At 41.6% G+C, this 464,674-nt stretch overlaps 2 protein-coding genes, 1 long non-coding RNA gene and 1 pseudogene across 7 annotated transcripts; 2 read left to right on the forward strand and 2 right to left on the reverse strand.

Annotated features, from left to right (window-relative positions):
- Positions 1-9,780: 9,780 nt before the first annotated feature.
- On the reverse strand, positions 9,781-97,728 carry LIFR (LIF receptor subunit alpha). The gene is made up of 20 exons (XM_067730555.1): positions 97,421-97,728; positions 67,862-68,022; positions 66,081-66,195; positions 63,508-63,644; positions 57,286-57,449; positions 52,261-52,435; positions 49,789-50,043; positions 46,337-46,466; positions 45,726-45,895; positions 43,619-43,764; positions 42,281-42,443; positions 40,071-40,141; positions 29,580-29,793; positions 27,181-27,360; positions 25,035-25,136; positions 24,292-24,459; positions 20,149-20,310; positions 19,134-19,227; positions 17,411-17,489; positions 9,781-17,028 (listed from the first exon to the last, which is right to left on the reverse strand). The coding sequence occupies exons 2-20, from the start codon at positions 68,001-68,003 to the stop codon at positions 16,405-16,407; spliced, it is 3,291 nt and encodes a 1,096-aa protein (XP_067586656.1). The 5' UTR covers positions 68,004-68,022; positions 97,421-97,728; the 3' UTR covers positions 9,781-16,404.
- A 74,617-nt stretch (positions 97,729-172,345) lies between these two features.
- On the reverse strand, positions 172,346-403,915 carry LOC137220658 (uncharacterized). The gene is made up of 4 exons (XR_010941730.1): positions 403,784-403,915; positions 300,972-301,092; positions 282,660-282,785; positions 172,346-172,453 (listed from the first exon to the last, which is right to left on the reverse strand). It is a non-coding gene; the product is annotated as an uncharacterized lncRNA (long non-coding RNA).
- Positions 219,230-220,846, forward strand: LOC137221224 (histone deacetylase 2 pseudogene; annotated as a pseudogene).
- A 2,308-nt stretch (positions 403,916-406,223) lies between the features above and the next one.
- On the forward strand, positions 406,224-463,544 carry OSMR (oncostatin M receptor). 5 transcript variants are annotated; one of them, XM_067730560.1, is made up of 19 exons: positions 406,224-406,534; positions 421,997-422,082; positions 430,413-430,585; positions 436,414-436,585; positions 440,827-441,102; positions 442,428-442,557; positions 443,105-443,256; positions 445,998-446,140; positions 446,445-446,598; positions 449,388-449,464; positions 450,629-450,851; positions 453,540-453,719; positions 454,764-454,868; positions 455,452-455,523; positions 456,341-456,517; positions 457,110-457,277; positions 460,554-460,635; positions 461,602-461,674; positions 462,002-463,544. In XM_067730560.1, the coding sequence occupies exons 2-19, from the start codon at positions 422,010-422,012 to the stop codon at positions 462,575-462,577; spliced, it is 3,006 nt and encodes a 1,001-aa protein (XP_067586661.1). In that variant the 5' UTR covers positions 406,224-406,534; positions 421,997-422,009; the 3' UTR covers positions 462,578-463,544. The 5 variants fall into 5 exon arrangements, with proteins under 5 accessions (XP_067586661.1, XP_067586666.1, XP_067586665.1 ...); XM_067730565.1 differs by having other exon boundaries at positions 462,048-462,214; XM_067730564.1 differs by lacking the exon at positions 430,413-430,585.
- The last annotated feature ends 1,130 nt before the right edge of the window (positions 463,545-464,674 follow it).

A 464,674-nucleotide genomic window follows, 5' to 3' on the forward strand; every position in this document is an offset into this window, starting at 1 on the left:
CTTGCCAAGGGCAGGTGAGATGAATGCTACCACCAAAGAGGTGGGAAATGCGAGCCACCTCACACAAGTGCCTGTAATTAGTCCCATCGTGACTCTGCTCTTGCTTGCAGGCGGTCAGCGAAGGCTTCGAGCTTTGTGCCAAGCACAGTTTTAGGCACATTAAGGGTTCTAAAACAATGAATAAATAAACTAGAGACGTTCGCCTTGAGCGTCACCCTTCCGCCTCCTGTCTTTGGGAACCTTCGATGACCAGAATCCTTCCTCTCAGGGCAATAATGCTCACAACAACAGCGATTCCTCCTCTCCTGCGTACATCACCTGTGAGTGCGGAGTGGAGAAAGCCACGTGGTAGAGAGTGGGTGTCACCCACAGGTGACCTCCCCGTCACCCTCACCTCAACACCGTTTCCTTGGAGACATCCGGGGTCAGTGCTTCCCAAGATATAATGGAGTTGCTTTCACAACTCCAACTGATTCACATTTTGAATCGATTAAAAAAAAAAAGTCACGGTGATTTTGGAAAAATGTCCAGTTGAGCTGAAGCCAGAAGAGTTGTGCTGCGGATGGGCTGTTGTGCCCTGCAAGTGTCATCCTGAGAAAAAGCACGGTAACCCGGGGCTGGGGGTCCGGGAGTGACGGACAGGATGAATTGCCTTTCCCTAGGTGGGCTAGAAAAACAGGCGTGACACGTGATGAAATCAGAGCCGTAGAGAGGCTGCGGGTGAGAAGGCAGCAGAATAGGGGGACCCAAGAGGAGCTGATCACGTGGGAGGGCTCCACGTGGGAGAACAGGGTAAGAGACAGTATATCCCAAGCTCTTTCACCCTCTCAGTGGCCAAAATTTGGGAAACATGGGATGAGTTTATAGCAGAGGTGGTTGGGGGAACATAAACTTTGTCCTGAAGCTGAGGGATTAGACCCGAGTTCAGATGGGCAGGACAGCCGAGGAGAACTCAGCCTGGTTTTGTGGGTCCCCCGGTTTCCTCTCTAAGTGTATCTGCTGTCTGTCGCCACAATAATGCTGCGCGACAGACAACCACAGAACCTCAGCGGCATACCGCAAGGTGTGCGGACTGCTTCCATGCCTCGAGGGGTCAGCTTGGCATTTCTGCTGATCCTGGCTGGGCTTGACCAGGCGGTCCTTCTGGTCTCAGTGGGTCTCGTTCACACGTGTAGGGTGGCTCGCTTATCGTCGCCTTGGCTGGGATGAGGAGGTGACTTGGGTCCGCTCCACCCTCCTGCTGGACCCGTGAGCTAGGCTGACATGCCCTGCACACGGTGATGGAGGAGGGTGAGAGCACCGGAACTGAGGTCTAAGGCGTTTTACAGCCGGGGATTGGAACTGCCTCATGTCGCCTTTGCCACATTGCGCTAGTCAAAGTCCGTACGCTCAAGAGATGAAGCAATAGACTCTGTCTCCATTGTGAGAGCAACTACAAAGTCACGCAGCACCGGGCATGGATTCAGGGAGGGTGGAAAATTAGGGCCGTTAGTGCAACCAATCCCCCACCGCAAGTCCTGTGCTGTTGGGGAAATGATGCAACAGGGATGAGGTGACCCCTGGCAGGAGTTCATCCGTGGGGTCCCTGGGGCTGGGCGGAGGCCTGGGAGGTGGTGGTCACGGGCCCAGCGAGGGGAGCAGTGCCTGCCTCTTCCAGCCCCGCCTGCTGTGCCCCTGCTGTGCCCCCTTGGTCCACCTGCTGCCTGGTACCTGGCAGCCGTGTTGTCATGCTGAGGAGGAGGGCCTGGCAGGGGATGGGATCTGCGCCACGGCTTTTGGGCAGCGGCTCTGTGCAGGGGCATGTCGGGGAAGGCTGGCTGCGCGCTTGGCTTTAGGAAGAGCTTTGAGGAGAAGCCAGGGAGCTCGAAGGTTAACGCCATCCCTGTCCCGCCCAGGAAGGATATTATGAAGCCTGGGTTACTGAAAAGCTTTTGTCCCACAATCAGCATCTGAGAAAATTCTCCAGAACTTCCCATGTGTTCTAAGCAAGGACGGCTGGGGTGCTGTCGAGAAGGGGAAGGGTAAGCTGTGACAAAGTGAGAGAGTGGCATGGACATATATACACTACCAAACGTAAAATAGCTAGCTAGTGGGAAGCAGCCGCATAGCACAGCCAGATCAGCTCGGCGCTTTGTGACCACCTAGAGGGGTGGGATAGGGAGGGTGGGAGGGAGACGCAAGAGGGAGAGGATATGGGGATATGTGTATATGTATAGCTGATTCACTTTGTTATAAAGCAGAAACTAACACACCATTGTAAAGCAATTATACTCCAATAAAGATGTTAAAAAAAAAAGGGACTGTTCTTGCTTTTCTTACAAAAACTGACTTGCGCACCGGCATGTGCTTCCTCTAAGCTCGCCTGGGGGCTCTTTCTCAGAAAGGTCTGCGGGGTCATCTCTGTCTCCGTGCTGCCCCAAGGCCCGAGGTGCGGCAGCTTGGTGACTCTGCGACTCAGGCACCTCTGAGCGGCTGCCGGTCTTCCGCCCCCTTCTTTGCCTTCCATTTCTGGGCCCGGGCCTGTCCAGCCCCCAGGCCCCTCCAACACAAACAGGCCGTCTGCTTTCCACATGCCCACAGCCCGGGCTTCAGAGGAACCGGTGCTTCCCTTCCGGTCCCCTCGCCTCCCTCCCTCCCTCCACCGCCCACCTCTTCTCCTCTCCCCGTTGCAAGGAGCCATCTCCTCCCCGAGTGGGCGGAGGGATCTCGGAAATGTGCCCGGAGCTGGCGGGCCCAGTGCTTGGAGGAAGTGCTGCGTTTTTCACCTTTCACCCAGAAAAATAGGATTCTCAGCAAGCTTGTTTTTAGCACAGAGAGCTCCCAAAGGAAAGAGAAGAGCGGGTAGGAGGGGCTCGCAGCCCCTCGCAGAGCTCTGACAGCCGGCCCCCTGCCGCCAAGGCTGCTCTCCCCGGGGAGGGAAGCACCGAGGGGCAGCCTGGGGGGCGGGGCTGGCTGAGGGGGAGAATAAAGGCAGAGAATTCCAGCTCCACATGGAAAGACGATTCATCCTTGAGGAGAGGGGCTTGGACGGAGCATTTACTGCTTGCTTCCCCATCCCTTCCTGGTCTCTTCTAGGAAAACCCAGTCGCTGCCCTTGCAGGTGGGGGGGGGGGGCGGGTAAGGTGTGTGCCCTGAGACAGCCAGTCCCTTAGCTGAGAAGGGTGTGTGTTTAGCTTGTCAAAGGCAGGAAAGAAGAGCTCTAGGACTACCATCCAGAAGGAGCCCAGAGGGACGAGGGCTGCCAGCACGGAGTCCAAGATGAGAATCCGAAGTAAGGGATGTGTGCTTTCAGCCCAGTCTGCATCGTTACTTGCCAAGATGGGAAAGGGGGGGTCATTCAAGTGCATCAGCACTGGGTATTCTACAGCTCGCACTGAACAAACAAGGGAAATATTAGTGGCCCTGCCTCAGCCTCGGGGAGGCCCTGGAGTACGAGGTCGGAAGGCATTTAAGCTGGTGCGTCCTGGTGGAAGTGACAGGCTGTCATTAGGAATTTCCAGTTTACAGGTGGCTGCATTCAGGCAGCAAAATGACTAATCCAGTTCTACAGCATGGTCTCGCTGCTGAGACAGGCCCTGTGAGTAACTGCACTTCAACCTCATGTTCAAAGAATGTTCACATATTTGATCTCAGCAACAGCCCTCCTTTGATGACAGCCAGAGCACATGGGCAAGGCCCGTTTGACTCACAAAGACGAACGCTGGCCAGAAAGACCGAGTGACTTGCTGCTGGTCCTACAACAGGACACAACCACGGTGCTTCCCTGTGGAACTTTGCTACCCCTTAGCCAACCTTCAGTCAGATGCAGCGGCCCGTGGCTTGTTCAGGGCGCTCTGGGGCTCCCTCCGGTTAGCTGTCATTGGCAGGAGAGTCTTGTGGGTGAGGGGCATTTGGGCAGAGGCCAGTCCCCTAGTGTCTGCCTGCTGGGCTCTCATCACAGCTCCAAGTCTGCTTTCTTCCAAAGCTCTCCCATCGCAAGGACTGTGGGTTGAACAAATCTGAAAGCAGAGACCAGAGCCACTCCATCGGAGAGGGATTCAGGGCCCCCGACGGGCAATGAGGTCTGGGCTTGAAGTCTTTTCCTTCTCTCCTCTGGCTTCTCTTCCACAAATAACCTCCAGCACTCAGGGGAGTTGCTGCAAGCTATTTCCAAGCAGTGGTGTGCTCCCCTGGGCCCCTGCCCAGCCCTGGCCAAGCTGAGGGCAGCAGGAGCAGGGCAGGCAGCAGAAACAAACTCCCTGCCTCTCCTCCTGCCCTTGCTAAGACATCTGTATCCTAGAAAGTGCACGGCTCCCAGGAGCACCCGCCTTTTCCTGGAAAGACGTGCGAGGAACTATGTGTCTCAGCCCTTGGGCTGCGTTTGCTGCCTTTCTCGTTGCCTCTTTTTGTCTCTCTGACTTGATCAAGGTCCAAAAGGTTCACCAAGGCACAGAGATCTTTGAACACGTGGTAAGGCCTCCCCCCATGTCCCAGCTGCCCACCTTCAAGCAAGGGCCTGGCCTGGGGCTCTGGCCACCTCGGATAGCCTGGTGCTAAGGGGCTGCACCTCCAGCTTAGCTGAAGGAGGACTTGGACGGGAATATCTGTGAGAAGGAAGGCCAGGGAAGCGCAAGGAATCTGTTCATCTACGCTCACTTAGAAAAAAAAACAACTGGCACCAGGCCAGAGGATTAGCTGTGGAAAGGCCTGTTAGGAAACTGGCTGAAGGAAAGTAGAGGCAGAGTAAAGGGACTCTCAGACAAGAGGACTGTGGAGGAGAGAGGGTGAGGGTACAAGGCCTGCTGCATGGTGACGCCCAGCCCTGGTGGCAGGCATTCCTTGCTCTCACAGACCTTAGGGTTCACGGGGCAACTGTGGGCAGGGTGGGTATGAAACGGGGGGCACTGTCCAGTAGAGTAGAAAATGTGCCCACTAGTTGTCCAGGCCACATATTCGCCTCAGAAATAAGAATAAGCTGTGTGATCTCCTGGTCCAGCGCCTCAGAGGATTTGCCCAGGGTTGGGGCCTGATTCACGGTCACGTGACTACCTCTGGCCTGGAAGCCTGAGGTCCTCGGAGTTCGTTCGGAGGCTGTGGGGTTGTTAGGATGGGGTGGGGATGCGAAATGATTTCCTGGATCCTCACAAGCACTGCTGGAGCGGCCCCTCCGTGGATACTCACTCTATGCAAACCAACCTGGACGAGGCACTGGGGAGACATAAAGGCCAGTGAAGTCTCTGTTCCTCAAACCAGCATCGGCCAGGCCTGTGGGGTCCTTGGAGGCTCGGGCCCTCTTCCAAGCCCACTGGGCACCTGCTTCTTCAAAGGCAGCAGGAGACCGTCTTTCTGAGAGGCCTGGTCTCTCTTGTAAGAGCTCTCCTGATTAGGTTAGGCCTGCCCTGTGCGGCCTCCCTTTTCATTAACACAGGGTCCACTGATGAGTAACCTGATTGTGGGAGTGCCTTCCTGTCATAGGCACAGGCCGGGCCACACTCCAGGGGGTGGGATTGTACCAGGTGTATAGAGCCGGGCCCAGGAGCCCCAGGGACCATCTTAGAATCTGCCTCCGCCAACCCTCTTCACTTCTGACCCCAGTCTCTCCCACCTCCAGACCGCACTTCCCCAGAGACCTGCTTTGTTTCCTTCAAGTGCACTTTAGGTCATGTGCTCTTCCATCCGAAGAATGTGCCACAGTCTGCTACTTCCCCAAACCATGAGTCAAACCAAGACTCCCAGGATAAGAGAACTTCTATTCCCAGAGAGCATGGCAGTCTTTTACAATTTCTCCTTATATCAATAAATATTGCAGTATCCTGTTTCCCCTGGGTCCTGGAACCGTCACCAATGACTAGGGGCCCAGCTTGGAATTCAGTGGAGGAGCCCTGAGCAGCCCCTGTTCCAAGCTCCTGCTGGCCGCCCCATCATCCTAGAGGAAACGGCACGTAAGCAGTAGAACTCTGCATTAGGTCAAAATCTTCACGAGTCGCTCAGTGGTGAAAAGCACATATGACAGCATAGGAAAGCTGGTCTGGGAGTTCTTGAGCATCACGGGCCAGTGGCACCTAGTGTGAATTCAAGTGTGGCTTCTTAATGCTGAAAAAAATCAGTGCCAAACAGCTTCACCTGAGTTTTAAAGTCATCCATTATTTAATGAAAAGTGTGAACAGTACAAACGTCCAGAATGCTGAATTTAAAGAATTCATCTGTACTTTGGAATCTTATATATCCATGAAAGAATAATGCCATAAAATATCCTATCGATATTCAAAGATTTTCAAAATGTTATATATAAGAATCAAGTTTGGACTTCCCTGGTGGCACAGTGGTTGAGAGTCCGCTTGCCGATGCAGGGGACACAGGTTCGTGACCCGGTCCGGGAGGATCCCACATGCCACGGAGCAGCTGGGCCCGTGAGCCATGGCCGCTGAGCCTGCACGTCTGGAGCCTGTGCTCTGCAATGGGAGAGGCCGCAGCAGTGGGAGGCCCGCGTACCGCAAAAAAAAAGGAAAGAAAGAAAAAAAAAAGAATCAAGTTCCAAAGTAGAATATACAATATAATTATATATGTATGCATACAGGTACAAACATATGAAAATATGTGTAAATATATATATACATACACATTCACATAGAAAAATGTTTGAAAGGACAAAAAGTAAAATGTTAAAAATAGCTAATGCTGCATGAGAAGGTTGAGGGAATTTTTTTTTTTTCCTTTTATCCTCTAGCTTTTCTTCAGGGAGTCTATAGTGCCAATTTATTGTTCTGTCCACTCAGAATATCACCTTCCTTCTTTTGGTGGACTGGTCCTCTTCCAACTCTAACGATGTGGTACTTGTGGAAGTGGCCCTTGAATAGAACTTCTGTTGGGCCACACGACTGGACCAGCGATGGACACGTGACACAGGCCAGGCCAACCAGAGTCCTCCCTGGGAGCCGGGAGGAAGGGCACCCTCTCCTCTCTGAATGTAAGGCTGTAGACTTGGAGGAGCCTGGAACCATGGGTCCAGCTCTTTGGGGACGTCTGGCCTGAGAGCTTCGGTGTAGAGGAGAGCTATGTGTCAGTTCTGGGTGGAGTACGAGACTATAGCCCAGTGCAGCCTGCAGCAAGTACCAGGGCACCTGCCCATCAAGTAAATGCCTGGGAGATGGGGCAAGGATCGTCTCCTAGAGAAGCAGATATGCGATTGGGGAGAGAGAGATGGGGGCAGGAACGAATCGCTTGATGGTGCAAATTGTCACTTGGAAGGATGGAGAGAACCCGACAGAGAGGGTGAAATACATTTTAAAGCGGGAGGAGGTGGGGAATGGGCAGTGGGTGGGAGAAAGGCCCTAACCTGTGGTCACTTCCAATAAAGCCCATTTATCCCCTATCTGCTCCTGTCAAAGAGATAACAGGATGAGGGCAAATCTCCTTTGAGGAGAACAAAGGGTAGCTGCATGCAACAAATACTGGAGCATCTACCGTGAACAGCAGGATCTTCTCCCAGATGACCTGGGAAGACTCCTTCCTCTTCCGAGGCATGCCAGCTCCACGAAGACTGCCCTGGCTTTCCATCCTTGGAGACTCTTCCAGAGGCGTGTCACCTCTCTGGAAGATAACATTTCTAATATCTAGGGAGACTATTAAACTGCTTTTTCTTTCAAGGCGCAATTGTTTAAAGAATATTCATCAAGCACTTGTGATGCGGCGGACACTACGCTAAGCTCTGTGGATGCAGCCGTTCGACTCCTGCTATCAGCCGAAGCCTTAGGCGTGTGCTCAGACCGCGGAGAGGTGGGCGCGCTGGGAAGGCAGACGACGGGGCTCCCAGGAGCCTGGAAAGACTTACTCTGGCAGCGCCGCTTAGACGGGACCGGAAGTTACCCAAGTGAAGAAAGGTGAAGGCTACAGCATCGGGTCCCATGGGAAGAGATCCCGTGCTTTAATTAGCAGGCTTCCTGCTGGCTAACTCCCCTCTGGGTACCTGAGCGATGCCACTAAACTAAGGCGCATCTGAGCCAGTTTTAAGGCATTTACATCTTTAAGGTGCTGGTCAGAAAGTCCGAGGTGCTCCTGAGGTTTCTCAAGGGATAGAGGAGCATGTAACCACCCGACATCTGTTCTGTCGGGAGTGTTGTGTCCGCTACCTGGCATCCCCGCAACTGCGCAAAGGTAGGTGATCAAGACCCACAGCTCGGAGCTGAGGTCAATGAGGTGAGAGGTGGAGGAATTTCTCTGGGGTTGCCCAGGTGCCAGGGCTGCGCAGCTCACACGAGGCAGCCGCTGCCCGGGGCGTGACACCTGCAGAAGCCACAGAAAAGGAAAGGAGCCACAAAAGGTGACTGAGAAAGTCAGACTCCAGGTACATCTCTGAAGAGGGTGCGTCGTCTGCACTGGTCCTTGGGCAATTTGGGACAGGAAGGGCCACGTGTTAATGCTCTGCTTCTTCAAGGCTTCCCGCCTCTCCATCAGCTCGAGGAAAATGTGGGTGGGGTGTGTGTGCAAGGCCTCTAGCGCCAGGAAGAGAACCAGACCCGCCCTGCTTCTGAAGGCTGAGTCCAGAGTGAAGACCCAGCTCTGCGGCCGAGATCAAGTTGGCTGGGGACAGCAGGGGGAAAAGGTTTCAATGTCAGCTGAGACTTGAAATTCTTTCTCATCTTGCAAACTTGTGGGGGTGGATAATTACGAGCTCCATGCACGGCAGTTGTACTCATTTTAACATGATTCCCACTTAACAGTTTCTATCAAAATCATCCTTAAAAGCTTTTCTTGTTTCTTTAATCTGAAAGTAATTACTCTGGGATAAAAATCATCTCAGGTTTAATCCCAAATCAGTTTAAGACATCTCTTGTTACTTCAACTTCATTGGTTCTTGCAGACTGAATAAGTACTTTTAATTCAATTCTGTTATTAGTCACTCCAGGGGAAGGGTAATGGATCAAATGTATAGGCCACTGAAAACCAGTTCTTACACAGGCCTTTTGTAATGAACTTGTTTGTACGCTAACATTTTAGTGTGACGTTGAATACCATACATGAAAAACATTACTCATACACCTCTATTTTGCTTTCCCCTAATAACTACATCATTCCTCTCCTTTCGATCCTTTCAAACTTCCTGGGGTTGACGGTGCTATACATTTTGGCTCAAGAACTCACCATCTGGGAAACTAGATATGCACTGAGGTCTCCATAAAGGGCAGACCACATGTATGAGCTCTTAAATAGTAACATGTGTTTCACAGTTAATTTAAAATTGGTCTACAGTTTCTTCATAATACATCAGTTGTTACTCTGGGTGAGCGTAGGCTACATAAGACTGAAGACTTAATCTCTCCCCTTATGAAATTCTATTTAAGATTACTTCATCCTTTAAAATTACTGAGGTTTTGCTGAATCAGTGACTATAATTCCAAATTCAAAAACTTGATAATAAAATTTTGATATATTTCTAGAATTTCAAGAAATGTTTAGGTTATCCTCAGAGAAGAACAATTAAAAACCATACTTTAAGGGCCAGTATTTATTTAGTATGTGTTTTATAATGTTGGCTCCCCACTATCTGATTATTTTATGGTAACCTGTCTGGTAAATAGAATATAGATTTAAGAAAACTTATGGGAGATTATATCAATGGCACAGCAATATATTAAAATATTAAAAATTTAGTCAGAGCCCTATGTGATTGCTTCATAACCACTATAATTCTTACGAGATAGAACCAAAAGTATTAACAACAACAAAGCAGGAGCCGCTTCTCCTAAGTGCCTAAAACAGGAGGAAAAAAAAAACCCAAAATAATGCCCAAATCTGTCAGTGTAAGTTGTAAGAAAATATATTTATTTTTTCCATGACAATACTATGATAAAATTGTTAAATACATGCATGTTTTAAAAACAAACATAGGTAACATCTTTAGAGTTAACAGCCAAGCATACTAGTTTAACATTTAAGGTGTCTTAGTAATAGGTTACTTATATTCTATGTTCTTGCTATTAACCATGTCTCCCAAAAGATATGGAAACTAAATTCTGAAATTCTACAGCAATATAAAATGTCCAAATTTTTCCTTCTAACAGCAACATAATCTCCAAATTTTCATAAGGTAGAAAACACTTCAGTTGTCGTCTCTGTAAGCGGAGTTGTTTTATTCCATATTAAACTCGGACTTTTGTGAATCAGACTGAGTATCACACAAATATACTGCAATCTATAGTTTGCTTCCTGCATATGCATATTTAAATGTTTCCTGATATGATTAAGCACGATTTTAGGTACAGAACATCACAACTGATCATTCAGATTAAAAAAAAGAAGTCTGTAGTGGTAACATTTCAAGAAATGAAAAATGAAACAGTTCTAGATTTGCAGTTTCTCCCTATCTTTCAGCTACATTTGCACACACCTGACCAAACAAAAATTAGTAAACAGTTACTAGTATTTATAAAAAACTGAAAATATTTAACATATAACATCCCCTTTAAAAAAAAAACACTCATTCTACAAACAACCTTATAAAAGACAAAAACTTATATCTGTTCACAGTATGTGTATTTTGTAAACAGTAATTCACTATAATGCAATTTTGAAAGTAAAAAATGGTAACTTCCTAGCGTTATAAGGGCCTCTGACTTGTGGCCAGCTAATGAAAGAGAAAGAAAGGTAACATACTCCTACTAGGAAAACTGAGTGTTCTAAAATGACTTTACCTTTGGACATACCTTAAGGTGGCACCATCTCAAATTTAGGATGTCTCTCTATCCAAGCCTATCTTTTTCAAGCAACTCTGAATTGAAATGTAAGAAAATGCCTTGCTCCTTTTGGAGAAAGTAATTGGATAAAACAAATCCCAATCCCAGGGTATCATGTAATACCTACCCTTCCACAACAGTGAATGGAATAGGGTTTCTTTTTGTGTGCTGTATTCATAACGTATTCACATTTTTCTGAAACATTATGTTGGAAGGAAAAAATTAAATTGAAGGATATATCACAAGTAATGGGAAAAAGTATTGAAAATCAAACTGGGGACAGAGTATTTGAAAAAAAAATTATGAAAATCATTATTCAATACTGTTTTCTACGATCAACTACAAAAATACTAATGTTAAGGTTAAACCTAACTGTTAACTTGTCCATGTTTTTTAATGAAAATTGCATTACCACCTAGAAATCTTCCGATCTTTTATAATATACCACCGGAATGCTGAGGAAAAATAGTTCAGAAATTGAAAGTTACCCATTTAAAATGGAGTAATTCTTAAGGGAAGTACATTTTAAATGTGTAAGGAAATTCAGTACATTTAGGTGAGCCGTTCAGTCAGGTACACAAAGCATTTTTGGCTTAAGTGCAGCATAAGGTCTATATTGTTAGTGTTTTTGTTTGTTTTAAAGTTCTGACTGGCTACTGCAAAGGCAATCTTAGAAGATATATGTAAGTGTAATAAAAACCAATTCCTTATCAATTAAACAGTCATTTTTTCCCCCATTCACATCTCTCAGTTTTTAGGGTATTCAGTTATAGCAACCAAAAAGTAATATAAGTTATTACTGTTTTGTATTTGGTTAGTATTTAAGAGCTTTTGAATTTATTGTTTCTACGTTTCTTCAACTAGGCACTTGCACATAGGAAAAAAAAATTCAGAGGGTTTCCCTCTCAAAAACATCACTTTTCATTTTCATAAAAATGTTGCACAGTTAGACTTTGTCTTGCACAGGTAAATTCTCTTGATAACATGGACATGTATAATCCAAAATATTAACATTCTTAATAGAGGAAGAAACAAATGCTACCCATGGTTAAAATTAATGGAATCCTGTCATAACTCAGTATCATAATTATAAGGGTTTGGATATATTCAAATCACATCCCCTGAAATTTTACCATATACAATAAAGCCTGACATTTCAATGGACAGAATGTTGTTCTTTAATCCATTATCAGCATTAAAAATAGTTCCTTTGTATTATAATTAACATGAATATGATCATGTAATAGTTAAGACAAAAGTACTAACTGAAAAGGAATAAAAATCTCACCACCCTATTGAAATAAGAGGTTTAAATATTAATAGCCCTGGTACATACTCCACGGAGGTATAAATAGACCAAATTCAAAACAAGCCATTAACAATGATATTCTAAGGTCATATCTAAAAGCTACATTTCCAGTAAGTTTAGTCACAACTCATTTTCTTTTGTGAAAGATTTTCTTCTGGATATAAAAAATAAAGATGGGCACGGTACCATGAAACGTTGTTTCAGCAGGAAATACCAGTTTACAATAATGCTTTGAAGAAAGAGTTTATCAGGAGAATGAGTGCTTATCCTAGTCAGTTAAGCTCACACACCAGTGTTGTTGATTTACTAGAAACACCTGGTTGGTACAAACATGTCCCACGTTGTGTACCCATCAAGTAAAAAGATACTGTGAACACTCAGAATTAGGTTGGAATAAGAAAGATACCTAGTGATGCTTTTGCATGAGTCTTTCTCCAGTTTTCACTCAAACTGTGGAGTCACTTCTAGAGTAGATTTGAATCTTCAAGCCAATGGTCTCAGATCTACACAAGCTAGATCTTGACACATACCACCTTTCAGGAAAACTCTGTTGAATCTGCACATTCTGGGATGGAACTCAGTCAATAAAAAATTGACTGAACTTCCATTGATTAGCTAATGATCCTACATTTGACTTCTGAGATGCCCAATTTTATACTTTCAAAATAAGGATAAAAAGGCATTTTATAAAAGATATACAAATTTTAACACGGTTCAAAACAGAAAACAGTAAAAATTAAATAGAAAAAAAAAAGTTTTATCTGGTTATGTGCCTGAGCAGTAGAAAACTTCGAGATAACATTTTCTGCATATTGACAGGTTAGGGAGTACTTTCATTTCAAGCTATCATAAAATTGATTCCAAATTCCTTTTGGAAGAAAATATTCCCTAGTCTCCTTCACTAACCTACATCTAATTATTCAAATACAGAAAAGCCTGTCATGTTCTTTAAATATAGACGGTATGAAGACAATTAAGAAATTACAGGCCTAATTTCCAACAAGAATACAAGTTGCATGAACGTTTAAGAATGTGACTTTTATCACAGTTTCCGAGAGGGCAAGAGGAGTAGGTGTTCTAAATGCAATCCTTCAGATCCATGAACCATGAAAGCAATGCTGGTATGGAAAATGAGGCTGAAACTTTTCCGTGAATGGCTGCCTCTGTGTCTAAGCTGCAGGAACAAAGCACCTCTATCACCTAAGCACATAAACACCCAATTCAACTATCCAGATCCTCGGGCCATAATGTCCAGTCCAGGCTTCTCCAGGTTCAGCACACTGAAGACTTCAAGCCTATATGGATGCTAATCCGTGCAATACGTAATTTACAAGGTCTGTCTAATGTCAAAGCCTAGCTAAGTCTTCCAAGAATACTTCTATGTTAAACAGTGTTTATTTAAGATGGCCACTCGCAAGAGAAATGCAGTCAAAATGACCACCAGAATCTCCATTCCTCACAAGGGAAGCTTGATCTGAAACTGGCTGATAAGTTAACTGGCTTGTAGGAGATATGAAAATGTATCCTTTACACAGCACTGATCAAGACATAATGGGATATACTTCTGCTTCAGACATTTAGAATTTTCTAACCAATGACTGGGCTCTAGTTGGAAACTTTAGCAGGAAAGAGGGGTTTCCCAATTATTCTCCCAGTCAGGAAGCGCTGGAGGGAACACATCTAGCCTCCCCTTCTAAGCAGCCTTTAGTTAGCCCTCCCCCAGAGAGAGGAGCTAATGTGACTGGACAGAGAAAGGCCCTATTAGACCACCTGTCACCCGTGTGCATGGTCCTGGCACTGACAAACAGTGCACGTTTGCCAGGGTCTCCAGTGCCACAAGCAACCAGAGATACGTGACAGAGGGTGTTTTCTCTCTCCCCAGCTCCCTCCTCTCGCCCTGTCCCCATGAGCCCAGGTTGGGCAGGGGTTGGGAAGTAATCCCTTCCCATCTGTAGAGCAGGTCTAGCAATCCTCAATTCACCAAGAAAAGATAAGGAAAACTGTTTTGACCTCAGACCTAAACCACACTCTTCTAAGCATATCACAGGTTATAAGGAGCCTGCCCAGACTAACAGAGTGATACTCTGCTTCTCATTAACCCAGTGATCTGGCGTATGGATCTCCAGCGGCAGGGGAGAGGTAAGCTGCACTCTGAATCTTTTTCCTGCAGAAGAAGCTGTGAAGTCTTGGATGGAGTGATAGGACTCAAGAGCCCCGGTGATATTCACCTTTAGCCAAACAAATGAGTCATAAAGTAGGTTAGATAGGGCTCTGGATACAGATGGTCACAGCTGAAACGCATATGCATTAATGGCAGAGATCAAACAATCTCTTCTGGCCTTTTCCCGTTACCTCAGGTTAGTGGAGTTTAGATCGGTAAACTTCTACCTTGGCCAACACTTATCCTAAAGAGAGGAGGTACACGATTGGTGAGTTTTGATGGGGAAAAAGGCATGAGCTGGGGGCAAGAGGGGTGTGGTAATGACAAGCTTCTGCAGGAAGAGAAGGCAGGCCCAGGTCTGAGTGTCTGGGGTGGAAGCAAAGGGAAGGAGCCCAACAGGAGAAATGAGAAGACAGAGCGAACTGTTTACAGGTGGCTCTGGTTTGATATAATTTTCATTGTTGAAAATTTCTGTGAGCTATTATGTAGTTTTACTACACTATTTGTATACATAATTAATTGTATTTCACTCCACATGTTCACATATCAAGAAGCTCAGGAATTTAATTGAATCCTAGCAATTAAAACCAGGATTCATAAACAGAGTACCTAAACAGACTTTCTCCCTTGTCACCCTTATTGTGGCTTTTTTCCACAACATGGTTTTTACAACGATACATTATGGGCTAGAAAAAAAATAACTGACCCACTATGTGCAAACACATTACAGAGCCTCAGATGATTAAAAAAAAAAAAAAAAAAAGGCATATCTTGACTTCTTTAGATCTTCCAAATTCTCAAGAACTTTGGCCTTAACTCAAAATACATAGACAGCCTGAGGGCAGGGAAAATATACACTTTTTAGGTTTTCAGTTCGGTTTTCCAAGAACCACATTCATTCTAGACATCACTTATGAAAACCAGTGATGGGCAGAGGATGCTGTGAGGACACAACTCTGGACGACTCCCAGAGCAACTGCTGCACCTTTAATACGGGTATGCCCACGAATTCAAAGCCATCTTATGATATTCCACATAAAATAGCCCTTGAGTAACTGTCCCTATAAGAAGCATTATCTTTTTAGTTTTACATGTAAAAATCTGAGGACTGAATCACATAGTCTGGACTGATGACCCTTTAAGAGGGAGGAACTGCTAAGATGCACAGTGAGGAGGAACACCTGCTAGAAGGTGTCAAAGGTCGTCACTGCCTGGGCAACCAGGGCTCAAAGCGTGGTCTTCTCAGGAGGGACTGAGGCCAATCAGAACTATACAGACAGCTAATGCCGCCAGATATTGCTTAGTAGTCGTCTCAAATAGTAAGTCACTGGAATTACATGCTTATGAGGAATACTGAATTTGCTCTTATATTTATAAAGCTGACAGTCACCAAAAAACAAAACAATGAATTTTTTAAAAAAAACTTAAGATCTATAGCCCTAGAAATTTAGTTTTAAATATTAGGGCAACCTAATAAGGGAAGCTAGCATAAAAGCTAAAAATTAATGGAACGGTGTGAAAAATCTTCTAAAGCAAGAAAACATGATTCTGATTTGAGCTGGTCAGTGTCACGCTTGTTTTCCAAGTTTGTACCCCTGAGAAAACTGTTTGGTAACCATTATACAGTAGGCACAGAAATCAACATACTTTATCAAACAAAACACTAAACAGGTGTTGCTGTTGATACATTAAAAATTATATTAGTTTTCTTAAATGCTGTGGATAGAGAATAATGTTAAAAGTTTTAAAATCTGTGCTTGTTTTTCATCTAGAATGGAGCAAATGTCAGGCAAATAAACTTCATCTGTTACTCTGACATTTTTCTCCCTTGCCTGCAAATCTGCTTATAATTCCATAAGGTATATGCATGAGAAAACCTGATGAACAACAGAACAGAATACAGTTGCTGTGGGATTTGTTTTGCACGTATGGACCAGGCAGTATCCGTTATTGAAATGCTTCCTAAAGGTAAAGCAACGTGAGAATTCTTTGGCTCGAATCACAAATAGCTCCAAACTGTGAGTTGTGTGGACTGAATTTCTGAGTTACTGTGTTTTGGCTTTGAGACCACATCAGAAGCACATTAACACTTTCAGTGTAACTTGCATGAGTGAAGTCCACCTCGCTTAGCAACACTTCACAGGATCCCTCCAAGGCGCCCAGTGCTGACCTGGCAACAGGAGCTCATTGAGATGGTAGACTGAAGTGACAGGGAGACACTGTTAATCGTTCGGTTTGTTCTGAAAAAAGTTTGTGAAGGACCAGCCTCCTCCATTAGATTTAGGAGAATCTTCATCTTTAGGAGGAATCAAAAATTGTCGGGAGTTAATGGAGCATGGACTTCCAAAAGAGACAATTTCACTGTTGCTGTCTGTGGACCTAGGTGAATCTGGAGATACTAAGTTCCAAGTGTTTACATTTGCCTGAGGTCTGTAACCTGCAGTTTTGTCTAAATCATCATCTGCAGCCAGATCTTCTACAGTAGAAGTAACGAGGAGGTGCATTTGTGGCTTATAGCCTGTCCCCCCTACAGGGTCGTTTTTGGGTTCTTCCTCTGGTTTTGCCTGAGGCTGGTACATGGACTGAATGTCAATGTAAATGACTTGTGAGGCCCCTCCGGCTTCATCCGCTCCTGGGTTCACTATCTCTTCCTCAATGACCGGTGGACAATAGGATACAACCACATGGTTTTCCGGTTGCACATCAGTGTTATCTTCTGGACGCTCAGCTACTGGAGAAATTATTTCTGTATCTTCTATTTTAGGAACTGTTGATCGAGTTTCCAGAACCTCGACATTATTTGGGGTACAAGGATTCATTTCCAATGTTTTAAGAGCGCTGTTTCCCTAGAAATAAGTTTTAAAACAGGGATTAGAATGCCACGAAACGCTGCTGCAATGCCTCTCCTACAAAAAGCAGCATTATTTTATATTGTTTTTCACAGCTGCTCATAAAAATGTGTCTCTACTATTCTGTAGTGCATACTAGAGCAAAGCTACTTTCTTTTCTACATATCAGTACTTTCCTTGGTCTTAATAGTAGTGAAAAAAAGACCAGGTACAAACAATTTAAAACTAATAATTTTAGAAGTTCAGCAGATGTTCAAGCACTGCTATTTTCTCAATACATTTTACTCTGGATGACACTGACATGTTAAAAACTCTTCACAAAAAACTAAAAAAGGGAAGTCAGTACTTCAAAGGTAAACGTAAGAAAATAAAGGATTACCTCACAGACACTCTTTTGAAACTGTAAAGCTTTACAATTTTCTGGATTTGGAATATCAGGGTAGAAGGTTTCTTTAATCCTTTAAATAAAGATGATTAAGTACATTTAATAATAAGATTATCAATTAGACAATAAATAAGTTAATAAGTTATCAGGCTTATTTTGACGTTTCATATGAATACTCTGATGAATATCTGAGATCAAAATGGAAGATCATTTTCAGCGTGATCAGTCACTAGAGCTTTCAATATAATGCACTGAGAGGTTCCTATCTGAAAAGCAGAAACAGTACTTCTATTCCTAGAACTACAGTATCTTATGTATCTTATGGAAATGGAAAGCAAAGAATTAAAATGGTGATTGTGCTATCAAGTCAAAAGTCAAATACGGGCATTACTCATGGCCAAAATATTCATACTGCAGACTGGATTCAGCACAGTCAACTACTTGGGAACATGCTTGCATTCTGTAGTTCTTTACTGCTCAAAACAGGCTCTGGATTATCAGAAAAAGGAAGGCTATTAATCTTGAGCAAAAACTAAACACAAACAAAAACGAAATTTGCTTAGTGCCCTATCATATTTATAGCTGTTAAAAAACTTTTATTATTTGAAATTCCTGCAGGAAAAAGAAATGTTGTTAATGTAAGTCCGAAATGCTCTAACTTCTAAACTATCTCCTAACTTTATCTTTTTTTTGGTATTGAAATCATTTTTAAAATGTGATTTTGGGTAACGAGAATATGGTTACCAAGCGGGGTATTCTACGGTTCTAAACTGTTACTATTTTGATTTATAAGCCAGGATTGCTAGAGTACATTCTCTTCTTTATCATGAATGATGGCCTTTTTAAGGCCAGTGAGGACAGTCTATGCATGAACATGGCCAGGTGCCACAAGCCCAGCCCAGGACAGCTCCTGCTGGCTGACCACGAGGCACTCTCTCCCGAGCCCCGCGCTTACCCTACCTCACTTCACTCAGCTCACACCACTCCCTCCGCTGCTGCACCCAGACACACACTTCTCACTTTCTCCAGAAGATCAAGCTCTTTCCAGTTTCTGGGCCCTCACAGAATCTATTCTCTCTGCCTGGCACATTCTCTCCCTCTCCTTCCCCTTTGGGACCCTGCTGCAGTGGAACGTCCACAGGGAAGCCTGACCACCTCCTGTGACGTGATTCCCCACTATTCTCCTCAAGCCGCCCGTGTCCTTCCTAGCACCCACTCACAATCTGTACCCATATATTTATTAAATGTTTATGGGTTTCACGTCCACCCTCCCCACTATCCTATAATTCTAATGACCATTCTTATTTTAATTCACCACTATGTCCCCCTTTCACATGGGAGGGGTCATTCTTATTTGTTGAATAAATGACCAGATTTTCTAAATAGGTCACCAGGACAAGTGATACCTCAATCATTAAACTACATTTAATCTTGCATATAGCTATTGACCTATTTATGCCTATAAATATTTTTTAGTACAACTGCTATTACTTTAATTAGTAAATATAGTAGGGAAACATTTATACTTTTACTTTGTTAATTTTAAAACCTTTAAATAATGTGCCATGTTCTTGCCTAATGTTAATTCCAATATTAATTCTGACCAATACAAATATTTTTTACTACCTTGTTTCCACCAAAAAGTTGTACTTATTTTTTAACACATAAACTAAATAATCATGCCCTTAAGAACATAACAGCAAGGGTAAATCATTACCATTCTCGTTTCCGATAGCAAAGGATACTCGTTACCACTCCGACAATGACAGCCACTGCCACTGGGATGAGAATGGCGATAATCAATGCCACAGCTGAAAAGAGAATATTGTAGATATTAAAATCAACATTTTTAGTATGAACTAGAGAATAAATTCGCATTATAAGATATTTAAGTCAGTAGATTATTTGAAGAAAAAATCCAAACTGCTCCAGGGAAACTGAAAAACTATTAAAATATAACCTTAAAAAGTATTGTAATAATTTTTATACTAACACTTAAATTCTTCAGAGCAGTGTTTCTCTACCTTGGCACTACTGACATTTTAGGGCAGATGCTTCTTTCTTGTGTGCTTTGCAGGGAGGAGGCTGTCACATGCATTGTAGGAAGTTTAACAGCATCCTTGGGCTTCTAGTGACCAGATACCAGTAGCACCAACCAAACATGTCACCAGACACTGCCAACTGTCCCCTAGGAGGCACAATCACCCCCAGCTGAGAACCATCTCCACATGGCCCTTTATTTAAGGGCATGTATGAACTCCAGCCCAGGGCTAGAGAATAAGCCCGTGATCAAATGAAAGTTCTTCGCTGTTGACAAGCTAGTCAAGTCCATCACTTTTCTCTACTTTCCATCTCAAATTTATGAGTGTTGTGCTTTATGCTTTTTTTTAAGGCTATTTCTTACACTCTTCCCTGGATATGCCAAAAATCACAGAATATTTCGGGTAAAAAAATTTTAAATCAGTTGACCGTTATATAAGTTCAACATGAATTTAGAACTCTAGACTTCAGAGGTACCCTTAATTCATTAATTTCTTAAGTACGCATTAGGCAATAACTGGTAAGAATAAATATGAAGTCATCTCATGGCCTTTCAGTACTGCCCTCCACCCACTATAAAAGTGTAACAAAATATGAAATTTTAAAAAGGGGCATTCCTATATAAACAAAAATCACTGGAAACACAATGCACTTAAGTTTGGAAAGCAACTCGATGACCACATTTAACTCACAATTTTCTTTTGTCACCACAAACATGCTCTTCTCTGGCCCCATTCCTCCATCTGTATAGGCTCGCAAGACCAGATGGTAACTTGTTTTACCTTGAAGATCAGCAATTCTCAGTGTCTTCTGGGATATGTCGGTAATATTCTTAACCTTTATGTCAGAACGACCTATTTTTAAAGTGAAGAAGATTATTACTGATCTCTATACCATTTTAATCACATGGTTACTCAAACCTGTCACATTCACATCCTTTTTAAACGAGTCTGAATGCTGGTCGCCTCCAGGGCCAAGGCCCATGGAGCCAGCCAGAGCCATGTTCAAGTTCTACCTCTGCCAGGTAGTAGCTATGTTATCTGTACCTATTATTTAAACGCCTCTGAACCTGAGTTTCTCTAACTATGAAATAGAATATCATGACTTAGCTCTCAGGGCTCTGTGAAGTTTTCGTGCATATTCTCTAGAATAATACCTGGCCTATAGCAGGTAATCAATAAAAGTCTCTTTTTTTCTTTTACTAACAGCATGAAAACCCACCACAACCAAAACCCACTGGGGCAGGGACACTGCCTCTCGGGCTGATCATGCCTGTGAGTAAAGTGAGAAACTCAAGGAAGCAAGATCATAAATCAACAGAGATCGCTCCAAACCACACAGGAAACAAGGCAGTGCATCTGAGTTCTCAAATGAGAGATTAGAGGACGCCCTTGAACCATTTTGAAAGGAAATGTGGAGAATTGTTTAAATTGTTAAATTATTTTTTAAATTTTAACCAAAAAAATGCAGTTTAATAGCTTAAAACTATATCATACTATATGGCTAAAAACAAAAGTAGCAGTTCGCTGCCAGCATCTTTCCCCACCACGAACAATCACTTCAAAATCAAGTTGCCCGTCTCTTTGGGTACTGACTTCCATATTTTGAAATAAACTTAAATTGGCAGTGCTTGATTTTTAAATATTAGACATTAGCTCTAACACACAACCACTACCCATTCTCTCCTCGAGCCCACATCATTCATAGAGAAACATCAAAAAATTTGGTAACTTTAGTGTTCACATTGTAATGATCATATAAATACAAATTACTACTAAGACAAAATGCTTGGTATGATCATGTTTCCTTTCTTATTTTTCTGTTGTTATAACGGCTTTTCTTCCTTATTTGCTTAGTGTACCAATTACTGATTCGTCCAACACCCTCCAATGAATATTCCACCCAAGTTTCCATGTGGTCCAAAACAACAACATCCCAGGGCCGCTGCTTCCCCCAGCTGCTGCCCACTCCCCCCAGGCTGCTTCCTGGGGCGTCTGCTCTGGACTGGAAGTCTTCTAGGTGCTCTCATCCTAGAACTCCCTGCCCCACTATTTCCTCGTATTGACACACACTCTTCTAGGAGCTTCTGGAGAAGGGATACATGGGGGACGTAATATGTGCAGCCTTCCATGTCTAAAGATGTCTTCATTCTACACTCACAGATAGTAGTAGTACAGATACTACTGTATCTGTAGATAGATTGGCTGAGTACAGAATTTTAGGTTGAAAATAATTTTCACTCAGTACTTTGAAGATGTAGCTGCGGTATCTTCTAGTATCTGGTACACTGTTGAGAGGCCTGCTACCATTCTTATTCTTGATCCTTGCACAAGAGATGCTTTTCTGATTGTTTCTAGGATTTTTTCTCTATATATCAGGTGCTCTGAAAATTCATGGTGACGTACTTCAGCATAGATCTTTTTCTCTATTTATTTTACTGTGTGTTTAATGGCACCTTTTACTGTATATACTGAGGTCTTTCAGTTTGGGGACATTTTTTTCTTGTGCTATTACTTTGATAATTTCCCTCTCTCCATTCCACTCTTCTCTCTTAACAGAACTCTTATAAAGGAGGACAGTGCAGGTCTTTGACTCAAACTCCAACTTTCTAATCTTTTACCTCCAAGTCTTCTCCTTTGCCTTTGTCTCATTTTCAGAAGAATTTCCCCATTTTTCATTTAATTTCTCCACTTGTATTTAATTCCTTAAAAATTTCTTTGATCACATTTTTAATTCTGAGGAATTCTTAACTGTCTTCTGTTTGTTCCTTTTTATAACATCATGTCTTTTCAATGAATACAGTATACGTCAACTATCCAAGGATAGTTTTGTTTTAAATTTCTCTGTTTTCCCACATTGCACCCATTTCCTCTGGTTTCTCCTGGTGTCTGTCTTTCAGGTTAGACGCTTTCTCAATCATCTTGTTATCCCTGGCTGCTCGTCATGTTCGCGAGTGAGCCACTAAAAGGCTCATGGAAGCCTGGTGTACACAGGTGGGGTTTACTGGGGGGTGGGCTTCACTTATATCATGGATGAGGAATGACCAGGTGGGTTCCTGGCTTTTCATTGGGATAATCCCCCAAATATCAGCACCTTTTATGTCTTTCCTCAGGAACCACTTACTCTAATCCTGTCATCTCCTGCCCAGAAAACGCCTAGCTGAAGATGTCCTATGAAGCAGGTGGGAAGGAGGAAGAGGGACAGTCACAGGGTTTGCTACAGTGTCCCTTGTCTGGAAGCTCTCTGGTCCAGAATAAACCTCTTGTTCTCATGCAGGGGAGAGAGCACTCACATGAGCTACATGAAGTTGGTGTAGGACTTGGGGGTTCTAACTGCTCCTTACAGACTTACAATCAACTCCCGCTGTTCAGCCCAGATTCATCCTAACCATTGGCCTCCACTTCTGGCGCTGCAGGATGAACCAAATTACTTCTCACTGATGCCCAACGGTCCACCTAGACTGCCCCGCCCTCCACTCCTCTAGGTCACTCGGCCCACTTCCACACCCAGCGTTTCCAAATCCTCTTTTGTGCCTCTCCAGTTCTCTGTGTCTTTGTGGCTTTATGCATTGTTGTTCTTTTTTCTCTATTTTGCTCTAACTTTTAGTGACCAATCCACCCTAACTAGAAGTCTACATGTTAGAATTTGAACTGGTTCAAGTGTAAAATTTCTGAGCACCTGAGGGAAATGACACTAGAGTCTGGATGTTTGCAGAATCTGATATTTAGGGTTTCCCTCAACTTTGAAGGTTAGTGGTCTGTGGGAGGCTCATGTTTACGCAGCTGCTCTCGGGACATGACTAAGCTAATGCCCAGTTGGTCAGCATCTCCCTGTGGCGTTGTTGTTCTCTACTTGTCAGGCATTAAATATTATAATTAAAATGGTTTCTTTCCAAGGAAAGGTCATTAAGGAAAATAAAAGCTTTCAAATTGAAGAGATGATACGCTTGTGTTGTTCAGCCATGAATAAAAATCATCTGGCTTCCAACAGAAATGTAATTTAGGGTTTAAAGCCCAAAGTCTGCACAAACATTTCTGTATTTGTAAATCTGAGGATTCTCAAAGGTCTGTGGACATACGCTTACCACTTGTCAAGGACTAACTGTACTTTTAAAGATTTAATAGATACACACATCCCCAATCAAATCAATTAAGTTTCGTAGCTCATTAAGGTCGTGGCTAACTGTGTGGATGGCTCTTTGTCAGATAAAAGGAGACTCTGAAGCCATTCTTTAGGTTCCTGAGTTTTCTCCTCCATTAGTATAAGTACAGGAAGACCTCTTTTTTTTTTTTTTTTTTGCGGTACGCGGGCTTCTCACTGTTGTGGCCTCTCCCGTTGCGGAGCACAGGCTCCGGACGCGCAGGCTCAGCAGCCATGGCTCACGGGCCCAGCCGCTCCGCAGCACGTGGGATCTTCCCGGACCGGGGCACGAACCCGTGTCCTCTGCATCGGCAGGCGGACTCTCAACCACTGCGCCACCAGGGAAGCCCAGACCTTTTTTTTTTTTTTAAAGTAACCTTCATAAGATGCTATGTTATGGATCATGCAAGATTAGAGAGATGCTCTCTGTCCTGTGGGGCTCACAATCAAAGGCCTCAGAATAAATGATTTCTGAAAGACTACATGCCATTGATCACATAATAAAATCTTAAAAATCTCATGTTCATCAAATGACTGCATTTTCCCTTCCTTATTTTTCAGAGCATTCTGGAAGTCTGAATAAACTACTCAGTAGCTTCTTTACTTCTTTTTTTTCTTTCCTCCTCTTTTTTTTTTTTTTGTAGTTAATAAAGAACTTCTAAGAAACAGTATACTTATTCTAGTAATTTACTTACCCGATTCCAAAACCCTCATCTTAGATGTGTCTCTCTCTCCTTTTTCAAAGTAAAATAAATACCCTCTTAAAAAGCCTCTAAGCTCTTCCACAGGAATTTCTTCCCATTTCACTAATATCGAATCTGCAGACGTATCCTCAACAGTAAAATTTGGTGCAACAACTGGAGCTGTAAAAGGAAAAACGTCAATAGCTAAAGGAGGGTTTACTAATACAGAGCAAGACATTAAGGTTTAATGAGATTTCTAGCCTCAAAAACAGCTAAACTTGTAATCAGAACTTTATTTAATCATAAACTTTCACAGATATTATCACAAGCACTTTTGCTGTGAAGATACAAAGGCAGAACTTTCACACATAAAACATATCTAGGGAGGTAAGCTACGCAAAATCTTTAAATGGCTACTGGAATGGGCTTTACTCACATTTCCCCTCTTTACTGATAGTCTTGAATAAGTTAATAGTCTTAAAACTTTGTAAAAGTGTAAATTAAGTATTTTTGACGTCCAAATTAAGATTTAATTTTCTTAATGACAACAGTAAAATTATGAAACATAAACATTAAACAAATGAAAAATAAGTAATTATAAATAATTGTACAGTTATCATACAAATTATTTTTCTTCCTTGTACTAATAAACATCTCAATTCAACCTGTTTTTAGAATTCAATCTGAAAACTGATGTTGTTTTATGATTTCTCATATTACCTTGAACTCTAAGAAAACGTACCCATTTAACTTACCCAATTCCTCTACATATCCAATTATAGAACGCAGTAATTGATATCCTTGATTTCTGCACACGTACACGAAAAAATTATATCTTACACCTGGTCGAAACTGATCTGTAAGATGAACACAACCAGTAAACGTTCCTAAGTACATATTACTATGAATATCTATTTTAGAAATATCAAATTTATAATAACTCACTTTGAAATTTCTAAAACTAATTTTAAAAAGGTTACAGAAAATCCACATTTTCAAAATTGGTAAATATTCAGAGTGAAAACTGACTCAATAAAAATTTAACTCACTTCTGTTGTAATGAAAAGTTTAGTATTATAACATGACATCACCTTGAAGGGAAAAAATGGTAATCAAGGCTTTCATTTTGTTCCTTCAAATTAAGCAATGACAACTTCTTCCCAGATTTGGTCTAGGGTCAGTTTTCTAACCAATCCCAGGCCCATGTCATGCCTCTGAAAAAGCCCTTCCCTAACTAGTGTTATTTGTGGGTTGGAAAGAACCCACTGCTCTTCCCTTGTTCCAAGAAGCAGATACTAAAATGTCCACTCCAGTTGGACACTTCAGTGTTAAAGGAAATGGGCCATAGAGTCTATTCCTCTTTACAGCATCAGCATTTAGTGCCCTTGACTTAACTCCACAAGACATACAAGAGAAGCACCTTAACTTGATCCAAGTTAATCACTTTTAAATGCCTCCTCGATACAATGCAACGTGTAAAGTGTTAGGACCACAGAGGTGGATGTATAACAAGGCCCCTGGCCTGGAGCAGTTGGCAGAGAGGTGGCAGGACAGATGAGGAGGGGTAACCGTAAGACCCTGGGTTAGACTAGAGTGATCTATCACAGAGCCTGTGGCCCCTTCAATGAGGGACCAAGTGAGCCTAAGAAGATCAGAAAAAGCCACCAGGAAGTGATGTTTGAACAGAGCCTTGAAGGGTACTTAGTAGCTCACCTGCAGTGATCAAGGAAAAAGACACTGCCTGGGGGGAAAATGGCAGCCTATGGGATTGCATTTAATTTGTGGAATACAATTATTCTAGTGTGGTTAAAGCACTTGCTCTCGGATTCAGAACACCAGTGGTCTTCAGGCTCAAAAGTGAGATGGTTACCTCTAAAATCACTCTGCAACTTTTGCTGGGGGGGACCAGTATACTTGAGGTTCTGATTTTATACCACATGTATGTTAGCAAACCTGTACCTAGTTCTATCTTATGATTATGCATACCAAAATTCTACAGGGTTCTTCTGCCTGGAAAAGAAAAAGAGCCTGAGGGGTTAGAGCATCAGGAATGTGTTTTGAGATCATAAAAGAGAGAGGATAGTTGAAAGAGTGGGTGACTGAATAAGAAAGGAACAGGAAACATGCAGGTTTTGTCCACACCCTGTCCTAGCAGCAACAAATAAAAGACAAAATCCCCAGCCACTTAAAGCTCTGAATTGCTTTGAAGTTAAATCCTGGTGTGATCACATACTACTTTTGTGGCCTTGGGCAAGTTACCCAACTTCTCGGAGCCTTTGTCTTCTGAGCCACTACAGGGCCTTTGTTCACCTGCCTCAGCATCAAAAGTCCTCCTTTCATCCTACAGGTCTCAGCTTAAACTCACAACCCAGATATTCCATCTAAAGGGACGCCTCTTCACATCATTCCACCCTGCCCCAGTCCATTCTGATTATTCTCAAGTCCTTTGTGCTCAGTAACCTGGGCCCTGGGCAAACAAGGGCAAAAGGATGGTGAGTGACATCATTACAATTATAAATAATGCTGTGTTGAACACTCAGGTGTAAATCTGTGCTGCTCTCGGATTATTTCTTAGAATAAACCCCGAGACAAGTAATGACTAGATCAAAGCCTATGAGTCGTTTCACACACATACTGCCACAAACTGCCTTCCAGAAAAGTTAAACCAATCCACTCCCAGCCCAGTGGTGAGGGGAACAGTCACTGCATTGCAACTTGTCGCTCCATATGTTGCTCTTTTTAAAAATATTTTTTTTTGGTAGGGAGCATGCTGCAGTGTATACGAAGTAGAAACATAATGGTGTACACATAAAACTTACATAATGTTATAAACCAACGCTACCCCAATAAAAAGTAAATTTTAAAAATATCTTTAAAGAACTTTAATTGCGAGACACTCACCAGATTCTATTATAGTTTCAGTGCTGTTTGAAGGGACTTTTTTCCAGTCCATGAGGCAGGGCTCAGACCGAGATGAGTTACACCATTTAATTACATAGTCACAAGTCACGTTGGGGTCATAATTCCAAGTGAGCAGAATCCCATTTCCCATTCCAACAGCCTGCTCTATTTTGAGATCATCTTCAAGAAAGAAGGATATTTTACCAGTGTTAAAAATCATGTTTTAAGGTAAATCTCATGAAAATGGGCAAGAGTTATAAAAATCACTTTACCGTGCAGACATTGCAAAATAGTGCTAAACTAGATAAACCTTTAGCAAAGTTTAGAAGTGCTGCTCTGTTGTTTTCGTTTTAACTAGGGCAATTACCTGTGCATATATATTAACCCAGCAGCTGGAAAAAAAAAAATGAAAAAGCGCCTAGGATCAGGCAGTGACATAACTGGGCCGGGACACGAGGATCAAGAGCCATGAAGGATGGGGCAGAGGGAATACAGGCACTAGAGGGTGGCATGGCAGCTCGGGGGCGGGGGGGAGAGGCAGGCGGGAGGCTGGTGAAGAACACGTGTGGGTGTCAGAATCCCCGTCTCCTCGTCCACTGTGGGTGTGAGCTCCACGAGAACAGACAGGGGCTTGTGCCTGCAACTCCAGCCCTGAGCACAGGCCATGCAGTGAATGAGTGGGTGGGCCAGCCCCTCTCTTCCTTTCAAGGGAGACTGCTACCCCCATGGGTGGGCTGAAGGCATTGTGGAGACAGGACAGTGATGAAATGCGGTGGGGTGAGGTGGGATGGGATGGGATGGTCGGTGTGGGCAGAGAGGGGAAAGCATCCGCGAGCACGGATGGGTGAGGTGCAGAAGCTGGCAGAAGGGGCCATGCTGAGGTTTGGTTTCCTCATCCTGCCAGATCTCAGCCTAGGCGATAAGGGAGGCCCAAGGTTGGGGGTGAGGAATTAGCATGGGTTAGGACAGCGTGGCCAATGGGAGAGGGAAATTTTCCAAGAAATAGGGGAAAGAAGTAATTTCTCTAAATGATGTATATTTAAGGGTTCAGTAAAAAGCCATGGAAAGGTTTTTTGAACAAAATTTGCATTCATAAGCAACTACTACTAGACACAAGACCACAACTTGGCTGGGAATACAGAAGACTTCGGATATGACAGCTTCTTGACTCAATGTGACTAAAAATCCACAAGGTAACCTGCGCTGAGGCTGCAAGGCCTCTGGCTCGGGAAATCCTCAAGGAACAATGATTTGTTCCGAGCTGCAGTAACTGTCTGAAAGCTGATAGCCAGACCATTGTTAGTTCTGTAAATTACTGTGTCCTGATGGACACACAGAAAAGGTAGGAATATAGTTCTTGAATTAAAAGATAACATAGCGAGAGCCATTAAATACCTAATTTAAATCAGCAGGTTATCTTGCTATGGGCGTTCACATCTCTCTCCCTTTTCTTTCTTTTGACTCCATACCACTACCTGCAGACCTCTCTTCTCCGGTATGCACTGCTATCTGGGCTCTGGACGATATTGTGTGTCTCAGAATGTACAGTGCGTCCCCAATTCCTTCCTTCTGACTGAAATGAAGAACCAGTTACATAACAAGCAGTAAGACACTGCCTCAAGCAAGAACTGGAAAGATACTTAGGACCCAAACTGGACCAATTTTTCTGCCTCTCTGAGTGGGTAGTCATAGAAAGGTGCTCCCATATTAGTGTGGGATAGCAAGGGGGACCAGGGAATGACTCAGAAGGAGTTAACTAGAAGAGGCAGGAGTGGCCACTAAAAACTTGTGACTCAAAAAGCTGTCAAGGCAGCTAAGGAGGAGTGGACTAGTCACTGGTAACCCATCACATTTACAGGGGGGCACTAAGGAATTTTAAAATCACACTGCAGTTGTTTTCTTAAAGCTTACACTGAAGATCTAATTTAGACTTTAAGAAGAATTTCTTATCAATAAAGGATTCCTATTAATAAAGAATGCCTTATCAACAGAGGTGCCATTTAAAATGAGTATTTGTTCCTGCCTGACAGTTTGAAAATAGCCCAGCTGGCTAAGTATCAACTGTCATGGTCTTGGGGAGATATGTGAAAATGGTATCTGAATAAACTATTAAGATATTTCTAAGAGTAATGTCCACTACCATAACTCTACAACATTACGTGTTAAAGTAACTGGGTTTAGTAATATTTTATCCATCCGTGTAGATGCTTCAAGTCAATATTAATGACTGCTGCCTCTCAACGTCAATACGTGACATTAATCTGCCTGTTCCTCCTTACACATCAGCAGCAGCAGGGTATATGAGAAGAAAGCTGACATTTATGAGAGCAAGCAACACCTTCCAAATGTTGCACCTTAATTTCTTGTTCTTATATACTACTTTTATCTTAAGTACTCACCATTTGGAATTTCCATACTAGCTATTTTAGAAGGTGGCGATGAGCCCACAGAATTTTTTGCCACCACACTGATGATGTAGTCACTTTTATCAAGTTGTATTTCTGCCTTATGTTGAGGATCAGGAATTTCAGAAAGGGATTGTGTTTCCTCGTCAGATGAACATGATACATTATAGGAGAGTATTTTTCCATTAGCTTCATTAATGGGTAAAGGCTACAAAAACAAAAATAAATTCTGTTATAAAAACCTGCGAGGAGTGATTATGTGACAAGGCAAGGCCATCGAGTCTAAACTGGACACTCTGCTAATCTTAACAAAGTAATGTTAGAAAAGATGAAGTCGTTAACAGTGCACAACACAGATTTAAAATCCACTGAGATAGATCAGGAAAGTGATTCTGAAGAAACACTACACTTGCTGTAAGCAGTTAAGAGCACACAGAAATATAAAAATTAAGTAACAAAATATTTAGCCTCATATTTTTCAGAAGTAAACCAAAAGGGGTGATGAGAAACATTCTTCTACTTAAAAAATAAAATATTAAGAAGTATGGCATCATGTTTTTTAAACAGTTTTTGCTTTCTCATTTTAAAGGAGTACTTGCTCATTATAGAAAACGTGGAAAATACTAAAAAGTTGGAAGAAAGCGAGAAAAATCTCCCATATTCCCATCTCTTAAACACACTTACCTTGTGATATTTCCTTCAAGTTGTCTTCCTAGATGGAGATTTTTATTAAAATTGTTTCAATCATACTATACAATTTACATTTTTTCACTCTTCTATAATAAAAACTTGTCCATAATACAGTTATATACATTTTAATAGCTTTATATTTCATGTAGCATTTTTATCACTTTACTTGAATAATTCCTTAAATAAGTGAAATTTAAGTTGTTCCCAATTTTTCACAATACTAAAATGAATCTTTTGGTGCAACATATTTTTTTTCATGGCTAGAATTAATATTTTAATGTGAGTTCCCAAAATTGGACTTACTCGATAAAAGGAAAAAAAAAAAAAAAAAGAAGTTTGAATGTTTAACATCTTTATTGGAGTGTAATTACTTTACAATGGTGTTAGTTTCTGCTTTATAACAAAATGAATCACCTATACATATACATATATCCCCATATCTCCTCCCTCTTGCTTCTCCCTCCCACCCGCCCAATCCCACCCCTCCAGGTGGTCACAAAGCACCGAGCTGGTCTCCCTGTGCTATGCGGCTGCTTCCCACTAGCTATCTATTTTACAATTGGTAGTGTATATATGTCCATGCCACTCTCTCACTTCATCCCAGCTTACCCTTCCCCATGTCCTCAAGTCCATTCTCAACGTCTGTGTCTTTATTCCTCTCCTGCCCCTAGGTTGTTCAGAAACTTTTTTTTTTTTTTTAAGATTCCATACAGATGTGTTTGCATACGGTATTTGTTTTTCTCTTTCTGACTTACTTCACTCTGGATAACAGACTCTAGGTCCATCCACCTCACTACAAATAACTCAATTTCATTTCTTTTTATGGCTTAGTAATACTCCATTGTATATATGTGCCACAACTTCTTTATCTATTCATCTGTCAATGGACACTTAGGTTGCTTCCATGTCCTGGCTATGGTAAATAGAGCTGCAATGAACATTGTGGTACATGACTCTTTCAATTATGGTTTTCTCAGGGTATATGCCCAGCAATGGAATAGCTGGGTAATACGGTAGTTCTATTTTTAGTTTTTTAAGGAACCTCCATACTGTTCTCCACAGTGGCTGTATCAATTTACATTCCTACCAACAGTGCAAGAGGGTTCCCTTTTCGCCACACCCTCTCCAGCATTTATTGTTTGTAGATTTTCTGATGATGGCCATTCTGACTGGTGTGAGGTGATACCTCATTGTAGTTTTGATTTGCATTTCTCTAATAATTATTGATGTGGAGCATCCTTTCATGTGTTTGTTGGCAATCTGTATATCTTCCTTGGAGAAATGTCTGTTTAGGTCTTCTGCCCAGTTTTGGATTGGGTTGTTTGTTTTTTTGATATTGAGCTGCATGAGCTGCCTGTAAATTTTGGAGATTAATCTTTTGTCAGTTGCTTCATTTGCAAATATTTTTCTCCCATTCTGAGGGTTGTCTTTACATCTTGTTTATGGTTTCCTTTTCTGTGCAAAAGCTTTTAAGTTTCATTAGGTCCCATTTGTTCATTTTTGTTTTAATTTCCATTTCTCTAGGAGGTGGGTCAAAAAGGATCTTGCTGTGATTATGTCATAGAGTGTTCTGCCTATGTTTTCTTCTAAGAATTTTATAGTCTCTGGACTTACATTTAGGTCTTTAATCCATTTTAAGTTTATTTTTGTATATGGTGTTAGGGAGGGTTCTAATTTCATTCTTTTACATGTAGCTGGTCAAGCTTTCCCAGCACCACTTATTGAAGAGGCTGTCTTTTCTCCATTGTATGTTCTTGCCTCCTTTATCAAAAATAAGGTGACCATATGTGTTTGGGTTTATCTCTGGGCTTTCTATCCTGTTCCATTGATCTATATTTCTGTTTTTGTGCCAATGCCACACTCTCTTGATTACTGTACCTTTGTAGTATAGCCTGAAGTCAGGGAGCCTGATTCCTCCAGCTCCATTTTTTCTTTCTCAGCATTGCTTTGGCTATTCGGGGTCTTTTGTGTTTCCACACAAATTGTGAAGTTTTTTGTTCTGGTTCTGCGAAAAATGCCCTAGGTAGTTTGATGGGGATTGCATTGAATCTGTAGATTGCTTTGGGTAGTAGAGTCATTTTCACAATGTTGATTCTTCCAATCCAAGAACATGGTATATCTCTCCATCTGTTTGTATCATCTTTAACTTCTTTCATCAGTGTCTTATAGCTTTCTGCATACAGGTAATTTTGTCTCCTTAGGCAAGTTTATTCCTAGGTATTTTATTCTTTTTGTTGCAATGGTAAATGGGAGTGTTTCCTTAATTTCTCTTTCAGACTTTTCATCATTGGTGTATAGGAATACAAGAGATTTCTGTCCATTAATTTTGTATCCTGCTACTTTACCAAATTCATTGATTAGCTCTAGTAGTTTTCTGGTAGCATCTTTAGGATTTTCTATGTATAGTATCATGTCATCTGCAAACAGTGACAGCTTTACTTCTTTTCCGATTTGTATTCCTTTTATTTCTTTCTTCTCTGATTTCTGTGGCTAAAACTTCCAAACCTATGTTGAATAATAGTGGTGAGAGTGGACAACCTTGTCTTGTTCCTGATCTTAGAGGAAACGGTTTCAGTTTTTCACCGTTGAGAACGATGTTGGCTGTGGGTTTGTCATATATGGACTTTATTATGTTGAGGAAAGTTCCCTCTATGCCTACTTTCTGGAGGGATTTTTTTTTATCATAAATGGGTGTTGAATTTTGTCAAAAGCTTTCTCTGCATCTATTGAGATGATCATACGGTTTTTCTCCTTCAATTTGTTAATATGTTTTATCACATTGACTGATTTGCGTTATTGAAGAATCCTTGCACTCCTGGGATGAAACCCACTTGATCATGGTGTATGATCCTTTTAATGTACTGTTGGATTCTGTTTGCTAGTATTTTGTTGAGGATTTTTGCACCGATGTTCATCAGTGATATTGGCCTGTCGTTTTCTTTCTTTGTGACATCTTTGTCTGGTTTTGGTATCAGGGTGATGGTGGCCTTGTAGAATGAGTTTGGGAGTGTTCCTCCCTCTGCAATATTTTGGAAGAGTTTGAGAAGGACAGGTGTTAGCTCTTCTCTAAATGTGTGATAGAATTCGCCCCTGAAGCCATCTGGTCCTGGGCTTTTGTCTGCTGGAAGATTTTTGATCACATTTTCAATTTCAGTGCTTGTGTTTGTCGTGTTCATATTTTCTTTTTTTAAAGAAACTGCTTTTATTTATTTATTTATTTTTGGCTGTGTTGGGTCTTTGTTTCTGTGCAAGGGCTTTCTCTAGTTGCGGCAAACGGGGGCCACTCTTCATCGTGGTGTGCAGGCCTTTCACTGTCGTGGCCTCTCTTGTTGCGGGGCACAGGCTCCAGATGCACAGGCTCAGTAGTTGTGGCTCACAGGCCTAGTTGCTCTGCGGCATGTGGGATCTTCCCAGACCAGGGCTCGAACCCGTGTCCCCTGCATTGGCAGGCAGATTCTCAACCACTGTGCCACCAGGGAAGCCCCCATATTTTCTATTTCTTCCTGGTTTAGTCTCAGAAGGTTGTGCTTTCCAAAGAATTTGTCCATTTCTTCCAGGTTGTCCATTTTACTGGCATATAGTTGCTTGTAGTAATCTCTCATGATCCTTTGTATTTCTGCAGTGTCAGTTGTTACTTCTCCTTTTTCATTTCTAATTCTGTTGATTTGCGTCTTCTCCCTTTTTTGCTTGATGAGTCTGGCTAATGGTTTATCAATTTTGTTTATCTTCTCAAAGAGCCAGCTTTTAATTTCATTGAGCTTTGCTACTGTTTTCTTCATTTCTTTTTCATTTATTTCTGATATGATCTTAATGATTTCTTTCCTTCTGCTAACTTTGGGGTTTCTTTGTTCTTCTGTCTCGAATTGCTTTAGGTGTAAGGTTAGGTTGTTTATTTGAGATGTTTCTTGTTTCTTGAGGCAGGATTGTATTGCTATAAACTTCCCTCTCAGAACTGCTTTTGCTGCATCCCATAGGTTTTGCGTTGTCATGTTTTCATTGTCATTTGTTTCTAGGTATTTTTTGATTTCCTCTGGTTTCTTCAGTGATCCTTGGTTATTTAGTAGTGTATTGTTTAGCCTTCATGTGTTTGTATTTTTTACAGATTTTTTCCTGTAATTGATATGTAGTCTCATAGCGTTGTGGTCGGAAAAGATACTTGATAAGATTTCAATTTTCTGAAATTTACCAAGGCTTCATTTGTGACCCAAGATATGATCTATCCTGGAGAATGTTCCATGAGCACTTGAGAAGAAAGTGTATTCTGTTGTTTTTGGATGGAATGTCCTATAAATATCAATTAAGTCCATCTTTTTAATGTATCATTTAAAGCTTCTGTTTCCTTATTTATTGTCATTTTGGATGATCTGTCCATTGGTGAAAGTGGGGTGTTAAAAGTCCCCTACTATGATTGTGTTACTGTCGATTTCCCCTTTTATGGCTGTTAGGATTTGCCTTTTGTATTGAGGTGCTCCTAGGATGGGTGCATAAATATTTACAATTGTTATATCTTCTTCTTGGATTGATCCCTTGATCATTATGCAGTGTTCTTCTTTGTCTCTTGTAATAGTCTTTATTTTAAAGTCTATTTTGTCTGATATGAGAATTGCTACCCCAGCTTTCTTTTGATTTCCATTTGCATGGAATATCTTTTTCCATCTCCTCACTTTCAGTCTGTACGTGTCCCTAGGTCTGAAGTGGGTCTCTTGTAGACAGCACATATACGGATCTTGTTTTTGTATCCATTCAGCCAGGCTATGTCTTTTGGTTGCAGCATTTAATCCATTTGCATTTAAGGTAGTTATCGATATGTATGTTCCTATTACCATTTTGTTAATTGTTTTAGGTTTGTAATTTTAAGTTATTTCCTTCTCTTGTGTTTCCTGACTCGAGAACTTCTTTTAGCATTTGTTGTAAAGCTGGTTTGGTGGTGCTGAATTCTCTTAGCTTTTGCTTATCTCTAAAGCTCTTAATTTCTCCGTCAAATCTGAATGAGATCCTTGCTGGGTAGAGTAATCTTGGTTGTAGGTTTTTCCCTTTCATCACTTTAAATATGTCCTGCCAATGCCTTCTGGTTTGGAGAGTTTCTGCTGAAAGATCAGCTGTTAACCTTATGCAGATTCCCTTGTATGTTATTTGTTGCTTTTCCCTTGATGCTTTTAATATTTTTTCTTTGTATTTAACTTTTGATAGTTTGATTAATACGTGTCTTGGCATGTTTCTCCTTGGATTTATCCTGTATGGGACTCTCTGCACCTCCTGGACTTGATGACTATTTCCTTTCCCATATTAGGGAAGTTTTCAGCTATAATCTCTTCAAATATTTTCTCAGTCCCTTTTTCTCTTCTTCTGGGACCCCTATAGTTCGAATGTTGATGCATTTAATGTTGTCCCAGAGGTCTCAGAGACTGTCCTCAATTCTTTTCGTTCTGTTTTCTTTATTCTGCTCTGCGGTAGTTATTTCCACTATTTTATCTTCCAGGTCACTTATCCCTTGTTCTGCCTCAGTTATTCTGCTATTCATTCCTTCTAGAGAATTTTTAACTTCACTTATTGTGTTGTTCATCATTGTTTGTTTGCTCTTTACTTCTTCTAGGTCCTTGTGAAACGTTTCTTGTGTTTTCTCCATTCTATTTCCACGATTTTGGATCACCTTTACTATCATTACTCTGAAATCTTTTTCAGGTAGACTGCCTATTTCTCTTCATTTGTTTGGTCTGGTGGGTATTTACCTTGCTCCTTCATCTGCTGTGTATTTCTGTGTCTTCTCATTTTGCTTAACTTACTGTGTTTGGGGTCTCCTTTTCGCAGGCTGCAGGTTCGTAGTTCCCGTTGTTTTTGGTGTCTGCCCCCATTGGATAAGGTTGGTTCAGTAGGTTGTGTAGGCTTCCTGGTGGAGGGGACTGGTGCCTGTGTTCTGGGGGATGAGGCTGGATCTTGTCTTTCTGGTGTGCAGGACCGCGTCCAGTGGTGTGTTCTGGGGTGTCTGTGACCTTATTATGATTTTAGGCAGCCTCTCTGCTAATGGGTGGGGTTGTGTTCCTGTCTTGCTAGTTGCTTGGCACAGGGTGTCCAGCACTGTAGCTTGCTGGTCGTTGAGTGGAGCTGGGTCTTAGTGTTGAGATGGAGATCTCTGGGAGAGCTTTCACCATTTGGTATTACGTGGAGCTGGGAGGTCTTGGTGGACCATGTCCTGAACCTCAGAGGCTCAGGCCTGACACCTGGCCTGAGCACCAAGACCCTGTCAGCCACATAGCTCAGAAGAAAAGGGAGAAGAAAAAGACAGAAAAAAATAAAATTAAATAAAATCAAGTTATTAAAATACAAAATAAAAAAAATTATTAAAAATAACCAAAATTGGGCTTCCCTGGTGGCGCAGTGGTTGATAATCCACGTGCCAATGCAGGGGACACAGGTTCGAGCCCTGGTCCAGGAAGACCCCACATGCCGTGGAGCACCTAAGCCCGTGCGCCACAACTTCTGAACCTGCACTCCAGAGCCTGAGAGCCACAGTTACTGAAGCCTGCGTGCCTAGAGCCCATGCTCCGCAAGAAGAGAAGCCACTGCAATGAGAAGCCTGCGCACAGCAACAAAGAGTAGCCCCTGCTCGCCACAACTAGGGATAAGCCCACGCACAGAAAGAAAGACCCAATGCAGCCAAAAATAAATAAATAAATGTATAAATAAATAAATTAATCAAATAATTAAAAGTAATAAAGAAAAGAAAGAAAGGAAGAAGGGAGCAACCAAAAACAAATCCACCAATGATAATAAGTGCTAGAAACTATACAAAAACAAAGGACACAAAAAAAACCGGACAGACACACCCCTAGGACAAATGGTAAAAGCAAAGCTATACAGACAAATTCACACAAAGAAGCATACACATACACACTCACAAAAAGAGAAAAAGGAAAAAATATATGTATCTATATTTAAAAAAAAGGAAGAGAGCAACCAAATCAATAAACAAATCTACCAATGATAATAAACTCTAAATACTAAACTAAGATAAACATAAAACCAGAAACAAATTAGATGCAGAAAGCAAACCCCAAGTCTACAATTGTTCCCGAAGTCCACCGCCTCAACTTCACGATGATTCGTTGACTACTCAGGTATTCCACAGACGCAGGGTACATCAAGTTGATTGTGGAGATTTAATCCGCTGCTCCTGAGGCTGCTAGGAGAGATTTCCCTTCGTCTTCTTTTTTCACACAGCTCCTGGGGTTCAGCTTTAGACTTGGCCCCGCCTCTGCGTGTAGGTCGCCTGAGAGCATCTGTTCTTAGCTCAGACAGGTCGAGGTTAAAGTAGCAGCTGATTAGGGGGCTCTGGCTCACTCAGGCTTGGGAGAGGGAGGGGCACGGAATGCGGGGTGAGCCTGCAGCGGCAGAGGCCTTCCTGATGTTGCACCAGCCTGAGGCGCACTGTGTATTCTCCCGGGGAAGTTGTCCCTGGATCACGGGACCCTGGCAGTGGCGGGCTGCACAGGCTCCCCAGAAGGGAGGTGTGGAGAGTGACCTGTGCTCGCCGCTCACATGCTTCTTGGTGGCTGCAGCAGCAGCCTTAGTGTCTCATGCCTGTCTCTGTTGTCCACGCTGATAGCCGTGGCTCATGCCCGTCTCTGGAGCTTGTTTAGGCGGTGCTCTGAATCCCCTCTTCTTGTCCACCCCAAAACAATGGTCTCTTGTCTCTTAGGCATTTCCAGACTTTATCCCATACTTCCTCCTGGCTAGCTGTGGTGTACTAGCCCCCTTCAGGCTGTGTTCACGCAGCCAACCCCAGTCCTATCCCTGGGGTCTGACCTCCGAAGCCTGAGCTTCAGCTCCCAGCCCCGCCCACTCCGGCGGGTGAGCAGACAAGCCTCTCAGGCTGTTCAGCACCGATCCTCGGTGTGGGAATCTCACCTCTTTGTCCTCTGCACCCCCATTGCTGCACTCTCCTCTGTGGCTCCGAAGCTTCCCCCCCACCATCCCCTGTCTCCGCCACTGAAGGGGCTTCCTAGTGTGTGGAAACTTTCCCTCCTTCACAGCTCCCTCCTAGAGGTGCAGGTCCCGTCCCTATTCTTTTGTCTCTGTTTTTTCTTTTTTTCTTTTGCCCTTCCCAGGTATGTGGGGAGTTTCTTGCCTTTTGGGAGGTCTGAGGTCTTCTGCCAGCGTTCAGTAGGTGTTCTGTAGGCGTTGTTCCACGTGTAGATGTATTTCTGATGTATTTGTGGGAAGGAAGGTGATCTCCACATCTTACCTCCGCCATCTTGAAGGTCTCCCTCACATTCAAACTTCTTTATTTATATAGCTAAACTGCTTTTTAAAATAATTGCTCCAATTCATATAACAGTGCATGGGACCCTCTGATTCAGACTGACACTGACATTAATACTCTGCTGAAGACACTGCTCCAACAGAGTTCCCCGATGGCTCTCCAATGGCCTGGTAAAGTGGACATGTTACCATCCTAAGACTTGTGGGTTTCATTTGATACTATTCATTCCTTCACACATCCCCCTCCCCTGGTTTCTGCAAAAGCTATTTTCTTCTGGTCTTCCTGCCTCTCTGGCCTTCCCAATCTCCCTTGCTGGATCCTCCTCCTTTGCTGGTCCTTTATATCCTGCCATCACCTACAGTTCCACTCTTGGCCTCTTTCTACCCTGCATGCTCTCCCTGAGTGATCCCAGTTATCTGCTTACTCACAGCTATGTCTTTAGCTCAGACCTCTCCCGAGCTCCAGAGCCTTACATCAAACCACCTTCTACTGAACTGTACTCAGGTATCCTTGTGGCACATGTTTAAAAAACTCAACATGTCCAAAACAACTTAATTTTCCAACCAAATATGGCAGAACCATCAACTAGTCACTGAAGTTAGAATCCAAATTGCTTCAGTATTTTTAATCCTTGGTTAAACATTTATCTCGTTTGAACAATATTCTAAACTTTCTCACATTGAAGTAATTTATATAATTGTTACCATATTATTGTGAAATCTGACAGACAACTGAGAGTAGCCAGGGGATTTGCTAATCAAGAGTAAGAGGGGATGCACAGTCATATACAGACAACCTCGAAGCAATGGAATTTGTACACAACTTGCTCACAGACTTCAAAGATTTACTTTACTTAAAGCTGTAAAGATGTCAAATTTTTATAAAAATAGTTTAAATTTAAATAACAAAATTCACTGTTTTAAAAGAATCTGGTTATAACTGTTCCTATGAAATCTGGTGTAGAAGACAATTGTTCATGGTTTTGATGTTCATAAATCAGATAAAAAAATATAGCAACAAAAACATCTGCTCTGGTAAGGAAAAGCTAGTAAAATATAATGCAATTCATATTTTATCTAGAATTTTAGAAAACTATGTAAAACTTTATAATTGTCATATGATAATGCAATTTACTTAGGGGACAACAAATTACACATGATATATATATAAAGTTGGTTTCCTAGTCATTGAATTGAAAATGTAACATAAACACTTGAGATCCTAACTTGCGGTTTCTGGCTGCATTTCTGACTAAAGTGAGAGAGATGGAATTCATGAAATCTTTACAGGCCTCATAAAATCAAACTAAAGAATGCTCAGCTCTTGACACAGACATCCTCACTACAGTGACTGTGGTGCATCTGCAGTGATGTGGAATCTGGGGCTTTTAGAAGCCAGGTTACATTCTCAGCAATACTGTACGCTAAGCCAGTCTGGGAAATCCTGGCTGCCTGATAACCCAGGTACCATATGTAAGTTAAGTAGTTCAGCATAATAAAGTTATTTAAATATTCAAGGAAGAATTAGATATTTACCTTCCAATATATTATTAAATTTTTTCCGTCAGAACTCCACTCTCTCCAAGTATCTGGTCCCTTTGAAGGAACTAGAAAAGAGATTTAAAAGTTGGTATTTGAAGATGCATACTATGTAAGTTGATAAGATCAATAAGTGGGATGGTGGTATTTGAAATTTTTGTCTAGGTTTTTGAAATTCTCAATAAAAATGTGAAGAAGTCAGTGGCTTCCACTTAGAAAATGGAGCAATGGAAAAGCTGAGCTCCAAATGTCTACAAAACACAAGGCCCCTTACAATGGGTTAAAATCACCCTCAAGTCCCTCAGAAATGGGTCCAAGGCTGCCTCTCCATCTCACATCCATCTCTCCCCCCTTACTCAAGCTGGCTCTGGCTACACACTGGTTTCCTGGCTGCTCCTCAAACATGCCAAGGACACCTGCCCCAGGCTTTCTGCACTTCCTATGCCCTCTCTTCCTCTGCCTAGAACTTTTCTTCTCTGAATTAACCACGTAGTTTCCTTCACCACCTCCTTTATATCTCAGATCAAGTGTTACCTATTAGTGAAGTCTCTTCCAGCTACTCTGTTTAAAATTGCAACCTCCCTCCTCAACCGCCTGGCCTTCATTCCCTAGCCCTCTCTCTAGGTTTTATTTTTTTCTGTGGCACTCACTGCCACCCAATATGCTATTGTATACATATTTTTAAAACTCATTTCTAATCCTTTATCCTATAAACTCCATGGACAGAGATTGCTGTTTTATTCCCTGCTATATTCCTAGTAACTAGAACAATTCCTGACACATGGTGGATACTCAACAAGTATTTGTTAAATGAATTAATGCCTTCATCTTAATGAGGCATAAATAAAATGTTTCCTCTTGGCAACAACAGCTCATCAACTGAAAGCAAAAGTAGCCAGTCTCCAAAATGACCAATGATATTGGTCTCGCTTCCTGACATTCATGCCCTCGTGTGGTCCCTCCCACACTGTATCAGCGTTGGCCTGTGTGACAAGTAGGGTACAGCAGATGTGATGTATGTCCCTTCTGAGGCTAGGACAGAAAAGACATTGTAGAGGCTGCCTTGTTCTCTCTTTGATCAATAAGTCTGGGCCTTGCTGGCTGCCATGTTGAGGACACTCCAGCAGCCCTACGGAGAGGCCCACGTGGTGAGGAACCGAGGCCTCCTGCCAACAGGCATGTGACTGAACCATCCTGAAAGGCAATCCTCTAGCCCCAATCAAGCCTGCAGCCCCTACCCACATCCTGACTGTAGCCTCAGCTAAGCTGTCTAAATTTCTGATCCACAGACACTGTGAGATAACAAACGTTTGCTGTTCTAAGCCACTGAGTTCTGAGGTAATGTGTCATAGCAATAGATAACTAATACACTCTCTCCCTGGACTCAAGCATGATCCAAACAATTCTTACATGTACTGTAAGGATCCTCTCTCATCTTTCTAGTCTTCATGTAGAGAGACAAAATCTGGGTTAATACCTGTCCTTTTTTGTCTTACTGTTTGTTAAATTTTTTGGAAGAAGTTTATATTCCCTATATTATATAGTTCAAATAAAGCTTTTGCTATCTTTTGTTTAATGATTTCTGAAAATTACACCTATTTCTAAATTTTTTGCTTTGTTTTAAAGCTGACATCTGCTTAATCAAGAATAGTATCTCATTCTGTCTTTAGAAATTATCATACTTAGATAACCAGTTACCTGATTTTATAGATATATTGACCTGGGCGTACCACAGAAACTAAAGTTCAAGAACCTGTAGTCCCATCTATTTCTCAGGTCTAGGTCACAAATACAAATTCCACCAAATTAGCTTTATTAAAACTTGTTTTCAATAAAGAGATACTCTAAATAGGTTATGAAAACTCCAGGAATAGGAGGAAAGAGTGTGAGAAAAATCACTCCATAATCTTACTATGGTTTCAAGTTTGGTTTCCTATGTATCATTTTAATACAGTTGCAATCATATTGTGGATAGGGTAGCCTAGTCCTTTCACATAACACATGCCAAGCATTTTTCCATATTATCACAAAACTCGAAAAACCATCATTTAAAATGTCTGTATGATATTTTACTAGCAGGCATTATATAGTTACACAATTTATCTAAACATTCTCCTGCTTTTAGTCACTTTGGTGACATTTTCTTTTAAAAACAAAATTTCAGCATCCATAGTAATAATTAGCCGTATGTCATTCAGTTAACTTACTGGCTTCTGTGGTTAAATATTGTTTTTCATTGCTCCACTTGCTCCATTTCCAGAAGGGGTCAGTACAACAACGAATCCGAAAAGTATATATAGTATATGGATTTAACTTATCCACAGCAGCAAGATAACTTGAATTTTCTATTCCTTTCATTGTGACATTCCGCTATTAGAAACAAATATATATATTATATATATAATATCACATGTATATGAATACATACATACACTCATATACTTTTTTTAGAAGAAAGCCTCCCAAATTTGTAACATAAATTGACTGAATGTCGTAAGAGTTTACCTCTATAAAACCAAAGACAGTTCATCCACTATATTTTAATTCTTATGTAAATGCCAAATCAGTGAAATTATGTTCTGCAACAGCAAAAAATAAAATTGAGGTATCTTTTTAGTCCAAATGTTGGATCTAAGTAATAATGGTCAATTAATTATGCAGAGAAGATGCTATTCAGTCAATGGTTAATGGTAATGCAATATACCTTAATATAACTTAGTAGTCTAAGATGACCTTGAGGATTAAATACATTATTCAGATGATATTTGGAAACTGACTGGAGGCAGGCATCATCTTATGCATCTTTTTTTATATGGCACTTAGAACCTCTAGTGTGGTGCTAAACATGTAGACTATTCAATATTTAAACTAAATAAATTAAGATGAAGCAATTCTAAACAAATTTGAGGATTTGCATGTCTCAGGAAAGTCTCTGAGTTCCCAATTACTTATTGCAAAGACGCTTTCTGGGTTACGTTTTGCAGTTTGACTGATTTTCTAGAAATTATCATTAAGTTTCCAAGTGACTATTTAAGTACATAATTTATTTTGGACCTACCCCAAATTACAAGATGGTGCGGCATAAAAGTCAACCTAAGTATGTAAAATGTACTAAAAAGCCGTGTTTTGACTTGTAACGCCCAATTATAACTTGTTCCTATTGCTGCACTTAGCAATTTTAAAAATCACACCTTCTCTTTGGTGCCGATTAGTCCATTAACTAACACCAATGGTTACAGCAAAAACTACTAATTCATTCACAAATTTATTGAGCACCAGTTACATGCCAGGTACTATACTAGACCTGGAAATATTCTGAGTAGTAAAAGTCAAACTTACGTTCTATAATATCCGGTATTATAACTGTTTTTAAGTGCTAAATATAATGCTGTTATGATATTGATATATAATGTCTTCACACTTGGTAAATCTCTATAATAAGTAATCTGAGCGCTTGTGCATACCAATTTACTTAATTCTTTTTGAAAACTAAGCATTTTATCCAAAATAATCTCAAAGGAAGTTTATAGAAGACTCTTACTCACCATTTCATGTACTGAGTTAGTTTTATTAATTTCAATTTGACATAACAGTTTAATCTTTGCAAAGCTGCCCGGTAAATGCCAGGAAAGTGTAACAGCTGTTGAACTGATATCCTTCACTTTGATTGAAGTAGGAATATGGGGATGAACTGTAAATACAATTTTCAAAGATTACTTTGAAAGCTCTTTTCTAATATGACAAGTGAGAGTCAAAGAAAACAAAAAACAGAAGAGATGTCATCAGTGCTGACCAACAATGTTCCACCCATTGTTGTGTGGAATACAAATCTCACCTTTACTGCTGACACCAGGCCAGCATTGTTTAAGAACCATTCACACTCAAGGTTTCTCAGTTGGCATCAGAAATACTAAAAGGTTGTAAGTCAGTCTCTACCTTTAAGGAACCCCTCATTTACTTGGGGACGGACAAACAGAAAGAAGGAAAATCAACAAGAGTATATACATTAAGTCCTAAATGCATGGGACAGATATTCACTGCTACAGGAATTTAGATGTAAGTGCACATGTACAGTGAAGATAGGACTTAAGATGAGCTTTGAAGGACGAATCAGAATGAAACTGGCAAAACAGTTGCAGAAAATCATTTCAGGCTGGGGTCTTGGCAAGAACAAAGGTACAGTGAAGCAAACTGCACATTACACTGGTGATAGTGCATATACCAAATTGAGTGATGGGAAAGAATCACGTGGAAGATATGGCTGAAATGGCAGAGGGCAGAAAAAAAAATATAAAACTGCCATGCAAGTATAAGATGTAGCTTTTGTGACCTTATGGAAAAAATCAAGACATAACAAAAAAAGATGAGAAGGAATAATCGATAAAAGTGACATATTCACAAGTAAGGCAACCTTATGCCCCTGACTGTCTCTAAGAGAAGGCCTCTACGCCACTGCTCTGTGTGTTGCAGAGCCTGGCACAGAGTTGATACACATGGAATGACCACAGGAATGAGTGCCAAAAAGACAGGCCTCTTTTATTTCTATTTTGAGCTGTACATTAATAGGGTTGGTAAAAATCCAGAAATCATCGGCAGTAAAAAGGAACAAACTATTTACTGATACATACTTGGATGGATCTCAAGGACATCATCCTTAGTAAAAAATGCCAACCTCTAAAGGTTAAATAGTGTACAACTCCATTTACACACCATTCCCAAAATAACAAAACAATAGCGATGAGGAAGAGACTAGTTGTTTTCCAGGAACAGAGATTCTAGCACGCGCCCGTGTGTGTTGATGGGGGTGTGGTTGGTATTGCTATAGTGACAGTGGGAGGCGGTTCCTGTGGGCGACAGAAGAATTCTGTATCTGAACTGTATTGGTGGGTTGCATGAATCTGTACGTGGATCCGACTGCACAGAACTACACACACACACACACACACACACACACACACACACACAATTAAATGCATATAAAAACTGGTGAAAACTGAGCAAGGTCAGTAGTCTGGTTCAGTGTTGAACAAGGGTCAACTGCCTAATTTGGACATGGTACTACAGTTACATAACATGCTACCACTGAGTAAGTCAGATGAAGGACTGTAATTATTTTTACAGCCACCTGTCAGTCTACAACTATCTCAAAATAAAAAGGTTTTAAAAATTGGGCAGGGCTTCCCTGGTGGTGTAGTGGTTTAGAGTCCACCTGCCAACGCAAGGGACACAGGTTCGTGCCCCGGTCCGGGAAGATCCCACATGGCGCCGTGCAGCTAGGCCCGTGAGCCATGGCCGCTGAGCCTGCGCTCCGCCGCGGGAGAGGCCACAACAGTGAGAGGCCCGCGTACCACAAAAAAAAAAAAAAAGAAAAAAAAAATTGGGCAAAAAACTATTTTCAGAAATCAAAAACTATCAGATAAAGCCACTTACAATTTCTATGAAACAATTAATTCAAATTTTTATTTGAATTTAATAAAACAGTGAAACTTGAAATTATAACGATTTTTAAATGAAATTTACAAAATTAGTATTAAGTAAATATAAAGGAAATAATCAGTAAAAAGAAATCCCTAGAAGCACTTTTCATTAATCGCAAGACATTTTACCACTTCTAAAGTTATTTTTAAGACACTGGTTTATGCAGCAGCTTACCTTTTTCAGTTATGTTAACTAAAAGTGTTGATTCTGATTGACCCAGAGGATTTCGAGCATTCAACGTAAAATTGTATATTTCTTGATTTGGAAGCATTTGAAAGAATAACTGATAGCTTTCATTTGTGGGCAACTCAACTCTTTTAAATCTAACATATTTTCCTGAAAAACTGAATTAAGAGAACATTAAAGAATATTAAAATAATTTCAAAATGGCAAGAGATTTATTGCAGGAAAAGATGAACGGGTAAATTTCTAATAAATGTTTTTTTTAAAAAGTCTGTATTTCTAATTATAGATATACTACAAACTCAGGGAAGAAAATATATACAAGGCAGAAAACAGAAGAAAAAAATCAGCCATTAAGCCCACTACCCAGAGACAGTCTCTGTTCATATTTGAGGATTCTTCCTTCTAGAGACTTTTTTAAAAAGACAAGATATCGAGTCTGCATGTGTTTAAAATGCAGTATTTATAGTATACCCAATTTTCTACAGCATATTTTGTTTTATATTTGTTCCCATAAATGAAACAGAGCATCTTCTTATGTCATTTAATATCCTTCCAAGGTACTCCTCACTGTTCTGACAACCTTTCCCAGAGACCTTTACCTTTCAAATAAAGTGTAACTTGTATTGCGTGGGCCCACCAAGAACGTCGGTCTTCCTGGATTCCAAGTGCATATAATCTCTTTTAAGTCATATGTCTCACAGTTCAGTTTTTGAGGAATATCAGGTGGATCTAATTTAAAAAAAAAAGTAGTTACTTTGATTATGTATATTTTCTCTGAAAACGTTATGTTTCATAAATGTTAATTACATTTTGGACAATTTCCTTAAAAAATCATTTGCTTACATTTTGAATGGTGCAGGAATTACCATTCTTTGTACAGCATGTTGTTTCAGAGTTCATATTACATTAGGAGTGAGGGATTAACATATACTTAAGAGTGACCATTAGCTCATTTGGAAACTCCCCAATAGCAACCTGAAGAGATCAACTATCATGTTTTCCCCTTAAATCCCATTTCAGAGTCCATCAAATCTCTCAAAGGAACCTTTGTCCAACTAGTTAAATCAGAAAAATCTAGAGGTTAATAGTATTATTACCTATCCTCTTTATACTGTGATTTGAAAAGAAGTACCAAATCATAAGTCAGTATAAGCCATGGTACAAGTTTCAGAGTTCTTAAATAAGTTATAAGGACTATTATTTACAAAGTCACTCTTGGTAAAATTCTACATATCCCTATATTCCAAGTGACTACTGATCTTTTGTTGTTTTTCTTCTTTAATGAGACTGTTCTGTTTTTGTAGGGGCAAGACTAGAATAAGAAAAAAAGTTGTTTTGTTTTTGTTTTGTGAGACAGAGTGATAAATAAAAATTCTACAGTCTGACACTGATTATAGAAAGTGATATTTCTGTAATCTTACTTAACCAAGCATATACAGAAACTGATATTTCCTACTGTCATATTTATCCAAACTATCTTCCATGGAGGTAAGTTTTGTTAAACGACTATCTACTCATTGAAAAAGTCTAAAAGATAACTTTATTTTTAAAAACCTGAATTTTTAAAATAGTCCTTAGTTTATCAAATAAGACTTAGAAAATTTCACACTTTCCCCAGAGATAAGCATTACATCCTTCAAGTATCTTAGGTAACATTAAGAGAAGTAATGAGTATTTATAAGAAAGTTTACCAACTGGATAATAAAACTAACACTGACATATTTATTTTGAAAACTGTTTTAAACTTAAGGACAAACTTTTGGTCGTTTTATTAAATTCACATACCCCAAATTTTGAGGATATTTAAAATGCTGATTATTTTAGGATCTGGCAGATATATTAAGTTGAAATACTTAAAATCCAAATAACAGGAGCAAACTAGACAGAAGTAGAAGGAAAAATTGAAGGAGAAAAAAATACGAGAGGGCAGTACTTGAAATATACTGATTTTCTTTTCAAAGAAATCCACTTACAAAAGAATCAATTGAAGCTAGGTAAAAGCTCAGTATAAATCAATTGTCTTTCTATATAGCAGTCTATAGAAAACGCAATTTAAAAACATCAATTTTTAATAGCACCAGAAAACATCAAACACCTAGGAATAAATTTACCAAAAGATATAAAAGACCTCATATCACTAAAATAAATCAAAGAAAATCTAAATAAATGGAAGGCTATACCATGTTCATGGTTTGGAAGACTCAAATTGTAAGAATAAAAATCCTCCTAAATTGATAGATTTAATGTAATATCAATCAAAATCCTGGCACATTTGAATGTGTATGTGTGTATGTAGGGGAAAACTGACAAGCTGATTCTAACATTTTCAGCCTTTTCAGTAAAGAATGGGATAACAGGCTACCCATAAGGGAAAGGAAAGTAAATCTTGATCCCTAACTCACACCACAGTCTGCCCTTGCTGCAAGTTTCTAAAGAGCTCCCTCTGAAGTGAAATGTTACTGTTGCTCCTGAAATGACAAATATTGATCAATATTTCAACCTCCAAATGTTATAAATGAAAGCTAAATTATGAACTAAATAGCACTATGATAAAAGATTAGAACATTGTTAGAAACAATAAAAACAGTGAATATTCTCATCTTCTAAGTTTTAATTTTTTATTTCATTCTTTTAAGTGAGTATCTCACTTTTTGGTATCACTTATCAAGCAGTTTCGCTACACTGGTTCTTTACTTAGACTCCATGATCATTTGTGAGGAATGTTGCACATCACTTCCTAAAATTCCATTTAGGAAAGAAAATTTAATTTTTTAAATTTCTAAAATTTAAATTTGAATATATCCTCACTCTCACTTGAATTCCAAAATGCCTTACTGGAAGGCAAAAAGAGAGTAAGGTTATAGCCATCAAGCTGAGAAGGGCACCTAATCCCCTTCCCTTGGGAATCTATCAGCAACTGAATGTAATTTATCATAAATTTCTATGGAAGTAGAAAAGTGACTGAAAGCGGCTGATCCACAGCATAACTGACAATCGTAAGGAAAAAAAAAGCATAAGAAAAATCACTGAGTGAGCAGAAGAAAATGACAAAATCCATTCACTACATTTCACACATTTTATTCATGAGACCCTTGGACCACTAGAAACTTTAAGTTCTGAATGTGAGCAGGAAGGGAAGCACTGCTGGAGGCAAAGCCATCAGTGCATTATAACATTACAGTTACCACAGGGGAGGGGACAGAAAAACTCTAAATACAAAAGTATCTGTGGGGCTTCCCTGGTGGTGCAGTGGTTGAGAGTCCGCCTGCCAATGCAGGGGACATGGGTTCGTGCCCTGGTCCGGGAAGGTCCCACATGCCGCGGAGCGGCTGGGCCCGTGAGCCACGGCCGCTCACAACGGTGAGAGGCCCGCGTACCGCAAAAAAAAAAAAAAAAAAAAAAGTATCTGTGGATGCACAACACAAGCCATATAGGTAGGGCAGTCCACCCACAGCAACTTTTGGAAACGTCATGGAATGTAGAAGTGACCATGTTAAAAGATGCCCCTGCATTACGGAGAGTACATCAGACACAGAACACAGGGAGAGGGGGACTCTTCCTCCCCCCATGTCCTGCAGCCACCCTCCTCTCATCAGAGAAGTGTAGGTTATGCTTTTGAAAGATTTTGTGTAAAATCATTACAATTTCTTTAATTCAGGTACTTTAAAAAAAGGTATGCTTTAATTAGGTGGGAAATTAATTTATATGAAAAAATTCCTAAATGATGTAGGAGTAAGAAATATTATATACTACCTGCCCTTGACTCAACAAAGCTGTTAACTAAGAATTTAAACTAAAAATTAGTAGATGAATGTTTCAAATCTTTATTACAAAAGCTACAAATTATATAGATACAGGTATGTAGAAAACAAGCTTAGAACTCACCTTAAAACAAGCAAAAATGCTGGTACCCTCATATGTCATTTGCATCAAAGAATAAAAAAATAAGAAAGAAATAAAATCATCCCCCCGAAAAAGCATTAAGGCTTTCAAAGAGGACCAAAACAGATTAATAGGAACTCTTTTCTTAAAAAAAAAATTATATACTTACATCCTGCAAAAATAACTGTTCCAAACATGTTATCTTCTACGGAGAAAACCACATTTGTTCCACTACTTTCGGAAGCAGAAATATTACGGATCTTGATTGCAACATTTTCCCCATCGAGATGGATAAGGGGACAATATGTGCTGCCAATCTGTGCTGATAACACTTTTTCTTGAGTCACACAACATACTGTTATATCTGAGCCTACAAGTAGCACTCTGTCTTGAGGAAAAACCTTAGTCTGAGAATCAGGAGACCCTAGAAAGAGCAAAAGGAATTATAAATACTTTAGAAGTTTTTTACATAAATTAGCCCAGTGTACATAAAACACAGTTAGGTACTTTGTAATTATGGTGGCCCAAAGATAAGGTACGCCCCCCAGGTTTCAAAGGAGCAAGACATACACAAGAAATAAAAATGTGTGTGGTTTTATTTACTTATGACGGGGTGATGGCGGGGGGAGTAGAGGGGACTGCAGGTTGCCGTGTAAGGTCACAGGTTAATATCTAAGAAGTCTAAACGTTCAAATTAAGTGGGTTTATCCACATGTGAAAAATCCATACCAAGAAAAAGGTACACATTAAATAATTCCATTCCTTTGAAATTATTCTATGTATTTAGATCAGATGTCCTAATTTCCATCAGCTTACATGCATGGTTAAATACTCCACATCCTAAAAAGCACTTTCTAAAAAAAATCCCAACTCTGTAGGTTAAAGTCACCCTTTTGTTTTTATTTTCCTAAATAGCCAATTTAAAAATATTACCTTTAGTCTCCTTTCTACCTACTCACTCTTTAATCTACTGCAATCTGGCTTCTACTCTGGCCACTTTACTAAATGGCTCCACGGCCTAACTGCTCAATCCAGTGGCCACGTCTTAGTAATCTTTCCTTCAACTTCCACAGCATCTGGTATGTTGCCTAAAGTCTTCCTTCTCAAAGCTCCCTTCTCTCTTGGCGTGTAGACTACTTACTTTTGCTACTCTTAACCCTCTGGCTGCTGTTTGTTTTGCTGGCCTCATTTTCTTCCATCCTCCCCTCCTCATACAAGCTTCTAAGAGATGTGTCCTTGGTCTTCATGCCCCTTTCCTTGAGTTATGTTAACCTCCAAGATTTAAAAATTTTCCCATCACGTATGTTAACGATTCTCAAGTACACAGTTGACCCTTGAACAACACGGGTTTGAACTGCATGGGTTCACTTACGTGTGGATTTTTTTCAATAGTAAATACTACAGTACTACAGGATTTGCGGTTGGTTGAATCCTCGGATGTGGAACCACACATACGGAGGTTCCACGGGTATGGAGGGCTAACTATAAATTATGTGTGGATTTTCCACTACAGGGAGGGTCGGAGCCCCTGGGGGTTACCCAGTTGTTCAAGGGTCAACTGTATATCTCCAGTTCGAACTAATCACCTGGATGCCGAATTTGTATTCCCAACTGACAATGAGAAATTGCTCCCAGGCACTTCACAGCTACCTCAAGCTCAACACATTAAAATTGAAATTTATCTTTCCCACCTAGTTTGTTCATATAGTTTCTGTCTCATTGGACAGCATCACCAGCTACCCAGCTGCCCAAACTAATAGTCATCTTCGGCTCTATTTCTCCCCTACCAAAAGCATAGTCGCTAATTCTAATTCGGTCTCTTCAGTGTTTTCATACTTCTTCCCTCTTTTCATTTCTAAACCCAGGTGTCCTATTTTATACCTTCACTGTCTTTTGCTGAACTACAAGATTCTCCTTATTAATCTGCCTGCTTCCAGTCCTTCCTCCCTCTGATCCATTTCTCCATATTGTCACTAGAGTAAATAATCTACAATGATTACCAGCCTTTTAAAGCACTTTATTTTATTGTCAACAATTTTCTAGGCCCTCTCTCACACTGCCAACATTATACCTGCCTGAGTTTTATTCAATGTACAGATGATTTTTGATATACCTGCAGATTCACACTGTTAATTTTATTTTATTTTTTTGGCATGCGGGATCTTAGCTCCCCGACCAGGGGTCAAACTTGCGCCCCCTTCATTGCAAGCTCGGAGTCTTAACCACTGGACTGCCAGGCAAGTCCTATACTTGCGGATTCCCATGTTCTCTGCAGTAACTGCAGCTCACAGCAGTCTGCTCTATGGGCAAGAAATTGGGAGCTCTATTTTAAAAATATGGACTTGATCTCATTACCGCCTACATAAAATTTTTAAATGTTCTCCCAATGTCTATTCGAAGTGATTTTTAAACCTGGATGTTTATCTAATCACTCAGTATGTTCTTTAAAAATACAGATTTCTGAAGCCTATCTCAGAGTTTTTGAATCAAAATGTTCTGGGTCAGAAGACTTCGAAGATCCCCCGGTGACCCTCATGCATCCAAATGGGGTTCAGAGAACTAAAACCGTGAGCTAAACCCTACCCTTAAGCAAGACTAATCTAATTCATCTGAAATGAAAATCCTTTAAATATGCACTTACAAGAGATGTTCTTCAGTGGGCTCCAGTCGCTCCACTCTTTGCGACCAGAGAACTGAGGATCATCAATGTAGCATCTAATTCCCACATAGTGAGTGGCGCACTCCAAGGGCATGTCTGAGGTCCAGCTCCAGTGATGAATTGTATCTCTGCCATTCAGGGTTGTATTGTGGGTCACCTACAAAATGAACACAAACACAAAATTCTATTTCCAAGTACTATGTCCTGCTCTCTCTTAGGGTTAAAAAAAACACAACAGACTGTATACAATTACCAGCTAAGTAAATCAAAGCTTTGCTCTTTTGTAAAACTATCTGTTTTCTATAAGGCATAAAAGGAGAGTTGTAGTAACAATAATTATGATTCATTTATGTTTACTTCTTCAACTTTAGGGCCTACTTCATTATTACACAAGATGTTAATAGTCCAAAACGTTCAATACAGTTCATGAGAAAATACACCATTGCCTAAAATGGTCCCATTTTCCATGGACAAAAAACAGTTAATGCTTTTTTTATCTCCAAGGGTTAAAGTCAAAGAGAGGAGAGCATTTCAACAAAATAAACTATTATTTTAGACTGGATTATTTTTTTATATAAGTGTCATATATTTCAAATTTTATTTTTAAATATGCAACTTATAATAATATAGAAAGCTTAATTTCAATTGTGGAAAATGGGCAAGATTTCAACCAAATATATGAGGATATACTAAAAGAGACCTTGGGACTTCTGGTTAAAGACAACAGATTAAATAAATGTACTTCCTTCTCTTTACTTCATGAAATTCCTCTAGAACAAAAGTACAAGATTTTTTTTTTTTTTTAAGGCACAGATGCACAAGGGCAAAAAATTGAAGAAACAATACTGGTAAGATTCTGGACACTGGAAAGCAGATGGGCAATGGTAACTAACTACGCATTCTAAAGGCTGGGGCACTCCTGCCTTCTTCCCTACTCAGCCCCCAGGATACTGATGGCCAGGTACATACTCACCAGGTAAGAGTCTAAGCAAACTTTTCTAAGGAGCATATGAACAGGTCAAGATAAAAACCTAAAATAATATTAAGATTTTTCCAGCTTGACAGCCCATCCTAATCACATACAGTGGTGCCCTAGCCAACAAGTCCCACCCAGGCAAACAAAAGTTCCAATTAGACTTGTTTTATTTTTCAAGAACCACTCACTTAAATATGACCAGCAACCAGATGACCAGAAAGGGGAGAAAAAGTTCTAATGTGAAAGTCAAAGATCAAAACAACAACGAAAAAGCAATGTGAAAAAACAGAATGCACAGAAAAGAAAAAAAATTTTAAATCACTGATAACCTCAAAGATAAGAAGAGATATTGCATCCATGAAACAAGAACATGATAAATTTTTTTAAAAAAAGGACTAAGAAAAGGGATCTCTTGTATACTAAAAAGTATATTAATAGAAATTCAAAAGTGCAAGATAAACTTTAGGAAAAATTGCTCAGAAAATAGAGCAAAATACTGATGGAATGTAAGAATGATAAGATAATTAGAGGAAAGGTCAGAAAGGTACAATTTCTAAAGAACAGAAGTTCTAAGAAAAAAAGGAGAAAAAAGAGATGAGGAAATCAAAGACATAAAATAAGAATTTCCCAAGCTGACAGGCATGTGTTTTCAGACTGAAAGGGGCCTAATGAGTGTACAGCACAACAGATGAAGATAGATCTACAATGAGAAGCAAATGGAACAATGCCTTCAAAATCTTGAGAAAATTTTCCAACCTAGGATCTTTTTACCCAGCTAAACTAGCAATCATGAGTGAATGCAGAATAGACATCTTCAGAAATGTAGTATCTCAATGAATTCATCAAGTAGCATTTTACATTCCCACCAGAAGGGTATGAAAGTTTCAATCCTTCTGCATCTTATCAATATTTGGAATTGACAGTCTTTTAAATTTTCCTGGCAACTAATTTAATTTTTTTTAAATAAAATATATCTGTAAGCTACCACTGCAGTTAGCAGAGAGTATCTACAAAAAATAGCAAATAACTACTAGAATTTATGCTTCCACCAAAATGAGGAAACAAGGAATTCAGGAAAAAGAGGATCCATCATAAGACAACTATAAAAGGAATCCTCTGAATGAGGATGAACCATAGCTTCCTAACAAATGTGTTGAAGAACATAGAGGTTTGTCTTGAATGGGTTATAGGTATACCCAGGTATTAATCTCTTCAAACCAAGGGTTGGCTACTGGGAGTGGAGGCTGCTGGAGCTCCTGAGAAACCTCAGAATACTCAGCTATTTGCCACACTTTGTGCTATACAAATATTTGGCAGCATCCACATGAGCTCTTACATGAAAAGGGTCAGGAAGTAAGTCAGAAGGCCCTCAGAGAGATGTATTCAGAAAGACAAAACTGATGTTTGTTTGAACATTTCGACAGATTTACACAACCTAGAAAGAATTTAGGATTGAATTAATGAAGCAGACAAATAAAAACTGTAAGTACAAGACAATACGAGAAGATGTACAAGAAAAAGGAAAAGAATAGTAAACACTATTTGGTTCAGTTATAAATAGTGTTTACATTACTGTAATCCAAATAATGAATACTGGTCTACCAAAAATTATAACATAATGATATTGGAAAAAAATAAGAAGTGGAGAGAGAGAGCGTGCGTGTGTGTGCACACGCATGTGAGTGCACATACATGCGAGTGCATGTCCCTGGGCTGGGAAGTGAGACAGGACTAAATTCTCATTTTCCATTGTGGGAAATTAATAAAACATTGCTCAAAAAACTAAACAAATAATAACAGCAACATAAGCAGGCTATCTGGAAAAATGGAGACAAATAATAAAAGAATCAGCTAAAAGAATTCCTTGTTTACAAGAGAGAAAAATGAGAGGAGGAGAGAGGGCTGCATAACTCCCAGGCATCATTCACATCCTGGCTTGCGCAGTGCAAAGCTTCCACAGCTGTTTGTGAGGCTGCGGGCAGAAAATGTCAAGTTATAAATGAAACACTATAAATTAAACTTATAAATGAAACTCACATTTATAGTGTTTCATGATCTTTAATGATCTTTAAGCTATTACAAAATAATAGCATTATAACCTGTCATAAAATGACTGATTATAAGCAATTCTACCTTAAATACTAATACTAATAATATAATTATAAATAAAAATGTCATATTTTACTATGGACAGGAGTAACTTTTTAAAATTAATTTGTTCTAGCTCTATTTTTCTTGCCTCTTGCTATTTTTCCCCATAGAAACATTTTTCTCCAAAGATCATATTCCAAAAAGTAGGGAATTACTATCTTGCCATTGCTGTCTTGTTACACATCTCGTGGCAATGAGTTACATGATCTTAGAAGAATATTTCTATTCATTTATGTTTGATTTCACTTACATGTCAAAGAGTATCCCTCTTACTCCAGCATCCCTAAGTCAGTTAAAAAAACAAACAAACCATCTAGCTCCCAAAGGAAGTAATAACAACTAATAGCTGTTTAGTAGCTTTATAAATATCATATCATTTACTACAGCAAATATTAGCACCATTTTACAAATAAGAAAAAGGACGTTTTGAGAAGTCATCCTAAGCCAGTAAGTAGTAACGCAGAATATAAAATGTTAGGCCATAAAAAATGCTACACAATACAATTTTAAATAAGTAATAGTTTTAAGACAATAATGGTAAAGCTATATCAAAGTTAGCTGCAAATCAGACTGACACACAAGAATTGCCATTAAAACTCAAGAAAAGAGAGAGCATTTTTACACTGAGGTAATTAGAATGGGCTTTAAAATAAGGGATAGGATTTGACCTGGGTCTTGAAATGTGTATTCAATTTGTATAGGTGAAAAGGAAAGGGAGGGCATCTTAGATGAAAATAAGTATACTGATTATGTAATACAATACAGATGGTACTGGTTAAGGAAGAGCACAGACTCTGGAATCAACTGTCTGGGTTTGATTCCTGGCTCCTCCACTTAATGTATTCCTGTGACTCTGTATCTTCATCTGTAAAATGGGGGTGATGCTAACAGAGCCTCCCCCAGGGGCCTATTGTGAAGATGCAAACTATTAACATATAGAGAGCTTTCACAATAGTGCCGGAAAGGGGAATGCCAGAAGCATTGGAAACAAGGTAACTACAATTATGGCTGCTACTCTTTCAGGATGTAATACATAGGTTGTCAAAAAGGAAAAATAATACAGTGACTATGAAATACAGAATAATACTATTTATTATCTTTACTATTTTATCTATGTACTTAGGCAAATAAACTGTAAAATCATGGTCTTCTAATTCTTAAGTCTATAACTAGGCATATTTCAAGTGCATTAAAGAGGAAAAGAGTAAAAGGATGAAAGAGGGAATTCCCATGTACTAGCTGTCAATACTTTTCACTGCTATATCTCACTATTCCTTAGATTAATAATAAACTAAAGATGGATCATTAGGAAACTATTCATAAACAAGATTTTAAAATTAGAGGAAAAAAAACCATGTACTATTAAATATAAGAATGTTATTTTGGATTCAGATAAATTCAAACATAGATTTATTCAAACTTACAGATTTATACAAACTTATAGATTTATACTTACAGATTTCTCAACAATTACTATGGCTAAATATGTTGCAAAACATTTATTTTTATGTCTGTGGTGTTAGATAATTTATAGTAATACGTAAATTAAATTATATGTATATTTTTAATTTCATTTATGTAAAAACATGCATATAAAAAAGGTTTGACAGGAATACACAAAGATATTGTTTACTATGTTCAAGTGGCAGAATCATGGATTAATTCTCCCTTAATTTCCTAAACTTCCTATAATGGTTACACATTATTTCATTAATTTAGTGAGTTTTTCAGGCATAGCATACAGTTTTTACTGAACCCCCAAAGGATATCTGATTTACTTCTTTAATAATATAAAGGTTCACTGTTGCCACTTTAAAATTATAAAAAAGTATTCAGTTCTTTAATGTCACAGGAAAAAAGCTATTTTTGTTCAAACTTACTGATTTTACGATTTCCATATTCTTTTTACGTAGAACTTTGATTTCCCAGATGACATTTGAGTGATGTGGAAAAACAGAACCCTTGTCATTCCACTTTAGGTGTAATGTAGAAGTTGAGAAATCAGCAGACAAATCCACGATCTCTGGAACATCTGGAATGAAGGCTTAAAAAAAGGAAACAAAAGATAAAACTTAGTCAAATAAGTAACTACTTTTCATATTATAATCCCATTAATCAACTAATGTTAAACTCTACTTCTTGATCAAAAAACAATTAAGGATTAAATTCTTGCACCTCCTACTGAAAAAAGAGAATAAATATATGTATTTATTTGTATAAGCAGCTCCTAGCTGTTCATCAGCCAAATCTGAGAAAATTATTTACCAGCCCGCTGTTTCAAATCCATAATACATCTTCTAATACAAACAGCAACTGAGTTCCCACAACACTCCAGTGTCACTGGGTCTGAAATCTCCAAGCAGACAACATTGGAGAGAAGTGAAAAAGCTCCCTTTGTATAGATTATGGAGAGCTGGCCTTGGTAAACCTTTCCATCTGTTTTCTCTGCACCCTTCCCCACTCATCTCCAGTCACAGCCTGCATGCTAGGGAAAGTTACCCACTTGAGGATGCAATGAGCTACTACTGGCATAGGCAGCAGTAAACAGCAGCAAGACCGTGGTAGTGACCAAAGCATTGAGTTGAGGAAGCCAACAAGGTTCTAAGAAGTACTTGGCAGGATCTGGGAAGTCCTTCAGAAAGGCTAGTTTGCAGTGGTGTGCAACAGGTCTGCAGGTGATTGAGAAAGAGATAAGGTGATAAAGCAGAAGACAGCTGGAGAAAGCCTGGCTATAGTAATAAGGATGTGGCTCAGGATGCCATATATGGAAAAGAAAGGACAAAATCTAATGGGCATTTCAAAGAAATGACTGGGTCAAAGAAGTGAAGGATTAGTAATAACCAAGACATGAAAACATCTAAGATTTCTTCAAGTCACTAGCCCAGAAAGCAGGAAGAAAGGCAAAAGGAACCAGGGACAATTGTGAAGAGATGTGGGAGTGTGGCCATGGATGACTAAGTGTTGGGGAAAAAAAGACCATCAATGGAGGGGGGACGTGCAGACAGTAAGTGAGAATGGGGACCAATCAGAGAGTGCACACAGACTCAAGAGGAACTCGCTGAGTGCAGCTCAGAAATGAACATAACACACCGACACAAAACAGCCAAAGCTTGTTTGAGAGCTAGTGACAGTCACACCTTCAAGGAGCCAGAGACCCCAGCAAGAATCCCGAGAGGGAATGACATAGAAGCAGAAGGAAACCAGAGAAAATCTGGCATCACTGAAATCAAAAGAAATGGGTTGTCGTCCAGGCCCAGGAAAACAGAGTTCAGAGAGGAAGGCTGAGAAAAGACCACTGGTGGTCTTTTGATGCTGGTGAGGGTACCGTCAATTCCTGAGAAAGAAGGCTGGCAGGGCAGTAGGCTCTGAAGCTGTAGTACAAAAGGTAAAGAGAAAAACCATGCTCAAGGATAGAGCCTCTCACAGGGAGAAACTGGTAAACTTAAAAAAAACAAAACAAAAAGGTAGCCGAAAGAGTAAGGTATTCTTCAAAATCTTCAAGTCTTCCTACCTATAGGGAATGAGTATATTAATGAAAAATGTGGGGATCAGTGGAAAACACACAAGGTATGAGCCTGTTCTGTTCTATGAAATTCAGGCTTTCTGGTATGAAGGGCTCTTTCTTGCCTGTGCTCTCCTCAAATGACAGTAAGGTGAAGGTAAGTTGAAAGAAATCCAGAGTCACAGGCTCTCAGGGCCCGTATCTATCCTAGTGCTGCCCCACGAAGTTCAAGGACCATTAAGTAAAGTCACTTCCAGCACAACTGCGGGAGCTGACAGAGAGAGGGTGGCTGAATGTTCTGAAGAACAAAAATGGCAAAGCAGACCAATATAATATAAATTGTGTGTAATATAACTTAGTCTTGGAACTTAAAAATAAGTTTTTACTAAACTTACTTAAAATGTACTGATCACAGTGCTCTACACTGGGTTTACGTAAAATGTTTAGGGTCACACAGGAAACAGAACATGTGGATTAAAGCCTAAAATATGCAGCAGTCAACAGTTACTCAGCTACATAAGGACAGTGGAGGATGCTTTACACGAGAAGTTTAAGTGGGAAACTGCTTTTAAAAAAGAAGGAGCAAATGAGGAGTAACAAGCTGATTCAGTGCCAGGAGGGACAAGTTCAAGGTGGCAGGGCAACCACACAGAGCAGAGGCTGCCAAGAACACGGATCCTTCAAATGTTCCAAGATGTCACAACGTAGTAACTTAAAATTATTAAACATGAGAGTACTTTATTAAGGCAACACTCATCTATTAAAATGCTTCCCTCCCTGAAAAGTACACATAATTAACATTTTATCTAAATAGCAGTGGGCTATTCTTCAAAACCCAAGTCATACCTGATATTTCCAGCTAAAGACAGTAACAGCCATAATTACAAATGAAAAGATTAAACACAGTTTTTTCACGACTTCATAGTATACTTCTTCACTGTATGCCAGGGAAGTTCCCCTAAGCTCCCACGAACTGTCATCTGCATTTTTCTCCAGCTAAAATACACTTGAGGACAATGTTAGCTTGCTTTCTAGAAACTACAAACTTTGCAGCTAGAAAAAATTTCATCAGTCTTGTTTATTTTTTAAATAAAGCTGGTTTATCTTTACCCATAACCTCCATGCCCCTTCTGCTTTAGAACATCAGAAGATGGGAGCTTTCCCAGCTCTTTTATAGGATCCACGTTATTTATTCTGCCTCATACAGATGCAAATTTTTAGGTTATTTTAAGAAACTTAGAGATTAAAAATCTTACAAAGACTTATTTTTGTGCTTTCCCTTGTCAATTAGAAGCTTATTAGAGGGGACTTTCCCAGTGGCACGGTGGTTAAGAATCCGCCTGCCAATGCAGGGGACATAGGTCCAATCCCTGGTCCGGGAAGATCCCACATGCTGCGGAGCAACTAAGCCCATGCACCACAACTACTGAGCCTGCACTCTAGAGCCCGTGAGCCACAACTACTGAGACCGTGTGTCACAACTACTGAAGTCTGCGTGCTCTAGAAGCCTGCATGCCACAACTACTGAGCCCGCATGCTGCAACTACTGAAGCCTGCGCACCTAGAGCCCGTGCTCCACAACAAGAGAAGCCCATGCACCACAACAAAGAGTAGCCCCCGCTTGCCACAACTAGAGAAAGCCCACGTGCAGCAACAAAGACCCAACACAGCCAAAAATAAATAAAATTTAAAAAAAGAAGCTTATTAGATATATGTATATGTGTTAAACATCTTCTTTGCTTTATACGTATACTTTTGAAAGCATCTTAAGATTTGAAGAAAACTTAATTTCTCATACTTTTATTTAGTAGCAAACTGCCAAAGAACCCAAATCTTCTAATGCACAGCTCCACTATCATTTCACAGCATCTCTTGCATATGACAGGTGTTCAAAGGTTTGCTGATGGACCCACCTCCCTCTCTTATATTCATCTAATTTGCTTTTCATTTTCTTATCAGTATTTTTCTTATTTGAGTAGCAGTAGTAATATCTTAGTGTTGGGATACTGTTAATCTAATATTCAAATCACAATGAGGCCCATTATTATTAAAAATGCTGTCAACAAATTACATGCTATGCAAAAACAGTGAACTATTAATCCAGTAAGTCACCTAGAGTCTGTCCTGATTTGCCTTTCGAATTCTGACACTTATCTTCAAGTAGCTTCCCAGACAGAACCTTCGCAATCCCTACTGAAAAAGCAGACAGCACAAACTGGCTCTCTGACAGAGTCCTGGGGAAATTTTTGAAAATCTGGAATAAAATTAAGTTAGATTCCCTCATACCTTAGTACAAAATAATTCCAGATGGATGAAAGATTTAAGCATGATAACAAAACCAAAAACTCATGAAGAAAAATATCAAGAGATTCTATTATATAAAAATGAAAATCGGTGGTATGAAAAAAACACCACAAAGTTTAAATTTTAAACTTGCAAAAGTATTTGTAGCAAATAGGACAGAAGTAATAACCATACTATACAGAAAGCTCTTGTGAACTAACGAGGAAAAAGATGAATTTCAACATGAGAGAAAATTTACAAAGGATATAAATAGTTCAGAAAAGAATAAAAATGATAATTTTAAAAAGTAATCACAGAAATATAAAAACAACAGCGCTATAATTTGGGGGCCATCAGATTGAAATCGCAAATCTAAGACAGACAGACAATACCCAGTCCTGGCAAGGATGCAGACAAGCAGGCATGTTCTAATATGATGTCTGTGGGAATGCAAAAAGATTCAAAATGTGGGGGGAGCAACTGGTAGCGGACATCAAGAGTCATAAAAAGCGGATGTCTTTAATGTAGCATTCCCAATTCTAGGAAATTTAGCCTAAGAAAATCATCACACAAATTCAGCAACATATATGTGCAAAAAATGTTCATTAAAGCATTGGTAATAATGTTGAAAGACTAGAAATAAAAATCTCAATGTTAATAATCAATGACAATTCCAAACTCCCTAGCTATCCCTCCCCCCACACTTCCCGCCCCCCGCCCCGCCCCGGTTTGAAATTGACAGGTACACACTGCTGTATTTTAAATGGATAACCAACAGTAGGATGACCTACTGTATAGCACAGGGAACTCTGCTCAATATTATGTAACAACCTAAATGGGAAAAGAATTTTTAAAAGAATAGATACATGTATATGTATAACTGAAAAAAAAAAGACATCAATCTAGTTCAATTTTAACAAGGCTTCTATTTAAAATGATGTGGTAATTGATTATAATAAAATAGTATAAGTAAAAAAAATTTTAATAAAATATATAATTTGCTAAAAATAAAATAAAATACAATTTGCTAAAAAAAATCAATGACAAAGTAATTATGGTACCTCCATTCAATGGAATACTAGGCAGCTATAAGTAGATTTATTTACATAATAACTTGAAAATCTATATCTTCTGATAAGCCTATAATAAAGTAATATAAACTTTACTGTTTATACACACACACACACACACACACACACACACACACATAGAGAACACATGTAAGTATTAACAATATTTCTTCCTGGGTATTGGGATCATGGCTGATCTGCACAAAACCATCTCACATGTATCTCACATACAACTACAGAAAGAAAATAACAAACATGGCTCTTCTCTATCTTGAAAACAGCCCTATGTAGCACTTTACCCAGACAATACTTCAGTCAGAAAATGAGACCGGTTCTAAGTTCCTGGACAGCATGCTTTGCTATTATCCTTTCAAAATCTGTGCTATGTCAGACACAGACCACTCCAAACATGCACCTTGCCTGTAAAATTGGAGAGATCACCAAGTTGCTTATATTTTCTTTCCCTTGCTTCAAAATAAGTCATCCTTATAAGACTCACTGTAATATCATTATGATGCCATCCCATAATAGTTGTCAGAAGGCAACAAACCTGCCTACCCCACCATTAAGAGAGTCAAGACCACTGGAGTTCTTAAGGTCTCATTGCATGGCAAAATTTCCATCTCCAAGAGCCTGGATTTATTTCATGCTTCCACCCAGCTTGTAGCATATGTCCTAGGCATTCGGTCAACACATCTATAAAAAATGCCTGCTATGTGCAAGGCACTGGACTAGACACTAGGTGTAGAAGACAAAGTCTCTGCCCTCAGGGAACCTGTTTTCTTGTAGAGGAAATACACAGGAAGCACCTAATTATATAATAAATTATTTATGCAATTGTGAGAAATACCACAAAAAAGAAATACAGACTGCCTAAAGGAATGTTAAGAAAGGAATGGGGTCTCCTCTGGGAGGGGATGGTCAAAGACTATTTCCTAAGGATGGCTGAGGAATTCTGAAAGGCATGCAGGAATCAACGAAGTAGAGGGGTAGGAGAAGAGAAACCAACCGTGGGAAGGACCTTAACTTGTGTGACGTCTATTTGACTGACCAGAGGAAGAGTTTGCTTCCATCTTGATCTTGGCTATGCTCCACAATTGGAAGTATGGTCGCAGGGTAAATGAGAATATTAGTTTAACAAAATATATAAAAGAATGGTAAATTCCTGTCAATTATAAAGCAGCACAATACTAACAAAGGCACCATTCTGAGTTATTTTCAAATCAATTTTCTTTTCAAATACTTACAAACATTTTTTTCATTTAGTGTGAATTTACTTATAAAACTTCCAAAATCATGTAAAGGGTTTATTGTTATTTCATGATCGCCAGGTAAAAGAGCTGGGATTTTAATATTTTTCTCCAATCGATAACAAGAATGGGACCTGCAATATAAGAAATCAAATTTTAATTAGCAGATAAAATGGAGCGCAATTTTCATAAAAACTTGATTAACACAAAATTCAGTGGAAAATACTTTGTTCTTTTGTATATAAAGATATGACAGGTTACATCGCATTTTAAGACTGCAAAAAAGCGAGGTAAATGGTAAGTCCATCAATGTGGTGGTAGGAAAAATAACCAGACTGTATCAGAAAGTCAAGAGAGTAAGGAGAGACGATTCTATCAAGAAACTTAGGGCTTTAGCATGGCCTTCAAACCCCGCCCAACCCTGCCTTTGCACACACCCTGCCCCCCACAGCCCCCTTCTGGACCGACCACTACAGGGTCCCCATCACTGAGACTTCAACCAGCTCGTCTGCTCCTCTGTTTTGCCTCACGGTTCACTCGTACAAAACGTTCTCATGTTCTCATCAGCTCCGCTTTCAAAGTGCTTCTAGTTCCCACCCATTACCTCTCAGACAAAAGTGAGTTTTTCTTCTGTGGTTCCATGGCCCTCTGTATCTTTACAGGGCATGTTTACACCCTTTGTTATTCACATACATTTCTAATTTCCCGTAAAATTTTAATTCAAGCAAAAGGACTTTGGGTGTCTCCTGCATCACCGCCCTGCCCCGCACAGGCCTCTTCACATTCCTAAGTGAATTTAGGACTGAGGACTTGAAAGGTCGGCTAACCTCACGTGTGTGGGTTTCTTTACGTGCCAGCAACAGAAAACCACCCGAATTCTCTAAATCATCCTTTTTCATACATTGATACCATTGTACCCAATATTCTCTCCGGTTGGAATGGCTTTCTGTCCTGTTTCTGCTGAGAAAACTGAGTATTCCTACTCCACCACCACGCTTCTGACAGCCTCTCTGGACCTCACACTCCTTAGTCAATGCTCCCTCACACCATCACAGACAATTAGCATCAGCGCTTAATCCACAGCCTCATTATGCTCTGCTTCTCGTGAACTCCTGGAGCCCGGATAACTTCTTCTCTGTGGATTCTGCAGTGGTCAGTAGTGCTATTTACCAGATTTTTAGGATTCTCCCTTTCTGGATTCACAGGAGGATTGCATTTCCCTGTTCCTCTGAAACAAGGCACGGCCATGTGATATTAGTTGTAGAGAAAGTGAGTGAAAGTCACAGTTTCTAAAAGCCAGGAAGGCTCTAAAAGCCAGGCAGGCTCTGCTCCCCTCCCGTCCTGGTGCACTGGGAGATGAGGGCCCCCTGGCCTGTGGCCCTGAGGGAGGGAAAAGGGGCAGAGATGCCAGCTGACCTCAAGATAGACACAAAACACAAGCAGGAGTAATCCTTTATTTTCACTGCAGAAAATAAGGACATAAGATTCGAGGGTTGTTTCTGCAATAAAACCAAGCTCGTCCTGGCTGATAAATTACCATCACACTTAGACTAATGTTCAACAAATGTACACCGACTGGGAAAAAAATCTGAGTGTATTTAAATCCACATTTATGTCAATTTACATTAGGACCACTTCTCAGCACACTGGTGCTTGGAGCTCTGCACTGAACTTCTCTGGCGTTGCTAAACAACTCACAGTCCTGCCGGGATTAGGGAGGAGCAAGGAGAGTGCTCTGACTTCCAGACAGCCCGAAGGCTTCCACTCCAAGCTCCGGGACTTGCAGCCACTCCAAGATTACCTGAGAGGGTAAGGCAGTGTGACGGAACCTACCACTTGCCTCCTAATGTCCACGTCCCCCCTTTCCTTAGTAACACTGCCCCAGGTTTATCCGAGTACATTGCCATCAGCTATGAGAACACGTCACCTAGCCTCTTATGCAAATAAGTTTAGCCACTGCACTAAGTTCTGCCAATGAGATATAAGCAGAGGTGTTGTACAGGACTTCTTAGAAGTCTTCCTAAAGCAAACCATTTCCTTCCTGCTTTCTGGAAGGCAGACATGACAGTCACTCCTGAAGCATCATCTTGAACCAAGAGATCACACCCTCAAGATGGCTGAGTAGCATGAAAAAGAGGAACCTGGGCCTCTCATGGCCATGTGCACCCACGTTGGCCTTGAACTGCCTACTCCAGACCTTTCACATGACAGTTAAGTGCCTGTCTATTACTGACATTTTCTGTTAGGCAGAGTCAAACTTGAACTTCATTGATACAGGTAGGCACTGGTTTAGGATAGACCAGTAAAACTTCCCCACAGACGATCAGAACCCACAGCCCATGAGAAGTGTTTCCCATACTCAACATTCACACGATAAAAGAATCAAAGTTGTGTCCAGGAGAAGGGTTTGTTTCCATCCTGACTGAAGTAAGATTCAGATTTTTAGAAAATAGAGAGCTAAGATTTAAAATTTCTTTTAAAAATTTCCAGAATAAAATCTTTATATTCTAAAATTAAAGACAAAGAACCTTCAGATTATAACTATAAATTAACCAAAGTATTTCCATTACCCGTTTTCAAAGCAAACTTCATAAGCAGCACCATGGCCTGCTCCAGAGGGTGCTCTCCAAGAGCAGTCCCACACTTGTAAATTGTTAGTTATACACTTCAAATCACGAGGAGTCCCTGGAGAAGGAGAAACAAAACACACACATACGCGCACACACACGCACACGCACACAAAATGCTTATTAATTTAACTGCACTGTAAAAGTCAACAAGTGAAACCGTCCCCAGCCATAAGTACAAGCATATGTGTCTGCAGAAGGCCCATGTTCTTTATGCAGAGATGAACCTGCAGTCACAGGAGGTGACTGGTTTTATATTTCTTTTTGTAGCTTTGGTTTAAAAAAGCTAGTGAGTAAACTGATGAAAGTGGGTCAACCACTAGACCACTTAGGGGTTAGGCCTCTCTCAAAAATTCCACTTCCAGACAACTAAGATAAATAGAGGGAGTGGCTATATGGATTCAATGAAGGGACCAAGAGAGCGCCTGGAAGAATTTTAGCCTCCAGTGACCCCATGTGCAAAAAAGTAAAATTAAAAAAAAAAAAACAAAACTCTAAGACTTTAAATAAAAACTATGTACCTCCTATGCCACAAACACAGCTTCTAAGCACTCCTAACTACTAGTGCTTCACAGCTTGTTACCAGACTGCCACCTACACAGAAATCCCATAGCCAATCTTTAGATTTTTATGAAGCACATCACATAAACAGTAATAAACTCACATGAGTCTCTGAAAAATATATATTTTGTGTAGGCCTAAACAACTGAAAAGTAACAAATAATTCAGAAGATTACAGTCCTAATAGTATTTACTCACATCTATAAAATAACATTAGATCATGGAATACATAAGCACTATACAATGAAAAACTGTCATTCTAAAAAGACAGTGAAAAGAAAGAAAGGAGAGGACTTGAGAGAGGGAAAGAGAGAGAACAAAAGGAAGGAAGGAAAAGAGGGAGGGAGGGGAAAAGCAATTAAGAGTGTGAAAAAGGTATTCTATCTCAAATTCTCTATATAAATGTCTATTAAAAAGGTTTTTTCTTTAATTTTTACATGTGATTGGTATATTCACTACAGCAATGAATTATAAAGCTATTTATGTAAGACAGAAAACAAAAACATTAGAAACACATTAGAAATCATTAGTAATCATAATAAAGTTATTTAGTAGTAATTTGGGGGGAAAAGAGAAGATCTCTTTAATTATGGAAATAATATAAAAACTAAACTCAGAGGCAGAAGGATGAAAATGCTCTTTATAGAGTAAGCTAGATAACACCTACAAACATTCTTAACGTTTTTAAATAAAATGAAAACAAATCATATATTTCTTAAAGCAGATATCTGGATTTAATTTATGTGACATTCTCAAAGGCAAAATTACAGACAGAAAATAGACGAGTGCTGGCTGGAGGTGGGGATGGCGGGCTGTCAGCAGAGGAGCAGGGGCATTTTCTGGAATGACGGACTGGTCTGTATCTTGACTGTGCAGGTGGATACATGTCTGTATGCATCTGTCAAAACTCACAGAACTTTACCCTAAAAGGGTGAATTTTACTGTATATAAGTTATACCTTAATTTTTTAATGGGGAAAGAATACTTAGATCTATCTTTATGGGCCTTTTTAAAAGAAACTAGAAGTACATGAAAAAAAAAATGACATAGAAATGGATTTTAACCACAACCTGAAGCGTTCAATAAAGTCTCAAGATCGCTTCTTAAGCAAAACAGTAATGACATTGCAATCAGTTCATTTTCTCTGACTCTGATGCACTTACTTCTCTTCTGGCTGTTTACTTGATTCATTAAATATAGAAGAAGAACTGTTAATAAGAGCCACTGGAAATTTGAAGTCATCCTCATTCTTTTACTGTCCCCCATCCGGGATGGTCGTTTCAAACATAAGGAAATGTCCATCATCTGTGCAATGTAGTCAGTTCTGCATGAGGAGAAGAATTTCAAATGGTGTTCAAACTGGTCCAAGGACACTCCTTATCCTGTGCACATCAACACTGAAAATGGATACTGACAAATACCAAAACATGCTGCACATTAAAGCCATGGAGACACCAGACTCAGCTACCCTGGCTTTAGGAGATGTGACAATCGGACACAGCTGTTGCTCCGGGATCCATTATAGGGTCAGGATAGGCTTCAAATTCAAGATTGTAACTGAGCACATTTTATCAACACTCCAGTACTGCTAGAGTATAGAAAAGCAGTGCATAAAACTGAGGTTTTGACAATTTTAAGTGATATGTGAGATGGCATTTTTAATTTTAATTAGTATATATTAACTTTTATAGTCACTTCTTCATGACAAGTAATGTTGGTTTTCTTTTCCACGTACACTGTGATATTAAGTTTCTATTTTACATAAATTTAAATAGTTTAAAGAAAAAATTAGGGTCATTAATCACATATGGGGGATTGCAGATGTGACAAAAATATTGACAATGACATACAAATGACTAAAGTGTAACAAACACTTCAACAACTATAACAGGGAAGGGACTATCAGTAGACGAGAGATTTCAACACATTTCTGTTGAAAACTGAGAGCGCGCAGACGAGCGGTGACTGCATCTGGCGGGTGGTAGGGAGGGGCTTCAGCGGAGGGAGGCATTGGTCAGCCCAACATACCCATCAGCCTGACGAGTGCCAGGCCCTGCTCCAGGCACCAAAGGTGCAACACCGAGCTAGATGAAGTCCCTGCCCTCAAGGAGCTTAGACGCTAGTTCTAGAGACACATACATAAACAAGTAAGGTCCTGATACGAACTTTAAAAACTCGAGTAAGTCAATGTGCATGACAGTGTGTGAGTGAAGGTCTAGCATCTGAGCTGGGATCTGACTGATGAGAAGACTGACATGGTAAGATCAGGGAAAGAGTAGCAAGAGCAAATACAAGGACCTAAGACAAGGACAGCTTACCAGGTTCAAAGGTCAGGAAGAGGGGCTGACAGGAGGTGGGCTGGCCAGGCCACAGAGGGCCTTTGGTCATCAAAAGGATAAGGGCTTTAACAGGTCGAGACGAGCAGCAGCCGCTGGAGTGTTTTAATCAGGGGAGATCCATGAACCGATCTGTACTTTGGGAAGATTTCTCTAGCTGCTACATGGAGAACGGACTCTAGGGGAGAAGAGAGGCAGAGGAACTGGAGTCCAAATGAAATAATCAGTGGTGAGGACCCTCTGCTAAGGTTTTCAAGAGTGGAGGTGGTGATAGGTGGTCAGATTCAGGATCTGTACAAGAGATGGAGGGTCTTATCAATCCATTATAGGCAGGACAGAGTGGTGGTTAAAAACACAGGCTCTGAATCGCAGCTTTTGCACCTACTGTGTAACCTTAACCGCTCTGTGCCTTGGTTTCCCCATCTGTAAAGCAGGGATGATAACTGTATTTTTCTCATAAGTTTGTTGTGAAGATTAAATGCGTAAATATATGCAAAGCACTTGGAATAGTGCCAACAACATATACGTGCTATAAGTGTACTTTGTGTATTATATGAGGTATAGGGAGAAGAGAGAAGGCAAACATGACTACTAGATTTGGTGGAAAAACAATACTGGATGGATATGGTGCCACTTAAATCCTCTGTGCGTGCGTGAAGGAGGATGCAGTGGTTCATGGGGCTGAAGCTCAAGGATTCCAAGATTTGTTTATAGAAGTCAACTCTGACACGCTCCTACACCCCACTCCCAACAGAAATGTTCTCCTACAGAACATAAAAGAATTGTTGAGGACACAGAGCAGCTAACAAAGACATGGGTGTCAAAGAGGAAAGCCTTCCACACCTGACCCTGAGGGATTCCTCCGAGTAATGATGTTCGCATCCACTGTTGTTGAATGAAGCTTGCCAGACAACAAGTCCTCCGAATGTGCTGAAAACTCCTTGTCAGACCTAATATTGCCTCATTTTTATATTGGAATAGACAACTAAGGATCATAAAACATATAAGAAAGCCTAAATCATTGAAGAGAAATTCAGGATAAACAGGATCACCAAAAGGAAAATAAAGATTACTCCCAGAGGAAACAGGGATAATGTGAGAAATAGGAAAAGTAAAAAACAAAAAAAAACCAAAAAGAAAATCACCTCTAAATAGTACTCTCTGAGCGGGCATGGCACAGTCATAAAAACAAGAAGAGGATGCAATGAAAAAGGAATATCAGAAATAAAAATAACTCTTACACATTACATACATTGACTGATAGTAAAAGATTTCTAATGACAGATAAAACACTGAGTAATCTTTCAGAATACACAAAAGACAGAAATAGAAAATGTGAGAAGAGATATGAGAAAGAGGAACTTGAAAAAGGAAAGGTGATCGAACATCTAGATAACTGGAACCCCACAAGAGGATTCAAGAAACATGTTTCTTAGTGAAAGCAAACAGCAAGATGGCTGCCTGGCTACTGCTGAGCACTGTACTGTCACAAACCCGGGAAGTGAATCCCAATAGCACAAATGATCATGACCAAACAAACACGAGGCACAAGCATACATTTCAAAAGTGTTCACAATTATTTTCTGGATGAATAACTTCCTAGTCAATCACAGTTTCACAGAGCTTACTTATTAAAATGAAAATGTATTCATGGAAAGTCTAAAATGCCAATTGCTAAAGTTATAGAATTACGTGGCGTGTACAGGAATAACTTAATAAAGGAGACCAAACCATGACCAAAATAATCACAAACCATATTCACTGACTGTCTAAACATTATCTTGAAATGAGACAATCCCTCACTACAAGTTTACAGTTGTCTAGAAAAGAGGAGTGTGTCCCATGAAGTGGCAGGCGGGGGATGAGGGCAGCTGAGGATGAGCTCGGGACTGGGTGCTGTGGACTAAGGCTCTCATCCTGGCTCCGTTACTAATTAGCGGTGTGACTGAGTGCGGATCACTTAATCCACCCCCCCGCCAACCTCCCCAGCTTCAGCCTCAACCAGAGTGTCACGGAGGCAAGCTCTGCCCAAAGTACCTAGGAGAGACCTCCCCAAGTTACGCTGGGATATTCTGTTCCTGTTGGCAGGCACAAGCACAAGGTCAGCAGTGCCAGCAGCACTGTGCCAACAGTGCCAGCCCCACCCATGAGGGACATGACTGAGCAGGTCTGCGAGGGTCAGGGTGGGGTGCTTGGGAACAGAACAATCAGTGGCACTGTCGCCAAGGCCAGCTTACCTAAAAACAGGCAAGATGATAAAGAGGACTTTCTTGTTATAACATTTACACAGAAAACTTTGAGCGAGTCATTAGGCCATATTATATTATGCTTGTAATAGATCTGACTCCTCTATCAAATGGACTTATTTGAGGCCGGAACAATACGTGAACAGAGCCCTCCAGTGCACCTCCAGGAAAACAGGGACCCATAAAACTTGTCCCTGCTCCCTCCTGATAGATGCATTGTCAGAACTTACTTTTTTCCCACCAATGGCTTATTCTTTAGAGGAAAGCACATTTTTATCAAATTTCAGGAGCTAATTTTCAAAATTAGAGTAGCTGTCTTTTGACATCAGAAGAATGCAAATGTAAATTTCTAAGGGGGTGAGACAGGGAAGAAACTACTCAGGCAGGTGCCAACCAGAGCCCTGTGTCCTTGGTGGGGACAGCCACCTGCTCTAAAGGTGGCAGCAATGGGCCTTGCTTTGCCAGATTTTCCTTTTTCAAGACTAGGTAGAAATCTGGAATTTTACATGAAATACTCAAATCTGTAAACATAAGCAACTAACTCATATTTTTATACATTCTAAAGGCCAAACAAAATACGCCTTCAGGCTGCATCCTGCCCAAGGGCTACCAGGTTCGTATCCGGCTCAATGTAATTATTTTAAAGGATTCAAAAATGTCAATAAATCCTTCAGTTTAGGAAAACTGATCATGCAGAACCAACGTATAAAATTGTTGAACACAAAGAAAAAAATCTGTCTTCTGCTTGTTAGTTCTTGTGTCTTTGCGTGTATCCTGCCCTCTGTCTTAGGCGTCTGAGCGGCCGGGGCTCAGCCACCAACCACATAAGCATGGTCCCTCCCTTGAAAGTGGGCACACAGGTGCTCTGTTTGCTTTCTCATCGGCTTTGACAGTTCTGCCTCTAGGCTACGTGAGGTTCTGGACTTTTCTGCTGAGGATACAGTAGTTAGAAAAAAGAGTGGAGAAAAGTGAAGCTGAAGGCAGAGGAGCGCCAGAAGCTGCAGTCCTGATGTATTTTGTTTAGTTGTTACGCTTGTTTTCTCTTTTCGGGGGGTGGAGGGGAGACAGGTGGGCAGAGAGGGAGCAGGAACATGACAGAGAGTGAGTGAGCGCGTTCTGCTGGTGAGAATCTACTCTGGCCTGGAAGGGGGCTTGAGAAACACCTGCTCAGGCACAGAGAGGTGAGCAAAGACGACCCAAAGCATCTTCATTCCGAGCCTCTATTCTTGTCGCCACAGTGAGATAACTCCCTTGTCATTAACACACAGAGGAATGAAACACTGGAAGGAGAAAAGCTGCTTAATCACAGCACAGCAAAATAAATGTGCAAGTAGTTGGCTGAGCCTATAGGAGAGGAGGTGCCTGGGTGGTCACCCCGAGCAACCAGGTGGGAAAGCAGACAGTGTCCTACTGCCGAGTCCCACCTCCTTAGTGTCCCTTTTTTTTTTCTCTCACTGTTTCCTGTTAGGGAACACAAAAATCATTAAAAAACTCTGACCAGCAACCACTCTCCTAATTCCACTCCCCACTCCTATCCGCCTACTCACAAGAGCTTAAGTTCCTCAAGCACTGCCATCTGAGGAATGCTCTCCAGGAACAGAAACGTTGCAGGTAGGTAGACTCTATTGTATTATTAAAGTGAAGTGTGGGGATTTAAGTAAAATGAGAGATGTACCTATGGAAAACCCCAACCTGGCCGGACTGGAAAGCTCAGTTTGGGAAGGCAGATGGAGACCAGACTGTGTAGGGAGACGTAAAGGTTTGAAGGAAGAGGGAAGCTTGAAGGAAGTGGTGTTTAAAGGAGACCGATTAAGAGACAACTGCAATAACAAGAACATAGAATCCATATTCAACTGAAAAAATCTAGTCCTCAAAGATGCCACCAAGTACCCAGCAAAATGAATTTAAAAAGACTCCTTCCGCAGTACAGCACCCATAATAACTGCGTAAAAGAAGCTCTGAAAAGCTTCCAGGGAGGGAGAGGGGGAGGTCCCACCCAGGGCCCAGGAATGAGCGCAACATGGGAGCAGCTCCCTGAGCCAGGACTCTGCGACTGCCCTGTGAGCCCCACGAACCCTCTACTGTCACACGGGGAAGGTGACGGCACTATCTCCAGAGTGGGCCACGGGTGTACAGGAGATACTGGGTGTGTGGTCAGTAAACACTCTGGGGGAGGAGAGGGGAGGCAGGGAGGAGAGGAAAACACAGACTTCTTAACACTGAAAGCTAAAGAGAATGTCTTCCAAAAGCCGAGTGAAAATCACTTTCACGCTTGACTTCTATACTCAAACTATTAATTAAGTGAGAGAATAAAATACATTTTATAAAGACATGCCAGATCTCCAAAGATATTTCTTCCTTGCAGCCATTCTCTGGAGACTACTAGAGGACATGATTCACCAAAAACATGAGGGAGAAAACCAAAAATGAGAAAAATGATCCATGAAACTTTTAACCCAGGAAAGAAGCCCTGTGCCTCCCCTCCAATCTCATTCCAGGTTACACTAAAATTGATTCCATTCTCCAAGCTGCCGGACCCCTTCATGACTCTTTACATTTGCACGTTTTCCCTTCTGCCTGGAGTTCCCTCTGTACTCCTTTCTGCCACCCTCTCCTCAATTCACCTGGGAGACTGCTGGTGGGAGTCAGGAAAAGCTCATTATCACCTTTGTGATACCTTCCTGTTCCCCAAAGGTCTGATGCTCCTTCTTCTGCTTCCAGGACACTTTAATTACATCTCTATTACAGAGGTTGCACAAACTGTGACCTGTGGGCCAGATTCGACCCACCTCTGCTTTTGTGAATAAAGTTTTACTAGAACAGAGCCAACCCATTTGTTTACATACTGCCCAAGGCTGCTTTCACATTCTCATGTTGGGACTGAACAGATTCCCCAGAGACTGCAAGGTCAGCAAACCTAAAATACTGACGACCTGGCCCCTACTAGAAAGTTTGCTGATCTCTTTCCAATTCTGTAATTCCTCCAACAGACTATAAGCTCCTTGAGAGGAAATGCTGTCTCCCTGTTCACTGTAAGGCACTTCCCCCTTCCCCGCGCCCCATCAGTGTCCAAGTACAGCTCCTGGTCCTCAGCACTCGAAGCTCAAGCTGGCTGACAGGTGAGTGAACACCAAAATGTAAATGAATATGTATATGTCTGCACACTATGCTCTGATTGCCAGGCTTCACCACTAACCCAAGTACTGCCAACACTGGGAAGCTAAGTTCGAGCTGTAATTCCCAAACCATGCACTAACGTGCCACAGGCACAGAAGCAAATGAACTAGGGTACCATAGCATATTTTAAAATTTCAGAGGAAACACAGTGACATCTATCCAACACTATGCGAACCCATAGCTAAAGGTAGTTTGGTTTCAACACTAGGTCATGCCACATTCCTCTCAATGACGTCATATCTTTGTGAAGTGGGAGGGAAGGCTTGCTGGATGCTGTGATGAAACACAAGTACCAACCAAAAATCAATGTTGAGGTGGAAACAAGAGTGGCAGTGCCCAATCTGTTTCCAAGGTTTGAGAAGCTGTGCAGTACCCAAACAGGTACATATACGTGGCTTCTTAAGAATAAAATAAAGATATTATTTCCTTTACGTTGATATGCATTATTTTCTCACACTGCTACTAAAGTGTCAGGTCATAAATACTCATTAATTTGACTGGACCTACTACTTCATAAAAAGAACTGTTAGGTTACTTCTTTTGACTTGGGGGTACTATAAGAACATTAATGAGAGAGGGCAGACAGCAGAAACAAGAAGAACTACAATCCTGCAGCCTGTGGAACTAAAACCACATTCACAGAAAGATAGATGAGATGAAAAGGCAGAAGGCTATGTACCAGATGAAGGAACAAGATAAAACCCCAGAAAAACAACTAAATGAAGTGGAGATAGGCAAACTTCCAGAAAAAAAATTCAGAATAATGATAGTGAAGATGATCCAGGACCTTGGAAAAAAATGCAGAGAAAGATTGAGAAGATGCAAGAAATGTTTAACAAACACCTAGAAAAATTAAAGAACAAGCAAAGAGAGATGAACAATACAATAACTGAAATGAAAATTACACTAAAAGGAAACAACAGCAGAATAACTGAGCAGAAGAATGGATAAGTGACCTGGAAGACAGAGTGGTGGAATTCACTGATGTGGAACAGAATAAAGAAAAAAGAATGAAAAGAAATGAAGACAGTCTAAGAGACCTCTGGGACAACATAAACGCAACAACATTCTCATTATAGGGGTCCCAGAAGAAGAAAGAGAGAAGGGATCAGAGAAAATATTTGAAGAGATTATAGTCGAAAACTTCCCTAACATGGGAAAGGAAACAGCCACCCAAATTCAGAAAGGCCAGAGAGTCCCATACAGGATAAACCCAAGGAGAAACACTCCAAGACACACAGTAATCAAATTGGCAAAAATTAAAGACAAAGAAAAATTATTGAAGGCAGGAAGGGAAAAATGACAAATAACAAACAAGGGAATTCCCATAAGGTTAACACCTGATTTCTCAGCAGAAACTCTACAAGCCAGAAGGGAGTGGCATGATATACTTAAAGTGATGAAAGGGAAGAACCTACAACCAAGATAACTCTACCCGGCAAGGATCTCATTCAGATTCGAAGGAGAAATCAAAAGCTTTACAGACAAGCAAAAGCTAAGAGAATTCAGCACCACGAAACCAGCTCTACAGCAAATGCTAAAGGAACTTCTCTAAGTGGGAAACACAAGAGAAGAAAAGGACCTACAAAAAAAAACCCAAAACAATTAAGAAAAGGGTAATAGGAACATATATATCGATAATTACCTTAAACATGAATGGATTAAATGCTCCAACCAAAAGACACAGGCTTGCTGAATGGATACAAAAACAAGACCCATATATATGCTGTCTACAAGACACCCACTTCAGACCTAGGGAAACATACAGAGTGAAAGTGAGAGGGTGGAAAAAGGTATTCCATGCAAATGGAAATCAAAGGAAAGCTGCAGAAGTAATACTCAGACTTTAAAATAAAAAATGTTGCAAGAGACAAGGAAGGACACTACATAATGGCCAAGGGATCAATCCAAGAAGAAGATGCAACAATTATAAATATATATGCCCCCAACATAGGAGCACCTCAATACATAAAGCAACTGCTAAGAGCTATAAAAGCGGAAATTGACAGTAACACAATAATAGTGGGGGACTTTAACATCTCACTTACAACAATGGACAGATCACCCCAAATGAAAATAAATAAGGAAACAGAAGCTTTAAATGACACAATAGACCAGACAGATGTAATTGATATTTATAGGACATTCCATCTAGAAACAGCAGATTACTTTCTTCTCAAGTGCACACGAAACAATCTCCAGGAGAGATCATATCTTGGGTCACATATCAAGCCTCAGTAAACTTAAGAAAACTGAAATCATATCGAGCATCTTTTCTGACCACAACACTATGACATTAGAAATCAATTACAGGGAAAAAGACATAAAAAAAACAAACACATGGAGGCGAAACGATACATTACTAAATAACCAAGAGTTCACTGAAGAAATCAAAGAGGAAATCAAAAAATACCTAGAGACAAATGACAATGAAAACACGATGATCCAAAACCTATGGGATGCAGCAAAAGCAGTTCTAAGAGGGAAGTTTATAGCAATACAAGCCTACCTCAAGACACAACAAACATCTCAAATAAACAATCTAATCTTACACCTAAAGAAACTACAGAAAAAAGAACAAGCAAAACCCAAAGTTAGCAGAAGGAAAGAACTCATAAAGATCAGAGCACAAATAAATGAAATAGAAACAAAGAAAACAGTAGCAAAGATCAATAAGACTAAAAGCTGGTTCTTTGAGAAGATAAACAAAATTGATAAACCATTAGCCAGATTCATCAAGAGGGAGAGGACTCAAATCAATAAAATTAGAAATGAAAAAGGAGAAGTTACAACAGACATCACAGAAATACAAAACATCCTAAGAGACTACTACAGGCAACTCTATGCCAATAAAATGGACAACCTGGAAGAAATGGACAAATTCTTAGAAAGGTATAACCTTCCAAGACTGAAGCAGGAAGAAATAGAAAATATGAACAGACCAATCACAAGTAATAAAATTGAAACTGTGATTAAAATCTTCCAACAAACAAAAGTCCAGGACCAGATGGCTTCACAGGTGAATTCTGTCAAACATTTAGAGAAGAGCTAACACCCATCCTTCTCAAACTCTTCCAAAAAATTGAAGAGGAAGGAACACTCCTAAACTCATTCTATGAGGCCACCATCACCCTGATAGCAAAACCAGAGAAAGATACTACAAAAAAAGAAAATTACAGACCAATATCACTGATGAATATAGATGCAAAAATCCTCAACAAAATACAAGCAAACAGAATCCAACAACACATTAAAAGGATCATATACCATGATCAAGTGGGATTTCTCCCAGGGATGCAAGGATTCTTCAATATACGCAAATCAATCAATGTGATACACCATATTAACAAATTGAAGAATAAAAACCATATGATCATCTCAATAGATGCAGAAAGAGCTTTTGACAAAATTCAACAACGATTTATGATAAATACTCTCCAGAAAGTGGGCATAGAGGGAAACTACCTCAATAAAATGAAGGCCATATATGACAAACACACAGCAGACATCATTCACAATGGTGAAACACTGAATGCATTTCTTCTACGATCAGGAACAAGACAAGGATGTCCACTCTCACCACTATTATTCAACATAGTTTTGGAAGTCCTAGCCACAGCAATCAGAGAAGAAAAAGAAATAAAAGGAATACATATTGGAAAAGAAGAAGTAAAACTATCTCTGTTTGCAGATGACATGATACTATACATCGAAAATCCTAAAAATGTCACCAGAACACTACTAGGGCTAATCAATGAATTTGGTAAACTTGCAGGATACAAAATTAATGCACAGAAATCTCTTGCATTCGTATACATTAATGATGAAAAATCTGAAAGAGATATTAAGGAAACACTCCCATTTACCACTGCAACAAAAAGAATAAAATACCTAGGAATAAACCTACCTAGGGAGACAAAAGACCTGTATGCGGGAAACTATAAGACACTGATGAAAGAAATTAAAGATGAAACCAACAGATGGAGAGATATACCATGTTCTTGGATTGGAAGAATCAATATTGTGAAAATGACTATATTACCCAAAGCAATCTACAGATTCAGTGCAATCCCTATCAAATTACCAATGGCAGTTTTTGCAGAACTAGAACAAAAACTCTTAAAATTTGTATGGAGACACAAAAGACACTGAATAGCTAAAGCAGTCTGGAGGGAAAAAAACGGAGCTGGAGGAATCAGACTCCCTAACTTCAGACTATACTACAAAGCTACAGTAGTCAAGACAATATGGTACTGGCACAAAAACAGAAATATAGATCAATGGAACAGGATAGAAAGCCCAGAGATAAACCCACGCACCTATGGTCAACTAATCTATGACAAAGGAAGCAAGGATATACAATGGAGAAAAGACAGTCTCTTCAATAAGTGGTGCTGGGAAAACTGGAGCGCTACATGTAAAAGAATGAAATTAGAACACTCACTAACACCATACACAAAAATATACTCAAAATGGATTACAGACCTAAATGTAAGACCGGACACTATAAAACTCTTAGAGGAAAACATAGGAAGAACACTCTTTGACATAAATCACAGCGAGATCTTTTTTGATCCACCTCCTAGAGTAATGGAACTAAAATCAAAAGTAAACAAATGGGCCCTAATGACATTTCAAACCTTTTCCACAGCAAAGGAAAGCATAAACAAGATAAAAAGACAACCCTCAGAATGGGAAAAAATACTTGCAAACGAATCAATGGACAAAGGATTAATCTCCAAAGTATATAAACAGCTCATGCAGCTCAATACTAGAAAAACAAACAACCCAATCCAAAAATGGTCAGAAGACCTAAATAGACATTTCTCCAAAGAAGACATACAGATGGCCAAGAAGCACATGGAAAGCTGCTCAACATCACTAATTAGTAGAGAAATGCAAATCAAAACTACATGAGATATCACTTCACACCAGGAAGAATGGGCATCATCAGAAAATCTACAAACAACAAATGCTGGAGAGGGTGTGACGAAGAGGGAACCCTCTTGCACTTGGTGGGAATGTAAATTGATACAGATACTATGGAGAACAGTATGCAGGTTCCTTAAAAAACTAAAAATAGAATTACCATATGATCCTGCAATCCCACTACTCGACATATACCCAGAGAAAACCATAATTCAAAAAGACACATGCACCCAATGTTCATTGCAGCACTATTTACAATAGCCAGGACATGGAAGCAACCTAAATGCCCATCGAAGGACGAATGGATAAAGAAGATGTGCTACATATATACAATGGAATATTACTCAGCCATAAAAAGGAACGAAATTGGGTGATTTCGAAATTGGTCACGTCCAGAGACGTGGCTGGATCTAGAGACTGTCATACTGAGTGAAGTAAGTCAGAAAGAGGAAAATAAATATCGTATATTAACACATATATGTGGAACCTAGAAAAATGGCACAGATGAACTGGTTTGCAGGGCAGAAATTGAGACACAGATGTAGAGAACAAACATATGGATACCAGCAGGGGGAAATGGCGGGGGTGGGGGTTTGGTGGTGTGATGAATTGGGAGATTGGGATTGACATGTATACACGAATATGTATAAAATGGGTAACTAATGAGAACCTGCTGGATAAAATAAAATAAATAAATTAAAAAATTGTATATTTTATCATTCCTGAAGGACCTCATTTGAGTGGATTTGTGCAGATAAGTAAGGAATTGTCCAGTAGATGGTTAAACAGTAACTGGGACGATACCTGGAAATACGTATTTAGAAGTCATCAGTTATAAGTAATGGTTAAAGCCACAAAAGTAGAGGATGCTGTTCAGTGAAGGAATGTGGGGTGAAGGAGCAGTGGGTTAAAGGAGTTCCACCAAGGATGTTGAGAAGTAATGGGGTCCCAATGGCATCTCAAGTCAGTGGAGGAAGGATTGTGTTATTTAATTAAAAGTGTTGGGACAAGTGGTAGCATTTGGTGGGAAGAGGGGAAAGCTGGGCCCCTGACTCTTATTGTTCACCAGAATTAATTTTATATGGATTAAACCTTAAAATGTTAAAAGGCTTAATTGTACTTGAAGACAATATAGGTGACAATTTATAAAATATTCAAATGAGAAAAGTTTATGGTCAGAAACCATAAAGGACAAAATTGAGAAATATGACTTAATGAAAGTCAAACAGAGACTTCACTAGAAAGTAAGAGAACTTGGAAATATATTTGCAATGTATATAACACAGTTAATATGCACATTGTGATATTTCTTTCTAATTGAGCAGTAAGGAACAGATTAATGCCTAATTTAAAAGGTAGACAAAAGACAGAATGAGCAGTGTAAAGCACTGTAAATCACCAATAAACATGAAAATGTATTTTGATTACATAAGCAAGGAAATGAGATTTATGGCTAGCAGTTGGAAGAGATTAAAATTAAAAAAAAAAAAGATAACCCTTGATAGTAGAGAGTGTGGCGAAGTGTGGACTGGGGAATGGAGCTGTTCCTGGTTCTTTCTGAAGGTGAGCTTTTATCATGCTTTTTTTCATGTTAAAAATCTCTTGACACGTTTCTGAACAAGAAGGAATGTTCTTCAGGTCGTTTCTTTACTATAATTTCACCCTTGTGATAGAAGGAAGAAACAAGTTCATTTGTCTGATAGACACTTGTTGACATTTCTTGAAGGCTGTTGAAGTCACTCCTATTATAGCAGAGCTGAGGTGAGACATGAGTGGATAGATGTCCCTCTTCAGTGGGGTGGGGCTTCCAGGGGCCTCTGAAAGATGGGAAGCGTTGGCAAGTGGAGAGTGTTGGTGGGTGGAAAGAGCCATTCCCTGGAGCTGTGTTTTGAGGAGAGGCCTGAGGCCTGTGGGAGTGAGGAAGTTTGGGGAGCCACCAGTCTTCAGCTGTACTGTGGAGGGCATGGAGGCAGCCCACTGGTGGCCACTGGAAGGGCCTGGTCTACGAGGCAGAGCAGGGACTTGATGCTGGAGCAGCAGGGGCCTTCAAAGGGTTTTAAGCACCTGAGTGACGTGCTCCAATTTGTTATGACATGCTGAAGTTGATAAGGAACAGGCTCTTGAATGAACAGGGAAGTCCTCGCCGGAATGATGACCAAAACTGACAGAGAGGAATGTCAGGATCTCGAGAAACAAAAAATCTGGATGACAGTGTACAAAAAATTCCTAGGACATTCAGAAAAACATAAGCTAGATTCTTATAACATAGCAAAGGTTGAATTTCAGTATTATTCTCCTGCATGCACAAGGCAGACTAAAAGATGATACTGGAATCCCTAAGCACTTGATCTGTCCTCTAATTTATATCCCAAACTTTCTTGGTTCATAGTGTCCTTAGTGTTTCATTAATGTTTTTTTTTTGTTGTTGTTGTTTTTGGTTTTTTAATAATACAGCAGGTTCTCATTAGTTATCCATTTGATACACATCAGTGTATACATGTCAATCCCAATCCCCCAATTCATCACACCACCATCCTGACCCCCTGCCGCTTTCCCCCTTGGTGTCCATATATTTGTTCTCTACATCTGTGTCTCAATTTCTGCCCTGCAAACCGGTTCATCTGTGCCATTTTTCTAGGTTCCACATATATGCGTTAATATACGATATTTATTTTCCTCTTTCTGACTTACTTCACTCAGTATGACAGTCTCTAGATCCAGCCACGTCTCTACAAATGACCCAACTTTGTTCCTTTTTATGGCTGAGTAATATTCCATTGTATATATGTAGCACATCTTCTTTATCCATTCATCCTTTGATGGGTATTTAGGTTGCTTCCATGTCCTGGCTATCGTAAATAGTGATGCAGTGCATGTGTCCTCTTGAATTATGGTTTTCTCTGGGTACGTGCCCAGTAGTGGGATTGCTGGATTATATGGTAATTCTATTTTTAGTTTTTTAAGGAACCTGCATACTGTTCTCCATAGTATCTGTATCAATTTACATTCCCACCAACAGTGCAAGAGGGTTCCCTGTTCTCCACACCCTCTCCAGCATTTGTTGTTTGTAGAATTTCTGATGATACCCATTCTGACTGCTGTGAGGTGATATCTCATTGTAGTTTTGATTTGCGTTTCTCTACTAATTAGTGATGTTGAGCAGCTTTCCATGTGCTTCTTGGCCATCTGTATGTCCTCTTTGGAGAAATGTCTATTTAGGTCTTCTGACCATTTTTGGATTGGGTTGTTTGTTTTTCTACTATTGAGCTGCATGAGCTGTTTATATATTTTGGAGATTAATCCTTTGTCCATTGATTCGTTTACAAATATTTTCTCCCATTCTGAGGGTTGTCTTTTTGTCTTGTTTATGCTTTCCTTTGCTGTGGAAAAGCTTTGAAGTGTCATTAGGTCCCATTTGTTTACTTTTGATTTTAGTTCCATTACTCTAGAAGGTGGATCAAAAAAAGATCTTGCTGTGATTTATGTCAGAGTGTTCTTCCTATGTTTTCCTCTAAGAGTTTTATAGCGTCCGGTCTTACATTTAAGTCTGTAATCCATTTTGAGTTTATTTTTGTGTATGGTGTTAGTGAGTGTTCTAATTTCATTCTTTTACATGTAGCGCTCCAGTTTTCCCAGCACCACTTATTGAAGAGACTGTCTTTTCTCCATTGTATATCCTTGCTTCCTTTGTCATAGATTAGTTGACCATAGGTGCGTGGGTTTATCTCTGGGCTTTCTATCCTGTTCCATTGATCTATGTTTCTGTTTTTGTGCCAGTACCATATTGTCTTGACTACTGTAGCTTTGTAGTATAGTCTGAAGTCAGGGAGTCTGATTCCTCCAGCTCTGTTTTTTTCCCTACAGACTGTTTTTTCCCCTCCAGACTGCTTTAGCTATTCAGTGTCTTTTGTGTCTCCATACAAATTTTAAGAGTTTTTGTTCTAGTTCTGCAAAAACTGCCATTGGTAATTTGATAGGGATTGCACTGAATCTGTAGATTGCTTTGGGTAATATAGTCATTTTCACAATACTGCTTCTTCCAATCCAAGAACATGGTATATCTCTCCATCTGTTGGTATCATCTTTAATTTCTTTCATCAGTGTCTTATAGTTTTCCGCATACAGGTCTTTTGTCTCCCTAGGTAGGTTTATTCCTAGGTATTTTATTCTTTCTGTTGCAGTGGTAAATGGGAGTGTTTCCTTAATTTCCCTTTCAGGTTTTTTATCATTATTTTATATGAATGCAAGAGATTTCTGTGCATTAATTTTGTATCCTGCAAGTTTACCAAATTCATTGATTAGCCCTAGTAGTGTTCTGGTGACATCTTTAGGATTTTCGATGTATAGTATCATGTCATCTGCAAACAGTGATAGTTCTACTTCTTCTTTTCCAATATGTATTCCTTTTATTTCTTTTTTTTCTCTGACTGCCATGGCTAGGACTTCCAAAACTATGTTGAATAATAGTGGTGAGAGTGGACATCCTTGTCTTGTTCCTGATCGTAGAAGAAATGCATTCAGCGTTTCACCATTGAGAATGATGTCTGCTGTGTGTTTGTCGTATATGGCCTTCATTTTATTGAGGTAGTTTCCCTCTATGCCCACTTTCTGGAGAGTATTTATCATAAATCGTTGTTGAATTTTGTCAAAAGCTCTTTCTGCATCTATTGAGATGATCATATGGTTTTTATTCTTCAATTTGTTAATATGGTGTATCACATTGATTGATTTGCGTATATTGAAGAATCCTTGCATCCCTGGGAGAAATCCCACTTGATCATGGTATATGATCCTTTTAATGTGTTGTTGGATTCTGTTTGCTTGTATTTTGTTGAGGATTTTTGCATCTATATTCATCAGTGATATTGGTCTGTAATTTTCTTTTTTTGTAGTATCTTTCTCTGGTTTTGCTATCAGGGTGATGGTGGCCTCATAGAATGAGTTTAGGAGTGTTCCTTCCTCTTCAATTTTTTGGAAGAGTTTGAGAAGGATGGGTGTTAGCTCTTCTCTAAATGTTTGACAGAATTCACCTGTGAAGCCATCTGGTCCTGGACTTTTGTTTGTTGGAAGATTTTTAATCACAGTTTCAATTTCATTACTTGTGATTGGTCTGTTCATATTTTCTATTTCTTCCTGCTTCAGTCTTGGAAGGTTATACCTTTCTAAGAATTTGTCCATTTCTTCCAGGTTGTCCATTTTATTGGCATAGAGTTGCCTGTAGTAGTCTCTTAGGATGTTTTGTATTTCTGTGATGTCTGTTGTAACTTCTCCTTTTTCATTTCTAATTTTATTGATTTGAGTCCTCTCCCTCTTGATGAATCTGGCTAATGGTTTATCAATTTTGTTTATCTTCTCAAACAACCAGTTTTTAGTTTTATTGATCTTTGCTACTGTTTTCTTTGTTTCTATTTCATTTATTTGTGCTCTGATCTTTATGAGTTCTTTCCTTCTGCTAACTTTGGGTTTTGTTTGTTCTTCTTTCTGTAGTTCCTTTAGGTGTAAGGTTAGATTGTTTATTTGAGATGTTTGTTGTGTCTTGAGGTAGGATTATATTGCTATAAACTTCCCTCTTAGAACTGCTTTTGCTGCATCCCATAGGTTTTGGATCATCGTGTTTTCATTGTCATTTGTCTCTAGGTATTTTTTGATTTCCTCTTTGATTTCTTCAATGATCTCTTGGTTATTCAGTAATGTATTCTGTAGCCTCCATGTGTTTGTGTTTTTTACGTTTTTTCCCCTGTAATTGATTTCTAATCTCATAGCATTGTGGTCAGAAAAGATGCTTGATATGATTTCAATTTTCTTAAATTTACTAAGGCTTGATTTGTGACCAAAGATGTGATCTATCCTGGAGAATGTTCCATGTGCATTTGAGAAGAAAGTGTAATATGCTGTTTTTGGATGGAATATTCTATAAATATCAATTAAATCTATCTGGTCTATCGTTTCATTTAAAGCTTCTGTTTCCTTATTAATTTTCTGTTTGGATGATCTGTCCATTGGTGTTAGTGAGGTGTTGAGGTCCCCCACTATTATTGTGTTACTGTCAATTTCCTCTTTTGTAGCTATTAGCAGTTGCCTTATTTATTGAGGTGCTCATATGTTGGGTGCATATATATTTATAATCGTTATATCTTTTTCTTGGGTTGATCCCCTGATCATTATATAGTATCCTTCTTTGTCTCTTGCAACATTCTTTATTTTAAAGTTTATTTTATCTGATATGAGTATTGCTACTCCAGCTTCCTTTTGATTTCTATTTGCATGGAATACCCTTTTCCATCCCCTCACTTTCCATCTGTATGTGTCCCTAGGTCTGAAGTGGGTGCCTTGTAGATAGCATATATACGGGTCCTGTTTTTGTATCCATTCAGCGAGCATGTGTCTTTTGGTTGGAGCATTTAATCCATTCACGTTTAAGGTAATTATCCATACGTATGTTCCTATTGCCGTTTTCTTAATTGTTTTCGGGTTTTTTTTTTTTTTTTTTTTTGCGGTACGCGGGCCTCTCACTGTTGTGGCCTCTCCCATTGTGGAGCACAGGCTCTGGACGCGCAGGCTCAGTGGCCATGGCTGACGTGCCCAGCTCCTCCGCGGCATGTGGGATCTTCCCAGACCGGGGCACTAAGCCATGTCCCCTGCATCAGCAGGCAGACTCTCAACCACTGCACCACCAGGGAAGCCCTGGGTTTGTTTTTGTAGGTCCTTTTTTTCTCTTGTGTTTCCCACTTAGAGAAGTTCCTTTAGCATTTGCTGTAGAGCTGGTTTGGTGGTGAATTCTCTTAGCTTTTCCTTGGCTGTAACGCTTTTGATTTCTCCATCAAATCTGAATGAGAAACTTGCCAGGTAGAATAACCTTGGTTGTAAGTTCTTCCCTTTCATCACTTTAAATATGTCATGCCACTTCCTTCTGTCCTGTAGAGTTTCTGCTGAGAAATCAGCTGTTAACCTTATGCGAGTTCCCTAGCATGTTATTTGTCATTTTTCCCTTGCTGCTTTCAATAATTTTTCTTTGTCTTTAATTTTTGCCAATTTGATTACTATGTGTCTCGGCATGTTGCTCCTTGGGTTTATCCTGTATGGGACTCTCTGCCCTTCCTGGATTTGTGTGGCTGTTTCCTTTCCTATGTAGGGAAGTTTTCGACTGTAATCTCTTCCAATATTTTCTCCGGTCTTTTCTCTCTCTCTTCTCCTTCTGGGACCTCTATAATTCGAATGTTGTTGTGCTTAATGTTGTCACAGAGGTCTCTTAAGCTGTCTTCATTTCTTTTCATTCTTGTTCCTTTATTCTGTTCTGCAGCAGTGAAGTCCACCATTCTGTCTTCCAGGTCACTTATCTGTTCTTCTGCCTCATTTATTCTGCTACTGATTTCTTCTAGTGTATTTTTCATTTCAGTTATTATATTGTTCATCTGTTTGTTTGTTCTTTAATTCTTCTAGGTCTTTGTTAAACATTTCTTGCACCTTCTCGATCTTTGCCTCCATTCTTTTTCCGAGGTCCTGGATCATCTTCACTATCATTGTTCTGAATTCTTTTTCTGGAAGGTTGCCTATCTCCACTTCATTTAGTTGTTTTTCTGGGGTTTTATCTTGTTCCTTCATCTGGTACATAGCCCTCTGCCTTTTCATCTCGTCTATCTTTCTGTGAATGTGGTTTTAGTTTCACAGGGCTGCAGGACTATAGTTCTTCTTGCTTCTGCTCTGACAAAATATTTTGATGCTACATATCCACTGAGATATTTCACAGATTTCTCAAAAAACTCCACATGTGCAAAATAAACTCACCTTCTCTTCCAAACCTGCCCCTTGACAAACCCATCTCCATTCACGGCACCAGTCTCTCCTGGGTCACACTCAACTACTCCTCCTTCTCACCCTTCCCACCTACTCACCAGTTCTACCTGCAAAACACACCTTGCCTCTGCCCTAGAACCTACCCCTACTTCCATTCCCACTGCTCTGGCAGGCTCTCATCAGCATCTCTGGCATAGGTCATTCACATCAGTACTTAATTAATGCCATGGCCTCTGGCAGGGGCCTCCCACAGTCTATCTCTCACATGACTCACCTGGCTCTGAGCAGCATCTCCATCTAAGTCTCATCATTCATCCAAACTCCAGGCTAAATGTCTGGAGGCTGAAAGTTTGTGCCCTCTGACCAACATCTTTAGCTCAAGCGGCTACTTCATCACTCCCACTTCACCTACTCGCTGTTTTATAACCACCCACACTTAGGATCTCTCAAACTTTTAGCAACATAAGGGTAAGGCATCAGTAGATCTGTGTTTGATAGCTTTAAACACATTGAATGCTTTCTCACCATTTGAGTTTAATCAAAAGCTTTAAGAAAAGGGCATCATGGATTGAGCATGGAAAGAGCAGAGTCATTACTGCTGCACGTGTCACTATTAGGAAATAATGCCTCAACATTATTAGGAAAGTAAAGACAAACTTCCAGGGCCGGGCCTGGCTAGGGCCTTGTTGGGGCTTCTTCCCCTTGGTCTGTACTCCTGCCAGGTTGCTCCCTGGTCTCTGGATTCCCAAGCCTCCATGACACAAGCTGGAGGCCCGCTTCTGAATCGTCGGTCTCACATGCCTGAAATTTTCCATGGCTCTCCCTGGCCTACAGAGAAGGTGCCAGCTGTCAGCATGGCATGAGGCTCTCTGCTGTTCCAAGCCACCTAACTTCAGTCCCACCTACCTTTGCCCTCTGACCCACACTGGCCCTGTGCTCAAGTCCCAACAAACACGGCAGGCTCTGCTGTCCTCTGTGTCACTGCACACCTTACCCTCTACCCAGAATGTCCTTCCCACCCCATTCCTCCCTGTCCATTTAACAAACACCAACCCGCCCTTCAAAACTCAGCTCACATCAGCTCAAGGTTGCTCCAGATCCAACCTTCCTCTGTGTCTTTCCTTATTGGTCCCCCAAACTGAGACAAATTTCAGTTGCCATTCATCTAGACTATCAGTGTTGTCTATCTTGTAGCAGAATTAAGAGGTAAAATATTCCTTATGTTTTTATCAGAAGCATAAAGACAAAAGGCAGATCAGACCCACTCAGCAATGTCTGTGACCTCTTCTGTCCCTGTAAGCATTTGAGTTTTTGATTCCAGCAATACAGCCCATGGAATGCGTGAGTACAGCAATCACAACTTTGACTATTTGTAAGTGAGCTGAAAAGTTCCAAAACAGAGTCACCTGTACTTTTATTGAAGCTTGCATTTGAGAAAGAGTAAGTTGGCGAAACTCTACGTCTAGACGACAGTCTAAGGTCTACAGGTCAACACAGTTTGGTTGCTCTCCCTTTACTATTACATACTTAGTACATCTCAAGAGAGATAAAGGGTATTTCTTTGTGAAAAGAGATCCCACCACCACCACTAAAAAAAAGAAAGCTAATTGCTGGTTCCAGCAGAGGCCAATGGAGTGGAATAGGCCATGGAAAGCAATGGTGTAGATGGAAAAAATGTGAGATAAAGAAAGAATAAAATGTTGGCTTTGCTAGTGGCTCCAACCTGTGACATGACTTCTACATTCTTTCTACACAGGAACAAGAAAAAATAATTTATGAAACTGTCTTCTTTTATTAGGCTGTATCAGGGAAATAAAATGCAAGGTCAGTATTTGTCATAAGGGTCCCGAGACACTTCTCATGAACACTGAGGGTGTACTTTATATCAAAACATTTACAGCTGCTGCCAAAACTGTCCCTACACAAGGAACACATTACAAAATTAATGTATTCTTATATACCGTCAAATGGAAATCTTAAACTGCAGGCTTTCTGCCCTCATCTTCAGTGAGACCACGTGCTGGAATTTCTCAAATGGGGTATCGATAAATTCTATCCACCCTAAATTTATTAGTAGGAACCCACAGCAGTAATTTTACACTAGATAATCTCAAAAAGGCATATTCTTCACAGAGGATATAGAGTAGCAATTTTAATACTATTAGCCCAGGATATTCTCACAGATATATAATGCAAGTCATCACTAAATCATCAGTAAATGTCAAGGTGAAATAACCTAGTCTGCTCCTCCTGTACTTGGTAGAACAAGCAAGAGGCAATATTTGTGTTCACTGAAAAGTAACATCACAACATAGTTTTTTTTAAAATCGCAGGAGAGGAAATGAGGCCCACTTGATTGTCAGCTGCTGTAACACACCTTTTACTGAGTGGGTGTGCCTCCTGGCCCTGAAGTGCTCTGGTCACTTTCCTTGTCATGCAAGTAGTGGGGGCGTGTCTGCCCTGCCCACTGCTGCATATCTGATGCCTACCTGCTGCCTGGGGAAAAAAAGGCCCTTAATAGTTGCTGAATGAATGAATCACATTTCATTTTAACAACTCTATAAAAGGAAAAGGGATCGGACCCTGACTTTTGAGAACTTATCATACAGAACTACGGAAACCGATAACAGAAGGAAACAAAGAAGAAAAAAAAAAAGCTTTTGATTCAAAATAAAATTTCTTGGCACTGGAAAGCATTTCAGTTTTAAAGTAAATAATAACTCAACAAAATACTTCTCAGTGACCAGAAGCAATGAAATATTTTGCCAGAATGTCATAAAGTGCTTCTTACAACAGTTGATATGTTATTCTGCTTAGAAATCCTATATTAGTAGGAATATTGGCCTTAATCATAACAGAATAGTGAGGGAAAGGTAACATTTAGCTAACACATACTACTCGCAGGCACGATGAGGTGGATATTATTACTCCCTTTTACAGGTAAGAACAGACACAGAACTTGTGCAAGTTCTGTGGGTTGCCTAACCAGTAAGTGAAAAAAGGAAGCTGCTCTCATTCTCTTTACTACATAATATGCTCCTTATGTTGGAAATTCAGGAAAATAAAAATAGTAGTCACCTGTAATTTCAGCACAAGGAGATATTCTCACCTAACATCTGGTGTATAGCCTTCCTGGCATTTTCCTACGTAACAGGTAGAAAACTGCACACTCCTGCTCACTCGCTCGCTCTCTCTACCTCCTTCTCCAAAAACAAACAAAAAAACCTTAGATCCACTTACACGTGCTGTTTTGCAATCTGCTTTTTCACTTTACAAATTTTGAGTATCTTTCCAAATCAATAAATACTTCTTACCTCACTGTCAATGAAGAAAGGGTTTTTCATTACAAGTATTGATATATACCACAATTTATGTAATCCATCTCCCTATTATTGAGCATTTAAGTTGTTTCTAGCTTATAACTATCATAAAGAAAGCTACAAAAATCATTTTTGCAAACTAAAGGTTGGGTTTTTGGTGTACTTTTTGTGGAGGTTACCAGAATCTGGAGATGAGTTTCCAAGCTTGGGGGAGCACCCCACCCCTCGCAATTTGAGACACCCCACTATGCGGACTTCCCGCCAAGTGAAGAATCACTGTGCGGGGAGAAAGCTACTGACAGGAATACGGTGCCCACAGGCACCGCGTAGGCGAGAACCACTGCTATAGACTGGTCTCTGTGCACACACTTTATTTTTTTTTCCTTAGTTTAAATTCCTAGTGGTGGAAATGCCTGACTAAGGGACATGGCACATTTTTGAGGCTTTCGGTGAGTAATAAACAAAATTGCCCTCCTGGAAAGTTATAACAATTGAAACACCCACCAGCAGCATTGGAAAGTGACAATCCCCAAAAACCTAATGGTTAGCTAGATTTGTTTGTAACCAACCAAATCCCTATATGGCTCTAAGTTTTAAAAATAGTGAAACTATTGATAAAACATATCTAGAAAAATAGCAAACAATTCAGACAACAAATGCTAAATTTTAAAGTACATATGTTTTCAAATACAAAATATAAAACTTAAATGACACGGATCCCAGCAGACTGAACAGAATGAATATTACAAGATCTAGTGACACCAGGCTCTGAAAATTGCCAAGCTGGTAAGTAAAACACATCTTTATTTGCCCATCTGGCTAATATTAGGCTTAATAGTTTGGGCTTTAATAGCAACATGCTCTATTGTTTAACAAGAAAAGAAACTCATGAAATCATGTATTCTTTCAAATTTTATAAGTATTATCTTATAGCTAATGTGCAATCTTAAGTACTCAAAATTCTCTTATGTATTCATTTATTCAACAAATATCTGGGCTGGGCACTGTTCTATGGAGACACAGCAGTGAACCCCACAAATTTCCTGCTGTTCCAGAGGGGAGCTTAGAACCCTGCAGTTAGGAATCAGCAAATCGTGGTTACAAACACCAGTCTGGAACTACTGGATTCTTAGGCAAATTAGAACACCTGTGGGGCTTGGTTTATCAGTAAACTTAAAGTTGACCAGATGATCCGAGGCCCCTTCTGCCCCTTAAATTCTATACCTTCTTTGGTTTTGTCTGAATGCTTAAGCTCCCACTACTCGTAAATGCTTTGCATTTTAAGTTATATACAGGACTATATATAGTCCTTCCTTAGAAATCAGAATGAAGCTCTCAGCCCCCTCCCTCCCAAATTTTACATCTACAGTAAAACTCTGGTGATCCAGGTAACTTCAAGGAATGATACAGGATAAGGTTCGTGTTAGATGAAGACTTCTGCTCCCAATTTTAACTGTGTGTTTGAAAAGGATCCTAAGATGTTCTTGCCTCCTTCGCTTTTGAACTGCACTATAAATACTACAGCATGAAACATGAAACAGGACCCACTGGTGTGGCGGCAGGTCTCCAAGCCTGGGACTGGGAAGGCTGGCACCCAGCTTTAAGGTGGCATGCTGGCAGCTGCAGCACTAAGTCGTGATGGTGGAGTCTCACCTCTCTCCAGCTTACCCTCATCCCCAATTCAAAGGCACATTCTGTCTACAGAATGTCTACAATTCACTGCCCCACCAGCATTTTCAATATGAGAAATGGGAAGCATTACTTCTGCCACCCCTTGTTATTTTCCACCCCATGCTCCCACCACCGCTGTTTCAACTGTCCTCCGATCCAGCGTTTCCTTGGAGAAGGCTGCTCCTGCAAGCAGTGAGAAGAAGGCAAGGGGCCTCAGTATCCCAAGTCACCCTTAGGGAAGAGCCACACACTTTATGGGAGTATTAGCGCCTTCTTGTGGTCTTCCAGGATACTGCCACTTAATAATACAGATACAGATTCTCAGCTACCGGCACGTACTGATTCCAAGTCTTCCTCTGTACCTGCCCTACAAACCAGAAGAATGGGTAGAGGCAAGATTTTCTCACCTCTCTGCAAAAGTACGTGAAAAATTCACCCACCAGAAGGTTTTCTTCAACTTCCAACATAAACGCATAAAACAGTATTTGATAAGCACAACCTTTGCTCACACGAGCAGCAGCAGCAGCAGCAGCAAGGACTGGTGAGGAATGTGTATGTGTCGTAAACTTTAGGCAATGTAAGACAAATCTGGACCTGCTGCATCTCTATAGTTCACAAAGGACAGGTACAGGTAGTAGTAAAAGTACTTTAACTCAAGCATCTAAGCCTCAATGTACCAGTGACCTATAAAACAGATGCTTGTGGGCTTCCGCAATTTGCCTGAAGACCTTTCACTGCAAGGAGAGTGACGAAAAACAAAGGTAACTTGATTTAAGATTTTAAAGTCACAGAATCCATCCTTTACATAGCATGTGCACAGAGCTTAAGAGAGAATGCTGGAAGATAAAATTATCTTATATGGGAACAACTTATTGGGTTCAGGTATCAACCAATTAGGATAGGAAATAAAAAATCAACCCCCCTCATTCTGCAAGATCACAACTCCTGATATGGAACAGGACCTCAAAAGTCACAGTTCAGAAAAAAACAACAGATTCTAATTAGGCATCTACAACAATTGCTTGGCACAAAACTCATTTCCCAAGCTTTCAGTTAATATAAAGGAACATATATTCAGAATGACAAACAGATTAGAAGTTGGGAAGAGGAAATACCACAGTTCCTGATACTCCCTAAAATAGAACACACACACATTCTTCCTGTGAGAATAAAAGTACCTGCATAAAATACATACATTTTATGTGCTCATTAGTCTGTCATCTGCCCAAAAGGATTCAAACATTCACTATACCAAAAAAGGTATCTCTGAAATTTTTACCCTTAGGCAAATGGCTAATCTACTAAAATCAAAGATGGAACTTTTAACTAAATTACTCAGAAATCACTATAATGTCCTGGAAAATTAGGCATGCTTTTAAGGCTTCATACTCTAATTTCAGGGAATAGAAATCAAATGCAACTGACTTAAAGCAACAATTTGAGAGGATGTGTTAACAGGAGACCAGATTTGGTAACGTCAAGGGCCAGAGCCAAGATGGAAAACTCAACTAGAAGACTCCCAAATCTAGGTATTTTGACCAAAACCAGGCAAGATTATTTCTTAAACTCTCTAATTATTCATTAATTCTATAAATATTCACAGCCCACTCTGACCAAGGCTGTTCCTGGCACGGGGGAAGCAATGAGGAACAAGCAGATCAGTGCCTGCCCTCCTGGAGCTTCCAGCAGGTGGAGGAACTCCACCACCCAAGGTCTCCTTCCCACTTCTATAAATGTTCCTTGACATATGCAAATACCCAGGACACTAATCCCAGTGACTTCTCTCTCCTGCCAGCCACTTTTTCATCATAAATTCCAGCCACAAAGCAACCTTTGATAAGCAAAGGTTGTGCTTATCAAATACTGTTCCTCTGGCGTGCAAGGCTCAGCCCCACTGCAGGGCCTTTGCATGTGCTGTTCCCTCTGCCTGAAGTCACCATTCTCCAAAAACACACTCAACTCTCAGTTCAAATCTCTCCACCTCAGAGAGGCTTCCAGGGCCACTCAGTCTAAAACAGCAGCCCCTACCCTGCCCCTGTTTGCCACAGCAAACCTATTTTACCACTTTTCCAGCACTTATCACTCTCTAATGTTATTGCCTTTATTGCTTCTCTGCTTTTTATCCACCTCCCTCACTAAGATGTGAACTCATTAGAAGGGGATCTGTCTGTCCTGTGCACTGCTATATTCTTAGTTGCTAGAAAGTTGCCTGGAATATAACAGATGCAATATTAGCAGTTTTGTAGCACAACGACAGGTACTGAATAACAAAGGAAAAAGAAAACACCTTAAATGTGAAAAGGTTTGTTTGGTCAGTTAAAAAAAAAAAGGATTATTACAGTTTCTTACATTAGTCCTAAAATCATTCTCAGAAATAAGCATAATGGAAATATAAAGCTTAACATTGGCTAATATTCAAATTATATACTGTATTTGGCTCAAGTGCTAGCTAGCATTAGTCTTACTTCTACAATTTACTCTGTTTTAAAAGCACTCTTAAGAGACCTCAAATTTTAATTTAAAAGGGCCAAATATTTTCTAAAAGCATAGTCCCTCTTAAAAGTTATGAATAACCTTCTCCCAAAGTGTACAATTTATAACCATACTATAGCAACATTAAAATATGAGATACTGGTGATAATCTACAGAAGGCAGGGATGTTAGTGCCTAATGGCAAACAAGTTTTACAACTGATAAACTGCCTTTATCTTCAACTTAATCAAAGTTACAAGCCTTTTCTCCATGTTCAAAATATTCAAACTCTTAAGAATTTTTCTTACAGATTATTCTTTTTTTTTTTTTTGCGGTACGCGGGCCTCTCACTGTTGTGGACTCTCCCATTGCGGAGCACAGGCTCCGGACGCGCAGGCTCAGCAGCCGTGGCGCATGCGCCCAGCCACTCCGCGGCACGTGGGATCTTCCCGGACCGGGGCACGAACCCGTGTCCCCTGCATCGGCAGGCGGACTCTCAACCACTGCGCCACCAGGAAGCCCTCTTACAGATTATTCTTAACAACTTACATCTATTCTTTTATTTCTTTTGTTGAAACAAAGAGCTAAGGTGTTAATCAAGGAATATGACCTTAGTAACTGGCCTAGATGTCTCATGCTTCACCACAAAGACACCAAAGATCCTTATGGACTGCTTTGCAATTATATAAAAGGAAAGGGTGTACACTGGAGAGAAGGGGCATATATTTCCTGGACATGATGCAAAGAATTAAGTTACTACTGCCTTTGGGCCTTTGGGAATAATTGAAATCCACTTAAAAACCTCAAAAACTAATGTTTTACAATAATTCTACAGCAAAATAGTAGAAACAACCTACCGCAATGAAGAAGAGGTTAAATAAATTACGTTTCATCCTTAATGGAGTACTCAGCAGCTGTTAGAGAATGAGACATCTCTTTGGTACTGATGTAGAGACTGCCAAGATTTAGTACTCCGCAGGGAGGGGAGGGCAGGGAGCTGGTGCAGAACAGAGTATACAATGCATCCTCATATGTGGAAACACAAATAAAAAGAACACATACAAAATGTTTATACTAGCATAGGCTTTATCTGGAAAGATATACACAGGAGTTAGTAACCCTGGGTCCTGGGGAGAACAGGGTGCAATGAGGCCTGGAGGTGGGGAGAGAGGTATACTTTCCACTCTATAGCTTTTTATACATACTGAATCTTCTACAGTGTGCACAGGTTGCCTGTCCCACAAATTAATATGATAAATCTTGATGTCATAATAATTTATACTATTGCCAACATATTGTTCAGTGAGGACCATCAATAAGCAAAAGCTTTCAAAAATCACAAAAGTTTGTTCTCTTCAACAGCGAAGTTCCTGATCCTTATTTCCCAGGAAAGAATCCCAGTCTCCACTAACTAGAGAGGAGCACTTGTGATCTCACCTATTACAAAGCAAATAAGCCTCAGTTCAACCCTTGGAAGGGAAATCTAAATCGAGCTTGTACCTACCTAATGAAGCCTCCAAATCAACAGTTTCCCCTTGGCTCTAAAACAGAAAGTCAACGTAAAAAACAAATAAGAGCACAGTGTTTTTAAAAACACACACTATACTTAGGTTTCCTTTCCCCTGCCAGGCTTAGACGAGGAACCCTCCGATACTAGTGAAATGTGAGTTCAGAGCTGTGGCAAAATCAGCATTTAAGGGAAGGGGCAAGCATCATTTGCACTAAACGAACGCTTTAATTTTTCTCTTCTGGGGAGGGGAATTTGCTTTAAATTTAACTTAAGAATCATTTTGGGACCCCTGACTAAATGATACTTTTAAGTCACTTAATTTTACTCCAAGCAAATTTTTTTTTAAAGACAAATCTGAAACTGAAAACGAACAAATCAGAAGGCAAACTTTAAACTGAAACCTTTCTGTTGAAAAATGTATCTTAAAAGAACACATTAAAAAAATGCAAAAAAATTCATTTCCATATAAACACCATTCAGTATCAGTATATATGCTGTATCAATATTTGACTGCAATAACACACCCATACAAAAAGGAGCACACAGGTACCCAACCGCAAATAAAACACCTCATATATTTCTGGTAGCCAAAGGTGGGGACGCGGACGGTGGAGGCCAGAATCATGTTATTCAAGGCGTAAATTCACAGCATTTGAAGCACAGAGTTTTCTGTCAGACACAACTCAGGATTCCAGCTCTGTCTTTTGAAATGACGCATTAAAAGTGTCATCCTTTACGAAGCCTAACTTTGATCGCCAACTCTTTAACTGGTTTTCATCAGTATAGCGCCTTCGGATACAAGCACATAAAATACAGGTGAATCAAATACACCATGAATACGGAAGGGACAGAGAACTAGTTTAATGAAAAGTTGAGGCACGGGGTCACGAAATCACTTGGTTGATTACATCCCTTAACAAAAATAAAAATTCAAGCTCCTTCCCATCCCCCAGGTAGCCTGTGGCCTCAGAACTCGCTGCCCTACGTGGGGTAGAAGTTCGCAGCCAGGGAGTCGGCGTCCTCTGGGAGCCGAGGGTGGCCCAAGGGTGCTTGGAGAGCGGCGCGACCTGGCGCGCCCCACCCCCCGCTCCCGGTCACTCCTCTCGGACGCTCCCCGACACCCGGGCCGAAGCCGGCCGGAGCGCTGCCCCCCGCCCCCCGCGGGCCGCCGGGCGCTCGCGGCGACGCGCCCACGGGACTGGGCTCCAGGCTCCGCGGCTCCCACTCCCCGCGCCTTGCGCCGCGCCCACCCGCTCTCCGTACTCACAAGCCGCTCCCGCGCCGCTATCTCGCCATCCCCGGCCGTCAGCTTGGCCGCCTCGGCCGCCGCCCGGGGGCTGCCAGGAGTCCGCAGTCGCGCGGGTCTGGAGGCGTAGAGGAGGGGGGCCGGGCACAACCCGCCGCCTCCGCCGCCGCCGTCTTGCCTCCCCGGTCCCAGCGCTGGGCTGCACCAGGCGGCCACGGGCGAGGGTCGGCCCGCTGCCCTCCGCGAGCCCCGGGAGCCGCCGCCGCCGCCAGAGCCGCGCGGAGGCAACAGTAACGGCCACGGCCAGTGGCGAGACGCTCCAGCGGGGACTGCGGCGCGCGGGGGCGGTGCCTGCACGCCGCTCGGCGGGGGGCGCTGCTGTCCCGGCCCCGCCCCCGGCCCCGGCCCCGCCCCCGCCCCGCCGCCCGCGCGCCCCCGCCGGAAGCCTTCCGCGCGCCCCCGCCACCGCCCCCCGCGGCGGGGCCGCGCGCGTCCGGCGCTCGCCGCGGGGCCGCCCCTGGGAGCAGGAGGGGAGCGGCCGCGCGCGGGGGCCGAGCACCGAGGGAGGTGCTTCCGCGGAGAGTCCAGTCGCGAGGCCAATCTCGGGAGGTCATGGAAGAGTCGGGGAGAGGAGCGGCCCAGCTGGTGCAAATGCTCAGGGAAGGCCTGCCTAGCGCGCGGCGGCCCTGTGCGGAGAGCAGCTCCCAAAACGCTGTCAGTGCGCTTTGCAGACATTGCATAGAGGACAGGACGACGCGGGGCCGTGTTTTAGCTTCCTTTGTAAGGGCACACGAAAACCAGCCTCTACGCCTGGGCGGGGGTAGGGGGAGCGATGGCTTAGATTTTATGAGTTACCTAAAATGCCCCCATGGCTGGGGCGCTGCCACTCAGGCCACTTTCCTCCTCCCCGATGCAGGGCTCCCTCAGCCCGAGGGGGCCCGCGGGAGCATTCTCAGAGTATCCTGGAGCCATCTAGTCTTGCCTCCAAGGCGTGGTGGGCTTATTTGTGCGGAGAAAAAACGGATCCCTTAATGGGGTGAGATTTTTCCTCCTTGCATTGTTCCCATTTCCGCAGTTTCACTTGGCCTCGATTTTCTTCCAGAGTAATGCACCAAATGTAATTAGCTGGGGAGCGTTTGATGGCGCAGAATCGTGGTTTGAAGATGTTTACTCTCTATGCCGGACGCGTTTGATGATGTTCTCTTCGACACAATTAATTTTGCAACGTTCAGAAATGTGCCAGATGGAGCCCCTGGCACGCAGAGTCACAGGGCTCTGCAGACACACCTTCAATAGGAAGCCAGCTTGTTTGTTTCATTTGTGATTTATTTGATGCACCAGCACCAAGGCCAACGTGTTTTTTAGAGACCTTTGGATGAAATTACAGAGCAATTTCTAAATTAGCAAAACGAAGCTTATTTTCTGAGATAACATTTCCCTGTTGATAATGTAACTAAAATGGGCGCAAAACACCAGCAAGTACATTGATTGAAAAGTAGGCTCCCTAAATGAAAATATGTGTTTCACAGTAAGACATGGTCCCCACTAGTCTTCTAAGGGCCAGCTTCATCTGTGTTCATATTTTGAACGCCAAAACTAAATGCTTCCTATTATCCCTAAGACCTAGTTTGCAAAACAGTCTTCTACTATGTGTACTGGAACCCCTGTTTAAGATGTACAACGTTGCTTTTTCCGTTACCCTGGTTCTTGAGTCCTTGGTGGTTTGGGAAACTTACCTTATTTTTAAATTTTTTAATGGATGAAGGGGTTCAACAAAGGCACAAGTGCCTAGGGTCTAAGAAAATCGTGATGCAGTTGAGAAATTCCTTTCATAGGAAAAAATTGTAGTTAATTTTAAGCGTATTACATAGAACGCTAACTTCTGTGACTTTGTTTTATATATCTATCTATCTATATATATATATATATAAAGAGAAAAAGATACAAAGGAAAAAAAAGAGAGACATAGAAACATTTGGGGGAATAATAATGCCTAGCATCTATTGGATACAAACTGTGTCTGGCACCATCTGTCACCTCATTTGATCTGCACAACACACCTGTAAACTAGGTACTGTTATCACACCTAGGGGTTGATGCAGGTTTTATGAGAAATTTACACAATTTGGGTGGTCCTCCCAAAGGAAAAAGAAAAACAAAACAATATAGCACACTCAAGCTGCTCCAGCACTACCCAACCCAAGGGAAAGTGACAAAGGGAAAATCCAAATAGAAAGAGACCTCAGTCTCAGCTGATGGTGGTTAAAATAGCTTACTTTTGCCAGCTGTACAAAAACATGACCACCTGAATGTATTGCTAGGTCTCCTGCCAGGGTCTTGGATGTGGGGCTGGAAAGATGCCTTAAAGCTTATGCTTTGATTAGCTAATTGCCTCCAACGTATACCCTCATTTCATAGGTTAGGAAACTCAGGAACTTGCCACAGCTTCTAAGGAGCATCTCGGTTCCCGCACCATGCTGAGGTCTGAGGTCTGGTTTGAAAAGCGGTGTTAGACACACTTTTCATGAGAAATAATGGATTTTATATTTCCATAACAAAACCGGGGCTTTAAAAATATGTTAGTAATTTTCGGATTATGACCAGAAACTCAGTGTGCAGTACTTGATATGGTCCTGCTATCTGAGTTGATAGTAGTAAAATTTCCTTAACTATTGTTTAAAAGGTGAATTAATCACTGTGGATTCTTAAAGGAATTTCAACTCAATTTCGCCTGCCATGGATTGACACCATTTTTATTTCCCTTGTCATAGACCAGTCTATGTTGTAAATACTATTTTATATAATAATTACTTTTTTTTTACAAAAAAAACTAAGATGTTGCAAACTAAGTATCAGAACATAAAGTTGTTTCATTTGAAGTTTATGTTGTATAATATGAAGAGTCTGACAGTTCTCATTCAATGTTTGTTGAACAAATGAAGAATGAAATGGAAATGATTACATAATTAGAAGTAAGAAGGTAGATTATATAATAAGCTAAAATTGAATGGGAATGAAGCAGCAAAAATGTTGAACTTAAACGACTTGCTGGATAAGCAGAGCTGCTGATTTCTTTGTTAATTATTTTATGCCCAAGATTTGTGCTCTTCTTTCTAGCTATTGGCTTTTCTTTTCTCCCTGCATTTCTGTTTTATTCATTAAAAAAAATTTTTTTGTAAATAAGATTTCATTTGAAATGCTTAAATATAAAAAAAAATCTTTAAGTGACAGAAAAATCATAATCACACCTGTAATGAAAATTCTGGAAATGAAAGGCTTTATCCTTTGAAAGGATCAATCACTCACAAAAGCAGCAAATGTAAGATGATGGGATTTTGTTATTAAATTACTCATATCTTGGCCCATACGCAGGCTTCTTGGGATGTGTGATCTAACATGCCTACTGTTTACCAATCAGTGGGACAAGATATGGCTTTGTTCCTGGAAGAAATTTTGGAAACAAATAAAAATCTACAAATTAAGCATAGTTATTAGCCAGCGAATAGTTGAAATGAGTGAAGCTGTGCTTCATTTTAAGCCTGACTAATAAACGTAGATTTAAATTGGTTTATTTTAGAGCGCAGTTTTGGACAAGATACAAAACTTTAATTAGATATATGATAGGAAGATACATGAGAATAATCATCTAATTTTCTCTAGATGTTATGTTCTTTACCCAAAGTGGTTTGGAATGTTATTTGAGGGGCATGAAAAATGCGATAGACACCATGAAAGATATTATCTTCCCCAGATTCTGTTTAAAATATTCTCTTTCAAATAGAAAGATTTCAGGGGTGTTATGTAAACTATTTTGGTAAATTATTATATCCCCATCATGGCCACACAGGATTGCATTGTCTTTTGCTTATTTATACTGTGCCTTCTTTCAAAGAGACTTAAGGTGGTTTACAATGAAAGACAAATATTAAACAAAAAAACAAACCAACCTTAAAACTTAGCACAAAACTTAGCTCCAGGTTTCCCCATAGCCAAATGAAATAGGGGAAATGAAGGTTTTTGTAACTCTCATTGTCAAGTGCAAGGAATCATAAAGCAGAATTTATTTAGGAGAAAGTCTTTTCTAGCTCAAGCTTGGAGAGGAATTTGTCATAAGGGTCCTTATATGATGGATATTCAAACGTCTAAGTTAACAGGGACACTGGACAACGCATCACTGGTTTTGGCCATCTTTTGATGACAGGCAGAGCTGATATATTTTTTCTGGTGAATAACTTTGAAATTGCTATTGTTGAAAGTAAGTAGTGAGACTCCTATAGAGTTATTATTTTTTTTTATTCTGCCCTACGAAGGCAAGCCAAGGACATAATATCAAATCTTGGTTTTCCCAGTTTCTTTCTTTATAAAAAGGACTAATTAAAAGTACCTATCAGAGGGTGGCAGAGAGGACAAATGAGTTAATTTCTATAAAACCTCTTACCGTGCTGCGTTGAATATTCTATAGTTTTCCTCAGGCAAGGGGTGTACATAATAGTTTTTCCTCCCCTCTTATAATGTCTTTCATGGTATACCACCTCAAATCCCTCTCGGAAGAATGCATGGTGTATGTGCCTGACAAAAAGTCAGCAGTAAATATTAGCTACAGGTAGTATCGTTGTTACCACTTCTAAACCTATCAAAGCAGGTAGATGAGCCTGGTTGGGGCTACATGTAGTAGGGAGGTGGTTATAAATCCTGTTATCCTCAGTGGGTAAAGGTTAGGAATTAGAAATTGTTTGATTTGAGAAGCACTGAGTAAGGGGGGGTCCTTTCCCCCGAGAGACTAACATTTAGTTAACTCCCTGGGTCCTAAGACCTGTCACCTCAAGAATCCTGTTAAAATTCTCATACTTCTGAGAGGTTAAAAGTCTTAAGCTGTTAAGGCTAACTCCCAGAGCCGGAGCCTAGGGTTGGGGAGGGAGTACCAGGAGTGTGGAGAGAGCCACTGAAGGCAGGAGAGGACGCCACTAGCAAATCCTCTCTTTCTGGAATAAACCCTGCCTGCCCCCTCTGCTCTGCCCCCTTCTCCATCCCTCCCTTTAGGTCCCAATGAACTGCTGTCTGATTGAAACTTCATTTCAAATCCTTGCCGTCCACTCACTCAGTCACTTTCCTGTTTCTCTTCCTGCGTCTCCCATCTTCTCTTTTCTGCATATGTGTCCACTCACATCACACGTCTTATCTCTCGGTCCTCCGTCCCTTCAACTTTTATCTCTTCCTTTTAACTTACCAAGCTCTCTCCTCTGTCCTTGCTTTTCTCTTTCTTTCCCTATATTCTTTATGTGTTGTCTAGAATCACTGAGGGGCAACACAAGACATTCAAATTGATGCTATTATTCCTTATTGTCCATCATAGACCCAGAATCCTGTGCTCATATTCTCAGTTGAGCTAATGGATCCCACAAAAGAGCTATTTACTCCAATCTCGGTGGCGATATTAGGCCCATTATTTAATTTGTTCCTGCAGCTACTGCACTCAGTGTGTTGCCAGAGGCATCTTGCACAGATGGAAAAAGAAGCCAAAAGATTAAGGAATTGAGCTGCGGTCAAGCCAGAGGTAGTGGAGTGGTTCGAAATCAGACCCAGATTCCTTAAATCCTTGAATGTATTATTCTAACTAGTGCACTTAATCCACAGCCTTCAATGTACTGTACAAGACCAAAAAATCTAAAACCGAAAGAGAGTGAGTTTTTGCTTCCAGTTTCTGAATGTGGAGAATTTTCAATGGTTACACATTTGCCAGCAGAATTAACTGAAGGTCTCTAACATCGGGTAGCTGAAAAATAACAAGTCAGTTAAATAATTAATTTTAATAACTGCAATGTCCCTGGAGTTTCCTTTGGGCACCTAATCTGGTACACCGACTGGGTCTCATATTGGAAAACAGAAGTGGCCATCCCTGTGGCAGCTCCGGCCAACAGCGACATTGCTGTTGATGATTTCCCTGCTGGAACTTAAGGTAACTGAGGACACCACTCTCAAAGAAGTCTGCAGCTCTGAGATTCTTTTCTGTGACATGCCCAAGAAATCTGGGTTTTCTGGTTGTTTAATCACAGAATCTTACACTCAAAGAGCTGACAGAAACCTTAACGCTACCTAAATTAAGATACCATTCAATTCAAACCCGAGTGCTCATAGAATCTCATTCTACCCACCTAGATAGGCCTAACCTGGACTACATCAATTAATCTAAGCTCGCTAGATTTTTTTCTTAACTCTAGGAAAGAGAAACAGGTGTACCTGTGACCCTCAAGTTGAGAGATGAGTATTGATTGGTGATTAACATGAATAGTCTCAGCTCTGGGCACTTTCTTTGTGTTCTAGGTATTAGTCCCACTTCCAGGTGAAGAGACCGAAGCTTAAAGAAGTAAAATAACAAAGATTTGAATTCCAGTCTAATTCGAAAGTCATTATAGTGATTTAGAAGACACCGGCTAAAAGTAGGGTTCAGAACACTTACTTGCTAGATACCAGCAATGAGCATTTATTGAGCACTTACAGAGTGCCAGGTACCGTGTACCAATTCACTCCATCCTCTCTGCAACCCTGCGAGTTGCAGGGAGGGTTGTCACCCCATTTACAAAGGAGGCCACAGGGACGTTGACAACCGTGTCATTCAAGCCCCTGCAGTCTGCCTCCAAAACCTACACTCCTAATTACTGGACGCTGTGTTCCACTCTCAGTGCCAGTCTGACTGCTAACCCTTTTGCCGCTTCTAGTTTCAGGAGCTTCACTAGGATCTCACCTACAATTTGTTGCTGCTGTAGGTGAGGTTCTGACAAAGTTGAGCTTTGACCGAGTGCTATACAGAGCCCTTCTCAACCTGAAGGCCTGGTCTGAATGTTCTCCAGTCTCTCCTTAGCGCAATTTGCTCCTCTCCTCTGCCTCTGTCGACATGAATCTAACTCTTTCTCTCATTACATCTCTGTTTCGGATTTTATTACTCAGTGAGATAGATGATGTGCTATTTCTTCTGGGTATTATTTGCATTCTGCCATCTCGTACAGGACTGTGTCTGCAGGGCCTGACCCATCCCACTGTCCCCAAGCTTCTCCCCTCTGCACTGAGACCCCACGATCAGATTTTCACACTACCGTTTACCTCTGTGGGGTTACGGCTTCCCTCCAAATGAAAGTGTCTCTGTATTCAAAACCCCAACAGCCAGAGCATCCCCAGATGCTTCCAATGGATTTAAAGAGAGTGTAGGTTTTGCTTCTGCCGTACGACAACATCTTTACACACAGCAGTTTTGCTAGGAGTTTCTTAGAATTACACAAGAATTATATTTATTGAACCCTGGATTTTCAGTACATTTGTCCATCTTTAGGAAATAAGAAATTTCAGTTAAAGAACAAAGAATATCAATAATTCACAAATACAGTTTTCAGTATAATAAATATGAGTGAAGATTGATCAATGACGATTCCTTTCCTGCAAATGGTAGAAATGCAACCCTTACTAAGTTTGCAATGTAGGGCAAAAAAGGGGTTGGGGAGAGAGCATGAAAAAACATAAAATCTTTTAGATGGCCGTGGAGATCTGTGGAAGGAAGATCAATCCTAAATGAAGGGATGCGTGACGGGCAGGTTTATGAGGAAACATAAGATGGGATAAAGACATTCCTCTGTCATCAATTTTAGATTTTTAAATTCAATATTCAATACATATTCATTGAGCCGCTTACTACATACAAGTGCTAAGGATACAGCAGTGAGCAAAACAAACAGAGCCCTTATCCTCATGAAGTTTGCGTTGTAAGACCCTTTCAAAACATAGTCAGAGGGTAATCAATTTCCTATTAGTTAAATATAAATAGTTTTCTATTGCTCTCTGTTTTTCATTTTTTGTTCCTATCGTATCACTAGATTAAGTTTCATACTTAAATGCTTAAAACCTTAACATCTGATTTCTCAAAGACCCAAGGTTAATTACAGCTCACAAAAGTATTAGAAATTAACATGTACTATCCAGCCTAAAATATATAGGAAATTTGTTGTTCCTTTGATTTTAAACCTTTTTTATTGGCTAAAAGTCAAAATAAAATATGCATACATCTTAGCTGGCTTTAAATCAACGCTTTCTTTACTTTAGGTATTTTCTAATTGCTATTCAAGGGAGAGGGAAACAAAAGAATTGTTTTGTTTTTCCCAGCCACTAACACAGCAATAGATCTACATGTTAATATTATTTTTATTCTTAGTTCCCTTATCTGCTGTCTCTATACTCTGGCTCACTAGTTTCCAAAGATGTTAAGAAGTTAATCCGAGTTTTATGAGAAAAGGGACTCCCTAATCAGAGAAGTTTGGGTGACAATGGGTTAAATAAAGTCAAACAGCTTTTTAGATTATAGGCCATTGTAGAGCCATTAGTTCATTACAGATCTCCAATTATAATATAATGTGATGTGAAGCAATGTGATAATACAATATAACATAATATACGGTGTAGAGGACACCGCCCAACATTCATTCTCCCATCTTTCTGTAACAATATCCTGATTTCCCATTAGAGAGCCACCCCTACCCCATTCTTAGTCCTTCAGTTCTGGGGGTTCATTTCCCATTGCCTTGCTTTAGAAATGGTCATAAGATGAGTGATGTGCTGGTAAGTATTTAACAACCAATTCTCCACAGAAAAAAAGCCTTGATTTATAGCATTTGCCAATTTCCATGGTGTAAATACCACCGTGGCCAGTTTCAAGCTACCAAGTGAAATTACTGAATGTGGAGTTGGGAAGAGATGTGCAGAGCTGAGTTGTAGGGGCCTCTAGCACACCATATCAGATACATACCAGACTCAGAATCAGAACACATCCCTCTGGGTACATGACTCAAGCCAGACCAGCTCCTTAAGTCTGATTCCTTGAATTTTTTTTTTTGGTGGGGGGAAACTGTTGTGGAAGAGGCAGTGTGTTTAGCTGGGTTTGCTGATTGAAGGAATTGGAACCAGTTCTCGTGATCTACTTGCCATTTGGTCCATTTCAAAGGAGGCTGGCTGAGAGTGCAGTAACTCAGAGAAGACAAGGACAGAGCTGAGAGGTGAAGAGAGACCAAGTTGTGGTATCGCTCTTTGGGTCCCTGGATCTGGACCAGCCTGAGCCTCTGGACTTTGCAGTTACGTGAGCCATTAAGTCCCCTTCCCCTTCCTTCCTTTCTCTGTCTCTCTCTCTGTCTCTGTCTCTTTCTTTGCTTATTTATTTATTTTTCTTTTATTACATCTGTTTGGATTGGGTTCTGTTCCATTGAAAGAATATGGCCATGCTATTCTTTTTTTCAAAGAGCCTCTCATGAGACTAATATTCCCCAGAGCAACTTGGGAACTGCTGTTCTAGCTTATTCTCCCCCATTCACTTTACGGGGTACTGGACACTCTGAGGAACTTCCACTTCTCTGTCTTTACCTAGAAACCTGAATTGGTAACTGTCTTCTAAACTTCTGATGTGACTATTCTAAAGACTGTTCAGATTCAACATATTCAAAATGAAACTCATTTTTCTTTCTACTGAAAGTACACTCCTCCTATGTCCCTGGTTTTCATTAACTTATACACAAATTATGTTCCTGGCCAGAGATATAACAGAGAAGGACACAATTCTTGTCCTCATGGAGCTCTCATTCTAGAGCGAAAAACACACCATCAAATAGGTAAATAATGCAATGTCAATGTCAACTTGAAATAAGTACTTTGGAAAAAAAATAAAGTGGGTTTGAGGGATAGAAAATGACAGAGGTTGCTATTCTAAATGGGGTAACTGGGGAGGCTTCCCAGAGAAGGAGTTTTTGAACAAAGAGGTATAAATTAAATGAGAGATGGAACCTAGGGAATATCTGGGGACCAATATGTGCATGGCTGAATGTTCCAGAAATGCAAAGAGGCCAGGGTGGCTGGAACGTGGGTAGCGTGGGAAGCATGGAGAGGTTGGAGAGGCATCAGGGGGCCAGGTTAGGGGGTGCATTGTAGGGAGGATAAGGACTTTTTATTTTCTTCTGTATGTGATCCCTCTGGCATATGTGTGAAGAGTGGATCATCCTGTGATGGTCAAGAAGAGAAACAGGGAGGTCATTAATGGGCCTTTTACAGTTGTCCAGTGGAGACACCATGATAGCTTAGACCGTGATTCTTCTAGCTACCTTGTTTGGGCATCTTTGACTTGCCTTCTCTTTCATTTGCTTCAATACCCGCAGAGATGCCCAACTGTGGGTTTTGTTCCTGCAAAGCACCATGCAGCCATTGGAAGCAGGTTGAGTTTCCCAGGATGAAGACTTAAGGCAGGAAGGAGGAGGTTGATTAGGGAGTGCTCTTGGGATAACAGCCTTTCGAAGAGAAAAGGAAGGAGGCAGGATTGGGCAGAGAAAAAAGTCCAACTGCAATGCAAGGAGTTCTGAAGCTGGGATGATCCTTCAGAGCTGTCCCCAGCTGGAGTGAGGGGTAGGGGCCTTTATACCCCTGCAGCAATCAGTCACTGGATGTCGGTCATCCCGGCAAGAGGGCATGACCTTGGATAAAGGGTCTTGACAGCTGAGGGCTCTCTGATGGCAGCATTCCCGGTGACTTACAGAGTAAGACCTTTGTTCCTGAAGAGGGGTCTGGGCACTATATCACAATATCCACTACACCATCCCTTTTTACATTTGTTACCGAAACTGCCCTGATTTAATTTCTCATTCCTCCTGCTTAGGCTATAGCCACCATGTTATCTCCAGAATTATACTCCAAAAAAAAAGCCAAATTGCTCCTTGTTGCCTATAGAATTACATTTAGTCTTAGCACAGTGTTCAGAACCTTCTAAAAGCCACCCATCATCTCCCTACTGCCCATCTCACAATCTATGCCGACAAGCCCATTTGGCACACCATATAATCCATGCTGTTGCTTGAACCTGAAATGTTCTCCTCCCACTTTATCAAAATTACATCCTTCAGGGCTCGCTCAAATTCTACCTTCTTCTTTCCCCAGAATTTCTGTTCTAGTAATTCATTCCATTCTGCCGGGACAGTGTTGCTTATTTCTTAGCTGGGTAAGCACAGTAATGAAGTCCTCATCATTTCACCCCCCTCAGTCCCCAGCAGCATTTAGCAGAGTGGGCTCTCCATAAATGTGGGGTGACTTGGACTATTTCAGCTTTCATCAAAGGCTAGACAATATCCTGAGATGGCAGTAGAGCAGAGTGGTCAAGCAGGACTTCAAGATCTCTACTACCTGGGTTCAAATATGGCTCTATCACTTACTAGGTCCATAATCCCGGGCAAATTTAACCTTTTATGCCCCAGTTTACCCATCTGTAAAATCCTCATTTTCATAATCATTACACCTACTTCATAGGGTTGTTGTCAAGATTAAACGAATTAGTATAACTAGAGCATTTAGAACAGTGGCTGCTACCTAATAAGCACATATAAGTGTTGGCTCATAATAGGGTCCGTGTCACACCAGTGCCCTTGTTGACCCGTGCATACCCGTGCTCATCAAGACAGCCACAGAGGAGACCGTTGGCCTCTCTAAGCATGATATATTTAGTGAAGGGGCCTTCACACAGCTCTTCTGCAGGGAAATCTGTTAACAGAGCTCTTGTTTTCCTCTTATGAACATTCCTTTAATGAGTGAGGATATTCTTGCAAAATATTCTGGAATTCTCTGCTTTCCTGGGGCTCTTTCAATCTGGACTCAGACCTGGTTTTATAATGAATATTATGCACTTTTCCAATGTTGCAAGCGCAAAGCATAACATTTTTAAGTGAACAGATTCACAGACACTTTTGAACTGAAAAGATCTTTAGAGATCACCTAGTCCAGGAGACAAGAAAACAAGGAGATTATGTGACTTGTCTAATTGATAATATAAACATATCCCAGTTATTAAAGGACAAAGTTACTCAATAACATTAACCAGTTTTTGCCCAAAGACACTACTTTCTTCAGTATGTATAACTCAAACAAAAGTAGATCTAACTTGCTAATTCTCCATAGAACAAAAAAAGAAACGTTGTTTATTTCTCAGACTTATTGTTTAATTGAAAATTTCTCCCTGATTTGGTACAACACCTAGTAGTTTCATACTTAGCTTTTCTTGTGAGAACAAATAGTGTCCATTATTATTCAGTTACGTATTCATTCATTTACTCAAAAGATATTTGTGGAGTGCCTTTTATGTACCAAGCAGTGAACTGAAAGTTGGAAACTTTTAAAATGAATCAGCCCTAGTGTTCTGAGACTGGCCCACATCTGTGGAATCTGTGTGTCTGCTGGGTCATTCAAATTCAAGGAACTTCAGAACATGGGTTCAGGCTAGGAATTGACCTTTATCAGCCAAAGGTTAAATATTGTCAGTCGCAAAGTCATACATATACAACCAATATACAATCAACATACGACCATATATACAACCGATTCTTATTAAGTGAGGATGGTTCTCTAAAAACAAGCAAATGCTGCAGACTGGTCTCTTCCTCCCTCTCTCTCTTTCTCCCACTGATTGAGCTCCACAAAATCCAGGACCAAAAAAGATGGCATTCCAAATTTTTTGTAGCAGAGCATCATGTTATTATAACACAATATCAGTGCAGATGTTATCATGTTTCTCTGATATGTTAATAAGTGTTAGATGAAAAAAAATTTCCACGGTCACATCAATTTGGAAACTTCTGGTGCAAGAGCATTGAAGAGGTTTCTTGCAGTGTGCTTCATTTCCTGAACCTTTAACTTGCTGACATGCATCATGGATCTCCACGAGGGGATAAAGTATTTGACCTAAGTCAAATTAATTTGCCTCTGGAACCCTCTGTTTGCAGTGCATTGTCCGTGAATATTTCTGAACCCAAGGTCAATTCTGTAAGCCTCTATAATCCACCATCCATTAGGTACTGCTTTTTTTTAATTAAAAAGAAATCCTTTTATAGTTTAAGCCTATCTTTCATATCATATAATATTTCATGTTATATTTTAATATTATTTTTATAGAGAAAAATGACTCAAAATCATCAGTGTAAGAATCTTATCTGTACTTGAAGGTCATTATTAAAGCACTCCTCTGCATATGTGCTACCAGCTGCTGATCCAGCTCTCACGGCAGACATCTCCAATCCATCAAAGAACTCTTTCCATGCAGATCTGAAAGAGGTACGACATCTTTCTCAATGCCAGGCTTTAGACAACAATTTCTGATCCGTGAAATTTGGCCTGCTAGATTGAAATGATCTTGCCTTCATTGTTAACAATATCCACCCCTTACACTGTGCCTGCTACGTGCCAAGCATTTTGTGAGTCCTTTCATTTAGAATCCCTCACTTCATCTCCATTTTGACTGCCATCACACTGGCCAGCATCTCTCACCCAGACTATTTCAGTCACCTCCTAACCAATCATATTGCTTCCTTCTGCACTAAGAGAACAATGTGAAACACTTCCATGGTCTCCAAGGCCAGCAGGATTTGGACCCTCCCCAATCTCTACACCTATCATTCTCCTGAGGTGCAGTCATGGATCCACAGCTGCATTGGCAAGTCTGAAAGCTCAGCCTTCTTAGTCCACTATGAGGGAGTGAAGCCCTAGGGAATCGAGTCATGCTAATCAACTCGCCAGAGATGAATGTGTACTGCACAATGTTAATTTGTTAATTTACAATGAGAAGTGGAGCAATCCAACCGACCAGATGTTCGTGTTGGCATGTTTGTGACCTCTTTCTGGAAGCTATAAAGAGTAGTCATTGAGAGCTTGTGGGCTGGAATCAGACTGCCTGAGTGTGAATCCTGCCTCTGTGCTTACTAACTGGGTGATTTCAGGCAAGTGGGTCAGTGTTCCTTTCAGTGTCTACTTCCCCATCAGTAAAACGCGGATAGTAATAAAACATACCTCCCTGGACTGTTGGGATGAGGATTAAATGAGAATATATACTTGTTACTTCCTGCTTAGAATGGAAGTTGGTACACAGTAACGCAATAAATATTAGCTACTGTTACTAGAGTGGAGATCTACTCAAACTAAGTTAATATCAGCGCAAAAAGAATTAAACAATATTAAACAGATTTTTTTCAAGTTGTGTAAACTTCATAAATTACTATTTATGTATTCATCCATTTAATAGTTATGGATACTGAAATAATTTCATACACTATGAGATTCACTTTATAGTCCCACATCCCATAAATGTAAATGAATTCATGGATAAATATGGAAATGCACAAATCAATCTGTATCTTTGCACTTATCCGATTTTGTCAATTTCCCAGCTCTCTCCTTACTTTCAGTTTAAAACCTTTAAAAATCAATTGTTGGGCTTCCCTGGTGGCGCAGCGGTTGAGAGTCCGCCTGCCGATGCAGGGAACACGGGTTCGTGCCCCGGTCTGGGAAGACCCCACATGCCGCGGAGCGGCTGGGCCCGTGAGCCATGGCCGCTGAGCCTGCGCGTCCGGAGCCTGTGCTCCGCAACGGGAGAGGCCACAACAGTGAGAGGCCCGTGTACCGCAAAAAAAAAAAAAAAAAAAATCAATTGTTATAAATTTCATCACTTAAAAAGTCTGCCTGCCCCCCATCTCATCTCTCCCTGCTCCTCTGTGTGCCTTCTGTCTGCACACTCACTGGCTCTTTTCCTCACACCTGCCAAGCTTCTTCCCTCCTTAGATTTCCCTTGTGCTGTTTCATCTGCCTGCAATTCTCACCCCAACCCTTGTCCTGGCTCATGTCTGCTTGGCCTCAGAGAAGCCTCCCTGACCCCCAGACTAGGTTGGATCCCTTCATTGAACTTACCATAATTGTAATTAACTGATCATCGTTCAGTGTATTATTCCCAGTAAAATCAATGAGGACAAGGACCCTTCTTTTTTGTTCACCGCTGAGTCCCCAGTACCCTGCACATAGGTAGGTATTCACTCAATAGGTATTGAATGAATGAATTTAATCTTCTCAACAGCCTGTATTTCCTGCAATGGAAAAGTCAAAGCTTCGAGCTGTCAAGTGATGCACCCAAGTCACACAGTCATATTTGGTAGAGCGAGGTTCACACTCAAGTCTTTCTGACTCCTACCCAAGCCCCTTACTACCCCACATGGCTGCCACTTGATTTCTGCAAGTTACATGCCTATCTACACACATTGTTCTCTGTAGCTTCAACTACACTCTCCTTTGCATCCTTGCTGTCGCAGTGTTTTCTATCCTGGGCTCTGGGCTTTTTCTTTCATTCTTGAACTAATCCAAATCTTCCCTATCATATTTATACAACTAGTTTACTGGTCTAGCTATAATATGCTACATTTCATCTTATTAAGACATCTTTTCTCTCCTACAACCCTGCAATTCCACTCCTAGATGTATACCCACCAGAGATGTGTACATGTGTTCACTAAAAGGCATGTACTGGAATTTTCATAGAGCGCTACTCGTAATAACCTGAAACTGGAAATTATCCAAATGCCCATCCAAGTAGAATAGACTAACTATTTTATCTTCACACAATGGCATATTATATGACAATGAGAATGAACAATCTACAACTTGACGTGACAGTATGGGTGAATCTTACAAACATAATGTTGAGGGGAAAAAGTCAAGTACGTATTATATGATTCTATTTATAAAAAGTTCAAAAACTGGCAAACTAATTTGTAGTATTACAAGTCAGGATGGTGGCTACTCTTGGAAGAGTAATGATTGGAGATTGGAGGAAATGGTGAAGGTTTTCATGACACCAATGACGTTCTGTTTCTTGATCTGGGTGCTAGTTAGGTATTGGTGTTTTGCTTGTGGAAATGCATCAGTATGTGCATTTATAATGTGTACACTGTTCTTTATGTATAATAGACTTCAATAACAGGTTTTATGAAACAACTTCATATTTGTTTGTTTCTGACTACTTCAATTTACAGAGACTATTTTGAAATCTAATGCTAGTGTCCAACCTGCTGGCCACTATTTGCCCAGATGGGAGCTTCCTGTGCATATAAAGAGCTCACTTTGAATTGTTTAAAGTCTCACTTGGAAAAAAAAAAAAAGCCCCCAGTGGTGTCAACCCAAAATGTCTCCAGACATTCCCAAATGTCCCCTGGGAAACAAATTGACCCCAGTTGAGAACGACCGGCTTAAAATGGCTTAGATGATTTCCTCACCTACATCCCTCACCGGCTTTCTCTCTCAACTTCCTTTCTGTCCCTCACTTGTACAAATCCAGCCATCTGGCCTCCTTGCTGTCCTCTGAATACACCAGACACGCTCTCACTCACTTCTGCGCCAGCTGTTTCCTCTGCCTGTAATGGTCCCCTCCAGGTATCTGTGGGCTCACCCCCTCACCTCCTTCAAGGATATGCCCAAAGGTCACCTTCTCAGTGAGGCTTTCCCTGGCCTCTTTATTTAAAATTTGAATCCTCCATACTCCCTGTCTCTCCACCTGGGTTTATCTTTCTCCAGAGCACTTATTGCCTGATAACCTGGCAAAAAGTTTATTTATTTTGTTTGATGCCTGTCTCCCTTATGAAAATATAAGATCCAAAGGGGCAAGAATTTTGTTTTCTTCACTGCTCTATCCCATGCCTCGAACAGTGCCTGACACATAGTAGATGCTCAATTAAAACTTGTTGAATAAATGAATGAATAAATAAATAAATGAATACAATCTAGAGCCCAGTTCAGTGTCTGACATTCAAATGACATCCAGAGTGCTTTAGGATTTAATCACTGTGCTTCTTCTGTCTTACTGTTCTTCTTGTAACCCCCATCCCCCAAGATTAGGGTCTACCCCTTAACTCCAGATGGCACCATGACTTTGGTTGACTAGCACTCTTGATTGTGACTACTTCCTTCCTTCCCACCACCTCTGGTCATGCTTAGCCCACCTGCCAGGATATTCACCTCCTCATTCCTCACATCCACCTTCCTAGTGCAGGCTACTTGTCTGGATCACCACCTTCCTGTCCCTAGATTCTCTGGGTGTTGGGACCCTCTGTTGCCTCTCCTTCCCTGCCCTGAACCTGCACGCTGTCCTCATCCCTCCTCTTCTCCCAGCAACACCCTCACCTACCACCTTCCCAGAGGTAGAGATGGGTCTGATCCCCCGTTCTGACATGACCTACCGATGTCCCCAACTCCACAACTTCCTTCTGTCAAAATCTTGGAAAACTCAAGAGATGACACCTCTCGTTTCTCTGTTTGTTTACCACAAAACCTGAAATTGTGGCAGGCCTTTCTTTCCATGAAAGGCTGCCGGAGTTTTCTTGCTTCCACTTAACTGTAATGCGAGCCAGCACTCAGAGCCATAGAAATCTGATACCGTTCAGTAATCGAACAACTGTAAATGCCAAGAGTCAAGATGCCTCAAGTGAAGGAGAACTTGGAGTCAAGGTTGGTCATCGTTTTTGTTGCGTTAACATGACAACAGACAGTTTCCTTGGCAGACATCACAATAACGTTAGCGTGGACTTCAACTTTACGTGACAGTATGGGTGAATCTTACAAACATAATGTTGAGGGAAAAAAGTCAAGTACGTATTATATGATTCTATTTATAAAAAGTTCAAAAACTGGCAAACTAATTTATAGTATTACAAGTCAGGATGGTGGCTACTCTTGGAAGAGTAATGATTGGAGATTGTAGGAAATGGTGAAGGTTTTCATGACACCGATGACGTTCTGTTTCTTGATCTGGGTGCTAGTTAGGCATTGGTGTTAGTAGTTAGTAGTTAGTTGCCTGTGATAAGCAAGAATCAAGTAACCAGACACATAATATTTCTACCTCTGGTTCGCTTGCATGCCTGTTGGGGGGAGGCATTTGGGGCAAAAATCCAGATATACCCAAAGTAGAAACCTGTAAAACTTGGCAAGGCAGCACTCTTAAAACTAAATTTTTACCTAGAAATAGATCTGTGGACACATTCCCTAAGTGCTCACACAAACAAAACCATTGCTGGAACCATAATGCGTTTGCCTGTGATAAAATTGAAGATCATTTATCAACCTGTCCATGGAATCCATGATTTGAACTGACACTGATGACATAAACAGATACTCGAGGTTATAAGAATCATGAATAGCTCAAGGAATTCAAGGACACTAGTTGAAAAGATGATTATGATTTGGTTTCTGGACATCTGGCCATGAGATCCCGCCATCCCACTCTCCCTCCTCCCTCCTCTCTCTTCCCATGATGACTTCTAACAGTTTTCCTACAAGCTACCAAAGGAAGGAGCTGACGGACATAAGCCCTCCATGCCCTTGAACTTTTCAGTGCTTGAGCGCTATGCGGGAGGACAGCCATCTATCCCCCTCACAATGGCCAGGAGGCTGCGGGGGCAGGACAAGAGTCTGCTTTTCTGGCTGGTTCTCTGTTTTCTACACTGATCTGAAAATGATAAATACCCTTGTTACTGTATCAGGCCTGCAGAGGAGGAAATGTGACGTGAGAAAGGGCAGAAACGGCTCAATCTCTGTGATCACACAAGTTACGTATGGATTATACACGTTGCAGCTACTTCTCTGCAGTCAGATGTTGAAATCTTGAGTGCTAAGGTTGTCAACATCTAGATAGAGTTTAATAGTCTTCCTAAATACATGTCATTTTATTAATTGTGCTCCCTTTATGTTTTGAGCATTAACAAATAAAAGTGTTATGTTTTCATTTTTTAAAAAAAGGAAGCGATATTTTTTTAAAAAAATCTCATGTTTGGAATTTCCCAAGTCTCTGGTAAAATGCCCAAATATCTAGATCTTGGCAGAGTTCCAAATTGCCTCAGCAACGTCTCCACAGTGCTTCAGTGAATGGTGGCATAATGCAAAACATGTTGATCCTGTGTTGAGTCATTAATTAGTGACATTTATTGAACACTCGTTGTATACAAGGCAACATACTAACACAGTATACAAACAAAAATAAGAGAAAGGGAGCCTAATTATACCAGGGGGACAAGCAGAGGAAGCTTTCTTTAGGTAAAAGGAAAAGGGTAATGGAGAAACAACTTTACTTATAAACTTCCTTACCTTAACGTTGTTCCCTGATAATGAATAAGTGAAAATACAAGCTATAAATAGAAAGACACAGCAAAATCCAAAACCTGTTTTTGTCAAGAAACTTGATGCAGAGCATCTTGGTTAATACTCATAAGTGAGTCAGTAAAGGTCATAATAAAGACTGAACTGCTTTTCTCTGTGATATTTTGAGAACTCTGTAGCAAACAGCTCTGATCTCAGCCTTTGGTAATTGACTTAAAGGGAGAAGAGGTTGCCAGCATTTTTTCCCCTTAAACTTTATGCATCTATAGAAAATCTGGCCTCCATCAAACTAAATAATTGTGAATTTCAAGCAAAATTAATTAGGTATGTCGGCTCAACATATCTAGTGGAAAAAATTCATTAACACGCAACCTTGAAGTAGAAAACACAGGTTCCTATGACTGCACTTAGACCTAACTGCAGCCTGTAACATTGGGTTCCTTTCTGATATTTTCCCAAGAAGGAATAGGCACAGGTTGCTTAAATCAAACACTTTGGAATAAAATTGCTTGCTTTATTCATTTTAGAAAAAAAAAATCCCCTTTGGGGGAAAGGATAATCCAGTGTGTGAGTTCCCTTCCCTGTCAGACTGCTGATCCAGAGCAGGAGAAGTATCATCAAGTCTATAGTAGACAGATTGAATTTTCCCTGCCCGGTTTTCATTATCCCCTTCCTGCTGGGAATAGCAGGAACTTTTTTCTTTGGGGGAACATTTGTGATTCAATAGCTGTAACCCATTCCTGTCTCCAGAGATGAACACATGGCCCAATAGGGCACTTCTGGCCACAATGACTGGGTCAAAGATTGGCCTTGACCCAAGCCAGACCAATGAGACCCAGTTTGGGGATTACTAAATTGGTGGCCACCATCTTGTTCCTCATGGGAGAATCTGCCTGAGAGTGAAGCTAACACAGAGGAAAGCAGAGCTGAGAGATGGAAAAAAAACAAAAACAAAAATAAAAAAAAACCCCAGGTACTTGAAGCTATCTTTTGAGCATCTAGATCCAACTATAAGTGAAACCCTGATTCTGGCTGACATTCTTTACTCTGTCTACCTCCCTATTCCTTACCTGCTGGTCATTCCCTGTCCAACTTCCAGGACTTCTACCTGATCACATCCTGCCAAACTTCTCTGGTGCAAATCACCTGCCTAGACTCCCCCCTGCCCCCGTCCCCAGACCCTCCAGGTAGTGCCCTGCCTGGTGGGTCTTCCTCCCATGAGGACCTACACACTACCCTCATTTTGCCCTCTTACCTGCAACATCTCCCACTCCCAACACCTTCCCAAAGGCAGGTCTGGTCTCCAGTTCCAACATGTCCACCATGCTCAACCAGCAACTAAACTTCATTCCCTCAACACCATGAACATTTTAGTTCTGTAACCAATAAATTTGGTTTGCTTCAGGCGGTTTGAATTCGGTTTCTGTCACTTGCAACTTGAAAATGCTTGATCTTCATAGGTAACAGAACTTAATTTTTTCGAGCAGATTGATTTCTTTGGAAGAGTCAAGGGTTACCTAGAGTCAGGCTTTTTGAATATTACAGGCATTCAAGCACAGAGTAGCATTTTGTGCACAAAATATTTTTCAGTAAAATATAATGAAATATAATGCATATAAACTAAAATGTGATGAAACTAATTATACATGCATCTAGTAATACAAAAGAGGAGTCTCTATGGTGCCTCTTTAAATTGAAATGGCATTTCTTTAAATACATGTTATCATACAACTGGTAATTAAATGAGTGGCTTTAGAGCAACACACTCAATTGTGGCTGACAGACCACCTGCACTGGTAATATCTTGGGAGACTGGTTTAAAATTCAGATTCCCTGGACACATTCCAGGGCCACTGAATCACAATCTCTGGGAATTAGGTCTCAAAATGTTCATTTTGGATGAAATTCCAGGTAATTTTCTAGGCATACAAGAGTTTGAGCACCGTTTGCTTTAAGTCTTATTGCATATATATATATTTTATATATATATATATAAAATATTTAATAAAACTTCAAGTGTTACTGTCTGAACCTAAAGAATAATTCAAAGAACATCTCATCATTGATAAGACTGAAACTGAATGGGCGCACCTATAAAAAGCAGTAAGTTTCAGGTAATTTATAAATGCTTAGAGGCCAGATGTAGTCAGCTCAGGCTAACATCACTGTGGTAACAAATAACCTAAAATATTAATGGCTTACAACTTGAAGGGTTTATTTCTTATGCATTTCCATTTCCAACACAGGACATTCCAGAACTCAGGGCTATTGGAACAACCTTTCTCTAGGACATAGTTGAGTCGGTCTTGTAACGGAAGGTAAAGAGAAGAGGGTGACTGCAGACTGGCTCTTAAAGTCTCTGCTTGGAAGTGACACACGTTACTTGCAGCCATATTCCATTGACCAAAGCAGGTCACATCACCATTCCTGTGTTCAGTGGAGTAGGGAAGGATAATCCTATAGAAGAGGATACTAAAGGGAGGAACAGCAAACATTTTGAACAGAAATATAATCCACCACATAGGACATTTGATAAAGAATTTCATGTGTTCTTGAAAAAAATAATGGGGGGATCTATGGTCAGGTAAGTCTGGGGACTGCTGCTTACTCGAGCCCTCCCTGGAGCTGCTAAGGACTCTCAGAAGTCCTGCAATGGAAAAAAAAGTTAAGATCATTTAACCCCATGTTTCCAAGCTTTGTTTCCATGGATGCCTTTTTGAACACCATCTCAACACACCTCAACAATCTGAAGTTCACTGGACAAAGACGTCATTTGTGTGGTAGAAAAAATAACATTTTCTTCGTCCTCTACTACAAAGCATGCATGTGGGATGTTCCCAGCCAAATATTGTGTAATAACTTCTGTGTAGCTTCAAGCTATTCATGCGTTTAAAAAATTCTGGTATTTTACTAAGTCATCAAAAAACCTTAGTATTTTACTAAGTCTATGCAAATATCCTTCATGTTATTCCAACTAGTTACAGGCTGTTGAAATTTAGTAGCGTTACTGGAGAGCACTTAAGGAGTGAATCTAATAAGCTAGTTCTTCCAGGTATGATGAGAGTGTTCCAGAAAAGATTTTACTTTTAAATCTTTCTCATTACCATGTTTGGAATTAGGCAATTCCTGTAAATTGAAGCAATGCACTTTTTTTTCCATTTGCGGGAACCTGTCATTTTAAAAGATCATAAGCATTTCTGCAGTTATTAATAAGCATAAAAGTACTCAATTCTATGAGTGTCATGATGGGGGAGATCATTTCCTGCTTTCTCTCTACCTCCACCCAATGCATCCTTGCACCTCCACTGGGATGCTGGTGATGTATGAGGTTTTTGCTGCTGTGTAAGTGGAGGTTCTTGTTTCTCAGTCATTGCCTGGCTGGAGCATATGCCACAAGCAGAGGTGGTTGTGGCCATCTCCCAATTTTTCCAGTGTTAACACTCTTATGGTGTTCACTGTTGGTGAACACCTTTATGAAAACGCATCCTCTGTTCTCTGATGCTTTTCTCTCCTGTATCACTGCCTCTCAGTCTTCCCCTGGCTCTTCCTCCTGATCTACTCCTTAAATTATTGGGTTCTTCTGATTCTTCCCTTGCCCTTCTCTCAACTCACTCTACACCTGCCAAGATGGATGAGTCCACTCTCTTGGCCTTCTGCCCCACCTGGATCTGTCTCCACCTTGCTCCTCTGCTTTGGTACCATATTCTAAGTGCTGACGAATCATCTTCACCTGTTGCTGCATATCGGCCTCACAATGAATGTATCCCAAACAAAACTCTTCATTTTCCTCCCAAACTTGTTCTTGTATTCCCTGTTTCCATTCATTGTTTCACTACCTATTTTAGTCTCCTGAGTATAAAATGGGACGTTATCTCTGACCTCCCCATTTCTTCCACCCAGAGCTCCAACTCATGCCCACATTCTGTGCAATCTCAGAAGTATGAGACTTGAGACTTCCTCTCTGTCTCCAAGTACAGCCTTGGCTCAGACGCTGGCCCCCATCTGCCTGGATTCTGAGTGTGTGGTGTCACGGTGAAGAGTATGGATTCTGGCACCCGGACAGCTTGGGATGGAACTCTGACTCTAACTGCTTCTTGTAGACTGACCAAGCCAAGTTATTTAACCTCTCCGTGCTTCAATTTCCTCTTCTACAGGGAAGGATCATTGCAGTACCTACCAAGTGGGGTTGTTGTGAAGATTGCTTTGGTAAATACATACAAAATGCCTGGCACAGAGTAAATATGCAATAAATGTTAGTTTCTAGTATCATAACAACTTTTTAGCTAATTTCACTGGTAACAGTATTTTTCCACTCTCATTAGACTCATCTTCCTAAGAAGCAAATCTTATCACGTCACTCCTTAACTTCTACTGGCTTTCCACCATTTAAAGAATAGCATTCAACTTTCTTAGCAGGACCTCTAAGACCCTTCAAAAATCTCTTCCTAACTACCATTTTGGGTTTATTTCTGGCCACCTAGGCTTTAAACGCTGAGTCTACACTAAACTTCTCACCATTCCTCAAACACTCCATACCCAGGGATAATTCTGCACCTTTGCATGTTCTGCTTCTGTGTTAGTCAGCTCTCCTAAGTTATGATGCTATAACAACCATCCCCAGGTCTCAGAGGTTTTTCAACGACACAGGTTTATTTCTTACTTACATTACATATTGTCTTCAGGGTAGCTTCAGCTCTACTCCAGGAGTCTTCTTTACTCTGAGATCCACACTAAATGAGCAGTCCCTTTCTGGAAATGGTTTTATCGTGTGGCAAAGAGAAAGGAGTGTCTTTGGAATGTCATGATGGATTTTAAGGGTTTGCTCAGAAGTGGCACAAAACACTTCTACTCAAATTTTATTGGCCAAAGTAAGTCACGTGGCCAAGTGTGACCTTAATTGGGGCGGGGAAGTATAAACCTCTCCTGTCCCTGTATATCTCTCCCTATACTAGGGACATGAAACAAATAATTAGAAACAATAATATAGTCTCCCGTCGTTCCCTATATTTGAAATGCCATCACATGTCCCTGCACCAGGAAGTTAGTTCACTTCCCAGCATCCTCACAGGACTCCACTCCCACTTTTAATAAAGTGCTTGTCAGACCATACTAAGAGTATCTGTTTACATCCCCCTTTCTCTCATGGGCAAAGGCTACAACTTCTTGATTTCTCTATCCCTGGCTCTAAGCCTCCGAGGACTCAGAACATGTCAACAGAATGAATGAATGAGGCAGTTTGTTGCTTGGCCATTTATAGGCAAGTTTGGTTAAGCTTTTCTGCTAATATGCAGTGGTAAATGACCAAGTAACTAAGGAACTCCTTCATGCAGGCAGAAACAAGACTTGACCAGTGAGAAGCCAGTGTGTTTTTTCTCCTCCATGCCCACCAAATATTATGTCATTTTCTTATTTTGCTCTTAGTCCATTGCTATGTACCAAGAAAAAATGCCTTGGAAAGATACTATTTCTGCATATAGTCTTAGAAATTTATATACATGTAATATTCAAATGAAAACAGATTATGCCTATATAGTATTTGTCAAAACTTTGTTTCAAATCCAGTTATCTATTGAAAAGACTATACCAGTAAAAACCATCTTGATGAACCATCAATAAGTATCATCTTTGGTAACCTTCTGGGAAGATACTAAATCAAATTGCTAAGATATTCAGTTTAACCTCCTAAGTATTGCAAACTCATCTCCCGTCAGCTCTCTCCTCCAGCACTGTCTCAGTTTGGGTTCTCCTTACCTGCACTTTTACTACAGAGTCCTACTTGGCTTCCTTCTGCCCAGAATACTCTCCTGCAATCAAGAATGCCTTGATTGATGAAAGATGCCTTTGCATCAGGCATCACCTTCCTTCTGAACTCTCTCCAATGCCCTCTCTTTAGCATCCACCAACGGGGCTAAATCCTGTCCCTGTATATCTTTTTATCATTGTGTTTTATCACATCGCATTGTAATTATTTGTTTATGCATCTGTTTCCTCTTAATGGAATGAGTCTTTTGACAGCAGGTATTGTGGTGTCCAGTTCTTAATCAGAGCAGAGTGCCTTTGCACATACATAAGGTGCTCAATTAATGTTTGTTACACTGAGTTGCTGTTGAACTGAAGGCAAAAATTATGGCTTACACATTTTGTGCTAAGTAATACAGTACAATTGAAAACCCTTTTTCGATCTGGTGTTTTAATGTGTGATAATATTTTCATGATTCATGAAGAATGTAGTGTTTCTTATGTTTTGATTTAATTAATATGAATTTTAACTTTTATATATAAGCTCTGTGGAAAACATTTTGGAAATGAACGAATTCTTATGAGAATTTATTAGTATCCTAAGAAAAAAGTCTTTAAAAAATATTCTTCATAGGACACTGTATGGCTACAGAAATTTAGAAGATACAATGTCTCTTTATTATCCTTGCCACCAAAAACAAAAATTTTACTGAGACGTAAAAACTACAGAAAGAGAATTTAAGCTATGTGTGTCTTAGAAAAACAGTACAACATGCTAATTTGACCAGATCTTCTGAGAGAAAGGAAGCCAAGTGCAAATTACATTTACCTAATTTAGCTCAAGAATGAAATTTTCAGTTTTGGTAACTCTAACACATTTTATGTAAGAGATCATGAGTGTAAGAGGGAGAGAAAAAGGGTGAAGGAGGTTGTAATTAAAGTAAATCTTCCCAGAACCCTGGATTGCACCAGGAACGTGGCCAGAATAAGCAAGGCTACTGACTTTTGCCAGGGTCATGTTTAGAGGTTACTTTATCATAGCCCTTGCTTAAAAAACATAATTTGAACAAAAAAGAGCTCCCAATGTTCAGTGATCTCCATGTGCTTCCCATTAGGGTCGGAAGAAGAAATGCTGTGGTATCTTCCGCAAATGGAATGGAATGGGAATTTTCAGATCTCTTTCCGACTTGGCAAGAGATGCCACGCTGGACATCAGGAAGATCCAGCTATTTTCTAGAGTACGGGGACACACAGTCACACAGAGTCACCTAGGAACCATCGTGAATGGTTACTTAGTCACTCGTCTTCTGTGTAGTAAAGCATCTAGCTCAGCTCAGAATGGCTATCTACCTTAATCTAAATAACATCATCATTTTTATTTAAATTTATTTATTTTTATTTATTTTTGGCTGCTCTGGGTCTTTGTTGCTGCGCACATGTTTTCTCTGGTTGCGGCGAGCAGGGGCTACTCTTCCTTGCGGTGCGCGGGCTTCCCCTTGTGGTGGCTCCTCTTTGTTGCGGAGCATGGGCTCTAGGCATGGGAGCTTCAGTAGTTGTGGCTCGTGGGCTCTAGAGCAAAGGCTCAGTAGTTGTGGCACACGGGCTTAGTTGCTCTGTGGCATGTGGGATCTTCCCGGATCAGGGCCATGTCCCCTGCATTGGCAGGATTCTTAACGACTGTGCCACCGGGGAAGCCCAACATCATGAATTTGAAAGTCTAAAATATTAGACAAGCAAAATATTATTAGTGAGTTCCTTTGCTAGCTGAGCTCAGATTTGGAAGCTCCCTGCTTCCAAATGGCCTGTCCAATCTTCACTTATTCACCCAGCCCTACTAAGAGAGCATGACAGATCACACAGGAGTGTCAGTGCCCTTCCCCACCTCCCATCGGCAACCAGGATAGTGTGAAGACCAAGCCAAGTGTAGCATCACTGTCAGTTTCTTATCCAATATCCACTTCCCTCTTTTTCCTCACTAAACACTTGTCCAGCTAAATATTCTCTTTCCCAGCCCATAAAACACAAGTAGATATTTGCCTGGGAGTTCTGATAAAGCCTCTGATTTCCTGTTAAAAGGAGACAGAGATAACACTCTCTTCCTGCTTTCAAAGCACATGTGACGTCTGAACTATGGCAAACATCTTGGAACATCTTGAAACATGAGGCTATAAGGATAGCAGAGCAGAAACATAGAATGACTTGGGTCCCTCATGGCATTGTGAGCTGCAAACAGTGCCAGCAATCACCTAACTCTGGATTTTTGTAATGTGTGAAAAAGAATCCCCTATTTGTTGACGTTACTATTGTTTGGGTTTTCTATTACTTGCAGCCAAACATATCCCTAACTTATATTCCAAGTCTATTAACAGAAGCTCAATTAGGGATGCTCAGAGAAAAGCCAGTCTCAGGCTACTAGTAGTAGAGAGCTAATAGTTTAGAAGAGGTAGCAGATAGATTTTTCTCCCCCTTTCCAAATGTTCCTTTATTTCCCCTGCAACATACTCATGAAATTTTGGACCAGTCATAGAAGATGGAATTAAAAGTTCCCCTTTAAAACATCAGTCCTGATACATGACATACCAACATTATGACTTCATTTTTTTGAATCATGAAGTTTCTTCCAATACTAAGAATCATCAGCATCTATCCTACCCATGTTAGACTTCAGCAAAGTTTGTAACTTAGGAGGCCTGGTCAGTTGAAAATAAAAGAAGTCTTACACTTATTTATAATTTTTAATAAAAGAAGATACAACTTTATTACATCAAATTTTATATAATCTGGTCTCCATTATGAAAATCCTATCTTTAAATTCCAGCTAGAGGTACAGTATTCACCTTTTATTAGTCAAGTTTAAGACTCAGGTATAAGACTTTCATGTGGATTCCATAATTATCTTTTGCAAATTGTATTTTTATATGATATTGACTACAGTCATTTTCCATGTGCTAACATGTAGGTTTCTATAGGCATAGATCCTATTTCTGTTTTAAAAAAAACTCTCCAAACTGGTAACATCTGGTTGATGGACTGGGTTATGGATGTTTGCACCTGGAGCATAGCCAGACCCGAGGTGCAGGAAACATACAATTACACTCGATCCATCACATCAAAGCCATTTTCTGTCCTGGCTCCAGTTTTGGTTTGGCACATTGTTTCATCTTGTTCTGCTCTAAAACTCTCCAATTGTATTTAGAAGAATGGGTACCAATGGGCAGCTTGCTTATCTTCCTTTAACTCTCCCATCTGGGGAAGTGCCCACCAAAGAATTCAGAAATGAAACAAATTCATCACTTAAACATTTCTATTAATGATAATAGCCAACAATGGCTGAGATATTTACCAGGTGCCAAGAGTGGTTCTGGACTTGATACAGACATCATCTCCTTTAGTCCTCACAAGTCTGGGAGGAGACCTCAGTCTCCTGATACTCAGTCCTTCACGCATCCAGTCAGTGTGTGTTACAAGCAGCCACTGGGCTGGACTCTGGGACTGCAGTAGAGAACAAGGTAAACCCAATGCTCCCTGCTCTACGCTGGATCCACCCTCTACATGTACACGGATATCTCATGGAGTCTAATGCGGTGGGAAGAGATATCACAGTGCAGCAAGACTGAAGAAAGAGGGAAACAAAGAGCACAGGAGGAGCCCTAACCTAGGGTGGGGTGGGAGGTTAAATCTCACTCAGAAAATGATGTTTAAGCCTAGACATTCGGGGTTACTCACTTAATGGGGGAGGAGGTACTGGTGCTGGGGATGAAATCATTCCAGGCAGATGAGACAAGATGTTGTTGGATCACACAGGGGCAAGACAGGGCCAGACAGCACTTCCGAGGGGACTGAAAAAGAGCACTATTGCCGGAGCTAAGAGAAGCAGGGATAGAAGGGTGAGAGGGACAAGATCTCGTGGGCCGTGCTTGGCACTTTATCCTAACGGCAAGGTGAAGCTATCTAGAGGGGTAGCTGTCACTGTTTTGTGTGACTGGGAATGTGAGTGGGGCGGGGGATGGAGAGGGAGAAGAATGATCAGATTTAAATAGATTTAAATGCAGATTCAGAGAAATTAGCATCTTTGTCCAAAGTTACTCCAAAGCTAGGATCTGATCCCAGCGTGCTTGATTCCCATGCTTTGCTCTTAACCCATCATTCTTTACCATCTTTTAACTTCACCAGCTTCATGCTAGTCAGGGTACCTTATTTCTGTCGAATCTACCAGAAGACCATTCAAAAACACACACGTCTAGTGCTTACTATGTATATAAGGTGTAGGGATTCTGCCTTCTGTTCCTTCTCCGTGGTGACAGTGGAATTTGGAATCTGTATTCTGACCCCATCCATTTATCCATGTCCCAAGGCTCATTTTTTAAATTTTTTTAAAATTAATTAATTAATTAATTTTTGGTTGTGTTGGGTCTTCATTGCTGTGCGTGGGCTTTCTCTAGTTGCGGCAAACAGGGGCTACTCTTTGTTGCAGTGCACGGGCTTCCCATTGCGGCAGCTTTTGTTACGGAGCACGGGCTCTAGGTGCGTGGGCTGCAGTAGTTGTGGCACGTGGGCTCAGTAGTTGTGGTGCACAGGCTTAGTTGCTCCGTGACACGTGGGATCTTCCCAGACCAGGGCTCGAACCCGTGTCCCCTACATTGGCAGGTGGATTCTTAACCACTGCGCCACCAGGGAGGTCCCTCATTTTATTTTTTAAAAATTTATGTACACTAATATGCACCAATTTTTTTTTTTTTAAATTTTGGCTGCGCCGTGTCTTCGCATGCTGCGACTAAGAAGTCCTCATGCTGCGACCAAGGCCCATTTTATTTTTGACCGATAGCAACATTATGTCAGAGTGAAAGTTAACTGCAGCTGGGGGCAGTGAAGGAAAGCATTCTCCTGCTAGCAAAATACCCACCATCTGATTGAATTCTGACAACAACCTTGGGAAGTGGGTACCCTGCTGCAGATGAGTAGACTGGGGTTCAGAAGGTTAAGTCACTAGCCCAAGGTCACACAGGTAGAAAGTTCCAGAACTGGGAGACCAGCATCTGTCCTCTCGGAATCAAACTCTCAGGGCTACACAGTCAAGCAGTTTCTCTCTGATTAGTTCACTCCTGACAAAGGAGGTAGGGAGACAATGGGAAGAGGAAGGGGCTTAAGGGAAATTATTTTAACACAAAGAATATTGTATAAAGTGTGGTATGAGACTGTCCAATTATTCTCCATGGCTTTAAATATTTTTAACCAACCCTATTGTTATAAAGCCCCATAAAAGTCATTACTACACAGAAAGGAAATGGATTTTCAATTCTAACTAAATCCCAAAGCACATTTTTACTTTCCAATTTTTTTTTTTCTTTAGGTTAAAAGTTGTATCTAGTTAGGGTTGTTAGTAGGACATACGATTTTGCTCAGACAAATAAGTAAGGCATAAAATATTTACAAAATTCAGAGGTAATATTTGTTTAGGTCTTTGAGTACCTTTTTAAAAAGGCCTTAGATCCCTGTGGATTAATCAAGCACCTCTCAGATCTTGTCTTTTCAATGCTCAGCAAAGGAATGGCTTCTAATAGGATAAAAGGTATACTAAGACCTGAACTTGGAAATTTGCCTGAATGTTTTTCTTTAGAACTAGGTTTGCCTTGGCAAGCTTTATAAAATGCTCTGAGCTTTTCACTTTATTTTTCAGATCATCTACCCCATCATCTCAACCATTTACTACAGGTTAGCAATGTTTTTATATACTCTACCTATCAGAATTAAATGGATCAGATTATGCATATATTTCTTAATATTAATTGTGCTTTTGCATTGAGGAGATCTATGATACTGTTGTCATGTTTTACAATTACGTTCTTTGGAATACTGCCTTCTTTAAATGTCATGCTAATCCCTCTCCCATGTTTTTTTTTTACAAGTAACTATTGATCTTGCTAGACCGTGTTTAAACAAGAAATAGTAACGCGTAGTGTTATACTTCAAAGAACTATGAATACTAAAGTGAATGCTCCTTAATTGTAAAAAAAAAATATATAAAATGGATCAAAGTGATTTTGCTTATTGAAAACAATTAGATTTTTAACAACAATCAATTCTCAAATAAATGAAATTGAACCTCAAATTATATGGGAAAAAACCTGTTCCTGAAATGCTGTAAAATTCAAATCTAGAGTCATTAAATTCAGAAAATTAGGGAAGAGGGTAAGGATAAGAGTTGATTACCTTATTCAGTTAAAGAAGAGTATATAGAAAATACTGGAATGGAATTATAGCATTATTCAAATTTTACTTACATATTAGAGAAAAGGTCAGAGGACAAAAAAGAAAAGAAAGTGTGTGTGTGTCCTTCTCCACCTCTCCTTTGTCCTAGGATAGGAAGTAGCCCCACCATTTAAAAGTGGAGTCCCTAGGGAAAGGAAAAAAACCCTCGCTAGATCTCCCAGATCAATTTGGACACTCAGAATGACTGGAGTTGGAAGGGTGGCAAAATTTGTTCTTTTCACAATTTAGAAACTCTCCTGTCTTAATTGGAACTAAGTCCTTTGCACGCTTATCTCATTTAATTTTCATAAGCCCAGAGGTAGATCACATATTGATTATTCCCGTCTAACTTATACTATTCTGAGACACAATCAAGTAACTTACCAGAAGTGACTCAGTTAGTAAAGGCAAGATCTAGAATTAGTCTTTTTTCTTATTTTCCCTTCCTGCCCTGAATATAAAAATATAGGCTTTTAACATTTACTTTCTGGCAATAAATTATTTCCACAAGAGAATAGATTGCTGTAAAGCATCCTTTAACGGTGATGGGTAGAGACAGATCCTATAGGGGAGGTTGATTTGCAAGCTGGGGACTTCCTGGGACAACTGGCGAAGTAGAGATGAGGGGAGGGTACCAGGAGGTGGGAGAGGGATCCTGTAACATACAGAGGTGGGAAAACATTTTGTCACTTTTCCCTGGACCCTAGAGACCCATGTACCATTGTGAACATCATTTTGGTGCTTCCTTTGACATGCTGTGTCCACACTTGTGCCTGGCATAGCATACAAAGGGAAAGCAGCCGTCCTAGTATAGTAGAACACGTAACTGAGGACCTCCATATAACTGCTATTTCAAAGGGCAAACACTGTTTCAAAAATGATAGTAAATAATAAGAACTGTCATTTATGAAGTGCTTATGACACATCAACTATCATCGATTTTTAATGATTAAAAATCATTAACATTTAATGATTTCTCTCTATGTAGGAGACACTGTTCTAAGAGCTTTGCGTATATAATCCCACTCGACTCTCACAGTTATTCACAGATATACCATCACTATCCTCCTTTATAGACGAGGAAACGAAGGCACAGGCCGAAGAGCTACTTGTCCAAGAACACAGGAGCCAAGCCCGGGGATTTGACTCCAGTGACTCTAAATGATTCACATGTTTTATTCAAAAGATTTGTGTTGACTCCCTGCTACATGCCAGGCTCTGAGCGAAAGGTGACAAAACCCCTGCCCTCCTGGAACTTACAGTCTAGCAGGGAGGGAGCAGGCAAGTGATGATATAAACAAATGTGTAATTGCGACGGTGCCGGGAACTCTGAAGGGTTTACAGTGCTATGCCCTAGTTTCCTTTAGTCATCACAACAACACTATTCCTATTCTTCACTGCAGAAGCAAGGTTTAGGGAGAGAAAGAAAAAATATTTAAGCGTTTGGCTGAGGACAATTGACTCAGACCCTCCCAAGTTATGAATCAATTATTTCTTCTGGGGGCATGTCACATTTTAGTTGCCATTAGCAAATCATTTAGCTTGCAAGCCTAAGCGGTAATTACAATTACGTGCACATTAAGAGTTCCAGAACACGAGTTTTACTTTAGCACAACTTGCCCTATTTTTATATGCAAAGATTTCCTCCTACTTATATAACGGAGACCAGCCATTTAACTGACCACTCACATGGGCACACAGGCAAGAGACACTCAGCCAGGGAGTCCGTACTTATACTTTAAATTTTCATCTGTTTTGTGGAATTTAGACTTTGGGTTAAAGACTGTTTATTTCTGTTCAAAGCACTGGAAATAAAAGGTTTGTGCAGATGTTTTAAGGACACCATATAGATTATTCACAAACTTTTGTGGTCAGTTGAGCCACTATAGTCAGGACCAATGACTCACTCTGAACTAGGTTTTGTTGGTTCTTAAAATATTGTTTCAGTCTTGTCCTTAGCAAAGTTAATGTGTTCATCACAAACATTGCTAGCTGGGGAAGCAGTGGTAGGGGTGAGATTCTGTGAAATATTCCACGTGACCAAGTCTGTTTCCAATGTCCCAGTCATTCCCAGGCTACTTTTGACTCAAGGAGCATTCTAAGCTGGGAGACACCTCGAACTGGAGCCTCTGGTCCAAACCCTTCATTCCATGAAGGAGAAAGCTGAGTCCCTGATATGACCAGTGTCACAGGCCTGCTGGTGACACAGATGTGCTCAGAATGCCAGCCTCCCGACAGCCACCATCCACATCTCCTTACTCATGACGTGCTGAGTGCTGGACTGAAACTCTTCATTCTCTTCATTTCCTTTGATGTCATTGTTTCTTCTCTTCCCACTCTTTCAGCCCTTAAGTGTTGTGTCACAATCATCTAAAATGGCGTGTATTAACCCACTTACAATGGCTTGTAGAAACTGCCAACTAAAGCATGAGTTATGTAATTCTACTCTGTTTTCCAGGGGTATTAAACAGAAAACACTTAACAGCTGGAGACATATCAAGGCAGAGACAAGGAACATGGGAGAACCTCATAAATAAATTTTACAAGACACCTTAATGTTCTGTGTAAGAAAAGAATATATTGGATGGTGATAAACGTGACAGATGTGGGAGCTGTGTATTTCAGCAATGAACGGGGTCAGGCAGAATTTAGCTGCTTTTCTAATTTGTCAGAGAAGATTCAAGAGGAAAGGGAAGATTTCAAGTATAAAGGCAGGGGAAAGTTTATGAATGCTATCAGGATGGGTGATCTGACATAGGCAAAAACTTAAACCTGTGCTGTCCAAAATAGTAGCTATTGGCCACATGGGGCTAAGGTGAAATTATTAAAATTAAATAGAATTTAAAAATTCAGGGCTTCCCTGGTGGCGCAGTGGTTGAGAGTCCGCCTGCTGATGCAGGGGACACGGGTTCGCGCCCCGGTCCGGGAAGATCCCACGTGCTCCGGAACGGCTGGGCCTGTGAGCCATGGCCGCTGAGCCTGCGCATCTGGAGCCTGTGCTCTGCAACGGGAGAGGCCTCAACAGTGAGAGGCTCGCGTACCGCTAAAAAAAAAAAAAAATTCAGTTCCTCCATTGCACTAGTCACGTTTCAAGTGCTCAGTAACCACATGAAACTAGTGGCTACTGTATTGGGTGGCACAGGTATAGAACATTTTCATCATTGCAGAAAGGTCTTTGGGTCAGCATTGACATAAAAGATGTATCATAGTAGGGGAGAATGGATGAATGGAGAAAGGGGACCATAAAGTAATGTTTACCAACAAATAAGGTTGTACTAGTTAAAGAGAAACAAGGGAGATGGGATACACTGAAGTCATCCAGAGAAGGAACCTAAATTAGGTTTGCTCTTAGACTCAAGGCATTGGCTAAATTAAAAAAAAAAAAAATCGTGTGTCTCTGTGCAGAAAAAGACCCTGTGGTTTTAGCTGGTAGATATTCCTTTGTACAAAGAAAAGTATACCTTCCACCAAACCATAAAACAGTAAAACGATCAGTGGTTCCCAGGGCCTGGGGAGGGGAAGCAAGGGACGGAGGTGTGGGGAAGTGAAACACAGGGAGTTTTTAGAGCAGTGAAACTCTTCTGTATAATACAAACATGGTGAGTACAAGGCATTATATATTTGCCAAAACCTGTAGAATGTACAACACAAAGAGGGAACACTTTAGTTCATAATAATGGATTAATATTGGTTCATCCATTGTAACAAATGTACCCCAACTAATGAAAGGTGTTGATAATAGAGGAAATGGGAGGTGGGGTGGGAGGGAGTGCGTGGGAGTATGTAGGAACACTGTAATTTCTGTTCGGTTTTTCTGTAAACCTAAAATGCTCTAAGAAATAAAACCTAAGAATTAACTATTTCTCGTAAAATAGTTTCAAGCACTCTAAAAGTCTTCATTTTCACATAAACACTGAGATGACAATAAAACACATTAATCTAGTGTCAGCTGATAACCTAATGTGATTGTGTTGAGATATATATATATATATATATATATATATATATATATATATATATATATAGACTTGGCATGTAAAAAGAAAACAAAACAAAACAGTGTACCTTCTTCCAGCTGTCCACAGCACAATGTCACCCACTCATCTTGGTGAGCAGAACACGAGCTGAATTTCAGTCCACACTTGCCGCCTTCCTGAGGTGTCTTTGTGCAGTGCACGAACTGCACAACTGTACACAGTGGCTCTAGTGGACCCCATCCATTGCTATTGTGGGGCTCCAAACAGTGACTGGGGACAAAGAAGGACCCTCTCTCTAGGGTGCCAGTGACTGACTGGAGGAAGAGTCTATTGAGAATAGATCACAGTAAACTATATAAGAAATAAAGAGCCCAACACTCAGAAGCGCTAGGAAAGTTGAGTGGTAAGATGCCAAAAGGGACACAGAAAACAAAGCCAGGAAGACAGGAGCCAATACTGTACCTTGAAGCCTACATCTGAGATGCAGCAGCAGCAGCAGTTCCCTCTCTGAGCTGGAATTCGGAGCTGATAGTGGTCTTGGCAAACTCAGTTCTGCACGGTGAAGGGCCGGGTATCTGGTGGGAGAGACAGCTTTGGGAGAGAGGGTTAGGATTTGAGGATGATCACCCCAGGAGGCTATATATGCTCATATGGCATAGGCTGGGGGCTGGAGGGAAAGAGGAGAAGAAAAATGCATCCCAGCAATGCCTGGAATGCATCAGCTGTGCAAAACAAAACTCCTGGGAAAACCAAGCTGTGTCTTGGATTGTGGTTCAAGAAACTAGTAAGGGGATACAGAGCTTTTCCTTCTAAGCTATCTGTGCGAGCCCAACCCAGGTGAGGAGTTAGCAACGTGCTTCAGATGTCAGCGTGAAAGGAACTGATGGGGCCAGTCTGACCTTCTAGTATTTGAGTAATCCTGAAAAGAACCACCTGTCACAATAGGTAACCCTAGCAGCCAGCTTCACGGAATGACTGGGAAGGGAAGCTGAATTGTCTCAGCCACGAGGGGAGTCTCTTCAGAACAGAAGTGGAGCGCTGTGGAAAATTTCTCCTGCCCCTGTGTGTCTAAGTCAGATCTTCCTCAGTCCTGGCTTTGGATCCTGCATCCAAATCACCCTGGGATACTTATTATCAAGGCAGACTCCCCAGGGCCCAACCTGGACCAAATGAAGCTGTATCTTTAGGGATGGAGTCTGGGAACCTGCATTTTCATCAGCTCCCTCAGTGATTGTTAGGTACTCGGAAGTTTGAAGGTTATGGATAGAGACTGGTTCTCCTCAAACTCTAGCGTGCATTAAAATCACCTGGAGAGGGCTTCCTTGGTGGCGCAGTGGTTGAGAGTCCGCCTGCCGATGCAGGGGACACGGGTTCGTGCCCCTGGTCCGGGAAGATCCCACATGCCGCGGAGTGGCTGTGCCCGTGAGCCATGGCCGCTGAGCCTGCGCGTCCGGAGCCTGTTGCTCTGCAACGGGAGAGGCCACAACAGTGAGAGGCCCGCGTACCGCAAAAAAACAAAAACAAAAACAAACAAACAAACAAAAAATCACCTGGAGATAATTGTTAGCACAGATGCTGGCCACACTTCCAGAGCTGCCGATTCAGTATCTGGGGTGGAGCCAGAGAACCTATATTTCTAACAAGTTCCCAGGTGATGCTGCTGGATTTAGGGCCTACACTTGGAGAACCACAGCAGCACATAGGGAATCTCTCTTCACCTGGTAATTTCTTAAAAGCTACGGAAGTAGAAAATTCCACTTATCATTCATCCGCATAATTGAACTAGTTCCTACCACCTTGTTATTCAGGTGACTAATACCCATGACCTCCTTCTCACCTTGTTAGATAACTTGGAGCTTTAAATTGACAACATGAAAAGGGATCTCACCTGGCCAGCCCTAATCTTGCCTCTTGTCCTGCTTCCAAATGTTTATATTATTATCAGCCCTGTCCTTTTCTCCTGTTTGGTGGTGACCTGCAGAAAACCATTCAGCTTTGTGTTACTCTGGCCTTCAACAACTAAGATCAGCCCCTTTCTTTACTTGCCATAAAGAGATACCCTGCAAAAAAAGAAAACTGCTTACAAAAAAAGAGGAACCTGAAAATATTCTGAAATTCAAAAAGTGTTATTTTGGGGAGTCTTCTGGGACAGGATGTCCCCATCATCAGCTAGAGGAAGCCCAGATGCTGACAAACACTATTTTGCCTTGCACAGATCAAAGAGAGCCATTTATTGAAGGAAGGGATGGAAGTATTTGATGAGGCCCTTCTGCAGACTCCTCGTAAACAGGATAGGCCCTATCAATGAAAGCTTATACGCAGCCAGGCCTCCATGCCCAGGAACAATGGAGCAGCGAGCACAGTGGATGGCAAGGAAAGAGCCTCGGTCCTGACAAGATTGTTCTGCCAAGAGAACTGCCGTAAACAGGATTAGCTGTAATGAGATTATCAACTCAGGACCTGGAGGTCTGCGCTGGAGAGTTCAGTGTTGCATAAGGAAAAGACACAGAAGTAGCTTGTAGGGTGAGAGGATTACAAAGCAAAGGGCAGGGGCTTTCCCTTCCTGGACCCCTCTGGACCAAGGATGCCATCTCTTGTGGACTGAAACAATAGTGTGCTTGCAAATACTGCTTTGCAGGAGCAGAAGAACCTGCAGCTAAAGCCTTAAAGAAGTGGTTCTCGGGCTTCCCTTGTGGCGCAGTGGTTGAGAGTCTGCCTGCCAATGCAGGGGACGAGGGTTCGTGCCCCGGTCTGGGAAGATCCCACATGCCGCGGAGCGGCTGGGTCCGTGAGCCATGGCCGCTGAGCCTGTGCGTCCGGAGCCTGTGTTCCACAACGGGAGAGGCCACAGCAGTGAGGGGCCTGCATACTGCAAAAAACAAACAAAAAAACAAAGAAGTGGTTCTCAATCAGAGGACACAGGCAATGTCTGGAGACATTTTTTGGTTGTCACAACTGGTCGGGAGGTGCTATTAGCATCTAAGGGTAGAGGCCAGGGAAGGTGCTCAAAGTCATACGAGGCACGGGAACAGCTTCCCCCTTCCAACAAAGAATTACCCAGCCCCAAATGCCTGAGAACACCTGTGCTGGAGCGATTAAGATGGAATCCAGATAGGATTTTGATACATGACAAGCTGGATCCTGAGCATGGGAAGGGGGAAGAGGCGGGGGGCGGGGGGGGGTGAGGGAAGGGAGGGGCGCTGGGAAGAGCGCGCAAGCATTTATGGAACCTGAACCTTGAGAGATGTTATCGCTCCCCAGGAGGTGAAAACTAATTCTTGGGGAATGAAGACACATAATTATTTATGTATAAAGCACAGTATGTCTATAGTACCTGAACACTTGAGCAGCATTTTTGTGATATTAAAATTTCATGGGAAGCAGCAAAGTGATTAGGGGAAAAAAATGCCTCACAAGGCTCCTTAGGGAGATGATAATGAAAGAAAGGTCAAGAAACACTGGTCTATATTAGAATCTGGATGGACATGCACCCTGTAGCTGCATCCAGGAATCACGTGGTGGGATCCTTCTAAGAGATGAATGGGTGGCCGTGGCTCCGCGACTTAAGACTGGTTCCTTTTTGCCTTAGGGATAAAATAGAAATAGCCTTGTGTTTGAAGGCACACTTTCCCAGTGGCCACCACCACAGCGAAAGTCAGCACTTATTCTCAGCCACAGTGAATCACTCCTGTGCTACTCCCACCTCACTGGGCCCTTTCCTCTCCTTCCCCCAACATCCTTCAGGGGCTAACTGCAGCTCCTCCACGAAGGCAAAGGACTGACAGCAGCTCTAACTCCCTCAGCCCCTGGCTGCCTGCCCCTTCTCTGTGCTTCCCTAGAGGAGAAAGGTAGTTTATTTTTATTGTAGCATCATTTCCACTTTATTGTAATAACTCACTGTCTCAAGGGCAGGCATCTGCACCCAATACAATGTCTGGCCCATAGTAGACCGTCAGTACTTATTTGTTAAAATATGAGAGAATTTGCACTCACTACCCTCTTTGAGATAGCAATGAGCATCCCCATCCTACAGAGAGTTGCCTGGATTTCCTGGATGAGGAATGGGTGTGCCCTTCCATGCCCCTTTTTGGGTCCTAAACCTCACCCAGACCTTGGCCAAGAAAGAGAGGAAGAGCAGGCTTCCCAGGAGCTGTGCTTCCAGCGAAAGAGCATCACTTAGAAATGGGTCACAGATAAAACAAAGAGCAAGGACAGAAAGTGAGTCAGAGATATGAGTTTTAAAATTCAAGGCTTATCCTTTCTCTTGACTCCAGGGGACGAGTCAAGACGGCGGAATAGGAGGACGCGGAATTTGTCGCTCCTCACAAGTGCACCAAGAATTCATCTACAAATGGAACAGTTCCCACAGAGCACCTGCTGAACATTAGCGGAAGACTTTTGACACCTAAAAGAGTGAAAGAAAGAAGGAAAAAAGAAAAGAGGAATCATAAAAAGGACCAGCGACCCTGGCAGGAAGCCGAAGGTGAGGGGAGGTCTCCACACTCAGAAAAGCTCCCTCACGGTGGGGAAATCAGCTGGGACAGAAAAGGACCTTCAGGGGATCAAAGGAGAACACAGCCGACAGTCCACGGAAGGTAGGACAAGGTAAGAACTGCACGCATGGTCTACACTGCAGCTCTGCGCATTCCAGGCTGAATCATGAGTCGTCTGTTGTGGAAGGAAGCTGGCTGCTGGAAAGTGGGGTTTGGAGCACGAACCCAGGGAGGGGACAGCTGTTGGCTGTGAAAAGACAGCCTGAAGGGACAGGAGTAAGGAACTTCACAACCAGGAAAGTCTCAGGAAAAAGCCTGAGATACCATAAAAGCAAGGTGTCATTGTTGAGTGGTACACAAGGGGTGGAGCCCTTTCCCCAACTGCTGGCTTCTTCAGCCTCCGCGGGCACTGGGAGGGCTCCCCCCTGAGCAGACCTGCTCCCCCCTTGGGCCAGGGTCTCCTTCACCTGCGTGGGCTCTGGGGGCCTGAGCACTGCCCATCCCAAAGCCTCCTTGGGGATCAGCCCTGGGTGCCCCTGCCTGGGACGAGGGTCCACTGATGCTGGCAGGGACTGAGTGTTAAAGCATGGGGTTGGGAGAACGGATCTGGGGAGAGGAACACTGTTGGCTGCATGGATACAACAGAGGGGACGGGAGTGAGGGGCTCTGCAGCCAGGAATGCCCCTAGATGAAGCACAGTGCCGTTGTTGAGAGGTTGGGAGTAGGGGACGCCACAGCTCCCACACACCAGCTCCTGCCTCCGCGGACACCGGAAGGGACTCCCACCAGAGCGAGCATGCCACAGTCTGTTCCAACTCCCTGCTGGTCTCCACTGTCGCAGGCAACTTGCAGACACTCCAACTGTGGCCACGGTACCCCTGCCCCGGCCTGCGTGAGTAAGTGTGCCCCAAGCAGCCTCTGCTTTTTCTCCGTCTCACCTGGGCGGGGAACAGACGCCTGAGGGCGGCACACATGCAGAGGTGGGGTCGAAACCAAAGCTGAGTCCCAAGGGCGGTGCGACTAAGGAAGAGGAACGAAAATCCTTCCATGTAGCTGCACAAGCTATGGATTAAATCCCTGAGATCAGCTGGGTAAATCCCACCTCTGTGGCATACCTGAATAGACAACAAGTGCTCCCACCTCTGAGACCAGGCTAGCCTTTGCAGCAGTGGACTTTGGGGGCAAGTACACGTCGGAGTCGGGCCAGGTCAGAGTCTGAGCTGCCCCTACAGTGCTCACAGCAGGTGCAGAGACCTACCTAGAGGTAGTGGAGGACCTCCTGGGGAGGCAGGGATAGGCCCTGGCTCACTGTGGGAGCAAGGACACTGATGGAGGAGGCCCCAGGAAAATAGTCTTATTACTATTATTCTTTCTTTATTTGCTTCTTTTTGCTCAGTTGTTGGTATTTTTGCTTTTATTATTTTTTATCTGTTATTTTAAATTTTTATTATTTAAAAAATTTTTAAATATTTGTATAATTTAAAGTTTTTTCTATTTTTATTTTACTTTTTTGTTGCTTTGTGGTTTTCTTGTTTTTTCTTTTTTTCCATTGTTTTTATGTCTATTTTATGTTTTCTTCACTTTTTTGTTTGTTTGCTTTTTGTTTTATTTTTCACTCTTTGCTTTTTTTAGTTTAGTCCTTATTGACTGTTCTCATACTAAAATTCTTTCGTTTGTCTGTTCCCTTAGATACTTTGGTTTGTTTGTTTTTTCTCTGTGTTTTGTTTCTTTTTTCTGTGTGTGTTGTGTTGTTGCTGCTGTTGTTTGCTGTTGCTTTTGCTATTTGTCTTGGGTTTTGTCTTTTTCTCTTTTCATTTTTTTTTCCTTTTCTTTTCTTTTCTTTCTTTTTGCTTGGGCTGCCCTGTGTGGCTTGCGGGCTCTTGGTTACCCAGCCAGGGGTTGGGCCTGGGTCTCCCAGGTGGGTACATAGAGTCCAGGACGCTGGACTGCCAGAGAATTCCCAGGCCCAGGGAATATTAATTGGCGTGCATGCTCTGGGAGGTATCTCTATCAACACCAAGACCCAGCCCCACACAACTGCCTACAGGCTCCAGTGCTGGATACCTCATGCCAAACAACCAGCAAGACAGGAACACAACCCCACCCATCAGTAGACAGGCTGCCTAAAGTACTAACCTCACAGACACACCCAAAACACACCACCTGACAAAGCCCTGCCCTTCAGAGGGAAAGGACTCAACTCCACCCGCCAGAGCACAGGCACCAGGCCCTCCCACCAGGAAGCCTACACAAGCCCCTGAACCAACCTCACTCACCAGGGGGCAGACGACAGAAGCAAGAGGAACTACAACCCTGCAACCTGTGGAAAGAAGACCATAAACACAGTAGGTTAGACAAAATGAGACGACAGAGAAATATGTTGCAGATGAAGGAGCAAGGTAAAAACCCACAAGACCAAATAAATGAAGAGGAAATAGGCAATCTACCTGAAATAGAATTCAGAGTAAAGATAGTAAAGGTGATCCAAGATCTCAGATATAGAATGGAGGCATGGATCAAGAAGATACAAGAAATGTTTAACAAGGACCTAGAAGAACTAAGGAACAAACAATCAGTGACGAACAACACAATGACTGAAATGAAAAATACACCAGAAGGAATCAACAGCAGAATAACTGAGGCAGAAGAATGAATGAGTGAGCTGGAAGATAGAATGGTGGAAATAACTGTCGAGGAGCAGAATAAAGAAAAAAGAATGAAAAGAATTGAGGATAGTCTCAGAGACCTCTGGAAAACATTTGAATTATAGGGGTCCCAGAAGAAGAAGAGAAAGGGAAAGGGCCTGAGAAAATATTTGAAGTGATTATAGTTGAAAACTTCCCTAACGTGAAAGGAAACAGTCAATAAAGTCTAGAGGATACACCAGGGACCATGCTGAGGTTCCACTTAACACAGTTTGAAAATCATTGCCTTAAAGTCCTAGAGCTAAGATAAGCATTTTTGGTAAAGTGCCCCGAAATTTGATTGTCAGTCTTCTGGCACCAGTACTAACAGGGTCACCAGCCCAAGTACATAGTCCTTCAGGCAGAGTAGTAACAGCAAAGATGGAAGGACTCAGTGGGCAGGCAGAAGTGCCCACGTGGAGAGTGGAGGGCAGGTCACGAGCTAAGGTGAGGCTCCGTGGTGTCATTAGTAGAGAGAAGGCTGAGTCATAGGTGGTCCTTGAAACTGTGGGCGTGGGTGCAATCACACAGGGATGAAAGTTTATAGTGACAACAGGGTTGAGTGGGCAAGATGGCAAACTCAATGTCTTGTATTTTCAGTTAATTTTTTAGGTGCAGCTTATTGTCTCAATTAGATCGCAGACTCCTTGGTGTTGTGGGGAGCTTTGGACACTTAAAAAAAATTGTTTTTTGGTCATCTTAGTGCCTTGGACCAAGTAGATGCTTAAGAATTAAATAAATGAATGAATTAAAACTGTGTCCTCCATCATTAAACTTCTGGAAAGAACTACCTTTTTGCCTCCACTTCCCTTACTTTCAACAGTTTGGGTTCTCCACCGTCTTGTGACTGACATGTCTCTTTAGCAAGTTGCCTATGACTTCTGTGTTGCCAAATCCATTGACCTCTTCTCGAGTCACAGTTACCAAACTCAGGTTCAGCTGCTCACCACCCAAAAGCCAAAAATTCAAGAGGCAAATGTCAATAGAAAGGAAAGGTGCTTTAATCAGAAAAGCCAGCAATCTGGGGAGAAGGTGGACACGTGTCCTGAGACTAACTCCGAAGATTCTGCTCAGCCATGACAGTCTTTAAAGGGCAAAAAGGGGAAAGAACCCCAGTGAGTCACTGAGGCAGGAGGTCGGATACTGCATCATTATCCATTGCATGCAGACTGGCTGACTCTTTCTTCAGATATTATCTTGCCTGTGTGATCTGCCTGCAGGATTGCTAAGGGGGCTGTTGGGGGTAAGGAGCTAGTCATTTTTTTAACTGCTTCGTTCTTCATTCTTCTTTTTAATCTAGGAGAAGAATCAACAGGTTAAGCAAGGCATGGTGTGCCTTCAGGAGCCCATAAGTCAGGAGTTAGGTTAAATTGCCTAGTGATCTCATTCCTATAATAGGTTCTTTTCAGGTTAGAGGAGAATAGAAATGGGCAAACAAGAAAAGAGCAAAAGAGCCGCTTTCATCATTTTCTGCAAACTCTGCAGCATTCAGCACTGCGACCACCCCTCCTTCATTTACTCTCACCTCCCATGGTTTCCATATCACCACGTTCTCTTGGTTCTTTTTCAATTTTCTTGAATATTACTGTATAGCCTCCCTTGCTGGCCTTGTTCCTCTCTTAGTCCCCTGAAAGCAAAGGCTAACTTAAATTTCTTTTTGTCTCTCTCCTTTTCCAAACTCTACCTTGACAATGGCATTCATGGTCTTAGGGACAGCTTCTATGAAGAAGACTTCTGAATCTAAGACTCAAACCCTGATGTCTTTCCTGATCATTTTGGACCTAGTCCTCTGGACTTGAGTGAAGGAGCAGAGTGCAGGCTCCCTTTCACAAAGTGGCCAGCAGCCCTGGGTTAATGCTGAAAGACAACACTGGTCTGGTGGACTAGACAAGGACAGAGGCAGAGTGGGGGGGGATGCAGCAGGAAGGTTGACCTTAGAGGGAGGGACCAGTCAACTAGGACACAAACTTGAAGGACTGGAGTAAAGGTGGGAGGAGGAAGAGGTGAAAGGTACAGGCAGATCTGGTGTCACGTCAAGTTTTCTCTCATGGACCTGGAGTTCTGGCCATGGCACAGCTCTTCCATGGGTTAGTGCTCCCCTGAGAGGATCAGAACCAACACTTAGGTACTGATTTCCAGATCACATTTCCATGAGGCTCTGCCACACCACTGCACGGGGACCTCCTTCCTCCTTCAGGCTCACTTGGCATCTGTTCTGCAGAGTTCTGTACTTGGCTCTCCTCTTTTTATTTCCAATTTCACTTTGCTGGGTGATCTCACCCCATCCCATGGCTTGAGACATTATTTTTAGGTTGACAACTCCCAAATATATATCTCTAGCCTAAAATCCAGACCATTCATTCTACCTATAGATTCCATAAAAACCTAAAAAATCAACATGCCCAAATGGAAGCTGTTGTCTTCTCCAAGCTGACTTGGTTCCTCTTCCGGTCCTCTCTCTCCTGATAATGATACAATCGGCCACCTGGTTATTCAAACCAGAAACTGCAGAGTCATCTTTGACTCACCTACCTTCTTCCATTCCTAAGTCAACTCTGCCTCTTAATCATTTGTTCATTTTTCACACTTTTCCTTCTCCACTGCCAATTTCTTGGTTATCCCCCATCATCTCTCACCTGGATAGTCCAACAGTTTCCTAACCAGTCACTTGTGTCTTTTCCCAACCCCCCAGTCTGTCCTCCAGGTCACTCTGTAACTTCCTTTTCAAAGAGGGAAGCTGATGAGCTCTCTCCACGTTTCAATAACTTCTCACTGCACACGGCCAGATAAAATGTAAACACAGTGCCTGGCCCACAATCTCCTTCCTCATTTGCCCTCTTCCTCCTAGGTTTATTTACAGCCATTTTCCAAGTAGCACTTCAGGCTTCATCTACATCTAGTGGCAATCTCCCCAAGAGCCTTTCTCTTTCCTAATTCCATACCTTTGTGCATGTGTGCCATTAGCCGGCATGCCCTTTTCCTTTATCCTGGTGGATGCCAACTCATCCTTGAATGCTCAGCTCTTGTATCAGCTTCTCTTTGAAGCCTTCTCTTATTTCTTCGTCTTCTTATTTCTCTACACCCTTCCGCCACCACATTCCTGTACATACCTGGAATCTAGCCCTTAGTGGACTGAATTGTAATTTCTCCTTGAGGCTTTCATCTTCCCCACTAAAATCTGAGCTCCTGGAGGGCGGGACCCTGTCTTGCGATTTCTCTGTACTCCGCAGCTAGCACTGGGCTTCTAAAACTGTGTTCTTCAGAATTCTAGTCCCGTGAGCTATTGAAAGGTATTACTCACAGGAGGATGTAGGGTCAAATATGTTTGGGGAAAGCTGCGTATTGACAATACACAAGAGCTCAGGGAAGGCTTTCAGCAGAAACCTGTTTGATCTGGTTTAACTCAGTCCCTTCAAATTCCAGGGCAAGAGGAGACCTTTAAACAGATCCTTATAACATATGTGCAAGGGACAAATGTGAAGATGTGCCTTGGGTGACACGGGAGAACAGAGAAGGGGCTGAACCAGGCTCAAGGGGCTCAGGAGCACATCTGGAGGAAGCAATCTCCAACTCTCACAATAGGATAGTCACCAATTTAACCCCCAGGAGGGAAACTCTCTGGTATTCTAATACTTCCAGAGAATGACCTTCAGAATTGAATGTGAATATCAGAAGCATTTCATTATGCAAAGCAAGTCAAGTCCTCCAGGATGGCCCCCCCCATCTTCAATGCTGTGGTCAGAATCAACTTGGAACTGGCCTTCCCCAGGCTGAACCCCATCCCCAAACTCAAGTCACTTCACACCTTCCAGCTATTACCCTATGGTTGTTTATATTTTCTTGTGTATGACCTAGTGGTCTTTAATCTCAATACTCTAGGCTTCCTGAGGGCAGGCATTGGTTATTTACACTGTTCTCCTGCAGACTCTGAAAGTCCCAAGCACATAGTGGGTACTCAGTGCATGTTTACTGAATGTAGTAAACACAAGCATAATTTAATATTTGAGGTAGCAAAAATGCAAATGTGATAACACAGCACCTGAGCTTGGATACTTGGGGCCCTGGGGGATGGGACAGACACTTTTTGCCCTGCTTCTACCCAGAAGAAAGTGAATTCACTAGTTCCAATTTTTTAACTCCCAGACCCATGGATGGGAGAAAGGGGCAGAGGAGCATCTGTGACTTGGATATCCAGCACATTCCCCCAAAGAAGGCCAATCGTTTTAAAGACATCAAGCTGTATTTACAGCTTTGCACAGAGGCAGCACCACATACGGGTTTAGGGCAAGGGCTGTGCTCAGTGCATGGACTGCAATCCTGGCTTCACCACTTGCTACTCTGTGACTCTAGGGAAATTACTTGACCTCTCTGTGTGTTTTCTCATCTGTAAAATGGGGATGATAATCCTAGTAGCTACCTCCTAGGATTCTTATGAAGACTAAATCTCCTCCTCTCCATTTGACATACAAGGAAAACAATGCCCAGAGAAGGTAAGTAACTTTCCCCAAATCCCACAGTAAGCCAGTGGTAGAACCAGGATTGTTGGAAGACTGGTAAAGTGAGGTGCATGGGGTTATATGCAGTAGTATAGGTAACAAGAGTCACAAACTTGGAATTGACTTAGAGGTGATCATGATGATATCAACATTATCTTTCAACTTGCCAATCAGAATATGGGACTGCGCATCAACCCGACCTCTGTCTCTAGAAAGGATGTTTCTTTCAGACATAATCTATGCATTTATAAACATTTTTTTAACTGGACAAATGAGATCATAGCTTCATAGTGATACAGGCTTCATCCTCAATGCACAGATGAGGAAAAGGACGTACAGTGAGTGACTCAGCAGCTCACCACTAGAATCTCCTGGATGCCTGCCTGGGCTTCTGTCACATGCACTTGGGTGAATTTCTATTCCGTATTATTACTGAGGTCTTATTGTTAAGAACACGTTCTTTGGGTTTCCTGCTTATCTCTAAGCTGAAGAAAATGAGTGTGTGTTCTTTTCTTTTCTTTTTTTTTTTTTCTGTTTGCCTTTTCAACCTTCAGCTTCCATGACCTTAAAAAAAAAAAGGAAGCACAAGCTGAACTGGTCTAAAAGCAGCCTGTTTGCAACATGATATGGGACCTGGACCTGAGCAGCTAAACCCTGGTGTAGGGTTCTCTAAACACATTTCAGCCATTTTTCCAAGTGGCAATTGGTTTATTTCCATCGAGACACTTGAAGATGATGAACCTGCAGTACATTTCCTACTCCACTGAAGGAGCAATGGTAAAATGGTAGTTAACATATATCAGAAGGGAAAATAGCTAATGGAATTTTTTTTTTTACTTTGAAGAATAGGCACATTTTAACAGTCCTTGTATTTAGCCAAATGCATTGTTAAGGTTAGAATCGTTAATGCAACATTATTATAGTCCATAGTTTTTATTAAGATTGATTTTTTTTTTTTTTTGGCAGTATGCGGGCCGCTCACTGTTGCGGCCTCTCCCGTTGCGGAGCACAGGCTCCGGACGCGCAGGCTCAGCGGCCATGGCTCACGGGCCCAGCTGCTCTGCGGCATGTGGGATCTTCCCGGACCGGGGCACCAACCCGTGTCCCCTGCATAGGCAGGCGGACTCTCAACCACTGTGCCACCAGGGAAGCCCAAGACTGATATTTGATGGACCAGATAACCTCTAACGCTCGGACATCACTTTCTGCTTTAAAATGCATGATTCTGTATAAAAATAAAGTCATTTGCTCCCTAAACCTGGGAAAACTGGTGAATATGTGAACCAACTCTGAAAAGTGTTACTGAGTTGTTTTTGTTTGTTTCAAAGAGTTTACTGTACATATGTAAATAAATGTGTGTATATATAGTACTATCCATTGTTTTGCCAAAAGCCATAATCCCCTTTGTCAGTAGAGGCATAATGAGGGATCTTTCTGTATGAGAATGGCATAGAGAAGCACAGATAAAGTGACGGTCCCTTCCAAGTCTAAATGGTAGAATTCTATGATTCAAACTGTGGCGTCAGGACTAATCTCGTAGGCTTTGGCAATTGCTCCCTCTTACCTTCTCTAACCTCTTTCTCCTCTTTTATCTAAGGAGAGTGAGGTAGGTAAATATGACTAAATGTATGAGTGGAAGGAAATACAGTGTAACTTTAAGGTCCTCCTTTAATACCTATGACTAATGAAACATTCATTATGGTGTTAAATAAATCCTCAGGAGATTTCAAAACAAAGTTGCTCTTCTTTTCATTCCATTAACTAACCATCCAGGGGTCCCCACTTTATCAAAGATTGCTCCTTCTCATTGGCTGTCCTCAGTAGTCCAACCCAAATACAACTGTTTCGTCCTTTAAAAGTGGCATTCGAGTCCCCTCCCAACCCTTCTACAAGACTCCCATGTTTCACTCCATTAGTCCCAAGGTTGAACCGACATCTTCCCTCCTCCTGAAGTCTGTTACTGCTACCACCTCCTGGCTGCGTGGCATCGCTCCCTTAATCCAGATCCTTAGCATGACCAGCTGAGGTCTCTCCCACCATCCTCTAGCCCACAGTCACACCACTATGACCACCTTCAGGGTTCTTCTTGCTGCCTTGGCCAAAATCCCCATCTCCAGCAATGTCTTCACACTGACACAGCCATACTTGCCTTCCTTTGCCAATACTTACAAAAGCCATGCCCTCCCAGTCACTACCAAATTCTCCATCAGAGCTTCTGCTGCTGTATCTCTAAAATATGTCAACCAAGAGTGATTCTGCACGCCCTACCCACCACCCCACTGGGGGTCATTTGACAACATCTGGAGACAGTTTTTGGTTGTCACAACTTGGGGAGGGGAGTGCTATTGGCATTTAGTGGGTAAAGGGGTGCTGCTAAACTTCCTCACAATGCACAGGACAGTTCCTTGCAACAAAGAAGTATCCAGCCTCAAATATCAACAGCGCCGAGGTTGAAAAACCCTGCTCTGGGAAATAGTGGAGGCCTCTATTCTCTTTTGGTACCTTTGGCAGAAAAACAAAACAAAACGAAACAAGACAAAACAAAAATCTATCCTCCTGGCACACACAGTGGAACCCACTGTTCTTTCCCCCACTCCTCAGCTCAAGACTGGAGAAAACAAGCAGGATCTTGTAGAACCAGCATCTTCATTCCTCATGTGGGTTCTTCTCTCTCCTGGGCAGGAATTGGGAAAGAGGGGCTCCATCTGGGCAGAAGAATCCATTCAGACCAATGGTTTTCAAACCAGACTACATCACACATCCATGTCATTTCAAATATTTTAAATATTTAGAATGCAGATACTCAGAACTCAAACTGAATTGGTCGGGGATGGAGTCTGGGTGATATTTTTTTTAACCCCCCCCAGATAATACCAACGTGCAGCCAGGGCTAATAACCCCCTGGGCTGGCAGCCTGATCATGGCAGGGAGAGCAAACCTCCCCAAAGAGCTGTGGGAAATTATTCTTCTGGGGCCTTTTAGCATTATAGACCATCCAGCCTCCCAGCAGGAGTGAACTCTTTCAACAGTGCGGTCAGCCTTGGTCATCTGGGCAAATGCAGATTGTCTGAGGGTCTTTACTCAAAGTCCTTCTATATCTCACACTGGGGTTTACTCTAATTTTTAGTATTTATCAAAATCAGGAAAAGACAGTAAATCAAAGGTTAAAAGCTATCTTCATAATTAAGCACTTCCTGCTAGCTATTTATTTGTCTTGGGGAAAAAAATGCCGTTTTCCTCTTGCAGAAAGATAAAATAATCCTAAATTAAAGCTTTAAGATGAATTATGGCTTATGACAAATAACGGGATAGTATCAAGTCACAAACATTGTCTCTATGAAATATAGCCAGTCTAATTCTGGACATTTCCTCCCTGTTTCAAAACAATGGAGTCTTTACAAGGCAAACTCATCTAGCATTAACTTTGGAATCATTACTGTGCTCTCACTGATGAAACTGATAAAATAAAAATGCTTTTCAATGCTTAAGAATCCCATTAAATAATCTGTAACTTAAGTAAATCATATCTGATTTCAGTTTCTTCCTTATTCTTCTGCAGCCACACACTCAGCATTCTAGAGTAGAATAAACATTGGACCCCAAGTTGAGACGCCTGAAGCCTAGTTCACACCACGGTATCACTTTAGCAAGTCACTTTCTCTAGACTGTTTCTGAGTCAGTATAGTGATGGTGCCACCAGGTGACAGGTAAAATCCTTTTCAAGTTAAGGAATCAGCAAGAAGGCAACTTTAAATAACAATGAGGTGCCTGGTTTTCTGCCTTGGCATACAGCATGGAAACATGGCATATAGCAATCAACAAATATTTACTGAGCCCTCTTGCTATGAAAAATACGGGGCATTGCTATGGAGAATTCAAAGAAATAGCTATTATATCTCCCAGGTTTTACTATAAATAAGATTGTAACTTGGTTGGAGAGATACAGTCACATCAGATAAAAACATTTAGAAATGCCAACTGGTATTTCATTAAATCAGTGAACATTTACTGGAAACCTATTGCATGAATTAGATCCTAACCTAATGAATATCACAGGTAACAGTGCTGCTAGGTTTAGGGAGCGTGGAAACTTTTCCTTTACATAAACTTCAGTAACACACTCCATTAACACTGCAGTTTGTGGCCTGGTGTTATCTACTGTCTCAAGTATCTTTCAAGTACCTAACTTACTGCTGTGGAAATAACATCTGTTTCTCCTATTTCTGGGTAATTCTAGAAATTCTCTCCCTGTCATCTGCTCCGGCTGAGGTGATCACCTCTCCTGTGAATGTTCCAGTGAATGTTTCTAAGTTGAGAATAATAATAATTTGGCAGTTAATTTAATTAAATATGCATGAACTGTGTACTTAGTAGGATACGCGCATCCCAAGCATTGTGTTGAATGCTGGCAATACAGAGAGTACCTATAACTTGCCTATGTAGCTCATAGTCAAGCAAGGAAAAATGCATGGAAGTAATTAAATTGCGGTACACTGTGATAAACGTACAATAAGGTCTGTTCAGTGTTCAGAGGTAGCTCATTCATTCATTCACTTAACAAATATGTATTTAGTGCCTATTTCCTCTGGTCAGTATCCCAGGCATGTAGCATACATTGGGGAAAGAAACAGAAACGATCCTTAGCCTTAAGGAGCTTGCAGCTTAATGGAAGAATAGACAATAAACAAGTGAATGAACAAACAAGAACAGTATGTAAAAATAGTAAGTTCTATAAAGGAAACAAACAGGTTGCAGTGACAATGGAAGAGGTGGACCTACACTTTTTTTAAAAAAATTTATTTATTTATTTTTGGCTGTGTTGGGTTTTCATTGCTGTGCGCGGGCTTTCTCTAGTTTTGGCAAGCTGGGGCTACTCTTTGTTGTGATGCGCGGGCTTCTCATTGCAGTGGCTTTTCTTGTTGTGAAGCACGGGCTCTGGGCGCATGGGCATCAGTAGTTGTGGCACACGGGCTCAGTAGTTGCGGCTCACGGGCTTCATTGCTCCGTGGCATGTGGGATCTTCCCGGACCAGGGCTCGAACCCGCGTCCCCTGCCTTGGCAGGCGGATTCTTAACCACTGCACCACCAGGGAAGCCCTGGACCTACACTCTTGAAGTGGTCCCTAGAAAGTTTTCTCAGACGAGCTCATCATGCCAAGAGCAGAGGTGAGATGCCCCCAGGTCAGGGGGCACAGCACGGGCTAGGCCTCAGAGACAGGAGGGAGTGTGGTGTGTCGGGGGCCTCAATCAGGTGCATGGTTAGAGAGGAGTGGGGTGGAGATGAGGTTGACGGCAGAGCACACAGGGCTCTGTGCACCGTGGAATAGAATGTAATATAAAGCCCAAGGAAAAGCCGTTAGAGGCTGTTCAATCAGGGATGGTGAGGATCCATTTAGGTTTTAGCAAATAACTCTGGGTGCTAAATGGAGACTGTATTCAAGTGGGACATTTGTGTTTCTGGGAAGGCCATAGGGGAGGTTGAGTGACCCGGACTGGGCTGGTGGCAGTGGGAATCCGAGAAAAAAAAAAAAACACCCTGGACTTGAGGTTTATTTTGAAGAAAGAAGCAGTAGGACTGTGACGGATGGGGGGAGAGCAAGGGAAAGAGAAGGTTCCCGTTGAAGGTGTCAAGGAGGTCAGTGCACACACATGCCTGAAGCTCGGGAAAGGGCTCAGAGCTGGAGACAAAAATGAACAAGCCTCTGGCAATGGCCTGGTGTCAAAGAATAGAAAGAGGAAAAGTCAGTTACAGAATTGGACTGAGAGGGAGCCCTGTCCCGAGTGATCCCAACATTCATGTGCTCTGCTCGAGGTCCCTGAATGGTTTCATGTGACCACGTATAGGAAGCAACGCGGTGGGAATGGATTGATCCGGGTACAGCATTGACTGTTGTCTGTTTCCATAAGCAGAAGGAGTAGAAAACAGAAACGTCCTTGATCCATAAGACAGGAAGTGGGGCAGACTCCTGGGAAGCTAAGGAAGCACATCTTCCAGCTCCTGCACTAGTACCAACGGACCCCTTACAAGGCCCTGGATATAATTTTGTATTTGGAAATTTGGTACTTTTTTTGGAGAGGATCCCCAAATTATGTAAGCTCAAGCCTCAGAGAATCTAGCTCTACCTCTGATGGAGAAAATTAAGGAACAGAGCATGAAATCAAAGCCCCCAGCGACCTGACAATTTGACTCCTGATGGGGCCTTTTGATGCGACTGAGTGCTGAGTCAGCTAGAAGTTGTGGCAGAGTCTTTAAGAAAAGCTTTATTGTTGAAAGCTACTTCTCGACCTATTCACATGCACCTCAGCCAGAAGTGGCGACCACATTGTGCAAAAGAAGGGAAAAGCCTAGGTCAAGGTTGGGAAAATGGAGTTCAGCCCTGGGCAGCAAGGTGGCCACCAGAACACCTTGTGTGCAACTAACAGAACGTACCCATCCCACCAACAAAGAGAACTTCTAATTATGCAAACCCAAAAAGTTTGAAAAAGAGGAGGAAGAACAAAAATGGATAGGCAGACTAGCTACTAATTTGCAGGGCCCAGTGCAAAATGGAAATGTGGATGGGCTTCTTGTTCAAAAAGTATTAAGAATTTCAAGATAATGACAGCAGAGCATAAAGCCAAGTGCAGGGGTGGTTCTAAGCAGGGGCCCTATATGGCTCTACAGGTCACATGCCCATGAAGTCAGACCTGGGGACAGGAGAAAACTTAGGGATATCACATCTATTGGGAATGTACTATATTGCAGACACAGGGCAAGACATTCATAATTCATTTTATCTTCATAACCACGCTGTAAGAGAAATACTACCAACATTCCACAGGTGAGAAAAAGTCTCAAAAAGTTAGTTTTTTTGCACGAACACACACAGGTAGTATGTTTGTGTGAGTTTAAGGGGAGGGAGAAAAGAGACGAGAAGTCATTGCCCAATGACTTCAGAACCAGGAACATATGGGCTTCCATTATTTAAGCTCATTTAACAAAGCCAAGATGTCAAAACGGCTTGATTCCTATTCTTGCGAACCACAATTGAGGCAGTGAATAGGAAACTGAAAACACAGTTGTCCTTTACCATTTCCTTGAACCATTTAGCTTTGTGCTACTGCAGGGAGGTTGTCATTCCAACAAAAGCAGACGTGTTTGGAAGCTTCTAGACTTTCGGCTTTTGTATTTAGCTACTCTGGTTGGCACAGGGTTAAATGACTACTGCTTTATTTGCAATTTATTTATATTAAAAGTGAAATGTCAAGTTCACACAGGGTGAAATAAAGGCCACTTTATAAACATGCGAACAAACACAAGTGTTCGCTGCCAAAAATATCCAATCAAACCAAACCAGAGACAAGAAATATCTCCTCAGCTCACACGGTACAGTCCTTCCACATGGCCTCTTCAACACATGAAAGAAAAATCCCGAAATTCAGGACCAGACTTACTCAAATGCTAATTTAAGGTTGTCCCTTAGCGGACACCAAGTTAAAGGGGAGTTGCTACTTACCCAATTAATGTGAGCACTGTGGACACCCACACTACAAACTGAGGGGAAAAAAAGTCTAATAAGGAATTGGAATTTTTAGTATTTTGCCAACAGTCTTTAGGAGCTTGAACGCTTTCCTATTGTCACTCATGCCTGTCTATTTACACACACCTATAAAGCATCATTAAGATTCCTTTTATACAAAGAAAATTGTTTACTTGAGTATAAACATACACACACATGCGTATATGCTTCAAACATAGGTGTTCTTAGCCTTTATGATGCTTTAGCAAGGAGGGTAATAGTAGGACCCGCATACTCCTGAATCCCAGAGATGACAGATGTGCAGCTTGTAAAGTACATGGGGATCCGACATGATTATCACCAAGGAGACACGACCTGGTATCGGTACAAAGAGCTGGAGTTGAGCCTGGAATTTGCCTGTGCCAACTCTGTGGCCCTTGAAACTGGTGAAACGGGTTTGGCATTACTTTGTTCTATACCCATGAAACTCAGGGATTCCACTGAGAGGAGAGGCTATGGGATCGGGGGTCTGGTACCTTTTCTGAGAAGGGAGGAAATGGAAACCAGCATCTTTTCTTCCATGCATCACCTTATATAAAAGTAACAGGGAGGACTACAGATTCAATCTCTCCATGTGAGGAAACAGTCTCCCATTGGTATGAGAACAGCAGGCATAACATGTTTGGTGAACTCACAGGTCTGGTCTTAAACAAGGAATTTAGGTTATTCTCACAGCCTGGTCACTAACTGAGATATGTTTTGGCCTACTCCACGAATAAGACACAGTTGAGATCTTGTTCCTAATTCCAGAGGTAGGGGAAACCCTGCATTTCTTAAGCAAATAGCACAACATGAAACAAAGCCCAATACTTATTCCAGTAAAGCTTGAATCAATTTATTAGCATATATGTGGTATAAAATTAGCTGACTTACCTACAGGAAGGAAGTCACTGGAAGAACAATCTTTATTGATCTTGCAAAAAAAGGAGGCCAGAATATCCTCGTACCTGTTTTTATGGAATGTCACTACCAATGACGTTCAGGGGCCCAGCGCTCAGAGCAGGTGGTTTCTGCTGTAGCGCTAAAGTGCACAGAGGCCAGAGTTAGGCAGCTGGTTCAAATCGCATCTCCACTAGTTTCTGACTTTGCTAACCTCTCAGCATCAGTTTCATCATCTGTAAAACAGGGATATTAATATCATCCTCTGAAGGTGCTGCTATTTCCTACTTATAATCTATGCTCCCTTTCTTCCTTTTCAGAAGCATGATTTTCTTCAGTTTTGTGATATTTTGTTAGAACTTTGTTTCCCAGACTTTGATAAAGTTAGGGTGGCCATGTGACTCAGTTCTGGTAAATGAACACACGCAGATGTCATTGAGTGGGACTCTCCCAATGGAGACAGATTCAACTGGCAAACGCTTTTGCTCTTCACATCCCCCCTCTCCCTGCCTGGAACGTGCTATGGCACTCAGAGATGGAGCAGCCACTGAGAAATGAGGTCACATCCTAAGAGCGAAGGCACAAGGAGGCTTAAGAAGCCTTGCTCCTTGAGCAGTTGCACATATTCTGGATTGCCTATTCCTGAGGTCCTTGTTATATTGAGAGAAGAAGAAGGAAGAGGAGGAGAAGGAGGAGGGGGAGGGGGAAAGGGTGGGAGGAGGGGGAGGGGGAAAGGGTGGAAGGAGGGGGAAAGGGTGGGAGGAGGGGGAGGGAGATAGGGTGGGAGGAGGGAGAGGGGGATAGGGTGGGAGGAGGGGGAGGGGAAAGGGTGGGAGAGGGGGAGGGGAAAGGGTGGGAGGAGGGGGAGCAGGAAAGGGTGGGAGGAGGGGGAGGGGGAAAGGCTGGGAGGAGGGGGAAAGGGTGGGAGAAGGGGGAGGGGGAGGGGGTGGGAGGAGAAGGAGGAGGGGGAGGGAGATAGGGCGGGAGGAGGGAGAGGGGGATAGGGTGGGAGGAGGGGGAGGAGATGGAGAAGGGAGAGAGGAGAGGAAGGGAAGGAAGGAGAAGAGGAGGACGCTGCCGCCTGCTAAGACAAGCCACATGTAGCCAAAGGCAACCATGGCTGATAGATCACCTATCAAGGTTGGTGTGAAGAATTTATATGAGTGACGTTCTTAGCACAGAGCCTGGAACAAGGACTTTAGGAATAGTGATGTATACTCAGTTACTTATAGGAAGAAACTATTAGCAGAGTAACATGAGGGCCATCCCCAGCTGTAGAGGAATAATTCCCTGCTAAGGCAGGTCCCTACCTCCGCCTGAACCAGGTGACTTGCCTTCTGGTTGCATCGTTCCTCCCATGGCATTGGGGAAGCCGGTGGAGTGCTGCTTCCCTGGCAGCTGCACAGCCCCTGTCATTTCTCTTGCCCCCTAATTGCCTCTAGGAGTGGTACCATGTCCAATGTCATTTCAAGACCGGTGGACCCAGTATGATTTTGAATCCCATTAAAATTCTTGTCTGTTTTCTTTTAATTGCACTTCATAGGGAACGCTAATTAAACTCTTAAAAGAACCAGACGTCGTACCTGGCACAGGAATTTGTATGAAAATCTAATTTAATGACTGTTTCTCCTAATAACTTCCACACCCAAAGAGTCAAGAAAGGCGGTCTTCCCAGGAATGGAGAGAGTCTTCTAACACTAGCAGTACCAAAACTGTGATGGTAGCACCTCAAAGACCCCACACGTGTAACATATGTGATGAACATGGGATGACCTCGCCCTTGCTGGTTTCATCACAGTTTCAAGATGACAAAAGAAGCATTTACAGCTCGAAGTAAGCTTGTATTGCCATTCAGATGTAATGTTAGTTTGGTTCATTACAAAGGGAGCTGTTTGTCAAAGGCACAAACTTTCAGTTATAAGATGAATAAGTTCTGGGAATCTAATGAACAGCATAGTGATTCTGGTTAATAATTATTATATACTCGAAAAGTTGTGAAAAGAGTAAACCTTTAACGTTCTCACCACAAAAAAAGAATTAACTGTTACGCATTAGCTAACACTATGGTGGTAATCATTTTGCAACATACAAGCGTATCAAATTAACTTGTTAAGTGTATCAAATCAACACCTTAAACTTACACAATGTTATATGTCAATTATATCTCAATAAAGTGAAAAACAATCACATAAAAGAAAAAAAAAAACAGAAGAAGAAAAAACTGCCGAACTATTTTCCAAAGCGGTTGTTCTGTTTCGCATTCCTAGGAGCAGTGTATGAGAGTCCCAGTTTTCCTGGTTTGTTCGCATAAATTTGTACTTCCATCTGGTATCATTTTCCGTCCGCCTGAAGGACTTCTGTGAACACTTCTTGTGATGAAGTTCTGGTCTGCTGGTGATGGATTCTGTCAATTTTTCTATGTCTGAAAGTCTTTATTGCACCTTTGTTTTAGAAAGACAACTTTGCTAATGACAGCTTCAGGACTTTAAGGTATTGCTCCACTGACATCTTGCTTACATTTTTTCTAACAAGAAATTTGCTGCCATCCTTATCTTTGTTAATGTGTCTTTTTTACTGACTGCTTTTAAGATGTGCTCATTGTCTCTGGTTTAGAGTAATTTGATTACGATGTGTCTTATCATGATTTTCCTCATTGTTTTTGTGCTTGGAGTTAATTGAGTTTCTTGGATCTGTGGGTTTCTAGTTTTCACCAAATCTGGAAACTTTTTGGTCATCATTTCTACCAATATTTTTTCTATATGAGTTACTTAATGCTGTGTGACAAATAACTCCAAAATTTAGCAGCTGAAAACAATGTACACTTATTATCTCACACTTCCTGTGGGTCAGGAATCTAGGTACAGCTTAGCTGGGTGCCTCTAGCTCTGAAGCTCTCATGCAGTTACAACCAAGGAGCTACTGGCAGATGTCAGAAGACCTGATTCCAAGCTCACTCACATGCTTATTGGAAGTCTACATTCCTTGCCAGGTAGACCTCTCTACAAGAATGCCTCATGATGTGGTATCTGGCTTCTCGAGAGAAAAGACATCCCAGAGGGTGAGAGAGAGAGAGAGAGAGAGAGAGAGAGAGAGAGAGAGAGAGAGAGACCTCCCAAGATAGAATCCAGAATTTTTTGGAATCTAATTTTGGAATTTATAGCCCATCACTTCTGCCATATTTCCTTTATTAGAAGTGAGGTAATAAGTGAATCCCACACTCGATAGGTGGGGATTAAAGAAGGTCATGAATGCCAGGAGGCAAGGGTCACTGGGGGAGCCACCCTAGAAGGTGCCTACTACGCCCACTTCTCCTTCGGGAACTACAATTACACATTTATTAGGCCACTTGAAGTTGTCACAGCTCAGTGATGCTCTGTTTTGTTTCTTTGTCTTTTAATTCAGTTTTCTCTCTGTACTTCATTTTGGATCATTTCTCTTGTTCTGTCTTTACATTTGTTAATCTTTTCCACTAAAATGTCCAGTTAGCTATCAATCCAATCCAGTGCATTTTTCATCTCATTCATTGTACTTTTCATCTTTAAAAGTTCAATTTGGGTCCTTACTATATCTTCTACATCTCTACGTAACTCTTCAAACATATGAAAGAGACTCATGGTCATTGTCAATTCTGGGTCAGTTCCAACTGGTTGCTTTTTCTCCTCAAAGTTTCCTGCTTCTTGGTACTTTTTTATTAGATGCTACATGTTGTGAATTTTACCCTGTTGGATATTTTTGTATTCCTATAAACATTTTTAGCTTGTTTTGGGACAGAGTTAAACTCCAACAGAGTTACTTGCAAAGAGTTTGAGCCTTGTGGATATGCTTTTTAAGATGTGTTAGGTGGGAGTGGAACAGTGTTCAGTGTTCAATGATTAAAGCGAATTAGTCCTCACTACTGAGGCAAGACCCATCTGTGTACCCCACCCGATTCCGCATGAATCAGGATGGTGTTCAGTCTATAATGTAAGAACAGGCATTATTTCTGGCCTCATATGGGAGATGAACATTGTCACCTCTTGCCCTTTGGGATGGTTCTTCCTGTGGCTTCCAGTAGTTTATCACATACCTGAACTTATCAGCTAAATACACTCAGAGGAGCATCTTTCTGGAGTTTCCTCTCTGTGGATCTGTCTCTCCTCTCTAGTGTTCTGCCCTGAGAACTCCGGCTGCTTTGCTCTCCTCCGTATCTTAGATGCATCTCCTCAACCCAGGGTGTCCTCTGGGTTTCCCTTCCCTGCACTATGTCCTGTAAATTATCTCAAAGCAGTGAGTTGGGACAATGACAGGTCTCACTTGGTTTTATTCCTGTCTCACATAGATCACTATCCTTTGTTGCCTGATATTCAGTATCTTGAACACCATTGTTTCACATACTTTTAAAGGTTTGGGTTGTTTCGAGAAAGAGAGAGAGTCATTCTGTTCCTTGTTACTCCATCTTGGTTGGAAGCAGAATTCTGGTCTCCAGGCAAAACATTTTTTTTTTTTTTTTTTTTTGCGGCACACGGGCCTCTCACTGCTGTGGCCTCTCCCATTGCGGAGCACAGGCTCCGGACGCGCAGGCTCAGCGGCCATGGCTCACGGGCCCAGCCGCTCCGCGGCATGTGGGATCTTCCTGGACCGGGGCACGAACCCGTGTCCCCCGCGTCGGCAGGCGGACTCTCAACCACTGCGCCACCAGGGAAGCCCCAGGCAAAACATTTTGAGTGGACATCAGCAACCTTGCTGAAGTAGCATGCTGATGTTTATTCTTTCCTTTCTTTATAGTGGATACGGATAAAGGAGAAACCCTGGTGTGTATGGAGACAGGTTAGGGGAGAAGGAAAGGAAGGGTTAATTTTTTCTCCACGTTTAGAAGCTGCTTTTTACAACCCTACCCACATATTATTTCACTAAAACTCATCTCTCATGCTGTCATTGGATTTTTTAAAAATTAATTAATTTATTTTTGCTGTGTTGGGTCTTTGTTTCTGTGCGAGGGCTTTCTCTAGTTGTGGCAAGCGGGGGCCACTCTTCAACGCAGTGCGCAGGCCTCTCACTATCGCGGCCTCTCTTGTGGTGGAGCACAGGCTCCAGACACGCAGGCTCAGTAGTTGTGGCTCACGGGCCTAGTTGCTCCGCAGCATATGGGATCCTCCCAGACCAGGGCTCGAACCCGTGTCCCCTGCATTAGCAGGCAGATTCTCAATCACTGTGCCACCAGGGAAGCCCCTGTCATTGGATTTTTGTCATAGGCTATCCACCCATGGTTTCGAGGCTCACAAATGTTCAAATCTTTTTCTTACAACCTGGCACTAAGTTAAGGCCAGATTCTGGCTACAAGTGTCTTAGAAGATAATCTTTCTTCGTTCATGTCTATGTGGCAAATTAAGAAGCTGATTCATCTCTAGTAGTTACACCAAACCATTTGGTGCTGTTCACCAACGGCCATTAATATGTCAGCAGCATCTCTGTACAAATCCCATCCTCTGCCTGTGAAAAGAATACTAATTCGTTTGACTATACCAGAATCAAATTAGCATTCCCTCGTCTCATCTAATTTTTTTAAACATAATTTTGTTAATGTGAATTTTAATAGTGATTTATGGTCACTGCATCCCTTTAGCTTCTCATGTAACTAGGTACCTCCTTTTTGAGGTCAAAGTCCAACAAGAGCTGCCTTGCTCATAATTCTCGTTCTTTTCCATTTCCTGTTATAATATTTTTGTAATATTTGTAATCTTCTACTTTTAATCATACTTAACTACACCCCATTCTCAGGCTGACTTAGTGCGCTCTTAATGGCAGACTCCACAAAGCACATATTTCCTGGAAAGGCTGTTCTGCATTAGCTGGGAAGGACAGGAAATGTTCATGTCAACACTCTGAGAACCATAGTCTCCTACGACCAGAGGAAGCGAGTTCACACCAAGTTATGTAACCCAGAGGGTATGTCAAATGCTTTAGTCAGGGGAGGGGGACAGTATCAGCTTAAAAGCAGCTTGGACATTTCTGAAAGGAGGAAAAGAGCCTTGATAAGCACATCTGATTAAATATTTTTTTCTGCCCTGGAATTTGTTACGAACCTGACATTTTTCTTAGTAATACACTGACTTCCACAATCTACATAGATAAGTACCAAATAATTACCAGAAAAATAATGCTGCAGTGTGGGAAATGGCACCCTCCCAATCTGAAGGAGTCAATATGCATTCCTAAGCCCTTACTGGAGAATCACTAAAGCACATAGGAGAAACAGATGTGACAGCCTCGAGGTGAGAGGAAGCTTCTTGGAGCTCTAAGAATTTGAGGCAATCAAGATTGTTGTGGGTAAGGGCACAAGTTCTAGGGCATGACTCTCTGGGTTCAAACCTCAGCTCTACTACTTTCTAGCTCTGTGAACTTGGGAAAATTACTCAACATCTCTGTGCCTCGATTTTGCCTTCTGTAAGATGGAGACATCATAGTATCTACTTCATAGAATTGTTGTCCTGTGACAACTGGATTAAAAGAAGCTAATAAATGGAAACTTTTAGACCAGTGCCTGTCATGTAACAGTGTTAGCTGCTATGTTTCCTTTTTTGATTAATTGAAATATTTTTGAACATAACATTGTGTAAATTTAAAGTGTACAATGTGTTATATATTGTACAGTCAGACCTTGAGATATTGCTGATTTAGTTCCAGACTACAGCAATAAAGCCAGTATCATGATAAAGCGAGTTGCAAGAATTTTGTGGTTTCTCAGTGCATATAAAAGTTATCTTTACACTATACTGTAGTCTATTAAGTGTGCAATAGCATTGTGTCTAAAAATACAACCGCATACCTTAATTAAAAAAATACTCTGTTGCTAAAAAATGCTAACAATCATCTGAGACTTCCAAGAGTTGTAATCTTTTTGCTGGTGGAGGGTCTTGCCTCCATGTTGATGGGTGCTGACTGATCAGGCTGGTGGTGGCTGAAGGCTGAGGTGGCCGTGACAATTTCTTAACATAAGACACAATGAAGTTTGCAGCATTGATTGACACCTACTTTCACAAGCGATTTCCCTGTGGCATGCAATGCTGCTGATAGCATTTTACCCATAGTAGAACTTCTTTCCAAATTGGAGTCAATCCTTTCAAACCCTGCTTCTGCTGATATGCTAAATCGTTTGCTGTCATTTCAACAACCTCCACAGCATCTTCAGCAGGAGTAGGTTCCATCTCAAAAACCCAATTTGTTTGTACATAAGAAACAATTCCTCATCCACCAAAGTTTTATCATCAGATTGCACAATTCAGCCACATCTTCAGGCTCCACGTCTAATTCTATTTCTCTTGCTATTTCCACCACATCTGTACTTATTTCCTCCACCGAAGTCTTGAACGCCTCAAAGTCATCCATGAAGGTTGGAATCAACTTCTTGCAAACTCCTGTGAATGTGGATATTTTGACCTCTTCCCACGAATCATAAATGTTCTTAATGGCATCTAGAATGGTGAAAGCTTTCCAGAAGGTTTTTAACTTACTTTGCCCAGATCCATCAAAAGATTCACTATCTATGGCAGCTATAGACTTATAAACTGTATTTCTTAAGTAATAAAGTTGAAAGTCAAATTATTCCTTGATCCTTGGACTGCAGAATGGATGTTGTGTTAGCAGACATGAAACATTAATCTCACTGTACAACTTCATCAGAGCTCTTGGGTGACCAGGTGCATTGTCAGTGAGCAGTAATATTTTTTTTTGAATTTTTTAGTTTTATTATATTTATGTTTTTATACAGCAGGTTCCTATTAGTCATCCATTTTATACACATCAGTGTATACATGTCAATCCCCAACTTCCAAATCATCACACACCACACTCCCGTCGCTTTCCCCCCTTGGTGTCCATACGTTTATTCTCTACATCTGTGTCTCAATTTCTGCCCTGCAAACCGGTTCATCTGTACCATTTTTCTAGGTTCCACATATATGTGTTAATATATGATATCTGTTTTTCTCTTTCTGATTTACTTCACTCTGTATGACAGTCTCTAGATCCATCCACGTTTCTACAAATGACTAAATTTTGCTCCTTTTTTATGGCTGAGTAATATTCCGTTGTATATATGTGTCACGTCTTCTTTATCCATTCGTCTGTCAATGGACACTTAGGGTGCTTCCATGACCTGGCTATTGTAAATAGTGCTGCAGTGAACATTGGGGTGCATGTGTCTTTTTGAATTATGGTTTTCTCAGGGTATATGCCCAGTAGTGGGATTGCTGGGTAATATGGTAATTCTATTTTTAGCTTTTTAAGAAACCTCTGTACTGTTCTCCATAGTGTCTGTATCAATTTACATTCCTACCAACACTGCAAGAGGGTTCCCTTTTCACCACACCCTCTCCAGCATTAGTTGTTTGTAGATTTTCTGATGATGCCCATTCTAACTGGTGTGAGGTGATACCTCATTGTAATTTTGATTTGCATTTCTCTAATGATTAGTGATGTTGAGCATCCTTTCATGTGTTTGTTGGCAATCTGTATATCTTCTTTGGGGAAATGTCTGTTTAGGTCTTCTGCCCATTTTTGGATTGGGTTTTTTGTTTTTTTGATATTGAACTGCATGAGCTGCTTGTAAATTTTGGAGATTAATCCTTTGTCTGTTGCTTCATTTGTAAATATTTTCTTCCATTCACAGGGTTGTATTTTAATCTTGTTTGTAGCTTCCTTTGCTGTGCAAAAGCTTTTAAGTTTCATTAGGTCCCATTTGTTTATTTTTGTTTTTATTTCCATTTCTCTAGGAGGTGGGTCAAAAAGGATCTTGCTATGATTTATGTCATAGAGTGTTCTCTATGTTCTATGTTTTCCTCTAAGAGTTTTATAGTGTCTGGCCTTACATTTAGGTCTTTAAGCCATTTTGACTTTATTTTTGTTTATGGTGCTGGGGAGTGTTCTAATTTCATTATTTTACGTGTAGCTGTCCAGTTTTCCCAGCAGCACTTATTGAAGAAACTGTCTTTTCTCCATTGTATATCCTTACCTCTTTTGTCATAGATTAGTTGACCATAGGCATGTGGGTTTATCTCTGGCTTTCTATCCTGTACCATTCATCTATATTTCTCTTTTTGTGCCAGTACCATAGTGGCTTGATTACTGTAGCTTTGTAGTAGAGTCTGAAGTCAGGGAGTCTGATTCCTCCAGCTCGGATTTTTTCCCTCAAGATTGCTTTGGCTCTTCGGGGTCTTTTGTGTCTTCATACAAATTGTGAAATTTTTTGTTCTAGTTCTGTGAAAAATGCCATTGGTACTTTGATAGGGATTACATTGAATCTGTAGATTGCTTTGGGTAGCATAGTCATTTTCACAATGTTGATTCTTCCAATCCAACAACATGGTATATCCCTCCATCTGTTGGTATCACCTTTAATTTCTTTCATCAGTGTCTTATAGCTTTCTGCATACAGGTCTTTTGTCTCCCTAGGTAGGTTTATTCCTAGGTATTTTATTCTTTTTGTTACAATGGTAAATGGGAGTGTTTCCTTAATTTCTCTTTCAGATTTTTCATCATTATTGTATATGAATGCAAGAGATTTCTGTGCATTAATTTTGTATCCTGCAACTTTACCAAATTCATTGATTAGCTCTAGTAGTTCTCTGGTGGCATCTTTAGGATTCTCTATGTATAGTATCATGTCATCTGCAAACAGTGACAGTTTTACTTCTTCTTTTCCAATTTGTATTCCTTTTATTTCTTTTTCTTCTCTGATTGCTGTGGCTAGGACTTCCAAAACTATGTTGAATAATAGTGGTGAGAGTGGACATTCTTGTCTTGTTCCTGATCTTAGAGGAAATGCTTTCAGTTTTTCACCATTGAGAATGATGTTTGCTGTGGGTTTGTCATATATGGTCTTTAGTATGTTGAGGTAGGTTCCCTCTATGCCCACTTTCTGGAGAGTTTTTATCATAAATGGGCATTGAATTTTGTTAAAAGATTTTTCTGCATCTACTGAGATGATCATATGGTTCTTCTTCTTCAATTTGTTAATATGGTGTATCACATTGATTGAGTTGTATATATTGAAGAATCCTTGCATCCCTGGGAGAAATCCCAGTTGATCATGGTGTATGATCCTTTTAATGTGTTGTTGGATTCTGTTTGCTAGTATTTTGTTGAGGATTTTTGCATCTATATTCATCAGTGATATTGGTCTGTAATTTTCTTTTTTTGTATTATCTTTGTCTGGTTTTGGTATCAGGGTGATGGTGGCCTCATAGAATGAGTTTGGGAGTGTTCCTTCCTCTGAAATTTTTTGGAAGAGTTTGAGAAGGATGGGTGTCAGCTGTTCTCTAAATGTTTGATAGAATTCACCTGTGAAGCCATCTGTTCCTGGACTTTTGTTTGTTGGAAGATTTTTAATCACAGTTTCAATATCATTATTTGTGATTTGTCTATTCACATTTTCTATTTCTTCCTGGTTCAGTCTTGGAAGGTTATACCTTTCTAAGAATTTGTCCATTTCTTCCAGGTTGTCCATTTTACTGGCATAGAATTGTTTGTAGTAGTCTCTTAGGATGCTTTATATTTCTGCGGTGTCTGTTGTAACTTCTCCTGTTTCATTTCTAATTTTATTGGTTTGAGTCCTCTCCCTCTTTTTCTTGATGAGTCTGGCTAATGGTTTATCAATTTTGTTTATCTTCTCAAAGAACCAGCTTTTAGTTTTATTGATCCTTGCTACTGTTTTCTTTGTTTCTATTTCATTTATTTCTGCTCTGATCTTTATGATTTCTTTCCTTCTGCTAACTTTGCATTTTGTTTGTTCTTCTTTCTCTAGTTCCTTTAGGTGTAAGTTTAGATTGTTTATTTGAGATTTTTCTTGTGTCTTGAGGTAGGCTTGTATTGCTATAAACTTCCTTCTTAGAACTGCTTTTGCTGCATCCCATAGGTTTTGCATCGTTGTGTTGTCATTGTCACTTGTCTCTAGGTATTTTTTGATTTCCTCAGTGATCTCTTGTTTATTTAGTAACATATTGTTTGGCCTCCATGTGTTTGTGTTTTTTACATTTTTTTCCCTGTAATTGAATTCTAATCTCATAGCATTGTGCTCAGAAAAGATCTTGATATGATTTCAATTTTCTTAAATTTACTGAGGCTTGATTTGTGACCCAAGATGTGATCTATCCTGGAGAATGGTCCGTGTGCACTTGAGAAGTAAATGTAATCTAGTGAGCAGTAATGTTTTGATAGGAATCTTTTTTTCTGAGCAATAGGTCTCAACAGTGGGCTTAAAATATTCAGTAAACCATGTTGTCAACAGATGTGCTGTCATCTAGGCTTTGTTGTTCCATTAGTAGAGCACAGGCAGGGTAGATTTAGCATAATTCTTTAGACCCTAGGATTTCCAAAATGGTAAATGAGCACTGGCTTCACCTTCAAGTCACCAGCTACATTAGCCCCTAACAAAAGAGTCAGCCTGTGCTTTGAAGCTTTGAAGCCAGGCTTTGACTGCTCCTCTCTAGCTATGAAGCTCCTAGATGTCATCTTCTTCCAATATAAGGCTGTTTCATCCACATTGAGCATCTGTTGTTTAGTGTAGTCACCTTCATTGATGATCTGAGCTAGATCTTCTGGATAAGTTGCTGCAGCTTCTACATCAGCACTTGCTGCGTCGCCTTGTACTTTTATGTTATGGAGATGGTTCCTTTCCTTCAACCTCGTGAACCAACCTCTGCTAGCTTCAAACTTTTGTTCTGCAGCTTCCTCACCTCTCTCAGCCTTCACAGAATTGAAGAGAGTTAGGGCCTTGCTCTGGATTAGGTTTTGGCTTAAGGGAATGTTGGGGCTGGTTTGATCTTCTATCCAGACCACTAAAACTTTCTCCACATCAGCAATAAGGCTGTTTCACTTTGTTATCATTCTTCTGTTCACTGGAGTAGCATTTTTAATTTTCTTCAAGAACTTTTCCTTTGCATTCAGAACTCGGCTCCCTGTTTGACACAAAAGGCCTAGCTTTCGGCTTATCTCAGCTTTAGACAGGCTTTCCTCACTAAGCTTGATCATTTTTTGCTTTTGATTTAAAATGAGAGATGTGTGGCTTTTCCCTTCACTTCAACACTTAGAGACCATTGTAGGGTTATTAACTGGCCTAATTTCAATATTGTTGTATCTCAGGGAATAGGGAGTGAGAGAGATGGGGGGATGGCCCATTGGTGGAACTGTCAGAACACACACATTTGTTGATTAAGATTGCCATCTTATATGGGCGCAGTTTGTGCCCCCTCCCAATTACAATAGTAACATCAAAGATCACTGATCACAGATCACCATAACAAATACAATAATAATAATGAAAAAGTTTGAAATATTGTGAGAATTACCAAAATATGACACAGAGACAGGAAGTGAACAGATGCTGTTTGAAAAATGCTGCTGACAGACTTGCTGGATACAGGTTTACCAAAACACTTCAGTTTGTAAAAAAATGCAATATCTTTGAAGTGCAATAAAGTGAAGCACAATAAAATGAGATATTCCTGTAACATGATTGCCATTGCAGGGATAATGGCACCCCTAACTCATTCCATTAGTATCCTTTCTTGTTTGTGGTGGGAATTGTTAAGATCTACTCTTAGCAAGTTTGATGACTATAATGCAATATTGTTGTCTATATTCACTATACTTTGCAACAGATCTCCAGGACTTATTTGTCTGCTAGTTGTAAATTTGTACCCTAAAACATCTCTCCTATTTCCTCACCATACCCTGTCTCCAGTAACCGCTATTTTACCACTATTTTATTTTACCTAAGTTTGACCTTTTTAGATTTCAAATATAAATGATACCATACAGTATTTGTCTTTCTTAGTCTGACTTACCTCACTTAACATAATGTCCTCAAGGTCTTGTTTTTTTTTTTTTAAAGGGCAAAGATTTAATTAATTAATTTATTTTCATTAAGGGTTTAATGCCCTTTTTTTAAAAGAACATCTTCATTGGAGTATAATTGCTTTAACATGGTGTGTTAGTTTCTGCTTTATAACAAAGTGAATTAGTTATACATATACATATGTCCCCATATCTCTTCCCTCTTGCATCTCTCTCCCTCCCACCCTCCCTATCTCACCCCTCTAGGTGGTCACAAAGCACAGAGCTGATCTCCCTGTGCAACGCAGCTGCTTCCCACTAGCTATTTATTTTACGTTTGGCAGTGTATATATGTCCATGCCACTCTCTCACTTTGTCCCCGCTTACCCTTCCCCCTCCCCAAATCCTCAAGTCCATTCCCTAGTAGGTCGGCGTCTTTATTCCCATCTTGCCCCTAGGTTCTTCATGAGTATTTTTTTTTTTTTTTAGATACCATATATATGTGTTAGCATACGGTATTTGTTTCTCACTTTCTGACTTACCTCACTCTGTATGACAGTCTCTAGGTCCATCCACCTCACTAAAAATAACTCAGTTTTGTTCCTTTTTATGGCTGAGTAATATTCCATTGTATATATGTGCCACATCTTCTTTATCTATTCATCTGTTGATAGACATTTAGGTTGCTACCATTTCATGGCTATTGTAAATAGAGCTGCAATGAACATTTTGGTACATGACTTGTTTTGAATTATAGTTTTCTCAGGGTATATGCCCAGTAGTGGGATTGCTGGGTTGTATGATAGTTCTATGTTTAGTTTTTTAAGGAACCTCCATACTGTTCTCCATAGTGGCTCTATCAATTTACATTCCCAGCAACACTGCAGGAGGGCTCCCTTTTCTCCACACCCTCTACAGCATTTATTGTTTGTAGATTATTTGATGATGGCCATTCTGACTGGGGTGAGATGATATCTCATTGTAGTTTTGATTTGCATTTCTCTAATGATTCATGATGTTGAGCATTCTTTCATGTGTCTGTTGGTAATCTGTATATCACCTCTGGAGAAATGTCTATGTAGCCCTTCTGCCCATTTTTGGATTGGGTTGTTTATTTTTTTGATATTGAGCCACATGAGCTGCTTGTAAATTTTGGAGATTAATCCTTTGTCAGTTGCTTCATTTGCAAATATTTTCTTCCATTCTAAGGGTTCTCTTTTTGTCTTTTTTATGGTTTCCTTTGCTGTGCAAAAGCTTTTAAGTTTCATTAGGTACCATTTGTTTATTTTTATTTCCATTTCTCTAGGAGGGGGGTCAAAAAGGATCTTGCTGTGATTTATGTCATAGAGTGTTCTGCCTATGTTTTCCTCTAAGAGTTTTATAGTGTCTGGCCTTACATTTAGGTCTTTAACCCATTTTGAGTTTATTTTTGTGTATGGTGTTATGGAGTGTCCTAATTTCATTCTTTTACATGTAGCTGTCCAGTTTTCCCAGCAGCACTTATTGAAAAGGCTCTCTTTTTTCCATTGTATATTCTTGCCTCCTTTATCAAAGATGAGGTGACCATATGTGGTGGGTTTATCTCTGGGTTTTCTATCCTGTTCCATTGATCTATATTTCTATTTCTGTGCCAGTACCATACTGTCTTGATTACTGTAGCTTTGTAGTTTAGTCTGAAGTCAGGGAGCCTGATTCCTCTAGCTCTGTTTTTCTTTCTCAAGACTCTTTTGGCTATTCGGAGTCTTCTGTGTTTCCATACAAATTGTGAAATTTTTTGTTCTAGTTCTGTGAAAAATGCCACTGGTAGTTTGATAGGGGTTGCATTGAATCTGTAGATTGCTTTGGGTAGTAGAGCCATTTTCATAATGTTGATTCTTCCAATCCAAGATATCTCTCCGTCTATTTGTATCATCTTTAAATTCTTTCATCAGTGTCTTATAGCTTTCTGCATACAGGTCTTTTGTCTCCTTAGGTAGGTTATTCCTAGTTACTTTATTCTTTTTGCTGCAATGGTAAATGGGAGTGTTTCCATAATTTCCCTTTCAGATTTTTCATCATTAGTGTACAGGAATGCAAGGGATTTCTGTCCATTAATTTTGTATCCTGCTACTTTACCAAATTCATTGATTAGCTCTAGTAGTTTTCTGGTAGCATCTTTAGGATTCTCTATGTATAGTATCATGTCATCTGCAAACAGTGACAGCTTTACTTCTTTTCCAATTTGTATTCGTTTTATTTCTCTTTCTTCTCTGATTTCTGTGGCTAAAACTTCCAAAACTATGTTGAATAATAGTGGTGAGAGTGGGCAACCTTGTCTTGTTCCTGATCATAGTGGAAATAGTTTCAGTTTTTCACCATTGAGGACCATGTTGGCTGTGGGTTTGTCATATATGGCCTTTATTATGTTGAGGTAAGTTCCCTCTATGCCTACTTTCTTGAGGGTGTTCTATCATAAATCAGTGTTGAATTTTGTCAAAAGCTATTTGTGCATCTATTGAGATGATCATACGGTTTCTCTCCTTCAATTTGTTAATATGGTGTATCACATTGATTGATTTGCACATATTGAAGAGTCCTTGCATTCCTGGGATAAACCCCACTTGATCATAGTGTATGATCCTTTTAACGTGCTGTTGGATTCTGTTTGCTAGTATTTTGTTGAGGATTTTTGCATCTATGTTCATCAGTTATATTGGCCTTTAGTTTTCTTTGTTTGTGACATTTTTGTCTGATTTTGGTATCAGAGTGACGGTGGCCTCATAGAATGAGTTTGGGAGTGTTTCTCCCTCTGCTGTATTTTGGAAGAGTTTGACAAGGATAGGTGTTAGCTATTCTCTAAACGTTTGATAGAATTCGGCTGTGAAGCCATCTGGTCCTGGGCTTTTGCTCGTTGGAAGATTTTTAATCACAGTTTCAATTTCAGTGCTTGTGATTGGTCTGTTCATATTTTCTATTTCTTCCTGGTTCAGTCTTGGAAGGTTGTGCATTTCTACGAATTTGTCCATTTCTTCCAGGTTGTCCATTTTATTGGCATAGAGTTGCTTGTAGTAATCTCTCATAATCCTTTGTATTTCTGCAGTGCCAGTTGTTACTTCTCCTTTTCATTTCTGATTCTATTGATTTGAGTCTTCTCCCTCTTTTTTTTCATAACTCTGGCTAATGGCTTATCAATTTTGTTTATCTTCTCAAAGAACCAGCTTTTAATTTTATTGATCTTCGCTATTGTTTCCTTCATTTCTTTTTCATTTATTTCTGATCTGATCTTTATGATTTCTTTCCTTCTGCTAACTTTGGGGGTTTTTTTGTTCTTCTTTCTCTAAATGCTTTAGGTGTAAGGTTATTTTGTTTATTTGACATGTTTCTTTTTTCTTAAGGTAGGATTGTATTGCTATAAACTTCCCTCTTATAACTGTTTTTGCTGCACCCCATAGGTTTGGGTTGTCGTGTTTTCACTGTCATTTGTTTCTAGGTATTTTTTTATTTCCTCTTTGATTTCTTCAGTGATATCTGGATTATTAAGTAGTGTGTTGTTTAGTCTCCATGTATTTGTATTTCTTACAGATTTTTTCCTGTAATTAATATCTAGTCTCATACTGTTGTGGTCGGAAAAGATACTTGATATGATTTCAATTTTTGTAAATTTACCAAGGCTTGATTTGTGACCCAAGATATGACCTATCTTGGAGAATGTTCCATGGGCACTTGAGAAGAATGTGTATTGTGCTGTTTTTGGATGGAATGTCCTATAAATATCAATTAAGTCCATCTTGTTTAATGTATCATTTAAAGCTTGCGTTTCCTTATTTATTTTCATTTTGGATGATCTGTCCATTGGTGAAAGTGGGCTGTTAAAGTCCCCTACTATGATTGTGTTACTGTCGATTTCCCCTTTTATGGCTGTTTGCATTTGCCTTATGTATTGAGATGCTCCTATGTTGGGTGCATAAATATTTACAATTGTTACATCTTCCTCTTGGATTGATCCCTTGATCATTATGTAGTGTCCTTCTTTTTCTCTTGTAATAGTCATTGTTTTAAAGTCTATTTTGTCTGACATGAGAATTGCTACTCCAGCTTTCTCTTGATTTCCATTTGCATGGAATATCTTTTTCCATCACCTCTCTTTCAGACTGTATGTGTCCCTGGGTCTGAAGTGGGTCTATTGTAGACAGCATATATACGGGTCTTGTTTTTGTATCCATTCAGCCAGTCTATGTCTTTTGGTTGGAGCATTTATCCCATTTACATTTAAGGTAATTATCGATATGTATATTCCTATTACCATTTTCTTAATTGTTTGGGGTTTGTTATTGTAGGTCTTTTCCTTCCCTTGTGTTTCCTGCCTAGAGAAGTTCCTTTAGAATTTGTTGTAAACCTGGTTTGGTGGTGCTGAATTCTCTTAGCTTTTGCTTGACTGTAAAACTTTTAATTTCTCTGCCAAATCTGAAAGAGATCCTTGCTGGGTACAGTAATCTTGGTTGTAGTTTGTTCTCTTTCATCACTTTAAATATGTCCTGCCACTCCCTTCTGGCTTGCAGAGTTTCTGCTGAAAGATCAGTTGTTACCCTTATGGGGTTTCCCTTATGTGTTATTTGTTGTTTTTCTTTGCTGCTTTTAATATTTGTTCTTTGTATTTAATTTTTGATAGTCTGATTAATGTGTCTTGGCATGGTTTTTCTTGGATTTATCCTGTATGGGACTCTCTGTGCTTCCTGGACTTGATTAACTATTTCCTTTCCCATATTAGGGAAGTTTTCACTTATAATCTCTTCCAATATTTTCTCAGTCCCTTTCTTTTTCTCTTCTTCTTCTGGGACCCCTATAATTCGAATGTTGGTGCCTTTAATGTTGTTCCAGATGTCTCTGAGACTGTCTCCATTCTTTTCATTCTTTTTACTTTATTCTGCTCTGCAGTAGTTATTTCCCCTAATTTATCTTCCAGGTCACTTATCCGTTCTTCTGCCTCAGTTATTCTACTATTGATCGCTTCTAAAGAAGTTTTAGTTTCATTTATTGTGTTGTTCATCACTGTTCGTTTGTTCTTTAGTTCTTCTAGGTCCTTGTTAAATGTTTCTTGTAATTCCTCCATTTTATTTCCAAGATTTTGGATCATCTTTACTATAATTATTCTGAATCCTTTTTCAGGTAGACTGCCGATTTCCTCTTCATTTGTTAGGTCTGGTGAGTTTTTACCTTGCTCCTTCATCTGCTCTGTGTTTCTCTGTCTTCTCATTTTGCTTAACTTACTGTGTTTGGGGTCTCCTTTTTGCAGGCTGCAGGTTCATAGTTCCCGTTGTTTTTGGTGTCTGTCCACAGTGGCTAAGGTTGGTTCAGTGGGTTGTGTAGGCTTCCTGGTGGAGGGGACTAGTGCCTGTGTTCTGGTGGATGAGCCTGGATTTGTCTTTCTGGTGGGCAGGTCCAATTTTGGTGTTGTGTTTTGGGGTGTCTGTGACCTTATTATTTTTGGCAGCCTCTCTGCTAATGCGCAGGGTTAAGTTCCTGTCTTGCAAGTTTTTTAGCATAGGGTGTCCAGCACTGTATCTTGCTTGTCGTTGAGTGGAGCTGGGTCTTGGCATTGAGATGGAGATCTCTGGGAGATTTTCACCATTTCATATTACGTGGAGCTGGGAGGTCTCTTGTGGACCAGTGTCCTGAACTTGGCTGTCCCACCTCAGTGGCACAGCCCTGACACCTGGCTGGCACACCAAGAGCCTGTCCTCCACATGGCTCAGAATAAAAGGGAGAAAGAAAGGAAAGAAAGAAAGAAGAAGATAAAATAAAATTATTAAAACAAAAAATAATTTTTAAGAAAAAAAATGTTTGTAAATAAAAAAAAAAAAACAAAAAATGGACAGCCAGAACCCTAGGACAAATGGTAAAAGCAAAGCTATACAGACAAAATCACACACAGAAGCATACACACACTCAGAAAAGGAGAAAAAGGGGAAAAAAATATATATATATATCGTTGCTCCTAATGTCCACCTCCTCAGTTGGGGATGATTCATTGTCTATTCAGGTATTCCGCAGATGCAGGGTACATCAAATTGACTGTGGAGATTTAATCTGCTGCTCCTGAGCTGCTCGGAGAGATTTCCCTTTGTCTTCTTTGTTCTCACAGCTCCTGGGGTTCAGCTTTGGATTTGGCCGCACCTCTGCGTGTAGGTCGCCTGAGGGCGTCTGTTCTTCGCTCAGACAGGACGGCGTTAAAGGAGTAGCTGATTCCGGGGCTCTGGCTCACTCAGGCTGGGGGGAGGGAGGGGTACGGAATGCAGAATGCGGGGCGAGCCTCGGCGGCAGAGGCCAGTGTGATGTTGCAACAGCCTGAGGCGCGCCGTGTGTTCTTCTGGGGAAGCTGTCCCTGGATCACGGGACCCTGGCAGTGACGGGCTGCACAGGCTACCCGGAAGGGGGGTGTGGATAGTGACCTGTGCTCGCACACAGGCTTCTTGGTGGCGGCAGCAGCAGCCTTAGCGTCTCATGCCCATCTCTGGGGTCCGCGCCGATAGCCGTGGCTCACGCCCATCTCTGGAGCTCCTTTAAGCAGTGCTCTTAATCCCCTCTCCTTGCGCACCAGGAAACAAAGGGACAAGAAGAAGTCTCTTGCCTCTTCGGCAAGTCCAGACTTTTCCCCGGACTCCCTCCCGGCTAGTCGTGGCACACTAACCCCTTCAGGCTGTGTTCACGCCGCCAACCCCAGTCCTCTCCCTGGGATCTAACCGAAGCCCGAGCCTCAGCTCCCAGCCCTGCCCGCCCCGGCGGGTGAGCAGACAAGCCTCTCAGGCTGGTGAGTGCTGGTCGGCCCTGATCCTCTGTGCGGGATTCTCTCCGCTTTGCCCTCCACACCCCTGTTGCTGTGCTCTCCTCCGCGACTCCGAAGCTTTCCCCCTTCGCCACCCGCAGTCTCCGCCCGCGAAGGGGCTTCCTAGTGTGTGGAAACCTTTCCTCCTTCACAGCTCCCTCCCACTGGTGCAGGTCCTGTCCCTATTCTTTTGTCTCTGTTTATTCTTTTTTTCTTTTGCCCTACCCAGGTACGTGGGGAGTTTCTTGCCTTTTGGGACGTCTGAGGTCTTCTGCCAGCGTTCAGTAGGTGGTCTGTAGGAGTTGTTCCACATGTAGATGTATTTCTGATGTATTTGTGGGGAGGAAGGTGATCTCCGCATCTTACTCTTCCGTCATCTTGAAGCTCCTCTCAAAGTCTTGCTGAAAGATTTAACAAGGGGTTAGGTCTGAGTGGTTCAATATGGTATCCAGTAACATGTAACTATTAAGTGATTCAAGTGAGTCTAAGGTGACAGAATAATTGAATTTAAATTTTGGGTTTTTTTAAATTGAAGTAAGGTTGATTTACAATATTGTATTGGTTCCAGCTGTACAGCAAAGTGATTCAGTTATACACACATGTAAGTTTTCCATTATAGGTTACTACAAGATATTTAGTATAGTTCTGTGTGCTATACAGTAGGTCCTTGTTGTTTATCTATTTTATATATAGTGGTGTGTAACTGTTAATCCCAAGCTCCTAATTTATTCCTCCCCCACCTTTCCCCTGTAGTAACCATAGGTTTGTTTTCTATGTTTATGAGTCTGTTTCTGTCTTATAAATAAGTTCATTTATGTCATTTTTTTACATTCCACATGTAAGTGATATCATATGATATTTGTCTTTGTCTGACAATTCACTAAGTATGATAATCTCTAGGTCCATCCCTGTTGCTGCAAGTTACATTATTTCATTCTTTTTTTATGGCTAAGCAGTATTCCATGGTATATATGTACCACATCTTCTTTATCCATTCATCTATCAATGGGCTTTTAGGTTTTTTCCATGTCTAGGTTATTGTAAATAATGCTGCTATGAACATTGGGGTGCATGTATCTTTTTGAACTAGAGTTTTCATCTTTTCCAGACATATGCTCAGAACTGGGATTGTTGGATCACATGGTAACTCTATTTTTAGTTTTATAAGGAAACTCCATACTGTTTTCCATAGTGCCTGCACCGATTTACATTCCCACCAACAGTGTAGGAGGGTTCCCTTTTCTCCACACCCTTGCCAGCACTTACTACTTGTAGACTTTTTGATGATGGCTATTCTGACCGTTGTGAGGTGATATCTCATTGTAGTTTTGATTTCTCTAATAATTAGCGATGTTGAGCATCTTTTCATGAGCCTGTTGGCCATCTCTATGTCTTCTTTGGAGAAATGTCTATTTAGTCTTATACCCATTTTTTTTAAATTAATTAATTTATTTATTTATGGCTGTGTTGGGTCTTCGTTTCTGTGCGAGGGCTTTCTCTAGTGGTGGCAAGCGGGGGCCACTCTTCATCACGGTGCGCAGGCCTCTCACCATCACAGCCTCTCCTGTTGCGGAGCACAGGCTCCAGACGCGCAGGCTCAGCAATTGTGGCCCACGAGTCCAGCTGCTCCGCGGCACGTGGGATCTTTCCAGACCAGGGCCCGAACCCGTGTCCCCTGCATTGGCAGGCAGATCCCAACCACTGTGCCACCAGGGAAGCCCCTTATACCCATTTTTTGATTGAGTTATTTGTTTTTGTTTTTTGATATTGAGCTATATGAGCTATTTGTATATTTTGGGAAACTTTGTTTATTTTTTTGTTTATTTGTTTTTTTGCACTCTAATCCTAGGTTTATTCAACACAATTCTTTTAGTCTACACAACAAAGTACAAACACAACATTATCTAAAATGCTACAAAGTTGCAAAACTCAAAGCAGAAAATTTATAGTACTGACTGTACAATAAAAGCCAAAGAAAGCAATGTACACATTGCCAAGGTGACCTGCATGACCACCATGAATACTAGCACAACAGGGGGTTCTGCAGAGCTGGCTCTCAACTTGCTCACCAGTTTCAGAGAGAAAGGGAGACGTGGGTGCGAGTGTGTGCACGTGCCTGCACGCACATGAGTACATGTGAAAAGAACCATTTGGGGCAGATAACAGGGGCTATTTGACCCTAGAGGTCAGAAGAGGACTCAAGCAGGGGAGCAGGGCCAGACTAATGGGAATGGCAGTTGCATAAAAGCACGCCCTTTCTTAATGTTGTTATTATTTTTTTTTTTTTTTTTGCGGTACGCGGGCCTCTCACTGTTGTGGCCTCTCCCGTTGCGGAGCACAGGCTCCGGATGCGCAAGCTCAGCGGCCATGGCTCACGGGCCCAGCCGCGGAGCGGCATGTGGGATCTTCCCGGACCGGGGCACGAACCCGTGTCCCCTGCATCGGCAGGCGGACTCTCAACCACTGTGCCACCAGGGAAACCCTATTTTTAATTGATTTTAAACTAATACTTGATTCAGTTATGGAATAATTTTAAGTATGTTTGGAACAATTTGTATATGTAAATTTATTCTTTAAAGTATAAATTTTATTAAATCTAAATACGGATCAAGTATTTCTGATAAAAATTTGGTGTCCAGATTTTGTAGATAAAGTATATAAGAAAAAAAGATGGCAAAATATTGATATTTTAAAAATATCGAGTGCATGTTAAAATGATAATATTTGGGATATTGAGTGAAATAAAATATATTAAAATTATTTTCCCCTTTCTCTTTTTACTTTTTAAATATGGCTACTAGAACATTTAAAATTATGTACGTGGCTCATATCATATTGAACAGGGCAGGGCTAGCGTATGAAGGAGCTTATTTGCTCTGCTTAAATGTTTGGGCTTTATCCTGAAAGCAATGGGAAGAAACAGGATCGAATTTACATATTCCATATTTACCTATCAGAAAATTTACCCTGGCAGCAATTTTAAGGAAATGGATTTGAAGGAAATAAGACCAGAGTTATGGAGATCATTCAGCTGAAGAAACGTAGGCAAGAGAAAATCGTGGCGTGAATAGTGGATGGCGGTGTGGATAGAGGAAGCAGGCATATTGTAGACTGCATATTGTAGACTGCATATTGTAGATTGCATACGGAGCTAGATTTCCTCAGTAAGACTGAATGAGCAGTGTCCAGGTTGACTCTAGGCTATGAGGACTGGGGACCTGGATAGATTCTCTGGGATGAAGCCTAGAGGATGACGAATGGAACTTAATTTATGTGTCAGACTAAGTGCCACCCCTGATTCCTTCAGCTCATTTAATCAAATTGCACTGGCTCCCACAGCCAAAATATTGCTTTTAGGAACTACTAGCTTTCCTATACTTTCCCAAATATGCTCCGAAGTTAAGAAGCACAAAATTAAGTCCTGAAACTATCTCTCTCTACCTCTCCTTAAAAACAACAACAAACAATCCAGAAATCTTGCAATCTCGTCACTACCACTTGGTGAACATAGTTAACAGCCCTCATTTTGTACTCAAAGAGCTTCTGGAATGCAAAGGGAATATTTTAAAAATGAGGATGAAAGAGAAGGTTTGGGGGAGACATTCCTCCCCAAGGGAAGCAATGCAGTTCCATGGAAACAACGGAGGCTTGGAGTCCAGACACATCTGCCCTTAGATCCTAGTTTTGCTCCTTTCCGGTTCTAACTCCTGGCACATGAAAGACTCACAGTGAATATCTGTTGAACAGATGCAGTTTACGTAACTCCTCCGAGCCTCAGTTTCCTGATCTGAATAAACGAGGCAATGATTTTCACTATGAAGAGTTGTTTTGCACATGAGATCAGCTTGTATATAGAGTCTGACACTTAAAACTCATTAAATGATATTTTTGATTACATCTTGGAATAAAATTAAAATAGAAGGCAAAACTCAAACGTTGCGCGTGACCCACTTTCCATTCAGACTACCATTTTTCAGATTTCCAGGGCAAGGTGGACATGGCTGGCATATATCACCTAAATCATAAGGTGAACCTAAGCCCCAAACTCTTGTGAGCATCAACCTTCAGCTTTCTCTCCAGCAAGTCTCCAGGCAGCACAGTGGGATCACTACCATGGCTTTTGTTAATTGTCTTCTTTTCCTTGTCCTTCTCCCCCACCTCCATGCCCCCTGGGGAAGAAATCTTAGAAACTCAAAATGCTAAAAAGAGGACAAGAGGGATCTGAGCCAGAACAAAGGTGTTGGATTACCCACATACTCATTAACTAAAGTTGGCTGTTCCTGAAATGGCAGCTGACGCTATTGTGTATTAACTGAAAGGATCACCACCTGTGACCTGCCCTCCTTTCCATGCTGAGTGTGCAGTAGCAGTCTCCAATTTTGCTTTTTATCACAGCTTAACAAATATTTAGGCGTAAAGTACAAAAAGCAGGCCAACACTCTTCTCTGTCATCTAAGAACAATACAACTCTTCTTCCCAAACATTTTGCAAGGAACTAACCCACTCTCACCCACTGGGCTGGAAAGGGGACACCTAAGAGCCATTAAGAAGTATGGGGCAGGCTGCACGTCCAGTGAAATGGCCAAGAAATGGAAAGCTTGTCCAGACATTGGCATGATAACGTTCCCAGAGAAACAAGGTCCTGAACTTTTCATCCATTAAACCAGCGTTTGCAGAGTGGCTCTGTTGTATCCTCTTATGTCTGATCCCACTGGAAGATATGATCCGGGTCCTCGAGAAACTTATCATTTATCAAGATCAGCAAAACACACACTTGAAAGAAACAGAAGTCAACTAAGCACTTAATGGGTGATATTGACTCATAAGTGGAAGAAGTGTTTCCAGAAAGGAGAAACGATGCGGGCTGTTGATGCTGAAAAGGTGTACGTGAAGAGGATAGAGGTTAAGCGAGGCTATGAAGGGTGAGTGAGATTTCAGTAAAGAAGGAATGGAGGGAGGATGTTGGAAAGTTCTGATGTGTTTGGGGTGGGACTGGGGAGGGAGAGTCAGAGGTAAGCAGGTGCTGATAACTTAAGTACATGCTACCCACTCAACATCCTCACCCTCACACTATATTTCACTCAATCCTCTCCTCAGTTTCCCTCCTCTCTCAAGCCTCAGCTCACTTTTCTTTTGTTAACCTTAAATTCCCTCTCTTCAATATCTGTATCCACCACCCTTGCTCGTAAATGGACTTAAAATCACTTCTAATGTCTTGTGTATGGAATTCTTAGCTTCCAAACAAAAGTAAAGACCCTTGTGAGTTCCCAGCACAAGGCAGAACGCATGCTCAGTGGATAATACCCAGGGGCTGAAATTGAATTTATTTCCTTCCACAGCAAGCCCCTGAGAGGATCAAAGAGTTCCATGGCTGCTGTCCTGGCATTCTGGAGAGATGTGGGGGACCGAATTTTGCTAAAAACTGCAAAAGAATCCTTAGGGGAGACAAGAGCTATGAAATTGTAGGGTCATTTGATAGCTAGCATTGAAAGCACTCAGTTCGTCTGTCTCTCTGTTTCTTTTTCTTTCCTGCCTTCTCTTTATTTATTTAAATTTTTTTTTTCCAGAATTTTCCACAAGTGGGTTCATTCACAAAGAGAAAGCCAAGTTTTGGGTACAACACCTTCACAAAACAGAGGCCTTTGAAAACATTGGTCTGGATCCAGACACAATGCCCTTCCCCCCCCTCACTCCATCCCTAAATTACTCCCTATAATTTGTTCAGCTTGATGCTGCCCTGAGTGTCCAGGCGGTTGGGACCCTCAGCCCCTTTGGGACAAGAAGGGAAAGGCATCCTTCCTCTCCTCTCCTCTCAGAGGCTCTGAGGCAGCTGGCCCTCTGCCTGGCTATGCCAGAAAGTGGCATGACCACCAGGGTGACTGTGGTCAGCACAGGAAGAAAATCTCGGGTATTCACAGCTAAACTATGGTCTGAGAAATGCTGGCGACTGAGGGTTGGCTGGGTAAAGGAGCGAGAATAGCAGCAGAAATGCACTCTTTGACTCTGCTTCTCCCCGAAACAGCCTCTGCAAGAACCAGAGAAAGGATCCCAATGTTCATGGCGGGGCTGGGCAGTGGCGGCTCCACGGTGAATGCCGGGGCCGGCTCAGCAGGGCTCTCCTTTGGGGTCTCCTTGAGGGTAGCAGCGATTCTCAAGGTCCTTCCCATGACATGGGAGTAGCCCCTAAGAAAGAGCCCCCTGGAGCCCAGGATTTTCCAGTCCAGTTGAAAATCCCAGATGCCTCTTCCACTGGAGACACTGTTCGCATTATTTCTGAGCTCTAGTCACATCAGCTTGTGCTGTGGAAACCCTAGGACCTGCGTCACCGAGTTGAGTAAGGAATCTACCCATATTAGTTGGATTTTTTCTTTCAATTGCTCCTTTTCACAGTGGAACAGAAGTAGGGCAAGCTTCTCTCATGGTACCTGTGTCTGGCCTCTGCATAACTAAACTTCTGTCCTTAACTCACTGCCTTACGTGGGCCCTAAAGAGCTGGGAAACAGATAGGAAGTTCGCTCTTTCTCTTTCACCCCCTTTCTGTTTCATCTTGTTCTTTAAAACACATGAGCCTGGATGTGGACAAACATATTTGTAGCAGAAGCTTGCAGCCTGGGACCGGGTCATGTGCTCTATGCTCCTTCTTTATTTTTATTCACTTAAGAGAATCAGAAAAAGCACAGGAGGCCCTCAGGACATACAAATTAAATGTGGCAGCTAAAACTGGCATCTTCAGGAGCAGCTCAAGCCGGCTGGCACCCACCAAGCAAAGCATTTCAAAGAAGTTGAGGCTGCTTGGCCAAACTGAGGAACACCTTGGGGTGGGAGTAGGGGTGGCAGTTGAGAGGAAGCAAGCCCTCTCTCCTTAGAACTGAGCTTTGCACACTATCCTCCAGCTAAAGAAAACAGGAGGGGGGCTCACTTATCCCCAGGCCTGCAACGTGGGTGCTCGTTTTTTTCTTCCGTAAAGACTGATGTTTAAAGAAAATCCTCTGGCGGGCCGACTGCAGTTTTGTTGGTACCAGAGCAATAGAGCTCTTGGTTATAAATACGCGAAGCATAATGAAAAGATTACGGCTCCGTGGCCGGGGTGCAAATTGGTCTGGGTTGTTTACTGCCTGAGGAATGCCTTCCCTCTACCCTTCTCTCCCAGTGCAATCCCACACACAGAGGAGAGTCCATGAAGACAAAGACCTTTTCACATCCCATTTCTCTGCTTCCCAGAGCTTGCTCCACTGTGGACCTGGCCACGTCACCGTGAGGACCCACCCCTGGGCGGGAAGGGCAAGGTGGAAGGGAGGCAGTGAAGGAAACGGACTCCCTGATCCAGGACTGGCCAGTCTGTTGGGGGCCTCAGCGGGTTCTGTACGATGCTTGGCTCACACAGAGAGGGTTGGTATTGAACTAGCCATGGATTTGGGTCGGCTTCAATGATCTCTGAGAGATAAGGGGAGGACACTGAACTTTCCCAGTGTCCATGCTGGCGTTGATGTACATCTTTAGGACCAGGCTAAATCTGTTCTAGAAGAGGGTGACTGAATGGGTGATTAAATCCCAGGCTTGGAATCCTGGCTTTGTCATTTACGAGCCCTGGGTTCTTGGACACGTGACTTGGCCTCTTTCCCCACACTGGCTTTCTCTGCCCTGTGAAGTTGAAATGAGCCAAGGAGCACAAAGTCTCATGCCCGGGACATGGGACGTGCTTAGTCAGTGAAGGCTATCACCAGAGCACCAGATACCGGGGTGATGGGGAGTTAGGAATGGCCTTTCACTGTCTGTCCGCGGCTTCCCAGGACCCTGAGTTTACTTGAAATCTCTTTCCTGCCTTAGCTCTGCTGAAGCCTCTGGTTTCGGTCTCCCATCAGCCTGGGACTGCTACTACTTGCTGCCGTTCTTTTGCCAAATCTTAGAGTTCACCACTCTGTCTTCATGGGCAGCTTAGTATTTGAATCCTTCTCTTCTCCTGCCTTGTCACTTTCCTCAAGAAAATAACATCATATGCCGCAGCCCGGAAATGAGGCAGAAGAGTTTCCTCACTCGATTCAGGGTTAGGCTTTAAATCTTTGCATTTGATCCCAGGGGTTTCCTCGGCTCGATCAGTGAGGCAATTTGCTTAGCTTGTCTGTAAAAGCCAGGTCTGGAATTTAGTCTAAGCATGAAAGAGATAAAGGGAAGATAATTCTATCAGAGCCCTGACGGTAAACAGTGGCGCGCTCAAACTGGATAATGTGAGGGCTTGATGCAAGGACTATTGACAAAGATGCGGGCAGGGTGTAGGGGAACCACAAGGGATAATGCAGTATCCCAGAGCAAGTAACAATGGGGATGGTTAGCACCTCTAAACCAGAAGGGGCCGGGAGAGGGGGCTGTTACCAGAAGTGGATTCACAGAGCGGTGAGGAAGGGGCTGTTTGACAGAAGCTGTGACCCTCAGCTGAGGGATCCAGGCTTGGCAGCCCCACGAGATAGGAGCAGGGGGAATAGTGCCCCCAGCCTCGCTCTCCTCCCTCCTCTGTATCTCCTGCCCATGCAGAGCTCCCCTCTGGCTGAATCTGCTCAGGAGCTGGAAGGGATGAGACCCATGTGGGAATCCCTACTGGTCAGCCTTCCCTGCCGTGGGCAGAGAGCAGGGTAGAGAAGAGCACGTTAGGGAAACAGAAGACAAGAAGCCTTGTGTGTTGGAGCAGGGGTGCAGGGAGTGGGAATCAGTAATACACAGAAGACCTGCACTGATCTCAGTAAGTATAAAATCTGGATACCCTTGTCAGTGAGCCCTCACCCTCTCAACCTACAACCTACTGATTCCTACTAATTTCTCTCCCTCTCTCTCTCTCTCTCTAGCAAAATATCCAATTTCCATGGAACTATTTCTTCTTTTAAACAGGCTACAAGTTGTTTAGTAATATATTATGAAATTTACAAATAATGAATAATTAAACTAGAGTAATCACAACAAAACAAAACACTGTATGGTAATAATAATATCAGTAATAATATCAGTAAGACTTGCAGTAAGAAAGAGCCTTACTAGAATGTTTTTCCATATCGCTCATCTCCCTCCGGAAAGCTGAGGCATGTGAAGTACACCTATGCCCACCACCTTTCTCCTCTCAGTGCCCATCCATGAAGGAAGGAGACACAATGCTTCCAGCCCCTTAGTGCTTTCAGGACACGCTCAGTTACTTTTCCTTTGTGGCCACCATCAAGTCTATCAGACTCACTGATGCCAGCACTTTTCTCCTCCTTGCCTTCATGAAAACATTTGTCCTGTGTCCCATGCCTTAGAGACCATATTCTTCCAGAAAACTACTAAAATAACTTGTGAACAAGATTTTAGGTCCAACAGTACTTTCTGTAGTATCTTCTTTATTCAAACTTCTTTTGTATCTTTCCACCTCAGAGCTTGTCGTTTTTACTTGTCCTGTCTCTGGGGTTAACAGTGAAGAGCAGAACTTCTCTCTGGCCTCCTTTTTTCACCATGTTGACTGAAGATTAAAATCCTTATATGGAAGTTTTCCTTAGGTTGGGTTCCCTGGAAACAGATTCCGAGGCAGAGAGTTGCAGGCTGAAAATTTATTGGGGAAGTGTCTTGGGAGATGGATGTTCCCATAAGAACCTGGGGAAGGTAGGACTGGGGAAGGCAGAAGCTGCGCCACAGAAGCGTCAGCCATTCCTAGGGAAGCTCTGGAGCTGGGATGGACCTTCAGAGATGTCCTAATTGAGGCAAATGTAACAACATTTGCAGCTTCACATCAGCCAGTCATTGGCCACTAGCTGTCCCTGGGAGAGAGGAGAACCTTAGGTGAAGTGGTTCTCTGTAGCCAAGGACAATTCTTAGTGAGCCATGTAGCTATGACCTGTCAGCAGCTGATAGTCCTAAGACCCGGGGCACGCTGTTCCTGAAGAGAGGACCTTGACAGAGTCCCGCAGCATCCATTCTAGGCCACTCAGATCCACTTGCATCTTACAGTAATTTTGCCCCATCTGGAAACAGCGTCTCCAGGGTTCTGGTTAGTCTTGTTTCTTGCTAAAATTTAGAAGCACTAATGGGATGAACAATAGCCCAACAGCTGCAGTTGACCTTTCATTCATAACTGATACTCATGGTCCTTATCCTCTACCACTCACCCTAGGTTTCTCTCACATTCAGCCAACACATCTACTTGTCCAGGTAGATCACGTAGTGGGGGTCCTAGACCCTCTTTGCTGAGTTACCAAGTCCTTCTCAGGCTGTGGCTGGTGCCTGTGCATAAGCCACTAAACCCAGGCATGGGAGCACCAAAAGACACCCATCCAAGGCCCTACAGGCAAAAAAGGCAAACCCATACCTGGAACGTGTGTCAATCCTAGTCAAGATAAACTACTCCTCCACCTAGAGTGGAAAAGATTCAAAAGAATTGATTTGATACCAAACCACTGACTGGTCTACTTGAGTGCCATATTGGAGAACCGCCATTACTCTTTGTCACAGGCAGGTTGGATGGACATTTAACAGTAACATTAGCTAAACCAGCCCTTGTAAGTGAGTATGCTGTTGGGCCCATGCATAAGCCTTCATCTCTGCCATCATGGCAGCTCTATTCATGAGTCCATTGTACAAGCATTGGGCTGAAGAGAACAGAGGCCGGATGACATCTACTAACAGAGCCACTTGGTTATTTAGTACCTCTTCTGCAGTGTATGCTATCTGGTAGAGCCACCATCACAGGCCCAGCCAAGTGCTTCCTTCCCAGATGTCTTTGTCCCCCATCTTTCAATTGTTCTCTTAAAAACCCTGGCACACTAGCCAGGCCATCTGCCACACGCTCTGCTTCCGAGGACCATTCCAGATACCAACTGTTCTAGGTGGGGTGCCCTGGAAACCAGACTCTGCGATAGAGTGCAGAAGGTTTATTTTGGAGTGCACTCAGGAGACACATTTTTAAGAAACTGAGCAAGCAGAACTGGGGAGAGGGGCAAATTGAAGCAAGGAGTGCAGACTTTTTTTATTCTCGCATCAGTTAGTCGTTGGCCACAGGGTGCCCCAGTGAGGAGGTCATAATCTTAGATGAGACATATCTTCAGCAGAGGGCAATTCTTAGTAAGGGATATAACTATGTGTTGTCAAGAGAAAATATTTCCAGTAGCTTGGAGATGGTTATGTCAGTCCTGAAGAAGAAACTTAGGCAGTGAATCACAGTAGCCACTACAGTGTTAGACCATCAGTTTGTTCTAATTTAGGTTCAAGTTTCCTCTATTTCTGTGTAAGAAATTACCCAAAACTTAGTGGCTTAAAACAATATGAACATTTATTAACACACAGTTTCTGTGGATCAGGGATTTAGGAGCAGCTTAACTGTTTGGTTCTGGATCAGGGTCTCTCACAGGTTGTAGAGAAGATGTTGGCTGAGCCTGCAGTCCTCTGAAGGCTTGACTGAGGCTGGAGGATCCACTTTCACAATGACTCACAAATACTGCTTGCACATTGGTGATGGCTGTTGGCAAGAAGCCTCAATTCCTGGCCACATGAACCTTTCCATAATGCTGCCACGAGAGTCCTCATAACAGAGCGGCTGACTGATCCCTGGGCATGTGATCCAAGAGAGAGCAATGCAGAAGCTGCAATGTCTTTTATGACCCAATCTCAAAAGTTATACACTGTCACATCTATAAATCCTTTTGGTAATCACATTGTCCCTATTCATTGTGGAAAGATGCTATACAAGGGCATGAATACCGGAAGGCAAAGACCATTGGGGTCATTTTGGAGACTAGCTACAACAAAGAGGTAGCTAGTCTACCTCTACTTCACAAATCTAGAAGTCTTGAACCAAAGGTCCTTCTGTGAAATGCTCATGTCATTTTAATATTACCTCAGTGTCTAAGAGGGGTGGGGGCTAAAGAGCTATGAATAGCCAGGACTTGAAGGTGGTTGGAATCCATCACTTCCCTCCCTGCTACATTGTTTAATAAAGTACATGCAACTATGTTTCCAGAAAGCAATCCATCACCATAATAATATTCTTGTGCTGCAGATTATACCAACGTTTAAAATATATTATTTATTGCCCTAGAAATAGGTTGAAAAGTCATATTATTGTGCTCAAAGAGCTTGTGCCAAAAAAATCGCATTGCTTCTGATTGGGGTCTTCTCACATTTTCCAGGATTCTGTAGAAAAGCTTATATATCATCATCTTGGAAATCCAAACACTAAATAGTGGTCTTATGATTATTTTACACTTTTATTCAAGACAAAGTATCTAAGTTAATGATTGGTGACTACGTGCATAAACAATTATTAAGGCCTGTTAGCTAGTGCTCCAAAGGTAAAGAGCTAAACTTGGCTTGAGAGACACTACAAAGAAAGAAAAATACATGGTTCCTGCTCTTAAAGACATTGGTATCATGTGAGGGAGATAGCACAAACCCATAATGAACTCATAAGAACTGTAGAAACCAAACTGGAAACTTCCAAGGAAACAAAATTTTAGCAAAGTTCTCTCTGGCCTCCATTGATCATCAAACACTTTTCTAACCTAGAAACAAGCCCAATTTGAAAATTGAAGAGCAAATCCCTCCTGCTAGCTTTATGTCAGGGATGAAATGGAAGAGGCGAGGAGGGGTCTGTAGTCCTTACTGCCTGTCACCTTAGTGGCCCAGAGGAGTCAACCCCAGCTATAAATGGAACGTTGCCTCCAAGATGCCCTCTCTACCCACCAGATCACACCACATCCCCTTGACTGAGGGATGCCCTCTTGCCCAAGGCTGTAATTCATTTCCATGACTACCAGGAAGGCCAGAACAACACATTCCTCCCAACAGGAGCTACATTTATTTTGTAGGTAGAAAATCAACACCCTTTATTTTGTGGAGACGTGTACAATTGGTTTAAAAGCATTGTACTCAGGTCTGATAGGAAAAGTCTATGTGACCTGAACTTAGCTGACATGCTGGGCTTGGAATCAAGTGGACTGAGATGTTCATTTATTTACTCACCCATTCAACAAATTTATTGCTCATGCAGGTACTGTGTTAGGCAAGGAGAACATAGAGCTTAAAAGAATAAATAAATAAAAGAGTCCCTGTTTTAAGATCCTCAAGTTTAAAGGGAAAATAGACAAATATGATATTAATTCATAAGCCCTGTGATAGAAATGTGCGATGAGCTTTGGGAGAAAAAGCTTAGAATTTGTTAGGTAAAGATAGGGAAGAAAATGTGCTCTAAGCAAAAGAAACAACATTTTCTAAGACACAGAAACCAGAAAGAACATGATTTGTTCAGTTAATTGCTAACTCTAGCTGGACTTTGGGGAATTTGTGGGGAACAGGTAAGAGATAAAGCTGACAAAAGTCTGATCTGGACAGATTTGGCGAGCCTTGTCTAAGAGTTAGGGTTTATTCTGAAGGTAGTTTAGAGCTTCTGAAAGATGTTAAGTGGAGTGCAATGATTATATTTGCTAAAAAAAAATCACTCTGGGAACAGTAAAGAAGAAGGATAAGAATGGATCAGAATGGATCCCCAGGGAATTCCCACATTTACGAGGGAAAACAGAGCCAAGAGGAAAACCGAGATGGAGTAGTCAAAGGATTAAGAGGAAATCCAAGAGAGAGTGGTTTTGTGGACTAGAAGGAGAGTATTTCAAGTAGGGAGAGACAAGAGCATCCAATGCCATACAGAGAATAAAGAAGGCAAGGATTGAAGTATGTCCATTAGAGTAGCAACCAGGAAGGCATTAGAGACGTTAGTGAGAGGAATTTTGTGAAGTGGGAGAGGTAGACTGTGGGTAAGGGGAAAACGGGAGCCAGGAAGAAGAGACAGAGAGGACCACCTGTTTAAACATCCTGGCTCTGAAGGGATGAAAGTCCCTCATTAGAGGAAACATGCAATGCAAGGATTTTATTCTATTTTTTTTTTGAAGATCAGGGAGATTTGAGCATATTCCCATGTGAGTGAAAGATACTGGAAAGAGCGCAGGTAATTAAAGGGGCAAATTCCTGAAGATGTGGGAAGGAACAGGATCTAGGGCATGGTCGCAGGGTTTTGCCTGAGACTAAAGACACCTCTTCCATGGTCTAATGAGAGTGCGGGGGAAAGATGGCAGTGCTGAAGTGGAGGGTTCTCCCTCTGACACTTCTGCTGCTGTCTGTGAAGTAGAGAATAAGGTCTCTGCTGGGAGTGTAGGGGCAGGTGTTGGTGGGCTTGAAGACTTGGGACAGGTAGAACAGTTGGAAATAGGTACTGTGGAGAGTGGGAGAGAGACCCTGTCTAGGTGAACTTGGAAGAAGTCTTGTGTTAAGAGGAGGGCTTCTCTCCTCTGATATGGGAGGAAAGAGAAAGTCTGGTGCTGCGAGATTCTGTGATGTCGGGGAATTCAGGTAACTTCCCAGACTTCCTTCTTCCTTGTGTGAATTCTCTCTGAGGTTTCTCCCATGTTAGCTCTCAGTTCTGTTTCTTTTCTTACTCCTTTAAAAAAAAAAGTAACTATACATCAACAAACTGGCAGTGTGTCATAACTGAGGGGAGACGGCCCTTCCTCTCTATGTGCCTGAAATAACGAAGTGATTCAGCTTCTGGTGTATTTATTAGAGTCCAGTTAACTTCCATGAAAATAGAATCTATTGTACCATCTTTATATATTTAAACCTTTAGTGACAGCAACTCCTGGAACACATCCAGTGCAAAGCCCTGGCAAGGCCCTCAATCTACGACAATGCTTGTTTTCTGAACACGTTAGATAGTTGCACTCAATTCAATAGGCATTTAGGAAGCAACATCCGTGTACCTGCAACTATCTCGTCAAATCTAGATAAAATTCTCCTGTTTTGTTTGGGGCACAAATAACAACTCTATGTCATTGTGTATCTCATTTATGGAAACTTCTATAACCACAGTAATGGTATAACTCTTAGAAGTTTATTTTCGACAATTCTTTCTTCCAAAATTCTTCCATGATTTAAAAACAAAACAAGAACACACACACAAGCAAAATTCAAGCCCTCCTCTAGCTGATTACTGCTCACTCTGATACCCCAAGCACTGAAATGGGGGGAAAGGCTTGAAGATGAGATCAGTTTGTGAGAATGGAGAAGAAAATAATAAACTCAAATCCCTCAACCAATTATTTCTCAGAAACAAAACTTGTGTCTCTTTGGCCTTGCTTTTATTTTGGGAAACGCAGAAGCCCTGGGCAGGGATGGCCTTTCCTTTGACTTGGTGTTTGGGCCATTCCCACTGAGAGCTCAGGGAACTGGTTCTCCTCCCCCCAGAGCTATTACCCTTTCATTTGGAGAGCCTGACACCTCATCATGGTGGGAAGTTGGGACAATCACTCGGCTTGTGCAGCCAGCACTTTCTCATTTTAATTATACTACAGGGAGAAGCCTGCAGCTCGCTGCCTTCAGTCCAAGGGCAGCCGTGGTGCTGCCTTCAGTCCAAGGGCAGGATTGGAGAATGGGCTCTTCTGCTTTTCTCCTTCTGATGACCTGGGCTCTATTGTTCAAGGACCACATCCTTTCAAAACATTTCACATTAGCAGCCATACTCCATATCATTTATCTAGTCATTTGTTGAGTTTACTCTCTGTCTTCCTGTGAAACTGTACCACCAAGAAGGTGGCATTAGGCCTCTTTTCTTTACTCCTATTTCCCCAGTACCTGGAACAGGTAGGTGCTCAGTAAGTATTTGCTCAGTAAGTATTTGAGTTCATTAAATGAGAATTAAACTGAAAGAACTCATGCTGATTCTCTTTCCACAATCATATATTCCCAGAGGTGGGAAGGAGGTAAGAATGGTGAGGACTTTGACTTTGATTCCTCAGCATCTATAAACTATGAAGTTCCCAGCTTAAATGGTGGAATAAAGTTTTCTGTCCCTTGAAACTCATGGCTAGAAGTATGAGGATTGTTATAACTCCTGCCTCTTCCAAACGAGGCTGAAGGGACCTGTGGGTGGCTGTTCATGTCACGCTCATGGGATGAATAACTGGTGTTTTGGGTAATGCCAGCAGCATTACAGAGTCATACATTTTGAGCCACTTTCTAAAAGGGTTTAGCCTATGGAATCCTTACATATTTCTAAAATCAAACTGTGTTGGCTCTTATTGGGATAATCATACACATTATTTTTCAAATGGGATACTTAGAGATTGAAAGGGGAAGCTATTAATTACACTGGACAAAAGACATAAATTGGGACTTGCCTAGAAAAACCATGTTGAGTATATGATTACTTAGTAATTGGAATTTATTTATAAGACTTTTAGAAGCATGAGGTCCGTGGAAAGCAAAACATATTAAAGTGGAGTGACGAAGCCTTTAAGAAGTCTTTCTTCTTCTGCTATTGGGCACAGTTTTTCACAAATTATCCCAAGTAGGAAAGACCAATCCTCCATCACTGTTGGGAACCTCTCCCATCTCAACAAGTTCCTTGATACGCACACTTTCTATCCACATAAATCGTGCACACTTGTTGTGAAGCCAGAAACGCCAGCTATGAGCAATTAGGAACAACCTTTTTTTTTTCCCCTTGAGCCAAATAATTCCAAGGCCTTTATATCAGTTTCCTTCTTATGTTATTTTCCAGTCACTTTATCAGATTTCCTGGTCTCCTCTGTGCCTTTTCCAAGGTTCTCTTTGGGTGCCCCTAACATTTGATACCCAGAATCAAGCCCAGTATTGCAGGAAGGATCTGGCCGACTTGATTTACAACCGTACCATAGCTGCGAAAACGATCTCGCAAGGGAATGCAGCGCTGGTTCTCAGCCTCTGTTACAGGTCAACATTCATCTCTGAACATTCCTTTAAGAATTTAAAGCCTACCAGTGCTACCTGTTAGGCCCTGACCACACTGTCATCTCCCAGACAGCAGCAGCTTGTTCTGGAGTAATCTCTCAGGAACGAGCTACCACAGAGACCTCTAAGCTTATCTTGTCTAAACGTGAGATGTGAACGACTTTGTTAATTTTGCCGTTGTAGAGTACTCCTTCCACAGGCATTTTGCACAGGAAAAAGTGAGCAGGTACTTGAATGCCACAAACAATGTTGAGAGTGTGGGAACTGTCTCACGCTGCTGGGACAGGCAGCGCCCAGGAGGCCCGCCTGGCAAGAGGAACACGATGGTTGAATGCACGCATTGTGTCATCCTTGATTCTTGCTTGGCCGACCCAGACACGCAGACTCCAAGACTGACAGGGCCTAAAGGGCCCCTCCAGGTGGGCAAATGCACCCCCCTCACCTTATGAATGACAAGACTGGACGGCAGGTTCTTCCTGTCAAGACAGGCCTTAGAGAGGATGGAACAATGTGTCTCTAAACATCATCTGGGGTTTTAGTCAAGTCCGTGCCTCTTTCATCTGATGTGATTTCTTCCAAAAAGCAAGAGCTGTTCCTAACTTCCGGATCTCTTTCAACACAGTTGCTTTAATAAGGAACAAAAGAAAAATGAATTTAACATCTCTTTACACTGAAATCTTCTATGGGGGAGATAAATCAAGCACTCCTCATTTCTATTCAAGCGTCAACAAGCTGCAAAACATTGACTCTTACCTCCACCTGGAAAAGTTTGGGGAGAGTTGAACTATCTCACAAGACTGAGGGGAGCTTGTTATTTAAAGGATCCCTGCAGAAATCTTTCTGTAAAAGAAAGAATTCCTCATTCCATCCTCTTTTCTTTCTTTCTTTGATGTTTTGTAAATTATATTTTCGGAGATTGTGGCTGGGCAAAGTGAAGACTGTTTGTACATTCAAAGTCTGGAGTTTATACTAAAAATAATTGGTATTAGACCAAAGGATGTGGAGGTATGTTTCCCTTCCACATGGGCTCTCCTTCTGAAGAGGGTTATATCCGTCCCTGTGCGCCACCCTTCCCACGCTCAATTCAAAGCCAATAATTGTAGTAACAATCATTTTCATTGTATGCCTTCCCTATCATTCTTAGCTTCTGTGGGCAGATATCTGAAAACCAGGCTTTGCTTGGTCAGTCACACAAACTGAAAGTACATTTTTGTCCTGTCATTGACCGATAGCTTATTCCTGACAGCAAGAATGACCCCAGATCTTGTCAGAAATAGAAACACAGAAATTGAAATCATGTGGCCTCCCTCTGTAGAGGTTTTAAATGGGGCCAGGAAGGAACAGGCTTCATCCTTGAGGGGCGTTTCACCTCCAGGAGCCCAATCTCTCACTCAAAAATATCTGGTATTTATCGGGCAATAAACTAGCAATTGCAATTAAGTCCAGCAAATGCTGATGACTCTTCATTTTACATTCTTAATATCGACACTATATTCTGACAGACCTGGTCCAGGAAGTCTCCCCAGCTTGACTGAATCAGATTCATGGGGATTTCTGTGCTTGCCTATAAGCTGAAGTGCATTTCCCCCCTTCCTTCCTTCCTTCCCTCCTTCCTTCCTTCCTTTCTTCTTTCCTTCTTTCCTTCCTTCCCCCCTTCCTTCCCTCCTTCCCCCTTCCTTCCTTCCTTCCTACCTTCCTTCCCCCCTTCCTTCCTTCTTTCCTTTCCCCTTCCTTCCTTCCTACCTTCCTTCCCCCCTTCCTTCCTTCTTTCCTTTCCCCTTCCTTCCTTCCTACCTTCCTTCCCCCCTTCCTCCCTTCCCTCCTTCCTTCCCTCCTTCCTTCCTTCCCTCCTTCCTTCCTTCCTTCCTTCCTTCCTTCTCTCTCTCTCTCCTTTCCTTCTTTGCACTTTTTTGGAAGAGAAAATTGTGGTGATGGACAGTGACCAGAAGGGAACTCCAGCCTTTGGAAAACCTTGTTAGTGATGTGGTAACAAGAGAATTTGTCAAACTCTACGGAGGCCAGCTGAAGCCAAAGTTATGGATTGATTCCTTTTATTTTCTCTAGAATAAAAATACTTAGAAGGCAGAGAGCAGATCCCTTCTATATGAGATACAATATTAGTAGATTGTGGGAGGTTGATAAACAAAGTTAGCTGAAGTTTAATAGCATTTGTTAGTAGCCTCCAAGCTCCCATATATACTAATTTGACCTTCCCAATTTCGATCTGAGAATTCATATCATCCCAGGGAAGCTAGTCTAAACTAATCCATGTATCCAATCTCCTTTCTGTGGGGATCATTGGGGTGAACGTGCAACTTAAGCTAGTCCAACAGATTCTAAGGACTTCTGTTGGGAATGCTGGGACAAAGATGCTCTCTCCTCTGGATATGAACAAGGATTCACATGTTATATAACAGAAGCTGCTTGCAGCCATCCTGTGACAGAAAGTATCACAGGATAAAGCCAATTTCATGGGAGGCAAAGCAGACAGAAAGAAATCAGGTCCATTTTGGCATCCTTGAGCCACTGGATTGAACTGTACTTGAAACCAAACCTACAGCTAGATTTTTCGGTTATGTTGAGCCAATAAATCCCTTTTACTGTTTAAGCTGAGGTGAGTTGAACTTTCCTGTATACACAACCCAAATATTTTTAATTTAGAAAATCCACATCTTTGACTAAAGGAAACAATGTGGGGCAAGATGGTACACACACACACACACACACACACACACACACACACACACAGAAAGAGAGAGAGAAAGAGAGAGAGAGAGAGCACTTGGTCTCTGCACAATGCATTAGAATTCTTTGGGGAATACACACTGTGTAAGACACACCCTTAACCTGGTAGTCTAACTGTAAAATAAAATCAATGCACATGTTCAGTATTAGAAACTAATATGCAAATGGCATGCAGTGGTACAAAATGGAGTGCTCCCAGAGAGGGGGGAAGGTCAATGAAAGAGGATGAGAGGCTTCATGGAGGAGGTGAGATTTAGGCAAGCACATGTGGGAGACAGCTGGATGAAGAAGAGAAAAATAAGGTGAGAACATGAGCCAAGAGACCCTGAGCGCTAATGCACCTTTAAAGGATTGTGACCCCCAAAGCCCCAGGCTCCATCAGTTTGCTTTGTATACTATTCAGCATGGTTTCTGGTGATGCGATAATAATAAGCTGAAACTGACCCTCTACTAAGAAAACCAATATAAGCTCGCTCTGGGCGCACACCACCACTTTCCCATGTGCAAAAGTCTAGGTGAAATTCAGCTGTCTAGGCTCTTCCCTTTCAGTTCCCTGCATAATTTCTGCCTCTGAGTTACAGGAAATTTCTTTCTGAAAAGCCATTTGGAGACAGATTGTAATATAATGCTCTCGAGCATTATATTACGATCCACGATCGATCCACTGTAACGATCGATAAAGGCAGCACTCCCTGCAGAAATAATCAAACACAGGATGGGATCTAATATGCACAGAGCTGATGTTTTAACTAGACTCAAGAAACTCACTGACTCTTTGCTCGAAGCTGTGGCCCGGTTCATCTTCCTGCCTTTGTCTTATATTTTTATATACTTTTAAGGTCAAGCTTTTTGAAGTAGCTTATAGTTATTTTATTCTATTTTAGTTGTTCAAGGCTGCAACCAAGGTCAAATCTACATAAAAATAAGCATGCCAGCAACCAGCAAAGAGTCTGTTATTCTAGGAAGAAATAACATGGCATCGTGACCCTGGGTCCCCCATGCGCCCTCCTCACACTCTCCCTTTGACTCTTTAAGGAAGAGGCTGAATGCTCATGGCCAGTATGTGCCAAGTAAACCAGAAGTGCTTTCTTGGAGAAGATAAGCTTTTCTAGTAAAAACACATCCTGTCCATACTGAATCACCATGGAGTGGAGGATGGGAGATCGTGGCGGGACATCATTTTCATTCTATTAACTGGATTAGGAACAAGATGAAAAACAGTGTCTCTCGTTCTTTGTCTTCTCACCATGACTGTGTTTGCCTTCCCTTTCTGGAACTGTTCTCTGTGGATATGTCCCACGATCATCAGATCAACATTCTGAGCTTGTGCTTCAAAACCACCTTTGGAGGATGCTTAATTCATCTTAAATAATAACGAGTCATAAACAACAACAACACCCTCTGCATAAGATTTAAAGAAAATCATTCTCACTACGATGGTTGTTTTTAAATCTTTAGAAAATGTGAAGGAATTTATATTATAGTAACTAAAGAAATAGGATCCTTCAAATATTCCTGAGCTCAAGGCAGCATTCAGAGCTTTGACAAAGGGACTTTGGTGTTATCTTTAAGTGAAATTTGGCATCACTACAATTTATTAAATGGATGTTACGCTTCCCACCATCCCACCCATGGTGGCCCCCGCCCCCTACATATTCATATAACTATAGAATTAGAAGAGGACGGTGATATCAGAGCCCTGTATGACTGAACTGGGGTCGGAGATGTTCAAGAACGTAATGACAGTGCAAGCATTTATTCTCGTGGGAGTAGGTTTATCAAGAAAGTGTCATTTGCCCCAGGCGGTTGAGAGGCCAGTACCTCTTCAAAAGTACTAAAGACATTAAAGACCCATTACTACTACTCGGCAATAAAAAGGAATGAACTATTGACACTCAGTACAACATCGATGAAGATCAGAATAATTATGCTCAATGGAAGTAGTCAGATTCCATTTATACAAATTCTCAGAAAATGTAAACTACTCCACAGCGATAGAAAGTAGATCAGTGGTTGTCTGGGGTAGGGAGGAAATGCAAGTAGGGGCACAAGAAAACTTTTCAAGTTGAATCATACAATCATTATATTAATTGTCACCTAAAAAATTGGCACTTGCCATCCACCTCTACGAGAATTAAATCACGAGCTGCTACAGCCGCTGCCCTTCAACATCCCCTGAAAGGAGTTCAGGGTGGAGATCAGGAATGAGGCACTCTGTGCTCTGGGAAAAACTGGCAGAACAGGTCTTCAGATCCTTAGATATTTTCAGAAGCAGATTTGATGAGCCCAATTCTTGCATCTCCTCTTATCTAGAAAAGCACTAAAATCATGAATGATGACGCCTGCTCCTCGTGACCAGCAGCAAGTCTCTGCCAAACCGTGTGCTTGACTGCACATCCCCCTTCACCAAAATCATACACGGCACTGACCTTCCCCCTACCTCTTTGGAGCGGCTCCTCAGAGCTCTTTGAAATGCTGTCTCCCAGGCTATAGTCCTCATTTTGCCCCAAATAAAACTTAACTCACGACTCTCACGTTGTGCTTTTTTTTTTTCAGTCAACAAATTGTGGTGATGTTTTTACAGGTGTATTCATACCTCAAAATGTATCAAATTATACACTTTAAATGGGTGCACTTTATTGTTTGGTACCTCAATAAAGCTGTTTTTGAAATGCAGTGATGGAGCAAATAGACAACAGGGGATGAGGGAATGATGAGAGAAAAAAAAGTGAGGGGCTATTTCTCCTAGTGCAGCCCAGACACTTTTATTGGGGTGCAGTTCCTTCCAGTTTCAACCTAGTGTCTCAAAAATGAATTCTTGTCCTGATACTTTATATCTCTAGAAAAGAACCTTACCTAAACCACAGCAAATGGATTACAAGATAACCACTTGTAACTAATTCATTTATTTCAACATCTAAAGAAATCCTCTCTTACTTTTTGGATATATCTTATCACCTATGCACCGTATATACATTAATAATATCTTTCTTCTGGATACTTAATACTCCTTTTTTATATATATATAAATTTATTTATTTATATATGGCTGTGTTGGGTCTTCGTTGCTGTGCGTGAACTTTCTCTAGTTGTGGTGAGTGGGGGCTACTCTTCGTTGCTGTGCGTGGGCTTCTCATTGTCGTGGCTTCTCTTGTTGCGAAGCACAGGGTCTAGGCGCACGGGCTTCAGTAGTTGTGGCACGCGGGCTCGGCAGTTGTGGCTTGCGGGCTCTAGAGCGCAGGCTCAGTAGTTATGGCTCAGGGGCTTAGTTGCTCCGCGGCATGTGGGATCTTCCCGGACCAGGGCTCGAACCCGTGTCCCCTGCATTGGCAGGTGGATTCTTAACCACTGCGCCACCAGGGAAGCCCGTGGATACCTAATACTCCTTATTGGTTGCCGTAAGCGTTTTGATGGGAAAGGTTTTACAATGCTCAGTCCTTAAATAATACATGTAATTGTGGGAAAATAAATGGGCACTTGGATGACTGACTTGGTTCCTCCAAAAAAAAAAAAAAAATCTGTGGCAGGGAAGAAAAAGATAAACACAGATGGAAGATATGTAATAAGCAAATGCAATGAGAGGCCCTTGATGGGATGATTGTTGAATCAAATCAATTGTAAATAGACTTCTTTGTAACAACTGGGAGCTTTTAGGTATAGTGAGTGGGAAATGATATTAAAGAGCTTCATGAGCGGGAAAATGGCATGGCTGCACATGAAAATATCTACAGTGCTTAGAGCTGCGTACAGAAGTACCAGGGGGAGATATGACTGAGGCCTGGGATTTGCCTTAAAATTCTTTAGCTGAGAAAAGTGGGGAAGGCATGGAGCAACTGTGGCAAAACTCTTAATAACTGTTGAATCTGGGTGATGGCATTGGGGGATTCAGTAAACTATTCTTTTTCCTTTTGTATATATTTGAATGTTTCAAAATGAAACATTTTTCAAGAATTTGTTAAAGGACTTGTTACATTTAGAAAGAGGAGAGGGGCATGAATTCAAGAGGTGACCAAAGAAGAAAGGAAAGAATTGACCTGCGAATGAGCAGAGGGATTGAGAGAGTGGGAGTTGCGGTGGGTGGGCTGTTGGGTGGTGGGTACGGAACTGCCTCAAGTCTATTTCTAGACTAGAAATACAGCCTGCCTGAGTGACATTGGAAAAACTGGAGAAACTGCTTGACCTCCCAGGTGTGTGTGAGGAGTAATGGCCTTGTCTGCAGCCCCAGTGGATGCACTGAGTTATTCAAGGGCCTCATATTCTCCCAACTGCCCTTCTGAGCTATGAGGGCTCTGTCCTCTCCAAACTGCTCCTGGATCAGATGACAGGAGGCCAGCCCGCAGGTTCTGCTCCTGTCGCCAGTGACGTTGATTTTCCAGGAGCCACGTAATCTCAGAAACACTACCATTTTCTCTGATGCATTTGAAGTTGGAAATCCATCTCTCTGTCTTGGGGCTCTTTATCCCTTGTGGTCCCCCTCCCAGTGGTACCACAGACAAGGACCAGGAGACAAGAAAAAGTGAGATGACCCCAAACAAGCTCTCCCTCTACGTTTACAGGGCAAACCATGACTTCTCAAGGCCCACAAATTATAGGGAGAGAAAGGGTGGAAAAATCCAAGAAAAAAACACCCAACCATACCACCCATAAAAACATGCCAGATGGGAGGGGAAGATGACTATAATTCTACTGGGTTTCAAATGTATTTATTTAGTTCAGTCATTTATGAAACAAAACCCAGAAATTCCAGGCATCTCTCCTAAACAAAAGAACCACTAATGTTTGTTTCTGGTCAGCATGTAAAACTTGGTTAGAACCCAAATGTTAGACATAGGTTCCTAAGGAAGGTCCCTTACAGCCAGGCCTCAGATATGGAAGGCCTGCCATGCACATTCTTATCGAGCTGTCAGAGTTCAACACAGAGTTACCAACAACTGGAAAAACATTCAAGAGATGTTCTTCCTACCTATGTCAAGGGGAAACTTCCTCCAGAACAGTCACCAAAAAAGAAGTAAAGGTAATTATTCAAACCAGAGCACTGCTCCATTTTCTCACTGCCCCGAGCCCCCCAAAGAAATCTTCATTCAGACTATGCAGATTCTACAATGTTATCAGTCATCAACAGATTTCAACCTTCCTTGAAAGTGCTTCCAATTGTTTCAGTGGCTAAAACAACCTAGATCAACACTGGATATAGCAAAGAAAACAAACCACTTATAAACGTTCTCATACCTGCCAAAACTGGAAAGCTATAAATAGGGCAAACACTGTTCAAAAATATTTCTCAGGGAGAAAACAGGCGGAAAAGAGTGAATAATTTTTAAAGAAGGATTTTTTTTTAGTTAGTTCATTTTGCAACTTGGAATTTCTGTGGCCATAAGGAAGGGAGGAAAACATAACTCAGCCATGGTAATATGTTTCCTACACCCATAGGATGTTAAAATGCTGTCAGCTTGATGGAAGCAATCACATGGCATACGATATTGATAGAGTGTTTCAGTCAGTGTGTCAGTTCTCCTATAGCTTCTGAGAGAAAGCAATTTTTTTAATACCATTATTAGCCCTTTTGTACTTTTAAGAAAATAAGCTGTTTTCTTCCCAGAGAAACCTTAGTTTGTCAAGGTCGTTTAACTACTAAACCAGAACCAAGGTTCAAATAATACTGAGTTGACCAACTGTCTCATTAATCATGCAATCTGTTGTATTTGTTTTGCAAACATTTAACTCTATTGTTAAGTGGTCACTATTGTAGTTCTAAGGACCAGAAATCTTTGGAGTTGAATTATTTGAAGTTGGAATCTTGCTTCTGCCATTACTAGCTGTGTAAGCCGGGGTAAATTCTTAAACTCAACCTGCTTTGGTTATTCCAGAAGTGTCCCATGTGGCTTGCTTCTTAGAACCCTGTGATTAGTTGATCTGGCTACTGATTCAATGATTGAAAATAAGTCTATTTAGGGGAAAAGTCTGAGGGGATAAAATTATGTCTTTCGTGTGCAGAATACTACCACACCACTAATTTTCTCTTCTGTAAATTGAAAATTAAATGAAATAGCGTATATAAAGTGCCCAACATAATGTGTGGCAATACAAGTATTCAGTAAATGATGTAGTTATTGTTAATAAATACCTTCTGATTAGAATTACAGATCCATCATTTCCTAGATTAAAAGGACTTCATTTATATGTACATATATGAATATAAGATGACAATAAATGCGATATACATGTAAATGACACTATTTTTCCAAGGGACGGTTTGATCCAAAAATGCTGGTGAAGCCAGGAACTTCATCTTCTTCCTCTACAGCCCAGCCTTGGCAACCCCGCTTCAAAATAGATGCTTTGTTCATTCTTTCACTAGTTTCCTCCCTTCTGTTTGGAATCTGAAATATTCTTTTTTTGGTTTCTGACCCTATGAAGCAGAAGAGCTACCAGACTAAGAGTATTCAGAGCCTGGTATTAAATCCTGAGGTGGCCCTGCCTTTATATGTGAAACTGCAACCTTGCTGCAGACCCTGAAGGACTTGTCACTCTAGGAAATGTTTCTCAAGGTCAAAAAGAAAATCAACAGGATTAAAGATTGACTATGGACCCCAGCATGTTGAGCTGTTTCATTCCTTTTGAGGGGCATTTTTAGAAACATGCCATTGCTTAATTTATGTAAGAAATACATACTGTGTGTGGTCCCCCAATATGCATATGGGCTACCCATGTGTAGGTTTTAATATTGTTTTTCGTTCTTTCTTATCTCAAGGTCTATATGTCCTAGAAAAGCATGGTGGGAAGGCTTTGTTTCTACTAAGCGAGCTGCTCTTCCAGAAGAGACGGGTAAAGAGATGTGTTATCTGGGTCCCCTGAGAAGCAGATGCCACGATGGGATTAAACATGCTAGGATTTAATAGGGGAAATTTCTGTGACAGACCACATGTAGGCAGCCGATGTGGCTGGAGTATCCACGTGAGACCGATTTCAAATAGAGAGGAGGAAAGAAGTGTGGGCGGATGCATCCTAGATGGCCCTGCCGGCTACAGAAGTTTATCCGGGTCGCCAGGGAGTCCAGGAGTGAAAGTCAGCTGTCAGAGGAGTCCTGAGTCACCCAGGAACAGGCCTGCCTTGGAATCACTGCCGTGTACAGTCACGGGCTAGGCCCAGCCTGAAGAGTGTGACCTTGGTGCAAACAGGAGCTGGATCTCAGATCACAGCAGCTGGAGTCAGTTCTGCTCCCTGCAGCTGGCGGTTTCTGAGACACATTCTCATGGCTGCCCCAGGAGAAACAAGCACCAACTGCTGCAGGATCTCTTACAGAGAACTCAGGCAGCTGGAGAAGGGAGAGAGGCTGCCTGCGGAAAATAGGGGCTGACCCCTTTCCCCCCCAGGACACACACACACACACACACACACTGTGAATACATATACAGTGCGGGAGACCTACATATTCTGAAAGGCACAAATACGCCTCTTTCTGCAAAACAGTATGCATCAGAGGAAGTCCCCACAGCTCTGTGGGCTTGGGGTGCTTGCATGGGGACCACTGTCATGTTGACCATGGTTACTTACAGCCAGTTCCGAAGCAGAGGGGACAATGTGTCTTTCTTCTGGACAGGAAACATGTCTTAGAGGGGCAGTTAGTTGAAGAGATGAGAAGGAGAAAGGAGAAAGAAGAAAGAAGAAAAGGAGAGAAGAGCAGAGAGAGAGGGTGAGAGAAAGCCAAGAGCTTCTGATTCACATTCAGGCCTCTGTTCTGTGCTTTGCGTGTAACAGAGAAAAGGCCAGGAGAGCCCAGTGAGCTCAGTCAAATTCCCCCAGAGGGAGGGGACATTGGCAGCTGGGGGCAGGAAACCTTCTGCAGTGGGTCATGTCAGTCAATGAAATGCCTCTGGCGAGGTCGGTGGGGTCTCAGCAGAGCAGTGTCAGTGATGATCTGTTAGCACTGGAACCCACCCTCCATGGGAGGCACTGAGCTGAGTGGAGGACAGGCCTTCCACGGGGTAGAAACTGGATAAACTGATAAGCCAGGCCGAGTTGGAGGGGAAGAGCCCAGAGTGGGAGCAACCATACCCAGGCAATGCCCTGCTAGTGGATGTTTGAGGAGAGCCTTGCAATTCACTCAACAAACAGTATGGACGACCTGCCAATCTTTATGCCCGGTACAGGGGATGCAATTCATTGTGAGAAAAAATAGAGGTCGTCCTTGCCCACATGAGGCTACGTTTTATTTGGGGAGCTAGTATTAATAAAATAACCCGCAAATAAGTGTCAGATTGTGACTATGGTAAGTGCTCTGAAGGGGGATACGCACTGGTGCCATGAAAAGATATAACGGGGAGACTTGGTTTATTCCAGAAAGTCAGAAAAGGTCCCTTGAGGAAGTGACTGTCAGCTGAGATCTGAAGTGTCAGACAGCCTTAAACTTGCACACAGGAGAGGGCAGAGTGCTGCAAGCAGAGAAAGCACGTATGCCCCAGCCCTGCGGAGGGAGCAGAAATGGTGCGTGGGATACTGGAATAGACACAGAGGCCAGGGGAGCCTCCAGACGAGATGCTGGAGGTGCGGCAGGGGCAGGATTAAGGTCTACTGGGCCATGTTAGGGTCTTCATTTTTGTCCCAGGAGCAGGCGGAGGCTATAGAAAGGCTTTAAAGTGGAGAAGGGATATGATGAGATTGGCATTCTGAGGGAAAAAAAAAATCATTCTAGCTGCAGTGTGGAGCTGAATTGGAGAAGGTGAGAGAGAATGCAGGCAGAATAGTTAGTGCAAGAGAGGCTGGTGGACTTGAGCAGGATGGAAGTGAAGGGGATTCAAGGGATGATCAGGGGACCAAATCGAAATGAGTTGGCAATGACTTAGACACGGGCTGAGAGAGCCGGAGTCCTGCTGAGGTTTCTGGCTTGTGGGGATGCCTTCCCTGAGAGCGGGAACACAGCAGAAGGACCAGGCTTGGGATGGAGATGGGAAATGTTCCTCTGAGACATCCAGGAAGAAATACCAAGCAGGCAATTGCATTCATGGCTGTAGTTTCTGACAGTCAGTGTGGGAAGGTAGCTTCTGTTGCATCCTGTTGCACTCTCCTTAGGATGGATGTATGGGGGAGAAGGGATACACCGGCAAAGAGAGTCAGTGGGCCTGGGCATGTGGGTGTTTGCACCTCCGTGCCTCTCTCTCCAGGGCAATTGGAGCCGCTGTCTAACCTGGGTGCTTGAGTTAGGCTGCTCAAGAATTTCTGACACTGGGTAAACAGCGCTTGAAAGAACCCGGTTAGCAAAGGATCAGAGGAGACCTAGGAGGGGGCTCTTGAGTCCTTGACAGAGGGAAGTTCTGGGGCCTCATATTTGTCCTTCATACCCCTAATGTGAGCCACTCATAGTCTAACAGCACTGTTGACCTTTGCTGTGATTTGGTTTCCTGGGAACCCAGAAAAGCACAGCATGTTCCTGTACGTGGACACAGTGTTATCTTTGGCTTGGCCTGAGGCTACCCCAGGTGCAGAACAGTGCAGGTGGTGCTGCTACCACTTGGAGGACAGAAGCGGGGACATAGCCTGGTCCTCCTGCTTCCCTCCCCCAGAGTGTGGGGTACAGATGCTCCATGAGGAGAAACAGGGAACTGGTTTCCCCATGAAGTTGTACAAATGAGTATCAACAGGTCCAAAAGGGTTCCAGGAAGTTGGGTACCGGCACCAATGCATTGCTTGAGAGCCCGGGGGGCAACTGGACCCCCTTCTCCCATGGAACACCCCTGGGTGCTACTATCAGAAAGGGAATAATGGGGGACTGAACCCTGGGTCTGTCTGATTGGTCTGTTTTTATATTTCCTTAGATGTTGAAACTCTTTCCACCTGGGCACAGGGACAGACTTAATCCCCTGAATTTGGGAGAAGGAATTAAGGATGGTGTCTCAGTTCCTGCTTCTCCGCTTTTAGGGTCTATTTGCATGAAACATGTATTTTCATCTGTTAGAGAGTTTAGCAGTAAAGACCCTGCCCCTGTGGGCTTGCAGTTTTCCCTCCTCGCCTCTGATGGGGTGGGTAAGTTGTATTCTGCATCCTCCTCCTAGGAAACCCGTCTGGCCTTCCTATTAAACTCTGCTTTCTAATATCAGCTTTAGCAATACTAAATGTGACTTTAAAAACATCTCCATCTGCCCACTTTTCATGTCTACGTTGAGCAGAAAACAGGACTGTCACTGTTGGGCCTTTCAAAACTCCAACATATACAGAAGAGTATGGAGAACATCAACCCTAGGTGAGCTTTCTACAGCTTAAAAGTGAAGCATCCTTCCACGTGAGAGAATTTACCCCATTGAGAGAATTGAGCTTAACCTGCCAACTGCTATATCGAATATGATCTGGTACAAGTATATAATGATACTTTTTTCCATCAATAAGTGTGAAGTGGTTATATAGCGATTATAATGCAGGGAAAACTGAAGCAAACTCTTTTTGTGTCTTTCCCGCACTCACAGACTGGCCAGGCAGAATACGTTTCCATTTGCTCCTTCAGGTCCATTTCCACCCTTCTCCACTCTGCCATGCGCCCCAGGAGGCTGGCCGGGAAGAACAGCATCAATGGTTCAGCCAATAAAAGGCACCGGAAGGAGGAGAGAGGTTGACAGAGAGGTCAGGGTATTTTTGACCTCAGTCTCTGCTGTTGTGGTCCTGTTCTTCTCCTGAGAGTCAAACTCCTGTCAGACGGCTCCTCCCCCACATTACAGCTCTGACTAAATTCCAATAACTCCACCTTCTCTTTGGCCCCTTCAAGCTTCAGAGCAGTAATGGCCACTCCCCATCATCAGCCCCCTTCGCTTCACCATCCCTTCTGACTCCATACCCCTGGCCATGCCTCTACAAATAGACCCCCTTTTTTTTTTTTTTTTTTTTTGCGGTACGCGGGCCTCTCACTGTTATGGCCTCTCCCGTTGCGGAGCACAGGCTCCAGACGCGCAGGCTCAGCGGCCATGGCTCCCGGGCCCAGCCGCTCCGCGGCATGTGGGATCTTCCCAGACCGGGGCACGAACCCGCGCCCCCTGCATCGGCAGGCGGACCCCCAACCACTGTGCCACCGGGGAAGCCCTAGCCCCCTTTTTAATACTCTTAGATTACCACCTTGAATACACTGTTTTCTGTTGAGACCCGAGCACTACACTACGTTACCAAGAGTGGATCAAAAGACATCTGAATTTCAGTCCAGATTCTTTGCCGTGTGCACACATTCGCTGCCGTGTATGCAACCAGTTACCATCTAGGGAGATGTCTCTTTGGGACACTCTGCCGCTCGCATGCCTATCTCCCTGCACAGACACAGTTCCCAAGCTGTCTCCAGTCAGGCTACAGGCAGGGAGAGCATTTAAGCATTGTGGGTATCTGCATTAGAAACACCTGAAGCTCCATGTGACTTAGAACCTTTGCCACTCTAGAAAGCCTCAAATCTGCCCCACCCCATTAAATTTAGAGATGGAGAAAAGTTATTAATGTGATTATAAATTTCACAGTGCCTTATTTGATTAGAAACTCTTTTACTCTTTGCTGTGTCCAAAACTAAATAAATTATTGGGATCAGATATGGTATTCATTAGTCTTAATCCATGGGACACCCAATTTGCTTTCACAGCATCTGGTGAAGACCCTAGAGTCAGTCAGGTGCAAAAACTTAAGGATGATTTTCTTTATTGGACATTTTCCTGCTGGTCCCCAAAGTAGAGGAGTTTGGCTTTACTGATCCTGGATAACAGAGAATAATGCACTTAACTAACATTTATCCAGCGCATATTGTGAGGCAGATGCTATACCAGGCATTTTACATGTAGAAGCTCCCAATATCCATAACAATGGTGCAAAAAGTTATTACCACTTTTTTTTTTTTGTTTTGCGGTATGTGGGCCTCTCACTATTGCGCCTCTCCCATTGCGGAGCACAGGCTCCGGACGCGCAGGCTCAGCGGCCATGGCTCACGGGCCCAGCCGCTCCGCGGCATGTGGGATCTTCCCAGACCGGGGCACGAACCTGTGTCCCCTGCATCGGCAGGCGGACTCTCAACCTCTGCGCCACCAGGGAAGCCCCACTTCATTTTACAAATGAAGAAACTGAAGCCCAGAGAGGGGAAATGATTTTCCTAACGAGAAAGAGCTAGTATTGATCAGGATTTGGACATGGGTTAAAAACTTCTAAAAGACTTATTTCATCTGCCATTTTGGTCCCTTGTTTCTGGGCAGACATACGGTTTGAACTTTGTCATTAACTAGCTTTGTGATGTTGCACAATTCTCTTTACCTCTCTGGGCTTCAGTTTCCTTATCTGTGAAATGAAGAGGCAGAGCTAAAGAAAATTAAGCTCCAAAATTACTGGATACTAATGTGTATGTAAACGTATTACCCCATAATGGGTTGTTTCAGTCAGGATTCAGAAGTCACTCTAGCTATTTAAACAGAAGGAAATTCAAAACAGAAAGTTAGGTGCTTACAAAGGCAATTGGAAGGAAGAGAGGAGCAGGAACTGGGGTGATCTGCCAGGAATGATGCCCAGAGCCATCCTGCTGAGATGTGGGACCCCTGGGCTCGAGGCAGGTGATAAAGCAAAACGATTACGGGCTTGACATCAAATAGCCCTTGGTAACACCTCCAGCTTTCCCACTTATGAGTGTGGCAATGTAGATAGCCTTTCTGAGCCCTATAAGACCAGATAACAAATGTGAAAATATCTAGCACATAGTAGGTAGTCAATTAAGTTGTGCCCTTGTGCCCTCTTCCCTCCTCCTCCTGAGGTAGAAATATGCTTATCTGGAAATAGAAGGAAACCTGTGCAAGCTGGAACAATGGGAAATAATGATAAAGAGGTAAGATGGGGCCAGAGAATAGGTTTTCCTAAAAAAAAAAAAAAAAAAAAAAAAGGTAGGTAAACAAGCTTGAATTATATAGGCAATAGGGGCTGATGGTAGTTTTTAGATAGAAAAATGATATGAGAAATTTGGTGCTTTGGCAAGATAAACATGACAACCATATTCAAGAAGTAAGTTGTTCTCTCAATGGTTAATAAGAGATGCATTCCTTTGTCAGTCTCTTTAAAAGAATGTTCCTTCCAATTTCATGGAAAACGCCCCTTGGGAAGCCACAGCGTAGACTATAATCCTTGTTTAGTAGGAAATATTTAATTGAAACAATGCCTCTCTTTGTTAAGCATAGAAGAATATTGTATCCTTCCAATAGGTGTGGTGCTGCGGGCCTGGGACATAGGCTCCCTGAGTCCTAGACAGAGGGCTGAGAAATAGAGGGGTCATGGTAAGAAGACCTAACTCCAGTAAGATAGTGTCCCTCAAAAGGTGCACAACTGGGAAGCCACGGAACGAGAAGTTACATCAACCAGAAAAGCTAAAGTATACCCCATCCCACAACTATGTGGGAATCACACAGATAAGAAAACAGCAGAGATCCTCCAATCGGCCCAGGCACGAGTTTTCAACCTCTTAGTGACATGGGATCTGTAAAATCACTTAGGATCTCAAATGATTACAACTTGAGTGACCTTAGACATAGAAAAAAGTTTGTAGTTCCTTCCAACGTCAAGAAATTTTAGAACTAAAATCTACCTTGGAGTGTATCTAGTAGTTGCTTAAATACACATCCGGTAGATGCTTAATAAATTTGGAGTGAACAAATTATCTACCAAAAATCTCTCATGAGTTTTTTCAGTTCTATTGAGATATAACTGCCATACAACATTGTATTAGTCCAAGGTGTACTAAACATAGTGATTTGATACACGTATGTATTGCTAAATGATCACCACAATAGGTTTAGTTAACATCAGTCACCTCACATAGTTGCAATTTTTTTTTCTTGTGATTAGAACTTTAAAGGTCTACTTTCTTAGCAACTTTCAAATGTGTGATAGAGTATTGTTAACTCTAGTCACCATGTTGTGCATTACTTCCCCAGGACTTATTTATCTTATAACTGGAAGTTTGTACCTTTTGACCACTTTTACCACCCTGCTCCCTGCCCCATTCCCTGCCTCTGGCAACCACCAATCTGTTCTCTATTTCTGTGAGTTTGGTTTTTATAGATTTCACATGTAAATGAAGGCATACATTATTTGTCTTTCTCTGCCTGACCTACTTCATTAGCATAATGCCCTCAAGGTCCATCCATGTTATTGTAAATGGCAGGATTTCCTCCCTTTTTATGGCTGAATAATATGTATACTGCATTTTCCTTATCCATTCATCTGTTGATGGACGCTTAGGTTGTTTCCATGTCTTGGCTATTATAAATAATGCTGCAACAAACATGGGGATGCATATATCTTTTCAAAATAGTGATTTCATTTCCTTGGGATATATACCCAGAAGTGGAATTGCTGGATCCTATGGAAGTTCTATTTTTAATGTTTTGAGGAATCTCCACTGTTTTCCATGTCGGCTGCACCAATTGACATTCATACCAACAGTGCACAGGGGTTCGTTTTTCTCCACATCTTCACCAGCACTTGTTATCTCTTGTCTTTTTGGTAACAGCCATTTAACGGGGGTAAGGTGATATCTCATTGTGTTGATTTGCATTTCCCTGGTGATTAGTGATGTTGAGCACCTTTTCATGTACCTGTTGGCCATTTGTATGTCTTCTTTGGGAAAATGTCTATTTAGTTCCTCTGCCCATTTTTACTCAGATTAGTTTTTTTTTTTTTGCTATTGAGTTGTGTATGTTCTTTATATATTTTGGATATGAAACCTCTATCAGACATGTGATTTGCAAATTTCCCCATTTCGTAGGTGCTTTTTCATTTTGTTGCGCAGAGGCTCTTTAGTTTGTTTATTCTTGCTTTTGTTGCTTTTGCTTTTGGTGTTAAATCCATAAAAACGTTGCCAAGACTGATGTCAAGGAGCTTACCACCTATGTTTTCTTCTGTGAGCTTTACGATTAGAAGTCTTACATTCAAATCTTAATCCAGTTTGAGGTTAATCTTTAATCCAGTTTGAGTTTAATCCAGATTTTTGTGTACAGTGTAAGATTGGGGTCCAGTTTCATTCTTTGAATACAGCTGTCCAGTTTTCCCAACACCATTTATTGATGAGACTATCATTTCCTCATTGTATATTCTTGGCTCCTTTGTTGTAAATTAATTGACCATATAGGCATGGGTTTGTTTCTGGGCTCTCTATTATATTCCATTGATTTATGTGTCTGTTTTTATGCCAATACTATAATGTTTTGATTACTATATATTTGTAATATAGTTTGAAATCAGGAAGCATGATGCTTTCACCTTTGTTCTTCTTTCTCAAGATTGCTTTGGCTATTTAGGGTTTTTTGTGATTCCTTACGAATTCTAGGATTATTTTTTCTATTTTTGTGAAAAATGCCATTGAAATTTTTGATAGGGATTGCATTGAACCTGTAGATCACTTTAGGTAGTAAAACATTTTAACAATGTCAATTCCTCCAGTCCATGAGCACATAGTATCTTTCTATTTATTTGTGTCATCTTCAAGTTCTTTCATCAGTTTCTTATAGTTTTTAGTGTACAGATCTTTCACCTCCTTGGTCAAATTTATTCGTAGGAGTTTTATTATTTTTGCTGCAATTGTAAATGAGATTTTTTTAAAAATTTGTCTTTCTGATAGTTTGTATTAGTGTATAGAAATGCAACTGATTTTTGTATATTAATTTTGTATCCTGCAACTTTACTGAATTTGTTCATTAGTTCTCACAGTTTTTTGGTAGTCTTTAGGGTTTTCTATATATAATATGTAATCTGTAAATAGAGACAGTTTTACTGCTTCTTTTCCAATTTAGATGCCCTTTATTTCTTTTTCTTGCTAATTGCTCTGGTTAGGACTTCCAGTACTATGTTGAATAAAAGTGGTGAGAGTATCTTTGTCTTATTCCTTATCTTAGAGGAAATGCTTTCAACTTTTCACCGTTGAGTATGATATTAGCTGTGCACTTGTTACATATGGCCTTATTATGTTGAGGTATGTTCCTTCTTCGCCCATTTTGTTGAGAGTTGTTATCATGAATGGATGTTGAATTTTGTCGAATGCTTTCTCTGCATCTATTGAGATGATCATATGATTTTTATCCTTCATTTTTTTGATGTGATATATCACATTGATTGACTTGCAGGTGTTGAACCATGCTTGCATCCCTCAAAAAGTCCCCTTGGATCATAGTGTATACTCTTTGTAATGAATTGTTGAATTCAGTTTGCTAATATTTTGCTGAGAATTTTTGTATTATATTCATCAGGGATACTGGAGTATAATCTTTTTTTCTCTTGTAGTGTCCTTGTCTGGTTTTGGTGCCACAGTAATGCTGGCTCCATAAAATAAGTTTGGGAGTATTCCCTTCTCTTCTGTTGTTTTGGAATAGTTAGAGAAGGACCAGTATTAATTCCTCTTTAAATGTTTGGTAGAATTAACCAGTGAAGCCATGTGGTCCTGAACTTTTGTTTGTTGAGAGATTTTTGATTACTGATTCATTCCCCTTACTAGTAATTTGTCTGTTCAGATTTTCTATTTCTTCATGTTTGTATGTTATGTTTCCAGAAATTTATACTATGTTGTCCAATAGAAGAAGAAAGAGAACAAAAGAATTACAAAACAGCCAGAAAATAATTAACAAAACGGCAATGGTAAGTCCATACATATCAATAATTACTTTAAGTGTAAAGGTACTAAATTCTCCAATCAAAAGACACAGAATGACCAAATGGATAAAAAAACAAGACTCAACTATATGCTGTCTACAAAAGGACCACTTCAGCTTTAAGGACACACACCGACTCAAAGTAAAGAAATGGAAAAAGACATTCCACGCAAATGAAACCAAAAGAAAGCTAAGGTAGCTATACTTATATCACACAAAATAGACTTTAGAACAAAGAGTATAATAAGAGACAAAGAAGGTCATTATATAATGATAAAGGGATCAATCCAACAAGAGGCTATAACATTTATATATATTTTTGCATCCAACATAGGAGCACCCAAATATATAAAGCAAATATTTGACACACCTGAAGGGAGAAATATACAGCAATACAATAATGTAAGAGAATTTAATACCCTACTTTCAACAATGGGTAGATTATCCAGACAGAAAATCAATAAAGGAACACTGGACTTAAGATACATGTTAGATCACAAGAACTTAACAGACATTTATAGAACATCCCACTCAAAAGCAACAGAATACACATTTTTCTCAAGTACACACAGAACATTCTCCAGGATAAATTATATGTTTAGCCAAAATAGAAGTCTTTAACTTAACTTTACATCTCAAGGAACTAGAAAAAGAAGAACAACTAAGAACAAACAAAGCCCAAAGTTAGTAGAAAGAAGGAAATAACAAAGACCACAGCAGAAATAAATAAATAGACTAAAAATACAATAGAAAAGATCAATGAAACTAAGAGTTGGTGTTTTGAAAAGATAAACAAGATAGATAAGCCTTTAGCTAGACTCACCAAGAAAAAAAGAGAGAAGACTCAAGTAAATAAAATTAGAAATGAAAGAGGAGACTACAGCTCATACCACAGAAATACAAAGGATTATAAGAGACTACTATGACCAATTATATGCCAATAAAAGTCTTCATTTTTAAAATGAAGTAGCCAAAAACTGAAGTGTTAAGTAACTGGACCAAGGTCACCAACTAGATAGGGGTAGAGCCAGGTCTAAAACTCAAGTCTCCTGACTTTCAATTGAACGTTTTATCTTACTCCATGTTGCCTTTCGCTCTTGTGTCTGAGGGAATTGGGTGTACATACATCATGGTATTGCCTATGAGAAATGTTTAGGATCAAAAACAGATAATTATAGCCATCTTCCTGGGCCTCTATTAGGTTCTTGTGACCCACAGGTCTCCATGGTGACATCCAGGAGTGGAAGCACCACTTCTACAATGCACTCAAGAGAGTCATACCAAGAACATGGCTTGTAGAGCCAAGCCAAAGGACAAGTTATGGGGTAGGGGCTGGCTCAGTATGCATGCATTTCTTCTGAACCCTCAATTTTTACTGAAAGTACTAAACATCTCCTCTGGCTTCCTCTGGTGTCAAAACATGAACACTACAGAGGCAAAGTGGGGTCTTGAAATACTACTAACAAATCTGACACATATGCAAGGGACGAAGAAAGTAAGAAAGAAAGAAATGAAGAGATAAAAGAGGAGAGAGAGAGAGGGAGAGGGAGAGAGACAGGCAGAAAGAGAGACAGAGAGGGAAAGTGAGAGAGCAGAATAAGAGCTAGGACAGGGAGACAGTAAATAGAGGCATATGCCAATGAAGCCATTTTTTCCTGGGCCACACCCTCCATCAGAAATCTGAAAGCTGGGCTCTTTTTCAGGATCTCTGAAGCTGTTTTGAGTTTCTTTCCATAGTTTCTAGGCGACTGTTTTTCACCAGGATCCCTGTGGGGAAACGGTTATTCTCTCAGCTCAGTGAGGGCTATTGACAAAGACTGGTTCTTCCTTGGAGGTAAAGAGTGACTTCTGTGAGGCTGAGGGAGAAAGTCTAACATCTCTAAGAGTTAAGACCCCCCAGCTTAACAAGTTGTCACAGCCGCCACTCCTGCCAGTGGGAGCATCTTGCCAGTTGCCTCAGTAACAGCAGATGCTTCACAGTGCGGCCCTTGGCGACAGTAACAAGGAGCACTGACTCTGCTCACAAACAACAGAAGCTCCTGTGATGAACCATGGAGATAACTGTCGGCATTTACTTATGTCAGTGCCTTTTTTAAGCCTCAGCATCTCTCAACTCATCTAGCAGCTTCTGTGCTTTTCAACAGGAGGAAGACTGCATACAACTCTCTCAGCCCTATGTCTAGAGGCCAACTCCCAGCAAGTTCCTGGTACCCTTTGGCCAACAATTTCACATTTTCATACACACCCTAGAAAAAAGTCTCATATATATTCACAAGGAGACCTGCAAAGTGATTCACTGAAGCATCTTTGTGACGGAAAAATCTTGGAAACTACTTAAACATTCATCCACAGGATATGAGATAAATACACGTTGCTGCATTCGTAGAGTTTACATTAAATAGAGTAGATAAAACGAACAAAACGGAGCTAAATGTAGCAACCAGGATGAATTTCAGAAATATAATAACGAGGAAGAAAAACTATATACAGAGATACTTTTTATATAAAGTTTGAAAGCATGTACAATTATGCTTTTTACTATACAGGGAGGGAGTGGGAAGGAACCTGAAGAAAGTGAGAAAAAAATCATGGCAATATTTGGGGAAAGAGGATTCAAAGTAGAGAAAAAAGCAAGGGCCTAAGGCCTGAGGTGAAAACGTATTTGATGAGTTTCAGTAAGAGCAAGCAGGTGGATGTGGCTGGAGCAGAACATGTCGGGGAAGGGAGAGTATAGGAAATAAGGTCAGAGAGGTAGCCAATTGTCAGAACATGAACGACGGCCTTGCAGTTGCCATTAGAAAGTTTTGGCCCAGAAGCCTCTGGTATGACGCCTAAAATTAAGGCCAAATATTATGTCCTGCACTGACATGGGTAGGGGGGGAAGTAAGAAGGCCTTGTCACACCAGAAGGGCTGCCCCCCATTCTGCTTCTGCAGAAAAGATCCCCTTGCCAAACACCCGTCTTAACAACTGGACCAGTTAGAGTTCCCGCTTACCCCAGAATTATTCAACCAATCACATCCTCCTGTGGGAACCAGTGGGCACCATGCCCTCTTAATACTACAAAGCCTCCCTGTGACCACTCCTGGCGCTTCACTCTGTTCCTGAGTGCAACTCCCATGCGGCCATGTGTGGTGCACAGTGGACTCCTCCCCTAGACTGTGAGTGTATGTGAATGTGCTGTCGTCAGTCTCATCTGTCCAGTGCCCAGGAAATGGCTACAATGGTCTGTGCTTGATCCCAGACACAGAATCCCCCCCTCACCAATGGGGTGAATAGGAAACAATGGTAACAGAGTCACATGATTTGACTTATGCTTTCAATGGATACAGCTTCTGTTGAGAATGAGCTACGAGGAGGTGAAAACAAAAACATAACTACCAGATATGGGGTGGGGGACTGATCCAGACATGACCATTATCTCACATAGAGGACAGTGGAAGAGGCGGTGGGGAGATGGGCCTGGATCTGAGATTAAAAGTGGGTGTGAAAGAAAACGTCACTACTTTTGTTCCGATAACTGGTTGCCATTTTTTCATGCTGGAAAACTGGGAGAAGGGCTGTTGTACAGTGAAACTCCCTGTCTTATACAAGTTGTCACACAAATCAGAAAAAAAGAGAGAGTCTAACTTATTTGGTTTTAATACCATATCCAGGGCAAGAAGACAAAATTGTCTATAGATACAGGTTCACTTATGAACATGCACATGAAAACCCTAATTAAAATATCAGCAATTAGAATTCAATGACGATGAGGAGCTTCAAGATGGCGGAAGAGCAAGACGCGGAGATCACCTTCCTCCCCACAGATACACCAGAAATACATCTACACGTGGAACAACTCCTACAGAACACCTACTGAACGCTGGCAGAAGACCTCAGACCTCCCAAAAGGCAAGAAATTCCCCACGTACCTGGGTAGGGCAAAAGAGAAAAGAATAAACAGAGACAAAAGGATAGGGACGGAACCTGCACCAGTGGGAGGGAGCTGTGAAGGAGGAAAGGTTTCCACACACTAGGAAGCCCCTTTGCGGGCGGAGACTGCGGGTGGCGAAGGGGGAAAGCTTCGGAGCCAGGGAGGAGAGCTCAGAAACAGGGGTGCGGAGGGCAAAGCGGAGAGATTCCCGCACAGAGGATCAGGGCCGACCAGCACTCACCAGCCTGAGAAGCTTGTCTGCTCACCCGCCGGGGCGGGCGGGGCTGGGAGTTGAGGCTCGGGCTTCGGCTGCCGGGAGAGGACTGGGGTTGGCGGCGTGAACACAGCCTGCAGGGGGTTAGTGCACCACGGCTAGCCAGGAGGGAGTCCGGGGAAAAGTCTGGACCTGCCGAAGAGGCAAGAAACTTTTTCTTGTCTCTTTGTTTCCTGGTGCGAGAGGAGAGGGGATTAACAGCGCTGCTTAAAGGAGCTCCAGAGACAGGCGCGAGCTGCGGCTAACAGCGCGGACCCCAGAGATGGGCATGAGACACTAACACTGCTGCTGCCGCCACCAAGAAGCCTGTGAACAACCACAGGTCACTACCCCACCTCCCCTCGCGGGAGCCTGTGCAGCCTGCCACTGCCAGGGTCCCGTGAATGCAGGGACAACTTCCCCGGGAGAACGCACAGCGCTCCTCAGGCCGGTGCAATGTCCTGCCAGCCTCTGCCACCGCAGGCTCGCCCCGCATCCATACCCCTCCCTCCCCACGGCCTGAGTGAGCCAGAGCCCACAAAGCAGCTGCTCCTTTAACCCCATCCTGTCTGAGCAAAGAACAGATGCCCTCCGGCGACCTACACGCAGAGGCGGGGCCAAATCCGAAGCTGAACCCTGGGAGCTGTGAGAACAAAGAAGAGAAAGGGAAATCTCTCCCAGCAGCCTCAGAAGCAGAGGATTAAATCTCCACAATCAACTTGATGTACCTGCAACTGTGGAATACCTGAATAGACAACGAATCATCCCAAATTGAGGAGGTGGACTTTGGAAGCAATGATATATATATATTCTTTTTCCCTTTTTCTCTTTTTGTGAGTGTGTATGTGTATGCTTCTCTGTGTGATTTTGTTTCATAGCTTTGCTTTTACCATTTGTCCTAAGGTTCTGTCTGTACGTTTTTTTTTCTTTTTACTTAAAAAATATTTTTTTAATAATTATTTTTTATTTTAATAACTTTATTTTATTTATTTTACTTTATTTTATTTTATCTTCTTTCTCTCTTTCCTACCTTTTATTCTGAGCCATGTGGATGAAAGGCCCTTGGTGCTCCGGCCAGGCATCAGGGCTGTGCCTCTGAGGTGGGAGAGCCAAGTTCAGGACACTGGTCCACAAGAGACCTCCCAGCTCCACGTAATATGAAATGGCAAAAATCTCCCAGAGATCTCCATCTCAATGCCAAGACCCAGCTTCACTCAACAACCAGCAAGCTACAGTGCTGGATATCCTATGCCAAACAACTAGCAAGACAGGAACACAACCCCATCCATTAGCAGAGAGGCTGGCTAAAATCATAATAAGGCCACAGATATCCCAAAACACACCACCGGATGAGGACCTGACCACCAGAAAGACAAGATCCAGCCTCATCCACCAGAACACAGGCACTAGTTCCCTCCACCAAGAAGCCTACAAAACCCACTGAACCTACCTTAGCCACTGGGGACAGACAGCAAAAACAACGGAAACTATGAACTGGCAGCCTGCGAAAAGGAGACCCCAAACACAGCAAGTGAAGCAAAATGAGAAGACAGAGAAACACAGAGCAGATGAAGGAGCAAGGTAAAAACCTACCAGACCTAATAAATGAAGAGGAAATAGGCAGTCGACCTGAAAAAGAATTCAGAATAATGATAGTAAAGATGATCCAAAATCTTGGAAATAGAATAGAGAAAATACAAGACATGTTTAACAAGAACCTAGAAGAACTAAAGAGCAAACAAACAGTGATGAACAACACAATAAATGAAATTAAAAATTCTCTAGAAGGGATCAATAGCAAAATAACTGACGCAGAAGAACGAATAAGTGACCTGGAAGATAAAATAGTGGAAATAACTACTGCAGAGCAGAATAAAGGAAAAAGAATGAAAAGAATTGAGGACAGTCTCTGAGACCTCTGGGACAACATTAATGCACCAACATTCGAATTATAGGAGTCACAGAGGAAGAAGAGAAAAAGAAAGGGACTGAGAAAATATTTGAAGAGATTATAGTTGAGAATTTCCCTTATTTGGGAAAGGAAATACTTAATCAAGTCCAGGAAGCACAGAGAGTCCCATACAGGATAAATCCAAGGAGAAACACACCAAGACATATATTAATCAAACTATCAAAAATTAAATACAAAGAAAAAATATTGAAAGCAACAAGGGAAAAACAACAAATAATACACAAGGGACTCCCCATAAGGTTAACAGCTGATCTTTCAGCAGAAACTGTAAGCCAGAAGGGAGTGGCAGAACATATTTAAAGTGATGCAGGAGAAAAACCTACAACCAAGATTACTCTACCCAGCAAGGATCTCATTCAGATTTGATGGAGAAATTAAAACTTTTACAGACAAGCAAAAGCTAAGAGAATTCAGCACCACCAAACCAGCTAATGCTAAAGGAACTTGTATAGGCAGGAAACACAAGAGAAGGAAAAGACCTACAATAACAAACCCCAAACAATTAAGAAAATGGCAATAGGAACATACATATCAATAATTACCTTAAGTGTAAATGAATTAAATGCTCCAACCAAAAGACATAGACTGGCTGAATGGATACAAAAACAAGACCTGTATAAATGTTGTCTACAATAGACCCACTTCAGACCTAGGGACACATACAGACTGAAAGTGAGGGGATGGAAAAAGGTATTCCATGCAAATGGAAATCAAAAGAAAGCTGGAATAGCAATTCTCATATCAGACAAAATGACTTTAAAATAAAGACTATTACAAGAGACAAAGAAGGAAACTACATAATGATCAAAGGAACGATCCAAGAAGAAGATATAACAATTGTAAATATTTGTGCACCCAACATAGGAGCACCTCAATACATAAGGTAAATGCAAACAGCCATAAAAGGGGAAATCGACAGTAACACAATCATAAGTAGGGGACTTTAACACCCCACTTTCACCAATGGACAGATCATGCAAAATGAAAATAAATAAGGAAACACAAGCTTTAAATGATACATTAAACAAGATGGACTTAATTAATATTTATAGGACATTCCATCCAAACACAACAGAATACACATTCTTCTCAAGTGCTCATGGAACATTCTGCAGGATAGGTCATATCTTGGGTCACAAATCAAGCCTGGGTAAATTTAAGAAAATTGAAATCATATGAAGTATCTTTTCCAACCACAATACTATGAGACTAGATATCAATTACAGGAAAAGATCTGTAAAAAAATACAAACACATGGTGGCTAAACAACACACTACTTAATAACCAAGAGATCATTCAAGAAATCAAAGAGAGGAAATTAAAAAATACCCAGAAACAAATGACAATGAAAACACAACGACCCAAAACCTATGGGATGCAGCAAAAGCAGTTCTAGGAGGGAAGCTTATAGCAATACAATCCTACCTTAAGAAATAAGAAACATCTCAAATAAACAACCCAACCTTACACCTAAAGCAATTAGAGAAAGAAGAACAAAAAAACCCCGAAGTTAGAAGGAAAGAAATCATAAAGATCAGATCAGAAATAAATAAAAAAGAAATGAAGGAAACAACAGCGAAGGTCAATAAAAGTAAAAGGTGGTTCTTTGAGAAGATAAACAAAATTGATAAACCACTAGCCAGACGCATCAAGAAAAAAATGGAGAAAACTCAAATCAATAGAATTAGAAATGAAAAAGAAGTAACTGCAGAAATACAAAGGATCATGAGAGATTACTACAAGCAACTATATGCCAATAAGATGGACAACCTAGAAGAAATGGACAAATTCGTAGAAATGCACAACCTTCTGAGACTGAACCAGGAAGAAATAGAGAATATGAACAGCCCAATCACAAGCACTGAAATTGAAACTGTGATTAAAGAACTTCCAACAAACAAAAGCCCAGGACCAGATGGTTTCACAGGCAAATTCTATCAAACATTTAGAGAAGAGCTAACACCTATCCTTGTCAAACTCTTCCAAAATACAGCAGAGGGAGGAACACTCCCAAACTCATTTTACGAGGCCACCATCACCCTGATACCAAAACCAGACAAGGATGTTACAAAGAAAGAAAACTACAGGCCAATATCGCTGATGAGCATAGATGCAAAAATCCTCAACAAAATACTAGCAAACAGAATCCAACAGCACATTAAAAGGATCATACACTATGATCAAGTGGGGTTTATCCCAGGAATGCAAGGATTCTTCAGTATACGCAAATCAATCAGTGTGATAAACCATATTAACAAATTGCAGGAGAAAAACCATATGATCATCTCAATCGATGCAGAGAAAGCTTCTGACAAAATTCAAGACCCATTTATGATAAAAACCCTCCAGAAAGCAGGCATAGAGCAAACTTTACTCAACATAATAAAGGCCATATATGACAAACCCACAGCCAACATCATCCTCAATGGTGAAAAAATGAAACCATTTCCACTAAGATCAGGAATAAGACAAGGTTGCCCACACTCACCACTATTATTCAACATAGTTTTGGAAGTTTTAGCCACAGAAATTGGAGAAGAAAAAGAAATAAAAGGAATCCAAATCAGAAAAGAAGAAGTAAAGCTGTCACTGTTTGCAGATGACATGATACTATACATACAGAATCCTAAAGATGCTACCAGAAAACTACTAGAGCTAATCAATGAACCTGGAAAAATAGCAGGATAGAAAATTAATGGACAGAAATCTCTTGCATTCCTATACATTAATGATGAAAAATCTGAAAGAGAAATTAAGAAAACACTCCCATTTACCTTTGCAATAAAAAGAATATAATATCTAGGAATAAACCTACAAAAGGAGAAAAAAGACCTGCATGCAGAAAACTATAAGACACTGATGAAAGAAAGATGATACAAATAGATGGAGAGATATACTATTTTCTTGGATTGGAAGAATCAATATTGTGAAAATGACTGTACTACCCAAAGCAATCTACAGATTCAATGCAATCCCTATCAAATTACCACTGGCATTTTTCACAGAACTAGAACAAAAAATTTCACAATTTGTATGGAAACACAAAAGACCCTGAATAGCCAAAGCAATCTTGAGAAAGAAAAACGGAGCTGGAGGAATCAGGCTCCCTGACTTCAGACTAAACTACAAAGCTACAGTAATCAATACAGTATGGTACTGGCACAAAAACTGAAATATAGATCAATGGAACAAGATAGAAAGTCCAGAGATAAAGCCACGCACATATGGTCACCTTATCTTTGATAAAGGAGGCAAGAATATACAGTGGAGAAGAGACAGCCTCTTCAATAAGTGGTGCTGGGAAAACTGGACAGCTACATGTAAAAGTATGAAATTAGAACACTCCCTAACACCATACACAAAAATAAACTCAAAATGGATTAAAGAGCTAAATGTAAGACCAGACACTATGAAACTCTTAGAGGAAAACATAGGCAGAACACTCTTTGACATAAATCACAGCTAGATACTTTTTGACCCACCTCCTAAAGAAATGGAAATAAAAACATAAATAAACAAATGGGACCTAATGAAACTTGAAAGCTTTTGCACAGCAAAGGAAACCATAAACAAGACGAAAAGGCAACCCTCAGAATGGGAGAAAATATTTTCAGACGAAGCAACTGACAAAAGATTAATCTCCAAAATATACAAGCAACTCATACAGCACAATATCAAAAAAACAAACAACCCAATCCAAAAGTGGGCAGAAGACTTTAATAGACATTTTTCCAAAAAAGATACACAGACTGTCAACAAACACATGGATGGATGCTCAACATCACTAATCATTAGAGAAATGCAAATCAAAACTGCAATGAGGTATCACCTCACACCAGTTAGAATAGCCATCATCAAAAAATCTACAAACAATAAATGCTGGCGAGGGTGGGGAGAAAAGGGAACCCTCTTGCCATGTTGGTGGGAATGTAATTGATACAGCCACTGTGGAGAACAGCATGGAGGTTACTTAAAAAACTAAAAATAGAACTACCATATGACCCAGCAATCCCACTACTGGGCATATACCCTGAGAAAACCATAATTCAAAAAGAGTCATGTACCAAAATGTCCATTGCAGCTCTATTTACAATAGCCAGGACATGGAAGCAACCTAAATGTCCATCAACAGATGAATGCATAAAGAAGATGTGGCACATACATACAATGGAATATTACTCAGCCACAAAAAGGAACAAAATTGAGTTATTTGTAGTGAGGTGGATGGACCTAGAATCTGTCATACAGAGTGAAGTATGTCAGAAGGAGAAACACAAATACCATTTGCTAACACATATATATGGAATCTAAGGAAAAGAAAAAAAATGGTCATGAAGAACCTAGGGGCAAGACGGGAATAAAGACACAGACCTACTAGAGAATGGACTTGAGGATATGGGGAGGAGGATGGGTAAGCTGTGCAAAAGTGAGAGAGTGGCATGGACATATATACACTACCAAACGTAAAATAAATAGCTAGTGGGAAGCAACCGCATAGCACAGGGAGATCAGCTCTGTGCTTTGTGACCACCTAGAGGGGTATGATAGGGAGTGTGGGAGGGAGGGAGATGCAAGAGGGAAGAGATATGGGAACATATGTATATGTATAGCTGATTCACTTTGTTATATAGCAGAAACTAACACACCATTGTAAAGCAATTATACTCCAATAAAGATGTTAAAAAAATAATAATAGGTGCTCTCGGCCACTCAGCCGGGCGGTACCGAGCCCTCCCAGCACTCCCCTCCTCTCCTCCCTCCGGCCCTCCGGCCTGCCTTTCCCCGCGGCACTGCCACCCACCCCCCCCACCTTCGCCCCAGCCCTCTTCTCTTCCCGCCGAGCGAGCCGCGGCAGCAGCAGCAGCAGCAGCCAGAGGAGGAGCCGGAGGCGGTGGTGGCCGGGTAGCCCATGGCGTACAGTCAGGGAGGCAGCAAGAAGAAAGCCTGCTACTACTACTACGATGGTGATATTGGAAATTATTATTACGGACAGGGTCATCCCATGAAACCTCATAGGATCTGCATGACCCATAACTTGCTGCTAAATTATGGCTTGTATAGAAAAATGGAAATATATAGTCCCCATAAAGCCACTGCTGAAGAAATGACAAAATACCACAGCAATGAGTACATCAAATTTCTACGTTCAATAAGACCAGAGAACACGTTCGAGTATAGTAAGCAGATGCAGAGATTTAATGGTGGAGAAGATTGTCCAGTGTTTGATGGGCTCTTTGAGTTTTGTCAGCTTTCATCTGGTGGTTCAGTTGCTGGGGCTGTGAAGTTGAACCGACAACAAACTGATATGGCTGTTAACTGGGCTGCAGGATTACATCATGCTAAGAAATCAGAAGCATCAGGCTTCTGTTGTGTTAATGATATTGTGCTTGCCATCCTTGAATTACTAAAGTATCATCAGAGAGTCTTATATATTGATATTGATATCCATCATGGTGATGGTGTTGAAGAAGCTTTTTATACAACAGATCGTGTAATGACTGTATCATTCCACAAATATGGGGAATACTTTCCTGGAACGGGAGACTTGAGGGATATTGGTGCAGGAAAAGGCAAATACTATGCTGTCAATTTTCCAGTGAGAGATGGTATAGATGATGAATCATATGGGCAGATATTTAAGCCTATTATCTCAAAAGTGATGGAGATGTATCAACCTACTGCTGTGGTGCTACAGTGTGGTGCAGACTCACTATCCGGTGATAGGCTTGGTTGCTTCAATTTGACAGTCAAAGGTCATGCTAAATGTGCAGAAGTTGTAAAAACTTTCAATTTACCATTACTGCTGCTTGCGGGAGGTGGATACACAATCCGCAATGTTGCTCGATGTTGGACATATGAGACTGCTGTTGCCCTTGATTGTGAGATTCCCAGTGAACTGCCATATAATGATTACTTTGAGAATTTTGGACCAGACTTCAAACTGCATATTAGTCCTTCAAACGTGACAAACCAGAACACTCCAGAATATACGGAAAAGATAAAACAGCGTTTATCTGAAAATTTACGCAAGTTGCCACATGCAGCTGGCGTCCAAATGCAAGCTATTCCAGAAGATGCAGTTCATGAAGACAGTGGAGATGAAGATGGAGAAGATCCAGACAAGAGAATTTCTATTCGGGCATCAGACAAACGGATAGCTTGTGATGAAGAATTCTCAGATTCTGAGGACGAAGGAGAGGGAGGTCGCAGAAATGTGGCTGATCATAAGAAAGGAGCAAAGAAAGCTAGAATTGAAGAAGACAAGAAGGAAACGGAGGACAAAAAAACAGATGTTAAAGAAGATAAGTCCAAGGACAGTAGTGGTGAAAAAAACAGATACCAAAGGAGCCAAATCAGAAGAGCTCAGCAACTCCTGAATTTGAGAGTCTCATCACTTTCAGTGAGAAAATATTGGGAAGAAAAATGTTTTCTTTTTGAAGACTTCTGGCTTCATTTTATACTACTTTGTCATGGACTGTATTTATTTTCAAAATGGCTTTTTTGGTTTTGTTTTTCTTGGCAAGTTTTACTGTGAGTTTTCTAATTATGAAGCAGAATTTCTTTTCTCCACCATGCTTTATGTGATAGTATTTAAAACTGATGTGTTATTATGTCAAAAAACTGCTCTATTCAAGAAGTAATTGGCCGTTCTGAGCTGATTTTTCCATCTTTTGTAATTATCTTTATTAAAAAATTGTACTTGGTAAAAAAATAATAATAATAATAAATAAATACTAAGAATTCAATGATGAAATTAAAGCATGATCAAATAGGGCCCATTTAAGAAAAATGGTTTAAGAAGTGAAAATATAAAACTATTAAAATAATTCATCACATTAATGAACTAAAGAAGCAAAATTACATGAGTATCTCAACAAAAGCAGAAAAAGCACTGGATAAAATTCAATATCTATGTTTTTTTTAATAAACTCTTAGAAAACTAGGAATAGAGCGAAGCTTCTTTAACCTGATAAGAGCTTTCTACCAACCATCTACTGCAATCATCAAGTTTAATTTAAAAGTTTAGCTGCAATTTCCTTAAGGTCAAGAACAAGACATGAATGACTTGGTATCATTGCCATTCTTTAACAGAGTACAGGAAGTCCTGGTCACTGCATTAAGAACATGAAGGAAGGAGACCAAATTGTTATTATTTCCAGTTAAAAATATCATGATCAAATGCACAGAAAACCTAAGAAATCAGTAAACTGCTAAAATTAAAAGGGAGTTCAGCAAGTTTGTTAGGTATAAAAACAATGTGTAAAATTTAATAGTGTTCCTATGAATAGGCAATAACTCGATAGGCAACATAATAGAATGTAAGATACTATTAATGGTAGCAACAAAAACTATAAAATATGTAGATATCAACCAAAGAAAGAACATCTTTATAGAGAATAAATTTTAAACTATTAAAGCACAAATCAGAAAACCTAAACAAATGAAACATTAAATAACATATAGATTAACACCTTGCTCTGACATCATCGAATTAAGTTTTCCTTGATTAGTTTCTAAATTCAATGCAATTACAATCAAAATCCCAGAGTGAAATTTTTAACATGAAAAACAATTCCAAAATTTATGTAGAAAAATAAGAATTTTCAAAGAGTTAAGGCAAAATCAAAAAAGAAGATATATCAGGTATTGGAACACATTACAAACGAAGGAAACCTTTATTGATAAAGCTAACAGAAGTGGCAGGCTGTTAGCTTTATCAATAAAGTGGCAGACTGGGAGAAAATAATGACAACAGCTAAAACCCACAAATAATTAAATTTTAAAATACGTGAAGAAACTTTTGTAATTCAGTGTCCTCAAGTCCATTCTCTATGCCTGAATCTTTATTCCTGTCCTGCCCCTAGGTTCATCAGAATCATTTTTTTTTTAGATTCCATATATAAGTGTTAGCATATGACATTTGTTTTTCTCTACTTCACTCTGTATGACAGACTTTAGTCCATCCACCTCACTACAAATAACTCAATTTCATTTCTTTATACGGCTGAGTAATATCCCATTGTATATATGTGCCACATCTTCTTTATCCATTCATCTGTCGATGGACACTTAGGTTGCTTCCATGTCCTGGCTATTGTAAATAGTGCTGAATGAACATTGTGGTACATGTCTCTTTTTGAATTATGGTTTTCTCAGGGTATATGCCCAGTAGTGGGGATTGCTGGGTCATATGGTAGTTCTATTTTCAGTTTTTTAAGGACCCTCCATACATGGCATGTTTAAATCCATGTGGCTGTCAGTATTTCTGGCCAATGGAGCACTGTGAAAGGAATGAAAAATACAGATAATAGAAAAGGTCATTTATCCACACTGACTCTTTTTAAAAGATATGCAGTAATGCAATTTCCAAATCATGCCAATGATTGTCCAAAATTAGAAGGAAAAGTGCCTACAGAGTTAGGAAGAGGAAATTACAAAGCAGGGTTTTAGGTATCAGCGTGTACTAAGCCAGGTAAGCAGACTGTGGAAAGTACCTCGAGGGCCATCATTTTGAGACCCTGCAAAGTAGATAAGGAAGGGAAATTTAAAACCAGGGCTCTCCACCCATCCTCCAGAAGAATGCTTTAATTTCTTTGTCTCTAATATCAAACGTGGAGGCTAGCAAGCTGCTGCCAACAGCTGGAAGCCTGTCATTCTGATGGAATGCTGCTATCCCTGTGAAGGCATCAATATCATGAACAATTCTGAACACATGAGAAGAGCCACCAAGGCCATACAAAAGTCTGGGGGCCCAGCCAGGATTAGAACACCAGCCTCAGCCACAATGTTAAATACAGTGAGAGTGCATATGGGGGTGGGAGTCAAGACAGGATGGTTTCCAAGAACCCAATGCTTGAAAGCCCAAAGACAGAATCTTGAGGATGCCCTGGTGTAAGCAGCATTGTTATTCAACTAAATAGACCCCTGCCCTTCTTGCTTACTTTCCTTCTCTCTCTCTTCCTCAGCTATGTCCTACTACTTTTTCATGCCCCCAAATGTGGAGCTTTTTGGTATTGGCTCTGTAATCCAGTGCATACGTTCCTATCTCTGGGGGCAAACAATTGCACTGTATGTAAATTTTCCCCTACTGCATGCCAAAAGAAAGTCAAATGTCTTCTGTTCGCTGTCCTTTACGCTGTCTTTCTATTAGATTTCTTCCTGTGAACTCTGACTTCTGCTGGTAATCTACTTTCACCCTTTCAGCAGCAATGAAAACTTAGAGTGATGTTCAATCTTTGTGGGGTAACAGAGAGCAAATCATTAACTCTGAGTACACTCCAATGCCAAGCAAGGTTTTCCCCAAAATCACTCCTTGGAAAAAAGAGGGAATTGCTTTATATTCTGAGTTTCTTACTAGAGGATATTCTCATCCTTATTTTATTTCTAATAACACCATTCTTTGCAGGGAAGACACACTATCCTGAAACACTCATAATCAATGCAAGATTCTGATGTTTATAAGTGGAATCGGTGAACTTTAATACATATTTATTTTTTCTTTCCCTTGTATGAATGGCCTCATATTTGCAAGAGTGGATGTTGATGGGCACAAGCCTTCTAAATATCACTTTTTAAAATATTACAGTAAGTGGTTACATAGTGGATGTTGAAAATATGTAACTGCAGGATGAAAGAAAACAACTGTCATAGTACTGTGTTGTGGCTTGGAATAAGACTGAAATACAATAGTGGAGAAAATATGACTATAGTAACATTATGTAAAATATGAAATAATATATAAAGTGATATTAAAATATCAATTTTATAAGTGTAAAAAATGATTAAATATATGTAACTAAGTTAATAACTTAAGTATTTATACGTAGGTGATTGGTGCTTTTTAGGTACATCTCTAAAATTTTTGGTGAGGGGGGATGGGGGGACTTATTCGGAGGATGGCAGAGGGTCTCATGTTTGGCATTGCCTTCTACTAGGGCATGTACAGTAGATATACAGACAGTGGCTGAATACTAACTATGGTTCCTGGGGAAGAACTACCAACACTTCACAGCGAGTTCTTTTCTTTCCTCAGTGTTATTGTGAAAGTATGTTTGCCTAACAGTCCTTATCTTGATTCCAGATCTTTAGTAAATGTTGGCTCTTTTCTACACATGACCATGGTAGTTTGTGAAAAAAGCACTCTGGGTCCTACACAAGGAAATGAGTGTTTGAAGTATTACTTCAAAAGTAGCCACTTTAGGAGACTCTATACATCTATTCAAAGAATGCCAGTCACGGGCCAAAGCTGCTGCGGAAGCTGCTTTGAGGACTGTCTTCCAAGAGTCAGTTCATAGGCCAAGTGACAGAGCCAGGCTCTGCCCTTTATAGGCAGCCCTGTTATTCTAGTTTTTAACCCCAAATGGTTACACTCACGCCATTTGCCAGATTGGCCTCTGGATGACTTTCAGCTCTTTCCAGAAATCATTAAATCCACTCCCTTCCACTGGCTCCCATCCCCCAACCCCAGCCCAAAGGATGAAGACTTGGCACAGAGCGGGACGCTCAGAAAAATGCTTTGCAAACTCCGAAGACAGTTCCACAAGAGGAGTTCCAAATGTTTAGAGGAAAAACAACACAGTTAGAGTAAGTATATGACCTCCCAATGAGAATGAGCTGAAAAGAGACAACATTCCTTTGAGTTTAAGTACAGGGAGATTTGTTTTTAAAAATCACTTTATATTCTTACCTCATGTTTGAAATGTGCAAGCCTTGCATTTCATACCAGGTTGTCAGGTATAGCAAAAACTTGTATCTGCTTACTGTTTAATCAAAATAGAAAGCCTTAGGCTTTTTTTTTTTTTTTTTTTAGGGACGAACCTTATAAACCGAAGCCTAATTGACAAACCTGCTATGTACTTTAGCAAGAATCAGTGAAGTAAAATGAATGTGCAAACTTGGATTCTTTAGCAAAACAGTGAAAGCATCATCTCAAGTAACAATGCTAAACATGGAACTATAGGCAAGGATGATGCAGTATAGAAGTAATGAATCATCATCTTCAGTTATTCATTAATAGAGGGTCTGAAAGTTAAAGTTATATGGACTTGTCTCATCTGCAACCCTGGTTAATAATATTAATATCTTTCCTCCTACATTTTGGTTCCAACATGTTACATTCTCTTCATATATCATATTCTGGTTTTATCTTTACTGGGCAGTTATTTTGTTATAAATTTATTAGTATTCATTTTTCAACACAATCTCCCAGCACATAACCTATTCCCTCTTTGGAAATTACACATTTTTAGCAACTTATTTTTATTCTTTCAAGCCACTAGGGTATCTTTTAGTAAGTTCACTGAGGCAGTAATTTCCCAAGTAGGAGTAGCTGACCCTTTAAATATTGTCAAATGGCCAACTTGTGAGTTGATAGGAAGATCCAATAAATGCAGACATAATGCAACCCAAACCAGTTAAGAAATATGACTTTGGGGATTTAAAAAGAGAAAGTGAGTCCAGGGAGATGTGCTAATTCTTTTGGAGAGAACTGTAAAATTAGGGAATGAAGGAAAACAAATTAGACTTTACATGTTTGGATATCAGAAGAGCATTTGATTCAGAAGAGGAATCTTACGGTTAGATTAATTCAAGCTGGGTTGACTATTTGAAGAGTAAGATGCGTAATTCTAATATGGTACTGGTTAGACTCACAGATCTCAATGCCTCTAGAGAGAGCATGGGGGTGCCGAACACAGACCATGAAGGTGAGTCCTTTCACTGTGCAGTAATTTTAGGAAACTTCTTCCAGGAACTTCACCCAGAGGAAAACCCAAAGGAAACAGAAACAATTTACATTTGTCCACACTACAGCATTTCTCTGGATTCTGCCAGGTACTTTTTAGATATTCTCAGATCAATTCCTCATTCCCACCTCTGGTACCTCACTGCAGCAATAGCAGACATTGAGAGCGTGTTTGCAGTTGTCAAATGCTTTCTGCGTACGTGATTGGCTCAGATCCACACAACCATTTTGTGGCTTAGATTTGTTTTTTCCACTTGAATGTAAGCTCCAGGAGGGAGGAATTTTGTCTGTCTGATCTACTGTTATATCCTTAGAACCCAGAAGAGTGCCAGGTATGTGGAAGGCATCAGCAACCATTTGTTGACTTTTATGGGTGAGGAAACTCAGGGACTTCCAGAGAGTAATAATGACATATTTGTTAAGCTCCCTGAAATCTTCAGACAGCTGTTCTATTTATCCTGTTTTTGCAGACTGCCATATTCTACGAGGGCACTACCTTCCTTTTTTGTCATAATTACTATACACACATACACTAATACATATATATTTGCTATTGTTTCTTGTTTTTTACTTAACCCTTCTCCTGAACAATTACATCTAAGAAATCATGAGTTTGGTGTGCTAGTTATATAATAAATTGTTTTCTAATACACATAAAAATAAATACTAAGCTTTAAATTTAAAAAGGAATAAAAACTTTGGGCATGCACCGCCAGAAATCATCTCACATGGTACAAGGTGCTATGCCTACCACGTTTGGGCTGACACTGTTATACTGGATCCTTACAATAACCCTGTGGGAGAGGTCTCACGAGCAAAGCAGAGTAGGCACTGTTAGCTCATTTACCAGTGAGTTAACTGAGGGGGATGGACACAGGGTCACACAGCTAATAAGTGGTAGATTTAGAACTCTGAACCCCACAGTATTTCTCACGGCCAATTTACTCTCTTCCACTATTTTACTACTCCCCCAGCATTCCTGGGGAAATCGACAGCTAAGCTGGTATCTGCTCTTTCTTGGGGTGGCTGCCTACACTAAGGGTCTAGCTTAGAGCTGTTTGCAAGCAATCTTGAAAGGGTGAAACAGACACCTTAGGTAGGCCTTAATTTGTAATTGTAGTCAAAGGAGGAAGCACATGCTAAAAAATTGTTGGTGAAAACTGTGTCTCATTGGTAGTAATGAGCACAGGACAGAAAAGGGTAGAGAGTTGGGCGGTGAAAGGAAAAAAATAGAAATTAGCTTAGAAAAACATACTCCCAGGATGCTTATTTGCACGTACTATAAAACCAGGTAAGGCTCATTTGACATAATCATGTCAACAACAGTTCAAGTAGATGAGCCTGCCTACTATGTACCAGGTCTGTTACCTGCACTATCTCATGTATTCCTCATGGCAGGTAGGTTTCTCGCTCAGAGTAACCTTCTCAGGATCACAGACCTGAGAGAGAACAGAAACAGACTTTGAACAGGGTCTCTCTAGTACATTCTTTCCTTTCCCTCTCTGCAGTTGTTACCTCAGTGGTGGTGAAGCATTCGTATGTACATGCTTACATTTTGGTCAGATGATGAGACCAAATAATGCTGTACACCAAAGCTAAAAGCTTACATGACCTACAGGCCTGTTGGGATGGGCAGCTCTGAGATGTGGTCATGGCTTTGTGGTCCATATTCATCTGAGATCTGGCCTAAACCTTTGGATGACTATGAAGCAGCTATAGGAGCTGTTTTATACCAACTTACATTGAGTGGACCAAGGGTCCCTACTGAACTGTGCAGTAAAGTCCTGAAGTTGCCTAAGGTGCCCACAAAATCCTTAGGACTGGTCTGAATGAATAGAGTGAGCCAAGGTCAAGTGGCTAAAAGTCCAAAAAAGAAGCCTTCCAAGGCTGCCGTAATCTTGGCCCATATCTTTTAAAGTGACTGGAACGATCTTGCATCTGAGTTCAAGAAAAGACGATAAGGGAAGTGTCAAAACCTGTCCTCCCAGCTATCATTCTGCTGACTGAGAGCTTCGTGTGCTATATACACAGCTCTCAGCTCTCCCATGCATTCAGCATCATATTCTGATAGATGGTAGATGTCAAAGAACAGATGGTCTAGGGAGCCAGAGATGTTTTTTTCCAAATACATCCCCTGTCTTTAACCTTTCAGCAGGCTATGATGAAAACACCTTATAAATCTATTTTTTTAAACCACTTAGTATTTTAAACCGAAGAGAGGAAGTAAAAAACAGAAACAAAACTCTTTAGCAATGCATCTCAGTTCACACACCTTAGTTTCAGGAAGTCTTGACCAAAGTCTAAACAAAACACCCTCCGTAATTCCAGCCCATTACTCTATCCTCAACAGAAACTAAAGAGAAAGCTCTCACAATGGGGAAAACGCCCACATTTTGAAGGGTCGGAGAAGGAAGCTCCAGTTGACTACCTATGGAGGAGTGGAGAGAAATTAGGAATTCCAGGACTCACACGAGGCTGGTGGCTTTATATGGCAAGGAAGAAACGGCACAGAACAGTTGGATGTACAGAGCTGCAGATAAACGAGTTCCACATGGAGAGAGGAAAGGAATAGAAGGCCTGCCTGTGTTTCTTCAGACAGTATCTCTTTAGAAAAGCTAAGCTTGTAATTAGGGTCATAATTTCTCTCTTGTAACTGTGCGTCACTTCAGGGTGTTCCTTAAAGGTTATTTAGCTATTTTTAAAAACTTCCTTAATCTAGTTTTTTTTTTTTTTTTTTTTTTTACTGAATTCTTTTAAAAAGCCAACTGTTCCCTCGAGAAGTCTAGCGATTCTAACTCAGAGGCTCTGGTCCAAATCACCACTGCTCACCTGATAACACACAAAGTACCTAGAAGGAACTGTGAGCTTTCTAACTTCTGCTATAAAAATGGGATCAACATCATAATCCTGTGTCGAAGCATTAGTCACTAAAATGTACCCCAAGACCCCCTTGATCACCCAGCCTATGAGAGGACATTCAAAGAAAATAGGTAACAGTCAGCAACAATCAGTAGCTCTTGTTGGCTCTTCCATGCGGGGTCCTAAGAACCAGGCTCCCCTAGGTGTTTCCCTTCCTAAAGGACAGCAAGGTGATTTGGGTGGCGTTTAAGTTCCCCTGCTCTCCCCCTCCACCTCCTGGTGACTTCACTTAGTTGCTATAGCTGCTCTTACTTCTACGTGATGATGGAGTTAGCCTTCTGGCCATTTCTGTATCACCTCATTCTTCCCATTTCTGTGGCTTTCTTTTCCACTCCCTCCCTCATGGAGGGCTCAGGATGGCTTTTTCTTTGCCGTAACTGCTGCTGTTTCGCTGAGATGGAGAAAGGAGGAAGAAAGGAGGAGAAAGGAGGGAAGATTGAGGTGTCAGGATTTCACTCTTCAGTGTTACAACTCTCACTAAGCTCCTCAAAGCTAGTTTTACTCTCCTGATTTCTCACTGTGTCTAAAACGGACCACTAGGGTGTCCATTCTTTCACAAATCACTATTTCCAAGAGGGACTTGGAAAAAGTTCCCTTGGACATCTGGGACTCTCTACATAATGTCAGATTCCTAAGCTTTTAAACTGAACTCCTGGGACTTCCCTGGTGGTCCAGCGGTTAAGACTCTGCGCTCCCAACGCGGCGGGGCCCGGGTTCGATCCCTGATCAGGGTACTAGATCTCTCATGCCGCAACTAAAAATGATCCCACACACCCCAACTAAAAATGATCCCACACACCCCAACTAAAAATGATCCCACATGCCCCAACTAAAAATGATCCCGCATGTCCTAACTAAAATCCCATGTGCCACAACTAAGACCCGGCACAGCCAAATAAATAAATAAATATTAAAAAATAAATAAATAGATAAACTAAACTTCCCACAATCAGCCAGATGCCTTGGCACCTTTTTCTCTCCTGCTCAGGAGGAGTTGTCACTCCTGTCCAATATGCTACTACATCCATTCCCTATATGCCCCAATAACTTCAACTATCAGTACAAGCATCCAGCCCTTTCTCCTTAAGTCTCCTTTGCTCCATTAGTGTTTCTCCCAGGGATCTATAAGGTTCTCAAGCAAATGGGACACTCAGAAGCATATTGTGAGTCATGATGTTTTCTAAAATGGGTGTGTAGATTAACTCCTCACTTTCTCCCAGGGCTCTTAAACTCTAATAGCAAAAATTTTGTAACCCAAAGTAGAAGACAATTTATAAAGCATGCCCAGCCCCCTGCCATGACTATCAGCTTCCTTTAGCAGACAACCTAGCTTCCTTCTGGCCACCAGCCATACCTGGGGACCTCATATTGCAGGAGATAGGATTGAGAGCAACTGGCAAGTCTCTCTTCTTGAACTATTGCTGACAGACCTATTGCGTCACTTGTGGGGACCTGCCCTCTCATCTTGGAGCCATTCTTCTTTGTTGTAATGTGGGTCTCTCCTCTTGACCTTCCCTTCTGAAATCATATTGCTTTCAGTATCTTTTGAGAATCTAGCTGGTGACTCCAATCTGCTTCCATAGAAACTGCTTCCTGTCCTCAAGAAACTCTCAGATTCTGAATTCATGGAGTCAAGAGTAGGCCCCTCTTCGTAGTGGCTGTCTTCTTGATTGAGATCCTGTTGAAATGCAGACAGCCAAAATCTACCTTCCCCAAATGGGTCAATTTGACCTACATCCCTGGCTTCTCCTGTGCTGCCACCCAGAAACCTGGCTGTTGATATACCGGAAAACAAACAAACAACCACAAAACAACCACATTAAAGTGTGTGTGTGTGTATCTACACACACACACACACACCCCTCATGCATTCCATTGTGTTGTAGTGGCCAACAGCGGTCTTTAACCTTTAAGGATTGGTGGAATCTCTTTAATTAGTAACATTTAAAACTAGAAGAGACTCAGCATCAAAAGGAAATAATGACAATTTTGAAATATTAACACTTTGAGCTTATTAGAGTCCTCCCATAGATCTGAAAGGACATCATGGGTACGTTCACTTTTTTTTTTTTTGGCCACGCCGTGTGGCTTGCAGGATCTTAGTTCCCCGACCAGGGATTGAACTAGGGCCGCTGCAATGAAAGCACCAAGTCTTAACCACTGGACTGCCAGGGAAATGCCCCGTATGTTCACATTTATTCTTTGATTTATTTTAACCTTTCGCTATGGTGCTTTTCACACATAAACAAAATTGAGAAAGTAGTATACCGAATCCTTGTGAACCCAACATGCAGATTCAACAGTTATCAACCCAGACTCAGTCCTATTTCATCTATAAAATACACACACATTCCTCTTCCACGCTCCCTGGATTACTTTTTGTTCATTCAATTGGATTTATTTCATAGTACCAAAGTGTACTATTCAAATTAATGGCACAAAAATGAGCGTCGAGTTAAAATCTTACAAAACCTCATAATCTCTGCAAAACCTCATAATTTTATGAGCTTTTTTGTTAAAGAAAGAAAAAGTATAATGGACTTACAATATTATAGTATTTTCAGGTGTACAACATAGTGATTTGATATTTTTAGACATTACAAAATGATCACCACAATAAGTCTAGTTACTATTTGTCACCATACAAAGTTGTTACAATATTATTTCTATATTCACTATGCTGTACATTATTTATTTTATAACTGGAATATATCTTCTTGTTGGATTGATCCCTTTGTCATTATGTAATGTCCTGCTTTGTCTGTTACAGTTTTTGTTTTAAACTCTATCTTGCCTGATATAAGTTTTGCTACCTCAGATTTCTTTTCATTTTCGTTGCAGGGAATACTTTTTTCTAACCTCTCACTTTCAGTCTATGTGCATCTTTACTTCTGAAGTGAGTTTCTTGTAGGTAGCATAGCATATACATGGGTCTTGTTTTGTCATTCATTCAGCCACTCTATGTCTTTTGATTGGAGCATTTAGTTCATTTACATTTCAAGTAATTATTGGTAGGTATGTACTTATTGCCATTTTGCTAATTGTTTTCTCGTTGTTGTTTTAATTCTTTTTTGTTCCTTTCCTCTTTTGCTCTCTTTCCTTGTGATTTGGTGACTACTTTTAGTGTTATGTTCGGATCCCTTTCTCTTTCTCTGTGTGTGTATCTATTATAGAATTATGGTTGTGGTTACCATGAGGTTCGTATATAACAACGTATGTATATATGGTTATTTTAAGTTGATGATCTCTTAAGTTCTAACGCATTCTAACAATCCTGCCATTTTACTCCTCTCCTCCCTTCCATGTTTAATGCTTTTGATATCATATTTTACAACTTTTTGTTTTCTGTATCCTTCAACTATTTATTGTGGATATAGACAATTTACTACTTTTGTCTTTTAACCTTCCTACTAGTTTTTTTCTTTTAATTAATTAATTTTTGGCTGTGTTGGGTCTTCATTTCTGTGCGAGGGCTTTCTCTAGTTGCGGCAAACGGGGCCCACTCTTCATCGTGGTGCGCAGGCCTCTCACTATCGTGGCCTCTCGTTGCGGAGCACAGGCTCCAGACGCGCAGGCTCAGTAGTTGTGGCTCACAGGCCTAGTTGCACCGTGGCATGTGGGATCTTCCCAGACCAGGGCTCGAACCCGTGTCCCCCTGCATTGGCAGGCGGATTCTCAATCACTGTGCCACCAGGGAAGCCCTTCCTACTAGTTTTATAAGTGATTGATCTACTACCTTTACTGTATGTTTGCCTTTACCAGTGAGATTTTTCATTTCATAATTTTCATATTTCTAATTGTAGTCCTTTCTTTTCCACTTAGAGAAGTCCTTTTAACATTTCTTATAAAGCTGCTTTAGTGGTGCTGAACTCTTTTAGCTTTTGCTTATCTGTAAAACTATTTATTCTCTCATCAAATCTGAATGATAGCCTTGACAGGTAGAGTAGTCTTGGGTTTTTTCCTTTCATCACTTTGAATATATACCGTGCCACTCCCTCAGGCCTCAAAACTTTCTTCTGAAAAGTCAGCTGGTAGTCTTATGGGATCTCCCTTGTACATAACTAGTTGCTTATCTCTTGCTGCTTTTAAGATTTTTTCTGGATCTTTAATTTTTGCCATTTTAATTGTAACATGTCTTGGTGTGAACCTCTTTGGGTTTATCTTGATTGGGGCTCCCTGTGCATCCTAGATTTGAATGTCTGTTTCCTTCCCCATGTTAGGGAAGTTTTCAGCTCTTATTTTTTCAGATAAGTTCTTTGCTCTTTTCTCTCTCTCTTCTCCTTCTGAGATGCCTAAGATGTGAATATTATTAAGCTGATGTTGTCCCAGAGGTCTCTTAAACTATCCTGATTTTTTAAAATCGTTTTTTCTTTTCTCTGTTCAGCTTGGGTGATTTTCACTACTTTGTCTTCCAGTTCACTAATTTACTCCTCTGTATCATCTAATCTACTGTTGATTCCTTCTAGTGTATTTTTTACTTCAGTAATTGTATTTTCAGCTCTATTTGGTTATTTTTTATATTTTCTAACCATTTGTTCAGCTTCTCACTGTATTCATCCATTTTCCTCTGAAATTCACTGAGCATCTTTATGATCATCACCTCAACTTCTTTACTGGGTAGATTGCTTAGCTCCACTTTGCTTAGTTCTTCTTCTGGGGTTTTGACCTGTTCCTTTGCTTTGAATGTATTCCTCTGCCTCCTCATTTTATCTAATTCTCTGTGTTTATTTCTATATATTAGGTAAGTTGGTTACATTTCCCAGTCTTAGAGAAGTGGCCTTATAGAGAAGTCTTTGGGGTCCAGCAGCACCTTCCCTCTGGCCACCTTCCCTCTGGCTTTAGAGGCACCCCCTATATGGGCTTCATGGGCCCTTCTGTTGTGGCAGGACTGACTACTGTGGGCAAGCTGGTAGGCAGAACTTGCTTCCAGCCCAGTTGGCTGCCAGGCCCTGCCTTGTGCAGTGGCTGCCAGCCCATTGGTGGGTGGGACCAGGTCCTGGGGCTACTAGATTATTCTGAAACAAATTCCACATTTTATACTATTTCATCCATAAGTATTTCAGTATATATCTCTAAATGATAAGGATTCATTAAAAAATTATACCTAAAACATTTGAAATAATTCCTTAAATGTCATAATAGATCCAATTAGTATTAAAATTTCCCCTATTATTTTATAAAATTGTTTCTAATAGCTGCTTTGTTGAAATCAGGATCCAAAAAGTTCCACCCATTGCATTTGGTTGATGTGTCTCAAGTCTCAAAAAATACAGCTCCTTCCCTCTTTTCTTTCATCTTTGCAATTTATTTGTTAAAGCCACTAGGCTACTTACCCTGCATAGTTTCCCACTGTCTAGATTTTGCTAATTTTTTTTCCAAACTGTTGTGTAAGATGCTCCTCGACCCCCTTATTTCCTGTGAACTAAAAATTAGATCTAGAGTGTCACCTGATTCAGGTTCCATTTGTGTGTGTGTGTGTGTGTGTGAATACTTCACAGATGGTGTTGTGTACCATCTTCAGGAGGTATGTTATTATTGTCTCTCTTTTTGTGATGTTAGCAGCCATTATTTATTAAAAACTGCTTAAACCCAAATTTTTTTCTGAGGTGATATTATACATACTTTAAACTGTTCATTAGAAACACCTTCAAGTTTTATTGCAGTCTTAGCCCATTTTCATTTCCATTAGCTAAATAACATTCTTTCTTTTAAGCATTAGCTTCCAACATTTCCATCAGTCATGCTCGTATGTCCTTTCTTCTGAAGTGAGATGGTTACATTTGCCCTGATTCTTCCTCCACCTCCTTCCCACCCCTTACATCCCCCAGGAAGGGAATATGAATATCTTGATGGTACATTTCGTATTTTATAGCAATACCTTTAGAGTACCGTCTTGTTTTTACAGTATTTTTCCTCTGCCTGTCCCATAGTGACTGTTTTCTTAAACTATTAAACTTGCCTCTAAGATTCTGATTACCAATTCCAATGTGTGGGCTTTTTTCCACATACCACCAAACAATTCTCTGACACCAGTCAGATGACTTACAATTCAACTCAATTCCTGAACTATCTGCCTGGAGATAGCATCAGATTCTAGAAATTAAGGGCTCTGTCCCGTAAGATCGCGCTACCACTTCAGATGTCAACTACAAGTCTAATTTTTTACCTGTGATTTGGACTGACTGGTAATGAATCAGAGGTTCCCAGAACCTCTCCTTGGGTTTGATTAATATGGTAGGCCAGCTCACAGAGCTCAGGAAACCAGTGTACTCACTACATTATTGGTTTATTATAAAGGATATTAAAGGATACTAATCTATAGCTAGATGAAGAGATATATAGGCAAGGTCCCAAACAAAGGAGCTTCTGTCTTTGTGGTTTGGGGCCTGGCACAGAGATACATGGAAGTATTCTGGTTTGAGAATGTTCCTCAAACCCTGTCCTTTGGGTTTTTATGGAAGCTTCATTACATAGACATGATCGATTATATCATTGGCCATTGCCGAATGATTCAACCACTAGCCTCTCTCCTCTGCCTAGAGGTCCAGGGGGATGGGACTGAAAGTTCCAACCTTCAGTCATGTGGTTGGTTCCCCTGGCAACTAGCATCCATCTGTAGATTCTCTCCAAAAGTCACTTTTATATAAACTCAGTTGTGGTTAACAGGGATTTGTTATGACTATCAAGACAACGTTAATGTTCTTATCACTTAGGAAATTCCAAGGGTTTTAGGAGCTCTATGCCAGAAACGGAGATGAAGACCAAATATATATTTTTTACTATAAATCACATCTTCCTTTTCTTTCTCATTTTGACTTCTGCTCATGCACAGTATTCACAATACATGAAAGTTTTGTTTCTCTGCTGCTGATAACCTAAAGTCCCATAAGTTGGAGGTCTTGGCTCAACCTTCTCTTTTGTTTGTCTTCAGCCTCTTGCCTAATCCAGGCAATGTTGACCACTCTTACTTACTGAAATGCCCTTCCTTTTCTAGGATCACTCTCTCTGGTTTTCCTCCTACCTCTCATATTACTTTCTCTTGTTCTCCTTCAAAGTCATCTCTTCCTCTGTCCATTCCTGAAATGTGAGTTTTGCCCAGGATTTTGTCTTTGGCCCTCTTCTCCTTTCACATGATGCTGAGTGAACTGATTCATCCTCTTGGCATCAACAACCAACATAGGAGCATGACTCCCAGTTCTAGATCTTCTGCCAAGGCTTCTCTTCTTAGCTGTAGGATTGCACATCTAGCTGTTTACTAGAAATCACTCCCAGATAATTCTGCCTCAGTAGGAATGGAACAGAGCACATTACCTCTCATTTCCAGCTTGCCTTGCCCCCCACCCTCCCACCCCAACCTCCTTACTTCATTCTCTAGCTCTTTGAATCACACTACTATCAACCACAGTCATCAGCTCAGAAACCTGGGCTCCTCCTAGGCTCCTTTCTCTTCCATCACGTCTGATCCACCACCATTCATGCTAACTGCTCCTATTCATGCTTTCTCATACTCGTCCCCTTTGCCATTACCATGACCGCTTATTGCCTAACTTGTTTGCCTGCTTCCCAAATTCTGCCCCTTCCATTCATCCTTCACACTGCTGCCAGAATAATCTTTCTAAAACACAAATCTGAGTTATAGTACTTTACACTTAAATTCCAAACTCCTTGATACGGCAGTCTTCATTCAACCTTTGGCCATGGTTTCTGCAGCCCATACGATGAACATTCCAAAGGTTATATGCCGTAACACATGACCGTTTACTAATACATTGCCTGGCTCGATATACAGCAACTAGTTTCCATTTTTGGCCTAAATATTTGCTCTTCTTCTTGTGTCATATGCCATTCCATGCCATTGTGTATTTGTACATGCTCTCTCATCCTCCCCAACCCCTCCTGGCCTGTCTTCCCTTTTTCCACCTGGGTGGTACTTACTTATCTTTTAACCCTCAGTTCAACTCTATTCACTTCAGGAAGGCTTTTTTGAAACCATATGTAATTAAACACCTCTTCTTTGTGTTCCTAAAAATTCCTCCATTACTTCTGTCATGGCCTCTACATAGTTCAGTATTGATTTACTTGCCTCATAGACTGTAAGCAATGTGTACTAGTTCTTGAGGTTTAATATTTATATCCCCAGTAATAGACTCAGTGCCTGGCCCATTGTGGTGTTCAGTCAAGGCAAAAATGAATGAAGCCCAGAGAAAGACAAATACCATATGATATCACTTATATGTGGAATCTAAGAAAATGATACAAATGAGCTTATTTACAAAACAGAAACAGCCTCACAGACATAGGAAAGAAATTTATGGTTACCAACGGGGGAAGGCAGGGAAGGGATAACTTAGGAATTTGGTATTAAGAGATACACACGACTATATATAAAACAGATAACAAGGACCTACTGTATAGGACAGGTAATTCTATTTGATATCTTAGCCTACAATGGAAAAGAATATGTATATATAAATATATATATATATGTATATTTGAATCACTTCACTGTACAACTGAAACTAACACAACGTTGTAAATCAACTATACTTCAGTTTAAAAAATGAAGCCCAGTCATTTCTACCTCTATACACTCATAGTGTGTTCAGGCCCTCATCGTCTCTACTTGGATAACCATAATTACTTACAAGTTGCTTTTCCTGATTTCAGTCTCCATCCCAGTGAATGCATCTTTCAGCTCTGATCGTACCATTTTCCTCCTTAAAAGTCCACCACTCTCCAATTCTGATATGGCCCCTCAGTAGAGCAGGGGTCCTATTGAAAGCTGGGATTGTTGTACTGTGCATATAAAAGGTGTGAAGGCAGAAAACTGGTTGAGAAACACTAGTCTATAAAATTAAATCCAGGATTATCAGCATGGTTCCAAAAGGTCATGTGATTTGGTTTCTCTTCTAACCTCCAAATTGCCTTGGACCCAGCTATTCTAGACCTTCACTCTTTCACCCAAACCAGAATGCCCTGGGCTCTCCTGCATTGGTTTTTGCATAATATGAAGGCTTGAATTTCTTCCTTTCACAAAATCTTCATCCTTCAAGATCCATTAGAAATGCCACCTCCTCTGTGAAACCTTCAGGAAAACCACAGGAAACTCTGTGTCCTCCAGCATGTTATGAATCTCATCACTCTTCCACTTAAGGTCCAAATTCCTATTTCAGTGACTGCATTTTATCTTTACTCCACTCTGTATCATGTAATGGAGGGAGGTGCTGATATCACCTTCCCTCAGTAGGGTATAAAATCCTTAATGAAGATGGAAGGTGTTTATTGTACTTATTTTGTAGCATCATACCTGCCTACGCCCTCCTCTAGCCCCGAGCACCTAACACAGTTCTCAACTGTCAATATTTGCAGATCTGATTTGCATTTTTCTTAGTAAAAGTGGTTCTTCTCCTACAGCCCAGTTATTGGAACTCACCATTCCCTCCATTTGTGGACACTAATTCCTAAAGTCTCTTGCTTTTTTGCTTCTCATAGTGGACCTTTGGCCTTACCTCACCTTGAATCCTTAAATTCTTCATATTTCCTTCTGTCAGAACTTTCCTGGGGAAAAAACATTCTACCTTAATCCCTTTAAGAAATACTATCATTTTAGCAGGCTCAAGATTTCTTTCATCTCATTCCCCTATATTCATACTTCAGACCCCACATCTGTTTCCTTTAAGAGACCAATCATTCCCTGCATACCCTGCTTTCATATACTAAGCCTTTATGTCTCTCCATTTCTGCTTCCCACCTCCAGTGGAACACCTTCAGAATCTCTTTTTAAAATCTTGACTCTTTAAAAACTCTTATTCTCCATCCATTCTTATGCTGTCTTCCCAACACAAAAATGAGAAATGGAACCCTCTTCCCTGATTGAAAAAACCTTGCTCAGATAAAGCCCAGGCTTCAGCATCCCAACTTCATCCACTGGAACTGAAGTGTCGTTGTTGCCTTTAATCACATTTATTTTATAGCCTCCATAAAGCAATAAAATATTTCAATCCACACACTATGCAAACAGTCGGCTGCAGCCAGTGATAACTTAGGAAGAGAAAAACTTGGTCCAAGCTATTTCATGAGGTGGGTGTGGATGGAAGAGGACATTCCTCCTGTGCTTTTCTTTTCCTCTCACCTTCTTCCTAAGAGTTCCTCTGTTGTCTCCCCTTTTCCCAATTTGCTTTTGCATCCTGCTTCCTCTCTATTTGGATTCTAATTGGACCTTCCTTTCCCTTTCATTCTCTTTAAATAGCTTCTGCCTTTGAACACCTCAGTCTGTACTGATGTGAATTATCTTATCATCTCCTTCTCTGCACATTCACTGTACATTTTGTGTGGTCTGTTTACTGCCATATGTTTGCAGAGGGAGTACATCATGGAGATCAGTGTCCTGGCTGGGGCATCAGGTTGCATTTGGATGCTCTGCTCAGCCTCTTTCTAGTTGTCTAATCATGGGCAGGTTGTCTAACATCTCTGGGCCCCAATTTCCTCATCAGTAAAGCAGATGTAACAGGAGTACTTAGTTCATGATGAAGATTAACATTAGCACTCATTACCACCACTCTTTGGCTCAAACTGGATTAAGGAACATGGGTCTTTCACCCAGATTTGCATAACCATATAGGCTCGATTCACCACCCCCACTACCATTTATTTTTGAATTTTTTAACTTTATTTTATTTATCTTTTTATACAGCAGTTTCTTATTAGTTATCCACTTTATAGATATTAGTGTATACATGTCAATCCCAATCTCCCAATTCATTCCACAACCACAACCCCCACCACTGTCCCCCCTTGGTGTGCATACGTTTGTTCTCTACATCTGTGTCTCGATTAATGCCCTACAAACCAGTTCATCTGTACCATTTTTCTAGGTTCTACATATATGCGTTAATACACAATATTTGTTTTTCTCTCTCTGACTTACTTCACTCTGTATGACAGTCTCCAGATCCATCCACGTCTCTACAAATGACCCAATTTTGTTCCTTTTTATGGCTGAGTAATATTCCATTGTGTATATGTACCACATCTTCTTTATCCATTCAACTGTTGATGGGCATTTAGGTTGCTTCCATGTCCTGGCTATTGTAAATAGTGCTGCAGTGAACATTGGGGTGCACGTGTCTTTTTGAATTATGGTATTCTCTGGGTATATGCTCAGTGGTGGGATTGCTGGGTCATATGGTAAATCTATTTTTACTTTTTTAAAGAACCTCCATGCTGTTCTCCATAGTGGCTGTACTCAATTTACATTCCCACCAACAGTGCAAGAGGGTTCCCTGTTCTCCACACCCTCTCCAGCATTTGTTGTTTGTAGATTTTCTGATGATGCCTATTCTAACTGGTGTGGGGTGATACCTCACTGTAGTTTTGATTTGCATTTCTCTACTAATTAGTGATGTTGAGCAGCTTTTCATGTGCTTCTTGGCCATCTGTATGTCTTCTTTGGAGAAATGTCTATTTAGGTCTTCTGCCCATTTTTGGATTGGGTTGTTTGTTTTTTTAATATTGAGCTGCATGAGCTGTTTATATGTTTCAGAGATTAATCCTTTCTCTGTTGATTCCTTTGCAAATATTTTCTCCCATTCTGAGGGTTGTCTTTTTGTCTTGTTTATGGTTTCCTTTGCTGTGCAAAAGCTTTTAAGTGTCACTAGGTCCCATTTGTTTATTTTGTTTTCATTTCCATTACTCTAGGAGGTGGATCAAAAAAGATCTTGCTGTGATTTATGTCAAAGAGTGTTCTTCTTATGTTTTCCTCTAAAAGTTTTATAGTGTCCAGTCTTACATTTAGGTCTCTATTCCATTTTGAGTTTATTTTTGTGTATGGTGTTAGGGAGTGTTCTACTTTCATTTTTTACAGGTAGCTGTCCAGTTTTCCCAGCACCACTTACTGAAGAGACTGTCTTTTCTCCATTGTATATACTTGCCTCCTTTGTCATAGATTAGTTGCTCCTAGGTGTGTGGGTTTATCTCTGGGCTTTCTATCCTGTTCCATTGATCTATATTTCTGTTTTTGTGCCAGTACCATATTGTCTTGATTACTGTAGCTTTGTAGTATAGTCTGAAGTCAGGGAGCCCGATTCCTCCAACTCTGTTTTTTTCCCTCAAGACTGCTTTGTCTATTCGTGATCTTTTGTGTCTCCATACAAATTTTAAGATTTTTTTGTTCTAGTTCTGTAAAAAATGCCATTGGTAATTTGACAGGGATTGCATTGGATCTGTAGATTGCTTTGGGTAGTATAGTCATTTTCACAATATTGATTCTTCCAATCCAAGAACATGGCATATCTCTCCATCTGTTGGTACCATCTTTAATTTTTTTCATCAGTGTCTTATAGTTTTCTGCATACACGTCTTTTGTCTCCCTAGGTAGGTTTATTCCTAGATATTATATCCGTTTTGCTGCAATGGTAAATGGGAGTGTTTCCTTAACTTCTCTTTCAGATTTTTCATCATTACTGTATAGGAATGCAAGAGATTTCTGGGCATTAATTGTGTATACTGCTACTTTAACAAATTCATTGATTAGCTCTAGTAGTTTTCTGGTGGCATCTTTAGGATTCTCTATGTATAGTATCATGGCATCTGCAAACAGTGACAGTTTTACTTCTTCTTTTCCAATTTGTATTCCTTTTTTTCTTTTTCTTCTCTGATTTCCGGGGCTAGGACTTCCAAAACTATGTTGAATAATAGTGGTGAGAGTGGACATCCTTGTCTTCTTCTTGATCTTAGAGGAAATGCTTTCAGTTTTTCACCATTGAGAATGATGTTTACTGTGGGTTTGTCGTGTATGGCCTTTATTTTGTTGAGGTGGGTTCCTTCTATGCTCACTTTCTGGAGAGTTTTTATCATAAATGGGTGTTGAATTTTGTCAAAAGCTTTTTCTGCATCTATTGAGATGATAATATGGTTTTTCAATTTTTTAATATGATGTATCACATTGATTGAGTTGTGTATATTGAAGAATCCTTGCATCCCTGGGATAAATCCCACTTGATCATGGTGTATGATCCTTTTAATGTGTTGCTGGATTCTGCTTACTAGTATTTTGTTGAGGATTTTTGCCACTATATTCATCAATGATATTGTTCTGTAATTTTCTTTTTTGTAGTATCTTTGTCTGGTTTTGGTATCAGGGTGATGGTGGCCTTGTAGAATGAGTTTGGGAGTGTTCCTTCCTCTACAATTTTTCAGAAGAGTTTGAGAAGGATGGGTGTTAGTTCTTCTCTAAATGTTTGATAGAATAAACCTGTGAAGCCATCTGGTCCTGGATTTTTGTTTGTTGAAAGATTTTTAATCACAGTTTCAATTTCATTCCTTGTGATTGGTCTGTTCATAGTTTCTATTTCTTCCTGGTTCAGTACTGGAAGGTTATACCTTTGTAAGAATTTGTCCATTTCTTCCAGGTTGTCCATTTTATTGGCATAGAGTTGCTTGTAGTAGTCTCTTATGATGCTTTGTATTTCTGAGATGTCCGTTGTAACTTCTCCTTTTTCATTTCTAATTTTATTGATTTGAGTCCTCTACCTCTTTTTCTTGATGAGTCTGGCTAAAGGTTTATCAATTTTGTTTACCTTCTCAAAGAACCAGCTTTTAGTTTTATTGATCTCTGCTATTGTTTTGTTTCTATTTCATTTATTTCTGCTCTGATCTTTATGATTTCTTTCCTTCTAGTAACTTTGGGTTTTGTTTGTTCTTCTTTCTCTAGTTCCTTTAGGTGTAAGGTTAGATTGTTTATTTGAGATTTTTCTGTTTCTTGAGGTAGGCTTGTATTGCTATAAACTTCCCTCTTAGAACTGCTTTTGTTGCATCCCATAGGTTTTGGGTCATCATGTTTTGTTGTAATTTGTTTCTAGGTTTTTTTTTTAATTTCCTCTCTGATTTTTTCAGTGATCTCTTGGTTATTTAGTACTGTATTGTTTACCCTCCATGTGTTTGTGTTTTTTTCCATTTTTTTCCCCTGTAATTGATTTCTGATCTCATAGTGTTGTGGTCAGAAAAGATGCTTGATATGATTTCAATTTTCTTAAATTTACTGAGGTTTGATTTGTGACCCAAGGTGTAATCTAGCCTGGAGAATGTTCTGTGTGCACTTGAGAAGAAAGTGTAATTTGCTGTTTTTGGATGGAATGTCCTATAAATATCAATTAAATCTATCTGGTCTATTGTGTCATTTAAAGCTTGTGTTTCCTTATTAACTACCTGTTTGGATGAGCTGGCCATTGTTGTAAGTGAGGTGTTAACGTCCCCCACTATTATTGTGTTACTGTTGATTTCCTCTTTTAGAGCTGTTAGCAGTTGCCTTATGTATTGAGGTGCTCCTATGTTGGGTGCATATATACTTATAATTGTTATATCTTCTTCTTGAATTGATCCCTTGATCATTATGTAGTGTCCTTTCTTGTTTCTTGTAACATCCTTTATTTTAAAGTCTATTTTATGTGATATGAGTATTGCTACTCCAGCTTTCTTTTGACTTCCATTTGCATGGAATATCTTTTTCCATCCCCTCACTTTCAGTCTGTATGTGTTCCTAGGTCTGAAGTGGGTCTCTTGTAGGCAGCACATATATGGGTATTGTTTTTTTATCCATTCAGCGAGCCTGTGTCTTTTGGTTGGAGCATTTAATCCATTCACGTTTAAGGTAATTATCAATATGTATGTTCCTATTACCATTTTCTTAATTGTTATGGGTTTTCTTAACATTTTCTTAAATGTTATGGGTTCTTATTGTTATGGGTTCAAATATTTTCTCTAGTTCTCAAAGCAAGTGCACATTATTTACTTTAGAAAATATTGCGAATTTGAGAGTAGCTCCTGCTCATTGACAATAACGCCAGCTTATTTGCATGTGTTCAGTCGCAGCCCTCTTGATAGAGGCCAGTGCTTGATAGAATGTGTGACCCCACTTATACCCTCATCCCCAGAAGCTGGCTAAGCCCAGCTTGGGAGCAAAGCTTTTTTCAAATTTAACCAGCACTTATCTGGCACTTACAGTATGCCAGGCACTGCTCTAAGACTATGCAAACATTAATTCATTTAATGTTCATACCATATTAATTGAGAATTTTTAGTATTCCCATTTACATATGGGAAACGGAGGCAAAGAGAGGTTAAGAAAGTGGCCCAAGTCACACAGCCAGTGAGTAGCCTAGCCAGCTCTTAACCCTACTCTAACCTGCTGCTGTCAGCTCCAGGTACTTGGGAGGAGCAGTTAGTGTTGCTGGACCCTCTGCCCTGGCTCATGGTCTATGTTTCTTCCTTACTTTACTGTCTCCAATTTCCAAGGGCTCCTCTCAGTGAATCTCTTAGCAGATCTTCAGGCTTTGATCTCTACGTGACTGTGATGTAGTGGAAGATGCTCTGTTCTCCCAGTCAAAACACATGTGTCACATCCCCACCTCACCTTTTACTGGTTCTGTGACTTCAGACACCCATCACCTGCCTCTACTAGCCTCATTTTACAACGAGGCTATTAGTACCTGCTCAGCAACAGAGGGGAAATCCACTGAGCCCACACCTGGGAAAGTACCTTGAAAGTTACAAAGTGACAAATAAATTAAGGGATAATGTCAGCATCTGGCACCTCGCAGGTGATAGTCACGTATTACACATTTGTTGAATTGATCGTAGGCAAGAAGCAACACAAAATTTAGGAGAGCGTACAGATTCAGGAACATGTCTAAGCCCTCGCTAGGTTTGCAATAGAGGAAACCATCAAATCATTATTTCCCTAAGCCCTCGTATCTCTAAAATGATCTGCTCTAAACAGGCACATTTTCCTCAAAGAAGCTCAGAAGCCGGAGGTTCTGGAACACACGTGTGTGTCCTGTGGAACCAGGGATGAGTTGGGCCAAACCACAGGCCTGGGTTCGGGGGGATGGGTGGTAAAGGAAGCGGCCTGGGGAACTTAGGTCTGTGTCTACTGAGGTCAGTCACCTGCTCAGGGTGTCCTGTAAGCTTGATGACAAGGACCAGAATGGGTGCCAGCCAGAGACAAGTTTTAGCCAAATCTAAACAAGAGACTTAAAATACCTACCTTCTCGATCCCTGAAAATAGAAACTTGAAATCAACAGCCCCTGATTCCACCCTGAGTCTGAGACGGGTCCAGCTAGTCCCCACTGATGACAATGGCAAACGCCCCAGCCACCACAGGCACTGGTGGGGCGCCTCAGGCTTCAGGTGGCTCTCAGTTCAAGCTCCGCTCAGCTCTACTGACTTGGAGGAATTAGGGAGCCTCTGAATGTCAGCATTGTCCCCTTTTCAATGAAAAAACAGTTGTTCTAAAAAAAAAAATCAAATAAACAGGACCTGCTGGCTTAGAGGAATCTCTGGGAGCTTCCAGGAAACAACATTCCCACCACCAGCTCATTTTCATGGGGGAAGCACAGCCTGCGGGCAGAGTGCAGACTCGTTAGACACCATCTGCTCTGTGTACCGGAGAAGTGGGAGCACTGGGGCAGCCAGGGCTACTGAGAAACTGCTGTGCCCAGGAGGGAAATCAACACTGCCCCACATATATTCTAGGAAAAGAAAGTGTGGGCTTGATGTGAGAAAGGCAGAATCCGCACCACTGAATCCCCAAATATTTTTACGGGGGGTTGAAAGCAAAAAAATTTACCAAAAACTCCCCACAAGCCCAAACAAAGCTTCAGTGTGTTCCCATTTGCAGCCAGCCTGATAATCACACCCTTCGTGTCTTCTGCAGCTGGGCTGGAACTCAGCGAGTGGAAGGCGCTTCCTATAAACAAAGGCTAGCAGAGAGAGACCTCCTTGCCTCCTCCTGTTCCCGGGCCTCCACCTCCGCCCCTCTCTGCAGAGCCAGCAGGTCAAACAACTGCTTAACCTCTTGGCTTAATTAAAATTTTGGCTCCCTCTTGCAAACTAAGAGCCAGAGATAAAGGAGAAATAAATTGGTCACTGGAACTCGTGAAGGAAGCTTGCATGCCTGCAACGGGCTGCTCTGTGTCCTACCCACCCCCGAAACTGGATCTGTGCAAACTGAGGCTTGCCGAGATCCCCTCCGAGGCTGCAAGGCTCTGCTCTTGGGAGAACACAGCATCACTCTGCCCACCTGAGCTCCAAGCAAGGGCTGCAGTTCTTGGAAGATGGTTTTCAGTAAGATGGTAGAAACTCGGAATTCGAATCCACAGTCAAACCATGGAATCAGTGAATGCCCATTCCAGACCTTTGTTTTTCTCCTAGCCTTCGCTCCCCCAAAGGGAGCCCTCTCACTCCATTCTCCTATTCATTTTACACACCTTCCTCCTAACCCCCACAGTTTAGCTCAGCTTCCCCAGCCTTCACCCACTTTCTCACCATCCCTGCGAGGCCCCGTGTCCTTGCTCACTTCTGAACTTAGAACTCTGGGTGATGTGGCTCTTGCTTGAGCTGTACGGATCATCTCTTGGCTTCTCTGCTGTCTCCTCTGTTACTTCCATCTTCCTGTGCTTATCACGCTTTGCCCTCCTTCCCCACCCCACCCCCACACACTGTAAGTGTTTAAAGTCCATGAAAGCAGCTACACAGCCTATAAGATATCAAAATCTTTTAAAGGTTGAATACCTCTTCCACCGAATGTTAGCTATCCATAGTTTCTCCCTCTCTCAAGGTCAAGCTTGGGTTCTGTTGCATCCATGCGTTTCCCTGCCACGACCCAACCAGCACCCATCTCTCACTTTCCTGTCTACCTTATTCTTTGCCTCTTTGATGCATCTTGTTTCATAGGTTCTAGCAGGTGTGAGGGGTCACAGGGTCTTCTCTCCACCTTTCCAGCAACCCATGGACTTCACAAAACCTGGTCACCTAGATGGTGCTTTATTATTTGCAACTCTAGAAAGCATGGGATTTTGTTGTGATAACCGCTTTCTGTTTTCTGTATAAATTTTGTTTCCTTTAGAAGACTGTATGGCAGTGGCTGTTTGTCTACAGCATGTATAAGTATCACCTGGACACTTATTAAAACATAGAGTCCAGCCCCCTGCCACAGAGATTTTAAGAGATCATAGGCTTAGAGTCAGGCCTAGGAACATAGGTTGGATTTTGAGAAAGTTATTCTAAAGCTACTCTCTGTAGATCAGGTCTTAAATTGTTTCTATGTTGTCCATGGTATGGGACAGAACTGAGCCTGGTGAAGATGGCTGCCCCACGGGGTCACCAGATGGTTGATTTAAATGAGGTGGGATTCCCATCTAAGCTGGTTTTCTGAGCCAGCCTGTCTTCCACTGCAGGGTTAAAACTTTTCACCTGCACCCTCGCTACCCCCCAGATAAATGACCTCCATAAAACACATCAGGAAAATCCCTCAAATTCCAAGCTAATTGACAGAGATTCCGGGGATAGTTAGCAAATAATTCTCTCTTCTCTACTGACAATCAGCAAGAACAATAGCTGGCCCTCAGCCCACCCAGCAAATATCATTCCATCAGAGTTCTCCGCAACTTTGTCTCTTACTACAACATCTATGAGAATCGAAATTCTCTAAAATCAAATTCCAAGCCTAAAAGAGAAAATGTTATGATACCTGGAAGCAGACCATTCAGATGTTTTGAGTTAATTTGGCATGACTGAAAGAATTTTCACACTTGCAAAAATATCAGAGTTCATTTTTGGCCTCCAAAGAGCTGGAATATAGCTGTGTTTTCAAACTCTAATGAATTTGGCATGAACACTGTTCTCAAAATCAGTGTGAGTTTTGGAAGACCCAAAAAGTGAAGTGTGAACTCATGTAATAACAGATTTCAGAATCACAGATTGCTGACACTAAAACAATGCTAGATAGTACCTCATCCAGACCCAGCTTTTAGAGTTGAGGAAACTAAGGCTTTGCCCCATATTCCTAAGTACCAAAACAACAATTAAACCCACAGTTCCCAAGGGCTACTTTATTCCAGGCGGGGGGTTTCAGCAAAACATAAATGAAGATAACAGGAAGTACTTTTAGGGGGGCAGGATGGTCTGTGGATGCAGGGTGTTCACTGAGGCTGTAGCAGTGCAGGAAGAACAACAGACCAGGAGGCAGAAGACATGAGCTCTGTGTTCCATCTTGGCCAAGTAGAAACCTCAAGACCCTGAACAAGTCATGACTGAGGGTTAGTGTCTTCATCTGTAAAATCAGGGCTGTATTATTGATGAAGTGAAGCCAAGTGTGTGAAGTACATTACAAACTCTCCAATTCTATTGTCCCAGCAATGCCCACAGTTGTACCCAGATGGTCTACTTAGAGTTAAGTCTCCGTGTCCCCTTACTTCAACTCCTTTTGCCTAACCACTAAATCCAATTTTTGATCCTGGTTCTTTGTGGCTTTTTTGTCTTCTCTGATCTCGCCCTGCCCAAAAAGGAGCAGCCCTGGGCCCAGAGATGCCCATTTCCAGTCTGGAACTAGCAGAGCAGAAGTACAAGCCAATTTCTTCCATTTCTGTCTCCCAGGATTACACAGTTCCCTGACCCACAACAGTTCCTCGGTGTTTATTAACTTGTACCAAAGGAAATAGAATAGAATGGAAAAGAATGGAATTGAATTTTGTAAAAATGAATTCAAGCCCATCCCTTCCCAGATTCCAGTCTCCCTTACAGAGAAGACCTAATTAAGAAGGTCTTATCTGGTGAGATGCAGGTTTTTTAACAGGTGAGTTCTACCTATTGCCAGAAAGTGAGAAAGATTTTTTTCTTTTTTTAAAAAACTGCACTTTTCCCAGGTCTACTATCTACTTTTCCCAGTAGAAAATGATCCTCTTTCTTCCAGGAGGAAGTGTATAGGTTTTCTATGTGGGAGGATGTGCTGATTTGCCACAAAATTTTATTTGCAAACTCTCATTATGGGCAAAATTATTATTATTTCTCTTTTGTGGCTCTGAGGTTTTTCTAAGAACCATAATGAGGAGACTCCTAGAAAAGGAAGACAGTAACTCAAGCAAACTCATTTTTCTGGTTTGCTTTTATGGTCCAGTCTAGAAACTGTGGGTCTCGCCACATTCCTATCTGTGGGTCCAGTTGACTTTGCCCAAAAGGAGGTCCTCACTTAAACAGCACCTCAATGCAAACTTAGCTCAGCAAAACCTCCAACAGGAGGTACCAGACACTGATTACGTCTGAGTCAAAGATGTTACAAAATGTATAAGTGCCACAAAGTCTATCAGCTATTGGAGTTAGACTGTGTTTATCACAGCAAGGGGCAAGTAGAAGAGGGTGGTCTCTCTTTGAAGATCTCAAGTCTTGGCCTGTGGGGTGAACTCCTCCACCTTTTGGAATACATGGAATATTCTGGAATGTTGTGGGATGCCCTCCATGCTGGCAGGAACCCCTCCTGGATTCCTTGGGATGAAGTCTTCGTCAACACTTCCACCTAACCTCTCACCTTCTCCACCCGCTAGAGAACAAGGCCCATTAGGAAAGGAAAACTAAGCCATGGTCTGAAAACATGTTAGCAAACATTTTAATTTTACCCAAGAGATCATCAGAAGCCACTAGAAGAGAGGAGAGCGACACCTGAAGAAGATAGTTTGGGCTCCTCTGTTTAACGACTGAAGCCATTATACGTTTTAATGGGATTGCATGTTTGTAAAGCACACTAGAGTCTACAGAATTCTTTGCACAGGCATGATCTCGTTTGATCATGGCATCCTGAGACATAAGGGGATTGCTGCCCTCACTTAGAGAGGAGGAAATCAAAGCTCAGAGGGTCTTCCGACCCAGGGCTCTTCATCCCACTACGCAATCCCCAGCCCTTCAGCAATCCCGGTAGGGCAGGCGGCTGATAAATGCTGATTCAGAAGGTCAGCTGATGGGCCATCTCTCAGCAACACTGTGAAGGCAGGAAACGAACCCTCAGTGACAGGCAGGAGCTAGATATTTTCTCTACATTTTCTCACTGAATTCCCCCAACTCAGGCTTCTTGGGTTCAAATCCCATCTGCAACAATTGTCAGAAGTGGGGCTCTTTAGGCAAACTGTATGCTCAGTCTGTGCCTCAGTCTCCTCATGTGTAAAAGCGAGATAATGTTATGCCTTCCTTTCAGTGTTACTGTGAGGGTTAAATGAAGCAACCCGCTAAAACACAGAGCTCTGTGCTAAGGACTCATCGCATATTACCTATTACTACCATGGTTATTTCCCTTCTTTTTATACATGAAGAAAGAACGCTAGAAAAGTTTAAGTGGGAACGTTGCTGAGATTGGAATCTAGTTTGACTCCAAACACCTTATTGTTTTTACTGCCTCCTGCTACCATCTGCTTCCTCATGCTCTGCTCTTCTCCTCCTCCTGGCCTCTTCCTCCTCGGCAAGCAGCCTATTATCCTTCCAAGTGTTTCTGATCCCGGGCTGCCTGCATCAGAATGATCTGAGACCTTCCCCATATGGACAGAACCAGAATTTCTGGAGTTGAACCCCGGGAATCTGCATTTTCCACAAGAAGCGCAGGTGACTCTTCCGCACCTTGACGGAGGTCAAGAGCTGCTGACTCAGAGGGACCACTGCAGCAGCGGTCACTGCCCAGACCGCCCCACCTCCCCCTTCACCCAGGAAGTGCTCCAGAGCTATGCTGCTGTGGACCCTCCCTCCCCTGCACACCCCCCACCTGCTATTTCATGATGGGCCATTAGAGATACAAGGCTGATGCAGCTCACTGTGTGATGACTGGTCATTCCAACCCACTTTGAGTAATGGTTTATTGAAGTAATGCCTTATTTTGCCTCAGAGTCAGGCAGGCTCATCAGAGTGGGTAGCGGGTAGAGAACGGGGAGGAGAAGCGGGGGTCAAGCTACATACATTCTCTGCACAAGACACCCACCATGCACAAAGATGTAACAACTACCGACCTAGAAAATCACAAACTGTACCAGGGTCAAGCCTACAAAAAATGAGATAACACAGCAGAGTAAGCAAGCGCAGAAGGGGAGAAACTAAATCAGTGTTTGTATTAGAGTTTTATCTTATCTCACAAGTGCAGCAGGCCCTTTCCAGAGAGGAGGCCGGGTGTCATTGACTATTTGCTCTCATTTGTTCCAGCTTTGCAGAGGCTAGTCAACTGCCCCACCCCCGACCCAGGTGTCCACAAGAAGCTTTTACCAGATGCTCCTCTGAGGCTGCTAAGCCTGAACCTCAGAACGTAGCCCCAAGGCGAACAACATTTCTGCTTTCTTATCACGATGACTGCTTTTCTTTTGCCCAAATTTCTTCTTAAATTGGACTTAATCTCTGGTTATATAAACAGCTGAAGATATCCTAATTCCTGGGAGGATACCAGAGATCAGTACTTGAGTAGGGAAGGAGATGATGGAGTGGAGAAGAATGAAAGGAAAACAAGTATTAATTATTAAACATTTACAAGATTTACAGAATCACACACCATCTGGCACTTTTTCCCTCCAAGTGCTCTGTCCCCATTAAAGGGGAGGAAAGGCGGGCTTCTCACCATGGAGAATTTGCCTAATTATGTTTTCTCTCTTCTAAGGCGGGAAGGGTTTCCATGGCTGGGTTTAAAAACATGCGTCCTATGGGCAGCCACCTTTGCTCCGAATGGAAATGCAGTTACCGTATCTGCCTTGATTTGACGCGATCTCTTATTTTACAAACCGGACTTGGAACCACTTCACAAAAGGCGCTATGCAAATATATGTGAATAACATGCAAATATATGTGAATAACAGGCAAACCGCCCAGGATTCTGGGCATGTTTTTATAACAGGCCGGAAACACTGCCCCCAGCTTAATTTTGCCTGCTGGTGTTTGGGGCAGGGGAGCAAGCAGTTCAGGGTCTGGGTGTGGAAGGAGAGGTGGGGTGATAGAAATAAAGAAGTTCCTGATGTGCCTCACCCTCCCTAAGAGGGTAGGTGTGGGTTTACCCACCATATTTTCCATATACTTGAATTTCTAGAGCAGGTTTAATGTCACTATTGCAACTTATTGTCACCCAGTAGTTCGGTTAATGGGCGTTTTGATTTGGGACTTGGAAATCCTGTCATTGCATTCATAAGTGCTATCCTCCCAATCCTCAGATCCCAGGTGGGGACAGTCCAGGTGAGTCATGCCCCAGAGCCCCTCTTAGACCCTGGGGAGTCACCCAATATTAGTGGCTGAATCATCCTCAGGTACCATCTAGTCCAACTGCCTCGTTTTACAGATGGGCAAATTGAGGCCCAATGGCCCAGTGTCACTGTGATACACTGAGTTGGTGGCTACAGAAAGGTAAGAATTTGGGCCCCATGAGTCTTGGTCCAGGAATTGCCTTGCTGCTCTTTAAGAGTTTACAAAGTATAGAAAAAATATGAATATACTTTCTGAAATCATCATTTTAAAAAGGAGAGAGACAAATGGACAAAGGTAAAGAAGGAAGCTACGTCTAATAGTGGGGCGGGGGGCAGAGTGGTCCGAGCCTGAGCTCTGAGATGAGACACAACACGGACCAGCTGCTTAGTTGATGTGTGGACTTGGAATCTGACCTAACCTTGCTGAGGCTTAGCCCTCACCTTTAAAACAGAGATCATAGTGCCTATGTGCCCGGGTTGTACAAGGATTAAAGGAGATAATGCATAGATCCTGGCACACGCGAAATGCTGGCTCTCGTTATAACCTCGGTGCAGCCATCCAAGGATTTGAATAGACTGCCAAGGCATCAGTCCTGGGGGGCCTGCCCTTAAGCCAGATTTCCTCCCTGCCAGCTCCTCTCTTCCGGCCCAGGACCCTAGCTGCCCAAACCCGCCCCTCTACCTCCCTCAACAATTAAGACAATCGTGACAATTTTAGTACTCAGCTCTACGGATCTCTCCAGAGGGTGGCAGGGCACTGACTAGAAATGAAGTTGCAAAAGGACACAGGTTAAAGGGTACTGGTAAGGAAAAGAAAATGGGAAGAAAAGGAGAGCTATTAGGGGGTTCCTTTCATCTGTCATACCAGTGCTGGATGACGTGAGAAAATCTTCACACGAATGGGGAACGTGAGGTACAATCACCAGCATGTCAGTCCTCCATGGAAGTTACATGGCAGCAAAATGAATGCCCATCACTTTTCTCTTGCTTTGCCTAAGTTACTAAACACCTTAAGTTAGTGCAAAAGCTTGGCTTTCCCCTCCCCCAGGACCATTAAAACCATGTCCCGTGAAAGCTGGTTTAAATAACATTCTAATCACGGACTGCTCAGTCATCATACAATGATAATTAGTATTTTATAAAGATCCTGATTCAACAAAGAAAGATCAAATAATATTCAGTATAGTTTTCATGAGAAATACATTTACTCATGTTCTGAGTCTCTGAAACCTGGCCTTTCATCTTTCATGCATATTAACCAGAACACCGTATTTTCTGGCTGTATCAGAAAGGACAATCCACTCTCTTTCTTAACTCTAGATCTGCAGTTTTCCTTTTGAGTCCCTATTTATCTTCTTGCGAAACATGTGCCCAAAAGAACAAGAGGATAACATTTTCTCAAGACAATATTTGTTTTGCAGAGTGTATCCCTGATACTGGACACCACCCAGCTGTTGGAGACCCTGGAGGTCGAGAGTCTGAGGTTCTGACATTGCAATTCAAACCCCAAAGCACAGTGGATCTTCATCTTGGTTTCAGAAAAGTCATTATCTTCATTTTTTTTTTTTTTTTGGACACTAGAGCTGACCCCCTAGAGATAAGAACAAAGAGAATGTGTTCCATCTTCCCCAAGACTGCTGCACCAGCATATATTTTCCACTTAAAGCTTTTAAGTATTTGACTTATAGGTTGACGAACACCCCCAGTGGACTGTTAGGGTTTGGTTTAATCTCCAAGAAAACTGGCATTAAAATAGACCTTTTCCCGGCAATAATCATCTCATTTACGATAAATTATTCTATTCTCAGTACCTTTGAGACACATGAGAGCTTTCATGGAATAAAGAAGCCATTTGTTCCTGAATATTTTAATGCATGTTTCCATATTTTTCTCATTTTTAATGCAAGTGACATTGACAGTATTGTAAGACAATGTCTTTTAAAAGCAAATTTATGGCAAATGTTCCAGTGAAATGGATGGCAGCATGCACCATTGCAGAGCTATTCTGCTGAAAGGAGCAGGGCAGAGATGTTCTAATTCTCATTTATGTGCATAAAAGAGTAACTTGGACAGAGAAAGACAATGTTATTGGGCAAATTGATAAGATATGGGAGATCTCCATTCAAGGTGGGCACCATCCTTGGATTTGCTGTATGTACTTAGTCATTGCTGTGTCTCAGATGCCACCTCTGAAATATAGGTGGAAAGGGACAGATGTTGGAGAAGGCCATGGTGACTACTTAGAAAGAGTTGAGTCTGAGCTTTTATGTGTTAACTGGAAAAAGAGGCTGTTTTGAAAGGACAGAGAATCCAGGAGCAGATACTATGGTCTTTGCTAGAAATTTGACTATTTTGATTTTCTAAACTTGCATTTCAGAGCTGCTCATTTGGGTACTATCTATCTGAAAAGCCACCATGATGGTGGTTCTTGATTGGGAAGGTGGTAACAGGGTCTGGAAAGGGAGACAGTGTCAGAATCATATATACCTGTCCCTGCTTCTATGATTTTAATTTATGCTAGACTCTTGGGGCAGAAAAATCTTTTGAGAAATCTCCTCATATATAATTCTGATATGCTTCCTAAGAACCACTGCATTACTGAAACCAGTAAAGTATGAGATTTAACCTCAATCATATGTACTGACAAGAAAATGCATTCTTGACATGAGCAATATAGCACTTCTGGGATAAGAAGCCAACTCCCAGGGACAGCTAATGTTCTTTTGGTAAAATGCTCAGTTCATTTTCTGGACATTAATACTGTCCATCAGTAAGAGTGAGCCATTGTCTAGGGTCAAGCTAATTCAAAGTCACACTCTGGCTAAAAGAGTTAAAGTCTTTGGGGTGAAGAGTTTACAGGGTAGGGATCTAATTTTAGTTTTGGACAGATGAGCTATTTTGGCCTTGGGGATGATGCCTAACTCTACTCTAAACATTGCATCTAGCTCTCAATTCCCTTCCAAGCACCTGGAAAAAGGAGAAAAAATACAATAAGAGGGAAATGATGAGTCGGTGTGAAGATGATTTAATAGAAGCCAAAGCTAGAAGGAAAGAGTAACGCATGCATTGCCTTCCTATTACGTGCCAGGCACTGTGTTATATGTTCCCATTGTTAGAATGGAGACGTATAATAGGAAATGTCTAAGGATGGTGGATCCTGGGGACCAATGGCTCACATCTGCTCTAAAATGGTAGCCAGTAACCATTTGTAGCTATTGAACACTTGAAGTGTGGCCAGTGCAAATTAAGCTGTGCTGCAAGTGTAAACTACATAAGAGATCTTAAAGACTTGGTTCAAATAAAAAGAACATAAATTATCTCATTAATAATTTTATACTGAATACATGTTGATCTGTTAATGTTTGGAATATTGGGTTAAATAAAATGTATTCTTAAAATTAACTCACGTCTTTCTTTTTTACTTTGTTTAAATGCACGAGCACTAGAAAACAAAATGACATATGTGAGGCTTGTGTTTGTGACTCCTGTTATACTTCTGTAGGGTCGCACTGGCTCAGACTGTTAATAAAACTCAGCTCTGTCATCAAGAAGGGGAAAAAAAGACCTCCATTTAACGTGATAATCCACTGTTACCCAGGGGCAAATGTTCCAAACTCTTCATATGGACCGAGCCTCTGAGTTGCTGACTTTAAGTGGAGGTACTTTGAATCCGCTAGGGATACATCAATGGCACAGGCTTTGACCAGGGGCTGCAGGGAAGACCCCAGACTCAGCCCCAAATGGACAGAAGAGCCAAGTCGCTGTGGAACAAAGAAAGTGGTGATAGAAAAGTGTGAGCACTCACAAGCCATGTGAAATGGCTGAGGGTAAGGGAGCGGCACTGAAATGGGGAAAAGGGAAAGAGGACTTGGAGAAATCAGGAATCAAAAGGGAACCTGTTTGCTCTTTCCAACCGCGAGACTTCCAAAACCGAACAGGAATTTTGTGCACAGTAAAAGCTGATATTCACTACATCTTCCAGAATGCCCGTTACTGTCTTAAATGTTCTACATGTATCAGCTCCTCTAATCCTAGGAAAAGCCCTGTTAGGCAGGCATTACTATTATCCCATGGAAGATGTAGAAACCAAGCCTGGAAAAGTTTAATAACTAGTTGAGTTTTCTCATTTGCTAAGTGATGAAGCTGGGCTTGAAGCTGAAGAGTCTAAGTCTACCTGGGTGGCTCACGCTCTACACCACTGCGTGCCTGAAAACCCAAGCCCTCCCATCTCACGGGGCTGTAAGAGCCTTGGGGAGAAGACAAGGGGTGGGAATGGGTCCCGGTCAAATTCCCTTCCATTATTTTCAAGATAGCCTGGGAGCTGGGACCACAAAGAAAGTACATTTACACAGGTAGGTCTGGGAGTTGAGAATCTGCGTTTGGGTGACTGGGCAAGAAACCTGGTACAAGGTAGCTACTGAGGGTGTGGGCTCTGTGAGCCAGCTGTCAGGGTTTGAGTCCCAGCTTGACTACTTCCTAACTGTATCCAAAGGCACAGTTTCCCCATCTATAAAGCAGGTTAATTCCAGTAGTTGCCTCAAAGAGTTGTAGAATTAAATGAGATGCATGGAAAGTGCTTATTAAGTACACATAGTGAGTCCAGCAGTAGATATTGGCTGTTATGACAGTAGAGGAGATGTAGGATACAGCTCTAAAGGCTGCCACCCACAGGTGAATCAGCACATTGAGAGTTGATGAAATGTAAATAGAAGTACTCCTGAGCAAGCCAGCTTTGCCCTGAGGCAGAGGAAAGATATGCAAAAGAAAAATGCTGTAACTTTGGATCTTCTTCCTCAGGAGATGAGGGGCTGTTGAGACCCTTGAGGACATCTCCTGGATGCTCATCAGTACAAGAAGTTAGGGTTAGTTTGACTTCCCTTTGCCCATAGTAAAGAAAGAGTCCTTTGCCTTGAGTGGAGAAGCACCTCTCTAGGGAAGAGGACCGCCACCCTGGACCCCTAAGACATCATACTGTGGGCCCAGCCTCAATGGACTGGCATAGCGGGCTGGGCCAGAAGTGTACCCAGGAACTGTCTGTATCAGGCATCGGCTGGGTGGGCTGGGACAGCACAAAGGGTTGAAGCAGGATTGGAGAATTTCTGCTCATAGTGGTCAAGGAGCAGCATGTCCACAGCGGGCCACAGAGGAGGAGGAACATAAGGAGCTTCTGGAAGCTTCTTGAGTAGAAACTTCTATTTACAACTCATCCAACCCCACTTCCCTGTCTTTGGGCGGGATGCTTAGAAGCTAGAGATATTTAAATGTGGTTTTCCTAGATTTGGTGCGTCTCCTAGGAGGTGTTCCTCTGAAGCTCAGGCCAAGAGGACCACAGGGAAGGAAATTTTATTGTGGCCAATGGAAGCCAAGGGAGCATTTCAGAATGAGGGCATTGGCTGTTTCACTACATTACAGAGGAGTCAGGTGGAGGTTGATCTTGGATTGGAACTAAGTGGAAGAAGTTTGGGGCAGACCTTGAAGGGTGGGCTCACCTTCCTTCCCATTTCTCTATCAAAATGTTATGGGCAACCTAATCTCTGAGCAGAGAAAAGCAGGCCCTTGGATATTACTGGCAAGAATTATAACATCCCATTGAGGAAGACATTCTCTACCACAACAGGGAGTCTCGAATTAGTCAAAGACTTGGAATGGTTTCTTGATAAATGAAATGTAGTCAATTTTAGTGACTTCTTTGGGAGATATTACATGTCTTGTTCCTTTCTCTTTGTTTACTTTGGATTGCCAGTGAGGTCAAGTGCAGTTGTTGATCTCATCCCAACAGCCCAGAATACGTGAGCACATCTGCAGCCCAAGAAACAGTACTCAAGTGACCAGAAGTAAAATGTGGTGCTAAGTGACCCAAACAATTGAGAGGATACAATCTGGCACAATCTGTAGCCATTAGAAAGCCATATATATATATGGTAGTGCCATTTTAAAAAGAGAGATGACAGCACAAAATGTTGAACCAAGTTTAACTCATATGTTGCTGGTGGAAAGGTAAATAAACACCTTAGAAAACTGGGCTGAGCACATAAATACGTTATGCTCCAACAATTCCACTCCTATGAACATACCTAACAGAAATATATACACGTGTGCACCAAGACACATTTTCTCATTTCCACACTGTTCAAAAAAGCCAATATAGGGACACCTCTTTTGCACGACATCAAAATCTCCCTAGCCCTACCGTTGCTGTTGCAACTGATTTCATGCAGGCTTTGGCTACTGCAGGTACAATCAGTATAACACCTTGCCTAGGGCCTGCACCATGTACACCTGACTTCCTGCAATGCAGCCTCTCTGACTTGGGATTCCCTTGGAAAACTCATGCATGTATGACCTGGGAGAACAGGAGAATTTATGCTGGTGGGACCATTCTTGGTCGATGGGAGACAGGAGCCAATAAGCAATGGATAAATATTTCTACTTCTGTTCTCCCCGGTAAACAGTTCTGAAACGCATTTCAGACAGCCCCTTAGAAGATGCTGATAGGATTGAACAGCAGCTAACTGTAGGAGTAGTTAACGTAACAAAATATCCATATATTGGCCTCCCCTCTTTTCTTTTCTTTTCCCTCGCCTGCGTGCCTGTTCCCAGGGAAAATGTTCCCGAACGAAGTGTCCACAGGCAAACCTCTGCCTTGGGGTCTCCTTGTAGGGGAACCCACGGCTAAGACAGCTCAATTTGGAAACTACCCAGTAGTAGAATGAATAAATAAATTGTGGAATATTCATAGGAAGAATTGTTGAATTCCATTCCCCCAAAAATGAATGGAATGCACAAATATCACGTCAAATCAAAAAGCTAGCTAGAAAAGAATATATGCTCTAGATTCCATTTATACAAAGTTCAAAAGCAGGCAAAAGGAAATCATGGTATTAGAAGTGAGGAGAGTGATTACCTTTAGTAAGGAGGAAGGGGGCAGTCATTGGAAGAGGTTATGGGGGGACTTCTGGGTACATTGTCAACATTCTCTTTCTTGAACTGGGTATTGTTATGCGGTGCTCACTTTATGATAAATACTTGCACATTTGTGCTATATGTGAATAAACATGGTTTTAAAAGAGCTTAAGATCAAGAAATTGTGATGACCAACTCTTTACTCAACAATGTACAATCTTGTTTTAGGAAGATCACTGTCTACGTCTACAGTCTATTGTAGGAGATGCCAATTCCAGTTCCTTCCCTAGCTGGGAAGGTAACATGGACAAGTGAAAATGGTCCAGTGGGACTGTGATTCTCTGAACAGGGTGGGTTCTCTTCAGTTCCAGCCAGTGTTGTGGTAGTAAACTGGTAATCCAAAAAAACAAAAAGGCACAAGTACTCGAGCAACTGGGGTTTGGAAAATTAGGTCCTGGTTCCAGTTTTAGAATTGAAATTGCTTTGTTTACCAGGGCCTCAGTTTCCCCATCTGTATTAGGATGCCTTCTGAAGACATTCTTCTCAAATCAGAACTTCTAGGTTTATGTAATGAGCATCAAACCATGTGAAGCTATCCTTTGGGACTGGACAAACCTCACAACATGGCAGGGACAACTTAGTGGTGCTGGGCCATTGACAGACATTCCAGGTTTGAAGGTTGCCGCTTTCCCTCCTTCCACTCCTGTCACTTATCAATGGGAAGGTGAGGCTTCCCCAAGCCATCAGCCTAACAACGTCCCTTGGCCTGCTGGGGAAGTCCAGTCCTGACGCTCCACAGTCCTTGAACCTCTTGATTTCTGGGGGAGAATAGATCCACTTTCTTGAAAGGAAGCAAAGTAGAGCAGGGAGACTTCCCCTGGGCTTGTACTGTGGCTCTGCCACGTGGTAACTACGGCTTTCAAGCTCAGTTTCCTCCCCTGAGTTCCTGCCTCACAAGGATTGTGACAAAAAGCATCAGCCACTTAAAGGGTCTGTATCACAGAGTCTCTGAAACAGGGTGTTAAATAAATGTTAATCACCATGATTATTGTTACGATTTATCAAGGCATCTCTTTAGAGGTGTTGAACAGCCAACGGCTCAGATCCTCATTAAAATTTAAACTTGTGTCTCCTTGTGTTTCATTTGGTCTCCTTTACTCTGTTATGTTAGAGAGTCAGCCAGAGCTAATATTTCTGCAAGATCCAGACAGGTCTAGACACGGATATTCTAATCTAATCCCAAACTGCAGACACAGGAATGCTCACAGAGAGATGCTGCCATGTATTCTGCTGGAGAAAATTCACATGCCAGGAGGCAAAAGATTCAAACTTTGAATATCTGAGAAGGCAATTAGTGGTTTAATTTGTGCTCTTAATTTATTTTCAGATAATATGTATAAGTACTCTAGACAGGATCAGTAACTATATCAGAGCTTGAGATAAAGGGGAAAAAATAGGTCATACCAATTCTGTTTTAATTTGAAAATTTAATATTTTGTTCTTCAAGGGCTTTTAAATTAATTTTGATTTTTAAATTTTGCATTAAAATCTTACGTATCTTGATAACTGCATTTTTTGGCACCCCTTTAAATTTTGCACTTGAGGCAACAGTGCCCCACTTGCCTCACCCTAGTCTTAGCCTTACTCACAGTCATGCTAGTGCCTTAAGTGAACAGGTGCTTAGTGGAAGATTTTTTTTTTTTATGTATTGATCACTTCTAGTTGAATTCAATCAAGAATATGATTCAAGGGCTTCTCTGGTGGTGCAGTGGTTGAGAGTCTGCCTGCCAATGCAGGGGATGCGGGTTCGTGCCCCTGTCTGGGAAGATCCCACATGCCGCGGAGCGGCTGGGCCCGTGAGCCATGACCGCTGAGCCTGCGCGTCCGGAGCCTGGGCTCCGCAACGGGAGAGGCCACAGCAGTGAGAGGCCCGCGTACCGCAAAAAAAAAAAAAAAAAAAAAAAAAGAATATAATTCAGTATCTTCACATAATGAGTCAGGTTTTCATGGAGAAATCACTAAACTGGAGTCAGAAAGCCTGGTTCTAGCTTTAATCTGGGTGTGCTAAATTGCTTGAGTACAATACTAGACTTCTCTGAAATTCTGTTTCTTTGACTTTAAAATAAGTATAAGCAATACATACATTTTTGGTGTAGGCTCGAATACTTAAATGTTTTAAAATATTATGATAAATATTCACTTTGATTACTGAGTTTTTTGGCATCCCCTATATGTGCAAGGAGTATTAGTAAGAGTTCTTGGTTGCAAACAACAGAAATCACTGCAGCTGCCTCAACTGTGGTCACTGGACTATATTGGTTATTTCACCAAATATCATTGAGGGCTAGATAATTAGGTTGGGAGACTACTCAGCTATGACCAACACTCTAATTATTACCCCAGGAAAGACACTGCTGTTACAGTGCTGCAGGGAATTGCCACTAGGATCATCGCAACCTCTGCCTCTGCGTACCAAATGTCTCCCTGTCACCCACAACAGAAGTCTTCCACTCAGCACTCCTGACTCTGCAAGCTGTCCTCCAAATCAAAGTTTTGCATGGGTACATCTGAGGAGAATCGGCCCATGCCTCTATCTAGCTGCAAAGGAATATGGGAAAATGAGTTTCTGGCTCCTTCCTGGGGAAAAGGGCTCATAAACGTGGAAAATTTCAAACTAAGGAAGGGTACTGGGTAAGTGCTGGGCATCCAGATGGCATGACGCATGTCCACTGCAATAAAGTGGTTTTTGCAGGCTCAGGCAGCATTCATGGGTATGTGTACAAACATGGGGCAAGGGACTAAAAGTTCACATGGAAAATCACCTCCCTCTTCCCTGAAGTTACACTCACACTTGAAGCCACCCTTTTTCCCTGCCTCTCCTGGAAGCAAAAGTGTTTATGAGAACTCGGGCTGTGATACTCACTCCTGGTGTCCCCATCACTCACTTAAACCCCTAGATTCCCCCATTTCCTTTCTGTAATCTGGTTATAAGTGACTGAGCTGCCTCAAGGGATGCTCTCTGGACTCATTAAATCTGAAAATGCTTGGGAAATGCATCTGCTCAGGCCTGCAGCCAACTATCATCATGGTCAGCTTACAGACAATCTCTCAAGCAGCAAAATATTTTCAAGTTCTAAAATCCTGACCCTAGCCCATCCCTTTATTTCCATCTTACCTAGCCTGGCTAAATTCTCTGTATAGGACACAAAAATTCAAAATGAAAGTTCTGTCTATCTCCCTTTTTATAGATTTCCAGGGGCCCATGACACCAACACAGAGAGGTGTGCTGTGAAAAGAAACAGTGAATTTCCCGGGAGTGCTTCCTCCTCTGAACTGATCTAACTTAAGCTCTCTGAAGCTCTTCTCTTTCTTTAGCTTCTGAGAATGGGGTGCTGGACTGAGAGGCAAGGATTTTTCATTGGCATAGCCATTTATCTTAATTAATATGCACTTCTTATGTCCTGCTCTAGTTTGAAATCTGTGGCTACGTCAGCGTGTGTGTGTGTGTGTGGTTGTTTTGCTTCTTCTTTTATATTGCGAATTGACTGACAATGGAGACCAAGACTCATCTCTGCTTTCCCCCCAACAATGCCTCAAGAAAAAATATCTTTAAGAATAAACAAGGGCAACTCTCACCACTATTATTCAACATAGCTGTGGAAGTTTTAGCCACAGCAATCAGAGAAGAAAAAGAAATAAAAGGAATCCGAATCGGAAAATAGGAAGTAAAGCTGTCACTGTTTGCAGATGACATGATACTATACATAGAGAATCCTAAAGATGCTACCAGAAAACTACTACAGCTAATCAACGAACCTGGAAAAGTAGCAGGATACAAAATTAATGCACAGAAATCTCTTGCATTCCTATAGAATAATGATGAAAAATCTGAAAGAGAAATAAAGGAAGCACTCCCATTTACCATTACAACAAAAAGAATAAAATACCTAGGAATAAACCTACCTAAGGAGACAAAAGACCTGTATGCAGAAAACTATAAGACCCTGATGAAAGAAATTAAAGATGGTACCAACAGATGGAGGGATATACCATGTTCTTGGATTGGAAGAATCAACATTGTGAAAATGACTATACTACCTAACGAAATCTACAGATACAGTGCAATCCCTATCAAACTACCAATGGCATTTTTCACAGAACTAGACCAAAAAATTTCACAATTTGTATGGAGACACAAAAGACCCCGAATAGCCAAAGCAATCTTGAGAAAGAAAAAAGGAGCTGGAGGAATCAGGCTCCCTGACTTCAGACTATACTACAAAGCTTCAGTAATCAAGACAGTATGGTACTGGTACAAAAACAGAAATATAGATCAATGGAACATGATAGAAAGCCCAGAGATAAATCCACGCACATATGGTCACCTTATTTTTGATAAAGGAGGCAAGAGTGTACAATGGAGAAAAGACAGCCTCTTCAATAAGTGGTAGTGGGAAAACTGGAAAGCTACATGTAAAAGAATGAAATTAGAACACTCTCTAACACCATACACAAAAATAAACTCTAAGTGGATTAAAGACCTATATGTAAGGCCAGACACTATAAAACTCTTAGAAGAAAACATAGGCAGTACACTCTATGACATAAATCACAGCAAGATCCTTTTTGACCCACCTCCTAGAGAAATGGAAATAAAAGCAAAAATAAACAAATCGGACCTAATGAAACTTAAAAGCGTTTGCACAGCAAAGAACACCACAAACAAAACGAAAAGACAACCCTCAGAATGGGAGAAAATATTTGCAAATGAAGCAAATGACAAAGGATTAATCTCCAAAATATACAAGCAGCTCATACAGCACAATATCAAAAAAACAAACAACCCAGTCCAAAAATGGGCAGAAGACTTTAATAGACATTTCTCCAAAAAAGATACACAGATTGTCAACAAACACATGGACAGATGCTCAGCATCACTAATCATTACAGAAATGCAAATCAAAACTGCAATGAGGTATCACCTCACACCAGTCAGAATGGCTATCATCAAAAAATCTACAAACAATAAATGCTGGAGAGGGTGTGGAGAAAAGGCAAACCTCTTGCACTGTTGGTGGGAATGTAATTGATACAGCCACTGTGGAGAACAGTATGGAGGGTCCTTAAAAAACTAAAAACAGAACTACCATACGACCAGCAATCCCACTACTGGGCATATACCCTGAGAAAACCATAATTCAAAAAGAGTCATGTACCATAAATGTTCACTGCAGCTCTATTTACAATAGCCAGAACATGGAAGTAACCTAAGTGTCCACCGACAGATGAATGGATAAAGAAGATGTGGCACATGTATACAATGGAATATTACTCAGCCATAAAAAGAAACAAAATTGAGTTATTTGTAGTGAGGTGGATGGACCTAGAGACTGTCATACAGAGTGAAGTAAGTCAGAAAGAGAAAAACAAATACCATATGCTAACACATATATATGGAGCCTAAAAAAAAAAAAAGTCCTGAAGAAACTAGGGGCAGGGGGACTTCCGGGAAGATGGCGGAAGAGTAAGACGCGGAGATCACGTTCCTCCCCACAGATACACCAGAAATACATCTACGCATGGAACAACTCCTACAGAGCATCTACTGAACGCTGGCAGAAGACCTCAGACCTCCCAAAAGGCAAGAAACCCCCCACGTACCTGGGTAGGGCAAAAGAAAAAACTAAACAGAGACAAAAGGATAGGGACGGGTCCTGCACCAGCGGGAGAGAGCTGTGAAGGAGGAAAAGTGTCCACACACTAGGAAGCCCCTTCGCGGGTGGAGGCTTCGGGAGGCGGAGTGGGGGAGCTTGGGAGCCGCGGAGGAGAGCACAGCAACAGGGGTGCGGAGGACAAAGCGGACAGATTCCAGCGCAGAGGATCGGGCCGACCGGAACTCGCCAGCCGAGAGGCTTGTCTGCTCGCCCGCCGGGGCGGGCGGGACTGGGAGCTGAGGCTCCGGCTTTTGTCGGAGCGCCGGGAGAGGACTGAGGTTGGCGGCGTGAACACAGCCTGCAGGGCGTTAGTGCACCGCGGCTGGCCGGGAGAGAGTCCGGGGAGAAGTCTGGAACTGCCGAAGAGGCAAGAGACTTTTACGTCCCTCTTTGTTTCCTGGTGCACGAGGAGAGGGGATTAAGAACGCTGCTTGAGAGAGCTCCAGGGACGGGCGCGAGCCGCGGCTAAAATTGCGGAGCCCAGAGACAGACATGAGACGCTAGGGCCGCTGCTGCCGCCACCGGGAGGCCTGTGTGCGAACACAGGTCACTAGCCACACGCCCTTCCGGGGAGCCTGTGCAGCCCGCCACTGCCAGGGTCCCGGGATCCAGGGACAACTCCCCCGGGAGAACGCACAGGCGCGCCTCAGGCTGCAACTTCTCGCCGGCCTCTGCCGCCGCAGGCCCGCCCCACACTCCGTGCCCCTCCCTACCCCCGGGCCTGAGTGAGCCAGAGCCTCCGAATCAGCGGCTCCTTTAACCCCGTCCTGTCTGAGCAAAGAACAGACGCCCTCCGGCGACCTACACGCACAGGCGGGGCTAAATCCAAAGCTGAGCCCCTGGGAGCTGTGAGAACAAAGACGAGAAAGGGAAATCTCTCCCAGCAGCCTCAGAAGCAGCGGATTAAAGCTCCACAATCAACTTGATATACCCTGCATCTGTGGAATACCTGAATAGACAACCAATCATCCCAAATTAAGGAGCCCTGTGGATGAAAGGCTCTTGGTGCTGCAGCCAGGAGTCAGTGCTGTGCCTCTGAGGTGGGAGAGCCAACTTCAGGACACTGATCCACAAGAGACCTCCCAGCTGCACATAATATCAAACAGCAAAAATTTCCGAGAGACCTCCATCTCAACGCCAGCACCCAGCTTCACTCAACGACCAGCAAGCTACAGTGCTGGACATCCTATGCCAAACAACTAGCAAGACAGGAACACAACCCCACCCATTAGCAGAGAGGCGGCCCAAAATCATAATAAGTCTACAGACACCCCAAAACACACCACCAGACGTGGACCTGCCCACCAGAAAGACAAGATCTAGCCTCATCCACCAGAACACAGGCACTAGTACCCTCCACCAGGAAGCCTACACAACCCACTGAACCAACCTTAGCCACTGGGGACAGACACAAAAAACAACAGGAACTACGAACCTTCAGCCTGCAAAAAAGGAGACCCCAAACACAGTAAGATAAGCAAAATGAAAAGACAGAAAAACACACCGCAGATGAAGGAGCAAGATAAAAACCCATCAGACCTAACAAATGAAGAGGAAATAGGCAGTCTACCTGAAAAAGAATTCAAAATAATGATAGTAAGGTTGATCCGAAATCTTGGAGATAGAATGGACAATAGAATGGACAAAATGCAAGAATCAGTTAACAAGGACCTAGAAGAACTAAAGATGAAACAAGCAACGATGAACAACACAATAAATGAAATTAAAAGTACTCTAGATGGGATCAATAGCAGAATAACTGAGGCAGAAGAACGGATAAGTGACCTGGAAGATAAAATAGTGGAAATAACTACTGCAGAGCAGAATAAAGAAAAAAGAATGAAAAGAACTGAGGACAGTCTCAGAGACCTCTGGGACAACATTAAACGTACCAACATTCGAATTATAGGGGTTCCAGAAGAAGAAGAGAAAAAGAAAGGGACTGAGAAAATATTTGAAGAGATTATAGTTGAAAACTTCCCTAATATGGGAAAGGAAATAGTTAATCAAGTCCAGGAAGCACAGAGAGTCCCAAACAGGATAAATCCAAGGAGAAATACGCCAAGACACATATTAATCACACTGTCAAAAATTAAATACAAAGAAAACATATTAAAAGCAGCAAGGGAAAAACAACAAATAACACACAAGGGAATCCCCATAAGGTTAACAGCTGATCTTTCAGCAGAAACTCTGCAAGCCAGAAGGGAGTGGCAGGACATATTGAAAGTGTTGAAGGAGAAAAACCTGCAACCAAGATTACTCTACCCAGCAAGGATCTCATTCAGATTTGATGGAGAAATTAAAACCTTTAGAGACAAGCAAAAGCTGAGAGAGTTCAGCACCACCAAACCAGCTCTACAACAACTGCTAAAGGAACTTCTCTAGGCAAGAAACACAAAAGAAGGAAAAGACCTACAATAACAAACCCAAAACAATTAAGAAAATGGGAATGGGAACACACATATCGATAATTACCTTAAATGTAAATGGACTAAATGCTCCCACCAAAAGACACAGATTGGCTGAATGGATACAAAAACAAGACCCATATATTTGCTGTCTACAAGAGACCCGTATGCTAACACATATATATGGAATTTAAGAAAAAAAAAAATGTCATGAAAAACCTAGGGGTGAAACAGGAATAAAGACACAGACTTACTAGAGAATGGACTTGAGGCTATGGGGAGGGGGAAGGGTAAACGGTGACAAAGCAATAAAGAGGCATGGACATGTATACACTACCAAACGTAAGGTAGATAGCTAGTGGGAAGCAGCCGCATAGCACAGGGAGATCAGCTCGGTGCTGTGTGACCGCCTGGAGGGGTGGGATAGGGAGGGTGGGAGGGAGGGTGACGCAAGCGGGAAGAGATATGGGAACATATGTATATATATAACTGATTCATTTTGTTGTGAAGCTGAAACTAACATACCATTGTAAAGCAATTATGCTCCAATAAAGATGTTTAAAAAAAAGAAACTAGGGGCAGGACAGGATAAAGACACAGACGTAGAGAATGGACTTGAGGACATGGGGAGGGGGAAGGGTAAGATGGGATGAAGTGCCATGGACATATATACACTACCAAATGTAAAATAGATAGCTAGTGGGAAGCAGCCGCATAGCACAGGGAGATCAGCTTGGTGCTTTGTGTCCACCTAGAGGTGTGGGATAGGGAGGGTGGGAGGGAGATGTAAGAGGGAGGGGATATGGGATAGATGTATATGTATAGCTGATTCACTTTGTTATACACTAGAAACTAACACACCATTGTAAAGTAATTATACTCCAATAAAGATGTTGAAGAAAAAAAAGAAAAAACAAGGGCAGTTAATGAAAGCTTTTTCAATATAACTTCTATTTTTATACAATAATCTTCCTTTGTTCCTTTCTTCTTTTCATCATAAATTAGTTGGTTTTTCCACAGAAACAATGTAATAAGTGGTGATTATATCTTAAGGGTAACATCACAGATGCCTATTTAATCAATAATATTGTTGGGAATTTTTATTGGAAATGAAAGAAATAGGAAAACCCCTTTTTTTTCTATACTGCTACTTTAAAAACGCATAAAAACAATAATTCCAAGTAAGAAATTATTTTGGAAAGAGTCTATAACTTGAAGGAGGCTGGAACTCAAGGAATATCAGGTTGCTTTGGGGAGAAGGAGGCAATGGTAACATCTGTGGGGATGTTTAAAGGACTCTGCAGACATGAAGTTCTGGCAAACCAGAAGATGCCAACATTGGGTCTTAGTTCAATCTAATTTCATTACAAACACCAGGGTACTTATATCTCTACAACTCTTCTCAGGTTTATTAGACTTATTACAGTTTGCCTTTTGGCTCACAAATGGGACCAATAAAGAAGAAGAAATAACACATTTCAGGGTAATAGGCAAGAGTTGAAAGAAAGTGGGAAGAAGATTAAAGTGCATGTCTCACCGTGTGTGAGAAAGAAATTCCCTGGCATGGAATTAATGGAAGTAGAAGAGTGTACTATTCTTCTACTGTGTATGTTCTCCTCATAAAGATTGCTCCTCATGTAAGGCCTTATAGAACATGGGAAATAGGAAGAGCATAGGTGTGACATGCTGTGATTTATATTCTTTAAGGGATCCCTCTTGCTGTTGTATTTGTTGGGGAAAGTGAGCAATGGACTGGGCAGTAGCAGGGGAGGTGGTGAGAAGTGGTCATATTCTGGATATATTTTGAAGGTGGATGGTGGTGATACCTTCAGCCCAGTGGATTGGTTTACTATAGAAGAATATAAGATAAAGTCAGGAAGAAGCTCCTTGTCTGCGGTATATGGAAAATGCAGATGTTCGGGGCTTATTGTCCTATGTTGACTCAGTGGCGGAGCTGCAGCAGGGTGGATCGAGGAAGCATCTGGGCTCTGGACTAGACTCATCGACTGGCACAATGGAAGAGAATGCTCATCGCTCTAGACTTACATTCGGTAAATACTTATTGCAGGCCGACTGTGTACCAGGCACAACACTGAATCCTAGGAATAGAGACAAGTTAGTGAACAAGGTTCTTGACCTCACAAAGTTTATAATCTATCTACTAGATTGCTTTATGGATATGGGCATAAAACCTCCCAGGATACTTTGTACTTTCTCACTTCTATTCAATTTTTCTCATGTCCTTTCCTCTTGTTAAAATACTTTCCTTTTCTTGAGTCTATTTTCACCTATCAAAGCCCTCTCTGGTTCATTTCCCCGGCTGCCTTCTTCATGAAGCCTCCTTGATTTTTTATCTTCAATTTTCAAGGCCCTTTTTGATACTTTTCCTGTAATACTCATTACACTAAAATATGCTTTTCATATACCTGACTCTCCTCTCCTACTAAACTGAAAATTCCTTGAGCCTGAGTCTTGCCACTCATCTTTACATTGGCCAGAAAACTCAGCACATACTTGATACCCAGGAAGTGACAAAAGAAAGAATGAATACATTTTCCCAAGGGAGAGAGCACCCAGAGAGAAGTGCAAAGGGTCAAGGGCATATGCACTGATAGGGGGAGCAGAAAAGAGAAGTCAGAGGAAAAGACAGAAAAGGAGCGCCTGTGGAAAGAGCAGATACAGAAGGAAATAGGCTCAAGGAAGGGAAGAGAGGCAACAAATCAGCAGAGTTGCCGCTACGGTGAATCTCTGCAAGGATGGCGTCACTGGATATCAACTAAAGAACGTTGGGTGGTAGAACAGAGGCCAACTTGCAGGCGGCTAACAAAGGGATGCAGTGAATGTGGCCATGCCCAAATCAGCTGTAACTTTCTCTGCATTACTCTTTCTCTGTAGGACTGGTTCACTGGTCATTCAAAGCATCTCTATTTCTCAGGGTTCAATGCAAGACACAGAAACCATTCTAGGTATTTCATATTGAAATTGCTACAGGAGAAGTCAGGGGGCCGCCAATGGATGTTGGTTTCAAGATCAAATCACTGGTAGCATCCAGAGAACAGGCTACTGCTCCTGCTGTTACTGAGATGACCACTGCTGTGGCCCCAACTGCCTCAGCCCATGAAGCTAGACCCTGGAGGCCAGGTTGCAACACTCAGATCTCTTGGAGTTGACTCGTAGGCATCACCACAGCCACTGCCTCATGTCTGCCTTCCAAATCTCACGCAAAGGCAGCTGTCAGGTGGAGTCCAGTTCTCAAGTAGAGCTGTAGCTGCAAGGAAGCCTTGAAAGGGTCGTTTTCAGCTTTCCAACTTCTCCAAATAGAAAGAGGGTCAAATGGGGGTTGAGAGCACTCATCCAAATATGCCCCACGGCATCCCAAGTGGTCAGCTAAGGCAGGAGAGCCACGGCCACGTTACCGTCACTTTGAGTGGAGGTTGGGTGTGCCAGGGGCTGCCAACTCATGTGTTTGCTAGGAAGACTTTCCTGCCACCCACATCCAACTTCAAAATTTATGTCTTCGTCCTGTGCAATTCTATAGCTCTTTATTATAATATTGCTACATTCTCCCATGTTTTATTGTTAATTGGGTATATGTGGTTCTTCCTCACCAGATTACACATTTCCCCCAAAATATAAAAGCTTGTGTCTTAATCTGTTCAGACTGCCATAAGAAAAATACCATAAACTGGGTGGCTTACAGAAAACAGAAATTAATTTCTCACAGTTCTGGAGGCTAGAGAGCCCAGGATCATGGCACTGGCAGATTCGGTGTCTGGTGAGAGTTGGCTCCCACCTTGATGGCTGTCTCCTGTCTGTGTCCTCGCATACAGGTAGGAATGAGGGAGCTCCCTGGGGTCTCTTTCATATGGGCACTAATTCTAGTCACGACAGCTCTGCCCTCATGACCTAATCATCTCCCAATAGCCTCCCCCTACCAATCCCATCACCTTGTGAGTTAAGTTTTAACACATGAATTCGGGAGGGACACAAACAGACCTGAGCAGCTTGGGATAGAGTTTAGTCACAGAAAGTGCTCTATTATCATAGTTATTATTGTCTTGATTTATCTCATTCCTAAATCCTAGTAGTTCTATAGGTGGTCTATCTTGGCTTTTTAATGAGTGGATTCTTAATGCTCTGTCTTTATAAATAGTAACTTCTCCTCCCAACACCCCCTCCCCTACTTCCCAATCCCCCCACCCCACCAAGCCTTCCCTCACATCATTCATCCTACCCCTAGGTCCCAGATACATGTTGTGGGAAAATAAAAGAGAGCACTACTATACACAAAAGTGAGGACATCTATTTTAATGAAATAAGATGCTTAGTTCTCCCTGGGTAATGAAACGTTACCAGGCTGCCTTGACTCCGGGGGTCTAAGTCGCTGGGGAGCTGACTTGCTGAGTAAGACTTGCACCCACACAGCTGTTGCCTTACTCTGTCTTTGGGGCAATATTGCTGAAGATGAATGACAGGTTGTTTGAGATCAACATCACCTCCCTTGTCCCATACAAAACCTTGATGTGGCTGCCAATATCTCTCAAATTAGTTTACGACTGAGTTGCTATAACATACTTTTCTAAGGTGACTTGCTGTAAGTTCTGTATACTGAAAATGGTATGAACACTTTATATTCTGAATAAAGTACAGTTATATTGGACAGAGAGCCTTTTCTCTAACTTCACACGTGGCTACCTAAGACAGTCTTCCACACGGCGAGGAGAGCAGAGAAAGGCTTTCAGAGGGCAGGATCCAGCCCTTCTGTTGAGTTTGGTTCCAGGACCTTTGCACAGTTACTCTTACAAGACAAGCAACGTGGTGTTTTGTGCATTTAACGTGCCTCAAAGGGGTTTCCCTGGTGGCGCAGTGGTTAAGAATCCAGTGCAGGGGTCACGGGTTCGAGCCCTGGTCCGGGAAGATCCCACAGGCCGCAGAGCAACTAAGCCCGTGCACCACAACTACTGAGCCTGCTCTCTAGAGCCAGCGAGTCACAACTACTGAGCCCACGTTCTACAACTACTGAAGCCCACCTGCCTAGAGCCCGTGCTCCACAACAAGAGAAGCCACCACAATGAAAAGCCCGCGCACCACAACTAAGAGTAGCCCTAGCTCGCCGCAACCAGAGAAAGCCCGCATGCAGCAACAAAGACCCAACACAGCAAAAAATAAAAAAATTTATTAAAAAAAAAGTGCCTCAAAGATATTTTCTTAGTGTTAGAGGATAAAGCAATAATACACTGACAGCTGAATTTGGAGGCAAAGTCCAGTTGATTATGATCTCTCTGACCGAGATGTCTTATTTGCCAGTATATAAATTTAGTTCCAGCTGGAGGTGGGCATCTGCTGCATTTGAGGGCTCTTGACCGACAGCTCATTCCTTTGAATGAGAATCAGCAAGTCTAGATCAAAGGTGAGTCCTTGGGGAGGGCCCGCTTCCAAAGTGCTTTCGTTCTGAGGAAAGAGACTGTCTCCAGCTGGTGGGAAAGGAAGCCCACAGCCATGCCACCGGCAGGCAGGGCTGAGGCCCAGTGGGTCCACGGGACTCCCGGCCTCGCCCTTTTCCCTTGGCAGTGCCGCTCTTTCTCTCAGTCCAATGCAGAAGCCTGAGAGGGAGTCGGCTGGCCTCTTCACATCTGCTTGTCTCCACTGGGTTCTGAAGCTCCTCTAGATCCTCTTCGTGGCAGACATTCATCCCCTAGGCTGAAAAGGAGCATGGCTCCATGGGAGCTGCGTGGGATCTGGGCCAGGGACGCCAAGGAGTATACAAGACGGAGAGGGTCCCTTCCTTTGAAAACTGAGTTCCATGGCAACCCACCAGGATGTCCCTGCTCCGAGCCCACTTCCCTACCATTGCCTTGAATTATTCATAAGCTTTTGCAGAGGAACAAAAGGCAGACTCATTTCATCTCTCCAGAACTGACTGTCCTCAAAGCAACTTAAAATTCACCACGAGCATCCTGAACTCTCCCACGCACTTTGGGAAGGGACAGCAAAGTGCCCCATCGTCCCCCCGCCGCCTGCCCCTCCCCTCCTGCCTGGCTGAGCCCTGCTGAGCAGCTGTCTCTGGCTACTTGGTCCTTCATGCTGCACTTTGTTCCTCTGCTTACTGGTCATTAGGATGGGCACGTATCCCAGGCATCCCACTGGATGACCGTGACATCTTGTTGGGCCCCAGGGCTTGGGACAGATGCCCTGGCTCGACCCTAGGGCAACACTCTGTCTCCTTAGGCTTCCCTTCCCTCCCGTTCCTTGTCCTGGACAGCCCTGATTCACATAAGGACACAAATGGGAGAAACAAAAGAGCCTTTGTTCCCTCACCAGGGACCTCACCCCCTTTACTTTCAACCCAAGTTCATGATTCCTAGTTCACCAAGGAAATACAGTCCACCGGGCAGAACCTGCTTACCTTCCTCTGCCTCTGAACTTACTCAGAGAGGCACCCACTGTCTTCACACCACTGTGTCTTCCCTTCCTGACTCCAAGGAATCTTACCTCTTAAACACTATTGTCTCTAGCTATGCTCTTTGCTTAAAAACCTGGCCCTTCTGTTAATACCCCACTCGCTTATGTTCAGGGTGGCAGTGTGGCCTGTGGATTAGAGAGCTGGAGGCTTGGGCTGAGCACCTGTGCTTCCCACTAACAGCTGAGTGACCTGGGGCAGTTGCAGGCTGCCCCCAGCAATGGGGTAGTTCAGCAATTGTCAGGATTTCTGGCAATAGTACCCTCTGGAGATCAGAGGTAGGGCAGTCCCCAACAACCTCACTAACAGGCGCATGTCACCATGGCGGCCAATCTGTGATCAAATTCTGAAACAAGTGCAAACATTTATTGGCAAGCAGGCACAAAACTGTCACCCCAGATCTGTTTTTGCAAGCTTGACTTGGCCCTGCTCCATCCTCAAACACTCCAAAAAGCACCTTGTGGAAAAGAGTCACTTCAAGGTGTGGAGAAAAGAGAATCCTCCTACACTGCTGTGGGAATATAAATCGGTGTAGCTGCTATGGAGAACTGTATGGAGGTTTCTCAAAAAACTAAAAATAGAGTTGCCATATGATCCAGCAATCCCACTCCTGGGCATATATCTGGACAAAAGTATAACTCGAAAAGATACATGAACCTCAATGTTCATTGCAGCACTATTTACAATAGCCAAGACATGGAAGCAACCTAAATGTCCATTGACAGATGAATGGATAAAGAAGATGTGGTACAGGGACTTCCCTGGTGGTCCAGCAATTAAGACTGCACTTCCGGGGCTTCCCTGGTGGCGCAGTGGTTGAGAGTCCGCCTGCCGATGCAGGGGACGCGGGTTCGTGCCCCGGTCCGGGAAGATCCCACATGCTGCGGAGCAGCTGGGCCCGTGGGCCATTGCCGCTGAGCCTGCGCATCCGGAGCCTGTGCTCCGCAACAGAAGAGGCCACAGCGGTGAGAGGCCCGTGTACCGCAAAAAAAAAAAAAAAAGACTGCACTTCCAATGAAGGGGACCCGGGTTCGATTCCTGGTCAGGGAACTATATCTTGCATGACACAACTAAAGATCCCACATGTTGCAATGAAGATCCCGCGTACCACAGCTAAAGACCCAGCGTAGCCAAATAAATACATATTTTTTAAAATGGGCAAAAGATTTGAACATTAGCAAAAGAAAAAGATGTGGTACACATACACAATGGAATATTACTCCACCACAAAAAAGTGAAATAATGCCATTTGCAGCAACATGGATGGACCTAAAGATTATCATACTATGTGAAGTAAGTCAGACAGAGGAAGACAAATACCATATGATATCATTTATCTGTGGAATCTAAAATATGATACAAATAAACTTATTTATGAAGCAGAAACAGACTCACAGACATAGAAAACAAACTCATGGTTTTCAAAGGGGAAAGGGGGTGGAGGGATAAATTAGGAGTTTGGGACTAACAGATACACACTATATCTATATATAAAATAGATAAAAAATAAGACCTATTGTATAGCACAGGGAACTATGCTCAATATCTTATAATAAGCCATAATGGAAAAGAATATGAAAAAGAATTATACACACACACACACACACATATCTGAATCACTCTGCTATACACCAGAAACAAAACATTGCAATTCAACTATACTTCAATTTAAAAAAGAGTCACTTCAAGTTAGATGGAACAATACTCGGACAGCACAACAAAGATTGGGGCGGGGTTTTGGGGACACGACTACCTCTGGGGCATGAATTCCTGATTAGCGGAAGTCAACTGCTAACTACCTACCCTGAGGCTAAGGTTAAATTACACATACAAACATCATACTGAATTTTATCCTGAAATATCTTAAAGTAAATGGTCACACATTCAGTATAATGGTAAATGACTTCACCTCCCTGTGCCTCCATTTCCTTATTCTGGAAAATGGCAGCAATTGTGATAAAAACCTCACAGGGATATTGGGAGGATGAAATGAGTTAGTTAATACACAGAAAACACCTAAGATAGAGCCTGGAACATAGTAAGGACTCAATAAAATTTGTTATTATTGCACATCTTGAAACTCACTTATTCCCATCAACCTACAGTACTCTTCCTTACACCTTACCTTTCCATCCATTCATACCCTTTGTTGCTAAACTTCTTCAGAAACTAACCTTTACTCTGTTTCCACTCAATCAGATTTACATCTACATCAGTTTTCCACTTGACTCTACCTTTTCATCACATTTCTTATTTAATTCCTCAAACATTTGTTAATCTCATCCTGTGCTAAGTGCAAGGAGGGATTTCAAGAGGTATATTTGACAAAATCTAACACCTTAAGAGGCTCATGATAGAGTTGGAGAAAAGAAGGCACAACTCTAAACACCTTGAAGTCCAGGGCCTCCTCCTAAAATGTGATTTTAAAGTAGAAGGAGGACTGTTCATGTGTTACATGTGGAAATGATTCACTGTCCCCAGTAGAATACACATCAGCTTCTTCATATTCCTAAGAATTGTGAGGTTCTAAAAATAGAAGAGATCAAACATTACAGGATTCTCTCAATTTCAGGGTGTTTTATGTTTGACACAAAATACTTTTTACATATACTTTTTAATATCTTAATACTTTAAAATACTTTTTTAAGAGGCCCCCCCAAAACAAAATTCATTCAAATGACATGTTTGAGTGGAAGTTAAAATTTTCCTTGAGTAGCAGCAGAATTAGTTATTATCTAACTTGAATGTAAAAGCCATGCCTGGGGACACCACTTTGAGTGTTCCTGACATCAGGACAACAGATAAGAGTCTCGTCAGTATCTGGGCCAAAATCACTGATTACTGTGCAACCTCCAGCAAACTGAGAAAGCAACCCTAAAAATTCCATAGGAAGGGAACTCCCAGAATACGGCAGGATGATCTAAATTATTCCCTAATTCGTTTTATTTCAGAAAGAGTTAAGATTGCTATAAGAATATTAAAAAGTATCAAACAACAGTATTCATAGTTGGTGTTAGGAATCTGTACATATTTGGTATTTTAGATATGTGAACATTTAGGATAATTTGGCCTATTTGAGTTATAAATAGGTCAGTGTTGAAATCTCAGTTTAAAATCTTAACTGCATAACTAATTTAGACTTCTGATTTTAAGTAGAAATCTCATTGTTTTATATAGTACTGAAACAGCCAACAAAACTTAAGCCTCATCACACATATAAGATTGTGACTTGTTAATTCTTTCAGAGGTTATTTGGGTACTCAGGATGCTTTGTTAAATTAGGCAGATGAGTAACTTAAAAGGGAAATCAAATGTATTAAATTCATACATGCATTTTAACATGTTTAAAGTAGTTCAACTGAATTTGTAAGTGATACATTTAATCTAAGGCCTTCAAAAGTGATTTTTCAAATGTGCCAGATTTACAAATCCTAACCTATTTATAAGCAGATTTGAGAAATGAACTTGGGTTTTAAATGTGTTGCTTGATAAATTAAACCTTAAAGAAATAACAAACCCAAAAACGTAACCCCCTGAATGATTCTTTTTTTCACAGAAACTCCCCTCCAGTAATTAAAGCAATTAAACAATTACTTTATACTCACCTAGCCTTTGCCTTCTAAATCCTTATAATGCTACTTGGGCATATGTCTCAGCTCTCTAACAAGCTCCTTTGTGGCATAGACTAGATCACCTGTTTCTGCTGTATTCCCCAGAGGACGAGGCACAGGGTAGATTCCCAGCAAATTCTTTCCTCACCTGGCTCTGTGACTTTAGCAAGTCACTTCACCTTTCTGAGCCTCTGGCATCTGGAAAGGAGGAGCTGGACCATCCTGCTAGAAGGTGGTCTCCATGAGAGAAGAGCCTGTGTGTGTCTTGCCACTGCTGTACCCCCAGAGCCCATACCTGTGTGAGACACATGGCAGGTACTCAACAAACACCGCTGAATGAATGGGCAAATGCACTAGATACTTCTAAGGCTCTGACTGCCATGCTCCACAAGGTCTGAAAGGGCCTTGAGAGCGGTACATTAACAGAAAGAAGATACACTTAGTCACAATAGACTGGGATCACAAGGTTAGGATCCAAGATACGAAACAAAATAGACCTTGATTGTTTCCATCTGGTCCCCTTTCAGTCTAAAGTGAGTCTGCTGCAGACCCATCTGCCTTGCTCTGCTGCTTCATCGTACCTGCTCTGTCCTGGACCGACCTGCTCCCGGCTCCATCCAGGGAAACCTAACATCCTTCCGAAAGGACCACTGACACACTTTACTTTTCCAGTCTTGTTACTGTGAGTGGCCTCCTGTAGCATTGTTCTGTTGCATCCTCTTACACTGAAAGACCCCCTCTTCCCCGGGGGCGGTGGGGGGAGGCAGGAGGCAAAAGGCGCACATAAGGCCCTGCCCCATGCACTTGGAGGGAAGTAAGGAATTATACGAGAATCACTGCTTTGGCGAGTAGTTAAGCAGCAAAGTGACCTGGGCACCGTGGTGTGTACAGAATTTTCTGCCCGACTCTGCCTCAAGCTCTGTGTGATCTTAAGCAAATGATCTCCTCTCTTTGGGACCTCTTTCTCCAAATCTACAAAACAAGAGCTGAAATACAAGCTCTAAGACGGCAAGTCTTTTGGCCTCAGGACTTCTTAGCACTCTTAGAAATTAATGGAAACGCCAAAGCTTCTGTTATACCTACTGGATTATATCTACTGATATTTACTGTAATAGAAATTAAAACTGAGGAGCCTTTAAAACATAAGAACACAGAAGCACACTTTCTATTTGCCATCAGAGCAAAGATGTCATCGGATGTCATGGAGCCTCTGGAAAATTCCAGGGTACACTTGAAAGAAACCAGAGTGTGTCACTCTAAAATATGCCTCTTTGACATATCTTGAGCTGAAAGCAATTAAGAAGCAGTAAACATAGAAAAAACTCCCCCCTATCTGCCTAAAGGCAGGAAATAACTTCTTCTTTTACTGGATATAGACTCTTAACAGCCCAGTGATGGCACTAGAGGAATCTGCAAATAAACCTTATTAAACTAACCCTTATCTTTCTGGTCACTTATTTTTTTAACGTTCCTATGTCTAGCCCAAACTTCTCTGCCTTGTCAATTTGTCACCAATTTATTGTTTCTTTGTCTGAAAGGTATAAAAGCTTCCTGCTCTGGGCACTTCCTCAGGACTTTAGTCCCTTGTGAAGACTCCCATCTACATGTAAAAATTCAAGAGACTGGGTATGCTTTTCTCCTGTTAATCTGTTTTTGTCAGTTTACTTTTTAGACCAAGCCAGGGACCCTAAGAAGGCTGAGGAAAACATTTTCCTTCACTATACACTAATGAGAGAATGAATATTGAAACAGAATCTTAATATAATTATGGGATAGTTTTGACCTCATGGACCTCACATCCCACCCTGAGGACCATTGATCTAAAGGCCATGGTGCAGTGAGACCCTCCCATCATTAGGGTGACTTTTGGTTTCATTGAGGAAAGGGCAGACTGGGAAAGTTACTATTTTAAGTGAAAACTGGAGATGCCACTTCACACCCTCCTGCTTTCTCTGTGGCTTTCAGAGCTGTCAGGACCCCATGGCTGTGACTGCCTGAGAACCCCCTTTGTTTCCATATGTCTTGTTTGTTGTTGCCAGCGGGGCATCCCAGCAGGCCTCAGATCATCCCTCCCACCTGCCCTGTTCCTGCCAGGCCAGGCCCGGGGTCAACACTCCTGGACACAGCCTGTCCTTGTGACAACTGGGCGCCCCAGAGAAAGGAATTTCTGGAGCCGCTGGGAAACTGACTTCTAAAGGGACTGGCTTTTCCTTAGCTCAGAGAACCCAGTGTCCCTTCTGCCAAAACAGGCTTTGCTGGCAAACATCCTATGCAAGTGGCGAGACTCCAGTGAGGTGTAAGAGAGGATGATGAAATGCACCAAGCAGGCAGCGCCAGCAGAGGGTAGATGAGGTCAGGAGAGGGGTGAGCCATCAGCACTGACAGGAGTGCCAAGGGGTCCATCTACGCCTGGGAGCCTGAGCTTGGAGAAGCCTAAGACCTGTGCTCAGAGTCACCTAGGGCTCTAGGCCCTGAAGGCTGATAGGATAACCCATGTTCTCCTACCCATTCCATCATGCATTTTTAACACCACATCTTTTCAGTTAAATGGCAGCTTCAACAAATATCTCTTGCATTCCTATACACTAATGATGAAAAATCTGAAAGGGAAATTAAGGAAACACTCCCATTTACCATTGCAACAAAAAGAATAAAATACCTAGGAATAACCCTACCTAAGGAGACAAAAGACCTGTATGCAGAAAACTATAAGACACTGATGAAAGAAATCAAAGATGATACAAACAAATGGAGAGATACGCCATGTTCTTGGATTGGAAGAATCAATATTGTGAAAATGACTATACTACCCAAAGCATTCTACAGATTCAATGCAATCCCTATCAAACTACCAATGGCATTTTTCACAGAACTAGAACAAATAAATTCACAATTTTTATGAAGACACAAAAGACCACGAACAGCCAAAGCAGTCTTGAGGGAAAAAACGGAGCCAGAGGAATCAGACTCCCTGACTTCAGACTATACTACAAAGCTACAGTAATCAAGACAATATGGTACTGGCACAAAAACAGAAATATAGATGAATGGAACAGGATAGAAAGCCAGAGATAAACCCACATGCCTATGGTCAACTAATCTATGACAAAAGAGGTAAGGATATGCAATGGAGAAAAGACAGTTTCTTCAATAAGTGCTGCTGGGAAAACTGGACAGCTACATGTAAAATAATGAAATTAGAACACTCCCCAGCACCATAAACAAAAATAAAGTCAAAATGGGTTAAAGACCTAAATGTAAGGCCAGACACTATAAAACTCTTAGAGGAAAACATAGAACATAGAGAACACTCTATGACATAAATCATAGCAAGATCCTTTTTGACCCACCTCCTAGAGAAATGGAAATAAAAACAAAAATAAACAAATGGGACCTAATGAAACTTAAAAGCTTTTGCACAGCAAAGGAAACCATAAAAAAGATGAAAAGACAACCCTCAGGATGGGAGAAAATAATTGCAAATGAAGCATCTGACAAAGGATTAATCTCCAAAATTTACAAGCAGCTCGTGCAGTTCAATATCAAAAAAAACCCCAACACAATCCAAAAATGGGCAGAAGACCTAAATAGACATTTCTCCATAGAAGATATACAGATTGCCAACAAACACATGACAGGATGCTCAACATCACTAATCATTAGAGAAATGCAAATCAAAACTACAATGAGAGGGCTTCCCTGGTGGTGCAGTGGTTGAGAGTCCACCTGCCGATGCAGGGGACACGGGTTCGTGCCCCGGTCCAGGAGGATCCCACATGCGATGGAGTGGCTGGGCCTGTGAGCCATGGCCTCTGAGCCTGCGCGTCTGGAGCCTGTGCTCCACAACAGGAGAGGCCACAACAGTGAGAGGCCCGTGTACCGCAAAAAAAAAAAAAAAAAAAAAAAAAAACTACAATGAGGTATCACCTCACACCAGTCAGAATGGTCATCATCAAAAAATCTACAAACAATAAATGCTGTAGAGGGTGTGGAGAAAAAGGAACCCACTTGCACTGTTGGTGGGAATGTAAATTGATACAGCCACTATGGAGAACAGTATGGAGGTTCCTTAAAAAACTAAAAATAGAACTATCATATGACCCAGCGATCCCACTACTGGGCATATACCCTGAGAAAACCATAATTCAAAAAGAGTCATGTACCACAATGTTCATGGCAGCACTATTTACAATAGCCAGGACATGGAAGCAACCTAAGTGTCCATCGGCAGATGAATGGATAAAGAAGATGTGGCACATATACAGAGTGGAATATTACTCAGCCAAAAAAAATGAAATTGAGTTATTTGCAGTGAGGTGGATGGACCTAGAGTCTGTCATACAGAGTGAAGTAAGTCAGAAAGAGAAAAGCAAATACCATGTGCTAACACATATATATGGAATCTAAAATAAAAAAAAGGTTCTGAAGAACCTAGGGGCAGGACAGGATAAAGACGCAGACGTCGAGAATGGACTTGAGGACACGGGTAGGGGGAAGGTTAAGCTGGGATGAAGTGAGAGAGGGGCAAGCACATATATACACTACCAAATGTAAAACAGATAGCTAGTGGGAAGCAGTCACATAGCACAGGGAGGTCAGCTCGGTGCTTTGTGACCACCTGGAGGAGTGGGATAGGGAGGGTGGGAGGGAGGGAGACGCAAGAGGGAAGAGATATGGGAACATATGTATATGTATAACTGATTCACTTTGTTTTAAAGCAGAAACTAACACACCATTGTAAAGCAATTATACCCCAATAAAGATGTTAAAAAAAAAACAACTAAAAATAGAACTATCATATGACCCAGCAATCCCACTACTGGGCATATACCCTGAGAAAACCATAATTCAAAAAGAGTCATGTACCACAATGTTCATGGCAGCACTATTTACAATAGCCAGGACATGGAAGCAACCTAAGTGTCCATCGACAGATGAATGGATAAAGAAGATGTGGCACATATACACAGTGCAATATTACTCAGCCATAAAAAATGAAATTGAGTTATTTGTAGTGAAGTGGATGGACATAGAGTCTGTCATACAGAGTGAAGTAAGTCAGAAAGAGAAAAACAAATACCATATGCTAACACATATATATGGAATCTAAAAAAAAAAAAGGTTCTGAAGAGTAGAGAATGGACTTGAGGATACAGGGAGGGGGAAGGGTAAGCTGGGACAAAGTGAGAGAGTGGCATGGACATATATACACTACCAAATGTAAAACAGATAGCTAGTGGGAAGCAGCGACATGGCACAGGGAGGTCAACTCCGTGCTTTCTCATCACCTAGAGGGTTGGGATTGGGAGTGTATGAGGGAGATGCAAGAGGGATGAGATATGGGGATATATGTATATGTTTAGCTGATTCACTTTGTTATAAAGCACAAACCAACACGCACACACACAAAAACATGGCAGCTTCACCGAGACGTTAGCAACCCAGGGAGTCTAATTAGCTCCCCCACTCCCATATCCCACTCCCATTCTCTTGTAGGATTGTGAGCACTACAGGGTGACTGCAGGGCACACTTACAGTCATGATCCACAAGCGGAGTCCATCGTCACGCCTGTTCACATCTGAGCAAGCACTCTGGAGAATGAAGTATTCCAGCTCAAGTCCGTCTGCTTCATATCCTCTCAGACAGCCAGACAAGACATCCTGACAGCAAAGCGGTGACAGCTCAGAAATGACATGGGGCACAACCACACATCCAGGCAAAATGGTAGCATGGGTTGGCACATCCTCTGCTACCCCCTTCCCTTTCTGCATTCGTCTCCTACATCTTAGGGCAGAGATCTTACAAACAAATCTTTGGGAAAATATTTTGTTCTGGAAAATCTTAATATTCTTGGAAAAATTATATATCTTCCCACATTTTTAAGTTAACATATAACATTTTTATTGCAAGTTTAAATAATTGAGAAATACGTAACTTCTGGTACACTGACTTTTAGAACTGTTAAATCACTCAAATGTATGAAATACCTACCTTCATCTATTTGAAAAACACATGAACAAGCTCTTTTTTAACAGCAAGAAATTATCCATCATTTATTGTTCCTCCTTGCATTCATCTATGTTACCCACGGAATTTTCATCTATGAAAATCTATGTTACCCACGGAATTTTCTTTTAGTAAAATATACTTTTAAGGTTAGAAATATGCTATTGATCACTATATCATAATTCTTGGCAACAAATATGCACATAAGTTAAAGTTTTACATATTAAATTTTTCTAGATTGAATATTTATTATGATTATTACTAGTTCAAAATTGAAAAAGTTGGCTGCAGTCCTGAAGATGGTGGAGTAGAAGGACGTGCGCTCATTCCCTCTTGCGAGAGCACGGGAATCACAACTAACTGCTGAACAATCATCAACAGGAAGACAGTGGAACTCACCAAGAAAGATACCCAGCATCCAAAGAAAAAGGAGAAGCCACAATGAAACGGTAGGAAAGGCACAAGCACAATAAAATAAACTCCCATAACTGATGGGTGGGTGACTCACAAACTGGAGACCACTTATACCACAGAAGTCCACCCACTGGAGTGTAGGTTCTGAGCCCCACGTCAGGCTTCCCAACTTGGGGGTCCAGCAATGGGAGGAGGAATTCCTAGAGAATCAGACTTTGAAGCCTAGTGGGATTTGATCACAGGATTTCAACAGAACTGGAGGAAACAGATTCCACTCTTGGAGGGCACACACAAAGTACTGTGTGCATCGGGACCCAGGGGAAGGAGCAGTGACCACATAGGAGACTGAACCAGACAAACATGCTAGTTTTGGAGGGACTCCTGCGGAGGCGGGAGTGGCTGTGGCTCACCATGGGGATGGGCACACTGGCAGCAGAAGTTCTGGGAGCTGCTCCTTGGCATGAGCTGTCCCAGAGTCCGCCATTAGCCCCACCAAAGAGCCAGGTAGGCTCCAGTGCTGGGCCGCCTCAGGCCAAACAACAAACAGGGCGGGAACCCAGCCACACCGATCAGCAGACAAGTGGATTAAAGTTTTACTGAGTTCTGCCCACCAGATCAACACACAGCTGTACCCACCACCAGTCCCTCCCATCAGGAAACTTGCACAAGCCTCTTAGATAGCTTTATCCACCAGAGGGCTGACAGCAGAAGCAAGAAGAACTACAATCCTGGGGCCTGTGGAACAAAAAACACATTCCCAGAAAGACAGATAAGATTAAGAGGCAGAGGGCTATGTACCGAGGAAAGAACAAGATAAAACCCCAGAAAAACAACTAAATGAAGTGGACATAGGAAACCTTCCAGAAAAAAATTCAGAATAATGATAGTGAAGATGATCCAGGACCTCAGAAAAAGAATGGAGGCAAAGAACGAGAAGATGCAAGAAATGTTTAACAAAGACCTAGAAGAATTAAAGAACAACCACCTAGAAGAATTAAAGAATAAACAGAGATGAACAATACAATAACTGAAATGAAAAATACACTAGAAGGAATCAGTAGCAGAATAACTGAGGCAGAAGAATGGATAAGGGACCTGGAAGACAGAATGGTAGAATTCGCTGCCATGGAACAGAATAAAGAAAAAAGAATGAAAAGAAATGAAGACAGACTAAGAGACCTCTGGGACAACATTAAACATAACAACCTTCGTATAACAGGGGTCCCAGAAGGAGAAGAGAGAGAGAAAGGACCAGAGAAAATATTTGGAGAGATTATAGTCAAAAACTTCCCTAACATGGGAAAGGAAATAGCCACCCAAGGCCAGGAAGCCCAAAGAGTCCCAGGCAGGATAAACCTAACGAGAAAAAAGCAGAGACACATAGTAATCAAACTGACAAAAATTAAAGACAAAGAAAAACTATTGAAAGCAACAAGGGGAAAATGACAAATAACATACAAGGGAACTCCCATAAGGTTAACAGCTGATTTCTCAGCAGAAGCTCTGCAAGCCAGAATGGAGTAGCATGATATACTTAAAGTGATGAAAGGGAAGAACCTACAACCAAGATTACTGTACCTGGCAAGGATCTCATTCAGATTTGACGGAGAAATCAAAAGCTTTCCAGAGAAGCAAAAGCTAAGAGAACGCAGCACCACCAAACCAGCTCTACAACAAATGTTACAGGAATTTTTCGAAGTGGGAAACACAAGAGAAGAAAAGGACCTACAAAAACAAACCCATAACAGTTAAGAAAATGGTAACAGGAATATACATATCAATAATTACCATAAACGTGAATGGGGTAAATGCTCCAACCAAAAGACACAGGCTCCCTGAATGGATACAAAAACAGGACCCTTATATATGCTGTCTACAATAGACCCACTTCAGACCTAGGGACACATACAGACTGAAAGTGAGGGAATAGAAAAAGATATTCCATGCAAATGGAAATCAAAAGAAAGCTGGAGTAGCAATTCTGATGTCAGACAAAATAGACTTTCAAATAAAGGATGTTACAAGAGACAAGGAAGGACATGACGTAATGATCAAGGGATCAATTTAAGAAGAAGATACAACAATTGTAAATATTTATGCACCCAACATAGGAGCACCTCAATACATAAGGCAACTGCTAACAGCTCTAAAAGAGGAAATCAACAGTAACACAATAATAGTGGGGGACGTTAACACCTCACTTACACCAATGTACAGATCATCCAAACAGAAAATTAATAAGGAAACACAAGCTTTAAATGACACAATAGACCAGTAGATTTAATTGATATTTATAGGACATTCCATCCAAAAACAGCAGATTACACTTTCTTCTCAAGTGAGCATGGAACATTCTCCAAGACAGATCACATCTTGGGTCACAAATCAAACCTCAGTAAATTTAAGAAAATTGAAATCATATCAAGCATCTTTTCTGACCACAATGCTATGAGATTAGAAATCAATTACAGGGAAAAAAAACATAAAAACCACAAACACATGGAAGCTAAACAATACGTTACTAAATAACCAAGAGATCACTGACGAAATCAAAGAGGAAATTAAAAAAATACCTAGAGACAGATGACAACAAAAACACGACAATCCAAAACCTATGGAATGCAGCAAAAGCAGTTCTAAGAGGGAAGTTTATAGCTATACAAGCCTACCTCAAGAAACAAGAAAAATCTCAAATAGACAATCTAAACTTACACCAAAAGGAACTAGAAAAAGAAAAACAAACAGAACCCAAAGTTAGTAGAAGGAAAGAAATCATAAAGAACAGAGCAGAATTAAATGAAATAGAAACAAAGAAAACAATAGCAGAGATCAATAAAACTAAAAGCTGGTTCTTTGAGAAGGTAAACAAAATCGATAAACCATTAGCCAGACTCATCAAGAAAAAGAGGGAGAGGACTCAAATCAATAAAATTAGAAATGAAAAAGGAGAAGTTACAATGCACACCACAGAAATACAAAGCATCCTAAGAGACTACTACAAGCAACTCTATGCCAATAAAATGGACAACCTGGAACAAATGGACAAATTCTTAGAAGGTATAACCTTCCAAGACTGAACCAGGAAGAAACAGAAAATATGAACAGACCAATCACAAGTAATGAAATTGAAACTGTGATTAAAAATCTTCCAACAAACAAAAGTCCAGGACCAGATGGTTTCACAGGTGAATTCTATCAAACATTTAGAGAAGAACTAACACCCATCCTTCTCAAACTCTTCTGAAAAATTGTAGAGGAAGGAACACTCCCAAACTCATTCTATGAGGCCACCATCACCCTGATACCAAAACCAGACAAAGATACTACAAAAAAAGAAAATTACAGACCAATGTCACTGATGAACACAGATGCAAAAATCCTCAACAAAATACTAGCAAACAGAATCCAGCAACATGTTATAAGGATCATACACCATGATCAAGTGGGATTTATCCCTGGGGTGCAAGGAATCTTCAATATACACAATTCAATCAATGTGATACACCATATTAACAAACTGAAGAATAAAAACCATATGATCATCTCAATAGATGCAGAAAAAGCTTTTGACAAAATTCAACACTCATTTATGATAAAAACTCTCCAGAAAGTGGGCATAGAGGGAACCTACCTCAACATAATAAAAGCCATATATAACAAACCCACAGCAAACAGCATTCTCAATGGTGAAAAAATGAAAGCATTTCCTCTAAGATCAGGAACAAGACAAGGATGTCCACTCTCACCACTGTTATTCAACATACTTTTGGAAGTCCTAGCCACAGCAATCAGAGAAGAAAAAGAAATAAAAGGAATGTAAATTGGAAAGAAGAAGGAAAACTGTCACTGTTTGCAGATGACATGATAGTATACATACAGGATCCTAAAGATACCACCAGAAAACTACTAGAGCTAATCAATGAATTCTGTAATGTTGCAGGGTACAGTATTAAAGCACAGAAATCTCCTGCATTCCTATAAACTAATGATGAAAAATATGAAAGAGAAATTAAGGAAACACTCCCATTTACCATTGGAAAAGAAAGAATAAAATTCCTAGGAATAAACCTACCTAAGGAGACAACAGACCTGTATGCAGAAAAGTATAAGACACTGATGAAGGAAGTTAAATATTATACCAACAGATGGAGAGATATACCATGTTCTTGGATTGGAAGAATCAACATTGTGAAAATGACTATAGTACCCAAAGCAATCTACAGATTCCAAGCCATCCCTATCAAACTAAAAATGGCATTTTTCACAGAACTAGAACAAATAATCTTAAAATTTGTATGGAGACACAAAAGACCCCGAATAGGCAAAGCAGTCCTGAGGGAAAAAAACGGAGCTGGAGGAATCAGACTCCCTGACTTCAGACTATACTACAAAGCTACAGCAATCAAGACAATATGGTAGTGGCACAAAAACAGAAATATAGATCAATGGAACAGGATAGAAAGCCCAGAGATAAACCCACACACCTAGGATCAACTAATCTATGACAAAGGAGGCAAGTACATACAATGGAGAAAAGACAGTCTCTTCAATAAGTGGTGCTGGGAAAACCGGACAGCTACACGTAAAAGAATGAAATTAGAACACTCCCTAACACCATACACAAAAATAAACTCAAAATGGATTACAGACCTAAATGTAAGACCGGACGCTATAAAACTCTTAGAGGAAAACATAGGAAAAACACTCTTTGACATAAATCACAGCAAGATCTTTTTTGATCCACCTCCTAGAGTAATGGAAATAAAAAAAAAACAATAAACAAATGGGACCTAGTGACACTTAAAAGCTTTTGCAAAGCAAAGGAAACTACAAACAAGACAAAAAGACAACCCTCAGAATGGGAGAAAATATTTGCAAAGGAATCAACAGACAAAGGATTAATCTCCAAAATATATAAACTGCCCATGCAGCTCAATATTAAAAAAACATACAACCCAATCAAAAAATGGGCAGAAGACCTAAATAGACATTTCTCCAAAGAAGACATACAGATGGCCAAGAAGCACATGAAAAGCTGCTCAACATCAAACTACAATGAGGTATCACCTCAGTCCAATTAGAATGGGCATCATCAGAATATCTACAAACAACAAATGCTGGAGAGGGTATGGAGAAAAGGGAACCCTCTTGCACTGTTGGTGGGAATGTAAATTGATACAGCCACTAGGGAGAACAGTATGGAGGTTCCTTAAAAAACTAAAAATAGAATTACTATATGACCCAGCAATCCCACTACTGGGCATATACCCAGAGAAAACCATAATTCCAAAAGACACGTCCACCCCAGTGTTCACTGCAGCACTATTTACAATAGCCAGGTCATGGAAGCAACCTAAATACCCATCGACAGATGAATGAATGAAGAAGATGTGGTACATATATACCATGGAATATTACTCAGCCATAAAAAGGAGTGAAATTGGGTCATTTGCAGAGATGTGGATGGATCTGGAGACTGTCATACAGAGAGAAGTAAGTCAGAAAGAGAAAAACAAATATCATATATTAACGCACATATGTGGAACCTAGAAAAATGGTACAGATGAACTGGTTTGCAGGGCAGAAATAGAGACACAGATGTAGAGAATAAACTTATGGACACCAAGGGGGGAAAGTGGTGGGGGTGGTGTGTGGTGGTGGGATGAATTGGGAGAGTGGGATTGACATGTATACATTAATATGTATAAACTGTATAACTAATAAGAACCTGCTGTATAAAAAAATAAATAAAATTCTAAAATTCAAAAAAACATTGAAAAAGTTAAAATTCCCTGTCACCATAAGACTCTACATGTTAATCAATATTCTAGGTTGATTTATCATTACAATTTATACTGGTATATAATTGAGTGAAATAAATAATTATAAAAATTTAAAATAATCATTAAACATACAAAAGGAAACTAGCCTTTTTTAAATATCAATTTATGTATCACAGATGAATTTTGTTCATTGCTAGAATAAGACAATATTTTGTGGAAATTACCAGCGAAAAGAAGAGAAGCTTTTGGGCCACTAAGGGTGTAGAAAAGTTGAAGCAAACAGAAAAATTGTGCCCAAATTAAAAAATAAATACAGATTTATAACATTCAATAATCTTCGGGCAAAGCTAAAGGAAGCTGCTCCGCCATGAGTTTGAGTAAATATTTAAGAAGATAACCCACACAATTTACTTTAATTTGAAACTCTAATCTTAATCTTTCACCTCCTCCTACTTGAAATCAATGCAAAATATGTACTTGAGACCCAGAGCCTTTATTTGGCACCAAGTTGACCCTTTATTTGGTGCCCTGGAGGATTTTTCTCTGCGAGGCAGTGCACCATAGTAAGATGCTACCTGCATGACAGGTAGAACTTACTTTTGAAAAGTACCACAGGGCCATGGTCAAAGGTGAGGTGGGGAATGAGAACTAGCAGGATACCTAGGATCTGCCCTCAGGGGGATCATTCTGGGAAATAACACGTAGGGAAACAGGGAACTGAAAATTCTCTTGAAATTACCCATGTCTGTGTACTCTTTGATGGAACTTTGTGTGCCCCTAATGGTGGGTTGTTCTGGGTGCCCTCTGTCCATCATCTGTCCCTTGACTGCACTCACCCCAATGTCTATTTCCTTCAAGCCAAAGATCTCAAGCCCCCCATTTCAATAGGCCAGCCAGAGCCATCTTCCTCCGAGTTCCAGTTGCTCATTTCTCCTTCTTTTTCTTCGTCTCTCCCCATCCTCAATCTTCCAGGCTCAGTTCTCATTCCCAAGGACCTCAGATCTTGCTTTCTGATGGTTGCACAGTAAGATGTGCAGGCTGATGAGTTGAGACGGTCCAGATACACCATTTGCAATCCAAAGGGAGGCCATTGCTAAAGGCCTTGCCCTGGTTGATGAAGTAGGTGAGGACACTCCTATCTTCATACCTCCTGCGTTCTTTCTGAGTTCTTTCCCATCTCCTGGGGCCTCTTCAGTCTCTCAGAGTTTCTAGGCACTACAAGCTGCAAATGCCAGAGGTGCCAACCAGAAATTTCTCCTGAATATCACCTGTTTTCTGGGCAGAGATACCCCTGGGTCCCTAGCTCAAAAGGCTCTCCAGAGCCTAGCTTCTGGAGGAGGTGGCGTTGGAAGGGGGATGCCACTCAGTAAAGCCAAGTTTCCTTGGTATCCTCTCACTTTCTCTCCCAAACTCCTCCCATCACATCTCCACGCTGCTTCCTCCCTCCCCTGCCCCAGCTCCCTCCTGAGCACGTATTTCTAGGCTGAGGGGCCTCCCTTGCTGAGGGAGCAGAGAATAGGAATATCCAAGCATTTGGATCCCCTGGGTGTCCTTCACTCAGAAATCCAGGGGTTCCTCCTTCTTCAGTCCTCAGCCTGACAGCTCAAGAAGTATCAAGAAGTTTCTGGAAGTGGTACCATTAGATCTGAATGAGTGATCTGTTGAAGAATTTTCTAGCTATGAAAGGATGAATTCATTTCTAATTTTATCAAGTGGTAGTTTGTAGACTGCTTAGCAAGGTCATTAGCCATACTGAACCATATGTTTAACAACTTCTGTGGGGCAACAAGACATTTTTATGTATTGAGTGAGATGTCAGTATCAGTATCATTATCCTCATTTTACACATGAGAAATTAGTTGGCCAAATTCACACAGTAAATATCTGACAAAGAAGAAATGTGAACTTGGGTATTTCTTTTACCTGCTTCTAAGACCACACTTGTCCATGGCGCCCCACTGGCTCTCAGCTTCCTAGCCTGACATTCAGGGCCCTCAACCACCTGGCTCTCTCCTGCCTTTCACATCTTCTTTTCCGATAGCCAGGGTATACCCGGGGTAAGAGGCAAAATACATAATAATCAACACAGCAGGCACCACCTAACAATAGACAGTTGGAAAGGTCCACATTTCAGCCCCGCGCATCCCATGCAAATTCCACCCGCTACCCTGAGGATGCCTGCCATCCTACTTGGATTCATACTGTCCCCTTGACCTTGACATTCATCCCAACCCCACTCCCCATGTACTTTTAAGTCAAGGGCTGCTTTGAGCCACTCTTAGGTTTCCTGTTTGTGCTTGATCAATCTACAGCAAGGTTCTCTTTCTGCTAATTGGGTTTCTTCCACTCTCCAACAGTTAAAGAGACAGTTAAAAGGTAACTTATTAACATTTATGTGTGTGTTTCTCACCTACAAGGCTAAAGCTTGAAAGTCACATCCCCGTCTGATTCACCTTGAATTCCCCAGAGTATCTGACCCCACACCATCCCACCTGGTCGGTAGCACTTGATACATATTACATATTTGTGAATAAATGGGAAAATATTCCTTTTTAATGAAACAGAGTGTTACATCTTGATTATCAGGCAGCATCCTCCAATTTGCCATACAGTTAATGTATCCCCGATATACAGTTTCAAGCCACATGTAACAATTTTCAGAAGTAAGTTCTTTGATATCTCTGAGTTATCTCTAAAGCAGAGCTGTGGAATTCAAAACAAAATAGCAGAACAAAAACATCATATTACTAAGTCCCAAATGTTCTTATCCTGTTGCCATATTTTTTGTTTACTGACTAGAACTGATGGTGTAAATTAATACTTGATGTCTTCTTGAGCAAATTACATTCACTGGATTTTTCAACCTTGGATTCCCCAAGACAGGATGTTTGCAAGCAGGCAGGGATTCCTAAATTGAGATAAGAGAACATGGAAGGGTGATGTCCACTGAAAAATGTAAGGTACTATGCCTGCTTTCCATAAATTTGTAATTTCTTTGGGTCAACTACACATGGAGAAATGATAACAAGACCTATCTTGGTGCCTAGGTTCAAATAAGTAGTAAGCTCTTGGGCTGGGAAGGAAAGGCTGCAGAAGGAGTTCAGATCTGAGCTGGGTCTTGAAAAATGTTGAGAATCTGCGGGAGGAGATGAAAGGTCTATACGAGAGGGCTAAGGGTTAAACACCAGAAAGAGTTCAGGATCAGAGAGAACCTGATTCCCCTGGGTGAGATTTTCTACACACTCTTCTCTCTGTGCCAGCCTGAGTCTTGGCGCCTTTGCTCCCTTATTCCCCATTGAACAGCACCATCGCTTCCTCCCACTGTTGCTACTTTCTCAGCCCTCATGGGAGATGGAGATTGGCTGTGTGTGGCAGGGACTGCTAGTCAACGCAGTGTCCGTCCTCCCTTTTTTTCTGGAAATAAAACTTAGTGCTGACCAAGGAGATATAAACAGAAGTGTTGTGCACCTTCTGGAAAATGTCCTTAAATGGAAGTGGCTTATCCCACCCTCACCCACATCCCCTCATCTCCTTCCTGCCAACTGGAATGCAGATGATGTTGCTAAGGGTTATCGAGCAATAACATTGACCAAGCCGGGGTCCCTGACAACTTGGAGTGCCTGGCAGCACTGGACTGTTCCCAGACTTCTTTTATGTGAGAAAGAAAAAAAACACTGTTAAATTTTTTGTCCTTTGGATTTTCTTGTTTTTATCATTTGAAGCTGAACGTGATGTTAATTTTACACTCTACAACTGGTGCAGACTCCACACAAGAAAAATGACTCTGGGTAGTCTAACAGAAGGAAGAATTATTGCTCTACTTAGAAGTTACAGAAATGGAAATTAAAACCAGGAGAGGCCATTTTGTCTGCTAAATTCTAAAAAAGAAAAATGATAAAATTCAATGATGATAAGTCTTCAGGGAACTAGGTAGGCTGAAGACAGTGTTATAAATTGCTACAACCCTTCTAGAAAACACTGGACACTTAGCTCACTTGCCTCAAGTATGTTTCTATACTATTAACCAGTGATCCAATTCTTAAAAGATTGGAAAATGTATCAGTCAATGAACTCAAAAGTAAAAATTTATAGAGATGATGATAGCAGAGTTATCTTAATAGCAGAAAACCAAAATTGCCTAAATAAGGTACTACAGGGCACTGGTAAATGATGACATATTAATTTGAGGGACAACCATTTAAAACAACGTATGACAAACACCATAAAATAACTTGCAAACATACATGTAAAATAATGTTAAATTAAAAAAAAATACTTCAGGAAACTGAATATACCTTGGGACAGCACCTGTCAAATTATGGCTGTTTGCCCAGTCTTGTGCCTTCAATCAAGTTGAACCCACGCACATAACATCCAGTGAGAACGGAGTATCCCAGATGGGATCCGGTGCAAATTCCCAGTCTCTCTCTGTGTTGTTACCCTTCCTGTTCTTGCAGAAATGATTCCTTCCCGTTCTTTTTCTGAAACTTACTTGTTCATGAATTTGGGGTTTGGGGTTTTACAAGGTGGTTTCCAGTGGAATATCTCAGGTGGAACATCTTCTAAGAATCTTAGGGTATTGTTCCATGGCAGCCAAACATGCTCAAAGTAGAGAGATTCCAGTCTCAGAAAGAATTATCGATGTGGCTTGGAACATGCAGTGGACATAAGTTACAATAATACACCTAGGACATTTTAAAGAGAGTTGTACTAAAACAAGAAAACAAAAACAAAAACCATAGTAACATTCTGGAAGAGGCGAAACTATGGAGACAGTAGAAAGATCAGTGGTTGCCAGGGCTTGTTGGGGATGAACAGGCAGAGCACAGAGGCTTTCTAGAGCACTGAAAATACTCTGTATGATGCCATAGTGAAGGAGATGTATCATTATACATTTGTCCAAACCCATGAATGAACCCTATGTAACTGTGGACTCTGGGTGATGAAGATGTGTTAACGGAGGTTCAGTGATTGTAACAAATGTACCATCTGCGGGGGAAATGTTGATAATGGGGGGCTATGTATGTGTGAGGGCAGGGATATATGGGAAATCTCTGCACTTCCCCCTCAATTTTGCCGTGAACTGAAAACTGCTTTAATAAAGTCTTAATTAAAAACAAACGAACAACAAAACCATAGCCAGCTTGGAGTAAAAGGGTCTGAGATTTCACAAATTGCAAAATGGCCTTTGAGCCCCCAACTTCCTTTTTTTTGAGTAAGAGGTAGGCTCAGAAAGCTACTCAGGGGCCAACACAGGCTGCTTCTTTTGGAAAAGGAAGGTTGTCTCAGAAGGTAAAGCCAAGAGCTGGACAGAGGTGCCAAGAGCAATGGAGAACAATGGATTGGGAAACTACTCCCGGGGAGCAGATCTGGGTCCTGCTATCAGAATAGGGAAACTTGGCAACATGTGCCTGGCACAGTTCCAGAATTCTTAGGAGTCAGTGTGTCTATGTGTTTTCCTTTAATTCCCTTTTTGAATGGAAATATTTACTGCAATTGTCCTGTCTCTGGCTTGCACTGTTTGTTGAGTGTGTGCACAGCATATAACTTGTCTCTTTCATTTACAGGTTTCTGGATCCAAAAAAGTCACAGCCAAGGAACTGCCTCATCCTCACTTGAACTTGATAGAAATCACAAGACTCTAGACTCTGAGCCTAACACTATAGTTAAATGAGACTTGGGGGGGCGGGGGTTCAGAGAAAGACAGTAGAATTTGCACACGAAAGGAGCATAAATAATTGGAATTAGGGGGAAGGCTATAGTCTACTTTTGTAGTCATGGGCACCAGTGATTTACGCCATTAAATAGCCCCTTCCCACATTGGCTTTAGGTTTGGCCAGTGACTTGCTTTGGTCGATGGGACATCCGCAAATGTAGTGCAAGCAGCAATTTGAAGAAAGGTTTGCTTGTTGGGGCTTGCCCTCTCTTGTTGATTCTATAGAGCCCTTCCACCACCATTTGAAGAAGCCCAGGCTGACCTACTGGAGGATGAGAGAGCACGTGGAGAGAGGCCCCAAGCTGTCCCAGCCGTCCCAACTGAGGTCTCAAAGATGTGAGTGAGCCCCACTCCAGCCCAGCTGGTCCAGACTAGAAGAAACATTTACTTATCCCATAGAATCATATTTGTTGTGTTAAAGCCGTAAAGTTTTAAGGTGGCTTTTTAATCAACTAATACAGGAAGGCTCAAGCTGGGGTAAATCCAGCATATGGAAGATGGGGGAGGTGAATCTGAAGAGGAGAAATCTCTGGGAAGAATGGGCCTAGTGTGTGGACAGTTTCCCAAGAGAAGCTAAAGCAGGTTCACTGAGGGAGATCATACTATGGTGAACGAGGAACCAAGGAGAAAATGCCAGAAGTTAAGTCCAATGGGAAAGTTGAGGATGGAAAAGAACATGAGCAATAAATTTGGACATTTGTGGGATTAAGAAGAGGCAAAGTGGTGGGAGGAATGAGTGGGTCAGGACAAGTGATTCAGAAATAAAGCCTTGAACAAGAGTGAGCTGTAGGTCTTCTTTTTATGAAGTAGCTAACCGGTAATTAGCATAGTGTGCAATAGAAATACTGAATCAGAATCTCTGAGGGTGTGATCCTGGAATCTGCATGCTTAGCAAACTCCCATTCCCCCAAACATAACCAAGGATGATCGGTGATTCTCCAATGTAGGTGCACATTAGAATCATCTGGGAAACCTAAATATATATATATATATATATATATATATATATATATATATATATATATATATATATATATATATATATATATATATATATATATGGATGAATGCCTAGGCCCTGCTGCACAGGAATTCAATCTGAATCTTTGGAAGTAGCATACAGGTGATTAGATTATGGGGTAGAGGAAGACTCTGGAAGAGATGATGTAATCCCTAAACCAACAGCCCCTAAAGTTTCTGAGAAACGAATAATAAATTCAGAATCTCTCTGAATCTCCTCATTTTCATATATTTTGTGATTGATCTAAACTGCTATTAAACTCAAAGAGCAGTGTTAGGAATTTGGTGACTAATGGCTATTTCTGAGTCAAACATGAAATAGCACTTATTTTCATGATGTAATAAACATCAAGTGAACATTTACTCAGACCCAGTGAACCAGTGAATGTAATTATTTGAACAGAGTCTAAAATCAAGTTATCTATGAAAACATATTTTGCTTAAATTTGTTGCACAAAATTTCAAGATTTTGGTAGAAATGTTTAAACTACTAAAAAAAATTTTGGTATTATAAATGAGTAAAATTAGCCTGATGTTTAAGATAATAAAGAGTAGCTGGGAGTTGTGACAAATCAAATTTGTGGGGATGGGAAAACCTTTATGCCAGCCAAACATAAAAATGATTGAAGGTCAATTTAGCTTACAGGCTGTCAGTCTATGAACCTCTGAGTCATAATAGAAACTGTTATAATACAGAAGTAAACATAATTATGGAATTATAATAATTAAGGGGTCAGGAAAAGTTTTAAACAAGGGGTGACCATGGAAACATTTTAAAGGCTGAGGATTTTTTTCATTTTTTAAAAGTTAATTTAAAAAATGTTAAACTTTTCATCTTGAAATGATTTCACTTGCAAGCATGTTATAAACATACTACAAAGACTTCCTGTGTGCTCTTCACCCAGATTCTCCAAAAGTTAACATCCACCATAACCTCTGCACAAAGATTAAAATCAGGAAATTTTCTCTAATACGATACTGTTGTCTTTTACAAATACCACCGATTGTCCCACTAATGTCCTTTTTCTGGTTCAAGACCTAATCCAGGATCACACTTTGTATTTGGTTGTTATGTCTCCTTAGTTTCATTTAATCTGGAGTCGGTTTTTTTTTTGTCTTTCATTATCTTGACATTTCTGAAGCGTGTTGGTCAGTTATTTTGTAGAATGGCCCTCGATTTGGGTTTGCCTGATGTTTGCTCACAATTTAAGTTCAGGTTTTTCATTTTTGGAATAAATAATGCAGAGTGGTGCTATATCCATCTGAGTGCATCATCACCAAAGACAAATGATGATGACTTGGACCATTATACTGATGAAAACTTTGATCACTAAATTAAGGTGGTACCTGCCATCTTTCTGTATAATAATGTTATTATTTCCCCTTTGTAATTAATAAGAAACTTTGGGGGAGTTTCTTTGAGATTATGCAAATATCCTGTTTCTCATTATACTTTGTCCACTGGTTTTAGCATTTATTGATAAATCTTGCTTGAAACAATTATCACTGTGGTGTTTAACAAATGTTTGACATTATTCCTTCTACATTTATTAGTTGGACTATTTCTTCTCTCCCATTTATCTGTTTGTTTATATCAGTATAGTTTGTGGATTCTTATTTTATTCTATGATTTATAATCCATTACTAGTATTATTTATTTTGTTATTCAAATTGTCTCAGATTTGATAGTTGGGAGCTCCTTCAAGTAGGCTCCTGTGCCCTTTTGACATATTCTCATCATTTCTTTTTTAATACTTCCTTATTTTTGGCCTCATGAGACATTTCCTGACTATCTTATACTTTCTCTGCCTAGAATCAGCCATTTCACCACGGAACTTTTATTGGAGAATAGTGTTCAGAAACCAAGATCTGAGCAATTAGTGTGTTTATTATTACTGGCATTGCTTCTAGGCTCTCTCTGCAGATTGAGCTAGGAAATAAATGTGTGAACACAGAGGCATATATTTATGTCTATAAATATAAGAGGCATAAATATATGTCTATTTCTACATGCATCTACAGATTAAAAGCCATGAGTCTATGTTGATAACCTCCCGTGCTAATCCGACACTACATTCACTCTAGTCTTTCCCCTTTCTTTATTTATAACTTATTTTCCTGACCATGAGAAACCTGGTTCTCATTTTCCATAATATAGTAACTTATTTGCTCAATCCTAGGATACACATTAAGTGGTTTTAGACAGTCCACCCCTTTGACTATGCAATACCTACATACACCCATCTTCCCACACATGCATTTTTTAAAGTCTTCATTCATACCTACATACAGTATACTCATTCTGTCCCCCAAAAGAGACAACTAAAGTATCATCCAATTACTACATCTAGTTCCAAGTCCAAGACTTCTGGGTGATATAAAAACTTTTTCTTTCAGTCTGGGTGTAGCTCTTCATGCTTCATTAAAACAAATGTATCAGTCACCAACACATTCAATATATAATAGTAGAGAAAGAATATGGGTAACTTCAATTAAAGAAATCTCAATTATAAAAGAGGAGAATTGGCAAAACACACACTCGCATGAACACAGGCACACACTGGCAAATAATACATAAAAGACATAATTCCCCTGGGATGGGTATGTGACCTGGGGATGAGAACATGACTTAAACAGTCTAATCAGGGGGAGTCTAAGGACTCTGGCTTGGAAATGCTGGTACTAAGGATTTTCTTCCTTTTTCTTAGCATCATGGTCTGATAATGCTTTGTCAGTGGAGGAGTAGTTAATCAATCAATCTGGCAGCCTCTGGTTTTCTTCTTTTGGAGGCTTTTCTTTGTTCACTGACATATCTAGAGAAGTTTCCCTTTCCAGGGGCTGCATAATTTTAGCATCCCCTTCTCTGTGTGTGTGACTTCAAAGAGTCTGAGATTGCCATAGGGTTTGAGCAGTCATAGACTGTGGTTGTCCAGGATTGAGATGTCTTTGGTAATACAGCTCCTTTATAGGTTTAGTTATCATCAAGATATTTGACTAGTCACTTCTGCAGGCTAGAAACCATGGACAGAATGCTTGTCTCTGGTTGTATTTGAGTTTAGGAAGTTCTATTGTCTAACAGCAGGCCTCTGTTGTATTACCATCCCCTTAGACCTCAATGTAATGGCTGCAACTTTTATCCTGGCTTCTGCTTCCAGGCAGTTTCTGACAATAGCTTGGAGTGGAATGATGTGTTGCCTGTCCTTGATTCCATCACAGCTGCACTTGCTTGTTTTGTCAGGTGGGGACTGTTTCATAGGAAGTATTTAAGAGTGACCTAAGTGGACAGACTTGTCTTTTGCCCCAGCTTTACCTCTTGTCTTTACCTGTATGAACCTTAACTTAGAGTCGAGTATTTGGTCTTTGTAACACTGCTAGATTCCAGTAATTTTTCTTCCAGTCATACCCAGAGAGGGTCTTCTAAGCAAAACCATACTTTCTTTCTTCTGCTTTCAGACAGGTCACTTCATCCTAAGATTGTTGCTTTAACTATTTACAATAGCCAGGACATGGAAGCAACCTAAATGTCCATCAACAGATGAATGGATAAAGAAGATGTGGCACATATATTTACAATGGAATATTACCCAGCCACAAAAAGGAACTTAACTGAGTTATCTGTAGTGAGGTGGATGGACTGTCATACAGAGTGAAGTAAGTCAGAAAGAGAAAAAGAAATACCGTATGCTAACACATATATATGGAATCTAAAAGAACAAAAAAAAAAAGGAAGAAAAAAATGGTCAGAAGAATCTAGGGGCAAGATGGGAATAAAGATGCAGACCTACTAGAGAATGGACTTGAGGATATGGGTAGGGGGAAGGGTAAGCTAGGACAAAGTGAGAGAGTGGCATGGACATATATACACTACCAAATGTAAAGTAGATAGCTAGTGGGAAGCAGCGCATAGCACAGGGAGATCAGCTCGGTGCTTTGTGTCCATCTAGATGGTTGGGATAGGGAGGGTGGGAGGGAGGTGCAAGAGGGAGGAGATATGAGGACATATGTATATGTACAACTGATTCACTTTGTTATAAAGCAGAAACTAACACACCATTGTAAAGCAATTATACTCCAATAAAGATGTTAAAAAAAAAAAGAAATGAAATTGAGTTTTTTGTAGTGAGCTGGATGGACCTGAGTCTGTCATACAAAGTGAAGTAAGTCAGAAAGAAAAAAACAAATATCGTATGCTAACACATATATATGGAATCTAAAAAAAAAAATAGTTCTGATGAACCTAGGGGCAGGACAGGAATAAAGATGCAGACGTAGAGAATGGACTTGAGGACACTGGGAGGGGCAAGTGTAAGATGGGACGAAGTGAGAGAGTTGCACTGACATATATACACTGCTAAATGTAAAATAGCTAGCTAGTGGGAAGCAGCCGCATAGCACAGGGAGATCAGCTTGGTGCTCTGTGACCACCTAGAGGGGTGGGATAGGGAGGGTGGGAGGGAGACACAAGAGGGACGGGATATGGGAATATATGTATACATATAGCTGATTCACTTTGTTATACAGCAGAAACTAACACAACATTGTAAAGCAATTATACTCCAGTAAAGATGTTTAAAAAAAAAAAAAGATTGTTGCTTTACTGTAGGACCTCACTGTAATCCCAGTTCCTAGATTTTTCCTACCATTTTCCCTGATGTGCCTTACAGGCACAGGCCTGAGTCCCGGCAGGCCACTGCTCTTCAATCATCACCTCTGCTCAGACGAGTCCACGTTTTAGGTTTGTGTGTACTGCACCCTACTCCTGGAACAAAATTCTGTATCCTTTATGAATTCTCTGGTTCAAGAAACAGAAAAGTTGGTTCAAATTAGCTTAAGCAATACAGTAAAAGAATTTATTCACTTTTATCACCTGAAGTTCAGAGATAAGGCAAACCTCAGAGTCAGCTTACCTCCCAGTGGGATCCACTCACTGCACCCTTCTCTTCTTGTCGGCTCCATTCTTAAGCTCCTTCCATTTTAGTGGCAAAATGGCTCCAACAGTCTCTGTCTTTATATCTTCATCCTCTGATTCTGAGAGGAAAAGCACAAAAAACAATGCTCAGGATTGCACACCAGAGTCCCAAGATTTACCCGACTGGACTGTTTAGCTTAGGTAGCTCCCCCAGACCAATGGGGAGTTGAATATGTTTGGCTAAGTCAATCAGTACCCATCCCATGCGTGGTATGCGGCAACAGTAGACATCAAATTGAAAACAGTATACCATTAGAAAGGGGAAAGTGGACTCTGGGTAGACAACCAATAATAATCCATTACCAGCCCTCTTAAAATAAACTTACTACCAAGCCTTTTAAAAATAACTTCATGTGATCTTTTTTTTTTATGCGAGCATTAATCTGTGTTTGAAATTGTCTTATTTATTGTATGTCTCTCTTTGAAGAATCTCAGGCTCCGTGAGAACATTGACTTTATCTATCTTGTTCATTTCACTCATAATTCAATGGCTGCAAATATTTGCTTAAATGAATGAATGAATGCATCGTGTTTATCTTGCATCTCTGAGACTTTAACAGCATAAGGTCCCAAACCTCTAGGGCATGAATACTTTATTTGAGATGCTTGGGCTTAAAGCTTCACAGCTGGTAAGTGAATGGCCAAAGCCTGAACTCAGGCTGGCTGACCCCACATATCGTGCATTTCTGACCATTCCAAGCTGCTCTCCTGTGATGAAATAAGCCCTCAGTTTTAGCACAGCTGTGTTCAGAATACATGTAGGAAATATATAAAATATGTTGACAGCTAATGTCCAAATAATAATTTGGAAGAGTGAGAGGAGTCTAAAACTGGCATGAATTGATATTTCTTTTTCTGATCTGGAGTTATCAACATGCTCTGAGTTAAAATCATATCCTGCCTAACAGTACATGAAAGAATGGGGTTGATCTGTTGTTAATCCCCTTTCATTTTCCTATGGCAATAATATAAGGCACATTATAATTTTGTTTATTGCATGTTGCTTCTGTTGAAGATAGCAGAGAGGTCCGATCAACAGAGAAAAGTACTAATATTAATTGATGGTTTACTATGAGCTAGGTACTTCATTCATTCATCATTTACTCATTCATTTACATCTTTTCGTTCTTATTCATTCATTGAATATTTATTGAACACCTTCCAAGTGGCAGGCATCATGCTAGGGGCTAGGGTACAACATTTAGCACAGTCTAGGGAAACACTGTAGTGCATCGATTCAGATAATGAACTCTGGAGTCAGCAAGATCTGAGTTCAACTCCTGGCTCTGCTGTGGTCTGTGAGATCCTGAGCATACAGTTAACTTATCTGTGTCTTATATGCTTCATTGCATGAAATCGTTCTTTGACTCACATGGAGTTGTTTTGTGAGGCTTGAGTGAGATAAAATAAATGTTGTATTTGCTGTGTCTGTCACATAGTAGTTGCTCAGTTCAATGTTATTTTAAATTACCAGATGGTCCCTATCCTCAAGTTGCTTACAATGAGTGGAGAAAACAGACATAAGTCTTTACACTTAGTTTTCCCCCAAATACTCTGACATTAGTGTTATCTTTCCTGTTTTATAAGCAAGACAATGAGAATAGTTTGTCCAAGCCCTCAGTTAACGAGTAAGTGAGGCAGAATCCAAAATTCAAAGATGTCTGAGTCTGCAGCCATGTTCTCTCCAATTGTCTGGATGAGATATTGAGAGACAGTTCTTCTAGTCCTGATTTCCGTCCAGTGGTTCTCAACCCTGAAGAGCTTTTATAAAGCACCAAATGCCGGGACCCTGTTGCAATTCAATGAAATCAGAATATCAGCATCAAGGCTGACTAGGCATTGAGTATTTTCAAAATCTCAGAAGATTTTAATGGGCAGCCAGCGTTGAGGCACATTCAACTCTCTCAAGACTCTTCCATCCTTGACAGTCTGATCCTTCTATATATGGCAGCAATTGTCAGGATGAGATCAGCCCGGTAGAAGCAGGGACATTCCAGGACTTTCCTCCACTGGGGCCCCATGGTCACCACTGTGTACTTTAAGGGAAAGGCCGGTGTTGGTAGACCTCCCTTTGCCTAAGGCCACCGCCATGGGGTTATAAGACACAGCAGAGTATCCATGTGGCACACCCGGCAGCTGGGTGAGTGCTGCTGCAGGACACTGGTGAGAGCTCAAGCTCCCTCTTCAATGTTGGTATGACTACAGCATCCTTCACACATGGAGCAAGGAGCAGCCTGGGAAATGTCCCAAATAAATGCAGCTGTTCTTTGTTTCTGGAGAGGATGCCAATAATCTTTTGTTCCTTGGGGTTCTCAAGAATGAAATTCTGTGCATAGCTATAAAAACAAACAAAGCCCTAGGGATAAAGATAAGTATCATACTAACCGATACGTCATATAGACGCTTATTTAAGTTAATTAACCACAACAGGTATTTTGATCTATATGCTCCCAGACTTTATATTGACTTATTCAATGAAGGGAAGAAGAAGAGTTTATCAGCCACTGGATGCCCTCTGGGACATTTTAGTCAAAGTCAAAGCTTCTGCATCTGCCTAAACTGGGGTCATTTCAGGAACTCATCCCAGAGTCTGGTCCATGTCAATCCAGCCTGCCCACTCTCTGATTCACTCCTCATAGCAGTTCTGTGGGATACATGGTCAGGTACCACTGTGCTCATTTCACAGGGTTGGAAACGGATACTTAGAAGGTTAAGTGACTCACTCAATGACTAGAAAATGCATATCCTCCATTCAAGCATACATCTCTGGATTCTAAATTCTCAGGTTATTCAACTGAGTCAGGAGGAAATTACACGACTCAGGCACATCACAGACCGAGAAACCAACCAACCAAATGAAAGCAGAGACGTACTAGTTAAAACACTGGCATCGGATTCTGATTATTGGTTACTGATATGTTATGGCTTTAACTACTTTACTCCCGCTCTGGGAAACAAGAAGAGCATGTATCGGGTCAGCAGGTGGGACCCAGACTCTGGCTGGGTCAGATCTTCCTCCTTTCTTGTTACCTCACCCCAGTCTCAAGTAGCAAGTGATGTGGAGCCTTCATATATCCAGTCTCTGGCACAGGACAATTACCCCCAAAATGTTCAGTTAGAGGTTGAATAGGAAAATTACCACCCATGAGAGACAGTTGACAAAAAGCCATCATAGCTAAGGATGGGTGTGAGAACTCTCTAGACCAGCACTGCCCAATAAAAATATAAGCCACATGCGTGATTTAAATTTTCTAGCAGCTATGTTAAAAAGAGTAAAAAGAAAAAGGTGAAATTTATTTTAGTAATATATTTAATTTTAGTCATATATTATAAATTCATTTTAGTAATATATCCAAAATATTTCAACATGTAATTTATAAAAAATTAGTAATGAGATGTCTCACATTTCTTTTTTTTCCTTCTTCTTCTTTTGTACTAAATCTTCAAATTCTGGTGTGCACGTTACACTGACAGCACATTTCAATTCAGACTGGCTGCATTTCACATGCTCAGTAGCCAGACATGGCCAGTGGCTACTGTACAAAACAGTGCAGGTCTCGACCATCTCCACACAATTATTAGGCTGTTTTATTGATACTTACTATATAGAATCAGTTTTCTGAAGCTTTCTTATTATTTGGGGTTTAATTTGCAGCAAGTTGGATTTAACATGAAAGATAGGGTTTTGGTTGGTGAAGCAGTAGAGTTTTATTGAGTACTGTAACGCCAGACACTGTGTTTGGCTCTGAGAGCACAGAAGTGAGCAAAACCAGAGCCCTGGAACCCTCTGAGTGAAGCCATTTAAGACAAGGCTAACTATCCAACCATCTGAAATTCTGGGGGTACAGTTCTAATTTGAAGCTCATGGGGATTCAGGGAGAGATACTGAATAATGGAGATGATCTAAAATTAAACATCAACACGTACTGGAACTCCTATTGTGAGCTCTGCAATTCCCATGGGTTGTGGGTGATATGAAAAATATATAAGATAGAATTTTAAGCATCTAGAAGACTTACATATAAGAGAGCTGCCTTAGTTTTGGTTTCCCCAATGCTCCCCACTAAGCTAAGGATTTGTGTTTAAGTCATTTATTTGGGAGGTGATCTTAGGAACCACGAAACAGGAGGGGGGAAGTGAGGGAGAAGAAAGGCAAGCCAATACACGATGCATTAATGGATGAGTTACTGCTGTGGATGACTGGGGCTCCATCCCACTAGGGATCCTCTGAGAGCTTGTGTGGAACATGCCTCAGAAACCACTCACTGAGGCACAAGGGAGCTGGGGTATTGATCCTCCAACCCCAGCACTCATTGATGAGGGGTCCCTCCTGGGGTGTTAATTCCTGGCACTTCTGACCTGCCGTATACTTGAGCTGAGCTCACCCGTGCTGCCAAAGAACTCCCTCAGGAAGAGAAGAAAGGGACAGGAAGCTATGGGTGTGTGTGGGAACTAGCACAGGCAATTCTGGAGTGCCAAGAAGATATGACTTGGGGGAGTTTGGGATTGACATATACACACTAATATGTATAAAATAGATAACTAATAAGAACCTGCTATATAAAAAAATAAAATTCAATAATAATAAAAAAAAAAGAAGATATGACTTGGGCTCTGACACAGTCTGCAACAATGATTAGCATTCTGAAGTGCTTACCATGGTACCAGACCCTGTTCTAAGCACTTTACATGTTGTAATCCACTAAATCCTTAAAACTCTATGAGATAGGTACCTATTACCATCTCCATTTATAAAAGGAGAAAATTGAAGAATAGAGAGGTTATGTAGTTTGCTCAAGGTCACACAATTAGGAAGAGACACAACCAGTCTCTGAGTTTGGTGTCTTAATCACTGTGCACTCATTTACCAAATACTAGGATTCTATTAAAACTGGAATCTTCCTTTCAGGGAAAGCCTTCCCAGTTGTGCTTTAAAAATACTTGATATTATACTTGAACAGAAAACTTGCCTTTTGAGGTTTCAGTTTTACATTCTGGACTATCTACACAGCTCTTAATAGGAAAGTCTCTTCAGAGTAAGTGGAAGAGAGAAGCTCTTCAAATCCAGAACTAGACTAGATCAGCTGATCAATGACAGAGGTTTGCCAAGGTGTGTGCTGAAGAAAGGAGAGCAATATTTTTATAAAAGTCAAGCACCGAGACTGCATGTCTCCAGAGTGTTCACAAATCCACAGTGTGCAGAGATGGCTCTTTGTGGAATCCTTGTTCAGATAACTGACATATTAAGGGGCTGAACCCTCATGGAACAAATTCATTTTTCTCCCACCCACTGACTGCTAACTGTCTCTGTCGGTTGGGTCTCTTTTCCTCCCACCTTGGTGGGAACTCAAGTTGACCCCTTGTCTTTTCCAGTCAGTCACGTTTCAAGGATGCCTCCTTCTCAGGTAAGCAGTCCAGCTTGTCGAACCCAAAACTTCAATCTCATGCATTTCGAAGCTCCTCTCCTGCCCTACTGCAGGCCTGCCCTGGGCTCAAATACTTGAATTAAGGAAGGGAGGAGGGTACTGACTGGTTCCTTATTCACCCTGTAACACCCTCTCCCCAGCTTCTGCTTCTCCTAGCTCCTCCAGAGCCAGGGTAAGGGGAGGGCGGAGAAGGACAGGGGCAGAGCCTTACTGACCAGCGCTGTAGCACCACAGTTGTGTGCCCTCTACATGGCAAGTCTTGGCTTTTTCTCTCATCCTTCCTTTTTGCTTGTTCTTTGGAGACCTCCTTGCTGGGCACATCTCCCTGAGGAGATTAATGTCTCCTGGCTGACCACTCATGACCCCCTCAGCTCCTACACGACAGTTGACCCTTCAGGCTCTTTCTGCTGGGTTGTCTAGTCCCTGTGAACAGACCCTTTGGGTGGGGTGCTTTCAAGGCAAACAGAGCCTGGCTTCCACCTAAGGTGGCCCCCCCAACCCACAGATGACAGGATGATGCCTACCCTTGCCCACCCTAGAAGGCAGTGTTATCTACTGTCCCACAAGCCCTCTCTCTTCTCCCAACCACTGGGGACAGTTCCATCAATCTTTCCCCTTTGGAATTCTGTAGGCCCTGTGACCTGTCAACTCTGGAGAATACTTGTCAAACTTTTCTCAAAATTCTTTTTAGGGACTTCCCTGGTGGTGCAGTGCTCCCAATACAGGGGGCCTGGGTTCGATCCCTGGTCAGGGAACTAAATCCCACTAAATGCCTGCTGCAACTAAGAGTTCACATGCCACAAGTAAGGAGCCTGCATGCCACACCTAAGGAGCTGGGGAGCCACACCTAAGGAGCTCGGGAGCCGCAACTAGGGAGCCCGCCTGCTGCAACTAAGATCTGGTGCAACCAAATAAATAAATAGGTATTTTTAAAAATTTCTTTTTAAATCCATGGCAGCCTTTGGTTTCTATAGTAATGCAAGCAGCTAGCTCAGGGGTAAATGGGCAAGATTTATTCTCTCCTCTTGGCCCAAACCCCAGTATCCTCTATCCTTCCTCACTCCCTTCACACATTTGATTTGAGTAGGGGAAGGGGAGGAAATATTCTGGGCTCAGAGAAATCCTCTCTTACTAACCTTCTTTCAGCATTGTTGTTGCCTTTTATATGGGCAGGGGAAGGTAGTGATGCACTGTGGGTTGCAAAGTTGGTTCCAATCTCACAGCAAGTCCTGCTGATGGTCTAGCACCCACTGCCCTCAGCTTTGGAGCTTGAGCAATAGGGCCCATCTTATTTCATATGCTGCTACAGAAGTAAGAGAGCTGACCACCTCTGTAAGCAGCTTAAAGGCACTTTAGTCACACTGGGAGTAAGCAAATTACCTCAAGATGTCTTCCAACATCCGGTTTTAATATTCATAATCTTAAGCTTTGCTTGCTGTTTTTTCTAACCACAGGATGACTCCTAACATTGCTTGAAAAGTGGGGGGAAAACTTTTCTTTCTTTTAGGCATATGGAAAAATAAAGCAGGTATAATAGAGAAAAAGCAATTCAAGGATCCTTAGTTCTACCAATATACCAATCGTGACGATAAAGAGGACTTAGCAAAAGTGTGATCGGAATATGAGCTTTTGAAAGCAGTCCCCACCCCCTCCACTAGTGCCGAGTAACAGAAGAACTTGAATTAACATGAATTCCTAGAATAAATAAATTCTGTTTCCACGCCTGGGGAGGGAGAGGAAGAGAAGTATCATGGGAATATATTATGAAACGCCTAGTGAAACTTCAAATTCAAAGAAATACAAAGAAATATAAATCTCTCTGTCACGCACATTACAGAGAGACTGAAAGATAGAGAGATAGATAATCTCTCCTACTTGAACAGGTTGATCTACAAGCTGTTCTTTCCATGTCATCTTTTTGCCTTCTTACAGAGACTCTGTGTGAATCATCACAGCCATAAAACTATATGACTGAACACTGATAATTACGTGACTTTTAACTGGAAGAGAACAATGGCTTTAGTTCCCTTTTGGAGCCATAGATCTTCTGTCAATGTGCAGCCAACAATCGTGCTTCGCTGGTCAGAGGGTCTGATTGTCTGTCTTTGTGGAAGATTCAGGCTCAGTAACCAAGACTCCAAGGGGCAGCAGCTGCAGATTTCCCAGAATCCCTGTCCAAACCAAGGGAAGCAGCCCATTCCCAGAGCTGGCAGTGCCCCAGCCCCCCGTACCCTGCCGGCTGTCCGTCTCCTGGGGCCAGATCCCTTGGCCTGAGCCTGGACGGTGGCAGGAGGCCAAGGCAGATAGGGACAAACTTTCCCCGCTTCCGCTCTCACATGACATCAGTTGGCACAAGAAGTACCAAAGTACAGGAGATTGGCTTAGTAACTGTGATTTAGTCTCTTCTCTCAAAATAAAAATAATGTGCCTTCAAATTACAACATGTTCCCTGAACAATAATGAACAGAATATTTATGGAACAGCAGCTCTAGCTGTGGCTTCCAGCTCAGTATCTTCCTTCCAAGCATCTCACATGGGTTAGCTTGTTGGGACCTGACACCCCTAGGGGGTAGATGGCACTAACATTATGATCCCTCTTTTGAGCCATGCACTGCTCCACTGGATGTGACTTTCCTCCAGTCACACAGCTGATTATTTTCAGGGTCACGTCTGAAAGCCAGTTTCCTCACCCTCAGAATTCTGCTGCCTCAATTGAGGAGAGGAATGCTACACGGAATTTTTGAAAGGATTTTTTTTTTCTGATTCCAGAAGTAATCTGTATTCATCAAAAAAAAAAAATTGGAAAAACACTAGGAAGCACCAGGAAGCAAAGAAAAATCACCCATATTCCCAGTCAGACATGATGACTGCTATTAACATTTGGTTGTGCAGTCTCATATGTCCGTTTTCTTTTAAAAATGGTTTCATACTGTGCACACTGTATTTTTAGGAAGTTTCTTTCATTTTCTTCCCAGTCATAAAGGTAATACAAGCTGATTATAAAAAACCCAGAAATCACAGACAATTATAAAGACCATCAAACCCACGCCATAATCCCACCCACCAAGAGGTAACCATTAAAAAGCAATTTCATTGAATGTGACATTTAGAAAGCCCATAAACTTGCAACGTGCCTCTAAGGCGAGAGTAAGGTGTTTTAGGGAAAATGAAGAAACGAATACTTTGCCATTATCCTTATTTACAATCGAGGCTGATTTGTCTAGAATGAATGTCTCTTCATTTCAGCCTCCCTATTTATATAGAGAGAGGCAAGAGTTTCCGATTAACTTCATAAGAATATTTTCAGGATCAATCTTAAAACATTGGTTGAGAATTCTGACTGTTCTGAAAGAAACCTACACTCTCCAGGCCATGAGCCACGCTCGTTCAGTTAGAGTTTCTCCCTGCCAGGCGAGGCCACACAGAATTGGGGTCACATGACAATAGTAGAAGGTGGCTTGGCTGGAGATCACACTCCAGCGTTATCTGGGCCCGAGAATAGAAGAAGCTGACAAAGCAGAGGAGGATGTGTAAGATCGCTGCTCCTCTGTACAGTCAAAACCATCCGAGGCACATCCAAGTGCAGGTGCTAAAGGCTTTGGGAGGGAGAGAGCTCTCTTTTTCAGGGCATTTATATTGACTTTTCTTTGAAACCTTTTTATTTTGTTGCTATAGCTCAAAATTGCCTTGAAAATAGTAGTCGGCATGGGGAATGGTCCACCACCTGACTTAATAACTCTCTTAGGGATACGGCTGTACCTACAAAAATTGAGTATTCTCCATGGCTTAATCAGCCCGATGGCAGCACTGAGATTGGAAGAGGAAAGTGCTCTGATGCTACAGAACAGAAGGTCTCAACGGTAACTTAAAAGACAGCTGGAACTTTGATTATGGCTGTACAAAGGCCCCTAGAAGTAAGCACTCAGGTGTGTGCTACCTTGCTAAAATACAACAGAACCAATCAAACGGATGAAGACCTCAATCGCACTCCTGATGTGTACCACTGTTGTCTCAGGTTATCCTCATTCCATGTGCTCCCCAAGGCCTGCCCCTTCTCCTGAATGTCCTACGTGTATATGGCAAGTGGCACCGCTACCTACCCGGCTGCCCCCAATCCAAACTCCTTAGCATCGTTCTTGACTTCTCCCTCTGTCTCATTTCCCTAATCTAATCAGCAAGTCTTGTTGATTCTGCTTTCTAAATATGTCTCAATCCTCTACTGTTTTTCCATTCCCACTTTGTCCAAGCTGCGGTCATCTGTTAACTGGTCCACTGCTATTGACCCCTCATTGGGGTCCCATTTCCATTCTTGCTGTCCCCTAGGCAGAGTAATCCTTTGGAAACACAAATCTGACAGTGTTACTCTCCCGCTGAGAACTCTCCCATAGTTCTTTTAATCAAAGCGTAATTTCCATGCAGTAAAAATCACTCTTTTGAGCATATGATTATGCAGATTTTCACAAACACACAGTGGTGTAACCGTCACAGCATTCAAATTATAGAACAGTTCTTTTCGGTAATTAAGAATAAAGCTGTTATAAAAACTCACGTAGCGTCTTTTGTGTGAAAGTAAGTTTTCATTTCACTTGGGTAAATACCTAGGAGTGGTATCTCTGGATTGTATGGTAAATGTATTTTGAACTTCATAAGTAACTGCAAAACTGTTTTCCAAAGTGGCTGTACCATTTTGCATCCCTGTGTTGGGAGGATAAAGTCCAGACTCCACATTAGGTCTTCAGAGCCCTCCACACCTGCCTCCTACCTGTCTCTCGATTCTCCGCTCTCTCCATTCCCCAACCCTTTCCACGCTTTATCACCCAATCACACTCAACTTCTTTCACTGTTGTGACAAACTCTTACTAATCTCTGGGACTTCCCACATGCTGAGTCTCCTGCCGAAGATACTAGTGCATCTATCTCCCTTCTTTACCTGAACAACGTTTTTCTTTTTGTAGTTCAGATCATTTTATTTATTTTTTTAAAATTGGGGTATAGTTGCTTTACAATGTTGTGTTAGTTTCTGTTGTACAACGAAGTGCATCAGCTATATGTATACATATATCCCCTCCCTCTTGGACCTCCCTCCACCCCTATCCCCCCATCTAGGTCACCACAGAGCACTGAGCTGAGCTCCCTGCACTATAGAGCAGGGTCCCACTAGCTATCTATTTTACACGTGGTAGTGTATACATGTCAATTCCAATCTCCCAATTCATCCCATCCCCCCTTCCCTCTTTGGTGTCCAAACGTTTGTTCTCTACATCTGCATCTGAACAAATTTTTAATCTGACAGACTCACTGGCTTAAACATCACCTCTGACAGGAAGCTTTCCTTGAACCTCAGTTAGGATCCCCCATGTATTTCCCTCACTCACTCACTCAACAAAGGTTTGATGAATAACAACCAGGGTCTACGCTCTGTTCCAGGCACAGGGGAGATAGCAGTGGATGAAAGAGATAAAAGTCCAGACTCCCATGAAGCTGACAGACAATGAACAGTAACAACAACAAGACAAACATATACTAGAACATCAGGTGGTAGCCAGTGCTATAAAAAACTAGAGCAGAACTTGTGGGGTTGCTATTTTAGATAGGACAATTGGAGGACATCACTGAGTCGAGGACATCTCTCTGAGAACAGGTATGAGTGAAATAAGGAAGTAGCTCTGCAAATACCTGGGGAAAGATAATTCCAGGCAGAGTGAACAGCAAGGACCAAGATGTTAAGACAGAAAAGAGGTTGGCATGAAATGATTGGTGTGTTCAGGAAGCAGCTTGAAGACCGGCGATGGGAGCCTAGGAAGCTGGCGAAGAGGCGAGGAAGATGAAGTTGGATCTTGGGGTGTTTCCATAGCGCCCTCCACCCCATCACAGCGTTTGTCACACTGCATTGTTACTGCTTCCGAAGTTGTCTGTCCTTCCCTTTCAACTGTGTGCTCTTTGAGGCCAGGGACTGTGTTTGTTCTGCCTATTACCGGTTCTAAGTACTTACACCGTGTCTGCTGCCTGGCAGGTTCTTTTTTTTTTTTTTAATTTTATTGAAGTATAGTTTATTTACAATGTTGTGTTAATTTCTTCTATACAGAAAAGTGACTCAGTTATACATATATATATATATATATATATATATATACATATATATATCCTTTTCCATTATGGTTTATCACAGTATATTGAATATTGTTCCCTGTGCTATATACAGCAGGACTTTGTTGTTTATCCATCCTATATAAAATAGTTTGCATCTGCTAATCCCAAACACCCAGTCTTTCCCTCCCCTACTCCCTCTCCCCCTTGGCAACCACAAGTCTGTTCTCTATAGCTGTGAGTCTGTTTTCGTTTCACAGATATGTTGATTTGTATCGTATTTTAGATTCCACATATAAGTGGTAGGTTCTTAATAAATACTCAGATGAATGAATGAGTGGATGGACTACCTCAACAGCACAAAGTCTCTTGATTGAATGACAAATCCCTGAGAAGATGGCATGAGTCCATATTACCAGCGGAAACAAGGAGGCTCAGACTGCTGAAATGACTTTCTCAGAGGGAGAGGTAAGTATGTGGCTGGAATTCTGCTTCCTCGTGATTGCAGCTCCCTCTCACGATACCTGCACAGTCTTTCCTGAACCAGGAAGTAACAGACTCTCAAATCCAAACATCCTTCTGGGGGCTTCCCTGGTGGCGCAGTGGTTAAGAATCCGCCTGCAAATTCAGGGGACACCGGTTCGATCCCTGGTCTGGGAAGATCCCACATGCCATGGAGCAACTAAGCCCATGTGCCACAGCTACTGAGTCTGCGCTCTAGAGCCCATGAACCACAACTACTGAGCCCGTGCACCACAACTACTGAAACCCGCACACCTAGAGCTCGTGCTCCGCAAAAAGAGAAGCCATCGCAATGAGAAGCCCGCGCACCGCAACAGAGTGGCCCCCACTTGCCGCAACTAGAGAAAGCCCGCACGCAGCAACAAAGACACAAAGCAGCCAAAAATATAAATAAATTTAAAAAACAAACGTCCTTCTGCCCATCCTCATTCACTATGTCTGCTGACCTTAAATTTGAAAGAATATCTCTGGACCATCCCTTAGGGCATCAGTTGTTGTTGTTGTTGTTTTAAAGCAGCCCAGGAGCCCACAAATGTTTTTTTATTTATTTGACCCACAGAATGATTTCAAAAAACTGGAAAGCATCATCATGAAAAAGCAAAATTTCTCGCTTATTTTGAAAAATCTGAAGATGTGGCAGTGCTAGCTCTGTAATTTCCATGGAAACACCCAGCAGACTGAGGAGTGACTGTCCCTTTATGCAGGATGTGTTCTCTCCAATTTGCCACAGCTCTCAATGCTCTTTGGTGCCAAGTACCTGGTCCATGTCACTAGGTGAGGTTACTTGTTTGGAGGGTGATAAAGGGTGGTTTAATGCCCCATAGCACATGCAGTCAAGGCCCATGGTTGAGGGGGTTTGAGGACCAGGGCCAGCCCCCTGTGTATTTCATTTCTCTTTCCAGCACATGTAGGTGGTTGAATTCAGAATGAAATGACTAGGTAGGGTAGCCCAAAAATCAGGAAGTGAGGGAACAAAGGTGACGCCCCAAAGATCTGTGTACAACAGAAGAGATTATGAGAAGGGCATAGGGAAGGCAGCGGTGAAGGCTGCAGCGGAGGTTGCATCCCTCCACCCAGCTCAGGGCGCCGGCCTCGGGGCTTACCTGTATGTAAGTCCACGTGGTTTGCAATGCCAGCTGACAGAGCCCCTGCTTCCCCCTTGATTATATAACTCAGTACTCCAGTCATTGCTCACTGTCTACATTACTGTTCTATCGAAGACATCAAAGCATATCAGGCAGTACCAACTCAAGTCATAGTCTGGCTTAGGAGAACTCCGGAAGAGAGCTGGAAGGAATTTTTCATGCCAAGTTATGTAATCCAGGGTCTACCACAAATCCTGGCACACTGCCGCTGAATAAATACTTGCTGAAGATGAATGAACCTCGTGCGAGTTACTTTTCCTCCCACTTCATCTATAAAATGAGGGGTTCTCATTTAGCTATTCTTTAAGACCTCGTAGAGCTCAGACATCCTGTAGTTCTATGGATTTCTAAGTAGTTACAAGCAAAGTAGAGGTCGGCAATAAATACCAGGGTCTCATCCATTTCCTGAGCAGAATAAAACATTTTAATGATGGCAGAAAAAGAATCAAGAAGGCTCTGATTTTCCACTGCTGAGCTGAGATCATGCCATTAGTCACAGCTGTCTTTCTCAGCATTGGTGTTAAACCAGGTCCATCCAGAGTTTAGATCTTGCATGTGTGTGGAGTTTATTGGCCAAAAATGAATGCATCAGAAATTTGCCTCTGGGACTCAAGACACGTGGCTGTAATGGGTGTGATGTACAGGTGAGGCCAGCCTGCACAGGCCAGCCAGGTGGCGGGGGCCGCCCGGCTGCTATAACTTAAAGAGCCATCCTGGGCCCCTTGCCCGATGATTTTCTTCTGTTAGCCTGCTTCAGTGCCTAAGATCCCCACTATTAATCACACCTTTGAGTTAAGGCCTTGAAAGATGGCCTCCAGATACTCCAATATGCAAAGAGGGATTTTAAATCAAAACATTTGCATTTATTACCATATTGGAAGAGGAATTTTCTCCAGCAATAATGATGATATTTGCAATCTATTATTGAGCACGAATCCTGTACCAAGCACTTTACACACTGCTGAATGTTTTTTCATTTCACCCACACAATCCCCTCTGCAACGAGTACTGTATTTAGCCCTATGTATAGGCTTGGCAAGAGCCAGAGGTCATAGGACCCTAAGTGGAGTCAAACGCAGATTCTAGATCTTCTCTTTCTCTCTCTCTCAGGATATAACTTGCACACAGTGCAGTGCACAATCTTAAATGCACAGCTGGGTATATGTTTACATATGCATACCCTCATAGAACCATCACTCAGACCAAGATAGAGAACATTTCCAGCACCCCAGGATGTTCCTTCGTGTCCCCTCCCAGTTGGTCCCTCAGCACCCCTCCTCTGCAAAGGATTCACAACCCTAACATCTACCTGTTTGGCTATGTGAAGGGAGGTGGTAGCCCAGGCAAACTCGGGGGGGCGGGAAATAGTCCAAGAAATATAATATTAGGAGGGAGCAGGGTAGTGAGGCAACAGGAGGGAGCTGTCTCTGGGGAGAGACGAGGGCTTGTCCTCAGGTGACAGTGTTCCCTGCAGCACACCCAGCTACTGCCCAGTTGGCTGGGACCACCAGCAGCATCTCCAAAGCCTGAGGACATAAGTGTGCAGAGACCATCGTGGGAGCGCAGGTCCTGCGTATCAAGCAGTGCTGGTCTCTCCCACTGCCAGGAATCCCAGTCTCTAACAAGAAACAGAATGCTGACAAATGAAAAGGAGATGTGTTTGCTGGCACAGAGTCCACGGAGTGGGAGGGCAGGCCAACGCAGTGCTCCCACAGGAAGTTTCGAACCCACTTTCTAATTCTTAGTTTAGCTATCATCAACTCTTCCCAGATCCAATGTGGCTGTTTTCACTTTGCCGTGTTTAAATCGAGCTTCTCCTATTGTCCCTCCGTCTGCCCTACAGTTCAGGATGCTAGTTTCGAATTGTACAACCTCCCCGGGCTTCTGCACGGTGTTGACGGCATTCTCTTTAAGACAGCTCTCCTGCCAGCTGTCAAGTGTTGACCGTCAGCTTGTATTTGATTACTCTCAGCAGTTCTTCTTTAACTATGCATCACCCTATCTCCAGATCTGAAGTCCTAAGTAGTTGGCAGGCACTAGGAGACACACTTCAGGGAAACCCTGTGACTTAACCTGGAGGGCAACTGCAGATAAAGATTAAGAGCTATGTAGGTAGGTTTTTGCTGATAAGAGAAGTGAGATTTCGCAAAGGGAGGGAAGGCTGAAGAAAGAGGGAAGACAAGATGGAGGAAAGGAGAATGAAGAGTGGAAGGAGAGAGGGAGAAGGGGAAGGGAAAAGAAGAAACAAATAGAAAAAGAGGAGCATGAGAGGGAGAAGGCTGGAGGAGAGGGACAGGAGGAACGGAGGGAGGGAAACACTGAGAACAAGTGGAGGAGGGAGTGGGCAGATGGAGTTCAGACTCTCAGAGGACAAGAGAGGAGCCTGTGCCAAGGAAAATGGACTTCGGAAGGCTTGATTATTTTCATTAATTGTTTACGATAACAGAGCAGCTAAACACTGCCAGGCATCTACATCAATGGATGCCTATAGAAAACTAGACGTCAAACGTTGCAAATATTAAATATTCTGCCCTGTGATGTCCCCGAATGCACTCACACTTAGCAGATAATGGGCTAATTATGTAGATAGATCAGGAAATACGTTTGGCCCTTGTCAGTCACGTCCCATTTCACACAGCTAAAAATTATAAAAGATGGGAGAAATAGGTGCAAACAGAAACAGTGGGGCTGCCCACTCTCCTCTTTACAAATTCAACTGGAGAGATTTCTTTAGCTATAACCAACCACGTACAACTGGACATGCGGCATTTTCAGAACATTCCATCTAAGGAGTCAGGGAAGCATGTAATGCATCTTGAAAATATTTCTATCTAAACCATTTTAAAATTTTGTGCCATGTTTATAGGGGGTAAACCCTCAGGTAAAAATGAGCTCCCCAGATGGTGCATCCCTGCCCATTCTCTTCCAGGAGTTCTAGAGGACCCATGTTTTCTTGCATGTGTTTGTCATCAAAGTTAGAGAAGGCCTCAGAGACCTGCTGAACGATGGGTCTGCTTGGTTAAGTTTTGGGGGCAAAACAAAACAATTCGCTTTTCAGCATTTATTTATTGTTCAGTAACATTCCTTGCTAGTCAGAAGATTCCTACAGTTCGAAAAGTTAAAACTCTACCAATAAAGAAACTCATTTTTAAGCACATAAAAATAATGGTTCAGATGTATAATGATACTCTATTTGCATTTTTCCTAAATTTATAAACACAGTGCTGATAGCCATAATATAGAAATTAAAATTCTGAATCTAGTAATCTAAGTTCAAATCTTAGAAAGCCTGTTTAAAGAAGGCATCTTAGTGAACTAGAAAAACTAGAAATTAGATGAGTTTAGTTTTAGTACTTCCTCATCCACTAAATGAACATTGCTCTTTGGATAAGTCATATATTTATTTATTCATTATTAATTTATTCATTAATTCCAAAAATATTTTGTTGAACTCAGTGTGTGCCAGAGTCTACTAATCTCTGAAGATATGGAGAGGAAAGGCTCATTCCTGCCACCGTGTACTTCCTCACAGAACGTAAGTTCAAGAAGTACTTATGTAATATCTCTCTCCTCACATTAGATTATTAACTTTACAAAAGAAATGACTGTGCTATGGTTTACCTTTCTCTCTCCATCACTAGCCCAACACTGAGCACGTGGCATTTACTCAGCAAATATTCATCCAATGAATACATTTATCATAAGTTAACATTTAAATAGCACTTACAGGGACTTCCCTGGCGGCACAGTGGTTAAGAATCCACCTGCCAATGCAAGGGACACCGGTTCGATCCCTGGTCCGGCAAGATCCCACATACCCGAGAGCAACTAAGCCCGTGTACCACAACTGCTGAAGCCCACGCGCCTAGAGCCCATGCTCCCCAACAAGAAAAGTCACTGCGATGAGAAGCCTGTGCACCGCAACGAAGAGTCCCCAGCTCGCCACAACTAGAGAAAATATGCCCGCAGCAATGAAGACCCAACGCAGCCAAAAAACAAACAAACAAACAACAACAAAAAAAAACAAAACAAAAAACCCAGCACTTACATCCATTATCTCATTTAATCTTGACAACAACCCTGTGAGGTGGGTCCTATTCTCCCTATTTTACAGTTGGGGAAACTGAGAAAAAGGGAAGTAAATCTGGGCTCTCTGGTGCCAGAATCCGTGTGCATATCCACTCTACTGCCTATGACTGTATCAATGAATTAATGAATGAGTGAATGAATTGATTTAAGTAGTTTACAGCCTCTGGGCTTTAGGATCATTAATTGCAATATGAGTATACTGGACAGTTTTCCTAAACTTTTCCACCAAAGTCTAGTACAAGTTCTTTTAACAAATCGCTTTACCAGATTATCATCAGGTGCTCTCCATTTGTTATAGAAAATGTACTATCTGATGCCCAGGAATGGCTGAGACTGGTGGCCAGTATACTCTCTGCTATGCTCTTGCATTTCTGTTCCCTCCACTTGAGTTGTATCATTCCCAAACCTGTTCGTGCCTTTTGTACTTACTCTAATTACATAATTTAATTAAATATTATTTAAGTGCATAGAAAATGATTGCAAAAAGAAGTAAAGCTGTTGTTTCTATGAAAACTATACTGGTGGTAGATATGCAAGTGTGGATTCCTGTCTGTTTGAAATCTTTTAAAATAAATAGTGAATGCTGAAAAAGTAAGTTAAAAGATTTGGAAACACTTTTTAAATGCAAGAACTTGCATTTGAAAGTTGCTTCCAAATAATGTGTGGAGGCTTCCGGGAAGATGGCGGAAGAGTAAGACGCGGAGATCACCTTCCTCCCCACAGATACACCAAAAATACATCTACACGTGGAACAACTCCTACAGAACACCTACTGAACGCTGGCAGAAGACCTCAGACCTCTCAAAAGGCAAGAAACCCCCACGTACCTGGGTAGGGCAAAAGAAAAAAGAATAAACACAGACAAAAGAATAGGGACGGGACCTGCACCAGTGGGAGGGAGCTGTGAAGGAGGAAAGGTTCCACACACTAGGAAGCCCCTTCCCGGGCAGAGACTGCGGGTGGCGGAGGGGGGGAGCTTCGGAGCCGCGGAGGAGAGCACAACCACAGGGGTGTGGAGGGCAAAGTGGTGAGATTCCCGCACAGAGGATCAGGGCCGACCGGCACTCACCAGCCTCAGAGGCTTGTCTGCTCACCCGCCGGGGCGGGCGAGGCAGGGAGCTGAGGCTTGGGCTTCCGTCGCAGCACCAGGAGAGGACAGGGGTTGGCGGCGTGAACACAGCCTGCAGCGGGTTGGTGCACCACGGCTGGCCAGGAGGGAGTCCGGGGAAAAGTCTGGAGCTGCCGAAGAGGCAAGAGACTTTTTCTTCCCTCTTTGTTTCCTGGTGCGCGAGGAAAGGGGATTAAGAGCGCTGCTTAAAGGAGCTCCAGAGACGGGCGCGAGCCGCGGCTAAAAGCGCGGACCCCAGAGATGGGCAGGAGACGCTAAGGCTGCTGCTGCCGCCACCAAGAAGCCTGTGTGCGAGCACAGGTCACTATCCACACCCCCCTTCCGGGGAGCCTGTGCAGCCCACCATTGCCAGGGTCCCGGGATCCAGGAACAACTTCCCAGGGAGAATGCACGGCGCGCCTCAGGATGGTGCAACGTCACGCCGGCCTCTGACGCCGCAGGCCCGCCCCGCACTCCGTGCCCCTCCCTCCCCCCCGGCCTGAGTGAGCCAGAGCCCCTAAACCAGCGGCTCCTTTAACCCCGTCCTGTCTGAGCGAAGAACAGATGCCCTCCAGCGACCTACACGCAGAGGCGGGGCCAAATCCAAAGCTGAGCCCCTGGGAGCTGTGAGAACAAAGGGAAAGGGAAATCTCTCCCAGCAGCCTCAGAAGCAGTCGATTAAAGCTCCACAATCAACTTGATGTACCCTGCATCTGTGGAATACATGAATAGACAGCCAATCATCCCAAATTGAGGAGGTGGACTTTAAGAGCAAGATTTATGCTGTATAGCTTTGCTTCCACCATTTGTCCTAGAGTTCTATCCGTCCGTTTTTTTTTCTTCTTAGTAATTACTTTTTTATTTAAATAACTTTATTATGTTTTATCTTACTTTATTTTATTTTACTTTATCTTCTTTCTTTCTTTTTTTCTTTCCTTCCCAACCTCCTTCCTTCCTTCCTTCCTCCCTCCCTCCTTTCTTTCTTTCTTTCTACTTCTACTAATTCTTTCTTTCTACTTTTTCTCCCTTTTATTCTGAGCCGTGTGGATGAAAGACTCTTGGTGCTGCAGCCAGGAGTCAGGGCTCTGCCTCTGAGGTGGGAGAGCCAACTTCAGGACACTGGTCCACAAGAGAACTCCCAGCTCCACATAATATCAAATGGTGAAAATCTCCCAGAGATCTCCATCTCAACACCAGCACCCAGCTTCATTCAATGACCAGCAAGCTACAGTGCTGGACATGCTATGCCAAACAACTAGCAAGACAGGAACACAACCCCACCCATTAGCAGAGAGGCTGCCTAAAATCATAATAAGTCCACAGACAACCCAAAACACACCAGCAGACGTGGACCTGCCCACCAGAAAGACAAGATCCAGCCTCATCCACCAGAACACAGGCACTAGTCCCCCCCACCAGGAAGCCGACACAACCCACTGAACCAACCTTAGCCACTGGGGACAGACACCAAAAACAATGGGAACTACGAACCTGCAGCCTGCAAAAAGGAGACCCCAAAGACAGTAAGATCAACAAAATGAGAAGACAGAAAAACACACAGCAGATGAAGGAGCAAGATAAAAAGCCACCAGACCTAAAAAATGGAGAGGAAATAGGCAGTCTACCTGAAAAAGAATTCAGAATAATGATAGTAAAGATGATCCAAAATCTTGGAAATAGAATAGACAAAATGCAAGAAACATTTAACAAGGACCTAGAAGAACTAAAGATGAAACAAACAACAATGAACAACACAATAAATGAAATTAAAAATACTCTAGATGGGATCAATAGCAGAACAACTGAGGCAGAAGAATGCATAAGTGACCTGGAAGATAAAATAGTGGAAATAACTACTGCAGAGCAGAATAAAGAAAAAAGAATGGAAAGGACTGAGGAAGTCTCAGAGACGTCTGGGACAATATTAAACGCACCAACATTCAAATTACAGGGGTTCCAGAAGAAGAAGAGAAAAAGAAAGGGACTGAGAAAATATTTGAAGAGATAATAGTTGAAAACTTCCCTAATATGGGAAAGGAAATAGTTAATCAAGTCCAGGAAGCACAGAGAGTCCCATACAGGATAAATCCAAGGAGAAATACGCCAAGACACATATTAATCAAACTGTCAAAAATTAAATACAAAGAAAACATATTAAAAGCAACAAGGAAAAAACAACCAATAACACACAAGGGAATCCACATAAGGTTAACAGCTGATCTTTCAGCAGAAACTCTGCAAGCCAGAAGGGACTGGCAGGACATATTTAAAGAGATGAAGGAGAAAAACCTGCAACCAAGATACTCTACCCAGCAAGGATCTCATTCAGATTTGATGGAGAAATTAAAACCTTTACAGACAAGCAAAACCTGAGAGAGATCAGCACCACCAAACCAGCTTTACAACAAATGTTAAATGGACTAAATGCTCTCACCAAAAGACACAGATTGGCTGAACGGATACAAAAACAAGTCCCATATATTTGCTGTCTACAAGAGACCCACTTCAGACCTAGAGATACATACAGACTGAAAGTAAGGGGATGGAAAAAGATATTCCATGCAAATGGAAACTAAAAGAAAGCTGGAGTAGCAATTCTCATATCAGACAAAATAGACTTTAAAATAAAGACTATTAGAAGAGACAAAGAAGGACACTACATAATGATCAAGCGATCAATCCAAGAAGAAGATATAACAGTTGTAAATATTTATGCACCCAACATAGGAGCACCTCAATACATAAGGCAAATACTAACAGCCATAAATGGGGTAATCGACAGTAACACATTCATAGTAGGGGACTTTAACACCCCACTTTCACCCATGGACAGATCATCCAAAATGAAAATAAATAAGGAAACACAAGCTTTAAATGATACATTAAACAAGATGGACTTAATTGATATTTATAGGACATTCAATCCAAAAACAACAGAATACACATTTTTCTCAAGTGCTCATGGAACATTCTCCAGGATAGATCATATCTTCGGTCACAAGTCAAGCCTTGGTAAATTTAAGAAAATTGAAATTGTTTCAAGTATCTTTTCCGACCACAACGCTATCAGACTAGATATCAATTACAGGAAAAGATCTGTAAAAAATACAAACACATGGAGGCTAAACAATACACTACTTAATAACGAAGTGATCACTGAAGAAATCAAAGAGGAAATAAAAAATACCTAGAAACAAATGACAATGGAGACACGATGACCCGAAATCTATGGGATGCAGCAAAAGCAGTTCTAAGAGGGAAGTTTATAGCAATACAATCCTACTTTAAGAAACAGGAAACATCTCAAATAAACAACATAACCTTGCATCTAAAGCAATTAGAGAAAGAAGAACAAAAAAATCCCTAAGGTAGCAGAAGGAAAGCAATCATAAAAAGCAGATCAGAAATAAATGAAAAAGAAATGAAGGAAACGATAGCAAAGATCAATAAAACTAAAAGCTGGTTCTTTGAGAAGATAAACAAAATTGATAAACTATTAGCCAGACTCATCAAGAAAAAAAGGGAGAAGACTCAAATCAACAGAAATGAAAAAGGAGAAGTAGCAACTGACAATGCAGAAATACAAAAGATCATAAGAGATTACTACAAGCAACTCTATGCCAATAAAATGGACAACCTGGAAGAAATGAACAAATTCTTAGAAATGCACAACCTGCCAAGACTGAATCAGGAAGAAATAGAAAATATGAACAGACCAATCACAAGCACTGAAATTGAAACTGTGATTAAAAATCTTCCAACAAACAAAAGCCCAGGACCAGATGGCTTCCCAGGCAAATTCTGTCAAACATTTAGAGAAGAGCTAACACCTATCCTTCTCAAACTTCCAAAATATAGCAGAGGGAGGAACACTCCCAAACTCATTCTATGATGCCACCATCACCTTGATACCAAAACCAGACAAGGATGTCACAAAGAAAGAAAACTACAGGCCAATATCACTGATGAACATAGATGCAAAAATTCTCAACAAAATACTAGCAAACAGAATCCAACAGCACATTTAAAGGATCATACACCATGATCAAGTGAGGTTTATCCCAGGAATGCAAGGATTCTTCAATATACACAAAACAATCAATGAGATACACCATATTAACAAATTGAAGGAGAAAAACGGTATGATCATCTCAATAGATGCAGAGAAAGCTTTCGACAAAATTCAACACCCATTTATGATAAAAACCCTGCAGAAAGTAGGCATAGAGGGAACTTTCCTCAACATAATAAAGGCAATATATGACAAACCCACAGCCAACATCTTCCTCAATGGTGAAAAACTGAAAGCATTTCCACAAAGATCAGGAACAAGACAAGGTTGCCCACACTCACCACTATTATTCAACACAGTTTTGGAAGTTTTAGCCACAGCAATCAGAGAAGAAAAGGAAATAAAAGGAATCCAAATCGGAAAAGAAGAAGTAAAGCTGTCACTGTTTGCAGATGACATGATACTATACATAGAGAACCCTAAAGATGCTACCAGAAAACTACTAGAGCTAATCAATGAATTTGGTAAAGTAGCAGGATACAAAATTAATGCACAGAAATCTCTTGCATTCCTATACACTAATGATGAAAAATCTGAAAGTGAAATCAAGAAAACACTCCCATTTACCATTGCAACAAAAAGAATAAAATATCTAGGAATAAACCTACCTAAGGAGACAAAAGACCTGTATACAGAAAATTATAAGATACTGATGAAAGAAATTAAAGATGATACAAATAGATGGAGAGATATACCATGTTCTTGGATTGGAAGAATCAACATTGTGAAAATGACTCTACTACCCAAAGAAATCTACAGATTCAATGCAATCCCTATCAAAGTACCACTGGCATTTTTCACAGAACTAGAACAAAAAATTTCACAATTTGTATGGAAACACAAAAGACCCTGAATAGCCAAAGCAATCTTGAGAAAGAAAAACAGACCTGGAGGAATCAGGCTGCCTGACTTCAGACTATACTACAAAGCTACAGTAATCAAGACAGTATGGTACTGGCACAAAAACAGAGATATAGATCAATGGAACAGGATAGAAAGCCCAGAGATAAACCATAAAAAAGACAAAATGACAACCCTCTGAATGGGAGAAAATATTTGCAAATGAAGAAAGTGACAAAGGATTAATATCCAAAATTTACAAGCAGCTCATGCAGCTCAATAACAAAAAAACAAACAACCCAATCCAAAAATGGGCAGAAGACCTAAATAGACATTTCTCCAAAGAAGATATACAGACTGCCAACAAACACATGAAAGAATGCTCAACTTCATTAATCATTAGAGAAATGCAAATCAAAACTACAATGAGATATCATCTCACACCATTTTTTGGCCATCACCAAAAAATCTAGAAACAATAAATGCTGGAGAGGGTGTGGAGAAAAGGGAACCCTCTTGCACTGTTGGTGGGAATGTAAATTGATACAGCCACTGTGGAGAACAGTATGGAGGTTCCTTAAAAAACTACAAATAGAACTACCATATGACCCAGCAATCCCACTACTGGACATATATCCTGAGAAAACCATAATTCAAAAAGAGTCATGTACCAAAATATTAATTGCAGCTCTATTTACAATAGCCCGGAGATGGAAACAACCTAAGTGTCCATCATCGGATGAATGGATAAAGAAGATGTGGCACATATATACAATGGAATATTACTCAGTCCTAAAAAGAAACAAAATTGAGCTATTTGTAATGAGGTGGATAGGTCTAGAGTCTGTCATACAGAGTGAAGTAAGTCAGAAAGAGAAAGACAAATACCGTATGCTAACACATATATATGGAATTTAAGAAAAAGAAATGTCATGAAGAACCTAAGGGTAAGACAGTAATAAAGACACAGACCTACTAAAGAATGGACTTGAGGATATGGGGAGGGGGAAGGGTAAGCTGTGACAAAGCGAGAGAGAGGCATGGACATATATACACTACCAAACGTAAGGTAGATAGCTAGTGGGAAGCAGCCGCATAGCACAGAGAGATCAGCTCAGTGCTTTGTGACCGCCTGGAGGGGTGGGATAGGGAGGGTGGGTGGGAGGGAAGAGATATGGGAACATATGTATATGTATAACTGATTCACTTTGTTATAAAGCAGAAACTAATACACCATTGTAAAGCAATTATACTCCAATAAAGATGTAAAAAAATAAAATAAAAATAAAAAATAAAAATAAAAAAAAATAATAATGTGTGAAAGAGACAACAGTAAAAGAATTGTACAGCATCTTGAAGGACTATCCATCAGATGCCTTTGCCTGTGGCTTTAGATTCTCACACAGAGAAAGCTCTCAGGGATATTAGACAATAAGGAATCTCAATCAAGAAACACATTTTCATAGATATCCACTGACATCAAAAGATAAGGAAATGAATATGCATTTATATATTTTAAGATAAAATGAAGCACTTTGAAACCATGCCCCAAAGGCTTAATAGAAGCTGGCACCTTAATAGAAGTCCTTGAGTGTATCTTACAGAACAGCAGATAAGGGAACAGCTGATAAGGGAACAGCTTATTAAAACCCCTCTGTTCGTAACCTGCCTTTGCTAATCAAGCCTACTTTAGTTGTTTTTTTTTCTTTCTTTAATTGCATACCCTCCAAGCTTCACATAGCCTAGGTAATATATCACCAGACTTCTTAACCACCCCTATAGATTATGTCTTCATTGTATGGGTCCCTATAGTAATGGAGGCGGGGGGTGGGCAGGGCTTAAGTTGTTTTTCAGAAACTGGAGTTGGCTCCTGCCCAGTTAAAGCAGGCCAAGATTGTTTGGGACCACCGACCCCAAAACTGGGACTGCGCAGGTGTCCGATGAGTGACCTTTTGACATCAGAGGGCCAGAAGCTTCACCCTCAGATCATGCTAAGCACCTCCATTTTTGAACACGCAACCCATGAATAAGCATGTAACCCAGATACTCTTGCGCAGAACACTGATTACCTCACCTTTTCCCCACTTCCAATCCCGTTTCTTCATGCCTAAGACCACCTGGCTTCTTTTATCCCATAAACATCTCAAACCCCTCACCTCTGGGGAGGCGGATGTGAGGCTTGTTCTCCTGCCTCCTCTGTTTGGCTGCCTTGTGAATCAACTCCTTCTTGGCTACAAACTTGGGCCTCTTAGCGCTTAGCTTGCCTGGTTCAGTAACAACTTGAGGCAAGTATGTATCATTTTCCTTTATTTAATCAACATTGAGTAGGTGCACATGGATTGCAAGAAACTTCTTCAAAGTCTTGTTTCATCCTAAAGTTTCTATGAAATTTGCATACTTCACTCAGTATGACAATCTCTAGGTCCATCCATGTTGCTTCAAATGGCATTATTTCATTCTTTTTTTATGGCTGAGTAATATTCCATTGTATATATGTACCACATCTTCTTTATCCATTCCTCTGGACATTTAGGTTGCTTCCATGACCTGGCTATTGTAAATAGTGCTGCAAGGAACATTGGGGTGCATGTATCTCTTCGAATTATGGTTTTCTCTGGATATTTGCCCAGGAGTGGGATTTGTGGGTCATATGGTAGCTCTATTTTCAGTTTTTTAAGGAACCTCCATACTGTTCTCCATAGTAGCTGTACCAATTTACGTTCCCACCAACAGTGTAGGAGGTTCCCTTTTCTCCACACCGTCTCCAGCATTTATTGTTTGTAGATTTTTTGATAATGGCCATTCTGCCAGCTGTGAAGTCATACCGCATTGTAGTTTTGATTTGCATTTCTCTAATAATAAGTGATGTTGAAGACAAGTATCATATGATATCGCTTATATGTGGAATCTAAAAAGATGGTACAAATGAACTTATTTACAAAACAGAAATAGAGTAACAGATCTAGAAAACAAACTTATGGTTACCAGGGAGAAGAGGGGAAGGGGTAAATTGGGAGATTGGGATTGACATATACACAGTACTATATACAAAATAGATAACAAATAAGGACCTACTGTAGAGCACAGGGAACTCTACTCAATATTCTGTAATGGCCTATCTAGGAAAAGAATCTAAAAAAGAGTAGATATATGTGTATGTATAACTGATTCACTTTCCTGTACACCTGAAACTAACACAACATTGTAAGTCAACTATACTCCAATAAAAATTAAAAATAAATTAAAAAAAGAAATTTGCACCCCATTCTGTGGTAGATATTAATACTTCTCACAAAATACTTTTAGTTCTTCTGGGCACGTAGTAGGATTGCACTTCCCTGTCCCTCTTTGAAGATAGGTGGGTGTCTATGACATGCTTCGGCCAATGAAGTGTGTGTGGACATGACAGGTGCCACTTCCAGATAGATGTATTAGCATCTAATCCATGATTTACTGTAGTTGTCTTTTCTTCCTCTAAGACAATAGGCAAAGTTCTACAGAGAGACTGCTCCTTCAATCCAGATCCTATTATGAAGACAATGTGAAACACAGGCCCTAGCTGACCATCATGGATGTGTCCCATGAATAAGAAATAAGCCTTTTTGTTTTAAGTCACCAAGACTGGAAGTTTTTTGTTATCAGAGCATAATCGAATCTACCTTGACTAACACATATTCCATGATGCATCTTACTCATTTAAATACAAAAATATGTCCCCCTCCAAATTTGCAGATACACTTAGCACCCCAGAGAGACACACCACATCGATCTAGTGACTGTGTGTGCTGCCTTCACTTTCGTCCCATGTGAGAAGCATAGAATCAGAAGCTTTGGGACCCCTTCAAATGCTGATGTTATGTCATGCTGTGTGTGAGGAGAGAACAGGCACCCGTGAAAACTGTGTCTGTGTCACTTAACTAAACCAAATAAAATGAAATAGATTTGATTGAAGAGCTGTTATATCTGATTGTGGAGCAATTGATTAGATTCCCATAGAGTCAATCTGATTTCATTGTTACTGCTTAGTTGTCTTAATGAGGGAATTGGATTGCACAGTGATCCAACTGATCATTTTGGCAATTGGCCTGCCAACTGTTGGCCATTTAGCCAGAGCACCACTGTCTGACCCTAGGACAGGATGTGTAATTAATTCACTTGAATGTTGAATTCAAGCATTTTTTTCCTACAAGCTGCTATGTGTCAAGTACTGTCATAGAATGAAAAATATTTATCAGTTGTAAATATTTAAAATGTACAGTCCTCCCTGAATACACGCCATACCAAGAAATCTAAACATTGTACAATGCTATAAACTTTGACTGGATCAAGCTTCAGTTTTAAACTCTGCTTCCCTGTAGGGCTTCATTCCAACATTGCTTAGGATCAAAAATAGATTGTTCCTGCCCCTTAAAAACAATTGATTCTGATTCCATTGATTCAAAGTGAAACTACTTTTGCAATCGTGGAAGAAAAGACTCTGGGCTCCAGGAGACCAGTGACTTGTATATTTTATACATTATTGTGTGCACTCAAACAATGCCTGAGTTTGTTGTAGGTACTTAACAATATTGGAAGAATAAATGAATGAGTAATTAACTAATGATTGAAGAGCCCCAATATTCCTTTATTTCAGTTATTTTCCAGAAGTGAAAGAAGTGCTCTTCTGAACATGTGAAGCAATATAACTTCACAGTTAAGTTCTATGGCTTTGCAGTTTGTTGAGTCTGAATTTGATTTCTGATTTTGCCATTGTTGCAAATTGCACTTTCAGATGTTCACAATATCTCCCATTCCACACATTCTTTTGCAATATGAACTTGACACGCCCCCATAATGAGGTAGCCAGTTTCTCCACTTTATTGAATCTGGGTGAACCTTATGACTGGTTTGAGCAATACAATTTAGCAGAAATTTTGATGCACCAGTTACAGATATAACCCTTAACTGGCCTGACAGTTTCTGCTTCCTCCTCTTGGAAGCCAACCACCAGGTAAAAAGCACAATCCTTTGAAATCCAGCACAAGGTTCTGGATGATGAAAACATAAAGGGATACTTTTTTTTTTTTTTTTTTGCAGTACGCGGGCCTCTCACTGTTGTGGCCTCTCCCGTTGCTGAGCACAGGCTCCGGACGCGGAGGATCAGCGGCCCTGGCTCACGGGCCCAGCCACTCCGCGGCATGTGGGATCTTCCCGGACTGGGGCAAGAACCCGTGTCCCCTGCATCGGCAGGCAGACTCTCAACCACTGCGCCACCAGAGAAGCCCAAGGGATACATTTTGAGAGAAAATTGGATGGATTCATTATTGGGCATGTTGAATATGCCTTGCCTTTGGGACACACAATTTTAGTGGGGAGTTGGCTTTTCAGGTTTGAAACTCAAAAGAAAGATATAAATTGGAGATATAAATTTGGGAGTCAACAGCAAATAGTTGGTGACTGAAAACATGGACACAAATGAGAGTATCTTTTCAAAAAGCATATAGGATGAGAAAAGAAAGTGGGTTTGGGGCATAAATATGAGCAATATCATCATTTAAGAAAAGGGTAGGGGGCTTCCCTGGTGGCACAGTGGTTAAGAATCCTCCTGCCAATGCAGGGGACAAGGGTTCGAGCCCTGGTCTGGGAAGATCCCACATGCTGCGGAGCAACTAAGCCCGTGCGCCACAACTACTGAGCCTGCACTCTAGAGCCCACGAGCCACAACTACTGAGCCCACATGCCACACTTACAGAAGCCCACATGCCTAGAGCCTGTGTTCCGCAACAAAAGAAGCCACCACAATGAGAAGCCTGCGCACCGCCATGAAGAGTAGCTCCCGCTCGCCACAACTAGAGAAAGCCCGAGCACAGCAACAAAGACCCAATGTAGCCAAAAATAAATTAATTAAATAAACAAATTAAAAAAAAAAAAAGGGTAGGGAATGAACAACCGCAAAAGAGATAGGGAACAGAGGTCCAGAAAGGTAAGTGGAAACCCAGGAGAGTTCTGTACCATAGACACAAGGGAAGGGGGTTTCCAGAAAGAAGGTGTATTCGTCTGAGTCAAATGCTGCTGAGATGTGAAGAGAGTTGAGGACAGATCTATCTGGAAAGGCTGGAAAGCTCAAGTCTCCATCTGCCAGTCTCCCTTGCAGCTAGGGTTTCACCAGTTAGATGCACTTGCTTGAGATTTAGAAAGTGGAACAGAGCAATCTTTCTGGAGCTTTTGGTTGCTTCCCTGCCCTTTGATGGTACATTTATGAAAGCTGTCACTCAGTTCTACTTCTAGAGGACACACAAGCCAATGATGTCCTGATTATCAAGGCCATCAAAAGCCAAGTCAAAAATGGTGAAAATGCTTTTTAAAAGACAGTATGGATATAATGCAACAACAAATGCTGCCGAACTGAAGGTCCACAGAGTGACTCTCCATCAGGCTTTGAGATCTGGACATGCCACACGAAGAGGCTCTGCAGTATCATCAGTATTCAATTCAAATAACAAGACCCAGTTAAGCTGTGAAATGCATCAGTTTGCATTAACTTACTCTTTCAGCAAGGAGAGCTGAATATGGAGAAGCAAGGTGGGGAGAAGGAAGGGTGGGCATGCAGAAACCCAGCTCCAGTGATGCAGCAGGGCTTTGGGCTGTGGAGATGCTACAGCAGCAGATAGATTAGTGAGAGAACAGCAGACAGACTCAGGCTGGCTACTGTTGTGCCTCACAGAACTCCCACAGATGGCTGAGAAGGTACCAAGTTCAGCAGATGGTGGTTGGTGAGTGGAGCTAAAGGATAATGCTCACTTGTAAGGTGTATAAGTGCCCTTGACAAATACCAGACTTTTCAGCTGCTGTAACTGGTGACAATTTCCAAAAGAAATCTAGAATTTACAAAGTCTTCCCATTTAATATCTCTCTTCCACAACTGTCTACTGAGAGATAGAGGAAAAGGAATTAATAATCTCATTTCTCCTTGGGCTAAATCGTGGCAAGGCTAGGTTGAAGAATTTCCCAAGGTCCTAAGGAGAAGTGATCTTAAGACTCACATGAGTTGCTAAATAATTCGGAGGAGACCTCCCCAATACATATATAGTTGTTTACATTTTTTAAAGGACTCTCTCATTTCATGCTTGTCACAACCCTGGAAGGAAAACAAGGCATTTCCATTTAACAGATGAGGAAACTGAGATCCTATGGAGTTTGACTTAACCAGTTCATCTTAAAAACAGCAGAGCAAAAGTAGAACCTTGCTTTTCTCTCTCCTGGCCTTCGGGTGAATTCTGTAGATTGAGATGAAGCACACTGCAGCTTGATCTTCAAAAGTTGGAGCTTGCACAGTTACTAAGCCTGCACAGTTCATGGAAAACAACCAAGAAACACATTCTGGGATAGCCTGGGACTTCAAGGTCAAGAGAAATATTCAGTGCTGTTCTAACCAAGCTGTGTAAGGAACAGCTAATTTGACTTGCTGAGAACATGATAATATGCAAATATAGTACTGGAGTTAATGGTTCAGCATTGATGATTAGCAAATATTTCTTTGTAACCCAAGTTTTCCCAGTCTGGTGTGGGGCTGGTCTGGAGGCTCAAGAGGGTCACGGGTGTCCCTAAGAAAATGGCCATTGCTCTCATGTGTTTCCTCTCTGTGGGTCCCCTCTCACCTCCTTGAAACTGAAATATAATGAAGAATGTGCAATCATTTTCCACTAATTTTCCCTTTGCCTTTACCAGAGATCAGAGTTTTGGCATCTTTATTGTATCATTAATTTTAGTTATGTTCTGAACATGGAATAAGGAGGTCTTCAAGGCTACGGGTGACTGACAGTGTTCAGACAAGTCCAATCAAGCTTCTTATGTTTGGAGAGTCTTGGAAAGATAGATAAATCACTGAAACTTTCATTATGAAAACCGCCATTTGGCCGAGGCAATGCTTCTCCTGGGAAAGCAATGAAGATTTATGTCAGGAGGAAGGGGACAGTCAGTAAAGCAGCCCCTGGCAGGAGTAGGTTCCCACTGTGGACTGAACTGACCTAAGCCTCCAGCTGAACTCTAAGCGTGCCCCTGTTCTCTGTCTCCTCACACCCCCTTTGCAGTTTTTTTTTCCCTTGGTAAATTTGTGACCTGAAGATACTTCCTTCACTCATGTTGCCGGCACAGGCTTCTGGTGAGGAAACAGTGTCCAAAGGCAATCAATCGATAATGATTTGGCCAACACACCTACCTGCTGTTTGATTCCCAGGACCTCCCACTACCCTGTGTCTGCCCTTAAAGCTCCTGTCTTCTCCCAGGAGTCCTTTCTATCTTCTTTCTAGCCTTAAGACAAGTGAAAATGACAGGGGGTTTCTAGTTCTTTAGGAATTCCCACCTGGAGCAGCTCCCATCCTTCCATGTCCCTTGCTCCTGTTCCCTCCCTACACCCCAAGGGCATCTGTGAATGATGCTTATGAAGATCTCTGAGGTCACTGGGAAGATCAAGGAAATTTGCATACACACTAATTATTAAATGGAATTGAGGGATTACTGTTAACTTTGTTTGTTAATGCCATGGTGGTTATATAATTTTCTTAAATGCCTGTAAGTTGGACATATATTCTGAAGCACTTACAGATGAAATGGCATGATGTCTGAATTTGCTTTTAAAATAAAGGGGTAAGGGGTAGGTCAGTCAGGATCTTGTCAGGAGACAGAATCCACGCCACGTATTGTAACAGAGAATATACCACGAAGAATTATTAACCAGATCACCGGAAGGCAAAAAGAGAACCTAAGGTATCATGAAAGTAGCAACTGCAGGAAGTAGTTACTGCCCTAAGGTTGGGGAATAAATGGAAGGGGTTGCACCTAGCAAAACCTAGAGCCTTGGAGAAGGGTCCCTGCTCAGCGGGAACACAGACCTCTGAGAGGATCGCTAGTGTCTGAGCTCAAGGAGGGGCACTGAAGTTACCCCCGGACTCCAGACAGTGCTCTGGCCAACTGGGTCTGGTGCCTTTGAGGGGGGAATGAGGCTGGCTGTGTGAATGTCAGAGGAATTGCAACTAGATACCACTGTTAGTCTGGAAAGGGACGGCTGCCTCAGGAAAGGGTGGTGGTGTTGGCAGGAAGCCAATAGGAAGAGGCAAGTCCCTTCCTCCTTCAGCCATTGGCTGAGTCCAACAGGGAGCCGGCTGGTAAAACAAAAGTGGGGTTTCAAGAGCCCCAGATTCTCAACGAGGACACAGAAGTATGGGCCTGAAGCTGAGGTAATAGCTTAACAACTGGCGTGAAGGGGGTACACCAAAGAAGACTGGCACTAGCTATCTGTTTTACATTCGGTAGTAGATGTATGTCCATGTCACTCTCTCACTTCGTCCAGCTTAACCTTCCCCCGTGTCCTCAAGTCAGGGAGGTCAGCTCAGTGCTTTGTGTCCACCTAGAGGGGTGGGATAGGGAGGGTGGGAGGGAGACATAAGAGGGAGGAGATATGGGGATATATGTATACATATAGCTGATTCACTTTGTTATACAGCAGAAACTAACACACCATTGTAAAGCAATTATACTCCAATAAAGATGTTAAAAGCAAACAAACAAAAAGACTGGCAAACAGAGGCTAATTGTTGAAACTCAGTGGTGCACTCATGAGGGCTGACATACTATTCTCTCCACTTCTGTATATATTCAAAATTTTTCTATAATATTAAGATAAAAAAGGAGCTGACAGTTTCACTTTAAAAAGACTTTTTTTTTTACATCTTTATTGGAGTATAATTGCTTTACAATGGTGTGTTAGTTTCTGCTTTATAACAAAGTAAATCAGTTATACATATACATATGTTCCCATTTCTCTTCCCTCTTGCATCTCCCTCCCTCCCACCCTCCCTATCCCACCCCTCCAGCGGTCACAAAGCACCGAGCTGATCCCCCTGTGCCATGCGGCTCGCCCCCACCAGCTATCTACCTTACGTTTGGTAGTGTATATATGTCCATGCCTCTCTCTCGCTTTGTCACAGCTTACCCTTCCCCCTCCCCATATCCTTTTAAACAGACTCACAGACATAGAGGACAGATTGTGGTTGCCAAGGGGGAGGGGTGTGGGGAAGGGATGGATTGGGAGTTTGGGATTAGCAGATGCAAGCTATTATGTTTATGTATAACTGAATCACTTTGCTGTACACCAGAAACTAACACAACATTGTAAATCAACTATACTTCAATAAAATAAATATTTTTAAAAACTTCTTTTAAACTGTAGGTCTTATTATTAACATTATATCAAAATAATTTTAATGGAAATCAAAAACAAATTAAAAGATCTATCTACAATTATGCCATTCAAAAAAACCCCACAAATTTTCTTTTTTTTAACAGCATTTTCAAGATTTGCTTTATTAAGAAACTCAAACCCCAGGGGTAACTGGCCCCCTTAGTACACTGAGAGTTAGGTTTTAACCATTCCCACCCTTTCTCTATCTATAGTCACTTTTCTGCTTTAAGACAGAGTGAGTTCTCAGCCTCCATCTCCATTTGAGGATATGACCTAAAGACACATAGATGATAGACAGATAAATAGATAGATAGATATCTCTTTAACTTTTCTCCATATATCTTTTCTTTTCTTCCATTCCTCTCATCACTCCTGCTCTCTTTTTGAACTCCCTCCAGTTAGTCCATGGACTTAGCATAATCCACAGGGTTCAGTGGAATCACATACAAACGCTGTTACTGGACATGCCCAGTTAGCCCAAACGGTGCTCTCCACGTCTCCCAGGCCGAGGTGGGGCATTTCATTCTTTACAGGCTACAGGCTGCCTCTCAGGTCCAATGCGGAAATGGTCATAAAGTGGTTAGATGGCAACTGGAAGAATAGGAAGGATTCTATGCAAACTCCTACCTGTTGAATTTGAACAGCTTAATATTTCAGAAAGATTGCCCTTGCTGGAATGCAGAGAATGGATTAAACAGGGGCAAGACTGGGGCCAAGAAGAAGAGTCAAGATTCTGCAACAAGGATCCAGGCAAAGTGGATGGTAACCTGAATAAGAGAATGGCAACAAATGGAGAGAATTGAGGGGTCTGAGGATAGTAAGGAGATGGAATCCACGGGACTTGAACGTGAATTGCAAATGGAGCAGTGAGGTAGAAAGAAAAGTCAAAAACGACATCCACACTCCCTGTTTGTGCAATCAGGTGAGTGGTGAGGTTCTCATTCTCTGAGACAGGAAATACAGGGCAAAAAGTGGAGAGGAGATGCTGACCTTATTTGGGGGGACACTTTAATGTAAAGATTCTGAGAGATATCCAAGTAGAGGTGTACAATAAGCAACTGGGTGTATGGTCCTAGAGCTCAGGTTTTGAAGGGTCTGGGATGCAGATAGAGATGGAGAGTTATTTTTTGGTATTTGTGATCGTATTTTGTTTCTTTGTTTGGCTACGCCGCACAGCTTATTGGATCTTAGTTTCCCGACCAGCGATTGAAACTGGCCCCAGCAGTGAAAGTGCCAAATCCTAAACACTGGACCTCCAGGGAACTCTCAGAATGTATTTGTTTTTAATTCAACAAATATACACAAATATATGAGTTGTAACAAATTAAACAGCACATGTGAATTAAAGTCTATTGAATACTCTCTCCACATGCCAGATACCTCCCTAAAGATATCTGTTATTGTCATTTTCACCTATATTCTTCCAGAATGTTTTCTCTGCCTTTATATACATCTATGAGCTTCCAGAACTGTGTTTTGTTTGTTTGTTTACCTGAAAGCTATTAGGCTGCCTTACATCAGTTTCCCCAAGAAATAGACTCTGAGATGGAGGCTTACATGCAACAGATTTAATGGGGGGAATGAATTGCTGGAACAAGGCCTGTAAGGGAGTGAGGGAGCGGTGCTGGACAGAGGGGCACTCCAGATATGCCTTCAGAGTTGACCTTTAAGGTAAAGGGACTGGGCCATCGTACCTTCATATTAACCAGTCATCGAACGGCAGCTGCCCCTGAGAAGGGGATGTACTTTAGAAAACGTGGCTCTCTTCAGCTGAGGGCAATTTCTAAAGTGAAACTCCACTGTGATCCTTCAGCAGCCAATGTTCCTGGCAGCTGCAAGAATAAGTGCATTGATCCTGAAGGGAGGACCTGAGAGGCACACCACATAGCCCCCACTATACAGGCTCTAGTACAATTCTGAAACTTGCTTTTAAACCGAAGAGTATTTCCTGGTGCTCTCTCCTTTTTAGTAGTCAGGTTGATCTTATTCTTTTTAACGGCTAAGTAGTGTTCCAGCAGATGATGGACAACAGTCTCTTTAATCTTTCTCTGTTGTTGGCCATTCAAGTTGTTTTCAACTCTTTACTGTTAGAAACAATCCTGCAGGTCAAATGGATTTCCAGCTTCTGTTAGTGATGGAATAAGTCCCTCCCAGAGGATGCCCTTTCCCCTCTAGAAACAATGATAAAACCTGGATATAATACAAAAGCAACTACCTGAAGCAATTGGAGAGGGAAGAGAAGCAGAAAGACTCTTGTGGGGAGTGAATGCTTGGAGTGCTATGGTGTAAGTGCCCCAGTTCTGCGGCTTTTAGTTGGAGATTGATGTGGTCCATTTGGCATTTGGCAGCCTAGTGGTGAGGGCACTGATTGAAAAACGCAGTCTTTCTGGTTAGCAGAATCAGAAAAGTGAAGCTGGGAAACTCTTACTGAAGTGAGTGGAAGAATCCTGGAAGGGAAGAGAAAGGAGACAGAGAAAGGATCCCTAAATTCTGTCTAGCCACATCTCAGACTGACCTCTGAACTGTGAATGCATGGAACAGAATAAAGCAGCTCAGTTACAGCGAATGATTTGAATCCAGACTAGAGCTGCTGCCCAAAGAAACAGAATTTGCAGTTCGAGCCTAGCCAAGAAAATTGCCTGCTAAAGCCAAGGCAACAACACACACTAGAGAAAAAGAACAAAACCCAGAAACTTCATAACTTTACATTCATAATATATGTGATAGATTCACAAATAACTTGACATATAAAGAATCAGGAAAATGAAGCACATTCTCAAGAGAAAAGAGAATGAACTACATCTGACCCTGAGATGAAGCAGATGTTGAAAGTAACAGATAAGAATGTTAAAGCAGCTATTTTAACTATTCTTGATAAAGTAAAGCAAAATATGCTCTTGACGAAGGAAAACATAGGAAAACTCAGCAGAGATACTTAAACAATAAAAAAATGAAAATTCTAGAACTAAAAATATATCTGAAATTCTAAAATTATTGAATCAACTTAATAACCAAATAGAGATGTTAAAAAAAAAAAAGAGTAAGTGAACTTGGAAATAACTCAATGAAATTATCTAAGTAGATGAACGGAGAGAAAAAAATTTTAAAAAATGAACATGGGCTCAGATAATATCAAATGATTCAACATACAGGCAGTGTCAGAGGAAGAAGAGAGAAAGCATAGGGCAGAAAAAAAATATTTGAATAAATAATGGCCAAAAGTTTCCCAAATCTGTTGAAAAATAAAAACTTAGATTCAAGATGCTTTGTCAACACCAATTAGAATAGAGACGAAGATACTAACATTGAAATACATCATAAACTATTGAGCCAAAGATAAAGAACAAACCTGGAAAGCAGCAAAAGAAAGATGATGCATTATATACAGGGGATTAGAGTCCAATTAAGAAATGAATTCTCATCAAAAACCATGGAGACCAGAAGAGAATGGAACATCGTTAAAGTGCTGAAAGAAAAAAAAAAAAAACCAACCCAGAATATCTTATCCAGCAAAAATATCCTTCAAAGATAATGGCAAAATAAAAACTATTTCAGATAAAAGAGAACTAAGAATTTGTTGTTAGCAGATCTACATTATGAGAATGCTAAGGGAAGTTCCTTAGCTGAAGGAAAAGATTCTAGATGGAGATCTGTATGCTCAGAAAAGGATAAAGAGCATCAGAAATGTTTTTTTAAAAAGCTGGAGAGGGCTTCCCTGGTGGCGCAGTGGTTGAGAGTCCACCTGCTGATGCAGGGGACACGGGTTCATGCCCCAGTCTGGGAAGATCCCACATGCCGTGGAGCGACTAGGCCCGTGAGCCATGGCCGCTGAGCCTGCGCGTCCGGAGCCTGTGCTCCACAACGGGAGATGCCACAACAGTGAGAGGCCCGCGTACCGCAAAAAAAAAAAAAAAAAAAAAAAAAATAGCTGGAGAAATGCAAAAGATTAATTTTTCTTTTTTCTCTTAATTTAAAAAATAGATCTGTTTAAGGCAAAAAGTATGACATTGCCTTGTGGGATTTACAAAAAATATAAATATAATTTATAATGTAGTACACATAACAACTATAACAAAAAGGACATAGCAGGGGTGGATACAGCTCTATATATTTGCAAGTTTTCAATATTTTACACAAAATGTTACCATGTTATCATGTTAACTGTGAAAAGTTAAGAATATATGTTGTAATTACTAGTCAATCACTAAGAAAAAATGCAAAGAAGCACATCTAAAAAGCCAATAAGAAAATTTAAATAAATTAAATTCAAATAATTTTTAAAGCCAATAACTGAAAAGCACAGGCTAAAACAATAGAGAAGACAGGTAAACAACAAAAAATAAAATGGTTGGCCTACCCAAACATATCAGTAATCACATTAAATATTAATGGATTAAACAATTTAATCAACAGAAAGAGATTGTCAGAAGGAATTTAAAAACTACTGCCTAAGAGACATACTTTAAATCTGAAGACATAGAGAGTCTCAAAGTAAATGGATGGGAAAAAATATATGTACTATGCAAATAGAAAACATAAGAAGGCTGCAGTGGCTAGCTATATGAATAACGGACAAAATAGATTCCAAGATGTTGTGGGTTGAATTGTGTTTCCCAAAAAGATATATTGAAGTCCTAACCCCTGGTACCTGTGAAGGTGATCTTACTTGGAAACAGGGTCTTTGTTGATATAGTCAAGTTGAGATGAGGTCATAGCGCATTAGGGCAGACCCTAATGCAATGACCAGTGTCCTTATAAGAAAAGGAAAATTTGGACACAGAGACATGGAGAGACACAGGGTGAAGAAGGCTATGTGATGACAGAGGCAGAGATTGGATTGACAGATCTACAAGCCCAGGAACACCAAGGACTGCAGGCAACCATAAGAAGCTGGAAGAGGCAGGGAAGAATTCTTGCCTAGAGCCTTCAGGGAGGATGGCCCTGCTGATACCTTGATTTTGAACTTCTAGCATCCAGAACTGAGAGATTATAATTTCTGTTGTTTTAAACCACCCAATTTGTGTTACTTTTTATGGCAACCCCAGGAAACTAATACACAAGTCAAAAAGTACTATCAAAGAAAAGAGGGATATTTCATTATAATAACAGAGTCAACTCATGAAGAAGGCATAAACAATCACAAATGTGTATGCAACTAAAAAAAGAATCTCAGAATACATGAGATAAAAACAGATAGAATTAAAAAGAGAAATTGAAAATTCCACAAGCTTAGAATTTCATCAATCTTCTCTCAGCAATTACTGGAATAACTAGACAAAAAAATCAGCAAAGACATAGAAGATCTGAGAAAAACAATACGAACCACATAAATATATAAAGGAAAGAAGAGTTGCTAGCCTTGGAACATTCTTTTCTACTTTCTGCAATTTTCCTAGTGTCCTCAATTATAGACTTGGTCTTTCTTATGATATGCAACGTATTTATCCTATTTCCCCCTCAAATTTGTGGTTGCAAATGTTTTTAATTTACTTTTTTAAAAAATATCTTACATCATTTAGGCAGCATTTCTTTTTTTCTTTCTTCTTGGTCAATCATTTTAAAAGTTCTCTTTTCTTATCAACGTTTATCTTCCACACATTTCTCCTTTTTGTTCTGTTTTAAATTTGTACTTCCTCTTTTAGATTTCTGGTTTTCTTAAAATAATAGTAGCAAATACTTCCAAATGCTCTAAATATACTGTCTTTTAATCCTTTACCACAACCGTATGAAGTTAAGTTCTGTGGTCATTACCATTTTATAGATGAGGACATTGAGGCACAGGGAAGTTACGTAACTATCCCAGGTCACACAGCCAGTAAATGATGAAGCCAGGTTCTAACCAGGCAGTTGAGTTCCAGCATCTATGCTCTTAACTACTGGGCTATGAAGTTTGCCTCCCTAGATCGCCAAATTAAATATTTTAGTTCCTATTTTATAATAACTTTTATTTCCTCTTTATCAACTTCCTCATTTTCAAAGGCTTTGCTCATTTTATGACATATTATTCTTCATCAAATTACTTCTTCTTGTTAACTCTTTCGTCATCATAAAAAAAAATTATTTCTAAGCCTCCTGTGGTAGACTGAAAAATGGCCCCCCAAAAGATATCCATGCCCTAATCCTTAGAACTTGTGAATATTATTTTATATGGTAAAGTCTTTGTAGATGTGATTAAGGATCTTCAGGTGGGAAGGTTATCCAGAATGATCTGGGTGGGGCCTAAATGTAATCACATGTATCGTTAAGAGAGAAGCAGAGGCAGATTTGACACACATAGGTAGGAGGAAGCAATGTGAAGACAGAGCAGACAGAGATTTGGAGATGCTGGCCTTGAAGATGGGACTGATGTAGCCATAAGTCAAAGAATGTTGGCAATCACCAGAAGCTGGGAAAAACAAGGAACAGATTCTCCCCTAGAACTTCTGAAGGAAGCACAGCCCTGCTGATACTTTGATTTCCACCTAGCGATACTGATTGCAGACTTCTAGGCTCCAGAACTGTGAGAGAATAAATTTCTCTTGTTTTAAACCACCCAGTTTGTTACAACAGCCACAGGAAACTAATACATCCTTTCCCTCAGTCACACTGTTAAGATCTCACACTGTTAAGATCTTTTCCTTGCTGCCTCTTTCAGGAAGAGAGAGAAGTTTATAATATCATTTTTTAAAAATATTGAATATAGGCCTACTGTGTGCTAGGCTCTAGGGATAAACATGTAAAATAGATAGTGTCTTTATTCTGAAAGAGCTTGGGTCAATGTTGGGCAGTGCTCTGCAGGGCAATTTCAAACAAAATACAATAAAGATTGTATTTTGAGACTGAGAAAGGCTAGGAGATCACAGAGGAGGGGTGTGAACTTGAGAAGACCGAGGCTGGCTTCTTCAAGGAGGTGACGTCTAAGCTGAATCTTGCACAGGAAGTAAGGGTGAACCAGGCACATAGTGGTGTTCCAGACAAAGGTAACAGAATGTGCAAAGGCATCTCTCAGGTCCTTCGCCTCTTAAGACACCCTTTTTCCCCCTTCTATTAACTCATTAGGCCCATAGAATGTCTTTTGTTCTGTACCGTGTGCTTGGTAATGCTCTATACATATTTACTAATAATTCAAAGGATACAGCATAATTTTAACATAACCAGTGTCCTTGTTTTCTCTTCTTATAACATTCCTCAGTTAAGGGTTGGAGATGGGAGTTCTAGTTCCCGTTTCCATTTCTCATGGGCCCATTTTCATAAAGTAGTTTCCCCCCAGTTCAGGAGTTTCTTGATAGGACAAACGGGACATAGTAAATGTGAACATGTTTCCAGAAGTATAAAGTGTGGCTCCATCTCTAAAGATGACCTTCAGAAACTGGCTTTTAATTTTCAGTATTTCCAAAGACCCAGGAAAGCCACAGGGTGATTTTTCTGCCTCTATTGAAAAGATTTTAACCATCCCTAATGCTGGCATGACCTCGCCATCCTGCTAGATCATTAACTCATTGTGGGCAGGAATTGATTCCCCCATCCTGCTGGTATCTACCCCTGGGTCTCTGGCCAGAAACTGCACATAGAAGGTGAAGAAAAAGTGTGTATCAACAGCTGTGTTTTCTTTTTTCTTGCCTTTGTTGAGAGAGAGAGAGAGACTCGTGTTTGAGTCCATGTTCTGCACAGCTCTTAGCTCATGAGGGTCCCTTGTCCACGTCCACTAAGATATTTAAGGTGTTTGCTCACTATTATTGCTCACACATTAATATCATTATAATAATGTGACTTTTATATTTTAAAAAGCAAGAACAAAAAAAATTAGACACTGTGTCTTTATGTGCTTTGAACTTGCCAAATGGCTTTGAAGATCAAAGGAAGCAGTTTGATAATAATGAGACCAAGAATTAGAACATATTTTCAAACTTTCAGAATTGAAGGCAGTAGGGGCGGGATATGGAAGTTCAGGAAATGGATGACACTGTAGAGAAAATGGTGTCATTTCAGAGTACAGCTGAATATATAGAGCTAACCCCCCCTTCCCTCCTCATTTTAGCAAACATTTGCTTAGCTGAGTTCTACAGCTTCCAGCTTTGCTTCAGAAGGTCTTTGTTGATCTTTGCAAGGACAATTAAGTGGCAGGAATGTGTAATATAGTGAAGCACTGCCAAAACAAACAGCTCTCTTAAAACGTTATGTCGAAGTGGACATTGTTGCTGGTGTCTCTGCAAGAGTCAGAAACCACTTGCTAATAGCTTAATTCCATTTCTCTGCAGACAAGCCGATCTGATTGCAGGAGAGGGACCCTGTGGTCTGCCGGTTAGAGAAAAGTCCTGGAAGCCTGAACGGGTCCACAGTTTACAGCATAGCTGAGCAACTGACTCACTCTGGAGCCCAGGGTTACATTGCTTAACCTCATGGGGCTTGTTGTCCATCCAGCTGGAAACTGTGGCAAGATGTGAGGCTGGACTGAAAATCATTTGTGGCCCAGCTGATGTGCTGGGCCACAGGGTACAGTTTGAGACTGCCAGGTTGACTGAGTAACAGTCCTGTGGGCCGTGATTGGTAAAGGTACATCTCTCAAGAAGCAAGGAGAGTTCAGGCTGGTGAGGATATCCTTTAAAGGAGAGGGAAGCCTCTCGGCAGAATCAGTGGGTGAGTATTTCTAGTCTCTGTCCCCAACTGGCCTCAGTCAATCATCAGATTTCCCTAAAATGGACCTTAAATAGATCTTAGCAGTATCTAGATCCCCAGCTCGCTGGCACACAGTGACTGTGCTTAGCAGGGCAAGTACTCTGCAGAGCCTCTCGTGTTCCTTGCCCCAAGGATCTGCAGAGTCTGCGGGGACTTAGGGTCAGATCAGCTATGCTGAGACAGGATGGACTTGAGGCAACTGAGGAGCAGGCCCCGGGCTCCAAAGGGGAGAGAGTTTACGTAAAACACATGCACTTGAATGGAAATAAAATTGATTGAAAATTGATGAGTTAAGCTAAAAGGGAAAACAATTCGAGGAAGGGACTGTTGATCTCATAGGAAATTGCCTTTTGGTATTGCCTTTGGGTTTCTGAAAGGCATGAAAGGTATCCCAGGGATGAGGCCTTCAGATCCAGGAACTGACAAAATTTTGGTAGTGCAAGACTGGCTTTTGAAGGTGAGACTTCTGATAAAACCTACAAAAGTCTAGATTGGTAATAGGTAGTTTACTATAAGCCACAAGGGAGTGTCCAAACTGCCTGGGAACCCAATAAATTTTGCTTGAATTGACTCTTTTATTCCCAAGGCTAAAAATAGTTGGTTTGTGTTTAAAACACTTTTTAGCTTGGCTAGTCCTAAGCAGGTCAAAGGAGAACTGTTTGGGGTAAATAAACTTTTAGAAGTGGAGGAGAAGTAACAAGACAAACATGGCTGTTTTCTGTACTAACTGTTCACAAATCCACATACAGCCGCTGATAGAGTTGAACATATTTATCCCTTCATCCTATCATGGAATGAAAACGGTCATCTCTATGAGTGGCTGAAAAGACACTCAGAACCCACGTGAAGTCTGTCCTCTGCCTCATGATTCTGGACATGACTTTCAGGGCCTGGCTCAATGTTTGAAGCCTTTGATGTCCTGTATAGGAGAAGTACTAGGTTCTACCATGAATTCCCAAAGAATCAAGAGGAAAACATCGCTATCATCCTGGGGTGAATGAGATTAATAAGAATGATAAGAATCAAGAAGGAGAATAAGAAGATGAATTCAGAGGAAGCCAAAAGCATAAATTCTTACTAGTATTTTGAGCCTAACTTACCTGAGTAGAGAGATTGGGATGACAGAGGACTTCCCAAGAAATAAGAAATGAGGAAGACTTCTGAATGCTCCTGACAGAAACAAAAGTACACTTGAACAAACAGAAAACATCTCTTGTTTTGGAGAGAGCAATTCAGCCCATAAAAATGTTATTTTCACCCAAGTTAATTTATAAATTTAATGCATTCCCAACACCAATACCAAAAAAGGCTTTTTCACAATGGAGCTACACAAGTTGATAGTAAGACTAGAAAAACACAAAATAAGAAAAGTTACAAGAGAGGATTAAGGATATAAAAACATCATAATTAAAACAGTATGGTACTGGTGTGTGAATAGACAGACCAGAATATGATTGAAAAAAACTAGACCAAAGTACCTGTGGAAAATTAGTGTATGGAAAAGTATTTCAAATCACTGAAACAAAGATGAGTGTTTGAATTAAGGTGCTGAGACAAACTGGATAACCATTTGGAAAAAGATACAATTAGATTTATATCTCAACACCATAGATAAGAATAAACTCCAAATGAATCAGAGAGAATAATGTAAAAAATGAAACCATATAGATGCAATAAGTACACACAGGTGAATTCCTCTATAACTTTGGTGTAAGGAAAGACTTTTGATTATCACTTGAAATCCAGAGGCAATAAAAGAAAATAAAATTTAACTACAAAAAAATTTACATGGCAAAAAAACACCATAAATGAAGTTGACAAAAACAAACTGAAAGATATTTGCAACACATAGATAATTCTAATGTATTAAGAATTCTTAATATATAAAGAATTCATTTAAAAGTCACAGAAAGAGACTTGATAAGCTTGATTTTTTAAAAACTAGCAAAAGACGTGAACAGACTACACACACACACACACACACACACACACACACAAAACACACACATATGAACACTGCTTAACATAAGAAAAGTAATAAACGTTAAACTACTCTGAGGTACCATTTCTCACCCCATGTGATTGGCAAACATGTTAAAGTTTGACCATACAGTTTGTTGGTGAGGCTTTGGGAAAACAGGAATCCTTAGACCTTGCTGGTGGAAATGAAAATTGGTACAACGTCTGAGCAGGAGAATTTGACAATATTTAATGAAACTATATATGTGCTTATCTTTTGACTTAGCAGTCCCATGTCTAAGAACTTACTTTGAAGATACACCTCTAAAAATATAAAAATATATATGCAAAAGGTTTCTCATACAGCATTGTTTGTGATTGTAAACATTGGAAATATAAAAAAGTCATTAAATAAACTATGTTGTATCCACATAATGGAGCACTATGAAGCCATAAAAGTTATTGAGGATGGTATTTATGAACCACATTTGTCAAATGAAAAAAAGCAAAGCACAAAAGGACTTGAACTTGTAATCCAATTTAACATGTCCAATAATGCAACAAATTGAAGTCACGTACCTATTGATGCGATACACTAAGAAGGACCTAATGTGAGACCTATATTGTGCCACCTCTTCTGTAAAAAAAGTGGAGAATATAAGATAATATCATGTATCTCCTTAATTTCACAAAAACAAAACAAAGGATACATCAGAAATACAAGAGTAGGTGAGAATGGGTTAGAAGAAACAAGAGTAAAGGAGTGACACTCCTCTGAATATTTTTGATTTTTGGAATTATGATTATATACTCAAAATAATTATACAATGATAAAATTTAAAAGAATGGGGAAAACAAAACCTAAAATGGAATACAAACAAAAACAAATAAACTTAACTGTATTTCAAATCAATAACAATCTTACTAAAGGAGGGTAAAAACCAACCCAAGTAATTTTTGAACAGTTTTTTTCTATATACCCTCAGACTGAAGATGATAAGAACTGTAAACAAATATGAATTCTAGTTAGTTGAATTGTTTGTCACAGTTGTATAGGTCAGTAAGTATGAAACTGCTTTTAGTATATTATAGGATTAAAATGTAAATATATTGAGGATAATGGGGCCAGGTTTCTCATTGTCAGAGAAGGTTGTGTTAGGCTAGAATTGGAAGTATCAGTATGACCTCATGGTTTATTTTATATCTATATCATTATAGATATATATTTTACTTCCATATGTTTATGGGTGGATGTGTATATACATTATCTATTACTTATGTCCACTGAAAAGGCCTAGAAGCAATGATACCCCAGTAGAAATGAACACACCTATTGCCCAGATCCTAGTTTCTAAATACCATACCATTCTCCACTAAAGTAGGGTCACTTGAAGAAACGGCTGATTTCACAGCTAGGACAAGAAAAGTTCAAGGTGAGTCTGGAATATCTTCTTGTATATTAAGGAAATTCTCAAAGAATAAGGGCACAGAAGGAAGTTTAAAGAGGCTCACTCTGCCAAATCTGGGATAATTTGACCATGAAAATACATGATATTTACAGATCACCTATTGAATAAAATAGAAATCCATAAGTTCATACTGATATGAATAAATGGAGTAAATGAAGTAGGAGGAAAAACTAATCCCTGTTATAGATTGCCACGAAATAAATATAAAAGGAATAAAAGAGTTTTAAAAATCGTTTCACAAACATCCTTATAAAAAGCAATTCGGCAAGAATCATCAATAGATAATAAAACTGGTAGGTGAAAGTTTGAGAAGTGTGATTGATAATGGTACATTTACAGAGTCTCAAAATATCTTCTCACAGAATACTTATTAATGGCAAAGGGGAATGGTGAGTTGAATGAGAAGAACCTGTCAAACATCTCCTGAACCTTGTAATCCAACTTAACATTGCCAGTAATGGGACAAATTGACATTATGCACCTACCGATGTGATGTGCTAAGGACACAAGGTGACCTCTGCAGTGCTCCTGCCAAAAATACATAATCTCACTCTCATCATGAGCAAACATTGTGGACACCTGAGTCAGATTTTCCTCTTTGGTGTGTTTATATTTTTCCATGAATATTTATAGCATTGCGTTTATCACATGCACTATAAATATGCATCGATGATACTTCTCCTGGACTGTGATTCTTAGGGTCAGGGACAGATATTCTCTTCGTATACCTCTAAGTATACTGCCTTCCCATGCATAACTCAATCATCACATATATTGTATTTAAAATACTACTTTGTATGGCTTTCTCCCTTGTTTTAGTTAGAAAACCCAACTAATAATGGCTTAAACAAGAAAGGCACTTGATTACCCTACAGAAAATTAAGTCTGGACATGCACAGTTCCACAGTTGGATCAACAGTTCAATGATGTTATGGCACAGTGTGACTGCATCACGCGCCTCTCTGATTCAACTGGCCTTTCCTTCAATTTCAAGATGGCTGCCGCTGCTCCCCACATCACAGGACCCCAAGAAGTAAGCAAGTAGGTGATTGGCTCATGCCTTTTATCGGGGAGATAATTCTTCCCTAAATCCTCAGTAGAATTCCCCTTAAGTCTCATTCACATGTTCACTCCTAGACAAATTACAAATCATCTCCTCTGGCCAGGTGTATTACTGTCTGAACAAAATTGGAAGCTGGTTAAGAAGAAAGAACAGGGGTTGTCTACTGAGTGGGCAGCATTAGTGCCTGCCATACTCCCCTACTAGACTATAAATTTGCTGATGGCAGAAACATTCTCCCTCATTTTTTTGTACCTCCAGGTACAAAACATAACATCTGGTAGCATAACATCTGATAATAGATGCTCAATAAATATCTGTTGAATAAATGAAAATGACCAAACATGGTATAGTGTAAAAAAACAACAAGCATGGGAAATAACAAAGTTACATGACTGTACAGATGCTTAGCATCTTGGGCCCTGGTCTTTAATTCTCAGTTCCCTTCACGGAAGATAACTTGAAGAGAGGAATGAAGTCATAAAGGTTTGTGTGTTTTAGGATTGTTAGTCTGGCATGAGTAGGATGAAAAGTGGGAAGTTTACAGGCAGAGAGCCTGGTGTATCTGTTGAGATGTTTTGTATTTTAAAATTTGGACAGCTGAAATTGCACCTCACGAGAAATACCTGGGAATGATTGCTGGAGATTCTGTTATCACATCCAGAAAAGACAAAGAAACCAACTCTTCTAAGTTTTAGGACCAAGGAAACCTTCCAGAAGGTCCATAATAGACATCCCCTCACACTTTGAACAGAATCAGGCCACATGCCCATTCCTGAGCCAGTCACCAGAAAGGGGAATGGGATTAGCACGACCAAGTTTAAGTTAACCATTCAGGGTGGGGTGGAAGCTGACGAGAAAACCTGCATGGCCACTGGGCCAGTTTGGGAGTTGTTACCACATAGTAGGTTAAAATGTTTCAAAAGCCTAAACCTATTTTATTTATTGTGGTAAAAATAATTATGAAAGTAGGATGTAAGAGGTATTTTGAAGAGAGAACAGTCATTAACTGAATACGGGGGAAGGGAAAAAAGCAAGTGAAAGGGAGGAACCAAAGAGGTTTTGAGGTTAAATTTCTCCTCAGAATTGATCTACAGCAACAACAGAGAGACAAGGAGCTGCTTACTATTTCCAGAAACTTGGAAACTATTCCCAGACTTAAAGTTCAGTTGTGGTTAACAGTGAACAAACAAACAAAACCCAAAGTAACTAACTAATGCAGGACTCGGAGGATTTTACTATGTGGCAAGACAGGGTTAAGGTCACGTAAGAACAACATACACAGACAATTCTTCATGTGGCTTATGACCACTTCATCTCCCACAATGTTGAAAAAGTGATAAGGAGATCCATTATTCTGCCCCAAATTTTGCTCTCTTGGGAAAAATGAGCTAAGAAGAAAAGAGCAACTAGGCAGAAAGGAGCAGCTTAAACTTCAGGGAAAGCAGTGGGGAAGAGCCTGAGCTCAGTGAGACATGGACTTCAGCCTTAGTGGGGTGGAGTCTTAGCGTTCAGAGAAAAGATGGAAGGTAGGAGACCCCCATGAAGACAGTCTGACTACAATTCCACCCGACGCAGATGGCCCAGGACTGGGAGGGGGGTGGCCACAAGAAGTTATGTGGCTGCCTGTGGTGCTCTCTAATGACCAAGATTTTAAAAGAATATCCATGAAGAGATGGAAGGAGTCATCATCACATGGTGGATAAAACCTTGGCTGTGGAATCTGACAGAACTGAAGGGCAGGTGGGGGGAGATCCTGGCACTGACTCTTGGTAGATGTGTGGCCTTAGACAAGTTGTATAACTGCCCTGTGCCTTCATTTTCTCGTCTTTAAAACCGTGTATAAGTCCTCCCCCGAAAAGGGAACCCTCCTCCACTGTTGGTGGGAATGTAAATTGGTACAGCCACTATGGAGAACAGTACGGAGGTTCCTTAAAAAACTAAAAATAGAGTTACCATATGATCCAGCAATCCCACTCTTGGGCATATATCAGGAGGAAACTCTAATTTGAAAATATACATGCACCCCAATGTTCGTAGCAGCACTATCTACAATAGCCAAGACATGGAAGCAAACTAAATGTCCATCGACAGAGGAATGGATAAAGAAGATGTGGTATATACAATGGAATATTACTCGGCCATAAAAAAGAATGAAATAATGCCATTTGCAGCAACACGGATGGACCTAGAGGTTATCATACTCAGTGAAGTAAGACAGAGAAAGACAAATATCATATGCTATCACTTACATGTGGAATCTAAAAAATGATACAAATGAACTTATTTACAAAACAGAAACAGACTCACAGACTTAGAAAACAAATTTATGGTTACCAAAGGAGAAAGGGGAAGCAGGGGAGGGATAAATTAGGAGGTTGAGATTAAAATATACACACTACTATATATAAAATAGATAATCAGCAAGGACCTACTGTATAGCACAGGGAACTCTACTCAGTCCTCTGTTATAACCTAAATGGGAAAAGAATCTGAAAAAGAATAGATATATGTTTATGCATAACTAAATCACATTGCTCTACACCTGAAACTAACATAACATTTTAAATCAGCTATACTCCAATATAAAATTTTAAAAATAAAAAAAGAAGTCCTCCCCCAGGGGGTTGTTGTAGGACAAAGAAGATAATAAATGTAGAACATATACATTACCATGGTGTTGGGCACGAAGTGAGTGCTCCATGTATATATATATATATATTTGTTGCTGTCGTAAAAACAACCAAAACGTGGTTGTTTCCACCTTTTAAATATTTTTTAATAAAAAGAGAAAAATTAAGAAAAAAAACAGAAACATGTTCCATAATTCCATTTTCTAGAGGAGTCTCTCTGGCATGCCCAGAGAATTCAACCAATAGAGAAAAACACCAAACAAAAACTGCCCCTAACAAGCGTGCCCCAGCACTTCTCCCCAAGTGGAACCACGGCTAACAATTTCTTATGAGTACTTCCAGGAAAACATTCTAAAAACGTTTTATATTTAATTAAATGCTAAATAAGATGTACACAAAAAATTTAGAAGTCGATCAAATAGGACGTGTGGTGTAGTAAAAATTGATGACAGGGGCTTCCCTGGTGGCGCAGTGGTTGAGAATCTGCCTGCTAATGCAGGGGACACGGGTTCGAGCCCTGGTCTGGGAAGATCCCACATGCCGCGGAGCGGCTGGGCCCGTGAGCCACAACTACTGAGCCTGCGTGTCTGGAGCCTGTGCTCCGCAACAAGAGAGGCCGCGATAGTGAGAGGCCCGCGCACCGCGATGAAGAGCGGCCCCCATTTGCCACAACTAGAGAAAGCCCTCGCACAGAAATGAAGACCCAACACAGCCAAAAATAAATAAATAAATAAACAAAAACAGACAAACAAACAAAAAAAACCAAGCCTTTAAAAAACAAAAAAAATTCATGACAGGGCCGGAAGAGCACACACTTAATTCTCCTCCTCCAAGCACCCGGTGGACCTAAATGAGATCACCAGGTGGACTGTGGTGAAATTTCTCTCAGGGAACTGGGAGGACCTAGGGATAGAATGATGGAAGTGCTGCTCATTGTGTTTAAGGATCTTTGGCAATGGAAGGGGAACTGGACCCTAAATTTCAAAAAGTACACCAAAATGGATGCCCAAATAATAGACTAGACACCTTCTAGAATGGGTTATTAAAGGAGATTTAGAGAGCCAAGTTGGACTGGACCTACCTCATTCTGTTTTCTGACAGGTTTATTAGACCAAGACTTAATAAGCTATAGTGTAGACATAGTGGATCTGGATGTCATGAGGCAGTTGACAAAGTTTCTTATGAAGTCCTTGTGGAGAAGTAGAGAATGTAGTCTAGGGACAAAGAGATTCATGTGACTTCCTAATTAGCTGGACAACCAGAGGCAAAGGATGCTGGGGAATGGTCCACATCAACCCAGAGGGGGACCTGGAGGGTGGTGTCCAGAGAAACATCTTCCATATCATCGTATTCCACAAGGACATGGTTGGTAGGAGACTTTAGCCTTATCTGATACCCTGTTTTTAAGGGAGAACATGCTTTAATGTTACATGTGTAAATGAAAATTAACTTTTAAAAATGTTAATATAATAAATCAATAATATAATACAATATAATAAAAATTAATATAATTTATAATTTTATAACATTTAATTATTAAACTACTGTATATTAATAATAAAAGTTGAATAATATATCCTTTTGATGTTTCCCCATCTTTTTCAAGAGAAATTCTTATCATCTACGTCACTTGTGCTGGATTGACTGCAAAAATGGCTGCAATTACTCACCCCTTCCTATGTATACATCATTTGCAACAAGACCTTGCAGCATCTCCCATTAAGAGATGTCCCTGTCCCTTGAATGAAGGACTCTTGTGACTTGCTATGGCTAAGAACATGGGGCAGAAGGGATGGTATGCCAGTTCCAAACCTAGGTTTTAGGCAGCCGTGTGTTTCCACTTTCTTTCTGCCACCACTGTGTGACCAAGGCCAGGCTAGCCTGCCGTATGATGAGAAGCACATCACCTTGACACCCAGCTGACAGCCAGCAAACTGTCAGCATGGGAGTGAGGCCATCCAAGATCAGTCAGCCCCCAACCTGCCACCCGACTGCTGACTCATGAGCAAACCCAGTCGAGATCAGACAGTGTTGGGCCACTTCAACAGAACTTCCCAGCTGATCTGTTGACTCGTGCGCAGTACTAAAAGCTTATTGTCTTAAGTCCTTGGGTTTCGAGGTGGTTTGTCACGGAGCAACAGCCAGCTGTTACAGCCCATACGTACTGGTTCTACTTTATCTGTCTTGCTACTCTGACGCTCATCATTCTTTGCTTCTGAACAAACCATTATGTTAAATTCTCCACAGCTTTGCAAATGTAAAACCTCTGCCTGGTCTACTGCCTCCTCCCTCAGGCATCCTTCTTCATCCTGCTGACTTCTCCTCCTCCTTAGACGCTCATTTCAGGCCGCACCTCTGCCAAGCGGCATTCCCAGAGCTCCCTCTCTCCCCACCTCTTCCCACCTCGTGTTGAGCGCCTCTCCTGCATGCTGCTGACAGCCCTTATCTATACGTTTGTCACAGCACTCATCCGAGGTTAAAACCATCTGTTTACTCAGCCTACTACTCTTGCTGCACTGTGAATTCTGTGAAGATAGAAATCTTATCCTTTGTCTGTTATCCCAACAAATAGTACAATTCTTCCCAAGTAGTTGGTGTTCTCTAAATGTTTGTTACGTGATATGCATTAAATGTAAAAAGACAGAGAAAGAGGGGGGTGGAGGGAGAGAAAGAAGAAGAGTGTGTAGTTAGCCTTGAAAAGAGAAGACGTAAAGGGGCTGACAAATTTAATAAAGATACCATTAGCTTGGGAACAGCTACACGTTACCAGTTAGATCTTCACTGGTCCAGACTAACCAGTAACTTCAGCTCCTTTAGCCATCAACCCCTAGGAGGTAACACGTGTTCCTTGAAGCAGAAGACGTTACCACTGATGGAAACTTTTATCTGTAAAGGGTGGCTGAAAAGACACACGAAGTCTATCTTTTAGGTGGGGACCAAGGTCATGCAGTCCTATGTCTGGGAGGACTGCCTTCCATCCACAATTGAGTCATTGATTCTCTCATTTTCAGGAATCAGAAGAAAAACAATCCTAGATACAATGTAATGACTGCACAGGCAGCATGTATTCCTCACTCCAAGGAAAAGATTTCAAAGTAACATGATCACTTTCTTCAAATAACTTCTTTACGGGTTGTTATATGGAAAATAAATTTGCTCTCTCTGGGCCAAAAGGCAAAGCTGGGACCAGTGGAGGTTGAAGTCAGACAGATACATGGGTGGACCTCTTAATCATTAGATCTGTCAAAAAATGGAGTGAACAACTCTTGAAAAATAGTGTCACCTTTGGCCTTGGAGATGTCCAAAGAGAGATTGGCCAACAACATATCAGCAAAGTTGCAAGAAAGTTTCACATTTATGGGGGCAGATGGAGTCCCCTTTGGTTGGCTATTCATCAAAAGATGGTACTGTTTGGGAATCATCAGGTACCACTTCCCACAGGCTACCTGCACCAACGACAACCACCTGCCCAATTGTTGTAAACACATGTGAAGGTGTCTGCCTTGCTCCAAAGAGACTCTCATGCAAAAGCATCTCTGCCTCAATCACACTTGCTAGGAAACCCTAACCCCTGGCTGGAGTTGACTAATCAGGAATAAACATTTGACACCAGCCTGAATTTCAAAGATGAAAATTTGGGTACTGAGGGGTGACTGCATTCTGACATACCCACAGAGGAATGAAGGAAGCTGCTCTGCAGAGAAATAGAGTAATAAGTGCTGATTGAGCAACTACTATATGCCAGGCACTGTTCTAGGCACAGGTGAGCCTGCAGAAAACAAACCTAATTCCTGCTTTCATGAAACTCACATTAAGTAGGGACCAGGAAACAAAGACGAGAGGCAGAGAGACAGCAAAAGCGCATGTCCTGTGTTTCCTGACAGGCCCCTGAGACGTTCCTGTGACTTCCGTGAGAAACCCCAATGGTTCTCCAGTAAACGTCGTGCTTTGCTTACGCCAGCTGGAGGTGGTTTCTGTGAGCTGCAGCCCCAAGACTCCACATGAAACGCATGTGACTCCACACCCATTCTTGTCACCGCCACTCTGGGCAGGGGGGCCAGGGAACTTTTAAAGCTCAATAGGTCAGAAGCTAGTGGAAGAGAAGATAACTTTTTCTTGCCATCCTTCCATATATCAGTTCTCAAATTTAGGGTCTGTGCGTTTCTAGTTCCCATAATAAGGAAGACAGAGAGAAGCTGCTTCCCCAGATACTCAGGATGGCAGAGCAAAGGTTATACGATAGGCAGAGTTCTATGATCTCTACTGCATCCAGGTATTATTGTTATTTAATATTTCTTACATAACTGTGAGATAAGCAAGGAAGTGCATTCTCCACCCAGGCTTACAATAATAAATAAAATCATTCCAAAACAAGAAAAAAAAAGAAGGTCTTTCCCCCCAAGAGCTTACAGGGGAGAGGCAAGTCAAACAATACAGGACAGAGATATGGCCTGAGATGAGTCCAGGAAGTTTTAAACAGACTGTGTCACCGAGGGGTCAGGTTTCCAGGGGCTTTTTGTGAGCATGAGGGGAGAGCTATTAGGATGGCCATCGGGCTGACATGCTCAACAGAGGGGTGCAGATCCTAGGACAGTATGTATCCCATCCTCCAAGGAGTCTGTGTTCCTCAGGCTTTTAGTTTTGGAATTTTCAACTTATTAAGTAAGAAAGTAGAAGAGAGATTAAAAAAAAAATAGAAAAAAATGAAAAACTTTGCCATTTTGCCAAATCTGCTTTTATTTTAATGACTCCTACAGTGAGATGCAGATCTTCTTTCAGTTTTCTACTTGCTGATTAATTTCCTGTTGACTCTGAAGGTAACTGAAAACCTTTTGGACGAAGCAGAAATAGCCTTAATGCCAGTGATTCTTGGTAATGGGATGGAGTCTCTCAGGGCCAGCCTTTAGGGGCTTCCTAGGAGCTCTGGGTAGGTGGGTGGCTTGGCACATGTTAATTTAAAATGTGTTCACTCATAAACACGTTCAACATAAAGTCATTCTTCTCCTTCTGCTGGTCTCCTGGGGTGGGGGGTGCGTGGTGCGGAGAGGGAGGTCCAAGCCATGCTCAACTCTGGAGGTCTGTGCTAGTCTGAGTTGTGAAATCAGCTCTGTCTGCCCTCGTCGTGGGCAGACCCCTTTCTTTGACTAATGAGACCTACCCAGACCCCTTTCTTTGACTTTCACCATCAGTCTTGACACTTTCCGCTCTCTTCCAATGTTCAGGTCTCTAAGTTTTATGCATCCCACACAGTTATAACGTGCTGTAAAGAAAGTACTTTTATATTAGTCATGTACACTTGAGTATGAATTTAAGCCAAATTACTTCTCCTGAGGGCCCCAACATATTAACCCTTGCATTGGAAGGGCAGGGATGTTTAAGAGAAAAAGCAGTGGGCTGGTTGTTCAAAGACTCCACTCTAGTCTTGGTACTGTGCTGAGCAGCTGTGTTTCCTGAGCCAGACACTTCACTTTGCAATTTTGATTTTTTAAAAAATTCTATAACATCAGAGGTTCAAGTAGATAATTTCTAAATCTTCCTGTGAATTTTAAAGCTGTTGATTTTTATTCCCAATATTAGAAGGGGATATTTGAGGAGAGCTGGCTCAAGTCTCTGAGCCAATCACATTGTATGCAGCCACCTTCAAGTGGATGCCAGGGGGTCTGAGGCACCTTCCAGCAACTGAGATGCACTGTCTGCAGATTTTCTTTCTGGGAAAGTTCCTGCCAGGATTTTATGCAAGGAAAGTCACAATTGTTTTTCTGAATATTTACTCACACCTGAAATTCCTAATATTAACTTCCTAACACTCACCTAATCCAGCATGACCACCATCACACAAGCTTTAAGCTTCAATCACATCCTTCTCTGTAGAACTGCCAGTCCCCTCGTGTCCCCACGGGTGCGCTTCCCACATGGCTCTCCAGACAGGACAGTGGTTCCCAACCTGGGCTGCACATTAAATCCCCTGAGGAGCTTTTAAAAGTCCTGTGCCCAGGTCACCTCCTAGACCACTCTCGTCAGCCTTTCTCCCTGTAGTGGACCAGAGAGCAGTATTCTGCAAACCCTTGTAATTCCAATTTTCCTCAGAATTGAGGACCCCTTTTAAGACATATGCAGGATCCGAGGAACATCTGGGGTGGAGTTGCATCTCCTAACCCCTGCCCGGGGGAAGGCGTTACTCTACCTCATCTTTCTTCTTTTTCTCAAAATGTATGTAGATTATGGAGTCTCGGGACTGCCCTGGTGGCCCAGTGGTTAAGCCTCCGTGCTCCCATTGCAGGGGGCTGGGGTTCAATCCCTGGTCAGGGAACTAGATCCCTCCTGCCACAACTAAGACCTGGCACAGCCAAATAAATAAATATTAAAAAAAAACCCACACACATTAAAAAAAGGAGTCTCCATTTTATTATTCTGTATTTCACTGGGGATATCATACTGTGTACTTTCTTTTATCTCAACCTCTCGTTTTACCTTGAATAACCTACATGTCAGCCTCCTGGGTATCCCAGTCCCTCAGACAGTAGGATCTTTCTGTCCCTTCATATGTTAAATTAAATTCCTTTAAACCTACTGTTCACCCAAAATATCTGAGCATTCCTAGGGGGACCTAAGTTTCTGTTGATCCCCCTTCTCGCTTCCCCTAAACGTTTCCTCTCTACTCTCTGTCTTATCTCCTGCCACCATCACCGTCTGCCTCATTGTTTTTTTTCCATATCAACACCATCCCCATTCCCTCAACCTCTCAGAGCACTACTAACAAAAGAATCTATGTGTCATTTTATGGACAGTTGAGTGCTAATGAAAGGCATTACCACACAGAACAGTAGGCATCACCATCCTCAAAACCAGCAGCCATGGAAAATTCCAGTCCCCTTGAATTCTTCTTCACTTTTTGAGCCGCATCCACTCAAGAGACTTTTTCATCTTTTCTCTCACTGTTAGGCTCTATTCCCTCAAATTCCTGATAATTTTTTATGCAGGGAAATTTACCTTTCAACATCTTAGGCCAAACTTTATCCTTTTAGCCAGGTCAATTTTTTGAGCAGAGCCACCCTCCTAGGTCATGACTTCCACGTGTCTTCCCTCCTCATTCTGCTGCCCTCATTCTGGTCTGAGCTCAATTCCTTGATTTAATAATCAATCCATGGCCGGGTAGTGCCAGACCACCCATTATATGACATTCTACCAGGTGCTGGTGGGAGAAGCAGAACATCAGAGTTGGGAAGTTGGACCAAGGACGGTCCAGCTCCTCCACTTAAGGAGTGAACAAAATCAAGAGCAGCCTGGTATCAGCCGGGGAGGGTGGAGTAGTTCATGGCGGGCACTCCGGCCTCCTGGGTTCACATCCTCCGATGCACAGTGCTGTGGCCCTGAGCAAGTTACTAACTTCTCTGTGTTATTATTAACTCTGAGGCTAATACTAGAGCCTATCTCATCAGGCTGATAGGACAGATGAACAAATACATGCAAAGTACTTGGAATAGTGTCTGGACATAGTACACGTTCAATCTTATTATGACCCAGGGTCCCACAGACAGGCAGGGAAAACCAGGTCAAGAATCCAAGCCTTTCAGCTTCCCATCCCCTGTGCCTCTTACTCTTCCAGGCAATAAAGCATAAGACATAGGTGAGTCCATAAGACCTTGCCACTGAGCTGAGTAAACAAAACCAGTACACCTGAAACAATCATGGGCAGCCACTAGGGAAGGACTGAAGAAAACAAAGATTCTCAAGCCTGGCCACACATTAGCATCATCTGGGGGATTTTTCAAAATCCTGATGCCCAGACCATACCCCAGACCATTAAATCAGAATCTCTAGGGGTGGGACCCAAGCAACAATATGTTTCAAATCTCCTAGTTAATTTCAAAATGCAGCCAAGGAAGAAAATCACTGGCTGGAGCAATCATGACACCTTGATGGACCATCTCATCTCAAAGAGGTGATGCAATTTCCTTCTGATGACTACAAGGACTTTCAGGAAAGCCTGAACTTGACCAAATCTTATGACTCCTCCTCCAGTCATTATGTTCTTAAGCTATCTTTGATTAGGCCTTTATCATGCGCCAGGCTGGACACTCATCATGCATTACCTCATTGACCCAATACAGTGATTCTATGAGACCAGTCCTATAATCAGCCCCACTCTACAGATGTAGAAACTAAGGGTTGGAGAGATGACATCATTTGTCCAAGGTAACACAGATGGATCTGGGACTCAGACACAGGTCTTCCAACCCAGGGCCCACAGAACCAGACCATGATTCCATCTCACTGCTCTGCCCCCTGGAGCAGACTTTTCCAGAAATGCTTCTCTCACCTGACACCCACATCTGAGGGCAGAACTCTCCCCAGCCTCTCACCACCATCACCTCCATCTTCTCCAACACCATGACCCCAACCCCCATAATGGTCATTTTTGTAAAATACAACTTTTTTGGCCTTTGCTTCAATCCCTCCACCCTAAAAGAGATCAACTGTCCCCTTTCTCTGTCACAAATATTTATACAGCCTTTTTTGTTTTTTTTGCTAATTCCCACTCTTAGTTTCCTTTCTGGTTCCAGCTACTTTTGTACCTAAAATGTTGAATTTCCAGCCTTCTTTGTAGCCATCTGGCCTCCTCCCACTCAAAAATATTTAGCAGAGTATAAGGAAAACCTTTGTCCTCATCTGCTGTGTCTTCTGGAGTATAATCAATCATCTTAATCATCTTGCTCTGAAAAGCCTTCATCAAAGGAATTTGTATTTTCTTTTCCTTTCTAAGACCACCAAACTCCTTATTTCATACATATATATGTGTATATATATAATCTATTGCTGTGTAACAATATTTCCACAAATTTATAAATTTACAAATTTAAGGTTTGTGCCAACCCTATATTGATCAAGTCTGTCAACACCATTTTGCCAACAGCATTTTCTTACTTCATGTCTCTGTGTCACATTTTGGTAATTCTTGCTATATTTCAAATTTTTCCATTATTATTATATTTGTTATGGTGATCTGTGATCATTCATCTTTGATGTTACTCTTGTAATTATTTCGGGGGGTGGGCCACAAACCATGCCCATATAAGATAGCGAACTTGATCAATGTTGTGTGTGTTCTGACTGCTCCACTGACTGCCTGTTCCCCCAGCTCTCTCACTCCCTATTCCCTGAGACACAACAATATTGAAATCAGGCCAATTAATAACCCTACAATGGTCTCTAAGTGTTCAAGTGAAAGGAAGAGTCATACATCTTTCACTTTAAATCAAAAGCAAAAAATGATGAAGCTTAGTGAGGAAGGCATGTCTAAAGCCGAGATAAGCCCAAAGCGAGACCTCTTGTGTCAGTTAGCCAAGTTCTGAATGCAAAGGAAAAGTTCTTGAGGTAAATTAAAAGTGCTACTCCAGTAAAACACACAAATGATAAGAAAGTGAAACAGCCTTATTACTGATGTGGAGAAAGTTTTAGTGGTCTGGATAGAAGATCAAACCAGGCACAACATTCCCTTAGGTCAATGCCTAATTCAGAGCTCAGTCCTAACTCTCTTCAATTCTGTGAAGGCTGAGAGAGGTGAAGAAGATGCAGAACAAAAGTTTGAAGCTAGCAGAGATTGGTTTATGAGATTTAAGGAAAGAAGCTACCTCCACAACATAAAAGTGCAAGGCAAAGCTGCAAGTGCTGATGTAGAAACTGCAGCAAGTTATCCAGAAGATCTAGCTCAGGTCATCAATGAAGGTGGCTACGCTAAACAACAGATGCTCAGTGTAGATAAAACAGCCTTATATTGGAAGAAGATACCATCTAGGACTTTCATAGCTAGAGAGGAGAAGTCAATGCCTGGCTTCAAAGCTTCATAGGACAGGCTGACTCTCTTGTTAGGGGCTAATGTAGCTGGTGACTTGAAGGTGAAACCAATGCTCATTTACCATTTTGGAAATCCTAGCGTCTTAAGAATGATGTTAAATCTACTCTGCCTGTGCTCTATTAATGGAACAACAAAGCCTGGATGACAGCACATCTGTAGACAACATGGTTTACTGAATACATTAAGCCCACTGTTGAGACCTATTGCTCAAAAAAAAAGATTCCTTTCAAAATATTACTGCTCATTGACCATGCACCTGGTCACCCAAGAGCTCTGATGGAGATGTACAGTGAGATTAATGTTGTTTCATGCCTGCTAACACAACATCCATTCTGAAGTCCAAGGATCAAGGGGTAATTTTGACTTTCAAGTCTTATTATTTAAGAACTATAATTCGTTAAGCTATGGGTGCCGTAGATAGTGATTCCTCTGATGGATCTGGGCAAAGTAAATTGAAAACCTTCTGGAAAGGATTCACCATTCTAGATGCCATTACGAACATTCATGATTCATGGGAAGAGGTCAAAATATCAACATTCACAGGAGTTTGAAAGAAGTTGATTCCAACCCTCATGGATGACTTTGAGGCGTTCAAGACACCAGTGGAGGAAATAAGTACAGATATGGTGAAAATAGCAAGAAAACTAGAATTAGACGTGGAGCCTGAAGATGTGACTGAATTGCTGCAATCTGATGATAAAACTTGAACAGATAAGGAGTTGCTTCCTATGGATGAGCAAAGAAAGTGGTTTCCTGCTCATCTAGTCCTGGTGAAGATGCTATGAAGACTGTTGAAATGACAACAGGATGGAATACTACATAAGCTTAGTTGGTAAAACAGTGGCAGAGTTTGAGATGGTTGATCATGATTTGGAAAGAAGTTATACTGTGGGCAAATGCTATCAAACAGCACTGCATGCAACAGAGAAATCGCTTGTGAAAGGAAGACTTGATCGATGTGCAAATTTCATTGTTGTCTTGTTTTAAGACATTGTCACGGCCGCCCCAGCCTTCGGCAACCACCAGCCTGATCAGAGTTAGCAGCCATCGACCCTGAGGCAAGACCCTCCCCCAGCCGAAAGATTACAACTTGCTGAAGGTTCAGATGATGGTTAGCATTTTTTAGCAATAAAGCATTTTTAAATTGTATGTACATTGTGTTTTTAAACATAACACTATCACACACTTCCTAGACTACAGTATAGTGTAAACATAACTTTTATACGCAATGGGAAACCAAAAAAAATTCTTGTGACTCGCTTTATTGCAATATTCACTTTCTTGCTGTGGTCTGGAACTGAACCCACAATACCTCTGAGGTATGACTGTAATACAATTTGGCAATGCAACCCAGAGCAAAGAGGGACCAAATCCTCCCCTTAAAATAAGAGACCCTCAGCACTAATATGCATGAAGTAGACTCAAATGTGTATGAATAGGAAGAATATGACTTTTTTGTGCCAATCAAATATTTATATTTGAAAGGACATGAATCCTTGTTATGATGAGGTGGGTTTCATTTTGAACATTCAAAGAGAGAGTAAGCCATAAACCAGAGTGGAAGCCCTCCCCCTCTTTCCCGTCGGCCAAAGCTCCCCTCTATATATACACCGCTCTCCTCAGCCAGTCATCTCAGAGACCAAAACTCACCCTTTTTGCTGCTCAACCAGCAGAAGTTAGTCCAAAGAGAAAGGCCATTAAAGAGACCACAAAACACAAGAAAGTACCAAGTAAGTAGGACTTAGTTATTTTTCTAGGGAGTGGTGGGTTTAACCCTGGCAAAATGTATAGAAAAAGGAATATGAAAGTCTAAATCAGAAATAGTTTCATCTGCACAAAACAGAAAAGCCCAAATAAGAATGATTTAGAAAAGAAAGAAGATTCTCTCTCTCTCCCTTTCTGTCATGATTAAGAAGCCTGGAGGTAGCCAGATTAAGGTTGGTAAGTAATCCACGGAGGCAGGGAAGCAGGCTCCTTCTCAGTGCTGCTCTGCCATGTGCACTCTCCATTACCAAAGTAACATCACCATCAAAGTGGTTGCTGGTGCCCCAGTCATTGCATCTGTCTTCCAGTCAGTAGGAAGGTAAAAAGAGAGAAGAAAAGCACCTGCTTCTCCACTTAAGGGCACACTGTGGAAGCTGCACACACACATATCTGCTGACATCCACTGGCTAAAAGAGAATTTGCAGTTACACCTAGCTGCAAAGGAGGCTGGGAAATGTAGTCTTTATTCTGGGAGCTTAGCGTCCAGATAAAATCAGGCACTTAAAAGGGGGGTAAATGTCTACTGGTGGACAACAAGCAGCCTCTTGCACAGGCGCAGTGACTGCCTGTCCCTTCAAGAGAAGGCTCACTGTCCCAGCTCTTGGGAGCGCCATCAGCTGACAGCCTTCAGCTCAGCCCCGTGGGTCTGCTCAGCCTCGGGGCACACCTGACCCAAGGGTCTGCCCACGTTCAGTGACCGACTGAGGTGGGCACATGGAGGCTGGCCTTTCAGCCCAGTGTGGGACAACTCTGACAGGCCATTTTCGCTCCAGAGTCCGCCCATGGCTGAGGTTGCTACTGGGGAACTTTGAAGTTCAATTTCTCCTTCATCCCAGTCCTGCACCAGCTCCTTCACAGCTGTTGCCCACAAGGGCACTGCCTAAGAAACCTCCTGAGCCCTAAACTCTGTTTCCCAGGGAAGCCAACCTGCCATGACAGGGGGAAGAGGACTTTAAGAGAAAAGACTACAGGAAGCAAAGAGAAAGAGTCTGGGGCTTCCCTGGTGGCTCAGTGGTTGAGAATCTGCCTGGCAGTGCAGGGGACACGGGTTTGAGCCCTGGTCTGGGAGGATCCCACATGCCGCAGAGCAACTAGGCCCGTGAGCCACAACTACTGAGCCTGCGCGTCTGGAGCCTGTGCTCCGCAACAAGAGAGGCCGCGATAGTGAGAGGCCCGCGCACCGCAATGAAGAGTGGCCCCTGCTTGCCGCAACTAGAGAAAGCCCTCGCACAGAAACGAAGACCCAACACAGCCAGAAAGAAAGGAAGGAAGGAAGGAAGAAAGAAAGAAAGAAAACTCTAAAGTTTAAAATAAAAAAAGAGAAAGAGTCTGGAATTGCGGAAGCACATGAGGGATACTCTTAGTCAGGGCTCTCCAGAGAAACAGAACCTACAGGGTGTGTGTGTGTGTAACTAGAAAGAGGTTGATTGTAAGGAACTGGCTCACACAATTTCAGAAGCTGGTGAGAACGGAATCTACAATGCAGGCAGGCAAGCTCGAAACCCAGGGGAGCCAATGGTGCAGATGAAGTCCAGAGGCAATCTGCTGGAACATCCCCTCCTGCTCAGGGAGGCCGCTCCTATTTAAGCCTTCAGCTTATTGGATGAGGCCCACCCACATTACAGAGAGCAATCTGCTTACTCAAGTCTACAGAGGTAAATGCTAATCTCATCCAAAAATACCCTCCAAGTCCACACATAAAATCAACCATCAGAGACACCTTTTCAAGGCCCAGAAAGCCCCCTCTGGAACCTCCACGGATCTCCCTCCAGCCCCCAATACACACACGCACACATGCACACATGCACTCACACGCATGCATGTACACAGGCCTAGGTGGTGAACTTTTGTACCTAAGGTGGGACAAGAGAGTGAGCTGCATGATTTCAGCATCCCCTCCCATGCCCTGTATATTCATAAGACTTTACAGAATCCTTGGGTAGAGAATCATTCCAGGAATTGACTATTAACTTTGGGAAGGGTAAGAGAGGTTGGGATCCAAACATACAAAAAGAAGAGTGTCTCCCTCCATCCAGGACAGAGATGGCAGCAGCTGTTTAGTGGAGCACTAGGCCCTGGGGCATGGATATGCAAACAATAGCCAAGCCAGAGAAGGTCCTTCTTCCTTACTTTCCATGCCCGGGGAAAACAGAAAAGAAGACGCCATGCCTGGGGTTTCAGCAGGAAAGGGCTGAGCTGCTGCCCAGCCCAACCTGCCGTCTCAAGGCCGGTCTAACTCCATTCATTCAACTATCTTGACCCTTATTTGTCTTCGTCAACTCCTTTTTTTCTGTATCGATCTAAGTGTGTATCACAATTGTTTTTGTCTTTTCTGTTAAATCACTGGCAGCCCAACTAGGAAAGTTTAATACGTACCTAAGAGGGTCAAGGATGGTTTTACTTCTCACGTGCACTCAAAAAAGTCAAAAACAAGATCCTATCATTAGAAATACAGATTATACCAGAAAGGATATTGGTAACGTGTTACCATAACTTTCTTGTCCCCAAAATGTATATACATATATATTCTATCAATGATAGGTGGGAGGTTTAGAAAATAGAAATTGCTGGTCCTTCACATTCTTGTTAGACGATATCCAAGACACACCAAAAGAAACTTGGAAGACTTGGAAGATAGTTTAGAGCTGGGTGGCTTGTACTGATTAAAAAGCCCTCCTGGGAAACTGAGACCCAGAGAAATAACATGATTTGTCCACAAACAACGAGTTAGTTGTGGAGCTGGGTTTTGAACACAAGTCTTGACCTCCGTGATACATCATGAACATGTTTCTTGACTTCTAATTTCCATTCAGTAAACCTGTCATTTTCACAAAAACAGTTTCACAGGCAAGTGGGACTTTCCATTGTTTGCTGATGGATAGGCAGATGGTACTTAAATTCTCACTGAAACCCGGCTTCTCTTCTCGTTACACCCACGGTGGTGCCTTGCCAGACACAGAGCAAGAAAGGATTCTGCTCATGCTTCCTGATTCCTTGGGGTCAGCTAAAATTGCCCCAACCTTTAGAGATTTGCGATACCTGACATTTTATCGGATCATATAATAGTCAACCCCTCCCCACCCCAAGCCCCCATCAAAAGTGCAGTCAGGCACCTCAAAATGACTTTTTTAAAAAAGAAGCTGAGCATACCTCCTTGAGACAAATATAGCTATGCTTCTGGTGTTGCAAATCAACAAAGGCCCTCACAGCCCCTCCAGCCAGGAAAATTAATAATCCATGAGGGTTTTCAGGAATTGCTAGAAGTATGACACCCACCCTTTCTAGATTTCCTGGAAAAACCCTGATTTCTTTCTGACAAATGAGTTCATTAGGCATGTAATGAAATTTGCTTTGATTTTTAGACCTCTGTAAATGTTTCATGTCCATTAAACCATTCATCAGAAAAAACAACCCTGTGTTGGACCTTGAGTCCTGACTGTTTGGAAGAGCGGGTGGCTATAACCCAGTGGGAAGAACAAGCTAGAAGAAGAGAACAGCATCTCCACCTAGGCCTGGTCCGCGACTCCTCCCACCCAGCTACCCCAGCCCCCAGGTCACTGACTGCAGGCAGCAAACAGCTGCACTCCAGTCCCGTACACAATCACGGGCAGCACCCGGCTTTTCTCCCACAAAGCAAATTTCATTTTGCCTTTTGCAGAAGATGCATCTGACTCATTTTCCCCTCTGAGGGTTACGTGATGGCCAGCTACAGGCTGCAAATTCAACTGAGCCTTGAGTGGGGAACTGCCAGGTGTGCCCATTCAATCACATTGAACACTCAGAAGTTCTATAAAACCCCAAACCCACAAAAGCAACTTGACAACAGGGCCCAGACCAGATCAGCGGTGGAGGGCATCTCACCCACTGCTGTTCCCTCGGCCCTCTTTCCTGAAGCCCACCCAGCCCCTCTAGCTGAATCGTTTTTTTTCCCAACTAAAACTAAATAATATAGATATTTATTTTTTGGTTCCTCAATACCATTCTTTTTTATTATTGAAGTATACTTGATTTACGATATTGTATTAGCATTAGTGATCCAGCTTTTTTTTTTCAGATTCTTTTGCATTATAGGTTATTACAAGATACTGGGTATATTCCCTGTGCTATACAGTCAATCCTTGTTGCTTATCTGTTTCATGTTTAGCAGTTTCATCCTTTCCACCTTTCTGTCCTCCCCTCTCTCTCTGCACCCCTGCATCTCCAGTCTGGTCAGACCTGCGTGTAAACGTGCAGGCACGATTTCTCTCCTCCTTGAGGCTGTTGTCAGTTTCTGGCTGCAGGAATAAGAATCTCGCCAACAGCCCTGAGCCAGGGCGTCCTGTGCTCCCCACCCTTTCTCCCTGTCACCTTCCCATTCATCTCCTGTGAGCTCTGACCCATTCTGGGGAGTGATAATTAACCATGATGCTTTTTTGGAGAATTCTAGGAAAGTGGATATCCGTATGACTCACTCTTCTGCAGTTTAAAGCAGTTTTTACTATATTGAATCGAGGCAGATGAGTTTTTCCCTAGATCCTCACTGTATGGATTTACAACCATCTGTAACCATTCTTGGAAAGAAAAAATAAATCAGCACCGCTAGTTCTTAATGAGGCTTTGGCATATCACTAAAACTCTGAGTGAAAACATATGGGACGGTTATCTTTCAATGATCTCATAAATGTCTTTACTTAGGAATACAACAGATTTCCTTTATAATGCTCGGTTTTAATATAAAGATAACACCACCATCAGAAGTTATGTTCTACCACTCTCTGCTTGATAAGAGGATGCTTTCACAACCTATATTGTTATAAACTTCAGGAGAGTTTACAATTTATACAGTCATGAGCTTGTTAAGTAAACTATGTAAATTTATGTGGACCAGGGTCTAAATTAATTCAAGCCTAAATAAATCAAACTCTAGCTAGACCATGATTTAATTAAAAATTGACAATTTGACTCATGGCACTGAAGTTTACTGCCAAAAGAAGCGTCATTGCTGTGACAGAGATAAATGTAGGAAGGCTGATAGGTTCTTCAAGGTTAAAATAGACAGAGGTATCAAGATGGACACGGCATTATCAGAGTTCCTATAATTGCTCAAATCAATGTCTTCAGGACAGTTTCAGACAATGTGCTCATGAAAATCCATAGATGTACATCTTTATTTTCAGGTTTTCTCCCTCTAATCTGGGGTTTGGGGGTTTTTAGGTTTCTCCTTACCTTCTTGTGAAGGTATATCCATATAGATACAGATATCTACATATTTATATAGAGAGAGATCTTGTGAATATTTATATAATATATATATTTTTCAAATTTAATTTCTGCTCCTGTTTTCACTTTCTATATACCACTTTTATAGAGTATTTTCTCCTTTTCATCTGTTTTCTGAAATATATCCCCTGTGACTGGCATCCTACTTGTGTCTGAGATGCTTGTGCAAGTTTGACTGTTTATGAGGTTTCCTTCCTGGAACACATGCAGATCACCTTTCACCTGGCTAAGGCCCCTCTTTAGCCTGTCGTCCGCATCAAGGTCCGGCGACCACTGTCAGGTACCCCTAGGCATGAAGCAGATTTCAGGGGAGGGCGAGTGCAGCGGGAATGTGTCTGAGCCAAAACCAGGATGCAGGAGCAGACAGCTATGTGTGTGTTTGTGGAGATACTGGGACAGTATTTGAAGCCCAGTCTCTCCTGGAAACTTGAGGGCACACGGCCTCGGCCATCGCAGAACTGTATCTGACTCCAAACGGGGCAGGTGGAAAGGAGGCTATCGTACCACAAAGATGCCAAGTAGGTGACCTTTGTTTCCACCTTAGCCCTCCTCTTGCCTCAGCTCAGCCTACCCGCCCTGCCCCACCCCACCCATGACTGGTTCCTCCCTGGGGTTCTCTCTGCACAGCGCCATTTTGCAATGGATTCCTCCACCAAATTTTCCAATTAAAACCTTTACGTCACATTTATGTTTTAAGGAGGGTCTTTAATGCCTACGGACATAGGAGTCAGTAATTTAGGAGTTTCAGGCTTCTGGGGAAGGGGATTCTCCTTTAAGACTAAAGGTCCTCTGGTGCCCTTCACACCATCCAAGGCTTCCTGGACCTGTGCTCCCCCCTCCCTACAATGGGGCCCTCTATTCCTCTGAGAGCTGCAGGAGTGCAGGAGGCTGGGAAACACTAGGGATCTCGGGGGAGGACAAGGGTCAGGACTTGCTCACACCCTGACCTCGCTCAGGAGATGGGGAGGGAACTGGTGCAAACCTTGGAAGTACTGCCCCTTCCTTTTATTCTTTGAGATGAGCTTGGTCCTTCCTCCCCAAATTCTTGAGCCACTTTTGGGAGATTCAGATGGAAAAAACACAATATTTAGGACAAAGTTTAAGATCCTCCAGAATTTTCCTCAAGGATAGCCAAAGCCCAGGGCCTAGAAGCCCCCTCCCTGCCAGCTGTGATCAACCAGGAAGGTGAAGGGGGGAAAAAAGGAAACAGTTCATAAAATGACAGAGGCCAGAGCCTTGGCAAATAGACCTCACCTCCTGTCCGTGGATCTGATGATCCTGACTAACTTGAGGAGAACGGCAGCTTCTTTGCCTTCCTACCCTCCCACAGAAGGTGGCCACCCGAGAGCTGAGCGAGGCCCGTGAATTAGCCTACGGCGCCACCTAGCAACACCAGAGGGTACTCAAGAAACACTGAGCTCGCAGGTCTCAGGGTTGGTTTTTTTTTTCCACACCCAGAAAAGGGGGTTTCCATTTCATTCACAGAGTTCTGGGAAATGGAATTTGTATAAAATCTTTCTTGCACATGACGGAAAACATTTATTAGCACCTAATGAGAGAATGTGGCCTAAAAGCAACTGTAATAAAAAACTTCTGAGGATAAGAGTTTAGCGCTCTAAACTTGCATTTTTCCCTAATAACATTTGTGACTATGCAGTTTTTGCTTCAAGATTCTGCCTCACGTTATAGATTTGATTCAATGACCAAGAGCTACTGTTTCTTCTATTTTCTTTTCTTTTTTTTTTTTTTCCCTTTTCTCCTCCAGGTCAGATGTAGCTCTGGTGAGGGCTAGAAGTCCTGAAGGGAACAGAAGCTCATTAAAGACAGATGCTATGGGGAAACTTAGGCACAGTTCAGTCAAGGGACATTCTGACAAATTTATGATATCATGGGTTCAGTCAGATGAGACTTCCCTGGTTCCCTCAATTCCAGCCGCAGGAGGAAACACTGGCCTTACATGCTGAAACCAGCTTATCAGGAGAGCCAGGTCCACCCTAACCATAAACGACACGGTCCTGCACAGGAAGCTGGAGCCATCCTTCCCATCTGAGATGGATAAATCTTGAAGCCAACAGACTCACGGCTGCCTCTAGAGCTTCCGGGAAACAAAGGCTGTTTCAATGACCACACGGGGAAGAGACACTCTTTGCCTTTTAAAGGCTCGGGAGACCTTGAAGTCTGTAAACATGGACTCTGAAGCCAAATGCCTGGGTTCCACGTGTGCATCTCTGTCACTTAAGCCCTGCCTCAGTTTTCTGTACAATGACTGTAATTCTAGTATTTATTTCATAAGGTTTTGGTGAATATTAAATGAGATAAACCATATAAGTGCCTCAGATAAGGCCTGACACATGGCAGGCACTTAATAAACATTAACTAACATTTAATTATCCTAGAACTTAAAGGAACAACCCGAGTTTTCTTGCACTGAAGCAGTCTTTGTTAATTAGCATAGCAAATTGTGCCAGTGTAGCAAGTCTCAGTGGCAATTTCTTTGGCTAGCCTCACATTGGCAGCAGAAACAGGAGGTATACATACAGCTTTTAAGAATTTTTTTTAGGAGAAAGCATGCAAAAAAATTTGAAGACCACTGATCTATCTCAAGGGATTCTCAGTTAATGCTGTTAGCTGATTGATAATCAGGGTTTTTTTTTGCTTTTTTGTTTGCTTGTTTGTTTGTTTCAATTGCCATTACTATCATTCTCCGAATCACAGCGCCATCTCGGGTTGATTCAATGAACTTTCCTGAACAGTCCTATGGCCATATAAGGCTTTCTTTCATGTTTCATTTATTAGTTTGTAAGTTTCTTAGGTGCAAATATCCTGCCTGGTCACCCTATGCCACCAGACAACTAGAAACTGTTATGTAATTTTGGATTAAACACCTAGAATATTTGGAAGGTGGTGCTTTTTCTGAATCATGGTAACATGGTTAAGAGATATTATTAGTCAACTGAATTCACACTGTAATCAAATGAAAACAACTTTTAACTTATGGAGCATCTCTTAAGGGTCAGCCTCTATGTTTTGTCATTGACTCTGGGTCATTACTGTCTTCCATCAACGCCTCACAAGAATCAAATTACAACACAACATTATGAACAGCCCATTTCTTAGGAAGTGGCAAACTGATGCCTTTTCCCACAAGGTGAGTGCCTGAAAAATTTACCAGAAAACCTTGACATGGTGCGTAATGCCAGTGAAACAGCACTTTATCTTTAGGAGACACAGGATACATCTCAACATACAAGCCTTTTAAAGCTGAAGCCAAAGTGCAATGCTTCCCTGAGCTTCACTGACCAAGATAAATGAGGCCGTGCTCAGGCCCTGGTGGGAGGAAAAATGGCTTGACAAGTTTCATACGTGCGGTGTCTCTAGGCTTCACTTGGCTTTTTTAATTTAGCCCTAATTAAACTGCAAAAAAAAAGATGAGAAATACTCATTTGACCTAAGAGCAGAGTATCACACTCTTCCTAATTTTTAATGCTCATCCTGCAACCATATTGCAGAATCACAGAGTCTCATCTGAATTGGCTCTATAGTCCTAATAAAAAATTCTTACAAATTTTTTATAGATGAGAAGACATGGATAGATACAAAAAGGCTTTATTGACTGCTATATCATATAGCATTTGCTTCCAGGTCTAGTTGCAATGTTTTGTATTAGGCATACCCAGAAATACAATATTCATTGGTTTAAAGTGATGTACTCATGTAACAGTCATTGCAGTCCATGAGATCTTCTAATTTAGGGAACAGCTCTTTTTAATTGAAAACTCTGTGGCAGTTCGAGCACATGATCTTATTCTATATTGTTATCAGATAGCGTTATACTGCAAGTGGTAAAAAACCACTGGCTTCTCATACCTCCATACTGAGGCAACGCCCAGCCTCTGATATGCCCCAATGATCTAATAAAGTACAGTGCTGTACAAATGGTCTATTTGGCTGAAAAATGTGGTCAAGTACATATACACATACACTTGAAGTTATATGATTTTGTGAATTCAACATAATTCCATTCAAAATTCCCCTGGCCTTTGGAGAAACGTGGCAAGCTGATTCCAAAATGTACATGAAGGAGCAAAGGACAAGAAAAGACAAGACACTCAAAAAGAAGAACCACATGAGAGAACTTGTCTTCCAGATATTAAAATTATTCCAGGGCTAAGATAATAAGATATGGTGGTATCAGTGGGAAAACATATAGATGGATCAGTGCAGCAGAATATAGAACTCAGAATCAGATAGACACACGCATAGAGATCTGACTGACTTTTTCTAGAGCTGACATTACAGATACCCAGGGGAAACATAATTGTTTTTCAAAATATGGGTATGGGGAAAACAAATTACCCATATATTTCAAAAATAAAATTGAATCCTTCACATCACACATAAAAGCCAAGTATTGGTGTAGTAAAAGCTTAAATGTAAAAGGAGAATTAGAAAATTTATTAAGGATTGGTATAAAGAAATAATTTTATGATTTTCTGGTTTATAAAAAACTTCCTTGAAAAAACATATACTATAAAAATATATGCTAAATGAAACGACTCTTAAAATGAGATTAACTATATTAAAATTAAGAGTTTATGTTCCTTACAAGACATCATAATGAAAGTAAAAAGTTAAGTCAGAAACTAGAAGAAGGTTTTTGCAACACAAAGATTAATCTCTGGAATATATAAAGAACTACCAAAAATCGATAAGAAAAAGACAAACAATCCAACTGACAAATGGGCAAAAGTGTTAAACATGTATTTCACAGAAGAGAAAGAAACAGAAAAAAATAAGTGGAGGGACTTCCCTGGTGGTCCAGTGGTTGAGAACCCACCTTCCAATGCAGGGAATGCGGGTTCAATCCCTGGTCGGGGAACTGAGATCCCACATGCCGTGGGCCAACTAAGCCTGCATGCCGCAACTACAAAGCCCATGCGCTCTGGATCCCATGCAACATAGCTAGAGAGAAGCCCATGCACTGCACCACAATGAAGAGCGTGCATGCCGCAACTAAGACCCAACACAGGACATAGCTTCAAGATGGCAGAGGAGTAAGACATGGAGATCACCTTCCTCCTCACAAATACATCAAAAATACATCTGCGGGCTTCCCTGGTGGTGCAGTAGTTGAGAGTCCGCCTGCCAATGCAGGGGACACGGGTTCGTGCCCCGGTCCGGGAGGATCCCACATGCCGCGGAGCAGCTGGGCCCGTGAGCCATGGCTGCTGGGCCTGCGCGTCCGGAGCCTGTGCTCCACAAGGGGAGAGGCTACAGCAGTGAGAGGCCCACGTACCTCAAAAAAAAAAAAAAAAAAAATCTACATGTGGAACAACTCCTACAGAACACCTACTGAACGCTGGCAGAAGACCTCAGACCTCCCAAAAGGCAAGAAATTCCCCACGTACCTGGGTAGGGCAAAAGAAAAAAGAATAAACAGAGACAAAAGAATAGGGACAGGACCTGCACCTCGGGGAGGGAGCTGTGAAGGAGGAAAAGTTTCCACACACTGGGAAGTCCCTTCACTGGCGAAGACGGGGGTGGCTGGGGGGAGCTTTGGAGCCGTGGAGAGGATCACAGCAAAAGGGGTGCGGAGGGCAAAGCAGAGAGATTCCCGCACAGAGGATCAGGGCCAACCAGCACTCACCAGCCTGAAAGGCTTGTCTGCTCACCCGCCGGGGCAGGTGGGGGCTGGGAGCTGAGGCTCGGGCTTTGGAGGTTAGATCCCAGGGAGAGGACTGGGGTTGGCTGCGTGAACACAGCCTGAAGGGGGCTAATGCGCCATGGCTAGCCGGGAGGGAGTCCGGGAAAAAATGTGGACCTGCCTCAGAGGCAAGAGACCATTGCTTTGGGGTGCCCGAGGAGTGGGGATTCAGAGCACTGCCTAAACGAGCTCCAGAGACGGGCACGAGCCACGGCTGTCAGCACGTACACCAGACATGGGCATGAAACGCTAAGGCTGCTGTTGCAGCCACCAAGAAGCCTGTGTGCAAGCACAGGTCACTACCTACACCTCCCCTGCTGGGAGCCTGTGCAGCCCACCACTGCCAGGGTCCTGTGATCCAGGGACCACTTCCCCAGGAGAACACATGTTGTGCCTCAGGCTGTTGAAACGTCATGCCAGCCTCTGCCGCTGCAGGCTCGCCCCGCATCCGCACCCCTCCCTCCCCCCGGCCTGAGTGAGCCAGGGCCCCCTAATCAGCTGCTACTTTAACCCTGTCCTGTCTGGGCAGGGGACAGACGCCCTCAGGCGACCTAAATGCAGAGGCGGAGACAAATCCACAGGTGAACCCCAGAAGCTGTGTGAACAAAGAAGAGAAAGGGATATCTCTCCCAGCAGCCTCAGGAGCAGCAGATCAAACCTCCACAATCTGCATCTGTGGAACACCTGAATAGACAACGAATCATCCCAAAGTTGAGGCAGTGGACCTTGGGAGCAACTGTAGACTTGGGGTTTGCTTTCTGCATCTAATTTGTTTATGGTTTTATGTTTATCTTAGCTTAGTATTTAGAGCTTATTATCATTGGTAGATTTGTTTATTGATTTGGTTGCTCTCTTCCTTTTTTTTAATATATACATATATATATATATGTGTATATATACTGTTTTTTTCCTTTTTCTCCTTTTGTGTGTATGTGTATGCTTCTTTGTGTGATTTTGTCTGTATAGCTTTGCTTTTATCATTTGTCCTAGGGGTCTGTCTGTCAGTAATTTTTTTTTTTTTAGTATAGTTTTTAGCACTTGTTATCATTGGTGGATTGTTTTTGGGTTTGCTCTATTCTTTCTTTCTTTTCTTATTACTTTATAATTTTTAATAATATATTTCTTATTTTAATAACTTTATTTGCCTTTCTTTTTTTCTTTCTTTCTTTTCTTTTCTCCCTATTCTTCTGAGTCATGTGGCTGACAGGTTCTTGGTGCTGTGGCTGGATGTCAGGCCCAAGCCTCTGACATGGGAGAGCTCAGTACAGAACATAGGTCCACCAGAGACCTCCCAGCAACCACATAATATCAAATGGTGAAAGCTCTCTCAGAGATCTCCATCTAAACATGAAGAGCCAGCTCCACTCAACGACCAGCAAGCCACAGTGCTGGACACCCTATGCCAAACAACTAGCAAAACAGGAACACAACCCCACCCATCAGCAGAGAGGCTGCCTAAAATCATAATAAGGTCACAGGCACACCAAAGCACATGATGGTATGCGGTCCTGCCCAGCAGAAAGACAAGATCCAGCTTCATCCACCAGAACACAGAGACCAGTCCTCTCCACCAGGAAGCCTACAAAACCCACTGAACGAACCTTACCCACTGGGGGCAGACACCAAAAACAATGGGAACTATGAAGCAGCAGCCTGCAAAAAGGAGACTCCAAACACAGTAAGTTTAGCAAAATGAGAAGCCAGAGAAATACACAGCAGATAAAGAAGCAAGGTAAAAACCCACCAGACCAAACAAATGAAGAGGAAATAGGCAGCCTACTGGAAAAAGAATTCAGAGTAATGATAGTAAAGATGATCCAAAATCTTGGAAATAGAATGGAGAAAATACAACAAACATTCAACAAGGACCTAGAAGAACGAAAGAGCAAACAAACAGAGATGAACAACACAATAAATGAAATTAAAAATTCTCTATAAGGATTCAATAGCAAAATAACTGAGGCAGAAGAATGCATAAGTGACCTGGAAGATAAAATAGTGGAAATAACTACCACAGAGCAGAATAAAGGAAAAAGAATGAAAAGAATGGAGGACAGTCTCAGAGACCTCTGGGACAACATTAAACACATCAACATACAAATTATAGGGGTCCCAGAAGAAGAATAGAAAAAAAAAAGGGACTGAGAAAATATTTGAAGACATTATAGTTGAAAACTTCCCTAATATGGGAAAGGAAAAGTCAATCAAGTCCAGAAGTGAAGAGAGTCCCCTACAGGATAAATCCAAGGAGAAACACACCATGACACATAATAATCAAACAATCAAAAATTAAATACAAAGAAAAAATATTAAAAGCAGCAAGGGGAAAGCAACAAAAAACATACAAGGGAATCCCCATAAGGTTAACAGCTGATCTTTCAGCAGAAACTCTGCAAGCCAGAAGGAAGTGGCAGGACATATTTAAAGTGATGAAAGAGAAAAACCAACAACGAAGATTACTCTACACAGCAAGGATCTCATTCAGATTCGATGGAGAAATTAAAATGTTTACAGACAAGCAAAAGCTAAGAGAATTCAGCACCACCAAAACAGCTTTACAACAAATGCTAAAGGAACTTCTCTAGGCAGGAAACACAAGAGAAGGAAAATACATACAATAAAAAACCCAAAACAATTAAAAAAATGGTAATAGGAACACACATATCGATAATTACCTTAAATGTAAATGGATTAAATGCTCCAACCAAAAGACATAGATTGGCTGAACGGATACAAAAACAAGATCCGTATATATGCTGTCTATAAGAGACCCACCTCAGGCCTAGGGACACATACAGACTGAAAGTGAGGGGATGGAAAAAGATATTCCATGCAAATGGAAATCAAAAGAAAGCTGGAGTAGCAATTCTCATATCAGACAAAATAGACTTTAAATAAAGACTATTACGAGAGACAAAGGAGACTACATAATGATCAAGGGATCAATCCAAGAAGAAGATATAACCATTGTAAATATTTATGCACCCAACATAGGAGCACCTCAATACATAAGGCAAATGCTAACAGCCATGAAAGGGGAAATCGACAGTAACACATTCATAGTAGGGGACTTTAACACCCCACTTTCACCAATGGACAGATCATGCAAAATGAAAATAAATAAGGAAACACAAGCTTTAAATGATACATTAAACAAGATGGACTTAATTGATATTTATAGGACATTCCATCCAAGAACAACAGAATACACATTTTTCTCAAGTGCTCATTGAACATTCTCCAGGATAGATCATATCTTGGGTCACAAATGAAAGCTTGGTAAATTTAAGAAAATTGAAATCAAATCAAGTATCTTTTCTGACCACAACGCTATGAGACTAGATATCAATTACAGGAAAAAATCTGTGAAAAATACAAACACATGGAGGCTAAACAATACACGACTAAATAACTAAGAAACCACTAAAGAAATCAAAGAGGATATCACAAAATACCTAGAAATAAATGACAATGAAAATACGATCAACCAAAACCCATGGGATGCAACAAAAGCAGTTCTAAGAGGGAAGTTTATAGCAATACAATCCTACCTCAAGAAATAAGAAACATCTCAAATAAACAACCTAACCTTACACCTAAAGCAATTAGAGAAAGACGAAAAAAAATTCCCCAAAGTTAGCAGAAGGAAATAAATCATAAAGATCAGATCAGAAATAAATGAAAAAGAAATGAAGGAAACAATAGCAAAGGTCAATAAAAGTAAAAGGTGGCTCTTTGAGAAGATAAACAAAATTGATAAACCACTAGCCAGACTCATCAAGAAAAAAACGGAGAAAACTCAAATCAATAGAATTAGAAATGAAAAAGAAGTAACAACTGACACTGCAGAAATACAAAGTATCATGAGAGATTACTACAAGCAACTACATGCCTTAAATAAAATGGACAACCTGGAAGAAATGGACAAATTCTTAGAAATGCACAACCTCCCGAGACTGAACCAGGAAGAAATAGAAAATATAAACAACCAATCACAAGCACTGAAATTGAGACTGTACTTAAAAATCTTACAACAAACAAAAGCCCAGGACCAGATGACTTCACAGGCAAATTCGATCAAACATTTAGAGAAGAGCTAACACCCATCCTTCTCAAACACTTCAAAAATATAGCAGAGGGACGAACATGCCCAAACTCATTCTACGAGGCCACCATCACCCTGATACCAAAACCAGACAAACACGTCACAAAAGAGGAAAACTACAGGCCAATATCACTGATGAAAAGAGATGCAAAAATCCACAACAAAATAATAGCAAACAGAATCCAACAGCACATTAAAAGGATCATACACCACGATCAAGTGGGGTTTACCCCAGGAATGCAAGGATTGTTCAATATACGCAAATCAATCAATGTGATAAACCATATCAACAAATTGAAGGAGAAAAACCATACGATCATCTCAATAGATGCAGAGAAAGCTTCTGACAAAATTCAACACCCATTTATGATAAAACCTCTCCAGAAAGTAGGCATAGAGGGAACTTACCTCAACATAATAAAGGCCATATATGACAAACTCACAGCCAACATCATTCTCAATGGTGAAAAACTGAAATCATTTCCACTAAGATCATGAACAAGACAAGGTTGCCCACTCTCACCACTATTATTCAAGATAGTTTTGGAAGTTTTAGCCACACAATCAAAGAAGAAAAAGAAATAAAAGGAATGCAAATTGGAAAAGAATAAGTAAAACTGTCACTGTTTGCAGATGATATGATACTATACATAGTGAATCCCAAAGATGTTACCAGAAAACGACTAGAGCTAATTAATGAATTTGGTAAAGTAGCAGGATACAAAATTAATGCACAGTAATCTCTTGCATTCCTATACACTAATGATGGAAAATCTGAAAGAGAAGTTAAGGAAATGCTCCCATTTACCACTGTAACAAAAAGAATAAAATACCTAGGAATAAACCTACCTAAGGAGACAAAAGACCTGTATGCAGAAAACTATAAGACACTGATGAAAGAAATAAAGATGATACAAACAGATGGAGAGATATACCATGTTCTCGGATTGGAAAAATCAACATTGTGAAAATGACAATACTACCCAAAGCAATCTACAGATTCAATGCAATCCCTATCAAACTACCAATGGCATTTTCCACAGAACTAGAACAAAAAATTTCACAATTTTTATGGAAACACAAAAGACCCTGAAGAGCCAAAGCAATCTTGAGAAAGAAAAACGGAGCTGGAGGAATTAGACCCCCAGACATCAGAGTGTACTACAAAGCTATAGTAATCAAGACAATATGGTACTGGCACAAAAACAGAAAGATAGATCAATGGAACAGGATAGAATGCCCAGAGATAAACCCACATACATATGGTCACCTTACCTTTGATAAAGGAGGCAAGACTATACAATGGAGAAACGACAGTCTCTTCAAAAAGTGGTGCTGGGAAAACTGGACAGCTACATGTAAAAGAATGAAATTAGAACACTCCCTAATACCATACACAAAAATAAACTCAAAATGGATTTGAGACCTAAATGTAAGACCGGACACTATAAAACTCTTAGAGGAAAACATAGGAAGAACACTCTTTGACATAAATCACAGCAAGATTTTTTTGATCCACCTCCCTAGAGTAATGGAAGTAAAAACAAAAATAAACAAATGGGACCTAATGAAACTTAAAACCTTTTGCAAAGCAAAGGAAACTACAAACAAGACAAAAAGACAACCCTCAGAATGGGATAAAATATTTGCGAACGAAGCAACTGACAAAGGATTAATCTCCAAAATATACATGCAACTCATGCAGCTCAGTATGAAAAAAACAAACAACCCAATCCAAAAATGGGCAGAAAGCCTAAACAGACATTTCTCCAAAGAAGATATACAGATTGCCAACAAACACATGAAAGGATGCTCAACATCACTAATCATTAGAGAAATGCAAATCAAAACTACAATGATGTATCACCTCACACCAGTCAGAATGGCCATCATCAAAAAATCTACAAACAATAAATGCTGGAGAGGGTGTGGAGAAAAGGGAGTTCTCTTGCACTGTTGGTGGGAATATAAATTGATACAGCCACTATGGAGAACAGTATGGAGCTTCCTTAAAATCTAAAAATAGAACTACCATATGACCCAGCAAACCCACTACTAGGCATATACCCTGAGAAAACCATAATTCAAAAAGAGTCATGTACCACAATGTTCATTGCAGCTCTATTTACAGCAGCCAGGACACGGAAGCAACCTAAGTGTCCATCGACAGATGAATGGATAAAGAAGATGTGGCAATATATATAATGGAATATTACTCAGCCATAAAAAGAAACGAAATTGAGTTATTTGTAGTGAGGTGGATGGATCTAGAGTGTGTCATACAGAGTGAAGTAAGTCAGAAAGAGAAAAACAAATACCATATGCTAACACATATATATGGAATCTAAAAAAAAAAAAAAGTTTCTGAAGAACCTAGGGGCAGGACAGGAATAAAGATGCAGATGTAAGAATGGACTTGAGGACATGGGGAAGGGGAAGGGGAAGCTGGGACAAAGTGAGAGAGTGTCATGGACATATATACACTACCAAACGTAAAATAGATAGCTAGTGGGAAGCAGCCACGTAGCACAGGGAGATCAACTCCATGCTTTGTGTCCACCTAGAGGGGTGGGATAGGGAGGATGGGATGGAGACACAAGAGGGAAGAGATATGGGGATATTGTTTATGTATAACTGATTCACTTTGTTATACAGCAGAAACTAACACATCATTGTAAAGTAATTATACTCCAATAAAGATGTTAAAAAAAATAAGAAGATCCAAAACAGCCATAAATAAATAAATATCAAGAAAAGAAAAAGGAAACCAACTGACCATAGGTGTATGAGTTTATTTCTGGACTCTCTCTGGCCCATGTAACTGTAGTTGAGTGAGAGAAGAGTGGTGGGAGATGAGGTCAGAAGAATCAAACCTGGATTGTTTAGGGTCTTGCAGGCTGTAGAAAGGATTTTTTTAAAAAAATGGAAAATGGGCAACTGTACTCGAAATTAGAAAAAATACAGAAATTAAAGCCTCCGTGATCAGATAACATTTTATAGTTACCATACATACAAGAAGTAAGAATCCTGGCAATACCCAATATTACTGAAAATACACAGCAATAGTTACACTACTTGGGAAAATAATTTGACATCATCTAGTAAATTAGGAAAGTAGCAGAAGTCTCTAACTGAGTAACTGCACCCAAGGTAGAGTCCCTAAAGAAACTTTTGCACAGTGTACTAGGAGACATACAGAAGAATGTTCATAGCAGAACTGTGTGTTTTTAATTGGAAAAAAAATTGAAACCAGACCAAATGTTAATAAACAATAGAATGGATAAATAAATCATGGTGCTTTCCCAATGAATACACCAATGAACAAATCAAAAAGCTACACTCACCACTGATGGAATTCAGAAAGGAAACACCGAGTAAAAAAGCAATTAGTAGTAGAACACAAGTAGAATGATTACATAATATTCAAGAACACTCAAAACTAGACAACATATTCCTTGGGGATTTAAATGTATGAGGCAAAACTACAAAGAAAAGCAAAGGGATAATGAATATAAAGATCCAGGTAGTAGTTATCTCTGATGGGGCAGAGGAGTGGGAGGAAGAGAAGGCTTCCAGAAACAATGGTAATGCTTGCTTTCTTTCTTAAAGTGGGTGGTTGATAATGGATCTCTCTTGAGTTATTACTATTTAAACGCCCCAACTTTTAAAAGCTTTTTCTTTTTATACTCACATAGAAACGTCAAAAAGAGCATAGAGTTCCTAGGTATCCTTCATCCAGCTTCCCCCAATGACATCATCTTACATAAGCACAGTTCAATTAGCAAAACCAGAAAATTGACCTTGGTGCAATACCATGACGTAAACTGCAGACCTTATCCAGATCTCACTAGTGTTTTTTGGGTTTTTTTTTTCTTTTTGTGGTACGCAGGACTCTCACTGTTGTGGCCTCTCCCGCTGCGGAGCACAGGCTCCGGATGCGCAGGCTCAGCGGCCACGGCTCACGGGCCCAGCCGCTCCGCAGCATGTGAGATCTTCCCGGACCGGGACATGAACCCGTGTCCCCTACATCGGCAGGTGGACTCTCAACCACTGCGCCACCAGGGAAGCCCCAGATCTCACTAGTTTTTACATGTACTCTTTGTGTGTGTGTGTGCATGCACAAGTGTGTGTCTGCATGTGTACACTTTATGAAGCTTTATCCCATGTATAGATTCTTGTAATCACAACCACAATCAAGATACAGAACTGTTCCATCACCACAAAGAAACTGGATAGTCACAAGCTCCCTCCGACACCAACCCCTGGCAACCTCTTGTCTGTCTTCATTACTATAATTTTGCTACCCTACACATTTTTTTAAATACTCTTTTGTATCGATTTAAATTCTTTTAGAAACTTAACCCAGATGTGGAAAATCCTTAGTACCTATAAAGGTGATCCCCATCATTTATCCCTGGCCTACGTGGTAAAATTTCCCTGGGCTTGCTGAACTGTTCACCCCAACTCATTTCCCTCACCCCTGCCAAAGGGATCAAGGGGAAAGATACGTACACTTTTTTCTCCTCATGAGGGAGCCGTCTTAGAATCAGGAGATCACCTTGTCTTCCCCAACCTGCCCCTCCCACTTGACCTCAGGCTACTGCCACAGGTGGCAACTGTTGACAGTCTCTGTTTCAGAGGATGAAGTTAGCATGGGGAAAGTTACCAAACAAATCAAACACAGAGGGAGAAGTTACAGGTGCACTGAGAGTCATCTGATCTTGACTGACAGTCTTAGGTGTTACTAAATCATGCTTCACAGTTTTCATCCCTTTCCCCCAGGCTGGCTGGTTCCTTTGGAAGCAGAGTCCCTGGCTGATCTCAGACTCCTGTTGTCCAGCTGCTACAGGTACAGCCAGTTTAGTTTGAAACAAAAGGCTATAATCCACCTGAACCCCAGTCTTGTCTCCTGCCTCTCCTGGAGGCTACCTGACCTGTCCTTTAACGCACCTACTTTCCCTCCAACCATCCTACTGGGGACAAAGCCATCCCCTACTCTATTCCTTTTAATGTAAAAACGAACAAAACTCTTTTCCATCTGGACTCTTGTAATACCCCTGATGTTTACTGCATCTTTCAAACCTGGTTCTAAACAGCTCCAGCCCCTCCCTTCTTTCTTCCTCTTGTTTTCTTCTTTCTAGTTAGGTGTGTTTTGTTTTGTTTTGTTTTGTTTCCATTTTACAGCACTCAACCAGGCATGTATAGGCAGACCTTGGTTTCGGCCACCATCAATCAGTACTTGGAATTGTCCTCCTAAAGGGAATCATATTTCCTTTTAAGAACAATGCTGGAATTGGAAGTTGCATTCCTGAAGAAAGCCCAGCCACAGTTAAATAGGTTTATGAAAGTGTATTCTTTAGGATATTATCATGTGATTTGAATGTTGTGGACAAATAACTCTGGGAAAGACAGGACTTAAAGTTAATCCCCAGCTCCTGTCGCTAAAAGAATGCTCAGATCTTTTTGCGGGTAGAAGGAGTTGTTTCCTAAGGGCCGGCTACTTGAGTGTAGAACAGCTACCAAATTAGAGCAGAATAATGTATCATTTTTTTTAAAGCAAAGTTAAAAGAGCTGAAGGCACTATTCTCTAGCCTCTGTAAAACGAGCATAAACATGCTGTATGTGATGATTAGTCCTGCTTGCTTGCAGATCCACCCTCCACCTTGCCATCTCCCTGTGCGAGCTGATCTGTAAGAGCAGGTTCCTTTGCTCTTCACTCAGCCCTCTTCCACAAGTTGTTGATCCAAGAGCCATCCCAATAAATGAGCTCCAGAGAACTCAACCTGTAATAAGAGCTCTATTGATCTTCTTACCTGAAGGAACAGCCTCCTCCCTTCCCTCTCATTTCCAGAGGCGATTAGTTTCAACTCTTTTGATATATTCTTTGCATATCTCTGGAAAAAAATGCTTACGTTGCTACTTTTTGATAATTTGTTTTAGACATTATTCATCAACTTTCCTCTGTAGAGACTGAAGGTGTTGTTCTTTTTTATACACACACATACACATACATATACACACACAAACAGACACAGTACATTTTCCATTCACCCATGGTCCAGTAAAGTTAAAATCAATACTCAGTAAATGTACTATTATGACTATACGTAAATGATAAAGTTCAGCAATGTAATATACTATGATTGCTTTTTTCTACTCACGTTTTTCTGTCCCTAAAGTTAATATATGTCTTTCTTTTCCATTTGCTTATTTTTCTATGTATTTATTACTAATTTATTTCCCCTGTAAATCTCCTCTGGATATATTCAAACAAATTAAGTACTCCATCAATTTCATCTTCTTGAAGATGACTCTTCTAAAGCCTTCTGGCCTGCAATTATCTGGGTGGATTGACTTCTAAGACTACCTCCTGTTTTCTTGGAATATCCCTTTCTTATCACCCTGGGAATTTCCTTTATATCTCTTTTGGATTGGGTTTCTTGTTTTCCTCTTTATTGGTTTACTTCCTTGTTATGGTAGAACATACTCTTCAGTAGTTTCCTTAGAAACAGTTCATGGGAGGTAAATTTTTTGAGATCTTGCTTATCTGAAAAATAGGTTATTTACCTTTGCATTTCGTTGATTTGGGAAGGTGGCTGATCTAACGCCTCCTCCTTCTTTAAGCAGATAACTCTGGTAAAATCTTATCTCTTATACAGATGAGGAAACTGAGGGCTGGAAAGGTTGGGACATGCTTAGTGATAGAGCTGGTTTTAAATCCAGCAGAGTTTCCACCGCGGAGACATGAAAACTGAAGATACCTTTGGAGTAAAGTACACTAAGTCCCCTACACATGAACCAGTTCTGTTCTGAGAGCACATTTATAAGTCCAATTTGTTCATAAGTGCAAGAAAGTTAGCCTAAGTACCCAAACTAACACAATCGGCTATATAGTACTGTACCATAATAGGTTTATAATACTTTTCACACAAATAATACATAAAAAACAAACACAAAAAATAAAGAAAACATTTTTTAAATTAATTTTTAGCTTTATTAAAAGTGATACATTCACATGATTTAAAAAATAAAATGATACTACAAAACTTATGACAACAGCAAACCCCAGAAGCTCCATGCTTCCTTCTCTGCCCCCATTTACTCCCCCCAGAGTCATCCTCTACTCTGAAGTGTTTCTTTTGGTATTTACATTACAATATTTACATTCCTGTAGGGCTTTCACTTTGTTGGGCTTATTTTCCCCTCAATGATTTCTTCAAATTTTCTTTTGTTTAATTGTTTCATTCCTTGCATATTATTTAACAACTATAAAATCCCACCCCATACCGTTTTCCACGTAATCAAATGTATCAGGAATCTATTAGATGCACTTACGTTGTTTTTGTTTGTTTGTTGTTGAATTTTATTTTATTTTTTATACAGCAGGTTCTTATTAGTTATACATTTTATACATATTAGTGTATACATGTCAATCCCAATCTCCCAGTTCATCACACCACCACCACCACCCCTGCTGCTTTCCCCCCTTGATGTCCATATGTTTGTTCTCTACATCTGTGTCTCAATTTCTGCCCTGCAAACCGGCTCATCTGTAGCATTTTTCTAGGTCCCACATATATGCATTAATATACAATATTTGTTTTTCTCTTTCTGACTTACTTCACTCTGTATGACAGTCTCTAGGTCCATCCACATCTCTACAAATGACCCAATTTCTTTCCTTTATATGGCTGAGTAATATTCCATTGTATATATGTACCACATCTTCTTTATCCATTCGTCTGTTGATGGGCATTCAGGTTGCTTCCATGACCTGGCTATTGTAAATAGTGCTGCAATGAACATTGGGGTGCATGTGTCCTTTTGAATTGCGGTTTTCTCTGGTTATATGCCCAGTAGTGGGATTGCTGGGTCATATGGTAATTCTATTTTTAGTTTTTTAAGGAACCTCCATACTGTTCTGCATGGTGGCTGTATCAATTTACATTCCCACCAACAGTGCAAGAGGGTTCCTTTTCCTCCACACCCTCTCCAGCATTTGTTGTTTCTAGATTTTCTGATGATGCCCATTCTAACTGGTATGAGGTGATACCTCACTGTAATTTTGATTTGCATTTCTCTAATAATTAGTGATGTGGAGCAGCTTTTCATGTGCTTATTGGCCATCTGTATGTCTTCTTTGGAAAAATGTCTATTTAGGTCTTCTGCCCATTTTTGGATTGGGTTGTTTGTTTTTTTTAATATTGAGCTGCATGAGCAGTTTATATATTTTGGAGATTAATCCTTTGTCCATTGATTCCTTTGCAAATATTTTCTCCCATTCTGAGGGTTGTCTTTTTGTCTTGTTTGTAGTTTCCTTTGCTTTGCAAAAGCTTTTAAGTTTCAGTAGGTCCCATTTGTTTATTTTTGTTTTTATTTCCATTGCTCTAGGGAGGTGGATCAAAAAAGATCTTTCTGTGATTGATATCAAAGAGTGTGCTTCCTATGTTTTCCTCTAAGAGTTTTATAGTGTCCGGTCTTACATTTAGGTCTCTATTCCATTTTGAGTTTATTTTTGTGTATGGTATTAGGGAGTGTTCTAATTTCATTCTTTTACATGTAGCTGTCCAGTTTTCCCAGCACCACTTATTGAAGAAACTGTCTTTTCTCCATTGTATATCCTCGCCTCCTTTGTCATAGATTAGTTGACCATAGGTGCGTGGGTTTATCTCTGGGCATTCTATCCTGTTCCATTGATCTATATCTCTGTTTTTGTGCCAGTACCATATTGTCTTGATTACTGTAGCTTTGTAGTATAATCTGAAGTCAGGGATCTGATTCCTCCAGCTCCGTTTTTTTCCCTCAAGACTGCTTTGGCTCTTCGGGGTCTTTTGTGTCTCCATACAAATTTTAAGAATTTTTTGTTCTAGTTCTGTAAAACTGCCATTGGTAATTTGATAGGGATTGCATTGAATCTGTAGATTGCTTTGGGGAGTATAGTCATCTTCACAATATTGATTCTTCCAATCCAAGAACATGGTATATCTCTCCATCTGTTTGTATCATCTTTAATTTCTTTCATCAGTAGCTTATAATTTTCTGCATACAGGTCTTTTGTCTCCCTCGGTAGGTTTATTCCTAGGTATTTTATTCTTTTTGTTTCAGTGGTAAATTGGAGTGTTTCCGTAATTTCTCTTTAAGATTTTTCATCATTAGTGTATAGGAATGCAAGAGAATTCTGTGCATTAATTTTGTATCCTGCAACTTTACCAAATTCATTGATTAGCTCTAGTAGTTTTCTGGTGGCATCTTTAGGATTCTCTATGTATAGTATCATATCATCTGCAAACAGTGACAGTTTTTCTTCTTCTTTTCCAAATTGTATTCTTTTTATTTCTTTATCTTCTCTGATTGCCGTGGCTAGGACTTCCAAAACTTTCTTGAATAATAGTGGTGAGAGTGGACATCCTTGTCTTGTCCCTGATCCTAGAGGCAATGCTTTTGGTTTTTCACCATTGAGAATGATGTTTGCTGTGATGTTTGTCGTATATGGCCTTTATTATGTTGAGGTAGGTTCCCTCTATGCCCACTTTCTGGAGAGTTTTTATCATAAATGGGTGTTGAATTTTGTCAAAAGCTTTCTCTGCATCTATGGAGATGATCATATGGTTTTTCTTCTTCAATTTGTTAATATGGTGTATCACATTGATTGAGTTGTGTACCCTGAAGGTTCCTTGAATCCCTGGGATAAATCCCTCTTGATCATTTTTAACCTTACAGTACAATACCTTGAAAAGTACAATAGTACAGTACAACAGCTAGCATGAGGGACTGGCATCAAGTGAACAGGCAAGAAGAGTTACTGACTGGAGGAGGGAGAGGAGGTGGGAGTCGGTAGAGCTGAAGGATCGTCAGCAATAGGAGGCGGAGGGCAAGCTGCAGTTTCACTCACACATGATGTTGACAGCACAGATTCTGGTTCCTTGCTGGACTCAATTCTATCTACCCTCTTTAAAAAAATGACCCAGTGATGTCTGGGTAATTCTGTACCAGCTACATCACCACTGCTTTTACGCTTGCTTCTGGACATCCTGGCTTGAAATAAAGATACTGTACTACTGTACTCCCTCTGTACAGTACAGTACAGTAAAGTAAACAAAAGCGCTACCACTTGTAAAGGATGCAGGCACATGACAATATACGCCAGACACATGAACTAACTTACATGATTGGACATGTGAACGCACACTCGCATCTTTGAAAGTTCACAACTTGAAGGTTCGTGGGTAGGGGACTTACTGTAATTTACCTGGAGGCAGGATGGTGTGAAGTATTCGAGGAGTGCACAGAGCAGACAGATGCCAAGCCTGAGTGTCCTAATGGAGTTCTCTGGCCGGCCTGCTGTCTAAGAGCCACTTCTGAAGTGGCTGCTGCCTGGTCTGTGAGCAGCTGAGATGGCAGGTGTGGACTCTCATCATCTTCTAGGAAAACCAGAGAGCCCATCTCTTTGGGAAAGCACTTGAATGATGCCAAAGGTACCAGTTAAACCAGACCTAGATAGGTTCAGATGTGAGCCTTGCATGAACTGCATCTGCTATAGTCACCAGCACGCCCTCTGGCCACCAATATTCATTTCTCTCTGCCTGTCTCTGCCTCTGCTCTATGCTTCAGGCATGGGACAGTGAGGCTGGTTCTGCCCCAGAAAGTCACCTTGCCTTCTTGAGTGACTCATTCGAGCTTGCCCTCTCTATGTATAGTATCATAGTTTGCTCCCTTTCCAGATTTTTAGTTGCTTCTCCAACAGTGAGAAGCAATTAAAAGCAATCATCCTTGATTTCCTTATTTGATCAAAATATTTAACTAATCTCCCATTTCCACCACACGTGGGCATCTCCCTCACCCTGATCAGACTCTTACTCTCCATGCAAGATCAAGGCTGTCCCTTAGAACAGACTCTCAACTCACTCTGCTTGGGCTCTGGCTCTCCATGCCAAGCCAACCTTAGTAAGAACACTTTCCTCACCCTGCCGGAGGTCTCACACCCCACATCACACCACCCTCCCTGGGGATGCCTTCCTTACCCTACTCTGGCTATGACTCTCCCACTTCAGCCTTCATATGAACACCTTCTTAACCCTACTTAGACCCTGACATCCCACTCTGAACCACCAGGTCTCCCCTGGACCCCTCAACCATGGACTCTATCTTGCTCTGTCACATCTAATCACTTTAGGACTGAATTGTTTAGGAAGGAAAGAGGAAGAGAATGAAATGATGGATTAAAAAAATGTAATGGTTATGTGTTTATGTCAATGTGTATGAAAGTATGATTAGTACATCAAACCAGTGGTTTCATAGATATTATTGCTTAGGACAAGGCTAAAGTAAGTTTTTTTTAATCATTTAAAAAATATTAATATTAACTCAGCAACTCCTGTCTGTTCCAGAGGATAAAAACATGGCATTGTTATCATTCTTAGTATTTTACATCAGGGTGTTTTGTCCCCAGAAGTAATCTGTTGGGATGAAGGTATTTCCAAGACAGGCAACCTATTAAGCCACTATCACCCATTAACCTCACAACACAACTGGCATATCGAGTATTCCACTTTAAGTTTTGGAAAGCAGGTTGGAGGTCTTTGAGGGAATAGGAATGCTGTAGACTGAATGTTTGTGTCCCTCCCAAAATTCATATGTTGAGACCTAATTCCCAAGATGATGGTATTTGGAGATAAGGCCTGTAGGAGATGATTAAGTCATGAGCGTGGAGCCCTCATGAATGACATTAGTGCCCTTGTAAAAGAGGCCCCAGAGAGCTCCCTTGTCCCTTTTGCCATGTGTGGTTATAGTGAGGAGACAGCTGTCTATAAGCCAGGAACTGATCCTCACCAGACACTGAATCTGCCAGCACCTTGATCTTGGACTTCCCATCCTCCATAACCGTGAGAAATAAACGTCTGCTGTTTATAAGCCACCTAGTCTATGTTGTTCTGTTATAGCAGCCCAAACAGACTAAGACAAGGAATTAAGTACAGCAAAAGGCATGGTGTTAGAGTGGACCAGCAAGGCAGAGAGAGATTCAGAAAGCAGTGCGAAGACATATTTCTTCATTATAAAGGGACATGTCAACCTCTTCATAATTTCTGAAAGGCTATTGCAATAAAGGTCAAATAATTTTAAAGAAAAACAAGAAAGAGGTATCATGGCAATGAAAATTTGCAATGATGATTTTTTAAACTAGTTGGCAAGGCTCTGATGCTTAGGGCTCAAATGGGAATGCTATTGATCACCCTGAACCTCTCCAACTGTACACTCACACACACCACCACCACCACCACCACCTTATCTTCAATAAGCCACTTGGGAAATGCTGATGATAATAGTATTAAATGGCGAATTCCCTGGTGGTCCAGTGGTTAGGACTCAGCGTTTTCACTGCCATGGCCTGGGTTCAATCCCTGGTCGGGGAACTAAGATCCTGCAAGCCCCATGGCACAGCCAAAAAAAAAAAGAAAGAAAATTAAAAAAAAAAAAAAAAACAGTATTAAATGATTTGGAGTTAAAACATTTGAAACTTGTTGGAGAGGCAACAATAGAATGCTATAGCGACAGCCCTCAAAGTTTGAGGGTTGGCTAGTGAAACCAGCGTGAAAATGTATCCTGATGTATAAGGAGAAAAGAAAGCTGATTTGCAGGAAAATGTAGAGCTCAAAGGACATTTCAACTAAGATACTGGGGAACACACGATTTTCTCAAGATGGATAATTCCCTAGAAAAGTATTCAAGAACAGTAATAGGAAGAATTTAACAACCTGGCAACTGAGCAGGAAACCTCTTGTTTTGAATTTATTTAAAATAAATAGAATCAAACGGTTCCAATTACAGTAGCTGAAACAACATGTTCAGTGCTAAGTTTTATAGATTAATGCCTCTGCGGTTTATGCTCTGATACTCATATAAAATGATTATTGTAGTTATTTGAAACAGTTGTAAATAGTGTCTTACCAAAAAACAACTTTGCTCCTCAATAGCAATTTATACATTATGCTTATTTATTTTTTAATTTCTTTTTCTTTTTTTTTGTTTTTCTTTTTTTAATTATTACTTCCTTCTTTCTTACAAACCCTTGTGTCGAGGGCTGACTCTCAATAGATCACAGCAAGGGAGCTGCTCTGCTACGCATTATGCTTACTTAATCTATAATATTGATCCTGACAATGAGATTGGATTTTTTAAGGAACCCTTATCTTTTAGAGACAATACTAAAATATTTGCATTTGAAATGATAGAATTGTTTCAGATTTGCTTCAAAGTCATCCAGTAGAATGGAGGACAGTGACTTAGACATAGAAATGGTGTAAGATTGGCCAGGAGTAGATACTTGTCTCAGCTGGGTGATGACTACATGGGTTTTGGATATCATTTTTTAAAAATTTTGTGTACATTTGAAATTTTCCATAATACAAAGCTTTAAAAAATAAGATTAGATCCCTTAGGTAAGAAGCTGGGGACTTTTGGTGGTTTTGATGGACGTAGTCTCTAGAGAATAGAATTAAATTCATCCCTCTGATGGGTGGCACATGAAGGCCCTTGAAAAGGTAAAGAAACCAAACTTGGTCACAGACTAACAGGGCTTCATCCTAGATATCTTAACCCTTGGTTCACAGAAAGCCCTGGGACCAGGCTCCTCCATGACTTCCAATTTTCATGGGCATGGGCTGCTCTCACCCTTGAGTCAGGGGTTTTCCTGATTCAGCTTAAGTGGTAAGACTGATTTGGGAAAAGTCAATTGTATAAGAAGGAATACATCTATTTTTTTAATAGATTGTCCAAAAAGAGCTTATTCCAGAGGTTTCATGTTTTCATCTAAAGCAATTATACACATTAGCAGAAACCCTAAGAAAATGTTGGTGGGAGCCTTCTAAACTTCCTTATTTATCTCTCTTCAGAAAAAAAAAATACTCAAAATCAGATGCATTTCCAGATGAAAAATTCATCAGAATATTAATACTTTAACATTTAATTTGGGTGATTCATTTGAAAACTTAGTAATATAATAAAAGTTATTTCAGGCAGCTTGTTGACTTTACATCTTTTTAAATAGCAAAAGAGATTTGATTTCTTTCCAACAATATATCAGTATTCATACAAGACCTTTCTTTCTTTTCTAATGGGGTTTGTTTTGTTTGTTGTAGTTCTCATAGAGTGGAAGGTTCAAGAGGGGGAACTGTGAGAGAGAAAAGAAAAAATTAGATCACCAAAGGCTTTTGTTTGTTTGTTTTTGTCTGCACCTCACTGCATATGGGATTTTAGTTCCTCGACCAGGGATCAAACCCCTGTTCCCTTCAGTGGAAGCACGGAGTTTTTAACGACTGGACCACCAGGAAATTCCCAATCACTAAAGGCTTTGATTGTTAAATTTCCATCCCCATTTAAAGGAATCTTTAGTCATCCACACACATGGGTCCTAGCCCCTCTCTAGAACATCCTTTCTCTGCAGAAGTCAACTCAGTCTTTTTAGCTTTTCCTGCTTTATTTTATGAACTGGTAGTTATTAAACAGTAGGTAGGACATGGTCATCTTTGCAGGCAGCCTTGGAAGCAGCATAGCACAGAAAAGATGTCTGACATCTGGAGCCCAAGAGCAATATTCTAAGCTCAATATGTACATTGGAAGTGGAGATAAATTTGATTAATTTTTAGAAAGTATGAATCCCAATTTCTTCTCCCCCGGAGGACAAGTATACCGCCCTACCACACAGACTTTGGCCTTGACCAGGTGAATCTCTTTGGCCAAAAAATGTGAGCAGACATGATGAGAGCAGGTTTTAAATGTGCTTGTGTGATCTGGCTTCTCTTAGGCTTCTGTGATCTGCCATGGGAAGAACATACCCTGAGTAACTGTCCATCACAGAGAATGTGAAGATACACAGAGCAAAACTGAACCCAGCTGAAGCCCGAAGCCAAGCCCAGGCGACCAGCAGCCTGAAGCACAGCTGTGGGCCAAAAAATCTAGAAGCTCTTATTGCAAGTCACTGAACGTCATGATGGTTTGATATGCAGCATTATTGCCTCAGTCGGTGACTAACACAGACATCATCTACATACACAAGGAAATTGAAACCTGGGAGCGGATGCGTTTTCTAGGAAGACTGTGTAAAGCAGTGACTCTTAACCTACTTTAGAGTTATGGACTTTCTTAAGATTTCACCTTGATCTGATTCTTCTCCAAGCTTCCTTGATTCCCTATGTCTCTCCCCAGGCTTCCATGTGAATCCGCCTGATTGGCAATATCTAGAACATGTCTGAACCACTAGCTGCACGGGACTTGGGGACATGTTATATTAGCCCTAGTTAGCTTTCTAGCCATTGAAACCTAGGAGGAGGCTGCAGTGAGACTTGAGGGGGCCAACCTACTCTTTCTAACACATCACCCTGAGGAGGAGTTGTTTAGGCAGGAGGGGAATGAGAAAGTGAAGCCGGGAAGAATTAGGAGAACCTGGTATCCCAGAAATTATGACAAGAGGCAGTATGAAGAAGTGAAGGGTCAATCACTTAGATTAAATGATGCAGAGAAACACTATGTAAAGTTGTAAAGAATCTGTTGAATTGGGCAATAATGATATCCCTAGAGGCCAGAACAGCGACTGCTTCACGGGGATGGTGAAAAGGTGAGAAGGTAGAGATAAGGAGTCCCACAATATAACTCTTTCCAGAACCTTGGTTGAGAAAGAAAAAGGAAGGATGTGGTTACCATCCGTGTGTCCTTGTGGAATAGTGAATCATTCCCCACTGAGGGACTGGTAAAGCCAGAGGCTAAAAAAGTCTCAATCTCTCTCTTCTTTGTTACTTTCTTCACTGTCTTCTCCTCATTCTCTGAACGAAGGGGTCTTTTCTTGGGTCTCCCAAGTCTTCTTGTGAGTCAACAGAAATGACTCTCATATTCCCTGTGCATTTTCTTGTTGGTTTATCAGAGCCCACAGCTGTGGGACAGTTCCCTGAAACAGCTACCATTGCTGTGTCTGTGCTCCACTCTCTCCTGGCCCCGTACAGCCTGCATCTCATTACTACCTCCTGGCAAGGTCTGTCCCTCACTCTGTGCCTTCTTTGCCCTGCAGTTCATATTAATTCTCACACTGCACCCAGAGATCTCAGGCCTCACAGTTTTTTTAAGTCAAACCATTCTTGGCCTCATGGTGTTGGTAAATATTGCTAATAATCTCTCAATATCCATCTTCTCTTCTTCCTGTTAGTAAAAGAACCTCCAAGTTTTCCCTGAGCCTAAACAGAGACTAATTAGTCGGCTTCTCAAGCAGCTAGGTATGACCATGTGATTACATGTGAACCAAAGGGAGTCTCACTCCTCCTTCCTTCCAGGTGGAGAAAGGTGATGGCTGGAGCACTGTTGGAAGCCATGCATTCAGCATGTCAGAGCTGCCCTTCTACCCAGACCACTCACCTCTAGACTGTCAAATAAGGAGAAGATAAAGTTAGGTTTTAGGTAGACCACAGTGTTTGGCTTTAGACTGTGCATTAAATGATACAACAGGCACAAGACCCATCACTCTCCTTAGTCACAATGACTGCGTGGCCGGGCTGCCAACCTCTAGGGCTGGCTTCACAGTGACCACTGCATCTTTCTGGTCTGACCTCTGGTCTGATGGTTTGTTCTCTTCCTCTTAGCAGTCTCCTCTGACTAAAATAACATCTAAAGATGTTTCTCATTTCTCATGATATTTGGAGAATTGGGGGCAAGAATGAATAGCAACTGGTAGGATTCCCCTGGAAGCTTCGTTTCCTTGGGAACAATATACATATTCTCCATGGTCCTCTGGCATTGGCATCAGTCAGCTCGCAACAGATCCAAGCTCTACCACTTAACAGTAATGCTAGTTAACCTTCCTGTGTCTCAGTTATAAAATAGAGATAATAATTGTACCTGTCTATAAAAAGTTGCTATGATGATACTTTTAAGCGATTACAGTTCAATGACCTTATTTTTGCAAATTTTGTGGCAAAATAGGACCATATGAACCAGTGCTTGAACCCCTCCCTGGATCTTGGCAAAGATCAGCTCCACAGGAAACCCATCTCTGCCTACCTTATAGGATCATTAGAGGATGACACAATGTAGACCCAGGGCCACTAGCACATAAGGCACATTTATGCTTCTTACACAAAGGTAGGAAGCTCCAGACACATGACTCAGGGCTTGGCCAGCAGAGCAGGGTTAGGTGTCAGCCCTCACTCTTCCCTTGGCTGGGTGCTTACAGCATCACACGAATGCAACGCTGATGGTACACCTGTGAGGTGGGTGTATTCTCCAAGGTGCCCGGACAACAGGCCGGGGGTGACTGGGAACTAAACTGAAGTCCTTTTCTCTTGCCAAATTGTTATGTCTCGGCACGCAGTTACATATGCCTGAGAAGAGGCCATTTTTGCTTTCACACAAAGGCTCTGTCTCTCTGCCAAGCCCTGTGCCCACTTCTTGGGAATGTGCAGAGGTACCATCAGGCTGTGGGTGGCCCGGCACGTTACACCAGCACCTGTGGCAGCCCTGATACCTGGCACCAAATAAGCGCTCTGCAAGTACCCGTGCTGCGCTCTGGGGCCTCTCATTCTTTCCAGCCTGTGTGATCTTTTCCTTACTTGCTCACTCTTGCATAACACAAGGTCAAGTTAATTTGCATATTTTCAAGGAAGCAATCGGAAACCTAAGTTGCTCCAGGGAATTGCTTTACCAGTGTGTCCCTGGGCTTTATGGTGGGGGTCCACACAGACAGCACCTTTGGGATTTTGCCAGGCTCCTCGGCTGTCTGCATCGACACACCCACCGCTGGGAAGGAATTTGGAGTTGCAGCACCCGGGGAACACCCAGAACTCATTTTAGGCAAGGCCAAGCCAAAGGACTGTCCCTGGCCAGTACCGGAACCTGGAGGCAGGGGGCGTGGGAGGCCAAATATCAATGCCTCTCGACGTCAGATTTGTCTTTTGGTGCCTTGGTGCGAAAGCTTGAAGCATTTCTTAAAGAGCCTGTTCTCTAAAAACCAGCCACTAGAGGGTACTTTAGGGTCTCTTTCTCTGCAGTCTGTCCTGCTGTGAACTGACAGGTTTGCCGAGCTGCTTTGGACCTTACCAGGCCTGCCAAGGGATTGAGGACAGTTTTACCTCACAGGTTAGTATATGAAGGTGGACAGCAGGAGAGCAGATGCCTTGGGCATCCACCTACATTATTTCTGTCAAGTGAGTTACCCTTAGACATTCAATTTCTCCATCAAAGGAAACATACATTTAAAATTTTGAGGGCTTCCCTGGTGGCGCGGTGGAAAAGAATCCGCCCGCCAATCCAGGGGACACGGGTTCGATCCCCGGTCCAGGAAGATGCCACATGCCGCAGAGCAGCTAAGCCTGTGCACCACGAGTACTGAGCCTGCGCTCTAGGGCTCGCGAGCTGCACCGACTGAAGCCCGCACACCACAACTACTGAAGCCCTCACACCTAGAGCCGGTGCTCCTCAACAAGAGAAGCCACTGCAATGAGAAGCCCGCGCACCGCAACAAAGAGTAGCCCCCGCTCGCCGCAACTAGAGAAAGCCTGTGCACAGCAACGAAGACCCAATACAGCAAATAAATAAATTAATTAATTAATTAAAAATTTTGATAATATAAAGGCTAATTTATACTCCCAGCAACAATATTTGAAAATTAACTGTTGATCCACACCCTCATTAACATTGGACATGAACAATCTTGTAAATTTTTCTAACATGATGGATTTAAAATACATATGGAGCACATTTTCTTGTTTTTAATGAGTATCGCTATTTTGTCTGTTCCTATCCTGTCAATATTCTTTGCCCTACATAGATATTAAAAATGATATGTAGGGCTTCCCTGGTGGCACAGTGGTAGAGAGTCCACCTGCCGATGCTAGGGGACACGGGTTCGTGCCCCGGTCCGGGAAGATCCCACATGCTGCGGAGCGGCTGGGCCCATGGGCCATGGCCGCTGAGCCTGCGTGTCCGGAGCCTGTGCTCCGCAACGGGAGAGGCCACAACAGTGAGAGGCCCGCGTACCCCCAAAAAATAAAAATAAAAAAAAAATTAAAATGATATGTATTTTTTAATCCACAAAGTCTCCCTGTACAAAGGAAATATGGTTTCCATCTAGCTCTGTCCTACTGGAATACGTTGCCACCTTAGCCCAGTCCTCATTCTCTTCCAAACACACTTTGTCCTTCTTACAAGGACAGTGTTTGCTGTGTGCAAACAGCAAACACTCATTTTGTGACAGAGCCTGTGGATATGTTAGTACTGTCTGCTGTAGATGAAAACCTCCTGGAAGGCCACACCTGGTTTGCTTACTTGCTCTGTTAAGCAAAATGTATGCTACTCAATAAGTGTTGCGATTGACAAAGATAGGTTTCAGACTTGGCTTCTTCCCAAAGGAGTACACCGAATATGTGATTCTGACCACAATTAATGTGTAAAACAGGGAATGTGGCTAGCATCTATGCCAAAGGAAAAATAAGCACTGAAGCAGGGAGCTGCCCCCTGTTGATTTAAACAAACAAACTTATTAGTCTAACTTCATAGTCTGTAGCAACTTATAAAGTTATTTTAAGTGTCAACTCTAGTTTCAGATGATCTAAGGATTTCTTTTTCACTTAAAAAAAAGTTTTTCAGATTATACGTATTGCTTTTCAAAAACAATGTGATCACTGAAGAAAATTAACAATTTCTGGAAGCCACGTGTTCCAGAAGCAAGGCTATAACACGGAAGAAGCCTCCATCCTAGACTCACCACTTAGAAGAGAAAAGATAATCCAATTGGCATCGGACTATGACCTGAGTGAAAAACAAACCTCAGTGTGCTGCTGCACAGAGCCCAGGGATGCGTTAAAAAAATAAGTGAATGGAAGACCGGCAAGTTGCTTCCAACTTTCCGTTATTGTAAGGAAACGGCAACAATTTGGTTATTGTCAATTATGTTGCTAAAATAAGTAAGAAGTATAGTACTGGTTTTTTTTTTTCCTGTTTTAAATAAGCAGAGGGCTTCCCTGGTGGCGCAGTGGTTGAGAGTCCGCCTGCCGATGCAGGGGACACGGGTTCGTGCCCCGGTCTGGGATGATCCCACATGCCGTGGAGCTGCTGGGCCTGTGAGCCATGGCCGCTGAGCCTGCGCGTCCGGAACCTGTGCTCCACAACGGGAGAGGCCACAACAGTGAGAGGCCCGCATACCGCAACAACAACAACAACAACAAAAAAGTTTAAATAAGCAGATGGTGATTATTTTCTTCTTTATATTTTCCCATAATTTTATAGTTTTCTACAGAGAACTGTTCTTTTAAAAAAAAAATAAGAATATTTGGAAAGAGATAAGCAGCATTATCTGGACAATGACTCCTGAAGTTGAGGTTGTTTGGCCATGGACTTCCTGGAACAGGGCTTCCTCTTTCCCATGGGAGGGTCTGTGCCCCAACCCAGCCCCCTGGGGGTTAGGGGCTCTAGTTCCCCCAGTTCTACGAAGCCAATGTCTAAAACAGCTGCCAGGAGCCCACATTCTCAGACAAGTGCTACACAACCTGCACTGTAACTCAGACTACATGGAACCTAGGTCTGTGTGTTCACACTGGATGAAGCCCACTGGCTGACATGCTGGACTTATGCATACAACACTTCAGATCAATGTCTCATTTTTTTGTTGTTATTCATCATGTTTTTTAAAAATTTTAATGTTTTACTAAGTAATATATTTATATGGATAAAAATTCAAAAGATACCAAAGGGTAGAGTTAAAACTCTCCCCTCTAGGGACTTCCCTGGTGGTTCAGTGGTTAAGAATCTGCCTGCCAACGCAGGGGACACTGGTTCGAGCCCTGGTCCAGGAAGATCCCACATGCCACAGAGCAACTAAGCCCATGTGCCACAACTACTGAGCCCATGTTCCATAACTACTGAGCCTGCAAGCCTAGAGCCCATGCTCCACAACAAGAGAAGCCACTGCAATGAGAAGTCCATGCACTGCAACGAAGAGTAGCCCCCACTCACCGCGACTAGAGAAAGCCCACATGCAGCAATGAAGACCCAGCAGAGCCAAAAATAAAATCAAAAACAAAACAAAAAAATCTCCCCTCTGTCCCTCAGTTGTCTTCCCCAGAGGCAATTAATTTTGTTTCTTTCATATCTATAAAGAGGTTATAATTGATTATAACTTGAGCATAGCAACCAAAGTAAGTAACAAATGAGGTTCCTTGTATTCTTTGATTTTTAAAGGTATTTCTTTAAAAGATAAAAACACATGATAAAAAAACTAATCTGAAACAAACAAACAAACAAAAAAAACCTAATCTGTAAGACAAAGCTAAAATGAAAAGTACAAGCCTCCCTTGCACATTACACCCCATTTTTAGCCCTTCTCCCCAAAAACATCCACAGTCATCAATTTCTTATAATCCTCCTCAAAACAGGCTCATGCATATATGCCATAAACATCAACAAATTAAACAGATACGTGGACGTACCAAATACACATTTCTGACTCTTAATTTTTTCATTTAATTATATATCTTGGATGTATTTCCATAGCAGTACATAAAGCACATAACCTTCCTTCTTTCTTTTGAAAGGATGAATCATAGAGTTTTCAGTATTCTATTGGATGATTTTAGTTTGTTACTAGCTTTTGCTATTACAAACAATATTTTTCCTACCATCTCCCCCACAATGTTTTTCTAATGAGAGTCTGTATGTGTGTGTGTGTGTGTTATAATTTTGCAACTGTGAATGTTTGTAAGCCTAAGTTTCCAGGTAAGTGAATATTCTTTATTTTTATTTTTTCTTTCTAAAAAGAAGGGGAAGTTTCAAAAGAAATTGTCTATTGTCATTCTTTTCCAAAACATTTATACCTTCATCTTTAGGCATCATTTTCCAATAATTTCTAGGAAAACAAGTTTTTATGATTATTTTTGCTACAGATTCTATTAACATTAATTTAATAACATTTCTCTCCTTCTTGAGTTTTTCATCTTATTTTAGTTTAGCTTGATTATTTTGTGTTGAATTTGAATGAACATTTCTCCCTGGCCTGTTTCCCACAAAATGCCCTTGGAATGTGGAAATTACCTGAGCATTATTCCACGGTGACTACGCATCATCTGATAATATTTGATAATGGACAAAATAGTTGCTGTTGTGTTAGAATTAAATGAAAGAGGCTACATTTAATAAGCTGACAAGATCGAATATAGAAGTGTATAGAAGTGAGTGCCTTTAGGAAGTTTTCATTTCAGTCTAGGTAAAATTAATTTAAACACAAATGGAATCACTAGATAAAGATATAGCTTACCGTAACTGCCTCAAGTAAATTTCATTTTTGGCCTTTGAACAAAGTTCACAGGAAATTCAAGGACAAGTTTGACCCATCCTTTTTTTGTTCCTAAAATTCTTTCCTTAGTAGTGTAATGTTATTAATACTCATAAATTTTTACCCTAAAGTGATGTTTAAGATAATATATTAACCTTACTTGATTCCAGTAGGCTTTCATCAATTTCCAGATTGAAGTCTAAGGCAAATATATTTCAATCTTTTGAAAAAACTGGATTGTTTCAGAAGAATATTTTATTGGAGAGAAAACTAACCTAGCAAATGGGGAAAAAAAAAAAAAGAGTTCCTACCATTTTCTCCCAATAATCTCATCACTTAGCACTTCAAAATGTAACTGTAGGGAGTGCCCTTCCAGTCAGAGCTGAGTGGCTCCTATTAAACTGCCCCTCCACATATGACAATATAAAACACTAGGAAAAAAAATAAGAAGCAGTTAAAAGCAGAATTGACAAAAACAGGAAGATTCTGGAAGGGAGTTAACACTTCGAAGCAGGGAAGGAGTAGGGAGGGAGCTTCCCACATTTTATGGCCCTTAGCCTGAGACCACACAAGGCTGTGCAGCATGGGGGTAACTAGAGCTCTGTTAGAAAGACTACAACATTTCTGGCTTGAAGAACCAGAGGTCAGAGTTTGAGGCAACCACATCCTTTGGAAAATGAGGTGGGAAATGGCAGAAAAGAGATAGCTAGAGAGGAAGAAGCTTATATTCTGTGTTTAAACTTACATCACGGATAATCTCTGAATCATGATTGTGCAAGGCAGACTCAAAAGAGCCCAGCTAAAGCCAAAAAAAACAACTGAACTCGGATTTGAGTTTCTACTACTGCGATCAATATCATGTTTGGAGTTTGAGTCTCACCACGTTTACTGCCCATTTAAAAAGAAAATCAATACCTTGGAGGACTGTAACAGAATCCAGTTTTCATAACATAATATTTACAACATCTAGGTTGCAGTCCAAAATTACTTGGCAATCCAAAAATGAGTAAATAAACAAGCCAGGAAAATGTGATCCATTGTCATAAGAGAAACAATCAATAAAGACTGGCACTAAGGTGTCTAAATGTTGGAATGAATGAGCAATGCTCTAAAAGCAGCAATTAGAACTATGCTCAGTGAGGTAAAGGAAAAGATGCCCATCATGATCTAAATGATAGTAAATATCAATAAAGAAATAGAAAATATATATAATAAAGAAAAATTTGAGAACTGAAATTTACACTATCTATTTAGAAGATGAATTTGATAGCAAAATTAAGATTATAGGATAGGAGTCAGTAAACTTAAATACAGTTTGACAGAAGTTATACAGTCTGAAAAACACAAAGAAAAAATTGGAAACAATTAATAAAGCCATGTGGGTATTTGGGACTATATGAAGGGGCCTAACATATGAGTAATTGGATTCTCAGGGAGAGATGAGAAAGATAATGGAACAGAAAAAAAAAAAATTGAAGAAATACTACCTGAAAATTTCTCAAATTTGTTAAAAGACATAAATTTGCAAATTCAAGAAGCTCAACAAATGTCAAACCTGATGAATAATTATAATAATATTTTTTAAATCTCTAGGCACATCACTGTCAAATTATTGACAACCAAAGAGAAAGAAAAATTTTGACAGCAACCAGAGAAAAATGACACATTATATATACAGGGAAACAATGATTTGAATAATTGATCATTTCTCATCAGACACAATGGAGGCCAGATAACCACAGAACAACATTTTAAAAGTGTTGAAAGGAAAAAGCTGTCAACTGAGAATCCTATACCCAACAAAAATATCCCTCAAGGATGAAATGAAGTAAAGACATTAAAAAACAAAACAAGACAAAAACAAACAAACAAAAAAAAACAACTAAGAGAACGTATCTCCAGTATACCTGCTCTAAAAAAATGCTAAAGGAAGTTCTTCAGGCTTAGGGAAATGAGATAAGATGAAAACTTAGATCTCTGGGAGGACTGAAGAACATTGGGGTAAAGGTAAATATGTGGGTAAATATAAAAGACTATTTTTCCTCTTAATTTCTTTAAAATACATATCACATGCCAGTTTTATCTTGTCATAATGCAATACATTTTACTACTGTAATGTAAAGGACCGGAGGCATGGTTAAATGGTAGGTGAAATGGTACAATATTATCTCAACCAAACAGTAAAAATTAAGGATGTATATTGTAATCCATTAGGCCACACACCAAAAAATCCTGTCAAGAGGAATAACAAAAACCCAAAAGGTAAATTTAAAATAAAATTCTTTTAAAAGTCATTTAATGTAAAAGAAGGCAGAAAAGGAGAAACAGAAGAAGAAAAAGCAGAGGGAACAAAACAGAAAACGTAGAGTAAAGTGGTAGGTTAAACCCAACCATATCAATAATTACCTTAAATGTAAGTGTGCTAAACACTCCCTATCAAATTAAAATGCAGAGAATGTACTTTTAAAAAAAGTCCCAATTACATGCTGTCTATAAGAGATGCTGTTTAAATATAAACACGACTATAGACTTATTTTAGGTCAAGCTTAGCAAATCGTTTTCAAAAGTTCTCAAAGTTCCCACCTAACTCTCCCCCAAAGTACTTCCTTCCTAACTGGATTAATGTTCTATCCTGTAGCATTAATTACTGCACTCATTTTTATTAATCCCCATAACCATAGGTCAAGAGAATAAAAGCAGCTGTCCAAGCAAACACACATTCAACATTATCTCTAAAGCCCACGGAGCAAAAAAAGATAAAGATTCAAAAAAGTTCTCCCCACTGTCTGGTTTCTGATGATTCTGGAATAAGGTGTGAACATAATTGCCATATCCAGGAGAGGATGGAATATGTAGAATCAATCAATTCATCACCCAATCTTCCAGTAATATTTAGTTCAAGCAAGAAACTCCTTTAGAACTATTAAGGATGATGTTATCCCTCACTTAAATTCACTTAACAGACATTGAAGGAAAGCAATTCATACTCAAGTACTTATAGGTCATCCTCTGAAATTATAAAATATGAAAGCTCCACATGGCCCCCTAACACTCAACATCTTGCTTTGTCATTGCCGGCTCCCTTGTTTTACTTGCTTTTGGATTTTATATATATATATATATATATTTGGAAATAATAGCTATCTCTTAACTAACCAAGCTTTATGCTATACTTTAGATTAGAAACTTTTCAAAAGGCCTGTTTAGTTTTTCACAATTCAAGAATACATTTACAAAATAACATTTTAATTTCCATTAAGTTTTCTTAGAAATAATGCCAGTATCACCAATACGATCATAACCACAGCAGCATGCTTTAAGACCTAAAAGTGCATCTTTACTATGTCAAATGTGATAACATGCCCCCAAAAATAGAGAATTCTTATCCATGAGGGTAATTGTAAATTATCATCTAGTACTTACTTCATGAAGCCACTTTCTTCAGAAAACTCCCAATTCTCTCAAGTTCTATCAGTTTGGTTACCAAATACTGCCAAACATGTAATTACAGATATTTGTAGCAGGTAAACAAATAGAATAATTATTATATTTCACAATTTACATAGCTGATTTTATATACCTATATCTATATCCATAGTTATATCTATATAATGTTACTAACATTTATAGAACTATATTTCCCCTGAGAAATTTCATAGGGTAGGGCTACATTCCATTCATGCCTCCCCTGTCATAGTTACATATATGAGACTTTCTGGTGGAAGATGGCAGATGAGAGAGGATGGATGAAGGGTCATTCCCAGGTTTTTTGATTTGGTACCTGAATTAAAGTTTTGGCCATTCACTTAATACAAGAGAATCAAAGGGGGAAACATGAAGCGTTTGAACCTGGACATATTGACTTTGAAGTACAAATAAGTTGGTCTAGAGTTCAGATGAAATAATTGCAGTGGAGAGGAAGACTCAAGGGTCATCAGAGCACAAGCGATAATGGAAATCAGGACCATGGACGTGATCATTTGGGAGACTGTGCGGAGTCAGAGGAGAGTGCCGTGGATGGAGCCCTGGGACACACCAACATCTAGGGGACACATGGAGAACAAGAAGGGGACAGGGAAATGATAAAGGAAACTTTCACATACTGAGGTATGAGGAAGTCACTCTGGCTTATGCATGAGTTAACTTGAATTTTATGCTAACTAAAACAGCCTGTTTGTGGCGTATCAAACATACATTGTATGTCTGCTTTCATTATGAAAGAAAAGGGAGCACTGACCAGAAGTAAAGAATGTCCATGTTAAAAATAAAGATTAAATGCCTTCCTTCCTGTGATGCTAATGCTGGTACTCCTTCAATGACAAGACTCCCTCCCCAGATGCCAAGGCCATACTAATTCCCTGCGTACGTGCTGATACGGGCTTTTGGAAACCTTGAAGGAATTTATCCCTGACTTGTTGAATGTTCTTTGTTCTGACAACATATGAAACTGTGTTTAAAACCATGCTTCTCTGTACCTTTCTTCTGGCCTCTGCTGGTGGCCAGCCATCCTTGGCATTCCTTGGCTTGATGCAGAATAACTCCAATCTCTGTCTCAGTAGTCACATGGCATTCCTCCTGGGTATCTGTGTCCAAATTTCCCTCTTCCTATAAGGATAGCAGTCATTGGATTAATCCAGTCTGACCTCATCTTACCTTGATTAAATCTGCAAAAACAGTATTTCCAAATAGGGTCATATTCTGAAGTTCTGGGTGGACACGAATTTTTAGAGGACACTATTCAACCTAGTACACCATCCTAAGGGTATGATGGCAGATTTACAGGTGCTATAGTAACTAGTCTCTAGAAAAAGGAATATATTCAAGAAATTAGAGTGGTGCACAAAATAAATGAATTTTATGTGGACACCTGATTGAGGATGTCATTGAGAGGACGTGACCTCCGGTTGACCCTCCAACCCCAGGCAATTAGAGCCTCTTTATCCCCTCCCCTGTCCTTGGAATGCATGTTCTGTCCACTGTTCCTGTACCAGGAGCCATTTTCAAGGATGTAGCCTTGAGAGAGCAATGTGTTGTTGAGATCATGTGGTCTGTACACTGGACTGAACCCCATTAAGGCTTCTATGTAAACTTTTAAGAATCTGGCAGGCAGGAGAGGAGATGTATTTATCTTGCTTCTGCCTGAGACAAGCCTTCTATGTAAATTCCTTGCCTATTAACACTGCCATCTACCAATCTGAATGGGTCTACCTCTCCTTGACCTTTGTGTAAGGTGGAAAGTTTAGAATTTCACTAGGGGAGTTCCCTGAGGTCATGAACCAACAGCACCGATTTTTTGTAACTCAGTTTCTTTCAATTGTTACAGGAGCCCAAAGTAAGTGAAGACTCACTTTGCAGAAATTCATCACACTCAATATTTTTTATTTGGCATCTCATCTGCTATAAGAAACACCCCTCTGAACTGTTTCTGTAAAGAAGAAATTAACATTTTTTTTCACTCAGTGAAACAGAGAATCAGAAAGCCTTCCTAACCCTTCCTAACCCTTGGGTAGCCACGCAGATGGCTAAACTAATGGCTCTAAAAAAACTCTTGGATTCCATTTGAAAAAAACTCTTGGACTCCATTAGTTTAGCCATCTGTGTGGCTACAGAACCTCTGTCAGACCAGGTAACCAAATGTAAAATAGCTAGTGGGAAGCAGCCGCATAGCACAGGGGGATCAGCTCCCTGCTTTGTGACCACCTAGAGGGGTGGGATGGGGAGGGTGGGAGGGAGGGAGACGCAAGAGGGAGGGGATATGGGGATATATGTATATGTATAGCTGATTCACTTTGTTATACAGCAGAAACTAACACACCACTGTAAAGCAATTACACTCCAATAAAGATGTTAAAAAAAAAACCAAACTCTTGGAGTTATGAGAGGTGTGGCAAAGGACCATTCATTTATTTAGACAAAAGTACCTTTAACTGCATTATCATCAAACATTTACTATATGGAGCATAGTAATGCTGTCTTTGTGGCACCATTAGATATGATGTGTATTTAGGCCTAAAAAGAATTCTTTCCCTGGGATGGCATTGGGAGAGCAAAAAATGACATAAAGGAGCAAAAAGGACAAACATAAAAGTAACATTTGGGCTGATTCTGACATTATTTTGAGCCATCCAGTCAATTCCATAAGTGATTCTAAGATATGATTCATGGGCGACCCTTCTTGATTACTCGTGGCTCCCCCTGTCCCTGCCATCTGTGGTACTTTGCGGTACCTGAATCCCACCAGGCTTAGCTGACCAAAAACTAGGCCCCATGAACAAGCCTCCGGAGCTGCGGGGCATCACTTCCCGACACCTGAGCCCCCCACTCTCCTCTCTGGGTCCAAGGCTACCACCATAGGAACCGTATTCAGTTGGTTTCCATACCAGCTCCAAAGTCGATAAGCCTTTACAGAGTCCATCATATAACTACGAGGAGAGGGCAAATATGCATGTCAAAGGCCCTGTATTTGAAATACGTATTTCAAAGTCTGGACGGCATTATTAAGAGGAAAAGTAAGCCATGTTGCAGCACACACAGCTCTTTGTGAAACTAAGGTTTCAGGACAGTTGTGCAGGCGAGACTGTGACAGAGTGTTTCTAGAGAGGAACGCAAAGCAGGATCCTAGAACTACTTTTTATTTGTATTGCTCTGAACGCCAAACGGAAACACAGTAGGAAGTTTGTCTGGGGCGCTTGTCTTTTACCCAAAGACTTTCTGCCCGGGAGCCCAGGGGTTCTGCCTCTAGGTTGGGATAACAAGTGGCCCCGCGGGATCCCACCGGCTTCGCTCTGCGCCCGCGGGGTGGCCGGCCGGCGGGGTCCGCAGCGCGGCACGGGGGCGCGATGCCCGGCCTGTCGAGTTTTCGGTTTCCACTTTTCCTTTCCAGGCCTCTCCCACTTCCTTTCCCCCCGGTCCCCACGTCCGGGGGCCCGCACCTCTGCAGGGTCCCGTCCGCTCCCCCCGGGGACCCAAAGGAGGCGAATTCCTGTGGGTCCCAGGAGTGCCAAGAGTGCGCAGCGAGACGGGAAATTGCAAAAGTCCTCGCCCCTCTGCCCTCCCCCGCGGCTTTCCCGTAACTCCCGCCCCTGGGCGCGCGCCCCGCAGCTGATTCATTGCCCGGGCGCGGGGCCGGCCCTGCACGTCCACACCCGCGCTCGCCCCCGCCTCGCACCGCGGCGGCAGCCAAGCCGACGACTCAGCCCGGCTCACGGAGCCTTACGGCCCGCGGGGTGAGTACCCACCCGACCGCCCGTCCCGCTCCCCTCCGCGCGCCCCGCCTCCCTCCGTGGCTCTTCCGACGGACGGACCTGGGTGGCGTCCGGAAGAATCCGACCCCATTGCCGGCCCTTCCCGGCTGCACGCGGCCCGGAGCTCAGCCGTCTTCTCCCCTGCTTGGCGCCGAGGCCCCGCGTTTGCTTTGGTTCGCGATTCGCTCTGCTCCGAGACGGTGCTTTGAGGGGTCCTCACCCGTGGCGCGCCAGCCTGGTGCGTAACACTGGAATACTAATTTTTCCCAGAGCGCACGCTGCTGGGGACACCACGACGGTTCCTACCCTGCTTTTACGTTCGCCATCCCACCGCCTCTTTCGCAGGTAGTTGGGAGTTAAAATTCCCATTTGACCCACTTTTGCCTCTCTCCCAACACTCCAGAGTGAACTGCTGTCTCCAGCCTCCCCTCACGCTCCCTTAACCCCCACCTGACAGTCATTCCTCTCGCAGTCCGCGATCTCCCTCCACCCGGTCTCTGTTTACACCTGGAAGCGGGAGGCGCTCACGCGCAGGTGGAGCGGGAAATCCCGGGGAGGTGTCTGGGGTAGACGCCAAGCGAATGCAAGGAGCGCCGAGGTGTCTGGCCGGGCGGTGGGAGCCTTGCATTTGTAACTAACCCACCCGTCATCCTTTTATAGACAAACCTTTCCTAGGCAAAAAGCACGGAGGGGTTCAATAACTTGTCCAAGACCGTAGAGCTGGCCGCGGTGGCAATGACGTCGCGAAGCGCGGGGCTTTGCCCCTGACACCGAGAGCCCTTTCTTGACAGTCCTTGGCCCGCTCACGCATCCATCCGTCCTGCCTGCCTGTCCTATGGTGGGAAGCACAGTGCGCCATGCCACTGAGCAGGGACGCCTGGTAACTGACAAGCCTGAAGACTGAACAAGCTTATTCTCCAGCTCGAGAGGCCGATGTAGGCAGAGGATATGATAGAACTGAATGTAGTGTATTTCATTTGAGCTAGAAGGAGGGAAGCTCTGGGTCTTATTCTCAAGTCTAAACTGACTTTGGGACTTGGGTCAGGTTAACTTTATGGCCTCAGCCTCTGTCTCCTCCTCTGCAAAATAATAATGGTTCACACTTACTATGGGACCAGGCACTATTCTAAGTACTGTACATATGCTAGACGATGTAAGCGTCACCAGTGATGTAGGTAGCAGTTTTCTCATTCTGATTTTATCAGTGAGAAAACTGAGACCCAGAGAAGTTAAGTAACTTGTCTGTGGTCACACAGCTAGCGCGTGACAGAGTCAGGATTTGGCTTTGGAATCTGCTTATAACCACTGTGTTGTGCCTCAAACTCTAGGACCCTTTTTAGAGTGTTTCCCACCCCACCCCACCCGTGGTGCTTCATTATTGTCCTGCTTCGTCTCTCTCCTTGGCTGTTTTAAAATGCACTCAGAGACCCTTGAAGCTGAAGGGCCCCAAAGGGTCATAGTGGCCAGGGGTTCCCAAACTTAGCTGTGTCTTAGAATCATTCTTGAAGCTTTTCAAAGCGCTGGCCTCCACCTTCACCTGCCTACTCAGAATCGTCAGGGCATGCTAAGTTTGGCGTCTCCCAGATAGCGTTCAGTATTGTTAGAATGCCTCCAGTGGCAGGGAGCTCACCAGCTAACGTGATTGTTGGACAGAGCTAATTCTCAGCTGTAACTTGCCTCCTTGTGGTACCTGTTCTGTCTCCTGTTGTCTCAGCAAATGTGTCTAAACCTCTAAACCTTCTGTATCAAAGGCCACCTTGAGAGGAAAGGGCTGGTCTTAGGTGTCCAACGGGGACTGGAGCCACACTGGGGAGAACACTTACACACTGGGTCTTTTCCTTCTACCCCGTTCTTTAACCTGAAAGAGCAGAAACATCTACAGGGGTGCAGAGAGGTGTTTCAGAGTCTCTGTTGTTTCTTGTAACCCTTTGTCCTGAAAAAGGAACCAAATCAGGAAAACTATCAGGGTGTTGAAAGAGGAATCGGTGGTGCTGTGATTTGACAAGAGGAAGGTGTGTGTTTTCCTTGTGGGAGGATTTTTGGCTTGGGTGGAAGGAAAACTGAGAGTCATCTTGCTCACTTACAGGAACAGTGAGCCCTGGCTCTCTATTCCCTGGGGGAGGAAGTCCTCCTTGATTGAAAAAAATATATGAAAGGGGGAAATATAAGACAAATAAGATTTTGTGAGAAATACCCCTCCCTCCAAGCAGGCATCCTTGCTCTGTAAAGCACAAGTTTCTTCTCCAGCAGCTGTGTCCTTGCTTTTACAAGGTTGTCTATTTTATTTTTGTGTTTTAAAAATAATGCAAATAATAAGTGAATATATATATGAACTATATGAAATGAAATGCACTCCTACTCCCACACAGAAGAGGGTAAGTTCAGGTTGGTACCTACTATTCCAAGATTTCTTCTTTTCTATACAATTGCATAATATGTATATATGCACTATGTTTTTTTTAAGATTTTTTTTTAAGATATTTTTCTTTTTTTAAAATTGTACAATTATCTATTTATTTATTTTATTTTACTTTATTTTTGGCTTTGTTGGGTCTTCGTTTCTGCACACGGGCTTTCTCTAGTTGTGGCGAGCGGGGGCTACTTTTTGTTGTGGTGCACGGGCTTCTCATTGCGGTGGCTTCTCTTGTTGCAGAGCACAGGCTCTAGGCGCGCAGGCTTCAGTAGTTGTGGTGGGAGGGCTCAGTAGTTGTGGCTTCCGGGCTCTAGAGCTCAGGCTCAGTAGTTGTGGTGCACAGGCTTAGCTAGTCCGTGGCATGTGAGATCTTCCCGGACCAGGGCTTGAACCCGTGTCCCCTGCATTGGCAGGCAGATTCTCAACCACTGTGCCACCAGGGAAGGCCTACACTATGTTTTAATATATGTAAATGAGATCTTACTATCATTGTGCAGCTTATTTTTTCACCCCCAAGTCTTAGAGATCTAACATCTCTGTATGTACCTCTTTTGCAATGGCTACATGTTATTCTAAAGTAATAGTGCTTATTCTTATTTCTTATTATTTTAATTAGAGACATTTATTCATCCTTTCCCTTATTGATGGACATTTGAGTTGTTTAAAATTATTCAGCATTAGCAACAGTGCTTCAGGGAAGATTGTGCATTCATCTTTGTGCTTAAGCCTGAGTATAATATCCTAGGAGAGAGATTTGTGGGTCAAAGTGTTTATCCATTTTTCAACTTGATAGATAAAACCCTTCAAATTGCACCACTGACCCACCCCAGGTACTAATTTAAACTCAGCCCATTTCCCTCATCCTTCCTAAAACCAGGTGTTATCTCTTTTTTTTTAATTTAAATTTTCAAATCTGGTAAATGAGTGAAATCCAATAAGGCATTTTAATTTGCATTTTGCTGATTATTGCTGCAATTTAATATTTCTAAACACAATATTTGTGGATCATGTGTGTCTCCTGTCAATTACCTGTGCGTATCCTTTGCTCACTTTTCTACTGAGTTGCTTTCTCTTATTTCTATTTACTGCCGAAGCTCTACAGGTACTCAGTTTCTTAATCTTTTGTCTGTTGTAGATGATGCAAATATTTCTTCTAGTGTAATGCTCATTTCCAAATTTTTTTTATTATGGTAAAATACATAATATAAAATTTACCATTTTAATCATTTTAAGTATACGGGTCTGTGTCATTAAGTACATTCATATTGTTGTGCAACCATCCCCACCATCCATCTCCAGAACTCTTCATCTTGCAAAACTGAAACTGTACCCATTAGACAATAATTCCACATTCCCCCTCTTCCCAACCCCTGACAGCCATCATTCTACTTTCTGTCTCTATGCATTCAAATACTCCAGGTACCTCATATAAATGGGGGAATCATACAGTCTTTGCCTTTTTGTAACTGGCTTATTTCACTTAGCAAAATGTCCTCAAGGCTCATCCATGCTGTAGCATGTATCAGAATTTCCTTCCTTTTTAAGGCCATTGTTTATGTATACCACATTCTGCTTATCCGTTTATAATGCTTTTATTTATTTATTTTTAAAATAAATTTATTTATTTATATTTTATTTTTGGCTACGTTGGGTCTTCGTTGTGGTGTGCGGGCTTCTCACTGCAGTGGCTTCTCTTGTTGCAGAGCACGGGCTCTAGGCGTGCAGGCTTCAGTAGTTGTGGCGCACGGGCTCAGTAGTTGTGGCACGTGGGCTCAGTAGTTGTGGCTCACGGGCTGTAGAGTGCAGGCTCAGTAGTTGTGGCACACGGGCTTAGTTGCTCCGCGGCATGTGGGATCCTCCCAGACCAGTGATCGAACCCATGTCCCCTGCATTGGCAGGTGGATTCTCAACCACTGTGCCACCAGGAAAGCCCAATGCTTTTATTTTTAACTATCTTTTGCTGCACAGAAGTTTTAAATGTTTGTGTAATCAACTCTGCAATCTCATGCTTTCTGTGCTTTGTCTAGCTTAGAAAGGTCTTTTTCACCTAAAAATTATTTTTAAGTTTTTTTCTAATACTTTTATTATTTTGGTTTTACATTTAGCTCTGTAAAATTTCAGATTTTTGTATAAGGTGGAAGGTAAAATGTAACTTAACTTTTTTCCTAAGTTTTAAGCATTGCTCCAATACTGTTTATATAATCATGCAACTTTTTTCTAACTCATTTGAAATTCTATTTTTACAGTAAAATAAATTCCTGTTTATATAAGGCCCTGTTTCAGGATTCTACCCTATTTCTCTGATCTATTTTTGTCTCTTCTTCTGCCAGTATCACCTGTGTTAAATGCTATAGCTTGATGGTATATTTTTATACCTAGGAGTATATATTTGTGGTTTTTTCCCTCAGAATGTTTTCTGAAAGTGATTCTCATACATTTTCATTTTGTATAAACTTTACAAATAACTTGTCAAGTTTAATAAAATCCTATTGGAATTTTTCTTAAGATTTTCTTGGCTTTCTAATTATCAGTAATTTTTTTATGCCTTAATGTCGATTGTCGTATGCCCTTCACACATGCAGGAAGCAGTGTGATGTGACTGGCGAGTGACTCACATGGCTCAAGCTCTGAATTGACTGTGTCAACCTGGACAAGTTACTTTTAGCCTTTCTTAGCCTTAATTTCCCTATCTTTGTATAGGGATAATAATTGAATCTCCTTTCAGGGGGCTGTTATAAGGATTCTATTAATGAATGCATGTAAATCACTTAGCAAAGCACCTAGCAGAGGGTTAGCACCCAGTACGTGCTAGCTGGGATCATTTTCACATTTCCCTTCCTATCCTGCTGTGGGCACTGCAGTGTGCCTTGTCAGAGCAAGAACTGGTAAGTCTTCTCCTTCATATATCCATAGTGTCCTAGGAGACAAAAATATGTAATAAATATTGAATATAGTAGTGCTTCTCAAACTTCAGTGTGTATCTGCATCACCTGGGGATCTTGTTTAAATGCAGATTTTTATCCCACACTTTGCAAATGTAGTCTCTCACTGATATATATATATATATGTATATATATATATATATATATATTTTTTTTTTTTTTTGCGGTATGTGGGCCTCTCACTGTTATGGCCTCTCCCGTTGCAGAGCACAGGCTCTGGACACGCACGCTCAACGGCCATGGCTCACGGGCCCAGCCGCTCCGCGGCATGTGGGATCTTCCCGGACCGGGGCACGAACCCACGTCCCCTGCATTGGCAGGCGGACTCTCAACCACTGCGCCACCAGGGAAGCCCTCTCACTGATATTTAAAATTATGCTGCTAGTGACAGTATGTCCTTTGGGGATAAATGTGATTGACGTGACTTGTAAATTGCTTTCTTTTAATATTATATGCTAAAGAACTAAATTATATTTAGGCTGTTTCCTTTCTTCCTTCCTCCCTTCCTTCCTTTCTTCTTTTTCTTTTTTCTTCCTTATGAAAAGAGAGTTAGTGAAAGTGCTAAATATAACAGCAAATTCTATTCTTAGATCTGAAATCACTGAGACAGGTAACTACGTGGGTTATTTAAAACTGTTGATTTATGATGAAGACAGCCACATAAAATATATCCAGTCTGAGTATGAAATGTAAGTCAGCTGATAGGAAAGCCCGAATTACAAGTGTCTTAGCAAAGAGAAAGACATAAGGAACACTTGGAAAAACATAAGACTAAATGTAAGATTAAAAAGAACTCTTGGAAAGCATGGCCTGAGGTTCTGCTGTGTGAGAACAGTGTGTGACAGCTCTTGAGAAGAGGTAAGTCAACAGGAGCTACACTCTCGTGTGAGTAAATTTCTCACACATCACATTGTCTCTTAGTCAATTCTCTCTACTCCCAGTCTTCCTAACAGGGGACTTTGAGCAAGTTAATCTCAATCTAGTGTGCCCATCTGTCTGAAGAGGATGGCAGTATGTTTTTCTATCTGGGACATTGGTTACTTTCTGTTTGAAAATGCATTAGTAGAGTGCCTGCATTTTCTCAGGACCTGAGAGATCACATTTTTTTTGTAGGGAAATACATGACACCCTCAGAGACTGATCCAGTACCTAAAAAAGATCAACCTTTCTTCAGGTCTGTTTAACAGCTATGGGCTGATTTGAATCACAAAACACTTTTGACTAGTTTACCCCTGTTGGGATATATGTGTGGAAATAATGGAATTGCCAGTACTTGCACAAGACTGAATGCAATATTTGTAAAACACACATACGCACATATACACACATGCACACACACACACATGCACACACATGTTGTAAAGAACGCTTTATGTTGCAGAATTACATAACTTGAGAGAGATCTATAATTTCTCTCATCCTACTTGCTTCTCTTCCCCCACACCAGCTCTAAATTTATAACTCTTAGTAGTTGGGTGTGTCTTTGGGGGCCAGTTTGGATCCTTCAAGTAGAAGACAGCAAGGCAGAAACAGATGTGCAGGAGATCTTTTGGGAAAGCATTGTGAAGTATAAAGGGAAAAGGGAGCAGGAATAGGCAGAGAGCACCTCCAAACCCACTGCAGGTCTGAGCCCTGTGAAAGGGGATAGGGAAGAAGAAAGATCGGCAAGGAAGAGCTTCCAGCTGCAGTGCAGCTCTGAGAAAGTTCCAGCCAGTGATGGGGAGGCTTTGATCAAAGGTTGTCTATTAGAGGAGCCCCGTGTCGGGTGGAGAAGACTTGGTTTGATATTTGATGGGAGCAGCCAGGGGGGACTGTGGGCTTGGCTGTGAACGTGCAGTGGATCCAAAGGTGTGGCAATGGAGGCTGTCAGGAAGCTATGCAGTAGGTTCCTGCGAAGGGAGCTCTGAGTGGCATAGCTGTACGGTTGCCACACTTCTCTTCTAGAGGTGGTTTTCTGCACACGCTCTTCTGAAACTTGCTTTTTCTTTCAATATTTTTTGGACATTCTTCCATGTCAACACATGATTCTAGCTTATCCTTTTTAACAGCTTGATAATATTCTTTCGTAGAAATGCACCATAATTAAATTTTCTACTTTCTTTGGATGGATATTTAGATTGTTTTAATTTTTTTCCTCAATAAAAACAATGTTACAATGAACAGAGGACAAAATCCCAGAAATAGTATTTCTGCCTCAAAGATAATGCATACTAAAATTTTAATAGATATTGCCAAATTGACCTTGTTAAAGTTGTGCTTTTTGACCATCGGTGAGTAGCAATGCCTACTTTTTCAAACTCTTACCCGTGCTAGGTATTAAGACCTTTTTAAGCTTTGCCAATTGGACACCACACAGACACACACAGAGATATACACAGCTACTGCTTTAATTTGTGTGTATTTAATTATTAGTGATAGTGTCCAGTTTTTCTTTTTTCTCTTTTTGGTTATTGATATTTCTTTCTTTTCTGTGAATTACATAATCATGTCATTTGCCAGTTTTTCTATAGAGTTTCTTGTCTTTTTCTTATTGATTTCTAAGATCTCTCTATATATTAGGGATAGTAACCTTTTGACATAAGTATTGAAACTGTTGTTCCCAGTTTGGTTTTGGACCTATTATATTACCAAAAATTTTCAATATTCATTTGATTGGTATAGCAGTCTTTACCATTTTTTGCTTCTGGTTTCGTATCATGCTTGGACAGATTATACAAATATTCACCTATGTTTTATTCTAGTAATCTTTTTCTTCCATTTTTACTGAGATATAATTGACATACAACACTGTATAAGTTTCAGGTGTACACATAATGATTTAACTTACATACATCATGAAGTGATGATTACGGTAAGTTTAGTGAACATCCATCATCTCATATAAATACATAATTAAAGAAATAGAGAAAATATCTTCCTTGTGATGAAAACTCTTAGGATTTACTCTCTTAATAACTCTCATATGTAACGTACATCACCATTAATTAACTTTATCATGCTGCACATTACATCCCTCATATTTATTTGTCTCAGAACTAGAAGTTTGTACCTTTTGCCTGCCTTCCTCCAATTCCCCCTCCCCCTACTCCCTGCCTCTGGTAGCTACAAATCTGATCTCTTTTTCTAATAGTTTGTTTTTGAAGTGTAATCGACCTACAACATTATGTTAGTTCCTAATACACAACATGGTGATTCAGTATTTCTATACATTTCCAATGATCGCCAGAAGTCTAGTCATCTGTCACCATACAAAGATATTACATAGTTATTGACTATATTCCCCACACTGTACATTTCATACCTGTGACTCATTTATTTTGTAATTGAAAGTTTATATACCTTAATCTCCCTCCCCTATTTCTCTCCTCCCCCCAACCCCGCCCCTCTGGCAACCACCTATTTGTTCTCTCTATCTACAACTTTGTTTCTGTTTAGTTATATTTGTTCATTTATTATAGTTTTTAGATTCCACATTATAGGTGAAATTACGTGGTATTTGTCTTTCTCTCTCTGACTTATTTCACTTATCATAATAACCTTTAGGTCCATTCATGTTGTTGCAAATGCCAAGATTGAATTCTTTTTTATGGCTAAGTAATATTCCATTGTGTACATATGCCACATCTTCTTTATCCATTTATCTTTTGATGGGCACACGGGTTGCTTCCATATCTTGACTATTGTAAATAATGCTGCAATGAACGTAGGGGTGCATACATCTTTTAAAATTAGTGTTTTCATTTGTTTCAGATAAATACCCAGAAGTGGAATTACTGGATCATATGGAGTTCTATTTTTAATTTTTTGAGGAACCTCCAAACTGTTTTCCATAGTGGCTGCACCAATTTACATTCCCATCAACAATGCAAGAGGGTTCCCTTTTCTTCACATCCTTGTCAGCATTTGCTATTTGTTGTATTTTGATGGTAGCCATTCTGACAGGTGTGAGGTGATAACTCACTGTGGTTTTGGTTTGCATTTCCCCGATAATTAGTGATGTTGAGCATCTTTTCATGTGCCTGTTGGCCATCTGTATGTCTTCTTTGGAAAAATGTCTGTTCAGGCCCTCTGACCATTTTTTAATTGGGTTGTTTGTTTTTTTGATGTTGAGTTTTATGAGTTCTCTGTTTATTCTAGTAAAGCTAATGGTCTTGCATTTACATCTTTGTTCATCTGGCTTTTATTTTGTTGAAGGAAATGAAGCAGTAGCAATAATGATCAAATTAACATTAATTGGATTTACTGTGTGTATGTTCTCATAATCTTATTTGATCCTCATGGCAATTCTATGAGGTAGGTTATTTATTCTCATTTTACAGAAAAGAAAATCGAAGCCTAAACGGTTTAAGTAACTTGTCTATAGTCATATAGTTATTAAGTGCCAGGGGGGGATTAGGCCCTAAGTAGTCTTATGTCAGAGCAGCTGTACATAACTGTTACAGCTTCCTTTTCCCATACGTGTCTGGGTTGGTACATTGTTCCAGTACCATTTGGGTGAATAATGTATCTTTTCTCAAATGAAGTATCACCTTTAGCATTTACTAAATGCCTACATATTCTTTGGGTCCAGAATATTTCTTGGATCCAGGTTTTCCAGTTCTTTCTTTGACTTCACATACAACTTAGAGACTCAACTTTACTCCTATCTGGAATCACAGATTCCAAGAATCATTAACTAAACATTGCTGAAAAAAAGAAGATGAGCTGTGAGTCAATTTAGTCTCATAAATCAGGATTGACCTTACAAAACTAGTAGAAACACTTAAGTGGGTAGGTTTAGAGGGCGGGGAAGAAGTGCTTGAACCTTGCGCCTGCCTCCGAGTGATGGATACTTAAGGAGGAAGGGGTGGTGGAATTGGGGTGAAACCTTGTGGGTAATCAATCCTATGCTGTAATGGTGGAGGCCCTTTCAAAGGGGCTCCGAAAGACAAATGGCAGGGCTCTTAAAAAAAAAAAAAGAACAGAACCTGGAGGATGTGGGCATCCTCCATGAAGTGGCATGCAACTCTTTGTACTGCCACATAGAGCTCTTTTGCAAGGTACACACACGGATCCCGTGTCGTACTTGAACATCTTCTTTAAAATAGTATTTGCATATGACATCATTGGGGCATCCAGCCAATTTTGAAGAGTTGGGAAACACACCCATGTTCTTGGGAAGCAAGTGATCGATTAAACTGCTTCCCATGGGGATTATTTGCGGTGGGGAAACTTCTCAGGAATAAATATTTCAGTAATGACAGAACAAGAAGTACTGGTGAAGAGGGGCAGATTTTTCAAAAGCTGTGTTTTCATTTATTACACATGTAGTGGATATTTGAATATCCCTCAAGTGTAGTATTACACATGAGGGATATTCAAAGGCATCTTCTTTTTGCAAAGAGACAAGATTTGAATGAGAAGTTCTACGAAAGGAGTGGGTAATTTTTCTTTCCTTTCCTCCCTTTTTCCTCCAGAGAAGGAATGTCAGTGAAAGACTATGAATTCGGCAACATTTGGCAACAGAAAATGTAGAAGGGCCTGAAAAAGAATCTATTTTAATTAAATAAAATTGAGGGCTTCCCTGGTGGCGCAGTGGTTGAGAGTCCGCCTGCCGATGCGGGGGACACGGGTTCGTGCCCCGGTCCGGGAAGATCCCACATGCCGCGGAGCGGCTGGGCCCGTGAGCCATGGCCGCTGAGCCTGCGTGTCCGGAGCCTGTGCTCCGCAACGGGAGAGGCCATAACAGTGAGAGGCCCGCGTACCGCCAAAATAAATAAATAAATAAATAAATAAATAAATAAATAAATAAATAATAAAATTGAAAGCAAGGAAGAGAGAATGCAAGAAAATTGGTACAAGTTTTTGTTCGTTTACTGGATATTGACTGGGTAGCAACTGCGTTCTGGTACTGTGACAGACGTGGGGAGTAAGATGTAGACCTGTCCTCAAGCAGCTCATAGCCTGGGTAGGAAAAATGGAGATCTGAGAAATAAAAATCAAGAACAGATTTTGTCTGGATTTGTTAATCCCATAATCCTAATAACAGATACAAACTACTATATATAAAATAGATAAGCAACAAGGAATTACTGTGTAGCATAGGGAACTATATTCAATATCTTGTAATAACCTATAATAGAAAATAATCTCTCTCTATATATATACACACATAAACTTACTGTATGCCTGAAACTAACACAATATTGTAAATCAACTGTACTTCTTCTTTTCTTTTTTTCTTTTTGGCCGCACTGTGCACCTTGTGGGAATCTTAGTTTGCCGACCAGGGATTGAACCTGGGTCCCGGCAGTGAGAGTGCTGAGTCCTAACCACTGGACCGCCAGGGAATTCCCTCGACTATACCTCAATTTTAAAACACTGGGGGAAATTTTTTTTAAAAAGAGAGAGAACAGATTTGGGAAAGGACAATGTCATGCGGATGGGGCAGGAAAGTACTTTTCCTTTCTGAATTCTGCCACTTCGTACTTCCCAGACTTCCTTTTCTTACTGGAAAGTGGACGTGGCAATGCTCCTTGCTCATGGTCGTGGAGAGAGAAAGCCTGTTGAATGAATGCGAGAGCTGGGTAGCCTCTCTCGGCTCAGAAGCAGAGCTTCGGAGGAAAAACCAAACCCTGCCTGGTGCACCCTGAGCACCTGTAGGGGAACGTGCCAGCAGCCGCCTGATGCTGAGGGACTCACCAGCCCTCATCCTTGAGGTGATGGGGGAAAGCCTGGCCTCATCTTGGATTTTCATTTTGATCTGCATGAGGGGAAGGGTGTAGAGCACCCCAGAGCTATGTGCTCGGACCTCTTTCTCTTTTCTGTCTGTACGCCCTCTTGGAGATCTTTCAGTCCTGTGGCTTTAAATACTATTTGTATGCACCAAGCATGCCTGGAGTTATACCCCCAGCCACGACCCCTCCCATGGTCCCTCCACATGATGTATCCAGCTAGCTACTTGACATCTCCACTTGGATATCAAGTGAGCATTTCAAATTGAGATGTCGCAGGTTGGGTCCTTGATACAGCCCACTAGATCATTCTTCTGCTTCTCCATGAATGGTGATTCCATTTTCCCAGGGACTCAGGCCAAAATTCTTGGAGCCATCCACGACGTCTCACTTTGTCACCACCCCGCACACCCTGCCAGCTCTATCTTTAAAATCTCTCCCATTTCATCACCGTTCCCATGGCCACTGCCGTGCCCCCCGCCGGGTCTAAGCCAGCATCAGTCTCCCCTGGACTGTGGCCGTGACCTCCACCTGCACTGCCTCATGCTACTCTTGCCCCCTTCAATGTCTTCAATACAGGGTCCTTCCTGTACAACGTAAGGTAGACCGTGTTACTCCCTTGTTTAAAACTACCCAGTGGCTCCCATCTCAGAGTAGAAGCCGACGTCTCTAAAGCGTTTTCCCTGTCTGCTCTGCCTCGCCGCATGCCCTGTGATTGCCCCGGTCGCTCACCTCCTCGCCCGTGCCAACACCCGGCTCCGTGTTGTTCCTTGACTATATGCCCAGCGCTCTGCCACCTCAGGATCTCTGCACAGGTCACCTCCAGGCTTTTCACTCTGTTACCGGGGGTCTCACAGGGAAATAGCTGATGCACTCAGCGTCCGATAACTCGAGGAGGATTGACGTAGGAGGCGTGGAGGGGAACCACGTGGGCTGTGTAGCAGTCACCTGGGGCTTGGAAGAAGCTGGCCCAGAGCCCTTGGTGTCTGTGTTTTTCCAGCAGCATCAGACTCTGTGCCTACAGGAAATCTATTCATAGGGCTTTTCCCAAAGTGGGTTCCACAGGGGTCTCTGGGAGGTTCTCCCATCTGCTGACTCTTATTCTGCAGGTTTTGATGAACTGTTTTGATTTTAGGATTTCAGACAAGGCTAGGACTCGTAGTCCTTCTGCAAAAGGTCCTGAGGTGGTCTGGAGCCTGAAGTGTCGGGATGGTGGCTGCCCGGTCACAACACTGGAAATAAGCACTTTGCTCTGGGCAGGCAGTGACCACTGGGTCATGGCTACCACCTGTCCAGCATGTGTAAAACCACGCCCATCAGAACTGATGAAAGGAGAACCAGGAAATCTAAGTGGCTGCTGGAATGAAGGTCCTCAGCTTCACAACCTGCCGTGTGTGAGATGGTGGGAAAGGGCAGGGCTTCAGACAGGATTGTCCTGGTGTTTCTCAAAGACTGTCCTGAGATACTCAGACCTTAGAAGTACATCCCTTGTAAATACTCTTATCTTTCAGTTTTGTTATATGACAACTTGTATTCTTTAGTTTCTGGTTACCTTTAATTGGTAGGCGGCCTCTAACTTCTAGTTTTAAGTTTCTCTGCCCCGTGACTTGTTTAATTTTTGTGACATGTAAAATATTTGATTTACTAAAACTCCGCCTTTTTACAAACATCTTAAATAGCCCTTTCGTGCAGAGGACACGAGGCAGCGTGCATCTCACCCCCGGAATCACCTGCTTTTTTTTTTTTTAATTGGGGTATAGTTGTTTTACAATGTTGTGTTAGTTTCTACTATACAGCGAAGTGAATCAGCCATATGTACACATATATCCCCTCTTTTTTGGATTTCCTGGAATCACCTGCTTTTGAATTGCAGGGATGAGCTCTCCTCATGGTGGTGGCTCCTGTGTTCCTTGGGTGACGTAAGTGCCAGGAGGATGGGACCCTGTGCCGTAGACCAGGATGGGATGGATATTTGAATGAACAGTGAGTGTCAGACACTTCACTGTGCCATTTTCCTTTGCCTCCCCTTTGGTTCTCAGCAGAAGATCTTTTCTCTTGAGTCAGTTTTCCCCCCGCTTTGATATGCAATTGTAATAAGAACCTATCTGAAGTTGCCAGTAGAGACTTCAGTGCGGTATTGATGACCTGTTGCCAAAAATTGAAGTAGTAGAAAGCAGTGCTTAAGGAATCAGGAAGTAAAGCTGTCACTTGAAGACTTGTGCTCCTACGTAAGCAGGTTTGACCACCCCAAAGTAATTGAACGGTTTGGTTTACCCTCTTCCTGTCTTCACTGTCGTCCCCATTTCTTGTAAAATGCCATTTAAAGGAAATAAATGGAGGGTGTGGGCAGTGAAAATGAATGATCTGGTTCATGGAATTTTGAGCTTTTGATGAAGCCCAAGGGGACTAGATGGGGGCAAAAGATGACTTTGAATTTTTCTTTGCTTCTCTCCATGATAAGTCAGAGTTTGAAGTAGAAAAGTGAAATTCAGTACTTCCCCTGACTAAACGTTTCTTATGAAATGAACATATTAGCCTCCTTGAGGCCATCCAGGCTTATTCTGTGTGCCCTCGGATTGTCCAATGGTCTGAGGACCTGATGAGTCAGTGAAGCTCTTTGACCTGTAGTTCACAACCCTATTCTAAGACAAGGAAAACCGGAAATTATCTTGAACAATGAAACTCTGCCTGTCTTCGTCGGTGCCAAGTGCTCATTTCTCTCAGGTGACATTTTAAGGAGGGAGACAGGGCAGAGTGGCGATGACTCCCCCATGAGGAATTCATTCAGATGTAGCTCTTCTGAGACTGTGACCGTTTTTTTAATATTTAACTTTTGTTTCTCTGCTTTATCTTTCTTCACCAACCTTTGCTGGGTTTGAAGACATTGGTGGATCGTTATCTATTGCCACAGACTCAGTGGCACATCTGGGAACAGCTGCTCTGGGCTGGGGCGTGGCCGGCTGCTGGCTGACCGAGGCTGGCCCCTGCTGGAGCCACTCAGGGGCTCCGCTCTGCCTCAGGTTTCTTGTCCTCCTCCTGGGTCTAACAGAATAGCCCAGAAATGCTCTTTTCATGCCAAAGGTGGAAACACAAAAGAGCAAGCAGAAATACATAAAGTCTCTTGAGGCCTAGGCTCCAAGCGGGCATACCATCACTTCTGCCTCATTTACGGGCCAAAGCAAGTCAGATGGAGCAGGGAGATTGCCTCACTGTGGGGCGAGGGGGGACTCCAAATTCACAGTGACGGGGGTATGGACATGAGGGGGAGAGAAGAGCGGGAACCTTAATGCCATCGTCTTCCTCAGTTGGTTCAAAGAAACTTGCTCACAGCTAAAATTAAATAAAATTTCCCTTCTTTGCAATTTATCTTTTTCAGAAAACCAGAACCTATGGCTCTCTTTGCAGTTTTTCAGACAACATTCCTCTTGGCATTGCTGTCCTTGAGAACTTACGAAAGTGAAGGTAAGAAGTGGAAAGAACAGTAAAAAAAAAAAAAAAAAAAAAAATCACCTAGGGGAAAAAAAACAAGGTGACAGGTACTTTGGAGAAAAATCAACAGGTCATTTTTCTTTGAAAATTACTTGAAATTGGTAAGTAGCAGTGATTACCTTAGTCATGAGCTTCCTCATCTTGATGGCTCATTTTAGTAAGCTATACCTTAACCTTGATTTCCCGGTCAGTGGAGTAAACTATGCCTTAACCTTGATTTCCCGGTCAGTGGAGTAAGCTATACCTTAACCTTGATTTCCTGGTCAGTGGAGTAAGCTATACCTTAACCTTGATTTCCTGGTCAGTGGAGTAAGCTATACCTTAACCTTAATTTCCCGGTCAATGGAGTAAGCTATACCTTAACCTTCATTTCCCGGTCAATGGAGTAAGCTATACCTTAACCTTCATTTCCGGGTCAATGGTAACTTGTCAGTGAATCTAATCCCAGAGAATGTCATGATCAATATATGGTCCATGGCCATTGCCAGAGGAGTTCCTTCTAAACTTGCTGGGTAGAGATGGGTTATGTGTCCAGTGTCGGCTGCAAGGTTAGAGCAAGTTGGGCTGTGCCACAACTGCGTTCGTTGAGAGGCTGTTACCTGCAAGATAATATGCTAAGTGCTGAAATGCTGTTTATGGGTAAAGAAATAGTATTTGTCTCTTAGCTACTCGCACAGCGAAGGTATTTGGCCATAAATCAACTTTGTAAATAAAGTCAGTAAGAATTCAACACCATTAAAATGTTTATGTGTATTTTATCACTTTGAGCCAGTTTGAAGACAGATTCAAACTTGAGAGAGTTTCTATGGGTGTATAAAGTTTGTGTTGCCTTTACCTGTATTTTATAAAGCTTTACCTTTTCCTCTTTCTGCATTTATTCTTTGCTGTATACTCCCTTTGTAACAGAGGGTACAGGCATATGCTCTTAGTAATTACTCACACAATTCCTGTCCATGGATTCATGAAAATGATGTTTGCAAGAAATGTCCATAGAAGTTATCCATTTCCCTTGAAACTCTGTGATAAGCTATTTGGAAATAAAAGGAAAATTTTGTTCTGATAAGAGCTCAATTCTCCGTCTGATATTCTTGAGGTCTGGGTTTAGTTTTTTATGAGGTTCAGGGCACATGAGAAGGTGCTACTTTTATGGGTTCTTAAAAATCACAGTTTGATTGTTGGTTTCTTCCATAATCTGGAGCTGAAAGGTGGAAATTAGGAGGACTCCTCTTTTGTAGTATCGATACCCCTCACTCCATCGATCTTACTTGCTAAAATCTAGGCATGACACACTGGGGCTGAGTGGGTGGTCTGTACCATAAGAATGTCTAGGCTCAGTTAGAGCTCCTGATTCCCAGACAGACCCAGGGCCCCAACTCCAGGCTCTCCAGAGAAGCCAGGTGTTTAACCCAGGTGTTTAACCCTAAGCTTTTGGCCCAGCTCACTTCCTTAGTGAAGTCTCCATATCTGATCTGACAACTGTTTACTGTGAGCCTTCTACTTACAAGGGACTCTGCTCTCAGGGCAAGCTCTGTTGCTCACCCTTTCAGCTTCCTTTATTTAGATCCAACTTGCATTTACCTGTTTTTCTCTCCAACAGTCTTTGTTTCTGCTTCCAGCTTTCTCAGCTAAGCATACCCGCTTTGCGAAGTGATCCTGCTTTGTCCTCACCCTAACTGCTTGGATTTCTTGTCTCGATTTCTGCTGCATCTGACCCAGTACCTACTAAATGTCCACTCAAACCACTGGGCTTCTCACTCAATCACTCAGCCAGGCTCAGGCCTGAGACTCCCTTTCAGGTAACCTAGCTTCTCCTGTCCAATGAGACAGAGCCCAGGCTCACTTCCTGTCGGCCCTGGGCTCACTCTCCATCAGCCAGAGATCATGACTAGCATTTGGATGTATTTTCTTCCAGTCTCTTGTGCGCATGTTTGCACAGACAGAGAAAGAGATATAAACGTGTAGGGTTTTTTTTAATAGAGGTAAAATTATACTATATGTACACCGGGAGTATTTATACTATACATACTTTAATAAGTGTATATAGTATAAAGTTTATATATAAAGTATACTTGTTGAAGTATAACTAGTGTAAAGTATACATACTTATTACAGTATATATAGTATAAAGTATATATATTATATGTAATATAAGTATATATACTAGGAAGTTATACTATATATACTTATTAAAGTGTATACAGGTAAATTATTAAACAAGTGAAGTATATATACTTTAATAAGTTTACTTTTGTATATACTTATCAAAATAATTAATACAATATATGACGAGAGTTTTTACCTTTGATGTTAAAAGTTTTTCTAGAAATAACATATTTAATGGCTGCATGGTATCCCATCTTACGAATGGGCCATGGTTTATTTCCTTAAAGAGTGTTGTTGGGACCAGACAGAGAAACAGGTTGGGGAACATAGGAGGACAGTCTGTGACTAGAGCTAGGTCTGTCTGATTCCAAGCCTGCCCTTTTTGGCCACACGCCGGTACAGCGTTATAAATTAAAGAGTTGGGCCAAGAGCCCTGGGTTCTGGTTGGGTTGTGTGGCCTTGGGAAAGTCACTCCCCTTTTCTTAGTTTCAATTTCCTCATCCTCAATTTCCTTTATCTCTCTGACTTTCCCTTGGCATTGCCTGCTATTTCCCAAGGATGTTCTAAATTGCTTTCCACCCAGTTATTTCCGACTGCTGTCTCTCAAGTACCTGAGTCACTCAACACTCACCAAGAGCATGTGTCAATATAAAGAATTCCCCTTTTGTCTAAAGCATCATATGGCAGCCTTCTAGAGCTTCCAGAAGTAAAGTTGATACTTGTAGGTGACTCACTCATTCAGCAACCAGCCACGGAGTGTCTATACCGTAAGAGGTACGTTACGGTCTTGGTTCCAGTGTGCTGAGTAAGACTCAGTTCCACCCGTTTTCAGCTCACAGTCTGTGGAGAGACAAACACAGAACAGGCTATGACAGCACGCTGAGATCAGGGCTCACACGCTGGGTGGGAAAAGCAGCCCTGGGGAGAAGAGAGTGCCAGGAAGGACGAATTATTAGTGAGGCGCTGCTGGTCAGGCAGGCACTTGATATCATGGTGATGCTGGATCTCTGTCATTTGAGATCCGCATCTGCTGCGGGTAAGACGTCATGCCAAGTTCTGGGGACAAGAGTTCGTTCAAAGGTGCATAAGCCTCTGCCTCTGTCCTCCAGGAAATTTGAATCTAGAGTGAGACTGACAGCAACGAACAACCATACAGGCAAGATGAAATGAGGGCTAGGAAAGGTGGGGTGACTCTGCATGCACCCTGCTTCCCTGGTGCTGATGGCTACACGGCTACTAAAACAACCTCCCCCCGTTCCATAAGGGATCTGCCCTTTCATCTCTCCCCATCTCCCTCTAGTTCACTGTATTAGGCTTGGAAGACACAGGTTTAGAGAGAGAATGAATAACAGCTGTTGCCTTTAACTAGAGAATTGAGACATTTTATTCACAAAGGAGATAAAACCTCTAGCCAAATAACAATAGAATATGACCACCATGTTTGGGCTTTGAGCATTCAGGAATTCCAACTTACTTCATTTACCTTTGAGTGAATAGGGCCTGATACATGATTCACTCGGCCCAAACTCGTTAAGAATCAGAATGCCAATTTATTAACTTTCAGTGGGGAATAAAACTGGAAAGATAACTGGGGCTCAGCCTTTTGGTGTAAATTTAGAAGACTAAATTATGCATTCTGCAGTGTCATTGTAGTGAAGTGAACCAGATATCTTAATATTTCTTTTAAAATCTAGCATATTAAGCTCAATATAAAAAAAACCAAACAACCCAATCCAAAAATGGGCAGAAGATCTAAATAGACATTTCTCCAAAGAAGACATACAGATTGCCAACGAACGCACAAAAGGATGCTCAACATCACTAATTATCAGAGAAATGCAAATAAAAACTACAGTGAGGTATCACTTCACACAGGTCAGAATGGCCATCATCAAAAAGTCTACAAACAATAAATGCTGGAGAGGGTGTGGAGAAAAGGGAACCCTCTTGCACTGTTGGTGGGAATGTAAATTGATACTGCCACTATGGAGAACAGTATGGAGGTTCCTTAAAAAACTAAAAATAGAATTACCATATGACCCAGCAATCCCACTACTGGGCATATACCCTGAATTCAAAAAGAGTCATGGACCACAATGTTCACTGCAGCTCTATTTACAATAGCCAGGACATGGAAGCAACCTAAATGTCCATCAATAGATGAATGGATAAAGAAGATGTGGTATATATACACACTGGAATATTACTCAGCCATAAAAAGAAATGAAATTGAGTTATTTGTAGTGAGGTGGATGGACCTAGAGTGTGTCATACAGAGTGAAGTAAGTCAGAAAGAGAAAAACAAATACCATATGCTAACACATATATATGGAATCTATAAAAAAGGTTCTGAAGAACCTAGGGGCAGGACAGGAATAAAGACGCAAAGGTAGAGAATGGACTTGAGGACACAGGGAGGGGGAAGGGTAAGCTGGGACGAAGTGAGAAAGTAGCATGGACATATATACACTACCAAATGTAAAATAGATAGCTAGTGGGAAGCAGCGCATAGCACAGGGAGATCAGCTTGGTGCTTTGTGACCACCTAGAGGGGTGGGATAGGGAGGGTGGGAGGGAGACGCAAGAGGGAGGGGCTATGGAGATATATGTATACATGTAGCTGATTCACTTTGTTATACAGCAGAAACTAACTCACCATTGTAAAGCAATTATACTCCAATAAAGATGTTAAAAAAAAATCTAGGGCTTCTCTGGTGGCGCAGTGGTTGAGAGTCTGCCTGCCGATGCAGGGGACACGGGTTCATGCCCCAGTCCGGGAAGATCCCACATGCCGCGGAGCGGCTGGGCCCGTGAGCCATGGCCGCTGAGCCTGCGCGTCCGGAGCCTGTGCTCCGCAACGGGAGAGGCCACAACAGTGAGAGGCCCGTGTACCGCAAAAAAAAAAAAAAAAATCTAGCATATTATATGGTTCTGAAAGTAATACGTGTTTTCTAAAGAACATTTGCAAAGTACAGAAAAGCATGAAAAAGAAAGTTAAAATCACTCAAACTCACCATCCAGAAATGACTGTTAACATTTTAGTTTTACTTCTCTTTATAGCTTTTTAAAAATAATATAAGTACTTTAAAAAATATAAAATGGAGTGCATAGTTCAATATGATTTTTTTAAGTGTATGGAAAAAAGTCAAGCAAAACATACATGATTTGAACTTGGCAATGGAGTGAGAGTGGAGTTGGTAGGATGCTGGGGATTCAATTTCTGTATTATTTGAACATTTTTATCATGATCATGTATATTTTAAAAATAATTTTTATTGAGGTGAAATTCATGTAACAAAATTAATCAGTTTATGGTTAAAGTGGACAAATCAGTGACATTTAGTACATTGAATATGTTTTGCAATTACCACCTCTATATAGTTCCAAAACGTTTTTATTATCCCCAAAGGAAAGCCTGTAATCATTAAGCAATTATCCCCTATTCCTCCCTCCCTCAGCCCCTGGCAACTACCAGTCTGCTTTATCTCTCTATGGATTTATCTATTCTGAATATTTCTTATGAACTGAATCATACTATGTATATGAGACCTTTTATATCCGGCTTCTTTCACTTAGTGTAATGTTTTCAAGGTTTGCCTAATTTGTAGCATCATTCCTTATTCCGTCGAATGGATATACCACACTTTGTTCATCCAGTCATCTGCTGATGGACATTTGGGTTGTTGCCACCGTTTGGCTATTGTGAATAGTGCTGCTACAAACATTTGTGTACGAGTATTTGAGTCTCTACTTTCAATTCTTTGGAATATATACCTAGGAATGGAATTGTTGGGTCATATGGTGATTTTAACTCTTTGAGGAACTTCCAAAATGTTTTCTACGGTGCTAAAGCCATTTTACGTCCCCACCAGCAATGTACAAAGGTTCTAATTTCTCAATATCCTCACAATGCTTATTTCCATTTTTAAAATTATAGCCATCCTGTGAGTGTAAGATAGTATCTCATTATGGTTTTGATTTGCGTTTCCTTAATGACTAATGATGTTGAGCATCTTTTCATGTGCTTTTTCATCATTTGTACATCTTCTTTGGAGAAATGCCCATTCAAGTCATTTGCCCATTTTTTAAACTGAGTTGTTTGTCTTTTAGTTGTTGAGTTGTAAGAGTTCTTTATATATTCTGGATGCTAGATAAGTGATTTGCAAATATTTTCTCCCATTCTTAGTTTGTTTTTCTCTTTCTTGACAAGGTCCTTTGATGCACAAAAGTTTTACATTTTGATGGAGTTCAATTTATCTATTTTTTTCTTTTTTGGCTCATGCTTTCCTGTCATATCTAAGGACCCACTGCCAACTCCAAGGTCATGGGAGTCCATACTGAGATTTTAATTGGTGCTCTAGCCATCCCCAGCACTGCATTTACAAAATATTACAAAGGATGGGTATATTTTTGGGAAGATAGTCATTGATGGCTGATAACTTGGGTTTTATGGACACTCTTGTTAACCTAACTTCCATAGAATGAATTTTCTGAGATTTTTTAAAATAAATTCTGAGGCTAATGCTTTACTTGGATAGTGAACCCGTCTACCATGTGGACCATTCACATGAAAAGCTTCATGCTTATATCTACCAGGAATGCTTCTCAGCTTATCTGGCTGGGTCCAGAGCCCCGTCCTTTTCATCTGTATCCTGAGTTTGGCAGGACATGGTGGGAGCCATGCAGCATACTTCTCAGACATTCCATTCCACGTGACCTTTGACTGGGCAGGATGCTCCTGCCTTAACAGTTGGCGGGCAGTGCAATAAAGGGGAGCAAGGTTTTGGTATTAGAGAGATCTATACTTAAATCCCATATAGCTTTGTGTAAATCATTTAAGCTTAGTGAACTTTAGTTTCCCCATCTATAAAAAATTACTGTCTGAGTTTTACAGTGGGCATTACACGAGACAACGTGTGTGAAGCACCTAGCACTGTGCCTGGTAAAGAGCACGTGTTCAATCTCGTTGTCGCTGTTATTTTTACCTCTCTGTGGGAAAAACAGCACATGTAGAATGGCAGTTTTGGAACTTTTTTTTCCAGTATTAGAGATTCTTTCCATTTTTATTCTCAAAAGAACATACTCTCTTGCCTTTTGAACTAGGTGCCAGAGGGTCTCAGATCACTAGGGGAAACCCCCAAAGAACTAGAAAAATGGATGCTGAAAAGATGGAATGTGCTCCACCATGGACCGTCAATTATCAGTTATTTTTTCCTCTACAGTCTTAATCTTTTCAGTACCTTTGCACCATTCCCAGTTCACTTTAGACTCCCTCAGAAGGGAGTGAAACCAGTTGATTCGGCAATACACAATTCCTTTTGAATCTGTACAGCATTTCCTCTGCTTATGTAAAAAGTGGTGCTTTGTTCTTCTCCAGGAATTAGCAGCGATCTCACTCCATCAGGCCCCATCCTCTCTCTGGGCTGTTTCCTAGCTCACTGACCTCAGCAAATCTGTTTCGTGTTTGAATCTCTACTCTTCGACAGACTCTATCACACCACTAAATATTCTAAACTTGCAATGACTCATTACTTCTTACGAGTCTGTTGTGTCTCTCCAGCTAGGTTCCTTCCTTGAGCTAGAAACCTTGTCACAATTATTTTACTTCACACTAAGTGCCTAGTCTCATCCGAAGAGTCCAGTGAATTCTTGCCAGAGGTGTTTTAAGTTCAGTGCGTTGAGATTTAAGCAATAATATCTAGAGATGGAACTTGCTGTCACTTTATAGCTACTTAATAAACTATGAAATATTGACTTCCAAAAAGAAAACTCTCATTTTAGATGTCCTCTTATAGCAGATTTATAGCAAAAAGTCCTCTTTCTTTATTTATAGCAAAAAGTCCTCTTGAAATGAAATTTATAGCAAAATGTCCTCTTTCTTTATTCAACCTTATTACAAATTTCTGAACCATTTAGATTGTTCACTAGAGCATCCTTTTGTCTTGTGAAACTGTTTATCAATTTATTAATTTGCTGTGTATCATTGAGCAAGTCATTTCATTCATCTAGGTCTTAATTTCTTTATCTGCTGAGTGATTTCTGAATTCCCTCCAGGTTTTCAAAGTGTCTAATTCTAGAATGTATATGTGAGCAATAATTTCTCCAGCTAAACAATGATGATATTGAACAGTTTAATTATCTGTGACTATTCAATCATACTCCTATTAAATGTTATTTCATATCTTGTTTTGGCCTTTCAGTCTTATCTGAACCTTTACCATTAACTCCTGAATCGCTGGAAGTTTCTGTCAATTCTACGTGTCAGTGTTTGCATTTACAATGGACTGTCCACAGCCTCGCTTATCATCAGGAATTGAAAATGGTTTTTCAGATACAGATCAGTAGATTTAAAACATCCAATGTCATCCGGGTGGTAAGTATTTTTCTTTTTGGCTCAATATTTAAAAAATCCTTTTCTGACACTGTGTTTTATCTTTTATAACATCCCCCCAAATCCCAATATGGAAATATTTGGGCAACTCAGAATACTTGTCCTAAATAATCACATTTCTGTGTTTTTAGTTAAGAGGGTCCCGGACAGGGCTTCCCTGGTGGTTCAGTGGTTGAGAGTCTGCCTGCCGATGCAGGGGACACGGGTTCGTGCCCCGGTCCGGGAAGATCCCACATGCCGCGGAGGTGGCTGGCCCCGTGAGCCATGGCCGCTGAGCCTGTGCGTCTGGAGCCTGTGCTCCACAAAGGGAGAGGCCACAACAGTGAGAGGCCCGCGTACAGCAAAAAAAAAAAAGAGGGTCCCGGACAAAGTAACATGACAATTTTAGTTTGGTAGGTTGGATGGGCTGTGCTACGAATCAGATCATTCTCTCACTTCTGCTCTGTTCCCTGTGGAAGCTGTTGGGGTCTGTCCTTGTGAATACTGGATTCCAAAAATCCATGAAGGTCAATCACCTTATTCCTCTTCCTTCTTCCTTCCCTGTCCACCAGAGATCTTCCTAAATCAGATGTAAGAGTTTGGCAACATTTTTCATGCCACTATGGCTCGCAGGCAGTTTCTTTACTAATGCTATGCTGAGATGCAAGGAATAAACCATTCTAGCATTTTCTGCCCTAATCAGCGAAGAGGTTCTCCATGGGCCATGTTGGAGAGTAACTTACAGTGTCTTTTGTTGCCTCATATGTGGCTTTTTCTACCACAAATTAAATTAAGGAAGTCCTGAATTTCACACACCTTTTGCCTTTGAATTATTTGGGATCGATTTTTCACTTGTCCGGTTTAAATCATGGTGGTGTCTGTTTTGCCTGGTGCTTCCCCATCTAGTGCATTGGGGCACTTTGGTAGTTGATTTATTTATTTTTCCTAACATCTATATTGGAGTATAATTGCTTTACAAACTTTGGTAGTTTCTTTCAATTACCATTTATGGTGCAGGGAACCTTAATAATCTGTGCCCACATCGTGATCATTTATTAGCATGGGATGTTGAAGGACAGTGAAATATTTTCCCACTGAAGGGAACAGAGAATTTGCGTTGGAGGGAAGGGCAGCACAGGGCTGTGTCATTACTGGGGACCTCCATTTGCTAGTGGACGGCCACTCTCCTCTCAGGTGCTGGAGGCGTGAGTACAGGGAGCCAGGTGGTTAGTTCCTTTAGCGAAGCATAAAGGCTACTAGCTTTAAAGGCTCCAGTTACTTTCCTTATCCATCACTGCATTTGAGATCTGAGTGAGTGGCCTAATTTAAATATCATTCTGACTGTTGATTTAGGATTGATACCAGGTCTAGAATTCCGCCCCTCAAAGGGCAGCTTCCCACCATGAGAGTTGTTCGGTGTTGGGTTTTTTTTTTTTTTTGAGGCCAAACTTAGTTTATTTGGGGTTTGTTAGTTCTGCAGGCCAGGAGACACAGATCCAAGAAGCACTTGCATTGTGTTCCCTGGTGTTCTGACTTTAAACAACAGCAATGCTTATGTACAGCTGTTCCCTCCCCACCACCAGCCCATCTTCCCACCATCCCCCTCATGCTAATAATTTTTGTATTTTCCTGTTTTTTGTATTGTTGATGGATACACTGGTTGTTGATTTGGACCCAGTACAACATCGAGCAGAGGTCATATTGAGGCTAAGAATTATCTAAGGAAAAGAAATTTGAGAGAAGAGCTGGAGGAATTCGTGGAAAACTAGCACTTAACACCATTAGCGAAAGTAACATTAACTATAGACCAAGCTGACCCCATTCTTTATTTTTCTAAAAGACAGTTCTTTCTGCTTTCATAGTAGAGAAAATAACAATAGCAACATGTGAACAGACAGTTGTTCGTATCTGTTTACACCTTTGATTCAGGTAGTTCTCTTTTCAAGGTAAAGCCGCTGGTGAAACCTCCTTGTGTAACCTACCAAGGCTGGAGATGTTTGAGGGTAGAGTTTTGCCTTGTCGGTTATACGGTCCCCATAACACCCAGTCCAGCCTGATCCCAACAGAGGAGAAAACTAAGGCACAGAGAGGTTTGTGGTGCTGCTTTTTTTTTTTCTTCTTCTTTTTCCTGTCATTTATTCATTTGACAAAAGATGATCATACCTGCCTATGCCAGATGTCAGGAACAGGAAAAGAAAAAACACCTTTGACCTTGAATTGTTTACGGCACAGTTGAGAAAGTCCAGGACACACAGAACAACGCTAAGAGGACAATTTAAGAAAAACTGAGACGGCCTCACCCTGACCGTGTCCACACAGAGCTCTCCCTTTTCCTGCTGGGGTTGGGTGGTGGAGGACCTGCCGCACCCAGAGGAGGGAACTGCCCTTCTCAAGGCAGCTCTGTTTCTGGCTGGAGCCCCGGGCCCCCCACAGGGGTGACAGCCACATGCAGTCTTCCCAGGTCATCAGTCTCCACGTGTCCCAGAACAGACGATGCCAAGAGAAGCCCTTGTCTGAACCTCTCAGGCCTGAAATCAAGCACAGACATAAGGTCCCCCTCCAGTTAAGGGTCAGACAAAGCAGCTGAGAGAGGTCGCTTCCATCTGGACCGTGATCTCCCTTTCATAGGAAGGTCCCTGTAAGGCACCCTCACTCATGCCTCGGACTGTTTTGTTCCCAAACAAGCCACAGGAAAAGCATGTTGACCGAGGCTGTCACAGCTGGAACAGGGACTCTGAGCTGCCTCCTGGCCGGCACTGGCCACTCAGGCTGCACTACGTGCTCTCACCCTGGCTAGGGTTCTGCCCGCAGCCTCTCCAGCCCCTTGCTTTATGGTTCCATCAATGGCAGGAGAAGGCAGAGTAGAGTAGCAACTCAAGCCTGGAAGGAGGCTTGGAGCGTGAGTCAGTGAGGGATGAGCTCACTTCTCAGGAATGAATCAGTGATCTCAGTTGGACTGCTGTGGAAATGCCAGTTTTTTGTAACATACTAATGTCTGCCAGGGCCCAATTAAACTTGCCACTTGGATGAATGAAAACAGCCCAGACACAGTCATCACATTTTTAAAAGTTGCTGAATTGATGCATTCAGCGAAAAGTTTTATCTCCTCCACAACGGGCCTATAAAGACCACAAAGCACAACTTGTGGTTGGACAGAATCCACACAGAGGGTGTCTGGGAAAAGCAGAGCTCACTGCATAGTAACGAACGGAGGAAATCCTTCAGCACAGACTGTGGGCTCAGGTCCAGGCATTGTTCCAGGCATGGGGCTGTGAGTGCTGAGCAAAAATAAGGAGATGATCCCACAATGCAGAGTATCCTAGGCGTGAGGAGTGCAGGTCGCTGGCACGGGGCTGTGGGGTGAGATTAGGCCTGACCTTCTCCAGCACCTTGGAGGAAGGGCAGTTGGAGCCAAAATAGGAAAGAAGATTAAAAGCTAATTTAGCATGGAGGGTGAGGAGGAATGTCCCAGGAAGATCCAGCTGGGGTGAGCAGAGGTCCTGAGTGAAAGGGGCTGGGAGCTTTCAGGCCTGAAAGCGCGGGGCATGTGGGGCGGGCAGGACAGGGCTAGACCACACACACACCCAGGGTCATGCCCAGATGCTGTTTTATATGCAGGGAGCGGTGAGAAGCGGAGTGATGAGCTCTGATTGGAAGTCTTAAGGAAAGCTCACTGCGGCCACACAGTGGAGAGAAGTTGGGAGAACTGGAGGAGGTGAAGTGTGACCAGTTGGAATGGAAGCGAGCAGTGGGGTCGGTCCAGAGGAGAGGGGCCTGGAGTGGGTGGTGACCGTGGTGACAAGAGAAGTGGCCGAATTCCCAAGAGATGGGGGAGGCAAAATCCAGCCGGCGGCTTGTTGACATTACAGCGAGGTCACCAGGACGACAGAGTTCCTTTTATTTATTTATTTTGGTGTTGGTTCTTAAATAATAATTAAGAAAAGGTACCTGTGATCGCTCGTATTAAATAGGAAAAGTTGCATGGATCAGGACCACAGAACTTGTAGTTAAAAATGTATGTTTTGGGGCTTCCCTGGTGGTGCAATGGTTGGGAGTCCGCCTGCCGATGCAGGGGACACGGGTTCGTGCCCCGGTCCGGGAAGATCCCACATGCCGCGGAGTGGCTGGGCCCGTGAGCCATGGCCGCTGAGCCTGCGCATCCGGAGCCTGTGCTCCGCAACGGGAGAGGCCGCAACGGTGAGAGGCCCACGTACTGCAAAAAAAAAAAAAAAAAAAAAAAAAAAAAAAAAAAAATGTATGTTTTGTAATCTAGGGTTAAAGGAATACGATAAACCGAAATAATATAAATGTTTTACAAATGGGAGTTCTGCTTAGCGTGAGAAAGGACGTGCACGACTAGAGGCCTTTCAGGTGGACGAAGTGCTTCTCCTTCCGGGGCTGTGTTTGGCTCGGCCAAGGCCGCTGTTTAAGGTTGGCGGCCTGGGGAGGGGAAGGCACAGGTGGAGGAAGGCCTCCGAGTCTGGTTGCGTGTGACGTGTGTGCCGCCCCCCTCGTCTTCACCGTAGGACTTAACATTGGCCCTTAGAAAAATGGATGCAGACTCAGTTTTCCCCAGGAAGGGCAAGATTTTTGTTGTCCCTGTCTCCCAGCTGTGGGTGCAGAAAGCAGGCGTCCTGGAGGGGCCCACTGAAAGCATGGGTGCCTGGAGCTGTGGTCCACGAAGAAGAATGAAGCCCAGTCCCCGCTTTCTGGGTGCCCTACTTGAGTCAGAGGCATAACCACAGATGAAATGCCACCAACTACCCCCAGTATGCAGGGGAGCTCGGGCAGAGGTGGGGATGGGAGGAAACCAGAGGAGAGAGCAAGAAAGACTTCATGAAGAAGATGGGGTATAATAGGGGCTTGAAGGTTGGGACTAATTCCCAATTCAGAGGGAGAGTTGGGGACGCGAAACCCGGAACGCCGCGTGAGCAAGTACTGTGGAGTAAAGCATACAGCTCTTCCCGAAGTGTGGGGCGGCCCACTGTGTCTGGAGACAGGAGTCCTGCAAGGGAGAGGCAGTTGGAGTCATACTGTAAATGGCCTTGGACGACAGGGTCAGGTGTAGAAGGAGCTGTTGAAGTATATTGCGTTAAAGAATGAAAATACCACTGTCTAAGAAAGATTAAGACTAAACGCTGTGCGGGAAAAGCAAATTACAGTACAACTTGGACAAGGTTCCCAAGAGCACAGTGTAGGGCGTTCCCATGAGATTGACATCTCCGGGGACTAAAGATTCTGAAGGTTGGAGCTCAAGGGAGGGGCGATGGTCCATGTGGCCACCGTATCTGAAAAGACAGGAGACAAAAACCAAAGCAATCATTGGGAGCCATCTGTTGACGTCTGGGAGACAGTGGAATTCCTGGGAACCATGAAGGACTGCCAGCTCTACTGAGATTGGGCCAACTTGATCTGATGAATATTAGAAAATTCTCATCAATCTTGCTTATTTTTAAAAGGGTGCCTCAATTAATTCTCTAGTGTGCAAGAATCTTCTTAGCACGCTCTTGTGACCAGCACTGTGTGCATACCTTCTTTCTCTGATCTTTTCCCCCAAGACTCCAGTAGCTTCTGTTTTCTCTCTCACTTGAGCCCTCTGGAATTGGAGGCCCAGAGGGGTTGGGAGCCAAGTTTTCGAAAGGCAGGAGGCCAAGGCTGGTTCTTTGCTGGGCCGTCAGAGCTCGGAAGCTGGCTGGCTGAGAACAGACTGCATTTGTCCATATCCTGGAGTTACAGTGGACTCTTAGGTGTGTGCTTTGGGCTAAGTCCAGCCAAGCCATTTCCCGGGACCACACGGCTATATGTTTCCAAGTTTTTCTCTTTATTTCTAGGAGAACTACAGCACCACTGTGAAGCGGGACCAAGTCCTGCATTGGAGCTGGGAATCCGAGCTCCCTCTGGAATGTGCGGCACACTTTATAAGAATGAGGAGTATGGTGGATGACGCCAGGATTCCCAAGCCAGGGTTCTGGAGCAACTGGAGTTCATGGGAGGAAGCAGATGGTGAGAAGTGAGGTGATAAAAGAGTGCAGGGGTTTACTGTCTAATATTTCTCGGGGACCAGTAGTCAAATAGTGGAAGTCCCTGTTGAGAAACTCTGGGTAGACACCAGCATTATTTTTCTTTGGGTCCTGTTGGGTCTAAAAAGCATAGGTGTGAAACTTGCCACCAGGAGACAGAGGTCTAAGGACTTTCCCTCTGAATTTATTCATTGAGGTAATGATGCAAACTCAGACAATTTAGTATTCATTTTCCATAGGTGTGAAGTGTGTATATTATAGAATGCTAAGTGAACAAAACAGGACATAAATTGTACATATGTTTTTACTAGGACAACACAAAATGTGTATTCATCTAGAGCAGAACTTGGGAAGCTTTTTCTGTCAAGGGCAAGATAGGAAATACTTTGGGTTTTACAACCCTACATTCTCTATTGTGACTATTCAACTCTGCCGTGGTAGCGTGGGAGCAGTCATAGGCAGAGTGTAAATAAATGAGTGGTTGTGTTCCAATAAAACTTTATTTACAAAAACAGATGGTGTCTGGAATTGGCCCATGGGCCATAGCTTGTCAACCCCGAATGTAGAGACAAGGGAGGGAAATATGGAAAACTGGAAGCAGTTCTTCATTTGAGATCATGGATAATTATGAGAGAGATCATGGATAATTATGTTTAATTATTAAAATATCTCTTAATTTTGATTATTTTGTTATTAAAATTTAGCATTTTGCACAATTTCTTCAAATGCTTCAGCTAAGCTATAGGTTAGTTGTAAAGCACCGGCATTTGGTGCTCTCAACTATATACGTTGACAGATTATCTGAAATTCCTGTCAAGAGAACCATCCTTAGCTAAGTGTTTATGCAAATGTATTCATTCAAACTGATAGCATGTTAACTCACGAGAGGCCCAATGATTAATTTAATACTAATAATAGAATCAAATCTGCATTCTAGTCACTGCTTTCAGCACTATATGTATTAATTTCATCTTCACATCAGCCCTATGAAATACATATAATTCTTATTCCTACTTCACAGATGAGGAGACTGAGGGGCAGATAGCTTTAAAAAAATCCCATGCAGGGCTTCCCTGGTGGTGCAGTTGTTGAGAGTCCGCCTGCCGGTGCAGGGGACGCGGGTTCCTGCCCCGGTCCAGGAGGATCCCGCGTGCCACGGAGCGGCTGGGCCCGTGGGCCGTGGCCGCTGGGCCTGCGCGTCCGGAGCCTGTGCTCTGCGGCGGGAGGGGCCACGGCAGTGAGAGGCCCGCGTACCAAAAAAAAAAAAAAAAAAAAAAAAATCCCATGCGGGGTCATCAGGCCACGAAGTGGTAGAGCCAGAATTCTAACCTGGACAATCTGGCTCCAGAGGCCATTCTCTTAACCATCACATCCTATTGCTGAGAGACACACTTAACAGAAAAAATAGAGATTAAAAAGGTAGCAATAGAGAAAGAAAGAACAACATTATCAACAACTTTCATACAGTGGACTAGGTTTATCAAAACTATAACTTCCAAACTAACTCAAGAATTGATAGAAAAGCTGATTATTCCTTAAAAAAATTTTTTTTATTGAAGTATAGTTGATTTACAATATCCTGTAAGTTTTCGGTGTACAGCACAGTGATTCAGTTATACATTTTTTTTCAGATTTTTTTCCCTTATAGGTTATTACATAATATTGAGTATATAGTTCCCTGTGCTATACAGTAGGTCCTTGTTGGTTATCTATTTTATACATAATACTGTTTATATGTGAATTCCAAACTCCTAATTTATCCCTTCCCCCCCACCCTCCTTTCCCCTTTGGTAATCATAAGTTTTTTTTTTTTCTGTATCTGTGGGTCTCTTTCTGTTTTGGAAATAAGTTCATTTGTGTCTTTTTTTTTTTCTTTTAGATTCCACATATATGTGCTATCATATGTTATTTGTCTTTCCCTGTCTGGCTTACTTCACTCAGTATGATAATCTCTAGGTCCATCCATGTTGCTACAAATGGCATTATTTCATTCTTTTTTTATGGCTGAGTACTATTCCATTGCATATATGTATCACATCTTCTTTATCCATTTATCTGTCAATGGACTTTTAGGTTACTTCCACGTCCTGGCTATTGTAAATAGTGCTGCAATGAACATTGGAGTGCATGTATCTCAAATTATGGTTTTCTCTGGATATATGCCCAGGAGGGGGATTGTAGGATCATATGGTAGCTCTATTTTTAGTTTTTTAAGGAACTTCCATACTGTTCTCCATAGTGGCTACACCAATTTACATTCCCACCAACAATGTAGGAACGTTCCTATTTCTCCACACCCTCTCCAGCATTTATTGTTTGTAGACTTTTTGATGATGGCCATTCTGACCAGTGTGAGGTGATACCTCATTGTCATTTTGATTTGCATTTCTAAAATGATTAGTGATTTTGAGCATTTTTTCATGTGCTTTTTGGGCCATCTGTATGTCTTCTTTGGAGAAATGTCTATTTAGGTCTTCTGTCCATTTTTTGATTGGGTTGTTTGTTTTTTTTGATATTGAGCTGCATGAACTGTTTGTATATTTTAGAAATTAATCCCTTGTTGGTTGTTTCATTTGCAAATATTTTCTCCCATTATGAGGGCTGTTTTTTCATTTTGTTTATGGTTTCCTTTGCTGTGCAAAAGCTTTTAACTTTAATTAGGTACCACTTGTTTATTTTTGTTTTTATTTTCATTACTCTAGGAGTGAAACCAAAAAAGATAGTGCTGTGATTTATGTCAAAGTGTGTCTTGCCTATGTTTCCCTCTAGGAGTTTTATAGTATCTGGTCTCACATTTAGGTCTTTAATGCATTTTGAGCTTATTTTTGTGTATGGTGTTAGAGAATGTTCTAATTTCATTTTCTTACCTGTAGCTCTCCAGTTTTCCCAGCACCATTTATTGAAGAGACTGTCTTTTCTCTGTTGTATATTCTTGCCTCCTTTGTCACAGAATAAGTGAGCATAGGTGTGGGTTTATCTCTGGGCTTTCTATCCCTTTCCATTGATCTATATTTCTGTTTTTTGTGCCAGTACCATACTATTTTGATGACTGTAGCTTTGTAGTACAGTCTGAAGTCAGGGAGCCTGATTCCTGCAGCTCCATTTTTCTTTCTCAAGACTGCTTTGGCTATTTGGGGTCTTTCGTGTTTCCATACAAATTTTTTATTCTAGTTCTATGAAAAATGTCATTCGTAATTTGATAGGGATTGTAGATTACCTTGGGTAGTATAGTCACTTTGACAATATTGATTCTTCCAATCCAAGACAGGATATATCTTTCCATCTTTTCATGTTCTTCTTTGATTTATTTCAAGGCTGATTATTCCTAATCCCCAAAACACTGATTCTCAACCATGGCTGCACATAGAATCACCTGGGGACCTTAAAACAAAATCCCACACCCAGGCCACTGCACTTGGGTGACCTTAGTGATGGCAATTTTAGAGCCCTGGTGGGCCAGCAGCCAGACTGCAGGGGCCTAGGTGAGCAGGGGGTGATTGACAGCTGAGCGATGGGCACAGGCAGGTCCTGGGGGAGGCTGACTGTGGAGGAGCGGGTGGAGAGGAGGCTGGAGGGAGGCATGGAGGACGGTGAGTTTGCCTAAAATGGCAGAGACCTGAGGATTCTTATGTGCTGATGGGCCACACAGACGGAAGATGGAAATGAAAGGAGCTCTTTGGGTGAATGGCATCTGAGAAGGTGGAAGAGGAGTGATCTACAGGACAGTTTAGAGATTATGAGGGACACGTGGCTTGGGAGCTGGGCAGACCTGGTGGGTGTGAATGTGGCTTTGCCACTTGCTGGGTGAGTGAACTTGGGCTCAGTCCTGCCCACCCCATGGCTGTAAGGTGGTAAGGATGACAAGAGAGAAGATACATAAGCACTTAACACAGGGCCTCCCACGTGGCTGGGATTAGTACAAAGCAGCTACTGCTGTCCTGATAACCTATAAGCAGGAATGACAGGATCATCCGCAGAGCGGCAGTCACGGTGCCGTCTCCATAGTAAGAACGAGAGCAGTGGTATGATCGCGGCAGTAGGAGGGATGGTACAGAGGATGGTTTTGCACACACCAAAGTTTATAGATCTGCTGTAGAAATTTTAGCTTCCTGTTTTCTCCAGGAGGCAGAAAAAGCTAAAGCTATCTGTTGAGAGTGAGGCAGGAGGGGGCTGGTTTGACTTTTGTGTCCAAGTCTAACTGAGCTGTCTTCTTTTATCTTGCAGCACAGAATTTGCTTGGACATGATCCATTGTTTGTCTTCCCTAAAGATAAGCTGGTGGAAGAAGGCTCCAACGTCACCATTTGTTACGTTTCTAGGATCCACCAGGACAACATATCCTGTTATTTGGAAGGTGTACAGATATATGGAGAACAGCTTGATCGAAGCGTGTCTGCGTTCGAGTTGAAGAACGTGTCTTTTATTAGGGAAAAAGGGACAAATGTCTTCTGTAAGGTGGACCAGGGAGGAGTTTTGGGAGGCATCGTTCTCTTTGTCTCAAGTGAGTGTCCACATCTCTGTGCCCCCCTCCCATTTCCTGTGGAATAGATCAAATTTCCTTTCCCAGAAGACAAGGAAACGTTTCCACTCGTGGCCTCAATTTTCTTTTGTTTCCCAAGTCTTCTAGGAGAGACTCTGGCAAAGACAGTCTGAAGCAATCCTTGTCGGATTTCCTGTTGTTTTCTTGAGTTTACTGACAGTTTTATTCCTAGGAAGCAAGAGCGTTCGGGAGAAAGTTCAGGTCATGACCTGGACCACTGGGACGATGTCCTGCTTTGCGTTAGCCATGCTGGAATGGCTGTAGGCTGGGAGAGGGAGGAGAGGGGCTGCAGGCTGGATGGCCCTAGAGAGGCAGCCGAGGTGGTGGCCGGAAGACCCAGGTTTGGCTCTTCTTGCCACGGCTGGGAGTGCCTTCTCGGCCAAGTTTCCCAGCCTCTTCAGCTCAGTGTTCTCCTTTGTGAATGGACCCAGTAATGGCTGTTGTGAGGGTTACTGCATACGGCCAGGGCCCTGCCCCGGTATGGTGGCTGCACGCAGTAGGACTTCTGCAGATGAGGCCGCTGCTGTTCTTAACTGGGTGCAGAGGTGTCAGGTACCTCCATGGGTGATGGCGAGGGGAGAGAAGGCAGCGTTTCACTTTCCCTGTAGGTCCCAGTGTGCTCACTCAGTGGCCTCCCTTCCCCTGCACAGTGGGGCGGTATCTGCAACTCCTCCCTCCCTGCTTCCCCTGCCAAAGGCTGTTTCTGATCTCCCAGACGCTTGGTCACCTGTGCCTCTTGGCGTGGCCTCCGAGAACTGCGGTGCCTCGGGGACTTGGCGGTGCTGCCCGTACATTTCTTGGAACTCTCAGCCTCCAGCTGCTGAGTTTAGCGGGGTCCCCAGATCTGGCTTCCCGGCATCCCAAGCACAGCCCAGGTTCCCAGTAAGCCAGGGCATCTACAGTGAAACACCAAGCAACGCTGACCCCATTCATTCATTGTTCTGTTCACTCTGTCTGCATGTAGCAGTACTGTTGAATGCTGCTAGCAGGCACTGGGGTTACAACTTTCATCAGGCAGACAGAGTGCAGACCACATGCAGTACACGTCTGCCATCCTCGGTGATACCCCAGCAAAGCACCAGGGAAGGAAAGAGTAGGGACCAAGATGAGGTACCCGCAGTGTGCCTTTCTGGAGCTGCTGATGCGTTGGCCCCCATTGAAGTAATCTTTTCATTGTTCAGAGCAACTCTGTGGCCTCAGACCCCGAAGAGAACTTTCCATTTCACTTGTCTTTCGATAAAGAGCTTCAGCTAGGTCTTTCATCTGTTTTTTCCTTGTACGGACAGAAGTGCTTGAAGAGCCCAAGGACTTTTCTTGTGAAACCCAGGACCTCAAGACTTTGACCTGTACTTGGGATCCCGGGAGCGACACTGGCTTGAGTAAACAGCCTTCCCAAAGCTATACTTTATTTGAATCGTAAGTGAGCTTTGGTTACATTAGTGATGGATTCTTCCTTGTTTAAGGTACTTGTGACAGTGTTACAGAAAATTTGAACAAATATTTTCAAACCACCTGCCAGGGTCAGGAAGAAATCTTTAAGTGGTCTCAGGTATACAATACTTTCTACCTGAGTTTTGTTAAAGGACAATGTAGCATAAAAATGATAAGAAAGGCTGTTAATGGTGAATCTTGATATGAAAATCATTCCATGTGGTAATCTAGGTCTACCTAATTTCTACCTTTTTAAGAGTATCCAAAGTAAACTAAGGAAAGTTTTCACCACCCAAGAGGAGAAGTCAGCAATTCATCATTACACATTTAACCGCACAGGTCAAATTTTTTGAAACAATATTTTCGTCATTGGTATTTGTTGGTGACGGATCGATGCTGTTGTGTGGAACATAGTTTGAAAGCCACTGAGTGTGTCTCAGGGATACTCAGTGGATTCAGGGATACATGTCTGCATTGACAAAAATGTAAACCCTGAAATTGTTGTGTGGTGTTGTTTCTTTTTTTCTTTAAGATTTTCCGGAAAAAAGACACTTTGTAAACACAGAAACTGGTGTGATTGGCAAGTCGCTCAGGACTCACAAGAAACTTATAACTTCACACTCCTGGCTGAAAACTACTTCAGAAAAAGAAGTGTCAGTATTCTTTTTAACCTGACCCAACGAGGTGAGACTTGAGTGTAGCCCACTGTGGCCACGAGCGTATCTTTGTTTGACACACTGTGTGATCAGGTAAATGTGCCGTAGATTTTCACCTAATTCACATCCCAAGTGAAGGTTTTAGTTTATCACTTGTTTGTGCCAAGTTATAAACTTGGGTGCGTGCATGACTTGTGGTCCCCATTATTTGTTTATTTTGATAACGTAATAAACACCAACGAGCTTACCTCAAGTTCAAAATAGAAATCTGACAATAACTTACTTCATCTCCCATCCCACAGCCCCCCCCACCCTGCTACTTCCACTAAGATAACAGATTTAAGTCATGTGTGTGCATGTGTATGTATTCTCATTGTCTTATGAAACCCCCAAAATACTGTTTTTATTTTGTTTTAATGTATAGGAGACATCAAGCTAGTAATTGCTTTTATACAATATTAAATTGCTAATATTTACCCATATTGTTGAGTGTTGTTGTAGTCCATTTTCACTGCTGGAGAGTATTTCATTGCATAAATATACAGTGTTTTATTCATGCATCTCTTTTGGTGGATTTTCAGATTGTCTTAAGGTTTATGCTCTTGGATACAGCATTTTGATATATATATCCAGTACACACCTAGAGTTGTAGCTGTTTTTCTTGCGTATATACCTATATACCTAAGAATGGAATTGGTGAGGACTCAGAAAATGTGAATGTTCTTCAACTTACAAGATAATGCCAAATTCGCTTCCAAAGTGGTTGTACCAGTATATTCTCTCCAAGTCGGTTTTGTCACCCTTTGCATTTTTGTCAGTTGAATGGATGTTAAGTGGTATTTTGCAATGGTTTGGACCTGCACAACCCTGAAGTTGAATATCTCTTTCTATGTTTTGACCACACCCCTGCCTCTCTTATGAAATGCAGCATCTTTAAACTCGTTGTTCATTTTTTCTGGAATTCTTGTACTTCTCCTTTACCTTCTTAATTCTACACCTCATTTAGATTTCAACTTAATGATCACTTCAGTCACCTAATTACAGGGTGCCACCAATGTAGCAGGCACTGGGCACCCAGCAGTGAACAGAGTTGAGTAACTGCCCCTAATGTGTGTACATGCTAGTGTGTGTTTGGAGAGAGGGTTGAGAGTGGGGCATGGAGACACACAGTAAACATGTAAACAAGTTAATAACATAATTTCAAGCATCGCTAAGTCTTAGAAAGAAGATAAAATTCAGGTGACGGGTAGAGAATGCTGGGGTGCTGCTTCAGTTGGGATGAGGGCACTGAAGGATGAGGAGGCAGAAAACATCTATAACATTTGGAGCAAAAGAACAGGATTTGAGGGCTTCCCTGGTGGTGCAGTGGTTGAGAGTCCACCTGCTGATGCAGGGGACACGGGTTCGTGCCCCGGTCCGGGAAGATCCCACATGCCGCGGAGCGGCTGGGCCCATGAGCCATGGCCACTGAGCCTGCGCGTCCGGAGCCTGTGCTCCGCAGCGGGAGAGGCCACAACAGTGAGAGGCCCATGTACTGCAAAAAAAAAAAAAAAAAAAGAACAGGATTTGAAAAGGCCTTGAGGTGGGAACATGCTCTGGGTGTTTCATGCAGGGAAGAATATCCTTGTGTCTTTCCCGTGAGAGAAAGGAGATTGGAGTGGTAGGCAGTGGCCAGGTCACATAGCAACTGTGGAAGTGCGTAAGGTGGAAGGTTTTTTTATTTCAGATATTCTATTTTTCGGTTCTAAAATTTCCACTTAATTCTTTTTTAAAAAAAAATAGTTTCTATTTCTCTGCTGAGAAGTGTTTTCCTTTTATTCATTTCAGATGCAGTTACTTTTTGGTTTTTTAATAAATTTATTTATTCATTTATTTTTGGCTGCATTGGGTTTTCGTTGCCGTGCGTGGGCTTTTCTCTAGTTGTGGCGAGCTGGGGCTCCTCTTCGTTGCGGTGCGCGGGCTTCTCATTGCGGTGGCTTCTCTTGTTGCGGAGCACAGGCTGTAGGCGCACAGGCTTCAGTAGTTGTGGCACATGGGCTTCAGTAGTTGTGGCTTGTGGGCTCTAGAGCGCAGGCTCAGTAGTTGTGGGGTACAGGCTTAGTTAGCTGCCCCACGGCATGTGGGATCTTCCTGAACCAGAGCTCGAACCCCTGTCCCCTGCATTGGCAGGCGGATTCTTAACCGCTGCGCCACCAGGGAAGTCCCTGGATGCATTTGCTTATACCTCATGGATCTGTTTTACACTCTTTATCTAATTTTAGCATTCTAAGGGAGTCATCTTGAGGCGTGGGTCATCTCAAAGTTGACATCTGCTGATTGTCTTTTTCCTCGAAAATTGGTGACATTTTCTCTTTTTTGGTTTTGTTTTGTATGTCTAATCATTTTGGATTGTATCCTTGAAACTGTTAATGTTACGTTGGCTAGACTCTGGGTTCTGTTATATTCTCTTTGATGGGCCACTTCAAGTTTTGACTCCCCTCTACATTCTTGCCTGCTTTTGTTTAATTTTAAGAGTCGTCCGTTTCTTCTTGTATTTGTTCCGAGTTTCTAATATAATCAGTGAGAGAAAAGGCTACACTTGGCTACTCCATCTTGGCTGCAAGTCTGGTTTTGTTTGCCATTTTCTCAGAGATAAACAAAAATGCTTATTGAACAAATCAATATAAAAATGAACTGCCAAAAAAAAAAAAAATGAACTGCCTATTTACCAGTCCTTTTGGATCTGTGCTTGAATTGTTTTCATTTTTTCATTTTTTTTTTTTTTTGCAGTTCATCCAATGACTCCCTATAACTTATTACCTAAAAATGTTGGTGCCACAAATGCCACCATGACCTGGAAGGTACACTCCATTGGAAACAATTCCACACTTTTGTGTCAGCTTGAACTCCTTGCTGAAGGAAAAGTGATACAAGTAAGTGTTTAACTTTCTATTTTCAAGAATTTCTTTGTGTCTAAACAGAGAGACTGGTGAGTGAAACCTCTTTAAACTCTTATTCCTATGTGTGTTCAAATGATATGGGTCATCTGTTTAAAAGGTCCAGGAAATTAATCATAAACTTTTAGAGTTTAGAGATTTTTTTTTCTCAAAGAAGAACTAGTCTTACTCCAAATCAGGTCTTACTCTGTGTGTGATTTGGCTTTGCAATGAAGTATGCTCACCAATACTTCTGTCTTCTTCTCCCCCCCCACCTTTTTTTTTTTTTTTTTAAATTAAGCAAAGCAATGTTTCCATCAAGGTGAATGGTGAGTACCTCTTAAGTGAACTGGAGCCTGACACAGAATACGTGGCCCGAGTACGCTGTGCTTATACCAACCACTTCTGGAAATGGAGTGAATTGATCAGTCAAAAATTCAACACAGCTGAAGCTGGTACGGTCCGCTCCCTGACATCCCAAGGGTCTAAACTGACTGACAGGAGACGGGTGGGCTTCTCTGAGAACTTTTGTTTGTGCCAAAAACTCAGGGGAAAGTATAACAGAGGCTTGGTACCATCTTTAAAAAACAACAACAAAAAAACCCTAAATTAAATGCCTAATGAAATGTGAGTGGGAAGATATCTACCTCAGACATTTGCCATCTGAGTTATTTCTACTGAACATTTTCTCTCTGATCTTCAATTTGCCAAAGTGGTTTCTAAGCTAAAGGTATTGCTGGATTCCCGTTGGATCTGGGGCTGTGTAAATTAGTATAAACTTTTAATTCAGGACTGGGGACAAACAGTAGCGTTTGTGCTGAGGAAAGCACTGATCTCATGCTAAACAGCCTCGGGCTGTGTTTGGAAATGTAATGGTATTTGGAAACTGAATCATCATTGTTAAGTTTTTGGTTCCCTTGACAACAAACTGGGAGCCTTCTCATCATGCTCTCAGGGGTCGTTTCCTCAATAATGACTGAACAGAGACTTTTTGCCCCAAATAACTATGTCTTAGACCTCATAAACCTCAGGAGATGAGATGGCCCAGCGTTGCTTTCACCTCCTTCCAATCCCAGATGATAAAGTCTTACTGTTGCCCACTTTACACATGAAACAACTTGGGCCCCTAAACTGGGGAGACATGCCTGGTTTGCAGAGTTAATGAAGGGCAGAGACGTGACAACAGTAACCAGGGCAGTTACCGCTTCTCTACGTGTTTAGTATGTGCCAGACACAGCTCCGAGTGCTTGCAATGTTTTCCCCTCAAATCCTCCCACCATGCAGTAGGTCCTGTTATTATCCTCACTTGATAGATGAGGCCGCGGAGGCCCAGGGAGGGTGAGGAGTTTAACTGGCCCCGCTAGCAAGGGACTGAGCTGTGACTGTAGCTCAGGCCCAGGCTGGCTGACTCCAGAGCTCCCCCCTGATCTGACCCAGACTGGCATCTGCATGGTCTGTCTCTCGGGGGTGTCATTACAGCCTGGAGATCTTTGTGATTCAAGTCCTGGCTATTTTGCTGCCTAAGGAAGGATTATATCTATTTATTTGATCCCATCTTATTATTTGTGTTTGTAAGCTGGTGAGTTCTTTCTGTTTCAGCCTGGGGGGAACGTTTTAAAGCAGTGACTCTGATTGGCGGGCTGGCGAGGGCAGTGCCTGAAAACCCACACCCAGGGCTGGTCACCAGAGGTGCTCAGCAGGCTTCCTCCCCTTGTCAGCCCCCCACCACTCCCCTTCAAGACTCCAGTCATTTTTCTTGGGGGGTAGTCCCCTCCAGAGCCCTGTTTCTGATGGTAATTTGGTTTATTCCTCAGTTGTGTTTCATTAAAGAATTTTTACTTTATTAATACTGCATTGCTTTGGGATTTTTTTGCAAATTTATTCCAACATTATACCTAAAATTTAGTGCAATGAAAAATAACAGAAAGATGGCATTTTTAGTAAACAGTTTCTTTTAGATTATAGTATCATAAACCTGCAAAATACTTAACTTTGCTTTCGATGATGACGAGAAAATGAGATGAATCTACTGATGGTGAATCCACAGATTTTTTTTTCACCTTGAATAACACTTTGCTTAATGCTGGCAAAGTCAATGTTTATGTGTATTATAATCCTACTTAAGCAGAATCATGGTGAGCAGAGCTAAATGACACCATGGGAGAAATTATATTGACATAAAGATGGAGCACCGTCAACTGTGCTGCAATTCTCTTTTCTTGCAAGTAGTCCTGTACAAACCAGCTGAAGATGCTGCATTGAGCTTGGGGGTCTCTCACTGAGTATTTCAATATGTTTTTGATTTAATATTGGCTTCTCCGACGGCTTGTTGAGAAAACTGAAATCTGCCTCTAATAGATTTTAAAAATATATGGTCACCTTTATGTTGAGTAGAAAGTGTCAGTAACTAAGGGGGAAAAAAAGGACTTTCTTAAATTTCAATTATTGGGGACTGTAAACTATATTTTTATGAAACAGAGAACTAAATTTGTATGTGTTATGTTGCAAAACAATGCTTCTTGCACAGAGATGTGTCGAAGCAAATCATAAATCAACTGGTCCTACCGTTTACTGGCAAGAAAGACAAGGAAGCAAGCTCTTCTAGAACAGACTGGGGAGAGGCATATGCTGGGGAGAGGCGTGCAGCCAGTGCCCTGAGGGTCCACATGCAGGCAGCTGGCCCAGGCCAGGAACTTGGGGGGGTGGGCGTGCATGGGGAGGAGGGTGGCAAGGAAGGGGTCTCAGGCTCTGACTGCAGCGACAGGCCAGCCCGTGTGCAGTTAGGAACTCGGGGAAGAGTGCAGCCTTCCCCTGGGGCTCTCCACTTGAGTGTGTCCATTGCAACCTTCACAAGTGGGGCAAGGAAATAGCAACAGTCTGCTGCTCCTAGAAATTCCAAATATGGGAAATTTACCTGACTAACCTCCTAGAATTGGACTGACAAAGGATTCCAGAATTCCCTGGTGGCTTCCAGAAGCTCTGAGGCTTGAGTTCACAAAGGCCCCATGTGATGTCCCATTCAGATGTAGCAGCCCTTTTGTAAAGCACCTACTCTGGGCCCCTAGTGAGGCGAGACCAGTATGGCCGCCGCCAAGTGGGTAGAAGTCACAGAGAGTGAAAAAGCAAGAAGCAGGCTCAGGCAGGACAGGCCGTGGTCACTTTTGTTGACGAAACTAGAGAAGGGTTGAATGTATTATTGTATGTGCATATTGTGACCCTAGAGCTTTTCTTTGGTTAATTTCAGCTCCCTCAGAGGCTCCCGATATCTGGAGAAACTTGAAGATGGTGTCGGGACATCCTACTGTGAGTTTATTCTGGAAGGTGAGATGCCGACGTTCAAAGAGACAGATTTTTGCTTGGCAGTTATCTTTCACTGAAACTAGACATTGGTGCAGTCTTCTGATGGGGAGGGCTGTTAACATGAATCCAGTAGAATTTGTTACCCAGTGGAGGAATCCCAGCTCCACATCCATTTCCCCAGCGCTGGACCAGTAACTCCTTCCTCAGCAGCCTCTTGCACAGGTGGCCAGTTCTGCTTGTTAGAACTGCATCTCCTAACTTCTCCTCAGGCCTGCCCCTAACATCTGCAGGGCCCAGTCCATGAGTATAAGTGGAGAAATATATACCATAATTAAAAGTTATAAATATTTAACTATTCAGAGTATTTATATTTAAAAGTTTTAAGTCAAGCTAAAAAACTGCAATATAAAATTAATCTTGTCTTTCTGTCTTAACTGACATGCCTTCACGACAACGTGGAAGGCCTGGTTTGCGTTAAGAACTCTCGGATTCCTCAGTGTTTGATGCTAAGTCATGGCCATGCTGAGGGAGCTGGTCCTTGGCCGCAGGCCACCCCACTCTTTTTCCCATCTCCACTCCGGTCCTCCCCACGAGGGAGGACCCCCATGCACACACATGTGCACGTGCCAGTCTGTACGTCCAGGTTTTGTCCACACCCCAAGCTAACAGTTGCCCCAGCCCAATCTCAGGTCTGGGGGTGCACACACCAGGGGCACTGTCTGTCCTCAGGAAGGTAGGCCGGAGGTTCAGGCCCTTCCCATCTGGGTCCACTCCTGTCTTTCCCACTCCATACTCACTGAGTTTTAATCCAGGCTAAAGAGTCCCCCTTTCTCTCTATTCCTGACTTGGTCACTCCTCTCTGGACACAGTATACTCTGAGATCTCCCCCAAATGATCCTATTCTCTGCTCAATTTTAGTTAGAATAGAATGTCTGATTTCAAGCTTGGTTTAGAAGGTTATTTTCTCTCTTAAGCTGTTTTAATTAGCCCGGGGTGTGTGTGTGTGTGTGTGTGTGTGTGTGTGTGTGTGTGTGTGTGTGTGTGTGTGTGTGTGTGTGTGTGTGTGTGTGTGTGTGTGTGTGTGTGTGTGTGTGTGTGTGTGTGTGTGTGTGTGTTCAATCAAGGGACAGAAACTCTTTTCAGAGGAAAGCCCATTTTGAAATGATTGTTTAATATTTTTTTCAGCCACTCTCAAAAGTGCATGCCAATGGGAAGATCCTGTTCTATAATGTAATTGTAGAAAACCTAGACAAGCCATCCAGGTTCGAGGTCCTCTCCATCCCTGCTCCCGCCAGCAGCACAGAACTAACCCTCGATCAGTGTTCTTACCAAATCCATGTCACAGCTCACAACAGTGTGGGCCCTTCTCCTGCTTCCGTAATTGTCGTTTCTGGAGACCCTGGAAACGGTGAGTGTTTCTGGTTTTGTTTTTCTTCTCTAGAAAAGTGTTGATGGTGTTATTAGGCAGAGGTGGATAAATCAGAAAGACAGTAATTTGGGGAGACAAAAGATCTAGCTGCCAAACACTGTCCGTCATTTTCTTTGGGTTCAGGCGTTTCAGCGGGTTTCTGGCGCAGTCCTCCTTCGTGTGGGAAGAAGATTTCAGCCATATCTCAGGGATTCTTCCACCAACTTGGGAAATTGTCTCAAATTTATTCAAATAAATGCAACACCGACAAACAGTCCCAGCTGAGAGTTAGAGATGGTATGAAAGTGCTTTGTGGCTTATGAAACACGAGGTGCATTTATTATATGGCAGAATATTTTGTCAGTCTCGGCCACCTATAAAGAGCCCAGGAACATTTCTGGACATCATGAGGAGAGCTAGCATCATCTTTCGAGAAGGGCTTTGCCAAAGCTGTGGAATAAAATGGTGATAACTGGCTAAACCCTTAGCCTGTGAGAGACCAAACAAGGTGGAAATGACCTTACGTGTACAATTAATAATGGTGTAAATTTCCTTCTTGGGAGAGCTGTGAAAAGAGGTTGGCTGCACTAACCCCGCCCCCAGCAGTACACACTCTGAGACACTGCACACTTGGACATGACCCAACAGACATCCTAAGGTCATTCATGAACCTTGCAATAATGTCACCCTTCAGTTACTGCTATAAAAATTTTCAGACCCTGCTTGTAGGGTTATGTCACATTGCTTTATACCTATCATTCAAATTAGGCTTAAATTTAGGTTAAGTGGGCTAGGTTAGAGGGTGTTATTATTTTGTTTTATTTACTTTGTTTAAGAACTATCCTGTGTGTCAAGTAAGAGAAAGAAATTGGGATTGTGCCACAGGAGAAAAACTAAGGAGTCACTTAACCTAATCTTTGCTTGTCAAGAACTGTATTAGAGAAGGAAGTTATTCTGTCTTTATTAGGGCCGAATGGGAAAGGTGGGCATTTCATTCACCCTGGGGGAGCTGACAGATTAAAAAAACACTGCCTCCAATGAGGCTCAGCTCAAACAACTCTGCTAAACACTATTATCTGTTTGGGGTCATCCCTATCTGTGGGTTCCTATCATACCTTCCTTCCCCATGCCCTGCCTTTAGAACCCATTCCTTCACCTTGTGAAGCCCTATCCAGCTTTCCTGATGTGGTCCACATTCTTAAGTCTCCAGAGTGGATAAAGGCACTGATGTGCTCTGAGACAGACCAAGGAGGTTTAGCCAATTCACACTAGAGTGTGAATGACTGAAGAAAAAGAAAATAGATAGATTCCCTTTCTCTTTTCCTCTACCTCCACTCCTCAAAACATATTTGCAATTTTAAAGAAGCAGCTTAGTAAGAGTCATGCTTCTAAGCTTGGGGTGAAATTTTAGTCAGTGTGAATAAGTGAAGTAGAAAATGTCAGTTTTAATATGAAAGAGATTTGTCTCTCTGATGAAGGAAGACAGAGAAGCCATGTGGGTAGGATAGGCACAGGCCTTCTTGGGGAACCTCTCGCCTCATGCCTGGGGCTGCAAAGTCCTTTCGGTGTTCCCAGCTGGGTGATAATTTGGTGCCCTAGAAAATGTAATAGCATCCTGCTTTCACATCAATGTTCAGCTCTAATTAGAATTGCCAGATAAATTAAAGATGCCCAGTTAAATATGAATTGCAGAGAAGCAACAAGTACATTTTGAGTGTTAAGTCTGTCCCATGTAACATTTGCGCCACACTGCCTGCCTCTCTGAACAGCTGTTTGCAGGTCCACCCCTTGATCAGAGTCTGCTTTCACTAGAGTGACCACCAGGGACCACTGAACAGTGGAGTCAGCCTCGGAAATAGGAGAAATTCTCATCCCTCAATATCTAGGCTGACCTGCTTGAAATCAGTAGAACTGTAGTCCATTGAGACCATATCACCTTTTTTCCAATTGTCAGACCTTAGGAAAACTACCCTGGTGCATAAAATACGTTGAGGTGGTATCCTAGGTCATAAGTAGTGTGCACATCCGTTCATAATCTGGCTTAGTACATACCTGAATTGTTCTTTCCTTTTTTCTCCACACTCACCTCAGTTTCTGCCCCTAAAATCTGGGAGACAGTAGTTAGTTCAGGAGCAGCCAGCATTATGTGGGACAATTAAGCCAAATTATTCATTCATTCAACAGATGATTTTTGAAAGCAGATCAAGTACCAGACACAGTTCTAGGTCAAGGGTCAACAACTTTTTCGGTAAAGGGGCAGAGAGTAAATATTTTAGGCATTATAGGCCAGACAGTCTCCAATCTATATTCTGTATTCTTTGTTTGTTTTTAAAAACTCTTTAAAAATCTTAAAACCAGTCTTAGCTTAAGGGTCATATAAAAACAAGCTTCCAGGGCTGGATTTGTCCTGCTGGCGGTGGTTTGCTGATCCCTGTTTTAGGGGCTGACGTCCCTTTGGGTCTCAGAAGATCAGGACAGGGGGCATCTGAAGGGCAGGTGTGAATATTTGTTTGGAGTGAGAGGCAGGAAAAGATCCCTCCTGCCCTAACCCAAGCCCCGTAGCAATTGCAGAGGTAGGGCTTTTACCTGCTAGATACACTGCACGTTCAAGTTTATTTTCTTCTTTAGATATTTTTGCAAAATGTATGATTAATTAAATCTGAAGCATTGCCCTCTTTGTATGTACAGAAGAGGTTGAAAAAGGAAGAGTTAACGGCACAGAGGATGGATTTTCTGTGTCTTGGAAACCCCAATCCGGAGATGCCACAGGCTATGTTGTGGAGTGGTGTGATGGTCCCCAGGACCTGCCCTGTGTTCTCCAGTGGAAAAACCTAGGCCCCAATACCACAAGCACAGTCATTAGCTCGGGTAAGAAGAACCTTCTGTATTACCATGCTGCTCCATTCACCTGGCGGCAACTTCAACAGGTTTCTGGATCATCTCAGATACTTTGTGTTCAACTGATAACTACAAATCCAGCGTGGGTCTTGGAGTTCAAATTTTGCAGTGATGTGGTCTAAGGTTTGACCTTTGTATCTACTTTTACAGAGACTACCTGGACCAAAGGCTGGAATAGGTGTTCATGAGTTTCATGAATTTGTTCAGCAGTGAGTCAGCAGTCTCAAATGAATGGCAGAGGGACATTATAACAGTTGTCCTGAGAGCTTTTACAAAAGCAATGAAGTGTGTGGATTTGGGAAACAGGAGTAGAGCTGATGGGAGTCGATTATCAACGTCAGTTTCAATGGAACATCTAGAACTTGGTCTCTTTCCTCCCACACTGGATTTGTCATTTCGAGATTACTAGTGTAGCAGTTCAAGGAGCCTAGGTTTGTGGCTTGATTAGGGGTGGGGGTGGGGGGGTGTTGGTGGCGCCATCTGCTGGGCTCAAGATAAAGATGTGGGAATTGTCCGGGTCCAGAGGGTGACTGATGAGACTCCAGGAGGGCATTCAGTGGCTGGTGGGGAGTGAGGAGGGGAGTCTTCCCTTGGCTTGAGCAGTGTCAGTGGCATGGTGTGAGGGGAAAGTGAGGTACTGGAAGCAAATCTTCCAGATGCTTGCCCTTCATGGGCAGAGAGAAGGCCAGTCGCTGGCAGGGGATTTGGAGTCAAAGGAGAGTTTTACATGGTTTTCTGTGTCTGGTTGAATTCTGCGCCCAGTTGCATGCACGTGGATAAGGGCATGTTTGCGAACTCTTTATCAAGAGGATGATGTAGAGGACAGTCGCCCAGACTTCGTCGGAAATGCTGGAGGATTCAGGGGAAGGAGGGAAGATGGTGGCGATGAAGGGCAGAAACCCCGAGGAGGAAATTCTTAAGGGGACACAAATTCATTTTTCATTCTTCTTCTTTTCAGAAGTAAAGAGAATGGCATCCTGTGTTATTGAAAATCTGTTGACTTTTCTTCTCTAGGTGCTTTTAGACCAGGGGTTCGATACAACTTCAGAATTTATGGACTTTCTACCAAAAGGATGGCTCATTTATTAGAGAAAAAAGCAGGATACTTGGAGGAACTGGGTAAGTTTAAAGCATTTAATGTGTCCATTGTTCAGAACAATCCAGAAACTCTTCACTTTGGGTTTAGGAAGATTACAGCACCTTTCCTAATTTTCAGTGTCCCGTTTATTCTGGCAATGGGGTTTTTTAAAAAGTTATTTTTTAATCATACAAATAGAAAACATTTTCATTAAAGACAATTTATAAGATGTTATGCAAAAGAAGACAAAATGATTGCTAATTTTACCACCCAAGGGCAAATACCCAGAGTTAATATTTTATGTGTATCCTTTCTCAGTACAGATATACACTTTTAAATAAAAATGGGATCTTTTTTTATTACTACTCTATGCCGTTTTGTAAAGTGCTTTTTGACTCATGTCACTAAGTAATCTTTAACTGTCATTTTTTAGCACTGCAAAGTGCCTCATGGTTTGCATATGTCAAATCACCTGTCGTTGGACTTTTAGGATGATTACAAAAATACTTCTCTATTAAAAACTATAAAATTCACCTTCAGTTATGTTGCAGTCTCAAATACTCAATCTCTCTCTTCTTTCTTGGCCAAATCTCTTATGCCCTATCTGACTCACCATCATTTTAGCTGAATCTTTGTCCATCGCTCTGATAATGGTTTTTCAACAACGCCCCGGAAGTAGAATACTCGAGCCAAAAGGTTTGAACTTCTTAAATACAATTTTATAATTTTTAAGACTTTTGGTAGATGTTGTGAAATCGCTGCCCCCCCAGAAATTGTACCATGATCCCAGCAGCAGTGTGGGGGAGTTTTGATCCTCCCATGTGGTTGCTAATTCACCTTCTCGGCATCCAGGGTCTCACACCCGCTGGAAGCTGGGCAGCTGTGTCCTTGACTGCCTCTCAGCAATCAGACCAGCTCTTGGGGTTCTCCGTTGGGTGGGAGCTGCCCCAGACAGGCAGGAAGGGTGTGTTGTGTGTTTTGGCGGACACAGGCCAGGTGTGCACCAGCGTATGTGCTGAAACAGGCTCTCAGGGAAGCCTCAGAATAAACGCTTTCCGATTCTCCCTGTGACACCTGGACAATTGTGCACTGCTACCACTTGGGAACTAGAGTTCTTCAAAGTTGCCCATACCTCTTCAAACATAACCCTTCCTCCTCCTCCCTTCCTCCCTACTTCAGTTCATCCTCCCAAACACTGTTGAGAATTCAGACTCAGAATGAAGTCTAAGAAAGCCTTTCTTTTTTGCTGTGTGACCTTGCCAAGTTACTGAGTCTCTCTGGGCATCCATTTCTACACCTGAGAGATGTAAGGCTTGAACAAGATGATTGCTCAACTCCTTCCCAGCTCTCACGAGCTAAGTCAGGGCGTACATCCTCTAGAGAAAAAGATGAGACTCCTTCACTTGGCACACGCGCCTACAGAGTGGGCCGTGGTTCTGCTTTCAGTTTACACCAGTGCACTGAGACTCTTTCCAAATCGTAAATCTTACATTATCCCAACTTCCTTTCCTAGCTCCTTCAGACAACCCTCAAGTGGTCATGAGTAAGTTGACCTCCCACTCCTTCACTCTGAGTTGGAAGGATTATTCCACTGAATCCCAGCCTGGCTTTATACAAGGATACCATGTCTACCTGAAACCCAAGGCGGGGGAGCAGTGCCACCCGGCATTTGAAAAGACAGTTCTTCCAGGTGACTTTTTTTTTTTTTTTGTCTGTTTACCGTTTCAAGGTCTCATTATTTGAAATCATTGGAAAGGCTGCCGGCCGTCTCTGATTGTGGCCAGGCTGAATTCTGTGCTCACGTGCTTAAACAAATTAGTAGGGTGGACAAGACCATGGGGGCCAGGATTTTAACTTACTTAAAAACAATGTGGCCCAGTATTTTTAGAAGCACCTGAAATACCCTCAGCTCCTTAAGAAAACCTACTTAGGAAACATTCTTGCTAACCTCATTTCTTCTTTGACTTCATTAAAGTTTATTAAAATGTGTATCTAAGAAGCACTGGCAGGCTCTTCCTCTCTCTCTGGCAGGTCTGAGTGCTTCCCCTGGTCAGGAACATCCCTTGTTTAGTGGGGTGCTTGCTTTGCTTCCCATCTCCCGAATATTTTTCCAGTGTCCCCAGTGTGATGAAATTATGATTTCATTTTTGGTTGGTTTAGAAACGTTGGCAGTGCCAAGTCAACAAGAGTATTAGTGCCCCACTGTCTCACAAGATCTTTATCATGCTCTTAATAGTTTTTTCTTCTTGAAAAAAAAAATTTTTTTTTTTTTAACCTCACAGAGGATTCAGTATGTTGCAAATACACAATTGACAACCCGGGACAAAAGACATTCGTTGTGGAAAATCTACAGCCGGAATCCGTCTATGAGTTTTTCGTCACTCCTTACACAAGTGTTGGCGAGGGTCCCCTGGATGCCTTCACAAAGGTCACAACTCCGGATGAATACTGTGAGTTTCTCCAAATCAAAACTCTTAGCAGTTCTTGGGAAACTGACAGATGACACACACCATGGGCATGGGTTTTGTCTAGATTGGGAATTTTTAAACCTTTCTTCTCTTTCTGTGTCTGTCTCTTTCTTTCTCTAGATGAAACGCACCAAAAAAAAAAAAAAAAAAAAGGAAATGTTACGCAGAATCCCACTACATAAAATAGATAAGAGTGAAGCTAATCCAACTGATCTATAACCTGGAATCTTCCTCTTGCCTCTCTCTGGCCCCTGAGGCACTTCTCTGGAACTCAGTCCCAGAATAGTTTGAAAATCACTGATGGCGTATTTTAGTGTTGACTTGGGAAGAGCCTTGTGAGTTCTGTCTGCAAGAGGGGTGGGGATGTTCTTCTCAGCAGAACTGCTCTCTGCAGCCAGACTTCTGGCTGGTTTCTCTCAGTGGCAAATTACTGGCTTCTTGACTTTGCGTCTCTGGGGGTACTAGAAAGTACGGTGGGGCAAGCAGTGTTGGTTCACGAACCCGGTGTTTGCAGATTTGATGGGGAAAGGGTGAGATAAAGAGAGCCATCCTTTCAAAATGCATTTGTCTTGAAAGATGGAGAAAGAAGAGGAAGGGAGAAGAATGGCAGCTTACTGGTAAATAAGATTCTGCTGGTAAATACTGCCCTCCAGCAAAGAGGAAGGTGGTGGGAGAAAACAGATACTGACGGAGGAAAGCGGGGAAAGTAGGTAGCAGATAGGAATCATAGGAGGTCCACGCTGGAAAGGACATCTCAAGATACGCCTCCATGAAAAACAAATAGGCTAAAATATCTGCCTGAGTTGCCAAGTAGCGTAAGGTGGGGCTCTGGGGATGGGGTGGGCTCGTCAGGTAGAACCACTGGACCTGGCTGTCTGACGGGTGATGAGGATGCCCACGACCACAGTGGCAGGTTGGGCTGAAACATGGCCCCAGGTCTCTAAGCCAAAGGCCAGAACTCTCGTAGTCAGGTTAAGATTTCAGTCAACAACTCACATTACTTGAGCATGCTTGCCATTCTAGAGTTAATTTTAAATTTATTTTCAGGCTGTTTTTCTTCCAGCTTCAGTATTTACTTGGCTGGTAGAGGTGTGTGTATGAGTATGTGTAAGACACACACACACACATATAATACATATGATTATCTTTATCTCAATTATATTTTCTAGATTTCATTTATCTCCCTTACTCATGAGAAACCTCCTTAGCCTTGGCTGTGACTCGATTATATTGATTATTATGAAAAAGTAAACTAAGTTGCTGCATAATTGCAGCAGTGAGAATGACAGTCCACAGTTAGAAAAATAGTATGGAGGACTCACAAATGCAATGGTGAGTGACAGAAGCCGGGCCCCGCTCTTGCTGCACAATTCCACACATAGAGTATAGACAGAGGCAAATGCTGTTTATGTGGTTGAAAGGCAGGCTAGTGGTTACCGTGGGAGGGGAAGATGCCTGGATGGGGACACTGGGGGACTCTCGGGGGAGCTGGTAACGTTCTTTTTCTTGATCTGGGTACTGGTTACGTGGGTACGTTCAGTTTGTGAAAACTCATTGAGCTGTACACTTAGGAGCACTTTTCTGTATGCACATATTATACTTCAACAAAAAGTTTAGCAAAGCCTGTCTGAAGTTTGGAAACTACTATGGGTAGCTCCCCAGGCTGCTTCTCAGATACATTACAAATTCGTAATTTAACCAAATTTTAAAACCAATTGTAGTCATCAAAAGTACTGCTCTTGAGAGCAAGGTGTTCTTTTTTTTTTTTAAACATATATGTACTGATTTATTTTTTTTTATTTATTTTTGGCTGTGTTAGGTCTTCGTTGCTGCATGCAGGCTTTCTCTAGTTGTGGTGAGCAGGGGCTACTCTTCGCTGCGGTGTGCGGGCTTCTCATTGCAGTAGCTTCTCTCGTTGTGGAGCACAGGCTGTAGGTGCACAGGCTTCAGTAGTTGTGGCACGTGGGCTCAGTAGTTGTGGCACAGGGCTCTAGAGTGCAGGCTCAGTAGCTGTGGTGCACGGGCTTAGTTGCTCTGTGGCATGTGGGATCTTCCCAGACTCGAATCCGTGTCCCCTGCACTGGCAGGTGGATTCTTAACCACCGCGCCACCAGGGAAGTCCAAGAGCACGGTGTTCTTTAGTGGTGTCAGGAGGAGTTTCTTTCGCCTTACCTGGTGTCAGGGATAATTTTAGGCCAGTTGTCGAGGTGCTTTCTCTGCCACCCTCTTACCTTCCCATGTCCTTTTCTCCAGAGCCCTGTGCTTCCTCAGAGCACTGGGTTGGGCCTGCCCTCCCTGACAAAACTCCAGTGTTGTTATCCACTAGCACCACAAGTCAGTCCCCATTCCTGCAGGACAGCTGTGGAGGGGGATGAGGAGGGCAGGGAGGCAAAGGGATTGAACAGGAATATATGTACATGTGAATGACTGTCAGCCTCCAAACCCCTTCGTGCGATTTGCTTTTATAAAAGAGGATGTTTACCAACCCAGCTGAACTATTCTTTGGCGGATTTGCAAGCAGTGAGACCAGGAAGATGGGCATTTATGAAAATGAAGTACAGGTTGACATATCTGAGAGATAAAAATAGAATAATTATCCCGGGTGATGACTTAGGTAATTTTCTCAGAGCCTAACTAGAAGGGGTGCATTCGTCAAGTTTTGACGTGTAATAAAATACCTCAAAATCTCAATGGCATACAAAAATAAATCTCTCTTTTCATGCTCCTGGCTTGGCTGACGTAGGCTGGGCCAGGTGGGACTCCAAGCTTCAGGCAGGTTTGTTCCATGTAGGTTCACCCTGAGGCTTATGCTGAAGGGACAGTGGCTCTGAGGGACCAACTCTTCTCAGAGTGGGTCACAGGAACACAAGAGAGCAAGCCAACTACAAGCACACCGAACGCAGCTACCAACCAGCATGACCACTACTCACCTCCCATTGGCCAAACCAACTCACTCACGTGGCTGAGCCCACAAGTCAAGTGTGTGGAGTGTAATTCCCATACAGGGAGGGAGTAAAGAATGGGGAGTAATGATCCAGTCTGTCAGGAGAGGTGTGGGTTTGAGTCACAAGTGTTGAGGGCAAATGGTTCCCTGTGTTGGCTGGTTGATCTCACTGCCCTGTCCCCCAGCAGTCAGACAGAACTCATATTGAACCTTGCACAAATGGAGTTTTGAGGAATAAAAGACATGTAAAACTATTTTTATTCCTTTGAGGGAAAAGCAGTCATTAAAAATATCCCTTTCTTTTTCCTCTCCAGCCCATACACTGATACACATCATCCTGCCCATGATTTTCTGCGTTTTGATCGTCATGATAATTTGCTACTTAAAAAGTCAGTGGTAAGTGTGCGGGGAAGGTTTTTATCCAAGAAGGAGTCAAAGAAAAATCTAGAAAGGAGATAGAAGTCACACCTGATAATATGAGGAAAAGTGCTGAAAAGGAAAGAACAAAGGAGGATTTGGTGGAAATATGATGTTTTAAACAATCTTGTTTATCAACAGATAAGCAATAAATCAATACATAAGGAAACTAGACTTCCCTGGTGGCGCAGTGGTTAAGAATCTGCCTGCCAATGCAGGGGACATGGGTTCGAGCCCTGGTCCGGGAAGATCCCACATGCCGTGGAGCAACTAAGCCCACGCGCCACAACTACTGAGCCTGTGCTCTAGAGCCCGTGAGCCACAACTACTGAGCCTGCGTGCCACAACTACTGAAGCCTGCGCACCCTAGAGCCCATGTGCCGCAACTACTGAGCCTGTGCTCTAGAGCCCATGTGCCGCAACTACTGAAGCCCTTGCGCTCTAGGGCCCACGTGCCACAACTACTGAGCCTGCGTGCCACAACTACTGAAGCCTGTGCACCTAGAGCCCGTGCTCCGCAACAAGAGATGCCACTACAATAAGAAGCCCACGCACCTCAACTAGAGATAGCCAGCGCACAGCAACAAAGACCCAACGCAGCCAAAAATAATAATAAGGAAACCAACTATTTTAAAATGTTGCCAAATTTGTTCATAGCAATAGCTAATATTTATATTTCACTTACCATGTACTTGGAAGTGTTCTAAGTGCTTTACATATAACAATTCATTTAATGCTTCCAACACTACCATCACCACCGTAATGATCTCCATTGAACCAGTAAGGAAATTAAAGCATAGAAGGGTTAAAAAGCTTGCTTAAGGTTACAGTGTTAATGAGTGATTGATAAAGCACGGATTAGAACCCAGGAATCTGACTCCAGCGTTCTCACTCTTAACCATTCTGCTATATTGCAAAATTGTCTAATTTTCACTGTTTTTCTAGGCTGAAGGAGAAGTGTTATCCTGATAGTCCAAACCCTTACAAGAGCAGTGTCCTGTCATTAATAAAATCCAAGGTAAATGCTGGGAAATTGTATGGATACTCATATGCTTGTTAAAGACCAACCCAGGGCTGGGGCTATAATAATCATACACTCCTAGACCTTCTCAGGAAGATGTCACAAAGCAAAAGCCTCTTCTGCTCCCATAGCCGTGAAAGGGTTGAACACAACTTTGATTTCTTCTGTCGGGATATCTTTTGGTTTTCAACATCACCTCCAGTTAACTTGTGACCAGGATAAAACAACAAAAAAAAATTGAAGCTCTAAGTGCGTTTCACATGCTTTATATACTGTGATACACACACACACATTATCTTTGCACATTTTTTGTTTCTGTTCCAGGAGAATCCTCATCTAACAATAATGTATGTCAACGACTGTGTTCCAGATGCTATTGAAGTTATAAACAAGCCCGAAGGGAGTAAGATACAGTTCTTAGGCACTAGGAAGTCACTCACAGAAACTGAATTTACTAAGCCTGCCTACCTTTACCTCCTTCCGACGGAGAAGAACTACTCTGGCCCTGGACCTTGCATGTGTTTTGAGAACTTCACCTATAATCAGGCAGCTTCTGACTTTGCTTCTTGTGGACATTTCCCAGTAACCCCTCAAGCCCCACCACATCAGCTGGGACCACTGACTTCACCTGAAAATTTACTAAAGGCACTGGGACAAAACTACATGAATTCCCTGGGAGAAATCCCAGCCGGAGAAGCTAATTTGAATTATGTGTCCCAGTTGGCTTCACCCACCTCTGGAGACAAGGACAGCCTGCCAACAAATCCACCAGAGCCAGCACTCTGTTCAGAGTATAAAATGCAAATGGCCATACCCCTGGGTCTTGCCTCTGCTCCCCCAAGTGAGAACAGCAGCCTCTCCTCCACTACCCTTTTAGGTCAAGGGGAACACTGCCCCTAAGCAGTGTACCCATTTCGTATCCTTACGCTACACAGACCCTAGGAGAAGCATAGCCGGCACCATTCCATCACCAGATACCTCAGGGCTTAATCCCAGTGAGCTATCATCACCATTGTCAGGTCTGATTTATATAATCTTGCTAGGTTTTGAAGGTCAGAAGCTATGAAACTTAACATTCATCCTTGGAGCAGGCTCACTGTAGAAATGGCAGGATCATGGGAACAGGCTTACCTTGCTGCTGCGTGTTCCACGTTCACCTTTGTAACAGCAGACTTGGCACTTGACATAGGGATAGACCCCATCCACTCAGTACTGGACAGGTCCTTGAAGTTCAGTTTTTAGTAAGAAAGTATTTCCATTAAGTTTTACCCCACATTTAATATCTCAAGAGTAAAGGAACTAGATTTCAGGCTTTAATAAAGGCTACAGAAGATTCGTTACTGGAGCATAAATTGTCAATGTTAATTTATTCTGGGTGTGTTTAATGAAGTCGCAGATATTTGATACCAAAACAGATTTTAGACTTGCCTTGAAGTGATGATAATTTGTAGTTCACTGATGTAGTAAAATGAACTCTTCCTATTAGACCTTATCTAATAGGTAAGACATGCGAATGAATCGATGAGATCCCCACAATTGTCCTGCTTAGTTTACCACGGTTAAAGAGTGGGACTGGCATGGAACCCCTGCCTCAGTGTCAAGATTATAGCACTCCTACTTAGTAGGCATGTCTTCTACCACAACTTTTGATGACTACCTCAGAACAGATAAAAGGATAATGTCATTAATTCCATTCACATTTATGGTTCCTCGTTTTTTCAAGAACTCTGGTATATAAATGACCTATTTTCAGTAAGCATCTTTTGGACTCTGCAGTAGGCTGTCTGGGTCAAGATAATGCCTTCACTGTCTCCTTATATTCCTGTTATGCTAACATAATAAAGTGAAACCTCATTGTTGAACATCATTCAGATATAACTGCAAAAGGCTAAATGGAGTGGGAACTCCTGGAGTGGCTCAGCAGCAGCTCTGTCTCTTTGAACCAATATATGCAAAGCACATACCTGGTACATAGTAGGTGTTCAATCGTGCTAGAGTTCTTTTCACTTCTTTCTGCCCGACAACCCTTAATGTTTACTTATCACACTTCTAAACAAGCATAATTAGGGGCTCCTTTTTCTTTGTTGTGGTGGACATGACGCTGCCTGTGCTTCTGGTACCGAATGCCCTGCGCTGTGCCATTCCACACTATGAAGAATGAGAGAGAAGGAGCCACAGCTGAAAGGAAGATGGCTGTCAACTGACCTAAATATACACAAACCCGGACTTCTGTTCAGGCTTTTCAACTTTTTCCTTCTATATAACTAAGCCTTTGGCTGAATAATGGGCTATGTACACCTAACATAGTACAAACAAGTATCTTGATTAAGAGTTCTGAGAAGACTCTGGGGCCAGTATTGTTATCATTTAGCCTCTTTGAGTTTGTCATGATGCAATTATAAAAGTACATAGAAACATCAATGACCGTGATGATTGATTTGTAAATAGTATATTTCATAAAGATTTTCTTTAAAAAAAATAATCCACAAAGCCTTGAAGGCATTTTTGTTGCAATAAGCTTTAATTAAAATATTTCACCATTGCATTATTTTGTTTTCTCTACCTCAATGAAGTAAAAACCTTAACAATTATTATAGCCGATAAATAAGCTTACTAGAAATGTAAATTCCTGGGTACCAGTCCAAATCTCATAACCAGACTCTCTGTGGTCCAAGGCCTGGAATCCATATATTTCATAAGTTCCCAGGCATTCAGATGCACACTCGACTTTGAGAATCATTGGTCTAAGTCAAATGAAGATGTCTTTCTGAAATATAACGACATACCAATAGGAAATGCTGGGCTATATAACTTTGTCCTTACAGTATCACTATGACTATAGTTTGGCTGTAAACATTCTTCTCCCATCTTCGTAAATAACCAAATAACTTAGTATATGCCATTTAACAGCATCATTTTAAGAAGTGTTATTCAGAAACTTTGAAATTTGTATTCATGTGTCAGAATTATTACGATTAAAAAAAAAACAACTCATGG

Source organism: Pseudorca crassidens, chromosome 3 (assembly GCF_039906515.1).
Source record: "Pseudorca crassidens isolate mPseCra1 chromosome 3, mPseCra1.hap1, whole genome shotgun sequence".
Lineage (NCBI taxonomy): Eukaryota > Metazoa > Chordata > Mammalia > Artiodactyla > Delphinidae > Pseudorca > Pseudorca crassidens.

Coding starts and splice junctions, on each gene's coding strand:
- LIFR (XM_067730555.1), bottom strand. CDS start 68,003: ATGATGGACATTTCCTTATGTTTGAAACGACCATCCCGGATGGGGGAC. Junction 45,896..46,336: donor AGTTACACTTTATTTGAAAG/GTAAAGGTCTCT, acceptor CTCTTAATTCAG/TTTTTCAGGAAAATATGTTA. Junction 19,228..20,148: donor TGTGGTGACAAAAGAAAATT/GTGAGTTAAATG, acceptor TTCTCTTTTCAG/CTGTGGCATTGATTATCGCC.
- OSMR (XM_067730560.1), top strand. CDS start 422,010: ATGGCTCTCTTTGCAGTTTTTCAGACAACATTCCTCTTGGCATTGCTG. Junction 441,103..442,427: donor CATCGTTCTCTTTGTCTCAA/GTGAGTGTCCAC, acceptor TTGTACGGACAG/AAGTGCTTGAAGAGCCCAAG. Junction 457,278..460,553: donor CACAACTCCGGATGAATACT/GTGAGTTTCTCC, acceptor TTTCCTCTCCAG/CCCATACACTGATACACATC.